Here is a 576,716-nt window from a genome sequence, read left to right as displayed (position 1 = left end):
GAGGCACTGGGGCTCCGAAGTGGCTGGGAACAACCTGCAGGCAAGCTACCAGGAAGAGGTGCTGAGCTAGAAAAGTGCGTGGACAGCCTGATGGACAAAATCGCCTTTCTGAAGAAGGTGCACGAAGAGGAGATCACCGAGCTGCAGGCACAGATCCAGTATGCTCAGATCTCCGTGGAGATGGATGTGTTCTCCAAGTCTGACCTCTCCGCTATGCTCAAGGATATCTGCACCCAGTATGAGAAGCTGGCTGCCAAGAACATGCAGAATACTGAAGAATGGTACAAGAGCCATTTCACCATGCTGACCTAGAGTGCTGCCAAGAACACCTACATGGTGCGGGACAGGGACTGCTCAAGGCCAAGACCCTGGAGATTCCTGGAAGCAAGCCGGGGCATGAACAAAGCGCTGGGAAAGCAGCTGCAAGAGCTGGAGGATAAGCAGAACGTAGATGTTAGTGCTATGCAGGACACAATCAACAAATTAGAAAATGAGTTGAGATCCACAAAGAGTGAAATGGCATGGCAGGATATTTAAAAGAATACCAGGACCTCCTCAATGTGAAGATGACTTGGACATTGACATTGCAGCTTACAGGAAACTTGGAATTGAAGAGACCCAGCTCAGTTTCATCAGCGTGGGAAGCACAGACAGTGGCTACTCCCAGAGTTCCCAGGTCCTTGGTGATCTGCCTATGGTGGTTCACAGGCCGCTCCTACTTGATATCCGCTTGCTCCTTCCCTTCTTAATACACCAGCCATGTCCAGGAGGAGCAGATCGAGGTGGAGGAGACCATTGAGGCTGCAAAAGCCGAGGAAGCTAAGGATGAACCCCCTTCTGAGGGAGAAACTGAAGAGGAGGAGAAAGAAAAGGAGAAAGAAGAGGCTGAGGAAGAGGAAGGAGAGGGAGAGAAAGAAGGTGCGAACAAAGAATTTGAGGACGGAAGGAGTTGAAGGAGAAGGAGAAGATGCTCAATAAGCTGAGGATGAGAAGAAAGATGAAGTCGCTGAAGAGGAGAAAGCAACCAAGAAGAAAGACTGAGCCCCCCTTTCCTTAATTATTTCAGGAATAATCCTCCCAAAACCAGGTCAACCCCATCACCAACCAAGCAGTTGCATTCCCGATACTATATGAGTTAAGAAGTCAATATATATATAACATTCTGAGGTGACTCAGGTTGGACATTAAATGTTATGCTATGACTTTTCTCCTTATGTAGAGTATTTGTTTGCTTGCAGAGTGGCTTCCTGGCTTGCTGCAAGCCTGTGCTGGTCCACACTTATGAGCTCAGGATCTACAACATTGTGAATAATTCAGATGTTTACAATAAAAACACATGAATACATGAATTCACTGATGTTAATGTTAAACTTCATGGAAAAAATAGTCCTTTGAATCTTTGGTGGTTAGAAATTAAAGACCTCAAATCATGTGCAATAAACAGTAAATAAAGTTACACTGAATGACAAAAAAAAATACATTAGGGGAAACGTTCAAAGAACTGAGGAACTATTCTCAGATCAGGAAGGGAAGTCACAGAGTATATATTATTGCTACAAATACAGTATTTCCTACTACTTACAACATATACAATGTAATGTATTAGATGTCTTCCTATTGCATGAAGTTCATATTCTCATAGAGTAATACTGGTAGATATGTTATAGTTATGGCAGTATGTCATATCCTATCTATATTAATAAAAGGGTAATATACTAATTAGACCATTAGCCTTCCAGATGTCCTTCCAGACAAAGCCATGGTGGCAGGACTGAGGCAGAAGCTTTTAGGGGTGATCAGGCCAGGAGGGGAGGGCAGTTGGTGGTGATCAGGCTGGCAGGAGAGGGGTTCAGTTGGGGGCAAGCAGGTCAGCAGGCAGAGTGGTTAGGGGAGATCAAGCAGGCAGGCAGGTGAGCAGTTAGGAGCCAGTAGTCCCACACTGCAAGGGGGTTTTCTGACTGCCAGTTTAGGCCCAATCCCACAGGGGTCCCAGAGTGGAGGGGATGCACGCCAGGCTGAGGGATATTCCCATCCCCCTGTGCACAAATTTCATGCACTGGGCCACTAGTATGAATGATTAGCATTTGGAAAAACAAGGCAAAGTCTGTGTCTTTTCATAGATTTAAGAGGAATCCTGAGGATTATTACTAATTCCTGCTTCTGTTGAACTCTGAATCCTCAGCCCATTAGTTTACTTCTCATGACTACTTTTCTTCATTCATTCTCCTGCCACCTTTCTTCCAACAATTCTGTGTGATGGGATTTCCTGAAGGTTGGGGGTCTGGTGAGCACTTCGATTATTACTCAGAAGAGACAGTGATTCATTTGCACTCCCCTAGAGGCTCATGGTCATCTCTTCTAAGGGGTTAGCCTCTAATTATTCTTCCCTTTATGACCTTGCTGGTTGCTATCTTACTCAATCCTCCTCTCAAATCCCTTGTTTTTCCAATTATCAGAAAATAATATTTCCTCCACTTTGTTTTGCAGAACTATTTAACTTTTATTTGGCTAAAACACTCTCATGTAGACTATGCCTTTCAAAACAGCTCATTGTCTTTATTATTTTAAAAAAATATATTATATTGATTTTTTACAGAGAGGAAGGGAGAGGGATAGAGAGTTAAATACATGGATGAAAGAGAAACATTGATCAGCTGCCTCCTGCACTCGCCCTACTAGAGATGTGCCTGCAACCAAGGTACATGATCTTGACCAGAATCAAACCTGCGACCCTTTAGTCCACAGGCCAACACTTTATGCACTGAGCCAAGCCAGTGAGGGCCAGTTCATTGTCTTTAAAGGTGTTTTCCCCAAGTATAGGAGCCATTCTCATTCCACAAGGAATGATGTGTTGTTTTTTCCTAGATCAAAGAATTCAAACTATATTGAGCTTTTAAATTCAGCTATTTTTTATTCATTTCTTTTATACTGGTTTTAAAACATAGAAGGTGCCTAAATAGTTCAGATTTTGCCCTTTTAATCATTTGTGTAACTTTCGCCCAATTAATATTTATCTAGGTTGAATTGCCCTCTATTCCCATAGGTGCACAGTTTTAATATCATCTCAAAATACTCTACCAGATATTGATCTCATAATACTCTTAGAGGAGAATACTATAACTTTCCTTTCCATAGCAGCCCAGCATATGCAAATGCCCAAACTATTGGGATAGATATAGAGATATAGATATAGATACTTCCATAGACTTTATTTTTTAGAGAAGTTTTAGGTCCATAGAAAAATTAAGTAGAAAATACACAGATTTTCCATATATCCCCTCTCTCTACTGCCCATTTGTTACCACTGATGAACCTACATTGATACATCATAATCAGAATGAGTCCATACTTTACATTAAGGTTCACTCTGGATGTTGTACATTCTATAGCTTTGGGGAAATGTATAATGGCATATATACACCACTGTAGTATAAGACAGAGTATTTTCACTGCCTAAAAGTCCTTTTCCCAACTCTTGGAAACCAATGACTTTTTCTATTTTCTCTTTAGTTTTATATGTTAAATTTTAATATCCACTGTGTCCTTAATGCCCTGGCCCAGATCTTTACTCCAGCTTACCTAATTGCTACTTTATTGTAAAACAGTATCATATAAAATAGACCCAACAACAACTCTAAGATATTTTCAAACAAAAGGAAATATAAGTTTTAAAAAACCCCTGCCATAATGAGCCTTTCTCCTAGGCCCAGACATTTGTCAGGATTTCTGCTAGAGGCATTTATACCACTTCTCTTTTTTCTACTTCCCTTCTTCCCCTCTTCCCCACCTCCTCCTGCCAATTTAGAAACATTCTCCATGTACCCATCTCCAATTTCCAGCTGTGGCTCAATTTTTAGCTAATGGCACAACGTTTTTCAAAGGAACAGTGCTCTTCCACAATCTGATTGTGAATGATGTGTCTTGCCCCTCAAGTCCTTGACGGTGAGAAATCCTGGGCCCAGGACATGCCAAAACTGTTCACTCCTAAGGAGCTTTTGAAAGCAGAACAGCCTGCTAACAGTGAGAGCCTTTAGAAAAGTCAAAGAACCCAAAGACTATTTTTGGAGATAACAAAGAGCTTGGATAAGACTCTTATCTAACTTCAATTTTTCAAAAACAAAACACAAAGTATGAACATGTTTTAGGTATCCAGCTGATAATTATGCTTCAGTTGCTTCATTTTATAGAAACAGCATGTACTGACTACAGCATCAAAGTAATCTGCCCAACTCCTGACCCAAGACAGTGCAGATAAGTGGTCTAAGCTGCTTAGGATGGAAACAGGGGTCCTAATGACAAAGATAGAAGAGGAAAACCTGCCACTTAGGACTTTTAGTGAATACACATAAATGCCTTCTCCCCCCACCTCTATTTCTATTTTAAGTTATAATTTATCTGTAAAAATCCTGAAGGAACTTCAATGAAATGGTTGCATTAGATGAGTGTAAAAATCAGTCTCCAAGCCGAAACCGGTTTGGCTCAGTGGATAGAGCATCGGCCTGCAGACTGAAGGGTCCCAGGTTCAATTCTGAGCCAGGAGCATGTACCTTGGTTGCGGGCTCATCCCCAGTAGGGGGTGTGCAGGAGGCAGCTGATGGATGTTTCTCTCTCATCAATGTTTCTAATGCTCTATCCCTCTCCCTTCCTCTCTGTGAAAAATCAATAGAATATATATATTTTTAAAAATCAGCCTCCAGGGATTTTTAAGTGGCTTACTTACCTAAGCAAAGCTGGTAGTTTCCTTAAACAGATATATAAACTGTTCAATAAATAATGTAATCCTTAAAATATATAGAAATCTTCAATATAGTGTCAATGAGTTGTTATGCAAATGGCGTGGAAATGAATGTTTTGAGTAAGTGAATAAGGCATTGTTTTGATGTCAAATACAAGCTAAATATGTCGAAATTAATTTGCTTCAAAACCATTCACAGCCTTTTTTGTTTGAGTATGGACTGTAAGTCAGATTTTCATGGCCTACATTGACATTCCAGGAGATATTAAAAGTTCAGGATCTTTGGGAAATAAAATGCTAATATGATTTATATCTTCATTAGAATAAAGAGCTATGACAATGAGTCTTTACTGTTTCACATCTTTGGATTAATTAATTTATCTATAGAAATTAGCAGTGTGTGACCTGCTCAGTAGTTCCATTGTAAAAAAAGAGATGGAGGAACACCTATCATTAGGTTTTATGAATGTTCCTATTCTTACCAAATATTTCAGGCTTAATTAGGTGTTATTTTTCTCTCTTATTCAAATGCAGAAAATATGTCTCTGCACATTTCAGAAAGAAAGGAGAAATGATGTCTCCTCAGCTATAACTTCCCTGACCTTGAAACTGGTTCCTATTTCTAGCCATCTTGTGCATGCCTTTCCAATGGAAGGCAGGGTGTTGAAGCTAAAGACAAGTCTCTAAACTAGACTATTTCATTTCTTAATCTGAAATTCTTTCTCCTTCCCGCTAATGGTAATTGGCATCAGACATTGGCGTCACCACATTATGTGGCCCCCCTGGCCCTGTAACACAGCCTGACTTGTCGCGTCAGCTTCTGCTACCCCCTGGCTTCAGCCCATCCCATCCAGAGGTCAGCTCCTTCCTGCTTGGCCTTTCAACACTCGCTCAGCTCACACAATCCTCTCCAGCCCATGTGATGATCTCCCCATCCTGGTTCCTCAGACCAGTGCTTCTCAAACTTTAACTCACAAGTAACCCAGGATCTTATTCAAATGTACATGATCTGATTCTGCAGACTATCATTGACAAGAGCTGATTATAGGATTCTGGATTTCTAACAGCCTCCCTAGTGAAGACCGCCTATTGATCAGTACACCACATTTTGAGTAGCAAGCCTTGGAGCTTTTGTGCTATATGGTAATGAAAAGTATTGCCTAACGAATTTCAAGGCTTCAAGACCATTTTGGTCCCATACCTGCTATATGCAGCCTCTGAAATGGTACGGTCACATCAAATTGTCCAGTCTGGTCATTTCCGGAGAAGTGGTCTCTAAGGTTCCTTACTCTGCTGCTTGCACCAGAATGCTGCCCTCAGAATTTCCCTTTGCTCTACCTAGATTCCAGACTTAGAATTCAGAAAAAGAGAATGGACTTGGGAAATCAAAGGCTAAATTAAGAGAACTTTCAAAAGGGAGCCTATTTCACTGATGGCAGTGAAGGGGAACACTGCCCTCTAGTACAGGAGATTTTTTTCCTACTTAACTGCCCTATGATTACAATCTACTTCATAAATGCCCATCCCTTCAGCCTCTTGTTTCTAAGGGGGACACTTGAGAGTCTCTCCCATAACAGGGAAGATGATTAAGCTATATTCCCAAAGCCCTGGACACAGTCATCTCATAGTAGCATCAGTAAGCGACTGAAAATGTTCTGTTTGATAACTGCATATCTTTATCTTTACTATGTTTATACTGTTTATTTCTTTTTCATTTTGTTTTTCCTATTTTAACAATGTAATACATGCATATAATCTAAAAAATTAAATGGTACTAAGATAATGAAAAGTGTTTTCCAGAGGTTAAGTATTACCATACTTTTAAATAATATACTTTTTCTTTAAATTATTGACTTCCTGCTATAAGAAATGGAGCACATTCCCCTTCATCTTTTCTCTCCAATCTTCCAAATATATCCATATCAATACTTCAATTATTTTAATAATCAGTGTTACATCATTATAATTAGAAAGTAAGACTACAAACTCTACTAGAAAAAGAAGTTGGCACTTATTCAACTTATTTATAAGAACTCAATTGGGGAAGGAAAGGGGAGTGCTCATGAGCCAGCATCTGAGCATCCCTATTTCTGGGCTCCATAACACATATACATAATTGGATTTTTTTCTTTCTTTCCTTTTCTTTTTCTTTTTTTTTTAATTTTTATTGTTGTTGTTAATTCTCACTTGATATTTTTCCATTGAGTTATTATTATTATTATTATTGTTATTATTATTATTATTTAGAGCACATGTGTCAAACACAAGGCCTGCGGGCCAAATCCGTCCCGCCAGGCCTTGCAATGTGGCCCGCACCGCGCTGTCATCACTGCACTCCGCTGCGTTTCCATCACAATGACAGTTTATGACTGTTCAGTAAACCATTCGGCCCGCGATTTAGGCTGGATTTTAGATTTTGGCCCCTTCTCTGATTGAGTTCGACACCCCTAATTTAGAGAGAGTGGGAGTAATGGAGAGAGAGAGAAAGAGAGAAGAGAGAGAGAGAGAGAGAGAGAGAGAGAGAGAGAGAGAGAGAAACATTATGTGAGAGAGATACATCAATTGCTTCCCGTATGTATCCTGAACAAGGCCTGGGATCAAGCCTGCAACCAAAGTACATGCCCTTGACAAGAATCGAATCTGGGATTCTTTAGTCCTCGGGTCAACACTCTATCCACTGAGCCAAACTGGCTAAGGTGATAAGCTTTCTTCCTTACATGAGGACAACCTAATTCCCTAAGACACCCCTCCTACCCAAGCATTGCCTTGTAACCATCATGGTTGGAGGAGCCCCAATTCACTCAGATAGGAAAAAGGAGGCTGCATAGTCCTCAAACTGGACCCTGTATTATAAATAATGAGCTTCAGAAAGACTTTAAGAGGTGCTGAAAGCATGTCACAGTATTTGCCCAGTAGAACATTTAGAACATATGGGAAGTCACAGTGTTCATCCAGAAAAGTAAAACATTCAGGATCTCTTTCATACTTAAAGTGTAAAATTAGCACTATTTTAAAACATAAAGAGGCCATCAAGAGTGCTAATGTTGCAAAGGGTGTGAAAATAACAGTGATCATAGACAATGAAGAGGCAGAAAACTGTTGTTGATTTGGTTAAACAAAAAGCAGTTGGCAGGTGATAGCATTTGGGAGGCAGTGATATATGAACAAGTGAAGATGCTACATACTGACTTCCTGAAAGACACTCCTGGACTGAATGCTAAGAGTGATTTGGTTAAGACAGTGGTCGGCAAACTCATTAGTCAACAGAGCCAAATATCAACAGTACAACGATTGAAATTTCTTTTGAGAGCTGAAAACCAACTTCTGCGCATGGGCCACAAAGTTTCAATTGCACTCTATGTGTGTGCCCGCAAATGCTATTTTGTGGAAGAGCCACACTCAAGGGGCCAAAGAGCCGCATATGGCTCGCAAGCCGCAGTTTGTGAACCACTGGGTTAAGACTAGTAGGGGATGGTTCAACAAACTTAAGAAAAGAAGTGTTCATTTATAGATTAAACAGTAACATGTCTAATGTAGATAAGAGAGGTTAAAAAAGAATCATTTGGGGATCTAGAACAGATTAATTCAATTTACATTATTTATAAATGGGGGAAAATGATTAAATTTTTGAACAAATCACTTCTCAAATAGCCTTCCAGAATGAATTAATTTTGAGAACTGAGGTTTCCCTGTACTGAAAACCCACACTTCATTTCTAGCAGCATATGTGTACAGAAATACAAATAGTATTATAAATTTACACAGATTCCAAATAATAAAAAATAATATTTGGGAAATATTGGAATTGAAAATATTGAACTAATTTAGTAGACTTCATCATGAAAAAAAGAAAAGAAAAGGAAAACACTGAATACTACACTTTAGTAGTTACATGTTTTTAAAGAAGGACATTGCTATTGTTTGAATTATTAGTGCATTAAAAGACATTGAGGAAATAAAGCACTAATTCTGGACTCGATGCCTCAATGCTTCCTCTGGTGTCAAAATTATTGTAAATGCTTAAAAATATTCATTTAATACTTATAAAAACTAAATGAAAAGAAACTACTATTACTCCATTTTAGATATTAGGAGAGGGAGGCATGGAGAATAAAAGAAACTTGTCAAGTTTGTCTCTCTAGGGAGGTCAAAGCCAGGATTTGAGCTCAGCAATAAGGATGCTGAGATTTCACTTAGCTAATTCTGCTCTCAAAGACTCAATTTCACCCAAAATGTTGCAGCTAGAGACAGCCTGGGCCCAATAAAAATTTGTTATTACCATCACTACTTAATGTTGTTCCAAAAGTTTAAAAAAAGGCAATAAACCCTTAACTAGAAACAAAGGGACAAATATGGAGGATACAGAATTATCATAGTTTTCTCATTATGTGATTATGTAGCATAAAACCCAAAATATTACATTGCAAAGCTATTAAAACGAATAAAAGACAAAAATAAGGAGCTTTTGTTTATATCACCAGTAATAAGAAAGATAATATAGTTTGAACAACATAAGTGCTTTGGACTGTGCAGTCGAAAATCCATATATAATTTTTGACTCCCCCAAAAGTTGACTATATTCCCTAGGTACAGTTCCTAATCACTGGTTCTAAAACACCTCCTCCCACACTCCACCATGAATACTCAAGTCCCATATATATGGCAAAGAAGGATGTATAATATCTAGTTGGCCATCCTCATCCACAGATTTCAAACCTTGAATGCAAAATGTGAGGATGTAAGAGGCCCAATGTAAATTTATTGAAAAAAATTTACATATTAAATGGATTCATGCAGTTCAAACCATGTTGTTCAGGATCAATTCTATATTGAAAAACACACACAATTCCTTTACAATATTAATGTCTAGAAATAATGCAAAATGTGAAGCAGATATAAATAAAATTAAGTTTTAAAGAGGTATATAAAATGAAGCTTAAGTAAGTAAGACATAATATGTTTTAGAATAGGAAGACAATATAAGATATCCATTTTTTTAATGTATAGCTTTAAAACAATTCCAACAACAAAAAATTACTGGTATTTTTGTGACTTACCAAATATTTGAGAGTTGATCTGGATACACCAAAATATTAACAGTGGTTACACCTAGGGAATGAGGAAGTGGAAAGTGAGAGCGAGGAAGAACATAGAATTTCAGTTTTTCCTATTTACACACCAATAATTTTATTTTTACATCATTATAAGAATTAACAAAGATTTTTAAAAAAATTCACCTAAAGAGTAATTTGGCAAAAATTTTAAAAGAAATAAATACCTGCCCTCCTATATACTGACACATATTTCAAGGCCATGGCACAGACATAAATAGAAAAATTGATGATGAAATATAGATTATTTCACATTTCATATGAAATTTATATGATAAAGAAGTTCTTGACAAATCAATAAAAGAGAGAACTATTGCTCAAATTGTACTGATACAATTGCTTAGTAATTCAGAACAAAAAGGTCAATTTATTTTCTCACTTCATTCCATGCTCCCACATTATATTTGGAAAGACTAAAAAGTTAAGTAGTAGAAGAAAACAAACTTGAGCCCTTTCCAAAATTCTGGAGTGACGGGAATCTTCTGAGTCTAAAAATATAATGGGGGCCTCGCCGGCAGAGCTCAGTGGTTGAGTATGGACCTATGAACCAGGAGGTCACCTTCAATTCCTAGTCAGGGCACATAGCCCAGGTTGCAGGCTCAATCCCCACTGTGGGGTATGCAGGAGGCAGCTGCTCAATGATTCTCTCTCATCATTAATATTTCTACCTCTCTCGCCTGCTCTCTTCCCCTCTAAAATCAATAAAAATATATTAAAATAATAAAAATATAACGGAGAAAACTACAAAATAAAAGATGAACAAATTTAACCCCAGCAGCTTTAAATTGTCTTTTACTGATTTTAAAGGGGGGAAAAAGAAAAAGTAAGCATAAGACATATTATGATCTCTAATTAATTTTCATGTCTGAAATTTTTTTATACAGCCCTGAAATATGCTCTCTTGGAAGACAGAAGTAAAACCAAAGATTATTTGTAAGAAACAGAAAGGCAACATCATATGCATGGCCCATGATCTGCTCAGGAAAACATAATGTCAACAAATATACAGATTTACAGACACTCGGAATGTTCCATCAGGCTATATTTAAGTTACAAAGAAGATGAAGAACAGGTATTCCAGGTAAAGATAAAAACACCTTCCCATGGTCTATCTTAATCATTAATCACATCTGACAAGATTCTGCTGACCTTGGACATGACTTGAAAGCCAGTACTCCCCCCTCCCCCTCGGTGATCTCATCTGGGCATGTATTTAAAAGGTACAAATCATGTGGGTATTTGGAAAAAGAGCCATTTTTCAAACACGGAAAAGAAGTTTTACTTTTAGGTAGTGTTCAGTCTGTCTGAGTTCCTTAAACAAAGTACCATAGACTTGATGACATAAAAAACAGAAATTTCTTCTTCATAATTCTAGATCTGATGGGGAATAGAAGACATTTTGGGGGGACTAGCAATCTGAATCTGTACCAGTAACGTAATGTACATTCTTGATAGCCTTAAGTCACTGTCCCTTTCCCCACAATCTGGTTTAGCAAGACCTGTTTCCCAGAATACTCCCATTTTACAAAGGGGCCATAAACAAAGAAAGTAATAGCTTAGCTAGAGGGAGGTCACCAGCACCGCCCAGACCAGGCATTTAGATACAATCTAACTTCCCCATTCTAACTGACTAGGAGGGGCTGTGGAAGCCCACCACTAAAGCCTGGTGGTTAGGAAACAGATAGAAAACTAAGAAACCAAAGGGTATAAAGGGAAAGGTTCCTCCATAGTTACTCACTCAGGATTTAGAGAATTGACCCCTGAGTCAATGTACTAGTACATCTGAAACAACTGAAAATAAATGGTTTATCATAGACCTCCAAGTACTCCCTGTGTATTTTTTGGTCGCCTGATAAATTCTTTAACAGATCAAGGCATCAGCAGATTTAGTATGTGGTGAAAGCCCACTTCCTGGTTTACAGACTGCCTGGTTCAGTCTGCTGACTTCTGGTTATAACCTCACATGGTGTGTGTGTGTGTGTGTGTGTGTGTGTGTGTGTGTGTGTGTGTGTGTGTGTGTAGGGGGGATGGTGATTGATCTCTCTTTTAAAAGAGCTCTAATCCCATTCATGAGGGCTCCTTCATGAGTTGATCATATCTCAAAGGTCCCACCCTTCAAATATAATTGCACTGGGAATTAAGATTCAATGTATGAATTCTAGGGAGACAAACATTTAGTCAAGGGCAGACAACCTATAAATTCTCGTTGTGCATGTGGTTTTTTCCACATTTTAAGAGTTAAAAAAACAAATAAATTCTGTTAAAATCCATCTCTAAAATTGTATTTATTTTTTTTATATTTCTCTATTGCTATCTTCTCAGATTTGATGGGCCATGAAACTACATTGTAATCTGAATGACAGCTTTTTATTTTGGCCAAAACCGGTTTGGCTCAGTGGATAGAGCGTCAGTCTGCGGACTGAAAGGTCCCAGGTTCGATTCTGGTCAAGGGCATGTACCTTGGTTGCGGGCACATTTCCAGTAGTGGGTGTTCAAGAGGCAGCTGATTGATGATTCTCTTTCATCAAGTTTTCTAACTCTCTATCACTCTCTCTTCTTCTCTGTAAAAATTCAATAAAAAAAAATTAAAAAAAAGGTATTTTGATTGTATCCATGGAATACATATGTGTCAGACCTCCTCTAAAACTAAAATCTTGTTTCCTTGATTAAAAACAGTTTTACTGGCAAAAGAACCTTTATCTTTTCATTTGTTTTTAAGATGATTGCACAGTGACAAAATATATTTTGTGATTTTAGTATTTTCTAAAGAGGGTGCATATGAAGGCAATGTATGAAATAAGAATTCAAAATACAGTTGAATTTTTTAACTTGAGAGTATTTGAATATGACATTGCAGACATTTGAATACAATGCTTTAAATTCACTTGAACTTTTCCTTTGAATAACAGGAGCTTTCCTGCCTAAAAATATTTATCTAGATACAATATAGAAGGCTCATTTGACATTCAGTAACCTCCAAAAAGAAAATATCAGGAACCTGGGAACCTCAGCTGCCAGGCCTGACCCCTTGGCCACTGAAGCATCTCATCCCATTGATGCAGGAATTGGATATGTCCCCACCGACACTGTGGTTTGGGTTATACCCCAACGGGAGCCAAACCCCCTCTTTCTAAGCTACTCCCCTTAGCCGTATGTCTACCTGTATCTAGCTTAATCTGACTTTGAATTTTTATAATGTTGTTTTGAGGTTTTTTTATTTGCAAATCTTTTTTTACCACTAGACTAGTGATTCTCAACCACGGTGTGCATATTTAGAACACCTGGAGAACTTTTTAAAAAAGTAATATACCCCACCACTGACGAGAATTACATCAGAGTCTCATGAGAAGAGTTGGGGATTGATATTTTTAAAAATGTTTCCCACAGGTTATTCAAATATACAACAAGAATTCAAAACAACTGCACCAGGACACAGATCCTCAAGATCTGAAGCTCTTTGAGTCCCCATTATTATGCACTGCCAGCTGCATGGGGGGCACTTACATACATCTCTTATTTATTCCATATAATAAAACCAATTTTATTGTGCAGGCCTAGCCCTTGTGGTTCAGTGGTTCAGCATTGACCCAGGAACCAAGAGGTCACCAGTTCAATTCCCGGTCAGGGCACATGCCCAAGTTCCAGGCTTAGTCCCCAGTAGGAGACAGCCAATCAATGAGGTTTCTCTCTCATCAGTGTTTCTATCTCTCTATCCCTCTCACTTCCTCTCTAATCAATAAAAAAGTATTTTTAAAACATAATAAAAATAGTGTAGGCAATCCTTCCACCATTCCACTCATCAAGCTCATATCTACATTGATCATGAAATGGAAATTGTAGTTCCACTTTTCTCTGTACTTCTATGAACATCTCATAATATAATTGTATCACCCTGTTGAGTATGAGTCTCATGCTTAGAAATGTATAATTGATCCCTAAATGAAAACTATGCTTCATCTTATACTCACTAAAGAAAAATTAATCTGTTCAACTTCAGCATAATTAATATCCCACCTTAATTCTTCCAACGGAATTTCCAAGAATAATATTGTCCTATGTTCTGACTTTAAAAATATATTTCAAGTGAAATGTAGATTCTTTGTACAGGCAACTGGTAAGGATAATTTCCATACAACTAAATCACCTTTGTAAAACTGTTCTAAGCATTTCCCTGAAGTTTCTAAATCAACAACAACAACAAAATGAAATATCTCAGCAAGGAGACTCACATATTTCTCCAGCATACACAGCAGCACTGAGTACTGTCCAAGGGCACGAGATATTCTCTAATCTATGCTTCCTTTGCCTTCACTTTGGAGCCAAGGGGAACTTGTTATTTATGGGTTCCGATTATCTGTAATAACCATGGTCTTGAGGTGATCATCTCTTGTTGATCTGTCTATTGTTTCCTATGTACCTTTGACCACTGCTCAGTCATATTCTGGAGAACCTAATTTTAAGATGGAAAAAAAAAAAAAGTCAGGTATTGCCCAGGGCATTGGACTATGACAATAAGAACAGACTAGGAGAGATACTAAAACTGAGAGCTCTGAGCAACAGGAAGGCATCAGCATTAAGCAGGAATTGAAGAGACAAGTGGAAAGTAGGAAAGAGGATGAAGTGATGGGAGGGAGAAGCTGAGTCACATCCTTTGAGATCTCAGTAAAGGGCATGTAAATCAGTGTTTTACCATGGCATCCAAAGCCTTCAAATCAATGAATTGGATTAATAAAAAAAATTAAGCACTGACTCTGGACTTAAAAATAGTATAATACATGGACAAAGAAGCAGGAACAGGGATATCCATGTAATCAGGTAAATTATAAGAGAGAAGAGTATAGAGGACTCCTAGGAAACACAGAGTAGGCATGAAATCAATCACATGGCAGATAATTTCCTAGAACAATTATTTGATCTGTGGTAGGCATATAGACTGAATTTTACCAAGTCCTGTTCATTTTCCTGACAACCAAGTTAACTCCAATTCCTACTTCCATCATTAAAAAAGGGTTACATATGATAGTGATAGGATGGAAAGAGTCAATAATGTGACAATATCCTGTATCTTAGCTCAATCCCACCTATAATCTTTTTATCTAGCCCAGAATGAAGATAAAGACTTCAATGATACTATTTTAAATTGCCATGAAAAAAACTTCTGGTCAAGCATTTTGTTCTCTCTGTTCAACCCTCACCAAGCATGTCCACTAAGGATAATTTTTCAAGTGGAGACTATTACCAGCTGTTACAGCAGGAAATGGAGCAGAAGACATACTCTGAGAATCAGCAAAGAAGAGAAGAGGTTGTACTCGAGATAACCCCGGAGGAAATATATAATTAATGTAATTCAGTTTCCCAATCCAACTGTATTTCTGACTTGTTCTGTTTCACATACCCTCCAAAATGTGTTCCAGATGAGAGCTTTGTAAGGAGAGAGTAAAAATGAGCCCAGTACCCAGAGCATCCACTTTTTATCATGCCTAAGATTTAGCAAGGTCAACGTGAGGGCAATAGCTATCTCTCCTGGATTTATCCATAGAGATCACAAAGTTCTTGTTGGTTCCCTTCCTTGACATCAGGTGTTGTATTTTTGTTGTTGTTGTTGTTTTAACAAATCTTCCATTTGAAGCAATTTGATTTCAAAACTTTGTTACAGCATTGACATCAGATATTTAGCTCTCTCTATCTTTATCATTTTGGCTTCCTACCTTTATCATCTTCCCTTCCTAATCATGCTATCCACTGCTCAAAAACTCATCATCAAAAGTACACTTTGAGTCAAATATTTACAATTCCCTTTTGGCTCTCAAATTGAATTGAAGCAATTTCCCTGGCATTCAGTGCCCTTGAATTCAAAGAACAAAAATTAACATAGAAGAATAACACACTGAGTGTGACCTTAAAGATCTTCCAGGGGAATCTTAAAGAAAAGCTTCTCATCTTTACTCTTAAGGAAAGAATATCAGCAATTCTGTCCTCTACTCAAAAAGTAGGATTAAAAACAGTTGCTTGGGCATTGAAAAAATCTATTTTAGATGAAAAAACTACTTAAAATCCAATTTGTTTAAAAAGCACCATGAGTATCATTATGTCTGACTCTGATCCTATTGATCAAATTTTCAGTGTTTTTATCACAAACTGCTACTACTCATACCTAGGAAAGCTTTTCCTGCACACAATCCCATAAGCTCGAGTTATCTTTTACATAACAGATTTACTAAGAGAAACATAGCTCTCCAGTATCCCCAGGGTTGCCTCTGAGCAGTATCTTCCACTTCACCCTTTTCTTTATATTCCATCTACAACCAGTCATCTAATTCTGCAGGTTTGTCAATTTCCTGGTTAGGCAACTATTTTCCTTTCTCTCTATATATGACTGCCAACACTTAAGATAAAAAGCCTCTGACGCCTCCTCACTATAGAACACAAATAATTTTGTACACAGACTTGAAGAAGTTTTAATTCCTTTCTCTTTTTTCCTGGATGGATGATGTTGGCCAAGTCACTATCCTCATCTTTAAATAAGACAAATAATATCTTAGAAGTAAATGCTTAAATTTTCAAAAAATCACACAGAAAGCATCTTTCACAAAATAATTATCTATAATAATAAAAGCATAATATGCAAATAGGCCTGACAGCCAAATGACCTTCCGGATGTCATTCCATACGTCCATCCAGACAAAGCCATGGTGGCAAGGGCCGAGGCATAGGCGGTTAGGGGTGATCAGGCAGGCAGGCAACCAGTTAGGGGCAATCAGAGTGGTTAGGGAAATCAGGCAGGTAGGCAGGCAGGACAACGGTTAGGAGCCAGTGGTCTTGGATTGTGAGACCACAATTGTCCAATTGCCAGATTAGGTCTGATCCCATAAGGATCCCTAAACCAGCAGCTGGGAATCCCCCGAGGGGTCCAGATTGTGAGAGGGTGCAGGTTGAGCTTAGGGACCCTCCACCTGTGCACAAATTCATGCACCAGGCATCGAGGGTACATATTATTTGTGTATTTTAAAATATATATTTTATTGATTCTTTACAGAGAGGGAGAGGGATAGAGAGCTAGAAACATTGATGAGAGAGAAACATCGACCAGCTGCCTCCTGCACACCCCTTATTGGGATGTACCCACAACCAAGGTACAAGCCCTTGACCAGAATCGAACCTGGGACCCTTCAGTTCGCAGGCCAATGCTCTATCCACTGAACCAAACCAGTTTCAGCTTATTTGTGTATTGTTGTGTCAGCTTTTTTGTCTTTCTATTTCTGCAATTTTTCCTTCCTAATCCAGACTCTCCATTGCTCAAAATCTAATATTCCTGCTCTGGCCAGTGTGGTTTGGTTGGAGCATTCTCCTATATACCAAAGGTCTCGGCTTCAATTCCCAAACAGGCACATACCCAAGTTTTGGGTTCAGAGACGTAACCAATCAGTGTTGCTCTCTCACATCGATGTTTCTCTTTCTCTCATTCTCTCTCTTCCCCTCTCTCTAAAATCAATATAAACATATCCTAGGGTAAGGATTAAAAAAAATCTAATATTCTAGAAATACTCCTGTAGTCATATTGCTTTTTAGCTCAAGAATATATAATAACTACTTCTGACTCTCAAATTAAGCCCAAATTATATCTATGATATTCAAAGCCCTTCAAGTCAGTGAACTGAAATTAGCAGAGATGAAAAAAAAACATGAACTATAGCTTTAAAAATAGTGGAACCCTGGCTCAGTGGTTAGAGGGTTACTAGTTCAACTCCCAGTCAAAGACATACCTGGGTGCAGGTTTGGTCCCCACCCTTGGGATGTGATGTGTGTGGGAGACAACCAATCAATGTGTCTATCTCACATTGATGTTTCTTTCTTCCTCTCCCCTTTCTCCCATCCTGCTATTCTCTTCCATTCTCTCTCTAAAAAAATCAATGGAAAAAAATATCCTCATTCATTGGGCGAGGATTAAAAAAATAGTGGAATACATGGAAATACAGCAGGCACTGTGATGTACATTTAATATGGTAAATTATAAGAGAGAAGAATATAGAGGAAACCCAAAGAGTAGGCATGAAGTTAAATATGGAGTAAAGACTACACTGAAATCTGAAGGATAAGCAGATGAGAAGGCCATTCAATCAGTCACAGTCTATTCAAACAGTTCTAGTCCTTAATGAGAAGATATGCACTGATTATATCCTACATTCATAGAACACTCTAACTAATGTTCTTTCTTAGTTAAATTTCATGTTTGTTCATTGAAGCCCAAGAATCTCCTCACTATATTCTTCCCAGGCTAACCCTTCCTCATCCTGACCTTTCCTTTCATCTGAGTGCCATCAGTCCTTAGGGATAGAGTACGTTCAATGTGGCCTTAGGCTTGCCTATATTTGGTAGTAAGTTAACTTTCCAGTTGTTTTACATTATTAAAACAAAAGTCTTTATTATGTGTTCTTTTGTTTATCATTGATTTATTAAATGTTCTTTTGACCACATAGATAAAAGACAGATATAAAATTATTGAGGTTCTTGTGCAAAAAGAAAAAAGTGAAGACTTTATATAACTTTGAAAATTATAAACACCGTTTTGAATACTGTTACCCATAACAACCAATTAGTATGCAATGTTTTCAAATTGCAAGTTACATTCCACAGGAGATAAATGTTCGCACATTTTCAAAAGTTTTATTTTAGAGATGGCCTTATAAGGAAACTTTTATTATTGGCTAACAAAGCAGTTAGAATAAAAATAAACACTTAGATAAAGCCTTCATCACCTTCTTAATAACACAAGTAACCCTGAACACAGACTTAAATAAAAGTAAATAGTTCTACTATTCAGAACAGCTCCCACTTGCACTAGCAGTCTCTTCTTCCCACCTTAACTGTCTGGAGTTCCCTTTCCTAATTTATGTAGTCTTATAGTTCTGAGCTAGAAAATTCTGGGCCTAAAGATAGCTACCACCTAAAAAAGATAAGTGAAATAACATAAATCAATCTATAGAACAGGGAGTATGTTGGGGTCCATTCTTAATCCTTGCACCCAGAGCTGCTCTGGGCTTGCACTAGCTGTACAATGAAGAAATTACACAAAGATCCTGCTCAAAAAAAATCCAAATTCCATTTGTTAAACAATACAGGGATGCGTACTCTCACCACTCCTGTTCCACATAACACTGGAAGTATTAGCCATTGCTATTAGACAAGAAGAAGAAATAAAAGGCATCCAAATTGGAAAATAAGAAGCAAAGCTGTCCTTATTTTTAGATGACATGATATTGTACATAAAAAACCTGAAAGACTCCATCAAAAAACTAATAGACTTCATAAATGAATTCGGCAAGGTAGCAGATACAAAATTAACACAAAAAAAATCTATGTCATTACACCAACAGTGAATTACAGAAAGAGACACTAAACTAGGGGTGTCGAACTCAATCAGAGAAGGGGCCAAAATCTAAAATCCAGCCTAAATCGCGGGCCGAATGGTTTACTGAACTGTCATAAACTGTCATTGTGATGGAAACGCAGCGGAGTGCAGTGATGACAGCGCGGTGCGGGCCACATTGCAAGGCCTGGCGGGACGGATTTGGCCCGCGGGCCTTGTGTTTGACACATGTGCACTAAACAAGCAATTCCATTTACCATCACACCAAAAAAATTAAGATACCTAAGAATAAACTTAACTGAGAAGGTAAAAGACCTTTATGAGGAAAATTACAGGACACTAAAAAAAGAGATCAAGGAAGATGTAAACAGATGGAAGAACATACAATGTTCATGGATTGGTAAAATCAACATTATTAAAATGTCCATACTACCCAAAGCAATATACAGATTCAATGCACTCCCCATTAAAATACCAACGGCATATTTCACAGACCTAGAAAGAACTCTCTAAAACTTAATCTGGAATAAAAAAAATACCCTGAATAGCTTCAGCAATCCTGAGAAAGAAGAACAAAGTAGGTGGGATCTCAATACTAGATATCAAGCAGTATTACAAAGCCACTGTTCTCAAAACTGCCTGGTACTGGCACAATAACAGACATATAGATCCCACCTAATGGTAACAAAGCAAAAATCCAGAACTAAGACATATAAAGCAAAAAAGAGGAAATGGAAGAAACATGTCATGGAATACCACCAAACTAAATTGAAAGAAACACAAGGGAAAAGAAACAATGAAGACACAGAGCTACCAAAAGACAAAGGATAAAATGGCTTTAGGAAGTCTTTCTATATCAATAATCACCTTAAATGTAAATTAACTGACTGACCAGTTAAAATGCACAGAGTAGCAGGATGAATTAAAACACAAAACCCAACTATATGCTGCCTTCAGGAGAGCCATCTCAGCTGCAAAGACAAACAGGGCCTCAAAGGGCAGGGATGGAAAATGACTCCAAGCCAACAGCATCCAGAGAAAAGTGGGAGTAGCCGCATTTATATCAACCAACATAGATTTCAAGATAATAAAAGTAACAAGAGACAAAGACGGACACTTTGTAAAGATAAAAGAGACAATATATGAAGAAGACAAAACACATTAATATATATGCACCCAACCTGGGAATACCAAAATAGATAAAGCAATTACTAATCAAACTAAAGGGGAAAACTGACAAAAATCCTAAATAATAAAAGGCTAATATGCAAATTGTACCCTCAGGCTGGAGTTTGACCAACCGGGAGTTCACCCACCAACCTCCCTCGTCCCCTCCCCCAACCCCAATTGGGGCGAGCCGGCCAGACCCCACCTGTTCATGAATTCATGCATCAGGCCTCTAGTATAATTATAAGGGACTTGCATACCCCACTGACAATAATTGAGAGCCCAGGAAAAAAACCCACATATACAATATACAGGCAAATAATTTTCAACAAAACATCCGAAAACATATAGTGGAGAAAAGAAAGCCTCTTCAATAAATGGCGCTCGGAACATTGAAAAGCAGTCTGAAGGGAAATCAAGCTCTGTTACAAGCTTTGAAACAGAAAAGGATAAGCTAAAATAAAGTCACTGAAGCCACGGGTCTGCACCAGAGTGAAGGTGTGTGAGAGCCTAAAGGTGGCCAACTTCCTAAGCGTCTCCAACCCCAGACTGCTGCCACTGCCGCGGAGAGCACCATGTTGGATAGGGTGCCGGGCTTCTTACCCAGTATACGTAGTGAAATCAGGCTCAAGGGATGGTCAGAGCATCTCTGTCCATGAAAAATAGTCTTAGGATATGGAACAGGGGCGATACTCCTTGTTCTGCATTGGAAATCAAAGATGCTGATTGTCAGTATGTGCACGGCTTCGCATGGTTGAGTTCCCTGACTGAGAAGTGCCCATGCTGCCAGGCCCAGCGCAATGCCCCAGTTGGCCGAGTCCTGGAGATGGAGGTTTTAGTTGGCTACAGACATCCTGTCTGGCAGATGGAGCAATTTCGACAATATTGCTTAGAAACTATGCTTAATAGGATGTGGCATGGAAGTATTTCTGCCAGTCAGGCACCCCACCCTGTGAGGCCAGGCCATTCACTACACAGAGCTCTGCAGAGCTGCTGCTCTGAGGAGTCACAGCAGGAACTCCAACAACTGCACAGTGTGATCCCAAGTGTGGGGACTTGAAACAGAAGATCAGTTAAAGACCTATGAATAGCCCTGACTGGTTTGGCTCAGCGGATAGAGCGCCTGCCTGCCACTGAAGGGTCCCAGGTTTGATTCAGGTCAAGGGCACATACCTTGGTTGTGGGCACATTCCCAGTAGGGGGTGGTCAGGAGGCAGCTGACCCATGTTTCTAACTCTCTATCCCTACCCCTTTCTCTCTGTTAAAAAATCAATAAAGTAAAAAAGACCTATGAATAAGCAATATGACTGAATGCCATCCTTCTACAAACTTCCACAGCAGCCAGCCTAGCCTTACCCCAGAACAAGGGCAAACAAAATCTTCTTTTTGAGCAAAGTGACTAGGCATTGGTTAGTTCAAGTGTTAGTGCCATGTCCTATTTCTGACTTTGCTGTCCACTCTCGTAGGTACTTATTTCAATTCAAGAAGCATCTATTTAGTACCAACTATGTCCTAGGAACTGTGCCGTGCGGCGAACAGAGCATACTCTCTGACAATGGGAGTCTATATCCCATCACTTCCCTGCTTCTACTGTGAGAAGGGATATTCTGAGAGAGGTCTCTGTCCTAGAAAGATGTTCATGACAGTTTCCTCGATGGGCAATCCAAGACTGTCTCTGATATAGACTTATTCTTTCTTGCCTATTTTTTCCTTCCAAACCATTTTCTGTGATTTTTTCCCCCCCTACTCAACTGGAATTCTGACCACATAGTTAGCCTTGACTCTTAGTATTTATGTCCCAATTCATGTTAGTTCAATTGTTTTCATTGTTATTCTTAAAATTTCACTTAGATAATTATTTCAAACAATAAAGGTGTCCTTAAGTGAAAGCATGCTATCAAAAAAAATTTAAAAATATGTGGTGCTGGGAAAATTGAAAAGCTACATGCTAAAGAATGACTAGACTACTATTTGATACCATACACAAAAATTAATTCAAAAATGGAACAAAGACCTAAGTATAAAATGTGAGACAATTAAAAACATACAAGAAAATATAGGTACTAAACTTATAGATCTGGATCTCAGAGAGAGGATTTATGAATGTGACCCCAAACGCAAGGAAAATAAAAGAAAATAAATGAATGGGACTATATCAAATTAAAAAGATTCTGCATAATAATAAAAAACCATAAACACAACAAAAAGGCAGCCAACTGAATGGGAGAATATATTTGGAAACAATACCCCTGATAAGGAGCTAATATCCAAAATATATAAAGAACTTATACAACTCAACAACAACAAAAATAATCCAATTAAAAAATGAGCAGAGGACCTGAATACTTTCCCCAAAACATACAAATGGCCAACAGAAAAGCTGCTTGACTTCAGTAGCTATGAGGAAAATGCAAATCAAAATCACAGTTAGGTACCACATCACACCTGGTAGAATGGCTATTATCAACAAGACAAGAAATAAGTGTTGGAGAGGTTGTGGAGCAAAAAGAACCCTCATTCACTGTTGGTGGGAACATAAACTGGTACAACCACTATGAAAACAGTATGGAAGTTCCTCAAAAACTTACATATAGAGCAACATAAGACCTAGCAATACCCCTTCTGGGTATTTTGAAAACATTTATTTGTCAAGATATACGTACTCCTATGTTCATTGCTGCATTATAAATGGTAAACAAGATGTGGGAGCAACCCACGTGTCTTTCAATGGATGACTGGGTAAAGAAGATATGGCACACCTCCTGCAACAGGAGATCCTCAAGGCGAGAGAGAGAGAGAGAGAGAGAGAGAAAGAGAGAGAGAGAGAGAGAGAGAGAGAGAGAGAGAGAGACTGCATGTGAACCTTTGTCCAGGAGTTTAAATATTTAGGCTTCACACTCTTGCCGTGGCCCCACCTATTTTGGCCACTGACTTGTTCCCAGGTTTGAATGACAGGTAAGCACTTTCCCACCTCACCCAGACCTTACTGGGCATGTGTCCAAACTGCCTTTGTCCAGTCCCTTCTTTTTCCTCATCTATCAGCAGGGAACAGACTTGGAGAGGGTTAAATTACAGCTTTCTAGCAAAGCTGTATAAATGGCATGCCTATATTATCTAGTCTTCCCTTTACGCTTTTTCTGTTAAATAATAACCAGGTTATTACAATGGTATCATCATCAAAGAATTTCTTAGTTCAAAGTATCAAAAATTACACATTAAATTAAAAATACTACTAAATGACATGGTTTTTTTTTTTTTTTTTTTTAGAAGTATTTGAAATGGCAAAAAAAGGTACTTAAACAGCAAGAAAATTAGAGAAATTAAAGTAAAATGAGTATCAGGAGATCTATCAACAAACATATATTATTTAAAAATAATATTGACCACTGATTATTTTCAGTTTTCACTCTGCAACAGTTGGAGAAGACCAGGCCTAAAGATACTCATTTGGAAATATTACTCTTAGGTGGATACTAATTTTAAAGAATAATAATTAGATTTAAAGATTCCTTGAACTCTCAGCCCCCAATGAGTTATTAATTTCTTTGAAAAGGATTCAGAACACCATATCCAACCTTATGTACATCCTTTTAGGAAGAAAGTGGCTGAAATACTTATTTAGCATTTTGTATCTCATATTTAGTGTAGCCATTTCAAATATTTACAAATATGCCATATTGCTAAAAGCTTTTAAAATGTAGAATCTCCTATAATTTTATTCATAAAATTTGTTTTTAAATACTTCTCTTTATATGATGGTGAAATGAAAATATGGGTAAAATTCTACCATGTAGGAAATGATTGATTCTGACTGAAGTTTAGAAAAACCTTTAGTATAAGATATATCATTTGAGGTCGGTCTAAACAAATAAGCCATTTGTCATACAAAGAGAAATTGAGGATAGATATAATGGAAATGAATAAATGTTGTAAAATTTCAACAATAGATAATACAAGTAGATGACAGAGGAGCTAGCTTAATTTTGAAAGAAGTAGGAGTAAAATTATTACATTACCTCAAAAGTGTTTTTTCCTAAAAAATTAAAAATTTTGCTTTATTTTTGGAAATTTTATAAACAATAATAAAAACATTACATTATAAAACTTCTATTCTGAAATTATTTATTAAATTTTGGAGCTGGCAGCTGTCTTTTTTATCTTACTCTAAAAGGCTATTCTGCAAATTTTCTATAGTCTCCTTTATTATTATTTTTTTTCTAAGACAATCTTTATGCACCATTATCTCTTGAAGAATTTGGTCTCTGAAATTTAAAAAAAATGTTTTTTATGGATTTTAAAGAGAAGGAGGAAGGGAGAGGGAGAGAGAGAGAAACATCAAGGAGAAGTATCAATCAACTGCTTCTGGTTCTGGGGATCAAACCCACAACCCAGCATGTGCCCTGACCAGGAATCAAACCAGTGATCTATCTGTGTGTGGGACAACATTCAACCAACTGAACCACACTGGCCAGGACTGAGTATTTTTTTTTTTTTTTTTAAAGACTAGAGACTGACTAACTAAAAATGTTGATACTCCATTTGATTGCGCATCTTTAGCCCTCTAAACCAGCTGTGGCAATTCATGTCCACTCACTCAACCTTAATCCACACTGCACACAATTATAAGCATTTCTCAGTGGCTCCCTGGATGTAATAAAATAGTCCAAAAGAAGAGAAAGATGAACAAAAGAAACAAGTGAAGTGGAGTTGCTAACAGTATTAAGGGCCAACTTGAGGTTAGTGCAATGAAATGAAGATGACACCATTCCCAGAGTTATGTGCTTTTCCCCACCCATAATCAGCTGCTCAGGTCCAGGCAGAGTCATTGTAACTACAGCAGAGAGTTGTGTTTAATCAGAGTTTGGATTTGGCCCAAGTATATAACCTTGCAATAATGGGTCAAGGGACCTGAGCTGTGCGTAACAGACTACAGTGAATGAAATAACTGTAATCACTGTTTTACAAATTATGACATCACTGTCCTTGTATTTGCTCATGCCCCAGAAGCAACATCAATTTCAGAGGATTTGTGTCTATGCCCCTAAAACAGAAATCATTTTTTTACTTTCAAAATAAAACATCTCTTTTTGTAGAAAGTAAGGGGAAAGTGGTGTTAATATTTTTAAAGGAGCACTAAATTTGTTTGTATTCTTTATGTATGGAATGCATACTAATAAATTTTTACCAATAAAATCTCACATTTTCAATAAAAAATAAATAAAAAGAACCTTACTGTGAAGAACTGCTGGATAAGGGTGTGGACAAATAAAGCAATCCTCCTTTTAGTCAAGATGATTTGACTATTCTCTAGCAAGCTTCTGGGCAGAGAATGGCAAGCAATCAGTGCCTGAAGTCAATGGAAACCCCAAGCCTGTCCTTTATTGCACAAAACAGATATCTTTTAATTTCAAAGCAAGTAAACAACTCAAAAAACTGGTGAAGACAATGCCACTTTTTATGTTTGAGGACAATGCTGCTCTAAATGATTTAGTTTAAGGTCATCCCAACGATAAGATCATTGCCAAGGTTTCATTTTGAGTCCCAGTGGCCCTTCATTGGGAATTTCCAGTAATAAGCCATGGCATTTGCTCTCTTAGCCAGAGAACTATTGGTTTCAGCTCTCCCAAAGCAGCACTAGCCCATCCATGGGCAAAATAAGCCCACAATGAAAAAAGACATGCTTAAACTATCAAATGGTGGGAGGTGGGGGTTGATTTTATTACTCAAAAGCAATGTCAGTTTTCAGATTAAATGTACTAATGCAATAAGAAGAGGAAAAGGACTCTGAAAATAGAAGGGACCTATGATCCTTCCTTTAACAGAGATAGCTTTTAAGAGAGATGGCTCGAGGGAAGGAAATCAATAACAACAGGATTAAAGGATGTTTTCTAGCTCGCCTCAAAAATCTTTAACATAGAGTTAATATATTTGTCAAAAAGAAAAATGTCTCCTAGAAAAAAATGAAATTATTTCAGAATAAAATATTCAGGTGGTACCTAGAAGTGGTTATTAGGTCAACCATTTAAAATTGAACTCACAAATTACATCAAACACCTAGACAAATACTTTTACTGTTTTCCTATTTGTCCATGAGTAGTTTGTTTTTCTGTACGACATTAAGGAAAAATTGCTATTTGGAGTGGGGAAAAATTTCACCCAACTTTTAAATAGTCTCCCAGATAGATGGCCTTTTTAATTATGCAAAGTATGTCCCAATGCCCATAAAGGGAGCACTGAGGCAGAAAATAGTTAAATGTCTATGAATATTAAAATTCAGAGTATGCCTGCAATTTACCATACTTCAGCATAGCCAGTGTGATATTATGTATTACTTAGGCTAAAATACAACCCTGGCAAATTCATATGTTCTAATCAGGAGTTCATAGTGAAGTGGTAGCAGGGAGAAGGGGAAGCAGCTAGAATTTTTCAAAAAAGCCCCACATTCCAGAAATAACTGCTATAAGCACTTTGGTGACCTCCTTCTCTGATCAACAACAGATGTTTTGTTATTTAGCATAATGGTGAAATTTGTAATTATCAGTATAAATGAAATTACAAGTAGACTCTCACCAGTGAAAATAGCACTATTCAAGATTTGTGAATTCAGCAAAATACTTTAGAACAAGGATTAGCAAACTCTCACCCACAGGCCAAATCCAACCCACCTCTGTTTGAGTATGACCTATATGCTAAGACTATTTTTTACTGTTTTAAATAATTGGAAAAAAGTTTAAGAATATTTTCTAATAAAAAATATGTAAATTAGATTTTGGTGTCCATAAATAAAGTCTTATTAAAACACAGCCACAGCCGAAACGGTGGATAGAGCGTCAGCCTGCAGCCTGCAGACTGAAAGGTCCCAGGTTTGATTCCGGTCAAGGGCACATACGTTGGTTGCAGGCACATCCCCAAAAGATGGCATGCAGGAGGCAGCTGATCAATGTTTCTCTCTCATCGATGTTTCTAATTCTCTATCTCTCTTCCTTCCTCTCTGTAAAAAAATCAACAAAATATATATTTTTTAAAAACCACCGCCACAAATATCCTATAAAATAAATAGGTAATATGCAAATTGACCATCACTTCAACACACAAGACAGCCACCCCCATGTGGTCAAAGATGGCCACCCCCATGTGGACACAAGATGGCCATCACAATATGGCCAGCAGGGGAGGGCAGTTGGGAGGATCCAGGCCTGCAAGGGGGAACAGTTGGGGTTGATCAAGCCTGCAGGGGAGGGCAGTTGGGAATGACCAGGCCTGCAGGGAGGACAGTTGGGAGGGACAAGGCCTGCAGGGGAGGGCAGTTTGGGGAAAAAGGGCCAGCAGAGAAGGATAGTTGGGGTCAACCAGGCCTGCAAGGGAAGATAGTTGGAGTTCTACTCCTCTCAGTTTTGTTCTTTTCATCCAGATTAAAAAGTTTATCTATAGGTCTCTCTAAACTTTGAAAATATATAAGGTTATCCTTAAATAACTGATAATATTTAGCAAATTTGCTTCATTGACAAGTCATGCTCAATTAATAAGTGACAACTAGCAATTAATAAGTGACAACTAGCAATTTTTAGTTACCTTTAGTTTTTTCACTGCCTTTTGTACAAGTGCCACTCCTAGAACAGCATTGTGCAACACTGTGGTTGCTTTGATTTCTGTTCCAGTCAAGAAACATTCAGCCTATTTTTAGTTGCATTCCAGACTCTATAAGCTACATTCAGTGATTTACTTAGCCATTTATGTCATTCTTCCATGACTGAAGGCCAATTTTAAGCTACTTTGCTCTGTCCTTTTACAGTGAACTGAGACGGATAATAATATTTATAACATAACGAGATACCTCTAATTTAATTTTGCCGTTAATCAATGTATCATTTACAGCAGATGGGTCATTGTGCAATATAATTAACCAATACATTGAAAAACCCACCTGGAGAACTATTGTAGATGGAATTGCAGAACGTTTAAATCTAATGGACTCCAACTGTCGTCTCTGGGCCTCTAGTGAACTTGGATTCTGATGGGAGCCTTGAGTTTGGCTCTGCTTCCAAGACAGGATGCTCTAGTGTTTTGTAGGTTCTCTCTTTCTGTACTTGGAGACAAACAAGAAGGTGGAGGGAGTCTACTCCAAATGCCTCTAACCTTGGAAACTTGCTAACCAGAACTCAACTCTAATAGGCTGCTCAGCTAACAATTATGTTTCCACTTCCCTCATTTAGAAACACTTTTCAAAGACACTAGAAAATCAAATTGCAAATTAAGGGTCCAGAATTAATCAAGACCAGTAGTAAGAGTGGAGTGGTGGAAAGAGTGCAAACATTAGATTAAGAAGCACCTGGAGCTGAACCCACCTCTGCACTTGCTAGCTCTGTGATAATGGAAAAGTTTCTGCATACCTTGGGTTTCAGCTGCTTCATCTTGGATGTGGGATCAGCCATCTTGCAGGGTAAACTGTGAAGATGCTGCAATGTAAACGTGTAAGACATCTGTCTTACACAAAACAGACAACCAATAAATGTCATTTCCTTTCATTGCCAACAAATGTAGAATGATTCCCTTCTCTGGGTTCTACAGAAAACAAAAAATAAAGAGGAGAGGGGTTCCTAGGAGCTAGGACCATCAATGCTAACATCCTGTTCAAAGGACAGCATCTGATACTAAATATATGGCTGTTAGTTCCTTCTTAAAGTTGTGAATAGTGTTTGTTACTGTTTTGTGGAGTAGAGTTGAAAATAGGTGCTCATTAAGTTGATCATTTATTTTCAATTACTTAATGGAAGACTGTAACTGCTTTTACAATAGTGATTCTTAATGGGGCATTTGATTATCATAACTGGGGACTGTGGGAGGGTGCTCCTGGCATCTTGTGGGTAGAGGCCAGGGATGCCACTACAGATTTTACATGCACAGGAGAACACCTGCCTCCTTTCCATTTCCCTCTCCTCCTTTTCCCCACAACAAAGAATTACATAGCCTAAAACATCAATAGAGCTAATGATGAGAAACCCTTTCTCTACAAGCTAAATAATTGCAGTTATCTTTACATTTCTTCATATATAATATACATATAAAGCTCATACCAAGCAGTCATAGAAAAATTAATATCTACCCTTCTCAAAACTATTCCAAAACATTGAGAAAGAGGAAAGACTCCCAAACTCATTTTATAAGGCAAGCATTACCCTGATACCAAAACAAGAAAGATATTCCAAAAAGGAGAAAAGTATAAGAGAATATCCCTGATGGACACATATGCAAAAATCCTCAACAAAATATTAGCAAACTGAATCAACAATATGCTCAAAGGAGAATATACCATGATCAAGTAGAATTTATTCCTGGGATGTAAGGTTGGTTCCATATCCATAAAGCCATTAGCAAGAGATACCACATAAACAAAATGGAGGATGAAAATTATCTATCTAATAAAATAGTAATATGCAAATTGACCATCACTCTGCTACACCCACAAGCCATGCCCACAAGCCACACCACCAGCCAATCCAAGCAAGTATGCAAATTAACCCCAACCAAGATGGCTACAGCCACAGAGAGCAGAAGGGAGGCTTGGATTTCTCAGGCAACAGAGGAAGCCAAGCTTTCTGCCTGCTCTTACTGGCTTAAGCTTCCAGTCAAGGCTACAAAGTTTCAATTATAGAAGGTAAACAAATCCAAACAGAATGGCGGCAGCCATGGAGCAAGCAGAGGCTTGGCTCTGCTCCAGGCTACAAAATTCCAATTGTAGAAGATAAATAAATTCCAGATACCAGGGTCTCCACTTGGGTCACCAGGGAATGTGGTTGGCCTGCAAACCACTACCGGCCCCTTGCTCAGGTTGCCCCACACCCCAGGAGAACCCCCACCCTGATCCTGGACACCCTTCAGGGCAAACCAGATGGCCCCACCCATGCCCAGGCCTCTATCCTATCTAACAAAAGAGTAATATGCAGATTGACCATCACTCCAACACACAAGATGGCCACCCCCATGTGGTCAAAGATCCTGTCCCCATGTGGACACAAGATGGCCACCACAAGATGGCCAGCAGGAGAGGGCAGTTGGGAGGGACCAGGCGTGTAAGGGAGGGTAGTTGGGGGTGATCAACCCTGCAGGGGAGGGCAGTTGGGAGGGACCAGTCCGGCAGAGGAGGGAAGTTGGGGACAAACAGGCTGTAAAGGGAGCAGTTAGACATCAATCAGGCTGGCATGGGAGTGGTCAGGGGGTAATCAGGCTGGCAGGCAGTAGTGATTAGGGGCAATCAGGAAAGCAGGCAGGTGAGCAGTTGGGAGCCAGTAATCCTGGATTGTGAGAGGGATGTCAACTGCTCATTTAGACCCAATCCCACATGAAAAGGTATTGGAGGCCTTCTATGTGAAATATTGACAGATCTCTTTAAGTTTACATTATTAACATAGTGTATTTATATTTATATTATTAACATAGATCACACTGGGATTGGACCTAAACAGGCAGTCAGACATCCCTTGAAAATTTTCTAGAAAATTCTTGAAAAATTCTTAAAAATAATTCTTGGTTTTGAACTCTATATCCAGTAGTTTGCTTTCCTCCATTTCTGTCATTTGTGACTGTTTATTTGTCTCCACATTTTGCTGCTTCCCTGTGTTGATAGAGTGGTTTTGTGTGCTAGGTGTTCTATAGGGCCCAGTGGCTCAGCCTCCCCAGTTATCTGAGGTGAACACTCTTGGTGCACTCCTTTATGGGCTGTGTGCACAGTTTTGTTGTAGTTAAGCCTTGATTGCTGTTGGTATCACTGGGAGGAATTGACCTCCAGGCCAAATGGCTGTGAGATTCAGCTGTGTCTACGATGGGAGAATTTCTGTACTGGAGACATCCTTATGAGGCAAGACTTGATCCAGTGGGGCTTTGGTGCTCACTGAGTCTGCCCCCTGACTGTGTTCCTTATGGATCTGAGGAGTTGTAATATGGATGGTCCCACTCTGGCCATTGGCACACTGGCTCTTGGATCTCTAAGGAGGTGCTAATTTAGCCTCTGCCTGAGGCCACCCAGCAGAAGCTACTGAGAGATCTGCAGATTCCTCTTCTTTGTTTGGGGTTTGAAGGTGCCCAGATGAGGCCCAGCTGTGAAGCAATGCAAGCTTTTGTGGAGTTTTGGGCCTTCTTTTGGATATTCTGTGGCTCTCTGACCCAGCTGCAATTTGTTAGGTAATTTTAGGTTACAAAGGGCCAGGCCATTCATATGCAAAAGCTTCTGCAAACAGCTTAGGTGGTGTTGAGTCTCAGGGAATCAATAGGGCAGAGCAAACAGCAATGGCTGACCTTCAGCCCTGCCCTAAGAGGCCCCAGGTCTCAGTGTCCCGCAGTAATCGCTGCAAGCACTCTGAGAGAAAGCCGCCCTCAGGTTCTGCCAGATGCCAGACAGTCCAGTTTCTTCCCATATGAGTCTGGGTCTCCAGAGTTTCGCCTGGAACTGGAGTTCAGAGCAATCGGGAGCCTGTGTCTCCCTCCCAATTGAGAAAGACAGCCACATACTCATTGCCAGCCCTTTCTACTCCGTACCTCTGCACTTTACTTCCACAGTTCCTCTAAGTCTCAGTGTGCTTTTCTCTTTCTTTCTAGTTGTAGAATTTCCACTCAGCCAGCCTTCCTGTGGTTTTGGATGATGTCCGTTTTGTCTTTTAGTTATAGTCTTGAAGTGGTTGTGCAAGACAGCAATTTCAGGTCTTCACCTATGCTACCATCTTGGTTTCTCCCTCCCAAAAACTTTTTACAGAGAGGAAGAAATCTGACCCTTATCCTCCAAGGGCTTAAGCTTTTTGATCAGAAATATTTTAGGATAAAATATATGACTCGAGCCTTTTAAAAAATATATGGATTTGGCAGAAAATATTTTCCACAATACCTTCCATGCCACATATTCTCCTATAAGGTGAATGACTGTGTAACTGCCCCCATCTAAAGGTCATGTCTAATTACCTTTCTCTTGAATCTGGACTGGACTTGGTGAGTTGTTTGACCAATGGACCATGGTAAGTGCAACCTTCTTGAACACCCAAGGCTAGTTCATGAAACAGCCTTGGAGCTTCTGCCTGGGCTTCATGAAATGCTTGGTCTTGAGACACTTCCCTCTTGAGTTCCTGATGCCACGCAGGGAGAAGCCCTTGCAAGCTACATGAAGAGGCTATGATAAGCACTCTATTCTACAACCTCAGTTGAGCTCCCAGCTATCAAACTAGCATCAATCTTCTCGACCATGAGAGGGAGCCATCAGAGCCCAGAAATCTTCTGATCTCTGCAGCCCCAGCTGAAATCTGACTGCAGCTGTATGTAAAACTTCAAGCAAAAACAATCCAGTATATCTACAGAACTATAAGAGAGAGAGGATAGCCACTACCGTGTTTCCCGAAAATAAAACATCCTCCGAAAATAAGACCTACTTACAGGTTTCCTTCTGGGTGAAATATAAGGCATCCCCCTGAAAATAAGAACCCCCCTTGGCTCTGTCTCAGAATGAAAATCAATTTACCATAAAATGGTCACTAGGGCTGCCCCGACTGGCTTCTAGCAACCAGTGAAGTTACGCGGAGTCCTGACGTCACTGCTGTGTGGAGGCAGAGCGGAGGTTGGAGTGAGCAGTGAGCGCAGGGCAGGAGAGAGGAGGAGACTTTTGCAGATGCGTGTAGAAGAACAGGAGGATTAGAGCGGATGGAACACGACGAAGGTGGTGAGTGCTGGTCTGTCTCTGGTGACACTACCTGATGCTTGCTCCCGCCCTCATGATGACTGAAGGTTCTCAGTCAGTGGCAGAACCTGCTCCAGCCCAGATCTAGGCCCCAGCAAGCCCAGTGACAGTCCCCAGGCAGGCCCCAGGGGGTAAATGTCTGATAAAGGGGTAGGGGGTGATGTCTGGTGAAGGTGTTCAGTGGCACAGGGGTGGGAGGAGGGGATCACTTAAAATGACACAAGAGGATCAGAGGGGGCAATCAAAATGACACAGGAGGATCAAAAGGGGTTACTGAAATGGTAATCCCCGCTCTGATTCTCCTGTGCCATTTTGATTCCCCCCTCTGATCCCCCCTGTATCATTTTAAGTGATCCCCCTCCCCCCACCTTGATACCCCAATTCCTTTTTTTACCCCTAGAAATGAGCGCAAAAATAAAAAGCTACTCTGTGGAGTACAAGAAAGGAATCGTGGAAGATTCTTGGGGCCAAAATCTTACTGCTTTCTGCAAAGAGAAGATGTTGAGTATACGATTAGTCCGAAAATGGTGAGGAGAGTATGGTGACCTCATTGAAAAAGTGGACAAGGAAAATGCTAAAAAGCGCAAGTGTGGATCAGGTCGGCAACCATTATTTTCCGAGCTGGAAGACCTGATCTGTGAATGGGTTGTTGACAGGAGAGCAGAGGCTTTGGTTGTGAATAGGGCTCAGATTTAAGAATTTGCCCTTGCAATGGCACCACAGTTTGACATAGCCCCCGAAGACTTCAAAGCATCACAACACTGGCTGGATAATTTTCTTCAGCAAAATGAACTGTCTTTAAGAAGATCTACCGGTACAACATTGTTTAGGTTGGAAGATACTCAAGTTATTAAGGGAGCACTTGCATTCAAGTCCTTTATTGATGATGCTGACTTCTCTAAATACAATCTTTCCAACATGATTGCTATGGATGAAACTGCAGGGTTTACGGGCCAATCATCTCAAACAACAATTGAACAGCGGGTGCCTCCTTAGTGTACATTCCCCCCACTGCTTATGAAAGTGCACGTGTTTCCTGTATTTTGGCAATTTGTCTGGATGGCACTAAAATCCCACCTTTAATCATTTCTAAGGGCAAGAAGGAAAACATTGAACGTGTTTTGGGCATTTTTATTCTTGAAACTGAAAAAGCCTGGGCCACACAAGCAGTTATAAGGAAGTGGGTCGATTTAATGCTGCTGCTTGTTATGCGAGGGAGCCAAAGAGGTCTGCTAGTCTGGGATGCAGCCAGCACTCACTGCACTAAGGACATTTTTTCACGAAAGAAAAATAGATCAGATGATGATTCCCGCAAAAATGACAGACTATCTCCAGACTCTTTTTTTTAATAAATATATTTTTTATTGATTTTATACAGAGAGGAAGGGAGAGAGATAGAGAGTTAGAAACATCGATGAGAGAGAGTCATCGATCAGCTGCCTCTTGCACACCCCCTACTGGGGATATGCCCGCAACCAAGGTACATGCCCTTGACCGGAATCGAACCCGGGACCCTTCAGTCCCCAAGCCGACGCTCTATCCATTGAGCCAAACCAGTCCCGGCCAGACTCTTGATATTGCAATAAACAAGCCACTCAAAGACAATTTGCACATGGAAATTAATGACTACATTGAAAATAGAATGGAGAGAAATCAGTGTGGAAACTTGGTGAAACCTAAATTGCAAGAAGTTGTGATTCGGGTGAAGAATTCATGGGAGAAAATCACTGACAGTTACATTGCAAATGCACTGCAAGCAGGCTTCCTTGACAAGAAGTACTCATTTAAAGACAATAACACTGTCTTTAAATGAGTACTTAACTTTAAACGAGAGATTTGGTCCACTGATTCTGAAAGAAATGGAGTCACAAGAAATTCACCAGGAAATTCAGGAATTGGATTGTTATGATGATGTTCCAGAAGATGATGACATGATTGTCATTGAATAAATGAGTAAATTCTTGATACTGTAGGATTCACAGTTTGTCAGGTTTGTGTTGACAACTACTGTACTACCGTACAGTACAGGTAATAAATTTCCTTTATTTTCATTTAACAATAAATGTGTACCGTATTCTTCTTCATGGAAAAATAAGACATCCCCTGAAAATAAGACCTAGCGCATCTTTGGGAGAAAAAATTAATATAAGACACTGTCTTATTTTCAGGGAAACAGGGTAGTTTTTGAGGTTGTTTGTTGAGAAGCACAAAATAAGTATGGAATTAGTGAGTTAATAATGTATGAAAGATAACTGAGAGCATGGGGGGAGCAATAAATATCATGAGCACAAATATAGAACAGGAGTATATTGCCTTCTTAGAGAGTCAAAGAGATATAATCATTACACTTTTCAAGTAATGTTTGGAAGTACAAAAATATATGTTTATCTGTGATATAGTTTTGCTAATAGTAAATTTCTGAAATTACAAAAAAAATGGAAATTTAAAGATTAAATAAATGTTAAAAATAAGGCTGAGCATTCGCCCAAGCTCCCTGGGGTCACAAGCTCGATTTCCATTCAGGACACCTGCCGCAGTTGCAGGCTTGATCCCCAGTAGAAGGCATGCAGGAGGCAGCTAATCAATGTTTCTCACCAATGTTTCTCATTGATGTTTTTATCTCTCTCCCTCTCCCTACCTTTCTCTGAAATCAATAAAAGCATATTTTTTTTAAAAATAATAAAGTTGAAAAATAAAATATTTTCTGAGTGAAATAATAAGTAAACAAATTAATAATTTCTATTCCTTCTTACTTTGGAATCTTGGGCATGAATCATTTTTGTGACCAGAAAACTAGTGAAGACTATTTGGCTCCTTTGGCAGTGATCTCTAGAGGGCAGTTTCTAGATGGACAGGTAAACAAGAGCATTTCCAAATGTCAGTTCTTTGCTTGACTGGATAAATCTGGCACAATATCAGAAATTCAAGCTGTGACCCCTCCTTTTCATATTTAGTATTTTTTTCAACAAAAATAATGATTCTGAAATTGGATTTGGATGACAACTGCTTTTGAATCAAAACACATAAAAGAATATTGCACAGTTTATTCTTGCCCCAATTTTTATTATAATACACTGATTCTACAGTATTTCTCACCATCAAAATATCTTTGTATTGACATCAAAGCTGGCACATGGAGTGCAGGTGAATGTAGTTTCAAGGCAGTTTTGTGGCCCAACTTCCCTCCTTCACTAGTTGAATTATCTCTCTTTTTTTTAAAATATATATATTTATTGATTTTGTACAAAGAGGAAAGGAGAGAGCGTTAGAAACATCGATGAGAGAGAGTCATCGATCAGCTGCCTCTTGCACACCCCCTACTGGGGATATGCCCGCATCCAAGGTACGTGCCCTTGACTGGAATTGAACCCGAGTCCCTTCAGTCCCCAAGCCGACGCTCTATCCATTGAGCCAAACCGGTTTCGGCTGAATTATCTCTTTTGCTAGTCTCTGGCTAACTGGGGTTAGGTGGTTAAGTACAGTCACAATAAAACTAAGGTCAAGAGTTGATTCTCTGGGTGTGTAACTGTCACCTTTTGCTTGCTCCTTTTGGTGGCTCCACTTGAAACATCTTGTAGTCATAGACTATTTACTAGGAGTTTGGAAAGTAGGAAAGACCATGAATAAGAAAAAAGCTATATCCCTAGAAATAACTATTAGCTATTTCTTCATCCTATATAATAAAAGGCTAATATGCAAATAGACCGGATGGCCAACCAACTGGTCACTATGACGTACGCTGGGTACCAGGGGGCATGCACCGAACATGGTGGGCATCAGCTGTGGTAGGATGGTGGAGCAGGTGACCGGGGGTGCCAGACCAAGGTGGGCACTGGTTGCTGTCATCTGGGCCAGCCTCTGGTGTTTACTGAAAATTCTTTGCTTCTGTGTGCTGCGGTCCTGCCAGGTACTAGCACCTGCTGCCAGCACCAGAGCTGCCACTTGCACCCACAGCTGGCGCTGGAGCTGCTGCTCAGACCTGCTGCCGGTGCCCAGTGCTGGTCCTGATTGCTCAGCGCCATCAGCAGGTGTGAGCAGTGGCTGCCAGCCCTGATTGCCTCTGAGGGCTTCTCCACCTTCCCCTGCTCCTGAGGAGTAATCAGGGCAGCAGCTGCCTCTCACACACACTGATGGTGCCAGCCCTGCTTGCACCTGCTGCTGGCATTGACCCCAGTTGCTCTGCTCTGTCAGCGGGTGAGAGCAGTGCTGTCAGCATGTGGAAGCAGCAGAAGCGAGGCTACTGGCAGACAGGGGACCAGGGGCCATGGTGGGAGGGCCATGTGGGGATAAAGAGGTTGGACTTAGACTCGCCCCTGTGCCCACTGTAGCCTCTCAGCCCACAGTTCCTTTCAAGGTGCACGAATTTGTGCACTGGGTCACTAGTTACAAAATAAATCAAAGCACTTGTCCAGGTATAACAATTATATAGCACACCTGCTACTACTCTCCCTCCTGTATGTTAGGAATCACAAATATATTGTGGCTTTCCTTCTCTCTGAGGCCAGGCACAGAATTCTTCTCAACACAATTACCCAGACTACCACCACTTTTGTTATCCTTGTACTTTCCATCTTGATGGTGTGTCAAGAAAATCACCTCTCACCTGGCCAGTGTGGTTCAGTTGGTTGAGTGTTGTCCCATGCACCAGGAGGCCATTGGTTCAATTCCCAGTCAGGGCACATACCTGGATTATGTGCTTGATCCCCACTAGATGGTGTGCAGGAGACAGCTGATGGATGTTTCTCTCTCATTGATGTTTATTAATATATAACTCTCTTTCTCTCTGCCTCCTCTCTCTTAAATCAATAAAAAAAATTTTTTTAAATGAAAGAAAATCATCTCTCAATATAACTAGCTTTATCTTTATTACTGGTTTTCTAAATCTGGTGGGCAGAAGGAACAGAGAATTCACCTACTGGCTGCATTAGATATTTTATAGAAAGTATTTTTATTTTGCACAATAGTTAATTTTCCCATTAAAATTGCAAATATTCATGGTATCAAATATTGTGTGATCTGGATCCTATGTGTTAGTTAAGATAAAAAGGTCACTTTTCATAACAAGCAGCAGAAGGGTCTTTTAGCATATTAGCTCTTTAGTATAGGATACTCATTGTATTTCTAGGTACTCCAGAAAACTACAGAAGTTCAAATGCGAAGGTCACAGAGGATGGTATCCTTACAATTTTGACCGATTTGAAGGTAAGTTCCCCAGACACTGGACCTCTCCAATGTTTGTTAGTCCTATATGAATTGTCAATTCCATAATTTCAGCCAAAATAAAAGAAACCTAACATGAGCTGAAGTAGTCAATGAATGGCTTTATGCTGGAAGTAGTACATACTTTCATTGCGCTTTGACTAATGTGTAAACATTGGTTAGGTGGAGAAGAAAATACAAGCAAGAATACCTTGGGGCAGAATGTGTCTGGGAAACAATGAGTAAATAAGCCGATTAAAGTGGACTGTATTGGGGAGCTGCTGGAAGCTGTATCACAGCGGGCCCTGGATGAGCAGTTCAACAAAGCGGACCCTCTATTTCAAACAAATTGGATTATACATTTCCCCTCATCCATAGTCATTTAGAATATGTGGCTCTGATAGAAAGAAAGAAAGAAAGAAAGAAAAGATTTATAGAGCTAATGCTTCTCATTATTCTCTACCCAAGAGTGTCATGCACCTGGAGCAGACGTGACTTCTTTAAAAGAATGAGAGAAGAAAATGTTCATATCTTTTAAGTGTGATAAAACTTGAAATATTTTTCTCTTCTCATGCATTGTGAAGGAAAACCAGACTCCATCGCTTCATTTTATTTTTGTAGTTCATATATATTCTCCTGACTGAATCGGCTCACTGCATTCTCTCCATAAAAGCCTATGCAGAGGGCTTCACCAGTCTGATTCTGGTTAGTTCGTTACTGCACAAATAGACATTACTTATAGTTGAGTAAGCTGATACTCTGAAAGCTTAGGTTGCTTTTTCAATACCTAGTAGATATAGACTCTGTACACAGGGTTTGGATCTATTTTTGTTCAAATCCAAAATCTGCTTTTTCCTTTAGAACACACTGCCTCCTCTCCAGGGACTGAAAGTCAAACAGGTGATTAAACATAATTCTAAAAACAATTAAGGAGTTACTCTAGCCAGTTTGGCTCAGTGGATAAAGCGTCAACCTGCAGACTAAAGGGTCCCGGGTTCTATTTTGGTCAAGTGCACATGCCCAGGTTGCAAGCTTGATCCCCAGTAGGGGGCATGCAGGAGGTAGCTGATCAATAATTCTCTCTCATCATTGATCTCTCTCTCTCTCTCTCTCTCTCTCTCTCTCTCTCTCTTTCTCTCTCTCTCTCCCTCTCTCCCTCTCTCTTCTTCTCTGAAATAAAAAAATATTTTTTAAAAATTAAGGAGTCAATAAAGTTCTAACATTAAAAAGTGGCATGTGGAAATCAGTGTTCTAAGAAAACTTCAGAATTACTTTCCAATATTAAGGGGGAAAAAACGTTTTGTAGAAGAGAAGAGAATAAACAGATAATAGTTAAGCATTTTTGCAATAATCCAAGTATCCTATAAAATAAAAGCCTAATGTGCTAAGTGTCTGACCACTCATTCGACCATTGGACCAGTCGCTATGATGCACACTGACCACCAGGGGGCAGATGTTCCAATTGGTAAGTTAGCTCTGGGGGTCTGGCTAATAGGAACTGGGCTAGATGGGCCGGACACGCCCTGGAGCCCGCCCTCAGTCTATCCCTGCCTTGATTGTGCACAGGTGGGATCCTTTGGCGCAGTCTGTGCCCTCTCACAATCCAAGACCCCTCGGGGGATGTTGGAGAGCCAGTTTTGACCTGATTCCCACAGGCTAGGCTAAGGGACCCCACCAATGCATGAATCCGTGCACTAGGCCTCTAGTAATGTAATAAGCTCATAGCCATAAGAATATAAAGGGAAATATATGTGAAGTATTTCCAATAAAAGAAATAACAGGACTTTGTTTTGAAGAGTGATTATTGGGAAGAGAGAGAAAGGGAGAGTAAGATATGATACCAGAATTTGTCACGATACTCATGACTTTGTATTATTTGCTTTACATTTGATAGTTCCTTTAATCATCATTACAACACTGTGAGGTAGGAATTATTCTGTTTCCACAGATATGAAAACAGAGGGTCAGAGAAGACTTTGCCAAGGTCTTAAAGCTAGCCTGCCACACTAGTTCTGCCTGAGTTCAAAAGCCAATGCACTTCCCTCATCATCGTGCTACCTTCCTTTGGAGGTTGGGAGAATGTGATGCCTCCACCACAGGGGAGAGAAGTTGATTGGTCCAATTTTGGACATGCAAAATTTGAGATTAACAGAATAGCAGCTATGTGAAGATACTTGGTATTAACTAATTGCTTTTACATTTTTATTTAATCTTCTACAGATTGAGCTTATTATCAATGCATATCTTTGTGAAGTACTCTTTTTATTTAACATTTCTTTTTTTTGTAGGAAAAATTTTTTCAGTAATTTTTTAAAAATTTATGGGGGGTGACACTGGCCAACATGATTATGTAGGTTTCAGGTAAGGGTTTCTGTAGATTGCACCATGTGCCCACTACCCAAAGTCAATCTTCTTCTGTCATGATACATTAGGATCCCCTTCTCTCATCTGCCCCCTTTAACATTTCTTTAAACATGCTTAAATATTAAGACTAATGTGCAGGCAAAATTAATATATTTAAAATTTGAATAGAAATACTAACAATTCTTTAAACAGCATTTGGTCTACATTTGGGGCCACAGAAGTTTGGCTGCTTATGTCATAAGGCAATAGTATTAATGATAGACTAATCCTAAGCGCTCCCCCCTTCCTTTAAAAAATGGCATCCATATAGGAAAAAATCAAAACCTACTTAAATAATCGAAACACAGTAAAGATTATCCTGTGAAAAAGAAAGGCATTTGGCATCTTCCTCAGTCACAAAGGTCAAAGGAACATTGAAAGAAACATATACCAGTGACAGGGAAACTGGTGGTGTGTAATTCATAGCAATCCTGAAACCCAGCACAGAAACTGAAACCACCCTTGGGGTGTTGTAGATCTATTGTTCTAAAACGATATTCTTTCCTCATCCTTTGCAGACAGCGTCACATCTCTTAGCCTGAAGGCAGACATACATAAATGCAACCCAGCCACTTTTGCTAGGTGAGTCATTGGTTTGTTTTGAGGAGGAACCCAAGTTATCCTGAAATAAAAAATAAAGCCTTGACCAAGTCTGTTCATGCTGGAGGATAGTATTGTAGCCACAAAACACCATCTCTAGAGCAGCCCACACCCCTCTCCCCCACCCAGACCTTCTCTGCCAGGCTTGTCATTGCCTTGCCTCGGGGCTCACAGGGAAGAAAAACATGGAGGAAAATCTTTGATTTATAAATCTGTAACTATGGAACTAGAAAGTTTATCATATCCAGGAAATGTCTGGGGAGTAGAAATTACAGGAACTATTGGCCCTCTGGGAAATGGCAGGATTTCTCAGATTCAATTTTTGAGTATGAGCCAGAGGCAGATCCAAGCCCAGAAGGATGGATTGGTGACTAAGAGAAAGAGTCACTAACCTTTCTTCTCTTAGGAATATTTTCACCAAGAGCCCCGGTGGGTTTTTTGTTTTTGTTTCCCCGGTGGTTTTGATAATTTGTCTTGTTGTTTATGCTTTAGTTTCTTAAATAAGTAGCATATAATTGTTATCCTGTTCTATCTAATTTGCTAATGAAAGTGGGCCAGAATTCCATTTCTTCTGTGACATCCCCTTGAAAATAAAATTTAAACCTCAACCTCATTCCTAGTTCTACCTTCAATTGCAGCATAAAATCAAGCTGCTGTACACTCAGTGGTCTCATTTGAGTCTTGGCACAAGCTGTTCCCACTGTCCAGAGTGGCCTGGCAGGCCTCCAGCTTATTTGAGAAGTTAATTCTTACTCATCCTTCAAAATTCAGTCCCGAGTCACTGCTCAGACTGCCTTCTCTGGGTTCCCAAACCCCCTCTAGGAGGTCAGTCCCCTTCTGGGCTCCACAGCAGCCTGTGTTCACCCCTCCTATAGCAGTGCCGCTGAATCACATTTGTCCACTCCTGTGTCCAGTACACTACTAGACCACAAGTTTTCTGAGGCCAAGCATGGTGTCTAGTACTCTGGGATCCCCAAGATACCATCCTATATAATAAAACCCTAAAATGCAAATAGGCTGAATGGTGGAATGACCGGTCACTATGATGCACACTGACCACCATAGGGCAGATGCTCAACACAGGAGCTGCCTGCTGGTGGTCAGTGTGCTCCCATAGGGGGAGCGCTGCTCAGCCAGAAGCCAGGCTCAGGCTGGCGAGCGTAGCAGCGGTGGCGGAGCCTCTCCTGCCTCCCCAGCAGGCGGTAAGGAGCGAGGGGTCCCCTGCAAGAGGGTGCAGGCCAGGCTGAACCTTCCCCTGACCCCAGTGCATGGAATTTTGTGCCCCAGGCCTCTAGCATATATATATATATATATATATATATATATATATATATATATATATATATATATATATAATATAGTCACTAATAAGGGTTGTGAAATGGTTACATGAATCAATGCAATTCAATACATACTTTAAAACAATCACCTGCTATTGAAAAATTAGTACAACCCAACTAGACACATCACAATGAGGTGTCATTTAAATGAAAAATGTTGCTTCTATAAAAGACTTCTGTTTCCAAACTTGCCCTCATCAGCCTTTTTCATTCTGCCACACAAAATGCTCTTCTTTCTGAGCAAAAGCCATTGTGAGCACAGCCATGGATTACTTGGTGGGTTTTGATCCTCCCGCCCGCCTCCCCTTTGCCCCACTATGGCCACAGTAACTCACGTGCCATTCTGAGGGCTCACTGTGATCACTGCTTCCCAGAGCCAACACACAGGCAGCGCTCAGTCAGTGTTGGTTTAGTAAGAGAAAAAGGCCAAGCATCTTGTGACGTAGTAAAGCTTGTGGATTGCAACTGAGTGGGGAAATCTTAACTATGTTTAGGTTCAATAAATATGCCAGGCACCGAGTTTGGTATGAGGAGAACAAAGATGAGAAAAGCATGGTCTCTCTCACAGAATTTACTGTATACTGAGGTAAAAGATACATAAGTAGATAATTTCTTTTTTAAAGCGAATGCAGGAAAATAAATTGAATAAAGTAAAATAAAAGTTTGCATAGTAGTTCGAAAAAGACTTCCTAGATTTAGAAGATGATTCTTGAAGGATGAGTCTTAAAGGATGAATAAGTCTCTCAGTTTAAGAAAAAGCAAAAGGCAACTAAAGGCACAGAGGCACAAAACAGTACGACATAGGCTAAAAGCTACACATGATATAAGCAAGGGGTGGTGGAGGCCTGAATGAGAGCAACCGTGATAGAGATGAAGAGAAGGGGATCAATTCAGGAACTAGAAAGACCAAGGACCAGCATCCTTGATGATGACAGAATTAGCAGGGAGAGTGGAAGAGAAGGAAGTAATGAGTTGATGGAAAAGAAGCAGGTTTGGGGTGGGATAGGGAAAAAAAATGAGTTTCAGTTTTAACAGGTAGAGTTTCATTATATTGGGAGCATCAAGTTGCTATTATAAGCAGCAGATAGTCTGACATACAAGCAGACATATACAGCTGGCAGTTTCATATGCAACTCAGACTCTTATAATCAGAGTCAGAAATCTAAGACCATAAGAGCAAATGAGATTGCTTGAGGACCATATATGGAAGAAGAAGCAAAGAACCAGGAACAGAGCTCAGGGTCACAGAGAAAAGGCAAGGGAGGAACCGCGCAGGAAGATGTTCAAAGAAAGCAGGATGTAATTGCATAACCAGCGGTGAGTGGTTCCTCCAAGTCAAGGGCATAGAGTTTGCAAGAAAAAGAAATCAAGAGTGATAATTACAGCAGAGGGTCCAAAAAGATAAGAACAGGAAAGTAATCATTGGATATGGCAAAACACATACCATCGGGCTGATGTGTATGTTGGCAGGCAGGCTTCAGTGGAATGATGAGGACTGAAGCCAAATGTCAGACAATGGCTAAGCGCAAGGCAGGTGGGGAAGGGGAGGCAGGGCGTGCGGGATGACTCCCACAGAAGCCTGATTGAGAAGAGGAAAAAATAAATACGGTAATATTGGGGTGAGCAAAGAAATAGTGGTTCCAGAGTGACAGGAAAAATTATATTGGGGTGGGAGAGTTATAAGCATGTTGGAAAATTGGAGAAGCCACTGACAGTGAAAAGGTGGAAGACAAAGGAAGCTCACTACACATGGCCTCCTGGTTGCCTTGCATTTGTCTATTTCTTTTCTTCTCCCCCAGCCCCGTGCCTGACACAGAGGGATCCAATGTCTGCCAAATGAATACACGGGTGAGTAAATGAAGCAACATCCAGAGGAATCTTGCAGAGAATGGTCAAGGGACTAGGGCGCGGGACTGACCTCCAACAAGAAAAGAAACACTTCATTTTCTGAAATAGAAAGATAGGCAAGGGGAAATGGATTTCCAGATCAGAGCTTTCTCACGTGCATAGATTAAATTTTGCAGATCGGTGAACGCAAGTATTTTAAATCATCTAATTAATTGTTATGAGTTACTGTCTTAGTTTCTGTTTCAACACTTCTCCAATGAACAGTTTCAGGAAGGTAAACTATATTCTTTCTGGCCTATGGGCTATTTTTCTATCATATCACTCCTTAAAAGACAATAAGCCCTTTAAGAACACGAGTCTTGACTTTTTTAACTTAATTTTTTAAGAGAAGTTTTAGGCTTACAACCAAGTTGAGAAAAGGGTAGGGAGATTTCCTATATACCGAATGCCCCCACATAGGCATAAACTTCCCTGTTATCAAGGTAATTCACCAGAATGGTATACTTTTAAACCAAGAATGAGACATCTTAATCATCCAAAGCCCATAGTTTATCTTAGAGTTCATTCTTGGTTTTGTACATTCTGTGGGTGTAGACAGGTGTATGGTGACATGTATTTATCATTATAGTATCATACAGAGTGTTTTTACTGCCCTAAAAATCCTCCACTTTCTCCCTATTCATCTCTCCTCTTCCTTACTCCTGACAACCACAGATCTTTTCATTGTCCCTTTTCATTCTGCCTTTTCCAGAATGTCATATGGTAGGAATCATATCGTTTGCAGCCTTCTCAGACTGGCTTCTTTCACTTAGTAACATGAAATTAAGGTTCCTCCTGTCTTGTTGTGCCTTGATAGCTTGCCTTTTTTTAATTTTTTATTCATTCTAACACTTTACAAAGTTTGGGGTATATGAAAGGTATTCAATAAAGGCTCATTAAATTTATTAACATAAAACTACTAACATCCAAAGCAATATACTTGTATTTGTTTCAAACCTCTGGGTAAAATGGACTGTATTGCTATATAGGCTTTCAAGTACCATAAACATTAGGATTATTTATAGGTTTGACAGAGTCAGGAAGTCATTCATCAAGCTATTACTATATAACACATGTTTTACCAGAATTTGCCTTCAAATTAGTAACGGAATGTACTGAAAGTGCTTCTTGAAAACATCTACACACTGGTTCTCTTTCAAATGCTCCACCATTAGCAGTTAGGGCATGTCACCAAAAGGGAAATGCTTTCAATTTTCTCAAATCCCTGACCATTCCCAGATCACATCACACCTCTGTGCCCTACCCTCTCTGCTTGAAAGTCTCTTCCACTTGTATTCACCTGGCCAACTTCCTAATATATTAAAACCCTGGGTCCGTCATATCCACAATGACCCATTAGCCAGGCTGTGTGTGCAGCAGGCGAGTGGGCTGAACTGCTGAACTCTCGGAGAGAGTGGGAGGTGGGGCAGATCAGCAGTGGCAGTGGCTGCTGGCAAGGCCAAGAGAGAGAAAGAGGGTGCTCAGACCCTGCTTCGCTCTTCCTCACCAGCAGCCAAGCCTCTCTCTCTCTCTCTCTCTCCCAGAGGTCAGCAGTTCAGCTGCTTACTAGCAGCCTCGGGCAGCTGCTGATCAGCCCCACCTCTATGAGCAGGCCCAGAGATGCTAACTGGCATGGAAACTTATCAATCAGAACCAAATTAGCTGGCAGAGGATAGCAGTTGGTGGCAAGACCAGGCCAACAGGGGAGGGCAGTTAGGGGTGATTAGGCAGGCAGAGAAGGGCAGCTGGGGCAAGATCAGGCCAGCAGAAGAAGGCAGTTGGGGGCCATTAGGCCAGCAGGGGAGGGCAATTGGAGGGGACAAGGCCGGCATGGGAGGGCTATTGGGAGTGAGATCAGGCTGACAGGGGAGGGCAGTTGAGGGCAATTGAGCCAGCAGGGGAGCTGTTAGATGTTAATTCAGGCTGACAGGGGAGCAGTTAGGGGGTGATCAGGCTAGCAGGCAGAAGCAGTTAGGGGCAATCAGGCAGGCAGGCAGGCAGGAGAGCAGTTAGGAGCCAGCAGTCCCAGATTGTGAGAGGGATGTCCAACTGTCATTTTAGGCCTGAGAGGTCTCACAGTGGAAAGGGTGCAGGCTATGCTGAGGAAGACCCCTCCCTCAGTGTATGAATTTCATACACCAGGCCTCTAATCTTATATATTAAAAGAGTGATATGCAAATTGACCATCACTCCAACACACAAGATGGCTGCCCCCAAGTAACACAAGATGGCCAGCAGGGGAGGGCAGTTAGGGATGACCAGGCCGGCAGAGGAGGGAAGTTGGGGGCGCCTGGGACTGCAGGGAAGGGCAGTTGGGGGGGGACCAGGCCTGCAGGGGAGGGAAGTTAAGAATCAATCAGGCTGGCAGGTGAGTGGTTAGGGGGTGATCAGGATGGCAGACAGAAGTGGTTAGGGGCAATCAGGAAGGCAGGCAGGTGAGTAGTTGGGAGCCAGCAGTCCCAGATTGTAAGAGGTATGTCCAACTGCCCATATAGGCCCAATCTACTTGTAGGATTGGGCCTAAACAGGCAGTCAGACATCCCTCAAGGGATCCCAGATTGGAGAGGGTGCAGGATGGGCTGAGGGACACACACCCTGTGTACGAATTCCATGCACTGAGTCTCTAGTAATAAATAAGAGAAGAGGTCTCCAACTCCAACATGGGCAACCCTAACATTCACAACTTGTGAAAAAGGAGTTATACTCTAGGGGAAACCAGGAATGCAGCACTTGGTGTCCTTGACAGTTCAGAGGGAAAAGTGTTTCAATAAGGAGAGAGTGGTCTCTTTCTCTGGAAAGTTCATTGGATTTAGGGAAGAGGAGATCACAGATAACCTTATAAAAAGGTTTGGCAGAATAGTGAGAGTACAAGTCTCAGTGGACTTGGGACAAATGACAATGGGAGGAGAGACCTCAGGGACAAGTGTGTGTAGACAACTCTTTAAAGGAGTTTTGTTGTATAAAGGAGTAGAGAAATGACACAGTAGATAGGGGAGCCACCAACAGCTTTGTTTGGTTTGGCTATTTGTTTTTAAGATGGGGACTATTGTGGAATGTTTCATATTATTGTATTTAAGATGATCTATCTAGCAGAGAGGAGGGAATTAATAATTCTGGAAAAAGAACCTGACAGAGGTCCTGCTAATTACTCACTAATCAATAAGCAATGTCTTTAAGGAGTTTAGGATTTATTGGATCTAGGAGATAAGTGGAGGGCAGAGCTGACATAGAGTGGGAACAGAGAGTAAGAGGATGGAGAGTGGAGCATGGTAACCAGTGGACAAGTTCTCTTCCAACTCCTCCTAATTTCGAAAATTTAGTAAAATGTCATTGGACAGCAGTGAGGAGATGAGGAGGTGAAGATGTGAAATAATCGTATACCTTTAACTTTTTTAAGCACAAAATATATCTTACATCCTAATCCAGCACACATGCACATATAAGCATTTCCTGAAATAATATTTACCCTTATTATATGCTATGCACTCTGTTAAGTTTTAGTCTGCTCTCATCTGTTCAATTTTTTAAATGCACAGTTTGAAACTTGATAAATAAATAGTCTAGAAAAGTGAGAGAAGGAATGGACTAGGAAGATAAAGTAGATGGCCAGGCAGCAGGATGGGTCCAAGCGAGGTTAATGGCGATAAATTTCCCTTGAGCCCACTAGTCATGGTTGTGGGTTTTTATCCGGTCATGTTCAGCTGCCAGAGGCAGGCATGGAGTAGGCAGATAATTAGATTTAACTAGGATTGGGGTTTTCCAAACACAAGGACATCCCCAGAGTTGGCAAGGGAGTTAATATAATGTCAAAACATGGAATTCAGGCCAGGCAAGGCTGTAAAATGAGGGCGAGTCAGAGGACAAAATGTGGTCAAATCTATGAATTGAATGAAGATCTGGTGGGCTGAAAAAGTGAGCCAGGGCCTCAGAGGGAGTGAGCTAGAAAGACAAGAATGTGTGGTTGGAAAGTGAGTGCTTGAATGAGGTTAATGTTGTTTTGGCAATGCAGGGTAAGGGTATGACCCTGAGAGAGAATGACTAAGATAAGGAAGGGACAAGATCCCTGGACAAGAGGAGGTTAAGGAATCAAGAGCATAAAGTGTTGAAAGGATCATTTATCAAGATGCTGAAAAGCTAAAATTGTCACAGGAATTTTAAGAGGAAATGGCAGTGGACCAGAAGCTAAAAATATTTTTAAAAATTAAGAGAAGGGACAGGAAGTAGATGACTGCAGCAAGCAGGGGTTGTGGAATAGTCTGAAGCAAGGACTTCAAAGTTGGAGTTTTCTGGAGATGGAAGGGAGAATGGTGGGGATGGCATGGGAGCTGGCAGACACCACCCACCCCTCCCGCCAGTGGTATGAGGGCCTGGGAGGGAAAGAATCAAGGGAGAGAGTAGCGGTTAAGCAGGGTCCTCATGAAGAGCCTGGGTTTCTACTGAGCAAAATCCTAAAGTGAATATTCAGAGAAGTGGAGGCCTTAGGAATTTTGCATGTGTCAGATCCTAAGTTTCAGAGAGCACAATGGAAGGTTTCCAAAATGGGAAGGGGAGAGTAATGAGCCCAGTTAACAGACGTACAGAGCCACATTAGGAGAAGCATCCAGTTAACTGACTCAAGAAAGGAAACTAAATAAATCAATTACTTTGATTCCACTATGCTGTGTTTACATGAATGTCAGGCCTTTTAAACTAAGTGATGGGGGAAATTGCTTTGATTCTATTGTCCTTCAGAAGGTGTCAGCATAGTTGGCTGGCATTCATGGTACATTGTTTACCACATTTTAACCTCTCATTCTCTTTTAAAACAGATTTCCTCATTCTTTAACATTCTTAGTTCTTTGGCCCAGAAATAAGTGCAACAAAATTTAACAATTTAGCTGAAACCGGTTTGGCTCAGTGGATAGAGCGTCAGCCTGCGGACTGAAAGGTCCTGGGTTTGATTCCAGTCAAGGGCATATAACTTGGTTGTGGGCACATCCCCAATAGGAGGTGTGCAAGAGGCAGCTGATCAGTGTTTCTCTCTCATCGATGTTTTTGACTCTCTCTTCCTCTCTGTAAAAAATCAAAATATATATATATTTTTTAAAATTTAACAATCTAGTTGAATTTGGTAAAGAGGAAAACTTTTCCACTTGATATTAACTAGAGAACCAAATAATTTACATTTTCTGTTAGAAAAGTATTGAACACTAAAAGCTTGGTACCAATTAATACTTTGAAGAAAATCTAAGCTTATTACAGAGTTCCCATAGAACCACCTAAAATTCACCCAAGGGTGAAAAACTCATGGGAAAAATTCATCCAAAAAATTTTGAACCCTGGCTTTGCATACACTGTGAACAAAGTGCAACATGGGCTCCACCCACTGGACATTTCATGTTACTGCAATGTTACCTTTTTACTTTGGCTAATCTAGGTTTTCATTCACTCAATATTATTAATTATTGGTAAATATTATTTATTGATTGTCTTTGATATGCCAAGCACTATTATATACCCTTGAGATACACTAGTTGTCACAGAAGACAAAAATTTCTGTCCTCATGGAGCTTACATTTTAGTGTCTAAAATTTCTTATTTTGTTCACCATCATAAATTACAGGCCATCCTATATAGTAAAGAGCTAATATGCTAATTAGACCAAACTGCAGAATGACCTTCTGGACGACCTTCCGGACGAAGCCAGGGCTTCGAGGGCCGGCCAAGGCTGCTGGGACTGCAATGGCTGAGCCCCTTATATGAATTTCATGTATCAGGCCTCTAGTATCTGTATAATAGGTATCCTAGATAAGGCTGAGTGGACCCTAAGACTTTAGAACCTTGATGAATAAAGTAAAAATAAAAAAAGTTTTTAAATGTTACAAAAAATTTTTTTTCCTAAAGATAGAAACATCAATTTATCCTTAAGGTGTTCTCAGTGGTAATAAAAACACATACCCTGTGTGTCCACTACCCCCTTGAATTTTTTTTAATATAAAATTTTATTAATCTACTATATATTCATCATTTTTTCAATTTATTTATTTTTATTTTGCAAAAATAGTATTATGCTGTATGTGATCAGGGGATGGCTTTTTTTTGTATTTCACATTATATCACTAAGGTTCTTCAAGTTGTGAATGTGCCACTGTTCATTTACACACTCTTCCACTGGCAGGCACCCTGGTCCTTTCCAGGTTTTTCCTATTTAAATAGTATTGCTATGAGTATGCTGTACATGTTCCAGGAGTATATTCGTCAGAGATGGTCTTAGCTATATACTAGGGTAGAATTTCTGAGTCATGGGCATGAAAATGTTTGATTTTCTTAAAGATAACAATGCACTTGTTTAGAGTAACTGTAACAAATTATGCTCCCTCCAGAAATGAGTAATGGATCACTTGAAATCAAATCCTCTCCAAAACTTGATATTTTCAGATTTTTAAATTTGGGGCAGTTAACAAAATGGTACCTCACTGTAGTCTTGATCAGCACAATAATGATCAGAAATTTATCATCATGGCTCTGTTGGCTACATGTATACCCTCCTGTGTAAAATGTTTGTTCATTTCCCCCTCATTCTTAGGTTGTGGCATTTATGCTTTCCTATTATTTGGAGAAAATCCTAATATACTCTTTTAACTCTTTACTTTAAAATAAGTTAAACTTATAGAAAAGTTGAGAGAAAATATAAAGCATTTCTATATTATATATTCTTTATTTTTAATGTATTTTATTGATTTTTTTACAGGGAGGAAGGGAGAGAGAGCTAGAAACATCAATGAGAGAGAAACATTGATCAGCTGCCTCCTGCCCACCATGCCCCTCCCCACCTCCACCCCCAGAGATGTGCCTGCAACCAATGTACATGCCCTTGACCAGAATCGAACCTGGGACCCTTCAGTCCACAGACCAATGCTCAGTCCACTGAGCCAAACTTGTTTCAGCTATAGTATATATTCTTCACCCACTTCAGTTATTAGCATGTTATTACATTTTCCTTCTCATTCTCTTCTCTATTCTCTCCTTCTTTCTCTCTTCTTGTGTGTATGTACTGTGTGTGCAATTTTTTCTCTAAAACATTTCAAAGAGTAATTTTCAAACATGACAATCCATTATTTATACTTCAGTGTGTATTTCCTAAAAACAATGATAGACACCTAATAGTTAAGCAAACTATCGAAATCTAGAAAGTGGCACTATTATAATATTATCATCAAATTCACACACTCCATTCGAATTTTGCCAGTTCTCCCAAGTTTCTTTCATGGGCCTGGACGTCACCCAGGATCACATTCTGCATGTAGTTGTCATGTCTCTTCAGTCTTCTTCAATCTGGAACAATTCCTTGGTCTTTTGTCTTTTCATGATCTCAACACTTTTGAAAAATATATACCAGTTATTTAGTAGAATGGCCCTCATTTGGGATTTGTCTGGGGTTGCCCCATAATTAGCTTTACATTATGTTTTTTTGGCCACAATACCACAGAAGCTTTCATATGTCACATGTGGAGGCACACAATGTTGAGCTGTGCCCCTACTGGTGAAGTTAACTTTTATTGAGTTTGTTAATTTGGTGTCTACCAAATATCTCTACTATAAAGTTGTATAATAAGTATCTTGAACTTATTAATATCTAGTAAGTATTTGGGGTGTAGTAAGTCCTCACTTAGTGGCATCAATAGGTTTTGTGATTTTAAGCAAAACGACATGTATCAAGACAAATTTAATTAATTATAGGCTAATTGATTTAAACAAGAGTGAAATGTGTACCGCTGGAGTGGAGAGACTGTTAAGATTCAGGAGAAACCCGAGGAAGAAGAAGGACCTTGTGCCAGAATTCTATTGTCCTGTGGGGGAGGATGGCAGCACTGGGAACTGTGGACGCAGTCTAGGAAGAGAATTATGGGAAGAGATATTTAGGAAAGTAAGCAACACTTAGGAAGAATAAGGGATGGACCATTATTCCATAAACATCCCATTGTCACAAATCCACCCATTACAAATTACCACCCACAGGCATGTCCCAATCAGTAGATTAAGAAATTATAAAGCAAAATTCCCTGGTCACTGCTATTGAAGACATGGTTACCCACCAAAGCCAGAGTAGAAAAAAAGTTTTATGCAAAATGGAAAGGAGAAAACTTGCAAGTGAACTATAAATTCAACAATGACTAACCCATAGCAGGTTAATATCCCAAAGACATGAAGAGAACAGCTTCCAGGAGAGTACAATCCCACAAAGGCCAACACCACGTGGTCCCTGATGATTTGGCTTGATTTAACAAGAATTCAGAATATCGGGGGAATCACTGGGCTGGCGTACTTGTGACAATGTTTTGAGAGTTGATTCTCAGGAGTTTGCAATAATTATTCCTCAAAAAAATCCTATATAATAAAGAAGTAATATGCAAATTGACCATCACTCCAACACACAAGATGGCCACCCCCCTGTGGTCAAAGATGGCCACCCCCATTTGGACACAAGATGGCCACCACAAGATTGCTAGCAGGAGAGGGCAGCTGGGAGAGACCAGGCCTGCAGGACCAGGCCTGCAAGGGAGGGCATTTGGGGGGGACCAGGCCTGCAGGGGGGAGGGCAGTTGGGATTGACCAGGCCTGCAGGGGAGGGCAGTTGTGGGGGGACCAGACCTGCAGGGGAGGGCAGTTAAGAGTGACTGGGATGGTAGGGGAGGGCAGTTAGGGGCAATTGGGCTGGCAGGGCAGCAGTTAGGTGTCAATCAGGCTGGCAGTGGAGTTGTTAGGGGCAATCAGAAAAGCAGGCAGGCGAGCAGTTGGAAGCAAGCAGCCCTTGATTTTTAAAGAGATGTCTAACTTCCCTTCATCAGGCCTAAATGAGCAATCAGACATCCCTTGAGGGGTTCCAGATTGGAGAGGGTGCAAGCTGGGCTGAGGAACACCCCCCATGCATGAATTTCGTGCACCAGGCTTCTAGTAGTTCAATAAGATTAGACAAGCAACTGAGAACAAGGTAACAAGGTTGTCTTGTGAAAATCAAAATGCCCAACCAAGTTTTATGCCCTTCATGGTGATTCACCACATCCCTTCCACAGAAATGGGCCAAGGCAGTCCCCATAGGCAGGGTCTCTTTCCTCATAAAGCAGTTTCCTCCCACAATTTAACAATCAAAGCTCAGAAGGATTCCTTTAGCCTGAAATTTTGAAAGTAGCAGTTACTTTTGCACTATAGATAGACATTATAGCTCAATAAGGACTTGAAATGGCAAATTTTAAATAATGTAACTTCCTGATGAGCTTTTCAACATAATTTAACTGAAAAATAAACTCCTAGGTAACTACTAAGTGCATTGAGCAATTGCATAAGCCAATTAAAGGCTGCTGTCTAAAATGATGATTTTGATTTAAAATCGTATTTATCTTTTTTTTTTCTCCCCCAACAGAAATTCATGACAGACCTCCTACACATCTCCTACCACAATTACAGTCCCATTCTGCCAGTAACTCACTTTGGGCCCTGTGAAAGAATGCAACTTAATGATGTGTTTAGATTTAGAAACTGTCAGATGTTTTCATTTAATTTAAGCTTGTCAAAAACAGCTGCAGTATGGAAACATCAATTATGACAACTATCGCCGCCATCAGAAGTTAAACCAAGACATATTATAATCAGTGTGTGTATGGGGGTGGGGGTGGGGGTTGTAATTCAAGTGAGGAAAGGAAAAAAATGGGAAAAGAATTCCAGTGAATTCAATTTGAATAGTTAGAGATCTGAAATGATTGACAATAGGTCTAACTGATAAAATATTTCCATCTTCTAGTCTATCCATATCTTATGACATTTTATAGTTACTTAAGCTATGTTTCAGAAAACATGCCCGACAAGAGTGGCTCAATTGACTGAGCATCATCCTGTGCACCCAAAGGTTTTCAATTCAATTCCCAGTCATGGCACATACCTGGATTGCAGGTTCAATCCCTGGTCGGGATATATACAGAAGGCAACCAATCAATGTTTTCCATCTCATATCAATGTTTTTCTCTCTCTCCATTTCTCTCTTTCTGTCATCCCTTCTTTCTCTAAGCAAGTCTTCAGGCAAGGATGGAAACTAAATAAGTAGAAAATGTGATATGCATGGAAACAAAGAAGCTGAGATTTGTGTTTTTAAACATGTAAGAATATATTATACTATATACACGTAAGAGTTCTTATCTACGTGGAGCATGGTTGAGAAAGCTCAGAATACTTAACAAATAATAATCTTTCTTGAGACCTTTGTCTTCAGCCTAATCAATCCAGCTAATGACCTTTATAAACTACCTCCCCCCCAAAAAAAAAATTTTTTTAAGTACTTCATGGCATAGAAAATGTACTGTACTGAACACGGACACATTTGAATAAACAAAAGTTGCTTCCTTTTCATTTATCCAAAGGTACTCATCATTCTGATTTCTTATCTTCCAGTTTTAAAGGCTTTCATCTGCTCCTCTGTGAAACACACGTAAGAAAAGAGCTCTGTAGACCTCTAACTCCCCTTGTAGCCACCACATTCTCTCTTCCATGCGTGCTACTGTGCGCAGGTTGCTAGTGAAAAGGAGCAGGGACAACCCCCAGCCCCACTGCTTCTTAGCTGAGTGGGTTGGAGCATATTATTAACCAGCCAGAGTCTCATTTTCCTCTCTGTACATCCATCTTTCCGAGTGGTTGTGTGGATTTGCAATAATATATGTACAGTATCCAGCTCATAATAGCACTCAGAAAAGTGTAGCTATTTCTCTTTACTACATAAGTGATGTCCTCCATCAACAGAATGCTGCCCTCTCTAGCTACATTCTCTTCTTTGCTAACTAAACAATTTAGCCATTTCTCTGACACAATGCTTTCACAAGCTATTTATATCTACTATGCAACCAAACATACCATGCAGATCTTTGATCTATTTTAAAATTAGTAATCCTCTTTAATTTGCTTCATTGCAATTTAGACCTGAATTACAATGCCACATCATTATTTGAAATGAACTCATGAAGAATAAGGGGTCTTGGAGGTCTCTGTAGGAGCCAAAGCACTCACAGATGTAGAGGCAAGGGATGGGAGAGGGGCTTTAAGGAGTAGAATGGGATCCCTGAGGGGGCTCTGGGAATGGAAAAGCCCAGTCCAATGACCAGTAGAAGGATTTGGGGTCAGGGAGTTATGGGCTCGTTTCCCTGCTCTGCTCTGCCATACCACTTGAGCCTAACAGGTCACCTTCCTAAGCCTCAGTTGTCTTAGCTATGGATCTAATACAATAATACCTACCTCATGGGGTCATTTTGAGGATTGGATAAGATAATACAGGGTGGAGCAAAGGTAAATGTACAGTTGTTCGTATGGAAAAATAATACAATAATTAATAAAAAATAATAGAAGAATTCTGTGCTTCATGTATTCACAGCTGTAAACCTACCTTCGCCCCACCCTGTATATGTCAAACATTTAGCTGAGAGTAAATACTCAATAAAGGATGACAGCAGCAATAGGATTCTTCATTTCTAACATGCTAAATACAAACCATAGTTTTAGTTTATTTTGCTCAGTTCTTTCATTGAAATATAGGTGATGGTGAGAATGGTGATATGCTCTCTGTGTGAAATAGACAAAGCTTATACATTCTCATTCTGTAATGTGTGTCTCATATGACATATTTAAATGAGAATATTCAGTTCTACTGTAGCCGACAAGAAAAAGCAAGTAGGATGGGTAAAACGCATAAGATGTGCTAAATAAAGAGTAAGAAGTGGCCTGTCAGACATGAGTGGTGTTCATAAGATGTGTTGTTAAGTGTAGATGGTTGGAAATCAGCAAGACATGTTAAAGATAGAATGAATGAAATACATGATATTTTAGAAAATGGGATACTCAAGAATGTTTATGTATAAAGAGAAAATGACTGAAGGACCAAATCATAAGGTACAGACCAAGCCCCCTTCAGATTGATGATGCATCACCTGTCAATTGGCCTTTGAGTCCTAATTCTGGCTTTGCCTGCACTCTGCCTTAAGAAATAAAGTTCAACCAAAGGATTTGTGTGCATCATATAAGCCTAACCAATGGACACAGACAACAGGGGGGTGAGGGCATGGGGGGGTGGTGGTTGAGGGGGGCTAATGTAACCTTTTAATCAATAAAAAAAATTTTTTTTAAGAAGAAAAAAAAAGAAATAAAGTTCATAGCTGCCCAGCTAACAACCCTGTTTCCCCGAAAATAAGACAGTGTCTTATATTAATTTTTTCTCCCAAAGTTGCACTAGGTCTTATTTTCAGAGGATGTCTTATCTTTCCATGCACTAGGTCTTATTCTCGGAGGATGTCTTATTTTCGGGGAAACACGGTAACTGTCAACTAGAACTTCAGCTGCAGCCAGGCATCCTTGCCCTCATGTCAACAAACGTGTTGATTCTAGACACTGAGGTTGCTAAGCCCCGCTGTTCAAACTCAGCTCTGGTCTTTGTAACCACACCACTATGAGGAAAAACAGAGAGAGAGAGAGAGAGAGAGAGAGAGAGAGAGAGAGAGAGAGAGAGAGAGAGAGAGAGAGAGAGAGAGAGAGAGAGAGGAAACAGAGAGGACACAGGATTCAGTAATGTGGTCCTTCCACTCCAACCTAACTGTATAAATTTACCCCATATTTCTTTTCTCTCAATACTCAATGTATGCTTTATGTTGACCCAATATACCCCATGATTTGGGCATCTTAATTTAGTCTGTGAGACTTTCTGTTCTATGACGTCTGTTATGGCTTGCTGGGAGTGTACTTGGAAGCTACCATACTGCATCATGGTAATTTCTCATATGAAATATTTTTCCTTGGCACCAGAATGTCTTCTGAGAAAAGAACCAGTTGATATTCTTCTACAAATACATCAAATTGGTGTTATTTTTCCCAAGAGAGCAAGAAAAGATTTTTCTATCACATTGTTTTCATGCCCTGTTAATGTTTGAAGAACTAGTAATTTTGTAGGAAATTGCTTCTAGCCATACTCCCTGCTGCCATCTGATCTTTTTGCACATTATTGTCATGTATTTCTGGGTTTATTTTTTAAAAAACTAGGTGTTGGCATTCAGGTGGTCACCCGCTATCCTGACTAAACTAGGATGTGGCCATGACAGGAAAAGCAGCCGAAAACCAAGATCCTATGGACAGTGGCCACACTCAGCACCTGAAGGTCATTCCTGCCCAGCCTCTTCCCCCCTCCCCCCTCCCCATTCCTCTCTGCTCTCTCTCCTTTTTTTAAGCTTCCTTTATTTTCCTATTTTTCCCATCTCAGGAACTCAGGAATCACACGTGAGTCCACTTGGGGCTCTGCTCTGAATTATTTTTCCGCTGCAAAAATTAAGGTCTTATTGGCTCTATCAAGCTTACCTCCTGGGCTGCCCAGAAAATGGCTCTCTCCTGGGAGATCCCTCAGTCCTTTGTACACATAAGCCCCTGGCAAACCCGCCCCACTAATTAGTCAGGCACGTTTATACTAATCTGAATCCCATTGGTAGACAAGTCTTAAACACCGACCTCTTACCACATGTGCATAAAATGATGTCTGAAAATGGAGGGAAGTTTTGGGACAGGGTTATTCTATTTGAGGAATTAATTGGGGAAGTTTGGGTCATTTCCCCACTATGTCCTTTTTCAGTTCTCATGGTCTTACCCTCAGCCCTCTCAGGCAATACATACCTTCTTGTTTCCTTCAATGGAGCCATTTTCCCTCAGAAAATGTTAGGTTCTTCAGAGTGAAATATTTACAAACTTAAAAAAAATAATAATAAAGAAATCTTTCTTTTGCTAATATTGCTTACCAGAAAAATGTGAGGGAGAAAACCTAGACATTCCACAATGAAGTTTAAATATAAAAACCAAGATTTATGTTTCTTGTATAAATGTAAAAACATAGAACCAAGACTTGTTTCTCCTTTCATCCTCCTGCATCAGCAACCAACCAACAAGCAAGCAAGCAAACTAGCAAACAGCTAAGAGCACTGATTGGACCACGAAAGTGGCAAGTCCCGGGGGGGAGGCAGGCAGTGCACCTGGTTTCTTCAGTGTTCGGGCTCTATTTTCCCACACTCTCTTGGCCCTCCTCTCTCCTCATTGGCTCAGCCTTCAAGCTAGCTGCTGTCCTAATAACAAGATAGCTAGTTGCCTGCAGTGACCAGAACTGCACGCCTCCTTGCTCACATCAGGAAGAGTAAGACTGAGGCTCAGGGCGAAAGTTCTGAGCTTGCCCTAGTTGGTTTGGTTCAGTGGATACGGTGTCAGTCTACAGACTGAAGGGTCCCACATTTGATTCCAGTCAGGAGCACATGCTTGGGTTGTGGGCTCAATCCCCATAAAGAGGCATGCAGGAGGCAATCAATCAATGATACTCTCTCATCGTTGATGTTTCTATATCTTGCTCCTCTTCCTTTCCCTCTGATATCAATAAAAAATATTTTTTAAACAAAATTCTGAGCTTCACACAGATTGAAATCATTGGCGAGGATGAAATCATTCACTGGTTGGCTTAAGTCTGGGGTCCCTCTACCAATCTCTGTGGCATGGAAGATGAGATTACCTAGATAGGGATAGACAGATGGATGTGGGGTCAATTATACCAAAACTACAGGGCTGCTACTCATTAGAAAGAACAGTGGCTTTGATACCTTTGTAATTAACCTAGTTATTAATGAACAGGAATGGAGCAAAGGGAAGATTAAATAGTATAGGAATGTCCTTTGTGCAGCTTTGCCAGGAAACTGCAGTTTAACTGGGTAGGGGAAGGGACTGGACAGGTGGAGAACAGATGCGTGCCCAGTAAAGTCTGGGTGACGGCATAGGGAAGGCGCTTTCTGTCAGTCACATCTGGGAACAGGTCATTGGCCAGAGAAGGTGTGGCCGCTGCAAGCACAGGGAGATTCGGAATACTGGTTTAATCCCCTAAACAAAGAAGTTTGTTTTCTTGCCCTCTTGGCTCCTGGTGCTCTGTTGTCTCCCTGCATTCGTCCTCACAGCCATGTGGACCCCACAGAGTGGACGGATGGACTGCAACTAGCCTGATGCTGTACGGGACACAACTGCACCATGGAAAGGAAACTTTAGACTCTGGCTTTGCTTTTAGCTCGACTGAATCCCCAGCTGCACTTTTTCCAGGACTGGATTAAGGGAAATGAGACTTTGGAAACGCAAGGATATAATTCTATGTAAATAAAAATCACTTGTCTCTCATACAGTCTCAGAAAATTCTTTTTCCTGAGATACCATAAGGATCCTGACCCCAATAAGGAAGGGAATACCCACTCCCACCAATAACAGTTTCCCAAAGAAAAATGTGGGTACTTTCAGGATGGAAAACAGGGAATTGATGGACATGCACAACAAACAGCATATATTGCACCCACCATAGTCTCTCACAGAGAATAGGAGCTCAATATATTCCTGATTAATGTATAGTTTTATGAAATTTGATCAACTAGTTTTCTCCAAGTCCACTGTTAGCTTGCTGAAATTTAATGAAACTGAAAATGGCATCTCCTGCTGCACTTTGAGACGATAGATGGAATCATTGCAGAGAGGCCAACATGGTTCTTCCTCCTGTTCCTGAAATGCAAACTGTTAAGAATGATTATTTAATGTTTCAATTTAACTACCGACTGTTGAATTCAAAGACATGCCATTCACTCGAAAGAACAAGGTGTTTCATCAGCTTTCTCTTCAGTTACCTCTCTTGCTTAATCTTGTTTCCATGCTGTGTTCCTATCAAAGTTATAATTTCCTGCCATAAAATTATGTGATGTGGCCTTCCAAAATGTAAGCCCATTTCCACATTTCAAGCATACTTTCCTGTCAGGGCCAAGTAGAATAAAAACTCAGGCCTCGTATTGTTTTATTCTCATCCAACGAATATTTTCCCAGCAGTCCTCTGGGGCTCTGCTGTCTCTTTTAGCAGCTCCTAGTCAAGAGAGTCTAAGTATAACAGTCTCTCACAGAGGATAGGAGCTTAATATATTCTTTCTGCTGAGCATAATGCAATTTGAATTCTAATTCCTGGTCTAATTCACTACATTTACACTTCTTTTTCAGGAGAGCACTCAGCTAACCTTTAGGGTGTGGTTATGCTTCAGTAGTAAGAGCAGTATGGTTTCCAAAGTTGTTCCAATCAGATTCACGGTTGGAACCAATGTGCTCTAAAGTAGCCAGAGCTTGTGCTTGCCCTTGCCACTAAGCCCTGCCTTAGCTGTGGCTCCTGACCAGAGGTGACTGCTAATTTTAGTTTCCTATAGGAGCTGAGATGGGGATGTAGAAGATGTGAGTATGCTGACATGTACCTGGAATTTGTTTTGATCAGGTAATGTAAGGTAACAGACACAGAGACAATTGCCTTTGAAAGAAGAGTTTATTACTTACAGTTTCCAAGAGGAGGGGGCATGCCATGCACCACAGGACCACAAGGGTTAATACTGGGGTCAGTCAGGGGAATGAAAGCATGGCCCAGAGCCTTTATTGCAGTTTCTACAGAAAGGAGTTGGCAAGGTAGGGTAGACAAGTTAGAGCAAGCTGAGTTTTAGACGGTTTAGTAACTTCAAAGGTTCTGAGCTGTGGGATGGTCTCTAGTTGTGGTCCCTGGCCCTGAGGTGATTTAGGATAGGGGAAATGTTGACTTCATAATGTGAAAGTTAGATAAACAATACAACTTGCCACTGACATTCCCCATAGTCAACTATTATCTTCAAAGATACAAATTGTCTTTCTTAATTGTCACACAGACTTTATCCACCTTCTTTCAGACCTTTATTTGCCTAGAATATGTGGTTCTGAGTCTCCTTTGGATAAAAATGATCCTTTCCCATGCTTATTTTAGCTTCCTTTTTTACCTAGCCTCAGGGTGAACAGAAATATAGGAGAGGACTAAGATAAGGGAAAACTAATCTTACAAGTCAGAGAAAATATCAAACAACTCTTCCAAAAGGCGTCTTTCTTTATCACTATATTTCTTCATAGAAGTTATAATGAGAACACTGTGAGGAATGCCACATAGGTAGGCAGAAGTGAAGGGGAAGATATTGTAAAGATGAGTTCAGGGTTACTGTTATTTCTGCTGCTGCTACAACTAATGATCATCACCGTTGTGGTAATAATAATTCTCATTTATTGAACCAAGATATTTCACATTATTTATATGCTCACATGAGTCCTCATAGACCTATTATCTTCACTTTTCAAATTCAACAATTCTAGTCCAAAGCTAATAAGCAGTAAGACCATAAGTCAAATGATGGGTTGTCAGTCACTAGTGGGCTGCTGCCTGACTTGACAAGGATACCAGCATAGCATGCCACTGAGAAAGAGAGAGCAGATGTTGAAAAGCTACCATACCTTGCTGTTGCTTTGACATATCCTGACATTGCCTATAGTAGCAGTCAGCACTTATTACAGTGCTGTGTTATACAGTGTTTCCCAAAGTGTGGTACGCGTGCCCCCAGGGGTACAGAAAGAGTTCGGTGGGGGTACATGTTGCACCGGAGTTTGGTGGGGATATGCACTGCACCGTGCTTAGCTGCGCCTAATTCTACGTTCTCATGAGTACGAGGGTACTCAGCGTTACAAAAATTATAGAAGGGTTACACATACAGTGGTGCCTCGCATAAAGAACGCCTCGCACAGCGAACGCTGCACACAACGAACTTCCTTTCATGATTCATACAACGAACTTCGTTTCACACAACGAAGTCGCCCGAGCTTCCACGACCGCTTTGCCCGAGCTTCCACGACTGCTTCGCCCGAGCTTCCACGATCGCTGCCGATGTATTGCATCCTTCCGCGCAGGCACTGCAGGCAGTCGTTAGTCACTGCGCTTAACTTAAGCACGTATCGCGGCAATCGTTCTTCATTACGAATTAAATCACGCACGTATCACGGCAGTCGTCCTTTTAAGTTAAACTCAATATTTTTTTTATATCATGGCTTCTAAAAAAAGCAGGAAGGTGATTTCTGTTGAAATGAAACAGGAAATAATTAGAAGGAGTGAATGTGGGGTAAAACAGTGTGACCTCGTCAAAGAGTTTGGCCTCAGCAAGACCACCATTTTCACCATTTTGACAAATAAGGATGCAATCAAATCAGCCAAAGTAGCCAAAGGAGTATCAAAACTATTTCATGAAAAACATAGGTCTTCAATCCACGAGGAAATGGAGAGGCTATTAGCGATTTGGATTAAGGACAGGCAGGTGAAAGGTGACGTAACAACCCAAGATATTATCTGTCACAAAGTCAAGAGAATTTATGACGATCTAAAGAAAAACGTCCCTGGAAGTAGCAGCAATCAAGATAATGAAGAAGAATTCAAAGCCAGCAGGGGGTGGTTTTTTAGATTTAAGAAAAGGTGTGGAATCCACAGCGTTACTATGCATGGTGAGGCTGGCAGTGCTGACAAGAAAGAAGCAGAAAAGTTCTCTATTAACTTTCAAAAATGTATTAAGGATGAAGGATACTGCCCACAACAAGTGTTCAATGCCGATGAAACGGGTCTTTTCTGGAAAAGAATGCCGAGCAGAACCTTCATTACAAAAGAGGAGAAGAAATTGCCAGGACACAAAGCCATGAAGGACAGACTTACCCTTATGTTTTCGTCTAATGCCAGCGGAGACCTCAAGATCAAACCTCTATTGGATTATCACTCTGAAAATCCAAGAATTTTCAAGAAAAATACTAACGTTATTAAGTCCAAACTGCCTGTCCATTGGAAGTCCAATCAAAAAGCCTGGGTGACCCAAGTTATCTTCAACGAATGGATTCTGGAAACCTTTGCTCCTGCCGTGAAGAAATTCTTGCTGGAAAAAGAACTGCCGCTCAAAGCCCTTCTGATACTTGACAATGCCCCTTCTCACCCAAAAGACCTAGAGGAAATATTGTAGGAAAATTATCCTTTTATCAAGGTGCAGTATTTGCCACCAAACACCACATCCATTCTTCAGCCAATGGATCAGCAAGTTATTGCGAACTTTAAAAAACTCTACACTAGAGCCCTCTTTAATAAGGTGTTTGAAGAATGCGAGTTTGGTGGAGACAATATGACTGTCCGAAAGTTTTGGAAGGAGAAATTTGATGTCCTTATGGCAATACGACTTATACAGAAGGCCTGGGAAGAAGTGTCACAAAGGACCCTCATTTCTGCTTGGAAGATGCTTGTGCCTTCGTGGACCCAGGAAGAAGCAGTAGTTGATGACACAGAAGTGGTGAAGGACATCATCACAGTGGCCCAAAGGTTGGAATTAGAGGTAGAGGAAGAGGATGTAGAGGAGCTTATTGAGGAACACGAAGAAGAGCTGACAACTGAAGAGCTCCAAGCACTTCTGGTCCAGCAACAGGACAATGCTCAAAGGGAAGCGTCATCTGATAACGAGGAGCAACAATCAAACAATCAACCAATCCCAACTGCTGACATCAAGAACATCCTGGTCAAATGGAAAGCAGTTCAGGAGTTTACCAATGCCCACTATCCGGATTCAGCTGAAGCAAACAGGATCAACGATCTTTACTCCGATACTCTTGTCCGTTATTTCCGGCAGATGTTGGAGAAAAGAGAAAAACAAACGACTTTGGACAGGTTTTTCATGAAACCATCGGCCAAAAAGCAGAAAATGGATGAAGATGTGCAAGATTCAGTAGACTCTACTTAGTCTGTCTTAAAATTTAAAAAATGTGTTTTTTTTAAAAAATTATGTTTTTAGATGTATCTAAATAAAAATAATAACAAAAAATTTATCTTTTTTATGTCATCTTAGCATATTTTATGCTACAGAACGAATTATTTTTTTTAACATGTATTGTTATGGGAAAACGTGTTTCACATAACAAACTTTTCGCATAACAAACTTGCTCCTGGAATGAATTAAGTTCGTTGTGTGAGGCACCACTGTATATAATATGACAATATAAAGCTGTCTCTGGAAAGGACCCAAGTGTATATTGGAAGACAGTCAAGAATCACTAGCGGAGAAGAGGAAGACCACAGGAGGTCAACTAGTCAGCCTTCCTTTTCCCTTGCCGGCTTTCATCTAAGTCATCCTATGCTGAGGCTCTGTTAAGTCAATTGCTTTAGTGTTTAAGTCAGAAGAATGTCAAAGTGTGTGCCATTTCAATCTACACTTAGGAGTGATTAGAACATTAGAAATATTTTCATCAGAAATAGGGTAATGACCGACTTGCAGGATTTCAAATATTTCTATCTAAATCTGCAATAGCTTGTTAATTAGCATAAAATATATCTGAAACCATGTTTCTCTGTATAATTAGTGGTGGTTGAGATATGCGGTTGGGCTGGAAATATTGTACATGTATTTTAGTTCTTGTGTGAATAAGTTATAAGGATTCTGGCAATAAATGTATTATAGGGCAGAATTCAGTTCAAATTTGGCTTTTGTTAAATTATACCTGACAGAAAGATAAACTATAGTTCTTACTTCTAATGAGGGAGGAGATCCATAGCTCTCGCTTCTACGGTGATCTTTGGAGTTAAGGAGAGTCACTAAAGAGAGCTGACAATTGTGAAATGGCTAAATTGCCTTAGGCCAATTTGTGACAAGGCATCTATTATATTTTTAAAACTTGACAGAAGCAAAGATTACAACAGCTGCTTTGGTAATTTCTTTCCTTATGTTTTATACCATTCTAGAAGCCCAGTGGGTGAAATCACGCGGCCCTGCCCACCCGTGTGCAACCCGCCCACCTGTCGCCCTATCACGCTCACAGCCCCGCCCACCCACACCGGTGTTTGGTCATATAGCATTAGGGCCATAGGTCTTTTATAATATAGATTTCATCAAGAGATTTTTCTTAGATTTAACTTAAATCTCATGTTATAATTGACATATGGTTCCACTGAATGTATAGATAAGAGAAATGAACTAGCCTCAACCAATACATTCTTCAAGTGGAATTAACTTAAAAAAGAAGTCTGACCTGGTCGGGTGGCTCAGTAAGTTAGAGCATCATCCCAGTACACCAAAGTTGTGGGTTCAATCTCTGATCAGGGAACATACAAGAATCAACCAATGAATGCATGAACAAGTGAAACAACAAATCTCTTTCTCAATAAAAAAAAGTCTTTGATTAAAGACATAGGAGGTAGCTAGGAGGTGGCATTGTTCTCTGCCTGGTTGAAGATAACTTGGGTGTTTGGGATATGTTAGTAGACACTGTTGGTAACCTAAAGTGTAGGAATAACTTCCCAGTCCAAAAAGCTTGGGCTGTGTTAGTGTCACTGTCCTGTCAGTTTATCAGAAGAAGGGCAATAGGTGATAATGAAGTTAAGATGATGTTATTTTTAAAAAATATATTTTTTACTGACTTTTTACAGAGAGGAAGTGAGAGGGATAGAGATAGAAACATCGATGAGAGAGAAACATCGTTCAGCTGCCTCCTGCACACCTCCTACTGGAGATGTGCCTGCAACCAAGGTACATGCCCTTAACTGGAATCAAACCTGGGACCTTTCACTCCACAGGCTGATGCTCTGTCCACTGAGCCAAACCGGTTTCGGCAAGATGATGTTATTTTTTAAAATTTTGTTTTATACAAGTTATACTTTAAGTGGATCTATCCTGTATTGCCAAAAAATGGATTCGCTCAGCTTTGAAACCTACATCCAGAACTCATAAGGTGGCCTTGAGGCCACGTAAGGTCTGGCCTCAGAGAATCTCGGATGCCACCTCCTCTTTCTCCTCATTTACTCTTCTCTGGCTCTTCTGGTCTCTCTGCTGCTCCTTGAGCACTCTCATCACAGCCCACGGGGCTGTTCCCATGGCCCAGGATAACCACCCACCTCTCTGACAGCCCCTCCTTTTCTTCATTCAGGTCTCTGATCTAATGTCACTCAGATAGGTTTCCCCTCACCACCTCATCGAAGGTATTAGCCTCTATCACTCTCCAGCATCCTTATATCCTTCATTCTCTTTGAAACACTTGTCCTCAATTACATATTTTTCATTATGTAATAACTTTATATTATTTATAGTCTCTCTCACTAGAAAGTAAGATCTATGAAGGCAGATAATTTTTGTTCTACTATTATGTCTATCTCTGAGAAAATAATTAATAAATAGTTTTTGAATGAATAAATGACTTTTTCCATGTTAGTAATCACATATCTGTTTTAAAACTACAAAACAAAACACAAATGCCATAAATCACACAGAATATGTGTATAGCTTAATTAATCATGTATTATAAAGTGAATACCCTTGTAACCATGAGTTTAGGATAAGACATTGCTTTCCTAGCCATCCATTCAGGTCTTCCATGACCTCATTTCAATCACAACCCTGCCTCCTCATGAAAGCAATGGCTGCTGGCTTTTATAGGAATCACTTCCTTATGTTTCTTTAGAGTTTTAACGGCCAGGTTTGCATCTCTAGGTATTTTAGTTAGTCTTACTCATATTTTGGGGTTTGATTATCTTTCCATTTCCTCCCAATATATACATTTACCTTCCATCCCTTTGCTTTTCTTATAACTTATTCTTGGAAAGAACTTGGACTCTTTTACCCATGGAATTTCCACATTGGGTTCCATTGAGTGCAGTTTTCAACCAACCAACTACGGTACAACAGCTTCTAACCACGTCTAACTGTTCGACCAGGTGCATGCAGTGTGAAACCGGTCAGTGCAATCACACAGGAGCGCATGGCCTCATCTAAAGGCCTTCTGGCAGCCTTAGAATTCGTTCCCACACACAGCACCATGGTTTCTGCACATATCACGAATAGTTTGGCATCAGACTCTGCACTCCTTTTAAAGCGTGCTGAAATCTGACTTTATTTATAGGTCTGGGGGCCGTGTGCTAGTAAATCAGCTCTCTGAAAAGCCCAATTTGTGGCATTTGCCAGTTCCACAGGGTAAACACTCACCATGGCTATTTTCAAACTACTAAGCTCAAGTGTCTGCACTTGGGAACTGGGGAGAGACGTGCACTGTCGGTTCTCAGGGGCTCCTCTGAGCTGGCTCTAGCACACTGCTGTCTGGGAAAATTAGAGGGCCTATGAGTGAGGCCTGGGGAGAAGTCACCCTCTGGGAAATTAACTTGCTACTATGTCACATGAGGTCCTTACAGAGGCTTTAAGTGAGGCAGGAGAAACTGTGGCCAAGAGAAGAGAGACTACGATTGCTGTGGTTGGCAGCTTTGAAGGTAACCCCAATGTTTCCCACATCTTGCTATTCACACTGTGTCTAATCCTCTCTCATTGTGTGTGTGATGGGCATAGTGACTCACAATAAAATATGGGGAAAGTAATGGAATGTCACTTCTGGGATTAGGGTACAAAGAGGTTTTAAAAACAAAGGTTTTTATCTTGGACATCTTTCTCACCCTCGCCCACCTGCTCTGAGGGAAGCTGGCTGCGGCATCGTGGGCTGCCTTTAGAGAAGCCTGTGAGGCCAGAAGTCAGTGTCTCTGGCCAACAGCCATGTGGCTGAGCTTAGGAAGTTGATCTCTCACCAGGTTAAATTTGAGAGGACTGCAGCCCCAGCCACACGTTGATTGCAGCCTATTAGAGACCCTGAGGTCAGAATCACCCAGCTATTCTGGGTCCTGACCCCTCAGCAGCCGTGAGATAATAAATGCTATTTTAAACCACTACATTTTTGGGTAAATTTGTTATATGGTTACTGACAGCTAACGCAACTGCTAAAGAAGTTTTAGTAGGTTTGAGGAGTGCAGAGTCACCTAAATCCATCCAGTGACAGTATTCTAGTTCTTGAGCCCCAGGCTTTCCAATTAATATTCACTTTTTCACATAAAGAACTGATGAGCCTCTGAATTAAAGTTAGAATATAATTCTGTATTCTTCAGAATCATATTTGAAATTATTTTCAGGTACATGGTCCTATGGTTTAAGGGTATACTCGTAAGAGGTTTGTTTAGACTAAAGGAGATTCCTGGTTTTCTGACCATGTTTTAAAATAAAAATTAAAAAATTTCCATCTAAGTGCTTTAAGACAGTCATATTACCCACTCTCATTTTAACAGGCTAGGAAGCACTTCATCCTGAGAAACCACAAGTAATAATTTAAGAAATCATTTTGCTAATGCATGAATGAATGTCTCATTTTTTCATAGTCCCCAGATAATGTCTTCAATCCAACCAAATCAACAGTCAATTCCACACTCTTGAGGGTCTGTCTATTCCCTGAAACTGCTCTGAGTATCTCTGATAGTCCAGATTTGGTGTAAGAAATAGTAACTAATCTAGGTATTTTAAGCAGAAACAGATATAACAGAGGAAATAAGGGATTTAAAATCCTAGAAAGGGCTGATGGAGTGGAAGTTAGCACCAATGGAAAGATTGAGTTCAAGATCACAATAACATACAGCTCTCTTTGCCTCTGGGTTCTGCCCCTGTTCATGTTCTTCAGGCCACTGACACTGGCTTCAGAGTACTGTTTACTTCCCCTTTTAATTAATGTTTATATTGATTTCAGAGAGGGAGAGATAGAAGCATAAATCATGAAGGAGAATCATTAATTGGCTGCCTTCTGGGGATAGAGCCCGAAAGCCAGGCATGTACCCTGACCTGGAATCACACCATGACCTCTTGGTTCATGGGTGGACGCTCAACCATTGAGCCTCAACATCTGGGCTGCTTTCTCCTCTTTAATAGTCTATTAAAACTTTTCTCAGGTGTTCTCAGTTTGAGTTGCCTAGCTGTTTCCTATTGATTTACAAATATAATTTTTTAGATATTCTAATATGCCAAATTATCTTTAATGTTACAAATACTTTAATGAATTCACGTCAAACGTTATCTATACCAAGACCAAGCCATTGATTACAAATATTTACTCATGAACATAACACAAAAGTATTAATGTTATTCCTGGAAGTAAAAGATACTTATTCATGAAGACTGCTACCCATGGCTACATGCATGGTTCCCTGTACAATTCCAGGGGCAGCATTCACATCAACTATAATACTATGTAAGAGGTGGACCCTAGAATTGGGGTTGGTAACCAGCACAATTGCATGTGGTGTCCTGTACCTATCAGGAAAACATTTTTACTATCCCAAGAATGCAAAAATTATCATCATAAGCAAATTGAGGTTAAAAAAAAATAATAATCCCAGCACACTAAGGCTGCTGGTTAGCCAGAAAATTTCTTACTCTTAGGTTTGATTTTCCTCTTGCCACTAAGTAATATGAGATCCCCCCCCCCTTCCATGCTCTCCAGATAGTGTGTTCTCATAATCCATGTGTCCTGAATTCACGTCAAACGTTATCTAATTCTTCTGTCTGATTTGAGTCCAAGCCCAGGTTACTTTACCATTTGATTGAATTAAACTAATCTGTTTATTGCTTGCCCCTTCTCAGTTCTTCCTGTCTGGCCAGGCTACAAGCCTAGCGGGTATCTAAATGTCCTCAGGTTGAATCCCGGAGATCTGTCTGTGTCTGAGAACAACCTGAGAATGGCCTGAGTCAAGGGACAGTGGCACAAAATGAGCCTGAAGAGGCAGGCAGAAATTAGTCAGAGAGAAATCAACCTTTGGAAGGTGTTTTATTTTCACAATAAAATATATATTTTATTTTATTTCTCCATTTTATTGACATAATTAACACAAGATTGTAAGATATTTAAATATACATTGTGGTGATTGGATATTCATAGCATTGTGAAAGAATTCTCACGACTGAGTTAACTAACACATCTATCACCTCACACATTTATCTGTGTGTGTGTGTGTGTGTGTGTGTGTGTGTGTGTGTGTGTAAAGCTAAGTTCTACACCCTTAGCAAATTTCATTTAGATATACAGTATTATAAACTGTAGCCAGCAGGTTTTACATTATATTCTCAGATCTTATTCATCTTATAGCTGAAAGATGAATACCAACCTCTCCCTATTTCCTCCATTCCCCAGCCTCTGGCACTTCTAGACTCATCTACTCTGTTTCTAAGGATCTGACTTTTAAAAAAAGTTCCACATGTAAGTGACATTATGCAGTATTTGTCTTTCTGTCTGGTTTATTTCACTTAGCATAATGCCCATCTCTGTTGTTGAAAATGGCAGGCAAGATTCCTGCCCAAGAGAAGGCAGAAGGTGGCAGCCAGAGCAAAGACCTGGGTCCCAAGAGCTGGAAGAAAACTGGTGCAGGCAGCCAGGTAAAGGAAGGCCTACTGCATGAATATTCATGCAACGGCCTCTAGTGAGTGTGTGTGTGTGTGTGTGTGTGTGTGTGTGTGTGTATGTGTGTGTGTGTGTGTAATATTTATCAATTCATCCACTAGATAACCACTTAGCTTGTTTTCATATCTTGGCTGTTGTAAATAATGCTGTAATTAACATGGAGTATAGATATCTCTTTAATAACTGGTTTTCATTTCCTTTGAAAGTATACCCAAAAGTGGAATTGTTGGATCATATGGTAGTGCTATTTTTAATTTTTTGAGGAACCTCCATAATGCTTTACATACTGGCTGCACTAATTTAAATTCCTACTAATAGTGCACAAAGGTTCCCTTTTCTCCACATCTCACTGACAGGTTTTAAGCAGGAGGCAGACTTGATTTAGTGTGAGGTGTAAAAAAAGCTCTCTGGCTGAGTTACAAGAATGAGTTGGAGGAGGGCAAGTGTATGCAGGGAGATGAGCTGAAAGTCTATTGCCAGGTTCAGATAGAGATGGAGTGGCTTGGAATAGTGACAATGAACAGAGACAGGTGGATGGATTAGAGAAGGATATTGGAAATAAAATTTGTGAGACTTGGTAGTGACTATAACTAGGGAGTAAGGAAAAAGAAGACATACAGAAAGATTGCTGGAGATAGCTGATATTTACTGAGAGAGAGGAAAGGAGAGACATATGGAAAGAAAGACCAATCCATTGCTTCCCTTATGTGCCTGGCCTGGGGATGAATTCCACAACCTAGGTATTTGTCCCGATGGAGAATTGAACCCACAACCTTTTGATGTATGGGACGACACTCCAACCAATTGAGCCACTTGGCAATGGGGAAGGTCTTTGTGAAGCATTGAGACTTTGAGACTTTTAATGTGATAATGCCATGTTGTGGACTATTAAATTATTAATAACTATTGGGCAGGCTGGGATTCATCTTGTCCAGGCAAATTCAAATACTAAGTAAACATTTATTAAGCCCTCAGGTGTGTTAGGCACTGCGACAGAGTCTTGGGCTACAATGATAAAAAGGCTCAAAAGCTCTTAATTCAGTGAGAACTTCTTTCCTCAGTATCTGTTTAGCAAACATACATGGGTCCTGGTGTGTTACCTGGTGCACATGGTTGGGGACACACAACAATATCTACCCATTAGAATACCATTTACATTTGCATGTGTGCACAGCCCTTTTGTTTAACACTGCTGAGAAGTAAAGTGTCATATTAACAAATTTCCTAATGTTTTAGATAGATATTTAGTCATTGTATCAGCCAGTGTTCATTTAAGCAAACAGAAGTTGCTCTTGGTATTCTAATATAGGGAATTAAAGGTTTTACACCTGTCAGATGGGCTAGGTAAGGGCAGACGGAGAAGCCCACTACCCACAATCTGAGCCAGCACCTCTGAAGTGGATCTTCCATTAGGCATGAAAGTCAATGCGGTATTCTTCTCATCCACCATCTGCATCTACCACCAGGGAATAAGTTCTCCCCTTTTTTTGGAATCTCCCCAAGTGCCCCATTCCAATTCACATGGCCCAGTTCTTTCCCAGTCAACACCCGAACTTTTACAAAAGAAGCTTGGCGAAGTTCACTATGAGTTCAGCTTTCATCGTTACCCAGCCAAATATAGTATCACATTTTAGATTTGATTTTCAGATATCTTGACCCTGCGGCTACAAGAAATAAAAGGGTCTTTCAGGACTCTCTTACAGGCTTTCTGATTCTCTGTGTTTGAGAATCAGGCAGCTCCGCAGTCCTTGCTGTCAAGCTTCCTATGAGAACATTCTGTTGCAAAGCCGAATACAACACTTAGCTTTCTATAGCCATTTAATTCCAGGCAACTAGTAGTGGAAATTTAAGGAGACATTTTGCCATTGCATGTCATGTACCATAAAGTCTCACTTTATACTAAAAATGAGTTATTTAGGTCAGACAACACATGGCAGATTCTCTCCTTTCAGTTCTGTTTTCCTGAAACTGCTATCAATATTAAAGATTCTAAGTGCCAGAGTTTGGTCATTAAAGCAGAAGTCACTCTGTACATTTTAACTATGAGGGGTTTTACTACAGAAAACAAAGGACCTATAACCTATTGGGATCAGAATCAGAGAAGCCATTTCTGAACATCTCATCTTGAAACATTGAAGTAGGTAAACCTCAAGAGCTCATGCACACAACTCTGTGACTCTAATATCTGCTGACTCAATATGAGGGGTTGGCAAACTATGACTCACAGGAGAAACCTGCCCCTGCTTTTGTATAGTGTGTGAGCTAAGAATGGGTTTATTCTTTTAAATGGTTGAAAAACACAAAAACAGAATAATATTTTGTGATGTGATGATTACATGGAATTCCAGTTTCAGCATTCACAAATACAGGTTTACTGGAGCACAGTGTTTGCTTGTATATATATAGTTTGTGGCTGCTTTTGTACTACAATGGCAGAGTACAGTAGTTGTGACAGTGACTGCATAACCTATGAAAGACTATAATATTTTCTCAATATTATCTATCCCTTCACAGAAAAAGCTGGCTGACCCATGCATCTAACTGCATCTATTTCTGGAAGATAATGGTTTCTCTTTCTCTGCTGCCTTCCAAGTCTCCTGAGAATGCCTCTCATTGACCAATCCTAAGAGTTATATGGGGAAAATAATTTTGGGGAATTGCGGGGAACCAATTCCAGCATGTCATAATTACCAAGAGTTTCACCAAAAGGTTGGGGAGCTCAACAAGGGTTGAGTCAAATGTAATTACCTGTTAGAATGGCTAAATGGCATTTCCCCCAAACCTGAATAGGATAATCATTTGCTGCCAGACAGCTCAGGGCATTTTATTGCCTTCTGTTGGCCAAACACCTGAACAGCTGTAGGCTATTCCCCAAACTGACAATGCTTCTGTACCCTACCCTTTGAAATTTTATTCTTTGAAGTGTATGTCAAATTGTGTTAATAAAAGGAGGGTCCTGAGTCAAGGGGTAGTCTTCAGTTTCTTTAGCTGAAGATCCTCTGACCCCCAGTGTCTTTCAAAATTATTTTTTGTCCTTGGACTTTTTAATGATCTACATGCAGCTCCTTTCTCTAGATTGCTGAACCCTTTGTAAGGCTGGGAAAAGAACCAAGGCAGGGAATTTTACTTTTAGTTTCTCCTCTGGATTGCAGAGAAGCAGTAGTACTGAGTTGACAAACAACAAAGAATAGACATAATAGATATGAAGAGATGCTCAATATTACTAGTTATAAGGGAAATGAAAATCAAAACCATGATGAGATGCCACCTCACACATGTTAGAATGGCTATGATCAATATGACAGGAAATGACAAATGTTGGGGAAGATGTGGAGGAAAATGAACCCGTTTGCCCCACTGTTGGGAATTTAAAATGCTCCAGCCATTATGGAAAAACAGTATAGAGATTCCTCAACAATTAAAAATAGAACCACCACATGACCCAACAATCCCTCTTCTGGGTAGCTAGCCCCCCAAATTTTTTAAAACACTTATTTGTAAAGATATATGCACCCCTATGTTCATTGCAGCATTATTCACAACCTAAGTGTCCTTTGATGGAAAATTGGAAAAAAGATGTGGTACATATATACAAAACAATATACTCAGCCTAAAAAGGATGAAATATTGCTGTTTGCAACACCATAGATATATATATATCTTAAGAGTATCATGCTAGTGAAATAAGGCATATGGAAAATGACAAGAACCAAATGATTTCACTCACATGCGGGATATAAAACAAAAATCAAATGAACAAACTAAACAAACTCATAGTTACAGACAACAGAATGGTGGTAGCCAGGGAGGAAGTAGAGAGGGTGAGGGCAGGGTTAAGAAGATAATAGTGATCGAATATATGGGTACTTCTGGTGCTGGGCACACAGTAGAGTATACAGATGTCATATTATAAACTTCCTTTTTTTAAAAAAATTTCTGTATTGATTAAGGTGTTACATATGTGTTTTTATTCCCTCATCACCTCTCTTATCTCCCCCCACACCCATACTCCCCCCCAATCCCTGCCATTCATACCCTCACCCCTCTGCTGTCTCTGTCCATTGGTTATGCTTATATGCATTCATACAAGTTCTTTGGTTGATTTCTCCCCCTCACCTCCATCCTCCCCTACCTTCCCTTTGAGGTTTGATGGTCTGTGTTTCTTTGTCTCTGGATCTATTTTTGTTCATCAGTTTATGTTGTTCATTATATTCCATAAATGAGTGAAATCATGTGATATTTATCTTTCTCTGCCTGCTTATTTCACTTAGCATAATGCTTTCCAGTTCCATTCCTGCTGTTGCAAATGGTAAGAACTCCTTTTTTACCTTAGTGTGGTATTTCATTGTGTAGATGTACCACAGTTTTTTAATCCACTCATGTGCTGATGGGCACTTAGGCTATTTCCAAATCTTAGCTATTGCAAATTGTGCTGCTATGAACATAGGGGTGCATATATCCTTTCTGATTGGTGTTTCTAGTTTCTTGGGATATATTCCTAGAAGTGCGATCACTGGGTCAAATGGGAGTTCCATTTTTAGTTTTGTAAGGAAACTCCATACTGTTCTCCACAGTGGCTGCACCAGTCTACATTCTCACCAGCAGTGCATGATGATTCCTTTTTCTTCACATCCTTGCTAGCACTTATCTGTTGATTTGTTGATGATAGCCATTCTGACAGGTGTGAGATGGTACCTCATTGTTTTGATTTGTGAGATGGTACCTCATTGTTTTGATTTGATTAGTGACTTTGAGCATGTTTTCATATGCCTCTTGGCCTTCCTCCTGTCTTCTTTCTAACGTATCTACTTAGGTCCATTGCCCATTTTTTGATTGGGTTGTCTATCTTCCTTTTGTTAAGTTGTAAGAGTTCCCTATAAATGTTGGAGACTAAGCCCTTATTGGTGATAACATTGGTAAATATGTTCTCCCATCCAGTGGGCTCTCTTGCTGTTTTGTTGATGGTTTCTCTTGCTGTGAAAAAGCTTTTTATTTTTATGTAGTCCCATTTGTTTATTTTCTCTTTAGTTTCCATTGCCCTAGGAGCAGTATCAGTGAAAAAATTGCTTTGGCATATGTCTAAGTTTTTGCCGCCTGTGGATTCCTTTAGTATTTTTATGGTTTCCCATCTTATGTTTAAGTCCTTTATCCATTTTGAGTTTATTTTTGTGTATGGTATAAGTTGGTGGTCTAGTTTCATTTTTTTTTTCATGTATCTGTCCAATTTTCCCAACACCCTTTATTGAAGAGGCTGTCTTGACTCCATTGTATATTCATGCCTCCTTTGTCGAATATTAATTGGGCATAGTGACTTATGTCAATTTCTGGTTTCTCTATTCTATTCCATTAATCTATATGTCTGTTATTGTGCCAGTACCAGGCAGTTTTGAGAACAGTGGCTTTGTAATACTGGTTGATATCTAGTATTGAGATCCCACCTACTTTGTTCTCCTTTCTCAGGATTGCTGCAGCTATTCGGGGTCTTTTTTTGATGAATCTTTGGAAAGTACATTCTAGTTCTGCAAAATATGCCATTGGTATTTTAGTGGGAAGTGCATTGAATCTATAGATTGCTTTGGGTAGTATGAACATTTTAATGATGTTGATTCTACCAATCCATGAACATGGTATGCTCTTCCATCTGTTTATGTCTTCCTCTATCTTTTTTTTTCAGTGTCCTGTAGTTTTCCGCACATAGGTCTTTTACCTTCCTAGTTAAGTTTATTCCTAGGTATCTTAATTTTTTTTTTGGTGCAGTGGTAAATGGGATTGCTTTTTTAGTCTCTCGTTCTGTAAGTTCATTATTGGTGTATAGAAATGCCATAGATTTCTTGATGTTAATTTTATATCCTGCTACCTTGCCAAATTCATTTATTAAGTCTAATAATTTTTTGATTAGAGTCTTTAGGATTTTCTATGTACAGTATCATGTCACCTGCAAATAAGGACAGTTTTACTTCTTTTTATTTCTCCTTTGTGTCTGATCGCAATGGCTAGTACTTCCAGTACTATGTTGAACAGGAATGGTGAGAATGGGCATCCCTGTCTTGTTCCTGTTCTTAGGGGAAATGATTTTAGTTTTTTCCCATTGAGTATGATGTGGGTTTGTCATATATGGCTTTTATTATGTTGAGGTATGATCCTTCTATTACCACCTTGCTGAGAGTTTTTATTAAGAAATGGTGTTGGATTTTGTCAAATGCTTTTTCTGCATCAATTGATATTCTACAACTAAAATTGTATAATGTTATTAACCAATGCTATCCCAATAACTTTAATAAAAAATAAAGAGAATAGTCATAACATGTTTTGGGATTCCTAAGGTCATTTTCAAATAAAATGATTAGCTAGAAGGACACACAGAACTCAAAAGATCTGTTTTCCTCACTGTTATGGTTTATTACAGCAAAGGGATAGGATTAAAAGGAAAAAGGTAAAGGAAGACTCCTAAGCCCGTGTCCGGGAGAGACCAGATATGAGCCTCCAAGTGTCCTCTCTCAGTAGAGTGATATAGATAGCACTTCATTCTCCAAGCAATGATGTGTCACAATAAGTTTGAAGTGTCTTCTGCCAGGGGAACTCATCCAAACATCAGTGTCCAGGCTTTTTATGGGGACTGGTCACATCTACATGGCTGATCACCCACATGGCTGACCCTATTTACTTAGTCTCAAGATGATATCAAATGGCACATGATCCCCACTATAAATAACATTGTATTAGCATAAACTATCTAAAGTGACTGAGGTCCAAGGCAAACAAAGATACTCTTACCAGGCAGGATGTTCCAAAGTCCTAGAGGTTATCTCCCAGGAGCCAGTCAAGGCCCAAACTTTTATTTGGAATGTGTAGGGTTTGGATAACCTGGGTCTGCTGAGTTAACTGTTTATTGCACATAGACTCACTGAAATGTGGATCTCAGGGAACCTTAGAGATTATTTGTTTAAACTTCCCTTTTTTTGTAGATGAGAACATAGAAGCTTTGAAATAAAATTGATATGGATGTAAAAAATCCTGATTTTACTACTTACAAGCTATGTGGCCTTGTAAAAATTATTTAACTTCTCTGAGCCCATCCCCTTCCCACACACACACACACACTAATTCTTAGTTAATAGTAAGTACTAAGAATTTGTAAAATGCTTCAGTCAAATTAGTGGTTAAAACATGGCAAATACAAAAGCAAGACTTCAGTTTCATTTATTCAATAAGCTTTTTGAAAGACTATTATTATTGTATTGATGTAAGTGAAAGGAAGAGCTGCTACCAAGACTTTGATGTACTAGCATCATGGAAACATTTATATCAGGAGAGGTGCCACTTTGTTTTGGAAAATGCCCTGAAGGCCCCTTTGAGGGTGAAGAGTAAGGCTCTCTAGGGGTTAGCCTGTAAGGAAATGGATGTATTACTCTGCAAAATAATTCAATGAAAAGGCAGAGAGATAGGAGATTAGGAGAAGGGGAGAGGGTTGGAGCTTAAGGTAAAAATGAGAAATTAGAAATATTTCTTGAGAAGCTGGTTTGTGCCAGGTTGTTAAAAACCTTCAGTTGCACAAAAATGCATTGCTCAAGGTGGAAGAGCTAGTTAAGGGCAGACCTGGGACCAGAGATCTTTCTAGAAAGCCACATTGCTTCTCTAAGAACCATCGTTTTTATTCCAACCACTTTTAATGTGAAATTATACCTTGGGAATATTAAACAGAATATATATCTGAGACTCTCAGAAGTTATCTACTGAGTATCTGTGATAATACTGTATTTCAAATAGTTGATCAAATGTTTTCTTGCCAACTAGGAACTAATTTACTGTTAAGTTTCAGAGAAGGCTTATGGGAAAATAGCCAGGAACTACAGTATCATTACAAACATTAATTAGAGGGGGGGAAAGTGCTTCATGCTTGGCTACTTAGGATGTTTTGTAATAAGCAAATGAAGTTTCTCAAGATTACTTTTATTCCTTTGAATTGACAAATGCCAACTGGTCTCCTTGGGCTGACATTTTTATATACAGGGTGTCCCCAAAAATCTATACACATTTTGAATAATTATAAAGGTAGTGTTTATTAAAATTTCATTTTTAAAATGCAATAGAATCAGCTGTTCATGTGTATATACATTTTTTGGAACACGCTCTAGTAACAAGGACATCTAAAACTTTCTTAGCTTTTGGAAACCAGCAAAACCTGAATTTGGCAAGTGTTGATATCAAGTTACAGTTTAGTCAAAGAACACCTACGATAAAGAAATAGAGGTTTGGAAAGCATTTTCTTTTGTGACAAGCAGCAACTCTGGCCCCTATTAGCGGTGCTGGGAGTTTCTGTGAGGGCCAGGTTTTCAAGGCTGATATAGGAACTCAATTCTCATGTTGGTCCCCAAAGTAAATATAATAGCAGATTATCCCACTTGTAACAGTGATTCCCCTTCTTTCCTACTACCATCCCTTGGGCTTTCCTATTTTATCCTTTAGCTACTTCAGTCTAACCTCTTGCTGTTACAACTCTCCATGATCTTGGAGCCATCTTCTGAAGCTCTGGTCAACTCTTCCTCTGCTTCTTTGTTTGTCTAAGGTTTGGCTTGTAGATTAAATTATTGGTCACAATTCTTCATCTCTATTAGTTAATTATATATCCTTGCCATGGCCTCCCGGGGAAGTGACTACTCCTCTGTTTGCATTTGGTCTTGGCCATAAGTCTTGCTTTGGCCAACAGGATGCCAGCAGATGGGATACAAACAGAGACTTGAAATATGCTTGTGTGGTTAAGCTTGCCCTCTACCACTCACGTCAATGCCAAGAAGAAAACATGTGCCGGTTGGCCGTCTGGTCTCAGGAGGGTGAGTGGGACAAGCCTGGATCCAAATTTGCACTTGGAGTGAAGCTCAGTCAATCCCAATTCTGGTCAGCTGACCTGTGTACTTGTACACATGTGATTGCTGTTTTAAGCTATTGAGTTTTGTAGTGTTCTATACAGTGGTGCCTCACACAACGAACTTAATTCGTTCCAGGAGCAAGTTTGTTATGCGAAAAGTTCGTTATGTGAAACACGTTTTCCCATAACAATACATGTTAAAAAAAATAATTCGTTCTGTAGCATAAAATATGCTAAGATGACATAAAAAAAGATAAATTTTTTGTTATTATTTTTATTTAGATACATCTAAAAACATAATTTTTTTAAAAAAAAACACACACATTTTTTTTAATTTTAAGACAGACTAAGTAGAGTCTACCGAATCTTGCACATCTTCATCCATTTTCTGCTTTTTGGCCGATGGTTTCATGAAAAACCTGTCCAAAGTCGTTTGTTTTTCTCTTTTCTCCAACATCTGCCGGAAATAACGGACAAGAGTATCGGAGTAAAGATCGTTGATCCTGTTTGCTTCAGCTGAATCCGGATAGTGGGCATTGGTAAACTCCTGAACTGCTTTCCATTTGACCAGGATGTTCTTGATGTCAGCAGTTGGGATTGGTTGATTGTTTGATTGTTGCTCCTCGTTATCAGATGACGCTTCCCTTTGAGCATTGTCCTGTTGCTGGACCAGAAGTGCTTGGAGCTCTTCAGTTGTCAGCTCTTCTTCGTGTTCCTCAATAAGCTCCTCTACATCCTCTTCCTCTACCTCTAATTCCAACCTTTGGGCCACTGTGATGATGTCCTTCACCACTTCTGTGTCATCAACTACTGCTTCTTCCTGGGTCCACGAAGGCACAAGCATCTTCCAAGCAGAAATGAGGGTCCTTTGTGACACTTCTTCCCAGGCCTTCTGTATAAGTCGTATTGCCATAAGGACATCAAATTTCTCCTTCCAAAACTTTCGGACAGTCATATTGTCTCCACCAAACTCGCATTCTTCAAACACCTTATTAAAGAGGGCTCTAGTGTAGAGTTTTTTAAAGTTCGCAATAACTTGCTGATCCATTGGCTGAAGAATGGATGTGGTGTTTGGTGGCAAATACTGCACCTTGATAAAAGGATAATTTTCCTGCAATATTTCCTCTAGGTCTTTTGGGTGAGAAGGGGCATTGTCAAGTATCAGAAGGGCTTTGAGCGGCAGTTCTTTTTCCAGCAAGAATTTCTTCACGGCAGGAGCAAAGGTTTCCAGAATCCATTCGTTGAAGATAACTTGGGTCACCCAGGCTTTTTGATTGGACTTCCAATGGACAGGCAGTTTGGACTTAATAACGTTAGTATTTTTCTTGAAAATTCTTGGATTTTCAGAGTGATAATCCAATAGAGGTTTGATCTTGAGGTCTCCGCTGGCATTAGACGAAAACATAAGGGTAAGTCTGTCCTTCATGGCTTTGTGTCCTGGCAATTTCTTCTCCTCTTTTGTAATGAAGGTTCTGCTCGGCATTCTTTTCCAGAAAAGACACGTTTCATCGGCATTGAACACTTGTTGTGGGCAGTATCCTTCATCCTTAATACATTTTTGAAAGTTAATAGAGAACTTTTCTGCTTCTTTCTTGTCAGCACTGCCAGCCTCACCATGCATAGTAACGCTGTGGATTCCACACCTTTTCTTAAATCTAAAAAACCACCCCCTGCTGGCTTTGAATTCTTCTTCATTATCTTGATTGCTGCTACTTCCAGGGACGTTTTCTTTAGGTCGTCATAAATTCTCTTGGCTTTGTGACAGATAATATCTTGGGTTGTTACGTCACCTTTCACCTGCCTGTCCTTAATCCAAATCGCTAATAGCCTCTCCATTTCCTCGTGGATTGAAGACCTATGTTTTTCATGAAATAGTTTTGATACTCCTTTGGCTACTTTGGCTGATTTGATTGCATCCTTATTTGTCAAAATGGTGAAAATGGTGGTCTTGCTGAGGCCAAACTCTTTGACGAGGTCACACTGTTTTACCCCACATTCACTCCTTCTAATTATTTCCTGTTTCATTTCAACAGAAATCACCTTCCTGCTTTTTTTAGAAGCCATGATATAAAAAAAATATTGAGTTTAACTTAAAAGGACGACTGCCGTGATACGTGCGTGATTTAATTCGTAATGAAGAACGATTGCCGCGATACGTGCTTAAGTTAAGCGCAGTGACTAACGACTGCCTGCAGTGCCTGCGCGGAAGGATGCAATACATCGGCAGTGATCGTGGAAGCTCGGGCGAAGCAGTCGTGGAAGCTCGGGCAAAGCGGTCGTGGAAGCTCGGGCGACTTCGTTGTGTGAAACGAAGTTCGTTGTATGAATCATGAAAGGAAGTTCGTTGTGTGCAGCGTTCGCTGTGCGAGGCGTTCTTTATGCGAGGCACCACTGTAATGCCCCCTGATAAAAGTAGCAGTTTTAAGTCTGGCCATCAGAGGTCAGCAAACTCCTACATGTTTAATATATTCCACTAGAAATCATCTTTAAGATCAAAGAATATTACAAATTAATTTACACACAACATAGGAGAGAGTCTCCCCACCCCCCAATCTTTAATGGAGTAAAAGAAATAACAATTCTCCAAAGAAATCTAAAGAATGCTTGAGCCATGGGCAGAAGACTTTTTCCCCACTTCAAGCCCATCTTACAAATAGCTTAAAACAAAAGGTTCTGCATAAATTCTAATAGAATAAGCCTAGATTTATTTCCAGTTGCAGCAAGAGAAAAAAAATTTAAATGTAGATTTCTAAAATGAAATATATCCCGGCCTGTGTGGCTCAGTAGTTGAGTGTTGACTCATAAATAAGGAAGTCATGGTTCAATTCCCAGTGAGGGCACAAGCCTGGGTTGTGGGCTCAATCTTCAGTAGTGGGGCATGCAGGAGGCAGCCAATCAATGATTCTCTCTCATGGAATTTTCTTTCCCTTTCCCTCTCCCTTCCTCTCTTTGATATCAATAAAAAAATATATATTTAAAATAAAATATAATTCCTGTGATTTGTATACATTACATTAATTTTTAATTACTTTAACTTCACAATGATCTCTGAGATAGAGAGGTAATATTACAACAGTTTTATAGACTAGAAAATTAACATGCAGTATTTTGTAATTAGCTTGAGGTCCAAAGTCTAGTTTATAATCCATAGCCTTCAAATATTTACCTTCTCGAGGCTCCATCACAAACTACTTTATATCTGTATTATACCACACATGCGCTTATTTATGTCTTTCTCTCCGATGACAAGGATGTTATAAGCTCCTATGGGGCAGGAATCCAGTCCCTCCTCAATCACCCCACAATGACTGGAATATAGCTAATCAAGAAATTAAATTTGCTAACTAAATAACTAAATTGAATTTTACTGTCTCCTTGGTTTCCCACAAATGTTACTGGGGACACACACACACACACACACACACACGCACACACACACTGATAAGCATCAGTGTCAACCTAAAGAATCCCTGGATGCATGATAAGTCATGTGAAAATCAGAGAAACCCACCTATTCAAATCTAGGCACCACTAGGTATTTTCATCACTAAATCAAATCTGCTAAAACATATAACCATCATCCTAAAATAAAGATACCTATAATTATAAATATACATATCTATTAATATTTTTTTACATTTCAAGACACTCTCAAAATATAAAAGTAAATATTATAAAATTAAGATGAAATACAAATATGTTTACATAATTATAAATTATTTCCTTTATAATGGTACAAAGATATTTTTATCTCTATAAATATTATTGCAATATTTTATATTTTGTGATACCAATATGATTGAATTCTCACCTCCATGTTTACAATTTATTTATACTTTACAAATATAGAAAGATTTTTAAGTGAGCTAAAGATGTGATAAAATACTTTATATATCTTTCTTGTAATGCTACAAAACACCTTTCTGTTCTTGTATCACTTTTTTTTCCTTTGAATTACTGCAATTCAAATGTTTGAGTTTAGCCAAAACTGGTTTGGCTCAGTGGACAGAGTGTCGGCCTGTGGACTGAAGGGTCCCAGGTTTGATTCTGATTAAGGGCATGTACCTTGATTGAGGGCACATCCCCAGTAGGGAATGTACAGGAGGCAGCTGGTCGATGTTTCTCCCTCATTGATGTTTCTAAATCTCTATCCCTCTCCCTTCCTCTCTATGAAAAATCAATAAAATATATATATTTTTTAAATGTTTGAGTTTATTTCAATACTTAGTCTTAATGTCTATAGAAGTTAGAAAAGTAACTCCACAAAAACATGTTATATAATATTTGCATCTGCCCATATTTCAAATGGTGTGTTAAATAATTTTGCATTTTGTTATGTAAGATTATACTGTCATTGTTTTTATAAAATCACACGATATGAAAAAAGTTCATGTTTGTATAAAATGTCAGCACTACCATTTCCTTATGCTTGCACTATTAATATTCTTTTTAAAAAAATATATTTTATTATTTTCCACAGAGAGGAAGAGAGAGGGATAGAGAGCCAGAAACGTTGATGAGAGAGAAACATCGACCAGCTGCCTCCTGCATGCCCCCCACTAGGGATGTGCCCGCAACCAACATACATGCCCTTGACCGGAATCAAACCTGGGACCTCTCAGTCCGCAGACTGACGCTCTATCCATTGAGCCAAACTGGTTTTGGCTGCTTGCACTATTAATATTCTTATAGTTTCTCACATTTTTTTGTAAGAGTCTCTTGAAACCACAGTTCTGTTAGGAAAGATGGATGCACTGTCGTATGTCACAATGCACTAAAGTGAAGGAAGGCATGAGACGGCTGCTTTGAGTCTCTTCCTATGACTCCCACTCTGCGTTAAAAGTACCCGTCTACCGCCACAATTTATGACCATACGTACCATATGTGACCTGAATCAAGTGTCAGTTATAGACTAAATATTCCAAAAACATGAATTTTTTTGTATAATTTTGGGGAAAAAATGAAGAAATAAAAATTCAAATCTTTTCTTTTCCCATGCCGATGGATCATTCTGTCCACAGCTGAGGCTGGCACTCCCCTGACTCTGATGGCCCCTGCTGGAAGAGGGGTCTAATTAAACACAGGGCTCCCCAGGTTGGCCTCGTGGGTGCACAGGGCCAGGCTCCAGAGGGGTGAAAAAAAGCCTTTTCTTTTCTTTTCTTTTCTTGCCATTGCTTTATAACAAGTACTGGAAACTTAATGTCTTAAAACACACATTTATCATCTCACACTTTCTGGGACAAGAGTCTGGGCATGGTTTAGCTAAGAGTCCTACAAAGCTGCCACCCAGGTGCTGGCCAGGGCTGGAGGTTTGGCTGTGGAGGGATCCACCTCCTCACTCAAACTGTTGTTGATGGTGTTCAAGTGTTTGTGACTGTAGCGCTAAGTGCTTCAGATTTTTGTTGGCTGTTGACCAGAGGCCACTCAGCTTCGACAGCCTGCCCACAGTTCCTTGCCAATGGGATTTCTCAACATAGCTCCTTCCTTACAGTCTGCTAGGGAGAGAGAGAATCCAGCCAGACCAAAGCTACAAATTGATGTAGTGTAATCACACAATCACAAACTCATAATCTCGTAAATCCATCACCTTTGCCCTGTCAGTTAGAAGCCAGGCAACGTCTGGCCCACACTTAAAGGAGGGGAGAAACACAAAATTGAGAATACTACTGTGTTTCCCCGAAAATAAGACATCCTCCAAAAATAAGACCTACTTACAGGTTTCCTTCTGAGTGAAATATAAGGCATCCTCTGAAAATAAGGCCCCCCCTAGGCTAAACATGAGAGATTTGGTCTACTGATTCTGAAAGAAATGGAGTCACAAGAAATTCACAAGGAAATTCAGGAATTGGATTGTTATGATGATGTTCCAGAAGATGATGACATGATTAAGTAAATTCTTAATACTGTAGGATTCAGTTTGTCTGGTTTGTGTTGACAACTGCCATACTACCGTACCATATACAGGTAATAAATTTCCTTTATTTTCATTTAGTAACAATAAATGTGTACCGTATTCTTCTTCATGGAAAAATAAGACATCCCCTGAAAATAAGACCTAGTGCATCTTTGGGACAAAAAATTAATATAAGACACTGTCTTATTTTCGAGGGAAACAGGGTATTATGAAATGATTTTTAATTCAGTAACAATGAAAAGGGGGCAAATACAGTGTCTTATATTAATTTTTTCTCCCAAAGATGCACTAGGTCTTATTTTCAGGGGATGTCTTATCTTTCCATGTGCTAGGTCTTATTTTCGGGGAAACACGGTAGGAGGTGGGGATTCATACAACCACATTCAGACTCTGTCTGCCACATCAATGTTTGCTGTCAAAAGGGGAAATATTCCCCAAGCAAAACCCCAATCTTGAAGTTACAAATTATATCCTTAACTGTGTTTCTCAAAGTGTGGTTCTCAACCAATGGTGTCAGAACCATCTGGGTGCTTGTGAAAAATACAGATTCTTGGGCAATATCCTAAACTGGCTTCATCAGAATTTCGTGGGGTGGATCCTAAGAATCAGCATTTTAAATTAGCTATTCACCACTAAAGTTTAAAAATCACTCCTCTAAGCACAAGCCAGAAGTTATTCTAAGAGTAGAAGAAATTGAAGGTGGAATATCACACCTCCTGGCTTACTATGTGAAGGAAAAATAGAATCTCATTATCATAGAATCCGAGAACTAAAGGCATCTTAGAGATCACCTAACCTAGTTGTTCTTAAACCTGCAGAGATTTGCCCACATCAATTAAGTCAGAATCTCAGTTGGGTTAAACACCAGCATTTATTAAAAAATAAAAAATATAAAGTATGCTCTATGTCATATACCTAGTCAAGAATCACTAGCCTAATCCAACCCCTTACTTTAGAAGAAAAGAAAACTTAGGCCAAGTGAATTTATATCATTTGTCTAGTATCTCACTGATTCTAATGACAAAGAACTTAGCTGTCCTGACCAGATGTCCAGTTATCTAGTTCTCTCTCTCTCTCTCTCTCTCTCTCTCTCTCTCTCTCTCTCTCTCTCTCTCTCTCTCTCTCTCTCTCTCTCTCTTATTTTTGAGAATATTTATAAGAGTTTATTTGAGCCAAAACTGATGACAATTGCAGGGAAGTAAGATCTCAAATGCTTCATCTCTCTCTATTATTTAACAGGCCTTCTAGTAGGCCTGATATTGGAAAGGATTAATGCTGGAAACGTTCATTTTGAGAGTAAAGTGTTTTCACAATATTGGTAAATGTTCTTTTTGAAAAATCAATTCTGTACTTATGTCTATACTAGAGGACCAATACGCGAATCCATGCACGGGTGGGGTCCAACTGGCCCGGCCCCAATAGGGGCAGACCAGGAAAAGGCCTGTTTGAGAAAGGAGGAGAGGGTGGGAGGTTGACCAGCTGGCCTGCCCAGATCAGGGCTGGCTGAACCAGCTGTAGGGAGGGGCTGTGGTGGTAGGTCAGCAGGCCCAACCCCTGAATGAAGGGGCAATTGGGGATCAGCAGCTGGGGGAGGGGCCGAGGGAGGTTGGCCAGCCAGCCCCATCCCTGATTGGTATGGGTGGGGCTGATGATGGGCAGAGCTGGCTGGGAGAAGGGGCTCTGAGTCAGTTGGAGTGGTGGGGGTTGATTGGGAACCAGCAGCCTAGGGGAGGGGCCATGGGTGGTTCTCCAGCGGGCCCTGCCCCTGATCAGAGTGAGGGGGCCAATCAGGGGTGGAGCTGGCTGGGGAGAGGGGCTCTGGCCAATTGGGGCGGTGGGGGCCCATCAGGGGTGGGGCTGGGGGTAGGGACTGCAGGAGTTTGGCCAGCTGGTCCTGCCCCTGATAGGATTGTGGGGGAGGATCTGGGGTGGGGCGGGGCAGGAGGAGGGGCTGCAGGAGGTTGGCTGGCTGGCCCCACCTCATATTGGGGTTTAGTGGGCAATCAGGGGCAGGGCAAGGGTGGGGGGGAGAGGAGGGATTGCAGGCCAATCAGGGTGGTGGGGTCCATCAGAGATGGAGCTGACCTGGAGGAGGCGCCACAGGAGGGTTGGCCCGCCGGCCACACCCCATGATTGGGTGGGTTCACTGGCCGCAGTGGCATCATAGGGACCTGTAGTTCTGGTCATTATGGCATTCAGGTCACTGGCTTTTTATATATATAGATATTCCTATAAGAACTAAAAAAACTGCCAGACCTCTGACTACAGCCATAGCACTGGCAAGAAGCGCAGCTATAATTACACACAAAGCTCTTCCCATTAGCCATGTTTTCCTAAAGTGGTTTTAAAAACCAAGCATTACATATCTACTATACAAGATTCAGACATTTGTGTGTTTTTTTTTGAGCTTTAAACTTGTGTTCTCAAAGACAGAAGGTAAGAAAATGTAGCTAATCATTACAATTTCCCATCATCTTTGCTTCTTTCTTTCATTTTTCCTTTCTTTTTTCCCTGTGTTCTCGTTTATGTTACAAGATACCCTTAACAAGCTCTGCACAGGTGAGGTGAATAAAAAGCTCTGCACTAGGTTTGGGAGGGTGGTTTAGGTTCTAATCCTCACTGTGCTCTAGTCACGGCATACAAGACAATTCATTTAACGTCCCTATCTTCTTTTTCTATTCTGTGGGATAGATAACATAGTTTAGGATCATAATGAGAATTGTGAGAGTAGTTTATCAGTTTAAGTACTGTAGAGACATGATCTATTAGGTCTAGTAATAATTAATGTCGTTTTCTAATATTTTTTTAAATCTAATTTATTTAAACAATACAACAAAATTTAATCAACAATATAGTTGCCGTTGTTTTCTACTACTTGTGCCCAATGCTCAGGAAGCACTTTAATCCCTCTGTTGTAAAATTCTTGTGATTTTGATGCAAAAAATTCGGTCAATGCATTTTTGAGGCATTCTTCATTATTAAATTTTTTTCCAAGAAGAAAGTTTTGCAAAGAACGAAACAAATGGTAATCAGAAGGGGCAATATCAGGAGAATATGCAGGTTGAGGGAGAACTTCCCATTCCAACTGGCGCAGTTTTTCAGCAGTGATTCTTGCAGTATGTGGTCGTGCGTTATCGTGGTGAAGAATTACGCCCTTCCGATTAATCAGCGTGGGTTCTTTTTCTCTTAAAGCTTGGGCTAAACTTTCCAATTGGGCACTATATACTGCACTTGTAATGGTTTGGTTAGATGGTAAAAGTTCATAATGAAGAATTCCTTTAAAATTCCACCAAACACACAACATCATTTTTTTCGCATGCAAGTCAGGTTTTGGCGTGGGCTGCGGAGCCTCATTTTTGTCCAGCCATTGAGGCCGCCTTTTCAAATTAACATACAGCACCCATTCTTCATCTCTGGTAACAATTTGCTCTAAAAACGGCTAACGGTTTTGACGAGAGAGGAGCGAACTGCAAATTGTGACTCTTTGATTACAGTTGTTGTTGGTCAACTCATGAGGAACCCATTTTCCAAACTTTTGGACTTTGCCAAGTGCACGCAATTGATTGGAAATTGTTTTTTGTGAACAATTTAAAGTTGTCGCAAGCTCTTGTTGGGTAATTTGAGGATTTTGCACCAAAAGAGCTTGAAGAGCTTCTTGATCAAAATTGGACACACGGCCTCGACCACTCTTGTCATCTAACGAAAAATTTCCCTCGCGAAATTTCTCAAACCAACGCTGGCATTTTCTGGCGCTAACTGCATCTTGACCAAGAGCACTACAGATGTTTTTTGCAGCCTCACTTGCTTTTCTTCCTAATTGGAACTCGTAAAGCATGCAGTGCCGAATATGCTCTTCATCCGCCATCTTCTTAGCCCTAGTTTTGCAACAAAAACCAAACCAAACACAAACTTTTTCAAGCAAAACTTGTTAATTGCACTTCACACGTTCTGTAGATACCACGTGTTTGAAGGTTATGTCAATACAAGTCAACGCCAAGCAAGATTTTAAACGAATGTTGGAAAACGACATTAATTATTACTAGACCCGATATTAAATCATGATGTATTTCTGATAAGACATATTTTGGTGTAAGATATGTCCATTGGAAGCCAAATGCAAAGGAGTTTCCTGAAATTGTGCCCCTTAGGAAATGTATTCAGAATAGAGGCTTACACAAAACTGAAAAAAGCAAATTCTCAAAGTATATACAAAGAGTAAAGTCTTTTTTGATATCTGTTAATTCCTAATTAATGGTATTTAAATAATCACCACTCTTTTCTTAAATTCCCTACCTTTATCCCAGATCTTATATGCTTACATTTTTTCTATAATTCTGCCTCAATGTTTCATTTTAAATTTTTTTCAATTATGTCCTTCCCAAAACACACAAAAACACTGCTCAAAAGAAAATATAGAAACACAAAAAGAAATCAATACTAAGGCACTGATAACAAAAAAGCACTTATCAAATAGGATTATCCTATATAATAAAGAGGTAATATGCAAATTAACCCTCACACCTCACAAGATGGCTGCCTACAACCAGGCCAGCAGGGGGGTTAGTGAGAGATGAGTAAACAACTAAACAATCAGGCTGTGTGGGGTGACCTGACCATCAGAGGAGGCAGTTGGGGGCAACCAAGCCAGCAGAGGGTCATTTGGGGCAACCAGGTTGGCAGGGGGGGGAGGGGAGGGACAGTTAGGGGTGACAAAGCCGGTGGGGAGGAGGAAGTTGGGGCAACCAGGCCAGCGGGGGTTGGGGGGGTAATTAGGACAAGCAAGAGGGGGCAACCAAGCAAGAAGAGGGCAGTTGGGGGTAACCAGGATGGCAGGGGGGGCCATTAAGGGGTGACAAAGCTGGCAAGGGGGGTCAGTTAGGAATGACCAGGCCAGCAGAGAGGGGGCCATTAGGGGCAACCTGGCTGGCAGGGGGGGGCAGTTAGGGGCGACCAGGCAAGCAGGCAGTGAGAGATTAGGAGTCAGTGGTCCAGGATTGTGAAAGCGATATCCTATCTGACTGCTGGTTTAGGCCTGGTCTCTGGGATTGGGCCTAAATAAGTAGTTAGACATCCCCCAAGGGATCCCAGATTGGAGAGGATGCAGGCTGGGCTGAGGGGACTCCCGTGCATGAATTTCGTGCACTGGGCCTCTAGAATTCTTAGATATAGGAAGAAGTCCTGTGGGTATATTTTGTCTTTTGGAGAAGAGGAGGGAAGAGTATATATTTTTTTATTGTCCATAGTTTTACATACATCTCCCCCCCCACAATTGACACCCCTGCAAGCCATTCCCACCCAGGGCAAGCTCCCATACCCCAGTGTCTGTGTCCATTGGTTATGCTAATATGAGTGCATACAAGTCCTTTGGTTACTCTCTAACCCCCCTCTCCCCTACACATTTGTCTCTGGATATATTCTTGTTTATCAAATTACTAGTAGCCCATTGCATGATATCGCATGCAGTAGGCCACTCTCTGCTTCCCTGGGAGCTGGCGGGAACTGCAGTGCACCACTAGGAGCCGTGCTGCTTCCACAGGAGCTGTGCGACTTGAGCTAGAACTGGGAGTACCGGTGGCTTCCCCAGGACATGGACCCAACATCTCCTCTCCGGGCCTGCACTCAGCCACAGAGGCTGTGGGCCATCCCCTCATCCCCAGAGGTCCTCCACAACCAGGGCATCACCGTAGCAACAAACCAAGCATCCTGCCCTGGCCACTCTGCTCCCGCTGCCCAGAGGCCCTCCATTGCCACAGTGATGAAGCAAGCATTCTGCCAGGCTGCTCACGCTGCCCACCCTCTCCTCTTTCCCCTTCCCTCTGAGATTCATCAGTCCCATGTTTCCATGCCTGTGCATTGAGCATCTGCCCCCTTGCGGTCAATGCATGTCATAGCTACTGGTTGAATGGTTGGACAGTTGCTTAGGCTTTTAGATAGATGATTGATAGATAGATATTGATAGATGATAGATAGATAGATAGATAGATAGATAGATAGATAGATAGATAGATAGATGATAGATATAGATAGATAGATATAAATATAGAGTAGTTTCACTGCCCTAAAAGTCCTCCCACTTACTCACGTCTTTCTCCCCCCAAGCCCTGAAAACCGTCTCTATAGTTTTGCATTTCCAGAATGTAATATAGATTGAATCATACATCATATACCTAGACTTTTCAGATTGGCTTTACTTGGTAATATGCATGTTTAAGGTTTCTCCAAGTCTTTTCATGGCTTGGTTGCTCATTTATTTTTAACACTGAATAATATTCATTCTCTGGATATACCAGTTTATTTATTCACATACTAAAAAATATTAAGGATGCTCCCTAGTTTTGGCAATTAAGCGTAAGCTGCTATAAACATCCAGCTGCAGGTTTCTGTGTGAACATAAATTTGCCACTCCTTTGGAATATCAAGGAAAACAACTGCTGAATCATATGGTAAGAATATGTTTAGTTTTGTAAGAAATCACCAACTATCTTCCAAAGTGGCTATACCATTTTGCATTCCCACAAGGAATCGAAGAGAGTTCCTGTCGCTCCACATCCAGCCTAGCATTTGGTGTTGTCAGTGTTCTGGATTTTAGCTAATAGGTAGATAGTGGCATCTCATTGTTTTGATTTGCATTTTCCTAATGACATATGATCTTTCCATATGCTTGTTTTCCATCTGTATATCTTCTTTGATGAGGTGTCTGTTAAGGTCTTTCTTTGGCTCATTTTTAAATCATGTTGTTTAATTTATTAGTTTTGAGCTATAAGATTTCTTTGTATACAATCTTTTACCAGTTGTGTTCTTTTCTTCCAGCCTATGGCTTGTTTTCTCATCCTCTTAACATTGTCTTTCATGCTTCATTTTAACGAAGTCTGACTTATTAATTATTTCTTTAACTGATACTGCCTTTCACCTATAGGTTTCTTTTAGTTATTCTTTATCAAGTTAAGGAAGGTCACCTTGATTCTTAGTTTACTGAGACTTTCTGTCATGAATCAGTGCTGGATTTTATCAAATGTGTTTTTTTCATTTATTGATATACTCATGTAAATTTTTTTCTTCTTTAGCCTATTGACATAATGGGTTACATTAATTAATTTTCAAATGTTGAACCAGCCTAACATATGGAGGTCAGACCTTGTTAAGAAGAGCAGAATGCTCTGCTGTGTTTTTAACTGATGTCTTTTCCCTGCCAGAAGCACAAGATGGTTTTTCTCCAATGTTAACTATGAGAACCAGGTCAAACCCTTGGAAGTAAAACTCACAAAAGTGTAGGGTCCTCCTATATGTGGGTGCTTTCAAGCTTTTAACTTAGGGGTTTCCAGAGTCTCCAGCAATTCATCAATTACATTCAGGTTTTCTTACCAGGGCACTGGTTCCCTTGGAGTTTTCTATTTCTGGGTTTCTACTCCACTAAGTTGTGATTCTCTGTATTCACCTGTCTGTCTCTCCAGTTTTGGAAGCAGTAGTTTGTCCTGTGATCTCACTTTTCTTATGAATCTACAAAAGAATTTTTTTATTTTCTAGTTTGGTTAGCTTTTTGCTTGTTTTTAGGGTGGAGTGGCAACTTCTGAACTTTTCACATGCTAGAAAACTAGAAGCCCTGAACATTCTTGTATTATCCTTTTATTTCCACAAGCATGTAAATATCCCATATATGATGGGTTTTAACAACCAAAAAAAGGCAATTTCAATGACTTAACCTCGTTGATATTACCATTATTATACAGATACTAATTTTTATAGGTTAATTACCTGCCCATGTTACACAGCATATAGAAAAGCTCAGATATGAACCCACCTGGGTCTGATTCCAAAGTCCTGATCTTTACCAACACTATTTTATAAGTTTTTAAATTTGGATTGCTATTTTTATATATATTTTTACAAATCCTCTCCCTTCTGTTTCTATTAATACTCCTCCTTCTAATTAAAATAATGTTACATCTACTTCTATATATTACATAATTCCCTGATGATCAAAATGATTCATTCTCTTTCTATTCATTTGCCAAACCTCTTTCTTTTATTGGAAATCTGTCCTAATTAAACAAGTTGAGCTACTTCAAAGATTAGCCATGGAAACATCAAACATCACAGAGTACTTCACTTTTCCTAGGTTCAAGATGTTCCCTCTTTACTCTTTTTATCCTCTGACCTAACATTTTAGATTACCTTATTTGGGTCAGTTATTTTTACTATAATAATGGTATAGGACTGAGCATATTTTTACACAGTCTTTCTATGTACAGACAAGACCAGAAGAAGAAAACTCATTCCTTAACCATGTATGATATGCCACTCATAATGAAAAACAACAACACTACACATATTATATTTTATTCTCACTGTAACCCTATGGCATAGAAATTATCATCCCATTTTAATGATGAGAAAATAGAAAGAATAGATAATTAATTATCTGTTGTTTGTGATTACTTAGAAACAGAGCTAGGATTAAAATCCAGGTTGGAGGCCTGGGCAGATACTGATTTTATACAAAATGTTGAACAGAAATATCCATCTCTGGCAGTAAACAGAAACTGATTATTCTTGTTGGGTTTCAATAATCTTCTAAACATATCTTTAAATATATATTTGATATTTTACAGAGAGGAAGAGAGAGGGATAGAAAGTTAGAAACATCGATGAGAGAGAATCATCCATCAGCTGCCTCTTGCACACCCCCTGCTGGGGATGTGCCCACAAACCAAGGTATGTGCCTTTGACCAGAATTGAACCCAGGACCCTTCAGTCTAGAGGCTGACGCTCTATCCACTGAGCCAAACCGGTTTTGGCTAAAGATCTTTTTAAAAATTTCTTTACTGTTTAAGGTATCACATATTTGTCCTCATCTCCCCATTCCCATCCCAAACCCCCCACACACATGCCCCCACACCACTTGTCCATGTCCACTGTTTAGGCTTATATGCATGCATACAAGCCCTTTGGTTGATCTCTCCTCTTTACTGCCACCCTCCCCTACCTTCCCTCTGAAGTTTGATGGTCTGATAGATGTTTCCCTGTCTCCAGGTCTGTTTCTGTTCATCAGTTTATGTTCTTCATTATTTCTCCTAGATGACTGAGATCATGTGATACTAGAAATACACTTATAAGAACAGAAATGTCCTGAAATCTTGCTCAAATGATTCCAAAGTAGCATGGTAAAATGTGTTACCTTATCTCAACACTTTTCTGGTGGGTTTCCCCATCTACCAGTTCTTGTTGCTAGACTCACTGTGTAACTTTAGGCATGCCACTTAATTCACTGAGTCTTGACTATATGATCTACAAAATTAGGTCCATTTAAGTTTTAAAACACTACAAGTATATGTGTAAGAAACAAAAAAGTCCACTATCCATGAGACAAGAGATAATAATATGCTAGTCATTTATAATTTACAGAAACCTCCCATGCACTGAATATAATCAATTATAGAATCTTCTGAAAATATATAACATCAAAGTGAAATAATAGGATACTTGTCGTATACAGTGAAAAATTTTAATATATTCTTAGGAAGCTATGCACTGGAACAGTTTTGCTCTTGTTAAGAGAAAGTTTTGTTTTAGTGGTATTTGTTTTTTGTTTAGGGGAGTGTTATGTTTTGCTTTTGTTAGAAAGCTACTTTGTTTTTCTTTAGGGGGTGTTTTTTATTAAAGAAAGAAACATCAATTGAGCTATCAGCTGTTAAAGTGTGTATACATTTTGGGGGAACACATTTTAACAGCTGATAGCTCAATTTTAAAAATGAAATGTATTTTAATAAACATTGCCTTTATAATTATTCAAAGTGTGTGTATACATTTTTGGGGACACCTTATATATATTAGCCATAAAAAGAAGGAAATGTTGCCATTTGCAAAACATGGATAAGCCTCCTTTGGACATTAGGCTAAGTAAAATAAGGCAGACAGAAAAAGAGAAATATCACATGGTATCACTTACATATGGAATCTTAAAATAAAAATGTTGGCTTATAGAAGCAGTAGAATGAGGGTGGAGGGAGAAAAGGGAAATGTTGGACATAGAATACAAAACTTCAGTTACAAAATGAATAAGATCTGAAGATCTAATATATAATATGGTGACTAATTAATAAATCTGTATTGTATAATTAAATTTTGCTAAAAAAATAACTTAAGTGTTCTCACAAAAAAAAGAAAAAAAAGGTAACTATGTGAGGTGATGAATATGCTAATTAACTTGATTGTGGGAATCCTTTCTCAATGTATATGTATATCAAATCCTTGTGCTATATACTTTATTTTATTCATCAATTATGCCTTAATAAAGCTGGAAAATATATTTCAAAAATATTTGGAATTGTCTTTTAATTAAACCACTTATTTCCTTGATAGCTACTGAAAAGAAAAATTGATAAGGCATACTTTTACAAGCAAGTTCATAATTGGCTTGTTTTATTATACTTTTTGTGAATCAAAGTCTGTGCTTTAAAGAGAATCCACTTATATACTTGCAATATATCTTTTTATAAAATAACACAATGCTGTGCATAGCCAGTAAAACTATCTTTCCATCTTAAAAAGGAGGGAAGGGGATTAAAAGTCTCCCATTGTACATGAAACTTCTCTCAAAGGGCCTCTGGCTAACTCCAATAGCAGCTGCTACATCAAAAAAATAAAAATAAAAAATAGGAGTTCATCCTAGCTACAAAATAATGAAAAAGAGGTTGAAGGTGGAAAATACAGTCTGCTTTCTTCTTAAAGTGGCTAGAATATTGCCTCTAAAATAAAAGAATATATGTTATAAAAAGGGTGTAGCTTTTGAGTACTTGATCTCTTAACCTTCTGACATTTCATATTGGAAAAATAAAATTGGTGCCATAGGTGTGAGGCTTAGCTAACTCAGAGTAATAATAATAATGTGGAGTGAAATGAAAACTGTGGGATATTTATTGGGCAGAAGGTAACAATGAAAAGAAGCTGTAGGTGGCACTATTTACAGGGACAGTTCTTAAAGGAATAAGATTTAGAGGTGTCACATAATGGGATTGCATTAAATCCCTTCTGCACAGTCATTATAGTTGAGCAATAAAAAAAGCTGACCTCCTTTCTTTGGATGAGGGTGTGCATGTTTAGTCTGTGTTATATCAACTAAGATATATAACCAAGAAATATACAGGTGCTTTTATGAATAAGAAAGACATTTGTAAACAAGGATCTTTGTAAAATCACATGACAGAGATCACATGCTTACAAATGGTGCCCGGTGCCTTCAAAGGAAAAAGGCGTGGCTTATGGACTGTAATGGCTGCCCATCTATAACGAGGGGCAACCAGGACACTACCATTTTTGTTTGGTAGATAATGCTATGATAGAATCCATGTCTATGATAGAGTCCATTTTAGTGGAATACACGAATCCCCATCTATGATCTTAAGGATCTCTTATAAAAGGCAAACAATAATAGGAAAAGCATACTAATTTGAGACATTTGTATCTGAATTACCTTGAGACTGGCTAACAGACTAGAATCTGCTGGGCAATGTCAGAATGAGTCAGATGAATAATAGGGCACTTAATGGCACAGCCGTGGGTCAAAACTGATAGGAAACAAAAAGCTTCCAGAAGAAATCAAAGAGAGCTTTCCAGAGACCTTTCCCCTGGATGACTTGCTTCATGAGGAGCAGTATGAGCTAGTGGAAAGGGCTTTGCCGCAGGAGTCATGCAGACCTGGGTTCAATTCTGCTTCTACTACCTGAGAACGCTTTACTTGTTTGAACTTCCATTTCCGCTTCTGTAAAATGGGGATAGTAGACTTCTTTCACATGTGGTTATATGAACTGATAGAGAAACCATGGATAAAGCGCCTAGTACATAGTCCATGCACAGTAAAAGTTAGTGTTATTGTTAGAGGTAAGAAATCATCAATTTATGAAACGTTGGCAATCACTTAGTGGACATCCTCCTCCTGAACTTCACTGGTGTTCAAATGGTTCCTCAAAGCCCCAGCAGTTCCACAAAGTCTGCTTGCAAATGGCCCAGAGGTTGGGGAGCAGGAACAAAGAGGAAACACTGTGGTCCTCCTATCTCACCTCAACACAGCCACTCCACTTTTCTCCCTTTGATATGTTGGGCTTCATGTAAATGTTTAAAGAGAGAGTCTCATGGGCAAAGAGAAATTAGGAAAACCACTTGAAGAACTTAAGTGAACACTTGATATTAAATGGGAGAATGTGACATTCCAAAGTCACAGGGCTTGGGAGAGCATATCTCTGTGTGGTGGTTGTAGCATATGTCCCAGCAGAGTTTGTAAAGAGCCCTTCCATGCTCAATATGGTATGTGTGTATGTACCTGCAAGTGCATACACAGGAGCACCCATACACAAACACACATCTAAGGCTGCATTAGTATCAGGAACATCACATATGCCAGTGCATGTGCTGACATTAATGTGCTGACATTAATCAAGAACATCAGATCTCAGGAAAAGCTTGGTTCTTGGATTACATCACCTTGTGTTGGCCCAAGCCAGGTTTGTAACAAAGCTAATGACCTGAGAGTTGAATAATTACTTCATCTTTACTGCATTAGGCAGGGTCCTCCAGAGAAATCAGCAGGATGCAAAGAGACAGAAAGATTACTTTTAAGAAACTGGCTCATGTGATTGCAAGGACTGGCAAGTCCAAAATTTGCAGGTCAGACCAGACTAGAAATTCCAGAAGGACTTGATGTTGCATCTTGAGTTCAGAGGCAATCTGGAGGCAGAATTCCTCCCGCCTCAGAGAACTCCAGTCTTTTCTTTTAAGGCCCTCAACTAACTTGGTAAGCCCTACACACACTATGGATAGGAATCTACTTAATTCAAAATAGACTGATACAATGTTAATCATATCAAAAAACTGTGTTCACAGCAACAACAGCACTGCTGTTTAAGCAAACAATGGGGCATCACACGTACCATATGACAGGTGACATTTGTTCTTTGTAGGTCTGAGGGTATTTTAATATTATTTACCTGTGTATGCTGGGCTTTTTGTTTATTTATTTTTGGTCCTTACTCACCTAAAAAATACAGCATTTTAATTACTCTACCATTTAGCATAATGTCATAGAAACAAACCACTTTGAAACTTCATGGCTGAAAGCATCAACCATTCACTTAGTTCACAATTATGTGGGTAAACACTTTACACTGAGCTCAATCCAGCAATTCTAATCTCTAGTGAATTTATTCATGTGTCTGTGGTTGGGTACTGGGTTAATTAAGTGCTGGTTGATCTACCATGGCATTAGCTGGCATGGCCCAGCTCTGCTCCACGTGGTCTCTCATCTCCCATTAGGCTGACTCAGGCTAGAGCACATGGAGGAGGCAGGGGTCCCTAAAAAGAGCAAAAGCACATGAAGCCCTTTTGAGGCCTCAGCTTGCAAGGGCCAGAAAAATCAGATTGCCTCTTAATTCTAGACACTTCAAAGTGACATTGCAGGAAACACAGCTGTAGAAATAATTGTGGCCATTTTTACAAGCAATCTTTTACAGTTCCCCTCAAGAACAGACTATCAGCTAGCCTGTCAATGCCTGACACATAAATAAAGTCAATGAATATGCTCTCCCTTCTTTTGGTCACCATTCTGAAGGCATTCACATTTTCACAAATATAGACAGGCTATCATTTCTGATTCAGAATTTCATCCTGTACTGTTCTCTGTACTGGGCACCCTAGAAAGATGGGAGTAAAAAAGAAATTGAGAAAACCTTAATCTATACCTCCACTCCAAACACAGGTATTAGAGATATCCTATAAAGGTGAATAGTACCCTTTTAATAAAACAGAGGTTCTCAAAGGTAGTCATTCCAGGTGGCTCCATCGCGCAATGGATAGCGCATTGGACTTCAAAGGTAGTCATTCCTAGGCAGCTGAGTGCCTTATAAAGAACTATTGCTATTCTCCTAAGTCACTATTTCTCAACTTTTTCTCATGAGACTCCCCCCATTTATTTTAGACAATTTTTCCCTAATCATCATCCTCATGAAATTTTACTACCATAGATACTCTGTGTATCTGTGCTTCATAGATAAACAGAGCTTGGTATTTTTTTGGCCCCAAGTTTCACCAACCAAGTTGTACCCCATTTCCCCATTTGGGACAAGATTGCCCCCAACAGGAATCCAAGCTCAAAGTTCTCAGAAATGTCTTTTCTCTAGACTCCAACCCCAACCCCCCTCCACCCCCCACTCCCCCACCCCAGAATCAAGCCAGGATTTTCCCATATTCAGCTCTAATCATAAGTCAGGGGCTGCTGACATCAGTGAATCTGTCTTCACATGACAAACAATAAAAAGAGGAGGATAGGAGAAAAAGTCAAGTGGAATTTCATAAATAAGGTCTGAACTGACAGGGGCAAGCCAAAGAGGAGGGAAATCTCCAGTTACGACTGAAGACTGAATCACTGTTCAGAACTATCAAACCCCAAAAACAAAAACCCATGCCCACCCTTACAGAAACTCAAGGTATGAATTACAAAGGAAATGGCTTGCAACCCAATACTATTCCATATTTTCCTGATCTTTTTTCTTTTGTGTTCACATGTGCCAGCATATGTACCTTATGAAGCAAATTGAGCATAAATTAGGTATTAGTTGGTATTTCCTACTGATGCGTGTCCTTATAGGGGCTGTGTTACATAGCATGCTAATGTATTATAATGAACGTATAATGAGGCTAGGGCTTACTGTTAGGTGAAATTAATTGCCATGTTGGATCAAGCTGGTCTCTGCCAGCTTTAAACCATAAATCTGGTGCGGAGTGGGGGTGGTCTTCTTTCTCATTGATAGTTTCTGCTGCTTTCAACAATTGCAGCTGTTCTGCCACATATCTTGTCTCACAATGTGTTTCAATTCTAGTTGTTGCTCTGTTCTATGATTTGGGGCCAAATCACTACATACATATAAGGATAAGTGCATCTGTTTAAAACTGAGTTATCTATTCATTCGAGATAGTTGGAGGAGTAGTGCCTTACAAGGTACAGTGAGAGCACTGGGATTGAGCTGTAGCTGGGAAAACAATAGGGAGCTTTGACTAATCCATTATCTTTCCTGAAGTCCTCTTTCCACACCTATAAATAATGTAGAATTTGAGATGTGGCCACTGCCTTTCTTTAAGGAAAGGTAATAAAGCCAAAAGTAATATCTCAATTTTAAAGGATTATGTTTTATTTTAACTTCAAAAATAAAATATAGATCTATTTAGAAGTATAGAGTAGAATATGATTCCAAAAACATCAGAAAGCAAAAGGGTGATATACCAAAGTGTAAAGAGAAACCTGTGAAATAGTTCAGATTTTAAGAACAAATATTCTGCATAAGCATGACTAATTTAGTGACAAAAAAATATGCATAACTTAACAAATAAGCTCTTCCTAGTCCTTATATCAGTAAAGGAACAGTTCCCACCCTTTCTCTCCATGCACTCTGAAAAATGTAATACAAAATGTTAGCCCTAATGCAAAAGTTATTCCAATGATGGTGAAGGAACCAATTAAGCAAGCAAACAAATAAAATAATTTCTTGAATTATCATGAGGCTTCATCCTCATGGATGGGATCAGTGCCTTTATAAAAGGGGCTCCAGAGATCTCACTCACTTGCTTCCTCCATGTGGGGACACAACAAGATAGCAGTCTGCCACTCAGACAAGGGCCTACACCATACTGTGCCTGTACCTGCCAGCACCCTGATCTTGGACTTCCCAGCCTCCAGAATTGTGAGAAACATCAGCCAGTCTTTTCTATTTTGTTGTAGGAGCCCAAATGGACTAAGAAATATGGTAAGTATTTTGTATCTGGTGTACTCCTTTTAGTGTGCTGTTTTTTAAATGATGCATTGTTGTATATCAGTAGTTCACTTCTTATTATTGCATTGAATGTTTACCTTCATCTTATTTATTGATCCATTTATCAGTTAATGGGCATTCAGTCATCACTAATTCAGGGTTATTATGAGCAATACTGCCATGAACATTCATATACACTTACCAGTGTATGTGTAGTGTATGCATACATGGTTTTATTTCTCTTAGGTAGACACTTAGGCAGGAAATGGCTAGATTATGGTAGCCATATATTTAATTTTTAAAGAAACTGCTAAACTGCTCTAAGTAGCTGTAGCATTTTGCATTATTGGACTGACTTTTGACTCAGTATATTTTAATTATTTTTATTGATTGATTGTTTATAAACCAAATTCTACATTTGGAGCTCTGTTCTGCATTCTGTAATTTTTCTGAGTCTTCTCAGACACATACACACACACACACACACACACACACACACACACACACACACACCAGAGCCAAGAAAAATCCCTTAAGCATCTCTGACCTTGATTCGGGGTCTTACAGCCAGACTAAGCAATGGGGAAAACAACAATATATTAAATTTAGCTAATGAGTATAATTGACTATTTTCACTTATGTGATTAGCTTCCTTTTCAAAGTCAGCTCTAGGCCAAAGAACAAAATCTCCCTCCGGTCAAACAAACAAAATAGCCAACAAATCTATAAGAAAATAGAAGATGACCTGAAGCCGCTTGGTCTTCAGTGACCCTTAAAATAAAACCAGAGAAGGAGCTATCCTTTCAATGAGCGAAAACAAAAACAACAAAAGGATTCTCCCTCAGGAGAAAATATTTGCTTGGCACATATTTGAGAGGCACATTTCATCATTTTAGAAAATGCCTGCATAACTACTGACTGTCAGTCCCCTGAAGAGCCTTGTAGACCCTTCAGATAGACATGAAAAAGAATGTTGAACTGACAAATTCACCCCAAAGCAAAGGGATAGATTCTTTATGTTTTAAGAAATGTTTGTTGAAATATAGTGATTTCAACCACAGTCTCTTACAATAAGAAGGCTTTTCTCTAGAAGTTAAGGTAGAATAGGAATATAAGACAACAACTTCAAATTTAGAAGAGCTTTCCAAAGCTTTTTTTTTCTTTTAAATCAATGTTCAAGTTTGATTTGTGACACCATTTAAAAAAAAACTAAATGGGAATAACAGAGAAGGAAAAAAGAATTCCAAGAAGAATTAAGCAAAATTGACACCCTATCTCATTCTCTCTCTCTCTCTACCTTTAGCCTGATCCCCTAGTTCTATTAAAAAGGATCATTGTTTTATGTTACTCAAGAAGCTACAATCTGCCCTATAAGCCAACAGTAATATGTACAAATAAAAATTACTTTTTCTAGTAAGAGAATTTAGGATTACCCCACACTTTCCATTATTATTCAAGAATAAAAAGATGCCTGCCTTTTGTTTGGTATCTTTTAAAGAGTCATTTAAATTATTATAGAAATAATCTTAATGACACAATCACATTAAATTTATCCACAACAAGAAAGCTACCGTGAAATTTGTCTTTGGTGCGCATTTTAGGCACGGTGGTAATTGTCCCTCTCACTTGCTTTAGGCCATTTGCTCTTTGTCAGGAGGGATGACATAACTCCCATCAGTTGCACTTGTGCTTTAAATGCTCTGTGAGTGGGATGATTTTACTTGACTCAGTAATACTCATCCAGCTCTTACGACCAATATCAATTATTTATGGAATTCAATTATAAAAGTGGACATCACCAACAAATAAGTTGGACTTTCTATTTAAAATTATATTGTATATATTACCAGAAATTCTCTGATTTGTGAACTAAGCATGAAAATGCTCTTTACCAACTCCAAGTTTGACCCATAAAAATCTTCTATGCCTAATTCCCCATGTACTTTTCCACATCCGGCAAACTGGAATAGTGATGACTACCCAGGCATGTTTCGAAGCCTCATGTTAAAGATGGAGAGGCCAGAGATGGAAGGAGTCTGGGACCCTGGATCATTGCTCAGAAGAGGCAGCCAGGAGACCTCCCACCCAGAAACACCCACATCACACAGTTTTAACAAAAAGGAAATAACATTTTATAATGTTAAGCCCCTGAGATTAGGGTCAGGGTAGGCACATGTTACACAGTTAGTGATAAAGATACAAAATCAAATCAGAATAAACAATAGATTATAAAATTAATTTTGGTTATTTAACTGTCTAGCCATTAAGGAGAAATAAAAATAGACCCTCATATACAATAGTAAATTGCAGTTGGACTAAAGAGTTGATTTGAAAAAATAAATAAATCTTGTAAGAACTGTTGTCTAATATATACACAAACAGTTACCTTTTAATTAAGACTGGAAACTCTGAAGCTATTTTCAATGTAGCCATTTACAAGTAAATATATGCATATTTAAAACTTTAATGTTAGCCCAGCTGGTGTGGCTCAGTGGTGAACATCAGCCCATGAACCAAGAAGTCACATTCAATTGCCAGTCAGGGCACGGGGCAAGTTGTGGGCTCGATCCCCAATAGGGAGGGTGCAGAAGGCAGCTGATTGATATTTTTCTCTCTCATGAATGTTTCACTCTCGCTCCATCTCCCTTCCTCTCTCTCTAAAGTCAATAAAAATATATATATTTTAAAAACTTTAATATTACAAGGACTGAAGACTGGGTTATAAAAGACCCTGCAATTTCCCCAAGGTCACACAGCTGATATTGCCTCTTATATTAATTATGATTACCCACATTACTAGATATAAATATTAATTAGAGGTGAAGACAGGGCTAGAGGATGGAAAAGAAGCTAAGTTAATGTAGGAAAAAATGGCTGAATGAAGAAAACAATATTATAATATCACATATATACATTTATAAAATTAGTACATGTATACAAAGCCTATTTACCAGTAAAAAGGAAATTAAATACTAATGTATACAAAGCCTATTTACCAGTAAAAAGGAAATTAAATACTAATGTATACAAAGCCTATTTACCAGTAAAAAGGAAATTAAATACTATAGAAGAATATACTTGAAAATTTTCAAACTGTTTTATTTATTTATTTATTTGTTTGTTTGTTTGTTTGTTTATTTAAAGATATATTTTATTGATTTTTTACAGAGAAGGAGAGAGGGATATAGAGTTAGAAATAATAATGAGAAAAAATCATCGATCAACTGCCTCTTACACACACACACACACACACACACACACACACACAGGGATGTGCCTGCAACCAAGGTACATGCCCTTGACCAGAATCAAATTCGGGACCTTTCAGTCTGCAGACCGACTCTCTATCCACTGAGCCAAACCGGTTTCAGCTCAAACGGTTTTATACCACACAATTAGAAAATTATCTTAATTATAACAAATTCACAGTTCTATTTTTATTAATATTGCATTCATTCAACAAATTTTTAATGAGCACCTATGATATGCCAGATGGTTTACTAGATGCTGTGAGTAAGATATGGCCTCTCTAATGTATGGAAATGAAGATTAGCAAATTTGCTGTATAATGAAATAATGTGACTTTCCTCACATTTATAATCCCAACAAGTGCTTTTAAGTAGCACTAAAAAAATAAATAAATAAAGTGTACACTGATCTGCAAATCCCAATAAGTGCTTTCAAGTAGCAATAAAAAAAAAGTGTACACTGATATCTACAAATCAAGTGTGACAATTAATCAACAATGAAAACCTTCCTCAATTCCTCCTTGCAAACTTTTCCATGCAGCTAAGCTAAAGTAACATGGGTATAGCTAGCATTATCCCCATAGGCTCAAGTGACCATAAAACCTACACCAAAAGGGAATAAAACAAGAAGCAAATAATATTTGATTTGTCAGTCTTTTTGAGATTTCTGAAGTTTAGTGCATGATCAGAGCTTTGACTATAGCAAAAACAAGATGTCATGCTTGACTTTGATCCAGGATTTAAGTTAAGTGGTTTGGATTTATACACAGAAACTAAAGCCATAAATGCATAAATACATGCTGATTCCATTTGGATGGACACCTTTTGCGGTATCATTTGTCAGGACCCACACAGAGACTGGAGACTTTTTTCAGAAGCACTCTTCAAATTACTTTATACTTTGAAGTCTGTTATACTAACAAAGTATTTGCTGAATGAGTCTCTCAGAACATTGAGTGCTGATTTGGCAAAAGTCCTCCCAATTAGAATCCTTTTGTGGAAGCCAAAATATGCCAAGGAAGAAGGTATTTGATTATTAGAGACTCACTGGAACAAGGTGTGCTGGTATTTATTCCTATTTCATAAACTACCTTAAAAATAAGGATGGAATGATGTCTTGTGATTTTTTTTTTCCTATGAAAGTACATTAAGGCAAAATAAGAACAGTAAGTACCTCACTGCAGAACAGGCAGGAGAGAAACAAGGGACAGAGGCCCACTGGGCAGGGCACTGTCTCTCTTCAATTATATAATTCTGGGAATCTTGCAAAATAGCCTACAAAAAAGGCATAGAACTTTCCTCTGAAGCAGCACCTAGTGCACTGACTGGCATGTATAATAGATATTTGCCAATGTTATCACCAATAAGGGTTTAGTCTCCAACATTTACAGGGAATTCATACAACTTAACAAAAGGAAGAAAAACAACCTAATTTAAAAAAAAAAAGGGGGGGGGCAACAAACCTAAATAGATACTTTTCAAAAGAAGACAGAAGGAAGGCCAAGAGGCATATGAAAACATGCTCAAAGTCACTAATTATCTGAGAGATGCAAATCAAAATGACAATGAGGTACCATCTCACACCTGTCAGAATGGCTATCATCAACAGATGACAAGTGCTAGAGAGGATGCAGAGAAAAAGGAACGCTCATGCACTGCTGGTGAGAATGCAGACTGGTACAGCCACTGTGGAGAACAGTATGGAGTATCCTCAAAAAACTAAAAATGGATCTCCCATTTGACCCAGTGATCCCACTTCTAGGAATATATCACAAGAAATTAGAAACACAAAGCAGAAAGGATATATGCACCCCTATGTTCATAGCAGCACAATTTACCATAGCTAAGATTTGGAAACAGCCTAAGTGCCCATCAGCAGATGAGTGGATTAAAAACTGTGGTACATCTACACAATGGAATACTACGCTGCTGTAAAAAAGAAGGAATTCATGGATGGACCTGGATAACATTATGCTAAGTGAAATAAGCCAGTCAGAGAAAGATAAATATCACATGATCTCACTCATTTATGGAATATAATAAACAACATAAACTGATGAACAAAAACAGATCCAGCGACAGAGAAGCACTGATCAGACTGTCAAACCTCAGAGGGAAGGTAGGGGCGGATGGGGGTAAGGAAAAGAGATCAACCAAAGGACTTGTATGCATGCATATAAGCCTAACCAATGGACACAGACACCGGGGGGAGGGGGGAGGAAGGGAGGGGCATGAGTGAGGGTGGGGTGGGGGGGCAAAGGGGGATAAAGACACATATGTAATACCTTAATCAATAAAGAAATTTTTAAAAAAAGAGAGAAAAATAAAACAAGAAAAGGTGAGCAAGAAATACTCATCAAATCAACAGTGCTGGTTTTATTTCCTCTGTGTCTGTAGTTCAGCATACTGTGGACAAGCCTCTTAGACATCCCATTACTTCAATTTCCTCTTCTCAACTTGTAGAACTAATATGATTATAATGAAGGTTAATGAGATCATGTTTCTATAATACTGACAGGTGCCACATAATTTTTTAAAACATAATCAAGCCCAACTTACGTGGTTCAGTGATTGGGTGTAGTCCTATGAACCAGGAGGTCAGGGTTGGATTCCTGGTCAGGGCACCTGCCCCAGTTGTAGGTGTGATTCCCAGTGGGGGGCTACAGGAGGCTGCCAATCGATGATTCTCTGTCATCACTGAGATGTCTATGTCCCTCTCCCTTCCTCTCTGAAATCAGTAAGAATATATTTTTAAAAATAATAATCAAAATGTTATTTTCTTCTTGTTTTTTGTTTGTTTTGGGGTTTGGGTTGTTGTTTCTAACACAGGGTGCAGGGTTTCATCTCCTCCCTCCCACAAATTACAGAAAGTCACTACTGTTACATAACTGCAATTTAAATGGGCCTTTGAGGTAAGTGTCTATTGTGTAACACACAGCTCTCTCTGCCTCCTGACAATGAACTATGGGCTATGTTGGTAAACTCAATGATGATAATGGCTCTGACAGTTTATTCTGTTAGGCGTCATTATTCTAGGAATCATCAGGCACTCAGGCCACACCTTAGTCACGGAGGCTGATTGAATTCTAACCATTAAACTGCAATTATACAAACACTCCTGATGATTTGGCTCTTCTCATTATTTTTATGATTCGGGGACTCGTTGGAGTGTTTCATAAAAGTATTTTTAAGTGTATCTGCTGATGCACGCCTCCACCGATTGTACTCTTAGCTCTCTGTCGCCTCCGCATTGTCTTGCTTATTTATCAGGATGAGAAGGGTGATGTGCCAAAGGATTTAATGTTTGCTAAAAATTCTGGTAACCTCTGTGTCACTACTCACAGTCGCTACATGCAGACAAGTGGGACCATCAATGAAAATGAAAAGAAAGCTTTGCTGCCAGCTAACGGTAGGAAAGCTAACAGACTGAGTAAAGCCCCAGACAGTAGAGAGAGCAGCGGCAACAAACTCAGCCCCATCCTCCAAAAGGAAAGGGTGCAGCCACCCGTCTGCTGGAGGATCCCGGACCTGGTGTCCAGGATGCTGAACACCTACCCTGGTCTTCAGCACAGACACTGCAGGATCTTTGCTTCTCAAACATGCTCAGAGCCTTCCTAACGTAGGGCCTCGCATTATGCTTATTCTGTCTGCCTGGAACTCTATCTTCTCAAATTGATGAAAACTTCATTTCTGATCATCCTTTTTGTGTAAATGAAATGTCACCTTCTCAGGAGAAACCTCCCTAATCACCCAGATGGGATCATGTGTCATTTAAGGAGTCTTGGCTGCATGCAACAGAATACTTCACTAAAGGTATCTATAACAATGAAAATTTATTTTCCTCACCTAACAATAATTTTATAGGCATGTAGTTCTGGATGGACTCAGGGGTTCAAAGTTATGCTAGAGCCAGGGGTGAGCTTTCTGCCATTTTATTGACTTTTCCCCCATGGTCACAAGATGACTACTATAGCTCCAAGCATCATGTTCTCACACAATATCTAAAGAAGTGTTGTGGGGTCAAAACCTGGGTTCAAAATAAGACCACTGGAGGCTGATGATTAATTAAAAAAAAGCAGGCAAGGATTTATTGAAATATCTGGCCAGGACAGGAGCGAGGGCACCACATGCAGGTGGTCTCCATCCGACTGCCCCGTTTCAAGGGTAGGCAGTCCCTTTTAAAGGTTCAAATCACAGGAATTTTCCTTTGTTCTAAATTCTAAATCCTAAAGACTAAATTCTAAAGACTGGGGACAGCCCGCAGGGTTGGTTCCCTGTCACATCCTGCTGGACATTGGAATGTGGCCCTATCTTGCGATAGCCAATAACTCAGAAGCAGAGCTCAGCGGTTAGTCTCTAAAGGTTATCTACAGTTTCTATCCCTGAAGCTAGTGAGTCAGTGGGAATCAATCTCCTGTGGTCCTGGTCCCAGGCAAGGGAAAATTGCCTTAGCCTCCAGGTCTCCACCTGAAAGCTGAGGTAAGTATTTCGTGTTTAATCAGGCAGGAGCCTGACTTAGCAGGGTTAAAATTCAAACAACAGTTTTTACCAAAGTATGGTTGCCACTATATTTCAGAAGTAAACAGTTTTCTCCTTATGTGTTCCTCTCTTTATCAGGGAAGAAATCTTTCCCAAAAGTGCCTCTGTCCCCACAGACTTCCACTCTGATAGCACTGGACAGGATTTAATCACTTGCCCATACTCTATATGCTAGGGAAGTGGGGGTTCTGGCAGATTCAGTCTCTAAAGCAGGCAAATTTTGTTAGCAAAGGAGAAGGGCTGTTGAGTAGGCAATTAGCAATGTGCAGCACAGCAGGCTCTTCCATTTATGTCCTCATAACACTCTATACCTGTGCTTTGTACTTGTATAACAATTGCCATTATGTAATTACCACTCTGAAATGTAAACTTCATGAGGACAGAGTGTGTCTTACTTGCCCATCCTTAGATTCCTGTTTTCTAGCGCAATGCCTGGCCCCAAGCCCAGCTACATAATCTGTGAGGCCCATGCAAAACGGCAAGCAGGGTTCCTTGTTTAAAATACAGGACAGAAGAGATCCAAGATGGTAGCATAGGTGAACAGCTGGTCTGCTGCTCGCACAACAATATAAAAAAATTAAAACTAATACAAAGGACATCTATCATCCAAAACCCCGGGAAGGCTGGCTGAAAGAGAGGGGAGTGCAAACGCTGAAAAGCTGAGGAGCCTAGGTACGGAGGCACGCCAATTGGGCTGGTGGCGAGTCGGGCTGGTGGCGAGTCGGGCTGGTGGTGGGCAACTGGGCACAGGGCGCAGCACAGCTTTTCTTTTCAACCCGAAAGGAAACAGCTCCCCATCACTTTGAAATCCAGTTTCTGGGGTCACGTGGGGGACCCAGACACCTACTGGGAGAAGCTGGGCCATCAGGGCTGAAGTGAGGGCAACTCTTGCAGAGGTGTGCGCAGCAAACATTGTTTACTGTGCTGGATCACAGGGAAGAGGTCTTGGAAATGCATGGCTGGGACAGCCATTGCTGTTAGCCACTCCCCAACCTAGTGAGTCCTGAGATCCTGCCTCACCCTGAGGCCCTGCCCTGAGACCCTGCCCTGAGGCCCCGCCCACACATTCTACAGACCTGCCCAGGCACCTCACAGCTGCTTTTACATATGAATGGCCTGTATTGAGGCAGCTTAACCAGATATAAACTGCAGCTCCAGGAAAAAAAAAAAAAAAATCAACAACAACAACAAAAAACCGCCAAGACCCAAGCAAACAGGAGAAAACTGTAATTCTCGCTGTAGCTCCTGAACTGAATCCCATTGGAGATCCAGAAGCCAGTATTCCTAGTGGTCAATTTCAACCACTCACACCTTTAAGTGACACATTCGGGAGACGGACTCAGTGAGCACCAAAGCCCCACTGAAACAAAGCGTGTCTCCAGCGCAGCAGTTCTTCCTTTATAGACAGAGCAGGTCCTCACAGACAATTGGCCTGGGGATCAATTCCTCCCAGAGTACCAACAGCAAACAAGGCTTAATAATACCAAGACTTTGCACTCAGCCCACAAAGAGATATACCAAAAGCAACCACCCCAGGTGATTAGGAAAGCTGATAGGTCACCTACCACACAAAGCCACTTCATCAACACAGGGAGGAGACACAGAAACATGTCACGAATGGGAGAGATGGAGGAAAGCAAACTACTGGACGACACAGAGTTCAGAATCACATTTATAAGATTATTCAAGAATCTTCTAAAAACCTTTGAGAAACTTGATGAGACCTCCAAGAAGCTTGGTGAGACCTTCAAGGACCTTAAAGAGAATACCAAAAAAATGGAAAAGGACCAATCAGAAATTAAGCATACAATCTCTGAAATAAAGAATATACAGAACCTCAACTATAGATCAATGTACCCTAAGAATCAAACCAAAGATCTGGAATATAAGGAAGAAAAAATCACCCAACCAGAGAAGCAGAAAGAAAGAAGAACCCAAAAGTGTGAGGATAGTGTAAGGAGCCTCTGGGACTGCTTAAAGCATACCAACATCCAGATTTTTGGGGTGCCAGAGGAGAGTGAGCAGGATATTGAAGGCTTAATGGAAGAAATAATGACAGAAAACTTTCCCTACCTGGTAAAAGAAATAGATTTACAAGTTCAGGAAGCATACAGAACCCCAAACAAGAGAAATCCAAGGAGGAACACATAGAAATATCATAATTAAAATGCCAAGAGCAAAAGACAAAGAGAGAATCTTATAAGCAGCAAGAGAAAAACAGCTAGTTACCTACAAGGAGTACCTATACGACTGTCAGCTGATTTCTCAACAGAAACTATGCAGGCCAGAAGGGAGTGGCAAGAAATATTCAAAATGATGAACAACAAGAACCTACAATCAAGATTACTCTATCCAGTAAAGCTATCATTCAGAATTGAAGGTCAGATAAAGAGCTTCACAGACAAGAAAAAGTTAAAGGAGTTCATCAACACCAAACCAGGATTACATGAAATACTGAAGGGTATTCTTAAGGAGAGGAAGAAGAAAAGTAAAGGTAAAAATTATGAACAACAAAAAGACATAAAATACATACCTACCAACAAGAGAATCTAAAAATCAAGTAAATAAAAAATCTGAAGAACAAAATGGACTGGTAAACATAATAGAATCAGGGACACAGAAAGGGATTAGACTAACAATTCTCAGAGGGAATGGAGTCTGAGGGGTGAGGGAAGAGATTGGACAAAAATATTACATCTATGATGAAGACAGGGCATGGGGTGGAGTTGGGAATCAGGTGGAAGGGAGCTATGGGGAAAGAAGGGGGAAAGAAAAACACTTGTAATAAACTGAACAATAAAGATTTATTATTAAAAAAATAAAATGCAGGGCAGAAGCACTATTAAAACTATTAAAATATAGAGTGTTTTCTGTCCCCATTCCCTCTCTCTCAGCTTGCCATGGTGTTTTTATTTGCTATTTATGGTTGTTCTAAGGAAAACTCAAATTGGAATTTATTAGGATGATTTTTTACCATTCATCTTTATATTGTGTTGCCAGCTAAGATTCAGATACAGCAGACTGATGTACTTCAGAGGGCAGGAGTGGGGGGGGGGGGTGGAGGGAGGGTGGAAAGAGATTAACCAGCCCTAATTGGTTTGGCTCAGAGGATAGAGTGTTGGCCTGTGGACTGAAGGGTCCCGGGATCGATTCCAGTCAAGGGCATGTACCTTCGTTGTGGGCACATCCCCAGTAAGGGGTGTGCAGGAGGTAGCTGATAGATGTTTCTCTGTCATTGATGTATCTAACTCTCTGTCCCTCTCCTTCCTCTTTGTTAAAAAAAAAAATCAATAAGAGATTAACCAATGAACTTACTTGTACATATGCATAGCCTATGGACAAACAATAGTGCTGGGAAGGCTGGGGAGGGGACCTGAAATAGTGTGGAGGGAGTCAAGGGGAGGGGGGAGAGTAAAAGGAAACAACTGTAATACTTTCAACAATAAAGATAAATTTTTAAAATAATAAAATAAATAAATAAAAATATGCCATTTAATGCATATGTGGAATCCCCAAAATTAAAATTTGTATTTCATAGCTCAAAATGCTTTCTGGAATAGCAGAAATGCTGCGCACAACTCAACCCTTTTAATTCACTTCTTTATATATGCACATCCTACTAACATCAACTATTCTCAGCTTACTGAGTATAGAATGGCTGAAAGCAAAAGGAACTATTTTCCCCTTTCTATAGCATATCATCGTTTTCAGTGAGACAAAACTAAAAAAGAATATGATAATCACAGTCCTGGATTGTCTGTTATTTCTAGAATACTAATGCCTTCTTTCTATGTGATGAAAGTTCTGGTTTGAATGTGTTGCTTCTTGGAGCTGTCGGTACCCCTTTATCCTAGATGTGACATGCTTACTTGGTGTTTGCTTTGAATCTTACTGAACTCCCACCCAATATTGGTCCATTGGGATTCTGTACTCATGGGCATCACATATGCTTTATGGGAATATGGCAGAATGGATTGAGGTAGACACACACGTTGTGCATTTCTCCTCTGTTCATTTGCATGCTCCATTGTCCCATTGGACTTCACTTACAAAACAAATATTCAACCATAATATTATTAACAACTTCAAGATGACAAAAGCTACGCATTAAACCAAGTACAGGCTCTTTTGAGCATGGGAGCCTCTATGACAGGACAGGTCACACACCCATGATGCTGGGTCAGTGTTACCCATCTAGGTGCTCAGTAACTATTTAATGAATGAGTAAATGAATGCATGAATGCATCTTTTTCAACTGATTTCTGATTACTTCCCTATGTTTCTGTCATTTCCTTTGAACAACCTACTCAGGTTTCTAAAGCATTTTCTTATTCATTATACTAAGTTCAAGTGGAACACATATTGGACTCTTAGTGGTTCAAGCATGTAGTGATGACCTGCAAGAAGGGGAAAACAGGAGTTCAAATGTGAAGGCAACAGTCTAAAGTATAAAACTCAAAGGATCATGGGAAACTTGGGTTGTGGATTCTGGCTTCAATGTCTGTGGAGATCCAATCTCAGTGAAACAGAGACCTGAGGTGTGGCCAACCGACTGCACAACTTGGTGTCAACTGCATGGACCACAGTGAGAATGATGCTCCCTGAGGCTGTGAAGTGGCCTGGGCTAGGCACTGTGGTTCTCTGGAATCAGAAACACAGACTTGACAGGGAGCAAGAGAAATCTGACAAGCCTGGACAAGATATGAAGGCCCTAGCCATGTAGTCTAATATTTAAGGTGTAATCCCAGTCCATAAAGAAGCTGTAGTATTAAACTAGAATTTAAGGCCAAAATACAAGCATAAGGGCCTCAGGTAATTATAGTGTTGATGCAGTAGAGACAGAGGTAGTACCTACCATAAGTTACCTACAAATTAACCACACACACACACACACACACACACAACAACAACAACAACAACAACAACAAACCAGTAAGTATGGGAGTTATTAACATTTCATACACAGATTTCTTATCTCCCCAAAAAGAGTATAAACTTTTCAAGGGCAAAAGATGTACTGTTCTGGACTTTCAGGCAGGGCCAGCTAGATTTTCATACTGGCTTCTCTGTGTTTAACAGGCAAGCTATTAAACGTTACAGAAACCTTTCTCTGAAGGAAAGCAATACCTATATCACAAATTGAAGACCACAATACCTATATCATAGGATTCATGTAATGGCTATATGTAAACCACCAAGAACAGTGCCTTACACATAGTAATTCTAAAAATAGACAGTGGCCATTATTATTATTATTATTATTTTCATTTTCATATTCCCCCAAGACACTTGTGGACTTGACTACTTCAAAAGCTTATATTATGAAATGCTTAGAGAAAATCTAAGCCAGAATGTATATCCTATCTAATAAAGATGGAATATGCAAATTGACTATAACTCCATGACAACAATGGCGGTGCCCACAGCCAATAAGGAGGAAATATGCAAATTGACACAATAAGGCAACAGGCGGAAGGTGGCTCCGGGTCGGAGAAAAGGCGGTGCCAGCAGCCAGGGAAGGAAGGCCTATTCTTGCACAAATCTTCGTGCATCGGGCCTCTAGTTTCAATAATATAAAAAAGAAACCTACTTTAATATAAAAAGATCATTCCTCTGTTAAAAATTTTCAACTGTACAAAATCCTTGCAAAATTAATTTCTTGCTCTGGCATTCAAACCAACTATGATATTGCCCCATCTAATTGCCATGTGCACACTTCCTTACAGTCCCTATGCTGCAGTCAATCTTGACAATCCACTGCTCTCCCAAATAATGCTAATGGCTTTCTGTTTTTGATCATGGCACCTAAAATAGTTTACCTTCCCCCATTCACCATACCCCAAGGTCACTCTTGATTTTCTGTACCTGTCTGTAGTCTGCATCTGCCTTCCCTAGTCTATCCAGAAGACTTAACATATATGTTCATTTTTCAATATAAGTAAGTTAAATTGACTTGCGCCTTTTTCTAGGGTTTGAATTGAAAACCTCTTTAGATATTTGTTTGTGAAAATACATACTTTTTTTTAAGTGTCTATAATTCTGTGGTAACCTTGAAAAGCACTAGGACCTTTTATTCTTTCTGCTTTCTGTGTAATCTACTTTATACTTTGAATGTCCAAACTTCACACCTAAAGTACACTCTCACAAGGTATTTTTTTTTTTTGGTTTCAACCTACTTGAGAACTAATAAACTCTTTACATTGGAAAAGGAATGATTTCCACACAAAAATTGTTAATTCACTAAGCAACCTCAAGTGGTATTTTAAATATCCAAGTATTTCTACAAAAACTGTGTTTTCAAATATAGTAAGTCCTCACTTAACATCATCAATAGTTTCTTGGAAACTGCAACTTTAAGCAAATCTATGTATAATAAATCAATTTTACAATAGGCTAGTTGATATAAACAAGAGTTAAGTTCCTAAAGCATATTTCTGGTCACAAAAACATCACCAAACTTCTAAATAATACCCCAAACACTTCTAACATTAAAATAAATGTATGTTACACATACATTGAAGAAAAATAAGTAAGATCATTATTTTCAACCCACTTATTCCAGTTCAGGGCCATGTGAGTGACCAGAGCCAATCCTGGCAGGTGGGGCGCAAGGCAGGAACCAACCCTGGGCAGAATGCCCTTCCATCGTGTGACACTCACACTCACTCATTCACTCAGAAAGGAACAATGTCAGCTCACCTCATGTGCACATCTTTGGGAAATGGGAGGAAACAAGATCCGAGGAGGAAATCGAATCTGAGGAGAAAACTCACACAGACATGGGGAGAACACACAGCGGCCCTGGCTAAGGATCAATTTCTTTTTCTCATTAACGTTACAAGGGAATTACTTTGAACAAAACGTTACTCGAGGATTGCTGTACTGAATTTTACTTTTCACAGCAGCCAGCCTACAAATGTACAAATATATCTGAGAGATACATTCCCAAGACCCCAGTGGATGGCTGGAACCTCGGATGGCTCTGAACCCCATATAGAATGCTTTTTCCTATAGATACATACCAAGGATAAAGTTTAATTTATAAGTTAGGCACAGCACGAGATCAACAGCTACGAATAATAAAATAGACCAATTATAACGCTATCCTGGAATGACGGTTCAGTGAATGTGGCATCTCTTTCTCCCAAAACATTTTGTCGGACTGTACTCACCGCTCTTGTGCTGATATGAGGTGACACAGCGCCTACGTGTTGAGGTGACGTGGTGGGTGACGTAGGCTTGGTGACGTCATGTTGGGTTACTAAAAGGGTGACCTGAACACAAGCCCTGCGATACCCGCTGCAGGAACTCTGATCACCCAGGCGGCTGATGAAGAACCGGGGGAGGGAGGAGTGTCCACAGGCGACACGCCGCCAGGGGCGGAGTCACGTCCTGGGCTGAGGGAAGCGAAATCGCGCGAGATTTCATCGCACTACCCAGGAAGTTGCTCAATGTAAAATACAAAATTACAAGAATTAATTGTTTATTTCTGGAATTTTCCATTTATTTTTTAAAAGTATACTTTATTGACTTTTTACAGAGAGGAAGGGAGAGGGATAGAGAGTTAGAAACATCAATGAAAGAGAAACATCCACCAGCTGCCTCCTGTACACCCCCTACTGGGGATGTGCCCGCAGCCAAGGTTCTTGCCCTTGACCAGAATCGAACCTGGGACCTTCCAGTCCACAGACCGACGCTCTATCCACTGAGTCACACCGGTTTCAGCTGGAATTTTCCATTTGGTACTTTCAGACCTTGAATGTCGGCAGGGTATTGAAACCCAGGTAAGCGAGATAACTAGGAACTACTGTACTTCTAATCTCCTACTTTAAAAACAAACCAGATCGGGCCCTAACCAGATTCTTACATTAGAGCGTGCTCCATATGCCAAGGTTGTGGGTTCAACCCCTGGTCAGGACACATAAGAGAAGCAACCAAGGAATACATAAAGAAGTGGAACAACAAATTGCCATGTTTGTTTTTTTTTTCTCTCTCTTTCTTACTCCCTTCTTCTCTCTCTAAAAAAAAAAAAGTCAGTAAGTAAAATTAACAAAACAAAACAAAACAAAAAAAACCTGCCTAGCCGAAACTTCCTGGAAGAGCTGCCTGTAGTCAAGATCTATTTCCACTTCCATTCTTTTGTTGTTGTTGTGAATTCTCACCCGAGGATACCTTTTTTCCCATTGGTTTTTAGAGAGAGAGGGAGGGGTGGGGAGAAGAGAGAAACATGGTTGTGAGAGAGAAACATTGATCGGTTGCCTCCCACACACGCCTCTGCCTTTGACTGGAATTGAACCTATGCTCTAACCACTGAGCACCTGACTAGGGCTACTTTCACATTCTTAACCTTCTGTCATATACCCCAGCCTGCACCACACCACAAAGATTGTTCCTCTATGATCTCTGTGTTCCCAAGCCCATAGGTCACTTCTCTCCTTTCTCAAAGGCGTTCCACACAGTTGGCCGCTCCATCCCTGAGACACCTCCTTTTCTTGGCTTCCATGGCATCACACTGTCCTCGTTCTTCTTTTATGTTGCTTTTCTGCTACTTTTCAGACACTTTTGCTGGCTATCCCTCTTCTCCCCACTTTAAATATTGGCATGGACTAGGACTATATACCAAACTCTTTTATTGATAGATCTCATCTAATCCAACAGCTCACATTACACCTGCAAGATGAGGAAAGCCAGAACAAATCTCCAGGTTTGTCTTAGTCATGAAAGTTAAGTCCTCAGATTTACACATCCAGTGGCCTACTTGACATCTCCACTTAGATGTCTCAGAAATAACAGGATCAAAACAACTCTTGATTTCACAACCCTTCCCCAAACCAGTTTTCCTCCAACTTTACCCATCCCTGCAAAAGGCACCATATCCATCTATAAGTAGTTTCTCCAGCCAAAAATCACCCTCAAATCACATTCAGAACATCCATTGTTCTGTTTCTCCTCTAACCAAATCTCTAACCAACATCATTTCTCACCTGGATTTGATACTCCCATTCTAATTATACCTTGCTCTCCTGAAAAATATTCTCCATCATACTTTCTTTTTTGGAATATTTGCTTGTATAAAATGTACATTACTGTGTGATCTTTTAAAAATGTGTATCAGATCAAGTCACCTCCTATCCTTATCCTAATTGAAAACCCCTGGATAACTTTCAGTCACATCTATATATAGAAAAAGCTAATATGCAAAATGTCCCCTTAGGAGTTCGACTGGGAGACCAGGAGTTTAATTGTTTGCTATGACATGTGCTGACCACCAGGAGGTAGCACGAAATGAAGGCAGATTCCAGTCTGTACCTGGAAGGCCCAATCAGCCCCGATCACTGGCCAGGCCTACGGACTGTACCCACGCACAAATTTTGTGCACTGGGCCTCTAGTATAGAATAAAACCTGAACTTCTAACACAAGTTGACAAAACCATTCATAATTTGGCCACACCATTATCCCCTTGCCCATTTTATTCCCCCATATAAATATTCCTCACACACTGAGATTATTTCAACCCAAGGACCTTTGCACTGACTTTTCCCTCTGCTTAGAATATTCTTCCATTTGTTATTTGCATAACTGTATATTTCTTGTCATTTAGTTCTCAGCTTGAGTACCTTTCCTGACCACCCAATCTGCTGTATCCCTGGCCATTAATATATTTCCGTTACATCACCCTGGGGCACTGGTCATATCTAATATTTCTATTTTTTCCTTCCTTTCTCCCCTTCTCCCCATTTATTTTTATACTTTTGCCTCAGAATATAATCTCCATGTGAGAAAGGTTCTTGTCTATCTTGATCTCCACTAAGTACTAGTACATGGCCTCTAGGCTGTCCCTAACACCCCTTTATGCACACACACACTCACACACACACACACACACATACACACACACACATGCACACACACACATGCACACACACACACATAGTCACACACACACACACACATAGTCACACACACCTTAGTGAACTAGCAGGGTACATAAGGTTTGTCATTCAGCTTATATAGAGCAGACAAGTAAAGATTAGATTCAGAATTCGGGCCTGTGATTACCAGCCTGATGGGCAAACCACTGGAGCATGTTTCCTTCCTAGGCAGCCCTCGGGACTGCCTTCCAGAGAAAGCAGAAAACCATCCTAGCAGGGACGCCCCTCGCACCCAATGGCAACATTTCTGAATCTCTCCTCCTCCCACCCCACCCTGACCTGAGCCCTAGAATATTTCATGTATTAATGTCAACAACTCTGACAATTTCTAATCTGGTTTGCATTTTTTTTTTCCATCCTCAACTGTTTTCAACAAAAATTCAATAGCGTCCCCTGAAGGAAATGACTGGAAAGCAATGAAATATAATAAATACCAAAAGCCAAGCAGGTAGGCCATGTCAGAAAGCATAAAAGCAAGAAAAATAATGTAGAAATATATATCCACTTCAATATAGATTAAAAAAAAAAACATTTGAACCCATTAAATCTTAGAGCTTTAAAAATGTTCTCTAAGGCATGAGCAGTGTTTGAGGTGCATTGGTCAAGTCTCCTCTTTAATCCCTAAGGCAGAAAAGCACATCATTTCTCCTGGAAGAATCCTACTGAGTCTGGATTCATGTTTTTCAGAAAATATGAGAGTGAGTCTCATATAAGCTCTTCCATTATTCACAAAAACTCAGGGGAAATTTTCAGAAATGCTTTATTTATACTACTCTACAGGAAGGAGGTGGTGGGAAAAAGACCTCTTTTAAACAGAATAAAGTCTTTTAAAGTGAATTAAGATGGCCAATTTCTCAGCATTATTTTTTAAAGTTGATAAATCGTAGGCCTAGCCGGTGTTCTTGGTGGTTAGAGCATCAGCCCGTGCACCCAAGGGTCACAGGTGCGATTCTTGCTCAAGAGCAGGTACCTGAGTTGCAGGTTTGGTCCCTGGAGCATGTAAGAGGTAATCAATCCATGTTTCTCTCTAACATCAATGTTTCTCTGTCTTTTTTTCTCTCTCTCCCTGTCTCTCCCCCTCCCTCCTTCCCTTCTACTCTCTAAAAATCCTCAGATGAGGATAACAAAACAAGTAAATAAGGCCAACTATTGAATACAAAATTATTTTCTGGTTTTGTTTTTTTACAAAATGTAAATGCTGTAACATTTTCTCTGTATTTTCCCCCATAAATTCATTGACTTAAAATATGCTGCTAGAAAAAGGCAGCATTTAGGCAAAATAAGCAGCAAAACAGAATGTTGTATATTTATGGATATATTTATACATTTTCATTTGAGCCATAAAAATATTCTAAATGTAAGAACTGATGTTTGAAATGCCAATGCGGTACCATCTCACACCTGTCAGAATGGCTATCATCAACAAGCCAACAAACGACAAGTGCTGGGGAGGTTGCGGAGAAAAAGGAACCCTCGTGCACTGCTGGCGGAAATGCAGACTGGTGCAGCCATGTGGAGAACAATATGGAGTTTCCTCAAAAAACTAAAAATGGAGTTCCCATTTGACCCAGTGATTTCACGTCTAGGAATATATCCCAAGAAATTAGAAACACCAATCAGAAAGGATATATGCACCCCTATATTCATAGCAGTACAATTTACCATAGCTAAGAGTTGAAAACTAAGTGTCCATCAACAGATAAGTGGATTAGAAAACTGGTACATCTACACAATGGAATACTATACTGCGATAAAAAGAAGGAACTCTTACTATTTGCAACAGCATGGATGGAACTGGAGAGCATTATGCTAAGCGAAATAAGCCAGTCAGAGAAAAATAAATATCACATGATCTCACTCATCTATGGAATATAATGAACAACATAAACTGATGAACAAAAACAGATCCAGAGACAGAAACATTAATCAGACTGTCAAACCTCAGAGGAAAGAGTAGAGGTAAGGGGGAGAAATCAACCAAAGGACTTGCATGTATGTATATAAACCTAATCAATGGACACAGACACCAAGGGGGTGAGGGCGTGAGTGGGGGGATGGGGCAACAAAAGGGGTAATAGGGACACATATGTAATACATTAATCAAAAATGAAAAAAATGTTAAAAAATAAATAATGTTGATTGTGTAATAAGGAATTTCAATAAACTATATACTGAACATCTAGTATGAGAAAAATGATTTTTCATCATCTATGCACTGTTTTATTGCTTTCTTCTTCCACAACTTATCTTCCACAATTTGTCATCTCTAATTAGATAATTTTACTTACACTGGGAATTAAGACCAAACATTTAGCTGGTAATATTAGTATGTTATTATTTGCCCAGAATCTTCAATATTTAAAATGTTGATTAGTATATTTACAGTCACCATGGGGAAGGAATAAATATTTGCCTTGTGTGTATTTTTTAAATTTTTTTATTTGCTTTTGCTCTTAAGACAGATTTTTTTTTTTAATACAGATGGAATAAAAACAGGAGTGTTGTTTGTTAAGGGACCATCTGTGCCTGGTGTTTACATCTCACCTATAAAGCATAAACCAATATTGCAGCATCACAGCCTGTCCATGTAAAACAAGAGTTCTGGTGTGATATCCTGATATGCTATAAAACTATACTTTGTGCTGCACTGGGTCATATTTTTTAAAAGGTAGCGTTATTAGTAGAAGTGGGGTGTCCACTGGCAGAAGTGAGGTACCTCTTTCCCCAATGGGTGCTGGGAGGGTCAAATTTCTACTATATCTTGAGAAAAAGAATTTTCTAAGACTCCCATGGGAGGATGAGTGATTTTTATTTGTGTCCAATTTCCCTCAGACCAACCCTGGAAGATGTGCAGCTGGGGACTCAGCAGAGCTAAAAGCAAAGCCAGTGTCCAAAGTTTCCATTCCATGGTGGAGTTGGGCCCGGCACACCATCAGTTTAGTTCCAATCCATCAATCCATTGTATGGGGGCTATATGGCGATGAGCCATGAGGGCGAATGCAGGGAGCACACCCCTGCAACAAGAGAGCCAGGAAGGAGCCTGGCACACAAGAGAGAAGGAGCGCCTTTGTTTAGGAGTTTAAATATCTGAAATCACCCTGTGCTTGCAGTGGCCACGCCTACTCTGGTCAATGACCTGTTCCTATGTGTGATCGATAGGCAAGTACCTTTCCTATGTCACCCAGACCTTACTGAACACACATCTATTGTCCAGTCCCTTCCCCCAGCAACCTGTGGGGACAGAACAATGGCTGCAGCCTGGCAAAGCTGCACAAATGATATGCCTATAAAATTTGGCTTCCCTTTACTCGTTTCCAGGTATTAATAACTGGGTCTATTACAATAGCATCAGTAGGAGCCGAAACCTGATGTTTGAAATGCAAAACCACTCAAAGCTGCAGTGCTTTGCCTCGGCCCTCGCAGCCCCAGCTTTATCTGGAAGGTCATCCGGAAAAATGTCCAGAAGATCATTCAGCTGTCCAGTCTAATTAGCATATTATGCTTTTATTATTATAGATAATGATCCACTAGTTTGTAATTATCCATGGTAATTGAGTAATATACTGGCAATTAATATCAGATACACTTGAAAAAAACCCTTATTTTAATTGTCAGTTTTCACCTCCTGCCCTTTAAATATTTTCAGGCATCCTATATAATAAAGAGGTAATCTGCAAATTGACCATCACTCCAACACACAAGATGGTCAAAGATGGCTGTCCCCATATGGACAAGATGGCCAGCAAGGAGGGCAGTTGGGGGTGATCAGACCAGCAGGGGAGGGCAATTGGGAGGGACCTAGCCTGCAAGGGAGGGCAGTTGGGGGTGATCAGGCCTGCAGGGGAGGGCAGTTGGGGGTGACCGGGCTGGCAGAGGAGAGCAGTTGGGATGACCAGGCCTGCAGGGGAAGGCATTTGGGAGGGACAAGGCCTGTAGGGGAAGGCAGTTAGAGGTGACTGGGTCAGCAGGGGAGGACAGTTGCAGGTGACCAGACCTACAGGGGAGGGCAATTGGGGAAGAGGGGACCAGGCCTGCAGGGGAAGGCAGTTAGGGGTGACCAGGCCAGCAGAGGAGGGCAGTTAGGGGCAATCAGGCTGTCAGGGGAGGGCAGTTAGGGGCAATAGGGTCAGCAGAGGAGCAGTTAGGTGTTGATCAGGCTGGCAGGGGCATGGTTAAGGGGTGATCAGGCTGGCAGGCAGAAGTGGTTAGGGACAATGAGGCAGGCAGGCAGGCAAGCAGTTGGAAGCCAGCAGTACTAGATTGTGAGAGGGATATCCAACTGCCCATTTAGGCCCAGGCAGTTGGACATCTCTTGAGGAGTCCCAGATTGGAAAAGGTGCAGGCTGGGCTGAGGGACACCCCCCCCCCCCCGCCCCCCCGCACAAATTTCATGCACCAGGCCTCTAGTTGCTAATAAGGAAAAAAATGTGCTGATTTTCACCTCATGTCCATTGTCACAAGCAAAAGAAAATAGAAGGTGAGAATCAGAGAGCATGAACAGTCAGACTAGATACCTAGACCTGGAACAATAGAACACTGGTAATAATAGGAATGTGTCCTAATTGGGCAGCCACTAACCAACAAAGAGAAAATGACAGAAGCTTAATGATGGTATCATTTTAGGGAGTAACTGCTTTTACTCCATCCTTTACATTTTGATCCATGGGGCATTTATGACTCCTTCATTGGTTCATTCTCTTCTCTCATCTTTCTCCTCCTCCTTCTCCTCTTTTTCCTCCTCCTTCTCTCTGATTCTGAAGTTTCTTGAAAAGACTTCACATTAATGTTTCTTCTTATTCATTGTAACAGTAACCCAGATGAGTTTTTTTGTTTGTTTGTTTGTTTGTTTTTAATCCAATAGATGCTTATTTAGCAACTCAGATGGGCTCAACCTTCAACCAGCTGACTATAGCTCCCAGCACATAGTAGAATTACACCAATCCTTTTGAAATTTGACTCACTTCCCAATATCATTTGAGAGAATGTTTTGACCATTCCTTTAATTCACTAACACAACTATTTTCTCTTAACTGATTCTCCTGGCCAGAGAGTGTTCCTTTACCCTTTAGCCTGGAACTTGATCTGAAGTATACTTATTTCCACAAGGATTGTCATTTTTACTAAGTGAACATTTCTGAATATCTACTAAAAAGAGGAAGACAATCTATTAAAGGGAACTCACAAACCACGGGACAAGTCACAAGAGGTATCTGGATGCTCTGGGGCCCCAGGTCATTTCAGCCTCTAAGGCTGGTGAAGAACTGCAGAGAAACAGTACGTGTGGACTCACTATCATCTAGTAATAGAAACAAAACAGCAAAACTAGTGAGCCATTTTATGCCACACACACTTTACAAAGGAATAAACTTTTTTCCCTTTAAATTGGAAATATGTAACGGGATATTACTTCTAGGTGTTTTGATGGATTTTAGAATTCCAAAAGAATCTGTGTGTGTGTGTGTGTGTGTGTGTGTCTGTGTGTGACTGTGTTAGAAAGCTTAAATATTATGTGTCTTACTTGTGATGGACTATTCTAAAAATGCAGGTTCTGTGTGTTTGGATGGAAGTAAGTATAGGAAGAAGCTCAAAAAGTAAAGGCCTTTAATTTATAGACTTCTTTAAATAAAAGAAGTGCATGTGAAGTAGGTTATTTTGGGATACAGTTTGAGCAATCTTAATGACTAAGTTGTGGCAATGAAAAAAAACTATATATGAAGTTATCAAAATTAATATTTGCTATTTTAAAATGTTCATTTGCATTTTAACTTGGACTCTTACTTATACTATATATCTGAGTACCAAGTAAATCACCAGTTCCAGGAGTTAGACAATGCTTATAGCACTCAAAGTCATCTCCACATGGTCACATGGCTTTGTTTTCCAAACTCAGTCATATGAGCGCACGCTTATTTACTGTGTGTGTGCACGTGCATGTGTATGTGTGTGTGTGTTTTGATATGCTAATAGCTTCCTACACTGAACATGAATTTGTGTCTCTAAGTATTACACCTGAACATAGGATTCTAAAAGGCATAGAAAACTCTCAGTTTTCTCTATTTGATCCTCCTGCCTGGAACTATTATGACTGTTGAATTATTTACTGAATACTGAAACTAATGTCAATATTGAAAAGCCTATAGATATTCATGACTCTTAAGATCCGAATTTGCATATTGCTTTCACTGAAGGAAAACACTATTACTTTTAGCTCATAAAGAAGTGACTGTTGACCGGTCAATGTGGCTCAGTGGTTGAGCATTGACAAATGAACCAGGAGGTCACAATTCTATTCCCAGTCAGCGTACATGCTTGGGATGTGGGCTCCATCCCCAGTAGAGGGCCTGCAGGAGACAATCAATGATTCACTCTCATTATTGATGTTTCTATCTCTCTCTCCCTTTCCCTTCCTCTCTGAAATCAATTAAAATAATTTTTTTAAAAGAAGTGACTGTTGCCATGATTGTTTTCCCATTAACCAGGTAGGTTATCTTGTTTTAAGCTGTGTCTCAATGAGTTTTAAACCATATCTCCCTAACTGGTTTTTGATGCTTCAAATTATTGGCAGGACCACTAGAAAGAAAATGGGAGACGAATTACATTAATACATGATTGCATGCCTCAGGCTGAAATAAATACACAACTTCAAAGAGGATATGGACAAGTAGGGGAAGGTTAATGGGGAAAGAGGGAAGGAAACATGCATGTGAAGGATCTAGGGAAATACAGGTGGCACATGCCTTCTAAGGTGGAAGAGGCATTCTGAATATAAGAAATAAAAACCTCACAAAGCACTTTTACAGACATTATTGCACCACAACTGAATCAAGTAGAGAATATCTTGATCTCCAAGAGAAGAATATGAGCCCAGAGAGATTGGGTGATCTGCCCAGGTCATACAGCTGATCACACAAGTATTAGAGCTGGTATCCAACCTCTAACACCATCATTGTCATCATCATTCTTATCTTCATTCCAGACCACTATTTCTTCTCTGATTACATGATCAACCTCTGTGCCATTCCTTTGACCAAATCTTTGTAGACACCACATTACATAAATACATTGAAGTACTGCTTAATAAAGGGTGACTGTAATCATGGGAGGACAAACTTTCTAGATACCAAGCAAATTGTCATTACTTATTTTCAACTATAAATTTTACAGTTGAACAATAAGCTGTGAGAGATTATTAACATTTTGAAATCTCTTGCTATGTTTGTATAGATTGTTTGAAGTATAAAATAGCAATAGCGACAGTGACAGCTCAGTAACTTTAACTACTTGTATATGTTGTTATAATTTTTTTCCAATTTTATATTATTCCATTAAAGCTTTTTTAATTGACAAATCCTTTAAATGACTTAAGGGCCTTAAGTCCCTATGACATTTAAAAATAGTTATGTATCTTTTTAATTACTAAAATAAACATCAACAAAGTGTAAAAAATAAATACTAAAACATTAAGTATATACAGGGTATCCCAAAAAAATGTATACACACTTTGAATAATTATTAATTCCAGTGGATTAGATCTGAAAAGAAAGAAACATCAATTGAGTTATCAGCTACTAAGTATACCATATAAATTTTGGGGGACACCCTTTATATATGAGACATATATAAATATATTTTAAAAGACAATGACAGTCCTGTGTGAATTCAGCCCCTTCTCACCAAAAATACTTTCTATTAACACCATAAATTCATTTTAAACCATCTGTTATAACATACTTAAAAACTTGAGTCTGAAACCATCAGCAATGCACATTTACAATGCACCCACTTAAGGCTTTTACAGCCATGATAGCAGGCAGGCAGCACCCAGTGGCTTTATTTTACCTGCAGCCTGCCTGAGGGCCCCCTCATTGGGATCCAGGTCAGCATCAGTACAGCTGTGCCAGGTAACAGCCAGTGGTTGCTTCAATTGCACTGCAAAAAGGGGAAAAGGGGGCCAGTGAGAAGAGCCACGTGGAGCAAAACAGAGAGAGGGAGAGGAAAATAGCAGGCAGACCAAGATGCTTTGATGTTCTTCAAAGAAAATCAAGAAAGCCATTCTCTTATTTCTGGGAAACAGGCTCTGAAGATAATTCCAGAGGAGAAACTTCCACAATATTCGGGTAAGGCTAAATTCACTCAGCACATATTAACATATAGACGTGTGTCATGCAAAAATTATACTAACTCTGTGCTGAGCACCTACTAGAGTAGAGGACTGTGCTAGGTGCTAGAAATATGAAGAAGAGCCATCTAGACATGCTTTCCTGACACAGGATGCTTCTGAAGACAGTCATTAATGAAATAATCACACAAGCATAATGTAAAATTAAAACCAGGATAATTGTTAAGGAAACCTATACAGTGATATTTTGAAAAGAATCTCATATACATGACTAAGGTGCTGTATGCTATGAGTAGGGGGGAAAGTTACTCATTGTTTTAAAGATGAAGCTCATATTCAGTCTCTTACATGGCTCAGTAATTAAAAGAGATAGTAGAGACACTCTTGTGTTGCAAGCAGTCCAGTTACAGAGAATATGCCAGACGGCATGACTGACCTGATTTTATGGGCCCAGGGCCAAAAGCAATGCTGGGCTACAGCTTTTTGATACTGATAAATAGCAATGCAGGGGGGGGGGGGGGCGGGGGAGAATCAAAGGGCAGAAAATGGCAAGTGAGGTTTGGATCAAGCAAGTTAAAAGGCAGGTATGCTTTGCATAACTTCAGAGACTAAGAGAAGCTGCTGATACTGAAATGGCAGTTCAAAATAGCGGTTGCTGCTATCAAAAACAGAAGACTAACAGCTTGATTTCCAGGGCTTAGATCTGAAACAGGAAAATTTTATGGAAAAGGGGTGGGCAATACAGCAAGCAATAAATAACTTATCGAATTCCCATCCAGTGAGGTTACCTCTCCCTCCAAGGAGATAAATCTTTCCAACAATAACTATATGAGTTTACCAATGACTGTTCACCTGACTTGCTACAAGAAAAATAAGATTTGCATGTACTAAATCACATGATATTAAATATACTAGTGAACGATTAATTCATTGGGCTTTGCACATTCATTTGGAATCACTTTAAACTCTGCAGGTGTTCAATTGTATTTTATTTTATTTATTTTTAAAAAATATATTTTATTGATTTTTTTACAGAGAGGAAGGGAGAGAGATAGAGAGCTAGAAACGTCGATGAGAGAGAAACATCGACCAGCTGCCTCCTGCACACCCCCGACCAGGGATGTGCCTGCAACCAATGTACATGCCCTCGACCTGAATCGAACCCCGGATCTTTCAGTCTGCAGACCGACGCTCTACCGCTGAGCCAAACCGGTTTCGGCTCCATTTGTATTTTAATAGGGACTTGCAGACATTTTATTTTAAAAGCTGGCATCAAGCTGTTGTCCTAAAGCAGTGGTTGGCAAACTCATTAGTCAACAGAGCCAAATATCAACAGTACAACAGTTGAAATTTATTTTGAGAGCCTCATTTTTAAAACTTAAACTTCTTCTAATGCCACTTCTTTAAAATAGACTCGCCCAGGCCACCAGGCCACCAAACCACGGTATTTTGTGGAAGAGCCACACTCAAGGGGCCAAAGAGCCGCATGTGGCTCACAAGCCACAGTTTGCCGACCACGGGACTAAACAATACCCTGCAATTTCAAACATTTTTATAGGATACTCTTCCCTTGCCTCTGTCTGAGGTTACAAAAAAACCTCTAAAATTTCACATCATTAGGTACTTTCTTAAGAGAGGTTTCATAACTTTCATCAGATTTGCAAAGAGGGCATAATTCAAAATATATAAAATCATGAATAACATCATTTATAACTTTCATCAGAGATATAATCTTTCGTAAGTATGAAATGTTCTTTTTGTGTGGCATGTAGAACTGTGTTTGTAAATAAACAGAAATAAATATTTTTCTCCATGCTAATATATATGTGTGTGTGCAGATGTACACTAAAATATTATGAATGTATGAGTATATGTCCTTGAGGTTATATGCATATATGAATACACAAAGCATGAAGAAATTTAAAATAAATGTAGATATGTGTCATGCAAAATTATAACATTCTTGTTTTTATGACTAATAATAGGTATCCCCCATGATTGTAAATAGCTCAAGAGTAAAAACTATATTTCATTGATCAGTTATGTAAATACCTTGTATAGCATATAGTAGGTGCTGGTGCTCAATAAAATAAAAATTGAAATAAAATTAATTACCCAGTAGATCCAATCTAAAATAATATATCTAAGAAAAAATGGAGTTTGTCATGATGCTTTGACTTTAATATTAGAAACATATGAATACTGAGAACAGATTATGTGTTTTGAAGGTTTTCAAACTGAACCTTATTGAAATATAGTATTCATAAAGATAGGATATGGGTCTCTTCTTACAAACTTCTTTTACTCAACCATATGAAAAATATATTGAGTGATTTAGGAGGTTACCAAAGTCATACAATTCCCACTTCACAATCCAGACATTTCCTTTCAATATATTAGTTTTGTACAAAGGGTTAACTACAAATACAGCTTTTAAAAAATCATTTTTATAATTTTAAATTACTATTGATTTACAGGTGTTAGTTTCAAGTGTACAACCCCATATGTTGTTATTAAAACATTATTGACTATATCCCCATGTTGTACTTTAAAACCCCATGACTATTCTGTAACTATCAATTTGTATTTCTAAATCCTTTCATCTTTTTTACCCATCTCCCAATCTCTCTACCATCTGATACATGCTCTCTGTATCTAGAAGTCTGTTTATTTTGTTTTGTGTTTTGTTTTTAGATTTTATACATTAAAATCATCTGGCATTTGTCTTTCTCTATTTGACTTATTTACTCAAGATAATACTACTTAGGTCCATCCATGTTGTTGCAGGTGGCAAGATTTCATTCTTTTTTATGGTGAAGTAATATTTCATTGTATATATCCACCACTCTTTATCCATTCATCTATTGATGGATACTTAGGTTGCTTCCATATCTTGGCTATTGAAAATAATGCTGCAATAAAAATGTGGTTGTATATGTCTTTTCAATTTAGTGTTTTGGTTTTCTTCAAATCAATACGCAGAAGCACAGTTTCTGGGTCCTTCTTTGTTTCTTGTTATTGCCATTGTTCTAAAGTCTATTTTGTCAATGGTTGTGCATCGACCTATGAACCAGAAGGTCAGGGTTTGATTCCCAGTCAGGTGACATGCCCCAGGCTATAGACTTGATTTCCAGGGAAGGGGGTGCAGGAGACAACCAATCAATGTTTCTATCTCTCTCTCCCTCTTCCTTCCTCTCTAAAATCAATGAAAGCATATTAAAATAAAAATATAGTCTCTTTTGTATGGTATAAGTACTCATACCCCAGCTTTGGTTTTGTTTTGTTTCCATTTTCATAAAATATCTTTTTCCATCTTTACTTTCAGCCTATGTGTGTCTTTTGATCTGAAGTGAGTTTCTCATGGATAGCATATATAAGGGTCTTGTTTTGTTATCCATTCAGTTACCAAATGCCTTTTGATTGGAGCATTTAATTCACTCATATTTAAAGTAATTGTTGATAGATATGTATGTATTGCCATTTTATTACTAATATGTTTTATCTTTTCTGCTTCTTAAAGAAGATCCTTTAACATTTCTCATAATACTGGTTTGGTGGTGATAAACTCCTTTAGCTTTTTCTTGTCTGGGAAACTTTTCATCTGTCCTTCAATTCTAAATGAAATGATAGCCATTCTAGGTAGAGAGTAATCTTGTATTATATCTTTGAGTTTCATCACTTTGATTATATCTTTCCAATCCCTCTGGCCTGCAAAGTTTATGTTGAGAAATCAGCTGGTAGTCTTATGGGAACTTCCTTGTAGGTAACTAACTTGCTTTTCTCTTGCTGCTTTGAAGATTCTCTCCTGTCTGTAACCTTTGGCATTTAATTTTGATGTGTCTTGGTATGGGCTTCTTTTGATTCATCTTACTTGGGAGTCTCTGAATTTTCTGGACTTGTATGTCTATTTCCTTACCCAAATTAGGGAAGTTTCCTGTCATTAGTTTTCCACTAGGTTTTTAATTTCTTATTGGATCAGTGGTTAGAGCATCTGCTTTAAGAGCATCTCTTCTTTTCCTTGCAGTACCTCCTATGATGTGAATGTTAGTTAACTTGTAGTTGTCTCAGAGGCTCCTTACCCTAACCTCATTATTTTGGATTCTTTTTTCTTTTTGCTGTTCTGATTGGGTGTTTGCTGCTTCCTTTTATTCCAAATTGCTGATTTGATTCTCTGTTTTATCAACTCTACTCTTGATTCCCTGTAAATTCTTTATTTTAGTTAGTGTGTCCATAGTTTCTGACTGGTTCTTTATTATGGTTTTCCTTGTCCTTTTTTTATGCTGTTGAAGTTTTTACTGACTTCCTTGAGCATTCTTATAACCATTGTTTTGAACTCTGTATCTGATTGTTTGCTTGCCTCCATTTCATTTAGTTCTTTTTTTGGACATGTTTCACATGGGACATGTTTCTTTGTCTTCTCATTTTGAAAGCCTCCTGTGTTTGTTTCTATGTATTAGGTAGAGCTGCTATGTCATCCAGACTTGGTAGAGTGGCCTTGTGTAGTAGGTGTCTTGTAGGGCCCGGTGGCACATCCTATTCAAACACCCAAACTGGGTGGTCCAGTGCACTTCTTGTGTGGGCTATATGTATTGTCCTGTTGTAGTTGAGTCTTGATTGCTGTTTAGACACATCACTGGGAGGGTTTTATCCTGAGACCAATTGGCTTAGAGCCGTGGTCGGCAAACTGCGGCTCATGAGCCACATGCAGCTCTTTGGCCCCTTGAGTGTGGCTCTTCCACAAAATACCACAGCCTGGGCAAGTCTATTTTGAAGAAATGGTATTAGAATAAGTTTAAGTTTAAAAATTTTGGCTCTCAAAAGAAATTTAAATTGTTGTACTGTTGATATTTACTCTGTTGACTAATGAGTGTGCTGAGTAGCAGCTTAGAGAATCAGCTATATAGGGGCCAACCTCATGAAGCACGACTTGCTTCAGTAGGGATCTGGTGCCCACTTAGTATATTCCTTAAGTGTGGCGCTCATGGAGGTAGTTGGGTTGTAACATGGCATGGTCTGAAGCTGTCCACTAGGTGCACTGGCTCTGGGGCCTCCCTAAAGTTGCAAGGTCAGCCACTGCCTGTGCCCTGTCTGGGGCCACCTAGCATAAGCTACAAAGCAATCCTCAGATGGCTTCTACTTGTGCTGGGCTTAGAGGTACCCAAGAGAGGACAAGCTGTGAACCGAGGCTGGCAGCAGCTAGTGCCATGCCTGGGGCCACTTAGCAAGAGGTATAGGATACGCAGAAGCCAGATGCAGCTTGTTTGAGAGATTTTAGGAAACTCCAAAGCATGAGCCAAGAGGCATTTATATGGAAAAGCCGCTGGAAACAGCTTAGGTGGACCTGAAGTTGGGTGGGGTTGGGTCTCAGGGAATCACCAGGGCAGGGTGAAAGTGATAGCTAGGTACATGGAGACTCAGTTATGACACCCAAATGTTAGGCCTGTCACTCAGAAAAGGAATGGTGGCTTTTGTAACACTTCTGTCTGGCAGAAAGCTGTTCCTTCAGCCCTGACCCTGAAGCCAAACAATTCAATTCCTCCCCCTTGTAACCCAGGAGCCTTTAGAGCTGCTGCCCCAGTGCTGGAGCTTAGAGTGAGTTCAAGTAAGTCCCTATGCAGATCCTTTAAGAGGAATGCCTGGGACTCCAGCAGCCCTCTATCTTACTTAGTCTCAATCTCTGATGGTTTTTTTTTTTATAGCCAAAAGCTATGGAGACTTCTCTTCTTAACACTGAAAACCTGGGCTGGGGGTTCTGGTGTGGGGCTGGGACCCCTGGATCCTCAACAGAGACCTCAGCAACTGTGATATCACCACTCATGGGTATGGTACCAGCCCAATCCATGTCTGCACCCCTTCTACCAGTCTTGATGTGGCTTCTTCATTCTGTAATTTATTTGTAGTTTTCATGTGGTTGTTAGAGGTTCTGAGTATCATGTTTGCCTACACTGCCATCTAGATCAAAAGGTCCTACAAATACAGCTTTTAAAAAAAAAAAAAAATTCTCACTAAAGGATATTTTTTTCCATTGATTTCTAGAGAGGGTGGGATGGAGGGAGGAGTAGGAGAGGGGGAGAGAGGGAAACATCGACGTGAAAGAGACACATAGATTGATTGCCTGCTGCATGTGCCCCATCTGGGGCTGGGGAACCTGCAACCAAGGGGCATGCCCTTGACTGGGAATCAAATCCATGACCCTTCAGTCCACAGGCTGATGCTCTAACCACTGATCCAATCTGGTGAGGGAAATACAGGTTTTTAACAAGATTTAACATGAGGAATAGGAAGAAAGAAGCCCCGAAAATGGGATATTCTCTTCAAAGAAAGATCTTTGCCATTATTTCCAACCCTTTTCATGATGGAGCTCTTGCTGCTTTTCCTTCTCTTCTTCATCCTCTTTTTTCTCTACATTTTGGATTTTCACCAAATCCATATGCTTTCCGTGGCCTCCTTCCCCTCGCTCTAGATACCCATAAACATTGGAAATAAAATGTAAATCTATGTTTATTAAATCCATATAAAATTTAAATTAAAAATATATGTAATAGCAGACTTTGAAGAGAACTTAAATTTTCAGTTCACTCTGCTCATTAACAGATGAGACCAAGTCTCACATGTATTACCAACCATCATTCAACAAAAGGAATAAAACAGTTTTTAAGTAATCTAAAATTCTTGTTGCCCCATGATATTTGCATTTTCTATTACTATGCATAACCAATTAGTGAATACTATTTAAACTGCCCATAAGTACTGATGGGTGACAGACAATAAGTTTACTGGATCTCAAGAAGAAGGAGCTCACCTTGGCTGAATGATTAGGAAAGGGGGATTTAGAGGGAGAGGGAGAAGTTGAGGGTAAGGCTATACTTCTCTCATTTACTTAGCAGTGGTGTATATATAGCACATATGTTCTGCATGCAGTACACTTTCAACCCATGTTGGTTGACAAGCAGAAAATGAAGACATAGAGCATGAAAAACACAATATCATTAAAGTCAGAAAGGTAAGAATGTGCATAGTATTTAGGAGAATTGCAAATAGATCAATCTAGTAGAGAGAGTTTGAGTAAAGCAGTAGTGGGAGTTAAGTTGGAAAAGAAGGTGCCTTCCCTCTGAAGTTCCACAGTAGCCTCCGTTTACTTCTATTACTCCTTTACCACATCCTATTGTGAACGGCGTTTTGCTTATCTGTCTCCCTCTCTAAAAAGTGAATACTTTGCTTTGAGGACAAGAACCAGGGACTCCATATATGCCTAAAGTTTAGCACAGGGAATGGGCCAGCAAGATGTCAATAAATTTATACTGAATGAGTGGATTAATGAATCAATTTACATTATCTATACTAATAAAAGGGTAATATGCAAATTGGTTAAGATGCCCTCACAGTAATAACTGAACAGCAGGCTGCGTGGGGTGACCAGGCCAGCAGGGGAATTAGCGAGGGACAACCAAATGACTGAGTAGCAGGCTGCATGGATGACCAGGCTGGCAGGGGGGCACTTGGGGTGACCAGACCGCCAGGGGGGAACTTGGGGGCAACTAGGCTGGCGGGGGGGGGAGGGCAGTTAGAGGCAACCAGGCTGACAAGGGGGGCAGTGAGGAGCGACCAGGCCAGCACAGGAGACAGTGAGGGGTGACTAGGCCAGCAGGGGGTGCTGTGAGGGGCAACCAGGTGGGGCAGTAGTAAGGGGTAACCAGGCTAGCGGGGCGAGAAGCAGTTAGAGATGACCAAGCTGACAGAGGGGGCAATGAGGGGCTACCAGGCCAGCAGGGGTGGCAGTTGTGGGCAACCTGACCAGGGAGGCATGGGGGGGGGGGGCAGTTGGGGGTGACCAGGCTGGCAGGCAGAGGCAGTAGGGGTGATCAGATTGGCAGGGATAGCAGTTAGGATCGATAAGGCAGGCACACAGGTGAGCAGTTAGAAGCCAGTGGTCCTGGATTGTGTGAGGGATGTCTAACTACCAGTCCAAAAATGGCAGTCAGACATCCCCTGAGGGGTCTCAGATTGGAGAGGGTGCAGGCTGGGCTGAGGGGACCCCCCTCCCCATGCACAAATTTTGTGCACCAGGCTTCTAGTATTATATAACGCTTACAATAATGATATATCTTTATGTCAAACCAAATCTGATTTTATCTTCTGTGCAATAAGTAATCAATTAATATGTTTGTGTGGGATCAGAATTTGGCCTAAATGGTGAGGCTCAAGAGGTTAATGTCATCATAGGTAGCAACTGGTGGGCTAGGTAGTGGATATTGGCAGGAATGGACCTATGGGTGCAAAAAATATTGCATATAACTTCCCAAAACACATTGAAATGGATACTATGCTCGGTAAACCACTAACATCTTTGTTCTATTGATCCATTTTCAGCTACTGCCTACATTATAAAAATACCCTTATCCACTTTGAGTTCAAAATATTCCTGGCTCCTACCTTTTATTGTCTAGAACTTTTACTTTCCATAGTACAATTATCTAGGGCACATTTATATCATGTTCCATTACATATTCAAAGTCTGACAAGTACACAATAATTTTATTTAAAGAAAAGAAGAAAAGAGCCCTACTACTTAACCCGATGACTTCTATTGATTTTGTCAACAAAAGAATCATCAGACAATGGGAAATAGATTAAATCAGGTCAACAGACTTTGTTTTAGAATGAGAAAACAGAATTTCTACTACCTTAACATTTTGATATGGAAATAGAAGACTACTGTTTAAAAACAGAATATAGACACAGAATCTAAATATCTAAATTTTTAAAAAGAGGTTTATTTGGGTAGGGTTTTAAGGGCCTACACAATAACTTTTTTGCCCTTGGTAAGGAGTACTCGTGTGACACAACTATCAAGGTCTAAAGCCAACCAAATCTAAATGCAGTTGTCAAGCTTTAGGAAACAAAAATTATGTAAAACCACCAATTTTGTTTTATATTCATCATATTTTCTAGGGTTAAATGTTCTTAATAAATCTAGGTTTACCAAGTATTAAGAATAAAAAGCTTTTCTTGCGAATCCACTAGCTAATAAGTCAATAAATAGTGAGCTTTTATTATGTGACAGGGAGTGAGTTAAACATTTATGTAATTAATTTTATTTAATCCTCAGGACACCTTTGTGAAATAAATAATTTCCCCCCATTTTATATCATGGAAAATGAGAATCAACAAATCAAATGATTTGCTGATAATTAGAAAGAATATAAACCTTAGAATCCAAAAACTTGAGTTAGAATAGTGACTGCACTCATTAACAGCTCTGAATCCCTCAACAATTCATTTACTTCCTGAGTCCAGTATGTATACTGGTTAGATTATGAGCTATAGAGCAAGATTGGCTGGGTCTAAATCCAAATGCTACCACCTGCCAGCTAAGAAGATAATAATAATGATGATGATATTAATAAGAACTACCTCATAGATATAGGGTGTCCTAAAAATGTATAACACTTTAAATAATTATTAATTCCAAAGGATTAAATCTGAAAAGAGAGAGACATCAGCTGAGCTCTCAGCTGTTAAGTGTGTATACATTTTTTGGAACACCCTGTATATATCTAGACAGATATATACATTAGATAGATAATGTTAGATATTAAAATAATTATGACCAATACTTCCCAGGATCGTTACAAAATACATAAACATTTGAAAGCACTGAGTCCATAGCAATAATGAATCATTGAATGTGAATCACAAAAGTTAATGTTAATTGAAAAGTCAGTAACACTGAGATCAAGAGGCAATAATAGGCATGAATAAAAGGCATGCTACTAGCATCCCTTTATAGAAATTGCCCACTGCCTGCAGGTGTTAGATGATGCCCAAATAATAAAGTCAGAGTTACTATGTGTCAAGTTAAGAATTCTATTTTTATTTGGATTTGTGGTGCTGGCTCTTTGATTTTGAAGACAGAGGTCAGCTCCCCCCAGGCTGACACTGAGTCTGTTTGCTCCAAGTTCCACATAAATATCATAGACGATTACAGAGCCTGCTTCCTTCTGAACTTTTAGGATCCAGATGTTGTTAATTTGCAAAGACTTTTCTCCCCCCTGGGAGAATTCAGCTCCAGAATGCTGCTCCAAGAGAATTAATGTAGGATCCCAGTGATATGCACCTTGTATCTAATTATATTAAAGGTTCAGAAAACAGTGGCTTCAACCAGTCCTGGTAAGGAGTTCAGGGCACTAACATCAAGTCCACAGAAACTAATTTGCTCAACTCATGCTAAGTGTGGGAGAAATACTGTGATTTTGATTGAGAGTTGTCAATGAGAGGACTTCAGACCCCAGATCACCGCATTTAACTCTTAGACTTTGGTTTATTAACTCAGATGAGGTCTTAAGTGTTCATATCAAAATGGAGCTTTGAGTTTCTCTTATATTTGTTTCACTAGAGCAGTTATTCCACTTCAAACCCTGACCATTCAACAAGAAGAAGCTTGCACAATCAAGAGATTTCCCAGAATTAATAATTGACAGCTTCCTCTTGCTGTAGCTCTTTGAAGCCTCCTTAAATCTAGTAAAGAAGTTTCAGGGCTTATCAAGCTAGGGATGTGGCCCTAGAATTTTACAGTGCAATCAGGGCTTCAATTTCATCACAAAGTGCTGTGAACCTGGCAGCAAAGATGCTTTTCTTCTAATACCTAAAGTTTAGAACAACTCCACAAAATAAGTGTTTTTATTTTATAGATGAGGAAACTAAGACTCAGAGAGTTTAAATGGTGTGTCCAAAATAATAATGCTAATAAAAGCTAGAATTGTGGTTCAATTCTAGTCATTAGTCTAGTTTGAATAAAATGAGTGTGAAGGAGATACAACTTATTTAGCAGGATACCAAGATATTACCTTTTACCTTCCTAGTTGAACTTCTGCTATTCCTACATTCAAGTGTAGGAAAAACCTTTGTTTAGGTAACAGGAAATCTGCAAACTACAGAGGGGAAAAAAACACTAATAATGCCAGGGTTTCAATGTCAAAACTAGTACACAAACCAAAGTTGGTACACTCAAAGAAGCATTAACCTAATGCAATAGCCTGCATTGCTCCCCATAAGGTGAGACGTGACATCTGTACCTTGTGCATTGTTGCTAGGCGCTGCTTTTGAGTGGAAAGCTCCTGATTTACCTTGGTATCACCATCTAGAGATGCACCTTGTTTTGGGTTGTTCTAAAGTCAATCTGGTCAGGCTAGAAACTACTTTTTCCAGAAATTCTTCCCTTGTATTGTTTCACATTAGCCTGGATTAAAATAATTTGTGCTTGAGGAGACAGAAGTCAAATCATGGCTGTCATTCTTCAAAGTTCTTTGCAGTCAAAATGACAGAATTATGCTTAACTTGTGGTCAACTATGTTTGGAAAACATTGGGTTAAGCAAAGTAAAAGCAGGTTCTAAGCTGTAGTAGTTCTCAGTCTTTAATATGCTAATCTCCAAATCTGCAACATTTGTCAAGCTCATTTAAGATCCTGAGGGATGCCCTGACTGGTTTGGCTCAATGGATAGAGCATCCTCGGCCTATGGACTGAAGGGTCCAGTGGTCAATTCCAGTCAAGGGCACATGCCCGGGTTGTGGGCTTGGATCCCCAGATGGGGGTTCAGGAGGCAGCAGACCAATGATTCTCTGTCATCATTGATATTTCTATCTCTCTCTCTCCTTCTCCCTTCCTCTCTGAAATCAATTATATATATGGTCCTGAGAGATGAAAGGATTATTGCCTAAGGAACAAATTATAGGGCAATCTGCACCAGAGCAGGATACAGAGTAGGACAGGTGAGAAGGCTGCAGCAGGGAGAGTGGGGACAGTTGCAGTGGGAGGGTGGGACCAGAAGAACTGGCAACAGAGAGGGGCCAGAGGCAAAGTTCTGAGCCATATTTGAACAGTAACAGAATGGGACTTTATTCATAATGTTTTTATTCATAATAAAAATCTTCTTAGGTTAAGCTCCATTGGCAGAAGATTAAAATCTTGTCTCAAGTCTCATGGATCTCATCTTCTAAAGCTGTCCTGTCTGATTACTAGCCCCATGTGGCTACTAGGCACTACTAAGAAACTGAATTTTTATTCATTTACATTTAAATTTTAAAAATTGAAGCAGTATAAAGTATTTTTCCATTAAATATAAATTTATTGTTTTGATAGAACTATATTCCTCCTTAATCATTAAAAAATTATCATCTGACTGAAAATTTGTGCTGTTAGTATAAAACACAGTCGATTTAAAAAACAGTATTAAAAAATGTGTAAAGCATCTCATTGGTAATTTTATATTGTGTGTTTTAAAAGTTATATAGATATCAGTTTATCATTATTAAAGTTAACCATTGTTTGCTTTAAAAATTATATAGATATTAGTTTAATTATAATTATTAAAGTTAATCAAATTGATTTGTTTTTATCCTTTTTATGTGATTATTAGAAAATAAAGTTTCATGTGTGTTCACAATGCATTTCTATTAGATGATACTGCTTTACCATCTTGTGAGATCAATCCCCAAAACCAGGCCCTACATCCCCAGGTCAGTGATAATGTCTTTAGATGCCTTCCAGAGTCTTATAACAAAGCAATCATAACTAATCAAACTTCGGGCAAAACTTAAAGGAAAACCAACTAGAAAGCCTATTAATTAGCATACTTCTGAATTTAAGCAATTTGTTTGAAACCATTTTTCCTTTGCCTTTCTCATACAAATTACTACCCGTCAACAAAAGGTAATGTGTTTAAACTTTACAAGAATGCATAGAATTTGCATGCCATGAATTTTCTAAATGGTATGACATGATCAAACAAATTTTCATCCAAAGAAAGACATCTAAATCAAGATCTAAAATACTCGTTAAGCTAAAGAGTGATTGCCCTCAGAGAATTTTTTGTAACCCAATGGCTTGTTCTGATGTTTGTCATCTTCTAGAACCATGACTGCACAGCTAGCCTACTGCCCCTCTGTTGTTTCTCTGTTTCCCCCATTCAGCTGAGGATTGCCTCAGACATTCTCCCATAGAAGTAAATCAGACATTCTCTCTTCCTTTTTAAAAATATATTTATGGCCCTAGCTGGCTTGGCTCAGTGGATAGAGCATCGGCCTGCAAATTGAAGGGTCCTAGGTTCAATTCCAGCCAAAAGCATGTGCCCAAGTTGTGGGCTTGATCCCCAGAGGGGGGCATGTAGGGGGCAGGCAATCCATGATTCTCTCTCATCATTGATGTTTCTAACTCTCTCTCCCTCTCTCCTGTCCTCTCTGAAATCAATAAAAATATATTTAAAACAGTAAAATTAAAAAATTAAAATATTTATGTTTCATCAAATTAATGTGAATACACAGTTTAATTCTCAAGCAGTAACACACAGGGACCATAATGATAAACAGGAGTTCCCACTCACATCTTCCCACCCGAGTCCTACTTTACTCTAACTAATGAGTTCACTTCATATATATATATATATATATATATATATATACACACACACACACACACACACCCACACACAATGGAACATCCTTTAAAGAATAGAAGTAAATCCTGCTATTTGCAGCAACATGAATGGAACTTGAAGGCATGATGCTAAGTGAAATAAGCCAGACAAAGACAAATACTTCAGGGTGTCACTTATATATGGAATCTAAAAATAAAAATAAAAGTCAAACTCATAGAAACAGAGTATAATAGTGGTCACCAGGAGCTAGAGAATGGAGGAAATAGAGAGAGGTTTGTAAAAGCGTACATACATTCAGCTATAAGATGAATAAGGCCTGAGAGTCTAAAAAATAGTGACTACTATTGATAACACTGTGTTGTATAATTAAAATTTGTTAAGAGGACAGACTTAAATGTTCTCACCAAAAAATAATAAAAACAAAGGAAAAATCCAGAACTTCCCCAAGTCCCCACCACCTCATCCACTTAGCATTACCTCCCCTGTTACTATGGATGAGCGTGGATAAGGTCAGGGACCAATCTGTGCAGGAGATCTGATCCCCTTTCATTGTCTTAGTAACAATCCTCTCCTCTCTCCTGGAGCATCCATTCTTTTCCTCTCTACTGAAATATTCCCATTAGCATATAAACATGCCATTAATCCTCCAATCTAAAAAAATAAATTAATTAACTGCACAGATTGGTCCATGACCTTAACTTGATCTGGCAACAGCATTTAGCACAATCACTCTCCTCCTGGAAATATTGTCTTCACTTAGTTTCCAGGAGACCACCCTATCCTTCGTTTTCTCCTTCCTCTCTGTCTATTACTTTTGAATCTCATTTGCTGCTTTCACTAATATTTGAATGCCAGGATTCCTTTGCGTTAAGTTCTCAGACTTTTCATTGCACTCACTCTCTACATGATCCCATGCAGCCTCGGGGGGTTCCGTCTATGCACTGATGACTGCCAAACTTATATCTTCAACCCAGGTCTCATCCTTTAAACTCCAGACTCATCTCTGTCCAGCAGTCTATGTCTAATTAGACATTTCAAACTCAATTCATCCAAACCAGAGCTCCTGATTTTCCTATCACCTTCCAGCAGTCTGCTCCCCATCTCACTTGATGGCAACTCCATTCTTTCAGTTGCTCAGACAACAAACTGCAGACTCATCATTAAATTATTCTTCATATCCCATATCACATCCATCAATAACCCTTGTTAGATTTACCTTCAATCCAGAATTCAGCCATGTCCCACCACTCTAACTGTTACCCCCATCATCTCTTGCTTAGAATAGTCCAATAACATCCTACCTATAGTCTTCCACACCTTTGCCCTGTCCCCTCTCAGTATGGTCTTAACACAAAGAGGCCCTTAGTAAGTACCTACCAGGACAAAATCTTCTTGTGTTCCCAATCCTGCAAGGTCTCCACCATGTTGCACTTAACAAAAGCCAAAGTCTTTACAGAAAATGTTAAAGCCTTCCACCTGGCTCTCTGGTACCTCTCTTCACTCATTTCCTTTGCCTTCCATCCCTTGGTAAGCCCTCCTTAAGCACACTGGCCTTCTCAAACTTCTCAACATCCTACGCATAATCCCACTTTAGTATCACTGCATGTGCTGCTTCCTCTGGCTTGACTGCTCGGCCCCAAATATCTGCATGGCTAGTCCCTTATTTCTTTCAGCTCAGTGCAGATATCTTCTAGGAAGCCTTCCCTCGCCATGCTGTCTAAAATGTCGCTCTTCCTTCTTGAAATGTCCTATTACATTTTCCTGCTTTATTTATTTTGTCACTATCACTTATCACTATCTAACAATCTAAATATTTTACTCTGTTATCATGTTTATTATTAGCCTTTCTCATTAAAATGTAAGCTCTATCATAGCAGGATCATCTGTTTTGGATTTTGCTGTTACTCAGGCACTCAGAACAGTGCCTGTATAATAGGAACTCAATATTGATAAAAGTCATATATAGGGTATCCCCCCAAAAAATGTATACACACACTTTGAATAATTATAAAGGCAGTGTTTATTTAAATACATTTCATTTTCAAAATTGAGCAATCATCTGTTAAAGTGTGTATACACTTTTGGGGTCATTCTGTATTGTAGTTCTCTATTTTTATGGACTGAGAAACTGGTGCACAAAAATCCTGAAGTTGCTAGGGGAAAGTTGTTAAATGGAGAGGTCTGAACTGGCTCCTAAGGCTGAGCTATTTCCATTTTAACCAGGATATTTTCCACCATTAGATTAGAATTTTCTGTATAAATGCTTATCAATAATGGAAGAAACCAGATGCAGCTAGAAAATGAGCAGCATTTTCCCTCAAATTGCCTCAGTTCATACATTTAAATTTGTTGTTTCATATTTGTATGATTACATTAAAACAAACACACATGGATGATCACTGCAATATTATATGGAGGAGCAGAAATTGGAAATCCGAAATACCCATCAATAGGAGTCTACTTAAATAAATTATTTTGCATCCATAAAATGAAATTCTTCTTCAGATATGAAAAAGATTGAGGTAAATGTACTGAATTTGAGATCATATCTACTAAATATATTCTATGCTCTACAGTTTCTTATCCACAATTCCAGAATCCAAAACATTCTAGAAACTAAAAGCTTCTTTTTGAAAGATAATTAGTGGCAAAACCCAAACAGTCCTAAACACACTTGACAGCAAGTATCTACCTGTCCTGACATGAAAGTATGTTAAAATCTTCATTGATCTTACTTGGTGTGAGTAGAATATTCACACCTTCCAGTGAAAAACAATGTAATGTGTTTCATTATGGACTGCTGCCTCAGACCCCACCGCTGTGTTATGTGACATGTGCTATATGCCCTGTATCATACTCTAAAATTCAAAAGATTCTGAATTCCTAAACTCAAACTGGCCATAAAAGCTCTCAACAAAGAATTATAGCCTACCCTATGTGAACAAACAGGAATAGAGTCTGTGAGATGATCCAATTCGCACAGTTTAAAAAGACACATACACTGGTTTATGCAGGAAACTTCTGAGAGAAATATATTGTTTTATAAAGAGAGAATTTACATTGGTTATTTCTAAGGAGTGGGACAGAAGGAAGTGCTGAACAACTCTATTATCAGTGGAACTGGCTCATCTCCTGCTATGAGATGATTTGACTCCACGTACCTTGCATCCCTGTGTATCTCTGCTCAAGATTTCATGCTCAACAGACAAAAATTAACCCATCTTAAGTCACACCCCCTGTGGGTGGAGTAGAGTGGAGAGAGGTGAGGAAGTCTCCTTTGACTGACAGTGCAGATGGGACCTCCCCAAAGAGGCAATACTCAGGCTCTTGCAGAGGGAGAAGAATGACCTGCTGGGCAGACAACTAAAACAGATGTCAGCAATACAGGACACAGGGCCTACCCTGATTACATATATGCCACTTCCTACTGGGTAAACCTGCTGAGTCTTGTTTTCTAACCAGGGAGGGTGAGAGACCTCCATGCTCTCACATCTGTAACAGCTCCAGGACTGACTGGACACAGTGTCTCTCAGATTTGAAAGTGCATATGAATTACCCAGGGGTCTTGTTAAAAATACAGATTCTGATTCAGCAGGTCTAGGGTGGTCTACACAAGCTACCAGGAGATGCCAAACATTCTGGTCAACCAGAGCACACGCTTCCATAGCCACGTCCCAGAACGCCGCGCTGTGACTTGCAGGTGATGGGACACTGAGCCAAAGTTAGCAAATTTGAACTTGGAATGCTTTGCTTTATAGTAGAGATACACTGACCAAAACTTCCCTGGTGACCCAGTTTATTGCATATATTAAAAGTACAGACATAAACATTAATAGGGTTTGTCTTTTGTAAAGGCAGGTGACTTTCATCGATAAACCAACAATACCCACATATTAATATTCTGAAGTACAACCTAAGAGCTTTACCATCAACCACAGTAGGTACTTAAGAAACAAATGATTCTAACTTTGGCTTAGAGCTAATACAAAAGATAATCGCCTTTCAAGATTTTCATGATTAATGTAAACTTCAGATAATTATTTTGAGCTGAAGATTCATGCACTTTCCAATAATACCAGGATATTAACCAACAGAATTTAGCTTGGGAGCCCCTGAGGAAGACCTAGGTTTTCATTTATGGCTGTTCAGAGTCAAGTACACAGATGGGTTTCAATAAATAATGGGACTGGTATAAAGTGAGTTGAGTACAGTACTAAAAGTATCACAATGAGTTTGTTTATCTAAGGCTATGCCTACATTAGGAAGTCACATCCCCCGCCTAATATGTCTGATGGTATTTAGTCTACATTAGGTGTAATTTTAGAAGTCAAGTGCTCTCATGTCAGATATTTTCCAAATTACACTTCCAGTTGAGAAATCACATCAGAAACCCAAGGTGATTGGAACATTAATTACCCCAATCAAGCATCCCCTCTGCTGCCCATGTTCTTCCGCTCTGTGTCCTCTCCCTGGATTACAGTAGCATGGCTTGGGGACACAGGAGGCGGGAAGAGCCAAATAAGGTAATTATCTGTGTATTATTGAATAGGATGGTGTTCTGAATATTTGAAGTTATAATTCACCTGAAAGACATAAAGCTAATGAAAAAAATTTTTTTATCTCCCAAAGGCAGCATTTTGTTCCAAGTAGACAGCTTGAAACCTCAGGTGCTATGGGACACCAGACAGTGAGCTATAAGGAAAGGCTTCTGAGTACTAAGAGACAAAATCCAATAAATGAATAAATATTTAATATGACACGTGGTAACAAGGAACGTCTGGAAGCACTCAGCCCAGAAGGCAAGCTCTTCCCACTTAAAGCTAAAGAGTGGGCGAACCTTCTGTTATTGGTTGCATCAGGGTTTCCAGAAGTCCACAGGGTATCATGGCAACACAGTGGAGTCTGGCTGGAGAAGAATGGAGGGCAATCTACTCACTTAACAACTTCCATTTCAGTACATAGTTATTGTTAACTATAATCACCATGCTATGCATCAGATCCCCACCACTCCACTTTTAGTTTCTATGTTTTCTAGCTTTGTTAGATGCACGTGTAAGTGATATCATACAGAATTTGTCTTTCTTTGTCTGACTTCCTTCACTGAGCCTAACACCCTCAAGTTTCATCCCTGCTGTCACAAATGGCAGGAGGTCCTTCTTTCTCATGGCTGGATAATATTCCGTTGTATAGGTGTACCACATCTTCTTTATTCACTCATCCAAAAGTTGTGAAGAAAGTAGATCTTAAGTGCTCTTACCACAAAAGAGAAATGGTAATTACGGGACATGTTGGAGATGTTAGCTAAAATGAGGATGTGTTGGTTTGAAACCTCGGGAGCTTCCCCGGGGTGAAATCTGAAACTGGCCCTCATACACGGAGGGCAAGGAGGGATCTAAGGAAGAGGCAGAGCACTCTACATAGGTAGGTGGCAGGTTTAATAAGCAAAAACGCTTATCTATGATGTTTGTCTTGGGTAGCATCAAGAAGACTAGATCTTTGTATCTACCTGCCAGAATCTTAAAAATTTAGATATAGGCCTTAAAAGGGTTCAGTCACATATACTGTCCAGCTTTTCTTATCAATACCTTACTCTCTCAAGGTTCTGTCCTTGAAATGGCTCAGGGAACAGTAAGCAGAACATACATTTCAAGGACAGAGAGGGGTGAGGAGCCTTCGATTGCCTGGGTCCGGCTCACAAGTCAACCAGTAGTCGTGTCCTTTCAATGAGCTCCTTCAACACAGTGGTCATTTCGTATAATACACAAGTCTATCAAATCAACACCTTGTCCACCTGACACACAATGTTATATGTCAATTCTATCTCAATAAAGCTCTGGAAAAAAATTTTTAATTAAGTAAACATACACACATTCTACAACCCATAGTACCCATCTCTAGATAAATCCTGCTCTACAAACTAGAGGAAATCTAACACAAGCATATAAGGCACATGTGTCAAACACAAGGCCCGCGGGCCAAATCCGTCCCACCAGGCCTTGCAATGTGGCCCGCACCGCGCTGTCATCACTGCACTCCGCTGCGTTTCCATCACAATGACAGTTTATGACTGTTCAGTAAACCATTCAGCCCGCGATTTAGGCTGGATTTTAGATTTTGGCCCCTTCTCTGATTGAGTTCGACACCCCTAATATAAGGGAATGTGCCCACGGAAGTTCACTGAAGCTTTCTTTATAACAGCAAAATATTGACGTTAACCTTGTTGCCTGTAAGCAGAAGATGGATTAAAAATGTAAGGTCTATTCATGTGATGGAAAGCTATTTAGTAGGTAAAAAATAATGAAATATAGCCACATGAGTACATGTGGATAAATCGATAAAACAATATTGAGTTTGGGGGGGGAAAAGAAAGTAATACAAGTTCGCCTCCTGTTATGGTAAACACTAAAGACATCCAAATCAATACCTCACAGAGGTGTAGCAAATGGTTCAAACAGGGGTGGAAAGAGGATTCATCAACCTAAGAACAGTTATTATTATACCTCTGAGAGGCAAAGGGAAAATTGCAGGTAAGTGTACAAGAGTAGTTACAACTGTAAAATTAATGAGTTTGAATTAAAAAATCTGAAATATGTCACAACATTAACATTTCAGGGCTAGCACTGCTAGTTTCGCACCTCATTTTTAAGGTCTGCTGCAACAACAAGGCAAATTGTTATTATGAGCTCTGGGCAGTTATTTGTGTTTTGGTGCCTTAAGTAACTGGGTTTTTTGTTGTTGTTTTTCCGTGGTTATGAAACATGAAGTTAGACACAGTTGGGAACATTTAAAGTAGAAGAGGAAGAGGGGGCAGAAATCAAGGAATACAAACACCTGAGAAACCCCACCTGAGAGGAACTTTCCATGTATAAAGCCAGATACCACAAATTTGCCTCTGGAGAAATTTCCAGGCCACATTGAGAATGTCCAAACCTACTGGAGCTTTAGATAAGAAACAGGAAAGGCTTCAGCGATATAATATACTTTAGTTGGTAACCTGGGCTTAAAATGCATATTAAAGAGAGGTAAGAAGAATTAAAATGTTTTGAAGAAGAGAAGTGGTATTTAAATGCTAAAGGTTTCTAATTGTAGCCGTGTGTGTGTGTGTGTGTGTGTGTGTGTGTGTGGTTTTATTATGAATAAACAGAGCACTGTTTTTAATCTTTGTTCCATGTCCCTTCAAAAACAGAGAATTTGCATTTTGGTTTAACAATAGTTAGCAGTATTAAGTCCAGGGCATTTCTGTAGGGACAATTCTAGATGTTGGGGGCTATAAAGATAGAAAAACTGCTTACTGGTTGTATGATCTTGGTCAAATCATTTATTTCTCTGAGCCATAATTTCTCATATATTTAAGAGGAATGCTTGATTAGCTAATTATTTTCCACATTGTTGTTGTAGGATTAAATAAGGTAATTCTGTATAATGCCTGGTAAATGCGGTAACTCTGTGCTTAATAAATAATAAATACTTTTGTTATTATCAACAAAATTGTTCCTGAATATCACACAATGTTAAAATTACTAAGAAAATGAGTCAATCTAATGTTTAACTTGTGTGACACAAACCTAGCCTGACTTAATTGCTTATTTTTTAATAGACTTTACTTAATTTTATTTTGTTATTACATAGAAAGAACCTATATTCCTTGATATGTTAAAATCAACTTGATTAAAAGTACATCTCACATTTTACTGACTCAATAAGAGAAGTTTAATAAATGTTAGTCACTCTTTTTATTTTATTTTTTTGGTTAGTAATCCTCACCCAAGGACATTTTTTCCATTGATATTTAGAGAGAGTGGAAGAGAGGGAAGGAGTAGGAAAGAGAGGGAGAGAAACATTAATGTGAGAGAGACATTTCGATTGGTTGCCTCCAACACACTCCCTGACCAGGCCTGGCTATCAAACCGGCAACCCAAGTACGTGCCCTTGACTAGAAATTGAACCTGAGACCCTGGGTGTGTGGACCAATGCTCAAACCACTGAACACACATGCCAGGGCAATGTTACTCACTCCTAATTTAACTATTCTTAATGTCAGGAAAATGCCTAAATTTCACGGTCCTAGGGACACTGCTGAACTATTATTGAGTCAAAAAAAGATGGAGTAGGACTATTTTCAGGTAAAGAAAATGAAATAAATGGAAGAAGATTAAATTCATCTAAGATACTGTAGAAATTAGGCAAATATCATCTGGAAACCTCCCTGCCTGGAAGATCTTGGAGAAATTTCATTGAACCCCTTTATTTTGTGACCCCAGGTGCCCCAAACTCTCTTCTAACTCCTGTCTTTCTTGAGCTCTTTTTATGCCCACGATGCCTTTGTCCTACACTATGAAAACCCTAACCTAAAACCAAGCGTCTTCTTTAGATCCGTAGCAGCCCTCATTCACACCGAACGTTCTGGGAACGAGCAATTGTGTAGTTATAGATTGTGGTGATGAAGGGTAGAGAGGGTTTTGCTGTGCCCTGAGCCTTCCTCCAATTTTGTGGCTTGATCTTCCCTGTCCTTTGGCCATCTCTATTCATCTCTGCTCTTTCCCTTTGCCTCCTCTGCCATCACACCAGGAGATTCACTTTCTCTTCGCTTGGCAGCTTCCCCTCCTTAAGCTGGTGCCAGCTGACATCTCAGCCATTGGAGGACTTGTCTTCTGCCTTATAAGCACATATCAAAACATTCCCCCAGTATTGACAGTTTTCTCTGTAGGAGGAATTTCAATGCTGGTTGGTATGGCAATACTCTTTGCTCATTTTAAGTTTTCTTGAAGCTGAAAAGGGAGACAAAAGACTAAGTTGCTCAAGTTGAAGGTGAAGCTTGGGGAATGTGTGTGAGAAAGTACCTTTCTCTCCCACCATGACTGCGGGAAAATATGGAGACCTCAAGGTCACTGCCAGCACAATTCTCCCTATCACAGGCTCCTTCCTTTTTATGGAAAATTAAAATATGGTTTTAGCTTTTTTTTTTTTTTTTTTAACATAGACAGGAGTCAATTAACCTAAAGTGGGCCTAAGAGGACAAATATCAGGAAATAGCTCTGGAAGTGAAGCTTTGCCGATGAAGAAAGGAACACTTTTGGCAGAAGCCCAAACTGAGTCCACGGTCTGGAGGAAAATCAAGCCAATTACAGACGTTTTGGTGGTCAGGGTGATTAAGAAAGTTGGGCAGCAGGCTTCAGAAGTGGGAGACTCTAAGAAAAGATGTTGGGGGACAGGAATATAGTCACTAATGAGTTAGGATTTAAGGAATGGAAACATGAATAGAAACTGGTTTTCACATACGTTGAGTAACCAGGAAACACACCTGGAATCAGTTTCTTGGAGATCTAAGATCAGAGTTCACAGTAATAGCTCAATGCCTCCAGGTGCCTTTGAGCTCTGACCACCCTGGGTTCACGTCCCAGCTCTGCTACCTCCTAGCCTAATAATCTAAAATTAATCTCTCCACCTAAACTTATTTCTTCATCAGTAAAATAGAGATAATAATATAAGCTACTGGCTGTAAAGATTAGTTAAGTTCTTAGAGTCATCCTTAACTTCCCTTTTTCTTTCTTTTTTTTTTAAAGCATTTTAATCCATTTTTTATATACTTTTATTGATTTCAGAGAGGTAAGGAGACGAGAGAGATAGAAACATGAATGATGAGAGAGAATCATTGACTGGCTGCCTCCTGCATGTCCCCCACTGGGGGATCCAGCCCGAAATCCCCGGCACATGCCCCTGACCAGAATCGAACCCAGGGCCCTTCAGTCTGCAGTCCACTAAGCCAAACCAGCTAGGGCAACTTCCCTCTTTCTCATATACACTTCCAGCTAACCCTGTTGTTTTGTGTTCAGCATAGATATCCAACATCTTATCAACTCTCACCAATTCCATTGTTACTATTTGGCCCAATCTTTGCCCGCCTGCATTGTTTTATAGTAGAAATCACTTTCTAGATCATTACCCTGCTTCCCCACTCTCACCCTCCAAGCCAGAGTTATCCTTTTGAAACATGTCAGTCATGACACCCTCTGCTCAGAATCTCCCTATTTCATTCCAAGTGAAAGCTAAAGTCCTTATCATGGTCAAACAGCCCGGTAAAATCAGCCCCCCAAACTCCAGGGGCCAACCACACTCACCTCTTCACTGTTTCTCAAACTCAACAAACACATTCTTGACTTAGAGCCTTTAAGTTGATAGTTCCTTCTGGCCAACATTTTCTTCCTCAAATACCCACATTGTTAATTCCTCAAATATCCATAGGCTTCAAATTGTGCTCCAATATCATCTCAGTGAGGTCCATCCTGGCCAACCTACTTAAGATTACAGCTCATCGCCGTTTGTACATATACATTCTTTCCACTTTCTCTGCTCTGTATTTTACATAACATTCATCACCTTCCTACATACTATTTAATTTACTTATCAATTATGTTTATTGTCCGTCCCTGCTCACTAGTGTGCAAGTTCCACAAAGCAAGATTTTTTTCTGTCTTTGTTACCACTCAGCATTCCAAACGCCAATGGTGGGCCTGCCTGGCACACAGGAGGCACTTGAAAAATATTGAGTGAATAATGATGCATGAAATTCACTTGGAACATTGCCTGGTACACAGTAAGCATTTATTTAATGTGAGTCTTTTAGAAAGAGCGAGTATAGCTTTGATATTGATAAGGAGGTAGGAATGACTGCCGACATAAGCTCTGGAATCAGAGATAACGAGGGACCTGAGGGAAGCAGTAGACAGGACCAGCCTCTGGTCTTACAGGCATACAGTGATGAAAACCAGGCAACCTGCGCACCGCCCTCCTTCCCCTAGCATGCCGAATCCTACTTCTTTGGGCCTGTTCTTCCTTCGTATTTTGATGTTTCCTTTAAAGAAAATTACTTCAACTCATTTAACCTTTCTTCAAAGACACTGCTTCCAATCTTTCATCTCTATTATTAGTCTGTGGGCCCTATGAAGTTAGCTCTCTCACAATCCTTATGAATAAATGTAAAGCTCATAGCTAAATATCAGAGACAGAAAAATAAAATAATCCCCCTCACTCAGTCAGGCTATTTTGAATAAAAGTCTTCCATTATCACATGCTAAGGAATCAGAGCACAGAGCAGAGTCCTTTCTGTGGCTGACAAGACTGCCTCAGGATGGTATTGTTCTGGATTCCAGTAGCTCGGAATTCACAGTCCCTAGGCTGGAAAAGGATCAAGAAAAGAGTATACTTCTTGGAATCGTGTAACAACGTTGTATAATATGATAAATGCCGCATCCAGATTCCCTTAAAAATGGCTTTCCTAAGAGTGACTGCTCAACAGTGATTTTACAAAATATTAACAGATGTTTTGCAGGGAATAAAGGGGGAGGAGTGGCTCTTCAGTCAATTTTGTTAAACTACGTAATCAATTTTAAGCAAATTTCATTTTTAAAAACTTTTTTATTCATTGATGAGAGAGAGAGGAACATTGATTTGTTGTTCCACTTACCGTGTTTCCCCAAAAATAACACATCCTTCGAAAATAAAACCTACTTACAGGTTTCCTTCTGAGTGAAATATAAGGCATCCCCCCAAAAATAAGGCCCCCCTAGGCTCTGTCTCAGAATAAAAATTAATTTACCGTAAACTGGTCGCTAGCGCCACCCTGACTGGCGTCTGGCAACCAGTGACTCTAAGCGGAGTCCTAACTTCACTGCTGTGTGGAGGTGGAGAGGAGGTCGGAGTGAGCGGTGAGCTTGGGGCCATAGAGAGGAGACTTTCTCAGATGCCTGTAGAAGAACAGGAGGATTGGAGCAGACAGGACTTGGTGAAGGTGGTGAGTGCTGGTCTGTCTCTGGTGACACTACCTGATGCTCGCGCCCGCCCTCATGATGACTAAAGGTTCTCAGTCAGTGGCAGAACCTGCTCCAGCCCAGATCCAGGCCCCAGCAAGCCCAGTGACAGTCCCCAGGCAGGCCCCAGTGGGTAAATGTCTGATAAAGGGGTAGGGGGATGTCTGGTGAAGGTGTTCAGTGGCACAGGGGTGGGGAGAAGGGGATTACTTAAAATGACACAGGAGGATCAGAGGGGGCAATCAAAATGACACAGGAGGATCAAAAGGGGTTACTAAAATGGTAATCCCCCCTCTGATCCTGCTGTGCCATTTTGATTCCCCCCTCAGATCCCCCTATGTCATTTTAAGTGATCCCCCTACCCCCACCTTGATACCCCAATTTCTTTTTTTTACCCCTAGAAATGAGCACAAAAAAGAAAAAGCTATTCCGTGGAGTATAAGAAAGGAATCGTGGAAGACTCTTGGGGCCAAAATCTTACTGCTTTCTGCAAAGAGAAGATGTTGAGTATCCAATTGGTCCGAAAATGGCGAGCAGAGTATGGTAACCTCATTGAATAAGTGTACAAGGGAAATGCTAAAAAGTGCAAGTGTGGATCAGGTCGGCAACCATTATTTTCCAAGCTGGAAGATCTGATCTGTGAATGGGTTGTTGACAGGAGAGGAAAAGGCTTTGGTTGTGAATAGGGCTCAGATTCAAGAATTTGCCCTTGCAATGGCACCACAGTTTGACCTAGCCCCTGAAGACTTCAAAGCATCACAACACTGGCTGGATAATTTCCTTCAGCGAAGTGAACTGTCTTTAAGAAGATCTACAACATTGTTTAGGTTGGAAGATATTCAAGTTATTAAGCGAGCACTTGCATTCAAGTCCTTTATTGATGATGCTGACTTCTCTAACTACAATCTTTCCAACATGATTGCTATGGATGAAACTGCAGCGTTTATGGGCCAATCATCTCAAACAACAATTGAACAGCAGGTGCCTCCTTAGTGTACATTCCCCCCACTGCTTATGAAAGTGCACGTGTTTCCTGTATTTTGGCAATTCGTCTGATGGCACTAAAATCCCACCTTTAATAATTTCTAAGGGCAAGAAGGAAAACATTGAACGTGTTTTGGGCATTTTTATTCTTGAAACTGAAAAAGCCTGGGCCACACAAGCAGTTATAAGGAAGTGGGTCGATTTAATGCTGCTGTTTGTTATTTGAGGGAGACAAAGAGGTCTGCTAGTCTGGGATGCAGCCAGCACTCACTGCGCTAAAGACATGAAGACATTTCTTCATGAAAGAAAAAATAGATCAGATAATGATTCCCTCAGAAGTGACGGCCTATCTCCAGACTTTTGATATTGCAATAAACAAGCCATTCAAAAACAATTTGCACATGGAAATTAATGACTACATTGAAAATAGGATGGAGAGAAATCAGCATGGAAACTTTGTGAAACCTAAACTGCAAGAAGTTGTGATTCGGGTGAAGAATTCATGGGAGAAAATCACTGACAGTTGCATTGCAAATGCACTGTGAGCAGGCTACCTTGACAAAGTACTCATTTAAAGACAATGTTATTGCTAAACATGAGAGATTTGGTCCACTGATTCTAAAAGAAATGGAGTCACAAGAAATTCACCAGGAATTCAGGAATTGGATTGTTATGATGATGTTCCAGAAGATGATGACATGATTGTCATTGAATAAATGAGTAAATTCTTGATACTGTAGGATTCACAGTTTGTCTGGTATGTGTTGACAACTACAGTACTACTGTACTGTATACAGGTAATAAATTTCCTTTATTTTCATTTAACAATAAATGTGGACCGGATTTTTCTTCATGGAAAAATAAGACATCCCCTGAAAATAAGACCTACTGCATCTTTGGGAGCAAAAATTAATATAAGACACTGTCTTATTTTCGGAGAAACAGGGTATTTATGCATCCATTAGTTGATGGTTGCATGTGCACTGACTGAGGCTTGAGCCTACAACCTTGGCATATTGAGATGACAATCTGATCAACTAAGCTACCCTGTAAGAGCCTAAGCAGATTTCTTTACTGCAAGAGTTTGGAAATTTAATTTGCTGACATGCAACTGTGAATATCCAAGAGCATGGCATAACATTTTCCAAACTCACTAGGCCAAGGTAGCTCTTTTTGAAAAAGTTTATTGAAAGCCCTATTTCACTAGCGCTCTCCTGTTGCTTCTTCTATCCCAAGCCCTTCTTTGTTTCACTGTGTCCAGTTTTAATAAAGATAATCTCAAAACAAATAAAGCACACACAAAAGACCTATTTCATTCAGTCAACAAAATCCTACTGTGTGCACATGTTGCAAATACCCAGGATTCAGTGGTATATAGGACACATGCAATTTTTGTCCTCATGAAATTTACAACATAGTAGAGAAGACACACAGAACTCATAGTTGAAAGTTGAGGAATGTGATAAAAAATAAAATGCAGACTGCAATAACATTTAAGAGAGAATGGGTGCTTAGTACAATGTACTGTGAAGAAGCTTGACATAATTGTTTTCATGAATCAATTTTATCTTTAGAAGCCTGGTGCATGAAATTTGTGTGTGTGTGTGTGTCCCTCAGCCTGGCCTGTGTACATAACACTGTACTAGTGATGATGGGAAATGTAGATTAGTAGATGTGAATCTTGCATTTAAAAGACTTCTCTAATTGAAACAAAGAATAATAAAAATAAAATGAAGGAAACAACACAAGCCAGAATAAAATTACATGCAAATTTGAATGGTTGGATATCCATTACAATGCTACCTATCTTTCAAAGACTGAAGTATCATAGTTTCTGGGAAGCCCTCGCCCAGCTCTGAATCTGGCTGCACTTTAGTTTGAATTTTACACACACTGCCTTATAGGACAGTGACTTGTGTTCATCTTTGATTTACCAAACTAAACAGCAAACTTTGTGATGCAGGCACTGGATCTTCAAAGTCTTTGCATTGCTCACAGTGCACCATCATTTGTGGGAACCAGGGAGGTATAATTGCTAAGACCAAAAGCTTTGGAGTCATACCAGCTGGCTGAATCCTGGTATTGGGTCAAAACTTCGGGAGTTCCCTGGGTGAAATCTAAATACACCCCATGAGCCCCCCCCCCCCCCCCCCACACACACACACACAAAGAAGACAAGAAGAGACCAAAGAAGAAGGCAGATCCTTCGAGATGAGGCTTGTCTCGGGAGACCACAAGAGAAGTAGACCTCTGTACCCACCCGCCAGAAGCTTTAACATTTCTAAAGAGGCTATAACTGAGTTCAACCACATATACCATCCATAAGGTCTCAACACATTGCTCTCTCAAGGCTTCTCCAGCTTTTAGGGACAGGTTAGAGATGAGGAGCCTCCAACGGCGCAGGCCCAGCTAGTGGGTCAACCAGCAGTCACACCCTCTCAATGACCGATTTCATCACCCAGCTCTGACTTTTACTAACTCTATAACTTTGGGAACATTTCTTAATTATTTGAGCCTCGGTTTTCTTGTTTGTAAAATGGAGATTATAATACCCATATTTACCTAATCGTGTTGTTTTAGCAGAGATAACACATATAAAATAATCTAATGCCTGACATAGTCAGGGCTCTATAATGGAAGATATTGTTGTTATATCTATTGTTGTTGTGCAGTGTCTTGTGATAAGTGCTCAGGCAATATAGATGTTGAAGAAAAGGGAAGAGAAGATGGTGAGGCACTGGAGAACATGGTCCAATATGTCAGCTTTTCTCACAAAGTTCTAGTACAGATAAAGATGGAAAATATTTGCAAAGGGTACCCTGGGTCAGACTAACTAGCAACTATAGATTGAGCTACAAGATGGGATAAATCATGTTGAGCAGGCATGGAGAAGTCTGATGATGGGGATGAAGAGGACTTGAAATATGGGTTGAAATGTTCATGTTGGTCTAAAGACAGTGGGTAAAACTAAAGACAAATGAAGAAGGAATCATTTTCAAGAAAGATTAATTTGTCAACCATGATCAACATGAAGAGATAGAAAGAACCAGTGTCTAAGAGATCAATAAATGACAGCCAGGTAAAATAATAAACTTGTCTTATTTCACACACAGCCTTACAATCTTCTTCTGCCTCCTTTTTATTTGTTTTTAATAATTTTTTTATTTTTAATTATATTTGACATACAATACTATATTTAGTTAGACATTATATAACTTACTAAGTGATCATCATGATAAATCTCATACCCATCTGACATCATACATAGTTATTAGAATATTATTGACTATATTCCCTAGGCTATACATTACATACCCATGACTATTTTGTAAATAACAATTTGTACTTCTACTCCCTTCACCTTTTTCATCCATCCACCAATCCCCATCCCATCTCATAATCATAAAAATATTCTCATATCTGAATTTGTTTCTGTTCTGCTTCATCATTCATTTTGATTTTAGATTCAATTGTTGATAGATATCAATTTATTGTCATTTTATTGTTCTTTTTTTTCTTCTCCTAAAGAAGACCCTTTAACATTTTGTGTAATACTTATTTGGTGGTGATGAACTCCTTTAGCTTTTGCTTTATCTGTCCTTCAATTTTAAATGATAGCCTTGCTGGCTGGAATAATCTTGGTTTTAGGTCCTTGCTTTTCATAACCTTGAATAATTCATTCCACTCCCTTCTGGCTTACACAGTTTCTGTTGAGAAATCAGCTGACAGTCTTATGGGACCTCCCTTGTAGGTAAGTAACTGCTTTTCTGCTTTGAAGATTCTCTCTTTGTCTTTAACCTTTGGCATTTTAATTATGATGTGTCTTGATGTGAACCTCTTTGTGTTCATCTTGTTTGGGACTCTGTGCTTCCTGGACTCATATATCTATTTCCTTTTCCAGGTAATGGAGGGTTTCTGTCATTTTCTTTTCAAATAGGTTTTTAATTTCTTGATCTCTCCTCCTTCCAGCACCCTCCATGATCTGAATGTTGTCCCAGAGGCTCCTTTTGAATTCTTTTTGAATTTATATTTTTTAATTCCTTTTGCTGTTCTAATTGTGTGTTTTTTGCTTCCTTACATTCCAAATAGCTGATTTAATCCTCTGATTCATTCACTCTACTGTTGATTCTCTGTAAATTATTCTTCATTTGAGTTAATGTAGTCTTCATCTCTGACTCGTTCTTTATGGTGGTTTCTATCTCCTTTTTCATGCTGTTGAAGTTCTTACTAAGTGCCTTGAATATCCTTATAACCATTATTTTGAACTCTGTGTCTGATTGGTTGCTTGTCTCCATCTCCTTTAGTGCTTTTTCTGGAATTTTGTTCTGTTCTTTCATTTGGGACATGTTTCTTTGTTTACACATTTTAACTGCTTCCTTATGTTTGTTTCTATGTATTAGGAAGAGCTGCTACATCTCCCAGACTTGGTAGAGTGGTCTTATGTAGTAGATGCCCTATAGGGCCTAGTGGCACAGCTTCTCCAGTCATCCAAACTGGGCACTCCAGGTGCACCCCTTGTGTGGGCTGTATGCGCTGTCCTATTGCAGTTGAGCCTTGATTGCTACTGGCATCACTGAGAGGGATTGGTCCTCAAGCCAATTGGCTATGAGGATTAACTACAAGTACAGCAGAGGAGCTGCTCTGCAGGAGTCAACCCTATGGACCAGGACTTGCTTCAGTGGGACTTTGTTGCTCAGGGAGTTCCCACCGTGGGTGTGTTGCTCGTGGAAGTGGTACGGTTGTATTCTGGCATAATCTAAGCTATACGGTGGACTTGCACTGTTCTTTACACTCAGTGATACTTTATTAAGTGACTGGGGACCTAGGTAAATGGAGAGTTGGAAATGACAATGTATGTTCAAGGTTTGTTAGTTACTGTAAACTGAAATACTTAGGCTATATTTCTGAATGATGAACTCCAGAATGGCATGAGGTTTCTCATGAACCACCAAACTTTTCCTTATGAAACTATACTTTTCCTTAAGAAAAATAACAATTTAGTCACATTGTTAATTCAGTCATCAAACATGAATTTGCTTAGCAAATCTTCATAGTTTGTTTTGTTTGTTTGTTTTGTTTTTTTATCAATGTAACTCAATATTATTATGGGAAAAGCAGGCGAGGAAAGAGTTAAATCCTTTCTATAGTCTCTTGGAAGATTACTCATATTTCTCTAAGGAATTTTTAATAAGCCGCTATCTGTCTTGCATGTATTTTACAGAAGAAAAGTAAATACTGAAAAAAGTTAAATGACATCATAATAATAAATTGGACATTTAAAAAGATCTATTTTACCTTATTGAAATAATAAAATAGTCACATTGACCTTGTTATAAGCTAATTACTTTCTGAATTAAGACAGAAATCTGAATGTGAATTTTTTATTTATTTATTTATTTATTTTTTAAGAACTGTGGTTAAAGTCATGGGAACATTCCATCCCTTTCCACTCCTCTTCTTCACCATGTACTGACCTGGGGATATTTGTTCTTCAATATCCTAGTTAGAATTATGAGTGTATTTTCCCATAGAAATAAGCTGCAAATGAATATTTATACTTGAAATATTATTGGTTATATATACTAGGCATTTAATTTTCAGGCGAGACCACAAAAGATAGTTCAACCGTAATATACCTATTATAATACAAATTAATTTTGACACACAATCTGTTCATAACTCCAGAACTCTTTGAACACTTAAAAATTGGGCCATCAACTACATTTAAGAAATTGCTATTAGAATGACAAGTGGATTTGTAGTAGCAAAATTTACCTGACCTCCTATGCAACCTCGCATGGCAGATTTCTATAATCATTGATTTGCAAGATGCTAAAGCTAGCGATATCTTCAGAATCACTCAAGCCACCTCCTCATTTTACATATCAAGAAACTAAGGCCAAAGAGGTAAAATGATTAGTGCAAGCTCACTTATCTAGTTAGTAGACAAGCTAAGACTTAAAACAGTTACTACATTTTATAAACTCTGCTTTCAACTGAGAAGATGCCATTTATTCATACTTACTTATTCCTTCATTCTTCATTTACATAGTAATGAACTATTTGCTGCATTGCACCAATGTGTAGATTCTTCTGCTAGATGCTGAGAGAATTTTAAAAAGAACACAAATTGTCTTTTGCTCTTAACTAAAATCTAACTGTGCATAAAGACAGAGCATTAGAAAACTAAATCACCCCACAAGAGTTACGTAAACATAAAAATTATGTTAACATACATGATTATTTGCAAATTGAATTATTCAGATAATGTGTTATGAGTGCAGAGGATGCCCTCCATGAGGATGAATTTGAGACATCAGAAAAACCTTCATAAAAGACAAAATTTAGATCTACCCACTCATCTGTCCATTTAATAGACTCTATTGAGTAGTCATTATTTCCTGTATACTAAACCAAATCCTGGGAATATAATGATGAAAGCCATGGACCTTGATCTCCAAGATTTGCAGTCTTGTAGGGAAGACAAAGATAAGAGGGCAAGAAACAATAAGAGGTAGAGTGTACATGTGGCATATCTACCTACTAAAAGAGTAGCATGCTAATTGACTATACCTTAGTGAAGCCCACCAGCCAATCAGGAGTGAGTATGCAAATTAAACCAACAAATATGGTGGGTTAATTTGCATATGCAGGCGCCAGGGGCAGGATGGGATGCTTGTATTGTTGCCATGGTGACGACTCAGGCATTCTGCACCACCCCAGTCGCTCCAGGCCTCTGGGCAGCATGGAAAAGCGGGAAGGCAGCTCTGGCCAGAGTGAAGGCAGGGCCAGCAGCCATGGGAAGGAAGGCCCATTCTGCATGAATCTTTGTGAATCAGGCTTCTAGTTTGTAAATATATGTACTTACATTCCCTATTTTAAATATAAACAGAGGCAGGTTTTGGTTAGGGAGAAAAACAGCACAATTAGGGCACAAGATATAAAGAAGCACTCTCGAGGTCCTGCCAGTGCAGATCAACACTTGCACAGACCTAGCAAGGGGTCCTCCTTAACTTTTGTACCCTAGACGGCTTACTTGACTCACCCTAGTCCTGGCCCATTGGCTCTATTTAACTATCATGCAAACTGGTATAAATAACAACAAAAGAGAATCTTGAGTGGGGTCTGAATAAATGTTTCTGAACCTCAATTTCCTCTCCTGCATAATGAAGGGGTTGACCTAGATTAGTACTTTTCAGATGCTGATCTGCACATTGGGCATGGAGTCTTCAGAAGTAACTCAGATAAGGAGGCCGAGTGGGTAGAGCTTTAGATCCCCCACTGTTGCTTTAACTAGACTAACAGTCTTTTATTGGTTATTTAGGATGGTTCTCTTACAATTATATTTTTGAGTTTTCAATTATTTTTTAAAATTAATAAGAAAAATCAAATATTGCAATGATCATAGATGATCTCTAATAACTTTGACACTTGTCCATTTGCCTTTCTATGAGAAATCTGGCTTCTGCTAAAGACCAGTGAGAACAGTTGTAACTCAAGTTTCAATGACTGGTGGCATTACATAAATAATATCTAAAGGCATTGATCTCTTGTCAGTCCTATGATGAGTACATGAGTTTAGTTGTTCCCCACAAAAAAAAAAAAAAAAAAAAAAAAAAAAAAGTGCTCACTGAGTCTTGGTGAGTTGGTGGAGAATAAGAAGTGAGGTATAAACTTAAAAGCTAGATCAATTTGGTGTTAATTTAGGGGTGCAGTGGGAGTTAACAATCTATGAGGCTGATTTTGCTTTGTTGACAAATCCTGGACTAACTTTGTGATTAACAGCTAAGTATATTATTTGCTCCATTCTAAGAAGCAAATTAATGATCCCTAAAGATAGGTGAGTCTTCACACACATCCTAAAGAACAATCAGGAGAAAGGGTATAGTGGGAAAACAGATGAGGAAAAGCAGAGTGGTCAGTCAGGTCCATGTCTGTGAAGGGGCACTGTTATTTAAGCAACTATGTACAACAGAATGTGAGTAAAAGCATAGCCATAATTCTATTGTGTAAAACAGGAGTCAACAACTTCATGTTCAAAATGGGAAATACAAAGAATGACTTTTCATTTACAGAACACGGGGCAAAATTGCTTTGATAATAAACCTCAGCCCTGTACCCAGATTGGAAGAGGAGCTTCAACCACAGGGTGAAGAGAAAGGAAGCTCCTAGGAGAGTTCACTTAGGAAATATCTATGTCAGGCCAGCATTTTGAAGACATCCTCTCTCAAATGGTACAGCGACTTAAATAGGATAATGTTAGTCCTCTATGTGGATAAAGAAACCAAGTTTCAGAGAGATTAAATAATTTTCCCAAAACATACAGCTAATAATATCGGGTCTAGTAATAATTAATGTCGTTTTTAAACATTCGTTTAAAATCTTGCTTGGCGTTGACTTGTATTGACATAACCTTCAAACACGTGGTATCTACAGAACGTGTGAAGTGCAATTAACAAGTTTTGCTTGAAAAAGTTTGTGTTTGGTTTGTTTTTTGTTGCAAAACTAGGGCTAAGAAGATGGCAGATGAAGAGCATATTCGGCACTGCATGCTTTACGAGTTCCAATTAGGAAGAAAAGCAAGTGAGGCTGCAAAAAATATCTGTAGTGCTCTTGGTCAAGATGCAGTTAGCGCCAGAAAATGCCAGCGTTGGTTTGGGAAATTTCGCGAGGGAGATTTTTCGTTAGATGACAAGAGTGGTCGAGGCCATGTGTCCAATTTTGATCAAGAAGCTCTTCAAGCTCTTTTGATGCAAAATCCTCAAATTACCCAACAAGAGCTTGCGACAACTTTAAATTGTTCACAAAAAACAATTTCCAATCAATTGCGTGCACTTGGCAAAGTCCAAAATTTGGAAAATGGGTTCCTCATGGGTTGACCGACAACAACCGTAATCAAAGAGTCACAATTTGCAGTTCGCTCCTCTCTCGTCAAAACCGTTTGCCATTTTTAGAGCAAATTGTTACCGGAGATGAACAATGGGTGCTGTATGTTAATTTGAAAAGGCAGCCTCAATGGTTGGACAAAAATGAGGCTCCGCAGCCCACGCCAAAACCTGACTTGCATGCGGAAAAAGTGATGTTGTGTGTTTGGTGGAATTTTAGAGGAATTCTTCATTATGAACTTTTACCATCTAACCAAACCATTACAAGTGCAGTGTATAGTGCCCAATTGGAAAGGTTAGCCCAAGCTTTAAGAGAAAAAGAACCCGCGCTGATTAATCGGAAGGGCGTAATTCTTCACCACAATAATGCACGACCGCATACTGCAAGAATCACTGCTGAAAAACTGCGCCAGTTGGAATGGGAAGTTCTCCCTCAACCTGCATATTCTCCTGATATTGCTCCTTCCGATTACCATTTATTTCGTTCTTTGCAAAACTTTCTTCTTGGAAAAAAATTTAATAATGAAGAATGCCTCAAAAATGCATTGACCGAATTTTTTGCATCAAAATCACAAGAATTTTACAACAGAGGGATTAAAATGCTTCCTGAGCGTTGGGCACAAGTAGTAGAAAACAACGGCAACTATATTGTTGATTAAATTTTGTTGTAGTTTAAATAAATTTGATTTAAAGTATTAGAAAACGACATTAATTATTACTAGACCTAATAAATGGCAGAATTGGTCTTCAAATCCAGGACTAATTACAAAGTGATTGCTTTCCCACTACAATCCCAAGGATGTGAAGGAAAGAGTATAAAAATAGAATCTTTTCTCAGTTAGGATAGAGTGTGAGAGTCATAATTCCCAATAAGACACAATATGAGAAAAAGCCAGCGTGTGCTGGGGAAAAAAAGTTAGAAAATTTTGAAAACCCATTCAGTTACTTATGAATTCTTTAAGAGAAAGGTACGTGAGGAGGAGGAAGAGGGGGATATGAAAATGTTATAAAACATGACACACACTCATGTTCCCAAAGCTTCTGGAAAGTTAGGGAGCACAACTGTTTAGTTCACCACTGTATACCTCAACACCTAGCACAATGCCTGGCTTGTGAAATCAATAAATACATATCGAATGAAAATTGAGAAGATGGGAGGTAGAGTTGTATGTATCATCCCAAGCCCATAACAAATATGGGCTTTTAATGTGCATATGTATCTACCATGTGTGCATGAAGGAAAAACTTATGCCTTTTGTGAATCATGGCCTTATTCAAAAAGCTTCTGCCTTTATACTTCAAAGCCAACTTGATCCTTGGACTGATAGGTAATTGCTTGTTGAGTGTGTTTCATCCCAACACCTCTCTTGATATGGTAGAAACTTCCCTCCTATATTTGCTTATTTCCAGCAAACTTAAATATAAATGTAATGGGCAATTAAAATGAGATTCTTTCTCAGTTTGAGTGAAGCGATAATCACAATATCAAAGTAAGAGTGAGACAACCCCCCACACCACCACCACCATATTCAGATTCACCATGAAATGGACCTGAGAAATTGCTCCACAGCCCTTGATCCCCTTGGTCCGTTGAAAGCCATATGAAGAGTTTAGAGAGCGGCCAGGAGTTGGATGGTGAAGAAATTACTTTGGAGAGGTCAGAGGCCCTGACCCACACTTCCACCTTAGACAGGAAGTGTGAACTTCTAACCACAAATATAGAGACTACCATTTGGAGAACTGTGCCTAACTTTGGAGACACAGAGTACCAGTGCCTAACTCACACAAGAGGAAGCTTCCTCTGCATGGGGGCCCCTGATGCCCACCCAGGAAATCTAGACAGTGAGAGAAAGTGCTAGCCCCTTACTGAGGGAGGCAGGAGAGGACAGCCTTTTGGATCATTTCCAGAGTGTTTGGGGTCAAAGGAAGTACATTCTCAAGGACTAATGGCTTGGGTTATATTAGGTCTTGCCCAATAGAACCATCTGGAGAGGACTGATATCTTTTACAGAAAGAAACTAAGTTGGACCCCTGATTGCCCAGAGGCCGATAAAAGAATTCAACACATTTTCATCCTCCTAGGTCAGTGGTCAGCAAACTCATTAGTCAACAGAGCCAAATATCAACAGTACAACAACTGAAATTTCTTTTGAGGGCCAATTTTTTTAAAAACTTAAACTTCTAATGCCACTTCTTGTGGTATTTTGTGGAAGAGCCACACTCAAGGAGCCAAAGAGCTGCATGTGACTCGCAAGCTGCAGTCTGCCAACCAGGATTCTAGGTCAAGGGACCTGCTGAAAGAAGGGACCAGCAGAGGTGTTATCAGCCTGAACTATCAGCCTCAGGTGTAGAGTATGAAGCTACTGATTCCTTGGCTGATTGCCTTACATCTCTCCTTGTACCCCACTCATCTTTAACCCTTATGAGACCTAAAACTGCAAATCACCTGGTGAGTATGAAGACAATGGAGCAGAAGAACCACACTCGTTTCCCCCTGCAGACTTCAGTCCTGAGGCTGGCCCAGGCTGGAGGAGAGGAGTTCAGAGTCTTGCTAGTTAAGCAAGATTGGACATTCTAGTGACTGAATCGAAACTGTTTTTTTACTAAAGTGCCCGGAGGACTTGTTATTTTCTGAGAGTTCCCAGAAAATATATGCCTGCCTAAATCTCCATTTAGGGTGACAAAGTATAATTTTCAAAAGATAAATACATGGCTCTCCTAGAAACTAGAATAATCGTGTCAAGATTTATTTAAGTCATTGGTGAGAGAGCCAGGAGAATGTTAATGCTGGTTCAATGAGCATTTGAGAAACTGAATATTCGAGGAAACTGAATGAGGACAGAATGTTTATTGGAAGATGGAGACATTAGAAACTAAAATAGCTAAACTCCTACAGGGCAATAAAACCATAACCTTTGGGTAATTTTTTTCTTTCCTTTAAAAAAAATTTGTTGATTGATTTTAGAGAGAAAGAGGAAGGGAGAGAGGAGAGAGAGGGAGAGGGAGAGAGAGAGAGAGAGAGAGAGAGAGAGAGAGAGAGAGAGAGAGAGAGAATCTGTTATTCTACTTATTTATTGGTTGATTTTTATTATTTTATTTTATTTTATTTTATTTTATTTATTTATTTATTTGCCCTGACCAGGGATTGAACCTGTAAGCTTGGCATATTGAGACAACAATCTAACCAACAACCAACAGAACTATCTGGTCAGAGTCTTATTATTTTTTTTTCTATCAGACAAATAATTTACATCTCTACTGGACAAAAATATAAAAGTTAACATATACTATCACAAAGCTTGGGCCCTAATTAAGAGTAACAAATGGCATATTCTCCTAGAAAAGTAAGTGACCCTTGGGTGGGCCTGTAAGGCAATACTCCAGCAGGGCACTGAAAGAATGTGTAGCCCTCCTCTTGCTTTAGTTCCAAGTTTTTAACAGTTTTCCTTAATAAAGATCAGGGGGAAATTAGCCATGGTCAATTTTAGAGCTCTGTGGCGGACAAAAAATAAAGTTACATTTTTATTCTAATCTTTTTTGAATATGGTTTTTCAACATACTAGATCTATATTTTCAGGCCTGAGAAGGTGGCTCATGACTTTTCTCCTGACCAGAATACAAGAGATTGGGTGATCCAACTCATCATTAGGGCACAAGACCCAGATGGCGGGGCGTGAGAACTCAGGAAAGAAGAGTTGAGACAAAGGTCGGAGTGACCAGGGAAACACGAGAGGGCCAGAGCCTGGGAAAGGCTGATCTCTGCAGTGGTTAGCATGGTCTCTGGGGATGGAAGCAGGTACAATTAGGGAGAAGGCACAGAGGCCAAACGTACCTCATTGGACAAGTTTTGTTGCTGGCATTCTCCAAAACAAAGATAGAATTTGCTTGTTTTCAACTGTACCGGACAGCCTGACAGTAAGGCTCTATCTTTCTCCAAGTAACCTAATTTTTTTTTCCTTAAAAACAAAAAGAGGCACAATTGTCTACTTCACCAAAACATTAGTGCATATTTAATTTAACCTCGTTACTGACAGGAAACTTGAAAAAGACAACCCAGCATGTGGTAGTCAGGGTTCTTTGTAATTTAAGACAGTCAAATGTTCTATAACAATCAAAGTTATGTTTTCTTTCTCATTACCAATAGACTACACATGCCAGTAACTCCCCTACAGAGTGTTCTGACATTATGCAAATGTCTGTGCTATCCAGTTCAAAGGAACACAGTGGTTGTTTAAGAGAGTGACACTGTCTCCCTTGGTTGCACAATGTGGCCTTTTCCCTTCCAGAAAGCAAAATGCCATACCAGAGCCTGAAGTGCCCTTGTTTTGTTTCTGAAGAATAATTGGTCCGCCGCAGTGTTTGTCATGCTGCCCTGATTCATGCTTTGTCCTTGAACAAGGCCATGAAGAGTTAACTGTTGCCTATTTTTGGTCTGCCATCCTCCAGTAATCTAACCCTGGAATTGGACAGCTGATGAAGCAGGTTAAGCAGATACGTATGTGTTTCCAAAGAAAAATGCTTCCACTGAAACAGAGGATCCTCATGACATTAAGTTGAGTTTCTAAATCCTTGCTCTAGAAATCATCTCTTTCTCTGTTTACCTCTCGGAGACCTAGTCTTTCCCCAGGATAATCAGCACAAGACAATAGCTGGACCTGAACAATGGTCACACGTGGGACCCCTGGCAGGCTAAAAGTAACATCTTGACCCAAGTTATGTTTCAGTTCCTGAGCCCTAAGGTGGAACGACCCCCTGGCTACTTTCTCGTGAGACGGCACAGGGAAACACCTCAGAGTTGTCCTCAAGATCTGAAGAAATGATTCATCACCCTTACCTCACCTCCCACCAATCAGCTCCCAGCATGGCCCTGAACCCCTAACCAATGGTGTCCTGATTTTGCTCTAACCTGTAACCTCTAACCTCTAACCTCCACACCATCAGGGAGTTCTGGCTTTTCAGCCGTAGCTTCCCATTCTCCTGGATGGCACCACTCATAATAGCCAATATTTCTCCACTGCAATTCTCAGTATCAAGTGTTCAGCTCTGCCAGCACAGGAATTCCTTCTGTTCTGTAAGGCTACTAAGAAAGTGGAGGAATGGCCACTGAAAACTAAAAGAAAGGAAAAACCCAACACTATCTCAGATAACAGAAAAGCATGAACAAAAGAGCTTCAGGAAGGAGTGGGGTGGGAAATAAACATGAGGATGATCAGAAGATAATTTTTTTTAATTTAATTTATTTCACTTTATTTTATCCATCACCAAAAAGATAAATTTTGAAGAATAAAAAACTCATCCTTTTTTTCCTGTAAAATTATAGAAAAAATAATCAGTCTTACTTGATAAATGAACAAGTTTTTTAAATAAATTGTAAAAGAAAAAGAGCAATGGACACAGCATTACATGTAGACTTCACAAAGATTTCTTAAAATTATAGACAAAAGGGTTGTTGTTGTTTTTAAATCTAGTACTTAGTTATTTGTTTTTAAAAATCAGTAAATGTTGGCAATATTTTGTGTGCTTTTTTCAAAATCCCTTCATCTTTCCACATAGTGTATAATAAGGACTGGTGATGTTTAAGCATAGGCACTCAAGTTAATATTTGCTCTAATTTTTTATTATTAGAGAATTGATTTGGTGAATTATAGCCTCAGTCTTTTATCTTTATCAGGTCCTAATCCTACACTAAGGATGAGAACATAAAAAAAAAAAAAAAGGTAAATAATAAATGTTTTGATTCCCAATAACACATACTAAAAGATAAAAATCAAAGATCTATAGATATATGCAACCCCAAATTACTTATGCATGCCTTTGGAATGAGTATTCTTTTACTTTTTTTCAAATCCAGTTCAAGTAGGAAATTATATTTCAAATAAGCAAGCAGAGTAACAGTGACACCTGAGGAGGGAATTGTGGCCCCTTCTCCCATTGTTTCACAGGCTAACTCAGATCAGCAAGCCTGACTCTGTCTCTCTCAGCTCCTTTTTCTAGAAAACACCTTTCATGGAGAGATGAAGAATAATGGTGAGGAGAATGAACTGTTTGGTTGAAAGGCTTTTCTGGGTAGTTCAGACAGCAGTGAAAAGAAAAGGTAATGACAGGGGCTGGTTTGAAATGTTCATTTATTCTGGAATTGAGATGTAGTAAATGAGCTCATTGATTTTCAAATCTTTAATGTCAAGCTCCTGCTATGATACAGAATGTATGCAGAATAAAAAACAAACAAAAACAATAAGAAAGATAATGAGAACCCCAGCACAGGATTTAAAAGTTGTCTGACTTTTTTCCTCTGTGGAAAAAAAAATGTGAGTGATATTTTTGTATTCTTGTGGAAAGCTAATTGTAAGCTCTCTGTGGCAGAAAGAATGAGGAATTAATATCTGTCTTTGCATAATTGAGATTTAAGAGTTACCCACCTTTTGTGTGTCTGGGGAAGGGGGGGAGAGTTTAGGGTATGTTTGGTGGCTAGAAACAGCTCTTAATTGCCTTTTATACAAAGAACTCTCAGTGAAAATGACAGGTGCTATTTATTAAATGCCTACTATGTGCCAGGCACTTTACTTTCAGTATGTTGTTATTCTAGAACACATGTGTCAAACACAAGGCCCGCGGGCCAAATCCGTCCCGCCAGGCCTTGCAATGTGGCCCGCACCGCGCTGTCATCACTGCACTCCGCTGCGTTTCCATCACAATGACAGTTTATGACTGTTCAGTAAACCATTCGGCCCACGATTTAGGCTGGATTTTAGATTTTGGCCCCTTCTCTGATTGAGTTCGACACCCCTATTCTAGAATATCTCAATGATTAAAAATTCTGAATTAAAAAAATTCTGAATTATTTTACAAAGTTCCAGTACCTTATATTAATGAGCCTCATTTCTGAAAACAAAACAAAAACACCACTATTTATGTTCTGATATATATAAACACTAGTTGATAGTAAGCTTCTTCAGACTTTTCATCCTATTACATTTTAGAACAACTCAAATTAGTTCTTTTAAAAACTAAGTTGAGCCCTAGATAATTTGGCTCAGTGGATAGAGCGTCGACCTGCAATTCTGGTCAGAGGGCAAATGCCCAGATTGCAGGCTCGCTCTCCACATGCAAGGAGAGTGCAGGAGGCAGCCAATCAATGATTCTCTTTCATCATTGATGTTTCTATCTCTCTCTCTTTCTTCCTAATAAAGATATACTTTAAAAAAACTAAGTTGATTTTTAGCTGTTATGCTTTATAAAATTTGGTAATTTCTGAAAAAAATTTTTTATTGTTTTCATCAACAATCTCAAAACAATGAAAAACAAACACTTAATGAGGGAAATGGATAGATAGAAACTATTCATTTGGGATGGTAGTCATGGAAAATCATATTTGTAAAAACGAATTCCGAATTTCAAATAGAAAATTCAGTAACAGCCATTTCCCATATACTTATGCTTTAATAGAAAGGCCAAAGGCATTAAGTACTGGGGCATTAAAAATACTTTTCTACTGAAATCTAGGACACAGTTCTGTTTCCTAGATGTATTAAATAAGATGGTTTTCAACATATGAAATCACCCGACTTACATACTGAGGTCATTTATGTTAAATCTGGTAACTCCTGGACATCAAAATCAGGATGCAATGGATGCTCATCAGGGTTTATGAAACTTTTACCTCTATCTTTTTTTTTTATTCCAAAAAACACTACTAAAATTTCTCTAATTTGACCTTTAAACAAGACATTTTTTATTGCCGTTTTCTCTTTGCCATTGTCATTTATTTACTCATTCAACCTTTATTTAATACGCATAATGTATGGCAAATGTTGTAGAGTCAAAGAGAAAAAAGAAACAGCCCCCTCTTCTCAGTTATCTTATATTGCAGGAACCAGATAATTTCATCACAATGCGATCTGCTATAATTATGGATAGAGTTACATAAAGGTGCTTTAGAATATAGAGAAGGAAGCTTTTAAATGCTAGCATAATGTCGGGGATATGAAAAAAAAAGGGGGGGGGGAGTTAGCCACTGGGTGAGGGGGAAGGGGAAGAAAGAAGGGACTGCAGCATTTCAAGTAAAACAGCCTGTTAAGATAAGAAGGTGGTGGGAAAAGACATCATAGTCTAGAAATCAGTAAACACATGTAATCAACCCTGTAAAGTAAACAGCAGCATTTAGAACCATTTTAGAGCCGGGCAAGCACACAGAGACCACACAGAGCCGGGCAAGTAAAAAAACTTTTTTTTTAAAGTATATGTGTAGGCTATATTTGGACCATAAGACGCAGGGACTTTTCCCCTCCACTTCTGGGGGGAAAAAAGTGCGTCTTATGGTCCGAAAAATACTGTAATAAGCCTGAAGCACAGAGTAGTTGGGATGGAGAAAAGGTTAACCTGTGACTAGAAAGGACAGAGATCAGGAACAGATTGTGAGGGTCAAGAGTAATGATTTTAACCAAGTGGCAATTGGAAGGAAATAACATTACCAGGTGCTGCGCTGTTTTGAAAGCTCCTCCCAGCCGTGTGTGAATGGCAGCACTACTGAACACCAGCCAGAATCTGCTGGAGAAGTCTGAGTACGAAATAATGAAGATCTGAGCAAAAGCAGTGGACATGAGAGCATCTGGAAGGCAGAATCAACCAAAGTGGCTGACAGGTTGATATGGGCAGAAAAGAAAGGAGAAGGAATGAGGATAACTCCGGATTTCTAGATTGGTAAATGGATTCTGTCATAAACTGACTGTAGTCTCAGGAGAAGGAGAAGCAGAGTCGTGGGAAGATAATGAATGCTATTTGTGACATGTTACATTTGAGGTGCCTGTGAGCTGTACAAGAATTCTGAGCCCAATTAAAACCCTCAGGTATTAAAAGTTTATATCTGATGCACTAGTCCCAGCAATTAAACTAAAAAAAAAACATATAACAAATAACGTATAACAAAACCATATAACAAATGTGAGGAAGGCTAAAAATGTTTTTTTCCTAATATTGGCTCTTTTAAAAACATTACCAAAAAAACCACCAACAACAAAACATTAAAATAAAAACAGACAAAAAACAAACAAACAAACAAAAAAACCGTAGACTTAAATATATATTATAGACCCTCACTGGATTGCTCAGTTGGTTAGAACTCATCCTGATAAACCAAGGTTTCGAGTTCAATCCCTGGTCAGGGCACATACAAGAATTAACCAATGAATGCATAAATAAGTGGAACAACAAATCAATGTTTCTCTCCCTCTATTCCCCCCCTTTTTCTCTCTAAAATCAATAAAAATATATAATATATGTTTATTTATACAAATGTATTTATATACCACTTTTTTAACTGCCACTGCTTGGCAAATAACAGAAACGTGTGCATAGACGGACTGCCTGTTGGGTATCCAGCCTAGGAGATGATCACTCTGCAGTGGTCAATCCTACTTCCTTCTCCACAGCTTCCCACAGGCTGAAGAATTTACATACCTGCCCACAGCAAATGTGCTGAAGGTTTCACACTAACATAAGCCCACAGAAATCAAGCAGAAAGAAGCAGTTCATAATGTGTCTGAACAGATCCAGTTCATGAGTCTCGTTCATAGCTGTTCTTGTTCTGTTTCCATTTACAGTCCAAGCACTCTGACCATTGCTTACTTTCTTATTTGATACAGTCCTTGCATTTTCATGCCAGCTTGTCCATTAAGTAAATAGTACATGTTTTCCATCTGCCAATGTTTTTCAAATGATTTCTATCAAAATCTCCTGAAGGGCTTGTTAAGCTAGATTTTGCAGCACTACCTCCAGGGGACCTAATTCAATAGGTTTGAAATAGGGCCAGAGAATTTGTTTTTCCAACAAGTTTATAGGTGATGCTGCTGTTGCTAGTCAAGGAATTGCAAAAGTAATATGCCAATTGCCCATGGCCAATGCAATTTAAAGAGAAATGAACCAATAAATTAATTTTTAAAATTTGCTAGAACATATTATAAAAAGAAAACATGATAAAAGTAGGATATGTTCTTATCCAAGAATAACCAGGGTAATTGGGATGGGCAGTCATGTGTTTTTTTTAATAAAATAGGAGATTATTTGCCATGATGTTCTACATTGTTTTGGTTTTTAAAAGCTGACCCTAACAATATTTACAGGCAAGCATTAAGTCTCCTTCTATTCAAAAAGTAGTTGATGACAAAAAGGATAAAGTAACTAATTTTGCATTTCAAGACATTCTAGATGGCTGTCACACATACTGGCACAAAGCAAGACCGATCCTTAAAGAGAATAAAAGGTAAATTGAGTCCATAGTTCTTAGTTGAGAAGCTATCTTTAATTGCTTTATTTCTGAATTTTTGCAAACCACATGCCCTTCTCTGAGTAAACACAAGGAAATATTTTGGAGTCTTTTACTTTCTCACTTACAGTTCCATACTATTCAATTTTATTTCTTTATTGACTACTGGAGGCCTGGTGCACGACATTCATGCAAAGGGGGGACATTCCTAGCCTGGCCTGCACCTTCTCAAAGTTTGGGACCCCTCAGGGGATGTCTGACAGCTTAGACCCGCTCCCTGCCTAACTTGGACATCCCCCAAGGGGGCCTTAGCACTGCTCCAGAAGCAGGAGAGGCTCTCACCACCATCACTGTGCGCTCGCCAGTCATGAGCCTGGCTTCTGGCTGAGCAGCACTCCCCCTGTACAAGCGCACTGACCACCAGGGGGAAGCTCCTGCATTGAACGCCTGCCCCCTGATAGTCAATGCTCGTCATAGCGATTGGTTATTCTGCCATTCAGTTGATTTGCATGTAAGCCTTTTATTATATAGGATGATCTGGTACTACTTTTAAATTGAAAATAAATGAGACAAGAAATTTTTAACCCTATTTTTAGTAAATACTAAAGCATTATCATAAAGTGAAATGAAGGGAAGAACATATTAATCTTAATAGGAGTTACTGGGGGATCCAGTAACATGGTTAAAGGTAATTGTCCTCCAACAAAAGCTTGAGAGAGGGGTTGTAAGTTTATCTGAGCATGTGGTTGGTTAGATGGTTAGCCACTATATAGGGATTTCCCACTGGAAGTATAGTTTAGCAAAGCAAAGGTTGAGAAGATTGTTTTTGTTTGTTTAGGATTTTGCCCCACATTTAAAATTAGAAAAAGGGGCCAAGATAAAATTATACTTCTATTTTGTGAAAAGTAATAAAAGATCTCATTGACAAGAATCTTATTTCACTAGAGTTTGAATGTTGTTGTGTTTTACATAATTATTTGGTGTATAGTAGACTGGAGTGCCAATTCATGAGAAAGACAAAGGGTGACCCAGCGATTCCACTTCTGAATATATATCCAAAGAAACCTAAAACACTAATTCAAAAGATATGTGTACCCTATGTTCATTGCAAAGTTATTTACAATAGCCAAGATATGGGAGCAACCCAAGTGCCCATCAATAAACAAATGGATAAAAAGTAGTAGTACATATGTATACTAATGTAATGGAATATTACTTGGGAGCAAAAAGTAATGAAATCTTACCATTTGCAACAGCATGTATGGACCTAGAGGCTATTATGCTAAGTGAAATAAGTCAGAGAACGACAAATACCATATGATTTCATTTACAAGTGGAATCTAAAGAACAAAATAAATGAACAATTGAAAAAACTCAGAGACAGAGAACAGATTAATGTTGCCAGAGGGAGTGGGGGTGGGGGAATGGGTGAAAGAAGGTAGAAGGGATTAAGAAGTATAGATTGGTAGTTACAAGACAGTCAAGGGGATATGAAGGACACCATAGGGAATATAGTAAATAATATTGAAATAAATATGTCTGGTGCCAGGTGGGCACAGGAATTATCTGAGGGTGAGGGTAGAGAGAACACTTTGTAAAATAGATGATTATCTAACCACTATGCTGTACACCTGAAACTAAATACAAAATAATATTGAATGTAAATTGTAATTGGGGGGAAAAAGCCAAAGGGGGAAGTGCTTTAAAAATATTATAAAAGGGCTGAAACCGGTTTGGCTCAGTGGATAGAGCGTCGGCCTGTGGACTGAAAGGTCCAAGGTTTGATTCTGGTCAAGGGCATGTACCTTGGTTGCGGGCACATCCCCAGTAGGAGGTGTGCAAGAGACAGCTGATCGGTGATTCTCTCTCATCGATGTTTCTAACTCTCTATGCCTCTCTTTTCCTCTCTGTAAAAAAAATCAATAAAAACATATTTTAAAAAACTTAAAAATATATTATAAAAGGAATCAATGAGGTTTACTAAGGCTTCCCCTTAAACTCTAAGGCTTAGAGCAAGGATTCCAATTCCTCTTCAGAGAATTAGTATCCCCTCCAACACACCTGGGCTGCTCCCCCCGCCACCACAACTTCCTAAGAAAAATGAGAGCCTGTATTTCCTCCTGAATTCCAAGTGAGCCTTCACTGCATAACTCCACATGACAGAATCCTGGCAAACTAAATGGTAGGTAAACATAGGAACAGGATACGGAATAAGTAAACATGAACAGGAAACAGCTCTCTTGCAAAAAGCCAATATTTAACAAATGTTATGCCTAATGAAGCACATTCATCTGCTTTTCACAATTTTCTGTTTTGTTTCAATACAAGACCACCAAAAAATTTTATCGTGGCAAGCATTTTTTTTTTACTTTAGCATTTCATTGAGTTGCCATGTTCTAGTTTATTTCCTTTAGTCTTTAAATGTTGCTACTTTTGTAGCAACACTTCCAAGTAAAAAAAAAAAAAAAAAAGTCTGCACCAAGTTTCTCAATAGTAAAAAGGGTCAGCTTTGAAAAGACACTATCGTTGCTATGTTGGAAAAAAAATGCTGTATACATTAAGAAAGCATTGAAGCACTAGGTAACATAGGGCTTGCTTCTGGTTTCTTTCGTTTTCTTCACCATTAAGCTTATGCTGGGTTTGAGATAGACTTCGCTGTGCAGATCACGAGGCGTGTGGTGATAATGAACAACTTCAGTGATTCCAGGAATGCCTGGGGGAAAAACTTCAAGTGATTCCCGTGCACCTATTCCGGTGGTTGCTTTTTAAAGCTCTGAAAAGTCTGTTGCACCAGGTGTTCCTCGTCTCCACTGGAGGGAGGACTTCGAGCGTCCATCCAGGTTTCCACCTGTCTCCTTCCCCCTCTCCAGCTCTCACGTTTCCTTTCTCCAAGGTGCAGCCCTGCATGCCTCTGAGAGCGGATTCCTCCGCTGGCTTTTCCCGGCTGCCTGGCCCCACGTGACGTCCCCTAACACCTGTACCATCTCAGCTCACAGCGCCCCCATCCCCGCCGCCAGGTAACAGACCCTGCCCGGCTCCCCAGCTCCCCCTTCCCCTAGGAGGTCTCGATCTGAGCGCCAGCCTCGCTCGGGCCGGCAGGGGAGGGGCTGGCTGAGCTCCGGCCAAAGCGGCAGCGAGAGCCCGTGCAGCCTGATTATCACATGACTCCGCGGCGGCGGCGGTAGCCGTGGCAGCAGCAGCGGCGCCGGCTCCGCGGGTCCACCCGGTGGGCTCCGCTCCGTTCCGCTCCCGCAGGAGCGCAGCGCGGCAAAGGGTCGGGAAGGGACCTGCAGCCCGCGAGCTGCGGCCGCCCAGCCGCTCTCCCAGCCCGGCCCGCCCGCTCGATGCCTCTGGTTGCGGAAGTGCAGCGGGGGTAGGCGGCGGCGCGGAGCGCGGGAGGCCCGGGCTCGGCCCCCTGCAGCACTAAGGGCTCCGGGAGCCCCGCGGCGCGTCCCGAGCGCTGCCGCCGCCGCCCGCGCGCCCGGCGCCCGCCGCAGCCTGCATGCCCCGCGCCTCCGCCGCAGCCCGCTGCTCGCACCGCCGCCGCTGCCGGGCGCCGGAGTAATATGCTCACTCGGGTGAAATCTGCCGTGGCAAATTTCATGGGAGGCATCATGGCTGGCAGCTCGGGCTCCGAGCACGGCGGCGGAGGCTGCGGAGGCTCGGACCTGCCCCTGCGCTTCCCGTACGGGCGGCCGGAGTTCCTGGGGCTGTCTCAGGACGAGGTGGAGTGCAGCGCCGACCACATCGCCCGCCCCATCCTCATCCTCAAGGAGACCCGACGGCTGCCCTGGGCGACCGGATACGCAGAGTGAGTGCCGCGAACCCACCCCGGCGGGTCCCCCCTCCTCTCCTCGCGGCCCTTCCCCGCACGGCTGGCTCCTAACCTCCTGCTCTCTTCTGGTTCCTCAGCCCCAGGGCTCTCCGGCTGCAGGCGCCAGGCCTCACCGGGCACCTAGGCGGGTACCTGACCGCATTCCCGGCTCCTCCACGCCCCCTTCCCCCATCCCCAAGGACGCGGCGTCTCCTGTGCGGGTGTGGGTGGTAGATGGGTAGGTGAGGCGCTAGACCGTGGGAAAGCGGAGGTTGGACGGATCTGTGATTTTTTTTTCGGGGGGCTGTGGCACTTGGGAATGCGTAGAGCAGTTCTGCTGAAGTTCGAGATGCAGCGGGGACATCTGGGATCTGTGTTCCCCACCCCAAACCTGTGTGCCTTCAGGTGAAGTGGAGCGATCCCCGCGCCAGGGGTGGGGGTTGGGGTGGTGTCCGAGCCCTGGAGGCGGCCGCATTCGCTTCCGAGGTTGCACACTTCGGAAGGTCTCCGTTTCCTGACTTCAGCCTAATAGCTTGTTCGCTTCCCTGTTTGCAGGTAGTTAAATCCCTGCGCGTACGTTAAAATGCCAGTGCAATTCCCTCCAGCCCTTCGGGAGGGGAAAACTTGTTCCAGGTGTTTAAGGACAGCGTTTTGGTGATCCGCTTTGGCGATTCTACGAGCGTTTTTTGCCTGATTGGCTATTTCAAGAACCCACTGAGTTTTGTTGACGCCCTGTTGTGGAGCAGGGCAAGGAGGGCGGGAGGTTTTAATGGCCTCTGCCCCCCTCCGCCGCTACTCCCTCATTGACTCTATTAATGACCATTTTATGAATGGTAGGAGAAGTGCTGTTTCTCCCCCCTCCCCCGTTTAGCCTTATGGAACTGCAAAACTCCGAAGGTGGGATTTAAGAGCACGGAGTTGGGAGGTTGGCAGTGACCTGGTGGTTGCAAACATCGCACGTGAAGCCCCTGTGCCGGGCACACCTGCCCCTTCGGCTTTAACTGGGTCCGCTCTGCGATCCCGGCCGCCCTCGCCCGTGCACAGCCTCGCCCGCTGATTGGTTCCCGGTGAGCCAATCAGCTCTCCCTCCCGACGCCTGAGCGCTTTGATGCTGACCCTGTTCTGGTGGCCCGGATACCCCCTGCGGGCCGGCTGGGTTCCCCGGGCACTCTGGCTCAGGCAGAGAGGTGGCCTGGAAAATGCCCTGCTTAGAATCTGGAATCTCCTCTTCCTCCCCCACTTCCCACATATAACCGTTCCTCCAGGGGCTGAAAAGGAAAATGTGTATCAATGGGGATAGACAGAGTGTGAGAGTGAGGAATCCGAAGTGGAACTGCTGGGTGCTGAAACAAAAATCAACACCATAGAGGGTTAGCATGGAAGAGAACGTTGAGGGTGGGAACGTACAGAATACTTGTGTAACTTCCAGGAGAAAGCCAAAACAAAAACAAACACCTCTGAAAGGAAAGACCTAAAGGAGGGAAAAGTGCAGCGTCTTGGCTGCAGTAAGAAAGCATTGTTGAAAAGCTCATTTGGACCCTTTGCAAGACACAAAGCACCTTGAAGGCATATTCCGCCCTGCAGTTGTGTAGATGGGCCCTTGTGCCTTACCCCAGACCTGAAAGGGGAGGGGGGGGTGTCACTCCAGTGGGCTTTCCATGGCAAGGGCACCTGTCCGGGGAGTGGAGAAAGACAAGTAGGCAAATGGTGAGAGGTAGGAAGGAAGCTGTTAAGACACAAAATGTGGAAGCCTCTTGGGCACAAGAAAAGAAGTACCACCAAAACTGGTTTGGCTCAATGGATAGAGCCTGGCCTGCGGACTAAAGGGTCCCGGGTTCGATTCCAGTCAAGGGCATGTACATACCTTGGTTGCAGGCACATCCCCAGTGTGTGTGTGTGTGTGTGTGTGTGTGTGTGTGTGCGCGCGCGCGCGCGCGCGCGCAAGAGGCAACTGATCGATGTTTCTAACTCTCTATCCCTCTCTCTTCTTCTCTGTAAAAAAAAAAATCAGTAAAAAATATTATTTTTTTTTTAAAAGAAAAGGAGTACCTCAGAGAAGCAGGACAGATCGGAAAGGGGGAAACCCCACCAGTTTCAGAATGTTTGAATCCTGTGGCCGGCACACAATGAGCCAAGGGCTGTAGAGATGATCAGGGAATCTGAAATGAGACATGTAGGAGAAGTTGTACTTCTGGGGCCCTACCTCTTCCTAGCTGGGCTTCAGTTTCCTTATTTCTAAGACCAGGACACGAGAGAGGATCAATTTGAAGGCTAAGAAAGGCCATTGTAAAATGCTTCATTTTAAAAATAGTACATGTTAATTCAAGCTAAAACCAGTATGTAAATGTAAGCCCTTTCTCAGCCCCCAGGGGCAGCTGTGATTCAGCATTTTGTGAGTGTGCCTTCTAAGCTTCTTCGGATGCACCTGTAAATATGTATCATGCATTTCTTCTTTTCCCCCAAAAGATCCATACTATGCCTGTTGTTCAGTAGCATTTTCTTAAATCACGGTGTCACTGGTTTTATCCCAAGTCAGTACACATAGAAGTGCCTCATTCTTTTAAAATGTATCATAGTACTAATAGCAGCTAGCAGTTAGTACTTGCTGTTTAGTGCTTGCATTCTTTCCAGGTTTGTGTTATATCATTTGATTCTTACAACAACCCTCTAAGGCAGCTATTTTCAACCTTTTTCATCTCATGGCTCACATGAACTAATTATTAAAATTCTGCAGCACAACAGAAATATATTTTTTGCTAATGTGACAAAAAAAATAGGTATAATTTTGATTTATTCACCCTGGATGGCTATTGTTGTGATGGCTAGTGCCATTTATTTTTATTTTTTAAAAAAATATATTTTATTGATCTTTTACAGAGAGGAAGGGAGAGAGATAGAGAGCTAGAAACGTCAATGAGAGAGAAACATCAACCAGCTGCCTCTTGCACACCCCCTACCGGGTATGTGCCCGTAATCAACGTACATGCCCTTGACTGGAATCGAACCTGGGACCTTTCAGTCCGCAGACAGACACTCTACCGCTGAGCCAAACCGGTTTCGGCTGGCTAGTGTCATTTAAATGTGACAATCTAAGGGAAAAAGGTCAGTGCCTCTGACTAAATAGTCAGGAATTGCATGCTTTAAAAAAATCTTGTGGCATACCAGTTGAAAATCGCTCTAAGGTGAGCACTAACAATTTCATTTTATAGATGAAGGTACAGAGGCATGGAATGGTTACATAACTTGCCCAGAGTTATACCACCTTAGCAGAACCTGTATTTGAACCCAAGCAGCCTGACTCGGTAGCCCACAACAACAAACTACCTCCTTACAATGTATGAAATTGTGGTACATCCATCTGTACCCACAGTTAACCATTAACATTGTCTTGCCACCTCCCTCTGTCAGATGTTGTACCTTATCACTTCCTCAAACCTTGAATTGTAGTTATCTTCCTGCAAAATATATCTTGAATGACCAAAAATGGTTGAAATAGGGAAGGGGAGGGAAAGACAAGTAGGAACTGGTGCTATGATTAAAGGCTGCTGCCATTAAAATTGCCCCTTGCTACAGGGTATATTGGGAGGAGGAATTATCTTCTCTTTGTCCTAGAAGGTACTGGAGAAGGGATGACATTGGTAGGAAGATTGCTCAGAGAGTGGAGATACGAGAGATGGCACTGAGTTGGGGCCTGAGTCAGAAGTGGTTTGCTTATCTCTCTGGAGAGAGAGTTACTTGCTAAGCTTTCCTGGGGAGGAAGACTTGGCATCACTGGGTGAGACATTGAGGAGTCAGAGGAGACTGGAGTTCTAGTGTTGATGGCTTTTTGGATGGTAGAAAAATTGAGAAATGGTTTATTTGTTGCCACTTATTATTAATCCCTTTCAAGAAGAGATACTTTTGCCGAAACCAGTTTGGCTCAGTGGATAGAGTGTCGGCCTTCGAACTGAAAGGTCCCGGGTTCAATTCTGGTCAAGGGCATGTACCTTGGTTGTGGGCACATCCCCAGTAGGGAGTATGCAAGAGGCAGCTGATCGATGATTCTCTCTCATCGACGTTTCTACCTCTCTATCCCTCTCTCTTCCACTCTGTAAAAAGAAAAAGAAAAAAAAATCAATAAAATACAATATATTAAATAAATTAAAAAAAAGAAGAGATACTTTTTATAGAACATTGAACTAGAGATTTGGGGATCCAGAAACTGAAGACCCACATTTATTAAGTCAACTAGAACCCAGTACGCGAAATTCGTGCATGGGTAGGGTCCCTAGCAGCTGCCGGCTGCTGGCCGGGGCCTTCTCCTTCGGTCTGTGCCACCCCCTGGTGGTCAGCGCATATCATAGCGAGTGGTCAAACTCCCAGTCTCCCCGTAGAACTCCCTAGGAGACACTTTGCAAATTAGGCTTTTATATCTCTAGAAGATATTTATTGGCAATGGGTGGGGTGGGATTTCCTGGTTCCTCTAAAAGCTTCCTATTATGGCTGAAAAGTTAGCTGCGTGATTAAGGGCTACATGCTAGGTTTACAAGCACTGAAGTTACAGACAACATCCATAGAGCTAAAATCTTCCCCACAACTTGCATTCTAGTTTGGCTTTGAAATTCCCGACTTAGCCTGTTAGGTCTGCTCAGAGTGAGGCCATTCGAAGCATCAATCTGACCCAGAGACCCTTCCCAGCAGCTACTTGCTTTCTCTCTCCACAAGTTTAAGTACCACCCAGGTGGGCCCTGTGCTTCAGGGATCTAGAAGTCAGTTCGATTTCTAGTTGGCTAGGAGCCCATTTTGACTTTTCTTCTTTCTGACCTGTTTGTCCACCTTTCTCCTACTGATGGCCATTTGGACATAGATATATAAGTGGATATCTGAAACTTACAGCAGTAGAGAATGCCAGAGAATGTGCAGCTCCCTATCTGTGAAAGCAGCATATTCAGGTTTTTATCTGTGATAAATTTCTTGGCTTGTACAGAAAGAATAATAATTATAGCATAATTTTACTTAGGTTATAGCTATAACTCTGCACATTTTTTAAGTATCTTTTCTCATAAAAATACCCTGTACAGAGGTACAAAAAAAAAAAAAAAAAAAAAAAAAAGCTTAAGAGTTTCTATTAAATGTACATTATTAGGTCTAGTAATAATTAATGTCGTTTTCTAATACTTTTTAAAATCGAATTTATTTAAACAATACAACAAAATTTAATCAACAATATAGTTGCTGTTGCTTTCTACTACTTGTGCCCAATGCTCAGGAAGCATTTTAATCCCTCTGTTGTAAAATTCTTGTGATTTTGATGCAAAAAATTCGGTCAATGCATTTTGAGGCATTCTTCATTATTAAATTTTTTTCCAAGAAGAAAGTTTTGCAAAGAACGAAACAAATGGTAATCGGAAGGGGCAATATCAGGAGAATATGCAGGTTGAGGGAGAACTTCCCATTCCAACTGGCGCAGTTTTTCAGCAGTGATTCTTGCAGTATGTGGTCTTGCGTTATCGTGGTGAAGAATTACGCCCTTCCGATTAATCAGCGCGGGTTCTTTTTCTCTTAAAGCTTGGGCTAACCTTTCCAATTGGGCACTATACACTGCACTTGTAATGGTTTGGTTAGATGGTAAAAGTTCACAATGAAAAATTCCTTTAAAATTCCACCAAACACACAACATCACTTTTTTCGCATGCAAGTCAGGTTTTGGCGTGGGCTGCGGAGCCTCATTTTTGTCCAACCATTGAGGCTGCCTTTTCAAATTAACATACAGCACCCATTGTTCATCTCCGGTAACAATTTGCTCTAAAAACGGCAAACGGTTTTGACGAGAGAGGAGCGAACTGCAAATTGTGACTCTTTGATTACGGTTGTTGTCGGTCAACTCATGAGGAACCCATTTTCCAAACTTTTGGACTTTGCCAAGTGCACGCAATTGATTGGAAATTGTTTTTTGTGAACAATTTAAAGTTGTCGCAAGCTCTTGTTGGGTAATTTGAGGATTTTGCACCAAAAGAGCTTGAAGAGTTTCTTGATCAAAATTGGACACATGGCCTCGACCACTCTTGTCATCTAACGAAAAATTTCCCTTGCGAAATTTCTCAAACCAACGCTGGCATTTTCTGGTGCTAACTGCATCTTGACCAAGAGCACTACAGATGTTTTTTGCAGCCTCACTTGCTTTTCTTCCTAATTGGAACTTGTAAAGCATGCAGTGCCGAATATGCTCTTCATCCGCCATCTTCTTAGCCCTAGTTTTGCAACAAAAACCAAACCAAACACAAACTTTTTCAAGCAAAACTTGTTAATTGCACTTCACACGTTCTGTAGATACCACGTGTTTGAAGGTTATGTCAATACAAGTCAACGCCAAGCAAGATTTTAAACGAATGTTTAAAAACGACGTTAATTATTACTAGACCCAATACATAAGTTCTTTTTGTGTCGTTGACTTCAAAACTGCGAAATATTGCCTGGCTGGTATGGCTCAGCAGTTGAGCGTCGACCCAGGAACCAAGAGGTTGCCAGTTCCATTGCCTAGTATTTGGCACGAAATAGCAATTACCAATAAATTGCATTACTTGCCTGTGCAGTGGAGATGACAGAGCAACCACTATTTCTCTCTTGTTTCAAAGCTCATCAATCCCCTGGCTTTTCTTTTTCCCTTCTTACCTCCTCTAACACACCCACTCCTCCTGCACCTCTTAGCAGAGCTCCTTTCCGAGAACTTCCTGTTTGACTTTGGCCACTGAAGAACCTCCAAGTTCTCCACTTCTTGTTGTATAAACAAACGAAACAGGGGGTGGGCTGTCTTATTTATAGAGCTCTCTATACCGCCTAAGTCCAAAGTGGTAGAACATATTTCTCTAACCTCTCTGGTAACCTGCAGAAATTACTGATTTTCCTATTTTCAAGTAGGTAGCTAAACTCTCCTCCTTTTTTCAAATTTACCAGTATACTGAAGTCATCCTCTTTACAGTGAATCCCCTGGGGTATCCTTTTTCATAGGAAAATGCATCAGCTTCCTACCAACTAGTGATGCTTCAGGCAGAAAATTGAACCAGTCTGAGGGGTTGTGTTTATTCTGTGTTTCATCCCCAGCAATATAGACATCATTTCTGATATTGCCTGACCACAAAGTGTTTATCATTACAACAATACCAAGTAGTGACTTAAAACTGATACTAGAATTGTTTTATAAAAATATATTATTGAAGATAATTTTTTATTGAAATATAATTGATATATAACAGTTCCGGGCATTTAAATAATGATTCAATATATGCATTAACACTGAACATCCATAACATACAGGTGAGCTTTTTTTTTTAATCATATATGAGCATTTATCCTAGAACTGCTGTAGAATGGGAGAGCAGCAAGTCTTCCACAAAATCTGCTTCCCAGCCTCCCATAAGCCAGCTGTTTATTGGGTAAAACAAAGATTACCTGGGGAAGTAGGGATTATAGGTTATGATGATTTAGTCTTTGAAGATTTACTCTTAGCATTGTTCAACTATGAAACACAAGGTTATTTACTGTAGTCACCATGCTATATAATACAATATATCCCCAGATTTAGTGATTTTTATAACTGAAAGTTTATACCTTTGATTACTTTCACCCATTTCCCCCTGTCCCCAGACCCCTTCCTTTCCCCTCAACCACTAATCTGTTTTCTTAATGAGTTCTGTTTTTTTTGTTTGTTTTGTTTTTTTCCATTTTAGTTCTATATATGAAATGATATACATTTGTCTTTCTCTGTCTTACGTATTTCACTTAACAGTGCATTCAAGGCCCATCCATGTTGTTGCAAGTGGCAGGATTTCCTTATTTTTTATGGTTGAGTAACATTCCATTTTATATAGAGGCCCAGTGCATGACATTCGTGCATTATGGGGGAGGGCTCCCTCAGCCCGGCCTGTGTCCTCTTGCAAGTCTGGGACCCACTGAGACAGCAAAGGCTCCCACCATGCCACAGCTTCTGGCTGAGTGCACTCCCCCGGTGGCAGACACTGACCACTGTGCTGAGCGTCTGCCCTTGGGATGGTCAGTGCACACCATAGCGACCTATCATTCTGACCTTGGGTCTATTTGCATATTAGGGTTTGATTATATAGGATATACATATATATGTATGGAGGTATCATATATGTATATAGTAGATCTTTATTCATTCATCCATTGATGACATGGCTATTGTAAATAAGGCTGCAATGAACATGGGGGTGCAGATATCTTTTTGAGTGAATGTTTTCCTTTCCTTTGGCTAAATACCTAGAAGTGGAATTGCTGGGTCATATGATAGTTCTGTTTTTATTTTTTGAGGAACCTTCCTACTGTTTTTCAAAGTGGGCTTGCATCAACTTACGTCCCACCAACAACAGTACACAAAGGTTCCCTTTTCCCACATCCTCATCCACACTCGTTATCTCTTGTCTTTTTGGTAATAGCTATTCTAACAGGTGTGTGGTCATATCTCATTGTGGTTTTGATTTGCATTTTCCTGATGATTAGTGATGTTGAGCACCTTTCCAAATACCTGTTGGCTGTCATTATGTCTTCATTGGAGAAAATGTCTAGATCTTCTGCTCATTTTAAAAATCAGATTGCTTTTTTCCTATTGAATTATGGGCCCTTTTATACTTTAGATATTAACCCCTTATGAGATATATGATTTGCAAATGTTTTCTTCCATTTGGCAGATTGCATTTTCAGTTTTTGATGGTTCCTTTTATTATGCAGAAGCTTTTTAGTTTGATGTAGTCCCACTTGTTTGTTTTTGTTGTTGCTGCCTTTCCTTCGGTGTCAAATCCAAAAAAGAAGTCATCTTTAAGCCTGATATCAAGGAGCTTACTTATGTTACCATCCATATATTCTTCTGGGAATTGTATGGTTTTGGATCTTATGGTGAAGTCTTTGATCTATTTTGAGTTAATCTTTGTAAATGGTGCAAGATAGTGGTCCAATTTCATTCTTGTGCATGTGGCTGTTCAGTTTTCCCAACACCACTTATTGAAGAGACTGATTTCCTCCGTAACATATTCTTGGCTTCTTCGTTGTAAATTAATAAACCCCATATGTATGAGGTTATTTCTGGGCTCTCTATTATTGATCTATGTGCCTATCTTTCTGCCAGTACAGTACTGTTTTGATTACTATAGTTTTGTAGTAATAATGGGAAATCAAGCATGATGCCTCCAACTTTGTTCTTCTTCCGTAAGATTGCTTTGGCTATTTGGGGTCTCTTGTGTATCTATATAAATTTTAGGATGGTTCATTTTATTTCTGAGAAAAATGCTATTGGAATTTTGATTGGGATGGCATGAAATCTATACAGGGTGGGTAAAAGTAGATATACATTTATTTGTATGGAAAAATAGTACAATAATTAATTAACAATAATACAAGAATTAAATTATGTGTTTTGTGTACTAACAACTGTGAATATACTTTTGCTTCATTCCTACAAATCATTTTGGGTTGTACGGACATTTTAATATTATTTCAGTACATGAGCATGGACTACCCTGTTTCCCCGAAAATAAGACAGTGTCTTATATTAATTTTTTCTCCCAAAGTTGCGCTAGGTCTTATTTTCAGGGGATGTCTTATCTTTCCATGCGCTAGGTCTTATTTTCGGAGGATGTCTTATTTTCGGGGAAACACGGTATCTACCCACTTATTTGTGTCTTACAGTTTTCATGTACAGGTCTTTCCTTCTTGGTTAAATTTATTCCGCAATATTATTCTTTTTTATGCAATTGTAAATAGGATTATTTTTCTTAATTTTTCTTTCTGGTAGTTCATTATTAGTGGATAGAAACACAATTGATTTTTGTATATTGATTTTGTGCCCTGCAACTTTACTGAATTGATTATTTCTAACAGTTTTTGGTAGACTCTTTAGGGTTTATGATATATGATATCATTTAATATGCAAATAATGACAGTTTCTACATCTTCATACCTGTGGAATACTTTTCATTTCTTTTTCTTGCCTGATGGCTCTGGCTAGGACATTCAGTATTATGCTTGCAATATTGGGCATCCTGTCTTGTTCCTGATCCTAGAGGAAAAGTTTTCATCTTTTCACCACTGAGTATGACGTTAGCTGTGGGCTAATATATGGCCTTTATCATGTTGAGTAAATTCACTCTCTACCTACTTTATTAGTGCTTTTATCGTTAATGGGTGTGGAATTCTGTCAAATGCTTTTTCTGCACCTAACAAGATGATTATATAATTTTTATCCTTCATTACTGTGGTATGTCACACAGATTGGATTGAACCATCCTTGAATCTTTGGGATACATTCCACGTAATAAAGATGTATGATCCTTGTAATATATTGTCAAATTTGTTTAGCTAATGTTTTGTTGCGTTTTGAATCTCTGTTAATCAGAAATGTTGGCCTGTAGTTTCCTTTTCTTGAGCCGTCCGTGTGTGGGTAAGGCTGGCTTCCTAAAATGAGTTTGGAAGTGTTTCCGCCTCTATTTTGTGAAAGACGTTGAGAAGATAGGACAAATTATTTTTTAAAAAATATATTTTATTGATTTTTCACAGAGAGGAAGAGAGAGGGATAGAGAGTTAGAAACATCGATAAGAGAGAATCATCAATCAGCTGCCTCTTGCACACCCCTACTGTGGATGCACCTGCAACCAAGGTACATGCCCTTGACCGGAATCGAACCTGGGACTTTTCCGATGCTCTATCCATTGAGTCAAACTGGTTTCGGCAGGACAAATTATTTTTAAAGGGAGATAGCTTCTATTCTTGATGTTTGGTAGAAATTAAACACCTTTATAGTTTTCTCTAATATGTCTACTTTGAACAGAGGATTGATATTTTCCCCATTGATTTATGCTGTTTTCTGTCTGGTCATAAGCGTAAATCATCTGATTTTAGTTCTCTCACTCAACTAGTGCAATCATTGCATTTCTACTATGTGGCAGGCATTGGTCCCAGGCTGCGTTCATAATATGACATGGTCATCATCCTTAAGAAAATTTAGTGGCATGGTCTTTCTCCCTGTGGTGTCATTTTAAAACTAAATTGAAATGAAATCATGGACTGTTAAAAGAGACCAGCACTGAGCGGGGGCAGGTGAGTGTGTGTGTGTGTGTGTGTGTGTGTGTGTGTGTGTGTGTGTGTGTGTTTTGTTTCCAATGTCTTAATGCTTCTGAGCAATTACAAATCTCAGTACTTGGAGTCTCCTTTAATCCACACTAGGAGAGCAAGCTGTTCTTTTCAGCAAGCATTGTGATTAGCTGCCAAATGCTCTGTACCTGTATAAGGGTATGAGAAAAAAAAATTATTCTGACACCTGTTAAAATAGTAAGGAACACTGTATGAGTACTTTGCAGTAGGGGAGAGAGTTCAGACTCCAAACTCAGCAAAGACAGATGGGAATTTATTGCCAATGAGTAGAGTGAGGTCAGTGGATGGAAAATTACTAAAGAGGAGAGAGACATCACAGGTAGGGGGATTCTCATTGACAGCGATTAAGAGCTTATATAATATATCAAAGGTAGAAGATGAAGCAATTGATTAGATACGAAGGATGATTAGATTTGACTGCTACTAGTAAGTCCTGACATAACCAAATAAATCTATTATCTGCCATCACCAACAGTAAAACCAGAAATATGGATGCAAAAATGAGTTTTTCGTGTTTTGAAAACGCTATGATATTGCTCCTATTTTCTAGTGTGTTTTTTTCACAAAGCCATAAAACCATGTATTTATCTGCCCTGGAGGATTCCCAAGGTCCTTTCCAGTTTTAAACTCTGTGAGTTCCTGAGTTAAGGCTAAGGACCTGTTTCCTTCCAGGCTCAGTCCCCCCGCCCCCCTCCATCCCCCATAGGACCTGCTGTCTGTCTGTCTGTCTGTCTGTCTCTCTCTCTCTCTGTCTCTCTCTCTCTCTCTGTGATTATAATTTTGAATTATTTCCCCTAGCCCTTTAGTATGAAAATTTTTGACCATGCAGAAAAGTTGAAACCACTCTGTACTCAGCATCTATTTGTTCATCATTTGCACTGGGTAACACACATTTTGCTGTACTCGCTGTTTTGATATCCAGCTATCAATAGGTCTTGTTATTTTTAAGTATATGTTTCTTTTAGTTTAGTAACTTTGATTTATTCTATTGTGTTGTTTTCCACAGTAAATTAAAAATTGGGTTTGAGTAGCTTTGACATTCTCAGTTGAGAAAAGCACCAAACAATTGAGTCCTCACCCTAGATTTAACTTTTATAGTATCGACACCTTGGAAATGCTCAGTGGGTCTATGCACTTTTCATAACTCGGCATTCGCATAACGGAGCTTTACATGGGGCCAGATAGGAAAGTAGAAATGGATGACACATCTCTTTGCTATGCTCCTGTTTAATGAAGTCAGTCAGAAATTTGTTTAGAGCTTGAGTTACCCCTCTTTGTGCTGGTGGCCAGTCAGTTGAATTCCACCCAAGAAGTACTTGGTTTACCGGAGACTTCAGAATGAGTTGCTTATGGTGAATGAAGATGCCATTGTGCTGTGTTTTCCTTACTTCCAAGTGGACATTGTCTACCAGGAGCCTTAGGGAGATCAGAATTCCTGCTTAATTGCTTTTTTTCTGCTGTGGTCAGATCAGTTGGGTCCTCTGGAATGTGAATCCATAGTGTTTTCTTTATTTCACTATTTCTGACTTAGTTTTCTCTAAATGGCCATAAAATTTAAATGCTTACTTGTGTTTTCCCTCCTTGTGGAATTTATGCTCCTTCATTTAAAACTAGAGGCCTGGTGCACAGAATTTGTGAATGGGGGTGGGGGAACGGGGTGTGTCCCTCAGCCCAGCCCCCACCCTCTCCAATCTGGGATCCCTCTCACAGTCCAGGACTGCTGGTTCCCAATTGCTCGCCTGCCTGCCTGCCTGCCTGCCTGCCTGCCTGCCTGCCTGCCTACCTGCCTGCCTGCCTTCCTTCCTGATTGCCCCTAACTACTTCTGCCTGTCAGCCTGATCACCCCCTAACCACTCCCTTGCCAGCCTGATTGATGTATAACTGCTTCCCTACCAGCCTGTTTGCCCCCAACTTCCCTCCTCTGCCAGCCAACACCCCTAACTGCCCTCCCCTACAAGCCTGGTGCCTCCCAACTGCCCTCTCTTGCTTGCCTGATCACCCACAACTGCCCTTCCCTGCTGGCCATCTTGTGGTAGCCATCTATGTCCACTTGGTGGCAGGACCTTTGACCACATGGGGACAGACATCTTGTGTGTTGGAGTGATGGTCAATTTGCATATTATTCTTTTACTAGAGGCCCGTAAGCGGGGTGTCCCTTAGCCCAGCCTGCACCCTCTCAAATATGGGACCCCTTGAAGGATGTTCAACTGCCCATTTAGACCCGATCTCAGTGGAATGGGATGTCCAACTGCCCGTTTCACTATTGTGTGTTGGAGTGATGGTCAATCTACATTATTACTCTTTTATTAGATAGGATAGAGGTCTGGTGCATAAGTGGGGGCCAGCTGGTTTGCCCTGAAGGGTGTCCCAGATCAGGGTGGGGGTTCCCTTGGGGTGTGAGGCAGCCTGGACGAGTGGCCTGTGGTTATTTGCAGGCCAGCCACACACCCCCAGCAACCTAAGTGGAAGCCCTGTATCTGGAATTTATTTACCTTCTACAATTGAAACTTTGTAGCCTGGAGCGGAGCCAAGCCTTCTGCTTGCTCCGTGGCTGCTGCCATTTCTGTTCGGATTTGTTTACCTTCTATAATTGAAACTTTGTAGCCTTGAGTGGAGGCTTAGCCCGGCAAGGGCAGGTGGAAAGCTTGGTTTCTTTCATTGACTGGGAAACTCAAGCCTCCCTCCTGCTCTCTGTGGCTGCAGCCATCTTGGTTGGAGTTAATTTGCATACTTGCTCTGATTGGCTGGTGGGTGTAGTGGAGGTATGGTCAATTTGCATATTACTATTTTATTAGGTAGGAAAATAATACCAATAGTTTACATCTGTATGATTCTGGATGATTATTAAGGCCCTGCCATGTACACTAAGATATACGGATGTTTTATTCATGTTTAATTAAAGAGGAAGATAAGGTCCAGAAAGGACCTAAGGTACTTTAGAATGTCATGCAGTCCCATGATCCTGGTGGTCATGACAGTCATTGAGCCCGATCATTCATGATGTGAATTTACTCATTAATCAAAACACATCATATCCCTATCAACAAAATGTCACAGAGAGTGTAATTTTTGTTAAAAGAAACTAATCAGACCTAATCTCCAGGTGGCTTTAAGTTGGATAAGGGCATGTTAGCACATGAAGTTTTATATAATAAATAGGATTCTTTTCAAAGCTTTAAAAAATATGATTGACCCTTGAACAACTTGGGTTGAACTGTGCAGGTCCACTTCTATGCAGATTTTTTTTTCAATAAATGCCTATGCTGTTTTTGATCTGTGATTGGGAGTCTGAGAATGCAGAGGGCCGACTGTATGCATTGATCTGTACCTTTGTATATAAGGTACTTGAACATCCATGGATTTTAGTATCCATAGGCGACAGGGTATCCTGGAACCAATCCCCCACAAATACTAAGGGACAACTGATAGAGTCAAATTTGGGAAGAGTCAAATATTATATGTGGTTTTCCAATCATACTGGAGTTGGTTCCCCAACCCCCACATTGTTCAAGGGTCAGTTGTAGTTCTATTGAGTATAACAGATTTTGATAATTATACTTAATTTTCTTAGTATATGTGCATTTCCTAAACATAACAGTCCAAATCTTATTAAAATTACTATCTTTTCTTAACTTCAAAGTGTTTTTTCATATTTTAATGTTTTGGAACCCTGTAAGTCTCAGTACCAGTCTAGATTTTTTGTAGTGATGTTTTTCTAAAGTTAATAAATAGATTGTGTGTTTTACTATATAGCTACTTAGAACTGAGGAAATACACTTAGGAATTTTAAATAATGGGGCTCAAATGAAAAGACAGGTTTTATGAGAGAGCCCCTTTTGGGAGTTCTGTGACCCAAGTTCTTACTTTACTTTTAAGCATAATAGTTTTTCAAGTTTGAGGGAATTGTTTAAGTTAGTGAGATTTGCAGGCCAATGAGGCTAGCAGGGCCAGCATGGCGTTCGTTTGCTGCTCTTCAGCATGCTGGGCTCTTGCAGAGCCTGTGACATGGAGTGAGTGCATCAGTGACTTGCACAAGTCTGGCCTCATGGAGTCTGGCTAGATTGGTGGTCAGTCAGCACAGGGCGATGGGGTGGAGAGAGAATCAGTTTGCCAAGCAGAGAGGACCAAAGGGGTTCGTGTACTCTGCTGTTCTTTCAGGGAGTTCACAAGTAGACATTGAAGCTGTTTAAAAAATGGTGCCTCTTTAACCATGTCACCCTTTTTCATGTAATTACGGGGGGTGGGGGAGGAACAGGACATCACAAGTGATAAATTGATTTTTTTAAAATAAAGATGCTGTGGATTACTGAATCACTGTATTTAAGTAGTCTGCTATGGTGTACTAATTGTTATTCTGTGCCTTTTTGAAAAGGTGAGCATTGACAGATTATATTTAGAACGCACAGCTGGCAAAAATAAAAGACAGAAAATAAGTGTTTAGTAGGAAGCAAATGTTAAGCATACAGGGACTATGAATAGCCCATAAGAGAATGTGAGAGAGTGAGCGAGCCAAGCTGGTGTTACTATAGAAAGAACTATTTAGAGGGTTGTTTTCTTAAGATAAAAAGAAAAGGCTGCAATATTTTGTCGCAAATAGCCTGTAAGATTGAGCTCTAAAATATATGTTTGGGGAAAACGAGCAATTTGGTCAGCCTGTGAGGGCAGCATTTGCTGAGAAGCGGGTTGACAGAGCCGGATTAGAGGGCCCCTGGCTGCCTTCCCTGTGCTTATTCATAACGGGGCCAGGCTGCCCTGTTGTCACAGCCAGGTGTCCGCGCTGGGCTGGTGATTCAGGGCAGCAGCAAATGGGAGGAAGAGAAGAATTGGCAACTCGGAGTATAGCAGCTGGTGTTTATTTTTTAAAATATCTAGGTGCTCAGATGGGAATTGCATGGGCCTACAGTTGCAGCCCCGCCTCTCCTTCTCCCCCTGTGCCCCCAGGTCATCAGGTCAGTGCTGACGGAGGCCATCTGGCCGCACTGGCTCGTTCCCACCTCGAATACCACCTGAAGGCTTGCCTGCTGCCATGCCAGCCTCAGAGGCCCCACCACAGGTGCCTTTGGTAGAGCTGGAGAGTCCTTCCAGGCCTCGTTCCCAGCCATGGACCCTTTTCTTTTTAGATGTATTTATTTATTTAAAAATGTGTTTTTATTTGTTTTAGAAAGAGACAAAGGGAGAAGGGGAGAGAGAGAAACATCGATTAGCTGCCTCACATACTCACCTTGACCTGGGATTAAACCTGAAACATGGGTATGTGCCCTGACTGGGAATCGAACTGGCTCCTAACCACTTACCTGCCTGCCTGATCGCCCCTAACCCCTCTGCTTTCCTGATTGTCCCTAACCATTCGCCTGTCTGCCTAATCACCCCTAATTGCCTCTGCCTAGGTCCCCGCCATGGCGGCTTCATCCAGAATGATTTCTGGAAGGTTGTTCGTCAGTCCCGTATAATTAGCATATTACGTTTTTCTTATTATAGATTAAGTTGCTTCCTTAAAAAAAAAAATTGAACCAGATACACATTATCTGCTAGTTAGCAGGAAGGGTGGGTGTGGTGGTAAAACTAATCTTTCAGCCAATATCAAAGGATTAACCTTTGCTTCAGTAAACATGTGAGGCCTTGTTCTCTCCAATCTGGTTTCATTAGCTTTTTTCCCCTTCAATATTTAAAATTGCTGAGGTCTCCTATAGCTTCCCTTCCCAGAGTCTGGACCACAAGTTGAACCTCTGCCAATCAGCTTGGCTTTAGCAGCCCACCCCTCCCGGTTTTCAGCCAGGTGTGCTCAGACTCCTGTTAAAATCATTTTGTTTGGGATTCAGATGTGTAATGCTTTCATTGAATGCATTATTTCAAAGTCCCCAGTGTCCTTTTCCTGTTGAAAAGCTCTGTTTTAATGGTTTTACTCTCTTGGCTCCCAAAGTACTGCTAGTTGCCTGAGAGACCTGATGCTTGTCAGCTGCAAGTTTAATTAAACTCCTGCTGAGAATATTCTTTTTTAGCCCAGTTTTGGCTCTTGGGCAAAAGTTTATCTTTATATCCATCACTGAGAACATTAAAACATTTTTAGGTGTCTACAAATTTATCAAGGTGGAGGAAGGCATTGATTAGTCAGGAACATAGAATTAATTGTTGTTGTTGTTGTTAATCCTCACCCGAGGATAAAGGTGACGGGTTTGCGGGGAGGGGAGAGAAACATCAGTGTGAGACAGAGAGAGACATGGATTGGTTGCCTCCTGATCGGGCCTAAACGGGCAGTCGGACATCCCTCTCACAATCCAGGACTGCTGGCTCCCAACTGCTCACCTGCTTGCCTTCCTGATTGCCCATAACTGCTTCTGCCTGCCTTCCTGATCACCCCTTAACCACACCCCTGCCAGCCTGATTGATGTCTAACTGCTCCCCTGCCAGCCTGTTTGCCCCCAACTTCCCTCCTCTGCCAGTCTGGTCACCCCTAACTGCCCTCCCCTGCAGGGTTGATGACCTCCAACTGCCCTCCCTTGCAGGCCAGGGCCCTCCCAACAGCCCTCCCCTGCTGGCCATCTTGTAGTGGCCATCTTGTGTCTACATGGGGCCAGGATCTTTGACCACATGGGGCAGCCATCTTGTGTGTTGGGGTGATGGTCAATCTGCATATTACTCTTTTATTAGATAGGATAGGCTGGGTTCAAATGGTGTGCTCAACTCCTGGGATACCACAATATCACAGTACTTAAAATTTCAGACATCCATCTGCTCAATAAATGTTTGTTGGAGGCACTGCCTGCTATTCTTTGCATCCGGACTGTTTGTAGGGAATGTCTAGCTTTCTGCATCTTCGCTGGAGGTGAGCAGTAGGAACAGACCCTGCTGGAAAAGGTAGACTTCTTGGTGTGTCCGAATGAGCACCTGGGAATGGGAAGTCTCTGTGAGTACTGAGCTTAGAAGGCCTTTGAAGTTGCCAGTCTTTTCTCTGCCCTCTCACCTGTTCAGCTTTTTTTTCTTTCCCTCATTTTCTTTCCTTTGTAGGTTTTTGGTATATTCATAAGGCACGTGCTCACTAATCCTTTCTCTATGCACAAGCTAAAGCATTATTAAATTGGTCACAATCTAGGGTTTAGTCCATCTGTGACTGGGTTACTTTCACTGAAGCTTGCAGCTTGACTTTGATACAAATACTCAAAGTCACCCTCAGTAATTGGCCCATTTCTCCCTCTGTCCAACCCGAAGCCAGTATCTTCTTATTTAAAATCACGTATGTGTAGATGTGAACCAATTAGAATAAAGAAATCCTGTACTTTAGCTTTAGTAATTCATTTCTGCTCCTATATTGGTATTGGTTCTCAAGCTGACCTGAAGAGCTTTTGTGTTTGTCAGCTGTATAGAAATAGTACTGGACATGGAAAAAATGTTTATAAATTCATTTAAAAAGAAATGTATATGCATTTTTTTAATGAAAAATAACCATATTGCCCCAAACAAAACCAATTTAGTGAGAAGAGTGGTATCATTGTGCACTTACAGATCTCTTCCGTGCCTGGTTAGTGGAAGACAGCTAGATTCTTACCTGCTTCTGTATTTACTCTGTGTATCATCACACTCCTGTCTAAATTCTGCTGCTTGGACCTTATGGATCCTTGAAGGTATCTTGGAGACCTCCAAAGGGGTTCCTAGATTATAGTCTGAGAACTGTTGGTGCAGAGGATAAAGAGTTACTTAGCACCATTTTGTGTGTGTGTGTGTGTGTGTGTGTGTGTGTGTGTATTTTTTAAACTATATTTTACAGGTAGAAAAACTTGACACTGCAAAACTTACCAAAGAACGTTTGCTGGTTCCGGTGGACACACGCTCCCTGTGGTCTTTCTTCACGGGTGGAGGACTTTGTCTTCTCCAAAGTTTGGGCTGTTTAAGACTGTTTGACAACCGAAGGGGGTTGGTACTTTCCATCTTTAACAGAAAACAAATTTAAAAATAGGTGTCAGGATTTGCTCGGGTGCAGCTCAACAATCAGTCTTGGAGCTCTTGAGGGCCTGTTATAGCAACTCTTGAATTATTATTAGTGCTACCGCACTGCTTTTCTTTGCACCATCAAAAATTTGCTGTATCCTTCACATGGGCTAAGGGTTGAAAGATACAGAGGTTATAACCTCAAGAGGCATACGCTCTTGTTGGGAAGATAAATCCATGAAAACAGCAAAACCTGAGCAAAGCGTGACAAAGGAGCAGCGTGGCCCTGGGAGACCAGTGCTTCAGAGAGGCATCCCAGGTCTTCTTGCTGGTCTCACCAGCTGTGGCCTCAGCAGCCTGGCTCCCTTGTTTGGTCCTCAGCTGGCTTGTTTATCAAGTGAGGTCATCGACTCATTCCTTTCCGGCTGTGAGGGGCTGAGGCGGTAAGCAGCGTACCAGGAGCTGTGCACCCGTTAGTTAACTGCCTGCTGGCATTGAAGTAGGATGCTTGTATACAGCCCGTAAAAATTAATGCCTTTCCATTTGCATCATCTAAACAGTCTCTGAAGGATCTGTAATAAAAGGTGGAAGTGAATTGAAAAGGTAATTACATTTTATGTAGTCTCTCGAATTTATAAATCCAACAGTATGGCAAGCCAAGAATAGGGATTGCTCACTAAGCCTCTTGCCTGGAGGGTAGCGTCCCCTCCCCCGCCCCAGTCAGCACGGTAGGACTGAGCACGGAACGCTGTTGTTGGTAACAGTTTCCAGAACAAGCTAAATACCCTGTTTCCCCGAAAATAAGACAGTGTCTTATATTAATTTTTTCTCCCAAAGTTGCGCTAGGTCTTATTTTCAGGGGAGGTCTTATCTTTCCATGCGCTAGGTCTTATTTTCAGGGGAGGTCTTATCTTTCCATGTGCTAGGTCTTATTTTCGGAGGTTGTCTTATTTTCGGGGAAACACGGTAAAAACAAACTTTTACATAAACAGCCTCTCCTGGATTGAAAGGGACTTAAATGTTAATGTTTTTCTGATTATTTTAGAGCAGTGGTCAGCAAACTCATTAGTCAATAGAGCCAAATATCAACAGTACAATTGAAGTTTCTTTTGAGAGCCAAATTTTTTAAACTAACTTCTTCTAACGCACTTCTTCAAAATAGACTCTCCCAGGCCGTGGTGTTTTGTGGAAGAGCCACACTCAAGGGGCCAAAGAGCCGCATGTGGCTCGCGAGCCGCCGTTTGCTGACCACTGTTTTAGAGTAATGTTGGTTACTATATATAGCCCAGAAAACTTACGACTTGGAACTATTTGTCTGGAAGGAGAAATGCTGCAGGGTGATCAGTGAAGCAGGTAAAGTTAGGATGGTGATGATTCCACCCCAAGGGGTTCCTGTTGGTCCTCCTCCAGGATGTCCTTGCTGAGGCACAATTTGGTGATAGATTATAATATGTAAAGTAATGTAGGTATCTGACTCAGGTCTCTGAAAAGTTGTGGGGGCGGGGGGAAGAGGGAGTGAAATTGCTTGAAACCTTCTACAGATCCTTCCAGAAAAAAAAAAAAAGAAAAAGAAAAAAAAAGACAGTCACAACCAGTTTTAAATTTATTTCCTCCTGGCACCTGACAGTGGGTGACTTCGGACATCCCCGGTGTTCTCGGAATTGTGCTGTCAGGAGGTGCCGCGCTAATGTCCTCCGCCTTGGCAGTTAAATCGCTGTGGAAGCAGCTGTATTGGATGTAACTTTGATCAATACCTTGTGCTGATATGTGGCCCTGGAGCTATGGAATCACTCTGCTCAGCTCAGCTTCTCTGACCTAATAGTGAAGGACAACACAAGCTTGGGATTTGGTTTTGAAAATTCATGCAAGGTACATTGTATTTTAAAAGCAGCAGGAAACTGAGAATAGGCAGGACCTATTGCCATAACGTTGAGGACAGTCCTCGTCACCAGCTTCGGTTCTTGGTGAGTCAAACTTGACGAGGCTGAGCTGCTGTGAAGTAGGTAACCAGGGGTGTGCTCGTTTCAGCTGCCGGTGACCGGCCACCAGGGGCAGCGGCCACTCCCTGGAGGCCATCGGGGGTAAGCAGCGAAGGATGAGTGGTTGGGATTCTGCCTGCCTCAGCTTCTTCCCTAATGTGCCTTTGGGTACATCACCTCATAGGACTGATTGATTTTATTTGTCAGTGTCTTTGTTCATAACAGAACTGCTCGAGTTTCCATTTCTGACTTAAACAGAAACCCGTTCAAAAAACAGTGTGCTAATTTTTCTCCACACACACACACACACACAAAAAGTGTGCTCTTTGTGTTTAAACCTAAGTTATATATCCTTTCCTGAGGTATTTATTTTTACCATGTCTTAAACAGCAGTGTAATGCCACACACACACACACACACACACATCTGTGAAACTAACTTTGCAGCCTTATAAGAAGCTAAGTCATCATTTTATTCCACAAGTATAATTGGCTAGGTACTTATAATATAAAGTGAAGGGGGAGCCATCTGCATTTCAATCCATATGGCATTCATGCTTTTCGGACGGAGTATGTTGTCGGACAGACACCAAAACTCAAACAGAAGGTGTTTAGATTGTGTTATGTTCAGAGAATTAGCCATTTGATTGTTGAGGTTCTGTTTATTAAAGACAATACTGTATGATCAATAGGGTCCATTTTAATAAGACACAGTGAGTGAAAGTAAAATTTAGACTGTTTCAGTTAGGTTGGCTGAAAACATTAAAATAATTCAGTCTTCAGTCACTTAATATTTATTAACCTCTCTGTGAGTTTAAGGCTGTGGCTGCTAAAAAAAAAAAAAAAATGCATATCCTATCTTCAAGAAGTTCCCACATTAACAGTGGAGATTCTGTGTGTATAACTATAATCCGGTAAGCCACTGTGATAACGGAATTGATAACACACACACACACACACACACACACACACACACTTGTGCCCCGTCTTCCATTTCCTCTGTTTCTTATCCCAGCATCTTCAGCCTTTTCCTCTCCATTTCTTCCCTCTCCGCCTATAGCTATGCTAAGTCATTGTTACAGGGTCACACAAGATATCTCCTCTTCTCATCCGAATCACCCCTTCACGTTACTGTTGCTCTGCTTTTGTAACCCCTTTACTTCCTTCCTCACAGAAGCCGTGGAAGGCCTGCTCTGAGCGAGCACGCTACTGGTGCCAGGGACACACAGACAACTAGGATAGGCCTCTTCCAGTGAAAGACCCGCTGAGGCAGTGGGGGCGGTGGGCCTTGTCTTGGAGGAGCAGTGCCAGGCGCAGTGCTGGGCTGCAGACACCGAGAAGGCTCCCCAACAGGAGAGGAGGGGCTGGGGGGCAGGTGTGGGTGCGCAGAATCTTCCCGGGAGCAGTAATTGGGCTGCTCATTCTCTCTTGTCCATGGATTCTTTCATCTCTTAACTTCTCACGACTCTTTCCTTCTGGCCCTTTTAAAAAATTTATAACCAGGCTTCCTTTTCTCAGAAATCTCTCTCAAATACTGGTGTCCCCAAGCTCTCCAGACCTCTCCCCCTTCTCCTCACCCTCTCCATTAGCAGTTTGTTTGTTTTTTGTTTGTTTGTTTGTTTGTGGTTGTTTTTTTTTTAAACCTATGCAACTTTCTTTGGAATTTGAATTTACCTTCAGCCTTGGTTCTCTTTGCTTGGCACTGTGACCGCCTGTTCACTGTGCCTCCCTGGGTCATCTGCCGTGAGTCTGAAGAGACTCTTGAAATGAGAGTGTACAGTATAGAAGTTGTAAAGATCATGGTGGGTACTCCATGCCTGTGTGCCATGCACGGGCTCATGGTTTTTGGCAGCGCCAGGTGGAAGCAGGGGGTAATGCTGAGAACTCCGGTGCCACTACCCGTGAACAGCGGGGGGACAGATTTGCTTTCAGCTTCTTGAGCTGCGTTGGGCTGTTAATAACATTCTGTTGTGTGTGTGTTCTGGGAACGTGTGTTCTCTTCTTGTCCAGTTACATTTTGGTAGGTTCTTTTCTTGGTGAATGGCCATATAATGAGGAATAACCTGCATCTGTCTTGTTAGCTTTGTTAGAGCAACAAAAAAAAAAATTTTTTTTTTTTTGAGACTGCATATTAAATCAAAGTTACCTTTTGGGATGTTACCGCTATACAGTTCACAGCTCTTGCAGAAAGTTTACATTTCTGGCGGACCTCCTGTGGTGTGGCCACTAACGCCGTCACTGATTATTTCCAGTTCTTCTCCAGGGCGCAGGCCCTTCGCCACCCCTGCCCTGCGGCCTGGCGGCCTTCTAAATTGTGGAGGCACCGTCCTCGCTATAGAGACGCGTACCCAACCTGAGATGGACATGCTGAGTGTGCAGCATCACGTAGCCTGTCCTTACTTTTTGCAAATGCAGTCAGTATATGGAAGATTTCAGATAAAGGGTGCCTGCGCTATAAACGTGGCTCTGGATACCCTTAGTGCCTCAGGCAGAATGCTGGGGCTGTGAGGAGCCAATCCTCTGTGGGTGAATGAGTGTGCTAGCTTACGGGGGTTTCACTCTGTTATCTGGATTGCTAATGAGAATCCTCTAGTGTGATCACCATTTTTGTGGCATTACAGGCTCTCAAGAGTATTACAAAATGCCATCCTTCCCCTTTTTTATTGAAAAAGGGAGACAGGTTAGTTATGGAAAGATGTCATAAGGATAGTCAACAAATATTGCCAGATGGTGTGGACATCTTGTGGATTTAACGTTAAACCAAGATAAAACTTGGACTTTCAAGCATCGAATGTAGCAGAGGAAATAAGCCACCATTAATGCACCAGGTGATGAATGCGATGACAGGGGAAGCGTAGGATGGAAAGGAGAGGAGGGGCAGCCTCTCTGACCCGAGTTGTGGCTTTGGGAAGGTCTCCATGAGGTGGCATTTGTTCTGCTGAGGTTCCTTATACACCTGCTCTGAGCCAAGGACGGTGACAAATGTTGGGGATACAGCAGAGAAGAAGCATGTGGTCTCTGGTGGGACAACGCGGAGACTGAAGGGTTGGTGGTGACTAGACGCAGTTAGCCAACTCCTTCCCTGAAGGTGGATGCCCATGGGGTTGGAAGGTGACGAGGAGCCGGGGCCCAGAGGATGGATGGCCTCACACACAGTAGGAACTCTAGACACACCTGTTAAGCAATGATGGTCCCTAAATGAATTGTACAAGATAACAAGCACATTTCCTAGAAATGTAATATCTAATGGCCTCCCCAAAACACACACACACACACACACACACACACACACACACACACACACACAGGTTTTGAATGCTAAATTTGATTAATAAACTTGTTAAATTAGAAGTTGCCTTTTGGAAAGTCTTACCTTTTGTTACAACATGGATGGACCTGGAGAGCATTATGCTGTGTTAAGTTAAAGACCACTTCCATATGATTTCACAAAACAAACTAACAAAATAGAAAAAGACTTTCAGAGAACAGACCGACAGCTGTTAGAGGGGAGGGGCATTGTGGGGCTGAGTGGAAAAGATTAAGGGATTAAAGGAAAAACAATTTACAGAGGCAGACAACAGTCTGGTGATTACCAGAAAGAAGGGGGTTGGAGGTGGGTGGGGGGAGTAGAAGAGGGAATGGGGGGGGGGTAAATGGTAATGAAGGGAGTCTTGACTTGAGGTGGTGAACACACAATGCAATATACAGAAGATGCATTATAAAATTATACACCTGAAACCTATATATTTTTATTAACCAATGCCACCCTTGGAAAACTGAGCAATTCCCCCAGGTGGCCCCAAACATCACTTGGAATACCTTCTCCAGCTAAAAGTGTTGGAGCTGGTGAGTGGGGGGATGGGATGGGGGCAGATTGTGGTGGGGGATCCAGTTATGGGAGGTTCCAGGAAAAGCACAGTCAATAAGGGTAAGGTTGTTAAAAGGATTTACATCACTGCCGTCTCAGTTAATAAGAGTTTCTGGAGACTTGGAGGTCCTCTCCATTCTGGTACAGAGGGAGACACCCTTACAAATGGAAATGTCTCTTTCAAAAGGGTACCTTCGACTAGTTTTTCAGAGCTTTTTTGTGTTCGCTTTTTCTTAAGAGTAACCAGATAACCCTTAATGCCAAACAGTCATATTTTGGGGGTGTGGCACATAGTGCATCCCCTTCAGTCCCAAGAAAGAATGCAATTGCATAAAATCAAGGGGTGTTGTCAGGGAAGAGAAATAGCTGGGGCAGCACTGGGAAGCCAGCTGGCTGGGACTTTCTGGGTCAAGGTCACCATTCCCATGAGTCAAGGTCACCATTCTTGCTTGGTGGTGTCCACACCAGTTTATCAGGTGGGTCAGTGCTGTGTCCTCTCCCTGGTAAAGATTTTTGAGCCAGAGGAGCAGTGTGTGGGGAGCTTTTATTGTGCAGGGGAAGTATTGGGTAGGTAATGCCTGATGCATTTGTTTTATTAGGGCTGCTGAAAAAAAAAAAAGGTCCTACTCCCTCTAGAGCAGAATCCACGCAGCCTTTCCCAGCTTCTTCGGGTGGCTGCTGGCACTGCTGGTGGGAGAGATGTCCATCAGATAAAGAATAGGCCAGGGTTTTGTTTACAATGCTCGTTGTCTTTTCTAGTTTCAGAGTCCAGGTTTGACTTAGTAATCCAGGTGAGAAAGAACCCTGGCCAGGTATTCCCAGTAGAAAGAGTGGGGTCGAGATCTCAGAGCACAAGGGGCGGGGGACTGTGGGGGATGCCTGCAGGCTTCGGCCGCACACCGGGGCACGCCGGGGCACGCCGTGGCTGTGACGTCCTTGGGCCATTGGCTCATGTCCTCACATCTCCAGTTTCCCCATCTGTAAAACTAGGGTGATGCTATCCTGCTTCCAAGAGTCACGGCGATGAAATGAGAGGTAATGGAAACTTCCCACACAGTGCCCGGCACAGGGTGCTCCTTCAGCCGCTCGTGTGAAGGAGGGGGAGGGGAGGAGAGCTGGAGGGTTACAGAAAGGAACGAATCCAGTTTTCAAAAGAAACACATGACCCTACAGGGGAAGGGGGAGTTTGGGGGGAGGGGAAATACTTTATGCTTTCAACAATAAAGATTTAATTTGGAAAAAAAAAAACCTTAAACTTTAAAACAAAAGAAACACATGATTGTGGTAAGGTGAGCGAGCAGTTGCCAGGTGTGAGCAGACCCCCGCATCTGGAGGTGGTCTGCGTGGATTTCAGCCCTTCTTCGGGAGGAAGTGGGTCAGCAGACTCCTACAGAGCTTCCTCAGCCCCACTCGCACCCTCTCCCACATCGAAAACTTGACTGTGTATTTAATGGCCCTAGACACATGCCCCCATTCCTGATTGTGTTAGATGCATTTTGTTTCAAAGCTGAGAGAGGAGGGGTTTGTTGTGAGGCGGTGCATGTCTGATTACATTCATGGGACAACCTGGCGCTGGAGCCTGTTGTGGCTAATTCCCTGTTATCCCCATGTCCTACTTTCCGTAAGCCGCCGGTGGGAGAATCGGAAGGACTGCGTGGCACTCCTTTCTCATAGCTTCCTCTACTGTTGCCTTTGCCTTTTGTTTCCCTGGGGGTCATTGTGACGGGAGAAGTGGGCGACTGTGTTTCTGAATAGTCTTTCCTGCAGAGAAGTACGGTTTATGCTCTCTGAACGTTCTGTCGCTGGCCCACTTTTTATAGTCTTTTACTCTCCAAGGGTTTTTGTTCCTGGAGAGAAGCTCCTTCTACTATGTGTACGTGAGGGCTCAAAACTATTGCCTTTATATCTAAAATCGAACTTTAAGAATCACCTTCTTGAATAGTTCTTCAGTTTGCATGTAAACATGATTGTAGACTTAAACTTCTTTTTTACAAGTTAGGCAACAATAATGATTCTTTGGAACACTCCAAGCCCTGAAAACAGCACCCAGAGGTTCAGTGATTATGAAACACTAGAAGCCCGATGCATGGAGATTCTTGCTAGAATGGGCTTTCCTTTCCCTGGCTGTTGGCACCACCTTTCCACTCTGGCCCCGCCTTCCCACACTGCCCAGAGGCCCTGAGAGACCGGGACAATGCAAGCTTCCTGCCTCCGTCACTTGGCGCCTGTGTATGCAATTAACCACCATCTTTGTTGGGTTAATTTGAATATAACTCCTGATTGGCTGGTGGTGTAATGGAAGTACAGTCAATTTGCATGTTTGTCTATTATTAGGTAAGATGGAACACACACCTATTCTACAAAGCCAGTGCGATGAGGGTCTGTGTGTGGTTCTTAAGCTGGTTTATTTACTTTCTCAGATCTGTAACATCTATTTCTGTAACTTCAAGTATTAAAGCAGTACACCTTTTGATACTTTCCTAGGGATACAGTAACACAGCAGTACAATTCCATAAGTACAGAAACCTCATCAGAGTCAGACAAGAATAGCCTGTCCCTCTGAGACAATAGGATCTTACTGTCAGCCGATTGATTTGGGGTCATCTCTGTGTTCATCAAATCCAAGCAGCTGGTCATCTGAGAAGGCCCCGTGTTGTATTTGTCCTCCATTTGTTACATCGGTGAGACTTGGAGCCGTGCTTCCGGGATAGGTCCTAGCTTTTTGTGGCAGGCCGCTCCCCTCAGAACATTTTATTCCCCAGGTTTTGCATGGCCAGCATTTTCATGGGCCATTGCCCTTATCACCCTGAAGGCTGCCAGGCCTCTGCACATCACTGGAATCTTACAAATGCTTTATGACGCTGACTGCAATTATGAGGGATGAGGTCTGCAGTTAGTTTACCTCTTAGAACGTGACTCATCCTCTTGACTCAGTTCCATTTTCTTCCTCTCCCCTACCTCCGCCCCGGTTATGAAGACTCCCAAGGACTTTCCTGTTATCACTATGATTTGCCTTTGCTAGGACTAGCATTACTAAGTTCCCTGTGATCACCCTTTTTTGGTTAAACAGAGAAATAGTTGGAAGAAGCAAACACTTAACACTCTTCCATTTATTGAAATTAAAAAACAAACAAACAAAAAAACCTGAACTGATCCTCTTCTCCATTCTGCTTACCACTGTTGTGCACTCTGACTTCCTTGTTGGGTATCATCCCGAAGTCATTCCTTTCGCGCTGGGGTGGCGTCATTGCCTTCGATGCCCACGTTGTGTCCTGTTGGCCACTGACTTGCCCTTTCAAAACCCACCACCCCTGAGCCTTCCAACACTTTTTCTCTTTCTGGCAGTCCCAGGTGGGGCCCTGCCCAGCCTTCATTGTCCTGCCCCATGGTATGGAATTGTCTACCCTCTAAGAATCCCTGGTTCCTTTCTTTGGGGAGCAGTTTGAAATCAAAGTCTGGGCGCTAGTTTTATGTAACAGGTACTTAAACGATGTTTCCTATGTGCCAGGTGTTGTTCTAAACGCTTCACACACATTGTCGCATTCACTGACTGTAACAATCCAGTAGCATGGGTACCATTATCCCAATTTAATTGATGAGCAACCTGAAGCCCAGAAAAGTAAGTAACTTGTTCAGGGTCACACGACGAGTAGGTGGTCCAGCCAGAATGCAGGAAGTGGGGCTCCGAATCCGTCTCCCCTGTGTGGGGTGCAGTGGATGTGGCTGGCGTGGCAAGGAGCTGTTGGAGGGAATGAGCTCTATCTAGGCCTGAGCAGGAAGTGTTTTATTTTTTATTTATTTATTTATTTATTCATTTATTTTTAAGTTTATAGGTTTAATAGCTTTTTTCCAAGAAGTAAACACTTCATTTACTAAAACATCATCGATTTTAGACACTATTCTTTTATAGACTAGTAAACAAAACCAACCAACCAACCAACCAACCCACCGCTGCAGACATAACGGACACCGTGCTCACCATTCCGAGGCTCCCGGGCGACTCCCGAATGGATCGCACCCTCTGAGGCTTTGAGATTTCTTTCCTGTTACGAGGGAGGCAGCTTCTCCTGCCTTAGCTTGCCCTCTGACAGCAGTCCTTTCGCCCGCCCGTGTATCAGGACAGAATGTGCAGAGCTTTGCCCACTGCTGAGTTCCTTCCTTTCTTAGGTCCCCGGAGGCAGTAGGTTAGAGCACTGCAGGAAAATAGTTGCTTTCATCAGAACCAGTGTCCTACCCCACGGCTCTGCTTGTGGGCTTTGTGTGCGTCCGCATGACCGCCGCGCGAGCACACACCGCTCTGTCTCCGTGCTGACTGGGCACAGCCGGCTGGGGGCGCTCTCAGGTCCATGTGATAAGTGCCAGCAGTGCGCATGCGTCGGTGGAAGTGATGGCAATGTGAGCAGTTGTAAGCAATTCAGGTTTGTGTTATGTTTTTACACCCGGTTGTTAAGGTATGAGGTTTCCTCAGCCACGGAGACGTTCCATTGCAGCGTGACTCCAGAAAGAAAGAAACCCTTTCAGAAATGCGTTAACCTAGTACTTAGGGAACAAGTACGGCTGAAGGGAGTACTCCTAAGATCTATTGCTTTATGTTGTTTTTCCTCACCCGAGGATATTTTCCCGTTGATTTTTAGAGAGAGTGGGAGGCGGGGGAGAGACATAGAGAGAGGAGCATCGATGTGGGAGAGACACCTCCATTGGTGGCCTCCCGCATGCTCCCTGACCTTGGCCAAGGATCGAGCCTGCGGGCCAGGTGTGTGCCCTTGATCAAAATCAAACCCTCAGTCTGCCAGCCGAAGCTCTATCCACTGAGCCAAACCAGCAAGGGCCTAAGTACTAATTTTGAAAGGCTTTAATTCTCTTAGACTCTGTACCCTTCCATTTAACAAGTTTGCAAATCTTAAGTAAAATTGATTGTTAGCCTGCCTGCTTGCTTGCTTCCTTTCTTCCTTCTTTCCTTCCTCCCTTCCTCCCTTCCTCCCTTCCTCCCTTCCTCCCTTCCTCCCTTCCTTCCTTCCTTCCTTCCTTCCTTCCTTCCTTCCTTCCTTTCTTCCTTCCTTCCGCCATTGCAAAGGTTTGGGTGGGTAGATATTCTTGATCATTTTTCTATCCAGCTGGATCTGAAAGTGTGCACAGACTTCGTATCCTCCGTGAGTGACCATCAGCTGTTGGGTCTACTTGTTACTTAACCAGAATCCATTTTCTCCATCACTGTTATTTTCCTGCGCTTCCTTCAGATGTCACAGGGGCCCTAAAACATGGCGGGGGAGATTACATCAGGGGCAGAAACCTGAGGATAATATTTCCGGATATTTCTGGACCCAGAGTCTTTCGCCAAGCCCCGTTCTCCTCTGAGAGCATTTGGCCACCAACTCGCCGCCACCTCTTCACCAGCTGTTTCTCAGCCTCAGAGCATTGCAAAGGCTCTCCGCCTCGCTGGTTGGTGGAGGCATCTCTTCAGAAATGAACGTCCTTGTTACTTCAGACAGAGGACCTGGGATCCTGGCGGTGCCTGAAGGGCGGGGGCCGTGCCACTTGCCTCTTTGCCAGCCTGCTGTCTATCTGTCCATGCCACTTGGGAGAGGTCGGCACTTGTCCTTAGCGTTGCCTTACAAAGTGAACTGTCCTCCATGGGTGGGCATCATGGTTGTGTCCCCCCGATCCCACCAAGGTGCTTGTTATGTACGTGCCCCATGAAAACTCGGGGGTCGAATGTTCAGTCTGATGAGACTTGTTCAGCCTACTGATGGGGCGGCGCTCCTCTGGCAGAGGAGGTAGGTCTGTGTGAGTGTCTTTAAACTCGTGTTTCAAGTTATGAATAGGCCCTCCATCCATTGTAGACTGTTACTGGTTCTATATCCACGGTCACTCTGTCATTCTGAGCAATAAGAATAATTATTACAGGCATGAGAGCCTCAACAAGAATTGCACCCTTCCTATGTTCCAGACACCTGGGTAAGGATTGTGCATATATCATCTTAATTAATTCTCCAAAGCAGTTCTGTGATGTCAGGAGTGTTACCATGTAGATGACAAGTGATTCTTACAGGCTGAATGACTTGTCCAAAGCCTCGGCTAGCAAGGGGGAGCCAGGATGCCGACCCAGAGGGCCTGCCACCGGGGCAGGGCTGGGGCCCCCCACCCGCTGCCTGGCTTTGGTCCTCACTGCGCATGTGGAAATGGCTGGGGACCAGTTCTGAGGGTGTGCACTTTGTCTGGAAGCCATTCTCATAAGTAGTACCAGAGTGTGTTTGCTGTGTATATTTTTTTAAAATCCTAAACTAATTTAAAAACGCATGTTATATTTGGTTATTCAGCCCCTCTGAGTTGGTTTGAGAAGGACCATCTAAAGAAAGCAAACCATGGCACATTTACATTATTTCTCATTTGTTTTCTTTTATTATCCTATTTTATCCTACTCTTAGAAGCTTGTGTCAGAGTGAGTAGCTTATAGAATTCCCCCTTCTTGCCTCCGTTAGGAACCAAAGCCTCCTTACACTGGCCCTTCCGGCTTCCGGGGTGAATGATACTCAGAAGCCTCAGGGATGCCTGGGCCAGGGGCTCGGCTTCCTCACAGCCACCTGCCAGGGCCCTGCTACCATGGTGCCTTCCAGCATGCTAACACCTCAGTCCCCCCTTCTCCACGAGGGATTTGTCCCAAGACCCCCAGTGGGTGACTGACACCATGGGGACAGAACCGAACCCTGTACATACTAGGTTTGTTCCTCTACATACATACCTACAATAGTCTAATTTGTAAATTAGGCACAGTAGGAGATTAACACCAGTAGCTATAATAAAATAGAACAATCATAACACACTGTAATAAAGTTGTGTGAATGTGGTCACTCTTTAGGGCAGTGGTTCTCAACCTTTCTAATACCTCGACGTGACCCTTTAGTATAGTTTCTCATGTTGTGGTAACCCCCAATCATAAATTTTTTTGTTGTTGTTGCTACTTCAAACTCTAGTTTTGCTACTGTTACGAACCCTAATGTAAATGTCTGTGTTTTCCGATGGCTTAGGTGACCCTGCTAGCGGTTCTCAACCTGTGGGTCGCCTAAGACCATCAGAAAACACAGATATTTACGTTACGATTCATAACAGTAGCAAAATTACAGTTATGAAGTAGCAACAAAAATAATTTCATGGTTGGGGGTCACCACAGCGTGAGGAAGTGCATTAAAAGGTCGCGGCATTAGGAAGGTTGAGAACCACTGCTTCAGGCAATCCTTTGCTGAAATCTTCATATAGGCTCGGTGCTTTCTGTTGCAACACGGTGCAGTCTGCCAGGCATGTTTTCTGTTCAGGTCTCCCACCCACCAGGGCTATGCCTTTCTCATCTAACTAGCACTGGCCATGCACTTGGGCCATAGCTTTGGCAGTTTGAAGTGTGACCCCAAAACTAGCACTAATTTCTTTTTTCTTCTTTACAACGTCTCTGATAGAAGATTTATGCTTCTCTTTATTAAGCTGAGAACTTCCACCTTTTCGCTTAAAGAATGCTCATTTCGGCTTCTCTTCGGTGTATCTCAGCTGTTAGCATCGTTCTTCTTGTGCTTTGGGGCCATTATTCAGTAAACTAAGGGTTAGTTGAGCACAAGAACGGTGACACCGCCACAGTCAGTAACACAGAGGGCTGCTAAGTGGCTCATGGGTGGGCAGTGTCCACCGTGTGGTCGCACTGGACAAAGAGAGGAGCCATGTCCCGGGCAGGGTGGGGTTCCACCACACTATTCAGAATGGCAGGCAGTTTAAGACTTACAAAGTGTTTACTTCTGGAATTTTCCATTTAATATTGCTGACCTGCAGCTGACCTCGGGTAACTGAAACCACAGAAAGCAGCATTGTGGATAAGGGGCCACTGCTGCCGTCACTGACTGGGTACCATGCGCGGGGAGGGTTTCTCTTACCCGTAAGGAGTGTTAGGATGTGCCTCTCTTCGAGAGCAGCTCTGCCCTCTGAATTCAGCGTGGCAGCCTGAAGGTCAAGCGGATGTGGACTACTAGGGTTGCACTTTCGTTGAAACAACGTCTATAAAATGTATATAATTTTAGAGCAAGTGCCACTCGCTGCCAGTTCCCGTCAGCGCAGAATCGTCATTTTTACCAAAAGAGGCCTCTGTTGTCTGGGGCACACACTGTCCTGGTTTCTCTTTGGCTTCGGGTTTTATCTGTGAAGTGGCAAGCTCTTTGTGAAACTAGACTGCGAGTTTCAGTATGAGTGACCCTCGGGCTTTTCCTTTCATTCAAGTAATTTAAAAAGAGGAATCCGAGAACTAGTTGGGTCGGGTGCTGCTGATGGTCATTCCTTCGTTATAAACGCACGCTCACCTCTTTGGAGACTCGGTTGGTGCCACGGGGTCTGAGGGTTACCAGTGTCCATGGTGCCGCACCCGGCCCTCCACGGCAGCTAGAGCCACCAAGCCTCCAGGACTGGAGTCTCCGCTCGGTTCTGAGCGAGACACCTGTTACAGACAGAGATCAGGTTATTGGGAAAGAGAAGGGATGGCCCTGACATTTTGTTGCCTCCAAGTTCATCGTGTTCCATAGGTACGGGGTTTTCGCTAGCTGGAGAAAACCAAGGAGCACGTGTGGGGGAACAAAACATTCTCCTCCCACCTTTCTAAGTTGTTCTGGCCGGACGAATAATCAAATTAACATGAGACAGCTTATCAGGAAAAATGTCCAGGCTTATTATGTCTGTACATAACAGAGGTTCCATAAGACTATGAGAACTGAGGGCAGTTTGGATAGTTACGTCTTATAGGACAGACTGAGCTAAGGAGAAAAGGGGGTTGATGGTTTGGGACTTGAATGAGCAGGAAGGCAATTCACATGGAGATAGGAAAGTGAAAGCTTGGTAAAAGGGTGTTTTCTGGGCCTTTAACAAGGACCCAGAGAGGACTTTGGTCAGGGGACCTTGCTAGGTCCTTCCTGTCTGTCACACCTCGTTCACACTAAGCTAGAGTAGCTATCTTCCTGGAGCAGGTCCTCTAACTTAGGCTGTCAGGGGGAAGGTCAAAGGTTTTTCCTGAGTCTTAAAATAATAAATATCCCAAAGAGGCATGGTGGGGGTGGCCAGCTCTGCTCCCATCACATGTATAAGTTTAGTTGGAGGCAGCAGGGCGGGGGGGTGGAGGGTGCAGGAGGCCAGAGAATTTGCTGAAGAGGATGAGCCCTTGGATGTGACTCAGCCCACGGACAGAGAAGTGTGTGAGCACTGAGCAGTTTGGCCCTCCATCTCGCAGACGGAATTGGTGAGGTAAGTGCAGCAAGTGGGCAATGATGCTTTGAAGCCAGAGAGACCCGAGTTTACATCCTACCGGCAGGGCCTTCCCTCTTTGTAAAATCAAAAGGGATATGAGGATTAGATGAGATGATGTAGGGACATTGGCCGGCCCCATAGGATTTGCTCAGAAGCCATTCGCTGCTTCCCCCAGCCCCACACTCTCCCAGCATCTTTTCTTCTCTTCCCCGAGGAGGACATCAGTATTCAGAGGAACAAAACTGCTCACCTGAGTGGCGGAATTGGGGCTACACTCGATCTTTTTAGTTCTGCCATCTCTGCCTCCTGGAAAGGCTATATGCATGCTTTACAAACGCATGGCCTGGGCTGGTGCAAGGCTCCTGAGCTTTCTCTTCAGTCGGGCCTGGTTGTATCGTTTCCCATACACATAAAGGCAGTTGATTTGTCTCAGCAAAGCTGGCCTGTCCCTGTGGTCCACTATGGTGAGTGGTAGAGGTACCCCTATAAAAATTCCTCTAACACGTACTTGGATGTTTAAAAATGCATCCTTTTTAAAGAGAGGTGTGCTGTCTTGGCTGGCGTGGCTCACTTGGTTGGGTGTTGTCTTGTGCCCTGCAAGGCTGCCAGTTCAATTCCGGTCAGGGCACATGCCCGGCTTGATCCCCAGTGTGGGGCATGCAGGAGGCAGCTGATCAATGTTTGACTCTCACATCGATGTTTCTCTTTCTCTCTCTCTCCTTATCTCTCTCTTTAAAGTCAATAAAAATAAAGAGATGTGTGTAAGGCTTGTCTGTCAATATCTTGTGAATTGAACCTTTTTTCCCATCGATGTACATTCTAGTATCTAGCAATTTTGTTGGGGTTTTTGGATCTTCCGTTGTCAGGGGCACCTGTTACCTTTTTGTTTCTTGCCCGAGGCTCTCTGTCAGGGAGCTAATAAACTATACACACAAATAAGAACGCCTAGGAGTATCAAGGGAAAGAATAAAAAAAGTATTTTGTAATATCACGATCGTATAATCTGTATGTTTAGCAATATGTTATACTGCATGCCCGTTACTGAATTAAGGAACAAAATATCACTGTTGATATTGTTATCTTTCCCAGCTCCCCATGGTGATGCTTGGGCTACAGTTTACCCCTCATTGTGGTCCACCTGCTCTGAACACTAATCCGAAATCAAGATGCATGCAGAGTCTCCAGTGGCTCCTCATGGTCTTTCGTTAAGGGTTGACTTTCCGGGGGTTGTCACTTCCCTGAGGAGTAAAGGACTATCACTAAGAAAGCCACATGCTGGATTTGATAAATTTTGAAGTTTGTGTGAGTGATCCAAGCATTTGATAATATATTTCAGGAAGTTGCTTTGAGAAATGTGGGTTGATCATGACCAGACAAATTTTTTACCTCGAAGTGGCTGCCTTTTGAAGCTTTTCTGCAAGTCCTCCTGTTTTCTAAATTTGGAAAATTCTGTGTGTTTGAGCCTTGAAAAAGACAGTCTCTTAGCAACATGGAAGGACAGAGAGGAACAAGTTAAATAAGAAGGCTATGATGATTTGTGTTGTTCTCACTATTTTGAAAACCACCCTAAAGGTGGGTATATTTTAACAATTTAAAACATTTGATAAATTTTAAATGTAACAGAAACAAGAGTGTTGTGTTTTTCCTGCTCTGTGCCTTTTTCCTCTGTCTCCCAACACGGTGTATTTTTGCCTACTTGGAAGACATACGTGGGACTTGGTAATTGAGAATTAATTACAGTTGTCTGCATGGAGGACTCTCTGTTCCACAGTTAATTAACTTAGAAAACCTTGCCCTTGGTAAACAGAAGGCTCAGTTTGAAAGAGAAAATAGCCCTAGCCAGTTTGACTCAGTGGATAGAGCACTGGCCAATGGATTGAAGGGTCCTGGGTTTGATTCTGGTCAAGGTCATGTTACCTCAGTAATAGGCTCGATTCCCTGGTCCCCAGGAGGCAACCAATCCATGTGTGTCTCTCACATCAATGTTTTCTTTCCGTGTCTCCTCCTCCTTTCCACTCTCTAAAAATCAATGGAAAAACTATATCCTTGAGTGAGAATTAACAACAAAAGAGAGAAGAGCGAGTTTGCCCTCATTTTGAACATCTATAATAAGGAGTTTAATTAACCTTAGAAGCATTTTGCATCTATTACAAATCTGTAGATAAGGAAATGCGGCAGTGGCTGCTGCCCCCATTTAAGGCTAATGTTGTGCTGTAGCTTAGTTCTTCGCTCGTGAGGAATAGTGAGCGGGGGAAGAATGGGAAGATTTATGTGAGGCTGTGGCCTGGGCTGGGTTGAGAACTCCAGCAGGGATCCTGGCTGCTCTGCCACATTCTTCTGGTGAAAGCGAGCCAGGAGGCCCGCTCAGATGGAAGGGCAGAGTGAACTCACCTCTTGATAGAGGAGCAGCATTCTTACACTGGGATGGGAGGAATTTCTGGCGTCCATCTTTGGAAATTTTTTTTTTTACATAGATTAAAGAGAATTTATGTATGTCTCAGATACTATATTCTGTCAGTTCTGAGGTGTATATCCTACCCCCCACTGCCATGTTTCATTATCTCTGAAGTCAGGATGTGTTTACTATGATGCATCTCATTGCCATTGGCTACACAGTTTGGTGCAGCACAGATGGTGCAGATGCGGACATAGCAATGGTGTGCATGGATGTTGTTGGTAATACCAATGTACAGGTTAATTGCGTATGCAAAGCCTTCAAATATATTAAATCATGATCCAACACTAAAGCAGAAAGTACTTGTGTGCATAAGAAGTCACAAAATCAGAGCAACGGGATATCAGTGTGATATCAGTGAAGCAAATTTTTGTTAGAGGGATGACCCTGGTTTGCATTTTTTTGCAAAGAAATAACCAAGAGCTTTCCAAGACCTGAGACTGGAGATAAGTAGCTGAAACCATGTAATAGAGTCACGACAAAAGGACTGCCTTCCCGATGACAAATGGTGCAGCTTGAGCACTGGAGAGACTGATAAATCCCTTCAAAGAGATGGAAGGAATTTCAAAGCAGTAAGTGGCTGGTGCATTCAATTCATAAGTTGTGCAGGACTATTTTGAGGTGTAGAACGCCCATTGATCAAACCGCCTGCCAGTTTAGAGCGGCGGTAGCTGCTTATTTTCTAGTGATTTGTGATTGGAGTGGAAAATTGAATTTAGACAGATAGGAAATGCTGACAAAACCCCAGCATTCCTTAAAAGGCTCTGAAGTTTCTCTGTCATGTTCAAGGTGCTAAAGAGAGATCAAGGTCATGAACACGCTCTATGAAAGCAGATGCTGTGATACTTCATGCAGTTACTGATGATTGAAAATTGCAGCTGTAATAATCGTAAACTAACCAATTACCAAGAGAGAGTTCTTCCCTAAAGACATTATTATGCCCGTGCACCCATGAGTGTGGCACGTTTAGTCACCAAAGATAGGCGTCTTGGTTATCTGAAAAAGCCTTCTCTTGTGACATCTGGGAAGAACAAGAAAGCAACAGCCTCTAGACCAGCATGGGAGTATCTGGCAGACGGAAGACTGCCCCAGAGACCACCCAGAAGCATCGGGGGGGACAAGTGGACATCACCGACTGAATTAAAGGGATTAGGAAGTGTCAACATGGCATGTGGAGGTGTGTAAGGCATGCCTTAACCAGTTGATTTTTTATGGAGATTCAAGAGAGATATGTGATAAATCCTCCTATATAATAAAAGGCTAATAGGCAAATCGACTGAACAGCAGAACAACCGTTTGCTATGACGGGCACCGACCACCAGGGGGCAGATGCTCAACGCAGAAGCTGGGCTCATGGCTGGCTAATACAGCAGTGATGGCAGGAGCCTCTCCTGCCTCCATGGCAGTGTTAAGGGTGTCCGACTCCCATGGTGGCAAGCCTAAGCTATCAGTCAGACATCTCCCAAGGCTCCCGGACTGTGAGAGGTTGCAGGCCAGGCTGATAGACCCGTCCCCTTTGAGTACCCGATTTTTTCATGCACTGGACCGCTAGTCTAATTATAAAGCTTTTTCAATAATTATAAAATAATTCTGAATGACAAGCATTCTGCTACAGGTTACTTGTCAGCATTTTTTCTTAATGGCCTGCAAATGGATGATAGCTTCTTTGATCATTGGTTGTGTCTTAGACTCAATAAATACCTGCCAGGGCCTGAGCCTAAGGTTGCTGTTTGCATAAAGTTTCCAGCTTAGGGGACTGGGAGGAGTTTTAATCAAGTCCCAGCTTGCATTTCAAAATATATTTTCACAGAGAGGATGTATATGAACAAAACTATTAGGCACTTAGATGGCTTTTATGGAAAAACTAGGGGCCCAGTGCAGGAATTCATGCACGGGTGGGGTCCAGCTGGCCCAGCCCCAATCGGGATTCACTCTTGGTGGAGTACATTCTGTGAGCTTTGGCAAATGCAGAAGGACATGCAGCCACCACGATCGTGTTAGGCAGAATAGCTTCACTGCCTTTAGAGCTCTCTGTGCTCTGCTGATTCACTCCTCCCTACTTCCTAGCCCCTGACGACCACTGATTTTTTTTTTTTTTTTTACTGTCTTTATAATTTTGCCTTTTCCAGAATGTCATAGAGTTGGAATAATTCAATATGTAGCCTTTTTCAGATTGACTTCTTTCACTTAATAACATTCATTTAAGGTTCCTTTCTCCATGTTTTTCATTGTTGGACAGTGCATTTCTTTTTAGGACTAAATGATACTCCATTGTCTTCATGTACCCATAGTTTATCCACTCACTTACTCTTGGTTGCTTCCAAGTATTGACAGTTATGAATAAAGCAGCTGTAAGCATCCATGTATAGGTTTCTATGTGGGCATATGTTTTCAGCTATACTGCTGGATTGTATGGTTAGAGTATGTTTAATTCTATAAGAAGCTACCAAGTGGTCTTCCAGGTGGACAGTGCCACTTTGCATTCCCACCAATAATGTGTGAGCGTTCCTGTTGCTCCCCATACTCACCAGCATTTGGTGGTGGAAGTGTTCAGGAATTTGGCCATTCTAATAAGTATAGTATCATCTCATAGTTATTTTAACTTCCTTTTCCCAATTTTAGGCTCATGATGTGGAGCACTTTTTTAAAATGTTTTTATTTTATTTTTAGAGAGAGATGAAAGGAGAGGGATAGAGGGATAGAAACATCGATGAGAGAGAAACATCTATCTGTGCAATCCCGGTGTGTGCCCTGATAGAATCAAACTGTTCACCTCTGGTTCATGGGTCGATGCTCAACCACTGAGCCACACCAGCCAGGAAGGAGCACTTTTTTTAAAAAATATATATTTTATTGATTTTTTACAGAGAGGAAAGGAGAGAGATAGAGAGCTAGAAACGTCGATGAGAGAGAAACATCGACCAGCTGTCTCTTGCACACCCCCTACCGGGGATGTGCCCGCAACCAAGGTACATGCCCTTGACCGGAATCGAACCTGGGACCTTTCAGTCCGCAGACTGACGCTCTACCACTGAGCCAAACCGGCTTCGGCAGGCGCACTTTTATATGCTTATTTGTATATACTTCCTTGGTGAGTTGAGTGTCTTTGGCTGTTTTTAATCAGGCTGTTTATTTTTTTAGTATTGAGTTTTAAGAGCTCCTTGTGTATTTTGGATAACAGTCTTGTATCAGATATGTCTTTTGCAAATATTTCTCCCAGTCTGTGGTTTGTCTTCCAATTCTCTTGACAGTGCCTTTTGCGGAGCAGAAATTTTCAATGTTAATGAAATTCAGCTTATCCATTGTTTATTTCATGGATTGTGCCAAATTCAAGGTCATCTAGATTTTTCTCCTATGTTACTTCTAGGAATTCTCCAGTTTTATATTTTACATTTACGTCTTTGATCCATTTTGAGTTAATTTTGGTGAAGGGAGTAAATTCATTTTGGTGAAGCGTGTCCATTCATGTTTTTGGCATGTGGACGTGTGGCTGTTCCAGCCCCACTTGGTCAAAAGGGTACCTTTGCTCCATTGTTTTGCCTTTGTCCCTTCGTTAAAAATCAGCTGGCTAGGTGTTACTAAGTTAGCGTGTCTTACCAACCAGTTTGATTCCAGAAGGGGACTTACCTGGATGCAAGTTCACTCCCCATCCCCCATTGGGTGTGTGCGGGAGGAGACTATCAGTCCACGTTTCTCTCTCTCTCTCCTCCTCTCCCTTCCTTCCACTCTCCCTGAAAAGCAATGGAAAAAATATTCTCAGGTGAGGATTAACCACCACAACAAGGTCAGCTGGCTATATTTAAGGCATCTCTTTTTCGGCTGTCTGTTCTGTTCCATTAAACTGTTTGTCTATTCTTTTGCCAGTACAACACTGATTTATTACTGTATATTTATAGTAAGTCTTGAAGTCACCTCATATGCATCCTCCAACTTTATTCTTTTACTTCAAAATTGTGTTGGCTATTTTGTGTCTTCTGATTCTTCACATAGACTTTAGAATCAGTTTGTCTATGACCACAAAAATAGTTTGCTCAGATTTTGATTTTGATTGAATCTATAGATCAAATTTGGAGGAGCTGACATCTTGACAATAACGAGTCTTCAATATTGAAAACCTTTTGATTTTTGAAATTTTGAAATTCTGACTTCAGAATGGAGGCTGCATGTGGCCAGGCAGCCAACTCCTGTCAACCGTTTGGGCCATGGTTTCTAAAGAGGCGCTTCTAGAGATTCTGGTTAGTTTAGTTTGAAAATCATGGGCGTAGGTTACTACAAAGCCTTACTAAAGTCCATTGACCTTCCTGAAGTTCCACGTGAGTGTTTAAGAATGCAGGCCCTGGCATCCTATTGTGGGTTTCTCATACTGGCTGTAGGTGTCACCTTGCATGACTTACAAGACTTTAGGCAAATGAACTCTTAGTTGTGAAGTGGACTTTACCTGAGGATTAAATGAAATAGTCAAGTAAATGCTTCAGAAGTTATTTATAAATCCCAATTCTACTTCTTTATATTCCATCCTATCCTTTCTCCACCCTTTTCAGGACTTCTTCTCTAACTTGCTTTTTGAAACTCCTTTTCATAACATCACCAGTGACTACCATGTTGCAAAATGCAGTGGTCCCTACATGACCTCTTAATTAGCATTTGGTGGCTCAGTGACCTCTCCCTCCTTGAAGCATTCTGTTCTTGCATTGGCTTCTCCAATAATGGCCTCCTGGTTTACTTCTCCCTTGCAGGGATGCTACTTACTTAAAATCTCCTTTGCTGGCTCCTCTTCTTTGGTTTGATCAATCAGGATTGGGGTCTAGATCCCAGACATTGTGCTCCATTGTCTTTAAATACCACTCATTGGCCGATGACTGCTCTGCTTGACTGCTTCTCTTGGCTTCCTCCTCATCAAGGACTCAACTCAGTTTCCAATGTCTCTGAACCTTCTCCCTAAACCCTGCTCCTCCTTCAGTATAATAACATTTCAATAAATGGCATCACCATCCACCCAGGTGATCAAGTAGACATATTCAGGCATTGTGCTCTATCCTTCTTTCCCTAAAACCCCTCCCCACTACCCATCAGCACATTCTTTAGTCTGTACTTTTTTAATATAGCCCACAATGATGCCCTTCTCCCCATCCTCACTGTGTTCCACATCCCCCTTCTAGACCCCTAACATAGCTTCCTAGTTGGTTCCCTGCACCCTCTCCTAAATGCTAAAGCTCCCAGAACGAGCTTTATCCACATTAAGGAGATTATCGCTCTTGCTTGAAAGCACATCCTTCAGTGGGCCTCCTGTGTTAGGTCCCTGACCACTTCTGAAGCTCACAGGCTCAGTCACACTGGCCTCCTTTTTTTGTCCTCTGACCACACGGACCTTGCCTCCACCTCAGGCTTCTGCATTGCCATCCATTCAGCCTGAACATTGCCCTCACTTTCCTTGTCCTGCAGTATCAGTTCAGATGTCCTCTTCATGGCCTCTCATGACCACCATGTACAATTAGTCCCTCTCTCCCCTCCTCCCAGTGCACTCACATCTAAGTGTTGTCTTTGCTGCACATCCCACTGTTTGAAATCACCTTGCTCGTTGATTCGTGGGCTTACTGTCTGTTTTCTCATAAATAGGATGAACACTGTGAGTGCAGGGTCCTTGCTTGTCTCATTCAGTGCCCTGTTATCCGTACCTAGAACAACTTAGCATTTAGTAGGTGCTCAATAAATATTTGTTGAGATAATAAATAATGAAATAAGACTCCTAGCACAGTGCCTGGCACATTAGTAAATGCTTAGTAAGCACTGGTCATTAGCACCTTGAACGTTGAACCTTGGTTGTCCCTCTAGCTTGGTGTTAGCTTCCAAAGAGTGGCAAGGACCAGATTTTAGACCCCTTTGTATTCCAGAGTCCAGTACAGTAATTGATACATGGTAGTCGTTGAAATGAGATTTTTTTGAGTAAGTGAACTTTTGGAAGCTGCTCTTTTGTTCATTAGAAACAGGCTATACAACCATAATGACCCCTTCACCTTGTTTATTTTCTGCCTTCATCATATTCAGCCTGTCCAGAAGTTTGTTCTGTTCCCTCACGTCTGCTGAGTGAGAAACGTGGCACCTCCCTCATTCCTCTTGTATACAGCGCTTCACTGAGTCCCCCTCTCTTCAGCCAGTTCGGTGTGTTACTGCCTGCTTCCCCATAGGGTACACCTTCCTTATTTCTGGCTCAGCCAGCCATTTGTAGGTAGTCAGACTGGTCTTCCTGCCTTTCTCCTCCAGTCTACTAAAGGGTTGACCCTCCCCTTTCTAAATGCCAGTGTGTGTGATCCCTCAAATCAAAACCCACCATGTCAAACCCTCTGTTTCAGCAGTTGCTGGCCTTGCTGATCTTTCTCTGCTTCTTGGTCTACATATGTGGTGAAGACTGGAAAATCCCAAATATTCTTTATGGTACAAGTATTTGAAAACATTTCTATGATGAAATATTTTAGGTTAATTTCTTTTTTGAAATATTTTGCTCTAATTTGTCACTTCTTATAAAAAATTTTTTGGGGTGAACTTTTAGAACTTTTATGAATTAGTTGTTTTTGTTTGTTTGATAGTTCTAATAACATCTTATAGCCAGCAACTTTAGAAAATGAGATTTTAGAAATAAAAGCTCAGATCTGGTAAAAGAAAAAAAAACACATAAAAGAATGAAAATGAGGATTTATGCATTGCTAAATATCCCTGTGCAAGGGAATCTAGACAACGTACTACGGAGTAATTAATGCTTTTGGTAATGATATTGTTTAGTTTCTGTTGTTTATTGTTAAAAAAGAATACAGTACTTCTCTAACCCTATAATTTTAATCAGACCCTCTCAGTTATGTGAAATTGTATGTACTATCCAAAATATACAAGATAACTTGGATTAGTAACACATTGCCCTTTGCTGGCATAGTACACATGGTTTTGTTTGTTAACTGCAGAAGTATTATCTCCAGTTCAGAGATTTGGCACTGAGAAGTTATATAGAGACACGTTGTATGCACACATGTGTTGCTTGGTTGATAAAGATAGTAATGGTGATAGAATATCAGGAGCCATATGAGATATGAAGGTCCAGAGACAATGGTGGTGAAACATAAAAGAAATGAGGCTAAAAATACAGTTCATTAGTGAGAAGCTTTTGAAGTTGAAATAAATATCGACTATAGATGTACAGTAGACTTTTTACATAGCCACTTTGTGAGGATGATTGTTAAATTCATGACCATTCACCTTTATTTGAAGGTAAAGAAGTAGTATGTGGCACGCTGTAATCCTTATCCCAATCATTTTATTTGGTTGGAACTTTATAGAAGTTGTATAGCCCTGGCATAATGCTTTCCCTTTAGGTAAATTCAACACAACAACATAGGCCAGAGAACATGATATTATGGATTTGCAAATTGTTATGTTGTTTCAAAATGCCTGATTTTTATTCCATGTTTTTAAATTCTTCCTTATGGAATACAGAATAATTGCAAAGGTACTTCAGAGTTTTTCTATTTCCCCTATTGTAAACATCTTACGTAATCATGATACAGTTACCAAAATTAAGAAATTAACATTGGTACCTATGGTAGGCAGAATTGCAAGATGGCCTCAAGGTTCCTGCCTGCTGGTATACATGTCTGGTGTCATCGTCCCCTTTCCTTGAGTGTGGGTAGGACTTGTGACTATGATTGGATAACATGCTGTGTTATGGCACATTAGAGGGCAGAAAGGATCTTGTAGGTGTGACTAAAGTTCCTAATTTATTGACTTTGGGTATTCAAATGGGATATTTAATGTCCTAGGTGGGCCTGACCTAATGAGATGAGCCCTAAGGACACTTGAGCAGAAATACTCTTGCTGGCCTAGAAGACAGCCAACATCTCTGTTGTGAACTGCCTGTGGAGGGGGCCATGTGGCTAGGACCTGAAGGTGACCTCTAGGAGCTAAAATCAATGGCCAACACGAAAACAGGGACCTCAGTCCTACAGCCACAAGGAACTGAGTTCTGCCAACAGTGAGCTTGGAAGCGGACCCTGATCTCCAGAGGAGAACCACAGTGTACAAAAACTTGATTTCAGCCTTACAAGATCCAGCTACACTGCACCTGGACTTCTGACCAAAGAAACTCGAAGATAATAAATCTGTGTTGTTTAAAAATTTCCAAAAGAGTGTTTTGCTTTGTGATAATTTGTCATGTAGCAGTAGAAAACAAATACAACGCCATACTGTTAACTGAAGTGCAGGCTTTGTTTGGATTTCACCAGTTCTCTGCAAACGTACTTTTTCTGTTTTAGGATCTAATCCAAACATGTGATTCTTTAGTGCTCTCATTCCTAACAAGTCAAGATGAAGCTCCTCTTAATGTTTCATGATAAGCAACCAACTTGTGCAAGTCAGGTGTCTTTAAGGGATTTCATCTCACTATGAGGGCCATGGGGGCATCACCTCAGCATTTGACTTCGTTTTTCACATGGACATTGAGTGTGGAGTGATTTGCTCCAGGACTTGACATTCTTTCATTGGTTAGGCCCCATCTTTGTCAAAACGTGTGTCATGCCAGGTGTCAGGGGAGTGCAGAGCTGCAAGAGGATGCTGGGAGTTTAAGAAATAGGCGTCTGGCTCTGCTGTCCTTTTCCCTCTTCTGACTGCACAGGACCCAGCTGTCTGAGGAGAATGCAATTACATGAAGAAATGCCTCTTGCTGGTCTCACCCCTGGGCTTTGAGTTGTTGATCTGGGGCCTGGCAAGATATTAATACTTGAAAATGCTCAAATGGCCATATCATCATGCAGTGACACTATACTCAGCACATTCACTTCACAGGTGACAGAGTGGAGACTGTTAGGTTACAGATGCACAAGGGACTGTGGTTGCCATGTTGGGAATCTAGGCCTTGTTCCTGGTTTGCTGCTCATGCAATCAGCAGGTCAGTCTTTTCAAACATAGCCTATTGCAATGGTCGGCAAACTCAGCAGTCAACAGAGCCAAATATCAACAGTACAACAATTGAAATTTCTTTTGAGCGCCCAAAACCGACTTCTGCGCATGGGCCACGAAGTTTCAGTCACACTGTATGTGCACGCCCACACGTGGTATTTTGTGGAAAAGCCACACTCAAGGGGCCAAAGAACTGGATGTGGCTCGAGAGCCGCGGTTTGCCGACCACTGGTCTATTGTCTTATGTCAGGGGTCAAAGGTGGATTTGGGTACCGTTTCAGGGGAATGTATCCAGGAAATGCCCATCTCATGCCCTGCCAGTCCCCATACCCACCGTGAGGCTCTGGGAGGCTCTCCAGCATGGGAATCAGAATCCCACTTGATTAGAGTCTTCAGAGGCATCCATTGTCCTAGCACTGAGTCAGAATAAAGGACGTGGGCTCCGGTTCACATGTCCAGACCAGCCCAGGCAGGTGTGGCTGTGGAGGGAGATGGCGGAGCTCCCCCGGGGGGCTTGTGTCTTTTACCCACCAGCCCACATGGCACCGGAGGGAGTACGTGGGATGGAGACATACTGGTTCAGCTGGAGTCATGCATGCCTGCCTCAGACTTGCTGGCACCAGTACTGGTGATGTACCCCGTCATTGTCCCTGCTTAGAGGGAAGTGATCAGTGGGTCTTCTCCCTGGTGTGTCTGGAGGGGAGCTGGAGCGGAGGCAGGCAGAAGGGAGCCTGGTGGACAAGAAGGTGGTCCTACAACTTCCTTCCTACTGCAGTTACCAAGGTGATGGAACAAGCACAAAACAGTTCCTGACTCCAAGTATACGTTTTAGTGAACAAATAAATAAATAAACAAACAAACAAACTTACATACATTCTCTCTTAGGGATAAAGTGAAGAATTCCATAGAAGATTTATTTAGGTTCAGCTTTAGAGGATAAATAGGCATTTGCCAAACAGTTGGAGCTGAGATTTGTGGGGAGGTGGGGGAGTAGAGCCAAGCAGTAGAGCCTCATGTGCAAAGGCACTGAGGGATGAAATTGCGTGGTGGGTATGTGTGAGAGTTTACGAAATTGTTCTGTATACAGAACTTCAAGCATGGAAGTGACGTCAGACTTGCATTTCTAAAATCAACTATTTTTTTTTTCTATTACCAAAATATCAGAAAACGACAAAGAAGGTGAGGCTGACTCTACAGCTGATGCCTGATCAGGAGGGGGCGTCAGGGATGGAATGGAGCACTCTGACCGGAGCGGTCACACGTGTCCCCTCGCATACACGAGTCGCCTTTTCTGTGCTGCCCCCAGGCCAGGACTGCAAGCTCCAATGCCAGGGGGCTCTGGCATGGAGGGTAAACCCCTGACCCAAACCTGAGGCGTGGGGAAGGCCTCACAGGAGAAATAACTCGAGTGCGGCTCTCTGGGATGGGGAGAAAATTGCCAAATGAGAAAAGAACCTAATACCCTTGCTTCCCCAGTCCCAGTCAAACTTTATCTTAGCAAATTTATGTTTTTACCTCCTTACAACAGTGTTTCATGGTGCAGTCTGCTCTCTACTGGGAAGATGTCTGTTTGATACTACAGTACACCATTGAAGCTATATCACAGGTGTATTTTAGATATATAATTATTTGTGTGCCTGTGTAAACTTCTTCCATTTAAACCATTTTTTTCCCTAATTTTATCTAGGAGCATGCTTAAATTAGAGTAAAATCTATTGTATTCTCCAAAGTCTATTTTTAAAGTTGATAGGTTTTGAAAGGTTAGGACCGTCAGTAATATTATAGCTTTACAGTCTGTCCTGTGACATTCGCTTCTAGCAAGACACTGGAGAATCGATGTCTAATCCCGATTACCCCCTACCTGCCTATCACTGTCATAGGAGGCATTCTTCAAAAGTGCCAGGAGGGGCCCCCACTCCCTGGAGAATCCAGTTTCACTGGTCTGCAGAGGAGCCTGGCCATGAATACCATTAAAAAAATATATTTTTATTGATTTTAGAGAGAAGAAGGGAGAGGAAGAGAGAGAGAGAGAAACATCAGTGAGAGAAACTTCTACTGGCTGCCTCCTGCATGCCCTCTGCTGAGGACTGAGCCCACAACCAGGCATGTGTCCTGACCTGGAATCAAACCGGTGACAACTTGGTGTATAGGATAATGCCCAACCAACAGACCTGCACTGGCCGGGCCATCAATACCATCTTTAAGCCTCATAGAAAATTCTAGTGTGCAGCCAAGGTTTTGAGCCCCTGGTGTGATCATAGCACTTATATCTATTTTAGGCAGAGGGAGAGAAGACCCACCACAGCCTCCCGAGAAGCCCAGGGAAGGAAATCAGTACAAGAAACACTTGCTCCTAAATGGTGACTCATCAGCGCCCGTTCTCCGGGCTCCCCGCCAGGACGCGGGAGGCTGGTGCCCATGGACCAGGTGAAGCCTGGCTAATGGAGGCCGCTGGGGGTAAAGGTCAGCTTCCCACAGAACAGAGCGGATTGCCCGAGGTGATAGGCATGAGAGAGAATGTGCCTGTCTCACAAAGACCTTTAAAGTTGTGGTTTTCAGTTTCTCTGTTTTGTTTTTCAACAGCAGAACCATTTGTTTTAAAACAATTTTTTTCTTGAAGCTCTACCCTTTACCCTCCAGCCACCACTCTCCCGTGAGGCCCTTCTTAGGAACACTAGGGTTTCTGAAGACGGTTTAAAAGCCAAAGCTACTTCTTTCTTTTTTTTTAAGATATATTTTTATTGACCTCGAAGAGGAAGGGAAAGGGAGATAGAAACATCAGAGATGAGAATCATTGATCGGCTGCCTCCTGCACACCCCAACGCGGGGGTTGAAACCCGACATGTGCCCTGACCGGGAATCGAACCTCCACCTCCTGGATCTCCTGGTTCATAGTTGATGCTCAGCCACTGAGCCACGTCAGCCGGGTGATACATCTGTCCTGAGGAGAAGCAAAAATAGCATCCAATTGAAACCAGCTGCTCCACGAGGAGCACTCAGACCGGGCCTATTATTTCCTCCTGAGGTTTTCCCTCCAGTGGAGCCCTGAGTGTCTTTCCATCTCAGCGGTATGTGACACCTCCCGCCCCCACTCCCCATCAGCTGGGACCGTTTTTCCCTTCTCAGCCTGGGGAACATTTTTAAACAGGAAATAAGTACTGAGAGCGAAATAAAATTTCGTTTTAGACATCAAAACGGAGTACATCAGACTTCCTCCTTCCTTCCTTTCTTTAAGATGTGTGCCCTGGCATCCCTGCAGAGACAAAACAATAGGAGTCACTCTCTGGTCTCGGCTGGGAGTTGCATGGCTAGGAGCGCAAGCCTCCGTCACCCATGCCTGTGTGTGCGGTTTCACTCTTCGGACGTGGGTGCGGCATTGCTTCCCCCAGGCGGTGCACCAGGGGCAGGAGCAGGTGGGGTGCCTTCGGGTCCCAGGTACCCTGGGCCCTGAGGCTGGGCCTCCGCGTGAGGCACTCAACAGCGTGGCCTCGGGCAAGCTCCCCAGGACTCCCTCACTTCGCCTCAAAATGAGATGGTCATAGGCATCTCGCGGGCAGTTGGGGAAAGGAGAGGAGACCGTTCGTGTCATGTGTTTAGAGGAGGGCCTGGCACATGGTAAGCTCAACGGACATCAGTTACCATTATTATTCTGCGCCTTGGCATAAAGTGCTTCCTGTCCTCCAGGAGCTGAGCCGGTGGGCATTATTTGTTCATGCCGTAAATAGCAGTTGGTAGCCTGCTCTGGTCCAGGGCCTGGGCTCTGCCAGGGGAGCCTGGGTTGCAGTGGAACAGACTCCTGGGGAGAATAGAAGCAGGTGGGGCGTGTTGGCATCGGGGAGATGGCTTGTGAGCTGGGCCCCTCAATAGGATCGGGGAAAGGGGCAGGGGAGGCATTTAAGACCAAAGGTATGACCAAAGGCGCTGGGGAGTCCGAGTTCACGAAAGGGAACTCTACAAGCAGATCAGTAGTGATGGGTGAGGCTGGAGAGGCAGCGATGGGAGCTGATGCTGAGCGTGGTGGCCGCTCAGTGGCTGAGGGACAGCCAGCCTCTGCAGAAGTGCTTGGTGCCTCCCTGAGAGTGCCTCCGGTCTGTGCTCCGTAACCATGCATGTGCAACACCACCGCCACGGAAGCAGCCCATAACAGCGGGCCGCTCACACGGTTCGTAAGCCCAGGGAGGAAGACCCTGCCAAGATTTGGCCAAGCACACGCCTCCAGCGTGGTTGTCTCAGACTGAGCATCGACTATATTTCTAATCAGAGCAAAATAGACATAGTCTAGGACAGGGAACACCATCCATCTGTTTCTGAAATAAGAGACTTAAGAAATAAGCTTTGCGACAGCATGTTTGTAGGAGTGGAAAGAACTTTAACTTTTACTGAAGATGGGCGTACGGTAGATCCGAGCTCGTCTGGATACTGTGCTAAAGGAAAGCCATAGCATGTGAGGGTGTGCTTTAAAAAAAAAGGGGAGGGGGCAGGAGGGAGGTGGCAGTTATATCACCAGACTTGCCGCCTGCAGGCAACTGGGCACAACTCAGGAACTAGTCACTGAACTTACGTAACAGAATGCCATGTTTGCAGGGGACTCTGACAGATGTCCAAATCTAACCAGCCTTTTCTACATTATTCAAGTGGCATCCAGCTCCCATTGGAACCCTCATACAGTGGTGAATCCAGACTTTGTGGCCACCTACTTCACCTCAGACCGCTGGCTTCTGGCCTTACAGGTCCTTCTACCTTTTGGAGACAGACAGGTGAGATCCTGTGCAACCCTCAGCCATGTGACAGCGTATCATTCTAGGACAGCTCTCCTGCTCGTCTTTTCTTTCTTATTTTTTAATGTATTTTTTAAAAAAATATGTTTTCATTGAATTTTAGGGAGAGAAGGAAGGGGGAGAGAGAGAGAGAAAATATCGATGGGAAAGAAACAGCAACTAGATGCCCCTGCCTGCCCCCTACTGGGGATCGAGCCCAAAACTCGGCCATGTGCCCTGACGGAGAAATTGAACCGCTCACCACCGAGCCCACAGCAGTGGGGCATTGTGTCTCTTTTTCCTGAGTTGAACATCCCTGTGGAACGTGGTTTTAAGTCTTTTCACCATGTTGATTGCTTGCCTCCCTACATTAATTTCTTCCTACTCCTTTTATGGATAGATATTTTAGCTCAGGCTGCTATAACAAAAATATCAAACTGGATGGTTTGAACAGTAAAAATGTATGCCTCACATATTGGGAGGCTGAGGCGCCCAAGGTTAAGCCTCCAGCAGATTCTATGCCAGGTGAGATCTTACTTCCTACTTCACAGACAGCTGCATGTCTTTTCACTCCGTCCTGCTGTGGAGGAAGGAGCAAGGGAGCTCAGAGAGATCCCTTTTATCAGGGTACTGACTCAGTGGAGGAGGCTGCACCCTCATGGTCTAATCCCCTCCCTTGGCCCCACCTCCAAATATCATCACACTGGCTGTTAGGGTTTCCACATAGCAATTTTAGGGAGACAGATACTCAGTCTGTAGCAGTAGGATAAACCACTGAATGCATCATTCAGCAAGTGGTCCCATGTGCCTTGGTCTTCCTAAACCGTGTTGGTTTCTGAGGCAATTTTGGTACCTTGCATATTGAGTTTACCTGTCTTCTAAGACCTGTTGAGGTGGTTTAGTTTTGTTTCCTGATTGTCTTACTAGCATCTCCTATGTTTCTGCTCTTCTTCCTGCATTTGTACTTTTTGTTTTTAACAACCCACGTTCAGACCTTTTAGTGATCCCTGTTTTATCCCTCCAGCTTGTAAAGCTGGCCGAATCCCTATTCAGTGGGACAGGAAATCCACCCTCACCCCTGCCTTCTCCCAACAGCATAGGTAATAAATAACCTGGCCTTCTGTGTTGCTATCTAGTCAAGGGTCATGTTCATCAGACTGAGTGAAGAATGAGTCTCCTTCTCAAGCAGGTACTCATCAGCATGCTCTGGACATGCTCCTTCATTAAATTGTTGTACCTCAGTTGACCGTCTAGTCTGAATGTCATGAGAATCTTCTCAGAGGCCTTAGGAAAGCCCAGTTTTCTATGATTTCTTCCTGAAAAGTTCACCAACAGTGAATCAACAATAACATTTCCAAATTGTTGGAAATAAAGGATAAAACCAGGTGACTTGAACTCATTTTGATCCAGCTCTTTTACAGTCTTTTTATTCATCTTGGACTTCATCCTACCTTAGCAATGTTCACTTAGTCTGTCTCAAGAATTTTTGTTTAAAGAAGTCAACTATAAGTTCCATTGACTCCAAGTACCAGAAATAGCCCGATTTTGCTATTTAAAAATACAATCCTATACAATAAAAGGGTAATAAGCAAATTGACCGAACAGTGGAATGACCAGTGGGTGGGAGGCGGGGCTGATGAGTAGGCAACCAGGCCAGCCAAGGTGTGTACCAGCGGGCAGAGGGAGGGAACAGCGATGGGGGTCGGCAGGGGGGAGGGGTGTTGGGGGAAGAGGAGACTGGCACCATCCCCTGATTGGGCCAGCAGTGGCAGCATCTGATCGCCTCCCACAGAGGGAGGCCAGACTGCAGTTTAGGTCATCAATAGGACATCCCCTGAGGACTTCGGACTGTGAGAGGGCGCAGGCTGGGCTGAGGGACCCCCACTAGTATTTTAATAAAAGAGCCCACCCCTAAAAAACTTAATTTTGTTGTATGTAAAAGTTCTGAAATCCCCAGTTTAGATTATTTTTGTTTTGTTTTCAAATTGTAAGAGAAAGTTATGGAGGTAGTAGAATGGAGCAGCTGGATGGCATAGGCTCAACAAACAAGTTACAGAAGCAAAAGAGGGGCCCTTCCAGCTTAGGAAAGAGAAAGGCAAAGGTAAGCCGCCTGGAGGAGAGGAGGGGGAAGGGAAAGTGTGTGCTGCATGGAGGGAGAGCGCACCTGGCCTCTGCATTCCTGACTGAGCATACCTACCACCCTCTATGCTTGCCTTACATGCTTTTCTTTCAAGGTATTTGCCTTTGGTTCTGTGCCCTCCTTCCTTTTAGTGTGGCTGTTCAAAAGCAACACCCTCAGGTTTCCATAGCAACACTCACTTTTCTTCTCATTAGCATTTTTTTAGGGATTGCCTAATCAGAGCGTCTAGACTTTATGAACACTTTTCTGTTTTAGAATTTCATGCCCTGGAACAGCGACTTTCAACCAGCATGCCGCAGGAATTTTTAAAACATGCAATATCTGACTATTTAGTTAGGGGCATTAACCTCTTTTCCTTTAGATTGTCACACACACATACACAAAAATGACAACAGCCAACACAACAACAGTCATCTGGTGTGAATGAATCAAAATTATACACACACACACACACACACACACAGACACACATATATATTTTTTGTCAGATCAGCAAAACGTGTATTTTTTGGTGTGCCGCAGAATTTCAGTAACTAGTTTATGTATGCCATGAGATGAAAAAGGTGGCAATCACTGCCCTAGAGTCATGTCTGTGTTGTCTGAGAAATTCCAACCTAAGCTTTATACTCACTGAGCAAATGACCAAAAGTGATTGCCTCTTTGCAAGAAACAATAAGACTTCCCCCAGGCCTGGATCTGTATGTAAATAAAAAATGAGGGTCCCACCAATGCTTGGGCACTGGATGGCATGATCTGCCCTGGGACAATGCCCACGGAACCCTTGCCCTCCTGTAGGGGACTGACAGCAGAATGGTTGCGATTTGGCTGTGAGCTTTTGTGACTCTCCTTCCTCCTGCATGTTCTTTGCGCTCCTCAGTTCTCATCATGGGGACACCCCAGGGAGACAGTTCAAGTGTTATACAATTCAGGATTAGGACTGAAAAAGGCAAAGCAGTTTACTTTTCATTCCTAAAGTAACATAAGGCAAGAAGCTACATAAATGTTTTCATGCTTTTTCTAAGGTAATGTCATCTTTTTTTTTTTTTAAGAGACATTTGAAAGCGTGCTGTCAGTGTTGGTCGGACTTTCCTAAACAGGGAATAAATCATCCCTGACCTTGGGCAGTGGTTCTTAGCAGTCTTGAGTCAGTTATGCCCTCGTTTCTCGGGTCCCACGGCTTGGTGACGGCTTGGGAAAGCCCTTGCAGAATGTCAGGGGGTGCCTTCTGTATTCAGCTCGAAGTAACGTGGACACAGCTAACCATATCAAAGGGAGCCAGCTGCCACGAGCAGCTGGAGAACGTGGCCATCTCTTCACTTCAGCCTTATGTCCTGCTTTTAAAATTTATTTGAGGTTAAAATGAGATCCAGTTCCCTGTCCTTTGGATTTGCCCGGCCAAGCTTCATTCGCTTTTCACCGTCGCTTCTTTCCATTTCACGTTACTACCACAGGCTAAACAGTCTCCCCACTATCATTTTTGTCTCCCCTATCCATTTCTCTGCACTGGACAGCAGCCAACACGACCCTCTACAATCACAGGCCAGATCATAGAATTCCCCTGCCTCCATGCATACCCATTCCCTTTAATGCATACCTATTGCATTCAGGATAAAACCCCAAATTCTCTATAGTGAGAGAGGCACGTGATGTATCTCTGGGATATTTCTTCAGTCGTATCTCCTGACACAAGGCCCCTCTTCCACGTTGTTTTCTGCCTCGGGGCCTTTGGACCTGTTTCCTCTGCAAGGACTGCTCTCTCCCTTCCTCCTCATCTGACTGACGTCATGCCTCAGGTTAAATGTAACTTCCTTGAAGTTTACTCTAACATTCTTTTTTTTTATTTAATTTTATTGTTTTCATTATTACAGATGTTTGTAAGGTTTGAGGCGCAGGAAACTGACCACCAAGACGTATGAAAGTAAAGTTTATTCCCCAGTAATGAGCAGGACTCATTATGGAGGAAGAGAAATCGGAATTAAAGGAGTTGGGAGAGGAGAAAGGACCCAGCCCGGCTGCCTCCACAGATGGAGATGGAGAGAGCAGCATGTGGAGGGTCGGGAGAGTATTTTTGAGTGGGGGGGGGGGGGGGGGGGGGGGGGGGACACACGGACGGACGACGGGACAGGAAAGGTGGTTCAATGTCTTGGGGATGTCTCTGTGGCAGATGCCATTAATGTCATAACTCCGCCCACCAGTTGGGGGGTGAAGGATCTCACAATGTCCTCATTTCCCCCGCCTCCACTCCTTTGCCCACCTGCACCCAGCCCTCTTCTGCCCTTCCTCTGGCCATCACCACACTGCTGTTTGTGTCTGTGGGCTAATCCCTTTACCGCTTTCATCCAGTCCCCTTCCTCCCCTGGTCAGGTTCTTCTATTAATTAGGGCTCCTTGTTACATCCTCTCATAGCTCTTGACTATTTTCCTTCTTGGCAGTTATGGAAATTTGTAATTATCTCCCTAAATCTAATGCCCTCCCAGACTGTCAGGTGTATGGGGGCTAGAGATATGTTTGTTGTGCTTTCTCCTCTAGTCCCCACAACCTGTCACACAGCCTGATGTAAATAAACTACATGCTTCAATATTTGTCGAGGGAATATATAGATGAGTCGATTAGTGCTATGTTATCATACTAGACAAGGTGAAATGGCAGGTCGCGGGCATTACAATAGAAGTAAGTGGATTCTAGGCCCTGTTCTGGCGTCTAGCAGCTTTGCCTAATCTCTGGACCTTCGTATGCTCCATTTGCCTCTTGTTTAAACTGGAGATAACGATCTAGACTTACCTACTTTGGGGAGATATTACAAAGATTAAATAAGTCATTTTGGAGGTGAAAGTATTTGGTAACAGCACGGAAGAGTGCGTTTTGTTCTTAATGTCATTGCCTTGCAAATGACTAACAAAAGATAATGAGAACTGAAGGACCTGGAGCTGGGCCAGTGCAAAAGCCTGGAGACTGAGTGGCGCCAGTCTGCGGGGGTGGGGGTGGAGGTGGAGGTGGGGGTGGGGGTGGGGGTGGAGGTGAGGGTGGGGGTGGGGGTGGGGGTGGGGGTGGTGGGGTGGAGGTGGGGGTGGGGGTGGGGGTGGGGGGGTGGAGGTGGGGGTAGAGGTGGTAGAAGTGGTAGAAGTGATGGAGCTGGAGCCCTGTGGGGGGGGGGGGGTAGTGGTAGTGGTGGTGGTGGTGGGGGGGGTGGTGGTGGTGGAGGAGAGGGTGAGGTGGAGGTGGGAGAGGGGGTGGAGGTTGTGGAGCTGAGGTAGTGGTGGTGGAGGTGGGAGAGGTGGTGGAGCTGGAGGTGGGGGGGGCGGCGGCGGGGCGAGGGGGTGGTGGTGGTGGTGGTGGTGGTGGTGGTGGAAGAGAGGGTGAGGTGGAGGTGGGAGAGGGGGTGGAGGTTGTGGAGCTGAGGTAGTGGTGGTGGAGGTGGGAGAGGTGGTGGTGGGGGGGGGGGGGGGGAGAGTAGGTGCATGGTCGAGAAGGGTGTGCAGAGCTGCATGGGGTCATTCCAGCGAAGGTTTTCTGTGACAAAGCACATGTGGGATGTGAGATGGGTGGGTGCTTTTAGTTGACCAGTTGTCATCCTGTTTCCACTTACAGGCCGTGTGCCGGGGTCCCAAGAGGAAAGGTCTTGAAATACAGGCCTGACTCTGAGCAGGTCTGTGGCCTTAGAAACACATTGGACCTCGATTTCTTTGCTTCCTTAACTAAGAAAGAGATTGGCAAGGAAAATGTAACTATTTTTACTTCTTAGAGTGTTATCAGGAAGGATTGAATAAAATAATGTATGTAAATGTGCTTTGAAAATGTATAAGGTATTATTAGGTCTAGTAATAATTAATGTCGTTTTCTAATACTTTTTTAAATCGAATTGATTTAAACAATACAAAATTTAATCAACAATATAGTTGCCGTTGTTTTCTACTGCTTGTGCCCAATGCTCAGGAAGCATTTTAATCCCTCTGTTGTAAAATTCTTGTGATTTTGATGCAAAAAATTCGGTCAATGCATTTTTGAGGCATTCTTCATTATTAAATTTTTTTCCAAGAAGAAAGTTTTGCAAAGAACGAAACAAATGGTAATCGGAAGGGGCAATATCAGGAGAATATGCAGGTTGAGGGAGAACTTCCCATTCCAACTGGCGCAGTTTTTCAGCAGTGATTCTTGCAGTATGCGGTCGTGCGTTATCGTGGTGAAGAATTACGCCCTTCCGATTAATCAGCGCGGGTTCTTTTTCTCTTAAAGCTTGGGCTAACCTTTCCAATTGGGCACTATACACTGCACTTGTAATGGTTTGGTTAGATGGTAAAAGTTCATAATGAAGAATTCCTTTAAAATTCCACCAAACACACAACATCACTTTTTTCGCATGCAAGTCAGGTTTTGGCGTGGGCTGCGGAGCCTCATTTTTGTCCAACCATTGAGGCCGCCTTTTCAAATTAACATACAGCACCCATTTTTCATCTCCGCTAACAATTTGCTCTAAAAACGGCAAACGGTTTTGACGAGAGAGGAGCGAACTGCAAATTGTGACTCTTTGATTACGGTTGTTGTCGGTCAACTCATGAGGAACCCATTTTCCAAACTTTTGGACTTTGCCAAGTGCACGCAATTGATTGGAAATTGTTTTTTTGTGAACAATTTAAAGTTGTCGCAAGCTCTTGTTGGGTAATTTGAGGATTTTGCACCAAAAGAGCTTGAAGAGCTTCTTGATCAAAATTGGACACACGGCCTCGACCACTCTTGTCATCTAACGAAAAATTTCCCTTGCGAAATTTCTCAAACCAACGCTGGCATTTTCTGGCGCTAACTGCATCTTGACCAAGAGCACTACAGATGTTTTTTGCAGCCTCACTTGCTTTTCTTCCTAATTGGAACTCGTAAAGCATGCAGTGCCGAATATCCTCTTCATCCGCCATCTTCTTAGCCCTAGTTTTGCAACAAAAACCAAACCAAACACAAACTTTTTCAAGCAAAACTTGTTAATTGCACTTCACACGTTCTGTAGATACCACGTGTTTGAAGGTTATGTCAATACAAGTCAACGCCAAGCAAGATTTTAAACGAATGTTGAAAAACGACATTAATTAGTACTAGACCCGATATATGCAGAAAGTAGTGTCTAAATTTAGAATTGTGGCAGGGTTCCTTCAGTAGCTGCCTAAAGTCCCTCCTTTGCATGTATTTGATAGGTAAATTTTGTGGTAATACGTATTAAGTGAATAATGTCTTTTGCAGTTCGGGTACTTAGGAATGCAGCAACTATTACATGTGAGTTTTTAGGTCCTTTGGGAAAAGAATGTCTCTATATTCTCATTGGTCAAAGGGCAGTATATTTTGACCAACAGTTGCTAGCAGAAGAGCAGTTCTTACTGTTTTTGCATGGTGACTGCTAAAATGTATGCAAATGTTTTGTTTTTGTTTTTCCAGTACAGAGAAATCATGAATGTAGGGCATAAAACATCTGGTGGAGTCGAAACTGGTTTGTCTCAGTGGATAGAGCGTCTGTCTGCGGACTGAAAGGTCCCAGGTTCGATTCTGGTCAAGGGCATGTACCTTGGTTGTGGGCACATCCCCAGGTGGGGGTATGCAAGAGGCAGCTGATCGATGATCCTCTCTCATCGATGTTTCTAACTCTCCCTCTCTCTTCCTCTCAGTAAAAATTCAATAAAATATATATATTTTCATATATATATATTTTAAAAAAGCACGTCTGGTGGAGAGATTGAGCTGGGAAATGTACTCAATCCAGCTCACACCATTTGAGTAGACAACCTGTTGACATCCATTGATTTTAAATTGTACCAGCGTCGGATAGCAGTAGTCCAGGCAAATGTTGCAGTGTGTTTAGAGGCCAGAAGTTAAAAAAAAAATAAAACCTTGCTATGTTTAAAGAACTGAAAAAATGATCTGGTATTAGAATCAGAGGGAGCACTCCTGAGGGAGGCAGGGGCAGCGGCCTAAAGGGTTTAGGCCAGGTTAAAAAACTTTAGGTTTTATCCCAAGTACATTGAGATGCCTTTGAAAGGATTTGGAGCAGGAGAGAGGATTATCGTGTTTGTTTGAAATTAGGATATCTCCAAGGGGACCTTTCCTGTAATGATTGTTTTGGAGGGCAGAACAGCTAAAAGTGCATCAGAGAGGTAATGTTGTGTAGTGGTTAAGAAGGGACTCTAAAGTCTCAGGGCCTGCATTCAAATCCTGCCTCTGTTACCCTATGACTTTGGGCAAGTCACTCATCTTCTCGGTGCCTCAGTTTACACGTCCATAAAATGGGGCCATTGATATTACATGTCCCTTTGAACTAGTAATATGTGTAAAGCATTTAGAACAAATTTTGGAATGAATCATCGAATAAATGTCTTATTACTACTATTGAACGTAAAATATTTGAAAAGAATGATTTCAATAACACTGCCAAAACATTATTTGCAATATAGTAACAATCCTGTATGATAAAAGCCTAGGTGGCATTGTGCGATGTCATCACAAGATGGCTGCCACAAGATAGCCAGCAGGGGAGGGCAGTTGGGAAGTGGACAGGCCAGCAGGGGAGGTTCAGTTGTGGGTGATCAGACTAGCAGGGGAGCGGTTAGGGGACAATCAGGCAGGCAGGCAAATGAGCGGTTAGGAGCCAGCAGTCTCAGATTGTGAGAGGGATGTCCAATGTACTTGGCAGTCAGACATCCCCAAGGGGTCTCAGATTGGAGAGGGTGCAGGCTGGGCTGACAAACACCCTCCCCCTCTCCTCATGAATTTCATGCACTGGGCATCTAGTAGACAATAAGATGTAAACCTGATATAAATTCCTAGGATAAATACTATGAATATGATTACTTTCATTTAGTTGTGCTGTATACCCTTGTTTTTAATATCTAAAGCCAAATAGTGTGGTGGTGAAAGTGTGTACGAAATCGTGTGCTGCGAGGTACAGCCAGGGGCTCCTGTCACACTGTTCTGTGTGACCACTCTGTGGCTGGAGCAGCGAGAATTTGGGAGGGGGTGGGGGGCTGGGAGTCATTCACACCTGGCCTTGACCCAAGCCCTGTTTATTTTAAACTGTGTGAACTTGGGCGAGATTTGCGGGCAGAGGGAAGCTCAGCTCTATAGTGAAGAAATGTGGAACTTTTTAGGACTTTGCTACACAATAATATGTAAAAAGCACTTTGCGTGGCATTTGCCCAGCACGGACACTCTCACATACGGAAGTGGCTTCCTCTGTTTATTTGTAATCATCTCTGGTGCAATTCCTTTCCCCGTTTGCATTTCCCATAGCTCCAGTTCTGCATCTTCTCCTGCAATATTTGCACGGTACATGGCAGTTTTAACGGAAGTATTTGCAACTCAGGAGACTTAGCCAGAAGCGCGTGGATACCGCAGTATTTGTAAGTTAAAAATCCAAGCTCATTCTCTACTGAGATTAGTCAACACAGAAACAGTGTTTGACAGCTGTCAGTAAGTTGGAACGTGGAAGGAATGGTTGCTCTTCAGCCTGGGTTCCCCGGGAGTGTAATCTGGGCACATTAAACAGCTTGTTGGAACCCACGGAGAAGCAGTGGATTTTGCTTCTAACACTGCCCTTTGGACATTATCAGCAAATTCTGAGAAAATGCTTGCCTTCATTGCTGGATAAATGTACTCATAGGCCTTTCTGGAAGGGGAAGCTGGTTTAAAGTAATTGTGTGGGCTATGATGATGTCATAGAGTGTTTTGTATTCCTGGAGCTATACTTAGCACCATTGTGGGGTCAGTGTAGGTCAAAGTGGGGTCCTGGAAGGAGGCAGGAAGGTAAACCCAGGAGCAATGTAGGGAAGAGGGCAAAACAGCCCACGGGGAAAGTTGAGAATAAAAAGTTTGAAGGCCCCGGACGTGGTGTAAAATGGAATTTTCCCTGCTCCTCCTGTGGAGCAAGTGACTGATTGATGGGAGCACTGTGGAGATGAAGGCATCAGAGCGAGGACTTAGCATTAAATTAGCACAGATGGATTACCAGTCTGAGCCAAACTTAACGCTCCAGAGTCAGAGCCTATATCAGTAATAAACCAAGCATAAAATCAAGAGGCAGGTTACAAATTATTACCGTGCCCTGCCTTAAGTCCTGTGAGCATTTGAGGATGGACTCAGCTTTTTGGTGCGTTTTTCTGGAATGTGCATAAGCCGCAGGCCAGGCTGGACCAGGAGGCATTTCTTGTGTAAACATGTGTGGAATGCCCACTGCGTGTGCAGCCCCGAGGCAGGAGGGGGAACGCTGCAGAGAGAACTGGCAAACACTGGTTAAGACTGGCCTCCCAGGAGCTTGTCTCCTGGGAGTGAGCATCATGGATTGATTGCTCAGGGGTGGGATAGAGAAAGAAAGAGAGTGCCATTTTATTTGTTGTTGTGCTTTATTATCTATCTCACATTGTTTCCGGAGGCCAGGATCCGGGAGCTGCGGTATCCACGCGCTTCTGGCTAAGTCTCCTGAGTTGCATATTCAGAGTATGTTTCTCAGTACGACTCTAAATTACCCAAATTGCATCTGCATACGTAAATCTGTTTCACTATTATGTGATCATTTTTGTTTTAGGGAAGGTTACTTTGAGAAATTTTTTCTCAATAGGAAAAGAAGGTAAGGGCTAAAGAGATCGAGATTTATAGAATTTCCCTACATGAATTTCAATAAGAAAAAAATATTTTAATATAATTTTAAGTATATTTTGTCATTGCGAAATAAATTGACCTAAAATGATAAGAACATGCTGAATATCATCAAAGTCCTAACTATTGTAGCATATGGAACCACATAAAACCAGCCAATGTTTATAACAAATCCTAATCATATACATGAGAATGTTTGCTGAGCAACTAGCCACTCTAGGTTTACATTATGTTATTTCTTCAGGCTTGATACCTGTTTCTGATTTTTATTATTTTTTTTAACCAATATTGGTCCTTGTCTTCCACATCACCGTTATTTCAACTGTAGTAACACACTCAACTTTCTTAATGCAAACCTGCTCTGCAGAAGAAATGCTGCCTTCTTGCAGTGCTTCTACACCAGGGTTTCTCAACCTTGACACTGGGCATTGTGGGAGGGATGACTCTTGGTTGTGGGGAGGTGTCTTGTGCACTGTAGAGTGTTCAACAGGATGCTCTGCCTCTACCCACTAAGGGCCGGCAGCATCCCCTCATCTGGTTGCTACAGCCAAAATGTCTCCCAACACCACCAAATGTCCCCTGGAATGGAACCACTCAAAGTGAAGAGTCAATGCTTGCAGGAGAGTGTGAAAATAGATAATATTGATGTGTATGAATGGTGCAAGAAAGATCCATGTGCCCAAAATTAGATGCACATGCTGTTTTGCCAATTTTTTACCAGAAGCCTCAATAAAGGAAAAGCTTTGGGAATGAATTTTATTATTTTTTTAATATAGTTTTTATTGATTTCAGAGAAGAAAGGAAAAGATATATATATAGAAGCATCAATGAGGAAAGAGAATCGTGGATCAGCTGCCTCCTGCACACCCACACCAAGGATGGAGCCTGCAATCAGGCATGGGCCATGACCAGGAATTGGACCATGACCTCCTGATTCATTGGTCAATGCTCAACCACTGAGCCATGCTGGCCGGGCGGGAATGAATGTAGATCCCTGAATTATGTCGGCTAATTGGAGAATGACCTTTGTCAATCTTCTGTGACTATGTTTTCTGTCTGTCAAAAACAATTCTCAGCTTTAAAATTAAACTTCTTTCTTTCCCCAAATCTCAGTTTTTCCCTTTTACTTCACTTTGAAACTATGGCTTAAACCAAGAGTAACAACAGCAGTAATAATCTTATATTGCTGGATTAATATTTACTTAAGCAAATCTAAAGATTTCCACTGTTTGATTCATAGACAGTGACAACATCATTTTCACAAGTTTGCTTTCTTTAGGGGATGTTATGTAATGGATACATTTCCTACTGCATGAAGTCAAAGCAGGCAAGACTTTGCCTCTGATAACTTGAGTGCATATAACTGGCAAGTGAACCACAGAATCAGAACCTTTTAGCGTTTTAAATATTTCTCAGTAGGAATATTTGGGTTGTGAAATTCTGAATAACAGAGGATGGTTGAAGCTGTAATTATTTTTATTTTTTAAAATATATTTTTATTGATTTTTTACAGGAAGGGAGAGGGATAGAGAGCTAGAAACATCAATGAGAGAGAAACATTGATCAGCTGCCTCCTACTCACACCCTACTGAGGATGTGCCCACAACCAAGGTACATGCCCTTGACCGGAATCGAACCTGGGACCTTTCAGTCTGCAGGCCAGGCCAAACCGGTTAGGGCTGTAATTATTTTTATTTAAATTGCTCTGTAGGGGGAATCCATTTTGTATAATGGAATTTCAATGAATTTAAAACTTTAAGTAATTCTTAGGGTTGTATGATACTGTTCTACCGGGAGAATAAAAAGAAAAAATTAAATTAAATAAAATTAAAAAAAAGGAAAACCCAACCCAAAACCCTTTATTAATAAAACTATTGAATTTCCACTAAGACACTTTCAAAAAATTGAAATGATGTATGTTAAATTAAACAATAAAGGTTAAATGGGTGCTTTACTATGCCTCTGCCTTTTATATAGGAATGATTGAAATCCCTGACGAATGGATTTTCTCAGAACACTTTTTAAAGTTGACTATCTGGGAGTCACATTTCTAAAGAAATACTAAAGTGGGTGACTTTCTTTATCACTAGGTTTATTTCATCAGAACAGGTAGCTGCCTGTACATATTTATGAAAGCTGATCGTATGCGAAGCTTGCTAAGGTTTCTTTCCATTTATTTCCTTTCCAAGCTCTTTTCAATTTTGCCTTTACTAATGTATTTTAAAAGGCATGAGTTGTTTCATCAAAAACAAAGTCTTTGAAAGAGGCCCAAAGATTATATATCATTCATGCACCTGCAGGCCTTGAAGCACGGGGAATAGGGCTCCGAGCTGCTTCCGTCAGTTTGTCACTCGCAGACAGTCAGGCTCATTTAGAACAGAGCACTGATTTATAGTCCGAAGCCCTCGTATCTGTGCTTTTGTGCAGAAACCTCCCTGGAAGGCTTCTCTTTCAACTACTGTCGCTTACAGGTCTCGTGATCACTGTTCCTCTATGACCATCGGACTCCCTGCCTTTCCCGGGGCAGCACGCATGGCCAGCAGCTGTCTTGCAGCTGGAGGTCCCTGATTTCCAGTGGATTCTGTTGAAGAGTTTATTCTTTTTACCTCAGTAGCCCACTCTCTGTCATGATCTCTGATCTCTGACCACCTTTCCAGGTGGAAAATTCCAGAGGAGGGTTTCTCTCTAAGTTAGTAGATCATATCTCCGAAGTCTTTAAGGGAAACATTGGTGACCCATGGACCAAACTTGCTCCTAAGTGTGTGTTATTTGGCCCATAAGTGTATGTTTTCAAAATGGAGGAAATTTCCATAATATGGATTCTTGGCTTCTTTTAAAATGCCAGGAGGCTTGGCAGTACTGCGCCGTATTCCCATCATCAGCTGGAGCTGGGTTGAGGCTCCCCCTTAAAGGGACACGCACTCGTCAGTTTGCCGCAAGCACCACTGTGCCCTGGATGTGACATCTGGGCCAGGATGCTCTAAGGCACATGTGTCAAACACAAGGCCCGCGGGCCAAATCCGTCCCGCCAGGCCTTGCAATGTGGCCCGCACCGCGCTGTCATCACTGCACTCCGCTGCGTTTCCATCACAATGATAGTTTATGACTGTTCAGTAAACCATTCGGCCCGCGATTTAGGCTGGATTTTAGATTTTGGCCCCTTCTCTGATTGAGTTCGACACCCCTACGTCTAAGGCAGTGTTTCCCAAACTTCTCTCATGATGAGAATCACCTGGTGGAGTTGTTAAACTACAGATTCCTGAATCCCAACTAGGAAGTGCTAAACTACAATTTTTGGGAACATATAGGTAAAATTGTATACTTAACTAGTGCTCTGTCTTAGAATCGATTTCCAGCGAGGGGTCATGCAAGAGGCAGCTGACCAATGATCCTCATCACTGATGTTTCTATCTTTCTCTAAGACAGAGCACTAGCCGGGACCGGTTTGGCTCAGTGGATAGAGCGTCGGCCTGCAGACTGAAAGGTCCCGGGTTCGATTCCGGTCAAGGGCATGTACCTTGGTTGCGGGCACATCCCCAGTGGGGGGTGTGCAAGAGGCAGCTGATCGATGATTTTCTCTCATCGATGTTTCTAACTCTCTGTCCCTCTCAATTCCTCTCTGTGTAAAATCAATAAAATATATTAAAAAAAAAAAAAAAAAAAGACAGAGCACTAGTTAAGTATACAATTTTACCAAATGTTCCCAAAAATTCTAGTTTAGCACTTCTTAGTTGGGATTCAGGAATCTGTAGTTTAACAACTCCACCAGGTGACTCTCATGAGAGAAGTTTGGGAAACACTGGTCTAAGGAAAACGAAGACCTTCCTCCCAGGAAGTTGTAGCAGTGAGGAGTCACTTCCTGGCCTGCCACTTTCTCTACAACGGTATGCTTCTCCTCTGGAATGAAACTATATACTACTTGGAGTGAAATAAAGAGTAATGAGATACGTATTTGAAAACAACTTGCCAAAAGTAGTCACAAAGTCAGTACAGCAGGGAGCAATTTGACAAAGAGAGAAGCTGGGAAGCAACAAATGGCAGCTGTTGGCAAATCCATCATGTCTGAAGGGTTTGCCATTCAAATGGGGATTATATTATCTAGGCACAGTTTCCAGGACTGGAACTTAGTTCGTTAGAATGATTCCTGTTAGCGCTTCCTAATGATAACGGGCCTTCCGTGAGGGATGGCTGCTGCCCAAGGCACTGGGCAGAAATTCCAGCTGATCCTCACAAAAGCTTGGAAGCAGGGAGGTTTGTTTGCCTCAAGCCACAGAGGAAAGAAACAAAGTTCATCAACTTTTTTTGCTAGTAAGGGGACAAGGTGGGATTTAACGGAGTCTCTTCATGTTTAAGTTGATGCAGTTGGCAGCCAACCTCACTGCCTGTCTCAGTAAGTTCCCAATGTCATCTTATTCACTGTGTTTTTGTTGGGATTAGGAAGGCCTGAGACACAGTTTGCTTACCTGGAGAAGTGGAGGTGTGTCAGGTCACTCTCCCCCCTTGCAGGATTGGTGGCGTATGAGTCAAGATGATGCCTGAGGAAGTGTTGGATTAAGGACAGAACTAAATAACCAGGAGAGACGCCATCCATCTTCCCACCTGGAGTTCACATTTGCTGGTGTCCTGGCCAGGACACCCCCAGCAGCAATGGAAACAGCTATACCGGGGAGAAAAGGATGTTGGAACGTGACCCACTGGAAGCAGAGGCTATAGCTTTGTTGGAAGTTTAACCTTGACTCTTAGAAGGAGGAGGAGCCTGCACTGGTTTGGCTCAGTGGATAGAGCATCAGCCTGTGGACCTGTGGATGGAAGGGTCCCAGGTTTGATTCTGGTCAAGGGCACATGTCCAGATTTCCAGTGAGGGGGCATGCAAGAGGCAGCTGATCAATAGTCCTCATCACTGATGTTTCTGTCTCTCTCTTCCTCTCCCTGCCTCTCTGAAATCAATAAAAAAACATATTTTTTTAAAGGAGAAGGACAAGGCCTGCCACATCTTTCAGCAGTAAATCATGGGCTCAGCATTAGAAAGGGATTCCATACTTCCTAATTAAGTAATCACCATGGGACCTTCAACAACTCGTACAATTTTCCGTAATTCAGTTTTCTCATCTGAGGGTTGAAATGGCTCATCCAAATTGATTTTGAATTCCCAGCTCTGATTTTCTACAGTCTGTGTTAGGCACATTGAACTGCGGGCCTCTTTTGTTCGTTTCTTTTTTTCTCTGTATTTGTTATGGTGAATATTTATCCAGGTTTAAGCCTTATAAGGAATGCTTCCCAAAGTTTCAGTTGTTGGTTCAACACCCCCATTCATCTTCTCGGAGGACAAACACAGACTTGCCACCTTCTCTTCCAGCCACCTGTGCTTATGAAGGCCTCCCTCAGCACAGCCGTTATTCTTGGTTAAATTTTGGACTGTCATCTAATAAGCGAAATTGAACCCTGAGGCCCGAGCCCCGAGGCCCGAGGGGGGGTAGTGTGTCTCGGGCATTGAGGAGCCGGATGCCGAGCGTGGGTGTCCTGATAGCTTTTTTCCTCTTTGTTCAGGTGATCTGCTTCCCGACTTCATAGTTCGGAATGCAGAACATCGAAGGCTTTAAAAAAATTATTTTATTGTTGACAGTGTCGGCTTTTTTCATCTGCGATTGTTCCATGAGACAATGAGCAGCATGAATTTGGAAGAGGAATGAGGCCACTACTTGCTCAGCTGATGTGAATGAGCAAGCTATTCAGAGCTCAGATTCCTCCGCTGCAGATGTGAAAGGATCTTTTTCTGTCATTTGCTGAGACAATTAACTTCCTCCAAAGTGGGGCCAGCGCTGTTGTTAAAGATAAATGCATCTCAGCTGTTTAAAATGCGAGTCACCACAGGGTTCATTTTGAAAATAGAAGCTTTGGTGTCTCCATTGAACCTGTGGAGCAGCAAGAGGGACGGAAATGTGAGCAAATGACTGATTGCAGAACTAGTTGTGAATTGTGACCAGCTCATACTGAGAGATCGGACCTTGCTTTTTGTACCCTATCTCCGCTCCCACCCCCCTCACCCCCAACACGTGTTTTCTGGTTGAATGTTAATGAGGAACTGGAATTGAGGATCACATGCTTTCTGGAGGCTTGTTTCCTAATTGAGTCACTTCCTTAAAAGGCACCTCCAGCATCTCTTCCAGGGATATTTTCCCCCACAGTAATTACCAGCTTAGCTTTTGACTTAAACTGTTTTAACCAATCTGTATTTATATATAATTTGAGGCAAATAATGAGACATTCATGACACCTCTTCATGTGTGAGGATTAGAGGTAAGAAGACATAAATCCTTAAACTGGCTTTTAGATGATATCCTCTTGGAAATCCTATTAATGAAAAATATACTTTTCCCCCTCTTGCTGCTATCATCCCTATCTGGAGGGAGGGTGCCGGTCGCTGGTATTTAAAGTTAAAGCTCCTCTGTTTTACCAAAGGTGTGAAATTATAAAGGTGTTACTGCTGGGTCATAAAACTGCCAACAAGCATTGAAGCGTGTAGTATTATCCACTCTTATTTCCTTATTTATTTGTTTAAGGCCCTCAGAAGACTTAGATGAACAGCGTTTCACTTTTCCTTTCCATTGGGTAGTAGACACGGAGCAAACCGAGATTAGAAGAGTTCGTTTTATTTAATTTTTTGTTTGTTTGTTTGTTTATTTTTAATCCTCACCTGAGGTTATTTTTTATTATTATTTTAAAATATATTTTATTGATTTTTTTACAGAGAGGAAGGGAGAGAGATAGAGAGTTAGAAACATTGATGAGAGAGAGTCATCGATCAGCTACCTCCTGCACACCCCCCACTGGAGATGTGCTTGCAACCAAGGAACATGCCCTTAACCGGAATCGAACCTGGGACCTTTCAGTCCATAGGCTGACACTCTATCCCCTGAGCCAAACCAGTTTCGGCAGGTTATTTTTTTTTTTTCATTGACTTTTAGAGAGAGAGAGAGAAACATCTATGTGAGAGAGACACATTGATGGATTACCTCCTGCAAGAGTGTGCCCTTGACTGGAATCAAACCAGGGACACCCTTCAGTCAACAGACCAATGCTCTATCCCATGGTCAGCAAACTGCGGCTCTTGAGCCACATGTGGCTCTTTGGCCCCTTGAGTTTTTAGCCAAGGTCAGCTTAGGAGTTACCCTAATTAAGTTAATAATGTACCTACCTATATGAGTTTAAAAAATGTGGCTCTCAAAAGAAATTTCATTTGTTGTACTGTTGTTATTTGTGTCTGTTGACTGAGTTTGCCAACCATTGCTCTATCCACTGGGCCACACCAGCCCTGGCTAGAAGAGTTAGTTTTAAAGTGAGAACAAACCTGGCTGGAAATTGGAGGAGTGGCCCAAGGAGCAGGGTGGCCGGCTGAGAAATTTTGCATCTACAGATAATTTTGCATCTACAGATGGTTGCTGAAAAGCAAACCTTTACAAGGGATGTTGTGTAGTCAGTTATGAAAAACAATTCTTTTTCCTTCACAGTGACACATGATGAACGAGCCACACTGGCTGGTTGTGCAGGAGGCTCCAGGGGAAGGGCCTGCATATCTTTGCATTTATTTGCACCTGTTTACCAGTCTCGGGCCTCATCCCGAGGGCCGCACAGCCGTGATAAGGACTGTGTACCTACTCTTCGGGCTCTGGTCAGTCTACTAGGATAGAAAGATAACCTGAATCTGTAATTATAATACACGGTGGTCTGTGGTGCCTCTGAGTCTGAGACTCAGTGGGAAGTACTAGTGAGAGAGGAACTGGGACAGTGCTTTGTGAAGTGGTTGTAGGGTGGCCTTGAAGAAACGGTGAGCCTTGAGATGCTCAGGAATTCACTTTTTATATATGGCGCATGTTAAATATATTTGATTACTAAATGTTGCTCCTGTTGCCAAAACTAAGCTTTTGAGTAGCATCAAGCACACGGGTGTATCTTCTCTATCATGCATTCTCAGTGGGAGGATAAGACCACTGTGGGGGCACAAATTGGTTCTTGGGGCAAAAGGGTTTAGAGTTCCTCCAAAGAGCAACTGTCCCTGAAAAACCTTTTTCCTTACTATTCAATTGCTCTTGTTTGGGAATAACTGAAATGTAATGGTTTTAAGGAAATCAGTAGTGAAAAGATGGAGAAACCCTGCTTTGGATAATCGTTACCTCTCATGCGTACACAATAAATGGCACTGTATTTCACACATCACTACTTTTGTAATAAATAATAACGTTATAATGGTGTTGATGTGAAACATAGTTTGTTTCTCTTCGCTCTTTAGCATCATCTTTCTTACCATAGAACATTTGTTGTGGTGCATATGGTGTGGGATTAACAACAGTGCCTGGTGAATGCTGTATAAAAGGTTCTACAAAGACTATTGGTCAAAACAGTTATATCTGCCCATTAGGATACGGTGTGCTTCATACTTGGCGAGGGAGGAAAATCGCAGAACTACTTCTGTTTGTGCTTCCGAACTATATGCCATACCTTTGGGAGAGTACACACTTTTCTAAAAGGTGGGGACTGAGGAATTTGCTGTTCGATGTACTTTTTCACTTTAATAATTAATTTAAAAGATTGATTTTTTTTTTTTTTTTTTTTACATGAGGGTAATGGTCCTGGGGATGTACAGATAGGTTGAATGAGAGCCAAGAAAGGAGCTTGAAGGCTCATGACAAATGGATGAGGTTGTGGCCGCTTTACTTATGCAAAGCACTGCGCTGGGTGAAGGCCCGCCCCGGTGCAAGCCTCCGAGGGGGCTGAGGCGCGCTCCCGTGGAACAGGAGGATGCAGGGGCACCATGGATGTTCTCTATAGAGTCAGGGGTGAGGAGGAACATGCCAGGAGCAAGCAAAGGTGGTCTAATTTGGAGAAGAGAAGTCGAGGAAGACCTTCAATGGCAGCAACATAATAAAATGAGTTTGGACTTCAGCATGAAGGACATAGAGAAAATAAAAGAGGCTCGACATGCAATGAGCATTGAATCCAGACCCCAAATGGCTGGATCTGTGTTTTTGAGGCTTCACAAGAGTTTTCAATTTGGAGCCGCTTTATAAAGAGCCTTGGGACTCTCTTTTATGACCTGATTTTATCTCTTAGGAATGATTGATAGTCTTTATCTATTTTGGAATAGGTAGGGTAATAAAGTAATTTAAAAAAACACACACAACTATAAGTATTTGGGTAACAACTGCGAAACTAGTTGTCTCTGCTCTCATTGAACACCAGCCACCATTCATCTTCCTTTTGTTCTTAACCAAACCAGGAGAAGGAAGGAAGTTAGGCATCTGACAGAAAATTCCTTTGGACCATTGAAAGGAGTTGTATAATATATATATCACACAACTATTAAAGTAGTAGCATCCTTTAATTCCTTTATTTGTTAAATATTGGATGCTGCTTTTTTTCATTCTTTTTGCTAAGTGCTAGGGATGCTGTGAAGACACTTCGTCTCCTTCTTCTCTACCCCCACCCCACCGCTCCACCACCCCATGCATGTGAGCTCACATGCCCGCACACATATTAAGCTTGTTTCTTCTCTGAAGTTGGAGGCAGTAGGGGTTATTTGATTTTAGAAGACTTTTTTTTTTTCACATTTTCGAGCCCAATGGATAAATTGCTCTACTGAATACATCAACATGTTGGATTATGTATGGCCACTTAAAGAAAAGACAACAGGCCCCGCTGGCATGGCTCAATGGTTGAGCGTTGACTTAGGAGCCAGGAGGTTACGGTTCAATTCCCGGTCAGTGAATATGCCCAGATTGCAGGCTTGATCTCCAGTGTGGGGCGTGCAGGAGGCAGCCGATCAATAATTCTCATCATTGTTGTTTCTATCTCTCCCTCTCCTTTCCTCTCTGAAATCAATTTAAAAAAAAAATAAATTTAGAGACAACAGAATTCATTGGTAATTTAGTACCTTAGCATAGTCTGGAAGGTGAAATCGATTATTGGGATGAAATACCATGTGCACAGTAACCTGTATAGTGGTCTTGGGTCAATGTTTTACATTAAGAGCAAGTACACTGCAATCCTGGTTTATAGGAATTGAGGAGACAGGACTTTGAGTGCTAATCCAGGACAGCTGGTCTCCCTGTTTTAGTCTACTTATTCTACTACTGACTTGAATCAGTTTATTGTTTTATCATGCAGGGATATTTTTCAGGAACATTCTACCACTTTTGTGGACCTTCCTTCTACTCTGGACAGTGATGGTTCAGAGGAAGCTACATTCATTCAGCGGACGCCTGATCTCTGAAGCATATGCAGAGTCTATGCTGTGAATGAGGGTCATGATTGCAGGAATCATCTCTTGACCATTATAAGTTTTGATCTGTCTTCCCTCTTCCTTCTCTAAACACAAGTACTTTAAATAATTACTTTAAGACTTAAAGTTTAAGTAATACTGACTTTGCATCATCAAACTTCCAGAAGAGAGAAAGATAAATATTTACCTATTTCTGATAGATACAAAATTACTGAGGAGGCACATTATTCTACCTCTGTTAGATGAAAGTAAAATATATACCTGGTGCCTGTAATGCCATGGGTTAGGGTTAATTTATATTTATTGCCTACATAACAAATCTTGGGTCTTAATAAATAGCATTGGTGTTTCCTGTATCCTAATAACATATTACATAGTTTCAAATTTTCAATACCAATATTTCTGCTATCAGAAAAACTGCTGAGCAAATTATTAAAAAAAATTTTTTTTTGCCATTTTTATTTCCCAAGGTAACTGCTCAAAGGTCACTTGCCATAAATAACCTGTATGATTTTATTACCAATTTAATATACAGTTTCAGTTTGAGTTTGTTTTCAACTTTTTATGGTGTGATTATTTTTTATTTAATTTGCATAAGTCAAAACAATTAAAAAAAAAAAAAAGATACACTTACTTTGGCCTGGTTGGGTGGCTCAGTTGGTTGGAACATCACCCCGACATCAGAAGTTTGCAGATTTGATTTCAGGTCGGTGTGTTACCTGTGCATTAGAGCTAAGGTCTGCTTATAGAAATGTATGGATGTGTGATACTACATTTTTTCTTTGCTTATCCTTAAAAACAGAGAGACAAGTGAAACACTTCCTTGGAAACTAGTACATTCAACCTCAAACTTTGTACATTTTATCACCTCACAACTTTTCTTCCTCTGGGAGGTGAGAGTATGTTAGTGATTTGGATTTTATATCATCCTTACCAACAGCCTCTGAACGGCCAGATCTACAATAGAAGACACTTGACCTTTTCTTAGCACCTGACACCTTCCCTTCTTAGTTCCGCACCGCCTTGGCTTGTGTGATACCAGCAGACCTCAGATTTTCCTCTGGACTTCATCCTGTCTCTGCAGTGTAGGGACGTTGTGGAGACAGACTTTGGAATTAGATGGGAATCTGACTCTGGCTTTACGGCTCAGTAGCTGTCTGAATCCACGTGAGTCAACTTTCTGGATTCCGTGTGTGTTTTTTTAATGGGACAAATAATACCTTCCCTATCTACTGTTGGGCAGTTCAAATGAGATGATGCACAATTATAAAGTATTGACAAGTGTTATATTAGTCATTTTTCTTAACAATAAGATGTAAGTTGTTTACACAAGTGGTCAGCAAATTCATTAATCAACAGAGCGGCAAACCATGGCTCATGAGCTACAGTTTGTCAACCACTGGTCTACACTAATAAAATAGAAAGATGCAAATTGACCATACCTTTGTGATGATCACCAGCCAATCAAGAGTGACTGTGCAAATTAACCTGACAAAGATGGCAGGTTAATTTGCATACACAGGCAGCTGGCGGGGGGGGGGGGGGGGGGGGGGGGGGGATGCAGGTGTTTCTTGCTGCTCCAGGACTCTGGGAAGCATGGAAAAGCGGAAATGCAGTCTGGGCCGGAGCAAAGGCTGTGCTGGCAGCAAGGGTAAGAAAGGCCCATTCTGCACGAATCTTCATACGTCTAGTAGTTAATAATAGATGCTGTGTAATTATCTTTGATGTGAGAAAAATTACCCCAGAATTTTTATTTCCAGGTTCGATATACAAAGTGACTAAAGTGTCCTTCATCCCTTTGTAGTACAGCCACTTCCACCATTGGATAGCCTTTCCTTTCTCCACCTCCTCTTACCATTTATGTTTTGCTGTCAGCCATTTCCTAAGAGGAGTCTCGTGTGTGGTAGACTCTAAATCGCCACTGCTCAAACTCCCCCTGCAGCTAGTCACTCCATACAGCCCTGCCCAGACTCTTTATTTTCAACTCACCTACTGGGGTCCCCACGGCCCTTGTCACATTTCTGCCACAATAGCTCCATGCTTCTCTGGGATCCCCCTTTCCATCTCTGAAGCCTCTGAGTTTCCAACTGTGGCAATATTAACCAGCACCAGGGGGTGTAAACGGATACCACATGCTATGCTTTAGCTCAGGGCGCCTCCTTCCCTCATGGAAGGGAAGTTCAGTCCCCTGGCCTGACCAAAGGGAAGGTGTTTCATGGAGGCTCAGTGTCACTAGATGGTCAAATGGCTCACAACTGCTTGTGAGTTTTTCTCACATCCTACCTTAAATCGAATCTCTGGGAGTGAGACCTAGAAATCCATGGTATAATGGTCGGCAAACTCATTAGTCAACAGTACAACGATTGAAATTTCTTTTGAGAGGCAAATTTTTTAAACTTCTTCTTATGCCACTTCTTCAAAATAGACTCACCCAAGCTGTGGTATTTTGTGGAAGAGCCACACTCAAGGGACCAAAGAGCCGCATGTGGCTTGCGAGCCGCAGTTTGCCGACCACGGTTCTAACAAGCTCTCTGGGTGACTTGTAGGCACACAAAGGTTGAAAACCATTGTAAACAACAGAGGCTGGAATTCAAAATGAATTTGCTTTTCCATAGAAGCAGGGTCATAAAATTGTTAGCTACTCAGTGTGTGTGTTATTAGTTTATGATTCAGTAAAACTTCCAGTTAAGCCTGTAAATGGATCTAATGTTTTGGTCAAAATATACAGCAAGTCAATCAGTCATCTTAATTCACAAAATTATTTGATTATGGCCCTTTAGGAATGCATTAGTAAGTTAGAAAGTCTTTTGGAAAGGTAGGATGTAAGAATTTTGCGCTTTTTTATTATTTACTGATTAATTCATACTTTGGGTCAATGCAGAGAGGTTATGTTGCAATCAGCAGAAAAAAATGCATGCCATTTGGAAATGTAATGAAATGAAAATTGGGCTCATGGCCCTTCTTATGAAGAAAAATTCTTCCGGCTCATTTCCTCTGTCATGGTCCTGGTTCCACTGTTAAAATTTATTCTCAGCCATTTAGAGCCTATTTCTGACTACAGCCAGTGTTCTGGAACAATGGGATCCATTTTATTCTCTAGATTGAAATTCAGTAAGGAAGGTAAACAGCTCTGGAATTTCCAACAATTTCTGAGACTTAGGAAAGTCCCTCTATACCCCGGGTCATGGATGGGAGTAGTGATTAGTTCTCCTAAGTTGCTAAATTTCTAATAATTGCATATTCCACTGTCTCCCTACAGTGAGCTCTGGGAATAGTTCTCTCCAGTAGCTTAACATGTATTCATATAGATACAGCTTTAAAAAATCCTCCCAACAAACATCGATTAAGCTCAATAGATGACAAGTAGAAGATATTCAGGGGACTAACTATGCCTGACCAGCATCGCTCAGAAGTATGCCTTAGGGCCTCTTTCTGGTCATAACTGTGAACATTTTGCTACCTTAAAAAAGTGTCTCTCTTACTGCTTAGGATATGTATTGAGAGATTCTTGAGCCTGTGATAGAATTTTAACCCCAAGTTACTCTTTCTCCCCTGAGGTCAGCCTTTCATTCAGTAAGTATTTGCCTGCCTGCTGTATGTCAGGCACTACACTCATATCTGAGAACACAGAATCAAATAAGATTCTGCTTCTGCCTTCAGGAACTTACATTCACGTTCACTTATTATTCTAATAACAGTGCTAAAGAGCGTGTATGAGAGTTGGGTGTTCGTTAGACTCAACCAGCAGTTGATAGCCACCCAAGGGGAGTCTATAATATATAGGATACTGAGTTTGTCTAGACATTTCAAGGATAAATAAGTCTTGAGAACAATTGGAACTACAGCAGCGACTCAGACTCCACTGAGATTCTCTTGATTTCTAATCTTACTCTTCTCTTACATAATCTGCTTCATTTCTGTTTTGTCTCTGTCTCTCTCTCCTACCTTTTTCTTTCTTTCATTTTCCATGGAACAGCCCTAATTGGCTAAGTTAGGGTCAGGTGGCCATCTCTAGCCCAATCAGCTACGGACAGGGAACAACTGTTTGGGGTGGAAGAGGATAGGAGGGAAAGACAATGCCTACAAGAAAGTCTGAATGGATAAAACATGTACGTCTCTGCAAGGTCTTCGCTAAACACTTTACATTCACTTGTTCTCTTAATCTACGTAATTGTCTAATTTTATAGCTAAAGGAACCGGGTTTTAGAAATTAACATATCCAAGTCTTATAACTAGTAGTGGTAGAGCTAGGAAACCAGTCCACGTCTCTGGTCATTTTCCTCAGTGTCACCACTAACTACCTAAGGTTACTCTGCAGTGTTTAAAAACCACACTGAAGCCACCAGAAGACAATGTGGTACTTACACTGGGCATTCAAAGACCAGGGGCACTTGACAGGCAAGAGGACGTTAGATGTTCCCCTAGAGCAGTGTTTCCCAAAGTGTGGTACGCGGACCCCCAGGGGTATGGGAAGAGTTTGGTGGGGGTACGCCTTGCACCGGAGTTTGGTGGGGATATGCACTGCACCGTGCTTAGCTGCACCTAATTCTACGTTCTCATGAGTACGAGGGGCACTCAGCGTTACGAAAATTATAGAAGGGGTACACATATGTCAAAAATTTCGGAAACACTGCCGTAGAGGGAAAGGCCTGTGTGAGAGAACTGTGGTGGATAGAGACGCTGCTTCCCATACACCACAGGCTGGGTTTTATGCTGAGAAGAGAGGGGATGAGGGCAGTGGATGGGGAGGCTGAGGAGAGGGGCCAGATCACGAAGACCCTTGTGTGGCAAGCTAAGGAGTTTACATTTTATTCTGAAACCTCGGGAGTCTGTTGGAAGGAGTTTGAGTGTGGGAGAGACATGGCCATGTTTGTGGTTGGGAAAGGTCAGTCTGGCCACACTGTACAGGCTTCTGGGGAGAGTGGGCAGCTAGGTAGGAGGTTTATGCAGTGATGCTTGGAGGAGGTGATGAAGGCCTGAATAAGGCTCAGGAAATGGGGGATTTTCATCATAGTTGTGAAGTGGTCCCTACTGACTGGGAGCCTGGATGTGGGTGAGAGTAAGAGGCTGGGAGGACAGGGATGTTCCTTGGAATGCTTGGTCCACTAAGGCAAGATCACCGGAGGGAGGACCGTGTTTGAGACAGAGGTAGCGAGCAGGAGGCAGGGAACAAGAGTACGCGTTTGGGCGGCTTGAATTTGTGCAATATGCAAATACGGACATTCTGAAGGCAATCAGAAAGGCAGGCCAGACACCCCAGAGACCTGTGCTGGAGATCTGACTACGGAAGGGCTCAGTGCTGAGGGCTTAAACGCCGCCTTGGGAATAGAGAGCTCCCAGGGCGAGTGGGGCAGGAAGCAAACAAGCCAGATTGGGAGCCCCAGGGAGCAGCAGCGTTTGAGGCTCACTCGCAGCCCCCGCATTAAGGGCTGGTTGGGAGAGGGAGTTTCAGTTCATCATATTTCCATTTCCATTTGCTGAATGTCAAACATGATTTACCAGGTGTCAGAGAATTATCTTAGCAAGACGAGCGCCGCTCTAAAGCCACGTTCCATGTAAATTAATCTTAGCTCTGGAAGAAGTTGAGTTTTTGCATTAACTGGAGGTGGGGGTGGGGACAGTTATAGACTCAACAGCTGGCAAAGAATCCTTAGAACCTTCTCGTTCACTCCAGAGAGCCTCTGAGGACTCAGGAAGGTGGCAAAGCCGCCTTTGGACATCTCCAGGAAAGAGAATCCACCCTTTCTGAAGGGATGCATTGCTTTGCTGTGCAGCTTAACCTGATGGTGTCAGAATCGCCTGTCTGCTGCCTCTGCACCCCCCTTTGGCCTCGGAATGGCCCTCCTGCACAGCAGTGTCCTTGGGTGGAGAGAGCATCGCCCTGGCCTGTCACACCATTCTGCTGAGTTGTCGGTGTTCACAGAGCACCATGGAGTGATCTTATTAGAAGGCAGAGGGTGGTGCTCCGGGGAAGATTCACCTAGACATGCGCTGGTCTCTGCCTTCAGCAGCCACTGCTCTGCCGCTTGTGTCTGGGGCTCGCTGTACATGTCCTGCTCCACGTTCATTAGTGCTTATTATTAAATAGACTTCTTTCTTTGGAATACTGGCTTATTTTCCTTGAAGCCAATTGATGGGACATCCCAATAAAAATGTTTTATGTTCTAAAAAACAAATAGGCAGGCTTAGAACTCAGCCATGATCCTCGAGTCCCCTGTGGGTCATAATGGAGGGGATGAGTTCATTCGTTCATTCACTCAGCCAGCATTTATTGAGTGTCCACTCCCTGCTGTGTGACTTGAAAGTGCATAGAGCATAACCCAAATCAACATGTAGCATCATGGAGCAAATCTGTCTTTAACTAATTGAGATATATTGGGAGCCCACTTTGTCCTTTTATTTAAGGTCCAGAGGCCAGTGCACGTGGGGTCCCTTGGCCTTGGCCTGGCTTACGGGATTGGGCCCAAACCTGCTCTCTGACATCCCCCAAGGGGTCCCGGATTGCAAGAGGGCAGTTCTCCGGTGATGCACCCTAGAATCAGGCTTCCCTCCTCTCTGGTTCCAAATGCATCACCTGAGAACCACAGCTGCCAAGTCACCACAGCTCGGCAGCTCCTGCATTGAGCATCTGCCCCCTGGTGGTCATTGCATGTCATAATTACCGGTTGGGTGGTTGGATGATTGGACAGTTGCTTAGGCTTTTATATATATAGACTACTGGCCCGGTACACGAAATTCATGCACAGGATGAGGTGTCCCCCAGTCTGCCCTGCGCCCTCTCCAATTTGGGACCCCTCAGGAGATGTCTGCTGCCAGTTTAGGCCCAATACCTGTGGAATCAGGCCTAAACTGGCATTCAGACATCCCTCTTGCAATCCAGGACTGCTGGCTCCTAACTGCTCACCTGCCTGCCTGCCTGATCTCCCCTAACCACTCTGCCTGCTGGCCTGCTCACCTCCAACTGCCCTGCCCCCTAACCCCCACTGGCCTTCTTGCCCCCAACTGCCTCCTCTTGCTGGCCTGATTGCCCCCTACTGCCCCCCTCTGCCCACCCTGCTTGCCCCTAACTGCTCTCCCCCACCACCCACCAGCCTGATCACCCCCAACTGCCCTGCCCTCCTGGCCTGATCGCCACTAACCACCTCTGCCTCAGCACTGCCACCATCACTTTGTCCAGAAGGTCTCCCCAAAAGCCTCCCACTCTAATTAGCATATTACCCTTTTATTAGTTAGATAACATTGGGCACCCAGTTAAAAACAGTTTACATTCTATCAAGCATTTGTCTCATTGTACTTTCTCGCTTTTTGAGGGTGAAGACATCCATTTGCCTAAAATGGAACCCAGATTGGCCTTTCTGGGGCCTCGGTTTGAACTAGCATGTTCTTTCCCCTGTCCATTGGGAGGCTTGAAGTGTTCACTGAGATTTGACCTGGGTTGGGCACAAAAGCAAAATAATGTTAGATCACATAACAACCAGCTTGTCAAAGGGCTACTGTTTATATTGTTCAGGCTTTAATCTGGAAATAGACTTTCTCTACAAGTTACTGTGGAGGGAGATGAAGATTTTCCAGAGCAAACTGTTTTCAGTTAAAGTCTCTGTTTTTGTTTAAAAATAAAAAATAAAAAGATTGAAGTAATGAGGGGAAAATTTAATTTTTGCTCTTAGCATACCCTTGCGATAATGCCGTGTTTGCCTCAGAAAAAGCATGCTGGAGTGCTGAAACCATGTGACATGTCTCAAGTCCTTCTTGCAATACCTGAGTTCTATTTATGGGCTGTTGTGCAACTAATTACAAGAGCAAAGGAAGACCTCTGATTATATGAAGTTTTTTAAAATCTGCTGATTAAAAATGAATTTATTTTGTATCTTTTGAGATTAGAGCACTTTTATCTTTTGGTTTTATTTTATTATTTCCAGGCATTTTAAAGTTCACACTTTTAAATTACACATTTGAAATTGGCTTTCACTTTGTTTTTTAAAAAAAATCATTTCTCTCACATTTCTAATGGTACGGATACATCTGGTGAATAAAGAAAGAAAGCCTTATCTTTAGAAATGTACTAGCTTCAAGACATTGCTTCCCTCCTCCTTTAATTGCCAACAGAAGTTAACATATAGATAGATAGATAGATAGATAGATAGATATAAAGATACAAGTAATATGCAAGTAATATTATTCTAAACCTACAGAAGTTATTTTTCTGCTTTATTTAAGGTAAAACTACCAAACTTAAAATATTTGGGGGGAAGGCCTTTATTTTATCTCACTTCGCCCCCACAGAGTAGCCCTGTGGCCTCGTGTGGGAATTCCTCCAGCCTCTCTGGCCAAGCACAGACTTCCTTATTGAAATACGGAAGTTGGACTTTGGTGATACTCATGGTTTTTATAAGAGAATAACTGAAAGGAAATGCCCAAAGGCAGCTTTTTTATTTTTATCTTTACTGTGTTAAAAGTTCATTTCTAAGCAGCCAGTGTAAAGATATCTGTGTGGAGAGATCTGTAAGGCAACACCATGTCTTCTTTTGATCATTTTAATCTTCAGTTATTTACTTATATTGGTGAGGTGGATCGATGCTGATGATGGCCATCAAATGCTAGCAGTGATGGATATCCAAAGCTGATGTTACTAATAACACCAAGATGCACATTAAATTCAATCCAAGCCTACATCTCCCTCCTTTGCTTCACTTACACAATTTTTTGAGTAATCATATGAATTTTTATGTATAATTATATGAAATTTTCAGCCCTTGATTTACAAAGACAGTTTCAGAGAGCACAGACAAATAGTGAAGGTCAGGGGTCAGCACATATTTTCTGTGAAGGTATAGATAGTACATAGTACAGGCTTTGGGGGCGCAAAACAACTAACTGCCATCGTAGCTGGAAAGCCACCACAGATCATATGTGAATGAATGGATGTGGTTGAGTCCCAATAAAACTTTATGGACACTGAATGTGAATTTCATACACTTTCTACATGTCACGAAATGTTCTTCTGATTCCTTCCCCAACAACTCAAAAATGAAAGAACCATTCTTAGCTTGGGGGCCAAGCAGTGGCTTGGATTTGGCCCACGAGCCATAGTTTGCCCACCTGGTTAAGTTGAAGTTGTCTGCCCCTGCCTTTGCCTTATCCCACACCACTCTGCACCACCTTTAAGACTTGTTTCGTTTTCTCATCTCCCTTCGTAATGGGTGTTCCTCTTTTGGTTCCTTCTGCCAGTAGAAACCTGGGAGTCATCCTCTTTGCTCCTCTCTCCTCCACCTCCCACATCCATTCATTCCCCTCCTCCCAAGTCCTCTCTGCCCCTCCACCCAGAGCCATTGATTGGTCCACAGACTCTTGGTCACCAGGTCTGTTATCAGAGACCCTAACTGACCTCTTTGCTATCGTCATTGATCTTCTCTACTCCATCCTCTGTAAGGCCACTGCTCTCATCTTCCTAAGTAATTTTGATCCTACCAGTCCTGTGTTTAAGCATTCTTAGAGTCTTCCCGTTGGACATGAGCTCCACAGGACAAAGTTCCCACAGGATTTCCCGGTTCTGAAGTAGGTCCCTGACCAAGCCTACGCTTAGGCCACATCCAGCCCCTCTTCGTAAAGCCCACATCGCCCTATCTCTACTGCCTGCTCCTCTGCGTGGAGTGCCTCTCCTTGTCTTTTCTACCCATTTCCTCCCTCCTTCCATGCGAGTGAGCCCCATGCCTCCTCACCTGGGACACTTTTCCTGACTCTGCAGAATTGTCTTCCTCTCTGCTTTCTCAGACCCCCTGTGACACGATGAACCACGAGAATGGCATCAACCAGGGCAAATTGTGGTTATTTGTAAGAAGGTCTCCCTATTACTAATGACTGTGGGCTCCTTGAAAGCAAAAATCATGTCCTAGTCTTGGTTTATCCCAGTTTGGTTACATGATAAATATTTAAAAGTAATTATTTTAATCAATATGGCTAATATATACTATCCATCTAATTGCCCTGGTTTATTTATGAAGTCACGGAGATCTATTTTAGGGTTGCAGAGTCAAATGCTTTTGGGGCCAGGTTGATGCAGAGGTCTGGGTTGATCTAGTGAAGAGGGACGTATCCTATCTCTTGGGACTGCCTCCCCTCACATCCAGCTGAATGTTGTCACACCAGAGTTTGTGACAAGTGTTTAGCCTGATGCGTTAGTTTTTAAGATAAGTGAGAAATTTTAAGATTTTTAAATGTAAATATCCCAGTTTTTAAATACTTTTAAATGTTGACAACTAATTTACCTTAAAAAAAAAAAAATGGCTGGTGTGGCTCAGTGATTGAGCATCAACCCTTGAACCAGGAAGTCACGGTTCAATTTCAGGGCAGGGCACATGTCCAGGTTTGGGGCTTGATGCCCAGTAGGAGGCTTGCAGGAGGCAGCTGATCTATGATTCTCTCTCATCATTGATGTTTCTATCTCTCCCTCTCCCTTCTTCTCTCTGAAATCAATGAAACATATTAAAACAGCAAGGACAAAAACATTTTGTGGGCAAAAATTTAAAAATAGCAGCCTGAATGTGAATCCCAAGACCCCAGTTTGTAACTCCCTGATTGGTCACATCCCGCCATAGATGGGGCCTGGGAACCGGAGGGTCCGTGATGGGAGAAGACCTGCAGGTATGTGGTCTTTTCCTGGCCTGTGTTTATCTTGCCTTGTCAACCATGCTCTCTCCTCCATGTGTTGGCACTTACTAGTAGTCACCTTCCAAAATGCGAAAGCCAAACACTAGGAAATTCCATTCCATGGTGTCCTTTCTCCTCCCTGGTAACACCCAACTGACTGTTAACTGAATGGGCTGGGAGGGCCTTGGTTTCCCCTCTACCCAGGGGTGGCTGAGGCTGTCTGGGAGAAGCTGTTATTCTTGGTGGAAGGCTGGCTACCTTTTCTGAGGCTTAGTTTCCTAGTCAGAGCCTTGGTTTTCCAGTACAACCAAGGAGTGGTTATTTGTTCCCTTGCAGCTAGGAATTCATTTGTCTTTATGCTCCAGCTTATCTGGGGGGGTCAGTAAAGACCTAAGAGAATCATAGGAAGCATTGTCTAAGAGGTTATCTAGAAGAGGTTTCAATAATTGATAGCTGTATTTGGCCTTCCATAAATGATTAATTTACACCCCTCTTCCTTCAGCCTTTTGCTGTCTGCTTCTCAGTTGTTCCTCAATCAGCTTTCTCTTACCTCACGCAATGGCCTTTATGAAACACTTCCTCTTTCTTACCTAGTGCAGTCGCTGCCTGCTTAGAAGTATTAACACCCAGTGTAAAATATTTAGCCTAAACTGTTCAGGTTTTTATTCTCTTTAAAAAAAAAAACAAAACAATATAACAACAACACAACCCAAGTTAAACCAAGGTTGGTCTTTTTCTGTGGATCTGAGACCAGAGCTCTGGAATCCAGGAGCCCTGGGGCCAGAGACGGGTCTGTGGGCAGGTCCAGGTGGGAATCCAGCTGCGGCATGTTCGTAACTGTGTGAGTGCTCGCCTGTGTGCACTTCACCATCAACGTGTGGCTTGAGTGTTGCAATAACATTGAGAAGAGGACCCAGAGGAATGGGTGGCCTGCTCAGGGTCCCTGTTCTGGGAAGTGTCATGCCAGGCCATGTGTAGGCCCTGTGGGCCTGGAGGTGGCCATGTGTCCTTGAGGCAGGCAGAGGGCTGCTGATGGAAGGGTGGGGTGGGGGGATTCTCTTTAAACTATCATGGTTGGGTCAAGTCCCCTGGGCCCAGTGGAACAGGTGGATGTCTTTGTATTTAATTTATTATTATTTAGTAAATTATATCGAGTACTAACTATGTGCCAGGCACTTATGCCAGAGCAGTTACTTCTAGCAACACTTATGAATACAAGTGACTTTCCATCCCCATTTTAGAGGGAGAAAGTAACGTGGGCAGTGACACACAGCTAGAGCTAATTGTGGAAACCAAGTTTGCACTCGGTCTGTATGACTCCTGTCCTTGTGTGTGCCTTCTGCACTCTGTCATGTACCTCGTGGTGGGGAGGGGGAGGATGTTGGTGATGAAGGACTTGACTCCCATCAGACGTTTAGCATATACGTGACATATGGGAATTCTTGGTAACATGTCAACTGTGACTGGACTTCGTTGATGGACTGTCTTTTTTGGAAATCCTTTTGAAAAACGTTCCACTGTGAGTTCTCTGGACCAGTGGCCTCTGTGACAGAGCTCACTCCTGATAACGCTTGAGAGTGTTCACTTGTCTCTCTTTCATAACAGAGACCTGTCCCATGTGTCATTATCAGATGAGTGTCCTTGTAGTCAATGTTTTGAGCAGATGAAAAGGCAAATAACTCAATAACTTAATAATTGTAATTAAAGGCAGGACTTTTTGCCCTGACTGGTGTTGCTCAGTGATTAGTGTTGGCCTTCCCACCAAAGTGTTGCTGATTCCATTCCCAGTCAAGGACACGTACCTGGGTTGCAGGTTCCATCTCTGGCGCCAGTCAGGGCACGTTCAGGAGGCAACCAATTGATGTGTCTCTCTCACATTGATGCTTCTCTGTCTCTCTTCTTCCCTCCCTTCCACTCTCTCTAAAAAAATCAAAGGAACCCAGTGGGTGTGGCTCAGTGGTTGAGCATTGACCTATGAACCAGAAGGTCATGGTTTGATTCCCCCAACAGAGCACATGCCCAGGTTGTAGGCTCGATCCCCTGTGGGGGAAAAGGGGAGGAAGCTTGCAGGAGACACCTAATCAGTGGTTCTCATCATTGATGTTTCTGTCTTCTCCATTCTCCTTCCTCTTTGAAATCAATAAAATAATTTTTTAAAGGCAGAGTCTATTGAAAAAAAATCAAAGGAAAAAATATCTTCCAGTGAAGATAAATTTTTAAAAATTTAAAAGATTTTTCTGCTAAAATTCAGGTGGACTTGATATTTTAAAAATTTGTGGCTAGAGTATTTCACAAGTAGAAAGGAGGAAACAGGTTTCCTAATTGTATGCCAGTAGCATAGAATGAATCACTTGCTCTTTCTAAATAGGTTCTGCTATTGCTCTGATTCAAAGATCATGGTCACATTCATCCCTGGCACCAAGGTCATAGCTGCAAGCTGTATCTGGTACACAGAGCATTTTTGACTTCCAAGTACTTAAAATTCTGTGTTTACCTGGTTTTATAAGAGGAAAAAACCTAGGTGCTTGGGTTCAATTCAATATAGACTAGAAGGTTAACGCAGTCCATAAAAGAGTTTAACTTGTGTCTCTCTTCCAGGGCAAATGTTTCATGATTTTCTAAATGTTGAAAGACTGACTGAATGTTAACTTTCTGTATTCATCTTCTTCACCCTCTAATGTATCTCTCACCTGAATTTTAATCCTAAGTACAAAATTACCCTACTCTTAATTTTACATGATTAAAATCTCCCTCCTCAACACACACACACACACACACACACACGTGTGAGCACACGTGTACACACACGCTTAAACCTATTTTAGTAATTCCCAGAATGTAATCCATGAAGTACTGCTGAGGAACTGAGGTTTCATGAAGTTATTAGACCAAACACTCTGCCTTCCACCAGCTTCGACTTATCATTAAAAAGGGAAGAAGAGTGGTGACTAACTCACAGAGTTCACAGGATAATGAAATGAGTTAATTTCTAAATGTAAAAAGCTTACAGCAATTCCTGGCACATGGTTAGTTCTCAACAAATGTAAGACACCACCATGACTCCATATCTGTCTTGGATGACCTCATTATCCAGTCTCCTACAAAGCAGGAAAATGGCTTCCTTGACATTAAACTGAAAGTAACAAAGCATAGTAGTAAAGAACACAGGCATGATTTGTGGTCTACCAGCATTTTGTTTTAATGTCTTAAAATTAAGCATCTTGGGTAGGTATTATTCAGATACAACATGCATATCTAGCCCTGGCCAGTGTGGCTCAGTAGGTTGGGCATTGTCCCCTGCACTGAAAGGTTGCCATTTTGGTTCCCGGTCAGAGCACATGCCTGGGCTGCAGGCTTGGTACCCTGGTGGGGGGCATGCAGGAGGCAGCCCATTGGTGTCTTGAGTATTTTGCTCTCACATGAATGTTTCTCTCTCTCTCCTCTCTCCTCTCTCCTCTCTTCCTCCCTTCCTACTTTCCTCTCTCCATTCCTCTCTCTAAAAATCAATAAAAACTATTTTTTTTAAAGAATGCACATTTAATAGTCATTCTGGTTTATCTCAAGACACAGGACAGTGCGGACTTTACGCCGGAGCACAGGACGAGAAGGGAGTTAGCCACTGATACAGCTGCTTCCACTTACAGACAAAGCTATTAACAGCATGACACTGCTTAGCCTGGAAGCAAGGTTTTTCTCCATTTATATTTAACTAAAGGTTTCATTTACATTTAATAAATAAAGCATTTACCTTTGAACAAAATCAGATAGGTAAGTTGATAGAGGTCAAGATCTTTAAAGCAAAGTAAATTGAGAAGACTCAGGACTTTATCCTAAGTCTATATGGAGTAAGGAATTTAAAATAATATAAAATATGGGATAAGAGTTGTATTTTTTTATTAATTTAAATATATTTTTATTGATTTCAGAGAGAGAGAGAGAATGAGTGAGTCACTGACCATCTGCCTCCTGCATGCCCAACACCGGGGGTCAGGCCTCCAATCTGGCATATGCCCTAACCGGGAATCAAACATGACCCCCTGGTTCATTGATCGACACTCAACCATTGAGCAACACCAGCCACACCAATAGTTGTGTTTTTTAAAAACTCATTGGCTTTCATTTCACATGACCTTAGCATCTGAAGAATCATCAGCTTAGGCCTGATTATGCTTCAGGGTTGGGGCTGCTCCCTTCCCATCGGGTTGCCATTTCTGACTTGGTGATATTTCATTAGTGTCACTCACAGGCTGTATTCAACATGAAACCTCCACGTAAGGCCACCCGTGACTGTTCTTTCCCAGTTTCCCCGGCTTTGATGAGTCATTCATTGCAATACAGCCCTCTGAACCAGCGGCTGATAAGAATAGACACACAATAGGAAAACAATGCCGCTGAGAGCTGCGGCCGAAAGCACTGGGAGCTCATCCGTGTGCTCACAGCTGTGCTGTATTCCGCTGTGTGCCCATGCACACGTCTCCACCTCTCAGGGCCCCGGGCTTCTCGCACATAAAATAAAGTTTCTAGGGTCAACTTTGGAGTTTAATATCCACCAAGAAATAAGAGATAAGCACTTTCAGGGACAGTGCTTCGTGGTTTGTGTAATTATAGTAGCTTTGCTGGCTTTTGGAAAACAGCAGTGGCCGATGAGTCAGCCTGGCATGTAGCTATTGGAGATCAGTGATGCTTTTCTTGTTGGGGGGAAAAAAAAAAAGAAAAAAGACCTGACTACCGCATAAGTTTAGGGGTCAGTGGTCAGGGCGATGCCAAGTTTTAGAAATAGCAGCAAGCCTCTTGTACAGAGGACGGTAAAAGGGGATCGTTGTCACGAACTGGTTCTCCCTGCCACATCTCCGTGTCAGCTGTCCTCGGGGAAGGCACTCACGTGGGAGGCCATGGGTGTGACCTCCCCATTCAGCAAACAGCCCACTGCACATGTTGCGTGGGATTCACCACCAGTGGCTGGGGAGTGGCAGGTGGTATTTTGGAACCTCCTCCTTCTGCCTGATTTTGTTCTCCAAGGACGGGCAAAAAGGAAACTCCAGTCAGATGCATGTTCTCTTAGCAACTCCAGCGGCAAAGCCCTGGATGAAGCCTGGGCTCCTGTAGAGATGAGCAGATCTGACTACCCATCCTTCCGCCTTCCTCTGGGCCCCGTCTCGGACTCCTCCGATGGCCAGAGAAGTGTGGGAAAAAATCCCCTTCCTCGCAGGGCTGGGCCCGAGCCTGCCTGTCTGCTGACCCTGTGCTTCCCCACATGTCAGTGTGGCTGACACAGCGGATGTCAGTCCCACGTGGAACAGGAAGAGGTTGGGTTGGGAACCAAAGTAGGGCTCATTCTGAATTTCATCTGTGTCACTTCCTGGCTCTGGGCCCTGGGCTGAGTTATTTGGCTCAGGTAATAAGTGTGATAATATTAATAGTCATCATGCAGGTAGCTTCACTGTGTCTTCGAGAACCACGTTGTATTCTTCAACCATATGCAAGTGCCTCCTCCTTAGAGACAGTGAAGGTGGGCTAGAAACTAGGCCTTGGACTCCCCTTTCCCCATCCTTTCATCCTCAAGAGGATCTCGGCTACAGAGGCAGAGCTGACTCACAGAGATGGGCAAGGATCCCCACTTCTTACACATGCATGTCTCCCCCCCCACCCCCCAACAAAGGTTTTCAAACTCTGTAAGCAATAATCTACTTTTTAAAAATATTACATGAAAATGTAAACTGAGTAAAAGTAGGCTTTTGTTTAAAAAAATATGGTTAGGTTGAAATTTATAATAAACCTAATAGGAATGATGAAGCAGTTTTGTTGAATATAGGCATTTGAAATAGGGGAGATAATAGATGACTGATCCAGTTATTTCAAACCCCTCCCTCTCCGAACATATAGATAAGTACAGTTGTACCTCAGTATCCTGGGTGGGGGGATTAGTTTCAGGACCCCAGCAGATATACAATCTGTGGATGCTCCAGTCCCTTATTATACAAAATGGGGAAGAACAAGGCACACAGTTGACCCTGCGCATCCACAGATGCCTACGTATTGAAAATACTGTTTTCGACCCAGGGTTGGTTGAATCCTAGGTCACAAAATTCATGAATATTGGGGAGCGAGGTAGACTATGATTGCAAAATAGCTCTCCTTTCAGTCAAGTGATACTGGTCAATGAAAGAAGAAAGGTAGGATATGCCACGGCTGCCAACAGTATGTAAACCAGCACATATCTATTCATGTGTAACAGATGGGAATGAACTTTTGAATTATTGCCTTTTCCCCCAAAAATGCTTATACATGTAAAGAAAGAAATTTAAAGTAAATGTTAAAATGTATATGACACCTCTATCGAACCCTGAGGTTCGGCAGAAGAGTGCTTAGCCCTGCCTCCTTAGATCTTGCGGCACTCACATCTCAGTTTGCTCTCCGTTTCCGTGTGTGTGTGTGTGTGTGTGTGTGTGTGTGTGTGTGTGTTGGCTTATGGAGATACATACAGTTTTCAAACCTCAAGACCATTTTGTATAAAATGTGGTGACATCTGAACGAGAGCTGCAGTCTGGTTGAGTTCTGTGTGAGTCCATGACTTGTTTTGATAATTGTGCTGTAGCGATAGAAAATGTTACCCCTGGAGGGAGTTGGGTGAAGGGTACATCTATACAGCACTGTTTTTGCAATTTTCTCCGCATCTGTAATTATTGCAGAATTTAAATGTTAGAAAGATGTTTGAAAACAGCTGTCTTGTCATTGTTGGGAAGGAGTACACCAGATTAGCAGAGCAGTGAACACACCACACTCACAGAGGGGATTTCCGTGATCTTACCTTCAAAAAGAGCATCTTCTTTTTCCTGGCCACTGAGTTCCCTGTCCTCCACACTCTGTCACACTGTGACACTGTGGGAGTTTCAGAAAGAAAACCGCCACTGGCACACCACGGAGAGCTCTTTGGGGAAATCCAGTGTCGCAGCGGCTCAGTTACCCGGTAAGAAAACGGCACTGAAACACGAGTGCTCCGTCTGCGGTCACCTGACACAGAAGGCATGTGGGTAAGGAAGCATGCTTTTGGGAAGCATTCCTATGCTGAGCACCTCTAGTAATCAGGCCAAAGAGTGTCCGCATGCCATGATAGCACGCTGTGGCCCGTGTACACATCAGCGTCCGGAAGCCTGGCGCGGTGACGCACGGTGATGAGGACTCTCGGGAGGAAAGGTGAGGGGGGACATAGTTTAAAGAGTAAACCTTTGATCCCCTCCCTTCTCTGTGGAGAGGGAACGTGAGGAGGCGATAGTGAACTGTGGTTCTCGGTTTCCCTGGATTGTACAGCGTGCCGTCAGTGACTGCCTTGGTCTTGGATAGGATTGATGGTGGTGGTGGTTTTTTATCACTTGGAGGAACGCAACAGAATTCCCTGAGCCATCTTCCCAGTTCTGTCTTCCTTGTTTTTGCCAAAAAAAAATGATTATCTTGTCTGCTTTGACTCTAATGGATCAGTGGGGTTGGTCACACCTGTCAGACACCTACGAAGGTGACCGTGCTCAGAACAGTGCTTGGGTTAATGTGTTCGTGTGTGCCGATAGAAGCCATTTTTATTTTTTTAATATATATTTTTATTGATTTCAGAAAGGAAGGGAGAAGGAGGGGGCGAGAGAGAAATATCAACGATGAGAGAGAAACATTGATCAGCTCATTCCTGCACTCTCCACACTGGGGACTGAGCCTGCAACCTGGGCATGTGCCCTGCTGGGAGTTGACCTCTTGGTTCATAGGTCAACGCTCAACCACTGAGCCACACCAGCCAGACTATAATTTGTTTTTTAAAAATCGGTTTACTCAGATATCAAAGGTCCTTTGCATTAAGCCGGGTGTTAGTTTGGGGCCAGGCATGGAGATGCCCTGGCTGACTCTGGAGACTACAAGCCCTCAGCTTTTCCCAGAACCACTCTGTCTGACCAGCTCTTCTGGCTTCTCCTCAGGGTCATCAATGCCGGGAAGAGCACGCACAACGAAGACCAGGCCAGCTGCGAGATACTCACCGTGAAGAAGAAAGCGGGGGCCGTGGCCTCCACCCCCAACAGGAACTCCACCAAGAGACGGTCCTCCCTTCCCAATGGGGAGGGCCTGCAACTGAAGGAGAACGCGGTAAGACCCCGCTCTGCCCCCGGTCTCGGGGAGGGGAGCACACACACCCCAGTTCCAGCTGAGTGCAGTGTCATGGACAGGAGAAAGGCAGGCCCCAGGGTTAGTGAAGGGAGGTCTCTGCTCAGGCTACCAGTCAGCTGAAGGCAACATCTGTGTGAAGAAGTGGTGTGTAGGTTTTTAACCTTTATATAAAACACCCAAATCATACATAGATTTTATTGCAAGAATCGGTATGTGGAACATTTGATGGTCTTAAGGTAGCCATTACAAGGCTTTTGTAAAGGAGCTAGTTGGGCAGCCACTCACAGGGGGTGGAAATAACTGTTGCCATTGACCCGCAGCCCCGCTATGATCGTGCCCCCTTCTCCCCTTCCCTGTCCCTTGGGGTTGTCCAGCTGGAGCCTGTGCCCGAGCCTATTGCAAATTCACATTTGTTTCACTGGGCCCAGAGCCCTGGCGTCCATCCCATGGGGCGGCCCTGCAGACAAACCACAGAGCATGTCTCCTCCCTCCTGTTCCAGGAGGAGACAGCAGTCATCCTCCGAAAGTTCAGAAGGAAATTCGGGAAAAGATAGGGAATGATTGGCACTGGGTCCACCAGCGGCCCTGTGGTACTGCAGAGGAGAGACATTGAGTGGATGACCCAAATGTGACTGCTTATTTTGACAAACATGTACAGATCTTTTTGTATCAAAATGTCTACAGGATTGCAAAGGATCTAGGATTCTCTTCGTAGACTAAGATAGTGTCTCGATGCATTTACGTTTTAAGGAATAAGTACTGACGTATTTTGATAGTATTACATCAGCTCAGAGTTAGGAAACAGAGGGGCCCATGGAGACTGTCAGTTGCATTCCAAATCATGGCAGAGGCCCTGAGAGAGGGACGGCCTGGCGTTTTAAAGCCCCAGCAAGAGACTCGTGTGTCTGGAGCAGAGAGAGCTGTCAGAAAGGGCATGGGAGTGGAGTGAGGAGCCTGGCAGGACCCGAACAGCCCGTAATCAGGACTTTGGCTTCCACTCTGAATGAACAATTTATTAGCAAAGGACACTGGATACACTGCCTAATGAGGCCAGTGATTTTTCTCATCTAAGGACATCCCTTAACTCAGATATGGCGATGCTTAGGAAAGGGTAATGACATAGGGCCCCAGCAAGAAAACATCCGTAGGAGACAAGTAATGTGGGTCTTACGAATCCATCTCCTTTTTGTTTGTTTTTTTGTTAATCCTCACCTGAGGATATATATCCTCCCTCCTCCCATTGTTTTTCAGAAAAAGTGGAAGGAAGGGAAAGAGGAGAGAGAGATAAACTTCTAGGTGAGAGACACATCACTGGTTGCCTCCCCTACCGGCCCTCATCCTGGTTAGAAATACTGTTCTGGAACTCAGGAGCTGTATGAAGACCAAAGTTCTAACCACTTAACATGCCGGTCAGGGCTGAATCTATTTCTTCATTCAACAGACATGTATTGAGCACTGAGTCTGCATGCTAGGCTTGGGGATAGGTGGTACACTCAGTCCAGTTCCTATAGCTGAGCGGAGGAGGAAGAAAGAGGCCATATGCAGCAGGACTACAGAGGAGTGAGTTTTAGGAGAAAGATGAAGAGCTGAAACGGTACGGAAGCCTAAGTCAGGCTGGGCACTGGTGGTTTGGGAAACCACGGAGCAGAGGGGATAGGTTGGGTTACAGAAGGCTGCCTAGAGAAAGTGACATTTGAGAAAAGTGACTAGGAATTAACCAAGCCGATAAAAGAGAGAGGAGTTTCTGACAGGCAACACGTGTGTGCAAAGGCAGGCTGGTGTCGGAGCACATGGGGCCTGTCTCCAGTGTGCTGGAGCATGAGGAGTCGCTTGGAGCGTGATGACGCAGAAACAGCAAGCAGATTTCACATACAGGAGCCACTTAATGCCTCAATGAGCTGGAATTTTAACCAAATGACTTTATTTTTTTAAAAAAAATATATTTTATTGATTTTTTTACAGAGATGAAGGGAGAGGGATAGAAAGTCAGAAACATCGATGAGAGAGAAACATCGATCAGCTGCCTCCTGCACACCTCCTATTGGGGATGTGCCCACAACCAAGGTACATGAATTTGACTGGAATCGAACCCGGGACCCTTGAGTCCACAGGTCGATGCTCTATCCACTGAGCCAAACCGGTTTCGGCTTAACCAAATGACTTTAGACAAGAGCATCATGGACAAGACAGAAGTGCCAGTGGGAAGCTCGCTACGGAAGGTTAGGGGAGCCGGCTAGAGGCTGGGACACCTAGGAGTCTGCCTCAAGCAGGAATCTGGCTGGGAAATGATGGCAGCTTGGAATAAGGCAGCGATCAGAGCAACGGAAGGCCCAGAGGAGATGATGTGAGAGACACAGTTGAGGTGCCCAGATGACCTCCTCACGAGCAGGGAAGAGTTAGAGGTGCCAAGTTTCAGCTCCTGGATGTTGGTCCTTGAATGTGGGCTCTGGAGCAGGTACAGGGCTAAAGGTGAGGGGAGGGCGGAAATGACTTGAGTTTGGAATATTCTAACTTCCTAGGTTGGAAGTGTTTTTGTAAGATGTTAGAAATACCGCTCTAGAACTCAGAAGCAAGAGGAGGGAGGTTTAGATTTCAGGAGTTGCAAACTCAAAGACGTTTCAACAAGAGAGTGGGAGTGGAAGGGAGGTAACCATGCCCTCAGCCATAGAGACGTCAGAACAATAAGGTTGAAAAGGGGGCAAATACTCTCCGTAAGAAATGGGACCGCGGGATAAATAATGGCACCATTACCTTATTTGTAAACAGGGTTGACATATGAAGGCTGCAGAAGGAAGATGCATGGGCTTCTTCTACGCGGTGTGATTCATGTCTCCCTGCTTTCTTCATCTCCTCATCCCCAATAAACTTAATAAAGTAAAAATAAACATTTACAGAGTTCTTTCATCTAGAATGCCACCTTTTTTAGTGGTTGTTGAAGGAAACAAACTTTTCTGTAAAGTAACATTAAATTCACACTGGAAAAAAGAATTAACCAACCATAGGAGTTGTTTTGTTTTGTTTTGTTTTGTTTTGTTTTGTTTTAAATATATTTTTATTGATTTTTTTACAGAGAGTAAAGGAGAGGGATAGAGAGCCAGAAACATTGATTTAGTTGCCTCTTGCACACTCCCCACTTTTCAATGCGCCCGCAACCAAGGTACATTCCCTTGACCGAATCTAGCCCTGGACACCTGAGTCCGCAGGCTGACACTCTATCCACTGAGCCAAACCAGCCAGGGCCCCATAGGAGTTTTTTTTTTATATACGTTAGAAATCATCAGTGATAGAGGGATTCTCTAGAAGTCTGGCTTTTTGTTCAATGACATTTCTTATATTGAATGGCCATAGAAGTAACTGGATAAAATGAGATGGTATGTTTCTTACTGCAGATAATTATTAATTGGTGTAAAGATTTTAAGGCAACTGTAAGCCATCTCTTATGCCGATTCAAAGAGAAGTCTTTTAGCCAAAGAAGTCAAATTAATCTTCCTGTGTGAAAACAAAACTTAAAACACACACACACACACACACACACACACACACCAAAAAAAAAAAAAAAAAAAAAACTTGGTGGAAACAATAACATACATTATATTCTGCCTCTCCTGGCCTCCATGAGGCACTTACTGGAGGAGTGCTGTTTCTCTGTATCTGGCTGAGCTCTCAACAGCAGCTCCTGACTTTAAGAAAGAAAACAAAGTCATTTCAGGCTCCAGCTACATATAAGGAAAAGGTCGAGAACTAAAGGACCAATGTTTGGAAGACTTCATAAAACGTAAAAGGGATACAAGTAAAAGCGCTTAAGAGTGTTCTGCACTCTAGTGTTTTCTCCTGAAGGAACGCAAGGAGACATGGTTGAGTTATTGTATTCTTCTTCACAAAATACTCAGTAATGGATCCAGTTTCTTTTTAAATTTCGAGGGTAGGGACATAGTGAAATGAAGAAGTTTTGAAGCATCTGCAGTGGATGTGAAGGAGAGAAGGATGCTTTCTGTGACAGGCCGGGCTGGAACTCTCCCTGTGCCTGGGTCACGGTGGTGGTTTCTGTGTGAAGAACTGTAAGCCCAAAGCAGGCAGGTTGGAAATGGATACCAGGGCAATGGATAATGTTGCAAGTCTCTTAACATCTCCATGCCTCTGATTCTTTGTTTGGGGACATAGTGTGGGTAGCTAGGAAGGAAGAGAATCTAAAATGCAAGTATTCTGCCCTAGCCAGTTTGTCTCAGAGCATCTGCCTGTGAACTGAAGGGTCCCAGGTTCGATTCAGGCCAAGGGCACATGCCTGGGTTGTGAGCTCAATCCCTCTCTCTCCCTCTCCCCCCTCCCCCCAGTAAAGGTTGTGCAAGAGGCAGCCAATCAATGATTCTCTCTTATTGTTGATGTTTCTCTCTCCCTTCCACTCTGAAATCAATAAAAAAAAATACATATTTAAATTAAAAATAAATAAAATACTAGTATTCCCAAAAGACACCTTCATAAGACTGTCCCTTAGGAAAGATCCTGTTCACTTGCTGAGCAACACTTTATCCCTAACAGCCTCCTGCCTGCCTCCCAATGTTTGTGGGAACTAATCACCATTCCTCGGTTTTATTTCCTTTGATTTGAGAGGTTTTAAGGAATCTTCATTTATCATGATGATTGCCAGCCTCAAGTGCAAGCATAGCTTTTCTAAGAACTTTGCTTTTCAGTTCTCAAGTATCTAATTCTAGGGATGAGATAAAGAAAAGGACACCAGATGAGTTCGCTCTTGAGGGCATCTTATAAACCTAGTGTTAAAGAGTTCCTGTCCTTCCCAAACAGGAAAAAGCTAGAGGAGTTCACCACCACCAAACCAGTATTACAAATGTTAAGGGACATGAAGAAGAAGAAGGAGGAGGAGGAGGAGGAGAAGGAGAAGGAGAAGGAGAAGGAGAAGGAGAAGGAGAAGGAGAAGGAGAAGGGGAAACAGATCAACAGTGTGAATAATTAAATGGCAATGGCTACATAGCTATCATTAATTACTTTAAATGTGAATGGATTTTTAAAAAGTGCAGGTAGCAATACTTATTTCAGACAAAGTAGACTTTAAAACTAAGGCTATATCAAGAGACAGAGAAGGACATTTCATATGCCTTAACCAAGGTATGGTAGCAACCTAAGTGTCTATCTGTAGATGATTTGATTTTTAAAAGTAGTGGTACATGTATACAATGGAATATTACTTGGCCAGAAAAAATAATGAACTCTTACCATTTGCAACAACACAGATGGACCTAGAGGGTAATATTCTAAGGGAAATAAGTCAGACAAAGACTAAGACCATATGATTTCACTTATATGTGGAATCTAAAAGCCAAAATAAATAATCAAACAAACTCATAGATAGAGAACAAACTGATGGTTGTCAAATGGGAATGGGTTTGTGGGGCTGGGTGAAGAGATTCAGAAGTACAAAGTTGCAGTTACAAATGGTAATGGAATGTAAATTACTGCAGCAGGAATATAGTCAGTAATATTGAAATAACTAGAGGCCCAGTGCATGGATTTGTGCACGTGTGGGGTCCTTCGGCCTGGCCTGTTCTCTCTCATAATCTGGGACCTCTCAGGGGATGTCAGACTTCCGGTTTTGGCCCAATTCTCACAGGCCAGGCCTAGGGTCCCCACTGGTGCACAAATCCGTGCACCAGGCCTCTAGTAGGTTTATAAGATCTTTGGTTAATCTCTTCCTGCCCTACCCTCTCCCCCCTTCCCTCTGAGATTCATCAGTGTGTTCCATGTTTCCATGTCGGTGGTGTCCGCTCCTACATTGAGTGTCTGCCCCCTGGTGATCAGTGCATGTCTGCTTGGCCGGTCTCTTAGGCTTTTATATATATAGATTATGTATGGTGACAGATGGATACTACACTTACCTGAGGGGGCGGGGTTACTTTGTAAGTTATATATACAGTGGAATATCAACTGTCACAGAGAAAGGAAGGTTCTTGCCCTTACGTTAGGAGTGTGGGTGGGAGAATAGGGCATTGTGGCAACACCAGAACACTTCCCCCACATCCGACTGTTTGGAACAGATTGTTTGGGCTTAAGACTAGGCGGTAGACACATGCATTCCAAGTCTGTTTCCTTAGGAGCTCCCTCATGTTGTGTAATTTAGTCAAAACACATCAAAGTACGTGGTTTCAGTATCTATTAGTTCGGTGTCTAATTACAATAACAGGAGATGGCAGTGTCCCGTCGTGGCCAAGTTCGTCAGCAGGGGAGGGGAAAGCGATTATATTTCACAGCAGAGGCTAGGACTGCACTGTGGGAATTCTAGGCAGATAGGATCCCAGTTGGGATGGGGAGAAGTGCAAGGGAAATGAGGAGTCTCTTTCCACTCTCTGGAGTGAAGATTTGCTACTCTTTTCCTGTTTTCTGCAAGGACGTTTGTCCCCAGGACGCGAAGTGGGGGTTGCTGTGGTTCCACAGTAGCAGGACTCCGGGATACTTGGCCCTTGTGTGGCAGTCTGCTTCCTGCAATGATATCAGCTCTACGGAAACAATAGGAGCGGCCTTTTATTACTCTCTCATTGTGTTTATTACTCTAACTTTCCCTCTTAATCAAGGTCTTTGTTCTGGGCGTGTGAAAATAACATACTTATTGACTTAGATTCTTTGAAGCCAGAGTTCAGTGGTTTCTCTCAAAACTCTGAATTCCAGAGACTGAAACTCTCACCCATGGTTAAGAAGGATGACGTCACAACCAGGAATTGCCATGTTGGTGGCAGTGAGAGTAACTTTACAGTTCTCTCCTCATTGGGTGTTGGTTTACTCAGAAGATTAGGTTTGACCAAGATGTAACCAGTAGCTGAGAACACAACTAAGACATGGTTCCACAGTAGATTTCCCCTCTGGAGCAAGTGTGAAGGCAGAGGAAATAGAACTTTCTCCCTGCTTCACTTGTGACCGGATTTCCCTGGATCAGTGATCGGCAAACTCATTATCAACAGAGCCAAATAGCAACAGTACAACGATTCAAATTTATTTTGACCGTCAAATTTTTTAAACTTCTAGCGCCACTTCTTCAAAATAGACTCGTCCAGGCTGTGGTATTTTGTGGAAGAGCCACACTCAAGGGGCCAAAGAGCCACAGTTTGCCGACCACTGCCCTAGATCTTTAGAAGACCTGGCAATATTTTCTTTATTTTTCTGATGAGGAAACTGAGGCACAGGCCTGGAAAGTGTGGAGCCTAATCTCAACCCAGGTACTCCAACCTCAGAGTCTGAACTTGTAACATGCTGCCTCTTTATTCATTAGCAATTGGAAAATGTGCCGGAAAAAAATGTCTTTGGAAAAATTCAAAGTAAAGGAAGAGTAACTCCTAATGTTCAGTATCATATGATACTAAATATTTTCTCATTTCCATTGCAGTTTCTCTCCCTTTTTTAGTTAATTCTCAATCAAGAATATTTTTTCCATTGATTTTTAGAGAGTGCAAGGGAGGGAGGGAAGGAGACAAAGAGAGGAAAAGAGAAATATTGATGTGAGAGAGACACATTGATTGCCTCCCGCACGCATCTGACTTGATCCAGGGATTGAACCTGCAACCCAGGTATGTGCGCTTAGTCCATGGGCCAATGCTCTAATCACTGAGCAACCCCAGCCAGGGCTGTGATTTCTCTTTTAGGAGTTATTTAGTAGTGTACCCTGTCAACTTAGCAGCTGGACAACAGCTCTTACTGACTCGGGTGAATGAGAGAATTGAAAGGAAATTGTTCATCGTCATCCTGTCCTTATAGGTCATTTTGTCTTGCTAAATGATCGATGTTTGCATAAAATCAGGGCAAAAAGAAAAGCCATCTCATTGAATGAGAATCTGTGCCTGCCCCTCATGAGATGAGTTACCTGTGTAAGTTACTTGACCTCACTGTGGCTGCGTTTCATCATCTGTGAATCAGGAATAATAGTTTCTGTCTATTTTAGGGTTGTTAGAATTAAATTAGTTAAAAATAGGAAAACTGCTCAGAATAGTGGAGTTTGCAGCTGTATTTCATTATTATTTCACATTTATATTTTATTGTAAATTAATTTAGGGAGAAGTCGTTGAGGTATAAAGTATTAGTTTGCTCACATTCCTGAGCTAACTTATCAGTCAAGAACAATGATTTTCAACTGGTGTGTGCAAGAATTTTTAAAACATGCAATACCTCACTACTGACTCAGGGGCACTGACTTATTTTCCCTTAGATTATCAAATAAAAAAATAACAACAGCCAATACAGTAGCTATCTGGTATGAATGACTAAAAATTATACCTATTATTTTGGTCCCGTTGGCAAAAAATATGATATATTTTCTGGTGAGACACAGAATTTTAGTAATTAGTTTATGATGCCATTTGATGAGAAATGTTGAGAATTGCTGGTCTAGAATAAAGCACAATACAATGAAACCAAAACTGTTGCAAACTTTATACTTCCTATCAGAAATTAATTTAATATTTTAAGATATGGGGCTAAATTGCCACATTTAAGAAACAAGCCCCAAACTAGCTAAGCTTATCATACATCCCTCTGCTTCATAACATTGGAGGAATTGAACCAAAAGAATCTCCATTTTATATTGTCAGCTCCTAAGAAGGAAGCAGCATTCTCACTTCAGTAGGTGACATTAAGGGTTCTTCCCACTGGGGAGCAAACTATTTGAATTGTTTAGTAAAAAAGAGAGGTATGGTTAGAAATAAAGAAGCAAGCTGTGCAGTATGGGCATGATTCTGAGCAGGCAGCGGGCAGAGCTTGGGTCCTAGGAAGGACTTGATGAAGTTGCTCAGATTTTTCCTCCTGTCAGCTCTGTCATCAAGCTTATTCATCGCCCCCTGCTGGTGTTACTGTGCAGATCAGATGATTTGGAGAGCACTGTGGGTGAAATGCTGAAAGCAGTTCCTCTTCATTCTGAGTTACCCTTTGCACAGTGATACCTTGAAAACTGGCCAGAAACTTTATGGAAATCAAGCCATATGATGGTGGCTTATAGCGGGGAATCAGAAGACCAGGTCAAGTCTGTGCTTCCCCAGTGGAAAAAGGGGAACCGTGGGAAAGAAGTACATAATTCCTTTTATCTGCAGTGAGAAAGGGAGGTGAGTGCCTCCCATGCTCAGACTCTGCCTTTGGGGAAATCAGCCATGGGATTTCACTCGGAGTGGATTCTGCACTTGTGATGGTGCTTTCTCGCTGCTGCTAGATAGGGCCCCTCCTCAGGTGATCTTACCACCTGGCAGGTTGTGGTAAAGAAGGAAAGAAGAATGTCAAAGGAGCTGAGTACTTGTGTCTTCAGGGCAGGCGGCCAGGAGGGCACCACGCTTTCTCATCAGACAACTATGTCTGAAGCAGCCATCTCCGAACCATCACTTGAAGACAGTGTTTTTGAATAGGTACCCCCAATGTATTTTTTTCATTTGTTGATATGTAATTATACTGCTGTATATCCATATAGTACACAATTACATATTTATATGCATATTTAAAAACAATGGGGATAAAAAGGCGATATTTTAAAATAATAACAGCTAACAGTTACATGGTGTTTATCATAGGCTAGGCGTTGGCCTAAGTGTTTTTCACACAGTGACTCATTTGCTGTCTTGCTAAAAGCCAGGACTTGGTGTTCCCATTAGCGAATATCTCAAAGTATCATTAGCAATGGCGAGTCTGACCCCCTATTTCAACTGTGTCCTTGATTACGTTAGATCCTTTTGGCTGGAATGATGATGATTCTGGAAGGATTATTACTGTTAGATAGGACTAGACTGGCTTGCCTTGGCCTGAGTTCAGTGCTGGTGGCGACGTGTTTATTTGCTCCTATTTTCTATCAGCAGTTTCTTTGCAGAAGTTTTTTTAAAAACCTCTTTTCCAATTTGTGAGGGGTAATTTAGTTGAAAACCTAGTAATATCATGGACAAGACCACTTAGTTGGGGGAGCAGGTAACCAGTTAAAGGTCATAATATAGCAAAGCTGAGGGGTATGAGAGAGCATCCATGTTCATGGAGAAAATTGACAAGCCTACCACTTGAGGGCGCCAGAGTCCGTCTGAATGGCAAATACTAGCAAAGCTCAAAATTTCTTCAGCTCTGGATGAAAACACATGAGAGAATTTCTAATTTTCCTCCTACGTGCTGACTGGCTGTTTTGAACTCCCCTCAGCCTTACATACGTTAAGCCAGTGCTCATCTGGGCGGGAGGGTCTGGGAGAGGGGTTGTAAATTGTTAGCCATCTGTGCAGTAAGAGAATGCTAGCTATCTGTGCAATGCGTAAGAGAATGCAAAATCCCCACCTCTGTACACTGGCACAGACGTGTCAGACCGCATTCCTGGCTTTCGTGTTTCCTGCTTTATGTCTCAACTCTTCTCCCGGACTCCATGGGAAACATCTAAGTTTTGTCTAGAATCTCCCTTTCTTTGTCAGCTCGCCAGGTGAGGGGCCACCCCATTGCCTCCCAGATGGCTTATGACCCTGTCTTCCCAGTGGGATCCCCAGAGTTGATGTGTCTCCTGCTTCAAATAGGGCTGACGTTTAGGCTACTGATTTTTTTTTAAAGTATATTTTTATAGATTTCAGAGAGGAAAGGAGAAAGATAGGAACATCACTGATGGGCTGCCTCCTACATATACCCCCTACTAGGGAACGAGCTTGCAAGCTCGGCATGTGTCCTGGTCGGGAATCCAACCTTGACCTCCTGGTTCATAGGTTGATGCTCAACCACTGAGCCACACTGGCTGGGCTAGGCTACCCAGTTTTTACATGCTTGATTAGCTGTAATTTCACCTGAGCCAACATGGGTACATGCTGCTCGTAGCAGGGCTTATTTCTGCTCCCAATTCAGTGGGAAAATTTCTGTTTGGAGCAGTCTTCTATTTACTGAAATACTCCAGAAGCTCTTCCCCAGTTACAACTCATTCATTCAAGTCCTGGCATTCTAGGTAATCATGGGAATAGGATAAAAGGCAATGGCAACATTATTAAAAAGCGGTTTCTAGAACGTGAGAGAATGTGACATCGAGCCTTCTGTAGAGAAATCCTAACAGAGAAACTGTGAACTTCCGATTCTCAATTTGTCACCTTCCGGAATTTCTCTTTATTTGGCTGCAGGTGTATTTCTGGAAGGAGGTGGGAATGCGTGTATGTGTTGTAAGTTACAAATAAGACTATATTGCTGATAAGTGAAATAATTCGCCATGTGACAGGGGGAACCGCTTCACAGTCATTCTTTTGTGAGGCGTAAGTGACGACTGTCACATTTAATTATGTGGTAAGCCAGGAAAGGGCTCAATCATGCTTTTCTCAAAGTAGAGTGCGCCTTTCATTCGTGCTGTCTGAAGCAGAAACAAGGTAAATAGTTGTTAAAATAATATTAGTAATTTTAAAATTTGTTAAGAGTCTGTGACTGAATTTAAAGGATTGATTTTGCGGGTGTAGAACTTTGTATCCTGGACCATGGACCCGGGGACATTTTAGATTCTACCAGAGGTTAATCCGGGGCCACTGTGGAGAAGTTTCAGCAGTTAGTTCGTGGCCCAGGACATGTACACAGTTACTAGCAAGCAACCAAGTACATTAGCACAGAGGTGCTAAAGGCTACAGAGTCACAGAAACCAGGGAGATTAATTCCACCGAGTTGTGTGTATTGGGAAATTGGAAAGATCCTTTAATTTGGAATCTAACGGACTGGGTTCTAATCTTGATGTCACCACATACCTGTGCTCTTGTTAAACCCACGGTCGGCAAACTGCGGCTCGTGAGCCACGTGCAGCTCTTTGGCCCCTTGAGTGTGGCTCTTCCACAAAATACCACGGCCTGGGCGAGTCTATTTTAAAGAAGTGGCGTTAGAAGGAATTTAAGTTTAAAAATTTTGGCTCTCAAAAGAAATTTCAGTCGTTACACTGTTGATATTTGGCTCTGTTGACTAATGAGTTTGCCGACCACTGTGTTAAACCATTGGTAAAATGGGATAATGACACCCATTTGATGGTGGTGTGGTGAGGATTAGACGCAGTAGGTACTCAGTAGATGTGCTTTGAACTTAGATTTTTCCGTCGGAAAGAATTTAAGGAGAATAGAAGTGACAGATGCTACACAGTGAGGGGAAGGTGAGGGCCCGTTGGACAGAGGTGAAAGTGAGGAGCTAACGTGCACATCTTGGCATCCCAGGGTCAGGGCGTCCTTAAGCCCCTTGCCTGCTCATGCTCCCCCACCCAGACCATTTGATAGCGAGTTTAAGGAGTTACTATTGCTTCTAGTTTTTTTTTGTTTGTTTGTTTCTCTTCTATGCTGGGTATAGTGCTATACATTTTATTTATCGTTTAAAAAATTATTATACAGTATGTTTCTTTTGGTGCATAGTTTATGAATTTTAACATAAACATAGATTCATGTAACCGCTACCAGGATACAACAGTTCTAGCATTACAATTGCTCCCTAGTGTTATCCCATTACAGTCACACCTCTACCTCCGCAACCCATGGTTGTCTGCACATTTAATACACATCTTCCACTCCTGTGGCACCATGCATGTCTCCTTCCTAACACACTGTACTTACCTGTTCACGTTCTAAAGCTTGGGAACCATGATGTTCCTCTCCCTGCTACAACCCCAGTGCGCAGCCTGAGTCAGGCACATAGAAGAGGGGACTCCGAGACAGGTCTTAAATGAGTGAATCCTTACAGTCTACTAGGTGTACCGGTTAATAATGTGGATTTTATAATTGAAGAAAACATGATAGTTTCAAGAGAAACTTCAAAAGTGCTTTATTCAAAGTAATGTCCATCGCTAGCTATATATTTCCCCCATCTTTCAGGTCATTTGTGGATACCGTCCCAATAGAACTTTTCTTGTTTTGAGGCAAACCATTCAGAGACCCAGTTTTCCACTTCTTTGTACGTTTTGAAGTGCTGCTCAGAAAGTGCGTGTGCCATTGTTCAGAACAAGTGGTAATCTGAAGGAGCAAGGTCTGGTGAATACAGCGGGTGGGTTAATATTTCCCAGGCAAGATCTTTTAACTGGTTTTGAAGTGTGTGGTGGTGCATCATCATGAATCAAAATTACTTTGCTGTGTCTTCTGGCACATTCTAGTCATTTCACCATCAAAGTGTGGTTCAAATTGATTTTTTGTTGTCAGTAGCAATCAGTATTAATGGTTTCGCCTGGTTTTAGATGCTCATAATACACCACCCCTTCCTGATCTCACCAAATGCAGAGCATTGTCTTCTTTCCAAAGCAATTTGGCCTTACAGTCGATGTTGATGGTTGACCTGGATCAACCTATGATTTTGTACATTTGGGGTTCTCAAAATAAATGCACTTTCATCGCCAGTCACAATTTGATGCAAAAAAGACTTTTCTTTCATGCTGTTGAAGCAACATTTTACTGATGAATTTTCGGTTTTCCATTTGTCTTTCGTTCAGTTGATGTGGCACCCATTTCCCTTCCTTTAAAATTTTTCCCAATGCTTGTAAATGACCAGAAATTGTTTGCAAGCAACGTTTAATCTTCCTGCAAGTTGTTTTTTAGTTTGACACGCATCTTCATCCAATAATGCCTGTAAATGTTGGTCTTCAAACCTTTAATGGGTTGACCTGGACATTCTTTGTCTTTCACATCAAAATCATCACTTTTAATGCATTTAAACCAGTGTTCACAAGTATCTTGAGATGGAGCATATTCACCATAAGCTTCCCGAAGTATATGATAACTTTCAGCAGCACTGTTCTTCAAAATAAAGTAATGAATTAAAACTTCCCGCCAATGCTTTTTTTGGGGCACGAAATTTGACATTTTTAAGCATAAAAATATCTATGATGTTAACCCCTTCAGCAAATTTGACATAGGATCTTTTGAAGCTTGTTGTCAATACAACAAAATAGCATACATATCAAATCGAATATATATCAACATACGTGTGACTCCATCTATTGAAAAAAATCTGCCTTATTAACCGGTACACCTGGTATATCCTAGTTCTGTCTTGTTCTTTAAACAAGGAAGCAGTCTCGAGCAGGTAAGGAACTTGCCTAAGATCACGACGTAGTGAATTCCAGAGCCCAGGTGTCTTGCTGTGCAGCCTGCTCTTTTCTGTGCTGACGCATCAGGACAGATGGGGTCGGTGTGTGTGGAGTCACTTGAAGGTGCATATGTACGTTACCCAGCTTTTAAAATAACCCTGGTGTGTCTGTATGTTGACACCACATATACTCCTCTTTTTACCTGCATTACCTATTAGTTCCCCATTTTCCAGAATATTCTTTCTATCTTTGCCCAAGCAGGTGACAGATCACGTACAATATGACGAATTCTGCAGTTGGGTGGCTTCAGGGTGTGGTGAGACTTTGGAGATGATATTTAAGCCAAATACAAAGCTGACAGGGGAGGGAGGGAGGATTGAGCAGAGAGGGTGAGGTTGGCAGTGGTTGTGGTGAGCTGCAGGGGTGGGTGGAATTTGGAGTCAGGGAGAGGAAGAGGCTGGCTCAGAGGTTGCACACTGGGGCTCGTAGACTGGAGCCAGCTTCTGAGCAGGTTGTTAGACTGGTCATAGAAACATGATCAGATTTTGTGTTTGAGGAAAAATTACCCAGGTTCCAATTCAGGTTGCAGAGAGGAGAAGTGGTGGATGTGAGTGCCAGTGTGCATTAGGGCGAGCTGTTCGCCAGGGTCCGGAGGAGGGTGGGGTAGGGTATTTAGCTTCACACGGTTGATGGTGTGGGGCAGGGACTGACCCCGGCCGCATCACTCAGGTGGTGACCTCGAGCAGGTGCATTCTGTCCCTCGTTTTCTCCTCTATAGGACGGGGAGAGTGACCATTTCTACCGAGTGGTTATTCATAGGTTTGGAGTAAGGCTTATTGAGCTAACGTGTGTGAAGCATCTAGAATATGGTCTACGCTGTAAGGCTTGGTGAGTGATGGGGGGTGCCTGGACCCGTCCCCGGGTGTCTCGTGAGTCTGCGGTCTCTTACACTTTAACGGTTGGCCTGGAGTCACAGCATGTGGTGAGAGCACACTTCCCTACAATAGTGTATCACTTACTTTAAGTTCCTTACCCTAAGAGGACACTCAACATTTTGAAATCTCTTCATATAGATAGATAGATAGATAGATAAATAAATAGGTATAGGTATAAGTATAGGTATAGGTATAGATATATATTTTTATTATTTTTTTTTTACAGAGAGGAAGAGAGAGAGATAGTTAGAAACATCGATGAGAGAGAATCATGCATGGATCAGCTGCCTCCTGCACACTTCCTACTGGGGATGTGCCCGCAACCAAGGTACATGCCTTGACTGGAATCGAACCTGGGACCTTTCAGTCCGCAGACCAACGCTCTATCCACTGAGCCAAACCAGTTTCGGCTTGAAATCTCTTAATGGGCTTGGTTTTATCAAGTTCAAGGGCTTTTAAGATTTTTTTTTTTAGACAGTTGTATCTTTTTGTCCAAAATCTTTCTCAAAACCCTGGTGTTTTTTCTCTTTTTTCAAAATATGTTTTTATTGATTTTTAGAGAGGGGGGGGGGGAGAAAGAGGGATAGAGAGATAGAAACATCGATGAGAGAGGATCATCAACGATCAGCTGCCACCTGCATGCTCCCTACTGGAGATCAAGCTCACAACCATCATATGCCCTGCCTCAGAATCAAACCGACGACCTTTTGGTTTCTGGGTCACTGCTCAACTGCTGAGCCATACCAGCCGGGCAAGACCCTGATAAAACTGCCCGGCTCTGGTTGGAATTGTCAGAGGAACGCATCACTGAAGCACCCACCTCACTCCCCCTTTCCTAACAACACTCGTCCGGCCAGTTCAGGGGAATATAAGTGACTTTCGGAGGTCACACAGTGAGCCCAGGGCAGACTTGGGGCTAGGAAGTGAGTCCCCTGACTGCTTAGCATAGGGGTGTCGAACTCAGTCAGAGAAGGGGCCAAAATCTAAAATCCAGCCTAAATCGCGGGCCGAATGGTTTACTGAACAGTTATAAACTGTCATTGTGATGGAAACGCAGCGGAGTGCAGTGATGACAGCGCGGTGCAGGCTACATTGCAAGGCCTGGCGGGATGGATTTGGCCCAAGGGCCTTGTGTTTGACACATGTGGCTTAGCAGCCTCCCTTCCATGAGACAAAGGATTCTCAATTTTTGGCTGCTCGTTAACAATCCCCAGGTGTGTGTGTAGGGGGAGGGGGGCCTTCAAAGAGGATCACAGTGGGCCCCCACCTATAGAGTTACTGCACTGGTCTGGGCTTGGGCCCCACATCAGCCAGTGTTAGGTTACGCAGTACGAGACAAACTTCTCTGTGGAAAAATTACCTTAAGTTTTAGCTGTGCAGATTATTAATTGCATTTTAAAAATGGGCTGCACCAGAGTGTACTAGGATAGCACTGCTGTGGAGGAGTTCTCACAGGGACAGTGTTGACCCCCTGGACCCCCTCAGAAGTCCCTCAACCAGGTGTCCTGTTGTCTGCGCGGAAAGCCCCCAGACGTGCTGTCACCTGGTTGCTGTGGTTACTGCAAAGCGCTCGGCCCTGTTGAAGGAAATGCTTGGAATGCTTGTCAGGAGAATTCCAGAGCTGCTTTTGCAAAGTGCAGTCGCGTTCCATAGCAGTGTAGCCTGTTTTTGCATGGGGTTTGGTCTGCTTTAAATCAAGGCTTCAGGAACATGATGACGGTGGAGTAACTGCACCTGGACCCGGAGACAGCTGCCTCTCCGTCCCACGCCCACTGCGGCCTCCTCAGACACGGCACACAGGGTCGCTGGGTTTTCCCTGAAACCGGGCTTCGGAGGACTGTGTGCGGGTTAACTCTGAGTCTGGGGAATTAGATGCTTTGAGCAAGATTTCCCTTCCTTTTGCCACTTTTCCCGGGTCATGAAGATGTAACGTGGCAGCACGTACTTTACTAATGCGGCAAATGACCAGAGCCAGAGGTGGCTGTACTAGCTGCTGCCACCATTGCAGGTAGCGGTGAGCATCAACAGTCCGTCAAGACATGTGGAATGACAGGACATGTGGAATGACCATGCCTTATTTCTGTGGGCAACCGAGTCATAGGGACTGCCTTGCAGGCATAATAGGAGGAAATGCCAAGTTTCAGAAGTTCTTCAAAACAGAGATTCACGGACTCTGAATTTCATCCAAGGAAGCCCGGAGTTCTGTTCTATCCTTCCTGTTGGATTACTTCTCATTCTTGCTGTGCTTGTGCCTTACTCATGTTGCATGCTTCCCTCCACCCCTCATGCCACAGCTCCCAGGATGCTATGTAATCATGCGCGTCCGCTCTTCTCCACGCCCCAGCTCTCACTACAGGACCTAACGAGGCCTGTCGACATGTCCTGAAGCCCTCGTGGCAGGACCTCGAGGCGGGCTGTCCAGGGCAGTGTGGCCTCCCGCGCCAGGCATCCCCTGCCAGGCTCCTGCCTCCTGCCCCGCCACAGAGCTGAAGCTTTTTGCCCTTTTTGCAGGCAGGTTACTCCACCTTCAGGTGTTACTTCTATGACCCAGGCAGGAAGAAAGGGGGAAGGGTAAAAGGCAAAACCCCGTACCCGTTGAGTTGTCCTTTTTAACCAGAAAACAGTAGCTTTTCCGGAAGTTGTACCCAGGAGACTACTTCCCTTGGCAGTTCCCTGGAGTGCACAGGGTCACGTGACCACACAGCTGCAAGGGAGTCTGGGGAAGTATTTTAGTGGCTACATGCTGCCCCGAACAGAATCAGTGATGTGACAGAAGGGGGAGTGGATTCCAGGGAAGCATCTGCCAGAGTGGGCCACAGCTCCTAAGCCCCCCAGGTCTTGCCTCTCCTGGGCCCCCATGTCATACAAAGTCCACTTATCTGGGCTTCAAGGCCCGACTTCTTCCTCCACACCCGCAGCCCTCACTGATCTATGCTTCTTAAATGCAGGACTTTCAGAGTTAGTAGAAGCGGCAGAATTTCTAGATCAGTGGTCGGCAAACACATTAGTCAACAGAGCCAAATATCAACAGTACAACGATTAAAATTTCTTTTGAGAGCAAAATTTTTTAAACTTCTTCTAACACCACTCCTTCAAAATAGACTCGCCCAGGCCGTGGTATTTTGCGGAAGAGCCACACTCAGGGGGCCAAAGAGCCGCAGTTTGCCGACCACAGTTCTAGGGTAACCCCTCCCTTTGCTGAAGAACTCAAAAACCCACAAAATGACTCACCCATGATCCTACTGTAATGTAATGACAGCAGCCACACACACAGAGTGTATGCTGTGTTGCTTAATTGGTCACTTAACATAATTTACCATTTAACCCTCCCAGATACCTCTTACCCCCTCCCACACCCCACCCCCATCCCCGCCCATAAGACAGCTATCACCTGCATTTACTCACAGGAAAACAGCACAGAGATGGTAAACCACAGGGACGGCTAGCCTTAGAGGGAGCTGCTGGGCTAGTGCCTGCTCTGCCTCCCACAGAGGGAGTTGGTGTCAGGGATGCCCTTAGAGCCGTTTTCCTAATCCTGACGTCATTGCTCTTTCCGCTTAATGTTTCCCTGAGTGACAGGACTGATTCCTCTGCTTTATGTTACTTTAGTTGTTCCTATGTGTTTCTCACTGCCTGGATTAGGTTAACTGTCTTTTTAGGAGCGCATCCCTACTTTCACTCTCCTCTCCTGGCATCATTTGAGTGATCTTTTAAAAACATAATGACTCGGTGGATAGAAAGTCAGCCTGCGGACTGAAAGGTCCCAGGTTCGATTCTGGTCAAGGGCATGTACCTTGGTTGTAGGCATATCCCCAGTAGGGGATGTGCAAGAGGCAGCTGATCGATGATTCTCTCTCATCGATGTTTCTAACTCTCTATCCCTCTCTCTTCCTTTCTGTAAAAAATCAATAAAATATATTTTTTAAAAATACTTTAAAAAAAAATTAAAAAAAAAAAAGCATAAATCAGCTTTGCCATTCCCATCTCAACAATGACTGTTGTTACTTTTAGGCTAAAGGCAAAACCTTCATGTGTCCTGGCAGGACTGAGGGGTCTAGCTGCTCCCTCCCTCTCAAGTCTGACCTCAACCCCTCCTTTCCTGCCTCGCTGCCTTGTTCAGCCACGTGGCCATAGTTCAGTCTCTGCTTCCTCTCTCTCTCTCTCTCTCTCTCTCTCTCTCTCTCTCTCTCTCTCTCTCTCTCTCTCTCTCTCTCTCTCTCTCTCTCTCTCTCTCTTTTATGTCTAATTGATTTTTTACAGAGAGGAAGGGAGAGGGATAGAAAGTCAGAAACATGGATGAGAGAGAAACATCGATCAGCTGCCTCCTGTACAACCCCTACTGGGGATGTGCCCCACAACCAATGTACTTGCCCTTGTCTGGAATCGAACCTGGGACCCTTCCGTCTGCAGGCTGACGCTCTATCCACTGAGCCAAACCGATTAGGGCTCCGTTTGCTCTTTAGGCACCTCTACCACAGGGCCTGTGCACCGCTCATGCTGCTGCCTGGCATCCTCTCCCCTCCTTTCTTCATCTTGTTTCCTTCCAAGCAGCCCTCAGCCTGGTCCTCAAGTCACAGGAAGCTGCCTCGCCAGGCCCTCTGCAGGCTGGCCTCACAGCACCGAGGACCCCTCCTGTGACCCTCCCCAGAATTACAGTCTCATGTTTACCTGTGTGATTATTTGATCGGTGACTCTCTTTCCTGCTGGATTAGTATTAGACCATGTCTGATATGTCTTTTATCCAGTCCTTTATCCCCACTGCTTCCTTTTTTGTGCTTGTCACACAGAGAATGCTCAGTAAATACTTGTGACTAAAAAACAAACAAAACCCCACTAGTTTATCTCTTAGCACCTAGCACAGAATCAAGTTGAGAAGTTTTAAAGGCTACAGATAGAGTGATGGCATAGGTCCCCATAAGGTAGACCGACAATGGTAGGAGAGATGCTGTTTAAGGGGACAGACTTGCAATGAGCTATAATAGATAATATAGTGAATATAGAAGCGATATTGTATTGTAATAATTACACTTGCAAGAGCTGATACTTAATTATTCTTACCACCCACAAAAGAATTACATGGCATGCTAACTATTGCTATAATATAATGGTAATCATAGTACAGTATATAAATGCATTAAGTCAACATATTGTACACCTTACATTTATACACTAGTAGTGTATGTCAATATATTGAGTATATTTCAATTAAAAAAATATGATGGCCCAAAGTTTTATTTAATGGCTTCAGCTAAAAAAGAACCTAGTATTTACTGTTGCAGAATAATAAGCCCAGCAGTCAGAAGTGGATGTCATATGCACCATACCTGTGTTATCTTAGTATTTAATAGATCTTAATTGAGCTCCTCCCATCCCTTCTCCCCCACCCCCACCACCACCCCCAGCTAAGATCTTAGGCATGTGTGATTCAAACATGCTTTTTTAAAACCGTTCCTTTTGAAATTGTCTAGAAATCACCTGACAGGTACTCAATCCATGGAAGGTGTGGGGCTGCGGGCTGCTCAGGACTGTACGAGCAGCATTGGGGCCAGAAAAGGGAACACGCTGAGTGACCGCTGGAAGGCTGGGGAGGAAGGAGGCAGGGCAGAAGTGAACTGTGAAGCCTGGATTGGACTGGGCCTCTAAGGGAAGACTGTGTTCCAAAAATCCAGGATGTAGACCAAAGAGGAGGGGGCAGTTCTCAGAATATAAAGGCCTACAGAGGGGAAATGAGTCCCTGTATTTCCCCTTGAAGAACCTGCCCAAAAGGACCGATTGGAGGTTCAAGCTGGGCTTCTAAACACGCATCTGTCTGTGTGGGATTTCCCCCCAAACATGTGCACATCACCTTAAGCGAAGGTAAACAGATGTGCCGCTTTTGGCGGGACAGTCCCGATTTCTAACAATTTGTCCCGCGTCCCGCGGCGTTTTAAAAGAAAGTCTCGATTTTTGGAAGATTGGTTTTGGTTCTTTCCAAAAATCTGGACTTTTTTAAAACGCAGTGGGACGCGGGAAAAATTGTTAGGAATCGGGACTGTCCCGCCAAAAGCGGGACGATCTGTCACCTTACCTTAAGACAGTCTCGGCTCCAGGGACCAAATGGGCTTGTGATCAGTTGGGGCCCCTCCCGCCTGCTGGAGAGGCAGGGAGCTTCCTCCCCAGGGTGGGGGAGCCAGCAGTGACCAACCCGGGGGTCCTTCCCTGGGCATCTCTGCCACACTTTGCCCCCAGGGGTGCAGACTCCAGCCCTCTAGGAAGATGCACTGAGCCGGTGGGCCCGGCCATGGGGTGTGGGTGCGGGTGTGGGTGTCCGGGGCGGGACAGGGGCCTCGCTGTGCTCACGCTCCCTGTCCTGTCCCTCCCGCAGGAGTCGGAGGGCATGTGCTGCCACTACTGGTCGCTGTTCGACGGGCACGCGGGCTCGGGCGCGGCGGTGGTGGCGTCCCGCCTGCTGCAGCAGCACGTGGCGGAGCAGCTGCGGGAGCTGGTGGAGATCCTGCGCAACGTGGCCGTGCTGCCGCCCGCCTGCCTGGGCGACGAGCCCGACGGCGCGCCCGCGGGCCGCACGCTCACCCGCGCCGCCTCGCTCCGCGGGGGCGTGGGCGCGCCCGGCTCCCCCGGCACCCCGCCCACGCGCTTCTTCACCGAGAAGAAGATCCCCCACGAGTGCCTGGTCATCGGGGCCCTGGAGAGCGCCTTCAAGGAGATGGTAGGTGTGGCCCCAGGGGCCGGGGCGATGGTGGGGGCCGGGAGGTCACTGGTGCCAAACTCTGGCGGCTGCTTCTTATTTTTTCTTATTATATTTTTATTAGAGGACCTGGTGCATGAGATGCGTGCACGGGGATGTGTGTCCCTCAGCCCAGCCTGCACCCTCTCCAACTGGGACACCTCGAGGGATGTTCAACTGCCCATGTAGGTCCGATCTTGGTGCGATCGGGCCTAAGTGGGCAGTCGGACATCCCTCTCACAATCCAGGACTGCTGGATTCCAACCACTTACCTGCCTGCCAGGCTGATCACCTCCTACCCACTCCCCTGCCAGCTTGATTTATGCCTAACTGCCCTCCTCTGCTGGCCTGGTCACGCCTCACTGCCTTCCCCTGCAGACCTGGTCCCTCCCAACTGCCCTCCCCTGCTGGCCATCTTGTGTCCACATGGGGGCAGCCATTTTTGACCACGTAGGGGTGGCCATCTTGTGTGTTGGAGTGATGGTCAACCTGCATATTACTCTTCTATTAGATAGGATGGATTTCAGAGAGGAAGGGATAGGGAGTGAGAGTAGAAACATCAGTGATGAGAAAGAACCATCCATCTGCTGCCTCCTGCACACCCCCTACCGGGGATGGAGCCCGCAGCCCAAGCAGGTGCCCCGACCAGGAATTCAAGCATGCCCTACTGGTTCCTAGGTCAAGGCCAAGTCACATGAACTGGGCTTAAACTTTTGCTTCTTAAAGATTACCGGGGAGGGCATTGTCCACTTGTTGCTGGTTCCACAGGGCCATCCATCTCCCTCTTATAACAGGGTTTCCATTCTCAGCAGAAGTTGGCAGCAAGATAGAGTTCCTGCACCACGTGCTGGCCAACATGAAAGAGAAGATGAAAGCGAGTGACGGTGCATGAGGCAATAGGCTTATTAAATAAATGTATGCATTATTGCTTCTCTCGGGCAGGCCCGTGTTGGTGCCAGCTGGTGCACTTCCACTTAATTGAAATGAGCGTGGCCGCCATCTGTTACATACATGTGCCCGGGGCCCAGGTGTTTGGGGAAACAGAGCTTTTCGTCAAGTGCCCGGAGTGACCCCCTTTCCACAAAGGTGGTCTGAGAACAGCTATGTTACGTGATGCGTGGCAGTGTGGTTCTCACCGCTGCACAAAAGCACGGGCCAAGGTCCAAGAAGCATTTGCTCTGCTTGGGAACACGGGTTTGTTTGTACGTTTACGTTTTTGTGTGTCGGATCATCGGAGTCAGACTCCTTCCCCGTCAGTCTCGCTCCTAGAACACCTCAGGGAGAGAGCGCAGCTGCTCCCAGGCATATAGAAGCCCCCCCTCCCCTCCCCGCTCCTCTGGGCACCCCCTTTCCTCTCTGAGATCTCTTTCTATGGAGGCAGTGATTAGGGTTTCAGAGATTTCCTCTCCTGAGCTAGCAGCATCCTGCATGCAGACAGCGTTAAGGGATACGTAGGGATAGGCTAAGGACAGGAATAAGGTGAGTGTGCCGGCATGTCCTGAAAGCTTAGGGATTAAAAATGATGACAAACTGATCAGTGAAGCGAGAGCAGCTAGAGACGCCTCCCCCATCCCCACTTCCTACCCCCAGAACTGCAGGTACACACCCTGCACATTCCAGGATCTCCTGACATTTGGGGCGTGTGCGCACGGCAGCAGAAAAGCAAACAGTATTACACAGCGTCATGCGATTTGTTTATAAGTGGTTCATATATTTGCACCCCAACCTTACGCCCTTTCCTCACTCTAACTCATCCCTCCTTCGGTCCCAGCATCTCTCTCCGGTCACAGATAGCAGTTACCCTCCGAGGAGCCAGTGGTTTAAAGTGCACCCTGTCTCCGGAGTGCCCGGGGGTCTTCCTTTCCACCAGGAAAACACTGGGTGGGAGGCTGGGAAAGGCTCCTCAGGGGGACAGGAGTCACGGCAGTAAAATCCGCTCCTAGCGGGGCTCGGTGTCCTGCAAGCTCCCTCTCTGGCTATGGTGGAACGCGGATGTGAATGAGTGAGTGTTCTAGACCCAGAGTCCCGAGTGCTGACGTGTCATTGAGGTAGAAATTGGACTGTGGGCTCATAGCCCTCATGGGAGAAAAGTGAAAAACAAAAGAAACTTGGGGTTTTTCATCATTGCTAGCACCATGATCGCTTCTGCTTTTCCTGGGAGCTGCTGTGTTCCCAGTTTTACCCACCAGACGCCAGTGTCACCTCGAGTCGGATCTCCGCAGGGTCTCCGGCCCCTTCTGGCCGGTGTTGGCTCCGGTTCCTCGCAGCAGCTCTGCTTGAAACGAAAGTCCCCTTCGGAAAAATGCTACTCAGCGAGGAGCCTCGTTCTTGTCATTTATTTTTATTTTTCTCCTCTGGCTTTTAACTAGTCCGTCATGACCTGACATTTTTTCTTGAAAACTTAACTGTGACATTTTCCTGTGCAATGCGATCAATCCAGTAAATTCAGGGGTGGGCAATGTAGGCTGACAGCTATGAATATGCAAAACAGAATTTATTCCTGTATCATTATGAATGACTGCGTTTTTTTCCACATGAACAGCTGTAAACCTACTTTTGCCCACCCCTGTGTTTGTTGGAGAGCGAACTGGTATACAGTCCGGGAAGAGCACTGAATCGGGCAGAGCCAGGTATTAAACAAGTAATATAAATGGGAAGGACCTTGAGAGGAGAAGTGTTGGTGACATAGGAGCTGATAAAGAAGCAAGCTCAGGGTTTTCTGGAGAAAAGTGTGTGTGGGGGGTGGTGGGGGGTGCAGGGAGAACTGAGCAGACAAAACCTGGGAGGCTGAAGTGTTCTGGGCAGAGGAAACCATTTGCATGAAGAACATCAGAGAGAGGACCCCGACGGGCTCCAGGCAACAAGCCGACGTCCCCCACGGTCAGAAGGTAGATTTCAAAGGTAGGAGTGACATAACGTGAACTGGAGAGACAGTCGAACCCACCCAGGTAGGACCCGGTGTGCCATGTTATGAATTTTTGGCTCTAAAACTCTCCCTTATTCTCCAATCCATCCACCTCCCGGCTTCCTCTTTACACTTGAATTTTCCCCAGATTGTTCTTTTTGGCCCCCGAACTGCCAGAGACCCTCCCGGACTGTGCCGCCTGTATGGCCTTCTCAAGTGAGATGCTCATTATTTGGTTTTCATGGCGCTTGGTGGGGTGGCCCAACTTCTGGCCCTCAGTCATCGTTAATCCTGTCCCCTTTTACTCTCAAGGTGTTCCTGTTTGGATGATGCTTATGTTTATATTAATTAAAGAGACATGCTCTTGTTTTTCCTTTGCTTCATCAAGGACTTCAGAAAAAAATGTCTCCATTGTTGTGGAACCAGTGTGTGACTTAGCCATTACATTGCTTGGGAAATCACACAGTGTATTCGGTTTAATGGCCCGGAAGGCCATTGCCAACGCTTTCCTGTCCCTCTCAGTACTGGGTCTTTGAGAGTCATTGTTTCAAGGTAAACTTTGGTCTTTTGAAATGTTATCGCCTTGGCCTGATCTTGGACTCCTTCGCAGGCCTTCCAAGGCCTTTGGAGAAGGGCAGGTTTGTGATTTCCCAGCCACTCCTGCATTCTTTCCTCACAATAGCCAGCCCGCTCCAGCTTTCCTCTTTCTGGGTGTTCTTTAGGTCTTGCAGGAAAACGCAGTATTAAATAAGATCCAGTCATTTCAGCTTTTCCTCTTACTTTTAATAACTAAAACTTTCCCAAGCTCAGCACCTAAAGCCTCAAATTTGCCTCACTGATGACATTTCTGTAGTCTCTCTCTCTCTCTCTCTCTCTCTCTCTCTCTCTCTCTCTCTCTCTCACACACACACACACACACACACACACACCTTTCTCAGACACTAGTATAGATTGAGCTAATATTTTATAATTTCATTTTTCTAGACACCATAAGGGTCTATAAGTAAAATAATAGATTTTATATTTAGGAGCATTTGTAGTTGCACATTATATGAATATAGAGATAAATATACAATGTCTCACTTATGTTGATGTTCTAAGGGTGGTGCATGTTAACATCTGTCTGAGAGGCTCCATCGGTTTAAAAGATTCAGAAGCACCAAGCCAACATAAATAGTACCTATTTCTACAAAGACGTAAGTATTGGTCGAAAATAGAGACTAACAGAAGTGGGGGGAAATTCTTTGAACAGTTGCATCAAATATCGGAGGCTTCTTTGAGGCCACTGCTCTCCTCCTCTGCCCCCAGATTGCCTGGCAGTGTGTGTGGCTTGGGGCGGAAGTGACTGACCACTGACCGCCAATGCTTACCGTGCGGGCTGGCAGGAGCAGGTGTGTCTGAGGCTCCTTACTGTGTCTCACCTAGGATCTCCCCTCCCAGGGAGAAGGATGCATAGCCAGTCCGTCCTGTGACCACCCTGGCTCCCTAAGGGACCGGGATTTCAGGACTTTTTGGCTTACGTCAGTTCTGCTTCCCAACAATGAGCTGTAACAGTGCCAGCTTCAGCAGCTGGGTTTTGTCCCCTGTTGTGTATAGGTTGTGATTTGGCCCAGGATGATAGATGTGAATAAAACAAATGACGATAGTAGCCTTCCTGCTTCCCCACCTATAAAAACAGGGGTGAATAGTCAGCACTTCAATTCTCGAAGGAAGTCGCTTTTGTTGGTGGTATAATTGTAATTCCCCAAATGGCAAGCTGAGGTTTCCAAGTTCTTGTCCTACAAAGTCTGAAGAATAAAAATTCGTGGATTGAAAGATTTTATGCAAAAGCGTGGAAAAGTATGGCAAGTGTAAACAGACTCCCACGTGGGGAGGGGGTCCCCAAAGGAGAACCAGTGAAGTGTCTTTGTCTAAGGGTCTGTAAATGCTGGCAGCTTCTTTGTTTATGCATGCTACTTTCTAATGGGACCTTCCTCATTTTATGTCCCCCGTACATTTTCCTAAATGGCCCATAGGCAGGAGACTCTTAAAAATCTGTCTTATTTCCTTTTCAGGACAGGTATAGATTCCTCATCATAGTGAAGAATGTTCTGGAATATGGTTTTTATGAGGGAGAAAAATGGAAGTGTTTTAACTTGTAAGGCTATCTGTTAGTGAGTAAATGAACGGAAATACCACTCAGCTCGGCTTTGCTGGTAAAAACCATATGGTAACACAATGGTGACAAAGGAGATGAATGTAAAGCTTTTTAGTTTAGAAGTTCTTGTGTTTTAAAAATTAGCATATTCCCGGTTAAGCTGTGGACCTGCATTTAAGCTTGAGTTTTGTTTTGTCTTTGTTTCTGGTAGATCAGCAAGTTCCTGCAAGAAGGAATGGACATGTGATTCCAGAAAAGCCAGCAGGTGGCAGTATTGGGCAGTAGTACTGGTTTTTTTCCCCCTTCCTCATTGCCTGGCAGACAGATTGGCTCGTTCTCAGAATAAACCAAAATCAGACCCAAATACTAAAACCATGCAGAATCTTATTATTTGTGATGGATGCCGTTAGCAATGTGTTCAGAGTGATGTTTTAACCGAGCTAGGGGGAGCTTGCCAAGTCCTATTGAAACTACCCAACCCTCGCTGCCTCGTGCTGTCTGATGCTTTCCTTTTGCAACCTGAGATTGGTAGGAAACAAAGAACGATTGGGGTTGCATCAGATCTGGGACTTTCAAACCAAATTACAACCATCCCCAGCAATGTATTTTCTGTCTTGCAGCTCTTTCCTACCCAATTGGTCTCAGGTGGCACACATCTCTTTTCCCCCATCATTGTTCCATCTTGCAATAAAAAGAAGCAAAATAAAAACCCCAGGTCTTAAAAATGGGATTCATTCTTTTGATCTAGAGATAAACCTCGGTTAACTGTAGTATTTATGCAGACATGATGCAGGCTAAATCAGTCCTGCTCTATAGAACCAAGCCTGGAGGGGTCTGTAGGGCTCTTGTGGAGCAGATAAGTCAATCATCTCATTAATTTAATCTCACGAGTCATTTAAATTTATCCTTTTAGACCACACTTGAAAAGGAATGATGATATGTGCATGTTTTTTTTACTAGTTTTTCTAGACTTATGTCTTGAGGTTTGCTGATTTCCTCATTTTAGCTAAAACAGGTTAGCCAAATAGTTTTGGCTAAAATGGGGAAGTATTAAAATTGGTCCTTGTTTAGCACGAAGCAATTTTCCCCAAGATTGCATTAATGTACAAACAACTCCAAACCTGAGGGTTTTTAATAATGAATAGTAGTTATGCACATTTTTTGTTCGTTTTACCTAGAGTGTGAGAAATTAAAGCAAATTGGAAAAATTGAGTTTGAAGAAAATAGGTAGTTGATTTAATGGTAAATATTTGTTGACTTCATTTATCAGGTTAGATCCGGTAGTAAAAGAATCATCCAGATGGTCCTTTAATGTTCCTTTCAATACTAAGATTTCATGAAACATCTTCTAAAGAGGAGTAGGTGGTGTAGGAAGAAAATTAATGTGCTATTTTAGCTTCTAGGGAGGAGAGAGGGAGGCAGTTATTTTTAGAATATGTTCCAGTTACACCCAGTTTTAGGAGAAATAGAGGAGTGTATTTTAATGTCAGTGATTCCTTCAGGGTGATGAAGTCTATGGAAACACAGCTTTCAAATTTTTGTCTCTGTGATTCCAAAGAGCAGACTTTTAGTTGGAGCGTGTGCGTATGTGTGTGTCTTACCACACAAATGGGGGTTTGGGTGGAAAGCATGAATATATCAGCAAAGTGTCTTGGATAAAATGTAACTAGACTTTAGTCCACTATTTATGTGAAAGTGCTGCCAAATTTAGCATTCCTTATGCTGGGGGAGCTAAGGAGGGAAAATAGTTGAAACACCGGAAAAGATGAAAGCAATTACTTAAATTAGGCGGGGGGGGGGGGGGGGGCATTGAATCACTATTAATGTAATAGCATGTGATAACAGGGCAAGCCAACAGGAGTGTTTCCCCAAAATTAAAGGCAAAAATGAACTCTGCCGTAGCAGAAAGTCTTACCGTTGCCCACTCTGCCTCGGTTTTTGAAGAAGGATTACGTAATTTTATAATTAGATTTTCTTGTGATGTAAACCAAGATACTGCGCATACAGTGCAGAATAGACCTGCCTGTCTGAGCCTCAGAGGACTCTGCCGTGGCCTCTGTGTACCAGAGCATCCCCCCACCCCACCCCTGTCCCCAGGATCACATCCCTGCTGTAAGTCTGCCAAGAACCATTCATACCCCAGTCCATGTACACAGCATGCAAGCAGGGGGTGGTCAGTGGGCGGGAAGGGGGGGTGTCATAAAAATTGCCTTTCATCCAGCCTTGAAGTATTTACACAAATATTGATTCTGGATGTGAAAGGATGGTTTCTGAGCTAGAGCTCAGAATATATAAAAAGCAGTAATAATTGGGTGTGGACTTCACATACCAATTTATATGATAATTTGATGAAATACATATCTATCATAATATCAACTTGATATTTATTTAAATGTGCAAAAATGAACAAATCCACCCACAAACGCCTTTGTGGGCAGGATTTTGGTTCTGTTTATGCATAGTTGGGAGGTTAAACAGACAGAACTTCTGCCAGCTGGATGCTCGCTTTCTCTCCTCTCTCACTTCTGTTTGACAGCCCTTCCTGGTGGCTGCCCAGGCCCCTCCTTCCCTCCTCCCTCCAGCCTTCCCTGTGAGGCTCCCAGAACATTCAGTCCTTCTGGTCATGGGACTTCACTAACCTTCACTACATGTGGGGTCCTGCTTACTTACCTGAGTGAGCCATTATTAGCCATTATTTTCCTCTGTGAATCGTGAGCACACTTCTCATGCTATAGCAGAGAGAAGATGGTGGGAGATCCTTTGGAAACCCAGGCATGTTTAATTGCATGACTTTATTTGCCCACTTACTAGACATCTCTTAAGCTCCCTCTAACCTGGCCCAGTGTAGGTGTTGAGAGGGTAGCAGTGCTCTCAGTCACGGAGTTCCGGGCTGTGGGAAGGATCTAGATGGCCTGCTGAGCCCCCCTCACACACCCTCTAATTTAATCCTCACAACAGGCCTTGAAGAAAGCTGACTGGTACAGTTTAAGTAAAGTCTTTGACGGTAGTCCTCATGCTTTGACCCTTGTGTAGTGTTGTGTGTTTTTTTTAAAAGGTCTCACATGTTTATTACTGACCCAGCCTACTAGTGCAGAAAAATGCCAACAGAGAGAAAAACCATTCTTCCGATAATTTCCCAATAAAAACACCCAGTTGCCCGACAGTAGTGACCTAGCTGTTCAGGGACGTGGTGAGCCGTGGGCATCCTGGGTGCAGCTGGGTGTGAGGGCCTCTCCCGGGCGACTCCTTACGGGCCCAGCCTGGTTCCTCTCGGGTGTCTCCTCTTGGAGTTGTGCCTGGTTGTATTACCGGCCTCCATCCAAATCGAACGGGGAATGGGCCGGTTCTGCCTTGTTTTCTTGGCCAGGAGCCTCTTGCTCCTGCAAGTCTTGCGAAAAGACAAGCAGAAGAGTCCACCACACGTGCCCCGACTGCCGAGCCTTGTGCAGCTTTGATGCTGTTGCTCACTCACTCCCTTGCTGGAGTTTCCCTGCACCTTCTGAACTGCCATGTGCCCCCCGCCCCAACACACACTCTTTCCCAGTCCCCTCCCCAACCCCCATGCTCCTCAGCCCTCCCACTGCCTTTCCCCTTTCCCAGTTCATTCCCAGTATGTTGGTTTCTCCCAGCTCCTGTACTTTTTTCCTCTTTACTTTTTAACCAAAACCCTGTTCCTGTTCTGTAGCTTCAACTCAGGCTCTTTTTTTGCTTCCTGTTTCCCATGGGTGTTTGTTTAGCTTCGTATCCCCCACGTGTGGCCCGCGGAGGAAAGCCATTGCTGGTAAATGCTGGGGTACTGAATTCTCTCTCCCTTTGCACAAGGAGCTGGCCAAAGCCACTGAGCCACCAGGAATCACTGAGGGGCCCTGGCCCTCGGTCTGCCGGGGGCACCCTCACCGTCAGCCCGGACACCATTTCTTTCTCTTCTCGACTTACCATCCAACCGCATGCTCCCTCCCTCTGCCCCACTAGCAGATTGCTGCCGGGCTATTTTAGCTAGCATCCAGTTTCTTTTCCTAACTAAACTCCTGTTTTCTGAGGTATCGGAGCCCTTGCTTCTGTCAATAGAATGTCACAAAGCTCTGTCTTGAGGATGATGCACATCTGTCAGTAGGCGTGTTGGTCCATTTTTAATTTTCTTGGGGACGCCTCCTTAGGCGGCAAGTAATAGCATAGGCTTTGGAGGAAGAGAATTGAATTGGGATCCAGACTCCAGCCAGGTCAATAGGGGCAGGTTACCCCATTTCTCCGCATCTGGACAGTGAGGTTACTGCTCTGGTCCTGAGGACGAGATGAGACTCTCTAGGTGAAGTGCTTCGCGCACTCGCTGACCTTGAGGATGAACGTCCACTGTTACTGTGCGCGCGCGTGTCACTGTTGTGGATCAGTGGGAAGAGGACGTCAGACCGGAGGACAGGAGCTTTTATATCTCTGATGAGGAAGACAGGAGGTTGACGCCTGTCTGCAGGGAACAGAGGACACTGTCCTTCACGTCACCTCTCTCTCCGAGCTGTAAAAGAAACCATTGATTGGAGACTTTGGGGTTAAAATCATTGACTGGGACCAAGTATTATACTTGGCCTCGTCAGCCTTTCTATCGTATTTTCCACATGGCAGCTCAGACAGCCCATACAAAACCTACATTTTCCGTAAGCTGTGTTATTAATTTACTACAGTTGGTTTTATTCTTCTCATGTTTGCCTGGTTGTGTCTGTTTGCCATCCCCTGCTTCCTGCTTCTGGCCCGCAGATGGTCTGGCCGGCCACGGTCTCATGCCTGTGTCCTCTCCAGAAATGCTCTTTAGGGGACCAAAAAGCAAGATGCTCTTCTCTCTCTCTCTCTCTCTCTCTCTCTCTCTCTTTATTTTTTTAAACATATTTTATTGATTTTTTACAGAGAGGAAGAGAGAGGGATAGAGAGTTAGAAACATCGATGAGAGAGAATCATCGATCAGCTGACTCTTGCACACCCCCTACCTGGGATGTTCCCACAACCAAGGTACATGCCCTTGATCAGAATCGAACCCGGGACCTTTCAGTCTGCAGGCTGACGCTCTGTCCACTGAGCCAAACCAGTTTCGGCTCCTCTTGTCTCTTTGAAGCACATCCAGACCCTGAGGGAGCGATGCGAGGAAAGGCTTTGACGCATTCCTGTGCAGTCCAACACTAACTTCGTTTTCTCCCCCAGGACCTGCAGATAGAACGAGAGAGGAGCTCCTATAACATATCTGGTGGCTGCACAGCCCTCATTGTCATCTGCCTCCTTGGGAAGCTGTATGTGGCAAATGCTGGGGACAGCAGGTAAGCAGACTAAACTCCGGTTCTTACTCATGTCTGTTGCCTTTTGGTAATTTTTATCTTTGAGGAAAAAAAATGATGAGAAAAGAGATAATTCCACTTGGAATTAGGTATTGATAAAGAGAAGTCTTCTCCATCTGAATACAAATGCATTTAAGAAGAATCATCAGGCTGGTACTGAAATGTAAACGCATCTTGTCCATAATAGCAGTTCACATATATACCTTAATGTAAACCGGTAGTATCCACACGGATTTTGACTTCATAACCTGGTTTTTAATAAAAGCTTAGCAGAGGTATCATATATGAGAGTGACAAGGAGGAAGGAAAGGAATTGAGTGAAATGGGTGTTTGGAGGGGACACGGGAGGACTCCCCAGCTGGTTCCACTGCTCAGTGACTGTCCCCTCCCAGAAGCCCATTAGTTTTTCCTTTTATGTGCATGCCCTTAGTGGCTGCCTTCTCCTCTCTTTCAGGTTCTACTGAAAGTCCAGGGGGTTATGGTTAACGATTATCTATCCAGCATTATGAGGAGTGAGATCAACTTGTGTTTCACTTTTATTTTAAACTAGAGGCCTTGTGCACGGATTTGTGCACTGTTGGGATCCCTTGGGTTGGGCCTGCAGACATCTCCAGAGGGGTCCCAGACTGCAAGAGGGCACAGGCCAGGCTGAGGGACCCCACCAGTGTACGATTGGGGCCAGGGCGGGACTGCAGGAGGGCTCCAGGGTGTGTCCAGCCCATCTCACCCCAGCTGCAAGCTAACCTACCCATCAGAGCGTCTGCCCCCTGGTGGTCAGTGCTCATCATAACTACCGGCTGAACAGTTTAATAAAGTTGACTGGTCGTTTAGGCTTTTATTTATAGATAACTGATGTGTCTACACGTTAGGTGTGGATAATTTTTAAGTTATAGACTGTGAAAAGTGTTCTAATATTTATTGCATAATACTCTGCCCATTTAGTAACAAGGGGTGTTGGCCTCATAGCAGGGCTTTTGCTAAGGACTGACTCTTTATTCTGAAAGGAGTCAAAGTGCTGGACTCCAACCACATTGTCCTCAGAGGAGCGACTTCCTACACAGGCCAAGACCTTAGGATGCTCCCATTCCTGTCCCTCCCTCTCCTACCTGTGTGCTCTGCCCCTGCTTGAGACATTTTCCCCCTCGCCTTCCTCCACCCCTCCCCTGTCTCCATCAGGTTGTGGCTGCTGCTCTGTGGCCTAGAAGACCAGCTCCCTCAGGCAACCAGGAAATTCTCCTTAACTTTACAGTCATACGTTGCTTCACAACAGGAAGATATTCTGAGAGATGTGTTGTTGGGTGACTTCGTGTTGTGTGAACATCTCAGAGTGCACCAGCACACACCTGGATGGTATAGCCTGCTGCACACAAGGCTGTAGCAGGCGTCTTCAAACTACAGCCCGCGGGCCACATGCGGCCCGCAGAGGAGTCTGATCCGGCCCGCCAGGTTTTTTGGGCAGTGAGCGCAGCCGAGGTGTTACAGTAGGAATTAGTAGTTCATAAAGTCCGGCCCTCCAGCTCTCTGAGGGACCGTGATCTGGCCCCCACTTTAAAAAGTTTGAGGACCCCTGCATACAGTATGAGCGTATAGACCACCGCACACCTGTGTTCGGTCGGTCATTGACCGAAATGAAATGCCGTCGTGTGACTCCTGATGGTACTTCCCACTTACAATGCAGATGGAGTCTGAGGGAGCCTCCATTCCCCCAGGTAGAGCATCCGTTCCCAGTTTTGCTGCTGAAGATCGTGGAGGCCAAAGGAGAGGGAACTGCCAGGGCAGCAGTATTTAGGGTTGGAAGCCGGTGTTTTTGAAGGTGTGTTTGTGTTTAAAGCGTATGTGGATTTCCGCTCTACTGTGTAAGGTATCTCAGCTTCAACATAAAGTTTTGTACACGCTGCCATGTTTATGCCACGGTCTCCATTCCCTGGTGTCGCTTCAGGGTCCAGGCAAAAGAGAGACTCCAGTTTAGAGGCAGGGCCCATGGTATGGAGACGTGAAAGGGAGACAGCCAGGAGCGGGGAGGCCCAAGAAGGCATTTATCTCCCTCCCCCAACCCCCTTCCCGCCGGGCCTGCAGGGTCCAGGGAGCAAATGCTCCCGCAGAGCCAGGGGGCTGGGGCCACAGGCGAGGGCCCTGGGCAGGGGCTGTAGGAGAGAATGGGAAGAAGTACTCTGCTGTCTCTCTCCCCATCCCCATCCCTTGCCAGGCTTCCCATTGGATGAGCACAGGTGACAAGGGGCCCAGGAATGCAGGTCACAGAGGCCAGTGAGCCGGGGCACAGGCCCAGGCAGAGACTGTGTCCCCGGGGTGGGGGCGGCCGAGGATAACCAGCACTCCCGCCGCTCCTTTTCCCTTAAAGACAGGAACTCTCCGTCTCAGGGGCCGGTAAGACACACACTGAGGACCCAGCTTCTGGGCCTCTTGTTCTGTCCGGATCTTGAGCTTTTGGGGAGGCAGGTGAGCAGATAAGAGGTGATGCCCTCCTGTTCTTAGTAGCGCTGAATCGGTGGTTCACATGCACCTTCTGTCATACGTCGGGTGCCGTGGCCTTTGACATGAGTTTGCTTTCCCAGCCCTTTCAGGGACTGAGGTGGTGCAGGGCCCTGCTTCCTGGGGAGAGGCCCACCCCTCATCCCGGATGGCCCCAGTCCCAGAAGGGCACTCAACTCCGCCACAGAATATCCTTATGTTTGGTTATTCTTTTTAGAGACACCGCCTCTCCTTAACACCTTTTTCTCCTTTTGGAACGTGATTTTCTTCAAAGCTCTAAGCTCTTTAATTGAGCCCCCCCCCCAGCCAGGCCTCTGATCCTCGACCCCAGTCCAGCACCTGCCAATCCTGAGCATTCATCTTCTGCACTCTTGCCTTTATTAAAAAATATATTTTATTAAATTTTACAGAGAGTAAGGGAGAAGGATAGAGTGTTAGAAACATTGATGAGAGAGAAACATTGATCAGCTGCCTCCTGTAAACCTTCTACTGGGTATGTGCCCACAACCAAGATACATGCCCTTGACTGGAATCGAACCCGGGACCTTTCAGTCCGCAGGCTGACACTCTATCCACTGAGCCAAACCAGTTAGGGTCTCTTGTCATTTTTTATTTATTGTTTTTATTTTTTAATACATTTTATTGATTTTCTTTTGCCCCCCTCCCTCCTATACATATCCTCTCTCCCCACAGTTTTATGTTTATTGGTTGTACTTATATGCATGTATACAAGTCCTTCATTTTTTAAACAAGTGTCAGTTTCTAAATCAGATCTTGACTCCCTCATCTATAGGAAAAGGTGGTAGGCATTGTACTAAATCTCTAAAATTCCTGGCATTCTCATGATTATCCTATGAGAAGTGACATTTTGGGACAGTAAAGTGGTCTCTCAAGGTGGTTCTTTGGGTTATTTTAACTTCCTTAGAGTCACTTTTTGAAGTTTTAGTAAATGAGGCTCCCGTGTTCCAAAGGGTCTGCAAAAGCATTCTCTTTTACATGTTACTTCCAGTGATTGTATCCTTATTAAAGCTGTAAAGCACCCAAAGGAAAAATCACCCTGTGGCAAAACAGCATCTCCAAAACCTAATGAGCTTAATTATATTGATCGTCTCCTGGCCCCAGTGTCCGGATATGAATTTGGGGTTTTATGGCTGGTCGGTTGGGTTTGCTGTCCTGCGGGAGCCTCGGAGAACTGTGAGCTGGCCTTTGTATGCGCCACCCAAAGGGTAACTCAGAGGACACTTACTCATTAGGGCGCTATTTTCAGCTCTTGTATGAACAATAGATATTTCATAGCCTCTTATATGGAATCATTGTCCAGTTTACATGCCAATACTACGTTGGAAGTATTTGAGTTTACAAAGATATTCAATTAATCCCAAGAAACAGCAGTCTCATAGCTTTGGGCCCATGTAAACGTAGGTCCGTTGTCACTAGTGGATAAATAACCCTGAATTGCAAACAAATGAGTAGAGCTGACAGAAGATTCTGCACCAGGGCTCTCATGAAGGAAGCGCTGGTTTTTGTTCTTGATTGCCAGGTCCTGCCTGCTGCGTGTTTGCTGTAAGTCCTGACAGCTTTGAGAGGGAAAGCAAACCTTTGTCCTAGGCCCGCTACCCCGTGATGACGCACTCAGGAAAAGAGCTGTGTGCACTGGTTTGATTCGGAAGGTACATGTGGTCGGGAGCTGTTTTCTAAGCCACTTAGCTGTGGCTCATCTGCTGAACCAGCAGGTGCATTCGTGCTGGGGCTTGTGTTCAGGCGAAGCCTGGCGATGTTTGTGGTCACTGGTGCTCGCCTCAGCGACCACCCTGGGGTAAGATGGCCCACAGCGGTGCCTGGGGACTGGTCCGCAGCCTGGGATGGACTTCTCCTTCTCCCCACAGCTAAGATAACCAGCCTGAGGCGCATGCCCTAACTACTTTGTGCACACCAATCACTTCATTTCTTCCCAGGCAGAGGCAGCCAACTCTGCACCTCGGGGACCCTGAGGACCCAGCAAAGAACCAGATGGTGGGCAGGTTTCCACTTCCAGCACAAAGGAACTGGTGGGATGCAAATGTCAGGCAAAGCAGTATGCAAACGATCACCCATTGTGTTCCAGTCATCCCCTCTTGGGGCTCCGGTGATTCTTCCTTCTTCCATTTAAGAAGATGCGTTGACTCCATTTTACACAACAATTCAATCGTGTTTCCAGAGCCATGGCACTGAGGCGGCAAAGTCGTTAGGCCTTATTCCAACCAGTGTCTCAAGGTGTAGCAACTGGGACTAGGGGAACTCAGCCACATTCAAGAAGCCATCTAATATTTGTTAAGCTCAGGGTCTTGCCCTTGCCAGATTCATAGTAACAGCAGGAATAAGACATCTATTCGATAATAGGTGTTGGGCTCATGGTAAGAACTGTAACAGAATCATGTTTAATTCTCCCAGCAAATGGAGTGAGAAGCAGGCAGCGTTAATATTCGATGCAGATTGCGGCTTGAAAGATGAGACAGAGGGCCTGAGACCAGGACACAGGCTGTCTTAGGGGAGAAGACCCCTGCCGGGCCACCTTCCAGAGGGAGAAAGAACACACCTGAAGGCACCTTTTGAGGGGAGGAAAGGGAAGGGGTGGGGCTTAGGGCACTCGGCACACACTGATTGGTGGTTTCATATAAGGCACATGATTAGGGACTTAGGAATGGGGGGGGAGGGGGGCTTAGGGTATTTGGCAGGTGCTGATGGGTGGTTCAATGTACAGTCCACATAAGGTGCCCGGTGAGGTGCTCAGGAATATCCCGTGCTGCAGGTGGAGTTTACGTCAGTCTCCGGCCATCAGTTGAGAATAGAGAGGATCTGTCACTGCTCACCGAGGTAAAGTGTTTGCCCATGTCCCACGGCTACGAAGGAGCAGCGCTACCATCCCGCCTGGGGCTGGACATCAGCGCGCCCCTTCTCAGCGCCCCAAGTTCTCAGTCAGCGCCCGAGCCGTGGAGTTCCCATCCATGCCAAGACACAGGGTCTTCCTCTTTTGTTTTTCACATTCGAACATCTCTAAAACCAGGTTTGTAGTGAGCATGTTCCTTCCTGTTTGTGTAAAATGATGGCATACCATATGCCCCGTGGCTGTGATTTCCCTGAAAGTGGCCTATGCAGTGCCGTGAGCGGATGGCTGCACTGGAAACTGTCTTAAGCTTTGAGTGGCCCAGTTTTTTCCTGACACAGGAAATCATATTTCCCCAAAGGGAGGGCTGCCAACCCCATCCAAAGGTCCCCACGCTGGATGGGACCGTTTTAAATGGTGTGTTTCCATGTAGGGGGTAACCCGTATAAATTAACATAAGAAGCTTTTTTTGGCGGAAACTGGTTTGGCTCAGTGGATAGAGCGTCGGCCTGAGGACTGAAGGGTCCCAAGGTCGATTCTGGTCAAGGGCATGTGCCTTGGTTGTGGGCACATCCCCAATAGGGGGTGTGCAAGAGGCAGCTGATCGATGATTCTCTCTCATCGATGTTTCTCTCTATCCCTCTCTCTTCCTCTCTGTAAAAAATCAATAAAATATATAATTTTGGGGGGGCTCTTACATAAGCATTCTCTGGCGCTTGTAGACGGCTATCCTTTACATGATTCCTGGCACAAACCCAGGTCCCCATTTTGTCGTGTTTACAAGTTCTTCGGCCATAAGCATCTTGACTTTTTTCAAAATGCGCCCCAGGCTCTGGGGGTGCGGGGCCCTCTTCACAGTCCGGAAGGCCCTCCCAGGGAAAGGGCGGGGAGGTCGAATGTGTTCTCGCAGCAGCTCCCCATCCAGGAGCGGACAAGCATCCACCGAGGGTCCTTCCGACAGAGCCCCGAGGCCAGCCAGCGTGGGCTTCATCCATTCCTCTTTCCCTCGTTCTCAATGTCCCAGCATTAAGTTACAGCTCCCTGTTCCTTCAGAGCTGAATTCCTCTGGCAAGTCCACACGTTCCCGCGGAGAGGAGCGAGGTGTCGAATGTGACTTAGGTTTCTAGACTCAGAACCCGTTAAACCTCGGCGCCGTCCTCTCTTTCGGGTTCCTCCCCTCTCCCAGTGGGTAAGAGGATGAAACGCCATGTAACTGCCTCACACCCGTGTGAGTGTGAAGAGCGTTGAGTTCCTTCTGGTGGGCATGGGCGGGAATGGCCAGGACAGAGCCTTCCTGAAGTGCTGGCTGCTCACAAGTGGTTCGTGGCTCCACACCTGCCAGGGCGCTGCTGCCTGGACAGGAGCCTTGCCCCGGGCTTGAAAATACAATTGATCTTCTGGGAACGACAGTGCGTTCAGCACCCCTCTCACTTCGTTTGACAAGAATCTGAGAGCGAGCATGGAGAGGAACCGAAGTTAGCCCCCATTCTCTGCCAGGAGGGTTGAATCTCTGTTTCTGCCCTTTTTCTGCATGGCTCCCATCTTTTCAGCATGTATTTACATTATCCCTTAGCCACACCCACACCTGCAGAGGGGTTAGAAGAGAGAAAATTACCACCCATTGGTCACTAATTGAGACCATGCCCCAGTGCAAAAGTCTTTGCTTTTTTCCTATCCAGCCGCTCGCTGTCTGCGTGGAGGGCACCCAAGAGGCCCTTTCCCTCAGAACTGCCTCCCTGTCCTCACCCTGGGTGGTGGTTTTGTTTTTGTTTTTGTTTTCCAAATCTTTCCCTGATACCCTTTGCCCTGAATCAGTGGTTGTAAGTGTTGTCCCCAAACCAGTATCAGTAGCAACTGGGAACTTATAGAAAAGTAAGTTCTAGGCCTCTGCCCTAGAGCCGCTCAGTCAGACCCCCAGGGGCCAGGGCTGGCGATCTCTTAGCAAGCCCTCCTGGTGCTGACGGAAGGAAGAATGGCTGCTCTCAGGTCTACCCCCGGCATCTGAGAGGGCCCGCACGGAGCCGTGTGGCCTCAGGGTTTAGGAGTTGCAGCTGTTCCTGGCCCGAGGCTAGAGTGGTTCACCCTGGAGGCTGTCAGGCACCCCCCAGTCCCCGCAGGCAGGGCAGCCTCGGGGGCAGCGTTTCCCCTAAAGCCGCTGACACTGCTCCCTGAGGTCAGGCCGCCTGCACCTGCCAGCGGGCTGCGATGCCTTTCCGCCAGCTCCGTCCTCTGGAACACAGTCCTTGTCCTCAAAACATGGTACGGATGTTTCCTGCATGACCCACTCCTTAGCTCAGACTCCCATGGACGGCTGGGAAGTCTGAAGCACCCAGCCCAGCCCATGCCCCGTGAGGATTGCCTTGCTGGAAACGGGGCAGGCGTGACTCTGTGAGGGCCTTGGTCTCCCATGGCTGGGCCCCTGACACAGTGGGGTTTTGGCTGTGGTTCCCCATCCCAACCAAGTTGCGCTTCTAACAACTTCCTTTTATTCCTAGAGGCTGAGGGACGGGGCTGGGGAGGCTCATGGAATGGTTGCCCCTATGAATGTGGGCACGGGGTAACTGGTCAGGAGGGTGACCTTGGTGACCGAGATCAGGTGAAACAGTGAGTACGTGTGTGTTGGAGGGAGGGGTCTTTCTAGCAGGGAACACCACAGCTTAGTCTTTGGGGCTCTCTTGGCCACACCAAGATTTTCAGGTCCCGATCCTCTGATTTGCCCTCGATGTGAAACCAAGTAAGGCGAATGAACAGGATTGAAAACTTTTACCCTTTGTGACAGCAGAGGCGGACCTGGAGAGCATTATGCTCTCAATGGTTGGCAAACTCATTAGTCAACAGAGCCAAATATCAACAGTACAAGGCTTGAAATTTCTTTTGAGAGCTAAATTTTTTAAACTTAAAGTGCTTCTAGCACCTCTTCTTCAAAATAGACTCGCTGAGGCCGTGGTATTTTGTGGAAGAGCCACACTCAAGGGGCCAAAGAGCCGCATGTTTGCCGACCACTGTGCTAAGTGAAATAAGCCAGTCGGAGAAAGACAAACACCATATGATTTTACTCCCAGGCGGACTCTAATGAACTAACAAACAATAGAGACAGTCTCATAGACAGAGAGCAGGCTGTTGGGTCGGGGGAAGTTGGAGAGCTGGGGTTTGTGGAGGGATCGAACAAACAAGAGAGAGAGAGAGAGAAAACAGGGGTCTTTAGTGCCTGGGAGGGTGGGCTGAACTCAATCAGGAGAAGCTAACCATAGTCAAGGTGAAGTGTAATATCCTCTGAAAAGGAAAACGACAAAAATAAACACTATCAGGATAGGGGAGACTCAACTTCTCAATGGCTTCCATTTTTAAAAGCTGTAAGTCAGGCGTCTTCAAACTACGGCCCTCGGGCCACATGCGGCCCGCAGAGGAGTCTGACCCGGCCCGCCAGGTTTTTTGGGCAGTGAGCGCAGCCGAGGTGTTACAGTAGGAATTAGTAGTTCATATAGTCCGGCCCTCCAGCTCTCTGAGGGACCGTGATCTGGCCCCCACTTTAAAAAGTTTGAGGACCCCTGCGAGTGGACAGTCACGTCCGTCTGACCGGTGATGTGATACAGACCCCAGACCCACTGTCATCCTAGGCTTCCGCCTTTGAAGATGAGGCCAGTAACAGCTAAGGTTTTCGACCCGGCTTCCTTTGTCTCAAGTGCCGTTATGTCTGGGGCTGTATGTGAATAACCTAATTAATCTTCACACCGACCCTTCCGGGGAAGTACCGTCATTAATCTGATTTTACACTCGAAGTCCCTCTCCGGGCAGCACATCCCAGCATGCGTGTGAATGGGCGGGGGCCTCCACAGAGAGCGGAATGGCGAAGAGGTTTGGACCCGGGTTGGAAGGGATGACAGAAACTCAAACCCGGAGTGTTCTTCCAGCCGCGTGGCAAAATAACGTGTTGATAGAAAAGAGGTCTTTGGGTTTTTACAGACGTGGAGGGGCGAGGCTTGCTCTCCACGAGGCAGTACAGAGCTGGCAGCCTCAGGAGGACAGAGCAGAGACTCACACAGCCTGAGTTGACCTTGGCTCTGAGGCGTTTAGCTGTGTGTAACCGCGGGTCAGTGCCATGCTGGCAGTGCCTCAGGACTGCCATCTCTGAATGGAGGTGACAGAAGGACCCCGGTGAAGATTAAACGGGCAGGTGGTGGGCAGCTCTTTGCACAGGGCCAGGCCAGTGCCATGCTCAGAGCCAGGTAACTGCTGCATTGTCATTGTGCTCAGTGCATGCTCATTGGGAGCTGTCAGTGCGCTGCTGTGGGGAAGAGTGGGTTCTCTCTTAGGGAAAACACTTAGGCATTAACCGTATTACCACCTAATAAGAATATCCTAAGTCATCTGGTTTGTTAAGGTCCCCTTGAAGCACCATTTTTATGACTTTAGGAAAATCTTAAAAATATCGTGGCTGGTGTGTGTGTGTGTGTGTGTGTGTGTGTGTGTGTGTGTGTGTGTATTATGAGTTGTATGAGGAAAGGTACGAATGTTTCCGCTCTACAATCACATCTTGGGTAGGCTAAGTGTGAAAACAGTAGACCCCAAATTCCCTGGCCTAGAGAAGCGATGGCTTTGTCTCTTGCAGGCATGTGGGGGACCCTGGCTGAGCGGGGTCCGCCACCTTTAACCCCTGGCCCCCAAGGTCTCTGAGGGATCTCCATCCAGTCAGCTGGAGGGAACAAGAGCATGGAGGGAGCTCAGGAAGGTTTCCTGGCGGGCCGGGCGAGGCACACATCACGCCGGCAGGCTGCCCATTGGCTAGAGCTCAGGTGCATCCTGAGAAACAGGGACGACGGCTGGGAAGTGTAGTCGTTGCCCACACAAGAATGTCCGCCCTGTGGAAAGAGTTTGAGTCAAACAGAGGACATGCCTGGACGTAAGGCCTCATTAGAGAGAGCAGGTGCTCTGGAGAAGGACTGGCTTGCTGTTTCTTTTATATGTTTGGAACGAAGGAGGGAGTGTGAGGAAGATTACATGAAGGTGGGAGAAGGGGCAGGGAGAGAATCTCCATGACCAGATTACAAGATAGTTAACAAGAGTACGTGCTCCCTTGAACGTAGTTATGTCTCCAAAAGGCCCGCATTTCTAAGGTGTGTTAACCTAGACACACAAAACAGTGGACAGGCCTTGCTTAAGGCAAAGGCTGCTATCATGGGGACTGCTGTTCACTCCAGTCCTACAGCTGCTGCTGCAGCTGCCTCAGTGGGCGGCACGGGTGACGGGGACTGGGATCAGTGTCATGTTTTACCCTCTAGAGCCTCACCCCCCCTCAGATGCTCTTACTCACCCCTCTGACCCCACCCCCACAGATCTCTCTCAGGAGCCACCTGCCTCCCTCCCTCGTGAGCGGAGGGTTTCTGGGTCATGGCTCGGTGTGGTTCTGATCCAGGTCAGCTCCGCGCCTCAGATGGGTGTCACTGCTGTTTGACTCGGTCATCGTGTGTGTGAACCCAAGACCTGCGTGGGTTGTTCCGGAGAACAGCGTGGCGGAGGAAGGGACATGCACATCAAAACACAGTGTTCAGGGCGGGGCTGGGAGGCCCTTCGCCGAAGTGCCTGTGGGGCGCTTTGGGTGGAGGACGGGCAGAACTCGGGGTGGGTGGCCACCCAGAGCGGGCACCTGGAGCTCACGGCCTGAGTGAGTTCTAGATGCACAGCATGACTCTGGCAAGATCTCCTAAACCCAGTGTGCTCCTCTGTCCGATGAGAATACTAACAGCCTCCCATGGGGAACTGTGCTGCTGAACGAGACAGTACACACAAGGCAATGATCTCGTTTATCTGGTACATAGTAAGCTCATAGTAATACATGTTGGCTATTGTCTCTATTAAAATAGAAAGTCAAAAAAGACTAACGATTGACTAAAAGTACAGGGTTTAAAGCCAAGCATCCTTGGTTTGAATTCCCTTTCATTCCCTTCCTCTCTCTAAAATCAATTAAAAAAATAATGGAAACAAAAACTCCTGACCAAATGAAGCTTGCATTTCAAGAACAGGGTAGGGGAGGCGGGCAGGAGACTGATAATCAATAAAATAGAGACGCAAAACGTATAATACACGTATAAAACATTGACTATGACATACTGATTGCATGCATGTGAAATATTTAGACAATATCTTCTATAAAGAAAGCACTTAATAAATGTTAGTTCTTAGTGTTGATTATTAACTTATTGCTATTACTGCTAATACCAGAGTTTGCCGCTTTAATAGAGCTTAGTTTATGACAACATGATGACGTGAGGTAGATAAACTTTGCATTACAGTGCAGATGGCCAGGAAAGGGCTGCCCTGGCTTTGGGGCTGATGGGAAGCGTGCTGTGAACTTCTCAGACAGCATTCCGGAGCTGCTCAGTGGGGTATGAGCCGTCTTAGCCAGTGATGCTGCCAACTATGAACCCTGGACCCTGGAACTCTGTGCTTCCCCGAGTGGCGGTAGGCAGCCTGCGGGGGCCAGGCCAGCACATTCCGGGGCCCGGTGCTCGGGGAGGGCTCCACGAGGCTCACAGGTAACTTCCGGTGCTTTGAGGGGCGAGCCAGGCAGCTCTGATAGGATTTTTGTTATGTTTTGGTTTTTAACTTTTGTTTGTCAAGCAATGGGTGTCTCTGATAGCACAGAAAAATTAGTGCTTTTTTAGCCAATCCCTTTACAAGCCTCCAGGCATGTGACAGAAAAATAACAAGGTTTTTTTCTTTTTCTTGCAAGACTGGGCTGTGAAGGCAAGGTCACGCTCCCCGGGAGCCCAGGGGCACAGGAGGCCCTCGGTCAGGCTGCTTGGTCCGAGCCTGCCCGACCCTCTGCATCAGGCCGTGTGGCCGCCCGGCTCTCGGCCCCCTTCCTCTGGCGGAGGCATCCCGGGCCACGAAGAGGCTTGTGAAGCTGCAGAGTGGAAACCATCCCCAGCCCCAGGCCATCACCAGGCCCGCCTGCAGAAACTGGGTTCTTGCAATTAACTTTCCCGCGGGCTCATCTCTGTGTGTGTGTCCCCCTCCCTCCCACCACCTGGAGCCAAGCGTGTCCGCTCTTTCTGTGTCAGAGTCTGTGTCTAGTTCTCCCTCTCCCCTCAGTCACGTTCTCTGTGAATCGGACTGGCACCTCACTGCCTTCGTTCTCACCAGTCTGTCAGGGACAGAGGGTCCCGCTTGCCAATGGGCTACTCTGGTTCTCAGTATCCATAGGTTGTCTGAAAAATGGCTGGACTCTATTAGTTACTTCTCAGAGCCTTTATTTAAACAAAATCTTGTCACCAAGGCCCGGTACATGAAACAGATAAGAACTTGTGGTTGGCCAAAACCAGTTTGGCTCAATGGAGAGAGCGTCGGCCTGCGGACTGAAAGGTCCCGGGTTCGATTCCGGTCAAGGGCATGTACATTGGTTGCAGGCACATCCTCAGTGGGGGGTGCAGGAGGCAGCTGGTCGACATCTCTCTTTCATTGATGTTTCTAGCTCTCTATCCTTCTCCCTTCCTCTCTGTAAAAAAATCAATATATATATATATATATATATATATATATATATATTTATTTATTTATTTATTTATTTATTTATTTTTTTTTTAAAGAACTTGTGGTTAACAGCACAGATTCCAGAGCAGCGGTTGTTGGTCTCTGAAGTCCAAAAGGTTGGCGACCGCTGCTCTAGAGACACAGCCTCGCCGGGCTCCGGTCCTGGCTCTGTCACTTATCATAGAGCTTTCTCACGCCACGGGGACAGGAAGCGGCTCTGGGAAACGCTGCTGTGTTACGGCAGGGGTCCGGCTGAGGCACCCGCTCGTTTCTCCGCTCAGCACCTCAGTCCAAGTGCACGGAGGGCTTCCCTCCTGTGTGCTCCGCGGGCACAGGCAGGCTGGGGGCGGGGGGCGGTCTTCACCTTGGACCCCATGATAATGAAGGATCGTGGTTGTCTCGGCACTGCCTGTCGGGGAGCACTGGCGCTTCCGGGAAAGTTACAAGCCTCACAGCACACACGTTTGTTTGTTTGTTATTCACTTAACTCTTTGCTGCGTCTGATCTCCCCTCATTTTAATTTCCACATGTATTTCTGTATCTGGTGTGTATTTGGGTAATCTCCCTTTAAATCCTTTCTTGAGCAAGGGGAAGTCTGAATAAATATGTTCTGCAAACTGATTTATGCGTAAAATGTCCAAGACTAAAGGGGTGTTCTTCTCCCACATGGAGCCCTTTCCCCCGTTCCAATCTTGTTTAAGGTGCCACCAAGCATCCCATTGCCCTAAACTGGAAACCCTGGTAACTTCCTGTGATAGCTCTTTCTCCTCTCCTTTTCCCCACCGCGTCTGCCACCAATGCCTGCCAACAGACACAGCATCTTTGGGGGACTCCTCATAGGAGCCTTACAGGGACCCGCTCATCTCACGGGCTTCTAGTCAGGCGCTAAAATGCTGGCGCCTCCTCCCCCCGCCCCCGCCCCTATTTAACGCTGGGTGACCTCTCATCTTCAGAGTCAAGTGCAGACTCCTTAGCTTTCTTTGTCCGCCTCTCTCTGCCTTCATCTCCTCGCACCCAAGCCCTGGCAGTGCCAGCCACATCCTCACACCTCCCGGAACTCGCTGTCCTCCAGGCTCTGTGAGAGCAGCTCCCGGGGAGTCTTCTAGAAGACCTGCCTGTGGTGTCACTTCTTCCTCGAGGTCTTCCCTGCCCGCCGTGCCCCTCTGGGTGCCAGGGGCTCAGGGGTGCCTTCACTGCCCACACCGCAGCACAACGGAGCATCTCTCCCCAACAGGCCAGAGCTCATTTGAAGCGGAAATCAAATCTTATCCTGATTGTATCTCTCCTCCCACCCCCACCCTCCGCCCCCAAAGCGCTCCCAGAAGCAGGCTCATCTCTGCCCAGGCTGTTGGTTTGTAAATAGGATGGCTGTTTGAAAAGCCCATGGCACCGTGATGCCATGTGGGCTGTATAACGTTCTTTAAAGGGGCCTGGGCGAGTAGGTGCCCTTAGTCTGGGGTGACACTAACTGGGGGTGCACCGGGACCTGGAGTCTGAAGGCCATGGCTAACTGTGGGGAAACGGCACCTAATAAACACGCCTCCCGCACCGTCCCAAACCCACCGTGGTCAGACCCGTGTCCGCTGGCTCTGACCATGGAGACGTCAGGAGCACGTCGCTTCTCGGGGCCTCCATTGCCTCCTTCGGTCAGGACTAGCACTCCCCCCGCCCCAGGCTTCAGCAGCAGGTGCTCGTCCCCTCTTCAGCTCTGTCCTCCCAGGCCACGGGCCACACGCACTGGGAATCATCTTTGTAAACGATCGCACCTCTGCTCTAAGCCCTCCGGAGCTCATTGTTGGTTTTGTTAGAACCCTGCGATGCTTGCCAGGTCCTCTGCCCACCTCTCCAGCCCCCAACACCCGTCCCATGTTCTCACGGACCCTTTGTCCGGCTTCACACTCGCCAAGTGCGCACCCGTATGTCCCGTTGCTTCCGCCTGAGCTGCTCTCTCCCTGGCTTCCCACGTGGCTCCCTGCTGCCGGTCCTTCGGGCCTCCTGGTCCCCTCCTGGCCCGGCTGGCGGAAGCGTCCCAGCACCTCCCACCCAGACCCCTGCCTCCCCAAGCTGTGAGCTCCGTGCCATGCAGACTGCTCTCCTGTTGGCAAATATTCCCAGAGTGGCCACCCCAGGAATATTTGCCAACAGGAAAAGAAAACAAGGTCTTGGAAGTTCCGATTTGATCAGTAAAAGTGTGGTCAGTGTTACTGGGGCTCCCCTTACATGCAAGGTCACGACGTGGGTTTACGTTCAAATTTTTATGGTGAAAACACTCAGGTTCCTTTGGAGGCTGAGCCGCCGTGCTGTGTGTTCAGGAAAGCTGTTCCCAGAGGTTGAGACAGATTCGCTTCAGATCAGCGGTGTGGCTCTGTCTGGCGTCTGCAGCCACAGTCGCCTCTCGCTAATTTAGGGCACCCCTCGATTAGGGAGCAGTGCGTGTGTCCCTCTCTCCCTCTCGGCAATGTGGGACAGGAGCCGGGGGACTGTGCCGGCCCCGAGGCCCCTCTCCGCGCACCACTCCAGGCTCAGTGCGCTCTCTGGTGCACACGAGCTCCTTCTGGGTCACTCCCGTCTGTTCTCATTTCACTATTTTTGTCCCCGGTAATTGTCTGGAGGGAAGCTCACCCGAGTCCAGCATTCTCCGAGCTATTGGATTTCACCAAGGAGAGAAGAGAGAGGGTGGGCTGGAGCCCAGTGCAGGCAGGAAGGATGGCAGCTGGTCCCAGGTGGGAAGCGGGCCTGGGAAGACCCTGGCCTTGGCCCCGGGTGGCAGAAGGCATCGGGGAAGGCCCTAGGTGCTCGGGGCACGGGCGTTTCTATGGGAACGGTCTGCCACGAGCAGGAGGAGGTACAGCACTGAAGACAGAACCCCGAGGTGAATGTGAGGTCCTGGGTCTCGGCCTGGCTCGCCCGCTAATCTTCCTCTTCTTGGTTTCTCCATCCCTGAAATGAAACGGTTAAACTAACAGGGTTTCTAACCTCAGACATTCCTGGGATGCTTTGGCCAAGCTTTTGTCCCAGGGCCAGGAGAGAACAAACACAGATTCGGTGGAGACGTTGAGTTTCTTTGGGGGTTCCTTAGCCCGGCGGATCCTCCCGCCTTCGTTCTCCGACGGACACGCGTTGTAGATCACTTTTAAATTCCTTAAACTCCGGAAACTGGTGAGGAGTTGTAACTGCAGATAAACACACACGTAGTGTTAGGGCAGAAACCACCCCACACGTACGGGGCCTCCCCTTGGCGAGAACTCCGCGGGCGCCGATGAGTCACGCTCAGATCGCTTTCATCTGTGAGGCTCGCGTGACCTGGAGGCAGAAATAGATGTCCTTCAAAGCGCTCGCGGCTTCCCAGAGCCACCCATCTGGAAACCAAATGAAGGCGCCGCCTCATGAAAGCGCCCTCACAACGGCAAGGAAAGGCTCAGGGACCCCAGCCAGACACGAGAAAGTGTGAACCAAAGGAACGTGACTGCCATGGGGGCGCGTTCCCTTAGGGCTCTGGGGCAGCGGTAAGCGGTAAGCACTTCGCTCCAAGCACCACAGTTCAGCCTTTTGAACAACAGCCTCGCGTTTCAAATAACATGTGTCTCCATCAGTGCTCTCTCTAATCGCTCCTCTGCCTCCCTCCTCCTTTGCACCAGGCCGAGGAGGGGAAGGTTTGTGTGCTGAGGTGGCTGTGAATGGCGCCGGCCAGTGGGAGCCGGGAGACCGTGCTCTAAGAGCCGCTTGTCCTGTGGAGTGTGTGACGTGCTGATGGATGCTAAACATTCGACATGTGAACGTGAATAGGTCCACAGACATTGGGGCGCAGAAACAAGGGGTTTGATGGATTGTGTTTCTCTCGAGTGTTTGGTGAAGTGGGGTTAGGGCAGGCAGAGCCTCTTTAACAGGGTTATTGTAAGAACAAGCTGACAACTTGAACCTTGCCCCCAGGAAAAAATACATTGAAAACGGTGTGTCTACAGGGACACATTTGTGGTGGACTTCTGGGTGTGAGGAGGGAGGCTGAGGAGCAATTAGAGAGAGCACTGATAGAGACATGTGGACTTACTAGAGTGGGATTTTTTTTTTCCAGAGAATTTACCTTTTCATTATTTTTTTTCTTCGTTTCTGTGCAACATATAGAAGGGTGAACTGGTTTATTTTTATTTTATTGCCTGAGGAAGAACTAAACTCGAAGTAAGTAGTTTGTGTAGCAATTAAGATATTTTAATTCACCCGAATATTTTTATTTTCAATCTACTAGCCCAGAGTATAAATACTCCCTATCATTCTTGTGTGGACAGTGGGAATGTTATTTCTCTGTTCCGTGGGCGAAAGTTTCTGCTTTGGGCACTGCTACTCCCAGCAAAAACACAAAGTGGTTTATCCATCAAGGGTCACTCTCCTGATTGTGTTGGTGATGTTCTTCCTCTTTTCCTGTCCTCAAACCTTCCAGAATCCAGATTCATAACTGAACCTTCGGAGCAGGAGGGAGAGTGGAGGCAGCAGACCATACGGCTGAGGCACCTCACACTGAGATGTCTCCGTTGCCCACACACTTGTAGATTCAAACAGCTGCCCATGCCCCAGGCCTCTCTGCCGGGCCTTGTCTGTGAGGTGGCTTTTCCTGGTGGCCCACGCTCTCCCTAAACCCCTCTTCCGGCTGGACTCTCCCCTGTCTTCCTCTCTCTGAAATCTATTAAAAATATATACTAAGAAGAGAAAAAAGAGCCCGGCCGGGTGTGGCTCAGCGGTTGGGTGTCAACCTATGAACCAGGAGATCACAGTTCAATTCCCAGTCAGGGCACATGCCCAAGATTCAGGCTCAAACCCTGGTAGAGGGTGTGCAGGGGGCAGTCAATCAATATTCTCCTTCATCATTGATGTTTCTATCCCTTCCTCTATGAAATGAAAATACGGTTTTTCTAAAAAAAAAAAAAAAAAAAAAAAAAAGGAAAAAGAAATATGTATTTCTACCACCCAGAGATGATCACATACTCTTCCACTTGACAGTCCTCCCGATATGAAGAAGCACTTACTGTAATCCTCCACAAACCTTCTTCAGAATGCACATCCCTAGAGTCCTTAACACCCTTCAGAGCTGGTGGGAGCCCCCAGTGTTCAGGTCTGTGGCCGGGTTCTAACGAAACTTCCCTGTTCACACATGGCACCCCTCAGAACTGAAATGACCCAGGGGATATAGCGCCAGTGCCCCCTCCACTCCCTGTGAGGACAGCGTCCTTCCGCCCACTCTCACCTTCCCAGCAGCCATGCCACAGAGTCTTCCTCCAGCTGATACCCTTAGTGACAGAATCTGTTGTCTCCCTGGACCCCATTTCCTCTCTCCAGTCTCGGGGCTCACCTCCCAGATTCCTCACTGCGCTGGGACAGCCTCATTCTCAAGGACGTTCAGGGCCCGAGCTGTGGGTGATCTGTGGAGGCTGGAGGACTCGACCCCATTTGTCACAGTCGACTTCTCTTCTGGACTCGCTTCACCTGCCTGAGGCCTCAGCGTGTTTGGTTTCTTGTTGTAGCTCATGGTTATCTTCCCTCTCGATCAGAAATAAAATAGGACTTCGTTGGCTTTGTCATCTATCAGTGTTATTATACCTTTGCTCTCAAGTAACTAATTAGCCTCTTCCTAAGTCACTTCATTTTTTCACCTAAACCTAAAGAAGGCCATTTCTGTTGGCTTCACCATATTCCATAAATATAAACCTATTCTTGGCTTTAGCCTTGTGAACGCTTTTGATAGTTTGGTGGTATCACCTGTCCTTGGCCTTCCCATTGGAAGAAATGGGATCTTGAATGAACCCCATACTAATGGTCTGAGTGTGGGGAAAATGTAAAGTCCAATATGCATTTCTTCAGCTGGACATCAAAGTGATTCCTGGGTGTGGAATGAGATCCACTGGGGAAGCTTTAGATGTCAACATTTTGCAGGGATTGGTGTCAAACTCAACCTGGTTACTGCAAGGTCCAGGGAGGAACAAGAAGCTGCATGGCCGAAACCGGTTTGGCTTAGTGGATAGAGCGTCAGTCTGTGGACTGGAAGGTCCCAGGTTCAATTCCGGTCAAGGGCATGTATCTTGGTTGTGGGCACATCCCCAGTAGGGGGTGTGCAAGAGGCAGCTGATCAATGATTCTCTCTCATCGATGTTTCTAACTCTCTAACCCTCTCTCTTCCTCTCTGTAAAAACTCAATAAAATATATTTTTAAAAAAGAAGAAGCTGCATGGCTGAGACGTGGAAATGAATTCTTAAGTCCTATTCTGGACCCTGCCTACCAATCCCAAAAAGTTAAACAGAGAACGAGATGGACAGAGGCTGAGGCAGAGGAACACGGTGCATAAGTAACAAATGTTGGTCGTAAGCCCCAGTGCAGTCCCTCTATGAGTCAGGCTGGACCACGGTGAAGTCTTCTGTCATCTAAGCTAGAATCAGATCCAACGCTTAGGACATGCCAAGCCTATTTGCCTCCTTTCCCCTCGTCCTGGTGATGAGGGAAAGGCGTTCCAGAGAATCAGCAAATGCAAAACTAAAATGAGAACCAGAGCAAGAAAGCCCCCATGCTTCCAGTCAGAACAAGTTGCAGCCGGAGCAGCAAGAGCATGCCCCGAGCTCTCTGACCTGCCAGCTGTTTACGAGAAGAGCCAGCATGGAGAAAGCCAGGGAGTGGGGCGGAGGGAGGGAGCTGAGCTTTCTTCCCGGCAGCCCCTACCTTAGCCTCTCCCTCGGCCTTTGCCGTTTTGTGTATAAAGTGCGTCTCAGAAAAGAAAGTGGGATCCGAGAGAGACTCTTGCTGCGGCCTTGGTACAAGAGAGAGCAGCCCTGGTTTTTCACTTCACAAGGCTTCTGGGAGTTAGAAGAGGGGCGCCCCAGAGTGACGCTCGCTGTGTCTCTGGACTGTAACTCGTTCAATGCAGCCATCCTGAATCTGAGCCACTGATGCAGAAAAGTGAAGATGTTCCTCTCTCGGTCAGATTGGGGAAGGTTGCACAGATGTCCCGTGTTGGAGAACAGCAGCACATAGTGGTAGGTTCAAAAAAAAAAGTGCTTTCCAAACTCTTTTGAGCCTGAATTGTTGGGGTGGTTTCCTATTATCATGCAGAAGAGTGTTCCATGGGAAATACTATAGAGGCCAACTTTAATTCATTGACTTGTTCTGTGACAAGAGTTCACCAGGTGGATGAGAGAATGGGCCCATCTTTACATGTTCTCACTTAATGTTCATTCCCACCTTTTCTATATACATCCCTTGGAACACTTGTTTCAATTCCACAGTTTTCACTCTAATATAAACATGATTCTGTTTTTCTTTCCTTTTTTAAAAAAGAAATATGTTTTTATTGAAGGGAGGGAGGGAGGGAGGGAGGGAGGGAGGGAGGGAGAGAGAGAGAGAGAGAGAGAGAGAGAGAGAGAGAGAGAGAGAGAGAGAGAGAAACATCAATCAGTTGCCTTCGGTACCCATCCCAACTGGGGACCAGACCTGCAACCTGACCAGGAATCAAGCTGGTGACCCTTGGTGTGCGGGATGATGCTCCAAGCAACTGAGCGAGCTGGCCAGGGAAGGCCTGTTTTTCTGACCTCATCCCACAGTACCGCACTCACACCTCCCTCTCTGTACCCACCAACCTCGAATTCAGCACACCCAGAGTCACCTCCCCCAGGCGGGCTTCTCTTCCTGTCGCTCCTGTTGTCGGTAGCACCATCATCCCCCACTGACAGGCTGGGGACCTCAGCAGGTCCCAGACCTTCTCATTTCTTTGCTCGGGAGAATACACTTTTAAATTATGTGCACGTGGTAAATACACATAGAATAAAAAATGTTAATGCATTTCATTTCTAAGACTTTTCTACCTGCTTCCATAGACATAGTCCAGACGCTCATTGTTCACTTGGACAATTGCAATAACTTCAGGTCTATTAAGGGTTCAGTAGAATTTTTGCATAGAAAGGGGATTTCCTATACTTGTTTGTCAAAATAAAATCTTGAATTACAGAGATGTGTGGGGAAATGTTGAGGTTATGGCATTAATCCTAACGAGCAGGGCTTTGAAGCTAGTGATCAAGAGAAGAAGGAATGCTCCGATACTACACTGTCAGTCTCCCTCTTCTTGTGGAATTCTGGGGAATCTGAACACATGACTGAAGTGGCAATGGGAAATCAGCATGTCATTTTTTTAAATTTATCTTTATTGTTGAAAGTATTAAGATGCCCCTTTTGTTTGTGGGATTGTTTGTTTGTTTGCCCATTGACCCCTTCCACCCTGCACCCCCCTCTCCCTGGCCATCACCAAGTCCATGGGTTATGCATATATGCATGCAAGTTATTTGGTCAATCTCTACCCATTACCCCCACCTTCCCTCTGAAATTCTTCAATCTGTTCAATGCTTCTATGTCTCTGGATCTATCTTTTTTTCCCCATCATTTTAGTTTATTCATTAGATTCTACCTATAAATGATAGTATGCGATACTTATCTTTCTCTGATTGGCTTATTTTGCCTAAGTGAGGTCACTAAATGCAATTTGTTTTTTCATTCATGAAGTTTCTTAGAGTCACAACTGTGGACAGTTATTGTGCAAAGTAAGTTTTACCTGGTTGATTATACTAGTTTGACCTTGGGATATGTGAATTTCTGTTAACTCCAGCGGCACCATTAATAAGCTATAAAGTCCTTTTGCACATAAACTCATTTAATCTGAAGTGGTATTGTCTTTTTTTTTTTTTTTTTTTTTTGCTAATCCTCACCTGAAAATTTGTTGTTGTTTTTTTTAATTGATTTTTTTGGGGGGTGAGGAGGAGAGCAAGAGAGAAATATAAGAGAGAGAAAGAAATATCAATGTGAGAGAGAAACATTAATTGGTTGCCTCCCATATGTGCCCTGACAGGGAATCTATCCTGCAATCTTTTTGTTGTTGTTGTTGTTGTACAATGGTGACATTCCAATTAGCACAGCCAGGGCAAGCTATTGTCCCATTTTCAGGTGCAGAAAACTGAGTCTCAGAGTGGCTTGCACTGGACTCCAAACCCTCATCACTTTCCACTGTGCATCATCTGGCTCCGAAAACCCAGCTGATGTTTATGCTCAGAGAAATGGGCTTCCCAAACCTGTGTTACGTAAGGAATTGACGCAGGGTCACCATCGGCAGCTAGAGGCAGAGGGCTGACAGGTAAGGCATCACCCTGTGACCTAATCGTGGGCCACAAGTGAGGCCACCTGCCCTGCCAGGTGCATTCATGCAGCTTCATTGGAGCCGGGCCTGTGGCAAGCAGGATGCCGGGCTTACTTACACAGTGTAGTTGCCAGACCTTCTCAATACAGTTTACAGTAAGGAGCTGTCCATGGGTTGGTTGATTGGGCTTTGTTCTCACGCAGCAGATGTAACTCCTGATTTATAGCTTTGTAAAGCAGCAGCAGAGGCTGCCTCGGGACTCTTGGCAGGCAAATCTAGACAAGGCTCCTGCAAGTCGTTGTGAAGAATTCCAGGGGTGGAGGCCCGCGAACTCTGGTCAGTATATAAAGCAAAGATCAGGAAACTCTTTTGCCATTTCCAGCCACGGAATTTCACTGATTTGATTTAAATAGAATTGCCTCTTGTTTGTTTTATCCTGAGCATGAAGACCAGTCACCCACCATTCTTTGAATAAGCCCATTTCAGATTATGTGAAGGAGAATGTGACCCAGTCACTTCATCATTCTTTCCTTCAGGCCAAAACACCAAAATTGCTTCCACCCCTTGAATTGTTTTTATTTCTCTTCTTGGAATCCTGTTCCATTGCTCCATCGATTTGCCTTTTTTAAGTCGAGGGGTCAGAATTGGGCACAATCCTAACGTGAGTGTGCCCTACACAGTGCGTTAGTATTGGGTCGGCAGCTAAGTAATTGCGGGTTTCACACACATATGGCTTCAGTTGAATTTTTAGGTTTGCAGACGTAGTACAAATGTAAAACACATTTTGTTATTTGGTAGTTGGCTATTCAGCTGTTAATCAGTGAAAAAAGTTTTTTGATCTGTTTTGTAGTTTTCGTTTGGCGTTCGTTGAAAAATGGAAAATCAAAAGGAACATTTTCGTCATATTTTGCTTTTTTATTTCCACAAGGGAAAAACGCATTGCAAGCTCATAAAAAGTTATGTGCTGTTTATGGTGACGAAGCCTTAAAAGAACGGCAGTGTCAAAATTGGTTTGCCAAAGTTCGTTCTGGTGATTTTTCACTCAAAGATGAAAAACGCTCTGGTCGTCCAGTTGAAGTTGATGACGCCCTAATCAAAGCAATAATCAATTCAGACTGTCACAGTACAACACGTGAGATTGCAGAGAAGCTTCATGTATCACATACATGCATTGAAAATCACTTAAAACAACTTGGCTATGTTCAAAAACTCGATACATGGGTTCCTCACGAACTGAAAGAATCACAGTTAACGCAACGCATTAGCAGCTGCGATTTGCTAAAGAAACGTAATGAAAATGATCCATTTTTAAAACGACTGATAACTGGTGATGAAAAATGGGTTGTTTACAACAATATCAAGCGGAAAAGATCGTGGAGCAGGCCAGGTGAACCAACTCAAACAACATCAAAAGCTGATATTCATCAAAAGAAGGTTTTGTTATCAGTTTGGTGGGATTACAAAGGAATTGTCTACTTTGAACTCTTACCACCCAACCGAACGATCAATTCTGATGTCTACATTGAACAACTAACGAAATTAAACAATGCAGTTGAAGAAAAGCGGCCCGAATTGACAAATCGAAAAGGTGTTGTATTCCATCATGACAATGCAAGGCCACACACATCTTTGGTCACTCGGCAAAAATTAATGGAGCTTGGTTGGGATGTTTTGCCACATCCACCATATAGTCCTGACCTTGCACCATCTGATTACTTTTTGTTTCGATCTTTACAAAACTCCTTGAATGGTAAAAATTTCAATAATGATGATGATGTCAAATCGTACCTGATTCAGTTTTTTGCTAATAAAAACCAGAAGTTTTTTGAACGTGGGATTATGATGCTGCCTGAAAGATGGTAAAAGGTCATTGATCAAAATGGGCAATACATTACAGAATAAAGTTATTTAGTTCCATGAAAAAATTGTCTTTGATTTTCTTTAAAAAATCCGCAAGTACTTAGTTGCCGACCCAATAAATAGATTGCTTCCCAGGCTCTGCTTGTCCTACCTGCCTGAGCGTACACACAGTGAGCTATTGTAGTCATGTTATTCAAGAAAAAGAAAAATAAACTGGTGGAAGGTGGGGGAGATCATCCTACTCCAAAAATGACTACACTGGAGGAAAAACTAAATGACTTTAGTGGCCTCACCCTGTCTGGATACTTGCTTCAGGGAGAAAAGTACGTTCGCTTTGTGGCTTGAAAAGTGTTAGCGTGTATTTGTGCTGGGGGAATAGTGTGTATTGCTGCGGAGTGCAGGCATCGACCCTGCACTTAAGAACAGAAGATACGCCCTCGGGTGCCAGTGGGAAATGAACCATTAAATGTTCGATGTGTGCACTGGAGCTGAAGCATGCAGGCAAAACCTTCCCAGCCAAGTGCTTTTAAAACCGTGAAAAGTGAGAAAGCACCGTGGGACCTTCAGAAATAAATTCGGTTTGGAGTCTGTGGTCCTGTAAGAAGAAGCTTTAAAACCCACCCATTGGGAGTGTAAAATGATACAGCCACTCTGGAACATCCATCAGCAGTCCCTCGAAAGGTTAAATAGAGTTAGCATGTCACTCAGAAAACTCGTTCCTAGGTGTACATATATGTAGCCAAGAGAATGAAAAACATATATTCTCAAAAAAAGCAAAAATGGACCTCACTGTTTATAGCAGCATTATTCGAGGTACCAAATAGTGGAAAGAGCCCACGTGTTCATCAGCTGGTGAACGGACAGGCACAGTGTGGTATGTCCATACAGCGGACTGTTCACGTAGCCAGCAAAAAGAATGAGGTGCTGATGCGTGCTGCAATAAGGAGAGACCTCGAAACCATTGTGGCGAGTGAAAGGAGCCAGACACACAAGGCCGCCTGTGATCTCATTGATGTGACATGTCCAGAATAAGCAAATCCATGTGACAGGAAGCAGATTCGTGGTTGCCAGGGGCTCGAGGGTAGGAGGGGAGTGGGGTGACTGTTGAGGGGCCCTGGGACTTTTTTTTTTGAGGTGATGAAATTGTCCTGGAATTAGTTAGTGGTGATGGTTGAACAACCTTGTAACTATACTGAAAAGAAAACACAATGCTGAATTATATACTTTAAAAGGATGGATTTTATGGAACGTTGGTTATATTTTTAAATAATAGGACAGACAACACCAGTGTTAATTTATAGACGGATCCCTTGCCTTTTTAAAAAATAATAATAATAATTTGTACCTCAAAAAGTTTCCTTCAGTGACTATGAGGCTTTTACTTGGCCTGGAAAATAGGGTGCTGGTATAGCAAGATGTTGGTAGACAGCGGCTGAATTCTGACATTGAGAAAGGACTCTGGGTGGGGCGAGGACGGAGTGGGCTGGTTGTGAAGAAAACAGGGGACATCTGACTCAGTTCGTGCTCCGCGAGTGGTCGCTTGTTTCTGCTGCCGCTTAGAGATCGCGCATGTGTTGTGTGTGCTTTCTGGCCATTCTGTGTGTGGATGTTTTTGCTGAGAAATTTAATCATGCATTTGAGGTCCTGTTCCATGGTTCACCTTATTGGCAAACGTTTTTCTCGGATGTTCTGAAAATGGAATGACTAGAAACACACCCAAAATAAATCCAGGCTCCTGGGGTTCGTTTTCCTCCTTCCGCTATTTTTGGACGCCTCTCAGTGGCATCGCCAGCCCAGCTGTCCTTGGGTGCTGGTCACCCTGGCTTGTCCCTCAGCTGCCCTGCTTCCTTCTCCATCGACACATTTCCAACACCTTTGAAGGAGGCAGACACGCCTGCAGCATCCAGACAGAATTCTCGAGGTCTGATGAGGACTGACAAAGTGCATACCCCGTCCCGTACCTTGTACTTTAGAACTGGCACCCCCTCTGTCAGAAAGGGCTTTCCACCCGTCCCTCTTCTGTCACCTCGCCCCGGATCTCCTCCTCCGCTCTGGAAACGTGCGGTTTCACGTCACGTTTGGAATCGCTGGCAGCTGACGAGCGTGTAACGGAATCAGGGTGTCCCGTGAATACGCGCCACGGTGTCAGCGTGGCTTTTGTGTGCAGCCCTGTTCCAAGAGGACGGGTGACACAGACGCATCACCCGGAGGGGCTTCCTCGTCATGGGCTCCGGGTCCCCCAGGACTGAGGAGAGGCCCTGAGGTGACTGCTCCCTCCCGGCGCTCCTGTCTTGCTATCTGTTTAGTAGAGCCCACATGGTGGTGATTGCCACCTCCTGAGAAGAACAGAAGTCACTGTAGTCGCCCGTATTTCTTCCCCCATGTGTGTCGGGCCTCTTTTCAGAACCATTGAAATGTAGACCGAAAGGTACCTGAGAAATAACCAGGTCCTCCCATCCCCTTCTCTTCACAGACGAGAACTCGGGTCCCAGAGCCAAAGGCACGTGTAGGGCGAAGCTGGCACCTGCCAGCTCTGATTCACAGTATCCTTTCCTTCCTTCCCGAATGCCCGCCTTTCCTAGTTTGAGCCTGGAAGCTGGGATCCAGAGGCCACGGAGAGAAAGGGACCAGAAAGGGTTAAGACTATTTTTAAGCAGCGTTTTGAAACAGAAGGTTGCCTTTGGCACTGACTGCATAAGGACTTTCGCTCTAGTTCCCCAAGTTCTCACGGCCCTCTGTGCGACTTTCAGTGGAGGCCCAAACCTAGACCTTCCCTTCCAGTCTCTCCACCCGGTCAGACTCCCTGCTCCCCGACTGACTGTAGTTACTCTCCACTGGTGACGAGGACAAAGGCTGCTCGAATGGGCTCACACTGGTTTGCGAATAGTGGGTGCCGCTTGTGGGTTGGGGGTGAGATTGCGTTTTACAAGTGGCCCAGGTCTATAAGGGCCCTTGAACGTGTCCTGCTTCTGGCAGCATAATATAAGGAGTGATGCAAATACCAAAGCCCGAGGCATCCATCCCCTTCGCAGAGCCAGCCCCTGCAGTGTCTCCATTTTTTTCACAGTGTCAAAAATTCTCTAAAGCCCCCCAAGCTTTGTATTGTCCTCTCCTCCCTCGCCTGCCCCCCTCCACCTCCACTGGCTTCTATGACAGCAGCCACTGGGCACAGGTGAGAAGGGGTTGGGGCGGGGGTAGCCACAGCTGCGGCCATTTGTAGGGACCGCTTCTAAGTTTGGGAACAGCCTCTGGAGGGGAGGGAGCGGTGCCAGGCCTTCTTGGCACAAAGAACGTGGCCTCCCCAGAGCCAACGTGGCGTCTCCCGGAGCTGAGCTCTGCACCAGCATGTCATGTCCGGGCTCCGGCGTGTCCTCGGGCCTCTGGTGTATCCATGGGCCTTAGTGTCTGCCTGTGGCCTTCCCCGGGGAGTGTGCCAGGCCCCCTCTCTGGCCGCCCGCTAACAGGGAGCTTTGGGTTTGGACAGGATGCAGTTCCCAAGCCATTTCCATTTGTCATCGGATGGCAGTGTCCCACCAGAACCAGTCGCTCGCTGGGAAGTGGCTGTCAGGGACACCTCAGAACGGAGTCTGAGACCCGGAGGCCCCGCCAGGAATGGGCCTCGGAGAGGCGGCTCCGCGGTTATGGGCCTGCAGCCCCTCCTCAAGACATCTGCTCCGGGGAGCTCTGTTCTTTCAAGAGTCCCGGCGTCAGCAGTAGCTCTTGGACACATTTTGGGGCGTGAATTTACTGAACTTGCACTCGGCATGAGAGTGGATTTTCCTGGGCCCAGGATGTCACCCTGAAACTCGGGAGCTTCACATCTGGGGCGTTTTCAGAGTCTCGGTGAGCCTGTGGGTCACCGGGATCTCGCCACGATGCATATTCTATACAGTAAGTCCAGGGCAGCACCTGGGAGTCTGTATTTCTAGTAAGTTCCAAGGTGAGGCCGGTGCTCCTGGCTCGCAGACACGGAGCAGCCGGGATCTAGAGCTGTGCTGTCGACCGCATTACACACTGGCCACTGTCACTGCGTGAACTTAAAGCTAAATTAATTCAAATAAAATAATTCCATTTCTCGGCGGCACTGACCACAGCTCAAACGCTCAGTACCCCATGTCGCGGCCAGGTAGGGCTGCCCAGATGATAACATTCCCGTTGTCCCAGAAAGTTCCATGGGAGAATGCTCATCTTTCCTGACCCCTGTTGCATCCCCCATGCACTCACCCCTGTATTCAATGAGCATCTCCTAGGCGGTGAGTCCCGGGGCTGGGCATTCAGGAGTGGGTCCAGCGAGCAGACAAGGGGCACGCACGCTCACTGGAGTGTGACACCTGCCGTGCCGCTGTGTGCGGTGGAGTTGGTGACGGGGAACTTTGCCCTGGTTGGGGCGGGGGGTGGGGGGAGGAGAAAGTCTCCCGCTGGCATTTGATGCATATTCTCAGCTGGGAGGGGACACAGAACGGGGCACCTGGGAGGCCGGCTGTGACCGTACGCTTTCACCGTTGCAGGGCGATCATCGTCAGAAACGGAGAAATCATCCCCATGTCTTCGGAATTCACCCCCGAGACGGAGCGCCAGCGGCTCCAGTACCTGGTAAGCGTCCCGGGGCCTGGCAGAGCCTGCCGGTGTCGGGGGGAGGGGGACGGGGGTGCTGGGGAGGAGCACGTTGCTCCTGACGTGGGAGCGGCCCGCAGCAGCCGCAGGACATACGGTATGAGCTCCCCCCACACACACCTTCCGATCGCACATCCTGCTCCGCGTGTGACGGCGCTCGCCGCCTCTGTGCATTTACCACTGCGGCTGCTTTTCTCCCATCTGCGGCCAAACGCATGCTCTGTTCCTCCTTTTTTTTTCCCCGCCCCCAGAGGACTAAATCTTTATAAAGCGTGATCACACTGAAATAAGTAACATCGCTGAGTCATTGGAAACTAGTTTTTTTTTGTTGTTGTTGTTTGTTTTTAAAAAGTAGAAAGCACTCGGATGCTTTTGATGGAAACTCTCAGAAACCCCTGTGTCATTGTCTAAACAGGGAGGACATTTGGACGGTCTCCAGCGTGCGTGACCTAGAGGTTCACTATCAGGAAGGGATTGCCCCTCTCCCTGTGCCGGGCTCGGGCTGGCTTTTGGTCGGGATGGTGGCAGTTGGGATGCAGCCACTCAAGGCATTCCCTCAGGTGCAGGAGTTCCCCGAGGGGAGGTAAAGGGTGTCCCTGCACCGCTGGCCTCTGGGGGACCGGAGAGCATCGCTCTGCTTCCCTCACGGGGCGGTGTGCGCCACAGGAAGCGCGGGGTTGAGGCGCGCAGACCGTCTTCCTTGGCCTGCCGCTCACCTGAATTTAAGCGGAGGGGCTCGGCCCGGGTCCCGTGGTGAGAGGACGGCAGCCCGAGAGCCTGCTGCCTCCTGCTCACGCCAGGCCCCGGTGTGAGTCTCCAGGATCCTTTGGGACAGATGCAGTGTCAGAAAATGTTTCTGCCCTGAAAATAAATTCTCCGCGTAGATCGCTCTCTTTGGGGTGAGACGATGAGAAGGCTGGAGAAGAGGGGCCTGTTTGGTTTTTCAGAGCTTGAGAAGCTTCGCTTCACTCGGAGATTTGAGTTTTCTGGAAAACAGAACAGACCTACTTCCCCTTCAAATGACAGAGGCAGGGGCAGGGGTAGGGGCAGGGCCAGGGGCAGGGTGAGCATCTCAGGCCAGTGGCTTCGCTCTCCCCCTAGATTACGTTAGGTGGGGCGTCGTTGGGGACTCGCTGTGCAGAGTTATGTGGGTGAAGCACTTCCTTGGCAGCTGGCCTTCTTTTTGGAGAACATGACCCTCTACACTTAGACAAGAATTGACCCAGGCTCCTCAAAAGGGACATGGTTCGTGTCTCGGCATTTCAGCAGGTGTGTGAATGGCCAGGATTTGATTACTTCGTTCGGTTGACAGTTTCCCTCAGTCTTCTCTTCTGTCCTTTTCTTTGTTTTACTCGGTAAGTAAGCCCTGTTGCTTTGGGTAGCTGCCTGGTACATAACTCGGCTGGCACCCAGCACCGGCGTGGAGACATTTCTTCCCTCTCTACCGGCGATGGCTTTCTAACCTTCCAGTGGTTTCCAAGCAGACGCACTGCCCCCAGGTTTGGGGGTGGGGGCTCAAGCTGCCTTCACACCAGTCCAGAGGAGGCCCTGACCACACAGCACTTTCCCCTCCACCTCCCCCCGAGGCCTGTCTCAGCAGCACCCGAGCCTCCCACGCCTTGATGGCAATGCATCCCCTCCTTGCCCCTGAGTGGAAAGTTCCTGTTTTCCTGCTAGAAGCAATGGGTAATAATCCCAGGTTAACTTCTTAACTTTTGAAATAACTTCACATTTTCATGTTACAAGAATGATGAAAAAAAACAAAAACAAACTCAAAACGTTGACTTTTGAGGAGGGACCGGAAGGCTGACATGTTTCGGATTCCTGAGTGTCAGCCGACTATTTGGGATGGCTTCAGCTCTCAGCTTTGTCACGCAACAAGGCTGTGGTTTCAGCAAGGCCCTTTCCCAAGCCCAGCTTCGCCGTCTGCAACGGGCACAGAAAACCTCAGGAGCAGGTGTACGGGGTACATGAAAGCACACAGGCAGATTCTTTTGTGGTCCCCAGTCCTCATTTGGTATTATTTGAGGCATTCGGGTCTTGATACTTCAAATCCTACTGGCCCACAAACCACAGTAATATTTTCCTCCTCCTTTTTACTTAGTAATCACTCACGATGTTCCTAAGAGTAATGGGTGTTTTGGTGTCGCTCTTGAACAATTAATGTGGACATTATTAGTTCCCAGACCTGAGCCTAATGTCTGAATTTCTCAAAGGGAAGCATCTGCCCCCCCTTCTCTTTAATCCTTGCTCCTAAACCAGGTCGGTTTCCCTTTGAACCTCTTCTCTCCTGACAACAGCAGTGTGAGTGACGAGGCTATGAAATATCCTGGTTGTCTTCTGTAGGAGTCTAAGAATGTATGCTTTGAAATGAGCAAATCCAGTGGTACTAGTCACGTGACTGACAATGCAAATCTTTGTGACATATTTGAATTAGGGGATTTATAGCATACAATAACCTTGTGGTGAAATCTTTACAGTATTGAGAGAATTAGAATTAGAATTTGAAAATGATATCAGCGTGACCTGGACTTCTCTCCGCCCAGCTCCGGCTGGGCTGTGTGACCTCAAGTCCCCCCCCTCGGGATCCTGCATCTCCTTTTCTCCTCAGTGGGATCATGGGATACTTCCCATGAGATAGTCATCCTATGTTCTGAAATTGGTAGGAGAAGTAATCCCATGGTAACATAAAATACACACCCGGCGTCCTTGGGTTACGTCGGACTTGATGTACGTTGTTTTGTGGTTACATCACCATCTCACATTTATTTATTAAAAACAAAACAAAACAAAAAAAAAAAAAACAACAAAACAAAGTTCTGTCATTTCAATGGACATACATACGTGCTATATGTTTTTTATTTTTTATTTACCACAAGTAACGGTCAGGAATTGTTACCTTTCTTTTACATTTTTTCTACTGTGTCACTTCATTACTGCTGTGTGTGCTCCATGTGAGTGACGTAGGTGCTTATGTAGGTGGGTTCCGACTTACGGCAAAAATCACATTACATCGCAGGTAGGAATGGATCTCTGGCGTAACCCGAGGACCTACTGTACATATCTTATATTTTGAGTGCACCGAATTTTACCCGATTCATTTTTTTTTTTTAAACATTTTTCTGGAACTAATTGTGAAGCGGTTTAGTATAAGGATAGCTGTCTCCTTTACCCGATTTAAACAAATGAGTACATAGCTGGGGAGTTAACAGTGTCGGTCAAATTAAATTTTATTTTTATGAGGTGTGAAGAAACACGATAGAATTATTAAAACTTCCAAGTCCTTAGAGTAGGGGTGTCGAACTCAATCAGAGAAGGGGCCAAAATCTAAAATCCAGCCTAAATCGCGGGCCGAATGGTTTACTGAACAGTCATAAACTGTCATTGTGATGGAAACGCAGCGGAGTGCAGTGATGACAGCGCGGTGCGGGCCACATTGCAAGGCCTGGCGGGACGGATTTGGCCCGCGGGCCTTGTGTTTGACACATGTGCCTTAGAGGCTTGGTGTGGGCAGCTGTCTGCAGCCCCAGGGCTGATTGACGAGTAGAAAAGGTTCATGATTTTCTTGGACGGAGGGAGGGAGGGCTGGGAACCTCTGGTACTTGGACCGTTTGGGTCCGTGTGCAGAGGAACAGCCTTGGTATGCGCGGTGTGGATTTGGGGGATTATGGGGCTAGAAGCAGATTATGGGATGATGGATGAACTGAATAGTGGATATGGGTAGCAACTGAATGATTCTGTTCTACCCATATCCACTATTTGGTTCATTGTGTTTGGTCTCCCATGCCAACCTCCAGGGCCCTTCCTGCACCTCCCAGTGTCACGTGAACTCTGCTCCGTGGGTTCCTGGGCTGGCGATTAATCAGGCAGGCTGTGGGTGTGACATGTTCACACAGCGTGGCAGGTGCGTGATGAAGAGGCCGGGCCGACGTCTGCCCCCGCAGCTGGGGAGGGCTGATGGTCCCAGAGTCATGAATAAGCCTTGCTCTTCTGCGGGGCTTTATTTTCATTAATGTCTCCCGGGGGGTTGGAACGAAATACTAAGGGGTCCGGCAAACTGCACAGAACGTGTGGGTAGAGCCAAGGCCTGGAGAGGCGGGAACGCGGTCTGCGGACTGAAAGGTCCCAGGTTCGATTCCGGTCAAGGGCATGTACATTGGTTGTGGACATATCCGCGGTAGGGGGTGTGCAAGAGGCAGCTGATCAATGATTCTCTCTCATCGATGTTTCTAACTAACTCTCTCCCTTCCTCTCTCTACAAAATCAATAAAATATATTTTTTTTAAAAAAGAAAAAGAAAAGAAAAGTTGGGCCCATACAGTCAGAGCCATCTGTCCACAAGGTCCCTTAAGAATTGCCTGGTGTAAAGAAGCGAGGTGATATCGTGCCCCTATAAATAAGGTCAAGTTCATCTGCTTTGGGAGGCAGGTGGGATTCACTGATGCTTTTCAGGCAGACACTTACCTGGCTGTCACATCTTTTCTGAGCCTCAGTTGCTTCCTCTGTGACACAAGGTAACTGCAGGACCCTCACAGGATGGTGTGAGGATTAGTGGGTTAATATTGCAATATGTGTAATGTGCTTACAACAGTGAATATACCAGAGACCACGTAAAACCTCTTCATTTTCAAGTCTAATTATGCAGGAAGGACTTTTTCATGGCCACCCTGCTGTTGGGACCAGTCTGTGGCCTTTTGTTTAATGTCTGAGTTCCATCTGCATATGCAGAGAGATATCCCAGATATGCGGGCATATCCTTTTTTGCTGACATGAGTCGTTTCTTCAAATGAATGTCCTTCCTCCGGTTTTTAGGAAGAAAAAGCTTTAGGTAAATGAATATGAAAACCTCATCTATTTTGTGGGAATGAATAGTTTTTGCCCCTTATTCTGTGCATTAAACTGTGTAGGGTTGACAGATGTAGGCAATTTTGTGTAACATGTCCATTTGAATACCATTTTCCATGGGGGATTCTTTTATCATAAGATAGAAATTTTACGATTTGAGTTATTTCAGGGGCATACTCCTTCCCTCTGGTTGCAAAATTTAAACATGAACCTTTCTTGACATCCACCTAAACCAGACAGAAATTTCATCAGCATTCAGTTCTATCATAGCTTATAGACACATGCTTGGTTCTTATTACTTTGAGATTTTTAAGGACAAATTATGACTGAGAAAATTCTTTAGGAAAGAGTCTAACCCATGCATATTTAGATCTCAGCCGTTTCAACCTTTGTCTTCCTCCCTTCTGCTTCTGCTTCCCCTTTCCCTTCCCCTTCCCTCCCTCCCTCCCTTCCTCTCTTCTTCCCTTCCCCAAACCAAAATACTCCGTCTCTGCCTGTAAGCCAGGCAGGCAGCCGGGGCTCAGGAGGAGTGGCCCGGGTGATGTTAGTGTGACTGTGTGTGGTCACCAGCGGTTTGGCTGACGTAATTAATTTTTCATCTGTGACCTTAGAGTTTCTCTCATGATAAATCATCTTGAAATGGATGACTTCCAGTTCTCCTCTCATGTAATCAGACGAGGTTTATCCCCCCTTAAGGGATAAAAGGATAAACTGCTTTATTATTTTAAAGATTTGTGTTAAACGCTGAAAACCCTCATTTGGATAACTTCCTTTCAAATATTGAGAGGCCTGAAGATTTTTTTTTTAAATGAACGAAGATAAAAGCTTTCTAGCTAGAGGCCTTGATGAAGTATTCCCTGTTATGGAATCTGCTCTCTCATTTGACACGAGTGTTTTTAGTTTCCGTGTTCTGCTGCCGGCAGTGGAAATTGGGACAGCTACTTTGAAAAGGGGTTTGGCAGTGACCATGAACGCTGGGCAGTCCCTCCTAGTTGTGTACCTAAGCGAGGTGTGCTCAGGCGTCACCAGGAGACTAGAACGTGCACACACACGGCACTGTCTCTACCAGCGCAGACGGCACTGTCCCAGGCCCGGGAGCAGACGGGTGGGGGGATACAGCAGTCACGGTGAACACACTGCAGTGACGGTGACAGGGATGGACCTCACAGGCCTCACGTCTGGCGAGGGGGCTGCCCCTGGGGTTCCATAGGGTTAGAGAGTCGGCAACACCAGCCTGGAGGATAGGATCCTGCTTCCCTGTGGGGAGCCCCAGGGATCAGACGGGATCCCAACCGCAAGGTGCTGGCAACGCTCTGTTGGTTGATCTGGGTGCCAGTGCCATGAGTGTGTTCAATTTGTGAAAATTCAATCAACCTGTACACATAGGATAGAGCACCTTACCGTGTGTGTATGTACTTTTTTCATTGAAAAGTCTTTATAAAAAGTACTTTCAGCCAAAACCGGTTTGGCTCAGAGGATAGAGCGTTGGCCTGTGGCCTGAAGGGTCCTGGGTTCGATTCCGGTCAAGGGCATGTGCTTGGTTGAGGACACATCCCCAGTGCGGGGGAGGCAGGGGGGGTGCAAGAGGCAGCTGATCGATGTTTCTAACTTTCTATCCCAATCCCTTCCTCTCTGTAAAAAATCAATAAAATAAATATTTTTTTAAAAAAGCACTTTCACTGTATTTAGCTGTGTATTGCCCTTTGCAGGAAGGGCCCTCCTCGGTGCCCTACAGGAGCCCAAGGTGAGCGGCAGACAGGATGCACTCCTGCCCCCTCTGCCCTCCACACACCGGCCACTTCCTGCCTCCTTGCCTCTGCTCTTGCTGCCCACGCCCTGGAGCCCTTGCTTGGCCAACTCCCAGATCCTAGTCCGATTCCCTCCCCATCGTGGTCCCTTAGCCCTGGGGAAATCTCCGTGTCTCCTCAGTCTCCCCCGCGGGTGTGTGCGCTCTGACCAGAGGGCCCTCTTCTTTCACTCTTTGAATTCTTAGCCCCTGGTGCCCGGCCCGCTCAGGAGCTCCTGTGTTAGATGCACACATTCCTTTGACTTGTTACCCCCAAACCTGGGACGGTCTCTTCATTGGCCGACACCCCTCACTGGCAAGCTGACAACAGGCGTCAGGAATAAAGGCTAAGTAAGGGTCCGCTGAAAGTTATGCCAGGCACTTTTAAAAATAATAAACATGCTTACGTGTAGCTGCTGTTCCTCGCATCCAATGCAGATGCTTCTATCATACGTGTGTATGAGTAGCATCGTCAGAGAGGGAAAGAAAAACTATATGCAGCATATCAGCTACATAAGGAGTGTTTAGGAGAGTGTCCAGAGCTTTCACTTGCTCCCTTCTTGGATTTTCATCCGGTTAAAGTTCACCTTTTTAACAGACCAGCATCCCGGTGAAATGTACCTTGGGAAGAGGCCATCATCACGTGGGCATACTGGTGAGCTGCCCGGGTGTGAGCAGGGGAGGAAAACATGCGAAAAGTGTCCAGGGATCTTACAAGTTTGGAATCAGTAAATCACAAGGTTTTATGGTAGGAAAGAACCTAACAAACTCCTGCTTCCACACTGTGCAGACTTTAAACGTTGCATATGTTGCTTACATTGAGTTAGAAGTAAAATCACTTTCGACATTCAAGATCCCAAAATGCTGGCTTGCGCGATGTTTGCCACAGGGTAGCAGACCAGCCACGTCATTGATTCCGGGCAGGCAGTGAGACCACGTTTGTGGGTTCCACTCTGCTTCTGAGAGCCAATGTCCCCGGGCCAGCCTGCTGGGAAGCAGCATGCTTCTGCGCTCCGCATTGGAGCGGGCCCCCACCTGGCTGGCCCTTCCCAGTGACCTTAGCTTTCCTTCGGATGATTGGAGTAAGAAGGGGCAGTGAAGCTCCACAGCCATTTTCTAAAACCAAGTTAAAAAACCCGGTTCTCAAAAAAAAATTCTTTTTTTAGTGTGTGTTTTTTTAAACAAAAGTAATCTATGTCCAATGGTAGAAATATTTGTGAATATGAGTAAGTTCAATAGAAAGCTGTCCTAACATGCTATGATATCCTGATGAGTTTATGTACATATATCAACCCTATACGCATGTGGAAGCCCTACCCCCGGTGTGCTGAACTTGGAGATGGGCCTTTACAGAAGTAAGGAGGTTAAGTGAGGTCACAAGCGTGGGGTCCTGATCTGAGAGGGTTAGCATCCTGACAAAGGGAGACCCAGAGCGCTGGACTCTCTCCCCAGGAGGGCACAGGGGGTGGGCCCTGTGAGCATGCAGGGAGAAGGCTGCCATCTGCAAACAAGGAAGAGAGCCCTCACCGGGCCACCAATCTGCTGGCACCTCGTCCTTGGACTTCCCAGCTTCCAGAACTATGAGAGATAGGGTTTTATTGTTTAAACCTGCCACTATTTTGATGTAACAGCTAAGCTTACGAGGAAAGACTGTCTGTGTAAACTCTCTCAAGTATGGCGATGCATGAATCAGCAGAAGTGCACTTCCCTCTGCAAACCGGCGTGCATGTCCCATTGTATTTTAGCGTCTCTTTTCGTTCATCAGCCACCTGTTTTCTCTGCCTGTACTTAGCTCTGGAGTGGTTGTTTTCTTTGACACCAGTAACTCCATCAGATCTGACAAATGCAACAGTCATGAGTATGGAAAGTGCTGGTAAAAAGGAGGTCTATAATTAGGATGTGGATGGTGATATTTAAAACACACACACACACACATACACACACACACACACACACACAGTAAAAATATGTCAGAGGAACCCACAGAATACACAGATTCTCTGGCAGGCCATGGCTGTGACGGGAACCGTATCATGCACCATGTGAGATAGGCTGTGGCAGTTAGCAAGGCAGGGAGAAGAATGCCCGTAGCGATAGAGAGATCTGAGGGGGTGGCAGCGGCACCCGGGGGAGCTGAACATCACAGGATCCTCAGAGCTGAGATGTCCTCTCTTCCCTTTCTGACACGTCTGGCGCTGGGGCGTGTTCTGCTGGGTTGCTGCTGTCAGGCAGATGGCAGGCATGGCCTGGGCGTCACCCCCTGGGCATGTGCAGACAGCAAAAGAGCAGCCCCGACCTGCGGGGACAGAAGAAAGCCCTGCAGACAAAGGCGAGGCATCTTTGAACCTTTGGGGATCCAGCTAGCTGTGCCCGGGCAGGGCTGGGAGGCAGCTCTGCGGCTTGCTCAGCCGCATTCCCGAAGCCGGTGGAAGTAAGCTGGCTCTAGCTCACTGCGGGGCGGCCTCAGAGCCCCGCGCCCCAGGCCGGAGGCTTGTCATCCCTCTGCGGGTTATCCAAGAAACGCGCCCGAGGAACCCACGCCACCATTGTGTGGAAAAGCGTGGACGTGAGTGAGTCAGCTGTTGGGTTCTCAAAGTGAAAAAGGTCTGGAAGACCTCAGCCCATACACGTCACTTGTATATTCCTTTGCAAACACACACGATCGTGGTAGACAATAGAGGCTTGTCGGAGTGGAGAGGAGCTCTTTCAGAAAGAATAAAATAAAAATTGGAAGTAGTAAGGAAGCAGCGTGCACAGTTTAACTGGCAGCCTTTCCCCTCAGAGGAAATAAAACTCAGTGCAGCTAACCACGGGCATCGGCGTGGGTGCGCTAGAGCTGCCTTGGGTTATCGCGGGAGACGCAGGCGGCTGCTCAGACCCTGACAGGCTCTGCGTGGGAAGGGACTGCAGATGTCAGTGTTCCATTTGAGGCCCCTTTGCACCTCGGAGGCAGAGGTGAGGTGGCCTCTGCAGGCTGCAGAGCTGGCGAGGAGTCCCAGCTACCCACGGGCATCCACCGCCTAGCGGATCTCCCCACATGACAGGCTGTGCACATGTATGCGGGTGGGAGGCGGGAGGCGGGAGGCGGGAGGTGGGAGGGTACCTGCTTACAGAGCGCCCACTCGCACTGTGACTAAGAGACAAGATGCCTGGAACTCTGTACACTCACTCCTGTTAGTCACCAGGGTTGGTGAGGAAATGGACTTGGGAATGGCCTTTGTATCGAATGTGTTTGCTGATCATATACTATTCATGTGTCGTGTGTCTATATTCACACACACACACACACACACACACACACACACACGTGTTCATTTATGTATATCGTCCCGCGTCTGCGAGGGGTTGGTTCCAAGACCACCACGTATGCTCAGGTCCCTTATATAGAACGGCGTAGAGCAATGTGTACAGTCGGCATCTGTGGGTACAGAGGCACAGCTGTATACATCTGTGCCTCACACAGAGATCTGTGTGTATATGACAGAGTTCACATCAGCTCTCACACTCACATCACACATTGCTTGGTAACCTGCCTTTTACAGACGCATCGCCTCTTTCTGTGCCATCACATCGTCTCTGCGGCGTCGTTGTAAAAGACGGCGTAGGGTTCCTCCGTGTGGATCTGCGCTGGGTTCTTGGATCACGCGGGTGCGTTTCCTCAGGTGACCTCGTTGTAGCGGACAGTCAGGGCCTCTCTGTGGCCGCGCTGCGTGCAGAGCTGCCCAGAGGCTGAGGTGGGGCCTCACCGGGCCTCTCTGTGATGCTGACTGTGTGTGGTCGGGGAGCCCCATGACCGCAGGCCTAGGGTTGTCCCGGTACCGGTTTTTGTGGGTGTGTGTGTGTGTGTGTGTGTGTGTGGGAAGATGAAAGGGCCAGCGGAAGGGTTAGGATGCGGGTCTGAGGGCCACAGGAAGCACTGGCTCTAGGACCACTCAGGCCTGACTAAGAGCCCAGGCTACGTGTCTTCTCCTCTCTGGGCCTCGGTGTCCTCCTGTGTAAACGGAGTCTGTGGAGTAACCTTTAGGCGGCTGGGGTGGTGACACAAAGCCTATCAAATGTCTGGTCCAGCATGAGAGGTAGGGGGTAGGGGGTGCGAGAGGACTCCGCGCCGGCACCGCATTCTGGGAGGTGATCCAGGGCGCACAGAGGTGCTGCTCCTTGTTGGCTTTTTACGCCTCTGTCCCCTGATTGCCGCGGGTGGACCAAAATAGAGGAGGAAGAGCCGCCTCTGCCCTGTGCCCACAGCTGGCTTCTCGGCCATGTGGCCTGCAGCTGCGCGGGCCCGGGGCTCGGCTTCCTGCTCCGCTGTCACGCTCCGGAATTCCTGATTTTGCACTGGGACTCCCTGTTTTCACTTTGCGCCGGGCCCCACGGATGATTAGCCAGTAAGGTGACTGGGAGGGTGAAGTGAGAACTCACAAAGCGGTTAGCACAGGACTCCGGATGTTAGGGGGCCCAATAGTTATTAAGTGGATATGATTGTTTTCTTTTAGGAACGGAGACAACCATGGTAAGTGCATTATAGACATCATCTCATCACTAAAGCAGTGTGAGATAAATACATAACTAACCTCATTGTACAGATTTAAAAAACCAGGCCCTGAGATGTTAACCTCCTAAAAGCATACAGCTTACAAGAGATAAGTGCAGAGCTTAGGTTCAAACCCAAGTCCATTTCCCCAAAAGCCCAGGCCATTGACCTGCCCTGTTAAATAAATATTAGTCCCCTCCTTCCCTCCCTCCTCCCCTTTTCCTCCCTCCCCCCGCCTCCTCTCCCTCTCAGGCAACTTCTGTGAAACTCAGTGTTAAGTGTCCTTGACTCAGCAGCCAAGCCAAGGTTTGAGAGCCCCTCAGACCTGGGGGGCTTTAGCGTGAGGTCCCCCTCTCACCCTCAGGCCGGGCCTGCCTGTCACGTACCCAATCCGGCTCAGAATCACTGGCTCCAGTTCCGTTATCCGGCCAGATCCGACCAGCCCGGGGACAGTTCAGCTGGCCCCCTTTTATTCCTGATGCGCTGGTGATGAACACCCCCAGGGACACCCCCGAAACCACCGTGAGCATCAGCGGGAGATCCTTGGGGTCAGGTCCTGGGAAAGATGTGGGAGGCGCCTGTTTCCAGAGGGCTGAGGACGGGCCATCTGGCCTGCTGCAGGGGTCCCTGGCTTTCCTGCAGGGCCAGGCCGTGATCTGCTCTGCCCACTCCTTTCCCTGCCAAACGGAGAGGGAAGACCCATTGTGCCACCGTGCTGCTCCCGGGCTCACGCGCCGGGCGTGGCTGCTGAGCGGGAGTTCGCACTGGGGCGTTCCGTGTTTTGGAGAGCGGGATCGGAATTTTGAACCTGACCATGAGACTGCGTGTTGTTTCAAAGCAATTCCCCAAGTAGCTGTTTGCTCAATACGTTCGTAGTGTGAACAGGGACCTGGGGGAGGGGAGGAAGCCATCTGCTCTGGAACCGGCTTCCAATTACACGGCCACATCACTGAGAGTCAGAGGGAGGGCGGGCGTCCAGCAGAAAGCACTGTCTGGGCCGAAACCGGTTTGGCTCAGTGGTAGAGCATCGGTCTGCGGACTGAAAGGTCCCAGGTTCGATTCCGGTCAAGGGCATATACCTTGGTTTCGGGCACATCCATGGTGGGGGATATGCGAGAGGCAACTGGTCAATGTTTCTCTCTCATCGACGTTTCTAGCTCTCTATCTCTCTCCCTTCCTCTCTGTAAAAAATCAATAAAATATATTTAAAAAAAAAAAAAAAAAGCACTGTCTGGGGTGCCCAGCCCGCTCGCTCTGGCCCTGGCCGTCATACTGATCTGGAGACTCCAAGGCCAGGCCGTGGGGCCCAGGACGGGGGGAGGGGACAGCAGAGAAAGCCTGGGCCGAAAGAGGGGGGGGACTTTCTTGCCGCACCAGCATGCCAGCAGGTGATCTGAATTAAAAAGCGAACCTTGGGAGAAACGTCTCTCTTCCTGACAGCGTTGGCAATCCATACAGGTCTTGGCTTATATTTAATTTTCCGCATCCAGTGAAAAAGTTACATCCCTTAATAAATTAAGTGGGTGATTTCTATTTGCATTGGGATTCTTAAATCTATTTTCCTTAAAATACGGGGGGGGGGACGTTGTGTGTGTTTGGAATATGGATAGCCTGTCTCAATTTGCAAAGCATCTCTGGAGTTGTATTTTTTTCTTCTAAATCTGTGTGTGTGTCTGTTTCCTCTCTGGTTGCTGTTAGGCCTTCATGCAGCCTCACTTGCTGGGAAACGAGTTCACACATTTGGAGTTCCCGAGGAGAGTGCAGAGGAAGGAGCTGGGGAAGAAGATGCTCTACCGGGACTTCAACATGACCGGCTGGTAAGAGCCCCCTCCCTCCGCCCCCGCCGGGCGTGTAAATCAGCGCCGTAGCCGGCCACTTGCGGGTGTGGATCAGGAGGTGCCCGGACCCGGGCGACGCTGCCTCTGCTTTGTGCCTGGGCCCGGTTCCCTCGCCCCAGGGCTGGCTGGCCTGTCCGTTTCTCTGAGGTTCTCCTCAGGGACACCGGAGCCCACAAAGGTGACAGAGCTCCTCCCTTGCACAGAGCAAGCATTGGGGGCTTTTGAAACACATTGAACTTGGTCTGTTAGGTCCGGGGCTTGAAGGGCTGGTCAGAGGTTTATGGGGCCAGACATTACCCTTGGACTGAACCTTCTCTCTGACCTTTCCAAGTGGGCAAAGCTGCATAAACTACTTCACCCCAGTGAGCCCCGTTTACCATGGGTATAGGGAAAAGATGTATGCTCTTTGGAGGGTCATTGTAAAGACTAGAAGCAGTGAGGCACTCTCATTACTTCATCCCATCCAAATCGGAATACGAAATCTTGGCAGCGGGCGTCTTACTCTCCAAACACACCTTTCCAAGCACAAGACCGTTTCTGTGGTGGATCAGGCCAACGGTGACCGGGAACCTCATGGATTTCTTCACATGAGAAATAAATAGGCGGATAAAGCACTTACAAGGACGAGGGTGGTTGTAAGGGTTAAAGGAGAGAGCAGTGCCAGCACGGAGACAAATGGGTGAGGATTTGCCCTTAGGCCCAGTGTTCCTGACCAGTAAGCCTCTTGCCAGTCTGGAGGATGCCTGGAGAATGAGACAGGTGGCCCTCACCTCGCCGATCTCCAACTCAGGCGAAGCAGTAGATTCCGATAGCTCTTCCTCTTCGTTGGCCAAAACAGCTGTAACAGATGGCCACCGCCCAGTTCCCATGGCGATGACTTCTGGGCTGGCAATCTTCTCCGGGGGCGCACACTGTCTCTGAGGAGCCCTGGAGCTGCCAGGGGAGGGAAGGGCTGATCTCAGGGGCACTTCCTGTTGTGCTTTGCCATCCAGAAGGGAACCCTCACCAGGATCCACTCTTCTTCTTCTACAACAGGGCCAACAAATTATGGCCCAGAAGCCAAAGGTTACCCGCGGCCCCTAACATTATTTCTGCAAATAATGTTAGGGCAGCCATGCTTGGCTGTGCAGGTTAGATCTTTGGCTGCACTACATCAGGGTAGCTGAGTAGTTGCAACAACATATGGCCCACACAGCCTAGAGCATTTACTCCTAACCATGCGCCTATTAGTCAGAAAGGTCCGCTACATGTGCAGCTCTCCGTTTTGAGAGTTGGTGCCCCAGAGTCATCACCCTAACCCAGCGGTTTTCAGCTGGTGTGCCGCGAGAATTCTGAAAACACGCTCTGGCTGGCGGCTCGGTTGCACTGCTGTCCCATACACCACGCACTGCAGGCCGGTTCCCTGGCAGAGCACGTACCTATGGGAGGCCACCAATCGATGTTTCTCTCTCACATCTCCCTCCCTCTCCCTCGCTCCCTTCCCCCTACTCCTTCTCTCCCTTTCTTCCTCCTTTCCTCTCCCTCCTTCCCTCCTTCCCTCTCCCTCTCTCCCTCTCCCATTCTCCCTTCTCTTCTTTTCTCCCTCCCTCCCTCCCTTCATCCTTTCCTCCCTTCCTCTCCCTCTCTAAAACATATCCTCAAGTGAGGATCAAGTGGGGGAAAGACATGCAGTGCCTGACTATTTGGTCTGGAGCACTGACCTCTTTTCCCTTAGATTGGCAAATAAAAAAAAAAAGACAACAGCCAACACAATAGCTATCTGGTGTGAATAAATCAAAACTGTACCTATGTTTGGTCAGACTTGCAAAAAGAATACATATTTTAGTGTGCTGCAGAATTTTAGTAATTAGTTTATGTGTGCCATGAGTTAAAAAAAAAAAAAAAAAAAAAAAAAAAAAAAAAGATTGAAAATCACTGCCCTAAACCAACTGGGTGTCCTTTGTAAATTCATTTCTATCGTGTCAGCAAAATCAGCGCTTTTATGGAAAAGGTGAGGGCGACACTGGTTCGGAATAGCATGGCGGGGTTTGGCCTGGAATTTGCGGAATTTGGAACAATGAAAGGAAAGGCATCCCAGTCCAGAACTGCATGGCTGTAAATGCATCAATGAAAGAGTATTTCAATCTGAGACAGCGAGCAAAGTGGCCAGACAGAAAAGGGGCGTCTGGGAAACCCAGCTGATCTGGCATTGAGGGGACAGGGTGAGGGTGAGGGCGCCGGGCAGAGAGGTTTGGGGTTACCGCGGGAGGCAGTAGTTACTCTGCGTGTTTCTGAGAAGAAGATGAAAGCAATGCTTTGGGAAAGTGGTTCTAAGAGGAGCTTGAAGGGGACTGACTGGGAAAGGAAGCAGGTACCGATACCCAGAGGGGAAATCATAGAAATAGATGTGTGTGGGCCCGAGGGCCAAATGGAGGGATGGAAGCAGAAAATAGTCAAGAAAAAAAAAATGCACAAGAAGCCAGATCATCTTGGCCAGATAGAAGCATCCCATGTAAGAGGTGAGTCATTCATTATTTCAGTTATCTGTCTAACTTTGTCTCTTCACGGAGTCGATAAGCCCCCTGCGGTGGGGCCACTGGCCCGGTCCTGCTCCTGACACACAGCGGGCAGGAAGCTAGTACTGCTGGGTGACAGGAGACAGGGGTGTGATGGGCAGCGTGGAGGGGGACAGGTGGGGACAGGTGGCCATTGTGGACAGTCAGCGGGTGGAAGGGTAGGAATGAGGAGTTTGCATATGGAACATGTTGACCTTGAGACAAGGCTGTCTGCATGTTCCTTCTAGGCCAGCCAGGCAAAGGAGAGCTAAGCTGCCGACTCGAACTTGTTGAACTAATGGCTAGAGGTTACCTCTGTTTCATGTTTTTTTTTTTTAAATGTAGATTCTATCCAAGTTTATATGCTGTCTTTTATACACACACACTCACACACATACACACACACACACACTCTCTCACACACACACATACACACACACACACATACACACACACACACTCTCACACACACACACACTCACACACTCTCACACACATACACACACATACACACACACACTCACACTCACACACACTCACACACACACACACACTCACACACACACACACACACACACTCTCTCACACACACACACAGTGCTAGCGTGGCCCTCGGCACAGAAGCAGTCCGGAAACGGCATCACTGAGGGGTCAAGACTGGGAGTGGCTCCTCAGACTGGACCTGTGGACTCTGTCAGCGTCCTTCCCTCTCTGTGTGGCTTTGGCCGTGAGCAGAGGTGTACAGACATCTTTGCTCTGCTTCCTACCTGGGCTCACTTTTGATCTGAAAAATGATGTTTAAGCCAAAACCAGTTAGGCTCAGTGGGTAGAACGTCAGTCTACAGACTGAAAGGTCCCAGGTTCAATTCCGGTCAAGGGCATGTACCTTGGTTGCGGGCACATCCCTGGTGGGGGGTGTGCGGGAGGCAGCTGGTCGATGTTTCTAGCTCTCTATCCCTCTCCCTTTCTCTCTGTAAAAAATCAATAATATATATATATTATATATATAAAATGAAAATGATGTTTAAGGTAAAGGAGAGCTCTTTTCATCTCTGTTGGAAGACGCTGGGAAGTTTAAAGCCAGTTTAGACCACGGTGTACGTAAACTCCCTCCCCCAGCTCTGAGGAATTCCTTTGAAAACGTTTTAGACTCTAAGAGAAAACCTCAGATGTAGCTGTTACTTTTTAGGTTTTAAAAAAATGGGACCAAATTGGCTGGCTTTCTGAGCCGGCAGTTCCACGGTAAAGGAGATGAGGATCGGTAGCTTTTCCTCCCCCTCAGAGCTTGAGAGTGGAGTCGGCCCCTGAACAACACGGGTCTGAACTGCGCAGGCCCACGTACAGCAGGTTTTCCCAGGGGATACTCAGCGGGCCCTCTGCCTCCCCAGGTTCCTCATCCGCGAATGCCACTGGCTGCAGGTCGGAAACAGTTTGCAGCTGGGAGCCCGCAGGTGTGGAGGGCCGGCCGTGCATGGCTCGCTGCTGTGCTGACCTGCCAGGTGCGGAGTGGCTCCTTGTCCTCGTGCCCATTTTGCAGGTGGGCACATTGAGGCCCAGAGGGAGCAGGCTATTTCCTCAGCGCCCACCAGTGCATGAGCGTCAGCACAGGGATAGAACCCAGGTTTCCGGCACGGGTTCACGGCTCTTTCTGAACCAGAGCCCCTGTTAGCTTTCCTCCAGGGCAAGACACTGCATCATCATCCCCTTTCGAGCTGTGGCATGCATTTGAGCAGGGGACCTCTGTCCACCAGGGTTCAAGAGGGTGAGACGAAGCATCTGAGGAGCAGCATGTTGATCCTCGGGCAGTAAATTTTCTAGTCTCACTCTGACCCGGTAGAAAAGTTAGCCAGATTGAAACACGGTGCTTCACACACGCCACCAAGAACCCGCGTGTGGGTTTGGGTGCCATGGTGGAAAAGATCCCCAAAGAATAAGGTGACCAGATGTCCCACTTTTGGCGGGACAGTCCCGATTTTTAACAATCTGTCCCGCGTCCCACGGCCTTTTAAAGAAGTCCCAATTTGGGGACTTTTTTAAAAGGCCGTGGGACGCGGGACAGATTGTTAAAAATCGCCAAAAAGCGGGATGTCTGGTCACCTTACCACAGAACCAGCTCTCCGATGCCTAGGAGAACCGCCTGCTCTAGGAGAGGAGCATCCTGCCAGGCTCCCCGGCGTGCCTGCAGCGGGAGGAAGTGTAGGAGAGGATGTGGACGCCAGGAAGCCTTGTCTCATCGTCAAGGATGCCTCTGTTGCCTCCTGGCCTGCATCCTTTCCCTCCCGCCTTCTCTCTCTCAGGGTCTGTGGGCCCGCGTGGCAGGCCCAGGTTGTACAGAGGACAAAAGCCTATTGTCACCGGACCTTCCTGATGAGATCAGTCTCTTCCCTGCCTCCCCCACCTCCCTTCCCGCCGCTCCTCAGACAGTGTGCCCGGTGGTTTGATGTGTAAAGGCGTTTTCATCGCAGAGCCCCCAGCGCTAAGTTAGTCCCCGCTGGGGCCCCGCTCTCACCTCCTGTGCCTGGTGTCATTGGTCCTGGGGCCAGAATCGGCCTTGAACTCCACGCAAGCCAGTGCCCTCCTCCCCAGCCCTGTGTGCCTGAGCTGCGGCCGTGTGGTGCCCACCGGCTGGCACTGGGAGGCTGTGTCCCCGCCCGCAGCCCTAGGAGCCTGCTCAGGCCATAACGTGCTGGCAAGCATCTGTGTCGGGGAGCTGAACAGCCGTTTCTCAGGGCCGGCTTTGTGGCCGCAGGTCCCCCTCCCCGGCCTGCCGGGATGTGGCTCTTGTGTACGGTCAGTGTTCTTGGTGCTCTTTGTCCGGCCACGTGGGCTGAAGAGCAAGGGGGGAGGGGTTTCCGGGGAGGGGGGAGGGGCTGTAGCTTCTTCACCCCTGGCTCCGGGCCAGCAGCTCCGGCAGCTGTTCCTGGGCTGCTGGGATTTATAGAGCGAGCGAGGGCCAAAGAGGAAGAGAAGTCCATCGTGTGAACGCAAGATTGCTTCCAGATGGTCCCGGTTATGAGTAAAGCACACCCGAATCCTTTCTTTAAGCAAAGCCTTTCCAACGGCCTGCGATGGTCTTATTCCAGGGCACAAGCCTGGCTTCTCACCAGCTCCCGGCTTTGGGAGGCAGGCTCCCCGGCGCTGGTCCTCGCTCTGCCAAGACTCTTGGGCCCTGGCAGATCCTGGGCCTCGGTCTCTCCTTTATTCGTCAGATGCTCCCTTTGCCCCTCGCTGCTGCCCGCCGAGGCGGGTGGGGGATGGGCTGGGCCTGCCTTTCGGGGCTTCGAGAAAGAGCTTCCCATAGGCAGATTCCTTTCGTTTTTATCTCTTGCAGCCCTCGCTCGTTATGATTCCGACTTGATGACTCAGCAGGGTAATTTTCCCTCCTGAGTTTCCCTTAAAACCAAGAGCAAATTAGGATTTTCCACTGGGAGCAGAGCGGGGTCAGCTACGTCATTTTTCCTTTCAGCACAGAAATCTGTTCTGCTCTGTGCTCTCTGGCATGGCAGCCACTGGCCACATGTGGCCTTCCAGAGTTCAAGTTGGATAACACAGACATTCCTTTCCCAAGGTGCGCTGGCCCCGTCTCTGCTGCTCAGCAGGCACATGCGGCCCCCGGAGTGGACAGAGCGGTGCAGAACACATCCTTCAGCCCAACAGGTTCAACCGGCATAACACAAGGGTGTGCGTCTTCGGGTGTACCGGTTAATAAGGCGGATTTTTTTCAATAGATGGAGTCACACACGTGTGTGTGTGTATATGATATTTTATATGTATGCTATTTTGTTGTATTGACTGCTGAAGGTGTTAACATCAGATTACTTTTACGGTTAAAAATAGTGAATTTCGTGCCAAAAAAAGAGCATTTGTGGGAAGTTTTAACTCATTACTTTGTCTTGAAGAAAAGTGCTGCTGAATACTTCAGGAAGCTTATGGTGAACATGCCCCGTCTCAAGATACTTGTGAACACTGGTTTAAAAGCTTTAAAAGTGATGATTTCTATGTGAAAGAAAAAGAATGACCAGCTCAACCGAAAAAGTTTGAAGACCAACAATTACAAGCATTATTGGATGAAGATGCGTGTCAAACTGAAAAACAACTTGCAGAAAGATTAAACATTGCTCAGCAAACAATTTCCAATCGTTTACAAGCAATGGGAAAGATTTTAAAGGAAGGAAAATGGGTGCCACATCAACTGAACAAAAGACAAATGGAAAACCGAAAAGTCACCAGTAAAATGTTGCTTCAACGGCACAAAAAAAGTCTTTTTTGCATCGAATTAGGACTGATGATCGAAAGTGGGTTTATTTTGAGAATCCCAAATGTACAAAATCATAGGTTGATCCAGGTCAACCATCAACATTGACTGCAAGGCCAAATCGCTTCAGAAAGAAGACAATGCTCTGTGTTCGGTGGAATCAGGAAGGGATGGTGTATTATAGCTTCTAAAACCAGGTGAAACCATTAATACTGATCACTAATGACAACAAATAATCAGTTTGAACCACACTTTGATCATGAAACGACCAGAATGTGCCAGAAGACACGGAAAAGTAATTTTGCTTCATGATAACACACCATCACACACTTCAAAACCAGTTAAAGACATGTTAAAAGATCTTGCCTGGGAAGTATTAACCCATATTCCCCAGACCTTGCTCCTTCAGATTACCACTTGTTCTGATCAATGGCACACGCACTTTCTGAGCAGCACTTCAAAACATACGAAGAAGTGGAAAACTGGGTCTCTGAATGGTTTGCCTCAGAACAAGGAAAGTTCTATTGGGACGGTATCCACAAATTACCTGAAAGATGGGGTAAATGTGTAGCTAGCGATGGACATTACTTTGAAAAAAGCACTTTTGATGTTTCTGTTGAAATTACGTGTTTTCTTTGATTACAAAATCTTCATTATTAACCGGTACACCTAGTAGGTGGGCTGGAGGACGGTGCAAGGAGCCGGCTGTAGCTAAACATCCCAACAGCAAAGAAGTTGTTTTAAAAAAAATGAAAAGGAAAAGAAGCTGCCTGGGCCAGGTGGATCAGCTGGTTGGAGCATGGTCCCTCACACCAAAAGGTTTCTGGTTCTAGCCCCAGTTATGTTAGGGTGCATATGAAAGGCAACTGATTGGTGTTCTTGTTTTCTTGTGTGTGTTTTTTTCTTCTCTCTCTCTCTGTCTCTCAACATGACCTCCGGTGAGGATTCTTTTTAAAGGGCAGCTGAGTGCCACCAGGAAGAATGGGTGTGGCCACAATCTCTGGCTTCTGGCCCCACCACTGCTGGACTTGGTGTCACCTGGGGGGTGGAGTGACCACTTCTCTCATGTTCAGGGGCCTCAGTCCTTGTGTTTAGGGATGATTCGTCTCCAAGGGTCACTCAGGGGTCAGCAGGCACACCCATTTCCTTGGCCTCGGTCAGCAACAACCCCTCCCCTGGCCCTTGGTACTTCCCTTCCTCTGCCGCAGCCCGGGGCGTGGGGCTGCTCACCAACAAGCCAGGCGTTTTTCTGAAGAGCAGCTCAGAGCTGCTGGGCCGCACTGTGTGAATATTGCAAATCCAGCTCCCATCCTGCTCTTTATTGCTCTTCTCAGCGCCCGCTGACCGCACCGCCAGGCAGGCTGCGTGAAGCCAGCGCCGGAGCCGCGCCACGTTTAATATAAATTGATTTATTGAATCAGGCACAGAAGCCCTGTTACAGAAACCCCGGGCCCTGCCCTCCAGAGGGCCAGCTGATATCGCAGCCCCAACCCACGCTCCTCATTAGCTTCTCCCCGGATCCCCAGGCGGTTTTTAAAGGGATAGTGTCCCTCTTTGGGGTCTGGATTTATACGCTGGCCGTGCCTGTGGGTCTAATTAGCTCAGCATTATTAGTCTTAACCGGGAAAGCCTGCGTTTTCTAACAGCCCGACTCCTGAGTTTTAAAGAGTAATTGGAAAACGCATACCCTGCCCTTCTCCCGCTTTTGGTGTTTAATCACTCCAGACCCCGTCTTTGGGAACGCGCCTGCAGGTGCCTGTGGCCCGCGGTGCGGCCACGGAGGCCCTCCCAGCCCCGCCCTGGCGAGTCCGGGCCTCCTGTGGAGCCGCGGGCCTGGCGGGAGGCTTCTCAGACTCACCAGAGAAATAACACGTTTTAATTTTATAATGACTTCGCCAGAAAGCAGGCCTCTCTGCAGTTAACCTGGGATTAATTTCCTCCCAGCCACTTGTATTTTCATAATTTAATGATTACGAGCTACCTTGGCAGCAACCGGGAGATCTGGCTTTGTAGAGGAAGGAGGGGCGTGGAGGTCATTTTACAGAATGTTAACCCCAAAACCTCAACAGATTGTCCAGGACGGGGATTGGCTGGGTCAGGCACCCAAAAAAGTCCCCTCCCCTACCCACCCCCCTTTTCCCAGTTCCTGGAGCCGAAGGCAGAGCCGCGGGGCCTCCTGTGGGAGGGGCCTCCCCGGGCCCAGGGCCCAGATGATGGATGTTTGTTTGCGATGTGCATGTTCTGCATCTTTTCAAGCTTTTGCAGCTCTGGCTGCAGGAGCAGCGGGGGAGAAGGCCTGCCTGCTGTGTGCAGCACATCTCCCGACAGTGATGGATGACTCGGAGCTCCCAGCCTCCTCCCGCCGCTCTGCCCGGGAGGCCCGGAGCTCTGAGGTCTTTACAAATGGCTGCAAACCCAGACAGACGGCATTGTCAGGCCCCGCAGCGGAGAGAGAAAGGAGGTGCCCAGCCGGCTGGCTCCCCATCGATCGTCCGCTCGCCTCTCCCTGCGTTAACAGTGGCTGTAAATTCATCATTCCTGACGTGGCCGAACCACCTCCCAGCCTTCCTCTCGCCCTCAGACCCTTGGAATAGCCTCGGCGTCTGTCGGTGCCCGTTCACACCCCCAGCAACCGCTGTTTGGGGTTGTAAGTCCATGTGTGGTGCTGACTGAGCTCCAAGCGTTCCAGAGAATTGTAAGGATGGCATGTGCTTGGGAAAATCCCGGTTAAAAATAGCCAGGGTCCTTTGGGCCAAGGAACCCAGGGGCCATGCGTTTTATACTCACCAATCCGCTTTGCATCCCTGTGCATATTGCACATGGAGGAGTGGGTAAGAACGTGCATAGGGAGCCAGGCTGCCGGCTGGGACGGAGCCCAAGTAGGTCTTAGACAAATGATGTCACCTCTTCTTGCCTCAGTTTTCCCACTTACAAATGGGGCTGATGATAATGCCTAATAAGAGGATGTCATGAGTCAGTATGGCCAGGGCATTGAACAAAGCCTAGCATGAAATGCTATATGTGTCTAGTAATACCATTGTTAGATGCTAGGGGCCCAGTGCACGGATTCATGCACCTTGAAAGGAACTGTGGGCAGTGAGGCTGCGATGGGCACGAGGTGGGTCTCGGCCCATCCTCCACGCCCTTGCCCGGCCCCTCCCACCACGGCCCCCGGTCCCCCGTCTGCCAGCAGCCCCACTCCCGCCACCACCGCTCCCACACACTGATGGTGCCAGCCCCACTCACATCCGCTGATGGTGCAGACTGATTGAGGCTGACTCCAGCAGTGGATGCAAGTGGTGGCTGCTGCCCTGGTTGGTCCTCAGGTGCAGAGGGAGGTGGAGAAGCCCTCAGGAGTGATCGGGGCCAGCAGCCACTGCTCGCACCCGCTGCTGGCCCCAAGCGATTGGGACTGGCTGTGGGTGTGATGGGTGGCTCCAGCGCCAGGTGGGACCAGGGTGCATCAGAGCAAAGAATTTTCAGTAACCACCAGTTCAGTAACCCGATGAGAGCGACCGGCGCCCCTGGCTCTTTGGTCTGGCGGCTCTGCTCACCTGCTCCACCATCCCGCCACAGCCAACGCCCGCCATGTTCTGCACTCTGCCACCTGCTGCCGATGCTTGTCACATACATACGTGCCCCCTGGTGGTCAGCACACGTCACAGTGACCGGTTGTTTGGTTGCTCCGCCGTTGTGTCTATTTGCATGTTAGGGTTTCGTAGAGAGAGATTACAGAGAGAGAAAGGGTCAGCAAAATCTGAGCTTGCCTCAGGAGATTTAAACCTAATGTGTGTTGAGATGATTATTTTTCAAGGTAATCCCAACCTCTCTCTTACACAGCCACCCACTCTTGCACACCCGTGTGGCTATCTCTTTAAACCCATTTTCATAAGCCCTAGATTCTGTTTTGTTTTAGTTATTTAGTCATAAATTCCAACAGATCTGCTTCCCTCGCTCCTGCGCTTCTTCAGACTAGATTTATAGGCAGAAACTGTATTGCTCCTGACTTCCAGGAAGCCAGCGGGGCCCGCTGACCGTTGGAGGCGGCTGCTGGGGCCTGGGAGTGGCCTGCTCCGCGGGCAGCGGTGAGCAGCTCAGTGCTCCCGCCGGAAGGCCTCTGCCCTCTGTGAAGGGCGGAAGGGGCACACACCCACACCAGGGGCAGGGCTGTGAGGCTGACCGTGTATTGGAAGGCCTATTTATAATAAGATCCTGTTTTTAAGGAAATTCCAGAGACGTGAGCGCTCCAGCACTCCCACGGGTTTCCAGGTTCATCGCCGCTCTGCCAGGGCGTCGGGCTCCTGTGTCCAGCCCACACGCTCCAGCCTCAGAGGGCGATCTTACCAGACTTGGGAAAGTTCCCCTTCCCTGGCCTCTGGGGCTCGGAGCAGGAAAACCCAGCATTGCTGATTTCAGGTGGAACATCCCACAGAGGTCCTGACTCCCCCCCCCCCCCCCCCCCCCCCCCCCCGTAGCCTGCGGGAGCATCTTCCTCAGAATCAGCCGGGTTGCTGGTTTAAGGCCCCTGCTTCACCCAGGAATCCACATACGAGAGTCAGAGAACCGCTGTTCCGAACCTGAAGGACCTCGTCCTACCTACCATCATGTTCCTCCTGCCTGCGGGCTTCTTCCCAGCAGGCCCACGCCTGCTCCCTGCTGAAAACCTGACTGCAGATCTTCCCAAAAGAACTGGAAACGCCTGGGACACGTGCACTTCCGTTCTTCGTCTCTCTCTGGCAAAGGCAGGGGAACTGCCGAAGCCTGGGCTCTGGTTCCACCGGGACTAAACCGGCTCCCCAGCCTCCCGGGTAGCCCAGGCCTCGGGTTGTGTCGGTAGCTTACAGGACGGAATGCAGGGCTGTGGGGTTACCTGTCTTTACCGTGGGTCGGGCGCTGTGTTGGACATCGGAGATGTAAAGGCGCTGAAAACTCCCTGCCCTCCTGGAGCTCACAGTCAGGTGCAGGGCAGGGCCAGACACGGGTGGTTACAGTTTTATTCCAAAGCTCACCCACAGCGAGGCTTTCTCGTGACCCCTGTGTAGCCTTACCCGCTGACCTTGGGCAGCCTGAGGCATTCTTAGGGTGGATGTGAGCCGCTGCTCGCAGAACTCATTGGCTGGAGAGCATTGGACGGCTCGGCCCCTTAACAGGTTTGTGTCTTTTGCCGCCTGCTTATCTTCCTGCTGTCTGTTGCTTGGGAGCCTCTGCCCGCCTGCGTGGGCCTGAGTCCAGAGGGGGCCGTGGGCTGGACTGGCAGTGAATATGAGGCGTGAAAACTTAGGTGCCATCAGTGGGCCAGAGTCCAGCAGAGCCTCTTTCTCCTGTTGATGCTTGTGCCCACCGCCAGGCACAGGACAGACACACAGGACAGGTCCAGAGACCAGGCATCCGGCTGGCTGGTTTCTCGTTCCTGCTCGTCCTGGGCAACGAGCCCCTCTCCCATGGTGCTTAGCCCCTCCGGGTGGCCTCAGCTCGCCCTGTGAACCTCTGGGCACTTACGTGTGAAGATTTAGTCCGAATTTATTTCTAACCAAACAACCTGAAAGCCAAGCCTCAGGTTAAACCCAATCCTACAGGGGCCTTGCGCACCTACCATATTGTTAAGAGAGATAAAAGCCCGAGAAGGTGGGTTATCGGAACCTCTGTGGACCTTCTCAGTGTGAAAACCTAGTTCTTATAAGTGTATTTCTAGTATCGCATGACCTCACTCGTCTAAGGGAAATAATGAACAACATAAACTGAGGAACAGAAACAGACCCTTGTTTTTGGCGATTATGCTCCTCCCAGAGACTCTGGTTGACAGCAGGAGGCCACAGTGCTCACTCTCCAGGCACTGGTCCGTTCTCTGGGACAGCAGACTGGTGAGAGCAGAGCTCGCAGTGTTTGACATGGTAAGAAAAGTGTCATTCTTGGTAACCCTGTGTCCACACAAACATCTCACACACAGTGTTTACACTTACCATGTGGTCCCATCCATAGATGAGTGGATAAAAAGGCTGTGGTACATTTACACAATGGAATACTACTTGGCTATTAAAAGAAGAAGAAGAGGAAGAGGAAGAAGGAGGAAGGAAGGAAGGAAGGAAGGAAGGAAGGAAGGAAGGAAGGAAGGGAGAAAAGAAGGAAGGAAGGAAGGAAGGAAGGAAGGAAGGAAGGAAGGAAGGAAGGAAGGAAGGAAAGAAAGAAAGAAAAAAAAGAAAAGAGAAGAAAAAAAAGAAAAGAAAGAAATCAATCTTATCTTTGTGACAACATGGATGGCCCTGGAGATTATTATGCTAAGTGAAATAAATCAGAGAAAGACAAATACTATATGATTGCACTCATGAGGAATCTAATGAACAAAATAAACAGACAAAATAGAAACACTCACAGACACAGAAAACAGACTGGCAACTGTTAGAGGGGAGGAGAGTTGTGGGGTTGGGTGAAAAAAGGCTTAATAGCCAAAAACAAAACGAACAACAACAACAAAAAAACAACAACTCATAGACTCAGAGGACAGTATGGTGATTACCAGAGACGGGGGGGGGGGGGGGGGGGGGGGGGGGGGGGGAGTAGAATAAGGTAAAGGGGATAAATGGTGACAGAAGACTTAACTTTGGATGGTGAACACACAATATCACATAGGAATGTTATATTATTGCATTGTACACTGAAATCTATATAATTTTACGGACCAGTGTTAGCTCAATAAATTCAATAAAATTTTTTAAAATTGACCCCCCAAGACAAATGTAAGACATTTCAAGGGATTTCTTAACTGTGAATCTTTGAAACCAGGACATTAAATTGGGGTGGGGGGGGGGGAGACGGATAGACTTAATAAAAGACCCAGGTCTCTGGCGTTGCCCTTAAAGAAACAGTGTGCATGGACATTCGTGCGGCGAGAGGGAGGGGCCGCCCGCTGCGGGGCGCGTCCAGGGGCAGGAAGCAGCCCCCGCACTGAGCGGTGTTGGGCTTTGTGTGGGGTTCCTTTGGAGCTGCAGATGGCTGGCCAGGAAGAGGAAGCATGAGGTGATTGCCAACCCGGTGTTGCTTTTTCCAGGAAGGCCTGGGAGCGGGGTGTGGACAGAGGCGTCGGGAGGGCCTCTGAGGACTCGGTGAATGGCTCCGTTGGGGTCGTGCCAAGCTCTTAAAAGCCACGAGTGGCATGTGGGCTCCACGTACGTGTCTGTTCCCGACCGGCCGGGCCTGGGTAGTGTTCCCTCCCGGCCTCCGGGGACTCGTGCTTCTGCTCAGACTGGGTTGTAGGAGGCAGAGGTGGGAGCCAAAGGCCTCGAAGCTTCTCCCGCCGTCCCCATCCATGCAGCCCTGCTCAGCCAGGATGCAGCGGCCTCTGCCTGCCTGGGGCTTGGTTTCTGCTGAAGAAAATGAAACTTCCTGTGGCTTTACCTCCCTCCTAGAGGTTCGGAGCGTCTGCCTGAGGGGGAAAGTCTCCTTTCTGACTTATTTCAGACCAGCCCACAGGCACCCCGTTAGCTCTGGGAATCCTTCGGGGACGCTGGTCTTCCCCGGGGAGCAGGGCCGTGGACTTTTCTGGACGCGCTGCACTGTGCTGTCCTCCACGCCTCATGTCCGCGGTGACAGGAGAAAGGGTGAATGGGGTGTCCGGGCGCTGGGCGGAAGGTTTCCTGTGGGGATGCGCTGCCTTCCTGCTGTGATCACCAGCTCTCTCTGCTCTCCGTCTGCGGCGGGGGAGAGACTGAGGCCCTCGGACCTTCATGGCCACCACCTACGGTTAAATATAAGGTGACCAGGCATCCTGCTTTTGGCGGGACAGTCCTGATTTTTAACAATTTGTCCCGCGGCGTTTTAAAACGGTCCCGATTTAAAAGAATCTTCCAAAAATCGGGACTTTTTTTTTTAAAAAAAACGCCGCAGGACGCGAGACAAATTGTTAAAAAGCGGGATGTCTGGTCACCTTAGTTAAATAGTGTGTCGTGTCCGTCGCAGAGACTTCCCCAGACACATGCATCTCATCCCCGCAGCTTCCACGGAGGACGCAGCCCCAGAGCAGGGCTTAGCGAGGTCCAGGACTGTCCCAAGTTCACAGCCGGTTCACATGAGGACAGGCCCGCTCTGCAGTGAGCCCAGCGGGGCCGCCAGGAGGGGGGAGTCCAGGCAGGAAGGCTCCCGGGGAGGAAGCCAGAGGTCAGCGAGTGGAAGAATGTGACTCAGGGGCGGGCGGACTGACAGGACCAGGCAGCCCCCGCTGCCAGAAAGGGCCACGTTCTCCTGGAACGGCTTGGAAGCGTTGCTGAGGAAATGAAGACGTAAGGAAACGAGTGGCGTTCCTGGGATTTTTTTTTTTTTTCCTAATGGATGGTCATGCCTCGGGAGAGCGGGAGGCGGTGGCAGTGATCTGTGTGGAGGAGGCCGGAGCATGGCCTGCGGTCAGGGAGCCGGGGTGCCTCTGGCTGGGAAGGGAGGAATCCAGCAAAGACGCGTGTTCTTCCCATGGAGACTTCAACCCGAGTTAACACGGAGGAGGGACCCCCTGCAACAAAAACCTCCGTTCTGGGGTTATCCGGAGGAAGTGGTGGGCAAGGTTACAACTGCTATTTTCTTTTCTAAGTTACGACTTTCTACTACCATATACACGATGGGGCAAAGGTAGGTTTACAGTTGTGACTATGCGAAACACAGAACTTATTCTGGCATCATTATTAATTACTGCATTATTTTCCATACGAACAACTATAAACCTACTTTTGCCCCACCCTGTGTTGGTGATAAAAAAAAAAACCAAAGAAACTTTTAAATATATTTTTATTGATTTCAAAGAGGAAGGAAGAGAGAGAGAGAGGGAGGGAGGGAGGGAGGGAGGGAGAGAGAGAGAGAGAGAGAGAGAGAGAGAGAGAGAGAGAGAGAGAGAGAGAGAAACATCAGTGATAAGAGAGAACCATTGACCGGCTGCCTCCTTCATGCCCCTCTCTGGGGATCAAGTCCAAAAACCCGGGCATGCGCTCCTGGTTCATAAGTCAACGCTCAACCACTGAACTACACCATCCGGGTGGAGAACCCAAAATCTTAATTACGAAAGAGAAGTCCACGGTGTCACTGGTGGAATTCAGCCCTGAATCTCTGCCACAGGAAAGCTTATGAAGACAAAATGAATGGGGAAGTGAGAATTTACATTATGTCTTTAGAGGGAAGCTTGTGTGCAAAGGAGGAAGTGCCAGCTTTGATTCCTTCATTCATCCATTCAGCCAGTAATGACTTTGCATCCATAATGTGCCGGCACGGTTACAGATACCAGGACATAGCGCAGTGCCTGCCGCCAGGAGCTGTTTTTCGGTGGGGAGAGGGGGGCAGAATTTAAACAAATGAACAAATTAATAAACGAGATGGCTTTCGTTTGTGCTGCTTACATGCCAGGAAGGGCTGGAGCAGGAGAAGCAGGAGCACCGTGGCCAGAGGAGGCTGTGTGATGCCCGGGAGCCGGCCAGGGAGGGCCTGGGGGTGGCACGGCCCAGGCAGAGAGCAGGCCAAGGCCCGTGGCACGTTAACTAAACAGCAAGGAAGCTGTTGTCACGAGCGCTGCGGGATGATACAAGATGGCAGGTCAGTGTGCAGAGGTCAGATTGTGCCCCCCCCCCCCCCCCCCCCCCGTCTCTGGTTACACTTTAAGATGGTGGAAAGCCCATGGAGACATTTATGCTGAGGAGTGATGACTGTGGATTAAGAGAAAAATGGTGTGGGAGACCTGAGCACAGCCCTCTGGGCCAGGCTAAGAATATAAGCAAAGGTTTTCCTGATAAAATTTACAAAGCTGAGCCAGAGACAAGACTCGGCATCCCCGAGGAGTCCGGGGGTGGCACCTCCCCAGGAGGGTGAGGATGTGAGGTGGCCGCCCGGGGCTCAAGGTCACATGTCACAGCCCAGGGAGCAGCCGGCCCGGGGGCCGAGAGGGCCGTGCCTGCGAGCGAGCATCAGCTGTGGCCAGCGCACCCCACCCGAGGCTTAGAAGGCACCATGGGAAACAGGAAGGCGCTTTGCTTTCGTTTTGCAAACCCATAAATGGAGCAGGGGATTCGGGAGGGCAGGATGACGCCGCCGCCTGGGGGGCGGAGTGCCCACATAGTTGCATGTTTGTCAGACACAGGCACCCATTGACACTGGGCACCACAGGTAGCAAAACAGAGAACTTAGGGGGACTGGGGGTGAACAGGGAGCAGTAGAGAAAATAAACACAGTAAAGAAGCAAAATACTTGAAATGTTAGGCGGAGGCAAATGCCATGGGGGGGAAATCCAGCAGAGACGGGAACAGGAAGTTTGGGGGAGGAGAGTGGTTTTACAGAAGGCCGTTTCATTACTTGGGTTTTATTTAGAGCCTCAGTGGAAAGCCACCGGAGGGTTGGAGGAGGGTAGGGACGCGGTCTGACATTTTAAAGTAATTACTCTGGTTGCTCTGAGACTAGAGGTACAGGACACGAGAGAACAGTTTTCAACACCTCCGCAGCCTTCTCCCTAGTCTGGGCACCATCCTCTCGGGCCCGGATTATTAGAGGCCCAGCGGGCCATTGCAGTATGTTGGCAGGAGACGGTGCCAGGACTATGGCGGTGAAGGCGTTGAACACTTTTCCAATGCTGCATCTGGAAGGTAGAGATGGCAGTCTTTGGTATCATGTTAATAGACCAAATACTCAATTCCTATTGTTCCCTTCTCCCTGTAAGATCAAGAGGCAAGGAATGGCAGGCTTGCTAGCAAGAGAAGTATTAAAAGGATTTGCCACACGTGGAGGCGGGGTCGGGAGCAGGTACCCCCAGAAGGAAGCTAGAACGGCTGGGTGAGGAGGGGGGCTGGCCGGGAGCCACAGCAGGCGTGAGCCCGTGGCTCAGACAGCATCTCTGAGGGCGGGGCGTTCTTGGGCAGCCTCGTGGCAGGTGCTGCCGGAGCAGCGACGAAGGCCCTCGGGGAAGCAGGTAGGAGTTTGCTAAGTTAGGATTCCAGAGGCACTATCAACACAGGTAACTGTCCCTGAGAATAACACCAAGGGCAAGAGTGGAAAGGCAATCTGTGAACCGATTGGCGTCATCAGAGAAGGTGGGAGAATACAGTATTCCAAAAGGGGGCAGGAGCATCGGGCCGGTGGAGTGTAGGTGTGGAGGGTGAGGCTGCAGGAGGAGCCGTAGAGCCCCTGGCTTGGGGGGGAGGGGGAGGGTCTGAGGAGCAGCAGCCACTGGGGAGGGTACGATCCGGGCACAGCTCAGACGCACTCACTGGCCACTCATTCACTTGGGAATCTCCCCCTTTGTGATGGGGTTTCTGGGCTGGATGATCATGGATGTGCTGACTTAGTAAGAAACTTTACGATTTCTTTTAGTATTTCAGTCAAGAAGAGGAAACTGTGCGGAGAACAGCTAAGTTGCTTTGTAGGCGGCCGGAAAGCTATGTCCAGCGTCTATAGACACTGTGTCTATGTGAATCAGTGTTTTCAGCCTTTTCAAACCCTAAATCCCTCCCATTCCTATTTAAGCATTAATATTGATATCTCATTGTCTACTCTGCTGTTGAATCTCTCTTCTGTGCCTTTCCACCAGACGGGAATCATTTTTCAGATTGCACACACTTTCACCCGCGTGCCTCCTGGGAACACTGATGCACCCTTGTCTGGTTAGCTCGGCCTGGAGGAAGGTCCCTGAGGACTTGGTTCTGCTTAACGTTTTTTCCAGATCATGGAGGAAATAGCAGAGCCACTTAGCAAATTTAACGTGACACAGCATAGGAGGAGAGCTGGTGTTTTGGATGAGAGGACATGAATTCAAACGTCTCTGGGTGGATTGGAGCAATGGACTGAAACCAGCAAGATAAAATGAATGAGGGCAGCAGAGTTTTCCGCTCAGAGTGACATACCGGTTGTGTAAACATAAACCAGAGGAGCCCGTGAACCACTCTTGCCTGTTTTCTCGCAGACTGGCGGGCTTTGATTTGGTCGGCGTTTTTTGTGCTAATTTTTTGACTCATCATTTCAGTATATGACCCCAAACCACACATATACCGACGCGTGCACATGATGCAAATATAAGCTGCAGCTATTTAAAGAGGAACAAGTCAATCTCAAAGCAGCAGCCCTTGCTTTCTGATGTGAACCACAGCTTAAGTGTTTTCAGATCTGACTGCCCTTCTCCGAGGACGCAGACAAGCTCGGTCGCCCCCAATGGCCCCGACCACAGTGCTTGGTGCTTAGTTAATGAATATTTGAATGGACAGGGACTGGGTGGTTCGAGATGGGGCCCTGGGTCCTGGGAAGAACAGCTGAAGGAACTGGGGAGGAAACGTGGAGATAGCTCTCATCAAATACTTGCAGAACTTCAAGGAGAAGAGAGACAGGAATTATTTCATGTTTCTCCAGAAGACAGACCACACATATCAATGACTGGCTGTTTGGGTCAATTGAAGAACTGACTGGGGACGTCCTTCAGTGGAGTGGGCTGTGGGTGATATTAAGGTCCTGGGACAGTGACTGTAGCATCCCACGTGATGGCAGAGGCCAGGGACCGATAGGAGCTGTGCTGGAGGGAGGATTCCTGCATCTGGGGTACTTGGTGGTCTTTCTGTCTCTCCCAGAGCTTAGCCTTTTGGTGGGTCCAACACAACCGGTGCCTTGTCTTCTCAGCTTTGCAGAATCCACATGGCCAGGGAAGGGATGGCTTAAAAAACAATGTTTAGGGCAATCTTCTGAGGACACTGCCCTGTGTTAGAGAAAGCCCTTTAATTGGGCTTGAATTTTTTTTTTTCCCCCTCATCTCATCTTTTTGTCAGTTGGCCTCATAAATATTCATAGAGGAGTTGACCCAAAATAAGAGTTATTCTAAAAAGTCTTTCTAAGCCTTTCAGCTACGCTTCAAGTAATTATTTGAATATGATCTCTGCCCGGTTATACTATTGTAAAACTAGTGAGTAATCCGTTTCAGGAGTTATTTTTAAAAATTTAATCAGGATTTCAGAAATCGTAGGATGATCTGATGTGAAAGAAGAGTCATTTTTCATTAATCTCCGGTCACGAGAGCCTCTGTGTCCTGGAGCTCTCAGGCTTCAAGCCTCTGTCCTGATCCTCTCGCCCTCCCCAGTTGAGAAGGACGGAAGCCACGGCAGAGTTGGACGCATGGACTCAGGCCCACGGCCCAGACGTGGACCGGAGTGAAGTACGAACAGCAGGCAGGCCTTCGGGTGGGCAGAGAGTGGGGTGGCCCTGAAGCTGTGAGAACTGACCTGAGGAGCCGGCTGTCTGTGGGAGAGGCTCCCCTGGACTCTGACCACACCCCGCCTTTTCTGTTTGCCCCTGTAGACTGTCTAGTGCAGCAGCTGCCAGTTTTGTCCACACGTGGTCACCTTTGGCCCTTTAACCTCACACTGAAAACTTTCCTCCCTCTTTTGCCAAAAGTCCCCCTCCATCCAGTGCCTGCTGTTCCCGCACCGGGCAGTGGATAACAATGGGCTCCTTGAGTCTCTCCAGCTGGAATAAGAAAAACCCAGAGCTCAGCCCTGACATCACATCTCTTTGGTGTGTTTTCTGGGAAAGTCCAATTTAGCCTGAGGGTCACTAACATGTGTGTGATCTGGGGAGAGGAACTCAACACCTCTGAGCCTCAGTACTCTTGTGTGTAAGGTCTTGGAGTAGTTTCATTTTTTTAAAATAATTATTGTTGAAAGTATTACATATGTCCCTTCCCCCCCCCCCATTGACCCCCCTCCAGCCTGCCCGTCCCCTCTACCCTGCCCCAGGCCTTCAGCACCTCATTATCTATGTCCATGGGTTATGCATTCAGGGTCTTCAGTTGATTACCTCCCACTACCCACCCTTTCCCGCCTTCCCTCTGAGATTCCGCACTCTGTTCCATGCTTCCATGCCTCTGGGTCCACTCCCTTCATCAGTTTATTTAGTTACTTAGATTCCACATGAGTGCGATCAGGTCATACTTTGTTTTTCTCTTACACTGCGTTTCTTCAAAAAATTAAATGTGGATCTGCCATTTGACCCAGGGATCCCACTTCTAGGAATATATCCTAAGAAACCTGAGGCACCGATCAGAAAGAATGTATGCACCCTATGTTCATAACAGCACAATTTTAAATAGCAAAGATCTGGAAACAGCCCAAGTGCCCATCAGTAGATGGGTGGATAAAAAAGCTGTGGTGCATTTATACTGTGGACAGCTGTGGTGGGGGGAAAGGATCTCTTACCCTTTGAGGCAGCATGGAGGACCTGGAGAATATCATGCTAAGTGAAACAAGTCAGTCTTTGGCGGTTTTAGGCACTGTAAGCAAGCACCAAGCTCAGTGCTTGGCATGGAGAGGTGTTCAGTAACTCATTGTTAGCTGGCATTAATTTATACAGACTCTTCGATCAAGTTACCAGTTTTAACTCTCAGGCCTTTTATTCTTTATTATTCAAGACCTTAAGTATGGAGGGAAGTCCAGCTACCTTCATGATGAACTGTACTTAGGACCCCGAAAGGTTGAGGGGGAGGGTATTGTACTTTCTCTTTTTACCTAGTTCTTCACCTTGGTCATCTGTGGGGGCGGGCTCACATTTGATTGAAAACCAACAGTGGCAGAAACAGAATAACCCTTCCTTATCCAGGGTTCTCTTCTGTTTTTAGTGGGATTGTTTTGTTCTTGAAGATGAAGAAACAGAAGCTAAAATACGATATTAGAACTTATAATTGTCCTGATCCTGTGGGTGACAATTCCGGGAAGTCTAGAGAAGGTCCCGGTGCCTGATTCCCATCCCCAGAGGTCCAGATTCATTGCTCCGCGGTGGGACCTGGCCAAAGGGTTGCTTAAAAGCCCTCATGGGTGACTGAACATGCAGCCTCGGCTGTGAGCACTGGTCTACAGGCCCATTCGATCCCAAGCTGAGCCTGTGTCCTAATAATAGCGGCTTGTTCCCAATGACTTGTATACTACAGTGTTTTAAATAGTTCATGTGGGTATAAAGACATCTAAGGAGTTTTCTCCCCTTTGGGGAAATTGAGTAGATTTAGGGGCAGGAGGTTCTGATTTTGACAGTCCGGCTCTGGAGCACCTCTGGGCTCACCTGACAACAGCCCCAGCCTGTGCCAGGCCTCAGCTGTGCCAGGCCTCAGCCGTGCCAGGCACTGTGCTGAATGCACCCAGAGCTCATCGCATTCCCTGGCCCACTGGGATCCTCACAGGCCTGTTTTCGCCCTGGGATCATGAGGATCCTGAGGTCCAGAGAGGCTCCCCCCACCTGCCCAGGCTGCACAGAGGGCAGTGCGGAGCCCGAGCCCACCCCACCCCCTGAGTAGCTTCCTGGGAAATAAGGATGCACCTGCGTCAGCCTTGGGGTTGCATTCTTTAAATTGGGTTGCATTCTCTTGTATATCGAGAGGTTCACTCCCAACTTGCCTGGATATATCAGGACTGGGAGGCCATTTTGACGTTACTCTATTTTGTTTTTTATTTTTAAATGTATTTTTATTTATTTCGGAGAGGAAGGGAGAGGGAGACATAGAAACATCAATGATGAGAGAGAATCATTGGTCGGCTGCCTCCTACACACTCCCCATGGGAGACGGAGCCCGAAACCCAGGCATGTGCCCTTGACAAGAATCGAACTCACTCTAGATCCACTGAGCCAAACTGGCTAGAGCAGGAGCCGTTATTTTGGAAAAGCATCCTGCTTCTGGAACCTAACCTAGCAGAACCTACCCCAACCTCTGCTTTGTCTTCCTAATATTTCTTTGAGGTGGTGAGCAGGCAGTGTCATCCCCATTTTGAAGAAAGGGAAACTGGTATGCCACGTATTAATTATGTCCTAAATATTAGTAATAGCTCACTAATTGGGTTCTAACTAAGTGCCAGGCTCTGTCCTCAGCTGTTTACATCCTGCGTGATTATCCTCCTTTCCTAGGTGAGGAAACCGAGACCAGCACAGGGGAAGCGACCTGCTCAGGATGCAGGTGGTAATCGGGCGCCATGTCTGTTGGCTTGTGTTTAAAATTCCTTGTGAGCAAAATTGCGAGACACAGGCTTCATCTGCTCCCCAGCCCCGGCTTGTGCCGTGTGTGCGTGGCATCTGGACAACCATGTCTGAAACCACTGAGGCATCAACCGGGTTCCTGTGTGTCGAATGGCCATTTAATAGCTATTGTGAAACAGAATTTTCCGCCAACCTTGAATATCACACTGAGGTCAAGCAGCCATCCCCACACCGGGCTGCTTTGGTGTAAACCACCCCCAGGGTGAGATCTGGCCCTTGGCTCACATTCACTCTCCATCCATCCACGTCAGAGCTCCGCCCTTTCTCACCGTTCGAGGTTAATGACAGGCCCTGTCACCGGTGCTGGCACTTCATTATCCCACGGCACTGAGCGCTCAGGACAGGGGCCCCTCCCCTCCGTGCTCATTATGAATGGGCCAACTTACTCTTTCCCTCTTCAAGCATACAAAACCTTATGTTCTGGTTCATTAAAATATGCACACACACACACACACACACACACACACACACACTGCTGTGGGGAGAACAGCTCTTTCTAAAGAAGGAGCCCGGCAGTGTGCTGAGCGGATGGAGTCTCGGGGAGAAGGAAGCACCGAGCAGCCTGTGTCGCGGGAGCGGGTCACTGACTGAGTGCAAACCTGTTAAAGGATGTTGTTTGTCCCCCTACAGGGCGTACAAAACCATTGAGGATGATGACTTGAAGTTTCCCCTCATCTACGGAGAAGGCAAGAAGGTAGGCATCCGCCTCCCCCAGACGGAGAACGAGGCCGTGTCTACAGAGCCGGGGCGGCCTGTGCCTTCCACTTCGCAGCGCCTGGTCCTACGGCCCTGACAGCGGAGGGAGCCTCCTGCCCTGAGGGTCCCAGCAGTGGCTCGCGAGCTCTGGGGGAGGGGGAGAGAGTCGGTTTTGTGAAAATAGCAGTCCCCTTACCGGGTGTGACATGACCACTTGCACATACATCAGCGCATTGTGCATCTGACAACAAGCCCCAGGCCGGCGGAGCCTCTCGGGCGCCGCCACGCAGCCGCAAGGGGTGGTCCTCCTCGTGCTCACACCCCACCTGCAAGTCTGCTTCTCCCCGTGGCCTGAGGGAGGGGACCCAGAGCCTCACTGTGACGAAGCTGTGGGCCACAGGGACCCGAGCGCACGCCGGGACAGCACAGCATCCCTCCCGGCGCCAGGCCCCGTGGGCACCGCACGCCGAGCAGCAGGCACTGCTGACGCGGAGGAAGCTGTGGTCTCGGGGGTCTGTGCGCAGAGCCTGGGGGCGGCTGCCGTCCTGGAGCGGAGATGAGGCGGCTCTGGAGCCCGTTCCCCATCAGAACGAACACCTTCTGAGTCACTGCGTCCTTCCTGCAAACAGAGGCGTCCGGCCAGGTGCCGAGGGCTCCAGGGAGAAGGGAAGAACGTGGCCGCCTTCGGAAGAGTGCTCAGCGGGCGTTTTCCCAGCATTGGGTAGTTTTTAGCAGGAGGAACTGACTCATAAGAAAACTGGATGATGCCTTCCTGAGCAGAACTTGAGTGTGTGTGTGTGTGTGTGGGTGTGTGTGTGTATGTGTGTGTGAGAGAGAGAGAGAGAGAGAGAGAGAGAGAGAGAGAGAGAGAGAGAGAGGGAGGGAGGGAGGGAGGGAGGGAGGGAGGGAGGGAGGGAGAGAGAGAATTAGATTTGAGAGCTCTGTGGAGCCCAGTGGCGATTTCATGGGAAGGCATTTGATGGAGAGAAGGGAAACGTGACTATCTGATCCATGTAGCGACCACTTTTCAGACGAACTTGCCCCTTTCCTGGAGACGGGACACCCACCTCACGTCCATGGTTGAGGATCGTGACAAGGAAGGGCTCTTCCCGAGAAAAGTACCTGAGCCTCTGAGCACCATGGCACCATCAGTGCGATCACTCCGCCCAGGGCCCCGCGGCGCCTGGCGCTCTCCGGGGGCTGAGATTCTCGCCTCCTTGGGGGGGGGGGGGGGGGGAGGCTCAGGGCCATGTCCCCCGAGGGCCGTACCCCCAGCCTGGCACCCGACACCGGGCAGGCCTTCAACAACCGCCTGAGGATTAAGTCAGACACTCGGTGATGTTCACCATACTGTCCTCCACATAACGCAAGCGGACAGATTTGTTCTTTGAAGATTATCAACAGTAAGGCTTAAAGGAGCCAAAACCGGTTTGGCTCAGTGGATAGAGCGTCTGCCTGCGGACTGAAGGGTCTCAGGTTTGATTCCGGTCAAGGGCATGTGCCTTGGTTACGGGCACATCCCCGGTAGGGGGTGTGCATGAGGTAGCTGGTCGATGTTTCTCTCTCATCAACGTTTCTGGCTATCTGTCTTCCTTCCTCTCTGTGGAAAATCAATAAAATATATTAAAAAAACAAAACAAAAACAAAAACAAAAAAAACTTAAAGGAGCAAGGTTTTCCCCGTCAAGAAAAAGTTCAATGTACCAGGACATGGCACTCCTCCGGTGTGTCAAGTAGCTGGGGCTCGGTGGCCCTGGGATGTACAGCGGCCGGTGCTGTCACCGGGGCTGTGACCTATTTAAAGGCCGCATGGTCCGTCGCCCGGCTGCCCGCAACCCCGCTGCACGGCCCCTCTGGGGGTCGCACGGTTTTACTAGTGCCTATATTACGGTGCCAGAGATATAGCTGGTGTTCTGCACGTACTTGTGGAGTGGGTGTATGCCAGACAGATGGACAGACAAATGGATGGATGCTGTTGGGTTTGATTGGAACTGAAATAGTAGCTGTGGACATCACACCTGTATTGGGTTTGGTTTATTGAACCCCCTTCCCTCTGGTCTCTACAAAAGAAAGCAGGACACAGACAACAGCCACCCATCACACTTAGGATAACTGGTGGAAAAGCCACTCGCCAAGGACATAGTGATCTTGGTGAGCGAGCCCCTCCTTGGAAACAGCTACCCGCCTTGGTTGGCAGCGAGAGGGAGAGGAACTGGGGGAGTATTGCTTCTCTCTGGGCCCGTGGCGGCTGCGCGGCTCGTACGGGGGAGTTTCTCAGGACCCTCTGCTTTCCTCGCAGGCCCGAGTGATGGCGACCATCGGAGTGACCCGGGGGCTGGGGGACCATGACCTGAAGGTGCATGACTCCAACATCTACATAAAGCCATTCCTGTCGTCAGCTCCGGAGGTACTGCTGGAGCGTTTCGTTTCTATTTTGTACAATGAAGTATTTTCTTACGTTGCTCCTCCTGTGACTCTCACCCCATATCCGGCTGCCGTCGGCTTGTCTGGCATGTACCTCGGCACTCGCTCTCATGTCTGTTTCTCCTTCCCACCCCATTCTCGCATGGACGGTCCTGTCTCACCCCTGCATGGCCTCTGCCCTGGTAGCTGCATAGCCTCCTAGCGGCCTCCCGTCGCCTCAGTCCATCCCACGTGTGGCTGTTGGCTGTTAGGTAGACTTTACCAAACAGCTACTGTGACCTTGTTTGCGTAGAAGCTTTAAACAGCACATGACCTGGAGAATAAAGCCCAGGCTCCTCCTTTTTTGGGGGGCATTCAAGGCTTGTTATAGATTGGTCTAACTTTTTAATCTGATTTGTTCCCTTACTGCAGCCTGAAGGAATTTACTATTTCCTACTCCTGGCTTTCAGTTTCCCATATGTACTTAACCTATTCCTTCTACCTAGAATGCCTTTCCTACCCATCTCCATACACCCAAATTCTTTTTTTCTCTAGAATTTAACAAAAATGCTCCTCCTGTGGAGACTTCTGTGACCCCCCCACCCACCTTCCTCAATCAGCATTAATTACCTGGAGAGCTGGGGTCATTCAGTTGATATATGGAGAAGCTAATTGAAAAACAAGTCATAAATTTCGGTTAAAAAAATCATTTTTCATATAATACAGAAATAATATCAGGTTCTATTTCAGAGTATATAATTTCAAAAAGATTTTGCTTCTAAGTTATAGAAAAACATAATGGTAGTTTAGAGATATATTTTTCTCACATAACAAGGAGTCTGTTCTCTGGGGTCTGCCGGTGGCATAGCATCTCCAATGTGCCAGGGCTGGGTATCTCTTGTCTGACTTTCACTTTGCGGTTGCAAGATGGTGGCAGCAGCTCCAAGCATGACATTTTCACACAACACAGGAGGGAGGGACAGACACTCACTTGCAAATCTTTGGCCAGACTATCTCACATGACCCCCCTCGCTACAGGAAGGCCAGAGGGAGAGAGAGAGTTTTAACTTTCCCGATGTCCGAGGTAGAAGGGAGCCAGGGACGAGTCAGACCGGGTTGCCTCCCATGTGACTGTTGAAGCGATGCCTTGTGCTGGGAGTTCCCAGAATGCTCAGCCAGGGCTCCATCTGCATGTTCTCCCCAAGGGCCGGAGCTGTGTGAGCGAAGGCTCTTTCTGTTGGAGGAAACAGAAACCCACTCCAGCTAACTCAGAAAAAGGGACATGCTTATTCTGAAGCTGTTGGAAGAGGTGTTTGTGGTGTACAAGAACGTGTGAGCAGCCAGGCGTGTGGGGAGGTGGTCCTGGGCCCAGGGCGTCCTGGGGACCTCAGCAGGGGAGGCTGTCCCCTTCGGGGGGGCTGCCGTTAATGGGAGCGGCCAGGTTCTGTGTGTCTCTGCTGCCGGTCAACCCAGTCTCCCCCTCTCCCGGTCCAGATCACCAGAGGGGAATCCCATTGGCCACAGTGACTTTCCCAGCTGTAGCGTGTCCTTCAGACGGTGTGTCCACTCCAGAGCCGCTGGTGGGCACCGTCACCTAGGCCTGCCCCTTTGGCAGGGCTGTGAGCAGGGGTAGTTTCTTCTCTAGCTGAGGCTGGCATCCAAAATGCACTCACCACTCACCCACAGGCAGAGAAGGCCACCGAGAGGCAGGTCCCTAGTAAGTATCAGGCATGGAAGACACAGATTTCCTGAGATCATCGAGGATGTCAGGTGAGGTTAGCTGGGTAGAAGTGATAATTACTACTCGTCAAGATCCTGCAAAGGTCTCTTTTAGCCCTCCTAGCAATTCTGTGTGATGAGGACCACTGCGACATCAAAGTGCCCTGGCCCCTCAGTTCTGGTCCATATCAGGACTCATAGATTCATGGCCAGAGAAAAAAGAATAAATATGAAACTCAGGCATTTCTGTGTCTTCCCTCTTGGGAGAGGCATTTATCAGACACATTAAATGGTGCCGTCACCTTTCTGCTTCCCAAAGGGGACAGAGGCAGTGTGACTCGTGTTCCATGGCAGGGAGCGTCTCAGAAAACACCATTTTACTTCTTAAAGCAAAGTGAAAACCTCACCCCCCACTCGGACACACACGTGCTTTCTATTTAAAGTGAGGACAAGAGGCTTGGTTTGGTTTGAAGAAGAACGATCTCTAATGCAGTGAAATTATAGCTATTTCAGTCGTTCTGCTGCTGTGCATCCCAAGAGGAGACTGTAGCTTTAAAACGTGGGCCTGTGTGGGAAACTCCCTGAGGACTGATGGAACTTCCCAGCTGGCTGATCAGAAGCCCCAGCTCATCTGTCTTCAGTGATTCCCGTTTGCAGGGAAGTGGGTTGATCTGTCCCACATTGGTGAGGAACGGGGAAGGCTTGAAAAGGAAACTGGCAATCCTGGAAAAATGTACATGGTCTTAGAGAAGCATAGAGTGGAATGAAGTGTTGAGTTTTTATAATGATAGTAACAGCTCATATTTGTTAACTACTTAGTCTGGACCAGACAACATACTTTATTTACATGTGGATGCAGTATCTCATTTAATCCTCACAGCTCTGTGAACTACATGTGATTATTATACCCATTTCATAGAATGGGAAATTGAGACCCAGGAAAGTGAAATAACTCCCCCAATGGTGTACAGTTATTAAATAGCAAGATGGTACTTACACCAAGGCCTGTCCAATCCAATCAGTGCGCTCAGGGGAGAGACGCCGGGCTCCAGGATATTTCTTTGGATAGTGGCCAGCGGACCCCTGGGTGCTGGTTCGAGGGGCTCTGAAGAGAGACCTTGGCCTTGGGACCTCAGTGTCCAGCTTTTCGGAGAAATACTGCCGGCCTCAGACTTAAGTTATAGGCGATGATGAGATGATGATGTAGAAAGAAAAAAAAAAGTAATTGAGAAAGGCAGTAATGATGTTCAGTGTGTGCCAACCTAGGCCAGACAGCATTGTGCAAAATAAGATTGTGGACCCTTAATTTAGCCTAATGGGTAGGTTGTATAGATCCCAATATTCCCTTGCACAAGATTAAAATTGTTGTACATTTTAAATGCTTCCAGATGGAGCGGCCTTCGGCAGGGCCAGGAAAAGCGGAGGGAGATTAGAGGGAAGAGGAGGGGCCCCTTGGATTGGCTACTATGGAGGAGTGTAGAGAAAGGAGATGAGTACAGGGGACCCTCCTCCCCCATTTTTGGGACAGGAACTTCTTTCCCTGAGTGGCAGTGTTAAAGTCAGGCTCTAAGAAACAGTGAGGGCCTCTGTTGGGAGCCCAGGAAGCCAAGTGAACTGACTTAAACATCCAGTGAAGAACAGGCGCTCCCTGTCTTCTTCCCCCAGCCCCTCCCTGCCCCGGCTTTCTGGCCGTGACTTCCTAAGAGCATTCCTGCGCTGAGCTTCGTCTTTGCCAAGCATGGATCTCTTTCACATTTGGATTCTAAATTACAAACCACACTGAAATGGTGGGCTGGGGGAGAGGTGATTTCGTTCTAAGAAAAGAGGCTAAAAAACCTTGGAAATCAGCATTGTTCCCTTCATCATTGTAGCTCCTAATCTGATGTGATGAGTTAAATAAAAATAAATCAAAAGCATGTGGATCAAATTTACAAAAAAAAAAAAATGCACAGGGGTTTAAAAATTAGAGGAAGGTTTCTAGCCAAACACATTTTCAGTTCTGCTGAACTCAAGGCACTGGAAAAATCTCGAGTTTGCCAAACCTGAAGAGCAGCCGCCAGGTTTACTGAGCCTTCTCGGATCTCCCGAGCTCTACGGCAGGGACTTCTGGCCAAGAACTGAATCCCGAGAAAGGCCCCCGCCAACCAGCCAGGCCTGCTGGTCCAGGGTCGGGGGCGGTTGACTCTCCCCTGATCCCAGCACCTTGTGGTCTCCGAGTGACAGCATGAGATGCAGCCTCCTCCAGCCAGGTCTCCCATCCCGTTACTCAATGAAGCTCGTCATCATTCACCTGTTTCAAGGGGAGAAGGAAAGGATTTGTGAACCAAAGGCCCTGGGGCCCAGACCCTCTGTCTCGGCTTTGCAGTGGGCCCAGCCCAGCACACACAGCATGTTGTACAGCGCAGGCCCTTGGCCCCGGCCTGAAGCCCAAGCTTCCAGATGTTCTGTGCTCTACGCCCTTTCTGGCCTGTGTCAGAGCTAGGATTCCTCTAATGTTGCTCACACTTTCCAGCCTCCACTGTTGCCTGTTGCCCCCTTTTGAGCTCTTGAAAGAATGAGGTCTTTTTCTGCGTGGGGGCCGTGTGCAAAGCCAGCCCCCGCTCCGTGCGGCCGTTCCTCCCGCTCCTGCCAGAGGAACCGCAGGGAGCTCCGTTTCCTCTCGGCTTCGTTTTTCCTCTCCGTGTTCAGGATTCCTGGCAGCTGTTGTTTGTAACTCCAGTTCCACTCGTTTAGCCCATTCTTGGTTTCCTTCACTGAGGCGCGATTTTTCCTTGTATTGGAAAGAAGCAGCCTTCTCTAAAAGAAGGCAGAACGGGACCCGGGCATCTGAAGTCCAGCCCAGCCCGGGGTCCCCGTGGCCTGCCTTCAGGCTGGGTGGAAATGCCTACACCAACACGGTACCGGGAGGAGCAGGCGAGAACATCCATGAAATTGCCTGGCACAAGGCCTGCTCCGTGGTCAGTAAATACAAGGCTTCTGGAAGGCTTCACACTTAGAGGTTCCCAGGACTGACTTCCAGGTTAAGAGAGAATAACTATTTCGTTTGTGGCTCCCCTGTTATCTCCCATGAAAACAGGAACAATATTTAAGATCTCACGATGACACCTTAACATTTACAGTCTTTCTGATTCTTGGTAGCTTCTCATGCCCCAAGCCCAGCTCCCACTTGGGGAAAGAAAACGTTTTACTGAACTGTGTGCTCTCTACAGTCTGGCCAAATCAGAAGAAACATTGATGTGTAATGACATGGGCAGTGATTGTGCTATATTAAGTGAAGCAACATGATTGTATAGACTAAGATGGTATATACTATGTGATCATACATAGGTTAAAAAAAGGTTACATGTGTATGTACACACATATGCCTGTTTATGTTTATAGAAATCTTGAAGGAAGTTTTCTAAAGTGGTCACAGTAATTATCTTTGGGTAGTAGAAGAGGAAAAACTTGTTTTAAAAAATTCCCTAGACCCCCTCAAAAATGCTTCAGGAGGCGGTGCGACATAGTGGTTAGAAACTCAGACTGGCTGTGTGACCCTGAGACTGTTACTTTACCTAAATCTCAGCTTCCTCTTCAATAAAAAAGAGGACACTGGGGTGTTATACCCAAGAACCTAAAGAACAAATGACATACAAAGTACCTAGCACAGAACCTGGCATAAAACATATGAGTTCCTGGTTTCTCTTCACATTCCATCAAAACCACACATTTCCCTGGCTCTTTACAGAGGGCTCAGGGGCCCCGTGATGTGCATCAAGGAGGACACTGGGAACTTGTCCTCAAGGAGCTAGAATTTGGGGCCAGTTGGGAGGTGAGAATAGCCAAAGACTAATTAGCCATAAAGCCTGTGATTCCTGCTTCCTAAGAGACCAGGGGCATTCAGAGAAGGGAGAGACAACCATGTAATCAGAAGAAGGACAAGGTAAGTAGGAGAAGAAAAAGAAAGCAGGAGTGAGTCTGGTGTGAATAAAATTTGCCTTACAGGGTCAGATCTAGGAAAATGAGCTTGAAGGGCAATGGCCTATATAGAATAAACCTAATCTCTGTGGAGGGCCTTGACCTGCACCCACAGTAGGAGAGAAGGTCTCAGCCAGAGAAGTAGCCGATAAAGGCGGTGATGCAAGTCAGCCTGGAACAGAGGTGGGTGGGGAGTGGATGGTGGAGAGAGGGACGCAGGGAGCTGGTGTAGGACTGAAACTCCTGGCAGTGAGGGGCTGAGCTGAGGCAGGGGCTGGAACCTAAGAGACATTTCTTTTTTCTTTTCTTTTTTTTTAAATATATTTTATTGATTTTTACAGAGAGGAAGGGAGAGGGATAGAGAGTTAGAAACATCAATGAGAGAGAATCATTGATCGGATGCCTCCTGCACACCCCCTTTTGGGGATGTGCCCGCAACCAAGGTACATTCCCTTGACTGGAATCAAGACCATTCAGTCTGCAAACCGATGCTCTATCCACTGAGCCAAACTTAGGTCCTAAGATTCATTTCAAACTAACTAAACAATGTGACAAGAATTGATAGTCGATTTGATTTAAAGGAGAAGCAGAGTGAAGTTTAAAAAAATAATAATAATGACTGTAAGCTTTGCCACACTGTCTTGTGACACACTGTGGTTACTCTCCATCCTGCTGGTCGGAAGGAGCACCCAGAAGAGTAAAGAGAGTGATCATTTCCTTTTCTACATGTCAGATGACCATATAATGTAGCCTCTCAAGCAAGGCATTTTTGAGAGTTAAATGGGGCACCTTCTATAATAATACTGAGAAAACAACACACACAGGCCAAAACTATCTCGGGCACAAGGGGACGTGTGATCCCCGGGTGCGCCTCGCTGTCTCCTGAGCGTTGACTGAGTCAGTGCACCTCACGGCACTCATGTACCTCCACTCGCAGGCTGGGTCTCCTCTGACCCTCGTCTCCGTCAACAGGCATGCTAGTGAGCACAGACTTACCCCCCAGATGATTAATAGCCAGATTCAAGCCTTTGGTTCAGTGGTGAACTAGCCATTGGAAGCCCAGAGAAAGGGAAGGGTCGTGGGAGTACCCCACCATGTGAGCAGGAAGTTCCTCCCTGGAGCTTATCCACCTCTCTGAGCTGTAAGGTCCCAGGCCTGTGGAGAAAGTGGAGCCTGTGCCATAGCGGCCAGCCAGGCCCTGGGTACCGCTTCAGGCTGCTCTTCACACTACCTAATATTGTAGTTGTTTAGAAACTTTCCGAGCTACTAGATTGTATCTCCCCTCCAGAGTCAAGTGTTTATTTTGTCTGTAGATTGCTGAAGCAAAAAGAAACCCTCAAGAATACCTGCGGTATATTTAAAGTATACAATTATGCCCACAGCCAAAACAACCAGCTCCTTTTGGGTAGTATGAGCAGCCAACATATCTGTAACACTTACATGCCCCTTGATTCATGGACAGATGCTTTGAGGCCAGTCACAACAAGGTCTAACCCATCCTATGATGAAAGACTAGGAGAATGTTAGACCCACGAGCATCCCCCATGACCACCCCGTCCTCCTAACCTTTTCATTTCACACAGGGAGACACTGAAGATTTGAGAAGTCATGCCTCATTCCTTGCCACTTCCCAGCAGAAATCCAACACTTTGGCCAAACCAAACCATAGGAAGCCGCCCAGCCCCTCAGCCCTCTCTTACATCCCCAGCCTCTGGCTCCTGCATGTTCTAACGTGTAAGGTGTATGATCCAACTCCGGCTCCCCGACACGCTCCCTCTGATGAATCTTTACTTCACTCAGTGTTCCTGGCAGAGGTCAACAGACTGAAGTGGGAATGAACAAGGTGGCTTTGCTAACTACTAAGGAGTAGAGGTGGGCCTCAAACCCAACTCTTTTGCCACCAAATTCAGTGAGTGCTTCATGACATTGTGCAATGGAGACAGAATCACAATAGGGAAGTTGGATGCAGTCTCGGTGTCAGAGTGCCAATGCTGAAATACTCTGCTTGGTGTGTTGAATCACAAGGAGATATGCTGGAGTTCTGTTTTCTGGTGCAAGTGTCACATGTAGAGTTCTCTATAGGTTAGCTTTGGGGCTGGTTGGCCACATGGGATACAGGGGACAAGACTTTGTTCTCTCCTTATTTTCTACCTGTTGGCAGCTTTTTCCTTGAGAACGACCTGACTCTTCTCCAAGAACACTACTGAGAGTCCCCGTCACTGTTATTTTCTCTTTTTTAAATATATTTTTATTGATTTCAGAGAGGAAGGGAGAGAGAGAGATAGAAACATAAATGATGAGAGAGAATCATTGATCGGCTGCCTCCTGCACGCCCCACGCTGGGGATCGAGCCCACAACTGGGCATGTGCCCTGACTGAGAATCGACCCACAACCTCCTGGTTCATAGGTTGATGCTTAACCACTGAGCCATGCTGGCTGGGCCCAGTGACTATTGTTTTACATGAGACTTTCGGAACTGGATCCCACTCTTACTCATCTCCTTCCATGGACTCGGTGACTTTCAGTTGTATCGCCCTGAGATCAGTGCCTTGAAAAGTAACATGCAGTGCATGAGAATTTGTAGTGACCTTCCACATTATCTCATTTGATCTTTATAACAGCTTTGTGAGCGAGGTAGACGCGTGTATACAATATTTATTTTTCATTATTTTTTCCCAATTTTTAAACAATGATTTCAGAGATGAGAAACTTGATAGCTAAAGAAAATAAATGGCTTGTCTCAATGGCTAACCAAAGCTGGTTAGAAGCAGAGACCTGAAGGGAGGGCTCCGGCTCCTCCAGAAAGCCAGGCCTGCGCTGCAGGAGCTCGTTGCTCTGGGCCAAGGACTTAAAAGGGAAAAGGTTTGGGGAATCTGCTGAGCTGTTTAAGATGGAAAGGCTGTGAGAGCATCCTAGAGAAACAGCCGAGATTGGGCAAATGGAAGAATTGATGGATTCTTTTTAAAAGTCATTTTAAGAAGCCAGTATGAGCTCTCTTAACATGACATTGAAATTTCATCAGTAACAGAGCAAAGATGCCAACATATTTTAGACAAGCCCTGCAGCAGCAGCCTGCAGCCGGTACTGTATTAAAAGTTGCTTGTCATAAGCTCCTCTGAAAAACAGGTGCTCGGTGATGACATTAAGGACATCAAACCGGTTTGGCTCAGTGGATAGAGCGTCAGCCTGTGGACTGAAAGGTCCTGGGTTCGATTCCGGTCAAGGGCATGTACTTTGGTTGCGGACACATCCCCGGTAGGGGGTGTACAAAAAGCAGCTGATTGATGATTCTCTCTCATCGATGTTTCTAACTCTCTATCCTTCTCCCTTCCTCTCTGTAACAAATCAATAAAATATATATATATTTTTTTTTTATTTTTTTATTTATTTTTTTTTTTTAAAGGACATCTCTAAGTGCCGAAGGTTATTGATTGAATGGTTACCAAGTGCCAGGCTCTCTGCTCTGTTGCGGAGACAGAAACAAATGGGACAACTCAGAACTTGCCCCTAGGAGCTTAGAGCCTAGGACAGTTTTCGAGGTGGGGGTCCCCCACTACCTGCATCGGAATTACCTGGTCTTTATTTAAATAGGCTGATGCCTGAGCTCCGAGCTACATGATCAGAATTCTTAAAGGTGGACCCTGGAATCCTCGTTTGTTTAATTAGCACCAAGGGGTCCTTAAACACATTAAAGTTTGAGAATAACTGACCGTGCGGAGGAGACAGACAAGTGAACCCAGACGGGTAGCAAGAGGTAAAGGCTGTGCTGGTGGGCGGGAAAGGATTGTGACTGCAGAGGCCCAGGACGGAGATGTTGTGCTTTGGTCTTCCTCAGCCGGGGAGGAGAGGGGAGAGAAGGGAGGGGATGTTTTAGACACATTCTTAATCCAGAGGAGCAATGGGTCCGGAAAGGAGAGGCGCAAGAAGGCACCTGTGGGGAAATCAGCTCACTTGGTCAGATCTCTGTTCAAATAGTGCCTGCCTAGAGAGGCCCCCCAGAATCACATCTTCCAAAATGACTCTCCTTCCCCTGCCCGGTTATTCTTCAGAGCACCCATCACCTGACAGTGGTGTTCGTCTATCTCATCTTTTGGGTTAGAAGATGAGAGGCTGTCCCTTTCCTTCACAGCTGGATCTCCAGTGTCTGGGAAAGTCGTTGGCACATGGTGGCTGCTCCATAAACAACACGTAACGTAAGTCCCGGGAAGGCAGATGGAGCCACACGGGCCTCCTCTCTGAGCTGCTCAAATGAAACTGCTCTGAGAAACTGCGGGAATCTCAAGGATTCCTGGGGCCTTCCTCTCCCTTTCTTGGCAGATGGCGAGGCGGGAAGGAGCCGCTGGGAGCCCTGGCATGTTCTCCACTCCCCCTCAGACAAGCGTTTGTGCGGCGTACCTCTCCCTCAGGAGGCCTCAGCGCCTCTTCCTGCATCTGAGTCCCCGGGAGCCTCAGAGCCTATTAGCTTGACGTGAGGCTTCCCGGAACACTAAGACGCTGTTTAAGGGACAGAACAGGGAACTTTGGGGAGATGAGTGCGGTCTGACCGAGGAGGGCCCACTGCAGCTTCAGAGAGGGAAGGTCAGGACTCCAGGGCCCGCTGGAATCCTTTGAAGCCCTTGCCGCTGAGGTCGAGCATCCAGTGGGGCGTCTTGCCTGGAAGTCCAATTTTTCTGAAAGCTTTCTCACCAAATGTTCTGCATCGCAGGTTAATGTATAAGACATGAGTTGTAAGTGGAAAGTTGGCAAAGTCCTTTGGAAATTGTCTAAAGGGCAGGAAACAAAGGGTAGCAGTAAAAAGAAACCTAAAAGGATGTTAATTAGGGAAGTGCCTCAGGGAATACGGTTGAGACCAGCTTTTTATTATTTACATAAAAATTAGTTGGAGAATGGCATTGAAAGGGATTCATGTTGGCTAGTGAAACTGCATTAGAGAGCTGTGTGTGAAAATGTGAATAGTGGGATTAAGGGAGGATTCAATTTATTGACAGAATGGAAAAGGAGTGTTTTCTAACATATTTCTATTTATCAACCCACATCCATTCTGTTCACCAGATTTCCAGTTGAGTAGTGGGCAGGAGAGCTTCAGCTTGAATAACTCAGATCTCCACATCTTGGGGGCCAGCAGAAAGTACTTGAAAAGGTTTTGGCATCCTACACATAGGGCCGGTCCTGAAATTGAATGGAATTATATTCAAACCTAGAAGCCTCTCGTTTAGAAGGACCTGGAAGGCAGAGAGAATCCGCTATTGAGCTATAAGCATAAGATTGGGCCACCTATCATCCGTATATCTACCCATTTCCCTTTAGTTAACATTTTCTATCCTTTGGAGCTCGAATTATCACAGAAATTTGTTGTAGAAATTCCTCAGTAGGAAGCTAGCAGTCTCTCTTAAAGTTATTGCACACACAGTGAGCCAGGACTTGAAGTTGGGAGCCCAAGAGTGACCTCTGCTATTTCTCTTGAGCTTACCCAAGGGGATAACTATATAGGCACCATGGAGAATGCTAAGCCCTCGATTTCCCTACAGCCTGGTACTCAAAGAGCAGTCCATGGACCTGCAGGCTCGGAGCATGAGGGAACAAATTAGAAATACAGCTTCTCAACTCCCCCCAGAACGGAGTTAGAATCTGCATTTTAGCAAGATCCCCAGCTGATTTCTATGCATATGAGAAGCGCTGCTCTGAGGCATCCAGGAACCACAGAAAGCAGCACTAAGGGGATTTGGTCGTGTCTGTGGAGTGAAAATTAGACCACGTGACTTCTGTGGCCTAAGGATAGAATTCTGGCATTTGAGACCTTCTGGCTTTAAACTTAAGATCCTCCCTCTTATTTTCTTTAATTTGGCCTCATAAGGCGCCCTGCCTTCTCCGGAATGTAAACATCCTTAAGTGAACATGCCTTTTGAGAAAGTGTTAAAACCCCTGTACACCCCTGAGTGCTCTTCCCCGGAGTGTGGTCTGCACACTGGGCCATTAGCTAATTGCTTCCATCTACGTCACAGGCCTAGCAGCCTGGATCCCGGAGGCTGCTTTTCAGTTCTGCTCGCTTTCCTAGGGCTCCGTGGGCGGGTGTGGTGCACTTGGCTGTTTTCTGCCGCTGGGTGTAGGCTGCTAGTCCACAGGACCAGTCCCTTGGCGGGGTGTCACTGGCCTGGGAAAACTTTTCTAAAACATAAGCTTGGCTTTCAAAGACATGGATTTGAGCAGTTTGTAGACCTGAATGTGTAGAGAATGTGTATTCTCTCTAGACCTGAGATGAGGTAATGACTGGGCTGGGGCCTGGGAGCAGCTGCTCACACTGCCTCCTCCGCCCTCTCTCTTCCCTCCCCTCACCCACAGCTTTCACTCAGGCTTGGTTTTAGAAAATAGACGAGAGCAATGAGGGGGCTGAAGGAGCTGGAAGATGGGTGAATTGGCCTGCCTTTGTCCTCAGTTTATGAGGTGTGTAGGCAGTTGCTGGTTCTGCCAAATTAGGAGGGAACAACAATGAAATCCCAACTCTTCCTCCCCCACCCAGCCAAAGCAGGGTGAATATAGAGTTGTGGCCTAACCTGAATGACGCTTGATTTTTATTCTTATTGGTTTTGCCAAGATTACTCTGTTCTTTTCAGAGATTTTAGGTGGATGTTGAAATGCCCAAGTCGTTCTAGGTACTAGAGATGAGTTAAGGCTTAAGATTTGCCCAGACACGCTTAGGAGATTCAGACTGAGCATGTGAGCATGCATCCGTTGTAAATTAGGCCAGATTGAGGCTCCCCAAACCTCAGTGTACCCTCAGAGCTCCATGCCTACATGAGATGAGTCCCTCGGGCAACAAACAGGTAAGCCAAAAAGTGATCAGTAAGTGCATTGCATAAAGTGTGCCTCCTTCGCCCCAGGCCAATACGTACAGGACAGCTACTAAGGACCCTAGACTGGCCTTATCTCACCCCACACTGAGAACTCAGAAGCAGGGAAATCTCTTCATCTTTGGACTTAGAGCACCTGACCCAGAGCAGGCCCTTGATGTTTGTGGAATGGACATGCAAAGAAAAGAAGCAAGCAAGCCTCTGGCTAGCGAAGTATCTTCTAGAGAAGTCAGTGTTCCAGCAACATCTCAGGCATTACATTTTCAGTTCATTAATTTCAGAGAGGAAGGGATAGGGAGGAAGAGATAGAGACATTGGTGATGAGAGAGAATCATTGATCAGCTGCCCCCTGCCACTACCTACTAGGGTTCGAGCATGCAACCTGGGCAGACCAACTGGGAATCAAACCATGACCTCCTGGTTCATATGTGGACGCTTACCCACTGAGCAACACCTGCCAGGCAGTCCATTTTTTTTTTTTTTTCAAACTATTAAGCCCACCCGTTAGGCCCCATATGTCTGTACAACAAGTCTCCAAAGGAAGCTGCCCTGCCCACAAAGCTTGCTGCACAATGAGTACCTCGCAGTGCATACCTGCAAACCACTGACTGGGCAGGAAAAGGGGCTGGAGATCAAAGTCAGTTCGTTAGGGCGAATGATGTGCTTACAACCTCGTAAGCCGAAGTGTTCCCATTCGTTTCAGGTAAGAGTCTACGATCTCTCCAAATATGAGCATGGAGCAGATGATGTGCTGATCCTGGCAACAGATGGACTGTGGGATGTTTTATCAAATGAAGAAGTGGCAGAAGCAATCACTCAGTTTCTCCCTAACTGTGATCCTGATGACCCTCACAGGTTTGTGCATCTCTGTGATTATAGGGTTAGTTCTTAAGCAGTGTTTTATAATGTGACTGAAATTAATAATCATGCATTTTCAACATTTGTGATATATGGATGAGCTAATAGGATGGTTTAGTAACCAAACTGCAGAAGGGATCATACTTCCTATCAGAGATACAGTCACAGCCAAATGAACATCCTAAGTAGAACCCAGGTAAAGAATTTGATTTATAAGATATTTCAGTATCTTAGTTCATATCCTCCAAAGTATATTTTTATCCACTGGGGAACAATTTATTTGGAGAAACATTGAGAAAGGAGAAAATTAAAGTGGATATTCTTTTATGGCATAATGGCAGTGTAGCTACCTAAACTACCCTAGGTGACTCTCAGGTAGGAATGGAAACCTCTGGAGAAACAGTTTTCACTTAGAACACAAGGACACAAGTCTCCATGAGTAAAGCCAGGAGAAGCAGCAGTCAGCAGAGTTGGGCCTGTAAATATTTCATTATTGGAAATATCACACAAAAATATAAATATTTTTACATGTTTCAGAAAGGTTTGTAAAAGCATTGAAAATATGAACAAGAATAAAAGTCTATAAAATATCTGCAGAGATTTTAAAAATAAGGAAGTGAAACTTCTGGAGATGAAAATATAAGAATAGGAACTAAAATCACTGGATTAAAGAGATTAGAGACAGTTGAAGAGAACACTAGAGAACTGGGAAATGGATCTGAATAATCCAGAATATGGCTCAGAGAGACAAAGAGAAGGAAAAATGTGAAATGAGCTTAAGAAACTAGGAGGATAACCTAAGATACTGTCATTAGAATTCCAAAAGGAAATTCTCTAGCAGATGGAAAGAAAAAAAAAGTGTTCTAGAATTGTTAAGTAATACCTTAATATCCAGAAAGACCAACAAAGAAGAAATGAAAATAAAATTATAATAGGCATTTTATAATGAAACTGAAAAACTTTAAAGAAACAAAAAGATACTAAAAGCAGCTAGAAAGGTAAAACAGATACATAGGAATAGCATTTAGACTGACAGCTGAGTTTTTAAAAGCAATCGGAGCCAAAAGATAGTGAAATTATATCTTCAGTAGGATAGGAAAATAGCTCAATTTTTAGAATTTTCATGTGTAGTAAAAATATCAACAAAGAGGATGCAATAAAGACATTCTGGGGCAAAACAAAAATTTTACTGCCAACCAACCTCCTCTGAAGAAAATTCTGAAAGATGTATTCAGATAGAGGAAATGATCCCAGATGGGAGGCCTGAGAAGTAAGATGGATTACTAAGATATTAATAAATATGTAGGTATACTTAAACTTATATTGACTATATAAAACAGTAATAAGAATGATGTATGGTATTAAAATTAGAGGATTAAAATTCTGAATAAAAATAGCATATGGAGCGTAAGGGGATAGTAATCAGTAAAATATGCTGAAGTTCTATTTGAGAAAAGGTCAAAATGTTTAACTTTAGACTCTAAGTATATATGTTTAAATAAGCAAGTTTCATCATATGTGCCACAAGAATTTTTAAAACTGTTAATATTTGGCTGTTTAGTCAGGGGCATTGACCTTTTTTCCCTTAGATTGTCAAATACAGCAATGAAAATAGCCAACACGACAATAGCAATCCAGTGTAAAAGAATCAAAATTATGTTTTTTATTTGTTTTTGTCAAACTGACAAAAAATAAAATATACTTTTTGGCGTGCTGCAGAATTTTAGCAATTAGTTCATGTGTGCCACAAGATGAAAAAGGTTGAAAATTGCTGGTTAAATAGCTAAGAAAACTACTAAGGGAAATAGAAAATATAACTTTCAAACTAGTCAAGGGAGTGATAATCTACATGGAATTAAAAACCAAACGTATAAAAGTTTTGACTTTTAAGTAAAGAAAACAAAAAACAATAAAAATTAGAAATTACTTGAGCATGAACAATAAGAATAATGCATATCAAAACTTTAAAAGCTGAATTTTGAGCCTTTTCTAATTTGATGAAGACTCTACTCACCCCTGACCTGCCAGAAGTGACTATATCCACGTCATTGGGTAAATTTTTACAGAGCTCTGCCCTGTATCACAAGGAACCTCTACCCCTAAGTTTTAGATTCTTTACCACAGAAAAGGTAAAAGACACCCTTAACCATAGAGAACGATATTTCTCAGAATCAGACCTTGAGGCTGACTTGTATTACTGGGCTAGTTCTGCCCATATTATCAACATAAACATGTAGAAAAAGATTCTTGTAACTTAAGGTTCTAAGGAGCCAAAGGAATGGAACTACATGATTGTGGATTGTATTTTCCCGTGTGCAGGCTGTCAGTAAGCAGCTGTCCTAATTTAAAAGTTTAGGCCTGTGGTCCTTATTTCAATATTTTATTTAGAAAGTGAAAACAGCACAATAAACCCAGGAGAAGTAATGAAAGGAAAAATTATATATAACAAAATAGAGAACAAATATACAATGAAAATAAATGACAAAGCCAAAATTTGAAATAGCTTATATATTAGGGAAATACAAATCAGAACCACAATGGAATACCACCTCACACTCATTCAGATAGCTATTTTAAAAACACATGGACACAAAATAAGTGTTAGTGAGGATGTGGAAAAATTGGAACCCTTTCGCATTGCTGCTGAGAATGTAAAATAGTACAGCTGTGAGAAATTATATGGCACTTCCTTAAAAAATTAAACATAATTACCATATGACCCAGCAATTCTACCTCTGGATATATACCCAAATGAAGAGAAAGAGAAACTCAAAGAGGTATTTGTACACCCATGTTCATAGTAACATTATCCACAGAAGCAAAAAGGTAAAAGCAGCTGAAACTGGTTTGGCTCAGTGGATAGAGCATCAGCCTGTAGACCAAAAGGTCCCAGGTTCGATTCCGGTCAAGGGCATGTACCTTGCTTGTGTGCAAGAGGCAGCTGATCGATGATTCTCTCTCATCGATGTTTCTAACTCTCTATCCCTCTCCCTCTCTGTAAAAATTCAATAAAATATATATTTTTTAAAAGGTAAAAGCAGCCTAAGTATCCATAGACAGATGAATGAATAAAAATATATAGTATATGCATGCATTGGACTATTAACCTTAAAAAGAAAATAAATTTTCACACATACTGTACAAATGATGAACCTTGAAGACATGGTAAAGTCACAGAAGGACAACTATTGTATAATTCCATTTATATGAGGTGCCTAGAGTAGTCAAATTCATAAAGACAGAAAGTGAAATGGTGGTTGACAGGGGTTGGGGGTGGAGTTAGAGATGGGGAGTTGTTTAAAGGACACAGAGTTTCCATTTTGGAAGATGAAAAATTTCTGGAGATGGATGAGGTGATGGCTGCACAACAATGTGAATGCACTTAATGCCACAAAACTGTACACTAAAAGATGGTTAAAGTGGTAAATGTTATGTTTTGTATATTTTACCACCTCCCCCCCCCCAAAAAAAAACAAAAAACCACAAAGAAGCAAATTTTTAAAAATAGATAAAATTTCCCCATAAGGCTAACCAAGAATAAAGTGGTGGGGGCACTGACAAATAAACAATATTAGGAATAAAAAAATAATAATAATCCAGATGCAGTAGCAATCTATATATATAAAAGCGCAATATGCAGAATCACCAGTTGGCTATGACACGCACTGACCAGCAGGGGGCAGATGCTCAATGCAGGAACTGTGCCCAGCCTGCAGGCCCTGATCACCTGATCAGGGTCTGCTAGGCAACCTCTCAGTCCCTCCCCCCATCGGCAAACTCCAATTGCCCAATAGGGAGCCAGGAACCAGGAGAGGGTGGTGATGGGGGTGAGTGGTGATGGACGTGGGAAATGGGGCCAGCTGCTGGGAAAGATCAGCCCTTATTGCAGGCCAGGCCTGGGGACCTATCCATGCATGAATTTCGTGCACTGGGCCTCTAGTTAAATATAAGAGGATATTATGAATATACTAGAGACTGGTATATGAAAATTCATGCACTGTAGGGGTTCCCTCAGCCTGGCCTGCCCCCTCTCACAGTCTGGGAACCCTCATAGGTGGGAAGCGACCCGGCGATCAGGGGAAGGCAATGCCCCCATCACACCTCTGATGGTGCCACTGCTGGCAGCGCAAGCCTCTGCCAGTCATGGTTCCCTGAGCCTTGGGTGGCCCTAGGTGGCTGGACAGCTGACATCTGAGGCTTGCCTGTGCCTCAGGCTGGTCCTGGGCAGCAGGGGAATTGAGAGCGGGTCTGACCCACTGCATGCCTGCCATCCCCGACCCCCAGAAGGGCTGAAATGACTGGGGGACTCCGATGGGGCTGAGGGGTCTGAGCACCACCATCTTGTGGCTATGGGCACCGCCATCTTTGTGACAGTATGACGGTCAATTTGCATATTCCCTCTTTATTATATAGGATACCCATTCATTAATGGGAACATTGTAAAAACATTAATTTCCCCTAAATTGATCTAGCATCAATACAATTTATAACCAAAATTCCAATGGAGTTTTCATGGAACTTCATAAGTTGATTTTAGACATACGTTAAAAAAAAAAAAATGCCAAGAATGTTTGTGACATTTCTGTATGAGTTATATACCCTTCTAGATATTAACACAAAATTAGTACAATTAAGACAGTGTAGAAAAAAATATAAAATTTTATCCTTTTCTCACATCATACACTAAAATCAAGTCCAGGCAAATTAAGACTTACATGTGAAAGGCAAAAATAAATACAACTTTTAGAAAATAGCATATAGGAAACTATCTTGATAATCTCAAAATACAGAAGGATTTCTTGGGACACAGAAAGCACAAACAATTAAAGACTGATACCCTTGACTAGATTAAATTTACCAAGTTTGGTTCTTCAAAAGACAACATCCTATATAATAAAACCCCAATGTGCAAATCAACTGAACGGCAGAAGGACCGGTCACTATGACACTCACCACCAGCGGGCAGACACTCAATGCAGGAGCTGTACCCTGGTGATCAGTGCGCCCCCACAGGAGGGTGTCACTCAGCCAGAAGCCGGGCTCATGACTGGCGCACAGCAGAGGTGGTGGAAGCCTCTCCCGCCTCCACAGCAGCGCTAAGGAGCAGCTAGCTGAGCGGTAAGGAGCAGCGAGCAAGAGGGAATGAGGAGTCCTAGATTGTGAGAGCCTGGACTGTAAGAAGGATGTTTGACTGCCAGCTCGGGCCTAAGCCGGCAGGTGGACACCCCCCCAAGGGGTCCCAGACTGCAAGAGAGTGCAGGCCAAGCCAAGGGCCCCTCCCTCCCCAGGTCATGAATTTTGTGCACTGGGCTTCTAGTAAAGAGAATAAAATGACAAGCCATGAACTGGGAGAAGATTTTTGCAACTTGTATAATTAAAGAGGGATTAATATCCATAAAATATAATGAATTCTCCTAGATCAAAAAAGAAACATTTTTAAAAATCCAATAGAAAAATGAGCAAGAACCAGTCATCACACAGAAAATTAATAGCCAATAAATACATGGGGGGAAAAAAATCTTAAATTGAATAGTATAAATTAAAAATGTGGAAGGACTGCAGATGGCTTTGCAAATTTATAGAAAGATTCTGAAGACATATTGACATATCTGGTAAAGCAGAGCCTACGCATTCCCTGTCCTACACCTAGGTCTGTACCCAAGAACAGTGGGTCTGAAAGTGGGATCTTTGGGCCACATGGCATCAGCATCATCTGAAACCTTGTTAGAAATGCAAATTCTCAGGCCCCTCCTCAAATCTTCTAAATCTACACCAATGGTAGGACCAGGACGTGTGTTTTTCCAAACCATCCTGGTGATTCTGGTGCTGCTAAAACTTGAGTCGTGTAAAGAGACATCCACAGAATTGTTTCTGTTATAAAAATAAATTATTGTACATGTCCAATCATAGGATGGATAAACAAAGAATAAAATACAGCTCACAAAAGGGGAATGACCCAAATTTGTCCTCATTAACAGGGAAAAATCTCAGAAACATAATGTTGAGTTGAACAGGCAAGTCAAAGAAGAATACACATGTTGTGATTCTATTTACATGAAGGAGAAAACTAGCAGTGTATCACGGGGAGCTGTAGACATTAAAACTATAACAAAGAGCAAGAGAATTAACCCAAAATTCAGGGTAACGGGTGCCTTGGGAGGAGAGGTGGCAGAGAGAGTAGGGTATGTGCTTGAGGAGGGGCACACAGTGAGTCTTTAAGTAGTGCTCGGTTCCTTTAGCTAGATGACTGGTGCCGCCTGCCTGTTCATGCTAAAGTGCATATATGTAATATGCATTCATTTGTGAGTAAACTGTGAGAGGCAGTGAAGTCCCGTGGTTAATGGTGTGGAATCCGTAGTCAGACCGCCTGAGCTCAAATCTTGGTTCTGCTCCTTTGATACATGCACACTTAGGGAAGATTCTGAATCCTAGTGCCTGGGGCCCCGCCGCTGTAACACAGGGTGCCCATAGCACTTCTCACACGTGTACATAAAGTGAAGTGCCTGCTATACAGTGAGCACCAGTGGTGTTGGTTGTTGTTACTCTGTTTGTGGCTATTTTTGCATGTTTCTTATGTTTCACAACAACAACAACAAAATTCTTTCAGGAAGACAGTGAAGCTATCCTGTCTCTCTTCCTCGAATTGTTGGCATAATCGTTTTTGCTCAGGTGCACAGGAATTGATGGTGCTGCAAGTAAAGATTATTTAAATTTGAATTTTTTTTCTCCTGTTGAGGTTTTAGTTTTAATCTGTGTTTTATATCCTGCTTATTAGCAACATTCTTATGTTGATTTTCGCTACTGCCATTATCTTTGTAAAGCTTTGTAAACCCAGCTGACAGGTATGAGTGAAAAGGCACCCAACACCTTTTTTTTTTTTTTTTTTTCTTTCCAAGCTGGCCTGGTCTTGCTCACCAGTCTGTTTCTCTCCATGGCAACAGATGTGCCTTCCAGGGAGTGGTAACCTATGGGTAGGGTTGTCCCTGGGCAGGTGCATGCCACGTCAGAGCAGGCTCCTGGGTTCGTGAGAAGTGCCGCAGCAGGGTTTACAGTGATCGCTGTGGAACAAACGGAGCAAAACAAAAAAAAGTTCTTCAGTTTGCCTTTCAGAGCCGATTACAAACCAATGCCTGAGAAAGAGCCCTGTGTCAGACAGATGAAAGAGTTGACAGGAAAAGCTACAAAATGAGCATAGCTTTATTGGTCACATAGATTATCAGGCTGACGGTCAGAAAAATTCCGGTTGGTTTTTGAGGTCTTAAGACAGACCTTCGGGGCAAAGCTGTTCTCTTTGCCAAAAGACTGTGATTCAGATCCATTCATTTGGGAAATATTAAGGGCCTATTTTATGAGCCAAGGCCTGCTGGACCCTGGGAAGATTTTGAAGAAAACAGACCTGGTCCCTGTCCTCTTGGAGTTTAAATTCCAGAGATGGTTACAGAAGCATAAGGAAGTTACAATATGAGTGAGTGAAGAGAGGAACCTAACATAGAGCAAGGGATGTCCAAACTTCAGCCTGAAGAATAAATACAGATAAACCAGGCAACGCAGGGGTGAGATGGAGTTGGAGGGGAGAACATGACCCATTCAAGAACCCAACAGTCAGTAATGGCTGAGGTGTGCCATTATTAATCAGAAGACATCCTGTACCATCTGATGGCGAAAACATGAGACAGGCATTATGTCCCTACCTGTGTGCGTTCCTTACTAATTTAAGCCATTTTGGAAAATCAGACTTAAGAATTGCATTAAATGATGTTCTCTTTCATGGTGACACGTTTGCACGCATCCGTGTGTAATTTGGAGGGAGGGCGCCACACTCAAGCCCTGGCTCAGTGTGTCCACAGAGCGCTCAGGCCCAAAAGCCACACAACAGGTGGCCTGCTGGTGCCCTCCCAGCAGGAACTGTTCTGGTCTTGTTATGCACAGTAGAAATATGAATGGAAGTCAGTCATCCTAATAAGTTTTAGCCTAAATCCGTGGTCGGCAAACATCAGCTCGAGAGCCATATCCGGCTCTTTGGACCCTTGAGTGTGGCTCTTCCACAAAATACCACGGCCTGGGCGAGTCTGTTTTGAAGAAGTTGCGTTAGAAGTTTAAGTTTAAAAATGTTGGCTCTCAAGAGAAATGTCAATCGTTGTGCTGTTGATATTTGGCTCTGCTGACTAATGAGTTTGCCGACCACTGGCCTAAGTCATCACTTTTGTGACGAAGAAAGACCCACTATAATGCCAGAGGCTCCAGGAGCCCTTCCTCAGCCAGAAGGATCCAATTCTCCCCAAATGTGTAATACCCGGACCACAGGTTTGCCTGTTTAGTCCTGGGAGTCGAGGACTGGAGGCTCCCTGAGCAAATAAGGTCAGCCTATTGTGGGCAGCCTGAGAGGAAAGACCACAGAGCAAGAATGAAGGACAACAAAATGTTTCTTCATCGGAGGTTTTGAATGGGCCTGTTTGACTAAGTTTTGCCAGGTTCACCCAGTTTTGTCCAGAAATTTAGGGCAGAAAGGGACAGGGCCTTCGTCCTGTGACAGGCGGGACTTTTGGGTTTGGCTGTTGGATTATTTGTCTTTTGTTTACATTATGTGTAGGGGTTGTTTTTCCCCTTTGCTTTTTATTTTTATTTTTTCTCTTTCTTTCCAGTCAGTCTCAACAAACGGCCAGCATAGTCTTCCTCTCGTGACATCATTTCTAATAAGAAATTTCAAATAGCATCTCACTTTCCAGAGTGAGTTGTGAGGGAAGAGATGATTAGCATAAAGATGAATTTGTGAAGTTCTGACCCTTGCACCATCCTCTCGGCAGAAATGGGTAAAAATTAGCTGTGAGAGCTTCTTAACCGCAGTGTAGTAAGTCCTTCTATTTTGAACTGTCCTGACAAAGGACCTAGGAAATTAAAGGGCGGCTCTGTGGACAAGCCAGCATGTGCGTGCGGCAGGGGGTTCTTTCTCTCTTTCCTTTTTATTGGAGTTTGCCCTGCCGTGTAGCAGGGCTGGCAGTTCTGAGGATGTGGGGTCGTGAAACGAGCTGTTCAGAGGAAATACACAAACTAACATTCGAGAGGGGGTTGCCAAAGTCATGGAGGGTGGGCTGCACAGCCTGTAGGTCTCTTTAATTCCAGTAAAATTTTCTTTTGAGAACTGAAGGTCCTGAGGCAGCACACCTGGGATTGTCTCTCCCCCTGTGAGGCTGGAGGTTTGGGGGTGAGTCTCCTGGAAACAATATTCAAAATGGGGGCAAGGATGTAAACACTCAGAGAAGATGCTTGATATTTTGTCAGAAAGGAATAAATGGTGACTAATACTAAAAGGAAACGTCATGGGCAACGTCCAGAGGACCAAGGGCCAAGGGGCAGGTAACCACACATGAAAATGTGGCGTGGATTCACATTCAAAATGCCCAGGTGAAACTCTGCAAGGCTTTGCTGCTCAGTCCTGCACTTCCCAAAAGCTGTCTATGGAAATCTCATCTCTAGCTTGTACCTACCGGCCCTCAGTCCCCCTGCATGATACCCGAGGGGCTTGTTATGGGGTATCCTATCTAATAAAAGGGTAATATACAAATTGGTCACAATGCCCTCACATTAACAACCGAACAGCAGGCTGTGTGGGGCGACCAGGCCAGCACGGGAGGCAGTTGAGGTGACCAGGCTGGCAGGGAGGTATACTAAGGGGTTACCAGATGGATGGGGGGCAGTTGGAGGCAACCTGGCCGGGGGGAGAGGGGGCAGTTAGGGACAATCAGGCTGGCAGGCAGAGGCAGTTAGGGGTGATCAGGCTGGCAGAGCGGGCAGTTAGGAGCTAGCAATCCCAGATTGTGAGAGGGATGTCCAACTGCCGGTTTCAAGCTGAAACTGGACATCCCCTGAGAGGTCCTGGATTAGAGAGGGTGTAGGCTGGGCTGGAGACCCCCTTTCTCTGTGCATGAATTTCATGCACCGGGCCTCTAGTTAAGTCTATAAATACCAATATACTGTAAACTCTGTAGAGCATTTCCCTAAGGAGAGAAGCTTTCTTGATGGTCATGTTTCAAATGCTGTTTTTCACATCCATGCTTTCTGAGGCTCAGAAAACCCTGTGCCTTGCTAAGGAAGAAAGTCATCAGTGGAGAGTTTATAGTAAAACACCCGCCAAACACTGACAGCAAGATACTAATGTAGGTATTAAATGCTAGTTTGTGTTACACTGATAATATGAAATTTATTCTGGCAGAATACAAAGGGGTTTTGGGTGTGTTTTTTATGAAATCTTTCCATGAGTGAGCTGAACTAGTTTCTGCCGGCACCATATGGTTTTCAAAAACTGGGCCTCAAATGCAAAAAGGAAGCCTCCCCTCTCCCAGCGGCTACAGGTCTTACAAATGTCATTTGTGTTTGATCTGGAGTTTGAGGACTAGATAAAATCTGCATTTTTCTCTCTCGGTGTTTAGCATATTCAGGTCCCTGGGAATTTGGAAGCATGAGGGCCTCTAGGCAGCACACGCCAGGCCCGCCTTTCCTCTTGCTGTTTGTGTGGTGTTGGAGCAGGGCTGCGCGGCCACGTTGTTGGAGCATCGGGGCATTTGAAAGGGTTTGCCAGGAAGGATTGAGAAGGAAATGGCCTATTATGAGCACTCACATTGAAATGTTTGGGATTCCAACTAAAATAAACAGGCACAACTGGGGTGCTGGTGCCAGGGGCAGAAAGGTGGGCAGTGCCTGGCCGGCAGTCTTACCCTTTCTTGTGGAGGAGGGGAGCTCTCCGCAGTCTTTGAGCTTGTACCAGCTGGCACACAAACCCTTGCCGGGCACAGTGACAGCGTTGCAGACAGCAGCTGTCATGATCCCCGTGTCTCAGTATATTTCCTGGGCGGAATCCCCGCACCTTGGACACGAGCGGCTTCTGGGCAGGGCGAGGGACATGTGTGGCTCGGCTCCCAGCCCTGAGCCGAAGACATGCCTCCTCCCTGATGAGTTGTCAGGGTCTGAGCACAACAAAGAGCACTCTCCCAGTCACCTCCCACCCCCACCCATCCAGTCACCACAGATCCCTGCCAATGTTCCAAAGCCTGGGAGAGCTTTTCTGCCTCTTAAATCCAAGAGGCCTGCTCAGAATGCAAAGAGGATTGCTCCTCCCTTTCCCATCACACTCTGTTACTGCAGGGCATCAGCAGATGGAGGCTGCCTTTTATATGCAAATATTTGGGGCCCATTAATCCCCCAGTTCCTGCCACTCTTGTGTGACCCTGTCTGTACCATCCAAATGGCAAATAGAAGTTCCCACCCAACTAGAACTATTGAGATTTTCAGGCATGGTTGCAGCCTGAGGCCTGAAATGGGCCTAGTTTTGACACCCCAGCCGCTGATTCAGATGTGGGCTGGTGGGAAACAAGATTCTACAAGAGGTGGATGACTTAAGGCAAAACTCTTGGGAGAGGAGAGAGACGTTTTTGTTACGAAGCGAGTCCCCAAGAGATGGACCACCGGAGCCAATTTGATTAAGCATGCTAGAATTTATTACAGATTCGAATCTGGACTCAAGCCATGGCTGACGCAGCAGCCGGTAAACACCCAGGTAAGAGCCCCGATGGAGGGGCAGTCCCTCCAGAGCGCTCACACAAAAACACAGACAAACACACACCTACCGCGGCCAGTCAGGCTCTTCGGAATGGGGGTCCCTCATGGTCCTGGCTGGGGATTCCAGTCATGATCCCCAAGGACCACCAGGGAGCCGAGTCCGATGCAATAAACAAAAGAGCCATCTCTATGCTAGCATAGGCTATCCCACTCATGCTGGCAGCATGGCGGAAGAGCGCGAATTTCGCCCAGCCCAGGAGTTTTATTCAGGTTGGTGATGTCACTGCCTCGGCTAACCCTGATTGGCCCCTCAGGACTAAATTCTAAAGACTGGGGACGGCCTGCAGGGTTGGTTCCCAGTCACACTCTGCTTGACATTGGATGTGACCCTATCTTGCCCATAATACAAAAGCAGAACTAAAGGTTATCTACAGTTTCTACTCCTGAAGCTACTGAGTCAGTGGGAGTCAATCTCCTGTAACTACCCTATTGTTTAAGCAAGCAATCGAAGGTAGAAGTCAGATAGCAAGGTTAAAATTCAAACAGCAGTTTTTACCCAAGTATGAGTGCTACCATATTTCAGTTTTATGTATAGTGAGTAAAATGACAGCTCACCTATACTGACCCCTGACCAGGTGCCAGGCACTGTGCTGAGTGCTTTATGAGAAGGACCTCCTTTATTCCTGGCAGGAACCTTTGAGGTCTGCACTACCATTATCCCAGATTTATAAGAAAGAAAAGGGGCCGAAACCGATTTGGCTCAGTGGATAGAGCGTTGCCCTGCTGACTGAAGGGTCCCGGGTTCGATTACGGTCAAGGGCATGTACCTTGGTTGTGGGCACATCCCCAGTAGGGGGTGTGCAGGAGGCAGCTGATGGATGATTCTAATCGGTGTTTCTAACTCTCTATCCCTCTCTCTTCCTCTCTGTAAAGAATCAATAAAATATATTTTTTAAGAAAGAAAAGAAAGAAAGAAGGAAGGGAGGGAGGGAGGGAGGGAGGGAGGGAGGGAGGGAGGGAGGGAGGGAGGGAGAGAGAGAGAGAGAGAGAGAGAGAGAGAGAGAGAGAGAGAGAGAGGAGAGGAGGAGGAGGAGGAGGAGGAGGAGGAGGAGGAGATGTCGGCGTGAGTATATCGGCTTGAGGCAGTTCCGGCGAGAACGGCGAGCCGGCAAGTGCGAATCATCCGTCCATACTTCCTCCTGCTTCCGCCCTAAACCTCTCGATCCTCGCTATCTCAGCTCTCGTATCTGCTCTTCTCGATCCATCGTCGCCCTCCCTCCGCCCTCCATACCTCATCCACCTCCGCCCCCCTCCCCACCCACGCCCCTTCCTCCCTCCCTCCCTCCCCCTGCCACTTTTCTTTCACCCAACTCTGGGGAACTTTTCCAGAGCCACCCATCTGGGCGGTGGTAAAGCCAGGATTGGACCCTAGGCAACCCACGCCCACCCCTTTGTGTGCTCCACAGAGGAGGAGGGGAAAGCCTCAGAAACAGCAAGGACAGCAGAGACAATTGAGGATTTATCAGTCTTCTCCACCCTGCCATTAGAGGCAGTGGTTGTGAAAGGACTTCTGGCCTTCCAGTAATTCTTCAGCCCCTCTTCCCTTTTTGCTTTTCTTCCCTTCCCTGCTGGCCTTTCTCTGCTCCCTCCCTCTCAGAGCCAAGCCCTGTGAAGTGTGCCAAGTCAGATCCCACCCGGCAGCCATTTCTTTCAGCAGGGCTTTGCTGATCAATATTGGAAGCTTCAGCCAGAGAAGCAACAACAACAAGTTCTCAAAATACAAAATCATCTCCCAGGGAGACTCTTCATTAGGAGAGAGAGTACTTCAAGTGACTCCCACATTTCCCTAATGCGATCTAATCAGGATTCTGAACAAGGCTTTCCATAGTGGCATTACTCTCCTCAGCCAGCTTCCAGAATCACCAGGCTCCTCAGCCTGCCTCCGAGTCCTGGCTACTGGATCCCATCCCACTTTCTGTTCACTGCCTTCAGCTGTGCTGTATATTTTTTGCTACTCTCCTGTATGTTTTGACTCAGATTTTCTCCAGCGCTCCCTACACCCTTCAGTCTGTGGCACGTGTACACCGTTGTGTTCAGCCTCAGTACCAAACCCGGGAGCCCTCCTATTTTACTACCACATTCAGTATCTTCTTTCGCCGTCAGCAAACCAGGCAGCTCTTGCAGATAGAAACTGGAGAACAAAATGGGAGCGAGGAGAAGCAGTTCTCTGCACCAGAAGTTGTTTCTTCCTGTACCAGCCTTGAGAGAAAGCCGTCTTGCTAATGGTTTCTTGCGTGGAGCAAGCTGGCCCTGGAATACGGGTGCTGGTGAATGGCCCCCAGCTGAGCTAAGCGCTGGTGCCAGGAAGAAACACCTCCCAAGAGTTGGGTTCCTGGGGTTTTGTTAATCAGTTTATGAGGAAAGCTCCCCGCTAGTGGCCTCAATTTACCTGAAAGCTGTTTCTGACTTCATTTCAATACAGGCCTCTTGTAGCGAGAAGGAACCGTCAGGAAACTGGACCCAGAGTGCAGTTGCACTGTTAAGTTATTGAATGTAGCATCTAATCTTTCTCTTCAGTTACCTATGTAGACTGCTCATTAGAAAAGAGAAGGTTGGTGGAAGAGTCTGAGCTCCTGGCAACAGTGCTGGGAGAAGAGGACCTAGGGATTCTTCCTCAACTTCCCACCGGGTTGGGGCTGGCCCTCCTTGAAGCATCTGGGTCCTGGGTGATCACTAGAAGCCGGTGGAAGTGAGTTTTTAAAAGGAGAGAGAAATGGCTGGGTAGACCCACAACCCAGTAAAAGTGTGAAGCGAAACTTCACACCATTCCAGCAGTATGGAGATCCTAAGCCAAGAAATTAAAAAAAACATGTTCTAGGGCTGGAAGAACCCAGGGTGTCCCCTAGTACGTAAAGGCAAATTTTCAAATCTCTATAGATAGCCCAGGGCACACAGTGTTTACAGTGTCTAACTCCCTGCTTAGGAGAAGCTTATACCTTACCTTTAAATTCGCTATGAGAAGGAATAATCTATAATAATAAAAGAGTAATATGCTAATTAGACCAGACAGCTGAACGACCTTCCAAACAACCTTCCAGATGAAGACAAGGCTACAAGGACTGAGGCAAGCTGCCAGGGCTGCAAGGGCCGAGCCCCTTGCACAGATTTCATGCATCGGGCCTCTAGTGAGATATAAGGGAGCCATCTCTCCAGCACTCCCCAAAAACCTAATCGAACAGGTTGAGAGAAACTTTAAACACATGCAATAGAATTGGAAGGTAAGAAGAGGTGGTTGTGGAAAAGAACTAAATATAAATTCACAATGATGAAAAAGAAGACATTGTAATAAAGGAACTCACTGAATGGATTGAGTAGTAAACTGCTAAAGTAGGAATAGGTGAATTGAAAGATATTACAGGCAGCTAAAAAAGAAAACAGAAAAGAAGCTGGAATCTAGAGGGTAAAAAGAGAAGATATAATGGAGGTTTATGGAAAAAATATAAAAAACAGAGGGGAGGAAATATTCCAATTCCAGAATTCACACCTGAGATTTTTCCAGAATCAACCATCTTCTCAGTTTGAAGAAGTGTAAAACTAATTTCCAACCAGGATAAATAAAGACAAAGAAATCCTCATTGTTAGCCAAACTATGTCTTGGTGCAGGGGTGGGGAACCTTTATTCTGCCAAGGGCCATTTGGATATTTATAACATCATTTGTGGGCCACAAAATTATTATCTTAAAAATTAGCCTGCTGTATTTGGTCAAACATTTAATTAACTCACCATAATGCCTTGGCAGGGGCAGACCAAATTATTTCTTGAGCTTTACACAGCCTGCTGGCTGGATGTTCCCCACAATTCCAGTCTTAGTGGAATTTCATACCATCAACAACAAAAAACAATTTAAAAGCGACCAATGAGAAAAGACATAAAGAAATTATAGAAAACAGACTTCTTCTCAACAAAAGAAGAAGTAAACAGGATATTATTTCCAAACTGCTGATGGGAAATAATGGCCAATCTAATGTTCTATACCCAATAAAGCTATCATCCAATATTAAAGGCAAAAATAAAGAATTTTATGGTCCAAAGATTGGGCGAGTTTATCCCTCACAAACCCCTGAAGTACTTTAACAGAAGAAAATCAAATCCAGAAGGAAGGAATAAACTTCAAAAGGCTAAGAAGTTAGTATGTTTGTTTCTTTATATAAGTTATAAATGATGATAGTGGCTAGTAGTCTTGAAAAACAAGTTGAAAATTAAAATAGTAGGCAGTAACATGGAAGATGAAGGAGGGCATTCTAAAATCCTTTATTTTCAAGAGGGGAAAATAAATATTGATTAACTCATATATGAAAAATTTAAGCATAACTGCTAAAAGAATAAAAAGAATAAACTAACATTTCTAAACCAGTAGAGGGAAGAAACAGATATTAAAGCTATCAATCCGACAGAAACAGGAATGAAGGAAAAGAAAACATAATAAATAGAAAATACAAAATAAATGTGTCTATTAACCTCTCTGTGTTTATGAGTGATGGCAAAACAGATTTACCAGTAACTTACATCTTAATCACTATAAAGCTGTCTTTATTTTATTTAACTATGTACCACTAATAAAATACACTTAAAATAATAGTGTAGAAGTCCTACTCTGCCTTATGGATTTATCATTGAAAATATCAGGGTGAGCCCTAGCCAGTGTGGCTCAGTTGGTTAGAGCATTGTCCAGTGCACCAAAGGGTCACAGGTTTGATTCCCAGTCAGGGCACATACCCAAGTTGCAGGTTCAATCCCTGGTGGGGGTGTGTACTAGAGGCAACCATTTGATATTTTTCTCTCACAATGATCTTCTCTTTCCCTCACTCTCCCTTCGTCTGTCTCTAGAATCAATGAAAAATATATTCTCAGGTGAGGACTTAAAAAAGAAAGAAAAACATAAGTGTGAGAGTTAGCATTGAAAATGACTGTTGTTTCTTGCTTAAGAGACTGAGGATACCATTAATTAAGGATGGTAGAGGGGAAAGACCCACCTGGAAGTGAAAAGAAGTTAACATTTATGGACTTCTTCCCAAGTCTTAATTGGGGGCTGCAAAAGAAATTGGGAACGGGCATTGGAGAGAACTTGTGCCATGTGTCATGGAAGTCCAGACGCAGGAAGAAAACTTGAAGTGTGGGGTAGCATGGCAGCTCCAAGAGGAGAATTCAAGAAGAAAGGATATGAGACTTCAAAGATGAAGAAGATGATCAGAGCATGTGTGGGAGGCAACCAGTCAATGTGTCTCTTTCACATCGATGTTTCTCTCCCACCCCAGTCTAAAAAAATTCAGTGGAAAAAATATTCTCAGGTGAGGATTTAAAACAATAATAATAAAATAAAGTAAAATACCAAAGCTAATTTTGACCATTTTTACAATACCCAAAAGCACTAGCAATAGCAATATCAGGGTGGCCTATTGCCTTTTACTATGAATGATACTCTATCATGACTTAAACAAAACCAGTTGGACATTGTTTAACCTTGACCTCTCAGTCATTGTCCCTTGAATACAGGACCTGTTGAGGCCTATAGGACTATTTGCCTCTACACTAGCAGTAGGAGCTATCTTGAGTTCTTTTATTTATTTTTAATCTTTGAGTATCTTTCTTTCACTGTCAGTGATCTTTTCCCATAATTTACCATAATTTTCTATGTCTAATCTGCTCATAAACTGGATTAAGGTGTGCTCAACCCTGACAGATCAATCTACTCGGTAAATTAATTTAGCCAAGTTTCTGAATTTGAAAGGCTAATCACCAGGATGATAAACATCACCCCTATATTTATAGTAGCCTTTCCATATGTGGTTAAATCTCAGATGTACAATTTTAATATAAAACCAAGTGTAACCAAGAGTATCCGAGAAACTCTACTGAATACAATATATGAGCTGTAGTATGTAAATTTAGGGATATTTATTTGTCTCTTTAGCCAAAAACCTCTTCGGAGGCCTGTTTATTATTCCAGTTCTTCTGAAGAGAGGGCTACCTAGCCCTCAGGTGGAACAGAGATTTCTGATAATTCTTTCAATACTGATAGAAAAAGGGGTATCTCTCCTCCAGAAGAAAAAGCATTTGTTGTATGTGAACTAAAACAGCCTCTGCTTTGTCACCTTCTGTCTGCTCTCTAGGCTGCATAAGTAAACTTGAGTTTCATAGACTCTACAAGATTGAGATCTTTCCCTACAGACTTTGGTCTTAAACAGTGCAACCACGGGGCTAGATGCAGATCTCTTTTAACATGAGAATTAATAAATTCATAAAGTGTTTTAACAGAAGAAATGGAGAGTTTCTAGTTTTCTAATTCCTTAACACAATTCTGAAAGCAAGGCAAAGACATTCTGAGGAGGGAAATGCCACTGGTAATACCAACATGTCTCTTGTTAAAGGTCCAGGGACTGGCTTCCAGGAGGCCTTCCTTGTAGGATGGCATTTATTATCTTGGTGATTTACAGAGTCTAGTTTTTAGCTTTTCAGGTTCAGAAACCAGTTTAATCAACATACAAAGAACAGATTCATTATCAGAACTTGGCTCACCTTAACCAAGCTTACAAGATTGATCTGCCAACCAAAATGCCTGTTGACATTTATACAGAAAAATATAACTGACTGATATTCTAAAACTATAAGTGATTAGCTTAGTCTTTCCCTGTAGACAGGCCTGTACAGGAAGGCAGATCATAAACAGATTATTGGTGAACATGAAATCAGAAAAAGGTGAATCATGTTTAAGAGAGTAATCTATCCACAATAAATATGGTCCTACTGGTGAAACTGAATTTCTTTGAAGTCTGCCAGCAAAGACTCTCTGCCCTCATCAGTATTTCCATTGGCACCTGCCAATGTTTCATCTCAGGTTTTTTGCCTCGAGGTTAACCTATGCCCACACCCACCCAAATCACCTCCCACATTTGTCTTTCGCTATGTGTTAATACTTTCCATCAGCTTATATCAATTATTCTTTTAAATATATATATATATATATATATATATATATATATATATATATATGTATGTTTTTATTAACTTCAGAGAAGGAGGGAAGGAAAAGAAAGGAGGAGAGAGAAACATCAATGATGAGAGAATCATTGATCGGCTACCTCCCACATGTCCCACACTGGGGATCAAGCCTGCAACCTGGGCATATGCCCTGAGCGGGAATTGAACTGTGACTTCCCGAGCCATGGCAGCCAGGCCATTTATTCCTTTTTCTTAAGTTTAGAGTTTAAATCTCAGTGAACAATCTTATTTCCAAGTTTTTGAAGCATCCCTCTCTGACATTGGTCAAGAGGAGAGTGTAGCATAGATAAGGGTGGGTGCAACAGCTCACGCAGACCAGGATTTACCAGTCATTTACCAATGAAACCTTCCCATTTTTACTATATTTCTATGCTACATGTATATCATCATTAATGTTTTTCTTTAAATCAGCTCACTTTTTAAAAAGCAAATTTTACCCCCACTATAAATGGAAAATGACTATTCTTTGTCCTAAAAGGAATGTGGTCCTAATAATAAGCATAACTGAAAAAGAAAAGGTCTTATTTTTCCTGTATACTTTTTTAGCTAGACTCTGTTTGCCATGAAAACCCTGAGCCTGAGCAAGTCCCTGCACCAAACTGAGACTCTGTCCTTACCATCATTATAAACCTCAACAGAGGACTGAACAACAGATTAATTTAGGTTATTTAATGCACCTGGTGTCTTGTCCAACTACCATCTAAAAAATCCTATACAGGCAGTCCTCGCTCGTTATTTTGTGGTTACATCACCATCTCCCATTTATCTAAAAAAAAAAAAAAAAAAAAAGGGTTCTGTCATTTTGAGGCATGATCCCCAACGTTCATATGTGCTTTATGTTTTTTATTATTGATTTAACACAAGTAAAGCTCAGGAATTATCTTTCTTTTAATTTTTTTTTTACTGTTTCACTTTATTACTGCTCCATGTGCATTACATAGTGTTTATGTAGGTGGGTTCCAACTTATGGCGAAAATCACGTTATGTCACAGGAATGGATCTCCAATGTAACCTGAGGACCTACTTATAATAAAACTCTAATATGCAAATTGACCGAACAAGGGAATGACTGGTCACTATGACGCACACTGACCACCAGGGGGCAGCCACTCAATGCAGGAGCCACCCCCTGGTGGTCAGTACATTCCCACAGGGGGAGTGCCACTCAGCCAGAAGCCAACTCACAACTGGCAAGCACAGTGGTGGTGGCGTGAGCCTCTCCCACCTCTGTTATAGGCAGGCAGTAAGGAGCCAAGGTCCTAGACTGCGAGAGCCCCAGACTGCGAGAGGGGTATCTGACTGCCGGTTTAGGTCCAATTCTTGGGGGTATCGGGCCTAAGCCAGCAGGCGACATCCTCCAAGGGATTCTGGACTATAAGAGGGCGCAGGCTGGGCTGAGGAGAACCCCCCGCCCCTACCCCCGTGCACAAATTTCATGCACCGAGCCCCTAGTAATTTATATTACTCATCCCACATGTGGAAAAAAGTGACCTAGTCTTTTGAGACTTTAAGAGTATCCAAAAACTGTAGCTGTAGTGATACCTCCTTTCTCTCCTTGCCTGACCCCAACTTTTGCCTGGTGCTGCACTAATGGTCTCGCTCTTGCTTCTCCCTGCACAGGTACACACTGGCAGCTCAGGACCTGGTGATGCGTGCCCGAGGTGTCCTGAAGGACAGAGGATGGCGGATATCTAATGACCGACTGGGCTCAGGAGATGACATTTCTGTATATGTCATTCCTTTAATACATGGAAATAAACTGTCATGAAAACAACTCAGGGGATTGGAAGATCAGAAGGAAGAAAGCTGGGATGCCTCTTGGCAAGGCAGGACTGGGAAGTGCCCCAGCAGAGTTTCAGATGGTGCCACCTCTTCCCAGCCCCGATGGAGAGTTTGCTGTCCAAAGGCCTCCGGCTGTGTTTCAAGAGGATCAATAGGTTTCAGTTATCGCTTTAGTTAACAGGTCTGGATACTCAGCAAAAGCAAAACCTAAAGGCTGCTACTGAGTGTTGTTTCTTTTGGTTCCTTCAATAGGCCTCCTACGTGGCCATTGCCTGTTTTGGGCACATAATCATATTTATTTTATCTGGAATGCTAGGGCAGCCATTTTCAGGTGTAACTGGCAGGAGACTCTTTGTCAAGCTGCCAATTTGTCTACGGGTTGGAACGTTGGGGATCATGCCTCAGAAAGTGTGAGCTCCCACCTTCTCCTAGGCCTGAGACTTATTTCAGGGAATGCTGTCTATGTGTGTGTCTCTCTCTATTCTTTCATGATGAGGAGGATGGGGTGAGGTAGGGATTTCTTTTTAATTTCTTGAATCTTAATTGTTTCCATAGACCAGGCCTGGGACTTTCCAACTCCTTGCTGAGGAATTTGTGTGTCCAAGTCCAACCCAGGCTGTAGCCGTATCCTGTAACCCACACCACCCAGGCAGACCTCTGGAGCAGTGCCCTGGCTAACACAGAGTACTGTCTTTGTTGTGTAATCATTTGTTTCTAGGTTGAATTTTTTCTTTTTCACTATATTAGTGTTTTCACAAAAATTTGGGGTATTTCTTTGGGCCAACAGTTCCTCTTTTGTCTTCAAGGGTCTCCCTTCTGTTGTTTGAGGTTTCCGTTGGTTTCTGAATCTGGGTTTTCATTTCTGGAATGATTGTTTCCAGACCCCAACCCATCCTTGCTGCGCCCAAGCACACATGTAAAGCAGTGTTTAATAGAGCTGTGTGGGAAGTCCCTTGATGTCAGTCAGTTCACTACAACTCATTTCAGAACCTTTCCTCCACTTTGGATCCAGGTTCCATGGGCTGCACTCCAAACAATGAGTAAGTATCACAGTCTGTCGGGGAACAGCAGGCCCTCTCCCCACCATCCTTGGACAAGATGCACTCAGACTGAATTTGATTAAACAGAATTTGAATTGGGTTGCCTGGCCATTCACATGCTGTACACCTGCTCCTTTTCCATGGGACCAGGTCCAAGCCACCCAACCACTCAGCCCACTGTTCCCTCTGAGTGTTCCTCACAGAGCATCCACAGAAGCAGTGGACAGATCATGTCTGCCGGGTGCTTCACTGCCCGGAGGAACTGAAAAATAGATGTTTAGCAGTCCCTTCTATCTCTTAGACTGCTGCTCTGCCTGAGCACATCCCATTTGCTGAGCCTTCTTCCTGGAGAGGTCCTGTAGTATCACACCATGTGGACAGCTTCTTGAAATTAAAACATTCAATGAAGAAAGAGTCATTGGGGTGATCTCCCAAAATTCTGGAGAGCCAATTCCAGTTCTCGTTTTTGAAACCCTTCCCTACAGGAGAGGACAGACTTTACTCTGGATGAGTTCATCGCCTGCATACTTGGAGTTACAGGTATTTTTTTAGGAATGGCGTGGAGCCTTCCTAGTCTATGTCCATCCCACAGTGTGGAAGCAGTGCTCAGCCTGGTGGGTGAAGTACTGTTGGAATTCATCCATCAGGTGGTTGCCAAAATACTGTCTGAAAAGAACTGGACTACAACCTTGTCAGGCATCCTCTTCATCCTCCTCCGATAACTCTTAACTACCCCAACCACTCTGTGGAGAGAAGTTTATGGTAGACCGTTTGCTTCTCGGGCAGAATATTATGCTATGGAAAAACATGCAGACATTCTACAGCAGTGTGATCCACTTTCTGTTCCCGTCTTGACTCCTTAACCCACATACAAATTGGAATCTTGAGTTTCTCTTGGAGGATGCCAAGTTATCAGCTTTAGGAAAGCAGTCACCTCTTTCCTGTGTTTCCATTGCCTTTCATTTCTTTTTCCTTTTCTGAGCTTTTATGTACTCCATATCTTGAGTTTTTCCAGTTTTAATTGAGCCACAAGAGTCAGAGTGTCGGTGCAGACATGTAGATATGACAGCCTTCCACTTAATTCATCAATTCGTTTACTGCCAAGGCTTGTCTCAGGAAAAACTCTGGAACCCCCTTATTCGGTGTATCCTAGTCTTACACATTTAGTCCTACTGCTTTTAGTTGGGTACCTTTTTTCATAAGCCCTTTGGGTAGAAAGCTCAGTAAGCTGAAGCCAATTCTTTTGGGAGTATGGGAGGAAAATTAAAAATGAGGTGAATAAATCAAATATGGAAAAGATTATTTGTTATACTCATGGAAAAATCTAGCCGGTACTAATACCACTCTGTGCATTGGAGCTTACTCGGTTTTAGCTTTATTTTTTTACCCAGACCCTCTATCCCAGAGCAGTAACTGTGTCTATATAACAGGAAGGCGTCTGGAGCATTCCTGGAAGGGTCTAAAGGCAACACACTCAAAATTCTGCAGAATGTATGTACACGTGGTTCTGAAATCTTCCGTATCTGAGTTGTAGCCAAATCTGCTTGTCCTCATAGATTCAGAGGAAGTCTTATTTTCCTAGTCAAGTCTTTATAGTTGTCTTGAGATGTGTGCGGCCACTTCCTTTAATGAAAGGCTCTTCTAGTTCTAACTCTTGTTGTTGGGCTGGTCCCTGCTCTTTCAAATATTTGACACTCTCTTAAAGAGAGCAAATTTTTACTTCATCCACACTGCAACATCTTCCCAGACAACAGCCAAACTTTGGTATCTGAATACCTGAAATCAGAGCAGTGCCAGCAGTCTGAAGAAGGAGAGGATGTTCTGCAGTAGTTGTGTTTACATAACTGCTGCTCTTGGATAGAGCTGAAAATATAGCCAACTACTAATAAGACAAACCCTCCACTTCCCCCTCCTCCCCGCCTTCCCCCTTCTCTAAAGTGGGAATTTCAGTTCTTTTCTACAGTTTTCAGCTTTGGGAAATTTAGGGTGCTTAATTTTTTTTTTTTAATACTTAGCAATTTACCTCCATGGGACTATGTAAAGTCAGCTGTGCTTACTCTCTTCTTACTCTTCTAAGTATTCACTTATTTTTGGGAGACCTACAGCAGTAGATATTGGTAGGCAGGGATGAGTGTCCTGGTACCCAGATCTGACCTAGATCATGGCCATTCAGGTAGGGTTTTCTGATTTACCAAGAGGACTAGGAAGAAAACACTTAAAAAAAACTCCCAAATCTTTAAAACTCTAATTCTCCTCTTAATCTCACCTCCTTTCACATCTGCCCATCAACTTTATTTATTTTTCTTAAGTATAGCAAAGGATGCTTATAAAAAGCGTACCAAAGAGGACAAATCTACACTGTTATCAGGAATCAAAATAATGAAATAGCAGACACAACAGGAATTCACACACCAAAACTATACAGTGATATTCTAAAATATTCTTTGTGCTCTAATATGCTATAAGACCATCGTGGTTTACAAGTTATATTTAAAGATTGACGGATTAACTTGATATTGATGAAGATGTTGTACTAGGGCTGTTAATCCGTTATAGCTTTCAGTCTCTCTTGACCATTCAGTCTCTCCTCGCCTTGATCTCCCTGTGTGTAAAGGAAATTCTTCAATTGCTTCCAAGCAGTCTAATGCACCTTCCACTACAAGTCCAAAGAGGGTCTCAGACACTGGGCACACTGCCGGACATAAATCAAGAGGCACATATGATCGACAGCAAACTCCTTCAAGGTCTACAGGAATCCCATTCTCTGTTAAACACATTGTCTCGAATCCTCCACATGGTCCATGGACTGAGAAGGAAGATATCATCAAGAGGCTTATAGTAGATAGCACCAGGAAAAGTACCTGAATGATCATAGTAGTGTCTCACTGATCTAACTGTTGCAAGGGATAATTGTGTCATTAAATTTGTAGACACAGCTCCACAAAAACTGGATCTTTCAACCTGATGTATGATTCTAGGATCACCCACAGTGTTTATTACAACTTTAGTTATGTGGCAAATGTCTGTCACTGCTTCTATGTCACTACAATTAAATCAATGCTCTTTAACACAATAAAGACTTTCAGTAAATGTGTTAAGTGCCAGAACTGAGAAAGGGGATTGAGTGTACAGTTGAATGCATTTGGCAACTAAACCCCTTCATGAAGGAAATTGTGCCTCTGATGTCACTCCTCCATTTCTTACCAACCACAAATGGTTTAAGCATTCCAATTAGTGAATCTATGACTGGGGACAAAGATGATTCTCGTTCAATATTATCCAATTTCATTCTCCTCATTAACCTTGTAACTTCTGGATATTGCGACACTAGTCCAACAAGCAACAATTTCGCAATCAAAGCATTTTTAAGTGAAGTTCCAGCTGGTAGCAATTTGTCCAGTACTCCTACTTTTGAAGTTAAGTCAAAAATTTGGTTTCCATCTAATAAAGAGAACATAACATCACATACCCATCTGAGAGCTGGAGACAATGTAGATATATGGGAAATTGCTTTTATGATGATATTGGCTTGATGAAACTTCTTTGGAGATTACCAGCATACCAAAAGGAGATCATTATCAGGTGCCCTGGTAGAGGTCCAAGGTGGCTCAATGAAAATCTCTTAAGGCGACATGGTGACTGCCCTGATTCAAACTAAGAGTCAAGTTCCCGTGACTCTTGATAGAGTGACATGAATATCTCAATCCCAAGTTTGAATCCTGCAGCAACAGCAGGATCACTATACCAGCTAATTGGTTCTGGCTTTGCTTGAGCTGGAAAATGTTCAAGTGGTATACCTTTGTAGATCGGGGATTTAGATCGTGAAAATGAGTCGTCTTTGATTTCTTTCATGCATCCTGGACAATTGATAGTAAGTTTTGTTTGCAAGAGCGCCAAAGTGGAGTTGAGAAGATAGTAAATTTAAGCCATGTAAGAAGGCTGCTTGGAAGTGGATTGTGTATAATCCTTTTGTGACTTAGCAAAATCAGTCATGTAATTTGTTGTGAAGCCAATATATGTAGAAATAAGATTAAGGCTTTCTGTAAGGCCTACTTTGTCATTAGAAGCAGTAGGGAGCCTGTGTGTTAGTGTTCCATAATAACTGGAAGTTCTGGCGTGTGAACTCCTTTTTCACTCAACAGTGTAGATCACATGTGTCAAACACAAGGCCCGCGGGCCAAATCCGTACCGCCAGGCCTTGCAATGTGGCCCGCACCACGCTGTCATCACTGCACTCTGCTGCGTTTCCATCACAATGACAGTTTATGACTGTTCAGTAAACCATTCGGCCCGCGATTTAGGCTGGATTTTAGATTTTGGCCCCTTCTCTGATTGAGTTCGACACCCCTAGTGTAGATAATAGCATTGCTAAATGTTGGCCAACAGCACCCTTAAATTAATCTAATCACAAGTAGATAGGAAATCTTCTGCCATTTTCCCTATGTGGCCCTCAGGTAGCTCTGTTATTGCCCCTCTATTAATCTTTACAAATGTTCTTGACCCTATATATAGAGGCCTCTTGCCCCTAATCATCCATAGCCTTGGGAACAACTCTTCCCGCCCATCAACTTTAATTTACAAGGCCACAAGTGGTCAGTGGTTTTCTTTCAGTTGGAGGACCTTACCGTTCCTTAAATGACCCAGCGGTTCCACTCTTTTCAGAGTAAATCTATTAAGCTTTTATGAGTTTCTATTTTAAGTAAGTTAGTGCTTCTGGGACACTTGGAGAAAGCAGTGAGATCACTGTCTATGCAAAGAACAAGCAGGCTGACCCAAAAAGTTACCAGATCTAAGAAAAAAAGTAAAAAGCATACAATAGGAACTTGGATTTTTGAGGATTTACAATTGCAGAGGAATTTTGCAGCCTGCACACCATAGCCCATCTTGCTGAGCAAACTGGTTTTATGTTGGTGACATGTACACGGGGATTTTTCAAGACACTACATGAGCAGCTCCATTTGTCTCTATGTGAGCACCATATCTGAGAGCCAGTCTGAGGAGTACTGCACTTTCTAATTCCTGGCGTTATCTGTAAATAGCTTTAATTTTTCATTTGCATCTTAGATGCAGTTTTGTTCACGCAGAGACCAGGTAGACAGTGACCAAATGAGGTTGCACGTGTTGTTGTGTTCTACTATGATGTACTTGAAGGAGAACCTTGTGTCCTCCACTCTTCTAATCCCCCATAGTATTTTGTGTTTGTTTGAGGCGTCCTGAGGTTACTCCTTCCCTCCTGTTTTGCCTCCATTTTCTTTGTTTCTTCTGGAGACCCAGGGAAGCCCAGTGGAGACCATTTGTAAAAAATGTATCATAAGGTCTGGGTTTCCAGAAACACCTTACGTGCAGTGAATGAGAGGAATATGCCTGAAAATGATTTCAGAGCCATGAACCTTTATGCTTTGTGATTGTGAAATCTTGACTTTTGTAGCCCAAAAGTGAAAACTGTTTAGTAATGGGGATCTATTTTGTGTGTTTTGAAACTTAGGTGCAATGTTCCCTGGAAAAAGCTAAAAAAATGTATATGCTCAATTATGTTTTAAAATAAAATATATATATATATATGTATATAGGACACCATTAGTAAAAATTTTTGTGTCAGTTCTTTAATCCACTATAAAGTTCCTCATATCAGGTAATAGAATGAGGGGAGACTGTCATGGCCTAATAGGGAATTATCAACTGTGAACATTCAAAAAGGAATTGATGCCACCACTAACAATCCTCTTAGGAACAGCAGCAGTAAAGGCTACACATTTCAACAATGCCAACAGAAAAATGACCATAGATATTACTCCCAAGAGGTATTCTTTTTTACTTTATTGTGGTATAATTGACATACAATATTAGTTTCAGGTATAAACAAAGATTTAACATTTGGATACATTGTAATGATCATTATAATAAGTAGTTAATATCTGTCATCATACATCGTTACAGGTTTTTTTTCCTTGTGGTGAGAACTTTTAAATTCTACTCTTAGCAGCATTCAAATATGCAATGCAGTATTATTAACTACTAGGGGTCCAGTGCACGAATTTGTGCATGGGTGGGGTCTGGCTGGCCCAGCTCCAATTGGGGCTGATCAGGGCTGGGCCTGTTGGGAACAGGAGATGGCAGGAGGTTGGCCAGCCAGCTGCCCTGATTGTCCTGATCAGGGCCAGGCCAGCTGGGGGGGAGGGGCCACAGGCAATTGATCCATGGGCCTTGCCCCCAATTGGGGATGGGGTGGGGAAGGGGAGGTGATTGGGAGTGGGACTGACCATAGGGAGGGGCTGTGGGTGGTGGGCCACACCCCCAAATGGATGGGGGTGCCAATCAGGGGCCAGCGGCCTGGCAGAGGACACTGAACCTGATTGGGGTGTTGTGGGGGAAGGGTTGCAGGAGATTGGCTGGCTGGCCAGGGTAAAGGCTGCAGCCCAATCAGAGTGGTGGAGGCCCCTTGGGGGCATGGCCGGCTGGGGGGAGGGGCTGCAGGCCTATCGTGGTGGGACCGGATGATGGGGGTGGGGCTGTCAGGGAAGGGGCAGAGAAGAGGCATTTGGCCTTCACCCCGTTTGTGTTTGTTGTTTTTTGCAACTTCATGACTTTTATTTGTGGTGCCTGTGCTATGTCTTGAAAATACCTCTCGCCCTACCCCCAACAGTGTCAGGGAGCAGGCAGCAAAAAAAAAGACATCCCTCCCTATTATACATGGACCCAATACACAGGCCCGCCCGGCCCAGGCCGGTGGGATGCTTAGCACATTCTCGGATCCCTGCTCAGGAGCGGGAGGTGAGTGGTTGAGCACACATGAGAGGGGACCTCCGGATGGCCATTCTGGTCCTGGCTACTGGTCCTGGCACTTCCTGGTCCTCGGTTCCTTCCTGGTCCCTCTACCTGGCTCAGCCTCCCTTCTCCATCCTGGCGTCAGATGGCCCTTGGCTCCTGGGGGCTCTGCCTGGAGGTCCCGAGGGGAGGTTATGGCTTCTCAGCGACTCCCCAGCAGCCCTGTCACTCGTGTTCACACAGGGGAAGGGGGGCGTGTGGCAGAAGCAGCTGTATAAATGCGGATGCAGGGGCAAGTCCTCCAGGGTCACTTGGACAGTTTGCTGATGTTCAGTTTGCTGTATTCTCGTCCTCAAAGTGCTGGTTGTCAGCCTAGAGGTTGGACAGGTCCTTCAGCTCCTCTTCCAGTTCAGCGGCCTTGTGTTCCAGGGCCCTGTGCTCAAATCTCTCCAGCTCCCGGAGGGCCAGCCTCTCTGCAAAGTGCTCTGCCTCTGCGTGGCACACTCCAGCTCCACCTGGATCTGCGCCAGCCACAGCGTGGTCTCAGTCAGGGCCTCACGAAGTCTCTCTTCTCAACACGAAGCTCTGTGTAGAGCTTCCTGAGCCTCCCTCAGGCTGTTCCAGGTAGGGCTAGGGTTCTGGATTGAGGTCCTGATGTCTCCAGTGGGAAGGGCTGGATTCTGGGCTGATGTCTGCTGGCTTTGCCTCCTCCCCCTTCGCAGGCCCTCTCCCCTTTCTCCTTTCCTCTCCTCTCCTCACCAACTCTGTGGTGCTCCCGGCTTGTCAGGCACCACTACTCTCTGGGCAGGACCATCAGAATTCTCAACCCCAGGGACTCGGGGCTGCCAGGAAAGGTCCAGGCTCTGTGCAGCCCCACTCTTGATTGAAATGAGAGAGTCCAATCGGGGCAGGCCAGCAGGGGGGAGGGGCCGCAAGGTTGACCACCAGCCCCACCCCCTAATCAGGCCTGTTTGCTGGCCACAGTGAGCATCATAGCAATCAGTCATTGGGTCGTTATGGCCATTACATCACTGGCTTTATATATATATATATATACACACACACACATACACACACTAGAGGCCTGGTGCACAAAATTCATGCACGGGGGGGGGGGGGGGGGGGGTGTCCCTCAGCCCATACTGGGACATCTCTCAAAATCCAGGTCTGCTGGCTCCCAACTGCCTGCCTACCTGCCTGCCTGATTGTCCCTAACCACTTCTGCCAGCCAGCCTGATCACCCTCTAACCATTCCCCTGCCAGCCTGATTAATGCCTAATTGCTCCCCTGATTGCCACTGATCAACACCTAACTGCTCCCCTGATTGCTCTGACCTGATTGCCCCAAATTGCCCTTTCTTGCCAACTTGGTCACCCCTAAATGCCATCTCCTACCAACTGACCTCCCCTGCAGGCCTGGTCCCCCACTGCCCTCCCCTGCTGGCCCCAACTGCCCTCTCCTGCAGGCGTGGTTGCCCCTACATCCTTCCCTGCATGCCTGGTCCCTAACAACTGCCCTCCACTGCTGGCCTTTCCTTCCCCCCCACACACAACTGCCCTCCCCTTCAGACCTGGTCCCTCCCAACTGCCCTCCCCTGCCAGCCATCTTGTGGTGGCCATCTTGTGTCCCAATGGGGGCAGCCATCTTTGACCACATGGGGGTGGCCATCTTGTGTGTAAGAGAGATGGTCAATTTGCATATTACTCTTTTATTAGATAGGATAATCACAATGCTGTACATTATATCCCCATGACTAATTTATTTTATAACTGAATTTGTACCTTTGGCTTCTTCACTCATTTTGCCCAACCCCCACCCCACCTCAGACAACCACCAATATGTTCTCTGTATTTATTAGTTGGTGTTTGTTTGTTTTTTAAGATACCACATCTATGTGAGATTATATAGTATTTGTCTTTATTTATTTTGCTTAGCATATTACCCTCAGGTCTACCCATGTTGTTGCAAATGGCAATATTTTATTCTTTTTTTTATGACTGAAGAATATTCCTGTGTGTGTGTGTGTGTGTGTGTGTGTGTGTACTACATATTCTTTATCCATTCATCCATTGTTGAACATTTAGGTTGTTTCCATATCTTGGCTATTGTAAATGTTTCAATGAACACAGAGTTCATATCTTTTGTGAGTCAGTGTTTGGTTTGTTTAGATAAATATCCATAAGTGGGATTGCTGGAACATATGGTAGTTCTGTATTTAATTTCTTTAAGGAATCTCCATACTGTTTTCTATGGTGGCTACACCATTTGCATGCTTACTAACAATGCACAAGGGTTCCTTTTTCTCCACATCTTTGCCAATACTTGTTACTTCTTGTCTTTTTTATAGTAGTCATTGTAGCATGTGTAAGGTGATATTTCATTGTGGTTTTGATTTGCATTTCCCTGATAGTTACTGATGTTGAGCACCTTTGTGTGCTTATTGGCCATTTGTATGGAAAAATATCTATTCAAATATTCTGCCCATATTTTAATTGGATTGTTTGTTTTTATTGAGTTGTATAAGTTCTTTATATATTCTGGATTTTAATCCCTTAATATGCAATTTGCTAATATTTTCTCTCATTCAGTAGGTTGCCTTTTCATTTTGTTGATGGTTTCCTTTGCTGTGCAGAAGCTCTTTAGTTTAATGTAGTCCCACGTGTTTATTTTTGCTTTTGTTACATTCACATTTATTGTCAAATACAAAAAAAAAAATCATTCTCAAGACCAAGTCAAGGAGTTTATTGATGAAATTTTCTTCTAGGAGTTTTATGGTTCCAGGTCTTATTTTCAAGTCTTTAATCCATTATTTATTTGCGATTTTTCTTGATTCCTGAGGTAGTCATTTATCACTATGAACTTCCCCCTTAGAATTGCTTTTGCTGCATATTTTGTATGTTGCATTTCCATTTTCATTTGTATCAAGATACTTTTTATATCTCTTCTGATTTCTTCATTGGCCATTTGTTCAGTGGCATGTTGTTTAATCGCCACATATTTGAATTTTCCAGTTTTCTTCTTATAATTGATTTCCAGTTTCATAACACTGTGGTCAGAAATATGCTTGATATGATTTTAAATCTTCTTAAATTTGTTAAGTCTTGTTTTGTGTCATGAACGATATTCCATGTACACTTGAGAATAATGCATAATCTGTTACTTTTGGATAGAATGTTCTATATATATTTGGTTAATTCCATTTGGTCTACATGTATCTTTTAAGGCCAAATTTTTAATGGATTTTTCTGTCCTGGTGATCTAGCCACTGATGTAAGTAGGGTATTAAATTTCCCTACTACCTTAATATTATAGTTATCTATTGCTCCCTTTAGGCCTGTTAATATTTACTTTATGTATTTAGGTGCCCCTATGTTTGGTACATAAATATTTACAAATATATAATATATATATAATTGATTTTTTTACAGAGAGGGAGGGAGAGGGATAGAGAGCTAGAAACATTGATGAGAAAGAAACATTGACCAGCTGCATCCTGCCCACCGGGGATGTGCCTGCAACCAATGTACATGCCCTTGACCAGAATCAAACCTGGGACCTTTCAGTCTGCAGACCGACGCTCTATCCACTGAGCCAAACCGGTTTTGGCTTGGATGACTTCTTATCCCAAAAGGTATTCTTAAGTGAGAGGGGTATTGACAGAAGACAGAAGAGTCCAAACTTTCCTTAGTCCTTTAACATGTTAAGTACTACAAAATGTTAGTAAAATGTATCATCTTATAAAGGAATCTTAACAGGTGAGATAAGGCATTAAAGAATGTTAATTCTGTTTAGTTTTAGAGTCCAAGAAGTTAAAAGTAATCTAGAAAATACAATACAGTGTTAAAAATATCAAAATATTCATTGATAAATAAAACTCAGAGTTGGCTATTGCTTATCTGAAGCTGAGTTCAAAGGAACTAATTAGATAGAAAATACTCATCTTAGGAGTGATTTTGTTGAAAAACCCACAGCTTTTTTCAACTTTACTTGTACCCTAATGCTTATAATGCCTCACTCAGCAGTATAGACTCATGAAACGAATCAATCCCTGAATTAGATTCCTGATGATTAGAGGAGTTTTCTAGCATTCTTTTATAAGCAAGCTTAGTTTATCAGATTACCTCTTGAAAGATGTGGCAGATTGTCTCTAACGTGGTTGCCAGCAATGCCTTCTATGTCTGTTCGTAAATGTTCCTTTTCCCAGCAAGAAGTGGCATTTGTTTCCCCACCCCTTGAACCTGGTTTGGCCTGTGACTTGCTTTAGTTAATAGAATGCGGACATGACATTCTCAGAATTCCAAGCCTAGATCTCTAGAGGCCTTGTAGTACCTGCTTTCACTCCTGGAAGCCGGCTACCCTGCAAATGTCAGACTAGATTACTGAATGACAAGAGGCCACCAGGGAGATAACCAGAGTGCCAGGATACTGGGAGTGAGGCCATCTTTGACCCTTAAGCCCCACTTGAGACACTCCAGGTGATACCATGAGACAGAAGCCCAGCCAGTTCTAAGTTCTTTGGGACATTCCAGCTGAAGCCACAGACAATGCAGGTCATACGGGAGCCACCCACACAGAGGCCTGCCCAAATTCTGGCCAGACCCACAGAAACATGAGCAAATAGAATGGTTTTGTTTTAATATTTACATAGTTTATTACACAGTAATATATAACTGAAACAGAGAACCTGGCTCTGGGGAATTTTAGGTAAAGTGGTTAAAAATATAAATTAAAAAGATAAGAAAATGGCATTGAAAAAATATGTTTGTAACTTGGGAAATAATCCTCGATATGGCACCTGAGGATTGGTGACTGAGGCAGGGGAAAGAAACTTAAAATAGCGGTAATGCGGAAACTCTGATGGCTATGTTGGTATCCCAGCAAGAGCTCTCCTCCACACCTATGCTTTTGCCTCTTCATGCAGCTTATAATGATCATTAGTAAGTCAGAAAAGAGCCATGAAAGGGAAAACAAAGGCCTTTAACCCCTCACTTATGATGATACCATTACATGTACCATTTATTACCCTTGGGAGAGTCAAGTGGTTCTTTGGCTCCCAAGACTATTGTTTGAAAGCGTTAGGTTATATTTCAGGGAAAACAAGACAACTTTTAAATTGTGAGTATAGCCAAAACCAGTTTGGCTCAGTGGATAGAGCATCGGCCTGCGGACTGAAAGGTCGCTGGTTCGATTCCAGTCAAGGGCATGTACCTTGGTTGTGGGCACATCTCCAGTGGGGGGTGTGCAGGAGGCAGCTGATCGATGATTCTCTCTCATCAATGTTTCTAACTCTCTATCCCTCTCTCTTTCTATCTATAAAAAATCAATATATATTTTTTTAATTGTGAGTATATGTGTGAATATTGTTTAAAAATTCTCATCATAGTTTTAAAATCCCTATCTACAAAATACTTCAAACTTATTGCCATCAGAGTTTTCCTACAATTAAATGATAGGTCATTTGGAAACTGCCTATGTGCCCATCAGCAGATTAAAGGATTAAAAAAACTGCAGTACATCTACACAATGGAATACTATGCCACTATAAAAAAGAAGAAATTTTTACCATTTGCAACTGCATGGATGGAACTGGAGAGTATTATGCTAAGCAAAATAAGCCAGTCAAAGAAAGATAAATATCACATGATCTCACTCATATCCTATCTAATAAAAGAGTAATATGCAAATTGACCATACCTCCACTATACCCACTAGCCACACCCACTAACCAATCAAGATCAAGTGTGCAAATTAACCCAACCAAGATGGCTTCGGCCATGAGAGAGCAGAAGGCTTGCGTTTCCCCGGCGATGGAGGAAGCCAAGCTTTCCACCTGCCCTGGCCAGCCTAGGCCTCCACTCAAGGCTACAAAGTTTCAATTATAGAAGATAAATTAGTCCAAACAAAAATGGTGGCAGCCATGGGGCTGGAGAGAGCAGGAGGCTTAAGTTTCCCCTGGCGATAGAAGCCAAGTTTCTGCAGCCCTGACCGGCCTTGGCCTCCGCTGATGGCTACAAAGTTTCAATTATAGAAGATAAATAAATCCCAACAAAAGTGGCTGTGGCCATAGAATAAGCAAGAGACTTGGCTCCACTCAAGGCTACAAAGTTTCAATTATAGAAGATGAATAAATCCCAGATATCAGGGCCTCCACTTGGGTTGCCAGGGGGCGTGGCCGGCCTGCAAACCATCACAGGTCCCTCGTCCAGGCCACCCCATAACCCAAGAGAATCCCCATCCTGACCTGGGACACCCTTCAGGATAAACCAGCCAGTCTCCACCCGTGCACCAGGCCTCTATCCTATGTAATCCTCCTATCTAATAAAAGAATAATATGCAAATTGACTGTTACTCCAACACACAAAATGGCTGCCCCCATGTGGTAAAAGATGACTGACCCCATGTGGACAAAAGATGGCTGCCACAAGATGGCCAGCAGGGGAGTGCAGTTGGGAGGGACCAGGTCTGCAAGGGAGGGCAATTGTGGGTGATCAGGCCAGCAGGAGCAGGCAGTTGGGGGTGATCAAGCCTGCATGGAAGGGCAGTTAGGGGTGACCAGGCTGGCAGAGCAGGGAAGTTGGGGGCGACTGGGCCTGCAGGGAAGGGCAGTTGGAGGGGAACCAGGCCTGCAGGGGAGGGCAGTTAGGGGTAACCATCCCTACAGGGGAGGGCAATTAGGGGAAAACAGGCTGGCAGGGGAGCAGTTAGGCATCCATCAGTCTGTCAAAGGAGTGGATAGGGGGTGATCAGGTTGGCAGGCAGAAGTGGTTAAATCAGGATGGCTGGCAGGTGAGAAGTTGGGAGCTAACAAACCTGGATTGTGAGAGGGATCCCAGATTGGAGAGGGTGCAGGCTGGGCTGAGAGACACACACTCCCGTGCATGAATTTTGTGCACCAGGCCTCTATTGTAGGATATAATGATCAACATAATCTGATGAACAAAAATAGATCCAGAGACAAATGTAGGGGGGGGGGGCAGGTGTTAGAAAGCAACCAAAGGACTTGTATGCATGCATATTAGTATGACCAATGGACACAGGCAGTGCGGGCTTGCCCAGGGTGGGAATGGCTGGGGAGCAGGTCAATTGGGGGGAAAGGAGACATATATAAAACTTTAGACAATTAAAAAAAGAGAGAGAGAGAGAGAGAGAGAGAGAGAGAGAGAGAGAGAGAGAGAGAGAGAGAGAGAGAGAAAATGATAGGTCAAACAGTGAGTTATATGTTCTAGCAATTAATCTCCTTTTTTGATTGCTCTTTCTATAATCGGAGTCCTGTAAAGACTGTTGATCTCCATACATCTCTCTATATTTTTAGCTTCCTGTCTTTCACTTCTGAAGAGATTTTTCCAGCCAGCTAACCTTTGCTTTATTGATTCCACATAGGCTGCCTGCAAGATTCAGTGTGTGACTGAGCACAAGGTGTGGGCAGAGTGCACTTTGTCTTCCAGGGACCAGGTCTGATCAGATTGCTAGTCCAAGGGGACAGAGCTTCTGACTGCAGACCTGGAGTATAGCACTCCTCTTAAAGAAGCTTATAAGTCAGAGATTTCTCTTTTACATTTTTACCATCTTTCTCTTTTAATCCTCCTTTACAAATATAATCAGTAAAAAGTTAAAAGTAGACAAGCTAGTTTGGAAGGAACTGTTGTGAGGTGGGGATGGGGGGTGGTTGACATGAGGATGGAAAAATGAAGTTGCAGCAGCAAAATGTCCCAAACCAAGTCATTTCACACCCTTTAAGCACCACTAGTATGTTAGTAACAAAACACCTCTGATTTAAAATAGAGAAATGTGGAGCCTGACAACAGTCTTAGCAACGATAAAATAGCTATCACCTGCCTATTGAGTTTGATCAATGAGACAAAAGTTGGGACAAGATTCTACTCTCATGGTAAAATTAGGGGGAAAAATGCAATTTCTAATTCCTGAAAGCTCTAAACTAAGTTAGGGGTATATGGCCAATCTACCAATTGCACAACGGAATTTGAAGGAAAATTAACACTGTGGTTATTTTCATGAAAAACATTAAGTGCTATCATTATTATATGTATTTTGGGGAGATATCACCTACCAGGCCCACTCAAAGATTATTTAATTCTTAGGTTGTGGTTCAACAAATATTAGGCCACTTGGACTCTGTCACAACTACTCAACTCTGCTTTGTTGCATGAAAAGAGCCATAGACAGTCTGAGCTAGAATCTGTCCAAAATCATCAAAAGTTAAGCTTACATCTTGATCAGAAAAATTATCTCATGAAGTATGGCCTGATCTTGCCTGTCTGGGGTAAAATGAATAAGAACATTGGACATATTAATGAACACTAATGGCCTATGATAAGAAAAAAACAGGTAGGATCAGTAATCATTTATCTTGCTGTATTGAGTTATATAAACAGGATAAATTCTAAATTTGCCAGTTCATTATTACAAAAACAATGGTAGTTGATGCATCAGGGTTGTGATATGGATTTCCTCACTACTGAGACACTATCAGTTATAGAATCTGCTACCAATTCAAAATTTAACTTCCTTATTAAATATGTGTTAAAAATTTTAACCTATCACTTACCACACCTCAACAAGGAGGGGGAGGGGAGACATTTATTATATTACTATTAGGGGTCCAGTGCATGAATTTGTGCACCCTGAAAGGAACTGTGGGCCTATGAGGTTCACTGGGCATGGGGGCGGGTCTCGGCCCATCCTCGAACCAGGGATCCTTCAGTCTGTAGGCCAATGCTCCATCCACTGAGCCAAACCAGCTAGGGCAATATTAGGGTATTTTAAAGCCCTCTGTGGACATCTCATTCACCAGCTTTTCCTTTTCCAGTTTTTCAGGTAAGCCTCTTATCACCTCAACTCATATGACTGCCTTAGACAGCTGTAATATTAAACAACTGTTGCTGGTGTTTTCAACCAGTGCCCTAGGGATAAGGCTTTTCTCAGGTCAAATATTGTAATAAAAAGCCCTGAGAATGGCACCTTTCCTGGGAGCTGCCACGCAGGTCAGAGAGTGACAGTTTTCTGGGGATATTGACTTTGGGGGCAGCTACAAACCCATTCAGCCCCCTGCAAGTGGCTGCTAGTCTGCTGAGTCTCAGAGCTACTACGGTTGTGAGGCTGTAGGTGGTATTGAAAACTACCACAGATCTGAAGAGAAGAGAAAGGAAATTAGTAAAGTTAAAAATGCCAAAAAGCTCTTTATTCTTGCTGACATTTAGCTGTTTTTCTTGAATAAGCACTCCTTGGATTGTTGCAATCCTTTGGTTAATTTCTAGAGTTCTAAAAAAGCTGATTTTGACAGTTTTTACCAGTGTTCTCTGCTTGTATGGAGAAGTGGATTTTTTTTTTTTTTTGAGAAGTGGATTTTAAGAGGTCCTTATTCTAACATTCCAGAAGCCCTTCTCCAAATATGGAGATGAAAATTCAGGTAGATTAAATAGTTGCCCAAGAAAACAGATCCAAGTAGCACCAAAGCCAAGACTTCAAATCCAAATCTCATATTTTATATGCACCTGCCTCCCATTATAACAGTTTTCTGAAACTTCTGATTAAATAATAGACAGTACAGTAGTCTCCTGGTGGATGCCTTAAACCACATATAGTACTGAACCCTATATATAGGGTATCCCCCAAAATATATACACACACTTTGAATAATTATAAAGGCAGTGTTTACTAAAATACATTTCATTTTCAAAATTGAGCTATCAGTTGTTGAAGTGCATAGATATCTTTTGGGGACATCCTGTAACACTGTTTTTTCCTAAACATACAAATGATAAAGTTTAATTTATAAATTAAGCACAGTAAGAGATTAATAAAATAGAACATAAGAACATACTTCAATAAAAGTTGTGTGAATGTGATCTCTCCTAAGTAATCTCTATATTTTTCAATCCAAATATATTCCTGAATCTATAGGACCATCTTTTACTTGCAGTAAATCACTTGGTATCACTTGTTTTAAGGGACCCCTTGCTGAAGTCTGTACAGGCTCAATACTTTCTGGAGCAACACATTGCCATCAATCAGAATACATATATGTTCATGTCTTCCACCCAAAGCTTTAGTGCCTTTTCCATCTTAAGTAGGCAGTTAAGGAAGGGAGAAAGAGAGAGAGATAGAAACATTAATGATGAGAGAGAATCATTGATCGGCTGCATCCTGCATGCCTCCTACTGGGGATCAAGCCTGCAACCCAGGTATGTGCTCTGGGCCAAAATCGAACCTGGGACCCTTCAGTCTGCAGGCCAATGCTCTATCCACTGAGCCAAACCAGCTAGGGCATGGATAAAGGAATGATTTACATCCCAGGTTGGCTGGATGGCATGAGATTTCATCACACTTACTCAGTATAGAGCTCAATTTAAAATATGAATTATTTACTTTTGAAATGTTCCATTTAATATTCTTGTACCATAAATGACCAGAAGTAACTGAAACTGTGGAAAGCATAACAGTGTATAAAGAGGGACTTCTGTAGTACAAAACCTCCATCGTATACACACTATTTGGATGGCATTTTTAAAAATATATTTTATTGATTTTTCTCACAGAGAGGAAGGGAGAAAGATAGAGAGCCAGAAACATCAATGAGAGAGAAACATCAATCAGCTGCCTCCTGTACACCCTCCACTGGGGATGTGCCTTCAACCAAGGTACATGCTCTTGACCAAAATTGAACCTGGGACCTTTGAGTCCGCAGACCAACGCTCTAGCCAGTGAGCCAAACCAGTTAGGGCAACTCTAAGTGTTCTTAAAATAGATCTTACATTCTTGAGCACTGACCTGTAATAAAAGTAATGGTAAAAGGTGAAGGGTGCCCATCTGCATTATTACAAAACCCAAAGTATTGGGATGGAGAGTCATTTGCTTTAGTGGTATCAATATTATAGCTCTCTTCATAGAGTCAGTTGACCTGAAATAAGAAAATCATTTCCTATACTAACAGGACTTTTTTCAGTGACCTACTTGATCTTTATTCTAGGTTCAGCAATAAGAAGAGTGTTATGGTGACTTTTTTCTTTTACAGAACAAAACCCAAAGAATTAGGGAACCTAAATCCAACAAGGTAGTAGCCATGAGTATTTAATTAGTCTCTTTCTGCAAGGGTTCTATCCCTGGCTGCACATTAAAATCACCTAAATACTTTAAAAATAAAATGCTGTCAACAGACCCTGCCTCAGAATTCCCCAGTATTTTCAAAATGTTCTCCAGGTGATTCTGCAGTGAGGAAACTGTGTGACAATATTAAGGACACATACTCCTGACCTAGTGTTGGCAGATGTGGCAAATAAAAACTATAGGACATCTAATTAAACCTGAATTACACATAAAGAATTTTTAAAAATATAAATATGTCTCATGCAATATCTGTCACACACTTAAAAATGAAGTTGGGGGTACAATTTAGCCATAATACTACCTCTTGCTGGACTGTAATCCTGTGGGGCTGGAAGAAACACAGTGGGTCCAGAATTATTACTTTGATGTCCTCTAGCCCAGGAGAGAGACTGTGCCCCTGAGTGGCCATGAGGGAAAGGGGGCATTTCTGTGGGAAGTGATAGGAATGAGGATCAAGAGGGCAGAAGCCTCTACTCTTTTCTGGAGAAAAAGGGAGAGAAGGAGGAAGAAGGATATCTTCAGATGGGAGGATGATAAAGGGAAAGAAAACAGGTTAAACACAGAGGAAGAGCCATAGGTAGAGGAAAGTAATTTGAAGATATTTTCCACTACTCTGAGAGGTTAATGATACTAGGAAAGGGAGTAGATAGGACATTAAAAAAATCAAGATTTCTAGAGCAGAGGAAAGAACTGCAGAAACTACTTGCCTCCCCTTAAAAGCAAGGCTCCTATCAGTTCCCTCTGTCCATTTTAGGGAGAAAACTATTTATTTGCCTCAAGCATTATAAGACTCTTTGCCCAGGATTTGGAGGACATTACCCAGTCTTCATCTTATTGAATTATGGGGCTTGGTCAGCCTTCAGGAACACAGTTCACTGGCTCCAAGGAGCTGACCTGGGTTTTAGTGCAGTTGGGCATGAATATGCATGATTATGAGCCAAAATGCGCCAAGGCTGCACAGGACTGTTCTAGTTTGGGGCGATACCAAGAGGAAGAACAACGGGGAACAAAGAGTCCTATTGCTGAGTCTGTCCCTGATGAATGGGAGTTTGCTATACAGGGCTGGGGAGGCTCTGCCCATGGAGAGGTGTCTGAGGGAGAGTGGAATCTTTGTACCTAGAGTTTGGGGGCAAAGGGGATGGGGGGAAATTAAAGCACACCACTCTCTTCCTTTTCTTGTGTTGGATGTTTACAAAAAGTGTGATCATGCCCGGGATGGGGGTGAGGGCAGCTAACACTGCAAGCGAAAGCCAGCCCCAAAGCCACTGAACTTTTTCAGCATGGTCCAAACGTGTTCTTGGCCTCCACAGCACCTGGCTTCCCTGCCGCCTTTGTCCCCACCACACCTTATGCGCTCTCTCTACTCTCTCTCTCTCTCTCTCTCTCTCTGAGGGGAGGGGGGGTAGGGGGTGCAGTTGGGGGAAGTGGAGAGCCTGTGCCGCTGCTGTGGCTCACCAGCCTCCCAAAGCTCCCCACAGCCACTCTCTGCCATTCCCATGACATGAGTGAAAGGCACCTTAATTAGAGTGTAAATAAAAGCTAGGTTGAGAAATGAGTTTTCCATGCCAGCAATCACCAGCCTAAACTCGACTGTAAATAGTCTCACAAAGCCACACAGATGGAGTCCCTGCATCTGGGGATCAAAGCCATCTTTGAGCAATGCCATGTCAAACACCTGGGGGCAGCCCAGAGACCAATTCTCAGGGGAGTCTGTGTGTGTGATGACTAATAACCAGGGCCCTGGTGGTCCCATCTCCTCTCTCCAATCCTGGGGAACCTGCTCCCTCCCCCACCACAGTAACCCCCTATGGGGAGGACAGTGCAAGCTGGAATAACCTCAGAAGGGAGAGACCAGACCATGGGCCCCCTAATTTATGATCATTGGTGTAATAGCTTTAAGGTGATTTATCTGACTGCAGAGGAGAGGGCAAACTCCTGGAGAAGAATGATTGGCCATGAAGGCTTTGTATATTTCTGATTGGCTTTAATTAATTTTGAGCAGAGTGGGGAACAGCCTCTTGACTGAGACAGGGAAGTCAATTTGGCAACAGCTTCCATGTAGAGCTCATTTGGGACTGGCAAAAAGTTAGCTTTTGTTGAAACTGCAGGAATAATGTATTGCTTAAAAAGTCAGAATGTTACACATTTAGGGAGGTACACACGCAGGGTGTGTGTTCAATATGCACGTGTGGCTTGTGCATATTGAACACACACCCTGCGTGTGTACCTAACATACTGGTTAAAGCAGATTTGGTTTGAAAGAGAGTGAAGATCATTTGATTCGACCGATTCTTTTCTTTTATATTAGTACAAACCAAGATATCAGTGCTGTGGGAGGAAGACAAAGAGGTTTTCTTGTTTTTATTTTTAATATTTGCGTATGGGGGTGAGGGGATACAATACTTATGACTTAGAAAGAATTTGGAGCAAATAAGTATCAGAATCTGCTTCTAAAAATGTTATATTTCATAATCACTAAGGAAAATCTTTCTTCCTTTACAGACATTACAGCTGGTATTTATGAGATATATAAATTACCGGATAAGCACGCCAACACACTACACTTCACAAGGGCATTACTCTGGGTTACTGTAGTAACTGTCACTTAAATGTCACCGTTGAGTGATGTAATTTAGTCTCATGAATAAAAGAGACTGTATTGGGGGAGTTTTAATATTTACTAGAAAATACTTTCGTATGAATGAATTACAAATTTAGTAGGGGTGGATATGTAATTCAAATGTACACCCATTTGTTTATAATATTTATAGTGTGTAGAATTCAAATGTAGACACATAGCACTTGATAACCTTCAAATATAATCTTTAACACACTGTTCCTCAGGGGACCAGAACAAAGCCAGAGAGAGTGCGAGAGAATGTGACTGCCCGGGGAGGGAGCAGATTGGTGTTACAGGCAGTGGCACAATCATTTCTTTTATTTATAGCTCTAACCAGAAAAATGGACTGGGAGCAGCTGAGTACCAATTTATTTTGCTGCCTGAACTGATGAGTGGTGGCCTTAAATGTCACTGAGTTGGAAGGTTGTGCATTTCACTCACTGCTAGGTTACAGGAAGCTTTGAAGAAGGTCCAGAAGGCAGCCAGTAATTGTCCTGGCACCTATCAAGGAGGGCAAGCGCAATCCCGCTGGGTGGAATTGGCTCAGTCGGGGATGAGGCCTGCCTGTCACCATTGACTAGTCTTATCAAATGTTGCTGGAGCAGGAACAAAGGTGGCCCGTTTAGTGCTATTACAAGACAAAGTGGAGCAGAAGGTAACGGTTCCCTCCCTGAACAACAAAAATGGGTTTGGAGGTTAGGAATGGAGACTTGTTCGGGCCACAAGCCACACGTGCATATTGAACACACACCCTGCGTGTGTACCTCCCTAAATGTGTAACATTCGTGCGAAGTGAGTACAATAGCAGAGGTAAAAGGGATTGTGGTGGAGGGACAGAGTTAAGAGCCTGTAGGGAACAGGGAAATGTCCCACTTGTTGACCATGGCACTGGGTCATGAAGGATGAGGAGGAGCTAGGCAAGCAGAGAGGGCAGACGTCGTGTTAGCCATAGTGAATCACAGAGCATAGAGACGAGGAGGCAGAGACACCGGGATTGCGCTTGCCCACCTGGACAGGTGCGAGGACAATTCCTGGCTGCCTTCTAGAATGGTTTCAAAGCTTCCTATAACCTAGCAGCAAATGAAGTACACAACCTTCCAACTTAACATTTTAGGCAGCAAAATAAAGGAGCCTGGGTGTTGTATAAGTACAAGCAGCATCTCACCTCTCTGTGAAACAATGTTTACAAGGCGGTGAAAATTTCACTCCCTAATAAAGATTAGCAGTCAGGTGTCTACTCTCATTTTCTAAACAAAACAATATATGTGTCTTTAAATATATCTAACCAGAATGACTGCACAGCAAGTCAAAAAAACAACAGAAGAGAACTAAACTCAGAAATCCTAGTATAACTTTTTAGCTTCAAATAATCCTGTTTCACTAATATGACACAAGACACAGAAATAAGTACGAAGCGCCGTCTTTCTAGTTTTCCAGCTGAACTGCAGTGTGGTTTCCTTTAAGGACAGACCACAAGCTAGCAGCTAACCAGCAGCTTTCCCTCCTTCTGCACAGCGGTCAGGCTCTGCCCCTCCGCCTTTCCCTGCTGGGCTGCTCTCAGGACACTGCAGGAAACGCATCTGTCATCAGACACAAAACAGCTCCTTTCCTTTGCATTCTTTTGCTCTCTGGGAGCTCCCTCCCAGGCCACTTGGTGGGTGCTTCTCTTCCTCCCAATCTCCTCCTTCCTCTGAATTGCTCTTTGTCAAGTATCGGAATTATGATTGCTACCCTCAGTTCAAGAATAAAGAAAACACCTCTTTTGACTTACTGTCATTCAACCTTACAGGCTGTGTCTCATAGCAGCTCTGGTTTTCTCTATACAGATGTAGTGGATTTGGTTAGCAATTGTCACAGAACTCCCGAGTTGAATGCACATAGTTCTCCCACCCCTGCGAATTAGGCTGGTTATTTAGGATGGCTTCATACCCAGGACACCAGCCTCCTCCACGTGGCTTCTCTCTCCAAGAGTTGCCTGGATGTGTTAACGGAAGTTCAGGGCTTCGAAAAACAGGAAGTGGAAATGCCTGTCCTCTTAAAGAAAAGGCCCAGAATTGGCACAGTATCACTTTCTATTGGTGAAATTAGTGACAGGCCAGCCAAATTCAAGGGCACAGAGGAACAGACTCCAACTCTCAGTGGGGGAGCAGCACGTGTATACAGAAAAGAAACTGGTGACAAGCTACCACAGGTGAACAGAGGAAACAACTCACAGAATGAAGACGCAAGACTCATAAGAGAACCAAAAAGAGATCTAAAGACTTGCATACAGGAGAAATCAGAGTACAGCTGACCCTTGAACAAAGTGGGTTTGAATAGTGCAGGTCTACTTATACGTGGATTTTTCAATTGACCTTCGCCATTCAAACCCACACAGTTCAGGAGTCGACTGTAGTTGAAACTGAAACGAAGAGACTGGGCCTGATCTGGTAAACAATAGGGAATCGCTGTAAGTTCTTAGTTAGCCAAGTGGCTTTTACTCACTCAACGCATGTACTGTATGAGGCCATGCACCAGGAATCATTTTAGTGGGAGATGAAGGTAAGTGAAGATGCAATTACAGTTTGGTGTGATGACTGGAAAGTGTGTGGTATTATGACAGCATCTAACTCAAATGAGGCAGGAGAGGGAGGGGCCACTGTTATTGTTGTTTTAAAAAGCTCCCTCTGACAAAAGTCCACGGGCAAAATTAAAGGAGGGAATGAAAGAAGGCAAGGAGACCAGTTAGAGGGCGGTAGCAATAAAAGGGATTATCAGAATTATATATTTTACATCTCCTCTTCCATCTCTAATGAATGAAGATGTAGCCCTGCTAGGGAGTATACCTAGATCATGGTGGGTGTTAAAGTTGTCACGTGCTCTTTAAAGATTTGGTCCTGTCCAATACATTAAGTAATGTGATATAACTTGTAAAATAACAAGAGGTGGTTGAAATGATGCCAAGACATAATCTGGCATTCCTGGGAGATCACATCAAAGGCCACAGAACGGAGCATCCTTCCTCATGCCCCAGAAGCACCTCCCTGACTCTGAAGGAAGAACTAGCTGCACTCTGGGAGGCACACAGAGTTACTGACTGACCTGAAGGGGAGGAATTTTGATTCTGTTGTCTTGACCAAATTAGATAAGCTCGTGTCCTTAGGACAGCACCTGCATAAATTGCTTATATGCTGTAGCAAGGGAACAGCAACTGCACATCATATCCCGGAGAGATGGCTCTCCACCAGAAAGCTGCACTGATCCTGCCACCTGCTTGCTGCCACCACCACTAACTATACTGGTGCAATGCCAAATACACGGAGCAAGCTCAATGAACATATGACTAGCTTAAAGTGTATACTGAATTCTGTGCAGATCATAGACGATGATGGGGCTAGGTACACTCCAAATAGATATCTGCACCCTAAACTCTGCGGAGGGCTCTCAGTGTGCAGTTAGTTGACTATTTAGAGAAGTGAAGGAGCTTCTACCCTACTACCAAGAGCACCTGAATAATTACACTCAACCCTGGTGTATAGTAAGTACAGTACAACAACTTTCCAAAGGAAAAGAGTGACAAATTAAGTCCAGGAGATGAGGTAGCAATCATCGCCTGTTTTCTGTTCATACAGTCTCCAAGCATCTCTTTTCCTCTCTATTCCTTTTGTTCTTTGCTAGTGTTCATTCAAGATTCTTCCCCAGGGACAGAGGTGTGGAGAGGAAAGGGGAGAATTAGTAGGAATGTCCATTTTCTTCTTACTGGCTGGGCCATTGCTAGATCCTGTTGGAGTAAAAGAAGAGAAGTGGAGAGAAGACAACTGGGGAAATGGAAAAAGAGAAAAATGAAGGAGGGGATTACAGCAAGCAAAAAGGAAATAAAAAGAGGAGAAGGCAACACGAGGACCCAGGAATTGGGGTGAAAAACCTCATGGTTTAAGGCAGGGTACAGGATAAATATTAAGATAGAACATGAACAGAGACCACTGTAATGAGCAGTCAGCCGGTTCACCACCAGGCCCTGTACTGTTGCTTTCCTCTGCTTCCTTTTGCTTTGTCATTTCACTGGTAATGGCACCTTTCTTGGAAAGAGAGATGAAGTTTGGTTTCATCAATTTTAGAGATTTATTTTATAGTTAAATGCTATATTGGTTTTCTATTGCTGCTCTAACAAACTATCACAAACAGAACTGCTTAAAACAACACAAATTAATTATACTTCTGGACATCCAAAGTCCAAAATGGTCTTATTGGGTTAAAAATCAAAGTGTCAGAAGTATTTTCTGAAGTTTCTAGGAGAGAATGTGTTTCTTTGCCTTTTTCAGCTCCTATAGATGGCCTGAGTCCTTTGCCCCATGGCCCCTTCCTTCCTAGTCAAAGCCAGCAATGCCTGGTTGGGGTCCTCACATGGTATCATTATAACTTCACTTCCAAATGTCTTCTGCTCTGACTCTGACTTTTCTGCTCCCTATTCCACTGTGATTATAGTGGGCCCACTGGATAATCCAGGATAATCTCCCTATTTTAAAGGATCTACTTTACTTGTTTGGGTCCATTTTACAGTTTCTGTAGAACTGACAGGTGTCATGCAAAATGACTCCTGGCTATCCAAGTAATGTAATACCATTGCTGCTGCAATGGCTAGCAAGCAAGGAGGGAATCCCTAATTTCAGGCTGGATTTCAGTCTATAAGAAAACCCTCAGATTGACTATTGTTTTTCACAATGTTGGTAGACATCACAATTAGGCATGTGAGATGAAGAGTTAAAACCACCAAAGGAGAGTTTTAAAAGAAAATAATACATTTCTGCTTTTTATCTTTTTTCTGAGCCATATCCTGATCATTCCTTTAAACTGGCAACAGGGCCATTTCCCTGTTGAAAGGACTTTTCTGGGTACTTAACTTCTATTATCTGTGATTTCTGAAACAATCTTTTTTTTAAAAAAATATTTTTTTAATTTAATAAATCTATATTGTTCAGATTATTACAATAGTTTCTCCTCCCCAACCCCACCATAGCTGCTCCCCTTCACCCAGTTCCCATCCCACCTTCTGCCCTTACCTGCCCCCCACTGTCCTCATCCATAGGTGTATGATTTTTGTCCAGCCTCTTCCTGCACCCCCCATCCTTCTTTCCCCCTGAGAATTATCAGTCCACTCCCTTTCTATGCTCCTGATTATATTATATTCACCAGTTTATTCTGTTCCTCAGATTTTCAATTCACTTGATTTTTAGGTTCACTTGTTGATAGATACATATTTGTTGTTCATAATTTTTATCTTTACTTTTTTCGTCCTCTTCTTGAAGAATACCTTTCAGCATTTCATATAGTAATACTGGTTTGGTGATGATGAACTCCTTTAGCTTTTTCTTATCTGTGAAGCTCTTTATCTGACCTTCCAATCTGAATGATAACTTTGCTAGGTAGAGTAATCTTGGTTGTAGGTTCTTGCTATTCATCACTTTGACTATTTCTTGCCACTCCTGTCTTGCCTGCATAGTTTCTGTTGAGAAATCAGCTGACAATCATATGGGTGCTCTCTTCTAGGTCATTAACTGTTTTTCTCTTGCTGCTTTTAATATACTCTCTTTGTCTTTTACCCTTGGCATTTTAATTATGATGTGTCTTGGTGTGGTCCTCTTTGGATTCCTCTTGTTTGGGGTTCTGTGCGCTTCCTGGACTTGTAAGTCTATTTCTTTCCCCAGGTGGGGGAAGTTTTCCGTCACTATTTCTTCAAATAGGCTTTCAGTGTCTCGGTCTCTCTCGCGCTCTCTCTCTCTCTGGGACCCCATAATTCAGATATTGGTTCACTTGAAGTTGTCCCGGAGGTGCCTTACACTATATTTTCATATTTTTGGATTCTTTTTTCTTCTTGCTTTTCCAGTTGAGTATTTTTTGCTTCTTTGTATTCCAAATCTTAGACTTGATTCTTGTGTTCATCTAGTCTGCTGTTGGGTCTCTGTGATATTTTTTTATTTCAGTCAGTGTATGCTTAATTTCTAGTTGGTCCTTTTTCATATCCTCGAGGGTCTGGCTAAATTTATTGGCCTTCTCTAGGAAATTCTCAAAAAAAAACCCTTATAACTGTCGTTTTGAATTCTATATCCAGTCAGTTTTTCCCCTCCATTTCTTTTGTTTGTGATCTGATATTTTGTCTCCACATTTTTGTGGCTTCCCTGAGTTGGTAGGGTAGCTTTGAGTGCTATGTTTCCTATATGGCCCAGTGGGTTGGCCTCCCAGTCACCTGAGGTGGACACTAATGGTGCCCCCCTTTGTAGGCGGTGTGCACAATCTTATTGTAGTTAAGCCTTGATTGTTGTTGGTATCACTGGGAGAAACTGACCTCCACGCTATCCTCTTGCATCATGACAGGCTGGAGCTGCCGTGTTGCTCCAGAGATGAGGTAGAAGCAGGAGGTGTCCCAGAGGAGGCAGGACCAGCTCCAGGAAACTCATGGGACTGAGGGTGAGCCTTGAAGTAGCCAGAGAAGGCAAGAGGGTTGGGGAGTGGGACCAGGCACACTGAAGTTCTGTGTGGAAAGGTTAGGGTGTCAAGGTGGGGCAGCAGGCAGATGGGTAGGGCACATGCTGGTGGGTGGAACTGCATGATTTCACTCACTGGGTCACTAGTATAGTCCATATTTTAAGTTCAATAGTTTGATGAGCCTACTTCCTGCCTCTGGAAGTTTCAAGGGTCTAGAAGCTTCCATTTTGAAGCTACCTCTTTCCTTATAGTATTTTTACATGTATAATTTTCTTAAAAGCTTTGTTTTCCTATTTTATTGATCTCTTTATTTCATTAGACAAACTCACATCATGTCTTGTCTACCTGGGGCTCCCTGTAAAGCTGCTGTGGATCAATGCCTTTATTAGTCTTAGAATTCCTGATGTTGAATGGAAAGGATCCTTAAGCTTTTGTCTGTTTGCAAGGATTCAGAAAGAACCACCCTAAATCTTTGTGGGGTCTTAATACTTTTGCAATTATATTCTTAGTTTTGTGTTTACCCTAAGAAGGTTTTGTGATAGAGATCTGAATTTTACTTTTGTCTTGAGGCCTTTTTTTACTTTGGGAATATTTTGCTGGGAGAGACTGATCACCAAAAAAAGATTTTATTTGCTAACCCAGCAAGTCCTGACTCCTCTATATTTTCTCTAAATTGTGTTTTAAAACTGATTAACTTCTTCTAAATAAATTGTTATGATATACTAGTAGCTCAGTGCATGAATTCATGCACATTGAAAGGAGAATAATTAGAAGAAATATTTTAATATTGCTATTTGCCCTTTCTCTGTATTGAAAGTGTCAGAGCCACTGCTGATCGCTGTCTGCAGGGCGATCAGTGGGGTGATCGGCAGGGTGATTGGGCCCGTTTGCATCTGCCTTGGCCTGGCACCACCCGCTCACCTGCTCCACCATCCTGCCGCAGTCCCACTCTCCTCGGGGCCCCTTGGGCTGGAAGCACATCACTGATGCCCGCCATGTTCTGGGCCGCCTCCTGGTGTCAGTGCACATCATAGCAAGTGGTCAATCTTCTGGTTCAACTCCCAGTCAAGGGGACAATTTGCATATTAAGCTTTTATTATAGAGGAGGATGGCTATGATAAACCAGATGCATCTTTTACCCATTAGCCTGAAAAATCTTCAGGCTGATCCACTAGGTATATTTTCTATTTCTATATTATCACAGGGAACAGTTTTTACTAACAAGGGCATATCCTCCAGCTTTAATAACTTTTCCCTCACTTTCTTTTAAGCCCTACTGACAACCTCAAGAGCCATCATACTTGTGCTACTAATATCTTTAAGGCCGTCCTAACGTATGCCAGTAGCTCAGTTCCAAAGTCACTGACCTATGCTTTAGTAATATTCCCTTTCCAAGTCCCAAAAGCAGTGCTGGTTATCTATTGCTATGTAACAAATCACCCTGAAACCTTGGCTTAAAACAACCACCATTTTATTATCTCTCACAGTTCTGAGGCTTGACTACAGTTAGCTAAGTGGTTCTTGGATTTTAATGAGGTTGAAGCCAGATGGTAGCTGGTGCAGCTAGAATCATCTGAAAGCTTGATCTTTCATATGTATGGCACCTGGTCTGGAGACTTAAATAGCTGTGGGCAGGCACAGCTGGGGTTCCTGTGACATCTCTTCCTATCTTTATGTGATCACCCCTGGTCTTTACAACATGGAAGCTTCATGGTAGCTGTTCTTACATGGCAGCTCAGGGCTGTGTCACAAGAGAGAGGAAGAGAAGAAGGCAGAGCTCTGTCACCTTTTATGACCCTAAAGAAGTCACACAAGTGTCATTTCCATCATATTCTATTGATTGAGGTAGTTACAAAAACTGCTTACTAGTAGATTCAAGAGAAGGAAACAGACTGTTTTTTTTATAAGTGTCAAATAATTGACAGATGTGTTTTTAAATTACCAATTGGAAAAAGGAAAAAGAAAGGATACAAAAGATGGCTTTAGGACTGTCATTGAAACCATACTTCGCAGTTATAGTCACATATCTGAAATGATGGTCAAAAGTAGGTCAGGGGTCACAGACATTCAAAAACATTAAATTATTCCAACTATTTATTCTCCAAGAAAGACCTGTGTGTGTTTTGGGTTTTTTCCCCTTTAATTATTGGGACAGAGATAGGAGAGAGACACAATGTTTCATCAGGAAAGTTATGTTCTAAAGCAAACTACAGCCTGCATGTCAAATCTGATTTTGAATGGCTCATGAGCCGAAAATGATTTTGTTTTTAAAGAGGAAGGAGAAGGAGAAGCACAAATAGCACATGCAATAGGGATCGTATGTGACCCATAAAGCCTAAAAATAGTTACTATCTGGCCCTTTACAGAAAACATTTGTAGATCCCTGTTTTAAAGCACTTTCAAATATGTTTTTAGATGGTTACCTAGATAGAACAACAAACGTACCTCTAGGATGCTTTTAATAGATAGATTTTCCTTGAAAAATAGAGACTATAATAACACAGGACCTTGTCCTATCAATTATCTCTTTTATATTTTAAATCTCAAGTCTCCATAATCCTTCTCATTTTTCCTCTACCCTCCTACCAACATTCTCACTTCCTCATAATAAACAACCCTTCTTCCCCTACCACACCTCCCTCAAGTTTTGTACGTGCAATTTTCTTTTTCCCTGTATAACTCTTCTCTCCTCAAAGCCATAAAAATATTTCTTATTCTTATAGTCATAAAGGCAAACAACTGAATAGAATATATTTGCAAATTACTTATCTAACTAAAGGTTAACATCCAAAATACATAAAGAACTCACCCAATTCAGTAGTAAAAAAAACAACAACAACAAACAACAAAATGGGCCAAGGATCCAAATAGATATTTTCCAAAAGAAGACACGCAGATGGCCAGGTATATGAAAAGCCGGTCAACATCACTAATCATCAGAGAAATGCAAAGCAAAACCACAATGAGGTATCACATCACACCTGTTACAATGGCTATTATACAAAAGACAAGAAATAAGTGTTGTTGAGGATGTGAAGAAAAGGAAACCCTCCTGTACTGTTGACTGGCATGTAAACTGGTGCAGCCACTACTGAAAATAGAATGAAAGTTCCTCAAAAATTAAAAATAGAACTACTACATGATCCAGAAATTCCACTTCTGGGTATTTATTGGCAGGAAATGAAAACACTAACTCAAAAAAATCTATATGCAAACCCCTCCCCCATCTCCCAACTCCGCAGTTCACTGTAGCATTATTTACAATAGCCAAGGCATGGAAGCAACCAGAGTCCACTGATGAATGACAGGATAAAGAAAGTGTGATACAGGAACATTAGCCATAAAAAAGAACAAACTTGCCACTTGCAACAACATGGATGGAACCTGAGTGCATTTTGCTAAGAGAAAAAAATACTGTATGTTCTCACATGTGGAATTTAAAAAATAAAACAACAAACAACACAAATTCACAGATACTGAGAACAGATTAAAAAAACTGTAACAATGTGTGGTGGTGACTGTTAACTGGACTTATTGTGGTTATCACTTTGCAATATGTACATACATATATGGAATCATTATGCTGTATACCTGAAATTTTTATAATGTTATATATCAATTATATCTCGATTTTTAAAAAATAGTCAAAACTCCTTACTCTTGTACATTTCTCATAATCTAGTCCATAACAATATTGCAGCCTCTTTGTCTATACCCCTCAGCCTGACCTGCACCCTTTCCAATCCGGAAGCCCTTAGGGACCTTTGGTTCCTAACCACTCACCTGCCTGCCTGCCCTAACCACTCTGCCTGCCTGATCCCCCTAACTGCCCTCCCCTGCCGACCTGGTCCCCACTATTAACTTTTTAAAAATCTTATACCCTTCACACACAATTGTATTTGACTTCCTTATTGGCTTCTCCCTGTCACACAATTTCTCTCTTTTATGTAACACTTTTTCCAACTGAATCATTTATAAATTTTCTTTCCTCCTAATTTCCTAATCCTGTTCCATCATCCTTTTTCCCATCTTTCTCCTACCCTCCCTCCCCACATTCCTTCTTTATCTTTACCCCTTCTTCCCTCCCCTTTTCCTTCCTTCCCACCTTAATTTTTTCTTCACTTCCTCCCTCGGACCTGCTTTGCTCCCTCCCCCATTTCTTCCTTCTTCCCATTCTTTTAACTTCTACTGGCTCCCCTTTAAAACTTTTCTTCCCTCTCATCCTACCTTTCCCATACATTCTTCTCTACTTATTTACACCGTTTTAATATCTATCTACCTGCCTAATTATTCACTAGCATTTATCTTTTTTCTTTTAAAATCTGTCCCCCAGTACACAATTATACTTGATTTTCATTCAGCTCCTACAGTTCACTCATACATCCTCTTTCATTCTTTAACGCTGTTCTTTACTGACTCCTTTATAGAAGTTCTTCCCTTCCTCCCTACATTCTTAAAGCTTCTGTTTTTGTTTTTGTTGTTGTTGTTGTTGTTGTTTGGGGGTGGTGGTGTAAGTAGGGGCGTTAATTCCCAACCCAGGGCTCAGCCCTGGCCAGGTGTTCACTGCCTCCCCGCCGCCATCCTGCTCCCATTCCCTGTCCGGGATGCCCGGCCCAGCTAGGGTGGCCAAGGCCCCTGCAGCCCAGGCGCTACTGCTCCTGTCCAGGACTGTGGGTGCCTCCCCATCAATGGCCTGAACTGAACTGGGGGCCACCGCCTTCCTCCTGCATCTGGGCAGGGCACCTGCTGTCCCCCAACCCCTGCAGTGGCCAACCCCTCCCACATGCGGTCCTGTGTTTCCTTCCCTTTTCCATTCCTGCTTTTTTCTTGTTCCCTTTCTGTATTTGTTTCTCCTCTCAGCCTGTCCGCATGCAGGCCTGCCTTCCTCTCCCTCTCCTTTCTTGTCCCCCCCAATCATATGCTATCCTACCCTGGGCCTTTCAACTGCCTGAGCAGAGGGCAGGGACGCAGCCTGTTGATCCAGTCCTGATGTGATACTATAACGGATAATTCGCATATTTCACTATTATTAGTATAGATGCCTAGTTCCTCAAATAGAAAAGCTCCTTTCCATCTTGATATCTAATAAATAGACAAATTAACAATTGTTTAAAAAATGATTGAGCCTGGCCGGTGTGGCTTAGTGCTTGAGCTTTGACCTATGAATCAGGAGGTCAGGGTTCAATTCCTAGTCAGGACATGTGCCTGGGTTGTGGGCTCAATCTCCAGTGTGGGTCAGGCAGGAGGCAGCCAATCAATGATTCTCTCTGATCATTGATGTTTCTGTCTCTCTCCCTCTCTGAAATCAATAAAAATATATTTTTAAAAAAAAGATTGAGTAACCCCAGCCACTGTGGCTCCGTGGCTGAGCATCAACCCATGCACCAAGAGGTTACTGGTTCAATTCCCAGTCAGGCTTGATCTCTAGTAGGAGGCATGTAGGAGGTAGCCAATCAATGTTTCTCATCATCAATGCTTCTCTTTCTCTTCCTTCTTCTCTGAAAGTCAATAAAAACATCTTTTTTAATGACTGTGTGAATGATCCCAGGTTCTTCCCCCCCCTGCCCCCCCCAAGAAAACCCACCCCTTTCCCCAAGTTCATCCAAGGGCGCAGCTCTGGTGTTCAAGTTGAACTCCTCTTGTTCTTGTTGTTATGGTTTTCCTATTCCCAGAGCTCCTAAAATTCTGGAAGAAATCAGTCTATATCCTTTCTAGAAATTTTATGGCCTCCGTTTCATTAAATCATTTTCTTAGCACTTTAAAACTCCATCTATCCCCCAGCATGATTTTCCACTTAGCCTACCTTGACTTTATGCATTTCATCATCTTAATTCTTTCCAACAGTTTCCAATGCACATACCACATATATACCTACCTATAAGACCACCACCTTATTTTTCTTGCTTACCTTTTCATACATTAAAAAAATACAAAAGATCTAACATCTCATCGCAACTTTTATACATCCAACTGAACGTGACTTTTGGAGAAAGGGGGTATTATTTTTACCACAGTCACATAAAAAGACACAAAAATTATTCTACTAATTGACAAAAAAGAAAAAAGAGGGGTACGATAAGGGAAAAAGACAGACATCAGATCAAATCCCAAGAGGTCATTTTGGAACTTGCACACTAACTTTTGGGATAACGTGTTTTCTAGGCATGTGATTTCCTGGTAGTAGTGGAGGACCTTTCTGCTTTTTCAACCCGTTTATAGTCTGACTTGACTATTGGGGAATTCCTAACTTTGGAAATGGTGGCTTTAATTCCCTAAAATAAAATAACAAGAAACTCAATGAACAAGGGAGGGGTCATAATGTAGATCAGGAAGTTTATGGAATATTTAATCAATTCAAACATAATGAACTTCACAGGGTTCGTGGATAGTCATCAGAGGATACTAGAGCTACTACCCTGTTTTCCCGAAAATAAGACAGTGTCTTATATTAATTTTTTCTCCCAAAGTTGCACTAGGTCTTATTTTCAGGGGATGTCTTATCTTTCCATGCACTAGGTCTTATTTTCGTAGGATGTCTTATTTTCGGGGAAACATGGTAGTAGTTGAAACATCGATATAATAGTAATTATCCTTAGTATTCCTGTAAGATCGGAAGTCCCAGGGTTAAAATAGATGTCCATGTATGTATCTTATTAATATTTGTGTGGTTTTGTGTAGGTTCTCAATCTTTGGTTCTCTATTAATCACAGGATTCTTCCTTTCTGTTTTGTCTGATTGTTGCTTTTTGGTTTTCTTTGGTTTTGTTTTTTTTTTAAGTTTTTATTATGGAACATTCCAAACATATACAAAAGTAGAATAGTATAAACAAACTCCATTTATCCATCACCCAGGTTCAACAAATACCAATACAAGGGCAATCTTCTTTCATGTATACTTCCACTTGTGTACATGCCTCCTCCACCTTATGGATTATTTTGAAGTGTGAAGCAAATTCTACACATTATATCCTTTCATTAATAAATTCGTTATTTTTTTAAGTAACCACAATACCATTATCAAAAATTAACAATTATGTGACTTCAAATATTCAGTATTTAAATTACTCTAATGGTTTCATATATATTTTTGCAGTTGCCTTTGATTAAATCAGAACCCAAACAAATTCTGCACATTGCAATTGACTGCTAAGTCCCTTTAAGTCCATTTTAAGTAATGAAAACACGAACTCTGAAGGATATATGTACCCCCATATGCCCATGCTCATTGCAGCACTATTTACAATAGTCAAGATATGGAAACTACCTAAGTGTCTATCCATGAATGAATGGATTTAAAAATGTGATATGTATACACACACACACACACACACACACACACACGAATATTCAGCCATGAAAAGAATTAAATATTGCCATTTACAACAACATGGATGAAGGCATTAGGCTAAGTGAAGTAAGTCAGAGAAAAACAAATACCCTATAATTTCACATATATGTGGAAGCTTAAAACAAAATACCAGAGTTCAAAGATACAGAGAACGGACCGGTGGTTGCCAGACAGAGTTGGATGGGAGTAGGTGGGAGGAGTATAAAATGAATGAAGGGGGTCAAAAAGTACAAACTTCCAGTTATAGAATAAATAAGTCATGGAGGTTTAAATTACAGCAGGAAGACTATAGCTAATAATACTGTGTTGCATACTTGAAAGTTGCCAAGACAGTCAATCTTAAAAGCTTTTTCTCTCATAAGAAAAAATATTTTGTAACTATTATGTATGGTGACAGATGTTGACTAAACTTACAGTAATTTAGCAATCTATACAAATATCAAATCATTAAGTTGTACAATTGAAATTAATATACTATGTCATACATCAATTATACTGCAATTTATATATATATATATATATATATATAATTTATTTATTTATTTATTTTTTTTACAGAAGGGAGAGAGAGAGCTAGAAACATCAATGAGAGAGAAACATCAATCAGCTGCCTCTTGCACCCCCCCACTGGGGATGTGCCCGCAACCAAGGTACATGCCCTTCACCGGAATTGAACCTGGGACCCTTCAGTCCGCAGGTCGGCGCTCTATCCACTGAGCCAAACCAATTAGGGCTATATCGCAATTTAAAAATTAAAAGGCAAAATAGAAAGGATTGTTTATACAAGGAGATACCTGAGCTTATAAGATGAAGGACAAAAATGAGAGTCATAATGGGTTAGCTATTAAGGAAAAAGATATGGAGGTAAGGTTGGAAATCTCTTGTAGCCCACTAGTAATAATGGTAGCCCAAAACATCTTAGGTGCTCTTCAGAGAGGTATCAGTTTTGAGTATGAAGGAATCAGATATTGACACCAGTTATCTTTTTAAATGGAACATTTGAAGATATGTTCCTTAATTCACAAAGGTTTTTACTTAAACTATAAAGAAAAACATGTGTGGATACAGGACTAAAAGAGAATCACCAGAGAATAAAATACATAGAAGTTGCTTTTTTAAATTGATTTCTGAGAGAGGAAATTACAGCAACATCAATGAGGAGAGAGAATCATCTATCAGCTGCCTTCTGCACACCCCAAACTGGGAATCGAACCTGCAACCCAGGTATATATCCTTACTGGGAATGGAACTGTGACCTTCCAGTTCATAGGTCAATGTTCAACCACTGAACCATGCTGGGCGGACAAGAATCTTCTTGGTTTTAATGTGACACTAATAATTATGTATCCTATGTTGTATGTATAGTTAACCTGTAAACATGGGGTTAGGGGTCTGACTCCCCCAGTCCAAAATCCATGTGTAACTTTTGACTCTCCCCAAATTTAACTGCAACTGTCCCTCAGTGTCCAGATACCAAAATTGTGGATATCCAAGTTCCCGATATAAAAATGGTGAACATCAATGCATACAGTCTGCTCTCCCATCTGAGAATTCCAAATGGTGGACAGAAAATACCATCTTCATCCACAGTTGGTTGAAACCACAGATGGAAACATGGGAATACAGAGGATTGACTGTATATTGAAAACAAAATCTGTGTAAAAGTGGACCCCATAATTCAAACTCCTGTTGTTCAACATAAATGAGAACCACAATGAATTACTACTAGAAGTGTAATTTAAAAAACAATTATTTTAATCTATAGGTTCCTTCCCTTTTTTTTTTTTTTTAAGATCAGGTCAGCCCTGGCTGGCTCAATGAACAGAGCATCGGCCTGCAGACTGAAGGGTATTGAGTTCGATTCCGGCCAAGGGCACATGCCCAAGCTGCAGGCTCCATCCCCAGTAGGGAGTGTGCAGGAGCCAGCAGATCAATGATTCTCTTTCATCATTGATGTTTCTATCTCTCTCTTTCCCCCTTCCTCTCTGAAATCAATAAAAATAAAAAAATTAAAAGATCGGGTCATTTATTCTATGGAATTTTCAGTGTAGATTTTGTTAATTATACCCTGCGGTGATTTAATGTATTCCTATACAGATTTCTGGCTCTCAGGTTGTCAATAAGATCCTTTAAGTTGCACCACTGATACCCAGCAGTACACATTTTGTCTTTCTTTTAATTATATTAAAACTACAAAACTAAGATATGTCTTGTATTGATTTTAAAGGATATGTTCCTAGTTCTTTTTCCTTCTCCAACCTCAAACAACACTTTCTGAAAATGCATCATTTGCTTTTAGTCAGGTTTCAAATTCCATTAGTTCCATTATAATATAATTAAGAGTATTTTATCATGGAGGTCAGAGTTTCTCAGAAGACCATAGAGTGTCAAATGTCACAGAAAAGTCAAGTAAATTAGGGACTAAAATGTGTCCACAGACATTGGCAATTTAGATCATGCATTTGTAATGCTGTTTTCTATTATAAATTAAAATTTTCTCAACTGCTCCCTGGTTGAGTAACCAACTACAATTATATGATCTAAATTATGTGGTTCATACCACTTTGAACATAACTAAAAATGAAAAATTAACCAAAATAAAATAAAAACTCTCAACTTGAGATATGAAAGCACACTGTATTCCTTATGGGATATAGTACTAGTAGTATTTGTGTTAAACAAATTAAGTTAATACCCAAGAATATTAGAGGCCCATATGGCAAATTTAAAATGTAAACCACACAAATTATCATTATCAATTACAATTGTATTGCTCAGCTCCAAGATATCAATTCCACTTTTAGAATGACTACTGGAGGTTACTACAAACATAACCAAGATACCTTTCTAAGCTACATGATCTAAGTGCTCCATACTTCTTTCCCCTCAGCTTCTACCCACTTTTCTTCTGCCAGGTCTCAAGGGTAAAGTAGGTCACTGATTTTCTAATACACCTCATTTTGATTCTTACACTTCATGTTAACACCTTTTCTGTGTGTTCCTCTGGTGCAGTCACCTAACCATACAATTATTTTTTCCAATACAGCCTAATAGTAATCTTAATATATAAAAACCCAGGGTTCATACCATCCAAAAGGACTGAAGCTCAGCCGTCGGTAAGACAGTGCTGGGTTGCCATAGCAATCCAGTACTGACTGCCGAGGGGCTGCAGATCAAGCCCTGAGAGGCCTGGAGAGAGAAGCAGGGTCTGATCCATAGCCTCCATGGCAGCTGTTGATCAGCCCTTGCCTCTCTCTTTCTCAGGGCTGGGCAGCAGTTGTGCCTCTTTCCCTTAGGCCTCCGCTGGGGCTGCTGATCAGCCTCACCTCTCTGATCAGGCCTGTTGGAGGCTCAGAAACGCTGACTGGCATTGAAACTAACCAATCAGAACCAAATCTAGGTGAACTACAAGGAGCCAATGGCTGCCTAGGAGGCGGAGCTTTTGACGCTGACTGGTATAGAAACCGACCAATCTGAACCTAATCTGGGTGAACTGTGAAGGCAGAACCTAAGGTGGGGGCTGAGGAGAGTTTTTAAGGGCAACAGCTATTTGGTGTAAGGTGTAAGAAAGTGTTCCAATTTTTTAAAGACTGGTGGCAATATAGTGCATATCAGTCCAGATAGAGGGATTATATACTTTTGTCTGCCAAGAGCATCTCCTCCTGATGAAAAAGGCTATTCCCACCCCTTTAAGCAATCCTATCCTATCCTATATAATCTATCTATACTAGGGGTGTCGAACTCAATCAGAGAAGGGGCCAAAATCTAAAATCCAGCCTAAATCGGGGGCCAAATGGTTTACTGAACAGTCATAAACTGTCATTGTGATGGAAACGCAGTGGAGTGCAGTGATGACAGCGCGGTGTGGGCCACATTGCAAGGCCTGGCGGGATGGATTTGGCCCTCGGGCCTTGTGTTTGACACATGTGATCTATACTATTAAAAGGGTAATATGCTAATTAGACCAGGTGGACCAGCCATCTTCCGGACATCCGACTTCCTTTCAGACAAAGCCATGGTGGTGGAGGACAAGGCAGAGGCCATTAGGGGCAATCAAGCTGGCAGAGGAGGGCAGTTGGGGGTGAGATCAGGCCGACAGGGGAGGGCAGTTAGGGGCAATCAGGGTGGTAGGGAAGAGCCATTGGGGGCAAGATCAGGCCAGCAAGGGGGGGGGGGGCATTGAGAGAGAGATCAGATCAGGCAGCAGGGGAAGGCAGTTGGGGGCAAGATCAGGCTAGCAAAGGAGGGCAGTTAGGGGCGACCAGGCAGGCAGGAATGTGAGTGGTTAAGAGCCAGTGATCCCAGATTGCAAGAGGGATGACCAACTACCAGTTTAGGCCCAACCCCATAGTGATTGGACATCCTCCAGGGGGTCCCTGATTGGAGAGGTTGCAGGCTGGGCTGAGGGAACCTCCCCACCCATGCATGAATTTCATGCAGTGGGCCACTAGTAACCTATAAAAGAACACTTAATGAACTGATTAAAATCATTCAAATAACTTTAGTATTTTTGCCGTTAATTATCTACCAAATTAATGGCACCTATGGCTTTGTAGACTTTATGACAATAGACATGTTATTACCAACCTGTCCTCATTTTTAATATGTTTTTATTGATTTTAGAGAGGGAGAGGGAGAAACATCGATGTACAAAACATCTACTGGCTGCCTCCCAGCAGGGACTGAACTCACACCATGGACATGTACCAACCAGGAATTGAACTTGCAACCTTTCGGTGCAGGGGATGATGTGCAACCATTTCAGCCACCCAGATCAGGTCTGTCCTAACTCACTTTGGAAGACAATTGCCCTATTTTCCTTTTACTGCAGAAATTAGAGAGGAATATTCAGTGGGGAAAGTAAAATATTGTAACAGTACCTTCTTTGGCAGGTTTCCTCACTACAAAGAAGTGGGGTGTAATGTACCATTGGTGAAGAGAATGTAGTTATGAAAAAACCTGTTTTCTTGGTCCCTTGTTCCCATACACTGATCTCAACTCTGCTGTCAGATTCCTGTGGTGAGAATTCTTTTCAGGCTACTCCACAAGACCCGAGTACACTTCTGGTCACTCCTGGCTACCAGCCACAAGGACATTTTAAAAGCTGGTAACGTTTTTACATGTAAGATTAACAATCAGGAACTCTCATTTTGGGGCACTGGAGCAAAACCATGTTCCCTAAGACTAGTCTCCATAAGTCCCATATACAGTTAACATCTTTATTTCCAATAATTGAGGATGACATTGACATGTCATTACTGTAACTCAGCTTTCCTTTGGTACTTGAGGGCACCCAAAATACTGCCGTTTCATGTTAGTGGTGTTTTGTTGATACAAATTAAATTATTGGTCTTTACAGACAAAGTTAATTGTGTCAAATAAATATTGGAAATACCAAAATTGGAAAAGCTATACTTTTTGATAAGACAAATTCCTGTTATAGCAAACTGTCAGCAGTAAAAATGTTCAGTACATAATCTTCACCAGTGTGTGGAGTAATGTAAAAGTGGAAGGCTGATTCATTTTTAAGATTGGGGATTAAAGCGGACATAGAAATATGGTACTAAAACATGCTGGCAGTGGAAGTATTTTGCAACTCAGCAAATTAGAATAACATGGAAGTTATTAAAAAATAACATTCAAAAATGTTCCTACTATGTGGGCAACAGAATTTTGGATGAAAATTACTTTAAAAGCTGAGGAGAAACTATACTTTATCTGTTTATTATGTTTCCTATCGATCAATTAAAGTTCAGGAAGTTAATGAAAAAATCTGTAATACTGAGGTAAAGATTAACAACTGCTGATCGTTTTATAAAATGTTAAACAGTGTAGTGGGAAAGACAAAGACCTGTTAAGTTAATATTACTTGATTGGCTTAATGTTTTAAAAATGGAAGGTATTAGAATACAATTAGAATGCTATGATTATTTCTCTATAAATCAAGATTTGAAATAGCATCCTAAGATTACCATCATTTAAAAGAACTGGCACTTAATCAAGTACTGAATTTATTTTGCTTTTATATCAATAAAAAGCTCACAGAGCCAATATTCAAGTACTGCCTGCATTTTAATTCAACATAAAAGCTTCTTTGCTAAGAGGTGGCACCATCCAGATGAGATCAGATAGATAAGGTTATGGCTCAAAGCTAAAGCAAACCAAATCAAGGCAAACTCATTAGATCACTTTTGAATTACAAAAGCATCAGACTCCTATTAAAGGATCCTGCTGGCTTTTAAAATTTTCTTAAATGTGCCTTATCCTTAGTAGAGAACTGCTTTTTCAATTAAGCATCAAAAATTAAACCACAGAAAATTGTTTGTGATTCCATTACTTTCAGATCTACAGTTTGCACAAATCAAAACCAGAACAGTTTAAGTAGTTACGTTTACAACTGACGTACCAAAGGAAATTAAAATTTTAAAAATACAATTATCTTCTTTTCCACCCAGACTTCGGAGTATTTGAAATATGAATTCCATTAGCTATCCCATTTAAATTTTCTTGAAAAGCCCCACCACACTATCAGAATTTGAGCCCCCAAAGTAAACAAAACAAAACACACACACAAAAAAAAAACACACAGAGAACAATGTAGAAAGAATTTATTTGCCCCGTTAAAAAAATAGTGCATTTAACTACAAATTCAGTCTTCTCATTTGGAGGAGTTGCAAACAAAGTTTAAACAGAAACGTTCGATTGCTTCAGGATTACATTTTAAAAAACTCTTTAAATTCACCGAGGGAACACATCAAAAAGCCAGACTTAAAACATGTTACGGCATAAACTTGATAATTAATGGGTCTGCTATTCTGCTCCCAGGGCCGGCTCTGCAGGGGAGGACAGTTCCAACTGGAAGCACGAAGTAAAGTTACAAACTAAATCCGGCACCAACTACGGCCAGAGCCGAAGTGCCGGAGGGCGGGTGGGTGCGTTGTGCGTCCTCGTCTTACAATTTCGCTCCCGGAGGAAAAGGGCGAACCCGCAGGCCTTCCCCGTTTCCAAAGAACCGGCCCGTCCGCCCGCCCGGACCCCCCTCCCCCGGAGCTAACGGTCCGCGCGGCCCCCGCGCCCGGACAACAAAGGGGCCCGGCCATTGTCCTCGGCGCGCTGAGCGTCACCAGCACTAGCAAGGCAGTAGCTTGCGCAGTTATCTCCACAGCGGGCAATGTCACAGCCCGACCAACAGCACAAACTACTACCTCAGCCAGGGCCATGGTGTCCAGCGAGGCGGCGGCGCTCCTCGTCCTTCTCCGCCGTCCGACGGGCGCCCAGACCCGGGATGGCGGGCGGGGCGGGGCGGGCTCCGCCTCGTAGCCGGCCGCCCGGGACCCAGGAAGGGCGCGGGGGTGCTGGCGGGGGCAGCTCCCTCCCCGGCCCCGAGGGGAGCGCCCCGGAGCCACGGGAAGGCCGGGACGAGGCTGCCGGGACGCTGCCGGCGCCGACGGGATCGGACGGCTCCCCGGGCCGGCGGCAGCGTTCCCGCGCTCGGCCCGCCGGGCGCTCCGGGCCGCCCCGCCGCGCTCCCGCCACGTCCCCGGGCGGCGCCGCCCGCGCCCCTCCCGCCAGGAGCCTGCCGTGGGGGCTGGGCGGCGGCCGGTCCCTCCCTCCTCCTCCTCCTCCTCCGGCGCCGTGCAGCCCTCGCCCGCCGCCCGGCCGGCTCCCCGCGCCGGTGAACGCCCGGGCGCTCCTCGCGGCAGCGCCGCCGGGGCGTCCCGGGCCACACGCCCCCAGGCCCCTCGGAGTGATACCGCGCACCTCTGCCGGAGGCGAGAACGAAAGGAACAAAACCCCGCAAAACTGGTCCGCGCGGACCGGCCCGCTCGCGCTCCGCGGCTCCAGTGCGCCGGGGCGGACCGCAGAGATGCCTTAAGGAGGCTCGCGCTCCGCTCCCGGCACGTGACCGCCCGGGCCCCGCCCCCGCGCCGCCATCTTACATCCGGGGCCGAGGCGGCGCCCCTCCCGCCACCTGGGCAAGCCTCGACGTGTCGCTAGCAGTCAGTCCCAAAAGCGGGGACCCTGATTCCACGCGTCAAAGCGCTGAGGCCGCGGGCCATGTTCCCTCCCCCGCCCTCCGCTTAACGGCACAAAATGAGGCCCCTAACATCTGCTCCCGGTCCTTGCCCGCAAAGAAAATGGCGGCACTCACCGCCGTCTAAGTGGACACGTTGTACTCTGGGGAGTTTCCAGTTTCCGGTACGGCGTTCCCCATCCGGCGAGGGCACGGCCGCTTGGGCCCCACCCCGCGGCGGAGCCCCGGCGCTGCATTCCGCGGGAAAGCGGCGGGAAAGCGCGCTGCCGGCCTCAGTGCGCAGGCGCCCTGACTCGGGGGTTGCCTTTTTTTTCTTAAAGGCCAAGTTTGGGAGAAGGTCGACTGCCCCAAGAGCCATGTCTGCTGCTGGCCCAGAGAAGTTACTTTTTGCCTCCCACTTAGGAAGTTTTGTCTTAAGTTAAATTGTTTTAAAGAAAAAGCAAGCAGGGGTTGTCTAAAATTCAGGACGTCCAGTTATGTACGAATTTGAGATAGTTTTTTTAGTATTTGTGTTCCCCCATGTACTATTTATTTAACTGGGGTGTCCTGTATTTTTATCTGCGAAATCTGGCAATCCTGTCATCAGGCTCTGGAAAACCCGGGCTGCACTTCACAAAAGGAAGGGATGGAGGAACGAGGGGGATTGGAGGCCGTAGGAGGTTCCCACTTGGCAGAGACTTGGATCCTTTCCTGGAAGCCTGAGGACTTAAGTGCAGACTCCACAATCTGGAAACAACACATAAAGAAGCATCCATGTGTAACTCATTTTTGGAAAAGTAAGATCTCCCCCTTAAACCAGCACAATATAATCCTATATAATAAAAGGCTAATGTGTAAATCAACCAAATGGCAGAACGACCAGTCGCTATGATGCGCACTGACCATCAGGAGGCAGGTGCTCAATGCAGGAGTTGCCCCCTGGTGGTCATTGCACCAGAAACTGGGCTCATGACTGGTGAGCACGGTGGCAGGAGCCTCTCCTGCCTCCAAGATAGTGCTAAGGATGTCATCTGCTGGCTTAGGCAAACTCCCCACAGACTGCCTAAGCCTTCAGACATCCCGAGAGCTTCCGGCCTGAGAGAGGGCACAGGCCAGGCTGAGGGAGCCCCCCACTCCCTCATCCCCCGATGCACAACTTTCATGCACCAGGCCTCTGGTGTTTAATAGTAGAGCCTCTTGGCCAAGAGACTTGTTGCAAATTAAAGATTACCTAACACTGTCTTTTCCTTTCTGTTCTACTTGGTATTGGTGATGGAACAGTTTCTGAAGCAAGTTAAAAAGCACCCTGCCTAACATGTTTCAAAATATAGTATGCAAATTAAGAAAGAAAAAAACACCCAGTGACACATCTCACGTTATGCTTATTCATATGAAGGTAGTTTGCCTGGGATGTTGAATCTTTTAACTATTTCCAATTAACAATATTTATGTATTTATTTTTATGTGTATATAGAACACAGTTGAAATTAAATGTTTTATTTGATGAAGCAAACTCAACTGTGCATCACGATGCTTATCACAAAATCTGTAGAAACTTCACCAGTAGTTTCATTATAATTCACACCACCCTGTCCTGATAAGCAATGACGGGGCAGCCAGGACATCACCCCTCACTGCTCCTTCACTGCACAGTGGACCACACACTAACCTGCTCCATAGCAAATGTCAACTGTCATAGTGGTTCAGATATTCAAATGGTCCTTAAACAGTTGTTTGGTCTATAGTATACAGATACATTATAGCAATGTTTTCAACTAAACTTAGTCATGACACTTACTTTAACTGTATCAGATTCATTTCCACAATTAACCTGTTTTTGACAGTGTTGACTCTAATGCACTCATTATCCAAACACAATGTGCTGTTATCTTTATTTTTCTGTGCCCTTAATTTCCAGAATCTAAGCATCCTCTCCAAATGTGACCACCTGCAGCTAATAAATCCTTCATAGCAGGAAAATTGCAACAGCTTCCTATCTTATAGTCCCTTCATTCCATCTTATAACTGCAAGTTTATCTCCCTCAGTTTCATAATTTACTCCTAAAAATCATCAAACTCCTGCCATCTCAAACCTAAACTATTTCTGCTTGGCTTTCAAGGAATTTCATGAATGGGCCTTAATTCCTCACTGGTACACATAACAAAATGTACTATCTGCTGAAACTGGTTTGGCTCAGTGGATAGAGCGTCGGCCTGCAGACTGAAAGGTCCCAGGTTCAATTCTGGTCAAGGGCATGTACCTTGGTTGTGGGCACATCCCCCGCAAAGGGGTGTGCAAGAGGCAGCTGATCAATGTTTCTCTTTCATGGATGTTTCTAACTCTCTATCCCTCTCTCTTCCTCTCTGTAAAAAAAATCAATTTTTAAAAGAAATGTACTATCAGTTTCCTCATATTTCAGATATGCCTTGTTCACATTGTCTTTACCTGCAATATCCTTTGGAACCATCCAAAATCTACCTTGTCATCAAGGCCCACTGTAAGTTCAGTCTCCACTACTGAGTCTTTTCATTTCTTTATTGATTTTCCTTCTTCATATTAACATTAAGTATTAAACTGAACCACAGAGGACTAGGCTCAAGTTCTTTATTTTTATAATCTCATTTAACCTGTGCTTGTCTTCCACAGTACTTTGCACATTTACGGTCTTATATTCCTTGCAAAACTATAAACTCCCTACCGGCACAGAGTAACTCAATGCCTAACACCTGATAGGAGCTAAAATGATGACCGGAATACTTAATTATATACAATCTTGTGTTTACTAGCTATATACACCTGAGCACTCCTACAAAGGACACAATTATGAGCATACAGATTCTTAACCTGCATTGCTTGTCCCCAGTAAAATGCAAAAACAAATCTTACCTAATAATAGACAAACATGTAAATTGACCATACCTCCACTATGCCCACCAGCCAATCAGGAGGGAATATGCAAATTAGGACAAAGATGGTGGCCATCAGCTGCTAAAGGCACGAAGTGGTCTGGCAGGGCAGGATGCCTGCTATGAGAGGTAGGGCAGGGGGCGAGGGGATCTACAGGAGCGGCACTCCAGCCCCCCAGCGAAGACAAAGAAGGTAGACTCCGGCCAAAGCAAAGGCCTGGGTCCCAGGTGCTGGAGGAAAACCGGTGCTGGAAGCCAAGGGAAGGAAGGCCTATTGCACGAATCTCTTCAGGTTTTTGCTCATCTTTGAATAATATGTACCAGAAATGTATTTTATTTATGTTACATGCACCAAACAGTTATCATGAGTTAGGGACAGTACTTTATCACATTGCTTTTTAAATCTTTAAAAAAAAACACACACACTTTGAGTTAAACACTACTATTAACTCCCTTTTTCATGAGGAAAGAAAAACAGGTTAACTAACTTGCTATTTTAAACTGTCCTGGACCAATAATAAAAACCCAATACAGCTCCAGAGGTCACAGTCATTAAACAAGTATCTTCTTCACAGTATTTGAAGTTCTTTGTTATGTTCAAGTGTATTTGTCTCAACATCTATTCATAGAAATAGTTGTGTAAAAAATATTAAAACAATTTTTCTTTGAGAGATAGAAGTATGGTCTAGCATTGCTATAAACAGGCAGTCTTAAAATAAGCCTCATTAAATTAAAAATATATAGGAGTGCTTGTAAAACAAAAGAAATGATTTTAAGAATCTAGTCCACTTGAGAACTGCTTTTACCTGACCTAGAATTTTTTAAGTTCAACGTTTTTTGACCTAGAATTTTAACACAAAGTTCTAAATCTACTTTCCAAACTGCTGAGATAGATATTTCATAATGTTCCCGTTTTTATTATTTTCACTTTATATATTAATAGTTTCAATAAATCTCTCAAAAACACACCTTCCTTATTCTATTTTAGAAAAGTTTTCCCCAGTTGACAGCATATGTAAACCATCCTAAACATATCTTAATTATTAATTATGAAGTCTGTTAAACAGATTCAATGATGTGGGGTATCACTGATGTGTAGAACCTAATGGGGATGAGAAAGCAAACACAAAGTTCATTAAAGAAAAAGTGAGTCATTTATCATATCTGGAAGTAAATTCTCAAAGTGGTTATGATTTTAAGTTATACTGAGAAAACTAGCAATGCTAGGACCTAATTTTAAAAAATATCTAAAGTCATGAAGAGTGGAACTGTAAAGCAATTTACGGATCTATACGATCACAGCTATAACTATATATGTTTTAAAAAATGTTTTTATTGATTTCAGAGAGAGGAAGGGAGAGGGAAAGAGAGATAGAAACATCAATAATGAGAATCACTAATAGGCTGCCTCCTGCACACCCTCTATTGGGGATTGAACCTAAAATCCGGGCATGTGCCCTGACCAGGAATCAAACTGTGACCTTCTGGTTCATAGGTTGACACTCAGGACTTGAGCCACTCCGACCAGGAACTTGCAGTTTTTGTGAAAAATTTATCATAGGCCACAAAGAAAATATGGGTTTGAGGCCAAGAGACTTTCATGATCACAATACGTAACTGGTACATCTCAAAAACATAAAAAGTGCAAAGAGGAAGTGTAACAACAGCAGTATTACTTTCAAGAACTGCACTGGGAGCTAAAAAAGGAAACTCACCAAATTAGATAAATATATCCAATCTGGCATAAACATCATATGGGTAACTGCTTTAAGAGACAGAAGCTGTATGTTATACATTAAAATTGTGACACAGAAGTAGTAAAAGATGGAAAGCATATGCAATTTGCACAGTTGGGTCTGAAGCCTAATATTTTATTTTATTTTGCTAGATAAAAAAGACTAAGATTATAATATTATAGCTTTGAAATTTTTCTCATATCTAGTAAATTTCACAGAAAGCAGCAGTTGTTATATTGCAGTCATTACCCAAATAATGGTATGGTTTTGATCTTTCCTGCACTATTTATCAAATGTTGTTTAAAATAAAACAATGTAACTAAATTTGCTGTAACTGAAAATGGCATCAAAACTCAAGTGTAGCTGAAACCGGTTTGGCTCAGTGGATAGAGCGTCAGCCTGCAAACTGAAAGGTCCCGGGTTCAATTCCGGTCAAGGGCATGTACCTGGGTTGCGGCCACATCCCTGATGAGGGGTGTGGAGGAGGAGGTTTATAGATGATTCTCTCTCATCGACGTTTCTAACTCTCTATCCCTCTCTCTTCCTCTCTGTAAAAAAATCAATAAAATATATTAAAAAAAGAAAAAGAAAAACTCAAGGGTACAATAATTTCCTTTTTCTTGTCTCACAGTGTAATCAGGAATGTTTGAGCTGACCTCTGTATCACTGTAAGCACCAAGCACATAAATACCAAATACATCCTGAAAAGACCTGAAGAGAATACTATAACATTTTAGGTTTTCTATCAAAAGAATACTGTTTTGTAATAGAAAACCAGAAACAGCTAAAATACATGGGCAATATGCTGTCATATCCTCTTTAGATCATGTAAGTCTAAAGTGACTCAAAGTATCTGCCTGCAAAAAAAAAAAGAGAAAAACTTAATGTAAACTCATTTCCCTTTTAAGAAAAGTGCTATGATCTCTCTATCCACATAACAGAAAAGACACGATTATTCCAATTTTAGCTGCTGAATTCATATTTATAGCATCCCATCGTGTGGGCATCCTCACCGCTGAATCCTGTGGATTCAGAAAGATAGTAGGCGCTCTAGTCACAAATTATTTTAACTTGACTCTGACCAGTGTGGTCCAGTTGGTTGAGTGTTACCCCATTCACCCAAGGACTGCCAGTTCGATTCCCATCAAGACACATGCCTGGGCTATGGGCTTGATCCCCAATATGAGGATGTGCAGGAGGCAGCGGATCAATGTTACGCTCTCATATCAATGTTTCTCTTCTCCCTTCCTCTCTCTAAAAATCAATGAACTTTTATAAATACATAAAAAAATAAATAGGAAAGAGAAGGGAAGAAACTGATGCAGGAGAAAGGGGGAGAAAAATAATCAAAGGTCTCAATTAGGATATAGTAATAAATTTATCAAATAACTTGAAGGTAACTATCTCAATAATGTAAAATCAACTCTAAATTCAAACTATGTGTTTTTCCTCTAAAGAATTCATGAGAACTCACTGTCATCTCTGTTTTAAAGATTAGAAAACAAAGGCTTCGAAAAGTTAACATGCCTATAACGTTAAAAAGAGGCAGAGTCTCTGTTTCTTGCTGCCTCACAGTCAAGATTAATAAGAATATTTATGTTCACCAAAAGAATGACTGCATACTCCTTTAAAAACAGCCAACACTGCCAGTGCATTCAAACTTACCAGATATATAAACATGGATATTTAACTCATTTGAAATAAGTTTTTACGTAAATTAAGAAACAGATAAAGTTTCTTTCCCAATCTAAAAATACTTTTCATTCAAATTAAAAGCACTAGTCTACTTGCCAGAGATACAAATTTTTTAATTCAAGGTTTCTGAAGTATTAAAAACTGCTTTCCCTTAATATATAAATTGGTAACACATTATGTGTTATAAACTCCCATTCACTCATTCTATGAATGGTAGTTTAAATAAAAAAGCAAAATTCACTCTAAAAATGTAGATAAATGCAACCCAACAACTCTAAACATAGTTAAAGGGTGGCACTATACACAAGAACAGCTTATCTGTCAAAATGTCTAATGCATTGAGCATAAATCTAAAGAACATTCTAGGCTGCTGGCAATGCTTTCAGACCATCTTTGTCCACATCTGTGGTCATTTTCTATTAAAAATCAGAAGTTCACAATATTCATGGCCTGGACATCCATTCATTCCAGGGCTTCTAAATCTCCACTATTAATATCTATAGCAATCACAGGAAGATGAGTTCCTGAAAGTATTCTGCCTTCGCTAGACAGACTTCACCTACAGCAGTCTTTTTCGAGGATCTGGTTGCCTATCTTAATTATTCTATACTTGAGGAGAATGTATTAGTCATTGCCTATCTTAATTATTCTATACTTGAGGAGAATGTATTAGTCATTATTTATACACACACACACACACACACACACTCTGTCTTTCATTAACATGAGTGTAATAATGACAACCTCATTAATACTTTTGAGTTGTTTGTTAACACTTCAATAATTTAAGCTATTTTATTCTGTTTCTCAATGGGCTCTTTGGCCAATGGCTGCCTGGGACCAGTGACTCCAAATTGTAACAATGAACAAAATACTTTCAAGTTATATTGAGAAAGGACAAGTAATCTATTATAATATTAAGTATATGCTATTCTTCAGAATAAAATATATATGTTTAATTGTTCACCTCTTCCATCTAGTGTAACATAATTTAAGGAATATAGCAAGAGTTGGATCAATAATCCTATATAGGGGAAAACAGGTAAACAATATAGTTGTTAGTAAAATTTTAAAAAATGAAATCAAGTAAAAAATGATTCTAAGGCAGACTTGCATGCATTTTCTTTTTCTTTTGGCATCTATAAGCTCCTAAGTAAATGTTACAAATGTATACGGTAAAATTAATAGAACTTTTAGTTATCACTAGTTATAAAGGAGTACAAAATAAGACACTACAAAATGACTCATTCTTCTCCTCTTTGGTAGTGGCAGTATAGGAAACTAAAAAGTAAACTTACTCCAAGTTAAAAAAAAAAATTTATAATGAAAAAAAGTCAGAAAAGGATTTTAATCCAATTGTTAGATGTCTGTTTTCCAGCATTCTATATATAAGAAAGGCACTATCCTAGTTGGTTTAGCTCAATGGAGAGATCATCATCCCGAAGAAATTATTCTGGTCAAGGGCATGTACCTCCATTGCAGGCTTGATCCCTGGTCCTGGTTGGAGTGTGTTCAGGAGGCAACCAATTGATGCGTCTCCTTCACATCAATGTTTCTATCTCTCCTCCCTTCCACTTTCTCTAAAAATCAATGGCAAAATATCCTTGGGTTAGGATGAAGAAAAAGACAAAAAAAAAAAATACAAAAAAAAGGTACCATCAGTGTCAAAAAATGATTATGTGAGGCTTAAAACTCATTGTAATTATAATATGTATCCCAAAGGACATTTTTATTACTGTTTCATGGACTAATCATCGTCTTAAATGTCCTATAAAATGATCTTAGCTTTGGCAACTTCCTTTTTAAATCTCCTAGAATGTAGTAATCTCATATAGCCCAGTTCTTCTAGTCACTGAAGAATCTAATTCATACCAACAAGAGAAGGGTTAACTCCCAGGAATCAAGATATTTTAGCCTAGAAGTATGGTTGACTCAAAGGAATTAATTACTAGTAGTGACTCCTGGGAGTGGTGAGAGATATTCTGTGAGGAAAAACTGTCAAATTATAGTACCAAGGGGGGTGGCCCAGCTTGCCTGACATTAAGATGGCCACTGATCATTATTTTATATGGTATTTACACATTCACCATATTTGTGTTTTGAACTGTAGGGTATGGTCCTGGTATTGAAAGCTAATACAATATTAGTAAAACCAATCCATTTATATAAATATTGGGTCTAGTACTAATTAATGTCGTTTTTAAACATTTGTTTAAAATCTTGCTTAGTGTTGACTTGTATTAACATAACCTTCAAACACGTGGTATCTACAGAACGTGTGAAGTGCAATTAACAAGTTTTGCTTGAAAAAGTTTGTGTTTGGTTTGGTTTTTGTTGCAAAACTAGGGCTAAGAAGATGGCGGATGAAGAGCATATTCGGCACTGCATGCTTTACGAGTTCCAATTAGGAAGAAAAGCAAGTGAGGCTGCAAAAAACATCTGTAGTGCTCTTGGTCAAGATGCAGTTAGTGCCAGAAAATGCCAGCGTTGGTTTGAGAAATTTTGCGAGGGAAATTTTTCTTTAGATGACAAGAGTGGTCGAGGCCGTGTGTCCAATTTTGATCAAGAAGCTCTTCAAGCTCTTTTGGTGCAAAATCCTCAAATTACCCAACAAGAGCTTGCGACAACTTTAAATTGTTCACAGAAAACAATTTCCAATCAATTGCGTGCACTTGGCAAAGTCCAAAAGTTTGGAAAATGGGTTCCTCATGAGTTGACCAACAACAACCGTAATCAAAGAGTCACAATTTGCAGTTCGCTCCTCTCTCATCAAAACCGTTTGCCGTTTTTAGAGCAAATTGTTACCGGAGATGAAGAATGGGTGCTGTATGTTAATTTGAAAAGGCGGCCTCAATGGTTGGACAAAAATGAGGCTCCGCAGCCCACGCCAAAACCTGACTTGCATGCGAAAAAAATGATGTTGTGTGTTTGGTGGAATTTTAAAGGAATTCTTCATTATGAACTTTTACCATCTAACCAAACCATGACAAGTGCAGTGTATAGTGCCCAATTGGAAAGGTTAGCCCAAGCTTTAAGAGAAAAAGAACCCGCGCTGATGAATGGGAAGGGCGTAATTCTTCACCACGATAACGCACGACCGCAGACTGCAAGAATCACTGCTGAAAAACTGCGCCAGTTGGAATGGGAAGTTCTCCCTCAACCTGCATATTCTCCTGATATTGCCGCTTCTGATTACCATTTGTTTCGTTCTTTGCAAAACTTTCTTCTTGGAAAAAAATTTAATAATGAAGAATGCCTCAAAAATGCATTGACCGAATTTTTTGCATCAAAATCATAAGAATTTTACAACAGAGGGATTAAAATGCTTCCTGGGCATTGGGCACAAGTAGTAGAAAACGGCAACTATATTGTTGATTAAATTTTGTTGTATTGTTTAAATAAATTCGATTTAAAAAAGTATTAGAAAACGACATTAATTATTACTAGACTAATATATGTATATACCTTTGACTCTCATTTAACTTTCACTAGAGGATAATTCTAATTGCAATTGATCTGTGATTTCTCAAGAATAGATGCATTTTTACTTCATGTAAATTTTTGGCAATACTTTAAACATGTTACTGAACCCGTACACTACTCTTATTCTATTTCAGTGCTTTATCAGTGATATGCAGATTTTTCTAATCTCCAATTTAACATATCCAAATACAGAAAGTAAACTAAATATACAGCTAGAGCAATTAATTTTTACAACTTTCTTCAAGAAAAATGCTGAAGATAATATCTAGAAAATGCCATATTTTACCTTAATTTTACATGAAATTAGAAAGTAAAAATTCATTAATTCATGTAAAAAAATACTATCCCTTAAAAATAATATCTAACCACTTGTTTACAGATAATAGTGCAAATTAAATAATTACACAATTACAATAGCCTCAGAATTTTATCTTGTTCATTAATTAATCCTAATATCTTCTCATCATTTTATAAATATGCTGGAGTGGCATAAATTCTATTAAAATCAAAGTCCTTCCAGCACACTAAAATAATACTGAGACAATTATGATTTCTTATGAAAAATAATTGTTTTAAACATCCTTGAGTCTTCACATAAATAATGAAAATTTAATTCAGAACAAAAATATAATAGTATAATCCATAAAATAAAAAATACAGTAATCTATGTCAGTCGTTTTTTAAGGAACAGTTAATGTACTCAGGAGCATTTCTTCAATAGCAGAGGAAATTGAAACAAAATTAGCATTTTTCTCCATGACATAAAGTTTACTGCACTTCTAAATGCTTTTCCAACTCCAAAAATACATTTCTCATTGTTTCAGAATACATACACATTTTATATCTGTGGGTCAGCATCGTTATTTTGCTTCTTAAGAAGACATTACAAAACAAAGCACTGAAATGAACAAAACCTTACAGGCAAAATTTTAGGAAATCTGAAGTCATTTTGCCTGGGTCATAATTCAAAGTCAGTGATAAATGCTGTTAGTCAGGGAGGGAGCGAGGGTGGGGGTAGGAGACTTAATAGAAATATAAAATATCAAAGTCTTTAAAATCCAGACAGCAAATATAAAAACAGACATACTCATGTGAAAGCTGGAAAAGACATTTAAAGAAATGAGGTATGATGGAGTCATAGTGCTACAAAATATCTCAATGTATTAAGTTAATAACCTATACATTGGAGTTGCAAAATCAGCAAATCATAAACTATTTGCTGCTGTGTTCACATGACTTTCTGGCCAGACTTTTAATAGTGACTAGCAACTACATTTAAAATAATCATTAAGCTAACTGCATGATTATATGGTGAGTGTATCTGCCAATTAAGAAGGCAAATTATAAGTAAAAAGATAAGCAAACAATTTTATATTAATAATAAATACAGCATCAAGCATTTAACATTAGCAGTATTTAAAATTTTTAAATAATAAATGCAACTATTTTATATAGAACTGTAACCATTTATTTTACACACAAGTATATCAGTTCCTCTTGTTTACAAAGGCTGGTTATAGATAATATGGAATGTTACAGTACCGTCTTGCATAAAATTTTAGTACACCTTTGTACTTGAAAAAGAGCGCAAAAACACCAGCCTAATAAATCTGACTGAATGAAATATCTTTTCTTTCTTTTTAAAAAGTACATCATTAACACAAAGATCACAAACTGTACATAAGCTCACTTTTAAATCACCAATTGAATATATGGTAGCAGGTATGCTGTAGTATTAACCATCTTCTAATCAATTTATTAAAGGCTTGCACTGATACTCATTCAGGAGCCTTGCTGACATGTAAGCTTGCAATAAGAACTACTGAACTCAGATAAGTACGATTTAAAGAAGGCCAACAACAGCTGCCAAGAATTATTTGTAGTAAGAAAGTCTTCTAATAGAAGACTCACTGAGGAGCAGACATTCTTTAGATATCTTTCTTCTTTAAATTTATTGTAGCTGGTCAAGATTCTCCATTTTGAACTTTGGATGCTGGTGGCTGCATGAAATCCTTAAAGGGAACTAGTGCCTCTTTAAGTGCAGAGCAGACTTCTGAAGATGAGCAGGTGATGCATTCTACTAACGTTGGGTATAATGCAATTACTTGTGCCCAGGTATTTTCATCAACTGCAATGCAAAAAGTATAAAACCTCAGAAAAGGGTGGATTTCAATGGCAGAGATCACACAATTAACATAAACATAATCATTTAAATACAATGCAAAGAAAAAATTCCAAAATATATGGAGATTTCACAATCTTCTTTTACCTTTGGGAGATTCCCTGCAATATTTAGTAAGATGTAAGGGAAAATATATAGTCAATGTGTAACATATCAATACCAACAAAATTAATAAAAGTACATTTTAAAATGATACTGCAGTTTGCAAAAGCTTTGAAAACTAAGTCAAGTAGCTTAGAAAACTTCAAAACCTTAGTCATTTTCAATATAATTGCTAGAGAATATAGTGTACATTTCAAGAATAATTAGAAAAGAGTTCAATTTTTTATACAGTTGTGTGCTAAAAATATACATATATTAAATTATTTTATCTGTAATGTCCTTGGTATTGCTTTTAATTTTAAATAACCACACATAGATTCATTCTTATACTGCTTGATAACCTTTTTAAAAAAATTGATTTCAGAGAGAGGAAAGGAGGAGAGCAAGATAGAATTATCAGTGATGAGAGAAAATCATTGATTGGCTAACTCCTGCACAACCCCTCCTGGGGACTGAGCCTGCAATCCAGGCATGTGCCCTACTGGGAATTGAACTGTGAACTCAACCACTGAGCAACACTGGTTTGGACTGTTTGACAATCTTTGATGTATATCATTAGATTTGAACTGTAGTTGGGAGGGACTACTATGAACAATTAGTACTGTTGAATGACATTTAGTGAATGGACAAAAGTGTTATATCCCAATTAGTTTGTACTGAAGGGTGCTGGGTTCAATTCCAGTCAAGGGCACATATCCAGGTTGCAGACTTGATCCCCAGTAGGGGGTGTGCAGGAGGCAGCTGTCAATAATTCTCTCTCATCACTGATGTTTCTTTCTCTCTCCCCCTCTCCCTTCCTTTCTGAAATCAATGAAAATATAAAAAAAAAAAAAAAAAAAAAAAAAAAAACTGCTGCAGAAAGGCATGCCACTCAACCAAAGAACAATTACCAAATGAGATGCTTTGTGATCACATGCTAATCATTCAAAGAACATTGTTTATGAACAGTCACTTTGGATTTAAAGTAGATATGTGATATTTATTTATGTAAATGTGTAATATAAATATGTAGATATGTAATATTTATATATGGTGGTGAAATTACTAGTGTTTATTCCAACATATGCCCTATTGTTTAAAATTTGTTAAAAATAACAGTGAATTGACAATAAAAAAATAACCCCATAATTTATTTATAAACAAATCTTAGTCAAAAGCATTTTAAAATTAACAGGGTGTTAATTTTCACATATGACTTACAAACCAGAAATTTTGTCCATTAAGTCTGATGTCTGTTAAATTGAGGTCCATAAAATCGAGGATTTACTATATACAACTAGAGGCCCAGTGCATGAATTCATGCACGGGTGGGGTCCGGCCAGCTCAGCTCCAATCAGGGAGGATTGGGGCTGGGCCTGTTGAGAGGAGGAGACAACAGGAGGTTGGCCAGCTGACCCACCCCATTGGGGCCCGATCAGGGCCAGGCCAGTTGGGGGAAGGGACCATGGATGATTGGCCACTGGGCCCCAACCGCAATTTAGGGGGCCAATTGGGGACCGGCGGTCAGGGAAGGGGCCATGGGAGGTTGGTCAGCCAGCCCAAACCCTGGATAGTGTAGGGGGGCAGTCAGGGGAAGAGCTGGCTGAGAGAGGGGCCACAAGCCAATTGGAATGGTGGGGGCTATTCAGGGGCAAGCCTTGGGGAGGCGCCCCAGGAGGTTGGCTGCCAGGCCCTGCCCCTGATCAGGGTAGGGAGGTCAATCTGGGGGGGACTGGGTGGAGAGAGGAGCTGCAAGAGGTTGGCGGGACGGGCCCTTCCCCTGGCTGGCCCCACCACCGACAAGACCCCCATGCCGATTGGGGCAGGCTGGCTGGACCCTACCCATGCACGAATTTGTGCACCAGGCCTCTAGTATTTAGTAATACTGAACTATACATATACTTAATAATGGTTAAGATGATAAATTTTATTTGTATTTTACTCAGATAAAAATTTGAGGAGAACAAGATTGCATATATTGAAACTTACCTACATTGCCCTGTTTATTACAGGAAAATATAAAAATACATTATTTAAGATAACTTCTTAAACTAAGGGAAAGCTACTCAAATTTCTTAAAATATTTTTTAAAAACTCACCATAGATATTGGTGGGCATTTTGGACTTAATTATAAAAAAAATTAAAAAGTGAGTGAGCACCTAAGCTGCCGCCTCACACAACAATTTCAAAACAACTAAAAGACAGAACGGATATAATCCAAAACCACAAGAAAGCTGGCTGAGTGGGAAAATCTACAACCAGAAAGAAAGAGAGCGAAAACTGGTTTGGCTCAGTGGAGAGAGCATCAGCCTGTGTACTGAAGGGTCCCGGGTTCGATTCCGGTCAAGGGCATGTACCTTGGTTGCGGGCACATCCCCACTAGGGGTGTGCAAAAGGCAGCTGATCGATTATTCTCTCTCATCAATGTTTCTAACTCTATCCCTCTCTCTTTCCTCTCTGTAAAAAAATCAATGAAATGTATCTTAAAGAAAAAAGGACAGAAGCTCACGGATCAGGGGAGCCGCAAGGCGCTGAGGTAGGAGATGCTCGTGTGCAGAAAGGAAGGGCGGCCGAGTGCCTCGCTGGCGGGAGGGGAAAGGAAGCCCCGGCTGCACTGAACCCCAGTTCTGACTGGACTAAACCCCAACCCTGCCCAAAACCCCATGGACCCAGGCTCATACGGGAGTCTGGACTATAAAGAAAGGCATCCGGAGACTCAGAGACTGGGAGACTTGGGGGAGTTGGAAGCTGCAGCAGGCAGGGTCTACAATCGCGCGTGAGTGCGCGCAGAGAGGTCTGACCATGAAGGTTGCCACCCCTCTCCATAGCGAAAGGAGTTGGAAGCTCCAGACTACAGAAACCCAACCCAATTCTGGGCAAGCCCCTGGGGCACCCATGCTCTTGCAGGGGGAATCTGGACTGTCAGGCAGAAACTCAGGGGAGCCGCAGAAGGCAGAGGTCTGAGGCACACACAGGGCAGGACTGACTGGAAGCCAAGACTGTCGGCTCAGCCCTGAGACTCCGACCCATCCAAGCTGAGCACAGGTTTTTTTCAATTTTGCAAGTCAGATCCTATAAGACTGTCTCCAATACAGAAGGTATCCAGCTGATACTCACATCCAATTGGCCTGAAGGTCAATTCCTCCCAGTGATACCAACAACAATCAAGACTTAACTATAACAAGGTTGTACACACAGTCCACAAAGGGGAGCACCAAGAGTGTCTACCTCAGGTAACTAAAAAGGCTGACCCACGGGGCCATAAAGGACACCAAATACACAAAGCCATTCTACCAACTTAGGGAAGCAGCAAAAATGCCGAGACAAGGAAATAGATCTCAAACGAAAGAAATGGAGGAGAACAAAAGGCTGGATATAGAATTCAAAACCATGGTCATAAGGTTTTTCAAGAATTTCCTAGAAAAGGCCAATAAATTTAACCCTCGAGGATATAAAAAAGGACCAACTAGAAATTAAACATACACTGACCGAAATAAAAAATATTATACAGAGACCCAACAGCAGACTAGAGGAACACAAGAATCAAGTCAAAGATTTGTAATACAAACAGGCAAAGGACACTCCTCCGGAGAAACAAGAAGAGAAGAGAATCCAGAAAGTTGAAGGTAGTGTAGCCTCTGGAACAACTTCAAGTGTACCAACATCAGAATTTTAGGGGTAACAGAAGAAGAACCTATTTGAAGAAATAATGACTATACTGGTTATATGTAATATATCTAGAGCAGTAACATGGGAAACAGAGATTTTCCTTGTTTATGTCTTTAGTATATTTTTAAGGAACTAATTCTATCCTGTGATCTAATAAAGATTTTACTGACTGATTTCTAGAAAGTCAATGCATGGTTTCCCTCTCTGAAAAATTAGCCAGAGTATTTTTTTTTAATAAGAATTTAAATTCGAACTTGAGATGAATTTAGGACATTCCTCCAGAATTTTCCCCAGAAATTCCACACCTCTATTTGGATTGAATAATCATAAGTCTATTATTGCCTCTTAAGAGTTCACATAGTACTCACCCTTTTTAGGCCAAAGTACCAATGGGTAGATTTAAAAACAGAAAAACATGTATTTATTTTAATTATATAATAACTAATATAATATGACTCATTTATTAGGAACTTCCTTTTTTCTTGGTTAATAAAAGAAATGCTGCTTAAAGTGCCAGTCATCTAAGATGCCAGAATGTAAACCAATATACTTCCTTATTTAACAAAATCAAGTTGTATAAAAAATGTCAGCTGAGTGAGCGTGTTTAGTGATACAACTGACTTACATTCTGGTGCCAGCTCTTTACTTTCCTAGATCAGTAATAAACTTAAGATCAGGGGCTAGTCCAACAAACCAGACTTTGAGTAACAATGTTGTAGAGGATACAAAATAGAACAAAACAAGGCCCAAAACACTTTTAAGAACTTAACAATTTAAGGGGAGAGTCATGTACATGTATAACTATAACACAAATAGGTGCTTTAATGCAAAGGTATATATAACAAAGCTAGGAATTCAACAACAAAAATAAAGAAATCATTTACCTTCAAGGACTAAAAACAGGCTTGAAGAAGAGTGGTATTTAAATTAGGTGGATGTAAAAAAAAAAAAATAAAAAAAAAAAAATAAATAAAAAAAAAATAAATAAATAAATTAGGTGGATGTAGGCAGAAGAATGAAATAAGCAAAGGGTTGGTAATACATGCGTAGATAGAATTTTAATTTGGTGGGAGAGTAGGGTGTATTAGGTCTAGTGGGAAATCAAGCATGTATAGTCAGAAAGTACTCTTCATGCATTTGGTAGGTAATAAGTAAAAAAGATTTTTTTGTCTTGTTTTACAAGGATGGAAAAATAAATGGTTGAATATACTTTTGGAAAAGTCATTTCTGGCCATAATGTGAAGAACAGATTGGAGAGGAATGAGTAACAAAAAGGGAAAATAAATAAGGAAGTACTATAAAAATGATCCATAGTTATTTATACAGTTGATATATCTACAGTAAATCAGTACAAATGTAGAATTGAAGCTTCCCTATACCTGAAAAAGTCAATGATGTTCTATATTAAAAACACACAAAATATGAATTGTCCATGTAACACCCTGAATTCAGACCAATTTACTTAAAAAAAAAAAAAGTCAGCCAAACAGATGTTTTACATGAAGACAAAACATTAGAAATAAATTTTACTTAATTTACATCCTAATGGGCTGATGCTTAAGTGTCATCAAGACTGGAGAAAAGTAAGTCTAATAGTTGTATGTTCCTAAAATTCAGTTAACTTAATAATAATATTAAAAAGTACATTATAAATAGAACATATATGAGTTTAGAATAGCTGAGTTTCTAAGCACTTACCATTCTCAGGCTGAGTTTTCTTAAGTGAATCAATGAGAGTACTAACTGCTTTTAAAACAAATATGATTTCTGTTACTTGTTGCCTTAAAAAGAAACAAGAAATTATTTTCATTAAGATTTTAACATATGCATGTGTGTCTTTTACTGTTTATACAACTAAATGGATTTTGAGAAAAATGGAGTATAATGTAAAGTTAATGTTAGTTTTAAATTCTTAAAAAAGAGAAATTATTTTATTAACATGTACTTCAGTATGCAAATTCTATATAATAAAAGGGTAACATGCAAATTGACCCTAACGGTGGAACAACTGGTAATGACTGGTCACTATGACACGCACTAACCACCGGGGGCAGATGCTCAATGCAGGAGCTGCCCCCTGGTGGACAGTGTGCTCTACAGGGGGAGCGCCACTCAGCCAGAAGCTGGCTCTTGGCTGGCTAGCATAGCGGCAGCACCAAGGATGTCTGACTAAGGGCTTAGGCCGGGGAACAGGCATAAGCCATTCGTCAGACATCACCCGAGGGCTCCCATGCTGTCAGAGGGGTGTCTGACTGACAGATTAGGCCCAATCCCCTGGGGAGCAGACCTAAACTGTCAGTCGGATATTCCCTGAGGGGTCCCAGATTGCGAGCGAACAGGCCAGGCTGAGGGATGCCCCCCCTGAAGTGCACAAATTTTTGTGCACCAGGCCTCTAGTAAGATATATAGTTCTTACCATTAGTTATCAATTTAAAAAGGAGGGAGAGGCAATCTATTAATACAAATCTAAATTTATTTGTAAACTGTTTCATGTAACTACTTAAAATTAAAACATTTTGTAATATATGCTTTTAAAGCTTCTCTGCAAAAGGTGTATTTATCTTAACTAATTAGTACTAAAAAAGATTTGCCAAAGATTAAATGGGAATACAGACTACTATTACCTCCTAATACATATTTTATTACACCGTTAAAAGTAAGTTTAAAATTACAATAATGCTTATTTAACGTTCCAATACAACAAATAACATGTTCAAAATCAGTCCTAAGGAGGCACTATTTGGAAACATCAGCAATGAAGAATAAACTTGCAGCAAAGGATCAACAAAAGTAGCTTGAGTCCCTTCTTTCTCCCTACAAAATAAAAAAGCTGTTCTGCTATAGTTTAAACAGCACCCCAACCTCATTCCTGAGATTAGTCTGTGTTTTCATTCCACAGATAAGATTTTCCTAATATATGACAAGATACTATTTCAAGCCATGCTTTGTAAGCACTGAAGTATTTTATCCTGTTGCAATGCAGCTTTTCAGAAAATAGTGAATGGTAACTGCATCAAACATAATATGATAGAATACAACACTTCATGGCACAATTATAACCAAGATTCAATTGAAAAGCAATAGAATAAACACAAAATATTTAAAAATGAAGGGGAAGTTAATCTTGAAACCAAATAATGTTATAATCTAATAAATAAAAACAGCCCAAGCAAAGCAACTTTATTATTGCTATCCAAGTATATTTCAGAGATCAGTTTTGATGAATCAGTTTCAATGATGACTATAACTATGTTACTAATAAATTTTCAGAATTCAATTTATTTTTCAAATTCAAAACAGTTAAGTTGGTACTGAAAAGCATCCCTTAATAAAACATTCATATATCAGCAGCAAAACTTATGAACATTTAGATTGTATGGAATACATCAAATTATAAATAGTCTCAGGCGAAGTTCAGATCACTTGTGAAAATACTTTTCAGAGGTTTTTTTTTTTTAATTATTATGATGAGTAACTATAATAGTATATTTCTTTCTTTAATAAAATATATACCTTGGAAGAGGGCATTTACCACTTAATCTTTCATCCTCTATATAGCGATGTAGTACATCTTGAGACCTCTTTAAAAGTACTGAGAGTGCCATTCGTGAGATGTAGCCTTCCTGAGGCGTTGTGACTTTATTACTGAAGGAAAACTGGAGCAATGTTTCAAAACACATTTTAGAAAATTCTTCTCTCAAACGAATATCAATCTCTGCTTCTGTAAAATAATTTTTGGTGGTCAATAAAAGGTTAAATTAATACAACTCTTAGCAAATTTATATATATGATTTTCCCCCTGAATGTGAGAGGCACATAGATTGGTTGCCTCCTGCATATGTCCCAACTGGGCCAGGCGAGCAAACCCACGTTTGCTCTGGGAATCAAACCTGAGATCCTTCGGTGCTTGGGCCAATGCTCTAACCACTGAAGACACCAGCCCAGGCTCCAATGTGTCATTTTCATTCAACTCTTTTATGTGGAACTTTGTTCTTTTCTTTCTGAAATCTTTAGGAACTTCTCTTTATCCCCGAATGTTCTGATATTTCATGATAACATGCTTTATTGTGAGTTCTTTTTCTTTTACTGCTCTGAATCCTGAATGGCCATTTTTAATCTGGAGATTTATTTCAAGTTGTTTCTTTGAGAATTTTCTCTCCTAGCTTTTCTCTGCTCTCTTTATGGAAGACCCAGTGTCAGATGTTAGACCTCTTTATTAATTTTATTTATTTCTTCTCACATTTTCTTCTTTTTTGTTTTTGCTATACTTTCTAGGTTACTTCATTAATGCTTTCTTCCAACCCTTCATTGAACTTATTTCAATGATCACATTTTAGTTTCTATGACCTCTTTTAATGTTCTAATTATTCTCTTTTAATAACATTTTTCTTGTTTCATGAATGTAAAAGTATCTCTTTGAGCACTCTAATTACAATAATTGTGCTTTTCTTCTTAAAAATGTTTTCTATGACACCGCTTTACCTCTTTCCTCCAAGTTTCTTTTGCCCCTCTTCATTTGTTTTGGTCTTTCTCTTTCATGTTGAAGGATTTCCTCAAATGTCTGTGAGCTTTGGCTGTCAGATAGTACTTAAGAGCAGGAGACCAAAAATGACCACTGGATCCTCTGTGTTTACAAATTGCTCTTGTTCAGCAAGAAAGATCCGTATGTGTGTGTTTAAGAAATACTCAAGGGGCCGAAACAGGTTTGGGTCAGTGGCAGAGCATCGGTCTGCGGACTGAAAGGTCCCGGGTTCGATTCCGGTCAAGGGCATGTACATTGGCTGCGGGCACATCCCCGGTAGGGGATGTGCAGGAGGCGGCTGGCCAATGTTTCTCTCTCATTGACATTTCTGGCTCTCTATCTCTCTGCCTTCCTCTCTGTAAAAAATCAATAAAAAATATATTTAAAAAAAAATACTCAAGGGCAAAGCTGAGAAGTGTTTCCTATTTATTGAAAGAATGTTCATGCACCTTATCAGATACATTTAATAGTATAAATGAACCCAGTTGGTATGGCTCAGTGGTTGAGCTTCAACCCATAAACTAGAAGGCACAGTTCAATTCCCAGTCAGGGCACATACCTGGGTTACAGGCTCAATTCCCAGTAGCAGGTATGCAGGAGGCAGCCAATCAATGATTTTCTCTCATCACTGATGTTTTATCTCGCTCTCCCTTTCCCTTTCTCTCTCTCTGAAATCAATAAAAATAAAAAAGAATTTTAAAAATAGTATAAATGGCAAGAGATAGCATGAGAAAACTACTAAAAAAAAAAAAAAAAAGCATACATTGTAACTCAGTAGTCCACATTTAGCCTAGAAGAATATTTGCATCTAATAATTATAAATATTGTTCTTAATGTGTATTGTATAAAAATGTATCTATAATTTTTACACATTCAATAATAAAAGTGATCACATTAAGATAAATGGACTTTAAGATTTTTTCTTTGAGGTTTTCATGTGTATTAAATCTGCACTTTACCAGATCAGTTTTAAAAACTGTCTGGGCTAGGAAAAAAAGAACTAGTTTGTGAAGTAAGCAACATGAGAGACATCTAGTGGTCAAGCTACACACATATATGCTCTTTAAAGTGTTCAGCTTAGTAGAAGTTAGTCATGGCTCTCGTAAATTCTGGGGATTAAGGATAGATTCATGGCACATTTTTACTATTTTTTAATCATCATACTGAAAAACCACATTACGATGCCACTGTTACATTTAACATTTAAGCACAGATTTAGAAAAGAGAAATAACAACAAAAGGCAACTTATATATCATCTCCCAGTAAGGCAGCATGATATCATCAAAAGGAGCATGTAGTTCTTTTTAAGGATAAATTTTGGCCACCAGCCTTAAGATTGTGGGAAATTTTTTTCAAGCTTTTTAAACCCATTTCCCTTTCTATAATATGATGGAACTTGTCCTCACAAAAATATTGTGAGAAATGGGATTAATATTCTGGCATAAAAACCCATACATAGTAAGTAGTATTCACTAAATGTTAGTTTCTTTAATGTCAAGGTATCTATTTTTTTAATGGACTAACTCGGAAATTTATAGTCCAGAGAGGTTGGTATTAATATCTTCATTTTACAGATGATAAAACAAAAACTTAGAAAAGTTAACCAACTACTAAGTGGCAGAATATACACTTCCCAATAATCCATGACTTCACAAAACTGGAAACATGTCGGCCTGCAAGACTTAAGTGGATTCCTTAAGTGTTTTGCAATTAATTCATTGCATATAATTCACAGAATATTTACCACATTTTCCCCTCATAAAGCTTAAAACTCTAAAATCACATTCATAAAAATTACCTTACCCATTTACATTTACTACAATCATAGGAGTAAACATTTTTACATTAAGCTTCTTCAAACATACTTCAATACTTAACATTTTTAAAAGACAACTGAAATAACATACCTGTAAATGAAGATGACTGAGAATGTATTGAGCCCTTGTTAAGCATGGTCATTATCTGACCAACAAATTCCTTAGGAATAAAATTGGCATAAGGTAGTATCTCAGTACTGATAAGTTGAACTACCTGAAACAACAAAGGCAAATTCAAATGCATTTTTTTTTTCTTGAAGAAGATGGACTCAAATAACAATTTGTAATGTAAGATTTAAATTTTATGTAAAAAAATCACTTAAAGAATCTCCTTTAATAGAAGTACACAAACGTTTTAAGGTTAATATAGAGGATGACGAGTCAGCTTCTCTCCGTAAATAACTTTATCACAGAGTAGTCAATACTATAAACTGTTTACAATATATAAATTGTTATGCAACAATTTTAGTAAGTGTTGATCTTATTTCTAATATATCATGTACTATTTTTGCCTTTTGAAGAAAAGTTTTTAAAAAATTTATAAGGCTTTTAAAAAATTTATAAGGCTTTTAATAACTGGACAAAAGGTAGTATTTTGTATCTATATGATGATGTTTATGCTTTTTATGTACACTTTAAAGTATTTGATTTTATTTACTTAAAAGTTCCATTCTACTTAAAAGAATAAAACACATACACACAAACACACCAAAAATCCACAACCAAAAACTCCTACTTTAAATTCCATTTATATTCAACAAACTATATTCTTTAAAAGAAATCAAGATGGCGGCAAAGGTAAACAACTAAACTGCCGCCTTGCACAACAATTTCAAAATTACAACTAAAAGACAAAACATCTATTACCCAGAACCACAGGAAAGCTGGCTGAGTAGAATTTTACAACTAGAAGGAAAGAGAAAGGCACATAAATGCTGAAAAGCTGAGGTACAGAGGCATGCAAATGGGGCTGGAGGTGGGCGACTGGGTGCTCGGCTTTTTTTCAACCTGAAGAGAGACAAGCTCCCGATCACTCTGAAATCCAGTTTTTGAGGACATGAGGGGGACCCAGATGTCTATGGGGAGAAGCTGGACTCAGTCATCTGGTCGGAAAGTGAGAGTGACATTTTTGCAGAGGTGCACCTAGCAATCATTGCTTACTCCACGGGAGTGCGGGACGCGGGGACTTGGAAACTCAGAAAGGCAGAGAAGGCTGGCTGGCAACCATCGCTGTTTGCATTGCCCTAGCCTAAAGATGCCCTGAGACCCTGCCCTGACCATTCTACAAACCTGCCCAGGCTCCACACAGCAGCTTTTGCATATAAATGACCTACCCTCTGGCAGCTTAACCAAATAAATTGCAGCTCCAGTCAGATTGCTCCAAAACCGCCAAATGCCAGCAAAGTGGAGAAAACTATAGTTCTTGCTGTAGCTCCTGCTCGGTGGTCTCAGACAGTAGCTGACCTGCACCCCATTGGAAATCCAGAAACTAGTATATCTAGTGGTCTTTGACACAACACCAGATTTCAACTACTCTCCTAAGGGACACTTTCAAAAGGTAGATTCAGTGAGCACCAAAGCCCTACTGGAACAAGTCCTACCCCATAAACATGTCTCCAGCACAGCAATTCTTCTGTTATAGACACAGCGGGTCCTCACAGCCAATTGGCCTGGAGGTCAATTCATCCCAGTGATACCAACAACAATCTTAACTACAATACTTAACTACAAAAAAGCTGTACACACAGTCCACAAAGGGGTGCACCAAGAATGTCCACCTCAGGTAACTGGGAGGCTGACCAACTGAACCATATAGGACACCTAGCACACAAAGCTACCCCACCAACTCAGGGAAGCAGTGAAAATGAAGATACAAGGAAACAGATCACAAACAAAAGAAATGGAGAACAAAAGACTGGACATAGAGTTCAAAGTCATGGTTATAAGGTTTTTCAAGAATTTCTTAGAAAAGGCCGATAAATTTAACAAGACCCTCGAGGGTATGAAAAAGGACCAAGTAGAAATTAAACATACACTGACTGAAATAAAAAATATTATACAGAGACACAACAGCAGACTAGAGGAACACAAGAATCAAATCAAAGATTTGAAATACAAAAAAGGAAAGGACACTCCTCCGAAGAAGCAAGAAGAGGAGAGAATCCAGAAAGTTGAAGATAGTGTAAGAAGCCTCTGGGACAAATTCAAGTGTACCAACATCAGAATTATGGGGTGACAGAAGAAGAGAGAGTGCAAGACACTGAAAACCTATTTGAAGAAATAATGACTGAAAACTTCTCCCACCTGGTAAAAGAAATAGACTTACAAGTCCAGAAAGCACACAGAACCCCAAACAAAAGAAATCCAAAAAGGATCACACCAAGACACAGCATAATTAAAATTCCAAGGGCAAAAGACAAAGAGAGAATCTTACAAGCAGCAAGAGAAAAACAGTTAGTTACCCATAAGGGAGCACCCATACGACTATAAGCTGATTTCTCAACAGAAACTATGCAGGCCAGATGGGAGTGGCAAGAAATATTCAAAGTGATGAACAGCAAGAACCTACAATCAAGATTACTCTACCCAGAAAAATTATCATTCAGAATTGAAGGGCAGATAAAGAGCTTCAGAGATAAGAAAAAGCTAAAGGACTTCATCACCACCAAACCAGTATTATATGAAATGCTGAAAGGTATTCTTTAAAAAGAGAAAAAAGAAAAAGTAAAGATAAAAATTATGAACAACAAATACATATCTATCAACAAGTGAATCTAAAAATCAAGTGAAGGGGGCTCCAGTGGCGCAATCGGTTAGCGCGCGGTACTTATAAAAATCAAGTGAATTAAAAATCTAAGGAACAGAATAAACTGGTGAATATAATAGAATCAGGGGCATAGAATGGGAGTGGATTGATAATTCTCTGGGGGAAATGGGTGTCTGTGTGGGCGGTACGGGAAGAGACTGGACAAAAATCATACAGCTATGAATGAGGACAGTGGGGGCGGGGGGAGGTAAGGACAGAGGGTGGGGTGGAAACCAGGTGGAGGGGAGCTATGGGGGGGAAAAAGGAGAAATAATTGTAATTATCTGAACAATATTTATTAAATTAAGAAAAAAAAGAATGATAAAGGTCATCTATAGCTGGTTAAAAATGAGAGAAATCTAAGCAACTGATAGATCAATTTTAATTACAAACATCTGATTTGTTCATTAAACTGTAGAGTAAGCCTTAAAAAATGCTTGCTGACTAATTAATTTACTGAATGAACTGCTATTTACAATTATTAAATGGGCACACCTTAAGTATCTAGAAAACATGCACTCAGTGCAAAGCTAATAAATATTAGAAAGTCATTAAAAAATTTCAGTGCTTTAAAATTAACCTTTATCCTCTTTGAGAGTTTTCATGCTTTTAGTTTAAGTTTAATCTATTACTTCACTATTTTTTTAAGCAATTTTATACTTTTAACATTTCTAAAATGTGGTTTTCACAAATGGTCACAGAAAAATGTTTTTAATAACTTCCTCACCTCCACATCAATACATTCATTTCTTTGAAATTCTTGAATAGAAAGGTTATCCGGAGGTATGCTAAAAAATAAATAAAATAAAACACTCAATTTTTAAAGGTAAAATATTTCCTGAAAATACAAATGGAAAAATTTTATTCTCCCCCAGGTTGGAACATTAAATGGTATTTAAAAGCACAGTATTTTTAATTAAAGTTATTAGTATAAATGACTAATTACAAACATGTAATTCTAGCTACAAAAATACTTGGCCCAATCCTGAACTAAATAAAATTTGTAGAATTACACTACTTTCAGTATTTGGATTGTAAGAACAAGGAAAAGTAAAGATATTGTCATCTGTAGCTACAGCAAAAATTACCATTGTGACAATACTGGAATTTCTTTATATGCCCAATGATTTAAGAAAGCCGTGGTCAAGTTGTTGAATTATTCACTCAGAGACTCTCCATTAATCATTAATTTATAACAAATCCAATAGATAAAAGATTTTTACAATAAAGAATAGAGAACATCTGAAAAGAAGAGGATTAATTCAGACTTTCTAAAGTAGAACATTATTTCAGCAATATCAGAAGAAATGGGTAGTTCTGAGAGAACCAAGGTGAATTCTAGATCCTGTGGTTCTTATTAAGAATAAGCAATAAAATTATATTAATGATATAAAATAATATCTTATAGAATAATAAAATATTAATTACTCAAAAACACATGATAATAGGATGGTAATGATTATTACAATGACAGCTAAAACTAGGGAGCTCCCCACTGTACTAATAGCTTTATTTGTATTATCTCCTATGTTCCCACAGTAACATGTAGTAATATTATCATGTAACTGACAGAAAAGGAAACTGAAGCTTAGAATGGCTAGTAATATGACCAAAAACACATAAATAAAGGCCACAATTCAAACCTAGATTTATTTGATGTTTCAGCCTAAATTCTTCTATTTTATAATATTTTAAATGTAAAAACAGTATTACCATGTTTAGGTTTAAGAGTATAGTATATTATTTTGTATTTAGGGCTATTTTTGCTATATATGGTATTATTTGGTTTACCTTTTACAGGTATTGAAATACACACAGAGCCAAACATCAATAGTACAGCGATTGAAATTTCTTTTGAGAGCCAATTTTTTTAAACTTAAACTTCTAATGCCACTTCTTCAAAATATTTTGTGGAAGAGCCATATTCAAAGGGCCAAAAAGCCGCATGCGGTTATGTTCAGTGGATGGAGCATCGGCCTATGGGCTGAAGGGTCCCAGGTTTGATTCCAGTCAAGGGCATATGCCCGGGTTGCAGGCTCAATCAGTGTGGGGCATACAGGAGGCAGCCAATCAATGCTTCTCTCTTATCAATGATGTCTCTTTTTCTCTCCCCCTCCCTTCCTCTCTGAAATCAATAAAAATATATTTAAAGTAAAATTTAATTGATTACCTAGAGGCCCAGCACAAGTGGGACCCAGCTGGCCCACCCCCCCAATCGGGGGTGTGGCTGGCTAGGGGGAGGGGCTGTGGGCAGTTGGCAGCCATCCTCGCCCCCTGGATGACCTCCCGGTCTAGGAAAAAAATTGCATATTAGCCTTTTATTATATAGGACTGCTCTGGCGAGGCCTTTCAATACTGTTTTGAACAAAAGTGGCAAGAGTGGGCATCTTTGTTCTGTCTTTGATCTTAAAGAAAAAGCTTTCAGTTTTTCACCACTGCTATGATGTTAGCCCTAGGTTTGCTATAGAGTTGCAATTTTCTGATTCTATCACCTTACTCAAAGTTTTGTATACTTCAGTTTTTTTATTTACAGTAGAACAGCTCCCTTCAACATTTCTTATAAACCAAGAATGTGGTGAACTCTTTCAGTAATTTTCTTTTTTTGCCTGAGAAAGTCCCCATTTCTCCTTCATATCTGAAAGATAACTTGGCTGGATATATGATTGTCTGGCAGTTTTTATCTTTTACTATTTTGAGTATGTCATCCCATTCTCTGACCTGTAAAGTTTCTGCTAAGAAATATGATGATAGCCTGAAGTGGGCTACTTTATAGGTTACTGTCTTTTCTTCCCTGAATGCTTTAAGAATTCTTTTTTTTTATCATTGACTTTAGACATTTTTAATATGATGTGTTTTGGAGAAGGTCTTTTACATTGAAATAATTAGATGTTCTATTAGCTTCTTGTGCTTGTATGTCCAGTTCCTTCCCCAGGATTAAGTTCTCATCTATTAAGTGGCTGTCTGTTCCCTATTCCTTCACTTCTCCTTCTGAGACACCCATTATCCTATGCTGCCCATTCTAATGGACTCAGTATTTGTAGAGTTCTTTCATTTTTTACAAATATTGGTTCTCTTCCCCTTCCACCTGAATCATTTATAAATTTCTTCAAGTTCACTAATTTTCTCTTCCATATGGTCTGCTCTATTTCCAGTGCTTTCTAATGCATTCTTCACCCTCCCAATCCTGCTTTCCTGTCTGTCTTTTTTTTCTTAATTCCCACCTTCCTACCTCAGCCCGGTTCAACCATCAGGCTGGCCCTGACATTCATGTAATGTCAAATGGGCATGGTTTTAAAAAATGGACCTTCTTGGCTTCATCCAGTCAAAGCTCTGGCTCTTTAATTATGATGCATTCATATAATTTCATATATAGACTAGAGGCCTAGTGCACACGTTCATGCACTGGTAGGGTCCCTTGGTCTGGCCTGCACCCTCTGGAAACCCGGAACCCCTCGGGGGATGTTGGGACTGCTGATTTCAGCCTGATCCCACAGGCCAGGCCAAGGGACCCCACCAGTACGTGAACGTGTGCACTAGGGCCATTTCGGCCCGATCCCTGCAGTCCAGGCTGAAGAACCCCACCAGTGCACAAATCTGTGCACCTGGCCTCTAGTCCTATCTAGTAAAGAGAGAATATGCAAACTGACCGTCATACCGCCACAAAGGTAGTAGCACCCATAGCCACACGATGGCGGCACCCAGTCCCCTTAGCCACACCAGAGTTCCCCAGTCTTTTCAGCTCTGCCAGGGGTGAGGGGTGGCAGGTGCGTGGTGTGGCCGGACCCACCCTTTTACCCCAGCTGGGAGGGTGGTAGGTGCACGGTGCAGCCAGACCACCCTCAGCCCCCCAGCTGCCCAAGGGCCAGCCCAAGGCACAGGCAAGCTTCGGATGACGGCTGCCCAAATGACACCCGAAGTACAGGCAAGCCTTGGATGGCAGCTGCCCAGCTGTGCCCAAGGCACAGGCAAGTCTCGAATGGCGGCTGCCCAGCCGCCCAGGGCCACCCGAGGCTAAGGTAACCAGGACTGGCTGTGGCAGCAGCAGAGGTGTGATGGAGGCGTCAACTTCCCCTGATCTACGGGTCGCCTCCCGCCCCTGAGGGCTCCCGGACTGTGAGAGGGGGCAGGTCAGGCTGAGGGACCCACCCTCCAGTGCATGAATTTTCATCTACCGGGCCTTTAGTATGCATATAAGATCTTTGGTTAATCACTTTCCACCCTTCCTACTACCTCCTTCCCTCTCAGATTCATCAGACTGTTCCATGTTCCCATGCCTCTGCATTGAGCATCCGCCCCTGGTGGTCTTGAGCATCAAAACTGCTGGTCTAACGGTCGGACAGTTGCTTAAGCTGTTATATATATAGATTACTACCAAAATCATTGTAAAGTACAAAATCTCTATTGCTCACAGATGATGTGCCAAGTGGATAAATGCCTAATCCAGCTGTGCTTTGTATAGCTAGGATTCTCAATAACCAATTACTTCGTTAATGAATAATTAGAAAATTTGTTTTTAGAGCAATAACAGGCATGGTATACACTTCTTGAAAGATTGTCCTAATTGCAAAAATAAATGAGCTGACCTTTTAGTAAAAAGAAAGTCTTCAAAAGTATTGGCTAGTTCTGGCCACATACTGTCAAATTTTCCAGAAGAAGCATGCTGCCGGGCAACAGGTAGCCCAATAGAAAGAACTTTGAGGAGAGAAGATACTGCCAGTTTCCATGTGCTTTCAGAAGGGCAGGAATACTTCAAACTGAGAGGAAACCTAAGGGTCTGTGAAAATACAGACAATTTAAGATGCATATTCATTAAAATATATATGTACAACTTCAATTATTTTTATAAAATCATAAGAGAAAAAATAATAGCATAGACCAGTGGTTGGCAAACTCATTAGTCAACAAAGCCAAATATCAACAGTACAACAACGGAAATTTCTTTTGAGAGCATGGGCCACAAAGTTCCAATCGCACCCGCACATGGTATTTTGTGAAAGAGCCACACTCAAGGGGCCAAAGAGCAGCATGTGGCTCCCGAGCCGCAGTGTGCCGACCACTGGCATAGACATTTCATTTAAAGAAGGATGTTATTTTCCAGAAAGACCAATTCTCCGTTTCAGTTTTCAAATTCTGCTGCCTAGAAAGATACTAGGTATACCAGTTAATAATAGCGGATTTTGTAACCAAAGAAAACAGGTAATTTCAAGAGAAATATCAAAAGTGCTTTATTCTATCGCTAGCTACACATTTCCCCCATCTTTCAGGTAATTTGTGGATACTATCCCAATGGAACTTTTCTTGTTTTGAGGCAATCATTTAGAGACCTGATTTTCCACTTCTTTGTACGTTTTCAAGTGCTGCTCAGAAAGTGTGTGTGCCATCGATCGTAACGAGTGGTAATCTGAAGGAGCAAGGTCTGGTGAATACAGCAGGTGGGTTAATACTTCCCACGCAAGATCTTTTAACATGTCTTTAATTAACTGGTTTTGAAGTGTGTGATGGTGCATCATCATGAAGCAAAAGTACTTTGCTGTGTCTTCTGGAATTCTGGTGGTTTCTTGATCAAAGCGTGGTTCAAACTGACTATTTGTTATTGGAAGCAATAAGTATTAACACTTTCACCTGGTTTTAGAAGTTCATAATACACCACACCTTCCTGATCCCACCAAACACAGAGCATTGTTTTCTTTCCGAAGCAATTTGGCCTTGCAGTCCATGTTGATGGTTGACCTGGATCAGCCCATAATTTTGTGCATTTGGGATTTTCAAAATAAATCCACTTTTCATCACCAATCACAATTCAATGCAAAAAAGACTTTCTTTCATGCTGTTGAAGCAACATTTTACTGATGACTTTCAGTTTTCCATTTGTCTTTCTTTCAGTTTACGTGGCACCCATTTTCCTTCCTTTAAAGTTTTTCCATTATTTGTAAATGATCGGAAATTGTTTGCTGAGCAATATTTAATCTTTCTGCATGTTGTTTTTGAGTTTGACACGCATCTCCATCTAATAATGTTTGTAATTGTTGGTCTTAAAAACTTTTGGGGTTGACCTGGAAATTCTTTGTCTTTAACATAGAAATCATCACTTTCAAAGCATTTAAACCAGCGCTCACAAGTATCTTGAGATGGAGCATGTTCACCATAAGCTTCCTGAAGTATATATCTTCAATAATAACTTTCAGTAGCATTTTTCTTCAAAATAATGAATTAAAACTTCCCGCAAATGCTTTTTTTTTTTCACGAAACTCGATATTTTTAAGTGTAAAAATATCTATGATGTTAACACCTTCAGCAAATTTGATATACGAAGTTTTGAAGCTTGTTGTCAATACAACAAAATAGCACATATAGCAAATCGCATATATAACATATGTGTAACTCCATCTATTGAAAAAAAATCCGCATTATTAAACGATACACCTAGTATACTTTTAAATCCTATCTCCAGTGATCCTGAAAAAGTAAAAACACTTAAAAAAAAAGTTTTTATTGATTTTTAGAGATAGGAAAAGGGTAAAGGAGAGAGAGAGACAGAGGAAAAAACAAGAAATAAGCTTTTGAAGGAATGGGACAGTCAAGAAGAGATGAATTTTTAAAATAATTGTCAATACCATAAACTAACATAACATTGTATATCTATTCTAATTGAAAAGTAAAAATGACTGGTAAAATTATGCATGATCAATTCAATCAATGGGCTGAATTGTGAATTTCTCCCTGAATGCTTATCAACATCGAAGAATGAGTATCATCCTAAGAAACAGGACCCTCAACTCATTGTCTTATGTGGCAAAATTTAGGAATTACAAAAAATCTAATGCATATTCACTTAATAGTTTTCATTTAAAAATCCTCATACTTTAAACAGGTTTCTAAGTATTATCCATGAACATTGGAGAAAAGTCACTATAAACAATAATATGAATTATATTTTCAATATATGATAAAACATTATCTAAAGGGTTACTTTAACAATACTGTTGTCATCAAATAAAAGTATAAACATTTAAAAAAAAAAAAAGAAATACCTTAATGATATTCTGGAGTACTTTCTCATTCACCACTGCTTTGTGACAAGCTGTTTTTTGGTATAAATCCACAACTACTTCTAAAGACCTTTCAGCAAACGGTACATAATTCAAGGCCACCCATTCCGCCTAGAAAGTAATATTTTCACATGGAATTAAAAATAAATGAGATTAAGTGAAATTGTATTGCTTTCAAACAGAAAGCTTCTTTGTCTTAAAGTTCAGGCCTTGGTTTTATGTCAGATTATATTACATGCAAAGTTTTCAAAGAGATATGTACTTCATGAAATAATTTTCAGCCAGGCAAAAATCAAAATTATCATGAAAAGCACATAAAGCATTCTATCAAGAACTGGAAAAGATGTACTTCGTTGTCAATAGGTTAGGACAATTTTAGGAAATTTAACTCACCGGTGCAAATAGTTGGATCTATTGTGATTCCATTGTGTTGCAAGACAAATAGAATGAGAAGAGTTAATACACATTAAAACTACTTTTCGTACCATGAAAAATTATAATTTTTATGTTGTGTGAACAAAATCAGCATGTGCATGCATTCAGAAATTTACTTTTCTCCTAAGCCAAAACAGATTTAAAATTTGCCAATTATGGCTATAAAAATCTTTAATGTAAAATCCAACTAAATTTCACACCAGTAGTAGACTTCTTATTTAATCACACAGATATTTTCATTCTGCATTATAGTTATCTATTTTAGGGAAGATTAGGCTTAAAGATTTAGAAGTCATTTTATAGTGGGCTGGGGCAGCCAAGAAAAAAACTTTGAAGAAGAATTACTACACAGTAACGTGAAAGGCCAAACTTCCTAGAGAACCATTTTGAAAATAAAAATCATAAGCAAGAAGAAAAGAAACACAGAAAAGATTCTACAAATAGTATTTCTTTTAAGCTAAAATTGTTACCAGACATATGAGAGTTTATATGTGAATGAAAAATTTCTGAGGTAATTAGAGTCTCTCTTAAGTAGAACTGACTTGTACTTATAAGCCATAAAACCTTACATAGTAAATATAACTTAGAGTAAATTACCTGATTATATTTTGCATTTGCAATGTGCTTTGTTTCCAGCTGTCCATACTGTGGAGGTTTACAGGAAAATTCTACAAATGCCAGTAACTGGTCAAATATAGCTGGATACATTATCTGCATGTTTTCTGATCCTATACAGATGGCCTATAAAAGCAAAATATGAACAGTAGAATGCATAATCTGAACTCTATTAAGTTCTTTACTGTTACATGCATTTGCTTAACCAAATAATTGTAAAAACTGCCCTATTTTATGTATCATACAATCTTTTATAAGTCCTGAAGGACATTTAAGCTATTTTAAACTATTATTGAGTAAAGTATAGGCTAAATGTATAAGTCAACTAAAAAAATTTTTTTTAATAAAATGTGTAATATTGCCCTAGCCAGGTTTCTCAGTGTGTGAGGGCATCTGCCCTCGGACCGAAGGGGTGTGGGTTTGATTACCAGTCAAGGGCACATATCTCAGTTGCTGTTTGATATTAGGCCCTGATCAGGGCATATGTAGTAGCCAACCAATCGATGTGCCTGTCATGTTGATGCTTCTTTCTTTCTCTCCACCCTACCTCCTCCTTTCATTCTCTCTAAAATATCAATAGGAAAATATCTTTGGGTGAGGATTTTTTTTTAAGTGTGATATTTTTATTTAATAGATTGGATACAGGGCAAGCACTTAAAGAGAAATCCTAGGAAGTCCTGAGGTCCTACAATCTGATCATTTGTTCAGTAGCACAAGCATCAAACCATTAAGGATGTTTCACTGACCAAGATGATAGTGACTACTCTTTAAGTGATGAGATCAATTCTTTGAAATGACAGCTGATTTTTGCACCTCACCTGATCTATTGACTTTAACAAATAATCATGTGCATTATAATTAGAAAAATAAATCATAAAAAATTGTTTCTAGTAGAAATCTATATATTAATTTTTAATAGTATATATTTAATAATGTCTAATATATGTGAATATATAGACTTGATTTTAAAAATTAAAATATTTTAATATAATTAAACTTATTGCTACAAATAATTTTATAAAACAATGAAATGCCTACCATTGTAGATTTTAATTACCAATTTAAATATGTCAAAAGTACTTAGTAAATAACTCTTATCTTTTTATTTTTTCCTAGCCACAAATATGTATTTTCCTCTCATCGTTTTACATTTTCCTGTTTTAGTGATTATCTTTGTGAGAACAAATATTTAATGACATTATTAATAGAATGCCTAAAATATATCTGTGCTCTACAAAACAAAAAAAATAATCACTTTACACTTCGGCTACCTTCAAAATACTAAGTCAAAATTCATAGCATTCAAAATTTTAAGGAACCTCTTTAAAAAGATATTTACATTTATATATTTTTCGTAATCTGTGGCTTTTTAACTGTCAGACAATAGATAGTTTCATTTTCTCTCAGAGAAGATATAGCCATTTAGCTGTCACTGAAAGTTTAGATATAACTGTCCTAAGATAGAAAGTGGATAAGCAAAGTGCTGCCCATACCTAAGTTAGATCGTTTTATAATTACAATGTGAAAAAATAACACCATGTCTCAATATTTAGCTATTTTTGCCAGAAATAGTGAATGAAGAACCTGAATGATAAAAAACATTCTCTCTTGCCCTGGGCGGTGTGGCTCAATTGGTTGGAATGTCCTTTCCTTTACCAAAAGGTGGCAGGTTCAATTTCAGGTCAGGGCACATAACTGGGTTGTGGGTTCAATCCCTGGTCTAGGCAGGAGGCAACTAATCTGTTTCTCACATGGATATCTCTATCTGTCTGTCTGTCTCTGTCTCTCCTCCTTCCTCTCTCTAAATTCAAAAAGCATATCTTCAGGTGAGGAAAAAGAAATTTTCTTCCTACTAATTACTTCTAATAGTTTCACCTTCATTTCGTTTTGCTAAGTCTTAACTCTTAGAAGTAAACAAGTAGTAATTACTATGAAAAAGAGACAATTATCCTAAGTAAATTATTTTCAATAGCTAAAAAGAAAAAAAGAAAAAAAGCCTGTGTTGATAGCTTAGTAAACTTAGTATCAGAATTTCTCTGGAAACATCTTGGCACCAAGTAATGATTTTGACTATGCGCTAGGATTTTCTGTGTTCCTTTATAAAAATAAAACATAAGTAGTGTTATAGTATAGTTATAGATTATAAAACTATTCTGTAATCTTAAAAGTGTAAAATAAAGTCAACTCTTTTTTTAACAAACTCCATATAAGAAAAATTATTATTGGCTTTTCTTCTTTAGTATTCTGAAGTTGATATATCATTTATAAAAACCTATAATAAAACTTGATAACAGATTTTAGTCCCAAAACTGAGAATCAATAAGCAATCTGAAGAATATTTCCTATTAGTTCTTAAAAACTGTATATGTGAAAGCAAGAACAAAATCTGGACATCCAACCTCCGGTATGGTTCAAGGTTTCTCTCATTAAGTAATCTACAATAATTCATTCAGTACCTACCATGTTCTAAGGCTTTTGCTAGAGAAACCGATGAAGATAGTAATAGCTAAACTAACAATTGCTGAATGTTTAACTGTGCCAGGCACTAAATATTTTACAAATATTATCCCACTTAATAGGGGGAAAAATTATAAATTATTTTCATTTTATAGATGAGGTATCTGAAGTAGAGAGAGATTTAGAAACTTGCCCCTATAAGAGGACATGGTTTCACTGAACAACTCCAAAGGCACCATTTCACATACAATGTAATGATGTTTCCTGGAGTACCACTCCAGCAATTGTGATGATGGGAGACAGATAGGAATCTAGCCACCTGACTTTAGCCATAAATAAGACAGATGCAGTCTCCTGATCTCAGAACTTAATAAAAGCAGATAATCAAATTCTCAGGTTCCTCATGTATGCCAAAATGTCTTGAAAAAAAATCAATTAGCATACGTAATTAAGACAATTTAATTGGGAACTAGTGATTTGGGAACCAAGAGAAGACTATGACCCTGAATATAACGCTAAAGAAATAAATTTTAAAAAAGAGTTTTTCTGCCCTGGCCAGTGTGGCTCAGTCTGTTGGGTATCATCCTGATCACAGAAGGGTTTGCTGGTTCCATTCGGGTCAGGGCACATGCATGGGTTGCAGGCTTGATTCCCGGTTGGGGGCATGCAGGAGGCAGCCAATCAATGTTCCCCTCTCACATTGATGTTTCTCTCTCCGTCTCCTTTCCTCTCTTTCTCTAAAAATCAATTTTTAAAATCTTTTTAAAAATATAGGTTTTTTCCTTTAGGAAGGAAAACAGTTTTTAATCAATAAAATATTTTGCTGAATAGTTTATTAGGATAAAATCCCAAAGCAAAAACTTGCCAAAACCCATGGAGGAAAATATAAAAACATTCTCACAGATCATGAAATATGTAAATTTTTCTCAGGAAATATTAAAGACTTTATATTATATTATTTTCAAGTAACGAATACAATGAAAATTAACAATGCAAAATATCAATTAATATAAATGAACAATATAAAGCTTCTTAAGTTTCAGGTTGAAGGTATATGTTATTTTCAAAGTTTAGAACAAATTCCTAGTAACTGGGATGAATGATTCACTTATTGTCTTACTGTTAAAGCAAAGGGTGTTTTTGTTTTGTTTTGTTGTAATGATATACTTTTTCTCTTAAAGAGAGTTTTTGGCATTTGTTATTTCTTCTTTATTTTTATCCTCTACCCATATATAAAAGTTTGAATCAAACATCTGAATGAGAGTTGTAGACTACAGGCATCCCACAGGGCCTGTGGCTTTTCTTTTTTGATAAAATAACTTTTCCATTTCCTCTAGGATAGTCTATAAGTGATTTATGAGCATGATCAATCAAGGGGGGGGAAGTAATTATTGAGAACCTACATTCCCTCCCCACACACATAATTAAAAACAGCTATTTTTATTTCAATTGTGGAAAACTGATATTACTACAATAAATTTTTTTAATGCCAGATTCTCTTAAATTTTAAGTTTCAACACAATTTGTTTCTTTGTATAATAGGATTAAATAGATAAAGAATTACTGCTCAGCTAGACTTCCTCCAGAAGCAAATAAGAGGTATTGCCATATAGCAGGAACCACCATTCTTCATGTGAAAATGTTCATCATTCCAGTTGGATGTGTGCAGTCAGTTAAATGGAAAACATGATTTACAGTACATAAATGGTTACTGATAACACATATATAATCAAGTTCTAGTTCCATTCTAATACACAAACACACACACACACACACACACACACATATGTATAGCTATCTGACTGTCCAAATGGTAGCTATGACATACAATGACCACCAGGGGGGCAGACACTCTGACTGATAGCTATGATGTGCACTGGCACCAAGGGGCAGACACTCAATGCAGGAGCTGCCAAGCTGTGGTGACTTGGCAGCAGTGGTTCTCGGGTGATGCACCCCAGAACCAGAGAGGAGGGAGCCCAATTCCTGGATGCATCCATTACCTAAAAACTGCCCTCTCCCAATTTGGGACCCTTTGGGGGATGTCAGAGAGCTGGTTTTGGCCCGATCCCCGCAGGCTAGGCCAAGGGTCCCCACCTGCCACAGGGACCGCGATCACAGGCAGATGCCCTTCGAGCCGCAGCACTCTCCCAGGTGCAGCCAGCCCAGTCCCGCCCTTCTGGCCACCTTCTAATTAATTTCCTTTTAATGTGCATGAATCCTTGCACGTGGGCACTAGTATTGTTAGAATGTTATAGCTACTATCCTGGAATTGCTATCTCTTCAGTTTGCATTTTGTTCTTCAGCATTTTGGTTGTGAATTACACTAACAATTACCTTAAAGTTTAAAGACTTTTTTTAAATTTTATTTTGATCTGGTATTGCTTGCTAATTGGAAGCTATTCAATGATTTTTAGGTCTGTCTGTTTTAATAATTTTTTTGCAGTAACAAAACACACATAGGTAAAAATATAACTTCCTAAATTTTTGTGAAATACTTTATTAATTTATCCTTACTTCTTTTTAAAAAAAATAAGCTTCCAACAATTCCAGAGCTAGATTTAATTGCAGATAAAAAATATATGTGATCCCACTGCTTATTAATTTTCTAATTACATAAGTACCAAAGCTGTTATTCCAAAAAGAAGTATCCTCTTATAAAGAGGTGTATGAACAAACCAAAAATGCAAGTGAATAGAAACAATACGCAGGCAGTTTCTTAACGACTCTCAAAACAAACCTGAATTACCAGAAAACGACCCGTTTTTAAAATAACTAGATCTTTACAATCCTGAACTTATCCCAAAGTATTTATATGTAACAATCTTAACGATCTAGAATTACCAAAAAATACACAGCAAAATAAAAATATATGCAATTTTGCTTAGACAGCCATTAAAATTCTATTACCTTTTGGAGAACATCTAAAGCTGTAAGTACAGCTTCCTGTAAACTTGTCAAAACTGCTTCAGTATAAGATGGAAGAATGAAAGGAGATGCATCTGAACTTATTGGGACTGAAACAGCACTGTGCAATATGACCCCTAATTTTTGCAAGTCATCCATGCTGAAACCAGTTTTTATGTGTTGGTAGAGAGCTGGAAATATCTGGATTAAAGCTGTAAGAAAAGGCTGGCTGGGAATAAAAGTCAGTTTATCAAAAGTAATAGGAGGCTTAGTGCTTTCAGATCCAATTCTATACCAGGTATTCCATGCAGCCCACCAGAGATTCAAATCTTCAAGCTCATCAGTAACTATGGGTGGCTCAGAGCTACTATATCTTCCAAGTCTTTCTCCAATGGAATCTGTTCTTACAAATGGCCTGCTCAGGCCAGGGCCTGATATTGACCCTAGAAGGACAGACACAGGTACATTAACTGCAGGCGGTGTCTCAGGCTTATCTGAGTCTCTGACAGGGGACACAATCTGTAAAATTTCCTGGAAGCTTTTCAGTGCAGCCAGAGATACTTCATTGTTTTTGCTGAGTGCTGCTGATTGTATATGGTCAAGAAGAACATCCCATGCTCTTGAAAAGTCTCCTATATTAAGAAGAAAAAATATATATATCACCATAAAAGTGAACAAATGTTCTCTACTAAATACTTTAAAATCTATTTGCTTTCTTTTTCGGCTTAAATTCCTATGGAACTAGAAAAAAAAAACTGCTTAGGTTATTAACAATGTGAATTAAAACCATTACAACCTGAAAATCCAGAAAATTGTTTTTCAGATACAGGAACAAAGGGCACCAAGAAGAGGTTAGATAATGGGTATATCAAACAATGTTTTGGTCTTAAAAATAAAACTCTATTAACGTAAGTATTGATGTTTATACTATATCCTAGTACTTTTGCCAAAGGAGAAAAGAAAAAAACTTAAGGTAAAAACAAAAGCTTTTTCGTAATATCTTCAGTCTATCTATCTGCCTTTATTAATGATTAAGATGTTATCATTCTTAAATATATTGGAAAAGTTATAAGCTATAACAATATGAAACATTATAGTTCTAAATGTTTAAACTGTCATAGTCCATTAAACTGTAGTTTTCATATTTAAATAATTTATAGTTATACAACTTTTTTTTAAAAAAAGTTTTTCTTGATTTTGAGATAGAAAGGGAGAGTGAAAGAGACAGAAACACCAATGTAATAGTGAAACATCAATCGACTGCCTCCTGCATGACCTCACCCCCCCACAGGGGTCAAGCCCACAACTGGGGTATGTGCCCTGACTGGAAATCAAACCAGCACCCTTTCAGTGCATAAGGTGACGCCCAACCAACAGAGCCACATTGGCCAGGGCAGTTGTATAACTTTCTTAAACATTTTTCACCCATAATAGTTAGTTACCAGGACAAAATGAATAGACTGTCTTTTCATAATAAGTATAAATTTGTTTCCCTCACATGAAAATGAGTCAGCAAGGCATGAGCTGAATGGTAGTTGCTGGTTTCCACTGGTCAATCTCTTGCTCTACTACTATGACCAACTAAACATATAATGAACACAGGTGTAATTTGTTTCTATGAAGTCAGCAAAATGACCTTATTCTTTTTCTTTTTCATATATTTTATTGATGGTTTACAGAGAGGAAGGGAGAGAGATAGAGTGTTAGAAACAACGATGAGAGAAAATCATCGATCAGCTGCCTCCTGTACACCTCCTACTGGGGATGTGCCCGCAACCAAGATACATGTCCTTGACCGGAATCGAACCTGGGACCTTTCAGTCTGCAGGCTGATGCTCTATCCACTGAGTCAAACCAGTTTTGGCAAAAAATGTCCTTATTCTTAACAGCAATCTGGCCCAATGGTTTGTTAACAAATATTTTTACTTTAAGAGCTGCTTTGTTACCTACATACTTGCACTTAAATAATGCAAAAATCAGAGGAATTGACATTTTTCAAAGAAAGATAACATAAATAGTTTATAAAACATATATAAATAATCAAAGTTTATAGCCTTGGAAAGGCTTGATTTTAAGTTATTTTTAAAAATGTTTTTCAATTACAGTTGACATTAAATATTATTTTATATTAGTTTCAGATGTGTAGCAGAGTAGTTAGACACATACAATTTACAAAGAGATCCCCCCATAATTCTAGCACCCACCTGGCACCATACTTGATTTTTTTTTTTTTTTTTTTTTTGAGGAAGCATTCAATTAATAGGGAAAGCTAGAAGCAGACCTGGTATGAAACAATAAGTACCATTCTGCCTATATAGGACAAACTAACACCTTCCCAGTTTTGTGCCTCTTTTCTATTCTCTTTTTTTTAACTTAAAAATTAAGGTATAATTTTTACATACAATAAAAAACAGATTTTCTTCAGTAAACTATTCAAAGAGCTTTGACAAATTATGTTTAAAAACTATCAAAATAGCCCTAACTGGTTTGGCTCAGTGGATAGAGCATCGGCCTGCAGACTGAAAGGTCCCAGGTTCGATTCTGTTCAAGGGCATATACCTTGGTGTGGGCACATCCCCAGTAGGAGGTGTGCAGGAGGCAGCTGATCAATGTTTCTATCTCATCGATGTTTCTAACTCTCTGTCTCTCTCCCTTCCTCTCTGTAAAAAAAATCAATAAAATATATTTTTAAATAAATAAATAAATAAAAACTATCAAAATAGCTAAACAAAAGCAATTTCTCTATTATATACTCTATGTCTAAAAAAAGTCCTTTTTCTGAAAGAGTAGGACAATTATTTACACATGTTTATGTTAAAAATATGAACTTAATTCTAAATAAAAAACATTTGTAGTCTTCAAATGGTAAAAAATTATCAAAGCAAGATAAAACTAGTCATGCCGAGACCGGTTTGGCTCAATGGATAGAGCGTCGGCTTGGGGACTGAAAGGTCCCGGGTTCGATTCTGGTCAAGGGCATGTACCTTGGTTGCGGGTATATCCCCAGTAGGGGGTGTGCAAGAGGCAGCTGATCGATGACTCTATCTCTCATCTATGTTTCTAACTCTCTCTCCCTTCCTCTCTGTACAAAAATCAATAAAATATATTTTAAAAAAAAAAGATAAAACTAGTCTTCATTTCTAAAAATATAAATCTATATTAGTTCTTAGCTTTGAAATTAAAGTAACTATTATAGAGGTATTAAAAATGATGCTTATTTTGTCAAAACTCAGCAAATATACAGTTAAAATTGATACATTTCATTGTACATATGTTTTACATAAGTTTTCAATATATATATATATATATATATATATATATGTTAATCCTAAAATGCAAAATGAAGCACCATGTTATTTTTGAAAAAATAAATGTGCACAAAGACCACCACACAAAAAAAGCCTACAGAAAAGATAAGCTTATACTTCAACAAAAACAGGGGGGGGAAAGTAAAATAAACTAAAAAATAAAACATGTATAGCATGCTCAATTACATACAAAAGTATTTCTGTTCACTTTTTCTATCAACCTTATCACTCCCACCAAAATTGAAGGTACTGTAATCTACACTGGGGGTTTTTAATCTCAGTACTATGGACATTTTTGGTTAGATATTCTTTGTTGTGCATCGTTGCCTCTACTCCCCCGATTCCAGCAGCACTTGCCCCTCACCAGTGGTGACAACCAAAAATATCTCCAGACATTGCCAAATGTCCTGGAGGGTAAAGGGGGAGGGTAAAATTGGCCCTGGTTGAGAACTGATCTGTACCAACAGCTTCCTAACCTAACCAGTCTAATAGTGTCCTGCCTCCCTTCCTTGCTGCCATTTCATACCACCCACAGTGACCTTTTAGAACTGCATATCTGATCATGTCACAATATGAATTAAAACCTTTTAGTAGTTTTTCACTGCTGTTGGATGAAGTTCTAACTTATGAACATGACCTCCAGAGTTTTGCATGGTTTGGCCTTTCTCTACCCTACAAGTTCATCTGGAATCACACTTTCATTCCAAATCTTCAAACATGCTAAGGTCCTCAACATCTCCCACTCAATTTTCTTCAATCTCGTCTACATGTTCTCTCTGCCTATAAAGCCCTTCAACTTTCATTTTACCCTCACCTAATGAAATATCATATCCTTGGAATCTCAGATAAAATAATGCTTTCTTAGGGAAGACTATCTGGACCTCACTGGCCTGGTTAAATACCCATTACAAGCTCATAATGCACCATTCCTTTGTGGCATTTACAATTGTAGAAATTTTGCATTTTTAATGTAGTTATACTTCTTCCTCATGCCCATGACAGCAAGGATGGTGTATATTTTGCTCATTATATTCCCTTGATACTAGCCCATAGTAGGTAATACTTATTTTTTCAATGAAAACTGCATATACACAAACTGTACATTAACACAAAGATTGGCAGTTAAGATTATTCTTTGGAAGTAGCATTGTATATGAATTTCAAAAAAATCTTTTATATTTTCCAAATTTTCTTTATCATAAAGTATCTGTATCACCAGGAAAAGAAAAAAAAAAAAAAAGGCACACACACACACACACACACACACACACACACCTAAAGGTTGCAGTAAATATCTTCTAGTGTTGAAGATTCTTGCTACTCCGGCTAAAGTTAAAACCCATGTCTCAGCCCACTGCTTCTCTGCTGTGTCCCTTGAATGATGAATGAGAATATTGCCACCTCCGGATTCAATCTTTTCTTTGTCTGCAGTGGTAGAAGACTCTCGAACTCGGTCCAATAGATGAAAGAGAACCTGAATATTTATAAAAATACACATAAAAAGTATTGATAATATAGATTAGGAATTATTACAAAAAATATATCTGACAACCTAATCAATCCCTCTATAGTAGAAGAAATTGAACACTAGAAGTATTCTTAAAAGTCATGGAATATGAAAAATTAAATTAGAAAGAACAACATCTAAGACTGTTGGGTTGAAGTGTTAGTGGAGCATCTATGGGGTAATGTATAAAAAAAAAAAAAAAAAACTAATAAGAAGGGTCCAGGCAAAAAATGTAATTATAGGAGACATTTAGATAGGAGCTTATAACTGATACTTCAGGATTAGATGAAGATATGTGGAAAAATGAAACAGGAAATGGTTTCAGGACTTGGAAAATGTTTATATTTAAAGGGTAGATTCAGAGGAAGGAATAAGAAAATAAAATTAAAATTGAATAGAGAACCAGAAGCATGCTATGATACAAACCAAGAAATTTCATGGAGAAACTAATCAATAAGGATAATGCTACAAAAAAAAAAATGAGGATAAGGAATGAGCTTAGGGCAAAAAAAAAAATACTTGGCAATTAGAAGGCTACGTGTAGCCTGTGAAAAATTTCATAGTTCTCAAAATATGGTCTCAAAATAAGCAGCCTTAGCATCACCCAGGAGTGTCATACATATGCAAATTCTCAGGTCCCAGGACAAGGGTAAAAAGTAAAACTCTAGAGCAGGGGTGGGGAAAGCCTGGACCATGGGCAGTATAAGGCCTGAAAAATCATTTGATCTGGCCCTGCCAAGGCAACAACAGAAGGTTGGAGTAGAAATTCAATAAACCTAGGCGTTTTTATCATAACAACATACATTTATACTAAGTGCATTCTATCAAGCAAATGACATTATAAGTATCCAAATGCCCCTTGGCAGAACAAAGGTTCCGCTCTAGAGCAGCGTTTTTCAACCGCTGTTCCGCGGCACAGAGATGTTGCCTGGTGTGCCGTAGGTGCAGACAAGACAAGAATTTTATAATTTTTCACTATTTTGTTTACTTAATATTTCATAATAAAGTAATTATAAAATACTTTCTTTGTGTTTATTTGATTCCTATTCAAGAGAATTACTTTATACAATATATAGTCAATATAGGCACAGAGTTAAATTTTTTAACATTTTCTAATGGTGGTGTGCCTCGTGATTTTTTTCATGAAACAAGTGTGCCTTTGCCCAAAAAAGGTTGAAAAACACTGCTCTAGAGGATAGAGTGGTGGCTCTGCAAGCCATGCTTTAGTAAATCCTCCAGGTGATTCTGTTACTGGCTGAACTTTAAGAGACTCTGAAGTAGAATGATCTGGAAATCAAATTACAAGGGATAAGGGAGTGCAGGGAAGGTGAGGAAGAAATAAATCCCGGAGAATTAAGCAGCAAGATTAATAATGAAGCTGTGAAAGGAAAATAGCTATCAGAGGAAATATCAGTTTGCTTTTAAAAACAGTAACAAAAACTTAAGCATGTTTCTGATCTAAGGAGTCAGGAGATAAAGTTGAGAAAGAAGACACAAGGGCTTTTAGCTGTTTTTATTAGGAAACGTACATTATTAATTTTTAAAGAAGACACTGAATTCTCTTTATTAAGTTGAAAACATTGTTAAATACAATTAAGGTTTACTATGCTGCCTATTGTCAAATTTACTGATCTCAAAAATTCACAAACCAGTAAAAGGATTATAAATAGGAATTTATTAAAATGAAACAGATGGAACAAAAAAAAAGAGCCTAGCTGTCAGCTGTAAGAAAGATTTTGAAAGAAGATAAAAAAGAAAACTATATTTAATGAACAAACATAAAATTTACCAATTGAAGGTTACTTTTGTTAGATGATTCTCCAAGTAAATTTCAGTTTTTGATATTTTTTTATTCATAAAATTTTCATTTGATTATACTATATTTGAATTATGTATAATGGTTTAGCAATTCCTATTTTTACCACTTGGGAAAATGGGGGAAAAAGGCAAAGGCAGAAATCAGAGACAGAGATAAGAGGTGAAGACAAAAATAAATAAATAAAAGGTTTTAAACATTTAATCTGTTTTATGAAAAGTGCAATTTAAAATATGACAAAGCTAACATTTTTGGTTTTGTCAAATGCTCGGATGCAAGGTCAAGACAGTCTCTTCAGTAAGTTGTGTTGGGAAAATTAGACAGATACGTGCAAAAAAATGAAACCACTTACACCATTCACAAAAATAAACTCAAAATGGATAAAGGACGTATATGTATCAATAAGATGGGAAATCATAAAAATCTTAGAAGAATCCATAGGCAGCAACCTAGCCTGACTGGCATGGCTCAGTGCTTGAGGGTCAACCTATAAACCAGCAGGTCCCAGGCTCGATTCCTGGTCAGGGCACATGCCTGGGCTGCAGGCTCAATCCCCAGGTTGGGGCATGCAGGAGGTAGCCTATCAATGATTCTCTTTCATCACTGATGTTTCTATCTCTCTCTCTCCCTCTCCCTTCCACTCTGAAATCAATAAAAATATTTTTTTAAAATAGAAGACATATATTGTAGCAATATCTTTACAAATATAGCTCCTAGGACAATGGAAATTAAGAAGAAAATAAATAAATGGGACTATATCAAAATAAAAAGCTTCTGCACAGCAAAAGAATCCATCAACAAAACTAAAAGAGAACCCACTGCAGAGGAAAACATATTTGTTAATGTTGTATCCCATAACAGTTTAATCTCCAAAATTTACAGGGAACTCATACAACTTAACAAAAGGAAGATAAACAATCCAATAAAAAAATAGACAAAGGACTAGATAGACCCCTTTCAAAAGAGGACATATAGAAGGCCAGGAGACATATGAAAACATGCTCAAAGTCACTAATCATCCAGAGATGCAAATATAAACAACAAGGAGGTACATCTCACACCTGTCAGAATAGCTATCATCAACAAATCAACAACCAACAAGTGCTGGCGAGGGCGTAGAGAAAAAGGAACCCTCGTGCACTGCTGGTGGGAATGCAGACGGGTGCAGCCACTATGGAAAACAGTATAAAGTTTCCTCAAAAAATTAAAAATGGAACTGCCATTTCACCCAGTGATCCCACTTCTAGGAAAATATCCCAAGAAACTGGAAACACCAACCAGAAAGGATATATGCATCCCTATGTTCATAACAGCCCAATTTACAATAACTAAGATTTGGAAACAGCCTAAGTGCCCATCAGCATTAGAAAACTGTGGTACATCTACACAATGGAATACCATACTGCTATAAAAAGGAAAGAACTCTTACCATTCACAACAGTATGAATGGACCTGGAAAGCATTACACTAAGCAAAATAAGCCAGTCATAGAAAGAAAAATATCACATGATCTCACTCATTTGCAGAATATAGTAACAAAAATAGATTCAGAGACAGAAAAGCATTGAACAAACCATCAGTCCTCAGAGGGAAGGCAGGGGTGGGGTATTAAGAGATCACCCAACGGACTTCTTTACATGCATACAAGCATAACCAATGGAAACAGACTCTAGGGGAATGAGGGCATGTGCTGGGGGGTGGGAATGTCCCAGGAGAGGTCAATGGGGAAAAAAGAGAAAGATGTAATACTATAAACAATAAATAAATAAATAAATAAATATCAATAAATAAATAAATAAATAAATAAAGCTACCCAAATTAGATGAAACAAGGAATAGAAGATTAAAGAGAAAGATGTAATATTAATACTTTAAACAATAAACAAACAAACAAATAAATAAAGCTACCCAAATTAGATGAAACAAGGAATAGAAGATTAAAGTGAAGGGATCTAATATAAGAACCAATTTTCCCTCCAGCCCTTGCCTCTTCACTGACCTTCAAAAACAAAAAAAAGTAAACAGGAAAAAAGTTTAATCGAAAAAGTATATGCGTGTTCCAATTAAAAGGTGATAACTCAAGCTAGTTTACAATACCTTCCAAATAACAGTGTGCCATGTTGAATGCTGTAATAAGGTCCCATGTGCACCAATTGTTGAAAACAGAGTCTGCCCTGCACTCTTCCTGACAGCAGGTCGGGGGTCCACACATAGTTCACCCAATTTCGCATAAAGACACAACCAAAGGCAATCAAATGGTGGTGCAGGGTGGAATGGCCGATTTAAAACCACTCCTTTCTCTTCCGCCTGCTTTTGCTGTGCTGCCTCTTCTTTATTTAATTCTTTTTCAATAATTTCCCCTCTTTGGAAAAAATAATCTGAAATATTCCACTAAAAAGCAAAGTAAAAATATATCACTTTATGCATAGATTTATTTTAAAGACATATGTAAATATGCAACCCATAGTTGTTTTACTTTTTAGAATAAAACGTCTAAAAATTACTTCAGAAATCTAGAAGAAGGGATTTAATGAAAACATCTCTTCCTCTGTCAAGTGTTTTTATCTGATTTCAGGAGAATATGGGGGAGATATATTTTGCTGACATTAATATTTTTTATAAATTTATTATGAACAATTTTAAGAACACAGAAAAATAGGGAGAATATATCAATATGTTGATATATCCATCACCTAGATATAACAATTAATATTTTATTTTTACTTTATACCTATTTTATAATCTCTACTAGAAAAAGGCTTTAAAAACATAAACCTAAAACCATTATTATACAAACAAAATTATTAACAATTCCTTAATATCACTGAATAATATTTTATAATTTTATACAAGAGCAATTACTATTTCCAAACATATCTTATGACTTCATTTAAACCACAGCAAGGAATGTAAATTAATGATAATGATATCAATGGTAAAAATGTAGAGTCCAATATCTGTGAACATAAATATAAAATAAATATCTAGCAGAAATAAACACTGAATTAATAAACTACTCTTTGAGAGCAATTATATACATATAGAACATGCCTATGTTTTCCCCCATGGTTATATGTTTAATAGCAAAATACTAAGTTATCTAGCTTGTGAGGGGTATTTTTAAATATTACTTTTAAAATTCTGAGTTATAATATACATTTAAGAGTCTAAATAACTGCCTTTAAATAAATTTATATTGGTAACAGCTCTCTACATGTTTACTTTGTGTAATATTTAACAATAGCCTAACTTAGATTTTATTACTTTTATATTCAAAATAAGTAAAACGAGGCTCAGAAGATCAACAATTTAACAATTAACAAGGAGTAGACATAATTAAAATATATGTCCAGTAGCCTGGGCTTTTGCACTATCATGTGCAATCTCCTTACAGCTGACAAAGCAGCACTGACAAGCTATAGGACTCTGTAAATGGTGAAGCCTTTTATGGAAGTTTTACTTATTAAATAAGTAGTATATCAAAATGTTGCTTCCAAAATAATCAATAAACCCTTACACGAGAGTCAACTGACTCTTTCTCTTGTATGTACTATTACCAGTTCATTAAATCCTCTCAAGAAAACCATATAAAAAAACAAATTTCAGTTCCATATATCAAAATTATTCCAAATAGTCTGCTATTAGTGAATTATTTAAATTGTGCCACTTAATCCTTTATGCAAGATACATTAGGTATCAGAGTCATTTATATGACTCCTATAAAGCCAAGTATTTGCTTACCATTCACTCTCTAGGTTATATTATTAAAAGGTAATGATACATACCAATAAACCTATTGAAGTTAAACTAATATTAAGTTCTTGATTATGAAGTCCAAAGCTACCTGCAACATCTACAACTATCTGCAGGCAACTACAAGGCATTGTTGGTAGAAAATCTGTCACAACCAATTGAAGACACTGAAATGCAGTTCGTATCAAGGATTCTCTGAAATCACAAACAGTAAGAAGTTTATATTCATGCATTTAAACAAAATGTAAGGGAAAATACATTTCTTATGGTAATTTACACCATAAAAATTTTATTTTAAAGTTTGAACAAGAAAATCTTTTCTAATATAGATAAGCTAGTACTTCAACATTTTACAGAGATTTTTAAATATGCTTATTTAAAATAATTAATAAAAAAACTTCACAGATATAGAAATAAAACTGTACACTAGCAAAAGGAAAGAAAAATATGTATAAATGCCGTATTATTTTTATTTTGCACTAACTAGCCCAACAAAACTTAAGACATTAGATGAGAAAGGAAATTGCTTAGAGCTAACCTCCAAACATTATATTCCTAATATCTAACATGATGCCTAGCACATATAAATACACATAATGAAATACTCACTGAATGAAATTAGTTCTTTATTCTTTTATATCTATATCTTATTTTTAAATTCTATATCTATAAAAGAAAAGACTAATTTTGAATTTCATATAAAGAGAATACGAAGTATTTGATTTTTTAAGATAAATTCTGGTGGCAAAAAATAATAATGAAAATGAATTACAATAGCTAATACAGAGTGTTTACTAAGTCAAGCACTTTGTAGGAGTTTTACATGCATTAACTCATTTCACTCATATAACAACATCCTATTTTGTAACTACATTATAGGTTGGAAGAAGAAACTTCAGCTTCATTTAAGCAATAGCTGATATCTTTTCACTTTAATCATCTCAATATTTTGTTGGACTTAAGGAAATTTATAACTATTATATAAATAAAATTTTAAAATAAGATTTCCATAATATTCTCAAGCATCTCAATCATGTAAAACTCCTAAATTATTTATCAAAACAAGGTATTACAAATCCTGCTGCAGAATTACACACAAATACATACAAATTTCTGCTCTCTCCACTGCAATGTCCTACCTTAGGTTAAACAAATCCATACATTTACTCAAAAAGTGTTCTTTCTTCTATATTCCTTTTCTCTATGTATAAAAGCCTAAGCGATGGGTTAACCATTTGCTATGATGCACACCCACCACCAGGGGGCAGACACTCGATGCAGGAGCTGTCCCGGGGTGGTCAGTGTGCTCCCATAGCAGGATTGCTGCTCAGCTGACCGACAGGCACCAGATGCTGGGCTCACGGCTGGCACTGCTGGTTCAGTGGTGCAAAGCTCTCCCACAGCCACTCCCTCTGAGTGACCCTCCCCCATCCAGACTGGGACTGGGATCAGGACTGACTGGGCGTGAGCCTGTAGCCGCTTCTTGGTCATGGGTGCGCCGGTATTGGTATTGCCCTAGGATGGGCCTCAAAGACTTCAGCAGAGTGGCAGCGAGCCTTCCAAACTGTGGCAGCAGGCACAGCAAAGCCAAGATATGTGGGAGCCACGCAGCGCCTGGCCTGGGCTCAGTCTCCTCCCTGGCTGCCTGCCACTTTGCACACTACTACATCCCTTGGGGGATGTTGGACTGCTGATTTCAGACTGATCCCTGCAGGTCATGCTGAGAGACCCTGCCAGTGCACAAATCCATGCACCAGGCCTCTAGTTTAGTTATATACCTTATGGTAATTTGGACTACTATCCACTAAGCAAAGCCAGAAATCTGCAAATTATTCCTCTGTTTCCTAAAACCCTTTCCCCCTAAAAGTTAATCCTACCTAATAAAAGTATAATATGCAAATTAACCATCACTCCGCTATATCCACAAGCCACGCCCATCAGCTGATCAGAGTGAGTATGCAAATTAACCCCAACCAAGATGGCTGTGGCCACAGAGAGCAGTTGAGAGGCTTAGTTTCCCCGGCAATAGAGGAAGCCAAGCTTTCCACCTACCCTGGCCGGCCTAGGCCTCCACTCAAGGATACAAAGTTTCAATTATAGAAGATAAATCCCAAGAAAAATGGCATAAATGTAAATTTACTTCTTACCAACTATTTAACAAAAGAAAGCCCAATCTTTGGGTGTGCTATAAAGTTTGTTAGATATTATAAGAACACATATCCTTGTATAAATGTCAAATAAACAGCAATTTTCCCATTCTTCCAAAACAAAAATGAACCCTAATAATTCACTGTAGCCTCTTGAGGGTAGAGTTAAAAAAACTGTAGAACTTGAACTTAAGCTGGAAGGGTATACTAATATATAAAAAATTACCACTACTATAAGATTTTAGGATGGATTCCCTTATTCTCTCTATTACTTTTTTTAATGTTAATTTGAAACACTTACCCTTGATCATTTCTGATTGCTCCCATGACTCCAAGCACTAATGGCCATCCAGGTCCAAGACTATCTCCCTGGCTCTGCAAAATTTGCAACACACATTCTAGTTGCTTGAGTCGGATATCTGGATGGTTAATACTGGACATCTCCTTTAATGGGTTCAACAAAAGCAACTGCAGCCGCTGAAAAGAGGGCAATAAAGTAATTAGGACAAGAAGCCCAAAAAGACAGAAAGGCTCTGCTGAGACTTTAAGTTCAAAATCACCTCCAGTCAGACTACAATGGTAAACAGAAATTTTATAGTAAAATAAACATTGAATATAATTTTCTAACAGTAATCATTAGGGGTTTTGTCATCTATCGATATATCGTTTTTAACTTAAGAGAAAATAAAAATCAATCTTTAAGATGTTAGAATTCAGGATAAATGGGGAGTGACCTTATGTTAAAAGATAATAATAGATATATAGAAATAAATCTCACTAAAGGAAATAGATCTATATAATATCTAACTATATTCATAAAAAGAAAAATACAATAATTTCCAAATTCTAAAATTACCTTTCATTTACTCTATTAATGTATAACATATATATTTAAATTTAAAATTATCAATACTTCTAAAAAATGAATAAGTATAAGAAACAAAGATGACATATAAGCACAAAATCTGCTGGAGAGTTTAAAAAAACAAACAAACAACTTCTTTCCATTACTTTCAGCAGCTGAAAATACTTGCTTCATTTTTAACTAACTTCTCTCCAAAGATTCATTTGGTTCACTGATTGAACACACATTTGTAAGGTCTCACTATGTGCAAGGTATTAAGCTAGACATTGAAGATATACATAAACGAGGGTTTTCTTTTTTTAAAAAAACAAATTGCAGTTAGGAAAAAAATAAGAAATCACTAAAATAAAAGCTCTGTAAAAATGTAGATCTTTTCTGTTTTGCCCATCATTTTACTCCAAAAGCTAAAACACTGCCTACCTTATGTACTTAATAAGTACCCTATATAATAAAAGGCTAATATGCAAATTGACTGAACAGTGAAATGACTGGTTGCTATAATGCACACTGACCACAAGGGGCAGATGCTCAATGCAGGGGTTGTCCCCTGGTGATCAGTGTGCTCCCACAGGGTGAGCACTGTGCAGCCAGAAGCCCTGAGCCGGCTCATGATTGGCGAGTGCAGTGGCAGTGGCAGGAGCCTCTCTTGCCTCTGCACCAACTGGACATTCCCCCAGGGCTCCCATACTGCGGGAGGGCACAGATTGGGCTGAGGAAACCCCCCCCCTCCACTCCAGTACTCAAATTTCATGCACCGGGCCTCTAGTTTGATGAATAAATTTGTTGAATACAATTACAATACAGTAAGACAATGAGAGCAATGAGAATAGTTGCTTCATTAAATGCTTCCTTCCTACTCAATCTTCAAGCAATTAACCTTTGGTGTACTTTTAAAAAACTGTATAAAATATATATGAATGATTAAGTGAGTCAGGACAAAGGACTCAAGACTAATGTAAGCTATGAAAACATAAAATAACTTTGAAAATTACTGAAAAATAAAAATCTATTTTACTGTGTTCATCCCTTCTGCCACTTGTTTTCTCCCTATGTAAGGGTATTTAGAATAAAAATGTCAAAGATAGGTAAGGACCAAAGAAAAAAAAAGAGACTAATAAAATAGGGCTCCAAAATGAAGTCCCAACACTGAAAGTTCTGGACTGGGAGACAAATCCCAGGTAGTTTATTAACTTAGTTCAATGTCATGCACAAGAAAGTTTCTACAACCTTAGATAAAGATAATTCTAAACATCCAGGTATATCAACCTGGAGACCCATGGCCTATGTATCATACATTAAGCAACAAACCCACTTTTAAAAAATATCAGCCATTTGATAAAATAAGAAAAAATTACATATGTTAGTAGATGATTTTACATTAAATACTCTTTTTTTAAAAAAGATTTTTTTTCTACCTGGTTTTGTGAAAGTGGAGGATCATGGTTAAATGTTAACCCTGCTTTAATAAGTGAAGTTAAAGCTTCTGCTCCCCATTCTCTCATTCGAGAATTTGGATGCTGACAGACCTGAAGGTAAATAAATTGAACAAAATTAAATATATAACTTGTATACTTAAGCTTACATATCAATTTGAGAAAATAAAAATAAAAACATTACATTTTTATTCTTTCACATTTAAAAAATTACATCAAATATTCATCAATAAGGGTTGAAGGAAATACTGTATCCAAAATATAAGTAAGCTTACCTTCTGAATAATGGTCAAGAGGAAGCAATAGAGAGACAGAAGATAAAAGATGAAATCAAACAAGTCACAGAAAAGAAAGAATTTCATAAAAGTAAATGATGTCATTAGAGTAAACAAAAGCAGCAGATACTAACGTCCCTAATTAGGACTACCCTTATAAATAATGTGCTATAATTTTAAAAACCACATTTTTTGCCATTTAAGGAGAATATCCATAATAAAGAAATCTGTACATGTCCTTTAATAGCTCATAAAAGTAATCCAAATAAAATAGGGGTGAGGGAAGCACTAGCACATTTGTTTTTCTTATTAAAAATATAACCTTTGTCGGGTTACTAAATTAATATCAAATGATCATGGCATCATAAATCAAAACGGCACATACACATGTACAATGATAGAAGTGGCTATTATTAAGCTAATGCTTAAGAATCACCCCAACTTGAATACTACAGAATATAAATCCAGATAAAATTCCCTGGCACCACCTACAAGTAGTGATACCAAACAGGTTTTTCCCTTTAAAGGAGATCTATCTCATAATCATGGGAAAGGCTGTAAAGCAGCAGTGTTTACTACTAAATCTGTCCTAATTGCCTTGAAATAGCTGAAAATAAGATTAAAAGATTGCATCATAAAAGAAAGAGAACCCAAACTAACAGCTGAAAGAGACTTCAAAGATTTTATTGATATAGCACCTATTTTCACCCCAAAACAAAAGAATTCCTACAAGGCAATTAACTTTAGTCCCTGATAAAAATATATAATTAATCCTGATTTTGTGTATGGTTATTCAGAGTCATTAGTTTATTGTGTAAGTCTTTATTCTTAGCAAAAATAAATAAATATAATAATTTTTAAAAAGAGGTTACCTCAAGTAGATGGCCAGTTAGAGGTCTCCATAGAATTTCTATTCGGTGCATGTTAACTAGACCAGTTTCTAACAATTTAGCAACAGCAAAAAGAGAGGGTTCCTAGAGAGAAAGCATATTACATCTTGATATTTAAAGAAAAATTTGAGTACTTCAACTATAAATGAAACTGAGAACACTCTGAAGAGCATGACTATATGACTAGTTAGTACAAAATTAGCAATAAAGATAATAAAACCCCAGTCCTCATGAGATAAGTCTTTCTGCTCCTATTTGGAAAATTTGATTAGAAAGAGAATGGATTAGTGAGAATGGATTAGAGAATGGATTAGTGAAATTCAAAAATTTCAGACACACAGAATGATTAGTTTTCTGACCAGAAGAAAAGAATTCTACTATGGGCTGAACTGTGTCCTCCTAAAACCCACATGTTGAAACACTAAACCCTAATGTTACAATACTTGGATACAGAGCTGATGAGATCACTGACATTAAGAGGTATAGGATTATACAATCCTGATACAATAGGATTAGTGTCCTCGTGAAAAAAGATTCCAGGGAGCTTACAAGCACATGCTCCCTCTCCTTTGATCTAATTTTTTAAAAATGTATAGATATCAAGGCCTCATACTAAAACATTCTTACTCAGGAAGCCTAGAATGTGGCCCCGACATTTATATTTTCTAAAAAATCTCATAACTGATTTTTATGTACACAAAAATCACTAGTGAAGTGATTTAAAATGGAACTCTGGAATGAGACATATATGGGTTAAAATTCAAGCTTTACCAATTACAAAACAGTGATCCCAGGCAAATTACTTAAGCTATTTCATATTTCATCTATAAAATTGGTATAGTGCTATTGAACCTTACAGAGTTGTTTTCAATAATTAAATACCATACTGTGAGTGTCTGACATTCAGCAAACTATTATTTTGCTTTTTTATTCCTTATTATGCTTTATTGTTTTATTTTTGTTATTGATATGAGCATGGTAAAATGCCTGCACAAGTATCATTAACATCACTTCCTTCTAAAACAGAATTTGCAGGCTTTACCATCAGCTACTTCCTTAACCCATTAGCACAAATTCCTACAATGAAGACCAAAATGAGATGACTGGTCACTGTAAAGCCACAGCTAAAGAACACTGATATATATATTTTTAATACCTAGAATATTTAACTTACACTGATAACATCATAATGAACTTTAAAAATGTAGAAAATAGAGGTTTCTACTAATTTTAGTATCTGCATATTTAGAATTTTTATAGAAAGCACTAGTTTTTTTGCATGTGTTGTTGTTTTTTTATGTGTTCTTATTCCCCCAATGACTCCCAAACCCCCCCCCCCCCTCATGCCCTCATCCCCCTGGTGTCTGTGTCCATTGGTTAGGCTTACTGGAGTATATGTATGCAAACAAGTCCCTTGGTTGATCTCTCAGAAAGCACAGTTTAATAATAGACTCTCTTATGCCTACATCAAAAAATATTTTCGGCACTAAAGGGTCCCAGGTTCAATTCCAGTCAGGGGCATGTAGCTCAGTTTCAGGCTTGATCCTCAGCCCTGGTCAGGGTGAGAAGCAACCAATCAATGTGTCTTTCTCACATCAATGTTTCTCTCTTTCTGTCTTTTTCCTCTCTTTTACTCTCTATAAAAATCAATGGGAAAGTATCGTTGGGTGAGGATTAACAACAACAAAAATCATTTTTGCCCGGCCAGTGTGGGTCAAGGGTTAAGCATCAATCCATGAACCAAGAGGTCAAGGCAAATGCCAGGGTTGCGGGCTCAATCTCCCATGGAGGATGTACAGGAGGCAGCTGATATATGATTCTCTCTCCTCGTGATGTTTCTATTTCCCTCTCCCTCTCACTCTATTTGATATCAATAAAAAACATTTAAAACAAACAAAAAACATTTTTATAAAATTTACACTTGAATATTTTTTAAATCTTATTGTTGTTCAAAGTATTACATGTTATCCTTTTTGAATATTTTTACAAACTTGATATTTCCCTTCCATTAATCAGCACTTCACTTTATAAAATTAAATCCTAAAATGGAGAGAGATGTGAACCCATTCTCAGGGAAATCATCTTTAATCCAGTGTTCAATTTCTCAACATTTGTTCCCTCCAAGCACCTCTGAAATAATGAATCTACTCCTGCCACTCTAGGTTAGCAATAAACTAATAATAATAAATTATTTTATTCTTTTCAGTCCTCATTGATCTTGACTTCTTGTAACATTTTTCCCTTTCGATTTCCATGACACTGCCCTTTCGTACCTTTCTAAATCCTACCGTTCCTTCAATTTCCAGCTCCAATCACACTAATTTATCTTAACTTTAATTCATTTCATACCAAATACATACCAAAAATGTCTTATGAAATAAGGTACTAAGGATTCAGAGAATCACTTAATACTACCTTTTTTAATTAGACTTTCATACTATCTTAACTACCACTTAACTATCAGCAAGAGTTTATATACTCTTTGAAAGTAAAAATCTTATATTTTCTAACAATAACAAGCATTGTACTTGTTGAGTGAATGCATAAATTCTCAAAACATCACCATTTAAACTTGCTAAAGTGTCATTAAAAATAATTTTAAATATTAAAAATATTTAATTTTTGTATTACGAATTAATCTTAAAAATGTAGAATTACTGAAGAAATTTACTACTTCACTATATTTTATATTATCCTTGCCTATTTTGGGAGTAAACAATAACACTACATATTTTCAAACATCTGGATGTCTATGCAATTCTGTAGCTATGTGCTATAATATACAAAACACTGCTCTAATAAGACCTTACTAGCTAATCTTTAAATGAGTCACATGAACAAGATAAGCCACAGTATACAGAATTATAATTAAGGACTAGGTAGACAACATAATTTTGGGTCCTATATTTAGATTTAAACAGATTTGCATTCTGTTTTTTAATCATTTTTTGTGAGTCTTCACTTATGTATAAATAGTCCAACTATATTTATTCATTGTAAGATGTAGAAGGCATTTTACTTTAAATAATTTCTAAGATATAAATAAATCAAAATATTCCTGTGCTTCCCAGTTATAACAGGAATGATATTTTGAGTATAGAAAGACATTGTCTCCAAAGTATTTTCTATTCATGTAGTCAATGAACAAAGCAAAAAATTAATTTTCAAGGTAGGGAGAGTCATTTATTACCTTCAGAAAGAAATGATAAGCTCCTTATTTTCTATCCCAACAAAGACAAGAGAAACTGAGGCAAATATTCCTTGATTTAAATCTTGTATTATCCCAATCATAAATTATAATTGTAAGTATTATGACATTTTATAGAACTTACTTATAAATGTGGTATTTTTGTTCTATATAAAAATATTTTGAGAAATATTCAGTACACAAGAAAATACGTATTTATAGAGAAATTATTATTATTTGTTTATTTAAAATAATACAGGGTAGGGCAAAAGTAGGTTTGTGGTAGTGAGTATGCAAAACAGTTTATTCTTGGATTATTATTTATTAACTAGAGGACCGGTGCATGAAATTCGTGCACGGAGAGGGGGTGTCCCTCAGCCCAGCTTACACCCTCTCTGAAACCCCTAAAGGGATGTCCGACTGCCTGATCCTACTTGGATCAGGCCTAAACGGGCAGTCAGACATCCCTCTCAAAATCCAGGATTGCTGGCTCCCAACTCCTCACCTGCCTGCCTTCCTGATTGCCCCTAACTGCTTCTGCCTGCCAGCCTAATCACCCCCTAACCACTCCCCTGCCAGCTTGATTGATGCCTAACTGCTCCCCTGCTAGCCTGATTGCCCCTAACTGCCCTCCCCTGAAGGCCTGGTCCCTCCCAACTGCCCTCCCCTGCTGGCCATCCTGTGGCGGCCATTTTGTGTCCACATGGGAGCACCCATCTTGGGTGTTGAAGTGATGGTCAATTTGCAAATTATTCTTTTATTACCCTGTTTCCCCGAAAATAAGACAGTGTCTTATATTAATTTTTTCTCCCAAAGTTGCGCTAGGTCTTATTTTCAGGGGATGTCTTATCTTTTCATGCGATTGGTCTTATTTTTGGAGGATGTCTTATTTTCGGGGAAACACAGTAGATGGGAGGATTAGATAGGATAGAGGCCTGGTGCAGGCATGGTGACTGGCTGGTTTGCCCTGAAGGGTGTCCCAGATCAGGATGGGGGTTCCCTTTGGGGCATGGGGCAGACCTGTGGTGGTTTGCAGGCCAGCCACGCCCTCCTGGCAACCAAAGCAGAGGCCCTATTATCTGGGATTTATTTATCTTCTATAATTGAAACTTTGTAGCCTTGAGACCAGAGCTGTGGAAAGCTTGGTTTCCTCCATTGCCTGGGAAACCAAGCCTCCTGCTCGCTCTGTGGCTGAAGCCATTTTTCTTGGGATTTATTTATCTTCTATAACTGAAACTTTGTAGTCTTAAAAGGAGGTCAAGGCAGGCCAGAGCTGAGGAAACTTGTCTTCCTCCATCACCAGGAGCAAACTCAAATCTCCTGCTCTCTCCAGCTCTGTGGCTGCTGCCATTTTTGTTGGGATTTACTTATCTTCTATAATTGAAACTTTGTAGCCTTAAGCAGAAGCCAAGGCAGGCCAGGGCAGGCAGAAAGCTTGGCTTCCTCAATTGCTGGGGAAACCCAAGCCTCCTGCTCTCTCTATGGCTGTAGCCATCTTGGTTGGATTAATTTGCATACCTGCTCCTGATTGGCTGGTGGGTGTGACTTGAGGGTGTAGTGGAGTTGTGGTAAATTTGCATATTACTCTTTATTAGATAGGATTATTGTATTACTTTCCATACAAACAATGTAAACCTACTTTTGCCTCACCTTGGATATATCACAAGCCAAATCACTATTCCATCAACAAATAAACAACATAAATGGTAAAAATTCAACTGAATAGGGTTAGTCCAATTAGTGAGATACTAATATCCTAATGAGTACACATACACCCTATTTAATTAAATAATGTGCTATATTTAAAACAAAGAGGTAGAATACCACACCTTATTATTTCCATAGGCCATATCCATTGCTTCTAGGGATAAGGAGCAAAGTGCATTTATTAAATGATGCAATGATACGTCATCAAGGTACCTAAAATAAAAAAATGAATAAGACATGCTGCCTTATAATAGCTAATAATAATATTTCCACCAATTTAAAAACCTGATCTTACTGTGAGCTTTCAAACAATCTTGAAAGTATATTGGAAATCACTGGTAAATCTGTCATCACTGCTGTTGTTAGAACCTAAGAGAAAAATAAAATTAATGTAACATATGAACATTGTGGGAAGCACTAATTGAATGAGAATAACTAGAACTTACTGTACTGGGTCCTTCTACAGCTCTCCCAGGTTTCAAGGCACCACCACTACTAGGCTTTAATCCCAGAATCCATACAAGATGCTGAAAATGTTTTTAAAAATCAAAACAAAGAAATTTATAAGCATAAAAATTCTAATAATGAAAATTAAAACTCAGTAGTAACTTTTACTAACTAAAACTGAAATCAGTAGTAGGATTCTAACAACCAAACTTAAATAAGCAATTAATAATCATACAAAATACTTATTACACCAAACATAGAACTTAGTCTAGAACATAGGCCATTATGAGAAGTATTCCATTATTTCATACAACATAAGCCATGTCTTCTTTCCCTTCCAATTTCTCCCTTTTCATATTTATTGCTTATTCCTTCAGTCTGTTCAAAGTACCAATGGATATTGCTTAGTTTAATTGTTAGCATTTAGATCTAAAACAATACTGACCTCTGATCCAGAGACTACAACATACCTGTAGAGTTGCCAAGACAAGTTGCCATGATGTTCCAAGAACAGCCCCATGACAGTGTGCCAAGTTAAGTAAAGTCCTCATACACTGGATGTTTTTAGATGTTAACTATATTAAAAAAGGATATATTTGCAGACCTGTTATTCATTCTTGAAAATTAAAAGCCTATACAGCAGCATTATCATATTCAAATAAAAAATTAAAAAAAAACACACCAAAAATACTAAGAAAATAGGTTTGGGTGGTTTTACACAGAATACATTCATTTCCTTAAAAGTTGTGTTATCACAGACCGTCAAACCTTAGTGGGAAGGTAGGGGAGGGTGGGGGTAAGGGGGAGAGATCAACCAAAGTACTTGTATGCATGCATATAAACCTAACCAATGGACACAGACAACAGAGGGGTGAGGCCATGAGTATAGGGTTGGGGGGTAATAGGAGGGATAAGGACACATATGTAATACCTTAATCAATAAAGAAATTTTTTTTTAAAGTTGTTATCATAGTTGATTATGATAATATGAACTGCATATTTATTTAATTTCTTCTAAGGATAACAACCAGGTTAAAAAAATATATAAGTTAAGATACATTTTGGCAAATACACAAAAAATATATAAAAGTTTCCTTGAAAGTTAATTGGCAAACAAGAAAAGAACAAGTACTCTACCATTACTGTTCCTTGAGGCTGAACTGCTAGGGGCTGACCCACTGCCACTACTTGCTGGTGAGATTCACTTGATGGACTTATCATCATAACACTTTGGCCCTGAATGGAATATGCTACAATAGAAACAAATACCTAAGTAATTCAAATATAATTTTTATGTTGCATTCAAAGTAATGTTAGATTTTAAGACATTAATTTGACAAAACTAAATTCAATAATGACTTAGTTACCGATATGCAAACATTTTTAAAACTCGGGAAGGGCTAAAACAAAGACAAGTTAAGCAAATATTAAGTAAATTAATTTTCTATGTAACTTTAATAAATTATATAACTTTGGTACACTTCTTTGTAAGAATTTAAAATAGAATCAGAACTTTATTTTAAATATGTATTCCCAGTAAACTTTTAATTAAAATTACAGATCAAAATTTACATTTGCAGTTTAAAAACTGAATATTTTATTGAAATATATTTGCATTGCATGGAAGAAACTTAAATGTTGAAAGTATTCAACAAGGAAAAACTTTTTTATTATCAATTTAATATAAGTAGTTGCAAACATTGTTGTTCTACTAGTTCCATTGGGAAAAAAACATATAAAACACCATTTTGACAATATATTATAGTTTACAAAGGATTTCCAGATTTATCTTCACCATTATTGCTTAAAATTGATATTATTTTCCCCTACCCTCATTTCCACTATTTTTAAAAGATAAAAGTAACTAAGGGACATTAACTTCTCATAGAAGTCACAACAGAGTCAGTGAATAGAAGAGCAGAGGCTTGAACTAAGAAGTTCTATAATCTTTTCTCTATGCCATGTCAGCCCAGTAGATGAAGAGAACTTTGAGTAAACTGAAGTCTTACATTTATTGGAAAGGGTGGCTGCAGTGGTGGTATTCAATACAGTAAGAGCATAATGGGGAGGCAGGGAACCTTTGCATATTGCAGTTATAAAGGCATCTCTTGAAGTTACTAGGCCCAGTCTTCCACAAAGAGCAGCCATAGTCAGTTCAGCTTTTAAAATATTCTCAGTGGCAGCTTCATCTGTGCTGAAAAAATAAAGCATTTCATTAATGTGATTAATATGATTGATTTATTTTTAATTACAGTGCAAACTATGTGGAATTAGGTATTCAAGGAAGTTTTAAGAAAATGTATTAAAAATTGTCAAAATCAATACACCTAAGAAGGAAAGTTAGTCAACATATGCCTGAAAATTAAAAATATCAAGCATTTTAAAATCAGTAAATTCTGCGATTCTGAAGAAAAACGGCAAAGAAATTGAATACTATGACTATAATAATTGTAATAGTAAAGCTTGAAATGAAAAAGTCATTCTTTAATTTTAGGATTGTTTTTTCAAGGCAAAAATAGGAGAGGAAAATCAAAACAAAAAATAATGCCCTGGTTGGTATGGCTCAGTTGGTTGGGTTGCCAGTTCAATTCCCGATCAGGGCATATGCCTGGTTGTGAGCTCGGTAGAGGGTATGCAGGAGGCAGCTGATCAATGTTGTTCTCCTCTCTCTCTCTCTCTCTCTCTCTCTCTCTCTCTCTCTCTCTCTCTCTCTTCCTCGCTCGCTCGCTCTCCTTTCTTCTCTCTTTAGGAATCAGTAAACCATTCTAAAAAAAAAAATAAAAAATAAATAAAACAAAGAATAGTATTATACATATATAAAAACTAAAATTAGAAAATAATTCTTAGGACAAATTTAAGTAAACTATTTTAGTGGTTTTTTTAAATTGTCAAATGCAATGTAAAACTTACAAAGACTTAATACCTGGCATCAAGAAGGAGTGAGAGAGCAGCAAGTAGACCACACCAGCAAGCATTCACCATTTCTTCCCAAACAGCTTTATTAACTTAAAACAAAGCAAATAAAAAATAAACTACTTGATGATAATGATAGATGTCATAGTACTTGACAATATGTCAAATTCTAAAACCTCCCTGGTCATTTTTACACCAACAACTCAACTACTCATTATTAAAGCTATTATATTTAAAATATATCTGAATAAATGAAAACTTAAAAACCACTTTATAGTTTCAGAATTTAGCAAGTCTTAAAGTTATTTTAAAATATCAATGGTAAGATATTTCTATATACAAATTTACGTGTATCTTTTAAGTATACATATCAGAACAATTCCTATCCCTTTCCCCTTTATTGGGCCAAACTTTCACTCTATGTGACCAGCTGGCAATGAGTCAACGTAATAAGATTGATTATATACATTGGGGATCAAGCAAAAAAGTAAACAGGTTGAGTAAAATGGGATCAAGTTTCTCTCTATGGAAGAAGGGAATTACAAATATGGAAATCTAAAAATAGTTCGTGTCATATTAAATTGGAATTGAAAAAATTGGTGTGACCTCTTGATATTTCACAGAGACATATTTTTTTTTAATGTAGAGAAATGTGTGCTTGTGTGTATTTCCTATTCAAGTACCAAGAAGTATACCTAGGGCACATGTGTTAGTTTCTAAATACTATTCTCCACTAAAAGAACTAGAACTCCTTGGAAAAATAATTGATTGCTGAACTGGGCAAAAAAAAAAAAAAACAAGATAAACTTGGAAGATTTTGTTGTATTAGATAGTAAGAATGCTCAGAAAATGACAAAAGGACACGAAGCAGATGTACTATCTTGAAAAGGGGTCCCCAGTGGCTCTGTTGAGGATATCTGAGAGTCAAACCAAATAATGATAATCATAGATTATAATTCTTTGAATAAAATACGAATTTAAGAATTTTTACTGATATAAATAAATGAATGGGGGAAAAATGAGGGAAAAGGGATATCTCTTTTAAAGTAAAGGTCTCGCCCTAACCAGTTTGGCTCAGTGGCTAGAGCATCGGCCTGCAGACTGAAAGGTCCCAGATTTGATTCCAGTCAAGGGCATGTACCCTAGTTGCAGGCACATTCCCAGTAGAAGGTGTGCAGGAGGCAGCTGATCCATGTTTCTAATTCTCTATCCCTCTCCCTTTCTCTCTGTAAAACATCAATAAAATATATATTTTTTAAAGTAAAGGTCTCAAAGCATTTCTCCACAAAAAGTTAATAATTAACTTTACACAGAAAAAACAAGGTAGACATATTAACCAAAGATAAAAGTTAATGTCAGCAATTATGAAATATATTGACGTTTGTTGAACACAGTAAGTCTAGCATAGCAACATTTCTGCAGTAGCCAAAAATGATTAAATTGAATCTAATTATGAGGAACCAAAAAAGACAAACCAAAATTGACTAGTCTATACTCTTAAAAAATGTCAAGGTCATATAAAACATGAAAAGAATTAAGGAAATTTCCCAGATTAAAGGACAGTACAGAGTCATGGAACTAAACTTAATATGTGATCCAGGAACATAAAGGGGCAACTGGCAAAATTTAAATGGGGTCTGGAATTCGATGGTAATATTGGATTGATGCTAAATTTCTGATGGGAACATGTTCAGTAGTTATGTAGGAAATTGTTCTTAATTCTAGAAAATACATATTAAAATATTAAGGGAAAATGGGGCCTCATGTCTGCAACTTACTCAAATGGTCCAGAAAAAAAGTATAGTGGTATATATTTAAATAGAGAATGATAACACAAATAGGGTGGTGTTAACAATTGGGAAGTTAGGGTGAAGTATATATGAGAACTCTTATTTTTGCAACTTCTCTATAAATTTCAAATTATTTCCAAATAAAATTGAAAATATAGAATCACAATAATATACCTATTTCCTTATCCATTTCATCTGCTGTTGACTGTAATTCTTGCTGTTCTGATGACTGTGTTGTTGAGGAAGCGGCTTCACTGGTGGGCTGACATTCCGTTTCAGTCTCTCCCAACTCTCCTTCAATCATACTAGTGATGCCACGGACAAGATCTAGCAAACAATGGAATGCCACAGACATGGCATAACCTTCTGGTATAGTTGGGGGCTCAACTTTGTCCAACATCTCTAGGCTGAAATTATGAAAAAACCAGAACATTAACGAGAAACTATAATGATGAAAATACATGAAACTAGTTCTATAATATGTAGATTCTAGAAATTTAATTAATAGAATAGTAAAAGTGGACATTACTGTTTGTTTCTCTTCCTACATCTAAGAAACTAATTAGCAAAATTATAGCCTGACCACTGCCATACTAATTATTTGAGTAATTTCGTTTTTGCCTCTCCCCACAATTGTGCCAATATTTTCATGAATTGTTGATATTAAAAAAAATAAAAACTGGGGTGGGATTAAAAAATCAACCAAAGGATTTGTATGCATGCATATAAGCATAACCAATGGACACAGACACTAGGGAGGTGAGGGCATGTGCTGGGGGGTGGGCATGGCCAGGAAGAATTCAATGGGGGTAGGGGGAAGGAGACATATGTAATACTTTAAACAGTAAAGGATTTAAAAATAAATATATATACACATACATACATACATACATACAAAATAGAATAAGACTTAAGCTGACTGTAAAACATCTCAAACTGACTTGGTGCTTTTAAAATAAGGTGTTAACGAACCTCATCAAAATTACAACTAAAATACACAACAACCATCATTCAGAACTGCCTGAAAGCTAGCTAAATGAAAGTTCTACAACTTGAGAAGTAAAGAAGAAGCACAATGTGATTGGTAAGAGGACTGGAGCCAGAGAACAGGCTTGTCTGACACCTACGTGAGCTTAATCTGGTGGAAGATTATCTCTGCGGAGGCCACTGTGAGGAGCCCGGGATCCCAGCCCCACACCAGACCCCCAGTCAAGGCTCCCAGAGCTGGGAAGAGAAGTCCCCAAACTTCAGGCTGTAAAAACTTGCAGGGATTGTGGCTGAGTGACAGAAAAGCTGCTGGAGACTAAGGTGTTCCTTTTAAAGGGCCTACGCACAAACTTACAAGGTCCCTCTTCCTCTGAGCTCCAGCACTGGGCAATGGCTCTGGGGGACTCAAACACATACAGGAGGAACTGGATAATCTGGCATCAGGGCAGGAACTCGGAGGTAGCTTCTCCCAGACTGGGGCACTCACAGAGGTCACTGTTCCTGTGCACCTCTCCAGTGGTAGGGCTGACTGGCAGCCATATCTGAATGTCCATCAGCATGGCCCACACTGTTTGCTCTATTCTGGTGATTTCCTGAGACCTCACCCCATCCAATTTTCAGTACCACTTAACGTGTTTGCAGCAGCTTTTCTGTATGAATGGCCTGTCTTACGCTTCAGACTTTGCTATTAGGTCTAGTAATAATTAATGTCGTTTTCTAATACTTTTTAAAATCGAATTTATTTAAACAATACAACACAATTTAATCAACAATATAGTTGCCGTTGTTTTCTACTACTTGTGCCCAACGCTCAGGAAGCATTTTAATCCCTCTGTTGTAAAATTCTTGTGATTTTGATGCCAAAAATTCGGTCAATGCATTTTTGAGGCATTCTTCATTATTAAATTTTTTTCCAAGAAGAAAGTTTTGCAAAGAACGAAACAAATGGTAATCGGAAGGGGCAATATCAGGAGAATATGCAGGTTGAGGGAGAACTTCCCATTCCAACTGGCGCAGTTTTTCAGCAGTGATTCTTACAGTATGCGGTCGTGCGTTATCATGGTGAAGAATTACGCCCTTCCGATTAATCAGCGCGGGTTCTTTTTTTCTTAAAGCTTGGGCTAACCTTTCCAATTGGGCACTATACACTGCACTTGTAATGGTTTGGTTAGATGGTAAAAGTTCATAATGAAGAATTCCTTTAAAATTCCACCAAACACACAACATCACTTTTTTCGCATGCAAGTCAGGTTTTGGTGTGGGCTGCGGAGCCTCATTTTTGTCCAACCATTGAGGCCGCCTTTTCAAATTAATATACAACACCCATTGTTCATCTCCGGTAACAATTTGCTCTAAAAACGGCAAACGGTTTTGACAAGAGAGGAGCGAACTGCAAATTGTGACTCTTTGATTACGGTCATTGTCGGTCAACTCAAGAGGAACCCATTTTCCAAACTTTTGGACTTTGCCAAGTGCACACAATTGATTGGAAATTGCTTTTTGTGAACAATTTAAAGTTGTCGCAAGCTCTTGTTGGGTAATTTGAGGATTTTGCACCAAAAGAGCTTGAAGAGCTTCTTGATCAAAATTGGACACACGGCCTCGACCACTCTTGTCATCTAACGAAAAATTTCCCTCGCGAAATTTCTCAAACCAACGCTGGCATTTTCTGGCGCTAACTGCATCTTGACCAAGAGCACTACAGATGCTTTTTGCAGCCTCACTTGCTTTTCTTCCTAATTGGAACTCGTAAAGCATGCAGTGCCGAATATGCTCTTCATCCGCCATCTTCTTAGCCCTAGTTTTGCAACAAAAACCAAACCAAACACAAACTTTTTCAAGCAAAACTTGTTAATTGCACTTCACACGTTCTGTAGATACCACGTGTTTGAAGGTTATGTCAATACAAGTCAACGCCAAACAAGATTTTAAACGAATGTTAAAAACGACATTAAGTATTACTAGACCCGATAAAATCTTTCAAACAAGCTGCAGCTGGTGTCAGCATGCTAATAAAAATTACTTCCTATCCCAAAGTGTAAATGTCCCTGAATCATAATCAAGTCTTAATAAGCAGTAAATTTATTTAAAAATGTAAAACTTAGAATAAGCAATAAAAATATCATATATAGCTATTTTTTATTGAGAAATTACTCTTAACCTGAGACTAGTTTTTTTTATATATATATTATCTCATTTAACTTCTCACAAAAGCCCTGGATGATGGACTAAGGCAGTGGTCGGCAAACTGCAGCTCACGAGCCACATGAGGCTCTTTCACAAAATACCACATGTGGACTCTCACGTACAGTGCGACTGAAACTTGTGGCTCATGCACAGATGTCGGTTTTCGGCTTTCAAAAGAAATTTCAATCGTTGTACTGTTGATATTTGGCTCTGTTGACTAATGAGTTTGCCGACCAGTGGACTAAGGTTATTAATCAGCAGTTTTTAACCCAAGTCTGATTCTAAAGCCTATCAATTTAACCCCTAGTAAGTGCCAACTCTGAGCATTGTAAAATTCTGGTAATCAATAAAAATATATGTATATTATTGATCAAAAAATTTAAGCTCAAACGGGTAAAGTTTTTGGGTCTAATCCTTGTCAGACTAATTAGCCTCATAGAGTCACATACTAACCCAATGAACGTTAGGCGTCTTGTTAAACTGATCTCTATTTTTAAAGAACATATAATCTATTGGTAAAGTGCAACTAAAACATATAAAAATAGTCCTAAGTATAAAAAACTCTAATTACCAAATTCTATGGTATAGACTTTAAGTGCTAAAATAAGTAACTATATTCCATTGTAGTAAAAAAAAAAATAGGTAACTATACTTTTTATTTATATCACAAACCTAAAACAAAGCCCATACTTTCTTATGTAACCATTTCAGTGATATTTTATTAGAATTACTACATCAATTCTACTCTTAAATAAAATGTAACACATTTATTTAAATATTTTAAACTTAAGGTCATACTGAAAAAAAAAAGTCACAAGGCCAACTTTGAAGGGAGCCATACTGAAATAAATCTAAAAGAATATGTTACCTATATTTATGTCAAAACTACTTATGTCTATACATCAGTTAACTTTTCAAATTATTACACACTTAAAAGTCTAAAAAAACAGAACACACAATTAAGATTTAGATGTGTGCTTTACCTTCAAAGAAAATAGTGAAAATAATTTTAGACGGAACCTCACAATGAATTAATGAAAGACACAAATTCAACAGGGAAGCTCCAATGTGAACATACTAATTAATCCATGTGTAAAAGAACACCCAAGAGTTTCTGTCTGAAATGTTGATATATCTCTACTCTCTTTTCATAGATAAGGAAATTAATTTGCTAAAGGTCACTCAGTATTAGAAAACCCAAGTTCACAGTGTATAAAATCAAGCCATATACTTAAAACTCCATACAGACAGCTGAATAGGTCCTTAGGTAAAGAAATCACATTTTGTTTTATAATGCTACTAACAACATACAAATAGTACAAAAAAAAAAAATCAATTCTTAAATAATTTCTCAAAATTCGGCAAAAGAAAATTAGTTCTAAAATGTGTTTTAAATACTAGGTCTAGCCGAGACCAGTTTGGCTCAATGGATAGAGCGTCGGCTTGGGGACTGAAGGGTCCCGGGTTCGATTCCGGTCAAGGGCATGTACCTTGCTTGCGGGCATATCCCCAGTAGGGGGTGTGCAAGAGGCAGCTGATCGATGACTCTCTCTCATTGATGTTTCTAACTCTCTATCTCTCTCCCTTCCTCTCTGTACAAAATCAATAAAAATATATATGTAAAAAAATAAATACTAGGTCTAAAATGTAAAATATAATGCAGAGAGAAACATTTTAGGATAAAATATCATTCCCAACAATAAATTTCCTTATAAAATAATGTACTACTACTACTTACTATGTTGCTTTAGCACTGCCTTGTACTGTTATAGTCAGAATAGGTATCCAAGTTCCCCTATATTCAAATGCTGGTAACAAAGTAACACCTCCACCAATCCCCAACATTCCCGGGTTAGCTGGTGCTGAGACAGTGCCACCTGCATTATTGTTTCCTTTCGGATAAGGGGATGAAAACAAAGATATCATGTTACTACTTAATTACATATCAATAATATTCAAATACCTTGTCAATTTTTTAAAATTATGCTATAGGAATGGATATTATACAAATAAATGAAATTTATCAATCCTACTTTGGCTATTAGAGAGCATCCTAGTTTCACCAAAGCACCATTTCCTTTTTTTATATAAAAGGTATTAATAAGTAAAAATACAGACAAACTTTATACCTTTTGTTAATCACTTTTTATCAGAGAATAAAAAATAAAAAGTGGAAAAGAAAGAAGGTAAAGGGAAACAAGAAGACATTGACTTCCAAACTTAAATAAAGTTCACCTGTTTTGTTAAAAGAGAGACTAAAAGACCTCATAACATAATAACCAGACTCTTTAAAGAAAGGCACCAAATGAGGTTATCTTCTAAAATGAAGATATGTGATTAGCGTAACTAAAAACATATCAGAAAACATATTCTGGAAAGAAATAAACACAGTTGCCTCTGTGAGCTCAAATTATTCAAGTGTAAATCTCTACACTCATATATAAAATATAAAATATAAAATATAATAAATAAATATAACAAAATTTATAAAATAGATATAATACATTTTAGTAATTAAATTTCTCTAGTCAAAGATATCTATAAAACATCTCCGACTAGTGAGTACTGTAAACTGTGACAGAACATAAAAATGAAAATATGAATGAGCCTTTACCAGCTTGGTTTGCAGTAGCAGGATTTCCAGTAGGAGGAACAAGAAACAATGATTGGATAAAAGAGCCCAGTGCATTCACAATATCACGAAAAACCTTGGTAGAATGTTGTTTCATATCATAGGACTGACAAAATGATCTGTAAAATAATTTTAAATATTTTGGGGGAAAATGTTTGGACATATTAAAATATTTAACTTTATGTATACCAAGTAACATTGATAAATCAGTCTCAATGCTATACTTAAAAGACTCATATTTGAGTGTTTAACTAACTTAGGATGAAAGTTCAGATTGAGGTTAATGTTCTTAAAAAATTATCTTGGCCATGTTAACTCAGTAAATTTGGCTGTTGACAATAACTAACACACTCTTTACCAATTCCCAGTTATTTTGCACACCAACACCCCAACCTCTTCATACACACATAATCCACTTTTTTTGTCTACAAAATCACTAATATTTGGAAATACTTTAACTTCCTACTGGCATAAAAACAAACCTACACATTTAACAAAATACTGCTGAGGTTTACCTTAATAGCTGAGGCTGCACACAGAGTCTGTGTATTGATTCTACTGCAACAGCTCGTAGCCACTGTGGTTTATCTGCATCCAGAAATTTCACCAAAAGTGACAGAAATATCTCACATTCAGTTACCTAAAAAAGTATAAAATTTTAAAATACTACTTTAAATCTGAGAATTATAAATTCCATTCTTATCTTATTCCTATGGACAAACCAATAAATTTTTTAAATTTTTAAAAAAATATATTTTATTGATTTTTCACAGAGAGGAAGAGAGAGGGATAGAGAGTTAGAAACATCAATGAGAGAGAATCATCGATCAGCTGCCTCTTGCACACCCCCTACTGGGGATGTGCTCGCAACCAAGGTACATGCCCTTAACCGGAATCGAACCAGGGACCTTTCAGTCCGCAGGCAGACGCTCTATGCACTGAGCCAAACCAGTCCCGGCAATTTTTTTTAATTTTAAATAAATTAAAATTCTTACTTGGGAGTGGAGAAAAAGGGAAAATAATTATATATGGAAAAGCTAATAGGAAAAAAAAAAATCAGTGTCTAAGTACATCCCTGAAAACTCATAATAGTGATCTGCTAATGTGGTTAATCGTTTATCCTTATTTTTTAGAAAGTACTATGTAGGTATTAAGATTAGTATCTATGGCTTAAGACCAATTGTCACATGAAGATACTTTATTAATTCCATTATACTGGCATGAAGGGTGATGAGTTCCTCTAGTCCTTTCCTGCAGGATAATAGTCAAGAGATAAGTGATGCTTAAAATGAAAGCATCCTGGTGGAAATACTAATACATGGATTAGAATATTAAATGCAAGCATGAGATTATTAGTGATAAGATCTTCTATTAGAGAAATGTATGTGAAGTAAAAAATTACGTTAGACAAGCCAATTTATCCCCATTCATTCCTTTTTAAAAGCGGTAAGTGAAAGGCAGGAGAGAGAGAGATTAGCCATATATAATTAAGTTTCATAAATTCCTTAAGGTTATTTTCCTTAAAAATATATTTGAGCATGGAGCCTAAATGATTCAAATGGCAGAGACACCTAGCTCAGATGTTAGAAAATGGAAAAAATATAGTATACTTGACATGTTGTATCTGTCCCAACACGACTGGGGCATTCTAATTTCCTCCAGTCAGTATAGATACATTAACAGAACTAGCCTTTCAAGATCAGTTACCTACAGTACAAGGATCATACCTCAATATAATAAAAGCTATAATATGATAAACCCACAGCCAACATCATACTCAATGGGCAAAAACTAAAACCATTCCCTCTAAGAACAGGAACAAGACAGGGATGCCCACTCTCACCACTCCTGTTTGACATACTACTGGAAGTAATAGCCATTGCAATTAGACAAGAAGAGGAAATAAAAGGCATCCAAATTGGAAAAGAAGAAGTAAAGTTATCCTTATTTGCAGATGACATGATATTGTACATCAAAAACCCAAAAAACTCCATTAAAAAATTAACTGACTTAACCTGTTAACTGAGCGGGACCTATAAATACGTCAAACGTAAACAATATTGGGAACAGGTAGGACGTATGAATATGTCTTTGAAATATATATTGCGCCCTGAGAGGGACAGTATATATTTTTCATAATCTTTATAATTGTTTGTAAAATTTATAATTTTTTAATTTGATGTTTCCATTTTTTGTTGGTATTCTTTTCTATTTGTTTGTAATTTTGTATTTTCCTTTGTGCTTTATAAATAAACGAAAAAATATATATTTCATTTACTTTAATTAAGTATAAATAAAAAATAATAATAATATAAAATTATGTCCATTGGGCGTGATGGACTGACACATCCTAGTGAAAGAGTATGCACCCGTTGTACGTTGCATAATTAAAAAGGGAACTCCCCGGTTAACAGGTTAATAAATGAATTTGGCAATGTAGCAGGATACAAAATTAATGCCAAGAAATCTATGGCATTTCTATAAACCAACAGTGAACTTACAGAAACAAAGACTAAAAAAGCAATTCCATTTACCATCGCACCAAAAAAATTAAGATACCTAGGAATAAACTTAACTAAGGAAGTAAAGGACCTATATGCGGAAAACTACATGTCACTGAAAAGAGAGATAGAGGAAGATGGAAACATGGAAAAACATACCATGTTCATGGATTGGTAGAATCAACATCATCAAAATGTCCATACTTCCCAAAGCAATCGATAGGTTCAATGCACTCTCCATTAAAATACAAATGGCATATTTCACTGACCTAGAAAGAACTCGCCAAAAGTTCATTTGGAACAATAAAAGACCCCGAATAGCCACAGCAATCCTGAGAAAGAAGAGTAAAGTAGGAGGGATCTCAATACCAGACTTCAAGCTGTATTACAAAGCCACTGTTCTCAAAACAGCCTGGTATTGGCACAAGAACAGACATATAGATCAATGGAATAGAATAGAGAATCCAGATATCAACCCAATCACTATGCTAAATTAATATTTGACAAAGGAGGCAGGAATATACAATGGAGTCAAGACAGTTTCTTCAATAAATGGTGTTGGGAAAATTGGGCAGACACATGCAAAAGAATGAAACTAGATCACCAACTTACACCATACACAAAAATAAACTCAAAATGGATACAGGACTTAAACATAAGTCGGGAAACCATAAAAATACTAGAGGCATCCACAGGAAGCAAAATCTCAGACATATGCAAAAAGAACTTCTTCAATGATACTGCCCCTAGGGCAATGGAAGCTAAAGAGAAAATAAACAAATGGAACTACATTAAAATAAAAAGTTTTTTTTACAGCAAAAGAAACCATCAACAAACAACAAGAAAGCCCACTGTACCGGAGAACATATTTGCAAATGTTATCACTGATAAAGGTTTAATCTCCAAAATCTACAAACAGCTTATACAACTAAATAAAAGGAAGATGAATGATCCAATTAAAAAATGGGCAATGGACCTAAATAGAATATTTTCAAAAGAAGACAGAAGGAAGGCCAAAAGGCACATGAAAACATGCTCAAAGTCGCTAATTATCCAAGAGATGCATATCAAAATGACAATGCAGTACCATCTCACACCTGTCAGAATGGCCAACATCAACAAATCAACAAACGACAAGTGTTGGCGAGGTTGTGGAGAAAAAGGAACCCTCGTGCACTGCTGGTGGGAATACAGACTGGTGCAACCACTATAGAGAACAGTGTGGAGTTTCCTCAAAAAACTGAAAATGGAACTCCCATTTGACCCAGTAATCCCACTCCTAGGAATATATCCCAAGAAACTATAAACACCAATCAGAAAGGATATATGCACCCCTATGTTCATAGCAGCACAATCTACAATAGCTATAATAGAATCTGGAAACAGCCTGGGTGCCCATCAGCAGATGATTGGATCAGAAAACTATGGTACATCTACACAATGGAATACTATGCTGCCATAAAAAAGAAGGAATTCTCATCATTTGCAGCAACCTTAACAGAACTGGAGAACATTATGCTGAGTGAAATAAGCCAGTCAATGAAAGAGAAATACCACATGACCTCACTCATTTATAGATATTAAAGGACATTATAAACTGATGAACCAAAAGATAAATATAGAGACAGTTAAGCAACAAGCAGACTGTCAAATTACAGCGGGGCGGGTAGGGAGATCTGGGGTAGATAAGAGATCAACCGAAGGACTTGTATACATGCATATAAGTATAACCAATGGACACAAAACTCTAGGAAGGGAGGGCATGTATGGGAAGGGGGGGGGCAATGGTATATGTACACAGATAATAATTTAATTAAAAATAAATAAATAAATAAATACCTTCACCCCTACTTTTCAGAACAAGATACACTGGTGAATTTTGGGGAAAAACACTGAGTCTCTAGGGTAGTGGCTCCCAAACTGCGGTCCCTGGGACTATTTCAGGGGCTCTGTGAGGTGATAATTATTTCCCTAACAATACGAAGATATTACTTGCCATTTTCAATGTGCTGACATTTGTACTGATGACACAAAATAATGGTGGGTAAAAGAAATCAAAATAACAAAAGTAAAATATAAATTATCATTTTATTAAATCTGACCCATAAGTGCATGTCTTTTTAATTTTCTATGTGGCAAAATGCGAAGTACACATGAAGCACTTTTGCAGTGTATCAAAGCACAATGGCTGTCTGGAGGAAAAAACTGTGCCTTGTCACTTTTTTTCCTTATGGAAAAAGAGCAATGGCAAACTATAACTATTCAGACTTGTGGGTATTAAGATATTTTTTCAAAAATTAACAAAGTAAGCCTGTCACTTTAGGGGAAACAGCTGACAGTATTTATTGCCAATAATAAAATTTAAGCTTTCAAATAAAAAGCAGAATTTGGGGAAACTTGTATCTGCCACAAAATCTTGACAGTTTCTTAATCTGATAAATGATTGGTGATATTAACATGTGATTCTGGCACCATATAAAGTGCTAAAATATTTGCACAATTAAAATAATATTCTAAAATTATGCATGGTATAACTGAAGCACAAGATGAACCAATGAATTTTAATGTGACAGAGTATGAAAATGTCATTAATATGACTTCAGATTTTATACTTCAAGAAAGTGTCACTGGCTTGGCTTAGTGTGATATCAAAGAAAAATATCCACTATTATTTCAAAGACCATTAAAATAATTCTGCCTTTTCCAACTATACATCTTTGTGAAGTCTGATTTTCTTCATATGCTTTGACCTAAACAAAAGAATGAAAATAGAAAACATAAAAATCCAGCTATCTTAATCAAGCCAGACATTAAAGAGAATTGAAAAAAATAAACAATGCATTTATTTATTTGGAAAATTCAGGTATTTTTCATAAAAGTAAAATTCAAAAAAATAACATGTAGTGTGGGTTTTAGTATCATCTTAGATAGTTTTTAATACAATAATTACAGAAATAATCCACATAAGCCAAAGCTCCTCATTATTTGTTATGAATATAAAGGAGTCCTACAACTAAAAAAGTATAAGAATTACTACTCTAGTATGTCCTCTAAAAGATGTATCTTTAAACCAGATAATGAAAACAGAAAAATAAGAGGGTAGCATTCCACATCAATCATATACCTCACCCCACAACAACCATATCTCTAACTTTTGCCCTTGGAGAAACCAGAATATCTGAACCTTCCCATATGTTAAGTCGAATGTAAAAGATTATAACACCAAAGAAATAATATCTTATATATTTCTGAAGATTCCTCTTTGCACACACAGTCCTAGAGCTGCCTTACGTTGTAAAAGGAAGTCATATCAATTAGTTATCACCCCCAATTGATGAGGAAAGTACAGAAATAGGCCTTCTCTTCCTTGAGGCAGTAACATTCAATCTCTTCTGTAGCTGGCTATACTGTTATTTCCCCATTCTTTCTGCCCCCCCCCCCCCCGCCCTTATAGTATCTAGAATATTTATAGGTACTCATAAAAAAAAAAGTCTGCTTAGCTGAAGTGAAAAAGATCAAGTATCATAGATCATCTTCTAAAAAGAGCACAGCCGCTTGGTCAGCAGGGCTCAGTGGTTGAGCATCAACCTATGAACCAGGAATCACAGTTCAATTCTGGTTCAGGGCACATGCCTGGGTTATGGGCTCAATCCCCAGCGTAGAGCATGCAGGAGGCAGCCAATCAACGATTTTCTCTCATCATTGATATTTCTATCTCTCCCTCTCTCTTCCTCTCTGAAATCAATAAAAATATAATTTTAAAATAAATTAAATAAAAAGAACACTGCCTATAATAACACACAAAATATATATATGAAAATTAGTACTTACCAAAAGACTGTAAAATTGCTTAATCAGAACAGATACAACTCTCAGCAAACGCATGCAGATTGGAAAATACGGTTTTTCAACTGGTGCCGGAGAAGATGAAGTATTGGAACCTTGTCTGAACTTTATATTTGGAGAAAAGAGCTTTATCACAAGAGGACATACTCTCTCTTTTAGGAGGAAACTAAATTCCTGGTGCTATTTGGAAAAAAAAAAAAAAAAAGGAAAAGAAAAGCAATTAACTTAGTTTGTACTCCATGCTAAAACGGTCTCACAGTAAATAAACTTCTTAATAATCTCTGAATAAATTAGCTTTATTATAAATTTATGTAGTTTATTATTTTAATGTTTACAAACAATTCTGAAATTAGCACTGTTCTCTGACAGTGTGAGATCAAAATGATAATATGTCAGTAAGTTTTTTAAAAAAGACTCTAAATTAAAACAAATATTTAATGATTTTACAATAAGTGATGCTTATTGCTAGGATTTTTAATTTTAGTAGAACATTAGCAATTAAAAATAAAAAGAACAGAAGAAGGAAAATAGATTGCACAAATTCAAACAGATAAAGTATTTAAAATAGGCAGCTGAGAGAAACCTTGATTAATAAAGAAAGTATAAGTTACACAATTTATTCTTTTGTGTAAATGCAGATGTATTAATGAGCATAATATTCTGTTATACTTAGATTAGTTAAACAAAACACAAACACAAGCTGATGAAAAAATACAATGACAAGCATTTTTTTTAATCTAGAAAATCTTGAAAAAGAATTCTTAAATTTACTTATAGTCATAGTATGTTATGCAGAAAACCTCCCCATATCTGTTAATTCCTTGTGAAACTAGTCCTATTTTACTGAAAATATAAGGCCCAGTCAACATTTAATATCTAACCTCAAATGTACATTATTTTGTTGTTTTAATCATTCAAATATCACTGAGGCTAAGAATAATGACACAAACATAAATTTTATCCTCTAACCTAGGGGTGTCGAACTCAATCAGAGAAGGGGCCAAAATCTAAAATCCAGCCTAAATCGCGGGCCGAATGGTTTACTGAACAGTCATAAACTGTCATTGTGATGGAAACGCAGCGGAGTGCAGTGATGACAGCGCGGTGCGGGCCACGTTGCAAGGCCTGGCAGGACGGATTTGGCCCGCGGGCCTTGTGTTTGACACATGTGCTCTAACCCTTAAATCTTACCAAAAACAAACAAACAAAAAGGAACAATAAGGCACAGTGTAATTCATTTGTTCAGAATCACAAATTTTTTAAAAAATACATATTTCTTTATTGATTGCAGAGAGGAAGGGAGAAGAAAGAGATAGAAACATCAATGATGAGAGAGAATCATTGATCAGCTGCCTCCTGCATACCACCCCACTGGGGATCGAGTCCGCAATCCAGGCATGTGCCCTTGGCTGAAATCAAACCCGGGACCCCTTAGTCTGCAGGCTGACACTCTATCCACTGAGCCAAGTCGGCTAGGGAAGAATCACAAATTTTTTAAAATGTATTTTTAAAACTCAGATTCATTCAAGAAAAAACAATTAGTGGGAAATACCAGATTCATTAGAAAAATACAGATAAAAAATAAAAATAAAAGCTCAGCTGGTATGGCACAGTGGTTGAGTGTCAACTCATGCCCCAAGAGGTCACTTGGTTCGATTCCTAGTCAGGGTATATGCCGGGGTTGCGGGCTTGATCCCCAGGAGGGGGAGTGCAAGAGAAAACCAATGTTAATGTTTCTCTCTCATCCATGTTTATATCTCTCCCTCTCCATTCCTCTCTCTAAAATCAATAAAAAACATATTTTTAAAGCCTTGTATAATCTCAGCTCTCAAAGATAAATTAGTCATTGTTAGTTCCAAATTAATTCCTTCCAGATTTTTTTATTCATTTCAATGTACTTTTAAAAACTTTATTGAGAAGTATTACAGATTTTCCCCTATTTTTTCCCCCCTTTACCTCTTTCCCCTAGGTTCCCAACCTGTCCCAGGCCTTCACCACCCTCCTGTCTGTGTCCAGGGCAATGCACATATGCATATAAGATCTTTGGTTAATTTCTTTCTGCCTGCCTCCCTTTTCCCTCTGAGATTTCTCAATCTTCCATGTTTCCATGCTTCTGGTCTATTTTATTCATCAGTTTATTTTGTCTATTAGATTCCACATATAAGTGAGATCATGTGATATTTGTATTTTGCTGATTGGCTTATTCCACTTAACATAATCATTTCCAGGTCACTCTATATTGTCTCAAAGGGTCATAGATCCTTCTTTTAAAAAGGAAATCTTTATTGTTAAAAGTCTTTTCCCCCCCATTAACCTCATCTAGCCCACTCCAGTCCCTGCCTCAGGCTTTCATCACCCTATTCTCTGTGTCCATTGGTTAGGCATAAATGCAAACTAGTTCTTTGGCTGATCTCTTCTCACACACCACCATCCCTTGCCTTCCCTCTGAGATTCCACAGTCTGTTCTATGCTTCTGTGTCTCTGGATCTATTTTGTTCATCAGTTTACTTTATTCATTACATTCAACACATGAGTGAGATCGTGTGACACTTGTCTTTCTCTGACTGGCTTACTTTGCTTAGCATAATACTCTCCAGGTCCCCCCATGCTGTCTCAGAGGTTAAGAGATGCTTCCTTTTTATTGCTGCATAGTATTCCATGGTGTACATGTACAATAACTTTTTTATCCACTCATTTACTGATGGGCACTTGTTTCCAGATCTTAGCTATGGTAAATAACACTGCTATAAATATAAGGATACATATATCCCTTACATCAAAAGGTTACAGTTTCAATTCCCAGTAGGGGCACATATAGGAGGCAACCAATAGATGTTTCTCTCTCATAATATCCTAATGTCCGTCAGTCCTCCCTCCCTCCCTCCCTATTTTCCTCCCTCCCTCCCTCCCTCTCTTTTTCTCTCTCTCTTTTCTTCTCTCTCTTTCTTCCTTCCCCTCTTTCTGAAATCAATAAAAACATATCCTTGAGTGTGGATTTTTTAAAAATTACCTAAAACCATATAGCTACATATAAACAAATAAAAATCAATAACTTCTATTTTAAATATTATAAATATAGCTCACATACCACCTTCCCTAATATATTCATTGACTGAGAAATGCCTGAATATACAGTATCCTGGGATTCCTTCTAATGTTAAAATTTCAAGATGCTAGGGCACTTCAACAATGTAAGATAACATTAAATTATTATAAGCCTAAAGTCTAAGGCTATAATTCTATTAATGTGGGGGAAAAATACATGTTGCTTTCTTAAAAATATCTATAAAAAATTTAATATTAATTTTGTTGCAAGATACTACAAATGGCTTACTTGTAAAAAGACTTGTGGAAAATCATTCAGGACTGACTCAAGTAACTCAAGGCCAAATGTTCGAGTCATTTCTGTCATGCCTACTAGCCAGTAAGGGGCATCAGCATTAACCAACTGACAAAGATCCTAGAAAAATAAGTCAAACAATAAATAAAACATTCATAACAATACATAAAACATTCACATGCTGGAATAAGAGATTTTTTTTCAAAACTCAGTGTTTATAAAATTTTTAAGAATTTATTCTTATACAGTAATTGTTTTCACTCCTTAGAAACTAAACATTGGTAATTCAAATTTTGACAAATTGTATACTTGATTATATAGGTAAACTTTTAAAGAATCACATAACTATTGACAATAGAATACACAGATAAATGAGTGATACAAGTATTGACTATATAGAGTTTACACAGATTAATGAATCATAACCATCAACAGTATACCGAGTACACCAATAAATTATTAATCAAATGTTCTTTAAACTAAAATCCTCCTAAAATAACCCTTTGATCACAAAATTAATAAAAATTTCAGTACAAATAAATTATATTTTACTTAAAAGATTTATTCACAACAAATAATGTAAAAAATCAAGTGTTTTATACAAATTATATTAAGTAGCCAATTATTATTTAAACTTTCCTGTTAAATAAATTATTTTATATGATTAGTCATCCTTAAGTTACCTCTTTTATAGTTGTGCATTTAACTCATTTTATTTCCTTAAAATATAACATTTTACCATATTAATTAGCTCTTTAAGCTTTCAGAACTTTTTAAAAATACTGACACTAGCAGAAACTGGTTTGGCTCAATGGATAGAGCATCGGCCTGTGGACTGAAAGATCCCGGGTTCGATTCCGGTCAAGGGCATGTACCTTGGTTGCAGGCACATCCCCAGGAGGGGGTGTACAAGAGGCAGCTGATGGATGATTCTCTCTCATCGATGTTTCTAACTCTCTATCCCTCTCTCTTCCTCTCTGTAAAAAATCAATAAAATATATATTTTTTAAAATACTGACACTATAAAATTTGACAATCTTAAAAATTGACATTTAAAAAAATCACATAAAATTCCAAAATATAAAATTCAAAACTATATATGATAATAAAAATTATTTTTATTAACTGAAATACCTGGAAAAGCATATATGCATCTTTAGCACAAGGCTTGAGAGTACTAACAGATCTTCTGTTACTATTGGCTTGAACCAGTGCTGGTTGTTCTATAATATCTGCAATCAAAATAAAGTAAGTTTTAGGAGTTCATAATGACCTTTATAAAAATCAAATACTACATACTATTTAAAAGGCACGCTTAAAATAAATGCTTGTTTATAGAATTATAAACTAATTATAAATTAAGAATATGCCTCAAAAAGGAAAAAAATTTTGTAATCTATTTTTATACAAAATGTCATAAATACCAGTTCACTGACTTATATTCATTTTAACAAGTTTATTATCTTTACCTACACATTTGATTTTCCATGTCTCCATAATCTAGCCCTTTTATTTCATGAATCTGAAATTCACATGATCTTTAAATGTGCCTTTAAATATTAAATAAACATATAAAAGTTTATCACCATTGTTAATTCCTTTATCATATTACCATCTTCAATAAAGTAACTACTTGATCTGTCACAATTACTATGTCAGTTATAGGCACAGAATCAACTTACTAAGAGTCAGCTAGATTGGTGCTTCCCAACTCAGCACTTCTTTGAGTACTAATAAAACATTATTGCCCTGACCGGTTTGGCTCGGTGGATAAAGCGTTGACCTGTGGACTCAACGGTCCCAGATTTGATTCTGGTCAAGGGCATGTACTTGGTTGCAGGCACATCCTCATTAGGGGGTGTGCAGGAGGCAGCTGATTGATACTTATCTCTCAGTGATGTTTCTAATTCTCTCTCCCTCTCCCTTACTCTCTGTAAAAAAAAACAATAAATGTTAACTTAATGACTATTTGAAAAGAAAGAGGTTCTAAGTATGTCCTACCTTATTAGAAAGTATTAAATGAGATAGCAGTCTTTAGTGATGCACAATTAAAACTCCCAATCTTGGAATTATATTAAGGTTATGAATATATTGAACATTCAAATTGAAGAACTGCCCTGTTTTATTCCCTAAGTTTAATTTCCTAATATTTCAAACTGCTAGAATTCCAACTGCACTTCCCATAGGAAAAAATGCAGAAAAAATCAATATACTAAAGTCAGTAAAAGTATTTTAATAAATCAACAGATTCAGAATACCTAAAACTAAATGTGAAAAATCTGACCAATGGTTAGATTTCAGGTTAAGTGAAATAATTATTGGAGTAGGCAGTACTCCAATAATTTTTACCAATATTAGCAAAAGAACATCAAATAAAATGAAATACTACATGATATCAAAAGTTTAAGAAAAAAACTATATAAAGGAAAAAGTAATTTAATCTTTTGCTCCCTGACTATGTAAAGCAGAAAGATGGCTCATGATGGTCCACCTTATAATCTTTTCAGCTAACCATGAAAAAAAAGTTTTACATCTAATAAGGATAATGGGGGGAAACATAATTTCCATAGTTAAAAGTTAACAAATTATAAAACTATAAACAAACAGATTATCTGCCAGCTCTCTAAAAGGACATGTTTCTAAATTTTTAGGAAACTTAAAAAAAAAAAAAAAAAGTCAAAAATTATAATATATTTGATAAAAATAGAAAAAATAAAGTAAGATTAATCTTTATATAAATATTGCTTATTAATACATATTAATAGGCAAGGGAAAAAATTCACATGAGGGATGCCCACTCTTGGGAATTTACACTAAAGAAATAATTCAAATGGAAAAAATTTATAATAAAAAGACTCAAAATAATACCAAAATTTAGAACACAATGTTAAGTGTATAATAGGAGACTAGTTCATTAAATTATAGAATAACAACAAAGTATAATTAGAAACATAAATTAAAATAAAGAGTCGATTTCTAGAATGATAAAAGTATGGGAGATTTATTTTTTGAATTGCTATTATCAATATAATAACATTGCTAAGATAAATATATTTTTTAAAGTATTCTTGTTTTTAGGTAGCCCACATTTATAGGAAAAAGGCTGAAAATCAACAAATGAGAAATCATGGATATAAGAATCATCCACTATCAAAAGTAAACAACTTTTGTCACTTTACCTCTGTGTTGTTCATCTTCAGCGACCATCCTCTCAAAAACAACAGTAACAACTTGTCGCACTGTAGCAGCAGCTGTATTATTGGTAATATTATCTTTTGTGAAATGTAGTCGAAAACAAAGAACAATTGCCTAAAAAAAAAAACACAAAAAAAACCAATTTTCATTTAGTGTGAAATAAGACTGAAGTACGTGACAACTATATTTTATCTGATGTAACCCAAAATTAAATAATTTATGTTTGGCTGTCTCAATCACAGATACTACAAGCTCTACCCTTTCGCACAATAAAACTACAGAAATCCTTATATTTTGAAAAAACTCAACCTCTTAGTAAATATATAATCACATAAGTTTAGCTAAGGTTATGTGAAATACACCTTTTACAATTTGGTTCTTTTAACATGTACATAATAAGGTGCTGTGCTTTATTACCTCAAAATTACTTACTTTACAAATAACAAGTACTCAAAGTTTGTTATAGCATTAAATTATCTGTAGAAATACTAAATAAACTTGTTAATCATATAAAAACATAAACATTTTTAAAAGCAGACTTTTTAAAATCAACTTTATTAAATTGTAACTTATATGTAATAAACTGTATCCGTTCTAAAACTTTTATTTGATGAGTTCTGAGTCTTTATTCACTCATGAAACTACTGTCACAACTGAGATATTTTTCATCACCCTAAAAGTTTCCTTGTGCTCTTTTACAGTCCATTTTTCCCAGGCAAAATGGGAAATATCTGCTTTCTTAATTATTGATCAACTGGCATTTTTTACAAATATACTTATTTGTCTCTGTTTCTTTCACTTGTAATACTTGTGATATTCATCCATGTTGTTCTTTGTATCAATAATTCATACTTGTTTTATTCTTTTTTAAAATTCTCACTCTAGGACATTTTTCACTGATTTTTAGTGAGAGCAGAAGAAAGAAAGGGAGAGGGAGAGGGAGAAAGGGGAAGGGGAGGAGAGAGAGAAGAGATCAATCAGTTGCCTCCTGAAAACTTCACTACTGGGGATCAAACCTGTAACTAAGGTATGTGGTATGTGCCCTGCCACCCTCCAGTGTACAAGACAACACTCCTACCAACTGAGCCACATGGGCTAGAGCTTTACTTTTTTTTGAGTAGTATTCAATGGCATGGGTTTATCCATTCTTTTTTTTTTTTTAAGTATGTCCCTACTATTTTTTAGAGATAGAGAAAAGGGAAGGGGAATAGAGAGAGAGAGAGAAACATTGATTGGCTGTCACCTGCATGACCCCAATGGGGCCTGAGCCCCCAACCCAGACCTGGAATTGAACCAGAGACCTCCTGGTTCATAGGTTGATGTTCAGCCACCACACTAGCATGACTTGGTTTATCCATTCATATTTATCCATTCACCTGCTGATGGACACTTGAGATGTTTTCAGTTTTTGGCTATGTGAATAAAGCTGCTATGAAAATTCATATGCAAGTCTCTATGAGGACATATGTTTATATTTACCTTGGTTAAATAAATACCTAGAAGTGAAATGGCTGCATCATATGGTTAAGTATAGGTTAATCTTTTAAGAAACTGTTAATTTTCCAAAGTGGCTTTATAATTTCATAATCCCTTCAGCAGTATATATGAGTTTAGAACTATTCCACATCCTCAACACTTGATATCGTCAGTCTTTTGAAATTTTAGCTATTCTAATGGATGTAATGATATCTCCTTATGGTTTTAGTTTGCTTTCCTTGATACTTTTTGAGGCTGAGCCATTTAAATATCTTATACTGTGTAGTTTCTGCTGAAATCATCTGTCCATTTTGAGGGGTTGTTGGTCTTTCAAATGAGTTATAAGAATTTTTTATAAACTCTAGATAAAACTCTTATCAGATTCTTTTTAGTATTTTCCCCATTCTGTGGCTCTTTTTATGATTTATGGACTTTTTTCCCTACATAAGAAATGTCTGCCTACCCATGGTAGATTTTCTCCTATGTGTTCTTTTAGAAGTCTCAGTTTTAAAAGACACATTTTTGGCCTGGTTGGTGTGACTCAGTTGGTTGAGTCACAGAAACGTTGCCAGTTCAATTCCTGGTCAGGGCACATGCCCAGGTTGTGGGTTCAGTCCCAGTTAGGGATACATGCAAAAGGCAACCAATGTTTCTCTCTCATCAATGTTTCTCCCCCCGCCCCCATTTTCTCTCTCTAAAATCAATAAAAAACATATTTAAACAGACAAGTAAAAAAAAAAAAACATTTTTTAAGAAAGACATGATTGTTTAAATTCTGTGTTATATTAATTATATCAAATGTTTTTAAGAAAATAATTAAGCCTTTATACCACTATTACTCTTTACATTTCAAATGTATAGAATTTCTTTTTACTTCATTTTTATCACAAAATATAACATTTCCAAATTAACCATATTAAAAGTAACCTAATATTTATTTATAAAACTATAATCAGTTCTTATTGCTTTGGTAGGTCAAACAATTTTTTATAAAAATTACACACACACACACACACACACACACACACACACACACAATAATTTGAAAGCTAGAAACCAAGAAGAATTACATACAACAAAAGTATATACAGGATGGGGCAAAACTAGGTTTACAGTTGTTCATGTGGACAATAACACAATAATTAATAAATGATAATACAAGAATAAACTGTGTTTTGCATTCTCACAACTATAAACCTACTTCTTACCATCCTTTTATAAAAATACTGTACATAAAATATTTTATAAAGCAGGTATGAGATTAAAAGAATAAGCTATTTGCAATTAAGTAAAATTTCATTATAACCTAAGAACATTGAAAGTAACTAGAAAAGATACTCTCAAGACAGCATACTTTTCTATTTATAAGCTGTCCATCCTTAAAGGAATGCTAATTATAATAGAACTATTAGTAAAACTCCAACAAATTCCTTAAACAATAAACCATTAATTAATGACAGTTCTTTATATTACACTCTGTTCTTATGAAATATTTCATAATTAAAAGAAAACTTTTTGGAGAGTGAAATAAATAATAGAGTAACTTACATATTCCCAAGAGGGTGGGAGTAGTAAGAAATAAGAAATACTTATTGTACATGCAACCTTATCTAGTATAAATGCCAAAAGGCTGATTTTTCAGCTATTTAATGGATAGGTTTAAACTATCTGACTTACATATCACATACAGGTGAAATTATTTTTAAAAGGGAGTAAGAAAGCTATCAGAGGAATAGTCAAGGCAATTGTGGAGAACACTGATACCTCAAAATACGTTTTTCCCCCTTACTTTCCTCTTCCTCTATTTGTATTCCTCTGCTATTTTCTTCTTCCATTTCCTATTCATAACTAACCCTGTCAGCTATACCCAAAGGGCTTTGCTTCATCACCCTAAACTGATTTCAATTTTAGTCTGAGGAAAATAAGGCACCAATGGTTTGTAATCCACAATGTCCATTATCACAATAGATACAGGGAAGTTACCTTTGGTTCAAATCAGGCTTTTCTCTTTCCACACGTTATTCAAATACTGTGCCAAGAAACTTATGAACTTTGTCAAAACAGGTTTCCTACCTTAGAGAGTGCCTCATCATGAACTACTGTGTTGGTTGTTAAAAGAACAAGAACTGTTTGAAGTAGCTTAAGTTCTTCAAGACTATTTTCCATTAGCTGCCAAAGCATGTTAATTATATTTCCAGCTGCAGTCTGTAAAGCAATTATTTTAATTATTGTCAACAAATAAAACATAAGTATTTAAGTTCCCAAAAAAAAAAAAAAAATACTATACAAATATTACCTCATTTGGAATTTCTTGATGACAATAACAAAACCTATGTTTTAGATATATAGATCCAAACACATCTCTCAACTAATTTGAAACTTACAACCAATTAAATTTCTTCTAAAAAAAGAATTTCTTTAAAATACGCCATTTCAATATTTTCAAATAACAACATGCAGATCTGAAATACGTAGTCAAAATCAAAGCTTATGTCTACAACAGTATTTCCTTTGGACATTGATGAATCTGGACATATGGAAATTCCCTGTGTCTGCTGTTTCTTATCTATATATATAAAAGCCTAAGCAAATGTTCGACCGGTAACTATGATGTTCATTGACTACCAGGGAGCAAACGCTTAAAGCACAGGCATGGAAACATGGAACAGACTGATGAGTCTCAGAGGGAAGGGGGGAGGGTGGGAAGAGATTAACCAAATATCTTATATGCATGCTAGAGGCCTGGTGCATGGATTCTCACACCGGTGGGGTCCCTTGGCCTGGCCTGCGAGGATCAAACTGAAACCAGCAGTCCAACATCCCCTGAGGGGTCCTGGATTGCAAGAGGGCTCAGGCCCGGCCGAGGGACCCCACTGGTGCATGAATCTGTGCACCAGATCTCTAGTGTTATCTATATGTTATAGAAAAAAATAAAATTCAACTTCAATTAACAATGCCTTTATAATCTCAATTATTTTTTTATTGAGACTATTTTGAATGCTATACTAAAGGCAAAAGAATTTACCATTTCTATTAAAATACTTTAAATAGTACAAAAAGTTAAGGTTAACAGCATTATATTTATACTAGAGGCCTAGTGCACAAAATTCATGCACAGAGGGGGTGGGTCCCTCAGCCCCAGCCTGTGCCCTTTCGCAGTCTGGGAGCCCTTGGGGGATGTCCAACTGATGGCTTAGTCTTTTTGAACTTCTGAGCTGTGAATCAGACATCATTAGTGCTTCTGTGGAGGTGGAGAGGCTGCCGCCACTGCTGCTGTGCTTGGCAGCCATGAGCCACGCTTCTGGCTGAGCAGTGCTCCCCCTGTGGGAGTGCATTGACCCCCAGGGGGCAGCTCCTGCATTGTCTGCCTGCCTCATGGTGATCAGTACATGTCATAGCGACTGGTCATTCAGCTGTTCAGGCAATTTGCCTATTAGCCTTTTATTATATAGGATGAGGATATAGATTCATAATGATGAAATGTTGTTCCTTGTTTTACCATCATAAAATTAGATACAATCATTTCATTAATGGACAATCAATTTCATTTCAGATAATTTAAGAAACAGTCAAGATTTTCCTTCCTACCTTAAAAAAATATTATGACTTACTAGAGACCCAGTGCATGAAATTCTCTCAAGGTAGGGTGCCTAGGCCTGGCCAGTGATCTGGGTTTATCAGGGCCTTTCTTCCCCTGGCTGCCAGCTGCTGACTGCCAGCCAGAGCCTTCCTACGTTCCACGCCACCCCTTGGTGGTCACCACACATCATAGTGAGTGGTCAAAGTCCCAGATGGTCGAACTCCCACGGGGACAATTTGCATATTAGCCTTTTATTATATAAGGTATTCTCTTCAGTGATATGAAAATATGTGTGGTTCTCTGGGACTACTCATACTTATAAATGACTTGAAAAAAATACACTTCCATCTTTATTATTTATGAGTACTTAATAACAAAATAATTAGCTAATCTTTTTAAATAAGCTATGTCCTTCAAGCACATTAGTAGTCATAAAACTGTTTTACATTAAATATCAGGTATGTTTCATTCCTCCTGTGAAAACTGCTTTGATTTTTAGGTGCATAGTTCAGATAAAATCTTCACATTACCTCAGACACAACTTCATGTGACATGAGTCTCTGAATGGCGGCCAAACATAGCTGAGTGATCTTCGGTTCCTTGGTTCCACAACCCATTAGAAAAGGTTGAACAACCTCTGAGCTGTTCTCTTTTAATGCTTTATTTGGAACACATATAAAATAAATTATTAAATCTAAATCATAAATAGCAATATATTTTATATAATTACAACCAGTAATAATTGAAAAACTTTATGTAAAATTAACACCAAAATAAAAATCAAGTGTAAGAGTTAAAACACTTCAAATAGATGTTTTAAATTCATATCTAAACTACACCTCTTAACTATAGCTTTGTCATGCCTTTCTCCTGACACTATATCACTGGTCCTTCTTATGGTGCTATACTCTTTAAGGTTAACTTCTCAGAAGTTCTATCCTGCCTCAGAAAAGCATATCAGACCTTCAACAATGCAGAAAGGAAAACATGAATAAAAATTCATATTATAGAGCAAAAAAAGTAATTTAAAATAGTATATGCATCATTCCACCATACTTTTGAATATTCAGAAACTCTCTATAATTATATTATATTAGAGGCTCAGTGCACAAAATTTGTACATGGGAGCGGGAGTGGTCCCATAGCCTGGCTTGCTCCCTCACAATCCGGAACCACTGGCTCCTAACCACTCGCTTGCCTGCCTGATCACCCCTACCCACTCTGCCTGCCTGCCAGTTCAACCCTAACTGTCCACCTGCCTACCTGATCGCCCCTAACCACTCGCCTGCCCACCTGATCACCCCTACCCACTCTGCCTGCCTGCCATCCCTAACCACTTGCCTGCCTGCCTGATCGCCCCTAGATGCTCGCCTGCCTGCCTGATCACCGCTAACTGCCTCTGCCTTGGCCTCTGCCACCGCAGCTTTGCCCAGCAACCTTCCGGTCTAATTAGCATATTATGCTTTTATTATTATAGATGACTTGCATTTTCATAGCCTAATTTTTCCTCAAGAAATAAGCTCATTAAAAACAATAACATTACTCCTTTTATTAATGAAACATTACTTTAAATTGGATGCACATGCTATAATTACAAATCTTAATTTAACTCTTTCTACCAAGCTAATTCCTTCAGAAGTTTAAAGTGGCAACAAAAATGTAAAAGGTTAGAAAATGTGCACACTGAATTATATATAATTAAATTTATAAAATGAAATTAAATCAATACACATTGAATGGCTATACAAAAATAAGACAGGTTTGTCATCCTCAGGGAATCTGAATAAATAACATGGAATTATGAATCAAGAACAACATTAAACATATGTTTTTGGTATATTGCTTTCAAAGGCACTATACACATCAATTATTTTTTAGGTTAAAACATATAATAAAGACATAATCTGAATTTTAACAAGTTTTGACAAAGAAATTATAATAAAGTCACCCAGAATAACTATTATAAGAATAAAACCAGCCCTAACCGGTTTGGCTTAGTGGATAGAGCTTCAGCCTGTGGACTCAAGGGTCCCAGATTGAATTCCAGTCAAGGGCATGATGGGGAGTGTGCAGGAGGCAGCTAATCGATGTTTCTCTCCCATCAATGTTTCTGACTCTCTATCCCTCTCCTTTCCTCTCTGTAAAAAATCAATAAAATATATTTTTAAAAAGAATAAAACCAACATTAACATGAATTTTATTTAAATTCCTGTCTTTATGCATCCAAAAATTCCCTTTATGGTATGGTAAATAAAGACTACAATTTCTTACACCATGCTCTGTAAAGCCCCTCAGTATGCCAGAATAAATTGATGAGTTAGAACAGCTAAGAAATGGCAAAAATGACTGGAGAAAAACAGTTTCCAAAAGGGTTCCCATGCCTTATTTCCTTGCTTTCTTGTGCATAAAGGTTTTGATTCAAATCCAGAGACATAAATTTTCCACAACAATGTCTCAAAACATTTATATGAATTCTGAAAAGATGACAATAAAGCTCTGATGCGGTAAATATCCTGCCATGTAAGAGGCTACCCCTCACTCAGCTGAACATTTCTAATGACTAAATACTGCTCAGGCAAGTAAGTGTCAATAGTAACAAGCCACATTCATAATGTTTAGAATGTTAGCACGTGTTTCTCATTTGGTATCACAATAACCACATAGACCTTATATGGCATGACTTGGCCCAAGCAACAATTATGTAGTACAGCCAGGGGTCTTCAAACTTCTCTCATTATGAGAATCACCTGGTGGAGGTGTTAAAACAGATTCCTGATAGCACTTCTTATAGTTGGGATCCGGGAATCTGTGTTTTAACAACTCTACCAGGTGATTCTCATAATGAGAGAAGTTTGAAGACCCCTGAAATAGACCTTATATGGCATGACTTGGCCCAAGCAACAATTATGTAGTACAGCCAGAATTGGAAAATGTCTTCTAACTCCTGGTTCCACTACATTTTCCACATTATGTTGCCCCTATTTAAAGTAAACAGGACTTGATACAAATGGAAGGAAAAGAGTTAAAAGTATCTAAGAAGAACCAATGATCTGCACTTTAGAGTTGTCTGCCTTAAGTCTTCAGATAAATGTGCGAAAGGGAACCTGTCTTCATAGACGGAAAAACAATGTATTTTAATAGAATGGCTAATGACAATCGTTTTAAGACATATTCATAATCTCTCAAGAAAGTAAATCAGTGCCAATTAAACTATGATACAGTGCTAATTAATCACTTAAATTTTTCCTTACAATTTCATCCTCTAGCATCTAGGCCATCAAGAGCATTGTAGATGCCTCATTTATTGACAGAGTACTTCACTATTGTCAGTTCTTAATAACACCTATGTCTTGATGCTGGTGCTTACTTACCATAAAACATTAACAGAAAGTCTGTGTACAATATTAAGGTGACATTTTACATGGCAATTAAACTTAATGTGATAACAATGCACGTAACAGATGTGCTAATAAGAACAACTATAAATATGTTCACATATGCACTGAAAATAAACAACTATAACACCACCTGGCCTACAGTGATTCTTAGATGCCATCAATTGTATGCTGCATACCAATTTGGGGAATATTAAACTGAAAAACTGCATCTTCGAATGAATAAAATAAGGTGAATTATAATGAAATGGTGAATCCATGTCAGTCACAGTTATCCAAGTCTATCAAGTGGAGATAAACTTAATACAGTAATAAAAATAATTTTTTTAAATTTCCTTTTACTATAACTCAAAGTAATAAAATATCTCTTGTCTCCTTCCCACTTTTTGATTCCTCCCACTTTATATGACAATATAATGGTCAAAAGGGAAGTTTCTATAATATACAGAATGATCAAAAAAAATCTATTGATCTATTCTGTCTCTTGAGGCATAATATGAAAACAAATACAAAAACATATTCCTCATATCCAGATCGCAATGCAGTAAGATAATGATCAGGGGGAGAAAAAGCTACTGGTTTTTTTCTTTTAAAAGTGATAGCTGACCTAAGAAGCAGAAATTAATCTTACTCTTCTATATGAGAGAATATCTACCCTCCTTTTGTATACAATAATTTTAATGACATACTATTTAAGTGTAGTTTTATATAAAAATTTTATAGGTATAAACTCTGAAAATCACATGAAAAAAAAAAACAAAAAACACTGTCCTGAAATATAAAGAACATCTAACTCGATTTAATCATTTTTTATCAGTTTAGGAAAAAAGGAAAAGGTCAACTCTTTTTAATCAAAATTCTCTATTTCAATTTCCATTAAAATTTAAAGATATCTTTTTGGGGGCTAAAAAATATTATTTTCTACCTAAGTCCCTTAATAAGAACAACTCCTTTGATTAACACTGTATGTTTAATAAGTGTATTTTATGTCCAAACTTTATAACTATGAGATCAAATGATGCACTTTCACACACCTGAAAGAGGTCCAGCAGGTCCCCATATCCTAGGGGTTTCCTTGCTCTGAGGAGTTTCACTGCATAATTGCAGTTTTTATCCTGAAAAAAAAGAATTAAACTAGGATACCCCACTATGAGTAACACTAATAGGGACTAATAAAAGTTTTATTATAATGAATTTTAATGGCCATTAAGTAACAAATTATAATTCTTGTGAAAGAAATAAAATGTGATGTGGAAACAATTGCTATCCCCAAAACCCTTAAAAATCTACTTAGGAAAAAGACTGATATTCCTAACATTTAAAAAAATGTTAATGGTTCAAAAGGTCTGAAATGGTTTTAAATAATTCAAGAACTGAAAGACAAATAAAAGCATGGAGAGTCTCATATTAAAAGTACATTATTGAAAAGGAAGGATTATTCAACAAATGATGTAGGTACAATTAGTAATTTTGCAAAAGAAAGTAAAATCTAAGTTCTCATGTCATCCCGTATATTATTAAGAAGAAAAAAAATCAAACTATAGAAAAACTAGAAAAAAAAATAGAAACTATGTGATAGAAGGGCTTCCTAAGCAGAGTACAACAAATCAGAAAATTAGATAATGTAAAAATAAAAAGGCTCTAATTAAAAATTTAAAGGTAAATGACTTGCAGAAAATATACACATGATGGGAATTTAACAATTTTACTATATAAATACCTCAAAAATTTGATGATACAAAAACTTAAATGTAAAATGGAATATATTCAAAGAGAAATGTTAATTAAAATGAGAAGTCATCTGTCTGTTCAATTACCAAAAGGATTCTTTAAAAATAATAATCTTGATAGAAACCAAGATGGCAACATAGATAAACATCTAAACTGCTGCCTCGCACAACAATTTCAGCTTAACAATAACCCACAACCTTCGGACCAACTACCTCGCACAACAATTTCAAAACTACAACTAAAAGACAAAACGAACATCATTCAGAACCACAGGAAGGCTGGTTGAGTGGAAATTCTACAACCAGAAGGAAAAAGAAAAGCACACTGAGACTCACAGGAGCTGTGGAAGGCAGAGGTATGGAGGTGCATGCACAGAGGGGACTGGCAACTGAGTACTCAGCTGGCTTTCTCAATTGGGAGGGAAACAAAAGCTCCTGACTGCTCTAAACTCCAGTTTCGGGCCAGAATCTGTGGACCCAGACTCATTCGGGGAGAAACTGGACTGCCTGGTAGCAGGTGAAACTCGAAGGCAGCTTTCTCTCAGAGGTGGTTGAAGCGATTACCATGGGACACTGAGACCTAGGGGCCTCTTAGGGCAGGGCTGACAGGAAGCCACTGCTGTTTGCTCCACCCTGAGATCCAGACCCAGAAGCCATTGCTGTTTGCTCCATCCTGAGACTCCGCCCCATCCAAGCTGAGCCCAGAGGCTTCTGAAAGTCTTATCTAATAAGGGTGTCTCCAACACAGTTCTCCCAGATGAACCTCATAGCCAATTGGCCTGGAGGTCAATTCCTCCAGTGATACCAACAACAATTAAGGCTTAACTACAAGACTGTGCACACAGCCCACAAAGGGTGCACCAAGAGTGTCCACCTCAGGTAACTGGGGAGACTGAACCACTGGGCCCTATAGGACATCTAGCATACAAAGCCACTCTATGAATTCAGGGAAGCAGCTAAAATGTGGAAACAAAGAAACAGGTCACAAATGAAAGAAATGGAGGAAAGCAAATGATTAGATATAGAATTCAAAATCACAATTATAAAGTTTTTCAAGAATTTTCTAGAAAAGGCCAATAAATTTAGAGACCCTCAAGGATATGAAAAAGGACCAACTAAAAATTAAGCATACACTGACTGAAATAAAAAATAATATACAGAGATCCAACAACAGACTAGAGGATTGCAAAGATTTAAAATACAAACAAACAAACAAACAAAAAAAGAATCCAAAAATATGAAGATAGTGTAAGGAGCTTTTGGGACAACTTCAAGTGTACCAACATCCGAATTATGGGAGTGTCAGAAGAAGAGATAGAGCAAGATACTGAAAACCTATTTGAAGAAATAATGACTGAAAACTTCCCCCACCTGGGAAAAGAAATAGACTTACAAGTCCAGGAAGTGCACAGAACCCCAAACAAAAGGAATCCAAAGAGGACCACACCAAGACACATCATAAATAAAATGCCAAGAGCAAAAGACATAGAGAGAGAGAGAGTGTGTGGCACGAAATAGTCAAAGTGATGAATAGCAAGAACCTACAACCAAGATTACCGGCAAAGCTATCATTCAGAATTGAAGGTTAGATAAAGAGCTTCACAGATAAGAAAAAGCTAAAGGAGTTCATCACCGCCAAACCAGTATTATATGAGATGCTGAAAGGTATTCTTTAAGAAGAAGAAGAAATAGGCAAATGTAAAAATTATGATCAACAAACACCACGTATCTATCAACAAGTGAATCTAAAAATCAAGTGAATAAAAAAATCTGAGGAACAGAATAAACTGGTGAATATCATAGAATCAGGAGCATAGAAAGAGAATGGACTGACAATCCTCTGGAGGAAAGGGGTGTGGGTGGTGCGGGAACAGACTGGACAAAAATCTTATACCTGTGGATGAGGACAGTGGGGCGAGGGGGGGGCGGCGTGGTAAGGATAGAGGATGGGATTAGTAAGGACAGAGGGGAACTATGGGGGGGAGGGGAACAACTGTAATAATCTGAACAATATTTCGTAAAATAATAAGAATCTGGCAAGGATGATTTAAAAATACATGTATTGGTAAATGCATCAAGTTTTATCTTTGTAGAAAGCAATGTGGTGACAACTTCCAAGAACATGTCATACCCTTTAGTTTATTAATTTCATTTCTAGCAATTAATCTTTAAAAAATTCTAAATACTAAAATATGCCTACCATAGAGGAATGGTTAAATAAGCTATAATTACTTACTAAATTATAGGATAACTTCAAAAAAATGAGAAAAGATGGCATCAAAGAAAAGTATTTATAATAAAAAGCAGGATAAAAATTAAAATTTTTCAAATTAAAATAAAAAAACACCCAAGGAAATATAATAAATTAGACACACTATATTGTAAAGAAACTCTGGCCCATTAGGTCAAATTGTGAGCATGGCATTAGTTAGGGCCCCCTGTGTCTTCTAGCCTAGATTATAGTAATAGTTTACCAACAGACCTCTGCCTTACTGACGGTACATTGAAACGAATCTTCTGAATTGCTATCAGAGTAATTTATATAAAAACTAGAAGCCTGGTGCATTCATGCATTGGGCAGGGGGCCCTCAAACCGGCCTGCGCCCTCTTGTAGTCCGGACTCCTCAGAGGATGTCCACTGAGGAATCTAGCACTGTTGCGGAGGTGAGAGAGACTCCTGCCACCGCCGCTATGCTCGCCAGCAATGAGCCCGGCTTGTGGCTGAGCGGTGCCCTCCTGTGGGAGCGCACTGACCACCAGGGGGCAGGCAGATCCTGCATTGAGCATCTGCATTCTGGTAATCAGTGCTCATCATAGCAACCAGTCATTCCGCTGTTTAGTTGATTTACATATTAGCCTTTTATTATTTAAGACTAGAGGTCTGGTACATGAAATTCACGCATGGGAACTGGGAGAGGAGTGTGTCCCTCAGCCCAGCCTGCACCTCTCCAATCTGGGACCCCTCAAAGGATGTCTGACTGCCCGTTCGGCCCAATCCTACCAGGGCAGTCAGATATCCTTCTCATAATCCAGGACTGCAGGCTCCCAACTGACTGCCTTCCTGCCTTCCTGATTGCCCCTAACTGCTTCTGCCTGCCAGCCTGATCACTCCTAACCACTCTCCTGCCAGCCTGACTGATGCCTAAATGCTCCCCTGCCAACCTGATTGCTGCCAACTTCCCTCCTCTGCCAGTGTGGTCATCCTTAACTGCTCTCCCCTGGAGGCTTGATCGCCCTCAACTACCCTCCTTTGTAGGCCTGGTCCCTCCCAACTACCCTTCCCTGCTGGCCATCTTGTGGCGGCCATCTTGTATCCACATGGGGGAAGCCATCTATCACCACATGGGGGGGGAGCCTTCTTGTGTATTGGAGTGAGTCAATCTGCATATTATTCTTTTATTAGATAGAATGATAGAAGCCTGGTATACAGGTAGGGGCAGGCTGGTGTGTCCTGAAGGGTGTCCCAGATCAGGGTGGGGTTCCCTTGGAGTTTGGGGGGCCTGGACCAGGGGTCTGTGGTGGTTTGCAGGCTGGCCACGCCCCCCAGTGACCCAACCGGAGGCCCTGATATCTGGGATTTATCTATCTTCTATTATTGAAACTTTGTAGCCTTGAGTGGAGGCCAGGGCAGGCCAAGGCTGCAGAAAGTTTGGCTTCCTCTACTGCTAAGGAAACCCATGCCTCCTGCTCACTCCATCTTGGTTGGGTTAATTTGTATACTCACTCCTGATTGGCTGATGGGCATGGCTTGTGGGAGTAGTGGAGGTACAATCAATTTGCATGTTTCACTTTTATTAGTGTAGATATTAATGTTTCACTTCCCTGATTCAAACTCTTTCCATCAAGCTGCTCAGGATATCACACAATGGTAATACCTGAATAGTATATCTAAATAAACCAAGATATTTTATACCTCATGTATATGAGTAATCTCCTTTACTTTCCTCTTCTATAACTTATTTGCCTGGCTATCTCTTTTACAGGTTTCAAGACTCACCTTTAGATTCCCAGGATGGACTAAGTGCCTTCCCTATTTCCATAACAAGCCTGTCTAATCTATACTTCCATCTAGGCATTTACCATATAGTATTAGAATTCTCTATTTAGGATCTGTCTCCTTCATTACTCTGTTACCTGGCTGACATGAATTAAGTAAGACAAAATGTACTCAAATCATCATAATGGAAAATTACAGAAAAGTAGAAAAACATACTAGACACATATCTGCATTTATGAGGGCTTACGACTTCACAGATAATGTACTACCTACTAGCAATATAAGGAAGAGTAAGATATTGATCCTGACCTCACAGGGAGTATGTCATCTGAAAGGGAAAATTTCTGGCAAAGAACTTCAAAAGGTAGGTAAGCTAAACAGCATGGCTCAAATATATTCAAATACATTTCTTATATTTCCATATAGATTATAGGTAAATTATATTAACCATCTTTGTATCACATGTGGTGATTCTTACATAATTATTTCTGCTAAGAATATGTTGTATGATATAGTCTATAAATGTTTATGAAATATCACAGGTATATTTATTGATAAGACAGAATATACTAAATAAAATCAGCAGATAATTTACTTTTTAATGTTGGGGGAAAATTACAAAGAATATTTACTTAAATTACTTAAGTTAGAGACCTTTTAGTAATAAGATCATGTAAAAATGAAAAAGGTGAGAGAATCTATGTGAGAAAAGAAGACAAATCATCCTACCCTATATAATAAAAAGCCAATATGCAAAGACCTAAAGGCGGAACAACTGATCGCTATGACGTGCACTGACCACCAGGGGGCACGCATGGAACATAGCAGGTGGCAGCAGTAGGCGGCAGAGCACAGAACATGCCAGGTGTCAGCTGTGTGGGATGGTGGAGGTGAGTGGGGGTGCCAGGGCAAACCTCTGATGGTTACTGAAAATTATTTGTTTCTGTGCGCCGCAGTCCCACCTGGCGCTTGCACCTGCTTCCGGTGCTGGCCCTGCTCACCCCCATTGCAGGCACCGGAGCTGTCGCTCACACCCACTGCTGGTGCCCAGAGCCGGCCCCGATTGCCCCTCAGGGCTTCTCCACCTACCCCGGCTCCTGAAAGGTGATTGGGACAACAGCAGCTGCTCGTACCCACTGACAGCACTAATCCCGCTCACACCTGCTGCTTGCACCTATTGCTCCACACAATAAACAGTGTGAGAGTGGCAGCGTCACGAGTGGGACTGCTGGCAGATAGGGGGCCAAGGCAGGAGGGGCTAGGCAGGAGCGTGGAGGATGGGCTGAGACCCACCCCTGAGCCCACCTCAGCTTTAGCCCACAACTCCTTTCAAGGTGCACTAATTTGTGCACTGGGCTCCTAGTACATAATAATTATCTGTTTAAAATTCTACATGTATCTGACAGTAGCTGAAAGCAGTTATGGGTAGATGTAATCCTATAGTTCTATGTAGGTGTTAAAAATACAGTTTTAAAAGACATCACAACTTCATTAATTTCTTGTTCAAATATTTATTCAAAAAGCAGATTCTTTATGTACTTTTTGTATAGCATATGCCTTGTCAGTCAATTTCAAGTATATTTTAAGATGGGATAATAAAAACAATTTGTAACATATGATAGTCAAATATAAGATTAAGGCATTTGGCCTTGTAAATGAAAAATTTTATGTTGCTATCTCTCACTTACAGAGTTTTGTTTTTAAAAGAAAAGGATATTTTGAGAAAATGATCTGTATATTTGAATCAATGCTGACATTACCTGGCATAGCATTCCCACTTATGTCAGCATTCATGACAGCAGTGAAAACAAAGAAAAATAAACATTAAAGGAGGATGCTTAAAAGAAGGGGAGATGTAAAGCAAAGATTTATTCTGCGATGTAAATAACCTTCCCTTGGAAAATAAATCTAAGAAAATTAAAATTGGCTAGAAATTTATACTGAGTATCACTAATCAGACAGATCCTAACTCCAGGTTCTGATTTTTATAGCAAACCATTATGTTTTCTGAATATGCAAAGATCTCTGAGAATTCAGTATCTCACCTCATTTAAGATGCCTCAATTATGTATCTTTAACATCCATCACAACACGAACAGTAACCTATAGTCTTTAACACTATAGAGAAGCAGACATTCCTCAGGAAATTTTAAAAAATCAACTAAACTATTTTCTCAGTATTAACTGTACTCTGAACTAAATAGTTTAGAAAGTACATATTGATGAATTTTAACTTTTTATTCTTAAGAGCCTTTGATTTTTTTCAAGATGACAGTGGTCTAAAAAAAAACCTATAAAATTTAAAGTTATCAATTGTCATAAATACTTGGTTAAAAAGGAAAAAAAAAAACAGGAAAAAGTTTAAATAGCTCCTTAGGTTCATGGCTTTGGATACTATGAATATTAAAGCATGAATGATTAATTGTATGTGCATAAAGATTTGATCTACCCTGGTTTAGATAAAGCTAAGTGGAGTAGGATGAAATTAATAGCTTACTTATATACTAAACTCATACAAACTGAGAAAATTTTTATTACTCATCCTTAAGATTAACTAATTAGATATTTTACGTGGTATACAACTCTATAACAGGTAGTGATCATCTAAAGAAATCAGTCTTTTTAAAATATCTTCCATCAACTACAGACCCAATGTAAACTTCTATTATTGAAGAATAATGAAAAACTTACCGTAATATCAGCAATGACAGTAGCAAAAGTAAATATGTGTAATGATATCTAATATGACTGATCTATGATATCTCCAGATTTAAAATAGATTATAATTTATCTTTAATCATTAATTTTCTCACAGTAACTAATCTACCCAATATGCATCTTCTAAAATCCAATTGCCCACCCTCCAAATGCAACAATACATACCTTTTCCTTTTCCCTTCACTTTACCCCTTCTCAACATGCACACTGAGCATTATTCAATGCTGTGAATAATATTATAGAACTATGTGATGTTTTGACAGAATGTTCAAAATCAGAGAAGAGGCTGTGAGAAACAGATGTAACTTAAGAGCACTAACCCTAAGGACAAACTTGCAGCAAAGCTGGCAAGCCTATGTGAAACCCATTCTCACCTCCCATTTTTAAACTGTCCCCAAAAGTGTTCATTTCATTTTGTAATACTCTGAGATCCCACCAATTAGACATTTATTGGTATCTTTTTTTAAAAAAATGTAGAGATTTATGAGAGTTAGAAATTCTTAGTAGTATTTATACTTTGTGTAAATTAACTTAATAGGACTGCTCTTCTCCTATAACTAGCTGAGCCCAACAGCATTATTGGAACTGGAAAGCAGATTGAAGGAAGGATCAGGTAAAGTAGAAACACGGGGGGAGGGGCAGCTGGTATGGAAACACCATGGCACTGCAGCAGAAAAAATGGATGGCTCTGAATAACCCTGGGTTTGAATCTGTTTCCATTACTTATCATGTGATCATAGGCAAATAACTTAATCTCCTTACATCTCAACTTGCTCTACTATAAAATAAAAATATTTCCCCATAAGACTGTCTTATATAAGACAGAGCGGCACAAAAAGCTGACATGTAACCAATTTTCAAAAATACCAGTTTCCTTCTTTTCCACGTTCATTACTGATGTAAGAACAGAAAGGCACCAAAGAAAAAGTAGACTATATCAAAATGGTGCCCCCCAAAAAACCTCTTCAAAGCTCTTCTTGAACACCAGGCTCAGTCATGAGAATGTAAGAAAACACTTGTTTTCTTTCCTCTACCCAACTCCCATTCTTTCTTCTTGACTATAATGCCTTAGTCGCAGGACTGAAAACTCATATAGTACTACTAGGTTTATTATAACACTACATTATGACTTGTTTATATTAAAGATAAAATAGGTCTTAGAAGGTGGACTGAGAGCCAATCTAACATTAAATTTAATACAACAAATATTAATTGGATATGTAAGGTGTGTCTTAGGTGATTGACAAAAGATAGAGGAGAATGAAAAGATAAGAAAAATCCTTTAAAGGGTTAGTAATTTTATATTTTTTTATTTCAGAGAATTTTATAGCATTCATCTCTGAGAAACCCAGTTAGTTAATAAGTTAAGAACTTTATGCTATAGAAAATGCTTTTTTTTTTAAATATTCTACTTCTATTAGTCAATTTTTCATTGATTATTGAATTTTTAATACAAAAAATTACCTGCCAAAATTTCGGTGTTTCGTGCAGCTATTGTTTTAACTTTTATTATTCCTGATTCAGCAGCCTGCAAGAATAAAAATAATTAGAACAAAAGACTTACTTTCAATATGAATTACCTAGGGGAAAAATTATATATGATAGATAAACTCTAAAGCACAGACTCAGTCACTATTGTATTTTTATTTTTAAAACTTCAATAAAATGTAATAAAATATGATTAATTTAATTATTCACATGCAAGCAAGCTCTGCACTACAGCATGTTGCTTTCTCTGCCTTAAGGCACATCTGGAATACCCTATAATTACTCACAGATTTCAATGTTCAGAAAATAAAAAATAATGAAGGAAAACAAAATTAGGTTTCTCTTCCCCATTTCACACCTCCCTCCCCATGATAAAAAATGGCAAAACACTGCAATATCAAGTAAAACTGGTTTTGAATTAAAAGAGAATGGATAACCAAGCACTTATTACTTTTAGGTTATATTTTTTTAAACACTCATTCAGTTTTCACAAAATGTCTAAAACACTACATCATAAGAATGGTTAGTACTTGGAGATCAAATGGCATTTTATTCAATGCCACAGAACTGTGATGTCCAATATGGTAGGCATTGGTTACATGTGACTATTAAGCACATTGTATGTGGCTAGTCTGAAATAAGCTGTGCTCTAAGTTTAAAACACACTACATTTTTGAAGACTTAACATGATAAAAAAAAAAAATGTAAACTATCCCTTAAATATTTATACTGAATGTTGAGTGACATTATTTTGAACATATTGGGTTAAATAATACATATTATTAAAATGGTGTTTTTACTTTTTAAATTCAATTTAAAATTATATCTTGGATTATACTTGGGGTCCACATTATATTTCTATTGGACAAAATTTTAACATAAATATTGATATACAGCTTCCATCATAGAAACTCAGAATATTTTAACTATCAAGAAACATGCCATGGGAGAAAAAGGAGGACCTATGCAAAACTTTCAACAATAAAGATTAAAAGAAAAAATAAAATAAAAAGAAGCATGCCTATTTTCTACTTATTCTGGTCTCCACACTTCTAAAAATAATACACAAATACTTTTATGTCCAAGTTTCCCTATTAATTTGCTTGCTACTTGCTCATGTATTTTGTTACTTCTTATTACTTGCTAAAGAACAAATGGTACCATGCTCTATAAATGTTTAAAAATAACTATGGGAGGACACGTGTCTTCTGGGTTCTTTGTTTGAGAACCAGTGAATTAATGCATAAAATTAACACATTGTTGACTACACTATGTGTAGACCTTTGCAATTGTGTTGGCTTCCAACCATGTAAAGACCTTGCTTTTATTTGAAGAAATCACAACTTCATGAGTTTTGATGCGTGATAGATAGAGGCTATGTTGCACTATTAAAAATGGAAAATGCCAAATAAGTGCTTGCTTTCCCACATGTCCTGGCAGCCACACTTATCTCACTCACACATTATCATATGGGAACTTAGTGGCACAGAAAAGCAAAGAGACAAGAGACAATTTTTTCTGACAATGGCCACAGTGGAGATGACATGTACTTTCCAAGAGCAGTGATGGCAGCAGAACCAGTGGTTGCATGAAGGGACCAGTACAACTAAATCTGAGGCACCCAGTCACTGTTCAGCAGAGACAGCAATAATGATCTCATTGGCATGTTGTACTGGGACTCTAGCTGCTTAGCCTCTCTTTTTCCTGTGCTTTTTCTTAAGGCTGGCTCCATCCAGCCTTCTACGAATGCTGTGAGCCACTCAATGTCATTTCTATTTATATCAGTCAGTCAGATTTCATTGCTCACAACTAAGAGCCCTAATGGTTAGGACTTAATAATTTTAAGAGGTAGGAATGTCTCAAATTAAAAGACCATTGCTACTTGCACAAATTAGTGCACCAGTGGGGTCCCTTGGTCTGGCCTGTGGGATCAGGCCGAAACTGGTGCACCAATATCCCCCAAGGGGTCCTGGATTGCGAAAGGGCACATGCCAGGCCAAGGGACCCCATCAGTGCATGATTGGGGCTGGGGAGGAACGCAGGAGGTTGGCCAGCTGGGGAGGGACCGGGGAAGGGCTCCAAGGCGTGTCTGGCCTATCTTACTCAATCCCGATCAACTGGACCCCAGCAGCAAGCTAACCTACTGTCAACTGCCTGCCCCCTGGTGGTCAGTGCACATCATAGCAAGCGGCTGAGCAGCCTTAGCATATCATTAACATATTATGCTTTGACTGAACAGATAATTGAACGACTGAACATTTAGCATATTAGGCTTTTATTATACAGGCTAGAACACAATTGGTTTTAACATGAGCAAATTTCTCTGACCAGTGAACAAAGAAGGCCACAGTACATAATAAAATACTAAGCCAAAATAGCTCCCAATTACCATATTTTTCCATGAATAAGACACGCCCATGTATAAGACTTTTCCAACCCAAAATTAAGAAATCAGTATTTTAAACATTTTGTTAATTTTCCTCTTAAGGCCTTATTTTTTGGCATTTTAAGTAATTGTTCTTCCTGTTTTCTCCACTATCTGATCATACACTCAGTGGAGGGAGGTCCAAATTGTCTCTCTGCAGCTCTATTTCCATGCTCTTTTGCATAACTAATTACATTCAGTTTGAATTTTGCAGAGTAAGACAATCTGGTATTTATCTTTTTTGTTGTTGTTGACATTTTTATGGGCTCAGAACACTCAGGTCTCTGTTGCATCTGCACACTCTCCACCTCCACCTCCAATTACATCATCAGTTGATGTCAGTAACAATAAGGCTTGTGTTTGAAGAAAGCCTGTTTGACAAAGCATGGGCTACTATGCACTCTCACAACTCCCTCTTCAGCTGACTTCTTTGTATAAGATGTCCTTCAATTTTCAGTCTAACAATTTTAGAACTTCTTATACACGGAAAAATACGGTAAGCATCTAAACACTAGCCCTCACTTGAAACATATATGGTTTTGTTAACCAATGCCTCCCCAATAAACTCAATTAAAAAAAGATATTTCTAAGTGTGGTTGAAATTATTCATAGCCCTTTCTGTTTTGGAGTGTCATATTTGCTGTGTCTAATGTACTGCACTTAAGCAGAAATGACTCTCTCTTTGCTTTGGGACTGAGTCTTAAATTGAATGGGTAGTTATTCAAGCAGTACTGTTACTATATATGAAAACACTGACTTGTAAGAGACTGATGTGGGGTGGGAGGAGGGTCACTCTGTCTTGCCTCCTGGATTTTTCATTAAGAAGCCCTAATTATCTACATAATAGTGAACCACTTTGCCCTCCATCTCCTATAACATAATATTTAAAAGGAACAATAAATTAAATGGATTTGATGGTCCAAATGCCACTAGACTGTTTTCACAAGTCTCTATAAAAGAGAGCAATGATAAAATCTGTATCCCAAACCTTCCTCTCTTACTGGCAACAAGGGGGAATTTTGCAGCTTATACACAACCATTTTTCAAAGATGTAAACACTGCTTCACAGATTCCAGTAGTTACTTTCAAAATACACGAGGGCTTTTATTCCCTTTATGAGTCAGTAACAAATAAGAAAAAAAAAAAAGCTGTGAGTGAAGATGTTAATTACCAACATTATCAATACCAGCAGAGAGAAACTGAAAGCAAGTATTCTGGAAGTTGTTAAGTAAATTATGGTGCATGGACTATGATGAAAGATAATGCATTCATCGCAATAATAAGAAGAAGAAACACCTGTACATATAGAAAATGTTTAAGCTAAAGTATCAAGTGAGAGAAAAATTATCAATGTATTGACACAGTGATTGCAGGTCTACCAGTCTAACTGTATGGATGGATGCCAACTACAAGAGGAGGCAAAAATGAAAGTTGTGAAGATATCAACTGTATTAAAGCAGGACCAGGAGAAAACCATCTTGGAATACACCTCATGGGAACCGATCAGAGTCTTTCTGAAATGATAGCCTGGGAGCAAGCAGGACATCAAAAGTTGACTTAAGTGAACCAATAACTCGTAACTGGAATCACATAATTTCACTATGAGACTTTTCCCCCCCCTTTGTTCAACATAATTTCAACCTGACGAGACAGCATGAGGAACAGAAATAGGGCATAGAGTATGGGTTGCATCTCTGGGTTTAAACTCTGGTTTAATCCCTGCTCTGTCATTTATAAACTGAGCAAATTCAATTCCTTCATAGGTAAAATGAGTTTATCTTGGGACTTGAACAGTTCTCTTCCTCCAAGTAAGAATCTGAATAAAATCAAAACCTACATGGAAAAAAACACTATCCAACCCTCATTCTTCACTGTCATAAGGTACTAAAAATGAGATCTTCTCCCTATAAGAAGAGCAAACTGACTTTGGCCTCAGTATCCAAATAGTTGACTAAGGGGAGAATCCTGTTATGGTAAGTTGAAGACATCTTTTTCACCAAATGTCCCCCTCAGCTAGCTAACACTGGACACTAATGAGCTCTATCACAGAACCTTTTTTTAAGGCAAAAATCCCTGCCAATCAACTTTTATCAGACCTTAATGCACAAGACGAAAAAAAGCCTAGCCAAGGAAGATTATTTGTACTTTTTTATACACTTACCAAATCGACTCCATTAAAAAATAAAAATCCACCAAAAAGCATAATTGACCCTCACCTCAAATGACTTTCATTCCCTTTGCTCTTCTACCACCCACTCTCTGGACCTTATCATCCTCTAGTGTAATACTACTTGGTATTCTAAAATTCAATGTCCCATTATTGTCCCAACCCCTAACCTTCTAATTCTCTCACTCCCCAAATCCATTGCTCTTCGATTAAATTGCTACTGCTAGTTCCTTAACCCATCCATCTTCTTCCAATCAATCAAAGTTTTATTGAATTTTCTTCTTTGGGAATACAATATAGATCTTATGATTTATCATCACTCAACCATTCTCCCTGACAAGACATATTCCAACCTACTTCTCCTCCACTTTGCCAATGTGATCCAAAGCTCCTCTCAAACTTACTACCCATCACTTCTTTTGCTACTGTTAATTAATCACAATGTAAATATCTGTGTTTTCCGATGGATTCCAGTTATGAAGTAGCAAAGAAAATAGTTTTATGGTTGGGGGTCACCACAACATGAGGAACTGTATTAAAGGGTCGCGACATTAGAAAGGTTGAGAACCACTGATCTAGGGCATAGATGGTTTAATTCAGTGAATAAAATATCAACATTAGGAATGAAGGGTCCTGGGTTCGATTGTGGTCAAGAGCACATGCCCAGGGTGCAGGCTCCATCCCCAATAGGGGGCATGCAGGAAGCAGCCAATCAATGATTCTCATCATTGATGTTTTTCTCTCCCTCTCTCCTTTCCTCTCTGAAATGAATAAAAATGTTTTAAAAAAATATATTACAAACTTTGACCACATTTCCATATTCAGTTAGATCCTCTCATCTGTGTTTATAGAATGGTGCCTGCAAATAGGAAATGGCTAAAAAGGTTTTCATCATTAAATACATAAACAAAGTTTCAGAGGACACTGCCTCTGAAGGTCACTGAATATCAATTACATGGAAGTAATTTTATAAAGCTTTAAATTTTTTAAACAAAAGTTTTTTCATACAAATATTCCAAAACAAATTAGCTAGTATGCTTACGCTAAAAAAAAAAAGTTATGCTGTTGAGGTATGAAAATTTGTATTTTAAGGACTAAGAAAAATAAGCAGGTGTAAAAAAGACGAAGGGATGTATTACTGTAATCTAACCACTCCCCTCATTAGAAAATGACAGAATAAAATTATAGCCACTATAAAAACTATTTAATATGCAAAATATATATTTATAAGCAAAAACAATTAAGATAGAGAAAACTACGTAGAAAATCCAAATCCAAAGGTAAGTAATAATAAATAAGGCACTATCCTTTATCAATATTCGTTTCTTCTGTTTTTCTATCAGATTTGAAATCTTAAAAATCTCAACTTATCATTAATTTAAAAATAGCTACAACTAGAGGCTCGGTGCACAAAATTCATGCACAGGAGGGTCCCCTCTACCTAGCCTGCACCCTCTCTAATTTAGGACCTCTTGAGGAAAGTCTGACTGCTGGTTTAGGCCCTAAACAGCAGTCGGACATTTCTCTCATAATCCACTGGCTCCTAATTGCTCACCTGCCTACCTGCCTGGTATCCCCTAATTGCCCTCCATCAGCGACCTGATTGCCTCTCACTGCCTCTGCATGCTGGCCTGGTTGCCCCTAACTGGCCCCCCCTGCCAGCCTGATTGCCCCTGATTGCCCTCCTTGCCGGCCTGGTCACCCCACTGCTGGCCAGGTTGCCCCCAATTGCCCCCTCCCTGCCGACCTGGTTGCTCCTAACTGCCCCCTTCTGGCTTGGTTACTCTTATTACTCTCCTGCTGGCCTGGTTGCCCTCAACTGTCCCCCTTTGCCAGCCCAGTTGCCTCTCACCGACCCCCTACCAGCCTAATTGCCCCCCCTCTGCCGGCCTGGTCACCTCCAAATGCACCCCCACCCCGTCAGCCTGGTTGCCCCTAACTGCCCCCCTCTGCTGGCCTGGTCATCCTCAAATGCCCCCGCTGCATGCCTAGTCACCCCTCACAGTCTCCTCCTCACTGGCCTGGTCACCCCACACAGCCTGCTGTTCAGTCATTTGGTCGTCCCTAAGTAACTCCCCTGCCGATCTGATTGTAGGCAGCCATCTTGTGATGGAGTGATGGTCAATTTGCATATTACCTCTTATTATATAGGATTGCCTGGCTGGTGTACATCAGTGGTTAAGCACTGACCTATGACCCAGGAAGCAAGGTCCAATTGATTCCTGGTCAGGGTACATGCCCTGGTTGTCGGTTCCATCACCAGCAGGGGACATGCAGAAGGCAGCTGATCAATGATTCTCTCTCATTATTGATGTTTCTGTTTCTCTTTCCCTTTCCCTTCTTTCTGAAATCAATAATATATATATAGCTTCAAGCACTGTGGCCCAACTATAGAATGCCTCCCTTCAAGTATTAGGGAAGAATACATCTCTTCCAAAGCACATATATAATTAGCACTGTCCTGTATTATTAATCTGCTTACTGTTTCTGAGCAGATTAATAAGTAGTCAGAACAAACCGTTTCGGGTAATACTGTGAAGATACTGGGGGAGTATAAACAATTGAACTAGTATACGGATGAAAGTGCTTCTTAACCGTAGAAAGGCTTTGCCTGAGGGTCTATCAATCACACTCCCCTCCCCAAATAAAAATCACCAAATAAAACCGAAAATGTATCAGTTCTTTAAAGAACAAAAGCCGCCAAAACCCGTTTAGTTCAGTGGATAGAGCGTCGACCTGCAGACTGAAAAGTCCCCGATTCCAGACAAGGGCATGTACCTTGGTTTGCGGCACATCCCCAGTGGGGGGTGTGCAGGAGGCAGCTGATGGATGTTTCTCTCTCATGGATGTTTCTAGCTCTTCATCCCTCTCCCTTCCTGTAAAAAATCAAAAAAATATATTTAAAAAAAAGAGAGAGAACAAAAGCCAAAATTTGGCATTGGTATTAAATTACAGGAAACTTTTAATTCAACCAAAATATATATTGAAAGTCAAGCCTACCTCCTAAAAATTCATCACTATTAGGCTAATTACTTCATTCTCGTTTTAAACTTGTGAAACAGTCATTTTTCAATTTCTAAAGGAGGGCTCTAAGTATATTAGAAGTATCATTAGTTATGGAATCAAAGTTCTTACATTCGACAAATTCTTACAGAGTATGCACTATGTATACAATTATGTATCAGCGATAATCATATTTACTTTTGCCATTACCTCAAAGACTAGGTGCAATTACTAAATACCTCTTTAGCCAGTGTTCAAGTAAAAAAGCTAATGAGCTATACTGAAAGTTCCTAGATGAGAAATGAATTGAGTTCTAGAACTTTGTAAGTTACCTGTTTGGAACTCTGAATGCCTTTTACAATAGAAATAACTGAATAAGTGGCAACTGAATTCTCATACTAGAAGCCTAAAGTATAGAAGAATCAGTTTTCAGAAAGGGCTGAACTTCGTTCCTCACTCCAGTTTTTATATAATTTATAAAGTCAGTTCTTAAATTATTAAAATTATAAAATGGGATTTGACATTTAAGAGCATTTCTCTTATAATAGGAACAGCCTAATTTTTAAAAATTAGTTATTACTTTCAACAGAAGATGATATAGAAAAAATAAAAAGCAATATCAAAATAATTTTTAATATATGAAATAAAACATATCATAATGATGTTCATCTTTCCAAAAGTGGTACATCTGATTTCCAACATTGAGAAATATTTGCTCACGTTATTAAAGACATACTAGATGATATTTGTTAAAGATGAGATCAAAGCACTTGCAGACAAGTTAAGGTTCCTTGGAAACCTAAAACCTAAAGTTTTTTTGGATAAGTTCTAACTACAAAATCTTTACAATAATAAAGGCAATACACTTAAACAGTTATGAAAATTCCTGGGTGAACTTTTAGGGCACTTAGTAAATGAAACTGCAGATATACTATACTACATTAAATAAAAATAAAATAATTGCTTTGACAAAAATATCACTGAAATATCTTATTCCAGAAATGAGGAAATAAATTAAGCAGCGTTTTTAAAAAAAAAAAAAAAAGTTTAAGAGAAATTAAATGGCACCTTAAGGGAAAGAGCCAATAATGAATAAATGTTAAAAATTTCAATTATTTAGAGAATTTAGTTTGTATAGATGTATTTAATAATATGAGCCTCATTAATAATACCCTTCTTTGCTCTGACCACTTTCCTATCGTTATCTAATCAATCTACTCTTTAACCCTATTTTACATCTGAAATAAAACTGAAGTTCAGAGAGGTTAAGATGTATTCCTAATACTTTAAACAAACCAACAAAAAAGAAGTATTCCTAGCACAAACTTCCCACTTTAGTGTTGCTCGTAACAACGTTCATGAACATGGTCTTGAATACATGGGCCTTGAATACATGTCCTAAGTTAGTTGTGTATCTGGACAATGTAATGAATGGATACAGAGTTAAGCTGCATGACAACGTGACAAGAAAAGCCACTTCCAATGGAGGGATATATACGTTAAAGGTGAGGAGCACAGATTTCACCACACGATGAATATGAGCTTTCAGAAGCAACAAACAAATGTTTTCAACTCTGCAACCGCAGGACTTGTATGCATGCGTATAAGCATAACCAATGGACGAAAAACTCTGGGGAGGGAGGACATGTATGAGAGTGGGGGTAGGGTGGGGATTGGTAAGGTATGTACACATATAATACCTTAATTTAAAAAAAAAAGAAAAAAAATGTTTTCCACTCTGGCTTGGCTTTTCCGAGTTTGGACAAGGCGAGGCCAGAAAGGGCTGAACCGGCTCCCACCGCGCACTTCATTCCTCACTCCCCGAGCCCAGGGGAGCGGAGGAAATCAAAGTGCCTCCCTCAGACCCCTCCCAAGGAAAACGATTAAAGACGTTGGTGGAACCACCCACCGACCGGACAGGAAAAGGCCAAATGAAAACCAGACCGGACTGCACGATGATGGCCGGGAAGGACCGGGTCCGAGAGGAACGGCCCGGCTCCCAGCGCCTCCTCCCCACGCCGCCCGAAGCTCACCTCCTTGACCGGGGGGAACTTCTTCTTGCACTCCAGCGACAGGGCCCGCAGGTCGCTCTGCATGTTCTCCAGCAGCTTCTTGACCGCTTCGGGGCTGTTGGTGCTGGACATGATCCACCCAGTTTCCGAGCCAATTCCCGAGCGGCGCAAACGGACTCCGGCGCTGTCAGCTCCCGGGGGCGACAGGCAAACCCCCGCAGGCCCCTCCGGCCCTCCCACAGCCCGCCTCCGGGGCTCCGCGGGGACTCGGCTGGGCCTGGACTGCCCACCGGAGCCAGCCCGAGCGCCTCCGGCAGCCTCCGCGCCACTCCCCCGGCTCCTCTCCGCGCTGCCCCTGCCGTCGCCCGCCCCGCTAGGCCCCGCCGGCTCCGGCCGAGGAGCCCTCTAGGCGGGCAGGTCCCTGCCGCTGCCGCGGGGCCCAGCCACACCGGTCGTCACTAGCCTCAGCGCCGGCTCCCCAAACCCCACAGTTTCGTCGACGCCATTAGCCGAGTGGCCCACAATTCCGAGCGCGGCGGGGGACACGTCAGCGGCACTTCCGGGCCGTGGCCACCGCCCCCGCCGCAGCCAACCCGGGCCGGGAGCAGCGGGATGGGGCGTGGCCAGGGGCGTGGCCACGCTCGGGGCAGGTTCGGTTCCGGGCCGGGACACTAGCGTCCGAGTGGGTTTAGCGTTCCTCTTGGCCCTCCTAGATTTGCTTCCTTTTCGGGGACAAGAGTCTGAACTGAGCACCAGCCATTCCTTGGCGTATCTTTTTTTGCGTATTTCGTTGTAAACAAGTTTGCTTCCTTTGGGGTTAATCTTCATTTGTCGTTCCCCTCTTCATGTCTGCTCTCTCGCATCCCTGGGCTAGGGTCCCCAAGTTAACGCCTACCTCCTTTTCATGTTTTAACCCCTGGAGCACCTAAATTGCAGTTCCTCCGTAGGGGTGCACTTACTGAGAAGTAGCCATTTACTTCTGCCATTTGTAAAATGACAGATAAGACTGGCAGACCCTCCGCCGGCTTCCCATTCCAACCCAAGTAAAAACCAAAATTCCTAGGTTCACCGACCTAGCGCTGCACGACCTCCTCCTCTCCTTTCACTTCTGTCCGCCTCCCCACTAACATGGAAGTTGCAGAAGCGCTGGGATCCCCGCTCCCCCTCCGTTTTGTTCCCTGCTGTATATTTCGAGTGCCTAGGACAGTGCTTGGCACAAAGCAGATGATCAATAAATAGCTGTTGAATGAATGAGTATTCTACAAATAAGGAACCGATGTAAACGCCTTCCTTAGGTCTCCAGTGCCAAATACATGTGAGGCAAAATAAAGATAAAAGTCATGTGAGCCCTAACCTGTTTGGCTCACTGAAGAGGGCGTTGGCCTTCGGACTCAAGGACATGTACCTTGGTTGCGGGCACATACCCAGTAGGGAAAAATCAACAAAATATATATATTTTAAAAATCATCTAAGCTTCTCCAAAGATTCCGGTCAGGATGAGTGTAAAGTGGTTTTCCAGACATTTTACAGTTACTGAATAGGAAGCAGAGAGAAGTAGAGTGAAAACCTGGACCAAGGTACAGGTTGGAGATGAAGAAATAGACACCTTCAGACAACTGAAGGTTTACAGAACTTGAGTGTCAGTGGGTGGCAGGTATCAATGGTTGGCTGTAAAATAAAGATTTGTACCACATTACTTTGTAAACTAAATAATTTTCTTTTTTTTTTTATTCTGAGAAGATAACAGGGATGGATGAAGGTGGCAGATGAGGATGAGTAGGATGACGTACTGTTCTAACTTCAAGAACAGTAATTTGGATCATTCATGGGAATTACACAACTTCTAGGAACTTTGACAGCTCCTATGGTATAAAGTTTATGTATTAAAAACTGTGAATTTAACAAAAAAAAATAAGCTTAGGTGAAATATGTAGCAAATATTATTATTGAGACCTTAAGAAGCTTTTAAAAATGATCTTATCATAATTGGCCCAGTATTCTAGGATTAAGTTCCTGCTCTAATTTTTCTTTTGAAATTTAGTTTTATTTAATATATTTTTATTGATCTCAGAGAGAAAGGGAGACCGAGAAAGAGAGAGAGATAGAAACATCAGTGTTGACAGAGAATCATTGATCAGCTACCTCCCGCAGGTACTGAGATGGAGCCTGCAACCCAGGCATGTGCACTGATAGGGAATCGAACCGTGACCTCCTGGTTCACAGGTCAGCACTCAATTGGGCTATTTTTTATTATTATTAATAACTTCGGCATGATTGACTCAAAATCAACTTTCTTAGAGTCTTTTACATCTCTGTTGAGGAAATACAATTGGAATTCATTAATTAAAAACAATACTTGTAAGGATTTGAAAAGACAATTTTTTCTTAAAGTGCAACTATTACCCATATCTAGTATTCTATAAATTTTTTTAAAAAGTTTTCTACATATATGCCTAGATAGATGGTCTTGCCCCAATACATAATTTTATGCCAAAACCTAGCACATTAGCAGAGGTAAAAAAATTTGGTTCTATAAGTTAAGATATGAAATAAATTCAGGAGTTAGCATTCTGAAAGACAGAATTATTTCTCTTTTAATGGCAAAACCAAAATTCAAATACATATTGTTCTTAAGTACTACAAGATGTACTTTCAAAATTGTAGCACACCTATAAGTGTTCGTGTGCGTGTAAAGTGGTTTTCTGTAACTACAAAATTTACCTTCACTGAAAATTACATTAATAAATGCCTGATAAACTTAATCTTTTATTAGCATAAGGAATGCTTTCATAGTATTATCAAGCAGGAGTCAAACCTTTGGCTCTGAAGTAAAAAACCCTCAGTCTGAATCTTGGTCCTCACAGGACTTAGTCCCTTCCCCTCTCTAACCTTCAGTTTTTTTCACATCAGGAAAGGAAGAAAATACAAGTGCTTTCCTCATGAGGTCTTTCTAATATCTAAAGGAGATATTGCTGATACAGCACAATGCCTGGCACATAGTAAGTATTGAGTAAATGTTTTAAATAGGCAGTAGAAAAGGAGAACTCCTTGCAATCATTACTCACTCTGTCTTTTATCAATTTCTAGTAGACTAATTATCAGCAAATTTTAGTTGAAAATTAGGAAACCCATCTTTTTCTGAGCCTTTGTTATAAATCTTTTAGAAAATTCACCTATTTAATCATGTGCATATATTCATGTGTAACAAGAAAAGTCATCTATTCTGAAATATCTATCTCAGTTTAGTGATGAAATACAAATACTAGTATTATTCAATCTACCATTCTAGTTATTCAATCCCTCAGTTTTTACCATCATTCATTTATTCTCCTCTTGGATTTTTCTCTCGTCCACCTACTCCTTAAATCAGGGGTGGGAAATGTCTGGCCCTGCCTGGCAATACGGGGTGAATTAATTAAATATTTGACCAAATATAACAGGCTAATTTTTAAGTGAATAATTTTGTATGGCCAAGAATGATGTTATGAATATCCACATGGCCCATGGCAGAAAAAAGGTTCCCCACCCCTGACTTAGATATTAGTACTTCTTAGAACTCTATGCTTTCTTTTCTTCTTAATTTATTCCCCCAGAGTGATTTTATGCACGCCTGTGGCTCGATTACTACCAATCTATTGATATCACCCTGTATAACCTTCAGATTGACAAATACCAATAAAATGTGCCTGGCACATTTTCAGATTAACCAAAATACAACAGAGACACCACTTAGATGCAATATCAGCTAAGAGGCACGGTACCTCATTAATCTCATGTCATGCAATGCACAGCATGAAATCTAAGTTGCAGTACAGAGGATATTCAGATATGAATAAAAATAAATCCTTTATTCTCAGTTTCCCTATGCTAACATAGCCTAGTTCAAGTGTGTTCCTGAATTTATTGCTGTGGGACTAAAACAAGAAACTGCTGCCCAGATATCTCTGAAAATCATGATATCAACTCTTATACACAGTTATAACTCCAGAGCTCTTAAGTGAAATTCAAACATTGCCTACTGTACATCTTTACCTGGAAGTCTCATTGGTACCTAACACACTTCCTCAAAAAAGGAGCTGGTCCTCTTTATACATCATCTTTCCCAATGAAAGACACCACCATCCATTGGTTGCCCAGGCCAGGAAACTAAGAATCAGCGTTGACTTTTCCGGCTCCCTCATCCACTGCATCTAAGGGGAACAAAATTTTGTTCATTTATCCACTTTTCTCCATTCTCACCAGCTTGGTTCAGGCCATCATCATCTCTCACCGGTTTCAAACAACAGTTTTCAAAGTATAATCCCTACCTCTAAATCCATTTTCTACTTACTTTCCACAATTATTTTTCACACTGGTCCCAGAGTCTTCTTTCTAAAATGAAAATATGAATGTCTTTTATGACTTCCTATTATTTTCATATTAAAGTTCAAACTCCTTAACATGGTGTACTAGAGTCTCTTAGCAGTAGGGGTTCAAAGAAATAATCTATGAGAAAACAGAGGAAAAAGATTTCACAAAGCCACACCCTATGGGATTATAGGACAAAGCCTAGAGTGCAGTCTGGGAATTTAAAAGCCCTTTGGCATTCATAATTGCTCCAATATTCTCAGCAGCAGATGTATTTGCTTGCTTCCTTATCCAATCTCTAGTTAAGTATTACCAAGACACATCTGCTCTTTGTCTCTGCTAAATTTTCTCCTGCATACTTTCTCTTTATGTATCACATTCAACTTTCTAAAGAAAAAGGATCTAAGTAATTTAGGAAATCGAATATAGATGGTATATTCCATTTGCTATGCTTTTTGCCAGGAGGTGTCCTGAGCCACTGAAAAGAATACAGATCAACTTGGAGGATGGAACACTCTGGTCCAAAAAGCTGTGGTGAAGGGCAGTTGGTTTATGTGGCCAGGGTAAGAGATTCACATAGAAGAGAACATAAGCACCTGTAGTGAAGAAGATGAAGCAGAGATGTTAGTTGAATGAATTAATAAGAAATTGCAAATGTGTTTGTAAATGCTTCCCTACCCATTTCTTATGAGTAATTTTAAGTGTTTATAATTCAAAGTTTTGTGACTGAAGATTAAAACTGTTAAACTCCTAATTAATAGTTACTGTGGATTTAATTTTAGATTTAACTTAGTCTCACTCTATTATTTTTTCCTTTGTCACCCTTAATCCTTTTTCTGAATTATCTTTCATAAAATCAATTCATTTTTACAGTTTTCTTTGTCAAAGATTTTCACTTAATCTAGAAAATATTAGTCTTTAATGGCTCTTGGTATATGCTGTCAGTGTATTTCTTAAACCATGTTCTCCAAGAATCTCTAAAGTTTGATATTCAGAATTAAAACTTATAATTTGCTGACTGGTCTATTACATACTGACTTAATATTTCTTCACGAAATAAAGAAATAATTACACAGAAAAATTAGGAGTAGAGAATCTATAATTTACTATTTCAAACACTATGTTCCTAGACCTAATAATAGGTTGCTTATACATTTCACATAGCTATTCTCCAAAATTATTTTGTAAACCTTTTATTTTCTGCCTTCATTGTAACTGCTTTGAGAACAGTTATGATTCTTGCATGTGGTACATCAAAGTTTGGCTTGTGTTGTGTGAAATTGCAGTAACAGAGAAGTAACAAAGAAGGAACAGATTTTTCACAAGATCTTTACTACAAAGCTTCTGGTCCTTCCATAACTCATTGTTTCAATCAGCTACTGGAATACAAATGGCACAGAAATCGTTCTGCTATGAAGCCTGGCTGATGTGGTTCAGTCGTTGAGCGTCAACCAAAAGGTCACAGGTTCGATTCCCTGTGAGGACACATGCCTGGGTTTCCATCTCTATCCCCAGCAGTAGGCATGCAGGAGGCAGTCAATCAATGTGGGTGTTTCTCTCTCATTGATGTTTCTATCTCTTCTCTCCCTCTCCCTTTCCCTCTCTCTAAAATCAATAAAAGCATATTGAAACTTAAGTGGGGGGAAAAAAGAAAGAAACAGAAGCAACAGTCACCCCTGACAGATGTCCTCCACTCCCAGCAGCTCACAGAGTGTTCAACCAGCAAAGGGAGGAGGGGGCAGTGTACAGAACTGCCAGGCTCCTTCCACATTACAGAGGGAGAGCTTGAAATTCTGCAGCATTTTCACCAAAACAGAGGATTATAGACTCCTTCGTTCTGTGGTTGTGGTTAATTCTTTGGACATTTTTAATATTAACAACAATTTTAGAGGTATTTCTTCTAATAGCTGTGCTATTTTTATGCTACCTTAAGACTTTGTGCCTTATTCTTGCTTTCAACCTTGGTTTCTGAGCCCAAGACCACACCAGGTGGCTACACAGCTAAAATCAGGAACAGCTGCGATAACTATAATAATGACCCTCTCTATTTTAGCACTGACCGATAAGTGGGGACCATGACCTTGTGCCTCGTCATCCCAGCTCCTTTAAAATGACCTCGCTTATTGCCATGCCTCACAGTGGAAACCACACTGATGGGTCTTCGGGGCAGACATCATTCAGAGTCTTCATTCAGAACTGTTCTCCTGGACTTGCTTCTCGGTCCTTTGACGCCAGCCTTAGTGTCTGTATAAATTGGCTTCCTTGGGAGCAGGCCCTAAGGAGAGATTTGCTTGCAAGTAATTTATTAAGAATGAGTTCCCAGGAGAAGCCAGCTTCCAGGAAGCAGGGAAAAAGCCAATCAGACAAAGCCCCAGGGAGGTCAGGGGAACATTAGGCAATGGACTATCTCCCACATCAGCCATTGGCGAAGGTCCTTTGGCTCTCTGAGTATGTGGGGCAAAGAAACCAAAGACAGTCCTTTGGAGGAAGAAGCACGCTGAACGAAGGGGAGCAGAGAAGGCGGGACAGGCCCCACAGAAACGGTGAAAGGGATAAGGATCTGTACAGAATGCTCACTGCCCTGCCTCCCTGGGCCACGGTCATGCATTACCTCCTCTAGATCAACTCATTCCTGAGATCCTTTTATCCTGGCCTCCACTTTGAAACAGTGCTCCCTTGCCAGGCATACTGTAGCCCAGCAGTTTTAAACGGGGGCAATTTCCCCCTCCCATCATCCCCAATCTCCCTGTCCTAGGGCATTTGACAATGTCTGAAGATATTTTAGATTGTAACAACTTGGGGAGGGGACATTAATGGCATTTAGTGAGTAGTGGCCAGGTCTAATGCTAAACATTTTACAATCCACAAGGCAGCCACCCTAAAAAAGAAATATCCAAACCAAAATGTCAGTAGTTCCGAGGTTGAGAAACGCTGCATCTAGATTCAGTTGCAATGTTTTACTGCTTTGATCTGTGTTTGAAACCCTGGCTCATAACCCGAGTGATACCCCCATTTCCTAGGATCATTCTTATGAATCCTTCGACCTTTCCTCAGGCTGAATTAGTCCCTGCAGCCCAGTCTCATGTCATGCCCCCCTGCCTGGATCTCAGAATATTGCCTGCTCCTAAGTCCCTGTATCTAAGAGCTTTCTCTGCTCACATGGCTGAACAACCAGTTCCTCTGGCTGGATCTTGCTGAAGTCAGTCATCCATCCTGAATATCAATATCATCTGTTGTTAATCTGTTCTTAGATATCAAATGCCGCCTCCCGGTCTAGACTTCCTCTGATAGCTTCCATTTGATCTGTTTTCTTCTGGCCGGTTCTTCCCACTTTTCAACCTACTGCTCTTTCACCAAATGGGCACCTACAGTTTCACATTCCCATCCCTGCGTGTTAGCCCCATCTTCACGCAGTTAACACTCCTGTGTCTAGCTGCTTTACTACCCTGTTTCCCCGAAAATAAGACAGTGTCTTATATCAAATTTTTCTCCCAAAGTTGCGCTAGGTCTTATTTTCAGGGGATGTCTTATCTTTCCAGGCGGTAGGTCTTATTTTCGGAGGATGTCTTATTTTCGGGGAAACACGGTGGACACCTCAAAAGAGGTAGGCAGCCAGGTTGTTTTAGCTCAATTATTTCCTAACTGGGGAAAAATCAGGAGAGAGGTGGTCCATGCAGAGCAGCCTAAGTTCTCCTCTGAGCCTCAAGAGAGGTAATCATTAATCTTTATGGAGCAACTGTGTATGAAGTTCTCTTCTAAATGCATTTACTATGTCATTTAACCTTTGCAAAAAGTCCCGTGAGTTAAGAATCACTGTTTCTAGTTTACAGATGAGGAAACTCAGGCTCAAAGAGGTTAATGCACTTACTAAAGGTGCTATAGCTACTAAGTGTGAGTCAGAATTCCATCTCAGGCTTTTTGTCTCTAAAACTTGTGCTACTACTTCTTTTGTATTTCAGAAGATGTCCCATGAAAAATCTGGTGAAGCTTGAGGCCTGCCTTCTCCCTTAATCTATTTTGCAAACATTTTATTGGTTGGGACTTATCTTTTAGATGACTTATTTAAGAAGGAAGAATTTTAGGTTTGTCATAACAATCAATATATTTCCCTATGTGGAATAACATATATCTCATTTTAACTCTAAGCTTATTTTTCTGTCTCCGTGCCGTAAGTGCCATAAGTGCTTCAGTGGAAAGACCCTTGTTATTTATATCTATATTCTTGGCAATTGGCATAGGTATATACTACCTCCAGTAAACATTTGTTTTAGCTATATAGATTCTTGTCTTCAATCAAAGAGGAGCAAAGGTACTGAGAAAGTGATCAAGACAAGAATTCATGTAAAGGAAAGCAAAATAAGGGACTAGATTATACATTTTGCAACCTACTCCCACAAAGAGGACGGGATAAATCTGGTAGAAGAGAGGGCAATCCTGTACCTGCCACCATACATCTTTTCCAAATTAGCGGCTTTCTCCCTCAAGAAGCATTTGGTGAGTGAGTGATTGAGTAAATGAATGCTACTACTGTGATAAGATTTCTTTACGTATTCACATTTTCAGACCTCAACTGTATAAATACCTGGTCATTGTAAAAACCAGTGTGTAATAGTATATGGTGTGTGCCAGAAGTAAATGTTTCCTGTCTTTGACATAAAACCTGAATAACAACTCATAATTCTTTTTTTTTTTTTTTTTTTTAATATTTCATTGATCCTTTACAGAGAGGAAGGGAGAGGGATAGAGAGCTAGAAACATGGATGAGAGAGAAACATCCATCAGCTGCCTCCTGCACACCCCTCACTGGGGATGTGCCCGCAACCAAGGTACACGACCCTGACTGGAATTGAACTTGGGACCCTTCAGTCCCCAGGCCAACCCTCTATCCAGTGAGCCAAACCAGCCAGGGCTCATAATTCTTCTTGAGATCAATGAAAGCAATGTAGATTCTTAATAGATGACTTTGGTATCTAACTCCCCTCTCCCTCCAATTTTCCCCATTCCCTCACCTCCAGTCCTCAGTACCCCAGGTCTAGATTAAATGTTACCGTGGAGTTGAAAGCTGTGAGCATTAGGCAATTGTGGCATATTGTGTGCAAAGAGGTAAAGGGGCTGACTGAATTTTGCACATTTTTATTGTAAGACATTTGTGGGCAACTGATTTTATTGTTAAAAATTATTCTCAAGGCCAGCCTTTCGTCAAAATGGTGGAATGTGGAGCTTCCAGGGCCCATACCTTCACAAAAACACCAACCAACCAACCAATTAATTAATTTATTAAAAAAGACTTTCAGGATCAACTTTGTCAGATTCCGATAAGTAGTCAAAGGTTTATAGCAATCAAAAGAACTCTGAATCAAGAAAAAAAGAAGCGATTTAAACTAGTAGGAGAGGTTTGTGGTATTTTAGCCTGGCCTGTCCCACCCACTTCCCCTGCAGAGCTGAGCGGCTCTTCCAGAGCACAGTGAATGTGTCTGGTCTCAGTACCCGGTGCCAGAAAGAGCGAAGTGGACCTTGTACCCAAGGAATTGTCTGCTGTGCTTTGTCTGCGAGTTCCCTGAAGGACCAACACACAGTGGCCTTTCTTTCACTAACTCAGAACTCTCTCAGGGTGGAAACACAGCTTAGTGAGGGCATTCTTTGAAAACATTTTGAAAGGAAAACAACAAACTTAGGAATCGTTCTCTTGAATAGATAGTCTAAGTACTTATATATCTACACATATAAATATATATATATATAAATTATATATTCACATTTAGACTATATACATAATACAGAAATATAACTCTATATAATAGCTAATATGCTAATGGTCATGATGCACTCACAAGGTAACGACCAATCAGCAGGAGGCAGCATGCCCCAGCTAGGCATGGGGGTGGGTGGGGACTTGACTCTGGGGGATGTGACCAGAGGCGTGGGTGTTTCTGGGTCTCGCTGGCGTGGTGGATGGGCATGGAAAAGAGAGCGTGAATTGGAAATGCCGCAGGAAGCCACCCAGCACGCAGGAAGTCTGGACTATATTTTTATATTCACATGTATATTTAGGCTAGGAACTGTCAGATTGCTTTACAGAATCTGATCTTTCACCAGCAGCACATGAGGTTTCCTGTGTCTCCACCTTCCCACTAGCACTTCACAAAAAACTTTTTACTTTTTGCCAGTCTGATGGATTAAAGTCTTGTATCACTGTTTTAATTTGTATTAATCTACTTTGCAATGATTTTGTACATCTCTTTGCGCCCTTATTGAATTTGTCCATGTTTCTATTGGTTTCCTCATTGTTGGCTTGGAGACATTTCTCATACATTTTAGATATCAGCATTTCATCAGTATTAGACAGTATAAATGATTTCTCCCACCTTGCTATCTGTGTGTTAACTTTGTTCACAGAGTCATTCAGTGAAAAGAAATCCTTAATTTTGACAAAGTGCAACCTCATTCAGCAATCTTCATTATTTTCTCATTTCTTTAACTTAAGGTTTGTGCCCTCTTGTGGTCCTTTCCAACCTTCAATTTTACTCAACTTGTTTAAGTTGAAGAGCCAAGAGCTTGCATGTGTGGATTTAAATTTATCAGCCTATGCATGGTTTTCAGAGAAAGAAGCATTTTACCAATTAATATGGGTATTTTAAAATAGCTTTTCAAAGTTCTGCAGAGCCCATTAACAAAACTGGTAACTAAAGTGGACAGTATGGGGTCATCAGGGTTAGGGCTGGGTAATCCTTCCAGATGTTTTTAATAAAATAATAAATATGCCTATAAATAGAGACTGATTTGTCTCTTTATTATCTGTACTCTTGAATCTTTGACCAGTCCATTTGAAATGGGAAGTTCTGTAGGGATAAAATCTAAGGGTTATTCTTCACTCTGATTAGCATATGATTTACCTAGGTTTTATTTTTATTTAATTATGAGTCTTCATTGATCTTTTCAAAGCATAACAAGGCTTCTCCAGGACCCACAAAAATTTAACTAGTTGATAAAGGTTAGAAGGTCCTGGAGAATATGCCCCCAAAACTAATCTGAATTGTGTATTTTTTTTTATTATTGTTCAGGGAAATACTTTATCATATAAGGCAGATTGAAACCAATGCTTAAAAATTACTTATGGGAAGACAATTGAGGTCCTTCAACTTTCCTTCCTTGAGGTCCAAGTACCAGGGCTAGGGTCTTGAGTAACTATAGAAAGCTGGGGAGCCAGGAAAGTAGGAATAGGTTTGGGGAAAGGTGGGTCAGGACATGGTAGAAAGGGAGCCAGAAAGGAGTTTGGAGTTGCAGGTGGAGGAGGAGAGGAAAAGGAGGAGATGTGAATTTCTTGGAGGTCGGAATAGATGATGGAGTAATGGTTGAGGAGGACAAGTGGATCCTTGAGAGGTTAAATAGCTTCAGGCAAAGTAGACTTAGATTGTTGAAAGGCCTGATAAAAGTAAGACAGAGAAAACTACTTTTCAGCTTCTTCATAGCAAGAGTAGACCATCATGTAGAGGGGGTTTTAGATACTTAGATGCCAGAGCCTCCCACAGATGAACCAACCTGGGGAGACACTAAGGAGCCCAGAGAGAGGTCACTGGAGCTGCAAAGTACTCTGTAAACTTTTAACATTTTTGGAGACATTAAACTGTATTAGTGGTGGAACATTTAATCAGGAGAGGAGAGGAGCTCGGTGGAGTGAGAATTACTCATAGAATTCAGCTCTTATTCAAATAAACAAAAGAGACCTCACAAAACATCTAGGACTCCCACAACTCAACAGGAAAGAGCCAGGAAGAATTCCACTCAACAGAAAGAGTTAGGGATTAAATTCTCACTTAAAACAAACCAACAAAAATCAACCAAACGAACAACAACAAAAAAACCAAGATGACTTCCATTCAGGAAAATTCTTACTCAAACAGAGAAGAGCCAAGAAGAATTTCTCTCCAGGATTAAATCCATACTCAAAAAGTGCTGAGCTCGGCTGGTGTGGCTCAGTGGTTGAGCATCAACCCATGCACCAGGTTGTGGTTTGCTTCCCGTTCAGGGCCACATGCCTCCATTGCTGGCTCCATCCACAATAGGATGATTGATCATGTTTCTTTCTCATTGATGTTCCTTTCTCTCTGTCTCTCTACCTTCTCTCTCTCTCTAAAAATCAACAAAAACATATTTTTAAAAAGTGCTGAGATGTTTCTAAGGAAAGGTTTAGCACTTTTTCAAAATATTAAAAATTAAATTACATATAACCCAGCAATTCCACTTCTGGGCATATATCCAAAAGAACTGAAAGCAGGGTTTCAAAGACATATTTGTACATCCATAGTCATAGCAGCATTATTTATATAATAGTAGCCAAAAAAGGTGAAAGAAACCCAAATATTTATTGACAAATGAATGGATAAATGAAATGAGGTATGCACACAATGGACTCTTATTAGCCTTAAGAAAAGAAGGAAATTCTGACACAACATGGATGAACCTTGAGGGCATTACGCTAAGTAGAATAAGTCAATCATAGAAGACAAATACCACAATACTCCACTTATATGCGGGGTCTAGATTGGTCAAACTCATAGAATCGTAAGTAGAATGGCAGTTGCCAGAGGCTGGCTGGGGAGAGAATGGGGAGTTATTGTTTAATTGGTACTGAACTTCAGTTAAGATTGAAAAGTTCTGAAGAATGGTTGTACAACAATGTAAATGTACTTCATACTTCTGAACCATACACTTACAATGGTTAAATGGTAAATTTTATGTGATGTGTATTTTACCACAATTATATTTCTTTTTAAGTGTTTAAAAAGAGCCAATATAAATTTTGTCCAGAAAGATTCTTAACATGTTAAGAGCTAAGCCTGTTTTGTCTTCCTTCCCATTTAGCCTGTGATATCCAATTTCACTGATATGCTGGTGGCCAGGTCCAAATGGAAAGTATAGTGTCAATCACTGGTGACTGACAAGGCGCTCAATGTGTTAATCAAACAGAAAAGAATCAGAAGAGCCCCATTCAATAGAATCAAAGTAATTTATTACTGTGTTACAAGAGACAAATGTCTGGGTGACCAAATTAGTTGTGACTTAACCTGTGTGTCATTGGGCTGAATAGTGTCCCCTCACAATTCATATGTTGAAGTCCTAACCCTTAGTATCTCAGAATGTAATGATATGGAGATAGGGCCTTTAAAGAGGTATTGAAGGTAAAATAAAGTCACATGGGTGTGTCACAATCCAATATGACTGGCATCCTTATAAAAAGAGGAGATTAAGGCTCTATCTAACAGAGGGACAACCATTTCAGGACACAGGGAGGAGGCAACCACCTGTAGGCCTGGGATAGAGACCTCAGAAGAAACCAAACCTGTGGATACCTTGATCTTGACCTTCCCAGCCCCAAGAACTGTGAGAAAATAAATTTGTCTTGTGTAAGCACCCAGTGTGTGTTACTTTGTATGGCAGCCCTAGCTGACTGTGGATCTCAATATCCTCAACAATACATCTTGGATCTCAAGTTCCCCAGCCAGAAAGGCCACAAGGATTTGAGAAGCCAGCATGAATACCTGGCGAGATTAACTCTTCAAAGTCTTTTATTCACAGTATCATACTTTATTTTTTTATACTTGTTGATCCATTTTCTTGTTGGGCATTGTCCTTTTTTCCTATAATTTTTTTCTTCATTAAGAGAGGCAACAGTTTCCAACTAAAAAAACCTATAATTCATGTTCTGGAAGAAGATTGCAAATTAGTAGCTGCCTCTTTTATATTTGCCATAACTTGGTGACCTTTTGGTTTTGAGGGGTGGGAGAGATGACTACCCTCCCTGAAGAATTTGCAAACTGACATGTGATGATTTTCTAGTATAAAATACAATCTGGCTTTGCAACCTGGGTTTATATGTAGTTGTTACCATTCACTACTTTAAAATCACCGTGTCTATATGAAACTGGACAAATCATTCTGAGGGCTAAGATTTATATAATATAAAATTAGGAGTACTGTGAGAGCTTTTTAAAACCAAACTGACAAAATATATCATCTGCCAGATATAAACCAGTTATTTTATCTTTCATGGATAATTTGCCTTACAGCCAATTTTGTCCAGCAAAAATGCTTGCAGCAAAGATGTTTAAGGTGAAATTACTTAGAAGCCAGTCAACAACTCCTTTTTGGGTGTCCCCTCACACTATTCTATTTGACAATCTCTTGACAAGAGGTGCCATCATCACTGACTGCTCTGTCCTCTTCATTTTATTCATTCCACCCTTATTTCTCAGCATCCTCTGCCCTTACATCTTGGTTTTCATATCCAGCCTTAATCCTACCACCCCTCTGACCCTGGCCCCACATTTATACTTCCATTCTTCCTACTCACATCCGTAGTCTTTTCTCTTTTACAGAGGTATCCCTTGGCTTTTCATTTTCTGTTCATTTTCAACTTTAAAAAAAAATGTTTTTCAGAGAGTGAGAGAGATAGAAACATCAATGATAGAAATCATTGATGGGCTGCCTCCTGCACGCCCCACACTGGGGATTGAGCCCACACCCATGCATGTGCCCTGACTGGGAATCTAACCGAGACCTGGTTTATAGGTCCACACTCAACCACTGAACCAAGCCTGCTGGGCTCTACTTTTTATTCTTTATCAGTTGTCTTATCTTTGCCACCAGAGTCCTCTTTGTCATCAGAGCCTGACTCTCCCCATCTTTCTCTTTCTCAAACCTATGCTCCTCTCCATCGTCAGAGCATTTGTTGTTTCTGGGCGTGACCATGCCCTCACGTCCTTTGTTTTTATTCTTCCCTCTGGGGACCGCTCTCACAGCAAAGAGCTTTCCCCACTGGTTCCACTTTTGTAACAGACGTTCACTTACCTTCACAGCCGGCCTCTCCCCCTCTCATGAAGGCACACTCAGATTCTTGGCCCCTGCCCCTGTTAGACCTGTTTGTCTGTGAACTACATCTTCTCACATGATGACACCCTCTCTCAGAACATAAACACCTACCAATGATGGCCCAACCTGTGAATCCCATTGGCTCATTGATCATTTCTTCCCCAATTACTGATCCTCTCTGCACCATCACAAGCAACCTCTATCTCTTCACTGTGACTCAATCTGAGTTAATCCTCCACATTAAATGGAAATCAGCTCCATGCATCCTTCGTGACTGGCCTCTTCTCTCCAAGCCATCTCAGACATTGGGGGCTCATGCTTGTCCCTTTCTGCCCCCTGGATAAGGGAAGCATTTCTGTTGAGCTCAGTTTTCATGTCTAGAAGAAGTTGGTGGAGATGGCTTTAAATATTTCTACCATGGTCAAAGCATTCAGGAAAATATTGGGGAAAAGATCCCCATGCTTCTTAGCCACAGTCATAAGGCATCCCAAGAGTTAGTGAATGGGAAAACTCAGAGGAGGAGAAGAAGGAGAAGAGAAAGAAGGAGACGAGAAGTTTCCTGAATGTGTGTGTGTGTGTGTGTGTGTGTGTGTGTGTGTGTATATATATATATATATATATATATATATATATGGTGCAGAAAACTAAACTTAACCTCAGGGACTGTGGGCTTATTTCCATCCAGGAGAGTTGTTTTCATAAACATCTGAGTTTTTTCTTTAGAGAAAAACATGTTAGCAAGAAATTGAGGGACTTCAGGGGTCAAAGAGACCTAAGGAATAGGTCCAAATAGACCCTTGCTTCTCAACAACTCTCAGGAGACTTTGTAAGAACTAGTGACCTGGAAAATTACTGTATGGTAGATAAGAATCTATGTGGTTTAGGGGTTTCAGTAAGCAAGGAACTCCCCACACCACTAAGCAGGTTGACTGTCCCAGATCTACAATAGATTTAGGATAGGCATGCTTTAAAGAGCAGCTTCCTGGCAACTCTGGACACTCAGCCCAAGAACCAACCCAGGTCTATTTGATTGCATTGTCCATAGTTTCAGACAGTTTGACTTCTGGATCTCTGACTGTCATCTCAGAGTGGGGCCAGTAGAGACCCAGCAGCTTCCCAGGTACTTGCCATTGATAAGGAGGCCAGAGAGAGCATTCTGTGCCTGTGGGAGCATGCTTAACTTTAGGCTACAAGAAAGAGCCAGAAAAAGAATGCAATCTCAATGACGGAAAGAAAACTAGGTGTCCTAAAGCAGGAGAGAATGCTGGGGGGTGGGATAGGACAGAAAAAAAATGGGTTCCCAAAGTCAGAGAGAACCAACCTGCTCAAGCCAGTGAATTACCTGAGATTTGGTAAGACTCAGCCAGTTTTGTCACAGAACACATGGGGTTCTTCCGAAGGAAAATGGGGAAAAACATAAGGAGCTATTTTCAGTGACAGACAGGAAGGGGCAGGGAGTCCCACTGCCAATAGCCAAGTCAGTACCAGCTTTTGTGAAGTTCAGATGAAAATAGAGTTGACTTTCTGGGCTTTCAAGAACCTGAAGCTCAAGAGGTACATGCGAGTCTTAGGGTTAAGTCATGGAAAGACAGGGTGATAGTAAGAGCTTTCCAGCATTTGAGAAGTCAGAACAAGGAGGAACTGCAGGTCTAGGCTTGGTTTTTCTTTTTTTTTCCTTTTTAATATTTTATTGATTTTTTTACAGAGAGGAAGGGAGAGAGAGAGAGAGAGCTAGAAACATCAATGAGAGAGAAACATTGACAGCTGCCTCTTGCACACCCCCTACTGGGGATGTGTCCGCAACCAACGTACATGCCCCTGACCAGAATCGAACCTGGGACATTTCAGTCCGCAGACCGATGCTCTACCACTGAGCCAAACTGGTTTTGGCTAGGCTTGGTTTGTCATGGGAAATCCCATGTGTACAAGGCCTTTATCTATCCAGGTAAAAGGAAAGGGACAACGGCTCTATCATGCAACTATCAAGCAGGCCCTGAGGATGGGAGTAGTGCTAGCAGACACAGGGGCGATGAGAACTCAGAGTCATTTTGACAAAAATGTCAGATTTCCATGATCAAACAAAGAGATAAATAGTAATTTCCCTGTAAACATTCAAGAAACACAATTTTTTTTTTTTTTAATCACAGTTGAATTGGGTCTATCTTCGGGGAATGCATAGCCTGTTATAACAGTTGTGAGTGCAGGAAGACAAGAACTCAGAGAGCAAAGTGATAGATACCCTTTGCTTGGCATATTTCCCAAACTTTTGACATATGTGTACCCCTTCTATAATTTTCCTAACGCTGAGTACCCCTCGTACTCATGAGAACATAGAATTAGGCGCAGCTAAGCACGGTGCAGTGCATATCCCCACCAAACTCCGGTGCAATGCAAACTCTTCCCATATCCTTGGGGGTACGCATACCACACTTTTGGAAACACTATGACAACTGGACATGTTCTCATAATGTTCACAATCCCTGAGGGTGTGGTTTCCTCAGTAGTCCAATATGACCTTTACTGGTCTTTCCAAACTCAAGCAAAAACTCAGGGATGTTAAATAATAAGCCCAAGGTTGCCCATTTGGTAAGGCCTGGTGCCTTGAGAGTATATAGCTTTCATTCCTATTCCTAGTTGAGATTGTATGCTGAATGTAATGCTAGATAATTGTTATTTGCAGTTCCAAGAAGTCAAATCTTTGTGGGAAAACAAAATGGAGTTCTATCAGTAGAAACTTATTCCAATTTACCTGTTGTTTTTATTTTAAATATTTTTCTTTATTGCTTTTTACAGAGAGGAATGGAGAGGGAGAAAGAGAAATACTGATTGGCTGCCTCCTGCATATCCCCTACCAGGGACCAAGCCTGAAACCTAGGCATGTGCTCTGACCTGGAACCATACCAGCAACCTTTTGGTGCACAGGATGATGCCCAACCAAGCCACACCAGCCAGGGCCCAGTTTACCTGTTTTAACATGACAGTACAAATCTTAATTTTTATTATGCATCAGTTATACAGCTTAAAAATTAAAAAGACTTCACACATCAAATTGAAAACCCTTCTTTAGTGTGGGTCGTGGAAAAATCAAAATTAACTGCAGCAAACAGCTGGATAATCCTGACCCCTGCTGGCTGGAACTGACAGCAACCAGACTATCTCAGATTAATTGTGCTAACATAATAATTATTATTTTTTTAAAAAAATTTGATTTCAGAGAGGGAGAGAAATAAGGCACATCAATGATGAGAATCATTGATTGGTAGGCTCCTGCACACCCCCCACTGGGGACCAAGCCCACAACATGCATGCACCCTGACCAGGAATTATCAAACTATGATCTCCTGGTTCATAGGTCAAGGCATAAGCTCTGAGTTGCACCAATTGGGCAGACTCAGATAATGGTTTATGAAATTGGAGGAAAAAAAAGAACATAATCCATATCTGCTGAAGACAGAACATAGGCTTTAAGTGTAAGTCTGTGAAGTTATGCTCATAAACACCTGTAAAAGTCCCATTTGTTAGTATATAACTGGATTCTAGTATCCAGTATGAAATTTTAATTTTCAAGCTTACCATCACACTAAGACTTCTGCTTCAAGTATTTTATAGGAGCTAGGGGGAAAATGTACACAAATAAGCAAGTATTAATTTGACTTGTATTACTCATTATTCTTTTGCTAAAAATCTCTCTCTATATGAGTAATATGCAAATTGACTGGATGGTGGAACAACAGGTCAGCTATGATGTGCACTAACCACCAGGGGACAGATGCTCAACGCAGGAGCTACCCCTAGCCTGCAAGCCCAGATCACCGGATGGGGAATGGGGAACCAAGGGTGGGTGGTGGCAGACACGGGTGGCACCAGGGCCCTGATCATCCCACCGGTTGCCCCATACACAGAGGGCAACGGGTGGTGGGGCTGTCAAGAATGTGGGAATGACCAACCTCTCTGTTCCTCCCCAACAGGCAGGCTCTGATTGCCCAATTGGGAACCAAGAACCAGGTGGTTGGTGGCAGACCTGGGCAGCGCCAGTGCCTGACGCCCCACACACAGAGGGTGAGGGGTGGGACCAGCTGCCAGCAGCTGGGGAAGATTGGCCCTGATTGCAGGCCAGGCCGAGGGACCCTACCTATGCATTAATCTTGTGTGCCAGGCCCATAGTGTAAATGTAAACCTTATAACTTCAAAAGCTAAATTTGAACCTTTCATCGAAGAAGTCTTTTATGGGCTTTTGCTTAAGTAATTTTCAGGACACTGATAATTCACCACAGGAATGAAGGAATTCGGGGCATGAACGAAATACCTGTGGGAAATGAGTTAAAAGGACATGATGCAATTAATGCTGAACTCAGAAAATTAAAAAAAATATCCACTTGACGTAACAGAAAGATGGTTCTCACTATAAAAAATTAAATGTTTTCACGGAAACTGATTTGGCTCAGTGGATAAAGCGTCAGCCTACCGACTGAAGAGTTCCTTTCCCGTCAAGTGCATGTACCTTGGTTGTGGGCACATCCCAGTCAGGAGTGCACAGGAGGCAGCTGATTGATGCTTCTCTCTCATCGATGTTTCTCTCTATCCCTCTCTCTTCCTCTCTGTAAAAAAAAAAAAAAAAAAAAAAAAAAAAAAAAAATTTAAAAAAAAGAATTAAATACTTTTACTACTTATAAGTGAGAACTCAAGGTCTGAAGAAAGCAGGCCCAGGTGAAAGAGTGAAGGCTAACAAGCAGAACCCTTCAATACATGTCTAAATTATTTAAAACCTAGTGTAACTAAGAATCAATACACAGAAGAGGAATAATTACAATGTGTTAATGTACAATGTTCTTTTATGTTTTAAAAGAAAATAAATATTATAAAAATGTTTTAAGGAGAGACTTCTGTTTAAGGTGTTATAAAGTTTAAGAATCCTGAAATATTTTAACCAAGAATTAAAAAGCAAGAAATATTCAAGGTTTAAAACAACAGTTTGGGAAATGTTAAGTATTTTATTTAAAAAAATGTAAGAATAAACATGATGGGAAAAGGCTGTTGGGATGTTTCCGTATTTATTATTTTCTTTTATTTGTGTAGACTTAATTCCATTGCTTCACCAAACTATATAGAACAAGCCAAAAGTTCCTGGTATGAAGGAAAATTCTGAGCAAAATGAGCACCAACTTGAACCATGATTTTCTACAGTAAAGATAGTTAATCAGCAATACAATTTAAACATTCAAAATATGATTTTGTGCATATTAAAAATATGCACTTATATTTATAGCATTTCCATTAAAAAGAACAATTTCCAGAGATAACTGTATTCTTAGCTGCTTTGTATAATCACACTTAATAGACATTTCTAGAAAAAGTGACATTAAAAACCCATTTGATTTTCCCCTTTGGAAGTCTAGTCTGAAATATTAGGTAGTTTTAATTTTATTTTAACAATTTGTACATTTTCTGGATTCCCTTAATAACCTTTTTCTTTTCACAACCCTGGCTATTTTCAGGCTCCAAAGGCAGAGATGGGATATAATTATATCATGGTAGAATGTGGGATGAGAATGCATGTACCGTATTTTTCGGACCATAAGATGCTCCGGACCATAAGACGCACCAGTTTTTAGAGAAGGGAAATGAAGAAAAAAAGATTCTGAAACAAATAGTGTCCTAAAAATATTTTATGTGCATTAAAACCCAACATCACAGTCATAAACACATGTAATCAACCCTGTAAAGTAAACAGCAGCATTTAGAACCATTTTAGAGCCGGGCAAGCACACAGAGACCACACAGAGCCGGGCAAGTAAAAAAACTTTTTTTTTAAAGTATATGTGTAGGCTATATTTGGACCATAAGACGCAGGGACTTTTCCCCCCCACTTCTGGGGGAAAAAAAGTGCGTCTTATGGTCCGAAAAATACGGTATTTGTTAAAAATAATTTTTGTACTGTTTTACATTACCAATTTTAAAATTCTTTACCCCATCATTAGTGTACATAAATCTTGATTAATATTTTAATTTTGCCATGTATATTCCTTTCCAGTTCTGATATTTAAAAACCTATCTATGTAGCTTATAAAAATTTGAATATACTAATTCAGTTTTAAATGAAAGTTTTGTTGCCTGAGCTTTTTGGAAATTCCTTTCTTAATACACAGTAATTATCAATTAAGCACATGAAAAATATACAGATTGAATTGAAATGCGCCCCCCACCCCAAACTAGAATAATGCTCATAAAAAATCATATGTATTTCTCATTGAAAAATTCTGATTAAACAATATAGTATATATGTCAGCATGATGCAAACAAACTTTTTTCTTTATCCTCTGGTATTTGAAAGAACTATTTGGGAGTTATCAACAAAATTACATTTTGAAGACAAGCTGTTTAAAAACAAAAACAATTATATTTTATTGTTAAGTAAAAAAATATTTAAAACAATTTTCTAGTTCACTTCTTTGGCTCCAAAATTGAATTTTTCCATTTCTTGTTCACTCTTCTGAAATTTTAGCAAACTTGTTTTTCCTTCCCCTAACGTGCAAGAATTCTTCATATTTATACCTTAAAAAATAAATTGGGAGACGTGCTCATCTACACTATACAAGTAGGGAGGGTGGGAAGCAGGCAGTAATGAAATGGATTGTCTGTAAAGAACTTAACAAAACCGGACTCCACGTTAGCCTGCTTTTGATGATCACAATGCACCAGCGACAGTGCATTCCTCCGCCCTGGGGTGGAAGGCTTCTTAATGGTATGCCTCCCCCACCTCTTCGGTAAGCCACTGAATGACCCCCTCCCCCCGCAATTTCTCTTCTGGTTTCTTATGTCTTCATCTCAATGAAATTACATACTTGATGAAAAAGCACTGTCTTCATACTGTATCAATGGCTTTAGTACTTACTGATCTTCTTTATGCCCAAACCAATGGTTTTCATATCTAATTGCTAGGAAAGCAAGAATAAAAGGACTACTGAAACTACAGATTATAAAAGAAAGTGAGACATTTAAATAAAAGATCAGGCTACTGCTTTTTCATAGTTTAATTAAAACTAAAGTATAGGTGAAGGAAAAGTCCTAAAAATAAGGGTTGCATTTGGGAAAATATAAAAGGTACACTTAATTTAAATGAACAAGATAAGAGAGAAACTGCCATATAACATTTAAATTTAGTAAAAATGGTAATAAATGCACATAAATTGAGTTTCAAAAGGGAAAGGCTAATCAATATTCCAGCTGGTATCTTTCTTATTCAAAACTCAAATACTTAACTGAAGGTATTTTGGAAGCAAAGTTATTAGATTGAAGAAATCAGTAATGAGTATACCACATAGTTCACAAAGTACCGTCCCATAAAATACATGAGCTGATGTGAGCACTCAACTATCCTGTGAGGCTTTAACAGT

At 41.9% G+C, this 576,716-nt stretch overlaps 2 protein-coding genes, 2 long non-coding RNA genes and 1 pseudogene across 30 annotated transcripts; 2 read left to right on the top strand and 3 right to left on the bottom strand.

Annotated features, from left to right (window-relative positions):
* LOC118729508 overlaps positions 1-953 on the top strand; it is a 1,994-nt pseudogene extending 1,041 nt beyond the window's left edge.
* A 174,575-nt stretch (positions 954-175,528) lies between these two features.
* On the top strand, positions 175,529-401,909 carry PPM1H (protein phosphatase, Mg2+/Mn2+ dependent 1H). Its single transcript, XM_036458585.2, has 10 exons — positions 175,529-176,267; positions 266,245-266,410; positions 287,745-288,086; positions 298,334-298,446; positions 326,874-326,958; positions 339,840-339,958; positions 363,410-363,473; positions 365,774-365,881; positions 379,106-379,257; positions 399,494-401,909. The coding sequence occupies exons 1-10, from the start codon at positions 176,023-176,025 to the stop codon at positions 399,639-399,641; spliced, it is 1,542 nt and encodes a 513-aa protein (XP_036314478.1). The 5' UTR covers positions 175,529-176,022; the 3' UTR covers positions 399,642-401,909.
* Positions 401,910-407,221: 5,312 nt separating this feature from the next.
* Positions 407,222-424,452, bottom strand: LOC118730532. Its single transcript, XR_004991503.2, has 3 exons — positions 424,442-424,452; positions 421,865-421,874; positions 407,222-407,567 (listed from the first exon to the last, which is right to left on the bottom strand). It is a non-coding gene; the product is annotated as an uncharacterized LOC118730532 (long non-coding RNA).
* A 29,744-nt stretch (positions 424,453-454,196) lies between these two features.
* Positions 454,197-554,665, bottom strand: MON2 (MON2 homolog, regulator of endosome-to-Golgi trafficking). Of its 27 annotated transcripts, XM_036458566.2 has the most exons (37): positions 554,128-554,665; positions 544,476-544,539; positions 531,702-531,829; positions 529,665-529,796; positions 526,100-526,229; positions 524,055-524,152; positions 522,915-523,040; positions 519,566-519,760; positions 513,749-513,873; positions 513,216-513,352; positions 512,340-512,493; positions 507,602-507,834; positions 505,648-505,729; positions 504,734-504,918; positions 503,862-503,974; positions 503,195-503,299; positions 502,724-502,804; positions 502,573-502,646; positions 502,400-502,490; positions 497,366-497,467; positions 496,494-496,496; positions 496,201-496,311; positions 494,222-494,397; positions 491,806-491,968; positions 490,118-490,411; positions 485,974-486,172; positions 481,394-482,022; positions 476,009-476,152; positions 475,370-475,387; positions 474,959-475,087; positions 472,511-472,701; positions 468,655-468,715; positions 465,212-465,335; positions 462,295-462,502; positions 460,480-460,562; positions 455,118-455,131; positions 454,812-454,976 (listed from the first exon to the last, which is right to left on the bottom strand). In XM_036458566.2, exons 1-37 carry the CDS (start codon positions 554,236-554,238, stop codon positions 454,950-454,952), a joined length of 5,040 nt encoding a protein of 1,679 aa, XP_036314459.1. In that variant the 5' UTR covers positions 554,239-554,665; the 3' UTR covers positions 454,812-454,949. The 27 variants fall into 27 exon arrangements, 26 of the variants coding, with proteins under 26 accessions (XP_036314452.1, XP_036314464.1, XP_036314465.1 ...); XM_036458559.2 differs by lacking the exon at positions 455,118-455,131 and having other exon boundaries at positions 454,197-454,976; positions 554,128-554,663; XM_036458571.2 differs by lacking the exon at positions 455,118-455,131 and having other exon boundaries at positions 454,197-454,976; positions 544,480-544,539; positions 554,128-554,175.
* On the bottom strand, positions 514,205-519,393 carry LOC118730531. Its single transcript, XR_004991502.2, has 3 exons — positions 518,806-519,393; positions 517,574-517,755; positions 514,205-514,940 (listed from the first exon to the last, which is right to left on the bottom strand). It is a non-coding gene; the product is annotated as an uncharacterized LOC118730531 (long non-coding RNA).
* Positions 554,666-576,716: the final 22,051 nt, after the last annotated feature.

This window comes from Pipistrellus kuhlii, unplaced genomic scaffold, assembly GCF_014108245.1.
Source record: "Pipistrellus kuhlii isolate mPipKuh1 unplaced genomic scaffold, mPipKuh1.p scaffold_m20_p_3, whole genome shotgun sequence".
Taxonomy (NCBI): Eukaryota; Metazoa; Chordata; class Mammalia; order Chiroptera; family Vespertilionidae; genus Pipistrellus; species Pipistrellus kuhlii.
This window is presented reverse-complemented; position numbering and strand designations above follow the sequence as displayed.

Coding starts and splice junctions, on each gene's coding strand:
- MON2 (XM_036458559.2), bottom strand. CDS start 554,238: ATGTCCAGCACCAACAGCCCCGAAGCGGTCAAGAAGCTGCTGGAGAAC. Junction 504,919..505,647: donor TCACTCCTTCTTGATGCCAG/GTATTAAGTCTT, acceptor TTATTTTTTCAG/CACAGATGAAGCTGCCACTG. Junction 502,805..503,194: donor TTGTCTTGGCAACTCTACAG/GTATGTTGTAGT, acceptor AAACATTTTCAG/CATCTTGTATGGATTCTGGG.
- PPM1H (XM_036458585.2), top strand. CDS start 176,023: ATGCTCACTCGGGTGAAATCTGCCGTGGCAAATTTCATGGGAGGCATC. Junction 326,959..339,839: donor GCCAGCGGCTCCAGTACCTG/GTAAGCGTCCCG, acceptor GGTTGCTGTTAG/GCCTTCATGCAGCCTCACTT. Junction 363,474..365,773: donor TCTACGGAGAAGGCAAGAAG/GTAGGCATCCGC, acceptor CTTTCCTCGCAG/GCCCGAGTGATGGCGACCAT.